Genomic DNA, 576,716 nt, shown 5'->3' on the forward strand with positions numbered 1-576,716 from the left:
ACCCCAATATAAAACAGGGAACATTATCCCCACCCCCCTCCCCCAGACCCCAATATAAAACAGGGAACATTATCCCCACCCCCCTCCCCCAGACCCCAATATAAAACAGTGAACATTATCCCCACCCCCTCCCCCAGACCCCAATATAAAACAGGGAACATTATCCCCACCCCCTCCCCCAGACCCCAATATAAAACAGGGAACATTATCCCCACCTCCTCCCCCAGACCCCAATATAAAACAGGGAACATTATCCCCACCCCCTGACCCCAGACCCCAATATAAAACAGGGAACATTATCCCCACCTCCTCCCCCAGACCCCAATATAAAACAGTGAACATTATCCCCACCTCCTCCCCCAGACCCCAATATAAAACAGGGAACATTATCCCCACCTCCTCCCCCAGACCCCAATATAAAACAGGGAACATTATCCCCACCCCCTCCCCCAGACCCCAATATAAAACAGGGAACATTATCCCCACCTCCTCCCCCAGACCCCAATATAAAACAGGGAACATTATCCCCACCCCCAGACCCCAACATAAAACAGTGAACATTATCCCCACCCCCTCCCCCAGACCCCAATATATAACAGGGAACATTATCCCCACCCCCTCCCCCAGACCCCAATATAAAACAGGGAACATTATCCCCACCCCCTCCCCCAGACCCCAATAGAAAACAGGGAACATTATCCCCACCCCCTCCCCCAGACCCCAATATAAAACAGGGAACATTATCCCCACCCCCTACCCCAGACCCCAATATAAAACAGGGAACATTATCCCCACCTCCAGACCCCAGACCCCAATATAAAACAGGGAACATTATACCCACCCCCTCCCCCAGACCCCAATATAAAACAGGGAACATTATCCCCACCCCCTCCCCCAGACCCCAATATAAAACAGGGAACATTATCCCCACCCCCTCCCCCAGACCCCAATATAAAACAGTGAACATTATCCCCACCTCCTCCCCCAGACCCCAATATAAAACAGGGAACATTATCCCCACCCCCTCCCCCAGACCCCAATATAAAACAGTGAACATTATCCCCACCCCCAGACCCCAGACCCCAATATAAAACAGGGAACATTATCCCCACCCCCAGACCCCAGACCCCAATATAAAACAGGGAACATTATCCCCACCCCCTCCCCCCAGACCCCAATATAAAACAGTGAACATTATCCCCACCCCCTCCCCCAGACCCCAATATAAAACAGGGAACATTATCCCCACCCCCTCCCCCAGACCCCAATATAAAACAAGGAACATTATCCCCACCCCCTCCCCCAGACCCCAATATAAAACAGGGAACATTATCCCCACCCCCAGACCCCAGACCCCAATATAAAACAGGGAACATTATCCCCACCCCCAGACCCCAGACCCCAATATAAAGCAGTGAACATTATCCCCACCCCCTCCCCCAGACCCCAATATAAAACAGGGAACATTATCCCCACCCCCTCCCCCAGACCCCAATATAAAACAAGGAACATTATCCCCACCCCCTCCCCCAGACCCCAATATAAAACAGGGAACATTATCCTCACCCCCTCCCCAGACCCCAATATAAAACAGTGAACATTATCCCCACCCCCTCCCCCAGACCCCAATATAAAACAGTGAACATTATCCCCACCCCCTCCCCCAGACCCCAATATAAAGCAGTGAACATTATCCCCACCCCCTCCCCCCAGACCCCAATATAAAACAGGGAATATTATCCCCACCCCTCCCCCCAGACCCCAATATAAAACAGGGAACATTATCCCCACCCCCTCCCCCCAGACCCCAATATAAAACAGTGAACATTATCCCCACCCCCTCCCCCAGACCCCAATATAAAACAGTGAACATTATCCCCACCCCCTCCCCCAGACCCCAATATAAAACAGGGAACATTATCCCCACCCCCTCCCCCAGACCCCAATATAAAACAGGGAACATTATCCCCACCCCCTCCCCCAGACCCCAATATAAAACAGGGAACATTATCCTCACCCCCTCCCCCAGACCCCAATATAAAATGGTGAACATTATCCCCACCCCCTCCCCCAGACCCCAATATAAAACAGTGAACAATTTGAGCACACGGTTATCAATATTTAATTTCCGTAATGTTTCATTTGCCCTGAAATCATTCTCTACTATGGGGTGTTTCAGTGAATGGGAAATGTCGTCCTTTCGATTGGGAAGCTAAGAAATTAAAAAAGGATTGTTTCAATGTACTCTGGCTGCTTAAACTCCAACACATCAAAACTAGCATCTGGTCTGATCTGAGTTCACAACCAGTTCAACTGACGAATCAAGCTTCATAATTGCTCTGTCTCTTCTTTAGATATAACATCACATTTCAGTGATGACCGAGTGTGATTCACTGGGATGGGAACACTCTCTAAATAGGACTGTTGATTTAAAGTTATACCAGACCCACTCTGCCTAATATCTAAACCAATATAATTAAAAGCCCCACAGGCCTGACTCCCAATTTTAAATTCTACTCGAATCTTATTAACGACGAATTTCTCAAATTCCGCAGTACCGCCCCATAAGAAATCATCAACATGCATCATGAAGATGCCTGAAAGTTTTCCGCATGATCTGCTTATAGTTGAACACAACCTATTTTCAGCAAAACAGGCCTCACTGAGAAACACCACACCCTGGGAGCATCATTCAGGCCAAAGACGCATTTGTTTAGTTTGTATAGTTTTCCTTCTGTATCTGCTGCCTCTTTAGGCAGTTTCAAAACACTTCTCTCTGAAAAGTATTGCTCTGCAGAAATGCGGCTTTTATGTCAATTGACTTACAATCCAATCAATATATTGCCAAAAGAGCCGAAAAGACTTTTAAGATTACCTTTCCAGCAGTGGGAGAATCCAATCCTGCATCTGTATCACCCAGTTTCTCTTCAAAACCCCTAGCTACCAACTTCACTTTAGCCTTATAAGTTCCACCTGCAAGGACTTTTTCAGTACATGGCAACTACCTCGTTAAAGTCACGTGCTGATGGAACACCCACAATAGGACATGGGGGCGTCCATCTATACTCCTTACAGATTTCACAGTTCTCACTAATCTCTTCTAAGAGCCTCGAATGCTCCTCATCGACTACACCTGCATCTTTTAGCAGAATTTTTAAACGTTGACAAGTAGGGTGGACAATTTATCGATGTAAATTTAAGGCAATTTATTTCTCTTATCCTTAGTGCCTGATGCCATTAATACTTGCCTGACATGCTGATGAGAAATATCAGGTTTTATTGAAGGGATACAATAATGCCCTGACTGGGTAAATTGCAGATCAGCCAATTTCCCAACAATGATTGCCTCATCATGTTCCATGTCAAGTTTCATTTTTGCCTTTTTCATGGAAGGTTTACCCAAAAATATCGGTATCTCACTCGAGACTACACCCGTACTTATAAAATGGCTTACTCCAGCTATCTTACATGGAATTACCACTCTCTTGAGTGACCACAAGGTGTTGTCATCTCCAAACCTGAAACATGTAGAACTTTTATATTCCTTAATCTTGCTTTGACCCTCACTACTTAGTGAACCATGATAACATTTTAACCAATCTAGCCCGCACAGTTGAAGTCCATGCACGAACACCACACAGTTAAAGGAACCCATGACTAATACATTCATCTCAGGATTAAAACTCCTCATGACCAGTATAATCTGTTCAGATTCATCATTATCTTCATCCTCTTCCTCAGAACTACTTCCTTCATGTGTCATTTCAAAGACCCTGTGTCTTCGCTCTGGACAATTCGCCTCATAATGATACTTAGAGTCACATCTAAAGCATCTACTGATTTTTGCTTGGACATTCCTGGAATTCATTTGCCTGTTATTACTGCCTCAATTTTGTCTTCTGTTGCTATAACTGGATTTGCTGTACCTGCTTTCATCATCAATCTGGCTGCCTTTAATCCTTCCGTCATATTGACGCCTGTGTGCGGTCTCTTGAAAATTTTGAAATTTGGTCTGGCGCCTGTGTTTGGTATCTGGAACATTTCAAAACCTGGTAACTTCTATTCTTTGTGTCATAGTGGAAGCCCTCATTTGTTCCATGAAGGGTTAAGGGAATGATTGTTTCCCCAGGAATTGTTTTAAGGCAACAGACATTTAATCCAACAGAGTCTCCTTTTCCGAGATCTGGACACCAGTTAGGACCAGTTACCTGTCCACATGAGACACCTTAACACAATCTCGTAATTTAAATGCTAGTACCGATCCAGGGATTCCCAATTTGAACTTTGTCAACCTTTTGTACAAGTTGTTAAAGTCCATCATATACTCTTCCATTCAATGACCGTCCGTTTTCCAAAATCTATCAAATACTGACCAGGCTGCATAGGCTCTTAACGGGTCATCTTTCTTGTAGATTTGATCCAGAAATGCTATTAGAAAGGTAAAATCTTCATTATTATCCAAAAGATCTGCAGCCATCTCAGAAAATATCTTACTTCTGATTTTACTTTGTTCAGGAAGCGACAACGCCAAGGCCATGCCTTATTTTCTCTTTGGCAGAGTAGTCCACATATCAACCTCATTCTTCCACTGGTCATATGATTCAAACTCTGAGAACATCGGAGGGAAATTGTACCTCCACGATTTAAACTTGCTTTCAGCCATTTTCCACAATGACCACTAGGCTTTCAAGTTTTTTTTATGTCTTGTCATAGTTTCCAACCTTCACCTTTAGGCAATCATTTTCTACTACCATGTAATAAATTGAATAGCCAAGTGGTGAAGGATAGAATCCTAGAGCTTGGTCTTCAGTTGCTTCCAAGCCTTTATTCACAAAGTTCCCACATTACCCACTCCACACGGTCGATAAACTCTCATATAAATGGATACAACAAAGGCCCCAATTGATACGCACCACCTGAATACAATTAACATGAATTGATATAAATCCTATGGATACAATTAACACGTACATTTTAAAATTGTGACCTCTGGTCCTCCCTAATCTGCTCAATCGAGTTGCATCCTCTCAATCTTTATAAATCTTTGCTGCACTTTCTCCAGTAGTTCAATATCCTTTTTTTGATCTGGATACCAGAACTGCACAGAATACTCCAAATGTGGCCGAACCAAGGTTCTGGATGAATTGAACATTACCTCCCTGATTTTGTACCTGTTCCGTTCGCCAATTGGGGCTTTCAATGGCGGTGCGATTACCCAGAATCCCCCGCGCGGTAGAACGTGCCCTATCGATGGCTACAGGAGCCTAGAGCGCAGGCGCATGTCCTGGGCATGCGCAGTGCGAATGGCGGGTGCGGATTGAGGCGAAACAGGCGGGTCGGAGGACGGTGGGCACAGGAGGGGCAAAGGACCCGTGGGTGAGCAGGAAAGGTTCACAAACACCTGGTTTGGGCCTGAGGCACGGAATAAGAGCCCACAGGCCCCGTGTTTGCACCTCGGTGACAGGCCCGTCCGGGTGAGCGGGGAAACTGGCTCCCATCGTGGGCAGAGGTCATGCAGGGTTAACGGCGCATGCGTCATAGGATAGGCCATCTTGTCATAGGAAAGGAGTGGGCGGGGCTTCAGGGTCCCCGTGACCAGGAACAGAGAGTGGGCGGGGCTTCAGGGTCCCTGTGACCAGGAACAGAGAGTGGGCGGGGCTTCAGGGTCCCCGTGACCGGGAACAGAGAGTGGGCGGGGCTTCAGGGTCCCCGTGACCAGGAACAGAGAGTGGGCGGGGCTTCAGGGTCCCCGTGACCAGGAACAGAGAGTGGGCGGGGCTTCAGGGTCCCCGTGACCAGGAACAGAGAGTGGGCGGGGCTTCAGGGTCCCCGTGACCAGGAACAGAGAGTGGGCGGGGCTTCAGGGTCCCAGTGACCAGGAACAGAGAGTGGGCGGGGCTTCAGGGTCCCTGTGACCAGGAACAGAGAGTGGGCGGGGCTTCAGGGTCCCAGTGACCAGGAACAGAGAGTGGGCGGGGCTTCAGGGTCCCCGTGACCAGGAACAAAGAGTGGGCGGGGCTTCAGGGTCCCCGTGACCAGGAACAGAGAGTGGGCGGGGCTTCAGGGTCCCCGTGACCAGGAACAAAGAGTGGGCGGGGCTTCAGGGTCCCAGTGACCAGGAACAGAGAGTGGGCGGGGCTTCAGGGTCCCTGTGACCAGGAACAGAGAGTGGGCGGGGCTTCAGGGTCCCAGTGACCAGGAACAGCGAGTGGGCGGGGCTTCAGGGTCCCTGTGACCAGGAACAGAGAGTGGGCGGGGCTTCAGGGTCCCTGTGACCAGGAACAGAGAGTGGGCGGGGCTTCAGGGTCCCTGTGACCAGGAACAGAGAGTGGGCGGGGCTTCAGGGTCCCCGTGACCAGGAACAGAGAGTGGGCGGGGCTTCAGGGTCCCTGTGACCAGGAACAAAGAGTGGGCGGGGCTTCAGGGTCCCCGTGACCAGGAACAGAGAGTGGGCGGGGCTTCAGGGTCCCCGTGACCAGGAACAGAGAGTGGGCGGGGCTTCAGGGTCCCTGTGACCAGGAACAGAGAGTGGGCGGGGCTTCAGGGTCCCTGTGACCAGGAACAGAGAGTGGGCGGGGCTTCAGGGTCCCCGTGACCAGGAACAGAGAGTGGGCGGGGCTTCAGGGTCCCTGTGACCAGGAACAAAGAGTGGGCGGGGCTTCAGGGTCCCCGTGACCAGGAACAGAGAGTGGGCGGGGCTTCAGGGTCCCCGTGACCAGGAACAGAGAGTGGGCGGGGCTTCAGGGTCCCCGTGACCAGGAACAGAGAGTGGGCGGGGCTTCAGGGTCCCCGTGACCAGGAACAGAGAGTGGGCGGGGCTTCAGGGTCCCCGTGACCAGGAACAAAGAGTGGGCGGGGCTTCAGGGTCCCAGTGACCAGGAACAGAGAGTGGGCGGGGCTTCAGTGTCCCCGTGACCAGGAACAGAGAGTGGGCGGGGCTTCAGGGTCCCTGTGACCAGGAACAGAGAGTGGGCGGGGCTTCAGGGTCCCTGTGACCAGGAACAGAGAGTGGGCGGGGCTTCAGGGTCCCTGTGACCAGGAACAGAGAGTGGGCGGGGCTTCAGGGTCCCCGTGACCAGGAACAGAGAGTGGGCGGGGCTTCAGGGTCCCTGTGACCAGGAACAAAGAGTGGGCGGGGCTTCAGGGTCCCCGTGACCAGGAACAGAGAGTGGGCGGGGCTTCAGGGTCCCCGTGACCAGGAACAGAGAGTGGGCGGGGCTTCAGGGTCCCTGTGACCAGGAACAGAGAGTGGGCGGGGCTTCAGGGTCCCTGTGACCAGGAACAGAGAGTGGGCGGGGCTTCAGGGTCCCTGTGACCAGGAACAGAGAGTGGGCGGGGCTTCAGGGTCCCCGTGACCAGGAACAGAGAGTGGGCGGGGCTTCAGGGTCCCTGTGACCAGGAACAAAGAGTGGGCGGGGCTTCAGGGTCCCCGTGACCAGGAACAGAGAGTGGGCGGGGCTTCAGGGTCCCCGTGACCAGGAACAGAGAGTGGGCGGGGCTTCAGGGTCCCCGTGACCAGGAACAGAGAGTGGGCGGGGCTTCAGGGTCCCCGTGACCAGGAACAGAGAGTGGGCGGGGCTTCAGGGTCCCCGTGACCAGGAACAAAGAGTGGGCGGAGCTTCAGGGTCCCAGTGACCAGGAACAGAGAGTGGGCGGGGCTTCAGGGTCCCCGTGACCAGGAACAGAGAGTGGGCGGGGCTTCAGGGTCCCTGTGACCAGGAACAGAGAGTGGGCGGGGCTTCAGGGTCCCCGTGACCAGGAACAAAGAGTGGGCGGGGCTTCAGGGTCCCCGTGACCAGGAACAGAGAGTGGGCGGGGCTTCAGGGTCCCTGTGACCAGGAACAGAGAGTGGGCGGGGCTTCAGGGTCCCCGTGACCAGGAACAGAGAGTGGGCGGGGCTTCAGGGTCCCTGTGACCAGGAACAAAGAGTGGGCGGGGCTTCAGGGTCCCCGTGACCAGGAACAGAGAGTGGGCGGGGCTTCAGGGTCCCCGTGACCAGGAACAGAGAGTGGGCGGGGCTTCAGGGTCCCCGTGACCAGGAACAGAGAGTGGGCGGGGCTTCAGGGTCCCCGTGACCAGGAACAGAGAGTGGGCGGGGCTTCAGGGTCCCCGTGACCGGGAACAGAGAGTGGGCGGGGCTTCAGGGTCCCAGTGACCAGGAACAGAGAGTGGGCGGGGCTTCAGGGTCCCCGTGACCAGGAACAGAGAGTGGGCGGGGCTTCAGGGTCCCCGTGACCAGGAACAGAGAGTGGGCGGGGCTTCAGGGTCCCCGTGACCAGGAACAGAGAGTGGGCGGGGCTTCAGGGTCCCCGTGACCAGGAACAAAGAGTGGGCGGAGCTTCAGGGTCCCAGTGACCAGGAACAGAGAGTGGGCGGGGCTTCAGGGTCCCCGTGACCAGGAACAGAGAGTGGGCGGGGCTTCAGGGTCCCTGTGACCAGGAACAGAGAGTGGGCGGGGCTTCAGGGTCCCTGTGACCAGGAACAGAGAGTGGGCGGGGCTTCAGGGTCCCCGTGACCAGGAACAGAGAGTGGGCGGGGCTTCAGGGTCCCCGTGACCAGGAACAGAGAGTGGGCGGGGCTTCAGGGTCCCCGTGACCGGGAACAGAGAGTGGGCGGGGCTTCAGGGTCCCAGTGACCAGGAACAGAGAGTGGGCGGGGCTTCAGGGTCCCCGTGACCAGGAACAGAGAGTGGGCGGGGCTTCAGGGTCCCCGTGACCAGGAACAAAGAGTGGGCGGGGCTTCAGGGTCCCTGTGACCAGGAACAGAGAGTGGGCGGGGCTTCAGGGTCCCTGTGACCAGGAACAGAGAGTGGGCGGGGCTTCAGGGTCCCCGTGACCAGGAACAGAGAGTGGGCGGGGCTTCAGGGTCCCTGTGACCAGGAACAGAGAGTGGGCGGGGCTTCAGGGTCCCAGTGACCAGGAACAGCGAGTGGGCGGGGCTTCAGGGTCCCTGTGACCAGGAACAGAGAGTGGGCGGGGCTTCAGGGTCCCTGTGACCAGGAACAGAGAGTGGGCGGGGCTTCAGGGTCCCCGTGACCAGGAACAGAGAGTGGGCGGGGCTTCAGGGTCCCCGTGACCAGGAACAGAGAGTGGGCGGGGCTTCAGGGTCCCCGTGACCAGGAACAGAGAGTGGGCGGGGCTTCAGGGTCCCCGTGACCGGGAACAGAGAGTGGGCGGGGCTTCAGGGTCCCAGTGACCAGGAACAGAGAGTGGGCGGGGCTTCAGGGTCCCCGTGACCAGGAACAGAGAGTGGGCGGGGCTTCAGGGTCCCCGTGACCAGGAACAGAGAGTGGGCGGGGCTTCAGGGTCCCCGTGACCAGGAACAGAGAGTGGGCGGGGCTTCAGGGTCCCCGTGACCAGGAACAAAGAGTGGGCGGAGCTTCAGGGTCCCAGTGACCAGGAACAGAGAGTGGGCGGGGCTTCAGGGTCCCCGTGACCAGGAACAGAGAGTGGGCGGGGCTTCAGGGTCCCTGTGACCAGGAACAGAGAGTGGGCGGGGCTTCAGGGTCCCTGTGACCAGGAACAGAGAGTGGGCGGGGCTTCAGGGTCCCCGTGACCAGGAACAGAGAGTGGGCGGGGCTTCAGGGTCCCCGTGACCAGGAACAGAGAGTGGGCGGGGCTTCAGGGTCCCCGTGACCGGGAACAGAGAGTGGGCGGGGCTTCAGGGTCCCAGTGACCAGGAACAGAGAGTGGGCGGGGCTTCAGGGTCCCCGTGACCAGGAACAGAGAGTGGGCGGGGCTTCAGGGTCCCCGTGACCAGGAACAAAGAGTGGGCGGGGCTTCAGGGTCCCTGTGACCAGGAACAGAGAGTGGGCGGGGCTTCAGGGTCCCTGTGACCAGGAACAGAGAGTGGGCGGGGCTTCAGGGTCCCCGTGACCAGGAACAGAGAGTGGGCGGGGCTTCAGGGTCCCTGTGACCAGGAACAGAGAGTGGGCGGGGCTTCAGGGTCCCAGTGACCAGGAACAGAGAGTGGGCGGGGCTTCAGGGTCCCCGTGACCAGGAACAGAGAGTGGGCGGGGCTTCAGGGTCCCCGTGACCAGGAACAGAGAGTGGGCGGGGCTTCAGGGTCCCCGTGACAGGGAACAAAGAATGGGCGGGGCTTCAGGGTACCTGTCACCAGGAACAGAGAGTGGGCGGGGCTTCAGGGTCCCCGTGACCAGGAACAGAGAGTGGGCGGGGCTTCAGGGTCCCCGTGACCAGGAACAGAGAGTGGGCGGGGCTTCAGGGTCCCAGGGCCCGAGGGGAGAGAGGGTGGGGGGGGAAGGGAGGGGGGTGAAACCAGTGAGTGTAGAACTGAACCCAACCAGAGTCAGCACCTTCAGGGGGGAAAGAGGGGAACCAGTGAGTGTAGAACTGAACCCAACCAGAGTCAGCACCTTTAGGGGAGAAGGAGGGGAACCAGTGAGTGTAGAACTGAACCCAGCCTGAGTCAGCACCTTCAGGGGAAGAGAGAGAGAGAGACTGAGAGGAACCAGTGAATGTGGAACCAAACCCAGTGTCAGCACCTCCAACAGACATGAGGGAGGGGAACCAGTGAGTGTAGAATTGAACCCAAACAATGTCAGCACCTTTAGGGGAGCAAGAAAACTGAGAGAGAAGGAAAAAAAGTTGGACGTTGTGGGATGGGTTTGGATTTCAGCACAGGGAGGAGGGAGAGTGTGTGAGACGGAGATTTACAGCTTTAGGGGTTCAAGAGGGGGAAGAATGTTCCATAGAAACTAGAATTGTTTGTTCTGAATGTCTATCCTGTAATTACAGTGATGACTTTTGTAAACTCCTTTTATAGGGTATTAGAAGGGGGGAATTTCCAAACAGGAAACTCAAACCAAACATATGACAAGTCAGTCGATTCATCAGGACCTGAATATCATCGGCCTTTGAATGTGGAAGGAGAAAGGTTTGTCTGTTCTGTCTGCGGGAAAAGATTTCAAACATCAGTGTGAGTGGGAAATCACCGAGACTCACACACCCGAGTGAGAGTGTTCCAGTGCACTGACTGTGGAAAGAGCTTTAACCAGTTACACAGCCTGAAAAAACATCGCACCATTCACAGCGGGGAGAAACCGTCCTCGTGTTCTGTGTGTGGACGAGGCTTCAACTGATCGCCCAAACTGGAGAGACACAAGGACACCCGGACCACGGAGAAACCGTGGAAATGTGGGGACTGTGGGAAGGGATTCAATTCCCCGTCCCATCTGGAAACGCTTTGACGCAGTCACACTGGGGAGAGGCAGTTCACCTCCTCTGTGTTTGGGAAGGGCTTCACTTGGGCATCCGGCCTCCAGAAACACCAGCGAGTTCACACTGATGAGAGACCGTTCAGTTGCTCTCACTGCGCTCAGAGGTTCAGGTGTTCATCCAACCTCATTGAACACGAACCTGCTCACACCGGGGAGAGACCGTTCACCTGCGCCATGTGTGGGAAGGGATTCATTCGCTCATCCCACCATCTGAGACACCAGGCTGTTCACACTGGGGAGAGGCCGTTCTCTTGCTCCAGGTGTGGGAAGGGATTCATTACTTCATCCCAACTAGTGACACACCAGCGCACTCACACTGGGTGGAGGCCATTTACTTGCTCCGTGTGTGGGAAGGGAAACATTTCTTCATCCCACCTCACTGCACACCAACTTGTTCAATCTGGAGACCTTTTAACTATTCTGACTGTGAGAAGAGCTTCAAAAGCACACGTGGTCTGCTGAAACATCAGTGTATTCACACTGGGGAGAGGCCGACTCCTGGTCCGTGTGTGGGAAGGGATTTAATCGACCATCCGGCCTGCCAGCTCACCATCGAGTTCAATAGTTGGATTCTGCTGTTAATCACATCCAGGATCGAACCATGTTCATTCTGGCAGTTGTGGTTTGTTCCTGATGTCAATGACCCCTGTTGGATTTAGCGTGTGTCCCATGGAATCTCTCTCACCATCGATGTGTGAGTAAAGCATCAGGCCTGCAAACCTTGTTTGAAAGATCAATCCATTCAGCAAATGTATTGAACAAAAGATGGACAAGTAAACACATCACGGCCCAATTCTCCAGCTCTATGTTAATAGGAGAAAGTCCGTTCTGTAACTCGAGGACGAGACCGTGTAAGCTCTGAATGGTGTTGGTGACACGTAGACTTGAGCTATTTGATAGACGGGCTGTTCACAGCTGTTGACATGTCAGCTATCGAAGGAATTACTCTTAAAGTAATCTCACCAATTTATAACCTCAGACTCTGGTCCCTGCTGTCATTAATACGCAGTATACAGTAGTGTTGATTTACAGAAATTAATTGAATTGCTTGTGTAACCTTTTCTACTCATTTTGTTAAGTAAGTCTGTCCATTAATGATTTGCTTACCGACCGCTGGATAGCTCTGATTACATTTTTACATGTCTATTAAGCGTCCCTGTGCCCAACTTTAACAATAAGTTGTGATCTGTAAACAATAAACAGTGTTTAGTGCATGACTTGTAGTCTGGCTTCTTCCTTGGTGATTTGTCACTCAGCAGCTTGAGGGGAATCTAACTGAGGTTTAATAAACTGAATTCATCTTGATCTGACCTGAGTTAAATGTAAGTCAGTTTTATCGAGTCTGGAATCATTCACCCCTATACCTAGACTTGCAGGTAAAACCCCAGACGATTCCATAGTAAGGATTCCCCTGGTTCCTCAGTATATATTTATCAGGATGCCAAAACCCAGCTTTCTTACAGTCCACTCCTGGAGGCCCCACTCCCCGAGCCTGCAACCTTCAGCAGGGTCAGTGATGGAGTTCTGCAGTGGGAGCGATCCCAGAGTATCGAACCCCCGTGGATGTTCCGGGTCGTGTATTTTTCATTATCCTGGTGTGTAACCTGCTCACATCGATGAAACAGGGAACTTTCGGGAATTCACTTGTTCATCCCACCTCACTTCACATCAAGTTGTTCACACCAATAAGAGAGCTTTTAAATATTCTGACTTTAAGAAGAGCTTTAAAACCAGAAATGATCCTCTGAAACACCAACGCACTCACATTTGGAGAGGTCGTTCACCTGCTCCGTGTGTGGGAAGAGATTCACCCCTTCACCCGATCTGCTGAGACACCAGCGAGTTCATCTGTGACTGCAGGGGTTGAATTCTGCTGTTATTGCTGCTGTTATTCACACCCAGGACTGAACCATGTCCGTGCACTTGGGATTCTATTTAATTCATTGATTTAATTTATTGTCCCTCCGGCCCCAATCTCAATCTGATCACAGAAACTAATTTCCAATTCTCTAATTGGGGCTTCCAATGGCGGGAGTCTTACCCAACACGCCCCGCGGTGGAGAATAAGCCCTATCCACACCACAGGAGCGCAGCGCGCAGGCGCAGTGCCGGGCTGTGTTTGGAGCATGCGCAGTGCGAGTGCTGGGGACGGCCAGAGGCTGGAGTCGCGGGTCGGGAGAGGGTGAGCGAGGCAGGGGGAGGAGGGCAGTCATGGACCCAGTGGGTGGGCGGGGAGTCTTCAGGAACACCTGGTGCAGGCCTCAAGCCCCGAAAAAGAATCGACAAGTCCCGCGTTTGCTCCGAGCGGGGCGGCAGCTGCGGGGCTTTCTCCCGCGAACAGGCCCAGGTTACCGGCCGCCATCTTGGCTCAGTGGGCAGCCATCTTGTCAGAGGAACAAAGAATGGGCGGAGTTTCAGGGTCCCAGTGGGCGGAGTTTCAGGGTCCCAGTGGGCGGAGTTTCAGGGTCCCAGTGGGCGGAGTTTCAGGGTCCCAGTGGGCGGAGTTTCAGGGTCCCAGTGGGCGGAGTTTCAGGGTCCCAGTGGGCGGAGTTTCAGGGTCCCAGTGGGCGGAGTTTCAGGGTCCCAGTGGGCGGAGTTTCAGGGTCCCAGTGGGCGGAGTTTCAGGGTCCCAGTGGGCGGGGTTTCAGGGTCCCAGTGGGCGGGGTTTCCCAGTGGGCGGAGTTTCAGGGTCCCAGTGGGCGGGGTTTCCCAGTGGGCGGAGTTTCAGGGTCCCAGTGGGCGGGGTTTCCCAGTGGGCGGAGTTTCAGGGTCCCAGTGGGCGGGGTTTCCCAATGGGCGGAGTTTCAGGGTCCCAGTGGGCGGGGTTTCAGGGTCCCATTGGGCGGGGTTTCCCAATGGGCGGAGTTTCAGGGTCCCAGTGGGCGGAGTTTCCCAATGGGCGGAGTTTCAGGGTCCCAGTGGGCGGAGTTTCCCAATGGGCGGAGTTTCAGGGTCCCAGTGGGCGGGGTTTCAGGGTCCCAGTGGGCGGGGTTTCCCAGTGGGCGGAGTTTCAGGGTTTCCCAGTGGGCGGAGTTTCAGGTTCCCAGTGGGCGGGGTTTCCCAATGGGCGGAGTTTCAGGGTCCCAGTGGGCGGAGTTTCAGGGTCCCAGTGGGCGGGGTTTCAGGGTCCCAGTGGGCGGAGTTTCAGGGTCCCAGTGGGCGGAGTTTCAGGGTCCCAGTGGGCGGAGTTTCAGGGTCCCAGTGGGCGGAGTTTCAGGGTCCCAGTGGGCGGGGTTTCAGGGTCCCAGTGGGCGGAGTTACAGGGTCCAAGTGGGCGGAGTTTCAGGGTCCCCATGGGCGGGGTTTCAGGGTCCCAGTGGGCGGGGTTTCCCAGTGGGCGGAGTTTCAGGGTCCCAATGGGCGGAGTTTCAGGGTCCCAGTGGGCGGGGTTTCAGGGTCCCAGTGGGCGGGGTTTCCCAGTGGGCGGAGTTTCAGGGTCCCAGTGGGCGGAGTTTCAGGGTCCCAGTGGGCGGAGTTTCAGGGTCCCAGTGGGCGAAGTTTCAGGGTCCCAGTGGGCGGGGTTTCCCAGTGGGCGGAGTTTCAGGGTCCCAGTGGGCGGGGTTTCCCAGTGGGCGGAGTTTCAGGGTCCCAGTGGGCGGGGTTTCCCAATGGGCGGAGTTACAGGGTCCCAGTGGGCGGGGTTTCAGGGTCCCAGTGGGCGGGGTTTCCCAATGGGCGGAGTTACAGGGTCCCAGTGGGCGGGGTTTCCCAATGGGCGGGGTTTCAGGGTCCCAGTGGGCGGGGTTTCCCAGTGGGCGGAGTTTCAGGGTCCCAGTGGGCGGAGTTACAGGGTCCCAGTGGGCGGGGTTTCAGGGTTTCCCAGTGGGCGGGGTTTCCCAGTGGGCGGGGTTTCCCAGTGGGCGGGGTTTCTGGGTCCCAGTGGGCGGGGTTTCCCAGTGGGCGGGGTTTCAGGGTTCCCCAGTGGGCGGGGTTTCAGGGTCTGAGTGACGGGTAACAAATAGTGGGCGGGGCTTCAGGGTCCTAACGACGCGGAACGGAGTGGGCGGGGCTTCAGTGTTTCGCAGTGGGCGGGGCTTCAGCGTCTGAGTGACAGGGAACAGTTAGTGGGCGGGGCTTCAGGGTCCCAGTGACCAGGAGAGGAAACCATTGACTCATTGATTTTATTCTCACTCCACACGGGGATTTATCACCATCTCTCCTGAAGGTATCGGGAAGTGCCCGGGTTACGCTTCACATCCAGCAGAATTGTTGCAGGACAGCCCCAGAGTTGGGCCTCTGTTTCCAGTCCCAGGGTCAGGATCCCCGTGTACAGTCCCAGGGTCAGGATCCCCGTGTACAGTCCCAGGGTCAGGATCCCCGTGTACAGTCCCAGGGTCAGGATCCCCGTGTACAGTCCCAGGGTCAGAATCCCCGTGTACAGTCCTAGGGTCAGAATCCCCGTGTACAGTCCCAGGGTCAGGATCCCCGTGTACAGTCCCAGGGTCAGGATCCCCGTGTACAGTCCCAGGGTCAGGATCCCCGTGTACAGTCCCAGGGTCAGAATCCCCGTGTACAGTCCCGGGGTCAGAATCCCCGTGTACAGTCCCAGGGTCAGGATCCCTGTGTACAGTCCCGGAGTCAGGATCCCCGTGTACAGTCCCAGGGTCAGGATCCCCGTGTACAGTCCCGGGGTCAGAATCCCCGTGTCCAGTCCCAGGGTCAGAATCCCCGTGTACAGTCCCAGGGTCAGGATCCCCGTGTACAGTCCCAGGGTCAGGATCCCCGTGTACAGTCCCAGGGTCAGGATCCCCGTGTACAGTCCCAGGGTCAGGATCCCCGTGTACAGTCCCAGGGTCAGGATCCCCGTGTACAGTCCCAGGGTCAGAATCCCCGTGTACAGTCCCGGGGTCAGAATCCCCGTGTACAGTCCCAGGGTCAGGATCCCTGTGTACAGTCCCGGGGTCAGGATCCCCGTGTACAGTCCCAGGGTCAGGATCCCCGTGTACAGTCCCGGGGTCAGAATCCCCGTGTCCAGTCCCAGGGTCAGAATCCCCGTGTACAGTCCCGGGGTCAGGATCCCCGTGTACAGTCCCAGGGTCAGGATCCCCGTGTACAGTCCCAGGGTCAGGATCCCCGTGTACAGTCCCAGGGTCAGGATCCCCGTGTACAGTCCCAGGGTCAGGATCCCTGTGTACAGTCCCAGGGTCAGGATCCCCGTGTACAGTCCCAGGGTCAGGATCCCCGTGTACAGTCCCAGGGTCAGGATCCCCGTGTACAGTCCCAGGGTCAGGAACCCCGTGTACAGTCCCAGGGTCAGGATCCCCGTGTACAGTCCCGGGGTCAGGATCCCCGTGTACAGTCCCGGGGTCAGGATCCCCGTGTACAGTCCCGGGGTCAGAATCCCCGTGTCCAGTCCCAGGGTCAGGATCCCTGTGTACAGTCCCAGGGTCAGGATCCCCGTGTACAGTCCCAGGGTCAGAATCCCCGTGTACAGTCCCAGGGTGACAATCCCCGTGTCCAGTCCCAGGGTCAGAATCCCCGTGTGCAGTCCAAGGGTCAGGATCCCCGTGTACAGTCCCAGGGTCAGGATCCCCGTGTACAGTCCAAGGGTCAGGATCCCCGTGTACAGTCCCAGGGTCAGGATCCCCGTGTACAGTCCCGGGGTCAGAATCCCCGTGTACAGTCCCAGGGTCAGGATCCCCGTGTACAGTCCCGGGGTCAGGATCCCCGTGTACAGTCCCGGGGTCAGTATCCCCGTGTACAGTCCCGGGGTCAGGATCCCCGTGTACAGTCCCGGGGTCAGGATCCCCGTGTACAGTCCCGGGGTCAGGATCCCCGTGTACAGTCCCTGGGTCAGGATCCCCGTGTACAGTCCCAGGGTTACGATCCCCGTGTACAGTCCCAGGGTCAGAATCCCCGTGTGCAGTCCCAGGGTCAGAATCCCCGTGTACAGTCCCAGGGTCAGAATCCCTGTGTACAGTCCCAGGGTTACAATCCCCGTGTACAGTCCCAGGGTTACGATCCCAGTGTACAGTCCCAGGGTCAGGATCCCCGTGTACAGTCCCAGGGTTACAATCCCCGTGTACAGTCCCAGGGTTACGATCCCCGTGTACAGTCCCAGGGTCAGAATCCCCGTGTACAGTCCCAGGGTCAGGGTCCCCGTGTACAGTCCCAGGGTCAGGATCCCCGTGTACAGTCCCGGGGTCAGGATCCCCGTGTACAGTCCCGGGGTCAGGATCCCCGTGTACAGTCCCAGGGTCAGGAGCCCCGTGTACAGTCCCAGGGTCAGGATCCCCGTGTACAGTCCCAGGGTCAGGATCCCCGTGTACAGTCCCAGGGTCAGGATCCCCGTGTACAGTCCCAGGGTCAGGATCCCCGTGTACAGTCCCAGGGTCAGGATCCCCGTGTACAGTCCCAGGGTCAGGATCCCCGTGTACAGTCCCAGGGTCAGAATCCCTGTGTACAGTCCCAGGGTCAGGATCCCCGTGTACAGTCCCAGGGTCAGAATCCCCGTGTACAGTCCCGGGGTCAGGATCCCCGTGTACAGTCCCGGGGTCAGGATCCCCGTGTACAGTCCCAGGGTCAGAATCCCCGTGTCCAGTCCCAGGGTCAGGATCCCCGTGTACAGTCCCAGGGTCAGGATCCCCGTGTACAGTCCCAGGGTCAGAATCCCCGTGTACAGTCCCAGGGTTACAATCCCCGTGTCCAGTCCCAGGGTCAGAATCCCCGTGTGCAGTCCAAGGGTCAGGATCCCCGTGTACAGTCCCAGGGTCAGGATCCCCGTGTACAGTCGCAGGGTCAGGATCCCCGTGTGCAGTCCCAGGGTCAGGATCCCCGTGTACAGTCCCGGGGTCAGAATCCCCGTGTACAGTCCCAGGGTCAGAATCCCCGTGTACAGTCCCGGGGTCAGGATCCCCGTGTACAGTCCCGGGGTCAGTATCCCCGTGTACAGTCCCGGGGTCAGGATCCCCGTGTACAGTCCCGGGGTCAGGATCCCCGTGTACAGTCCCGGGGTCAGGATCCCCGTGTACAGTCCCTGGGTCAGGATCCCCGTGTACAGTCCCAGGGTCAGAATCCCCGTGTACAGTCCCAGGGTCAGAATCCCCGTGCACAGTCCCAGGGTCAGAATCCCTGTGTACAGTCCCAGGGTTACAATCCCCGTGTACAGTCCCAGGGTTACGATCCCCGTGTACAGTCCCAGGGTCAGGATCCCCGTGTACAGTCCCAGGGTTACAATCCCCGTGTACAGTCCCAGGGTTACGATCCCCGTGTACAGTCCCAGGGTCAGAATCCCCGTGTACAGTCCCAGGGTCAGGATCCCCGTGTACAGTCCCAGGGTCAGGATCCCCGTGTACAGTCCCGGGGTCAGGATCCCCGTGTACAGTCCCGGGGTCAGGATCCCTGTGTACAGTCCCAGGGTCAGGATCCCCGTGTACAGTCCCAGGGTCAGAATCCCCGTGTACAGTCCCAGGGTCAGAATCCCCGTGTACAGTCCCGGGGTCAGGATCCCCGTGTACAGTCCCGGGGTCAGAATCCCCGTGTACAGTCCCAGGGTCAGAATCCCCGTGTACAGTCCCAGGGTCAGAATCCCCGTGTACAGTCCCAGGGTCAGAATCCCCGTGTACAGTCCCAGGGTCAGAATCCCCGTGTACAGTCCCAGGGTCAGAATCCCCGTGTACAGTCCCAGGGTCAGAATCCCCGTGTACAGTCCCAGGGTCAGAATCCCCGTGTGCAGTCCCAGGGTCTGGATCCCCGTGTACAGTCCCAGGTTCAGAATCCCCGTGTACAGTCCCAGGGTCTGGATCCCCGTGTCCAGTCCCAGGGTCAGGATCCCCGTGTACAGTCCCAGGGTCAGAATCCCCGTGTACAGTCCCAGGGTCAGAATCCCCGTGTACAGTACCAGGGTCTGGATCCCCGTGTACAGTCCCAGGGTCAGGATCCCCGTGTACAGTCCCAGGGTCAGGATCCCCGTGTACAGTCCCAGGGTCAGGATCCCCGTGTACAGTCCCAGGGTCAGGATCCCCGTGTACAGTCCCAGGGTCAGAATCCCCGTGTACAGTCCCAGGGTCAGAATCCCCGTGTACAGTCCCAGGGTCAGGATCCCCGTGTACAGTCCCAGGGTCAGAATCCCCGTGTACAGTCCCAGGGTCAGGATCCCCGTGTACAGTCCCAGGGTCAGCATCCCCGTGCACAGTCCCAGGGTCAGGATCCCCGTGTACAGTCCCAGGGTCAGAATCCCTGTGTACAGTCCCAGGGTCAGGATCCCCGTGTACAGTCCCAGGGTCAGAATCCCCGTGTACAGTCCCGGGGTCAGGATCCCCGTGTACAGTCCCAGGGTCAGAATCCCCGTGTACAGTCCCGGGGTCAGGATCCCCGTGTACAGTCCCGGGGTCAGTATCCCCGTGTACAGTCCCGGGGTCAGGATCCCCGTGTACAGTCCCGGGGTCAGGATCCCCGTGTACAGTCCCGGGGTCAGGATCCCCGTGTACAGTCCCTGGGTCAGGATCCCCGTGTACAGTCCCAGGGTTACAATCCCCGTGTACAGTCCCAGGGTTACGATCCCAGTGTACAGTCCCAGGGTCAGGATCCCCGTGTACAGTCCCAGGGTCAGGATCCCCGTGTGCAGTCCCAGGGTCAGGATCCCCGTGTACAGTCCCAGGGTCAGAATCCCCGTGTACAGTCCCAGGGTCAGAATCCCCGTGTACAGTCCCAGGGTCAGAATCCCCGTGTACAGTCCCAGGGTCAGGATCCCCGTGTACAGTCCCAGGGTCAGAATCCCTGTGTACAGTCCCAGGGTCAGGATCCCCGTGTACAGTCCCAGGGTCAGAATCCCCGTGTACAGTCCCGGGGTCAGGATCCCCGTGTACAGTCCCGGGGTCAGGATCCCCGTGTACAGTCCCAGGGTCAGAATCCCCGTGTCCAGTCCCAGGGTCAGGATCCCCGTGTACAGTCCCAGGGTCAGGATCCCCGTGTACAGTCCCAGGGTCAGAATCCCCGTGTACAGGCCCAGGGTTACAATCCCCGTGTCCAGTCCCAGGGTCAGAATCCCCGTGTGCAGTCCAAGGGTCAGGATCCCCGTGTACAGTCCCAGGGTCAGGATCCCCGTGTACAGTCGCAGGGTCAGGATCCCCGTGTGCAGTCCCAGGGTCAGGATCCCCGTGTACAGTCCCGGGGTCAGAATCCCCGTGTACAGTCCCAGGGTCAGAATCCCCGTGTACAGTCCCGGGGTCAGGATCCCCGTGTACAGTCCCGGGGTCAGTATCCCCGTGTACAGTCCCGGGGTCAGGATCCCCGTGTACAGTCCCGGGGTCAGGATCCCCGTGTACAGTCCCGGGGTCAGGATCCCCGTGTACAGTCCCGGGGTCAGGATCCCCGTGTACAGTCCCAGGGTCAGGATCCCCGTGTACAGTCCCAGGGTCAGAATCCCCGTGTACAGTCCCAGGGTCAGAATCCCCGTGTACAGTCCCAGGGTCAGAATCCCTGTGTACAGTCCCAGGGTTACAATCCCCGTGTACAGTCCCAGGGTTACGATCCCCGTGTACAGTCCCAGGGTCAGGATCCCCGTGTACAGTCCCAGGGTTACAATCCCCGTGTACAGTCCCAGGGTTACGATCCCCGTGTACAGTCCCAGGGTCAGAATCCCCGTGTACAGTCCCAGGGTCAGGATCCCCGTGTACAGTCCCAGGGTCAGGATCCCCGTGTACAGTCCCGGGGTCAGGATCCCCGTGTACAGTCCCGGGGTCAGGATCCCCGTGTACAGTCCCAGGGTCAGAATCCCCGTGTACAGTCCCAGGGTTACAATCCCCGTGTCCAGTCCCAGGGTCAGAATCCCCGTGTGCAGTCCAAGGGTCAGGATCCCCGTGTACAGTCCCAGGGTCAGGATCCCCGTGTACAGTCGCAGGGTCAGGATCCCCGTGTGCAGTCCCAGGGTCAGGATCCCCGTGTACAGTCCCGGGGTCAGAATCCCCGTGTACAGTCCCAGGGTCAGAATCCCCGTGTACAGTCCCGGGGTCAGGATCCCCGTGTACAGTCCCGGGGTCAGTATCCCCGTGTACAGTCCCGGGGTCAGGATCCCCGTGTACAGTCCCGGGGTCAGGATCCCCGTGTACAGTCCCGGGGTCAGGATCCCCGTGTACAGTCCCTGGGTCAGGATCCCCGTGTACAGTCCCAGGGTCAGAATCCCCGTGTACAGTCCCAGGGTCAGAATCCCCGTGTACAGTCCCAGGGTCAGAATCCCTGTGTACAGTCCCAGGGTTACAATCCCCATGTACAGTCCCAGGGTTACGATCCCCGTGTACAGTCCCAGGGTCAGGATCCCCGTGTACAGTCCCAGGGTTACAATCCCCGTGTACAGTCCCAGGGTTACGATCCCCGTGTACAGTCCCAGGGTCAGAATCCCCGTGTACAGTCCCAGGGTCAGGATCCCCGTGTACAGTCCCAGGGTCAGGATCCCCGTGTACAGTCCCGGGGTCAGGATCCCCGTGTACAGTCCCGGGGTCAGGATCCCCGTGTACAGTCCCGGGGTCAGGATCCCCGTGTACAGTCCCGGGGTCAGGATCCCCGTGTACAGTCCCGGGGTCAGAATCCCCGTGTACAGTCCCAGGGTCAGAATCCCCGTGTACAGTCCCAGGGTCAGAATCCCCGTGTACAGTCCCAGGGTCAGAATCCCCGTGTACAGTCCCAGGGTCAGAATCCCCGTGTACAGTCCCAGGGTCAGAATCCCCGTGTGCAGTCCCAGGGTCTGGATCCCCGTGTACAGTCCCAGGTTCAGAATCCCCGTGTACAGTCCCAGGGTCTGGATCCCCGTGTCCAGTCCCAGGGTCAGGATCCCCGTGTACAGTCCCAGGGTCAGAATCCCCGTGTACAGTCCCAGGGTCAGAATCCCCGTGTACAGTCCCAGGGTCTGGATCCCCGTGTACAGTCCCAGGGTCAGGATCCCCGTGTACAGTCCCAGGGTCAGGATCCCCGTGTACAGTCCCAGGGTCAGGATCCCCGTGTACAGTCCCAGGGTCAGGATCCCCGTGTACAGTCCCAGGGTCAGAATCCCCGTGTACAGTCCCAGGGTCAGAATCCCCGTGTACAGTCCCAGGGTCAGGATCCCCGTGTACAGTCCCAGGGTCAGAATCCCCGTGTGCAGTCCCAGGGTCTGGATCCCCGTGTACAGTCCCAGGTTCAGAATCCCCGTGTACAGTCCCAGGGTCAGGATCCCCGTGTACAGTCCCAGGGTCAGGATCCCTGTGTACAGTCCCAGGGTCTGGATCCCTGTGTACAGTCCCAGGGTCTGGATCCCCGTGTACAGTCCCAGGGTCAGAATCCCGTGTACAGTCCCAGGGTCAGAATCCCCGTGTACAGTCCCAGGGTCAGAATCCCCGTGTACAGTCCCAGGGTCAGAATCCCCGTGTACAGTCCCAGGGTCAGAATCCCCGTGTACAGTCCCAGGGTCAGAATCCCCGTGTACAGTCCCAGGTTCAGAATCCCCGTGTACAGTCCCAGGGTCTGGATCCCTGTGTACAGTCCCAGGGTCAGAATCCCCGTGTACAGTCCCAGGGTCAGAATCCCCGTGTACAGTCCCAGGGTCAGAATCCCCGTGTACAGTCCCAGGTTCAGAATCCCCGTGTACAGTCCCAGGGTCTGGATCCCTGTGTACAGTCCCAGGGTCAGGATCCCCGTGTACAGTCCCAGGGTCAGGATCCCCGTGTACAGTCCCAGGGTCAGGATCCCCGTGTACAGTCCCAGGGTCAGGATCCCCGTGTACAGTCCCAGGGTCAGGATCCCCGTGTGCAGTCCCAGGGTCAGGATCCCCGTGTACAGTCCCAGGTTCAGAATCCCCGTGTACAGTCCCAGGGTCAGGATCCCCGTGTGCAGTCCCAGGGTCAGAATCCCCGTGTACAGTCCCAGGGTCAGAATCCCCGTGTGCAGTCCCAGGGTCAGAATCCCCGTGTACAGTCCCAGGTTCAGAATCCCCGTGTACATTCCCAGGGTCAGGATCCCCGTGTACAGTCCCAGGGTCAGAATCCCCGTGTACAGTCCCAGGGTCAGAATCCCCGTGTACAGTCCCAGGGTCAGGATCCCCGTGTACAGTCCCAGGGTCAGGATCCCCGTGTACAGTCCCAGGGTCAGAATCCCCGTGTACAGTCCCAGGGTCAGAATCCCCGTGTACAGTCCCAGGGTCAGGATCCCCGTGTACAGTCCCAGGGTCAGAATCCCCGTGTACAGTCCCAGGGTCAGAATCCCCGTGTACAGTCCCAGGGTCAGAATCCCCGTGTACAGTCCCAGGGTCAGGATCCCCGTGTACAGTCCCAGGGTCAGAATCCCCGTGTACAGTCCCAGGGTCAGAATCCCCGTGTACAGTCCCAGGGTCAGAATCCCCGTGTACAGTCCCAGGGTCAGAATCCCCGTGTACAGTCCCAGGGTCTGGATCCCCGTGTACAGTCCCAGGGTCAGGATCCCCGTGTACAGTCCCAGGGTCAGAATCCCCGTGTACAGTCCCAGGGTCTGGATCCCCGTGGACAGTCCCAGGGTCAGGACCCCGAGTACAGTCCCAGGGTCAGGATCCCCGTGTACAGTCCCAGGGTCAGAATCCCCGTGTACAGTCCCAGGGTCAGAATCCCCGTGTACAGTCCCAGGGTCAGGATCCCCGTGTACAGTCCCAGGGTCTGGATCCCTGTGTACAGTCCCAGGGTCAGGATCCCCGTGTACAGTCCCAGGTTCAGAATCCCCGTGTACAGTCCCAGGGTCAGAATCCCCGTGTACAGTCCCAGGGTCAGGATCCCCGTGTACAGTCCCAGGGTCTGGATCCCCGTGTACAGTCCCAGGGTCAGGATCCCCGTGTACAGTCCCAGGTTCAGGATCCCCGTGTACAGTCCCAGGGTCTGGATCCCCGTGTACAGTCCCAGGGTCAGAATCCCCGTGTACAGTCCCAGGGTCAGGATCCCCGTGTACAGTCCCAGGGTCTGGATCCCTGTGTACAGTCCCAGGGTCAGGATCCCCGTGTACAGTCCCAGGGTCAGAATCCCCGTGTCCAGTCCCAGGGTCTGGATCCCTGTGTACAGTCCCAGGGTCAGGATCCCCGTGTACAGTCCCAGGTTCAGAATCCCCGTGTACAGTCCCAGGGTCAGAATCCCCGTGTACAGTCCCAGGGTCAGGATCCCCGTGTACAGTCCCAGGGTCTGGATCCCTGTGTACAGTCCCAGGGTCAGGATCCCCGTGTACAGTCCCAGGTTCAGAATCCCCGTGTACAGTCCCAGGGTCTGGATCCCCGTGTACAGTCCCAGGGTCAGGATCCCCGTGTACAGTCCCAGGGTCAGGATCCCCGTGCACAGTCCCAGGGTCAGAATCCCCGTGTACAGTCCCAGGGTCAGGATCCCCGTGTACAGTCCCAGGGTCAGAATCCCCGTGTACAGTCCCAGGGTCAGGATCCCCGTGTACAGTCCCAGGGTCAGGATCCCCGTGTACAGTCCCAGGGTCAGGATCCCCGTGTACAGTCCCAGGGTCAGGATCCCCGTGTACAGTCCCGGGGTCAGGATCCCCGTGTACAGTCCCAGGGTCAGGATCCCCGTGTACAGTCCCAGGGTCAGAATCCCCGTGTACTGTCCCAGGGTCAGGATCCCCGTGTACAGTCCCAGGGTCAGGATCCCCGTGTACAGTCCCAGGGTCAGGATCCCCGTGTACAGTCCCAGTGTTGGAATTTCCTTGTACAGTCCAAGTGTAGGAAACCGGAGGGATTGGGGGAAACTCGTTGGAGGGATGGAGAGTGGCAGCTCCAGAGGTTCTGGGGAGGAATTCCAGAAGGATTGGAGAGGGAAGCTGCAAAGTGCAGCAGAGTAATGATTGAAAGAGCAGCTGTTGATGATGGGGTAGAGGGAGCAGGGAATAAGGGGGATCCAGGTGGAGTCGAGGAGGTACAGGCAGGGACACAGGGCTGCAGGATATCACTCGGGTAAGGTAGGGTGAGAGCACGGAGGGATGGGAAAGGGAGGAGGTGAGATGTTTCCTGGGACATTACAGAGACAGCTTTCGTCTTTGATCTGCCCTGGCAGTGTTTGATGGACAGTGTAGAGGGAGCTTTACTCTGTATCTAACCCCCTGTACCTGCCCTGGGAGTGTTTGATGGGACAGTGTAGAGGGAGCTTTACTCTGTATCTAACCCCCTGTACCTGCCCTGGGAGTGTTTGATGGGACAGTGTCGAGGGAGCTTTACTCTGTATCTAACCCCCTGTACCTGCCCTGGGAGTGTTTGATGGGACAGTGTCGAGGGAGCTTTACTCTGTATCTAACCCCCTGTACCTGCCCTGGCAGTGTTTGATGGGACAGTGTCGAGGGAGCTTTACTCTGTATCTAACCCTGTACCTGCCCTGGGAGTGTTTGATGGACAGTGTAGAGGGAGCTTTACTCTGTATCTAACCCCCTGTACCTGCCCTGGGAGTGTTTGATGGACAGTGTAGAGGGAGCTTTACTCTGTATCTAACCCTGTACCTGCCCTGGGAGTGTTTGACGGGACAGTGTAGAGGGAGCTTTACTCTGTATCTAACCCGTGCTGTACCTGCCCTGGGAGTGTTTGATGGACAGTGTAGAGGGAGCTTTACTCTGTATCGAACCCTGTACCTGCCCTGGGAGTGTTTGACGGGACAGTGCAGAGGGAGCTTTACTCTGTATCTAACACTGTACCTGCCCTGGGAGTGTTTGATGGGACAGTGTAGAGGGAGCTTTACTCTGTATCTAACCCCCTGTACCTGCCCTGGGAGTGTTTGACGGGACAGTGTCGAGGGAGCTTTACTCTGTATCTAACCCGTGCTGTACCTGCCCTGGGAGTGTTTGATGGGACAGTGCAGAGGGAGCTTTACTCTGTATCTAACACTGTACCTGCCCTGGGAGTGTTTGATGGGACAGTGTAGAGGGAGCTTTACTCTGTATCTAACCCCCTGTACCTGCCCTGGGAGTGTTTGACGGGACAGTGTCGAGGGAGCTTTACTCTGTATCTAACCCTGTACCTGCCCTGGGAGTGTTTGACGGGACAGTGTAGAGGGAGCTTTACTCTGTATCTAACCCGTGCTGTACCTGCCCTGGGAGTGTTTGATGGGACAGTGCAGAGGGAGCTTTACTCTGTATCTAACCCATGCTGAGTGTTTGTGACAATTTATTGGCGGTCTGCATCACCCAGTGTTCCCCAGGTTCTCGGGTTTAGGCTTTGAATCCTCAAATCTGACAGGACAGAAGGAGGCCATTCAGCCCTTCGTGTCAGTGCCGGCATTTTGAAAGAGCTATCCAATTTAGAAACAGAGAAAATAGGAGCAGGAGTAGGCCATTCGGCCCTTCGAGCCTTCTCCGCCATTCAGTATGATCATGGCTGATCCTCTCTCTCAATACCATATTCCCGCTCTCTCCCCATACCCATTGCTGCCTTTACATAAGAACATAAGAACATAAGAAATAGGAGCAGGAGTAGGCCAATCGGCCCCTCGAGCCTGCTCCGCCATTCAATAAGATCATGGCTGATCTGATCCTCACCTCAAATCTAAATTCATGTCCAATTTCCTGCCCGCTCCCCGTAACCCCTAATTCCCTTTACTTCTAGGAAACTGTCTATTTCTGTTTTAAATTTATTCAATGATGTCGCTTCCACAGCTTCCTGGGGCAGCAAATTCCACAGACCCACCACCCTCTGAGTGAAGAAGTTTCTCCTCATCTCAGTTTTGAAAGAGCAGCCCCTTATTCTAAGATTATGCCCCCTAGTTCTAGTTTCACCCATCCTTGGGAACATCCTTACCGCATCCACCCGATCAAGCCCCTTCACAAACTTATATGTTTCAATAAGATCGTCTCTCATTCTTCTGAACTCCAATGAGTAGAGTCCCAATCTACTCAACCTCTCCTCATATGTCCACCCCCTCATCCCCGGGATTAACCGAGTGAACCTTCTTTGTACTGCCTCGAGAGCAAGTATGTCTTTTCTTAAGTATGGAGACCAAAACTGTATGCAGTATTCCAGGTGCGGTCTCACCAATACCTTATATAACTGCAGCAATGCCTCCCTGTTTTTATATTCTATCCCCTAGCAATAAAAGCTAACATTCCGTTGGCCGATCACCTGCTGCACCTGCAAACTAACTTTTTGATTTTCTTGCACCAGGACCCCCAGATCCCTTTGTACTGCAGTACTTTCTAGTTTCTCGCCATTAAGATAATAACTTGCTCTCCGATTTTTCCCGCCAAAGTGCATAACCTCACATTTTCCAATATTGTATTGCATCTGCCAAATCTCCACCCACTCACCCAGCCTGTCTATATCCCCTTGTAGGTTTTTTATGTCCTCCTCACTCTCTACTTTCCCTCCCATCTTTGTATCATCTGCAAACTTTGATATGTTACACTCGGTCCCCTCCTCCAAATCGTTAATATAGATTGTAAAGAGTTCGGGACCCAGCACCGACCCCTGCGGAACACCACTGGCTACAGGTTGCCAGTCCGAGAATGTACCATTTATCCCAACTCTCTGCTTCCTGTTAGATAACCAATCCTCCACCCATGCCAGAATATTACCCCCAATCCAGTGATTCTTTATCTTGAGCGATAATCTTTTATGTGGCACCTTGTCAAATGCCTTCTGGAATTCTAAATACACTACGTCCACTGGTTCCCCTTTATCCACCCTGTACGTTATATCCTCAAAGAACTCAAGCAAATTTGTCAGACATGACTTCCCCTTCGTAAAGCCATGCTGACTTTGTCCTATTAAATTATGTTTATCCAAATGTTTCACTACTGTCTCCTTAATAATAGACTCCAAAATTTTACCCACCACAGATGTTAAGCTAACTGGTCTATAATTTCCAGCCTTCTGCCTACTGCCCTTTTTAAATAACAGTGTTACATTGGCAGTTTTCCAATCTGCTAGGACCTTTGCCGAGTCCAGAGAATTTTGGAAAATTATTACCAAAGCATCCACAATCCCCACTGCCACTTCCCTCAAGACCCTAGGATGAAAGCCATCAGGTCCAGGGGATTTATCCGCCTTGAGTCCCATTAATTTACTGAGTACCAATTCCTTAGTGATTTTAATCATATTTAGCTCCTCCCCCCCTAGAGCCCCCTGTTTGTCGAGTGTTGGGATATTCTTGTTGTCCTCTACCGTAAAGACTGAAACAAAATATTTGTTCAGCATTTTTGCCATCTCCATGTTTCCCACCATTAATTTCCCGGTCTCATCCTCTAAAGGACCTATGTTTGCCTTAGCCACCCTTTTTCTTTTTATATAACTGGAGAAACTCTTGCTATCTGTTTTTATTTATTTTGCTAATTTATTTTCATAATCTATCTTCCCTTTCTTAATCAATCCTTTCGTTACTTTTTGCTGTCTTTTGAAGACTTCCCAATCTTCTATCCTCCCACTAAGTTTGGCTACCTTATATGTCCTTGTTTTTAGTCGGATACTATCCTTAATTTCTTTACTTAGCCACGGATGGCTGTCATTTCTTTTACACCCTTTTTTCCTCAGTGGAATATATATTTTTTGAAAGTTGTAAAATAACTCCTTAAATGAACACCACTGTTCATGTACCGTCTTACCCTTTAAACTATTTTCCCAGTCCACTTTAATCAATTCCGCTCTCACACCATCATAGTCTCCTTTATTCAAGCTCGGTACGCTTGTTTGAGAACCAACCTTCTCACCCTCTAATTGGATATGGAATGTAACCATGTTATGGTCACTCATTCCAAGGGGATCCTTAACTAGGACATTATTAATTAATCCTGGCTCATTACACAGGACCAGGTCCAAGGTTGCTTGCCCCCTTGTCGGTTCAGTTACATACTGCTCAAGAAATCCATCCCCAATACACTCAACAAACTCTTCCTCAAGGCTACCCTGCCCAATTTGATTTGTCCAGTTAATATGATAGTTAAAATCCCCCATAATTATGGCTGTTCCCTTATTACATGCCCCGACTATTTCCTGATTAATACTTCTTCCAGCAGAGTTGCAAGTATTAGGAGGCCTATATACTACGCCCACGAGTGTTTTTTGCCCCTTATTATTCCTTATCTCGACCCAAACTGTTTCATTATCCTGATCCTTTGTCCCAATATATTTTCTCTGTATTACAGTGATTCCTTCCCTTATTAACATAGCCACCCTTCCTTCCTGCCTGTCCTTCCTGATTGTTAAATACCCTGGCATATTTAATTCCCAGTCGTTGTCACCCTGCAGCCATGTTTCTGTAATGGCCACAAGATCATACCCATACGTAGTTATTTGTGCCGTTAACTCGTCCATTTTGTTCCGAATGCTACGTGCATTCAGATAAAGAACTTTCAAATATGTTTTGTGACACTTAGTTCCTGCTTTTTCCTTTTTTAACACTTTACCTTTTACTCCATACCTTCTGTCCCTTCCTGACACACTTTCCTCTGTCTCCCTGCTCAGGTTCCCAACCCCCTGCCACAGCTTTGATGCTGGGTTAATCGCCTTACGCCTTCTAGTTTTCATTTTATCTGTCGTGCCTAAAGTGCCGAAAGTACACTTTCCGCTGCTCTACGCTTTTCCCTTTCACTTGTTCTTGAACAACTGTTTGTACGATTTGTATTGTAGATTTCCCCTGGGTCCTCCCCTCTCTTGCTGCTCTCAACTTTACTCCCTTCTGACTCCCCACTCAGGTTCCCATCACCCTGCCACTCTAGTTTAAACCTTCCCCAACAGCACTAGCAAACACCCCCGCGAGGACATTGGTCCCGGTCCTGCTCGGGTGTAACCCGTCCCGCTTGTACAGGTCCCACCTTCCCCGGAACTGGTCCCAATGTCCCAGGAATCTAAATCCCTCCCTCCTACACCATCCCTGCAGCCACGCATTCATCCTGTCTATTCTCCTGTTCCTATACTCACGAGCACGTGGCTCCGGTAGTAATCCTGAAATCACTACCTTTGAAGTCCTGCTTTTTAATTTATCTCCTAACTCCTTAAATTCACCTTGCAGGACCTCATCCCTTTTTTTACCTATGTCGTTGGTACCAATATGGACCACGACTACTGGCTGTTCACCCTCCCCCTCCAGAATGCCCTGCAGCCGCTCCGTGACATCCTTGACCCTAGCACCAGGGAGGCAACATACCATCCTGGAGTCACGTTTGCGGCCGCAGAAATGCCTATCTGTTCCCCTTACAATTGAATCCCCTATCACTATAGTCCTGCCACTCTTATTCCTCCCCTCCTGTGCAGCAGAGCCACCCGTGGTGCCCCGAACCTGGCTCTTGCTGCTTTCCCCTGATAAGCCATCTCCCCCAACAGTATCCAAAGCAGAATATCTGTTTGAGAGGGAGATGGCCCCAGGGGACTCCTGCTCTACTTGCCTGCTCCTTTTACTCTGCCTGGCGGTCACCCATTTCCTTTCCGCCTGTGTAATCTTTACCTGTGGTGTGACCACCTCACTGAACGTGCTCTCCACGATAGTCTCAGCATCGCGGATGCTCCACAGTGAATCCACCCGCAGCTCCAGCTCCGAAAGACGGTTAGCCAGCAGCTGCAGCTGGAAACACTTCCTGCACACATGGTCACCAGGGACACTGGTCGTGTCCATGACTTCCCACATAGTGCAGGAGGAGCATATCACGGGTGCGAGCTGTGCTGCCATGACTTGCCTTAGACTCTTAGACTCTCTTCCCGCTCTCGGTCTCCCCTTTTATACTCTGCTCACCTCTCGGACTCTCCTGCCTCACCTGTGATGTCGCTCAGTAGTTGTCTCTTGTTGTCGGTCTGCTGCTGCTTCGAATCCCCAATCTCAGTCTTCTACTCTCAGGTCCACTGCCGCTCTGCGGGAAAAGTTCGGAAAAGCAAGGCAAAGCAGCACCTCCTTCCCCCACTTCACCGAACTCCCACACTTACCAAACTCTCAGCAGCACACTGTGTAGTCCGCACACCGTGTCTAGAAATCTATCCAGCTCCTTCCTAAATATATTCAGTGACTTGGCCCCCACAGCCTTCTGCGGTAGAGAATTCCACAGGTTCACCACCCTCTGAGTGAAGAAATTTCTCCTCATCTCAGTCCGAAATGTCCTACCCCGTATCCTGAGACTGTGACCCCTCGTTCTGGACCCCCAGCCAGGGGAAACATCCTCCCTGCATCCAGTCTGTCCAGCCCTGTCAGAATTTTATATGTTTCAATGAGATCCCCTCTCATTCTTCTAAACTCGAGTGAATACAGGCCAAGTCGACTCAATCTCTGCTCATAGCATCCCAGGAATCAGTCTGGTGAACCTTCGCTGCACTCCCTCTATGGCAATTATATCCTTTCTTAGGTAAGGAGACCAAAACTGCACACAATACTCCAGGTGTGGTCTCACTAAGGCCCAGTATAACTGCAGAAAGACATCCTTGCTCCTGTACTCAAATCCTCTTGCCATGAAGGCCAACATACCATTTGCTTTCCTGAATACTTGCTGCACCTGCATGTTTGTTTTCAGTGACTGGTATTCAAGGACACCCAGGTCCCTTTGTACATCAACATTTCCCAATCTATCACCATTTAAATAATACTCTGCCTTTCTGTTTTTCCTTCCCAAGTGGATAACTTCACATTTATCCACGTTATACTGCATCTGCCATGTATTTGCCCACTCACTCAACTTGTCTAAATCACCTTGAAGCCTCTTTGCTTCCTCCTCACAACTCACGGTCCCATCTAATTTTGTGTCGTCAGCAAACTTGGAAATATTACATTTGGTTCCCTCATCCAAATCATTGATATATATTGTGAATAGCTGGGGCCCAAGCACTGATCCCTGCGGTACCCCACTAGTCACTGCCTGCCACCCCGAAAAAGACCCATTTATTCCTACTCTCTGTTTCCCGTCTGTTAACCAATTTTCAATCCATTACCACCAATCCCATGTGCTTTAAGTTTGCACACTAACCTCTCATGTGGGACTTTATGAAAAGCCTTCTGAAAATCCAAATACACCACATCCACTGGTTCTCCCTTATCTGTTCTACCAGTTACATCCTCAAAAAACTCCAGTAGATTTATTAAACATGATTTCCCTTTCATAAATCCATGTTGACTTTGTCTAATCCCGTTGATATTTTCTAAGTGTCCTGTTATCACATCCTTATAATAGACTCTAGCATTTTCCCTACTACTGATGTTAGGCTAACCGGTCTGTAGTTCCCTGTTTTCTCTCCCTCCTTTTTTAAATAGTGGGGTTACATTTGCCACCCTCCAATCTGCAGGAACTGTTCCGTAATCTATAGAATTTTGGAAGATGACAACTAATGCATCCACTATTTCCATGGCTACCTCTTTTATTACTCTGGGATGCAGATTATCAGGCCCTGGGGATTTATCGACTTTCAGTCTCATTAATTTCTCCAGCACTATTTTTTTTACCAATACTAATTTCCTTTAATTCCTCTTTCTCACTAGTCCCTTGGTTCCCTGGCATTTCTGGGAAGTTATTTGTGTCCTCTTCCATGAAGACAGAACTGAAGTATTTTTTTAATTACTCTGCCATTTCCTTGTTCCCCATTATAAATTCTCCCGTTTCTGACTGTAAGGGACCTACATTTGTCTTCACTAATCTTTTTCTTTTTACATACTTGTAGAAGCTTTTACAGTTCACTTTTATGTTCCTTGCAAGTTTACTCTCATACTCTATTTCCCCCTCTTAATCAATCTCTTGGTCCTTTTTTGCTGAATTCTAAACTGCTCCCAATCCTCAGGCTTGCTACTTTTTCTGGCAACTTTATATGCCTCCTCTTAGGATCTAATACTATCCTTAATTAATTTTGTTAGCCATGGTTGGGCTGCTTTTCCTTTTGTGCTTTTGCACCAGAAAGGAATGTATAATTGTTGCAATTCATGCATTCGTTCCTTAAATGTTAGCCATTGCCTCTCCACCGTCATGTCTTTTGATGAAGCTTCCCAATCTATCATAGCCAACTCCCTCCTCATACCTTCGTAGTTTCCTTTGTTTAGATTTAGGACCCTAGTTTCGGATTGGACGACTTCACTTTCCACCTTAATGAAGAATTCTATCATGTTATGGTTACTCTTCACTAAAGGACCCCGCACAACAAGATTATTAATTAACCCCTTCTCACTGCAGAATACCCAATCTAGGATAGCCTGTTCCCTGGTTGGCTCCTCAACGATCTGAAAAACCATCTCATACACACTCCAGGAATTCATCCTCCACAGTATTATTGCTAATTTGGTTTGGCCAGTCTATATGTAGATTAACATCACCCATGATTACTGTAATACCCTTATTACATACATCTCTAATTTCCAGTTTCATGCCGTCCCCTACATTACCACTATTGTTTGGAGGCCGATAGACAACTCCCACCATTGTTTTCTGCCCCTTGGTGCTTCTTAACTCCACCCAGACTGATTCTCCATCTTGATTTTCTGAGCCAATATCCTTTCTTATTATTGCTCTGATTTCATCCTTTACTAACAACGCCACCCCACCTCCTTTTCCTTTTTGCCTTTCCTTCATAAATATCGAATACCCTTGGATATTCAACTCCCAGCCTTGGTCACCCTGAGGCCATGTCTGTGTAATTGCAATTATATCATATCCGTTCCCATCTATTTGCGCTGTTAATTCGTGTTCCTTATTACGAATGCTTCGTGCATTCAGATATAGTGCCTTTAGATTTGTATTTTCAACATTTTTAGACATCTGAACATTTTTTTGTACTGTGGACCTATTTGTCTTATTACCATTTTTTCTCACCTGGACCCTATTTGTTGGTGCACTATTGTTTGTACGCTCTGTCCCTTCCTGACACAATCTGGTTATCCTTACCCCAATCACTTTCCTGCACTGCCTCTTTGTCTCTTCTCTTTAGTATTCTCGATTTCTCTCCACCGGGACCCTCCCCCCACCTTATTTAGTTTAAAGCCCTGTCTACCTCCCTAGTTATTCGATTCGCTCGAACTCTGGTCCCAGCATGGTTCAGGTGTCGTCCGTCCCAACGGAACAGCTCTCTCTTTCCCCAGTACTGGTGCCAGTGGCCCACGAATCAAAACCCACTTCTCCCACTCCAATCTTTGAGCCACGCATTCATCTCCCTGATCCTATTGACCCTGTGCCAATTTGCTCGTGGCTCAGGTAATAATCCAGAGATTATTACCTTTGTAGTTCTGCTTTTTAATTTCGTCCCTAACTGCTCAAACTCTCTCAGCACAACCCTTTTCTTAGTCCTACCTATGTTGTTGTTACCTACGTGGACCACGACAACTGGATCCTCCCCCTCCCACTCCAAGTTCTTCTCCAGCCCGGAGGAGATGTCCTTAACCCTGGCACTGGGTTAATCCCACATCCAAGCTTTTTCCCCAAAACCCTGCAAATTCAAGTGCTTGGGTACAGGGAGTACAATTTCAAAGTTTGCAAATGATACAAAACTTCACAATGTACTAAATAGTGAGGAGAATAGTAACAGACTTCAGGAAGTCAGGGACAGAGTGGTGAAATGTGCAGACACATGGCAGATAAAATTTAATGCGGATAGGTGTGAAGTGGATGGATAGAGACCAAAAAGGAGATCTATGCATGGAGGTAGAGGGCATGGCTGAGGTACTAAATGAGTACTTTGCATCTGTCTTTACCAAGGAAGAAGATGCTGCCAAAGTCACAGTAAAAGGGGAGGTAGTTGAGATACTGGATGGGGTAAAAAAAAGATTTTTAAAAATTGATACAGAGGAAGTACTAGAAAGGCTGGCTGTACTTAAAGTCGATCAGTCACCCAGTCCGGGTGGGATGCATCCTAGGTTGCTGAGGGAAGTAAGGATGAAATTTGCGGAGGTACTGGCCATAATCTTCCAATCCTACTTAGATATGGAGGTGGTGCCAGAGGACTGGAGAATTGCAAATGTTACACCCTTGTTCAAAAAGGGTGTAAGGATCAACCCAGCAACTATAGGCCAGTCAGTTTAACCTCGATGGTGGGGAAGCTTTTAGAAACGATAATCTGGCACAAAATTAACGGTCACTTGGACAAGTGTGGATTAATACGGGAAAGCCAGCAAAGCTTTGTTAAAGGCAAATCGTGTTTAACTGACTTGATTCAGTTTTTTGATGAGGAAACAGAGAGGGTCGATGAGGGCAATGTGCTTGATGTGGTGTATATGAACTTTCAAAAGGCATTTGATCATGTGTCACATAATAGGCTTGTCAGCAAAATTGAGGCCCATGGAATAAAAGGGGCAGTGGCAGCATGGACACAGAATTGGCTAAGTGACAGGAAACAGAGAGTAGTGGTGAACGGTTGTTTTTGGGTCTGGAGGGAGGTAGACAGTGGTGTTCCCCAGGGGTCGGTGCTGGGACCACTGCTTTTTTTGACATATTAATGACTGCGATTTGGGTGTACAGGGCACAATTTCAAAATTTGCAGATGACACAAAACTTGGAAGTGTAGTGAACAGTGAGGAGGATAGTGATAGACTTCAAGAGGACATAGACAGGCTAGTGGAATGGGCAGACACAAGGCAGATGAAATTTAATACAGAGAAGTGCAAAGGGATACATTTTGGCAGGAAGAACGAGGAGAAGCAATGTAAACTAAATGGTACATTACTGAAGGGGGTGCTGGAACAGAGAGACCTGGGGTTATATGTGCACAAATCTTTGAAGGTGGCAGAACAGGTTGAGAAAGCAGTTAAAGAAGCATACGGGATCCTGGGCTTTATAAATAGAGGCATAGAGTAGAAAAGCAAGGTAGTTGTGATGAACCTTTTTAAACACTGGTACGGCCACAACTGGAGTGTTGTGTCCAGTTCTGGCCTCAGAGAGGGTGCAGAAAAGATTTACTAGAATGGTTCCAGGGATGAGGGATTCCAGATACGTGGATAGACTGGAGAAGCTGGGGTTGTTCTCCTTAGAGCAGAGGAGGATAAGAGGAGATTTGATAGAAGTGTTCAAAATTATGAAGGGTTTAGATAAAATAAATAAATAAAGATGGTTCCCATTGGCGGAAGGATCAAGAACCAGAGGACACAGATTTAAAGTGATTGGCAAAAGAACCAAAGACGACAGGAGGAGATCGTTTTGACGCAGCGAGTAGTTATGATCTGGAATGCGCTGCCTGAAAGGATGGTGGAAGCAGATTTAATTGTGGCTTTCAAAAAGGAATTGGATAAATACTTGAAGGGAAAAAAATTGCAGGGCTACAGGAAAAGAGCGGGGTAATGGGACTAACTGAATTGCTCTTACAAAGAGCCGGCATGGGCTCGATGGGCCAAATGGCCTCCTTCTGGGCTGTAAGCATTCTGTGATTCTATGAGTTTAAGTGATGCCTTTTGAAAGTTCCTCTGGAACCTGCTTCCACCGCCCTTTCAGGGAGTGCGTTCCAGATGTTAACAAGCCTCTGTATGAAAAAATCTCTCATTTCCCCTTGAGTTCTTCTGCCAATTATTTTAAATCTATAACATCTGGTTACCGACCCACTTGCCAGAGGAAACCGTTTCTCCTACTTGCTCTATCAAAACCCCTCATAATTTTGAATATCTCTATGAAATCTCCCCGTAACCTTCTTTGTTCTTAGGAAAACAATCCCAGCTTCTCCAATCTCTCCAGGTAACTGAAGTCCCTCATCCCTGATATCATCCTGGTAAACCGTTTCTGCACCCTCTCCAAGGCCTTGACATCCTTCCTAAAGTGTGGTGCCCAGAATTGTACACAATACTCCAGCTGAGGCCTAACCAGTGACTTATGAAGGTTTAGCATAACTTCCTTGTTTTTGTATTCAGTGCCCCTATTTACAAAGCCAAGTATCCCATACGCTTTCTTAACCACCTTATCAACTTGCCCTGCCACCTTCAAAGATTTGTGAATAAACACCCCTTGGACCCTCTGCTCTTGCAGCCCCCTCAAAATAGGACCATTTAGATTATAACGTCTCTCCATGTTACCCGCTAATCTTTTCTCATACTCTCTCTTTGCCCTTCTTATATCCTTTTTCAATGTCCCCCTGCACTCTCTGTATTCTGCCTGGTTTTCGACTGTTTTCTGTGCCTGACATTTGTCATAAACCTCCTTTTTCTGTTTTATTTTAACCTCTTTGTCCTTTGTCATCCAGGGAGCTCTAGCTTTGGATGACCCATCATTCCTCCTCATGGGACTATGCTTGGATTGTATCCAAACTATCTCCTCCGTGAAGGCCTGCCATTGCTCATTTACTGTTTTCCTGGCCAATCTTTGTTTCCAGTCCACCTGTGCTCGATCCCTTCTCAAATCACTGAAATTGGCTCTCTTCCAATTGGGGAGTTTCACCTTTGATTTTTCTTTGTCCCTTTCCACACTTTAAACCTAATTATATTATGATCACTATTACCCAGATGTTCTCCCTCTGAAACACACTCCACTTGCCCTACTTCATTCCCCAGAACTGGATCCAGCACTGCTTCCTTCTTCATTGGACTAGAAACATACTGACTCCAGCACCACACCTGGATACAGGCATGGTGCCGGAGGATTGGAGGACTGCTAATGTTGTACCCTTCTTTAAAAAGGGAGTGAGGGATAGACCGAGTAATTACAGGCCGGTCAGTCTAACCTCGATGGTGGGCAAATTATTGGAATCAATTCTGAGGGAGAGTATAAACCGCCATTTAGAAAGGCACGGATTAATCAAGGACAGTCAGCATGGATTTGTTAAGGGAAGGTCGCGTCTGACTAACTTGATTGAATTTTTTGAGGTGGTAACAAGGAGGGTCGATGATGGTAGTGCATTTGATGTAGTCTACATGGATTTTAGCAAGGCTTTTGACAAAGTCCCACATGGCAGACTGGTCAAAAAAGTACAAGCCCAGAGGATCCAAGGGAAAGTGGCAAATTGGATCCAGAATTGGCTCAGTGGGAGAAAGCAAAAGGTAATGGTCGACGGGTGTTAATGTGACTGGAAGGATGTTTCCAGTGGGGTTCCGCAGGTCTCAGTATTGGCCCCATCCTTTTGGGGTATATATTAATGATTTGGACGTAAATGTAGGGGACGTAAATGTAGGGGGCTCTAATCCCATATTCCAGCATTAAGAAATGCTGGAATATGGGATTAGAGTAGACAGGGCTGATGGCTGGCGCGGACACGATGGGCCGAAGGGCCTCTATCCGTGCTGTATAACTCTATGACTCTAAGTTTGCAGATGATACAAAAATTGGCCGTGTGGTTGATAGTGAGTAGGAAAGCTGTAGACTGCAGGAAGATATCAATGGACTGGTCAGGTGGGCAGAAAAGTGGCAAATGGAGTTCAATCCAGAGAAATGTGAGGTAATGCATTTGGGGAGGGCAAACAAGGCAAGGGAATACACAATAAATGGGAGGATACTGAGAGGTGTAGAGGAAGTGAGGGACCTTGGGAGTGCATGTCCACAGACCCCTGAAGGTAGCAGAACAGGTAGATAAGGTGGTTAAGAAGGCATATGGGATACTTTCCTTTCTTAGCCGAGGCATAGAATATAAGAACGGGCAGTTTATGCTGGAACTGTATAAAACACCAGTTAGGCCACAGCTTGAGTACTGTGTACAGTTCTGGTCACCACATTACAGGAAAGATGTGATTGCACTGGAGAGGATACAGAGGAGATTTACAAGGATGTTGCCAGGACTGGAGAATTTTAGCTATGGGGAAAGATTGGATAGGCTGGGGTTGTTTTCTTTAGAACAGAGGAGGCTGAGGGGTGATTTAATTGAGGTGTACAAAATTATGAGGGGCCTGGATAGAGTAGATGGGAAGGACCTATTTCCCTTAGCAGAGAGGTCAATAACCAGGGGGCATAGATTTAAAGTAATTGGTAGAAGGATTAGAGGGGAGCTGAGGAGAGTTTTTTTCACCCAGAGGGTGGTGGGGGTCTGGAACTCACTGCCTGAGAGGGTGGTAGAGGCAGAAACCCTCAACTCATTTAACAAGTACCTGGATGTGCACCTGAAGAGCCGTAACCTACAGGGCTACGGACCAAGAGCTGGAAAGTGGGATTAAGCTGGATAGCTCTTTTTCGGACGGCACGGACACGATGGACTGAATGGCCTCCTTCTGTGCCGTAAATTTTCTATAATTCCATGAAGAAAGTTCTCCTGTACACATTTTAGGAATTCTTCACCCACTTTACCCTTTACTCTGTTTTTTCCCGTGTCTATATTCGGGTAATTGAGATCCCCGACTATTGTTCGGAAATTTGCCCACAGATTTGCTCCTCCATCTCCTTCTCACTATTTGGGGGTCTGTAGTGAACACCCAGCAATGTAACAGCTCCTGTTTTGTTCCTTGACTCTAATCAAATAGATTCAGTCTTTGAACCCTCCAGTATAAAGTCTCTCTGTAGAATTGTAATATTCTCCTTGATCAATAGTCCCACCCCCCATCCCCCATCCTTGCTTATTTCCTTCCCTACCCCTCCTGAATACACTGTAACCAGGAATGTTTAATTGCCATTCCTGCCCATGTTTAAGCCGTTACAGCCATTAGATCATAACCCCATGTGGTAACTTGTGCCTGCAGCTCATTGACCTTATTTGTAACACTCCTCACATTAACACACACGCATTCCAACACCATGCTGGCCGGCTTTGCTTTTTCCTCCATCTAATTCCTGCTCTTTCTACACTATACTTGATTCTGTTGCTATTTGTCCCTCCTCGTTTTCTGTACACCTTGTCTCTCTCTGCTGCTACGTCTTGGTTTCCCTCCCCCAACCAAATTAGTTTAAGATTCCCCTTAAAATCTACCTCTTTGACCAAGTTTTTGGACACCTGTCCTAACATCTCCTGATGTGGCTCAGTCAAATGTTTGTTGGATAACGCTCCTGTGAAGCGCCTTGGGAGGTTTTGCCATGTTAAAGGTGCGATATAAATCCTGGTTGTGGTCGTTTGTCAGGCGGGAGCTGGGGTCGGAGACGGGCCCATCACACTATTGGTCCGATTCTGTAACCTGTGCTCCAGTCCAGCGAGACTGAAGACCAGGAGCAGAGCCTGGTCATGTGACCCTGTAATACCTCGAGTGGGCGGGGCTGTGGCTGCTTTGTGACATCGTTCCTGGCTGCTGTGTGATTGGCTCCTGGCTCCTTTGTGATGTCACCTGGAGACAGGTTTACGCCCCTGGTTACAGTCCATCAGTGGGATGTCTGTGGGAGGAGCTGGAGTGAGTTTCGTCCATAAAAATGGTGGAATGGAGAGAACAATTTAATATTACACTGAGTAGAAATGATAATGGAATGTGGTAGGAAAGATAATGGATTTTTAGTAAAAGATGTAATCGAAAAACATCTAGAAAATGAAGATATAATGGAATAGTCAGCACTGATTTCAGAAGGGAGATTCATGCTTCACCAACCTTATTGAATTCTTTTGAAGAAGTAACAGAAAGAGTAGACAAGGGTAACGTAGTAGATGTAATATATTTGGATTTTCTAAAGGCCTTCGATAAGGTGCCACATTGTAGACTGATGACTAAGGTCAGAGCGTGTGGAGTCAAGGGACAGGTAGCAGAATGGATAGCAAACTGGCTACAAAACGGAAAACACAGAGTAGGGGTTAAGGATAGCAACTCAGACTGGCAAAAGGTGGGAAGTGGTGTCCACGGGGATCGCTGGGACCACTGCTGTTCACAATTTACATCAACGATTTGGACTCGAGAATCGGACGCACAATTTCAAAATTTGTGGATGGCACCAAATTGGGGGGTGGAATTAATACAGAGGAAGAATGCGTCAAAATGCAAGAGGACTTCAATAAACTTGCTGAATGGGTGTGTAATTGGCAAATGAATTTCAATATAGATAAATGTGAGGTGGTACATTTTGGTTGGTAGAATAAGGAGGCCTCATATTGCTTGGATAATAAGAGTCTAAATGGGATAGAGGAGCAGAGGGAGTTTGGGGTACAGATACACAAACCAATAAAAGTAGCGACGCAGGTTAATTAGGCCAGAAAAAAGGCAAACCAAGCACTGGGGTTCATTTCTAGAGGGAAAGAATTGAAAAGCAGAGAAGTTATGTTAAACTTGGTTCGACCACACTTGGAGAACTTTGCACAGTTCTGGTCTCCATATTACAAAAAGGATTTAGAGGCATTGGAGAAGATGCAAAAAAGATTCACGAGGATGATACCCGAACTGAGAGGATGTCATGATCAGGAAAGGCTGAACAGGCTGGGGCTCTTATCTCTAGAAAAGGGATGTCTTCAAGATTGTGAAAGGGTTTGACAGGGCAGATGGAGAGAAAATGTTCCCACTTGTGGGAGAGACCAAAACTAGGGGTCATAAATATAAGATAGTCATTAATAAATCGAATAGGGAATTCAGGAGAAACTTCTTCACCCAGAGGGTGGTGAGAATGTGGAACTCACTCCCACAGGGAGTGATTGAGGCGGAGTGTATTGATGCATTTAAGGGGAAGCTAGCAAAACATATGAAGGAGAAAGGAATAGAATTTTATGCTAATAGGCTTAGATGAAGAAGGATGGGAGGAGGGTCATGTGTAGCATATACACCAGCATAGACCAGTTGGGCCGAATGGCCTGTTTCTGTGCTGTGCATTCTGTGTAATTCTAATTGCCATGAGGGGGAAAGGAAGGGCATCCAATGCTAGAGCTCCCCGGATGACTAAAGATTTAGAGATTAAAATGAAACAGAAAAAGGAGGATTATGTTGAACGCTAGGTTCATAATACAGTGGAGAACCAAGCTGAATACAGGAAGTACAGAGGAGAACGGAAAAAGGAAATAAAAGGGGAAAAGACACTGTATGAGAATAAACTAATGGGTAACATAACAGAGAACACAAAAGTATTTTATAAACACATCAGTCGTGAAAGTGCAGTCAAAGGAAGGGTGGGGCCAATTAGGAACCAAAAAGGAGATCTTCTAGTGGAGGCTGAGGGCATGGCTGAGGTTCTAAATTAGTTCTTTGCAGCTGCCTTCAAGAAAGAAGAGGTTGCTGCCAATGTTACAATAAAGGAGGAGGTAGTAGTGATATTGGAGAGGATAAAAATAGATAAAAAGGAGGTAAAAATTTGGCAGCGCTCAAAGTAGAAAAGTCACCCGGTCCAGATGGGATGCATCCTGGGTTACTGAGGGACGTTAGGGTGGAGAGAGCAGAGGCTCTGGCCACAATCGTCCAACCCTCCTTAGATCATAGGAGCTGTGCCCAGAGGACTGGAGGATTGCAAATGTTACAGCCCTGTTCGAAAAAGGGGAGAGGGATAAACCCGTCAGTTATAGGCCAGTCAGCGTAAAGCCGGTGATGGGGAAACATTTAGAGTGAATAATCCGAGACAAAGTAAATTGTCACTAACTTGATTGAGTTCTTTGATGAAGTAACGGAGAGGGTTGATGGGGCTCGTGCGGTTGATGATCAGGCAAAAGGCATTGAACAAAGAGCCACATAATAGACTTGTTAGCAGAATTGAAGCCCATGGGAATAAAGGGGCAGCAGCAGTGTCAGTATGAAATTGGCTGAGGTTCAGAAAGCAGAGAGTAGTGGTGAACGGTTGTTTTTCAGACTGGAGGGAAGTATACAGTGGTGTTCCCCAGGGGTCAGTATTAGGACCACTGCACTTTTTGATATATAATGGGCCGGAACTAGCTCAGACCGGGGTGGGAAGGCTCTCCGCACCTCCTGTGGATGAAAAGTACGAATGTACTCACTGCGTGGTCCACGGGGTAAATTTGCTGGATTCTGAGATCTCCCTCAGTGGTCTGTCCTGATATCAGTGCAGGCCATGTGGACATGGGAACACCGTGGGACTGCAAACCCCGCCCACAAGCAGGCAAGTTAACCTCATAAACTTAAAAGTGACATTCCCTACATTAATCTAAATAAAAACGTAACAAAACATACCTTATTATAAAAAGGCAAGGAAATGATTTATAATGCATTGTAACGTACGGAAATTAAAAGTTTTTTAAAAATAAAATTTTTAATTTTTTTAATGATCAAAAAATATTAAAATAGGAATAATTTTTAAAATTTATTTTTTGTTGTTTTTCAGTCATTATAAGTCTCCACACTTTAAGAAGTAGTGCAGGGCTGGTATTTTCAAGCATACCTTCTCATGGCGTGAGTATCATCGTTGCAGATGGTGAGTGTGTCTGATTGTATGTGATTGTGGCGGAGCTGGCCCTTTAATTCGGGACTGTCAAAACGCCGTTGAACCAATCAGAGCAAGTTTGCGATTTCCGGGTTTTAGTGCGCATTCATGAACTTGCTCCGACGGGCTCGATGGCGGTTGGGATGGACACCATTACGGAGCGGTGTGCCATCTGAGAACGTTCTGCCCCATGAATCAGCCGGGCTCGGGTATACAGGGTACAATTTGAAAGTTTGCAGATGACACAAAACTCGGGAATGTAGTGAACAGTGAAAGGACAGTAACGGACTTCAGGAGGACACAGACATACTGGTGAAATGGGCAGACACATGGCACAGGGAAGTGTGAGGTGATGCATTTTGGTGGGAAGAATGAGGAGAGGCAATACAAACTAAATGGTACAATTTCAAAGGTGGTGTGGGGAGCTAAGAGACCTGGGTGTGTATGCACACAAATCTTTGAAGGTTGCAGGACAAGTTGAGAAATCCCTAGCTTTATAAACAGAGCCATAGATACAAAAGCAAGGAAGTTATGCTAAACCTTTATAAATCACTGGTTAGGCTGGAGTATTGTTTCCAGCTGTGGGTGGCACTATTGGAAAGATTTCGAGGCCTTAGAGAGGGTGCAGAGGAGATTTACTAGAATGGTACCAGGATGAGGGACTTCAGTTATGTGGAGAGACTGGAGAAGCTGGGATTGCTCTCCTCAGAGCAAAGAAGGTTAAGGGGAGAATTAATAGAGGTGATTACAATTAAGAGGTGTTTTGATAGAGTAAATAAGGAGGAACTGTTCCCAGTAATGGAAGGGTCGGTAACCAGAGATCACCAATCGAAGGTTATTGGCAAAAGAACCACAGGTGAGATGAGAATTGTTTTTATGCAATGAGTTATCATGACCTGGAATGTGCTGCCTGAAAGGGCGGTGGAAGCAGATTCAACAGTAACTTTCAAAAGGGAATTGGTTAAATACTTGAAGGGAAAAAAATTACAGCTCTATGGGGAAGGGGAGTGGGACGAATTGGATAGTTCATTCAAAGAGCCGGCACAGGCACGATGGGCTGAATGGCCTCCTCCTGCGCTGTATGATGCCATGATTCTAACTCCCAAATCTCTGCTTCTCTAAAGTTCTTACTTTCGCACCGTTTTAGAAAATACTCCGATTTGTATTTCTGGGGTTGAAAGTGGATCATCTCATATTTCCCGCCAGTCAGAGCACATTCCCTCTATCCCTACTCTCTGTCTCCTCACCTCACCCTGGTTCTTTTGCCAATTATCTTAACCAATTGTCAAATATATTGTTTAAATTCCAGTACACAAATCATAAAAAGCTGCTAATCAGGTCCAACACGGACTCGAGATGGCGAATAGAACGTTGGCCTTTATCTCGAGGGGGCTGGAATACAGAGGGGAGGAAGTGATGCTTCAGTTGTTTCGAGCATTGATCAGACCCCATCTGGAGAACTGCGTTCAGTTTTGGGAACCACATCTCAGGAAGAATATATTGGCCTTAGAAGGGGGTACAGTGAAAATTGGCCAAAGTGATATGGGGCTGAAAGGGTTAAATTATGGAGACAGGTTGCATAAACCTGAGTTGTATTCCCTTGAGTTTAGAAAGTTGAGGAGTGATCTGAATGAGCTGTTTAAACTGATAATAGGATTCGATAAGGTAGAAACGGAGAGAATATTTCCTCTGGTGGGGGATTCCCAAACAATGGGGCACAATCATAAAATTAGAGCAAGGACATTCAGGAGTGAAATCAGGAAGGACTTTTTCACCCAAAGGGCCGTGGAAATGTGGAACTCTCTTCCCAAAAGGCAGTGGAGATTGGGTCAATTGACGTTTTCAGAAATGATAGACAGATTTTTATGTCTCAAAGATTATGGATCAAAGTGGCTAAATTGAGTTGAGTTACAGATCAGCCATGATCCAATGAAATGACGGAACAGACTCAAAGGGCTGAATGGCCTCCTCCTGTTCCCGCATTCCCTCTGCTGGTGAATACTGGACGGTGCAGCAGTTAGCCTGAAAGAATAATGGACGCCCTCTGTTGGTGAATAACTGCAGTATTTAGCTTTCAGAATTAAAGTCCAAAACATTGGCCCTGAAATTGTGATCAGATTCTCCTGATCTCTGGCCAAACTCCGGAATCCCCAGGGACAGGTGTAGAGCAGTGAAACCACATTGTGGTGTGTCTGGGAATCGATCGTAGGGAAGTTTACAGTGGTGTTCCCCAGGGGTCAGTATTAGGACCGCTGCTCTTTTTGATATAAATTATTGACCTAGACTTGGGGGCAGAGGGTATAGTTTAAAGTTTGCAGATGACACAAAACTCAGAAATGTGGTAAACAATGAGGAGGATAGTAACAGACTTCAGGAGGACAGAGACAGACTGATGAAATGGGCAGACACATGGCAGATAAAATTTAACGCAGAGAAGTGTGAAATGATGCATTTTGGTCAGAAGAAAGAAGAGAGGCAACATAAACTAAATGGTACAATTTAAAAGGGGGTGCAGGAACAGAGAGACCTGGGGATGTATGTACACAAATCTTTGAACGTGACAGGTCAAGTTGAGAAGGCTGTTAAAAAAGCATATGGGATCCTTGGCTTTATTAATAGAGACATAGGAGGTGATTTTAAACTCCAAGAAGGGGTGGGTTGGGGGCAAGTGGGAGTTGAAAATAGTTGATTTTTGGGTTGCGATCGCAACCTGGCTTTATTTCCGAGTTTAACGTCGGCGCGTAAAAGTACAGGCTTCCCACTGGGAATTCAAAGTCCGAAAATTTTGCGGTTGCGACCCAAAAAAGGGAGGCTCTGTAAACATCCCCATCCTCAATGATGGCAGAGTCCAGCAAACGACAAGGCTGAAGCGTTTGCAACCATCTTCAGCCAGAAGTGCCGAGTGGATGATCCATCTCGGCCTCCTCCCGATATCCCCACGATCAAGGAAGCCAGTCTTCAGCCAATTCGATTCACTCCACATGATATCAAGAAATGGCTGAGTGCATTGGATAATGCAAAGGCTATGGGCCCCGACATATCCCGGCAGTAGTGCTGAAGACTTGTGCTCCAGAACTAGCTGCGCCTCTAGCCAAACTGTTCCAGTACAGCTACAACTCTGGAATCTACCCGACAATTTGGAAAATTGCCCAGGCTTGTCCTGTCCACAAAAAGCAGGACAAATCCAATCTAGCCAATTACCGCCCCATCGGTCTACTGTCAATCATCAGCAAAGTGATGGAAGGTGTCGTCGACAGTGCTATCAAACGGCACTTACTCACCAATAACCTGCTCACCGATGCTCAGTTTGGGTTCCGCCAGGACCACTCGGCTCCAGACCTCATTACAGCCTTGGTCCAAACATGGACAAAAGAGCTGAATTCAAGAATCGGGGGTAAACTTTCCAGTGACTGGAGTCATACCAAGCACAAAGGAAGATGGTAATGGTTGTTGGAGGCCAATCATCTCAGCCCCAGGACATTGCTGCAGGAGTTCCTCAGGGCAGCATCCTAGGCCCAACCATCTTCAGCTGCTTCATCAATGCTCCATCATAAGGTCAGAAATGTGGATGTTCGCTGATGATTGCACAGTGTTCATTTCCATTCACAACCCCTCAGATGATGATGCAGTCCGTGCCCGCATGCAGCAAGACCTGGACAACATCCAGGCTTGGGCTGATAAGTGGCAAGTAACATTCGCGCCAGACAAGTGCCAGGCAATGACCATCTCCAACAAGAGAGAGTCTAACCACCTCCCCTTGACAGTCAACGGCATTACCATCGCTAAATCCCCCACCATTAACATCCTGGGGGTCACCATTGACCAGAAACTTAACTGGACCAGCCATATAAATACTGTGGCTACAAGAGCAGGTCAGAGGCTGGGTATTCTGTGGCGAGTGACTCACCTCCTGACTCCCCAAAGCATTTCCACCATCAACAAGGCACAAGTCAGGAGTGTGATGGAATACTCTCCACTTGCCGGATGAGTGCAGCTCCAACAACACTCAAGAAGCTCGACACCATCCAGGACAAAGCAGCCTGTTTGATTGGCACTCCATCCACCACCCCAAACATTCACTCCCTTCACCACCGACACACAGTGGCTGCAGTGTGTACCATCCACAGGATGCACTGCAGCAACTCGCCAAGACTTCTTCAACAGCACCTCCGAAACCCACGACCTCTACTACCTAGAAGGATAAGAGCAGCAGGCACATGGGAACAACACCACCTGCACGTTCCCCTCCAAGTCACACACCATCCCGACTTGGAAGTATATCGTCATTCCTTCATCGTCGCTGGGTCAAAATCCTGGAACTCCCTTCCTAACAGCACTGTGGGAGAACCTTCACCACACGGACTGCAGCGGTTCAAGAAGGCGGCTCATAACCAGGACAATTAGGGATGGGCAATAAATGCTGGCCTTGCCAGCGACGCCCACATCCCATGAACGAATAAAAAAATATCCTGCATTTCATGTTGACATTTACATGGAAGGCAAACAAACGATTGAGAGAGAGAGAGGGAGAGTGAGCGGTGAAAATTATTCCCACCAACACACAATAGAATCAAATATAATCTTTCTTCACTACTAAATACGCAGAATATTTTCTCTGATATTTCACTTCAACGAGCTGCACAAAACACACTACCCACTATCACACAATAGAATAGAATAGGGTTGGTATAAAAGGGTGTTTTATTTCAATAATAAATACACAGCATGTTCTCAAATCACAAGGTGAAAGTTCCAGCAGCAATATGTCAATATTTCATGTGAGCAGACAACAAAACTCGAGCACAGAAATCCCCACAATTCCAGGACCTTCCTATCAGTTCAACAGAAGAGCAAAACACACAGCGACTGATCTGAGACACTGCAGATTGTGAGCGGCTTTTCACACACTGAGGTTATGGAAAGTCATCCTCGATTCCAAGTGATCGCCTTCTATAAATCACTTCACTTTTTGTTCACGGGAGCATACCGCCTCTCTCCCTCATACAGTTTATCGATGGTGATAATGTGCAACTTCTGATTCTCAGTAAACATGTCCATGGGCTCTGCTTCTCTGTGAGAATCTCACTGAGGGATCATAACACATTTCTTCTAACCTTTGGCAAGTTGCCGTAAAAAGTTACAAGCTCATTTATAGATTGTGACTGTTAAAATGTTCTGAATGGCACGGTTCAGACACGGTCTGTCCCTGGACAGTGGGTAAATACAGCAAAACTGGGAGATAAATAATGGGACCTCTCTAGAATGGGTAAATGCAGCATCTCTGCAGTCAATGATAATGTTTGTTCGTGCTGTTGGGGAAGGTTTAAACTAGAGTGGCAGGGGGATGGGTACCTGAGAGGGGAGTCAGAAGGGAGTAAAGTTGAGAGCAGCAAGAGAGGGGAGGACCCAGGGGAAATTTACAATACAAATAGTACAAACAGTTGTTCAAGAACAAGTGAAAGGGAAAAGCGTAGAGCAGCAGAAAGAAAGTGTACTTTAGGCAATACAGATAAAGTGAAAACTAGAAGGTGTAAAGCGATTAACCCAGCATCAAAACTGAAGGTCAGGCTAGGGTGTGTGGCCCAACTAAGAGTTCTATATACAAATACATGGAGTATAAGGAATAAACTAAATGAACTACAGATTCAAATTCAAATTGGAGGGTATGACATGATAGCTATTACTGAAACTTGGCTGCAGGATAGACAGGATTCGGAACTAAATATACCGGGTTATAAGGTCTACAGGCGAGAGAGGGAAAATGGAAGAGGGGGTGGAGTAGCCTTAGTGATTAGAGATGAAATCACTTCAATGATAAAGGAGGATATAACGAGAGGTAAGCAGCCAACAGAGACCTTATGGGTTGAATTGAGAAATAGGAAAGGATCGAAGACAATAGTGGGAGTTGCGATTAGGAGCCCTGGCAGCAGCTCTGAAGTGCTAGATTGTATAGATGCAGAGATTAGACAAGCGTGTAACAAAGGCATAGTGGTCTTAATGGGGGATTTTAACCTTCACATTGATTGGGAAAAGCAGACTAGCAACTGTCAGAAAGGTAGTGAATTTCTTGAGTGTGTCCAGGATAGTTTTCTACAGCAGTATGTCCGAGAGGCAACAAGGGGGCAAGCCATACTAGATTTAGTAATGAGTAATGAACCAGATTTAGTTAACGGCTTAACTGTGCGTGAACATCTATCCAATAGTGATCATAACATGATCGAGTTCAATGTAGTGTTTGAAAGGGAAAAATGTGAGTCAGCTGCTACGATTCTAGACTTGGGTAAGGCCGACTTCAATGGGATGAGACAGAGACTGTCCACAGTAAACTAGACAAATCTGTTAATGGATAAAACGACTGATGATAAGTGGGAAATGTTTAAAGAAACATTTAACGTGATACAGAATCGGTTTATACCCCTGAGGGGCAAGAACTCTACTTGCCAAAAAAACCAGCCATGGACAACTAAAGAGGTGAGGGACAGTATAAGACATAAGGAAAGGGCGTACAAAAAGGCAAAAAATGACACAGATCCTGGCGAATGGGAAAGATACAAAGATCAACAAAGGGTCACAAAACAGATAGTAAGAGCTACAAAAAGAGAGTATGAAAAGAAACTTGCAAGGCATATCAATACCAATACGAAGAACTTTTATAGTTACATTAGGAAAAAGAGGGTGGTCAGGAGCAGTGTTGGCCCCTTAAAAACTGAAAGTGGGGATACTGTCATTGACAATGGGGAAATGGCGGACATGTTGAACGATTACTTTGCGTCAGTACTTACAGTAGAAAAAGAGGATAGCATGCCGGAAATCCCAAGAAAACTAATATTGAACCGGGGACAGGGACTCGATAAAATTAATATAAGTAAAGCAACAGTAATGAAGAAAATAATAGCACGAAAGAGTGACAAATCCCCAGCACCAGATGGTTTCCATCCCAGGGTTTTAAAGGAAGTAGGTGAGCACATTGCAGATGCCCGAACTATAATCTTTCAAAATTCTCTAGATTCAGGAACTGTCCCTCTGGATTGGAAAATTGCACATGTCACTCCGCTTTTTAAGAAAGGAGAGAGAGGGAAACCAGGGAATTATAGACCAGTTAGCCTAACATCTGTTGTGGGGAAAGTGCTGGAGTCTATAATTAACGATCGGGTGACTGAAGACCTGGAGAATTTTCAGTTAATCAGAGAGAGCCAGCATGGATTTGTGAAAGGGAGGTCGTGCCTGACAAACCTGATTGAATTTTTTGAAGAGGTGACTAAAGTAGTGGACAGGGGAATGTCAATGGATGTTATTTATATGGACTTCCAGAAGGCATTTGATAAGGTCCCACATAAGAGACTGTTAGCTAAGATAGAAGCCCATGGAATCGAGGGAAAAGTACAGACTTGGTTAGGAAGTTGGCTGAGCGAAAGGCGACAGAGAGTAGGGATAATGGGTCGGTACTCACATTGGCTGGATGTGACTAGTGGAGTCCCGCAGGGATCTGTCTTGGGGCCTCAATTATTCACAATATTTATTAACGACTTCGATGAAGGCATAGAAAGTCTCATATCTAAGTTTGCCGATGACACAAAGATTGGTGGCATTGTAAGCAGTGTAGATGAAAACATAAAATTACAAAGGGATATTGATAGATTAGGTGAATGGGCAAAACTGTGGCAAATGGAATTCAATGCAGACAAATGTGAGGTCATCCACTTTGGATCAAAAAAGGATAGAACAGGGTACTTTCTAAATGGTAAAAAGTTAAAAACAGTGGATGTCCAAAGGGACTTAGGGGTTCAGGTACATAGATCATTGAAGTGTCATGAACAGGTGCAGAAAATAATCAATAAGGCTAATGGAATGCTGGCCTTTATATCGAGAGGACTAGAGTACAAGGGGGCAGAAGTTATGCTGCAGCTATACAAAACCCTGGTTCGACCGCACCTGGAGTACTGTGAGCAGTTCTGGGCTCCGCACCTTCGGAAGGACATATTGGCCTTGGAGGGAGTGCCACGTAGGTTTACTAGAATGATACCCGGACTTCAAGGGTTAAGTTCCGAGGAGAGATTACATAAATTGGGGTTGTATTCTCTCAAGTTTCGAAGGTTAAGGGGTGATCTGATCGAAGTTTATAAGATATTAAGGGGAACAGATAGAGTGGATAGAGAGAAACTATTTCCACTGGTTGGGGATTCTAGAAGTAGGGGGCACAGTCTAAAAATTAGAGCCAGACCTTTCAGGAGTGAGATTAGAAAACATTTCTACACACAAAGGGTGGTAGAAGTTTGGAACTCTCTTCCGCAAACGGCAATTGATACTAGCTCAATTGCGAAATTTAAATCTGAGATAGATAGCTTTTTGGCAATCAAAGGTATTAAGGGATATGGGCCAAAGGCAGGTTTATGGAGTTAGATCACAGATCAGCCATGATCTTATCAAATGGCGGAGCAGGCACGAGGGGCTGAATGGCCTACTCCTGTTCCTGTGTTCCTAAATGCTGACTGGTCAGGGAGAGTCTGTAAATGAAGGAGAAATGGTGACTGGTCAGGGAGTGTCCGTAAATGAAGGAGAAATGGTGACTGGTCAGGGAGTGTCTGTAAATGAGAGCGAAATGGTGACTGGTCAGGGAGAGTCTGGAAATGAGAGAGAAATGGTGAGTGGTCAGGGAGTGTCTGTAAATGAGAGAGAAATGGTGACTGGTCAGGGAGAGTCTGGAAATGAGAGAGAAATGGTGAGTGGTCAGGGAGTGTCTGTAAATGAGAGAGAAATGGTGACTGGTCAGGGAGAGTCTGTAAATGAGAGAGAAATGGTGAGTGGTCAGGGAGTGACTGTAAATGAGAGAGAAATGATGGCTGGTCAGGGAGTGTCTGTAAATGAAAGAGAAATGATGACTGGTCAGGGAGTGACTGTAAATGAGAGAGAAATGGTGACTGGTCAGGGAGTGTCTGTAAATGAGAGAGAAATGGTGACTGGTCAGGGAGTGTCTGTCAATGAAGGAGAAATGGTGACTCGTCAGGGAGTGTCTGTAAATGAGAGAGAAATGGTGACTGGTCAGGGAGTGTCTGTAAATGAAGGAGAAATGGTGACTGGTCAGGGAGTGTCTGTAAATGAAGGAGAAATGGTGACTGGTCAGGGAGTGTCTGTAAATGAGAGAGAAATGGTGAGTGGTCAGGGAGTGTCTGTAAATGAAGGAGAAATGGTGACTAGTTGGGGAGTGTCTGTAAATGAGGGAGAAATGGTGAGTGGTCAGGGAATATCTATAAATGAAGGAGAAATGGTGACTAGTTGGGGAGTGTCTGTAAATGAGGGAGAAATGGTGAGTGGTCAGGGAATATCTATAAATGAATTAGAAATGGTGACTGGTCAGGGAGTGTCTGTAAATGAAGGAGAAATGGTGACTGGTCAGGGAGCATCTGTAAATGAAGAAGGTGACGTTTCAGGGAGTGTCTGTAAATGAAGGAGAAATGGTGAAACTGAACCTAGCCGGTGTCAGCACCTTCAGGGGAGGGGAGAGAAGGAGGGAACCAGTGAGTGTAGAACTGAACCCAGTCATACTCAGCACCTTCAGGGGAGGAGAGAGAGGGGAACCAGTGTTTGTAGAACTGAACCCAGTCAGAGTCGGCACCTTCAGGGGAGGGAGGAGAACTAACGAGTGTAGAAATTAACCCAGTCAGAGTCAGCACATTCAGGGGAGGAGGGAGAGGGGAACGAGTGAGTGTAGAATTGAACCCATTCAGAGTCATACAGGGTATTAGAAGGGGAGGGTTTACAGACAGGAAACTCAAACCAAACATCTGACAGTCATTCGATTCATCAGGACCTGAATATCATCGGCCTTTGAATGTGGAAGGAGAAATATTTGTCTGTTCTGTCTGTGGGAAAAGATTTCAAACATCAATGTGAGTGGGAAATCACCGAGACTCACACACCCGAGTGAGAGTGTTCCAGTGCACTGACTGTGGAAAGAGCTTTAACCAGTTACACAGCCTGAAAAAACATCGCACCATTCACAGCGGGGAGAAACCGTCCACGTGTTCTGTGTGTGGACGAGGTTTCAACTGATCGTCCAACCTGGAGAGACACAAGGACACCCGGACCACGGAGAAACCGTGGAAATGTGGGGACTGTGGGAAGGGATTCAATTCCCCGTCCCATCTGGAAACGCTTTGACGCAGTCACACTGGGGAGAGGCAGTTCACCTCCTCTCTGTTTGGGAAGGGCTTCACTTGGGAATCCGACTTCCAGAAACACCAGCGAGTTCACACTGATGAGAGACCGTTCAGTTGCTCTCACTGCGCTCAGAGGTTCAGGTGTTCATCCAACCTCATTGAACACGAACCTGCTCACACCGGGGAGAGACCGTTCACCTGCGCCATGTGTGGGAAGGGATTCATTCGCTCATCCCACCATCTGAGACACCAGGCTGTTCACACTGGGGAGAGGCCGTTCTCTTGCTCCAGGTGTGGGAAGGGATTCATTACTTCACCCGAACTAGTGACACACCAGCGCACTCACACTGGGTGGAGGCCATTTACTTGCTCCGTGTGTGGGAAGGGAAACATTTCTTTATCCCACCTCACTGCACACCAACTTGTTCAATCTGGAGACCTTTTAACTATTCTGACTGTGAGAAGAGCTTCAAAAGCAACAAGTGATCTGCTGAAACATCAATGTATTCACACTGGGGAGAGGCCGACTCCTGGTCCGTGTGTGGGAAGGGATTTAATCGACCATCCGGCCTGCCAGCTCACCATCGAGTTCAATAGTTGGATTCTGCTGTTAATCACATCCAGGATCGAACCATGTTCATTCTGGCAGTTGTGGTTTGTTCCTGATGTCAATGACCCCTGTTGGATTTAGCGTGTGTCCCACAGAATCTCTCTCACCTTCGATGTGTGAGAAAAGCATCAGGCCTGCAAACCTTGTTTGAAATATCAATCCATTCAGCAAATGTATTGAACAAAAGATGGACAAGTAAACACATCACGGCCCAATTCTCCAGCTCTATGTTAATAGGAGAAAGTCCGTTCTGTAACTCGAGGACGAGACCGTGTAAGCTCTGAATGGTGTTGGTGACACGTAGACTTGAGCTATTTGATAGACGGGCTGTTCACAGCTGTTGACATGTCAGCTATCGAAGGAATTACTCTTAAAGTAATCTCACCAATTTATAACCTCAGACTCTGGTCCCTGCTGTCATTAATACGCAGTATACAGTAGTGTTGATTTACAGAAATTAATTGAATTGTTTGTGTAACCTTTTCTACTCGTTTTGTTAAGTAAGTCTGTCCATTAATGATTTGCTGCCCGACCGCTGGATAGCTCTGATTACATTTTTACATGTCTATTAAGCGTCCCTGTGCCCAACTTTAACAATAAGTTGTGATCTGTAAACAATAAACAGTGTTTAGTGCATGACTTGTAGTCTGGCTTCTTCCTTGGTGATTTGTCACTCAGCAGCTTGAGGGGAACCTAACTGAGGTTTAATAAACTGAATTCATCTTGATTTGACCTGGGTTAAATGTAAGTCAGTTTGGCGAGTCTGGAATCATTCACCCCTATACCTAGACTTGCAGGTAAAACCCCAGACGATTCCATAGTAAGGATTCCCCTGGTTCCTCAGTATATATTTATCAGGATGCCAAAACCCAGCTTTCTTACAGTCCACTCCTGGAGGCCCCACTCCCCGAGCCTGCAACCTTCAGCAGGGTCAGTGATGGAGTTCTGCAGTGGGAGCGATCCCAGAGTATCGAACCCCCGTGGATGTTCCGGGTCGTGTATTTTTCATTATCCTGGTGTGTAACCTGCTCACATCGATGAAACAGGGAACTTTCGGGAATTCACTTGTTCATCCCACCTCACTTCACATCAAGTTGTTCACACCAATAAGAGAGCTTTTAAATATTCTGACTTTAAGAAGAGCTTTAAAACCAGAAATGATCCTCTGAAACACCAACGCACTCACATTTGGAGAGGTCGTTCACCTGCTCCGTGTGTGGGAAGAGATTCACCCCTTCACCCGATCTGCTGAGACACCAGCGAGTTCACCGGTGACTGCAGGGGTTGAATTCTGCTGTTATTGCTGCTGTTATTCACACCCAGGACTGAACCATGTCCGTGCACTTGGGATTCTATTTAATTCATTGATTTAATTTATTGTCCCTCCGGCCCCAATCTCAATCTGATCACAGAAACTAATTTCCAATTCTCTAATTGGGGCTTCCAATGGCGGGAGTCTTACCCAACACGCCCCGCGGTGGAGAATAAGCCCTATCCACACCACAGGAGCGCAGCGCGCAGGCGCAGTGCCGGGCTGTGTTTGGAGCATGCGCAGTGCGAGTGCTGGGGACGGACAGAGGCTGGAGTCGCGGGTCGGGAGAGGGTGAGCGAGGCAGGGGGAGGAGGGCAGTCATGGACCCAGTGGGTGGGCGGGGAGTCTTCAGGAACACCTGGTGCAGGCCTCAAGCCCCGAAAAAGAATCGACAAGTCCCGCGTTTGCTCCGAGCGGGGCGGCAGCTGCGGGGCTTTCTCCCGCGAACAGGCCCAGGTTACCGGCCGCCATCTTGGCTCAGTGGGCAGCCATCTTGTCAGAGGAACAAAGAATGGGCGGAGTTTCAGGGTCCCAGTGGGCGGAGTTTCAGGGTCCCAGTGGGCGGGGTTTCCCAATGGGCGGAGTTTCAGGGTCCCAGTGGGCGGAGTTTCAGGGTCCCAGTGGGCGGAGTTTCAGGGTCCCAGTGGGCGGAGTTTCAGGGTCCCAGTGGGCGGAGTTTCAGGGTCCCAGTGGGCGGGGTTTCAGGGTCCCAGTGGGCGGAGTTTCAGGGTCCCAGTGGGCGGAGTTTCAGGGTCCCAGTGGGCGGAGTTTCAGGGTCCCAGTGGGCGGGGTTTCAGGGTCCCAGTGGGCGGAGTTTCAGGGTCCCAGTGGGCGGAGTTTCAGGGTCCCAGTGGGCGGAGTTTCAGGGTCCCAGTGGGCGGAGTTTCAGGGTCCCAGTGGGCGGAGTTTCAGGGTCCCAGTGGGCGGAGTTTCAGGGTCCCAGTGGGCGGGGTTTGAGGGTCCCAGTGGGCGGAGTTTCAGGGTCCCAGTGGGCGGGGTTTCAGGGTCCCAGTGGGCGGAGTTTCAGGGTCCCAGTGGGCGGAGTTTCAGGGTCCCAGTGGGCGGAGTTTCCCAATGGGCGGAGTTTCAGGGTCCCAGTGGGCGGAGTTTCCCAGTGGGCGGGGTTTCAGGGTCCCAGTGGGCGGGGTTTCAGGGTCCCAGTGGGCGGGGTTTCCCAATGGGCGGAGTTTCAGGGTCCTAGTGGGCGGAGTTTCAGGGTCCCAGTGGGCGGAGTTTCAGGGTCCCAGTGGGCGGAGTTTCAGGGTCCCAGTGGGCGGGGTTTCCCAATGGGCGGAGTTTCAGGGTCCCAGTGGGCGGGGTTTCCCAGTGGGTGGAGTTTCAGGGTCCCAGTGGGCGGGGTTTCCCAATGGGCGGAGTTTCAGGGTCCCAGTGGGCGGGGTTTCCCAGTGGGTGGAGTTTCAGGGTCCCAGTGGGCGGGGTTTCCCAGTGGGCGGAGTTTCAGGGTCCCAGTGGGCGGGGTTTCCCAGTGGGTGGAGTTTCAGGGTCCCAGTGGGCGGGGTTTCCCAATGGGCGGAGTTTCAGGGTCCCAGTGGGCGGGGTTTCCCAATGGGCGGAGTTTCAGGGTCCCAGTGGGCGGGGTTTCCCAATGGGCGGAGTTTCAGGGTCCCAGTGGGCGGGGTTTCCCAGTGGGCGGAGTTTCAGTGTCCCAGTGGGCGGGGTTTCCCATTGGGCGGAGTTTCAGGGTCCCAGTGGGCGGGGTTTCCCAATGGGCGGAGTTTCAGGGTCCCAGTGGGCGGGGTTTCCCAGTGGGCGGAGTTTCAGGGTCCCAGTGGGCGGGGTTTCCCAATGGGCGGAGTTTCAGGGTCCCAGTGGGCGGGGTTTCCCAATGGGCGGAGTTTCAGGGTCCCAGTGGGCGGGGTTTCCCAGTGGGCGGAGTTTCAGGGTCCCAGTGGGCGGGGTTTCCCAATGGGCGGAGTTTCAGGGTCCCAGTGGGCGGGGTTTCCCAATGGGCGGAGTTTCAGGGTCCCAGTGGGCGGGGTTTCCCAGTGGGCGGAGTTTCAGGGTCCCAGTGGGCGGGGTTTCCCAGTGGGCGGAGTTTCAGGGTCCCAGTGGGCGGGGTTTCCCAATGGGCGGAGTTTCAGGGTCCCAGTGGGCGGGGTTTCCCAATGGGCGGAGTTTCAGGGTCCCAGTGGGCGGGGTTTCCCAATGGGCGGAGTTTCAGGGTCCCAGTGGGCGGGGTTTCCCAATGGGCGGAGTTTCAGGGTCCCAGTGGGCGGGGTTTCCCAGTGGGTGGAGTTTCAGGGTCCCAGTGGGCGGGGTTTCTAGTGGGCGGAGTTTCAGGGTCCCAGTGGGCGGGGTTTCCCAATGGGCGGAGTTTCAGGGTCCCAGTGGGCCGGGTTTCCCAATGGGCGGAGTTTCAGGGTCCCAGTGGGCGGGGTTTCCCAATGGGCGGAGTTTCAGGGTCCCAGTGGGCGGGGTTTCCCAGTGGGCGGAGTTTCAGGGTCCCAGTGGGCGGGGTTTCCCAGTGGGCGGGGTTTCAGGGTTTCCCAGTGGGCGGGGTTTCAGGGTCTGAGTGACGGGTAACAAATAGTGGGCGGGGCTTCAGGGTCCCAACGACGGGGAACGGAGTGGGCGGGGCCTCAGTGTTTCCCAATGGGCGGGGCGTCAGCGTCTGAGTGACAGGGAACAGTTAGTGGGCGGGGCTTCAGGGTCCCAGTGACCAGGAGAGGAAACCATTGACTCATTGATTTTATTCTCACTCCACACGGGGATTTATCACCATCTCTCCTGAAGGTATCGGGAAGTGCCCGGGTTACGCTTCACATCCAGCAGAATTGTTGCAGGACAGCCCCAGAGTTGGGCCTCTGTGTCCAGTCCCAGGGTCAGGATCCCCGTGTACAGTCCCAGGGTCAGGATCCCCGTGTCCAGTCCCAGGGTCAGAATCCCTGTGTGCAGTCCCAGGGTCAGAATCCCCGTGTACAGTCCCAGGGTCAGAATCCCCGTGTACAGTCCCAGGGTCAGAATCCCTGTGTGCAGTCCCAGGGTCAGAATCCCCGTGTACAGTCCCAGGGTCAGAATCCCCGTGTCCAGTCCCAGGGTCAGAATCCCCGTGTACATTCCCAGGGTCAGAATCCCCGTGTACATTCCCAGGGTCAGAATCCCCGTGTACAGTCCCGGGGTCAGAATCCCCGTGTACAGTCACAGGGTCAGAATCCCCGTGTACAGTCCCAGGGTCAGAATCCCCGTGTCCAGTCCCAGGGTCAGAATCCCCGTGTCCAGTCCCAGGGTCAGGATCCCCGTGTACAGTCCCAGGGTCAGAATCCCCGTGTACAGTCCCAGGGTCAGGATCCCCGTGCACAGTCCCACGGTCAGAATCCCCGTGTACAGTCCCAGGGTCAGAATCCCCGTGTACAGTCCCGGGGTCAGAATCCCCGTGTACAGTCCCGGGGTCAGGATCCCCGTGTACATTCCCAGGGTCAGGATCCCCGTGTACAGTCCCAGGGTCAGGATCCCCGTGTACAGTCCCGGGGTCAGGATCCCCGTGTACAGTCCCTGGGTCACGATTCCCGTGTACAGTCCCAGGGTCAGGATCCCCGTGTACAGTCCCTGGGTCACGATTCCCGTGTACAGTCCCAGGGTCAGGATCCCCGTGTACAGTCCCAGGGTCAGGATCCCCGTGTACAGTCCCAGGGTCAGGATCCCCGTGTCCAGTCCCAGGGTCAGAATCCCCGTGTACAGTCCCAGGGTCAGAATCCCCGTGTACAGTCCCAGGGTCAGAATCCCCGTGTACAGTCCCAGGGTCAGGATCCCCGTGTACAGTCCCAGGGTCAGGATCCCCGTGTACAGTCCCGGGGTCAGAATCCCCGTGTACAGTCCCAGGGTCAGAATCCCCGTGTACAGTCCCAGGGTCAGAATCCCCGTGTACAGTCCCAGGGTCAGGATCCCCGTGTACAGTCCCAGGGTCAGGATCCCCGTGTACAGTCCCAGGGTCAGGATCCCCGTGTACAGTCCCAGGGTCAGAATCCCCGTGTACAGTCCCAGGGTCAGAATCCCTGTGTACAGTCCCGGGGTCAGAATCCCCGTGTACAGTCCCAGGGTCAGAATCCCCGTGTACAGTCCCAGGGTCAGAATCCCCGTGTACAGTCCCAGGGTCAGGATCCCCGTGTACAGTCCCGGGGTCAGAATCCCCGTGTACAGTCCCTGGGTCAGAATCCCCGTGTACAGTCCCAGGGTCAGAATCCCCGTGTACAGTCCCAGGGTCAGGATCCCCGTGTACAGTCCCGGGGTCAGAATCCCCGTGTACAGTCCCAGGGTCAGAATCCCCGTGTACAGTCCCAGGATCAGAATCCCCGTGTACAGTCCAGGGGTCAGAATCCCCGTGTACAGTCCCAGGGTCAGAATCCCCGTGTACAGTCCCAGGGTCAGGATCCCCGTGTACAGTCCCAGGGTCAGGATCCCCGTGTACAGTCCCAGGGTCAGAATCCCCGTGTACAGTCCCGGGGTCAGGATCCCCGTGAACAGTCCCAGGGTCAGGATCCCCGTGTACAGTCCCGGGGTCAGGATCCCCGTGTACAGTCCCTGGGTCAGGATCCCCGTGTACAGTCCCAGGGTCAGGATCCCCGTGTACAGTCCCAGGGTCAGGATCCTCGTGTACAGTCCCAGGGTCAGGATCCCCGTGTACAGTCCCAGGGTCAGGATCCCCGTGTACAGTCCCAGGGTCAGAATCCCCGTGTACAGTCCCAGGGTCAGGATCCCCGTGTGCAGTCCCAGGGTCAGGATCCCCGTGTGCAGTCCCAGGGTCAGAATCCCCGTGTACAGTCCCGGGGTCAGAATCCCCGTGTACAGTCCCGGGGTCAGAATCCCCGTGTACAGTCCCAGGGTCAGAATCCCTGTGTACAGTCCTAAGGTCAGAATCCCCGTGTACAGTCCAAGGGTCAGGATCCCCGTGTACAGTCCCAGGGTCAGGATCCCCGTGTGCAGTCCCGGGGTCAGGATCCCCGTGTACAGTCCCTGGGTCAGGATCCCCGTGTACAGTCCCAGGGTCAGGATCCCCGTGTACAGTCCCAGGGTCAGAATCCCCGTGTACAGTCCCGGGGTCAGAATCCCCGTGTACAGTCCCGGGGTCAGAATCCCCGTGTACAGTCCCAGGGTCAGAATCCCCGTGTACAGTCCCGGGGTCAGAATCCCCATGTACAGTCCCAGGGTCAGAATCCCCGTGTACAGTCCCAGGGTCAGAATCCTCGTGTACAGTCCCAGGGTCAGGATCCCCGTGTACAGTCCCAGGGTCAGAATCCCCGTGTACAGTCCCAGGGTCAGAATCCCCGTGTACAGTCCCAGGGTCAGGATCCCCGTGTACAGTCCCAGGGTCAGGATCCCCGTGTACAGTCCCAGGGTCAGGATCCCCGTGTACAGTCCCAGGGTCAGGATCCCCGTGTACAGTCCCAGGGTCAGGATCCCCGTGTACAGTCCCAGGGTCAGAATCCCCGTGTGCAGTCCCAGGGTCAGAATCCCCGTGTACAGTCCCAGGGTCAGAATCCCCGTGTACAGTCCCAGGGTCAGGATCCCCGTGCACAGTCCCAGGGTCAGGATCCCCGTGTACAGTCCCAGGGTCTGGATCCCCGTGTACAGTCCCGGGGTCAGAATCCCCGTGTACAGTCCCGGGGTCAGAATCCCCGTGTACAGTCACGGGGTCAGAATCCCCGTGTACAGTCCCAGGGTCAGAATCCCCGTGTACAGTCTCAGGGTCAGGATCCCCGTGTACAGTCCCAGGGTCAGGATCCCCGTGTACAGTCCCAGGGTCAGGATCCCCGTGCACAGTCCCAGGGTCAGGATCCCCGTGTACAGTCCCAGGGTCAGAATCCCCGTGTACAGTCCCGGGGTCAGGATCCCCGTGTACAGTCCCAGGGTCAGGATCCCCGTGTACAGTCCCGGGGTCAGAATCCCCGTGTACAGTCCCTGGGTCAGGATCCCCGTGTACAGTCCCAGGGTCAGGATCCCCGTGTACAGTCCCAGGGTCAGGATCCTCGTGTACAGTCCCAGGGTCAGGATCCTCGTGTACAGTCCCAGGGTCAGAATCCCCGTGTACAGTCCTAAGGTCAGGATCCCCGGGTACAGTCCCAGGGTCAGAATCCCCGTGTGCAGTCCCGGGGTCAGAATCCTCGTGTACAGTCCCAGGGTCAGAATCCCCGTGTACAGTCCTAAGGTCAGGATCCCCGGGTACAGTCCCAGGGTCAGAATCCCCGTGTACAGTCCCAGGGTCAGGATCCCAGTGTGCAGTCCCAGGGTCAGGATCCCCGTGTGCAGTCCCAGGGTCAGAATCCCCGTGTACAGTCCCGGGGTCAGAATCCCCGTGTACAGTCCCGGGGTCAGAATCCCCGTGTACAGTCCCAGGGTCAGAATCCCCGTGTACAGTCCTAAGGTCAGGATCCCCGTGTACAGTCCCAGGGTCAGGATCCCCGTGTACAGTCCCAGGGTCAGGATCCCCGTGTGCAGTCCCGGGGTCAGGATCCCCGTGTACAGTCCCTGGGTCAGGATCCCCGTGTACAGTCCCTGGGTCAGGATCCCCGTGTACAGTCCCAGGGTCAGGATCCCCGTGTACAGTCCCAGGGTCAGAATCCCCGTGTACAGTCCCGGGGTCAGAATCCCCGTGTACAGTCCCGGGGTCAGAATCCCCGTGTACAGTCCCAGGGTCAGAATCCCCGTGTACAGTCCCGGGGTCAGAATCCCCATGTACAGTCCCAGGGTCAGAATCCCCGTGTACAGTCCCAGGGTCAGAATCCCCGTGTACAGTCCCAGGGTCATGATCCCCGTGTACAGTCCCAGGGTCAGAATCCCCGTGTACAGTCCCAGGGTCAGGATCCCCGTGTACAGTCCCAGGGTCAGGATCCCCGTGTACAGTCCCGGGGTCAGAATCCCCATGTACAGTCCCAGGGTCAGAATCCCCGTGTACAGTCCCAGGGTCAGAATCCTCGTGTACAGTCCCAGGGTCAGGATCCCCGTGTACAGTCCCAGGGTCAGAATCCCCGTGTACAGTCCCAGGGTCAGGATCCCCGTGTCCAGTCCCAGGGTCAGGATCCCCGTGTACAGTCCCAGGGTCAGGATCCCCGTGTACAGTCCCGGGGTCAGAATCCCCGTGTACAGTCCCGGGGTCAGAATCCCCGTGTACAGTCCCGGGGTCAGAATCCCCGTGTACAGTCCCGGGGTCAGAATCCCCGTGTACAGTCCCAGGGTCAGGATCCCCGTGTACAGTCCCGGGGTCAGAATCCCCGTGTACAGTCCCGGGGTCAGAATCCCCGTGTACAGTCCCAGGGTCAGAATCCCCGTGTACAGTCACGGGGTCAGAATCCCCGTGTACAGTCCCGGGGTCAGAATCCCCGTGTACAGTCCCAGGGTCAGGATCCCCGTGTACAGTCCCAGGGTCAGGATCCCCGTGTACAGTCCCAGGGTCAGGATCCCCGTGTACAGTCCCAGGGTCAGGATCCCCGTGTACAGTCCCAGGGTCAGAATCCCCGTGTACAGTCCCAGGGTCAGTATCCCCGTGTACAGTCCCAGGGTCAGGATCCCCGTGTACAGTCCCAGGGTCAGGATCCCCGTGTACAGTCCCGGGGTCAGCATCCCCGTGTACAGTCCCGGGGTCAGGATCCCCGTGTCCAGTCCCAGGGTCAGAATCCCCGTGTACAGTCCCAGGGTCAGGATCCCCGTGTACAGTCCCGGGGTCAGGATCCCCGTGTGCAGTCCCAGGGTCAGGATCCCCGTGTCCAGTCCCAGGGTCAGAATCCCCGTGTACAGTCCCAGGGTCAGAATCCCCGTGTACAGTCCCAGGGTCAGGATCCCCGTGTACAGTCCCGGGGTCAGAATCCCCGTGTACAGTCCCAGGGTCAGAATCCCCGTGTACAGTCCCCGGGTCAGAATCCCCGTGTCCAGTCCCGGGGTGAGAATCCCCGTGTGCAGTCCCAGGGTGAGAATCCCCGTGTGCAGTCCCAGGGTCAGAATCCCCGTGTGCAGTCCCAGGGTCAGGATCCCCGTGTACAGTCCCAGGGTCAGAATCCCCGTGTACAGTCCCTGGGTCAGGATCCCCGTGTACAGTCCCGGGGTCAGAATCCCCGTGTACAGTCCCTGGGTCAGGATCCCCGTGTACAGTCCCGGGGTCAGGATCCCCGTGTACAGTCCCGGGGTCAGGATCCCCGTGTACAGTCCCAGGGTCAGGATCCCCGTGTACAGTCCCAGGGTCAGGATCCTCGTGTACAGTCCCAGGGTCAGGATCCCCGTGTCCAGTCCCAGGGTCAGGATCCCCGTGTACAGTCCCAGGGTCAGGATCACCGTGTACAGTACCAGGGTCAGGATCCCCGTGTACAGTACCAGGGTCAGAATCCCCGTGTACAGTCCCAGGGTCAGAATCCCCGTGTACAGTCCCGGGGTCAGAATCCCCGTGTACAGTCCCGGGGTCAGAATCCCTGTGTACAGTCCCAGGGTCAGAATCCCCCTGTACAGTCCCAGGGTCAGGATCCCCGTGTACAGTCCCGGGGTCAGAATCCCCGTGTACAGTCCCGGGGTCAGGATCCCCGTGTACAGTCCCAGGGTCAGAATCCCCGTGTACAGTCCCGGGGTCAGAATCCCCGTGTACAGTCCCAGGGTCAGAATCCCCGTGTACAGTCACAGGGTCAGAATCCTCGTGTACAGTCCCAGGGTCAGAATCCCCGTGTACAGTCCTAAGGTCAGGATCCCCGTGTACAGTCCCAGGGTCAGGATCCCCGTGTACAGTCCCAGGGTCAGGATCCCCGTGTACAGTCCCAGGGTCAGGATCCCCGTGTACAGTCCCAGGGTCAGGATCCTCGTGTACAGTCCCAGGGTCAGAATCCCCGTGTACAGTCCTAAGGTCAGGATCCCCGTGTACAGTCCCAGGGTCAGGATCCCCGTGTACAGTCCCAGGGTCAGGATCCCCGTGTACAGTCCCAGGGTCAGGATCCCCGTGTACAGTCCCAGGGTCAGAATCCCCGTGTACAGTCCCAGGGTCAGGATCCCCGTGTACAGTCCCGGGATCAGGATCCCCGTGTACAGTCCCGGGATCAGGATCCCCGTGTACAGTCCCTGGGTCAGGATCCCCGTGTACAGTCCCAGGGTCAGGATCCCCGTGTACAGTCCCAGGGTCAGGATCCTCGTGTACAGTCCCAGGGTCAGGATCCCCGTGTACAGTCCCAGGGTCAGGATCCCCGTGTACAGTCCCAGGGTCAGAATCCCCGTGTACAGTCCCAGGGTCAGAATCCCCGTGTACAGTCCCGGGGTCAGAATCCCCGTGTACAGTCCCGGGGTCAGAATCCCCGTGTACAGTCCCGGGGTCAGAATCCCAGTGTACAGTCCCGGGGTCAGAATCCCCGTGTACAGTCCCAGGGTCAGAATCCCCGTGTACAGTCCCAGGGTCAGAATCCCCGTGTACAGTCCCAGGGTCAGAATCCCCGTGTACAGTCCCAGGGTCAGGATCCCCGTGTACAGTCCCAGGGTCAGGATCCCCGTGTACAGTCCCAGGGTCAGGATCCCCGTGTACAGTCCCAGGGTCAGGATCCCCGTGTACAGTCCCAGGGTCAGGATCCCCGTGTACAGTCCCAGGGTCAGAATCCCCGTGTGCAGTCCCAGGGTCAGAATCCCCGTGTGCAGTCCCAGGGTCAGGATCCCCGTGTACAGTCCCAGGGTCAGGATCCCCGTGTACAGTCCCAGGGTCAGGATCCCCGTGTACAGTCCCAGGGTCAGGATCCCCGTGTACAGTCCCGGGGTCAGGATCCCCGTGTACAGTCCCGTGGTCAGAATCCCCGTGTACAGTCCCAGGGTCAGAATCCCCGTGTACAGTCCCAGGGTCAGAATCCCCGTGTACAGTCCCAGGGTCAGGATCCCCGTGTACAGTCCCGGGGTCAGAATCCCCGTGTACAGTCCCAGGGTCAGGATCCCCGTGTACAGTCCCAGGGTCAGAATCCCCGTGTACAGTCCCAGGGTCAGAATCCCCGTGTACAGTCCCAGGGTCAGAATCCCCGTGTACAGTCCCAGGGTCAGGATCCCCGTGTACAGTCCCAGGGTCAGGATCCCCGTGTACAGTCCCAGGGTCAGGATCCCCGTGTACAGTCCCAGGGTCAGGATCCCCGTGTACAGTCCCAGGGTCAGGATCCTCGTGTACAGTCCCAGGGTCAGAATCCCCGTGTACAGTCCTAAGGTCAGGATCCCCGTGTACAGTCCCAGGGTCAGAATCCCCGTGTACAGTCCCAGGGTCAGGATCCCCGTGTACAGTCCCAGGGTCAGGATCCCCGTGTACAGTCCCAGGGTCAGGATCCCCGTGTACAGTCCCGGGGTCAGGATCCCCGTGTACAGTCCCTGGGTCAGGATCCCCGTGTACAGTCCCAGGGTCAGGATCCCCGTGTACAGTCCCAGGGTCAGAATCCCCGTGTACAGTCCCGGGGTCAAAATCCCTGTGTACAGTCCCGGGGTCAGAATCCCTGTGTCCAGTCCCGGGGTTAGGATCCCCGTGTACAGTCCCAGGGTCAGGATCCCCGCGTACATTCCCAGGGTCAGGATCCCCGTGTACAGTCCCAGGTTCAGAATCCCCGTGTGCAGTCCCAGGGTCAGGATCCCCGTGTACAGTCCCAGGGTCAGAATCCCCGTGTTCAGTCCCAGGGTCAGAATCCCCGTGTACAGTCCCAGGGTCAGAATCCCCGTGTACAGTCCCAGGGTCAGGATCCCCGTGTACAGTCCCGGGGTCAGAATCCCCGTGTACAGTCCCGGGGTCAGAATCCCCGTGTACAGTCCCAGGGTCAGAATCCCCGTGTACAGTCCCAGTGTTGGAATTTCCTTGTACAGTCCCGGGGTCAGAATCCCCGTGTACAGTCCCGGGGTCAGAATCCCCGTGTACAGTCCCAGGGTCAGGATCCCCGTGTACAGTCCCAGTGGTGGAATTTCCTTGTACAGTCCAAGTGTAGGAAACCGGAGGGATTGGGGGAAACTCGTTGGAGGGATGGAGAGTGGCAGCTCCAGAGGTTCTGGGGAGGAATTCCAGAAGGATTGGAGAGGGAAGCTGCAAAGTGCAGCAGAGTAATGATTGAAAGAGCAGCTGTTGATGATGGGGTAGAGGGAGCAGGGAATAAGGGGGATCCAGGTGGAGTCGAGGAGGTACAGGCAGGGACACAGGGCTGCAGGATATCACTCGGGTAAGGTAGGGTGAGAGCACGGAGGGATGGGAAAGGGAGGAGGTGAGATGTTTCCTGGGACATTACAGAGACAGCTTTCGTCTTTGATCTGCCCTGGCAGTGTTTGATGGACAGTGTAGAGGGAGCTTTACTCTGTATCTAACCCCCTGTACCTGCCCTGGGAGTGTTTGATGGGACAGTGTAGAGGGAGCTTTACTCTGTATCTAACCCCCTGTACCTGCCCTGGGAGTGTTTGATGGGACAGTGTTGAGGGAGCTTTACTCTGTATCTAACCCCCTGTACCTGCCCTGGGAGTGTTTGATGGGACAGTGTCGAGGGAGCTTTACTCTGTATCTAACCCTGTACCTGCCCTGGGAGTGTTTGATGGACAGTGTAGAGGGAGCTTTACTCTGTATCTAACCCCCTGTACCTGCCCTGGGAGTGTTTGATGGACAGTGTAGAGGGAGCTTTACTCTGTATCTAACCCCCTGTACCTGCCCTGGGAGTGTTTGATGGGACAGTGTCGAGGGAGCTTTACTCTGTATCTAACCCTGTACCTGCCCTGGGAGTGTTTGATGGGACAGTGCAGAGGGAGCTTTACTCTGTATCTAACCCTGTACCTGCCCTGGGAGTGTTTGATGGGACAGTGCAGAGGGAGCTTTACTCTGTATCTAACCCTGTACCTGCCCTGGGAGTGTTTGACGGGACAGTGTAGAGGGAGCTTTACTCTGTATCTAACCCGTGCTGTACCTGCCCTGGGAGTGTTTGATGGGACAGTGTAGAGGGAGCTTTACTCTGTATCTAACCCTGTACCTGCCCTGGGAGTGTTTGATGGACAGTGTAGAGGGAGATTTACTCTGTATCTAACCCCCTGTACCTGCCCTGGGAGTGTTTGATGGGACAGTGCAGAGGGAGCTTTACTCTGTATCTAACCCCCTGTACCTGCCCTGGGAGTGTTTGATGGGACAGTGTCGAGGGAGCTTTACTCTGTATCTAACCCTGTACCTGCCCTGGGAGTGTTTGACGGGACAGTGTAGAGGGAGCTTTACTCTGTATCTAACTCGTGCTGTACCTGCCCTGGGAGTGTTTGACGGGACAGTGTAGAGGGAGCTTTACTCTGTATCTAACCCGTGCTGTACCTGCCCTGGGAGTGTTTGATGGGACAGTGTAGAGGGAGCTTTACTCTGTATCTAACCCTGTACCTGCCCTGGGAGTGTTTGATGGACAGTGTAGAGGGAGCTTTACTCTGTATCTAACCCCCTGTACCTGCCCTGGGAGTGTTTGATGGGACAGTGCAGAGGGAGCTTTACTCTGTATCTAACCCCCTGTACCTGCCCTGGGAGTGTTTGATGGGACAGTGTAGAGGGAGCTTTACTCTGTATCTAACCCCCTGTACCTGCCCTGGGAGTGTTTGATGGGACAGTGTCGAGGGAGCTTTACTCTGTATCTAACCCCCTGTACCTGCCCTGGGAGTGTTTGATGGGACAGTGTCGAGGGAGCTTTACTCTGTATCTAACCCTGTACCTGCCCTGGGAGTGTTTGATGGACAGTGTAGAGGGAGCTTTACTCTGTATCGAACCCTGTACCTGCCCTGGGAGTGTTTGACGGGACAGTGTAGAGGGAGCTTTACTCTGTATCTAACCCGTGCTGTACCTGCCCTGGGAGTGTTTGATGGGACAGTGCAGAGGGAGCTTTGCTCTGTATCTAACCAATGCTGAGTGTTTGTGACAGTTTGTTGGCGGTCTGCATTACCCAGCGTTCCCCAGGTTCTCGGGTTTAGGTTTGGAATCAGAGAATCTTGCAGGACAGAAGGAGGCCATTCAGCCCTTCGTGTCAGTGCCGGCATTTTGAAAGAGCTATCCAATTTAGAAACATAGAAAATTGGAGCAGGAGTAGGCCATTCGGCCCTTCGAGCCTGTTCTGCCATTCAATATGATCATGGCTGATCCTCTATCTCAATACCATATTCCCGCTCTCTCCCCATACCCCTTGATGCCTTTTGTGTCTAGAAATCTATCTAGCTCCTTCCTAAATATATTCAGTGACTTGGCCTCCACAGCCTTCTGCGGTAGAGAATTCCACAGGTTCACCACCCTCTGAGTGAAGAAATTTCTCCTCATCTCAGTCCGAAATGTCCTACCCCGTATCCTGAGACTGTGACCCCTCGTTCTGGACCCTCCAGCCAGGGGAAACATCCTCCCTGCATCCAGTCTGTCTAGCCCTGTCAGAATTTTATATGTTTCAATGAGATCCCCTCTCATTCTTCTAAACTCGAGTGAATACAGGCCAAGTCGACTCAATCTCTGCTCATAGCATCCCAGGAATCAGTCTGGTGAACCTTCGCTGCACTCCCTCTATGGCAATTATATCCTTTCTTAGGTAAGGAGACCAAAACTGCACACAATACTCCAGGTGTGGTCTCACTAAGGCCCAGTATAACTGCAGAAAGACATCCTTGCTCCTGTCCTCAAATCCTCTTGCCATGAAGTCCAACATACCATTTGCTTTCCTGAATACTTGCTGCACCTGCACGTTTGTTTTCAGTGACTGGTGTACAAGGACACCCAGGTCCCTTTGTACATCAACATTTCCCAATCTATCACCATTTAAATAATACTCTGCCTTTCTGTTTTTCCTTCCCAAGTGGATAACTTCACATTTATCCACATTATACTGCATCTGCCATGTATTTGCCCACTCACTCAACTTGTCTAAATCGCCTTGAAGCCTCTTTGCATCTTCCTCACAACTCACCATCCCACCTAGTTTTGTGTCGTCAGCAAACTTGGAAATATTACATTTGGTTCCCTCATCCAAATCATTGATATATATTGTGACTAGCTGGGGCCCAAGCACTGATCCCTGCGGTACCCCACTAGTCACCGCCTGCCACCCCAAAAAAGACCCATTTATTCCTACTCTCTGTTTCCCGTCTGTTAACCAATTTTCAATCCATTACCACCAATCCCATGTGCTTTAAGTTTGCACACTAACCTCTCATGTGGGACTTTATGAAAAGCCTTCTGAAAATCCAAATACACCACATCCACTGGTTCTCCCTTATCTGTTCTACCAGTTACATCCTCAAAAAACTCCAGTAGATTTATTAAACATGATTTCCCTTTCATAAATCCATGTTGACTTTGTCTAATCCCGTTGATATTTTCTAAGTGTCCTGTTATCACATCCTTATAATAGACTCTAGCATTTTCCCTACTACTGATGTTAGGCTAACCGGTCTGTAGTTCCCTGTTTTCTCCCTCCTTTTTTAAATAGTGGGGTTACATTTGCCACCCTCCAATCTGCAGGAACTGTTCCGTAATCTATAGAATTTTGGAAGATGACAACTAATGCATCCACTATTTCCATGGCTACCTCTTTTATTACTCTGGGATGCAGATTATCAGGCCCTGGGGATTTATCGGCTTTCAGTCTCATTAATTTCTCCAGCACTATTTTTTTTACCAATACTAATTTCCTTTAATTCCTCTTTCTCACTAGTCCCTTGGTTCCCTGGAATTTCTGGGAAGTTATTTGTGTCCTCTTCCATGAAGACAGAACTAAAGTATTTTTTAAATTACTCTGCCATTTCCTTGTTCCCCATTATAAATTCTCCCGTTTCTGACTGTAAGGGACCTACATTTGTCTTCACTAATCTTTTTCTTTTTACATACTTGTAGAAGCTTTTACAGTTCACTTTTATGTTCCTTGCAAGTTTACTCTCATAATCTATTTCCCCCTCTTAATCAATCTCTTGGTCCTTTTTTGCTGAATTCTAAACTGCTCCCAATCCTCAGGCTTGCTACTTTTTCTGGCAACTTTATATGCCTCCTCTTTGGATCTAATACTATCCTTAATTAATTTTGTTAGCCATGGTTGGGCTGCTTTTCCTTTTGTGCTTTTGCACCAGAAAGGAATGTATAATTGTTGCAATTCATGCATTCGTTCCTTAAATGTTAGCCATTGCCTCTCCACCGTCATGTCTTTTGATGAAGCTTCCCAATCTATCATAGCCAACTCCCTCCTCATACCTTCGTAGTTTCCTTTGTTTAGATTTAGGACCCTAGTTTCGGATTGGACGACTTCACTTTCCACCTTAGTGAAGAATTCTATCATGTTATGGTCACTCTTCACTAAAGGACCCCGCACAACAAGATTATTAATTAACCCCTTCTCACTGCAGAATACCCAATCTAGGATAGCCTGTTCCCTGGTTGGCTCCTCAACGATCTGAAAAACCATCTCATACACACTCCAGGAATTCCTCCTCCACAGTATTATTGCTAATTTGGTTTGGCCAGTCTATATGTAGATTAACATCACCCATGATTACTGTAATACCCTTATTACATACATCTCTAATTTCCAGTTTCATGCCGTCCCCTACATTACCACTATTGTTTGGAGGCCGATAGACAACTCCCACCATTGTTTTCTGCCCCTTGGTGCTTCTTAACTCCACCCAGACTGATTCTCCATCTTGATTTTCTGAGCCAATATCCTTTCTTATTATTGCTCTGATTTCATCCTTTACTAACAATGCCACCCCACCTCCTTTTCATTTTTGCCTTTCCTTCATAAATATCGAATACCCTTGGATATTCAACTCCCAGCCTTGGTCACCCTGAGGCCATGTCTGTGTAATTGCAATTATATCATATCCGTTCCCATCTATTTGCGCTGTTAATTCGTGTTCCTTATTACGAATGCTTCGTGCATTCAGATATAGTGCCTTTAGATTTGTATTTTCAACATTTTTAGACATCTGAACATTTTTTTGTACTGTGGACCTATTTGTCTTATTACCATTTTTTCTCACCTGGACCCTATTTGTTGGTGCACTATTGTTTGTACGCTCTGTCCCTTCCTGACACAATCTGGTTATCCTTACCCCAATCACTTTCCTGCATTGCTTCTTTGTCTCTTCTCTTTAGTATTCTCGATTTCTCTCCACCGGGACCCTCCCCCCACCTTATTTAGTTTAAAGCCCTGTCTACCTCCCTAGTTATTCGATTCGCTCGAACTCTGGTCCCAGCATGGTTCAGGTGTAGTCCGTCCCAACGGAACAGCTCTCTCTTTCCCCAGTACTGGTGCCAGTGGCCCACAAATCAAAACCCACTTCTCCCACTCCAATCTTTGAGCCACGCATTCATCTCCCTGATCCTATTGACCCTGTGCCAATTTGCTCATGGCTCAGGTAATAATCCAGAGATTATTACCTTTGTAGTTCTGCTTTTTAATTTCGTCCCTAACTGCTCAAACTCTCTCAGCACAACCCTTTTCTTAGTCCTACCTATGTTGTTGGTACCTACGTGGACCACGACAACTGGATCCTCCCCCTCCCACTCCAAGTTCTTCTCCAGCCCGGAGGAGATGTCCTTAACCCTGGCACTGGGTTAATCCCACATCCAAGCTTTTTCACCCAAAACCCTGCAAATTCAAGTGCTTGGGTACAGGGAGTACAATTTCAAAGTTTGCAAATGATACAAAACTTCACAATGTACTAAATAGTGAGGAGAATAGTAACAGACTTCAGGAAGTCAGGGACAGAGTGGTGAAATGTGCAGACACATGGCAGATAAAATTTAATGCGGATAGGTGTGAAGTGGATGGATAGAGACCAAAAAGGAGATCTATGCATGGAGGTAGAGGGCATGGCTGAGGTACTAAATGAGTACTTTGCATCTGTCTTTACCAAGGAAGAAGATGCTGCCAAAGTCACAGTAAAAGGGGAGGTAGTTGAGATACTGGATGGGGTAAAAAAAAGATTTTTAAAAAATGATACAGAGGAAGTACTAGAAAGGCTGGCTGTACTTAAAGTCGATCAGTCACCCAGTCCGGGTGGGATGCATCCTAGGTTGCTGAGGGAAGTAAGGATGAAATTTGCGGAGGTACTGGCCATAATCTTCCAATCCTACTTAGATATGGAGGTGGTGCCAGAGGACTGGAGAATTGCAAATGTTACACCCTTGTTCAAAAAGGGTGTAAGGATAAACCCAGCAACTACAGGCCAGTCAATTTAACCTCGGTGGTGAGGAAGCTTTTAGAAACGATAATCTGGCACAAAATTAACGGTCACTTGGACAAGTGTGGATTAATACGGGAAAGCCAGCAAAGCTTTGTTAAAGGCAAATCGTGTTTAACTAACTTGATTCAGTTTTTTGATGAGGAAACAGAGAGGGTCGATGAGGGCAATGTGCTTGATGTGGTGTATATGAACTTTCAAAAGGCATTTGATCATGTGTCACATAATAGGCTTGTCAGCAAAATTGAGGCCCATGGAATAAAAGGGGCAGTGGCAGCATGGACACAGAATTGGCTAAGTGACAGGAAACAGAGAGTAGTGGTGAACGGTTGTTTTTGGGTCTGGAGGGAGGTAGACAGTGGTGTTCCCCAGGGGTCGGTGCTGGGACCACTGCTTTTTTTGACATATTAATGACTGTGATTTGGGTGTACAGGGCACAATTTCAAAATTTGCAGATGACACAAAACTTGGAAGTGTAGTGAACAGTGAGGAGGATAGTGATAGACTTCAAGAGGACATAGACAGGCTAGTGGAATGGGCAGACACAAGGCAGATGAAATTTAAAACAGAGAAGTGCAAAGGGATACATTTTGGCAGGAAGAACGAGGAGAAGCAATGTAAACTAAATGGTACATTACTGAAGGGGGTGCAGGAACAGAGAGACCTGGGGTTATATGTGCACAAATCTTTGAAGGTGGCAGAACAGGTTGAGAAAGCAGTTAAAGAAGCATACGGGATCCTGGGCTTTATAAATAGAGGCATAGAGTAGAAAAGCAAGGTAGTTGTGATGAACCTTTTTAAACACTGGTACGGCCACAACTGGAGTATTGTGTCCAGTTCTGGCCTCAGAGAGGGTGCAGAAAAGATTTACTAGAATGGTTCCAGGGATGAGGGATTTCAGATACGTGGATAGACTGGAGAAGCTGGGGTTGTTCTCCTTCGAGCAGAGGAGGATAAGAGGAGATTTGATAGAAGTGTTCAAAATTATGAAGGGTTTAGATAAAATAAATAAATAAAGATGGTTCCCATTGGCGGAAGGATCAAGAACCAGAGGACACAGATTTAAAGTGATTGGCAAAAGAACCAAAGACGACAGGAGGAGATCGTTTTGACGCAGCGAGTAGTTATGATCTGGAATGCGCTGCCTGAAAGGATGGTGGAAGCAGATTTAATTGTGGCTTTCAAAAAGGAATTGGATAAATACTTGAAGGGAAAAAAATTGCAGGGCTACAGGAAAAGAGCGGGGTAATGGGACTAACTGAATTGCTCTTACAAAGAGCCGGCATGGGCTCGATGGGCCAAATGGCCTCCTTCTGGGCTGTAAGCATTCTGTGATTCTTAAACAAGTGATGCCTTTTGAAAGTTCCTCTGGAACCTGCTTCCACCGCCCTTTCAGGGAGTGCGTTCCAGATGTTAACAAGCCTCTGCATGAAAAAATCTCTCATTTCCCCTTGAGTTCTTCTGCCAATTATTTTAAATCTATAACATCTGGTTACCGACCCACTTGCCAGAGGAAATTGTTTCTCCTACTTGCTCTATCAAAACCCCTCTTAATTTTGAATATCTCTATTAAATCTCCCCGTAACCTTCTTTGTTCTTAGGAAAACAATCCCAGCTTCTCCAATCTCTCCAGGTAACTGAAGTCCCTCATCCCTGATATCATCCTGGTAAACCGTTTCTGCACCCTCTCCAAGGCCTTGACATCCTTCCTAAAGTGTGGTGCCCAGAATTGTACACAATACTCCAGCTGAGGCCTAACCAGTGACTTATGAAGGTTTAGCATAACTTCCTTGTTTTTGTATTCAGTGCCCCTATTTACAAAGCCAAGTATCCCATACGCTTTCTTAACCACCTTATCAACTTGCCCTGCCACCTTCAAAGATTTGTGAATAAACACCCCTTGCACCCTCTGCTCTTGCAGCCCCCTCAAAATAGGACCATTTAGATTATAACGTCTCTCCATGTTACCCGCTAATCTTTTCTCATACTCTCTCTTTGCCCTTCTTATATCCTTTTTCAATGTCCCCCTGCACTCTCTGTATTCTGCCTGGTTTTCGACTGTTTTCTGTGCCTGACATTTGTCATAAACCTCCTTTTTCTGTTTTATTTTAACCTCTTTGTCCTTTGTCATCCAGGGAGCTCTAGCTTTGGATGACCCATCATTCCTCCTCATGGGACTATGCTTGGATTGTATCCAAACTATCTCCTCCGTGAAGGCCTGCCATTGCTCATTTACTGTTTTCCTGGCCAATCTTTGTTTCCAGTCCACCTGTGCTCGATCCCTTCTCAAATCACTGAAATTGGCTCTCTTCCAATTGGGGAGTTTCACCTTTGATTTTTCTTTGTCCCTTTCCACACTTTAAACCTAATTATATTATGATCACTATTACCCAGATGTTCTCCATCTGAAACACACTCCACTTGCCCTACTTCATTCCCCAGAACTGGATCCAGCACTGCTTCCTTCTTCATTGGACTAGAAACATACTGACTCCAGCACCACACCTGGATACAGGCATGGTGCCGGAGGATTGGAGGACTGCTAATGTTGTACCCTTCTTTAAAAAGGGAGTGAGGGATAGACCGAGTAATTACAGGCCGGTCAGTCTAACCTCGATGGTGGGCAAATTATTGGAATCACTTCTGAGGGAGAGTATAAACCGCCATTTAGAAAGGCACGGATTAATCAAGGACAGTCAGCATGGATTTGTTAAGGGAAGGTCGTGTCTGACTAACTTGATTGAATTTTTTGAGGTGGTAACAAGGAGGGTCGATGATGGTAGTGCATTTGATGTAGTCTACATGGATTTTAGCAAGGCTTTTGACAAAGTCCCACATGGCAGACTGGTCAAAAAAGTACAAGCCCATAGGATCCAAGGGAAAGTGGCAAATTGGATCCAGAATTGGCTCAGTGGGAGAAAGCAAAAGGTAATGGTCGACGGGTGTTTTTGTGACTGGAAGGATGTTTCCAGTGGGGTTCCGCAGGTCTCAGTATTGGCCCCATCCTTTTGGGGTATATATTAATGATTTGGACGTAAATGTAGGGGATGTAAATGTAGGGGGCTCTAATCCCATATTCCAGCATTAAGAAATGCTGGAATATGTGATTAGAGTAGACAGGGCTGATGGCCGGCGCGGACACGATGGGCCGAAGGGCCTCTATCCGTGCTGTATGACTCTATGACTCTAAGTTTGCAGATGATACAAAAATTGGCCGTGTGGTTGATAGTGAGAAGGAAAGCTGTAGACTGCAGGAAGATATCAATGGACTGGTCAGGTGGGCAGAAAAGTGGCAAATGGAATTCAATTCAGAGAAATGTGAGGTAATGCATTTGGAGAGGGCAAACAAGGCAAGGGAATACACAATAAATGGGAGGATACTGAGAGGTGTAGAGGAAGTGAGGGACCTTGGAGTGCATGTCCACAGATCCCTGAAGGTAGCAGGACAGGTAGATAAGGTGGTTAAGAAGGCATATGGGATACTTTCCTTTCTTAGCCGAGGCATAGAATATAAGAACGGGCAGTTTATGCTGGAACTGTATAAAACACCAGTTAGGCCACAGCTTGAACTGTGTACAGTTCTGGTCACCACATTACAGGAAAGATATGATTGCACTGGAGAGGATACAGAGGAGATTTACAAGGATGTTGCCGGGACTGGAGAATTTTAGCTATGGGGAAAGATTGGATAGGCTGGGGTTGTTCTCTTTGGAACAGTGGAGGCTGAGGGGTAATTTAATTGAGGTGTACAAAATTATGAGGGGCCTAGATAGAGTAGATGGGAAGGACCTATTTCCCTTAGCAGAGAGGTCAATAACCAGGGGGCATAGATTTAAAGTAATTGGTAGAAGGATTAGAGGGGAGCTGAGGAGAGTTTTTTTCACCCAGAGGGTGGTGGGGGTCTGGAACTCACTGCCTGAGAGGGTGGTAGAGGCAGAAACCCTCAACTCATTTAACAAGTACCTGGATGTGCACCTGAAGAGCCGTAACCTACAGGGCTACGGACCAAGAGCTGGAAAGTGGGATTAAGCTGGATCGCTCTTTTTCGGACGGCACGGACACGATGGACTGAATGGCCTCCTTCTGTGCCGTAAATTTTCTATAGTTTCATGAAGAAAGTTCTCCTGTACACATTTTAGGAATTCTTCACCCACTTTACCCTTTACTCTGTTTTTTCCCGTGTCTATATTCGGGTAATTGAGATCCCCGACTATTACTGCTCTATTGTTTTCACATTGTTCGGAAATTTGCCCACAGATTTGCTCCTCCATCTCCTTCTCACTATTTGGGGGTCTGTAGTGAACACCCAGCAATGTAACAGCTCCTGTTTTGTTCCTTAACTCTAATCAAGTAGATTCAGTCTTTGAACCCTCCAGTATAAAGTCCCTCTGTAGAATTGTAATATTATCCTTGATCAATAGTCCCACCCCCCATCCCCCATCCTTGCTTATTTCCTTCCCTACCCCTCCTGAATACACTGTAATCAGGAATGTTTAATTGCCATTCCTGCCCATGTTTAAGCCCGGTCTCCGTTACAGCCATTAGATCATAACCCCATGTGGTAACTTGTGCCTGCAGCTCATTGACCTTATTTGTAACACTCCTCACATTAACACACACGCATTCCAACACCATGCTGGCCGGCTTTGCTTTTTCCTCCATCTAATTCCTGCTCTTTCTACACTATTCTTGATTCTGTTGCTATTTGTCCCTCCTCGTTTTCGATACACCTTGTCTCTCTCTGCTGCTACGTCTTGGTTTCCTTCCCCCAACCAAATTAGTTTAAGATTCCCCTTAAAACCTACCTCTTTGACCAAGTTTTTGGACACCTGTCCTAACATCTCCTGATGTGGCTCAGTCAAATGTTTGTTGGATAACGCTCCTGTGAAGCGCCTTGGGAGGTTTTGCCATGTTAAAGGTGCGATATAAATCCTGGTTGTGGTCGTTTGTCAGGCGGGAGCTGGGGTCGGAGACGGGCCCATCACACTATTGGTCCGATTCTGTAACCTGTGCTCCAGTCCAGCGAGACTGAAGACCAGGAGCAGAGCCTGGTCATGTGACCCTGTAATACCTCGAGTGGGCGGGGCTCTGGTTGCTTTGTGACATCGTTCCTGGCTCCTGAGTGATGTCACCTGGAGACGGGTTTACGCCCCTGGTTACAGGGCATCAGTGGGATGTCTGTGGGAGGAGCTGGAGTGACAGCTGACACTGTGAGTGAGTTTATTCTATATAAATAGTGGGGAAAAGAACAATTTAATGTTAAAGTAATTCATTTTAATGCTAATAATGAGGAATATATTTAAATTAAATATAATCCCAGTCACCAAACTGGTCTTATTGTATTCTAGGGATAGAATGTGGAATGTAACCAGCCTCTGGGAGTTTGGGGCAGCTGCCCAGTGATTCTCGGCCTCTGATGGGCCCTCCCACCCTCTGGGGAAAACACCCTGTCAATATGGCTTCCACTGTGATGGGTGTTGACCTACAGAGAGACGTCTCCGAACACTTTCCTGAGTCAGGAGCACAGACTGGGCACCAAGCTGGAGGGAGAAAGAGGGGTCGAGTGGTGAGTGCCCAGTGAGAGAGAAGGTTACTGAGGAGGTTTTTGAAGGCGGGGAGGGAGGGGCCCAGAGGGAGGGCGGGAGTTCCAGATGCCCGGGGTGTTGTGGTTTGAGGAGCGTCTGCCGATGGTGGAGCAGAAGGAGCGGTGAATGAGGAGTGTTGAGGTGGTACAGGAGTGGAGAGAGGAGCGGAGAGTGGGCACCGATGTATGGGTGGTGGAGATCGCTGAGATAGGAGGGAGTCAGGAACAAAGGGATTGGAAGGCGAGAGCAAGGATCTTAAAATCAATCCACTGGAGCACAGGGAGCCGGTGGAATCTGGCAAGAAGGAAGAGAACAGGTGTTTGGGACATTGTCCGTGTCAAGACACGCGATGTGTATTCAGGATACCTTGTAGTTTGTGGAGGGGGGAAGTGGGGAGGACAATAGGGAGAGTGTTGGAGAGGTTGAACCTCCAGGTGATAAAGGCTGGATTTGGGTTTAGGCAGCAGAGGGTGAGCGGACAATGTTTTGGGGGTGATGGACAGCAGGCTGGTAATGGATTGGGGGGGAGTGGGGTGCGGGAGGAAGCTGAGCTCACAGCCGATCAGCGCACCTAGATCAGGGGAGCGAGGACAATGCCCAGGGTTACATTATACACGGACAGGAGGAGGAATTGTTGGTCATGACACAGGCCTCTAGATTCCTCATCTATGTGTCTGGGAAATGCTCAGTTCCCAGGTGCGAAGGAGAGGAAAGAGTGGGCGGAGACTCGTGATGCTGTCCCTCCACCCCTGGCATTCCCAAGGCTTCCCCTGATGGAAGTGGGTGGACCTGCAACACACTCAGACATTGTAATGACAGGGAAATGAGGGGGAGGGGCCTAACAGGCCTCCCAGTTGATTTCTCTGTCAGTTGGGCCCATTCGGATGGTGCGTGAGGAAACTATCACTGGCCCTTGTGACTGCTCCCCTCTGATCGGGGGTTCTGAGAGGGACTGGTGACAAAGTGAAGGAGGCATAAAAGGTAAGTTGAGATGTTCTCCCCGCAGGGGTTCATTGGATCTTTGGGGCTGTCTAAATGCAGCAGGCAGAAGCCTCCAGCCCGAGGACGATGTCAGGTGGATGGAAAGGAAAATTACTTCGTGACACACAGAAACCAGGCTCTCAGACTCGAGGGGAGGCAGATTCCATTCTGTTATAATACAAACACCTTCTGTTCCCCATTATTCCTCCTCCATCCCTGGGGAAGAACTCTTTAATCCCCATCGTTCTAGTTTTACATTTTTGTCCCAAAGATCTGTGGGGTTTTATGTTGGATTCTCCTCAAAGTCAGGATGGTTCAGTACATCCCTGGAGGGTGGGGGCCCATCACTGGTCTCCCCAAAGTCAGGATGGTTCAGTACATCCCTGGAGGGTGGGGGCCCATCACTGGTCTCCCCAAAGTCAGGATGGTTCAGTACATCCCTGGAGGGTGGGGGCCCATCACTGGTCTCCCCAAAGTCAGGATGGTTCAGTACATCCCTGGAGGGTGGGGGCCCATCACTGGTCTCCCCAAAGTCAGGATGGTTCAGTACATCCCTGGAGGGTGCGGACACATCATTTTCTGCCCTTTTCTCTTCGACAGTTACTGACCTGATACAGGAACAGACATTCAATGGAAAAACTGTGGAACAAAACTTTCAGCATCAGGTTTTAACCATCCTAACCCCTCTCCCAAAGAGGAATAAGAAGTAATGGAGATCGCTCTTTGGGGTAAGTCATTTTCTTCTTGGTTTGAATTGCCCGATGAAATTGAGTGACTCCCTTCATTGACCATTTAATTCACGTACCCAGCACTGGCCTGAAAACAGGTACATTCCGCACACTCAGAGATCAGCACAAGAGCACAGAACATCCCAGTCACAGGAACAGAACCTGGGAAGGTGCAGCACTAACTGTCCGGGACATGAGTAAACTCCAGAGATAAAACCCTGGGAAAGTGCAGCGCTAACTGTCCGGTACATGAGTAAACTCCAGAGATCAGACCCTGGGAAGGTGCAGCACTAACTGTCCGGTACATGAGTAAACTCCAGAGATCAGACCCTGGGAAGGTGCAGCACTAACTGTCCGGTACATGAATAACCTCTAGAGATCAGACCCTGAGAAGGTGCAGCACTAAATGTCCAGATACATTAACAACCTCTAGAGATCAGACCCTGGGAAGGTGCAGCACTAAATGTCCAGATACATTAACAATCTCCAGAGATCAGACCCTGTGAAGGTGCAGCACTAAATGTCCAGGTACATTAACAATCTCCAGAGATCAGACCCTGGGAAGGTACACCACCAACTGTCCAGGTACATGACTAACCTCTGAAGAACAGACCCTGGGATGGTACACCACCAACTGTCCAGGTACATGACTAACCTCTGAAGAACAGACCCTGGGAATGTGCAGCACTAACTGTCCAGGTACATGAGTAACCTCTAGACATCAGACCTTGGGAAGGCGCAGCACTAACTGTCCAGGTGCATGAGTAACCTCTGGAGAACAGGCCCTGGGAAGGTGCAGTACTAACTGTTCAGGTACATGAGTAACCTCTGGAGAACAGGCCCTGGGAAGGTGCAGCACTAACTGTCCAGGTACATGAGTAAGCTCCAGAGATCAGACCCTGGGAAGGTGCAGTCCTAACTGTCCAGGTACATGAGTAACCTTAGAGATCAGACCCTGGGAAGGTGCAGCACTAACTGTCCAGGTACATTAGTAACCTCCAGAGATCAGACCCTGTCCGCTCCGATCCTACTTTATGATTTTTTGTGTTTGCTGTTGGAATATTGAGGGTGAGTGACATCAAACCTGAGGAATTTTCCACCTTCAACCTCTTCAATTGTTCTACTTCAACTTTTCTTTGAAGTCCAGGACTGTCCTTCAGACATCACACATTTCCTGACAGCACATTTCCTGAACTGTACAAGAGACAAGAAAGTGAAGCCAAAGAGGTCGGACATGTTCAGTCACACTCATCAACATCCATCTTGCTCACCTGTCCAACGGCACCAACACTGCCCTTGGGACATTCTCCTCCATCGGCAGCAGAACATCTCTTTATCTTTTCCTGCTTCAAAACATCAGCTTGTCATTTCTTTGGGTAGAAGAAGCAAGAGGTGGATGTGGGGGCATTGAATAGTGGGACCTCACATCAGGACGTTGGGACACAGGATTCATAAAGGGTAATATTGGGAGGCTGTGCTCCCTGCCTGGGGCGTCGTTAGACGGGAGCTGGGGTCGTAGACGGGCCCATCACACTATTGGTCCGATTCTGTAACCTGTGCTCCAGTCCAGCGAGACTGAAGACCAGGAGCAGAGCCTGGTCATGTGACCCTGTAATACCTCGAGTGGGCGGGGCTGTGGCTGCTTTGTGACATCGTTCCTGGCTGCTGTGTGATTGGCTCCTGGCTCCTTTGTGATGTCACCTGGAGACAGGTTTACGCCCCTGGTTACAGTCCATCAGTGGGATGTCTGTGGGAGGAGCTGGAGTGAGTTTCGTCCATAAAAATGGTGGAATGGAGAGAACAATTTAATATTACACTGAGTAGAAATGATAATGGAATGTGGTAGGAAAGATAATGGATTTTTACTAAAAGATGTAATCGAAAAACATCTAGAAAATGAAGATATAATGGAATAGTCAGCACTGATTTCAGAAGGGAGATTCATGCTTCACCAACCTTATTGAATTCTTTTGAAGAAGTAACAGAAAGAGTAGACAAGGGTAACGTAGTAGATGTAATATATTTGGATTTTCTAAAGGCCTTCGATAAGGTGCCACATTGTAGACTGATGACTAAGGTCAGAGCGTGTGGAGTCAAGGGACAGGTAGCAGAATGGATAGCAAACTGGCTACAAAACGGAAAACACAGAGTAGGGGTTAAGGATAGCAACTCAGACTGGCAAAAGGTGGGAAGTGGTGTCCACGGGGATCGCTGGGACCACTGCTGTTCACAATTTACATCAACGATTTGGACTCGAGAATCGGACGCACAATTTCAAAATTTGTGGATGGCATCAAATTGGGGGGTGGAATTAATACAGAGGAAGAATGCGTCAAAATGCAAGAGGACTTCAATAAACTTGCTGAATGGGTGTGTAATTGGCAAATGAATTTCAATATAGATAAATGTGAGGTGGTACATTTTGGTTGGTAGAATAAGGAGGCCTCATATTGCTTGGATAATAAGAGTCTAAATGGGATAGAGAAGCAGAGGGAGTTTGGGGTACAGATACACAAACCAATAAAAGTAGCGACGCAGGTTAATTAGGCCAGAAAAAAGGCAAACCAAGCACTGGGGTTCATTTCTAGAGGGAAAGAATTGAAAAGCAGAGAAGTTATGTTAAACTTGGTTCGACCACACTTGGAGAACTTTGCACAGTTCTGGTCTCCATATTACAAAAAGGATTTAGAGGCATTGGAGAAGATGCAAAAAAGATTCACGAGGATGATACCCGAACTGAGAGGATGTCATGATCAGGAAAGGCTGAACAGGCTGGGGCTCTTATCTCTAGAAAAGGGATGTCTTCAAGATTGTGAAAGGGTTTGACAGGGCAGATGGAGAGAAAATGTTCCCACTTGTGGGAGAGACCAAAACTAGGGGTCATAAATATAAGATAGTCATTAATAAATCGAATAGGGAATTCAGGAGAAACTTCTTCACCCAGAGGGTGGTGAGAATGTGGAACTCACTCCCACAGGGAGTGATTGAGGCGGAGTGTATTGATGCATTTAAGGGGAAGCTAGCAAAACATATGAAGGAGAAAGGAATAGAATTTTATGCTAATAGGCTTAGATGAAGAAGGATGGGAGGAGGGTCATGTGTAGCATATACACCAGCATAGACCAGTTGGGCCGAATGGCCTGTTTCTGTGCTGTGCATTCTGTGTAATTCTAATTGCCATGAGGGGGAAAGGAAGGGCATCCAATGCTAGAGCTCCCCGGATGACTAAAGATTTAGAGATTAAAATGAAACAGAAAAAGGAGGATTATGTTGAACGCTAGGTTCATAATACAGTGGAGAACCAAGCTGAATACAGGAAGTACAGAGGAGAACGGAAAAAGGAAATAAAAGGGGAAAAGACACTGTATGAGAATAAACTAATGGGTAACATAACAGAGAACACAAAAGTATTTTATAAACACATCAGTAGTGAAAGTGCAGTCAAAGGAAGGGTGGGGCCAATTAGGAACCAAAAAGGAGATCTTCTAGTGGAGGCTGAGGGCATGGCTGAGGTTCTAAATTAGTTCTTTGCAGCTGCCTTCAAGAAAGAAGAGGTTGCTGCCAATGTTACAATAAAGGAGGAGGTAGTAGTGATATTGGAGAGGATAAAAATAGATAAAGAGGAGGTAAAAATTTGGCAGCGCTCAAAGTAGAAAAGTCACCCGGTCCAGATGGGATGCATCCTGGGTTACTGAGGGACGTTAGGGTGGAGAGAGCAGAGGCTCTGGCCACAATCGTCCAACCCTCCTTAGATCATAGGAGCTGTGCCCAGAGGACTGGAGGATTGCAAATGTTACAGCCCTGTTCGAAAAAGGGGAGAGGGATAAACCCGTCAGTTATAGGCCAGTCAGCGTAAAGCCGGTGATGGGGAAACATTTAGAGTGAATAATCCGAGACAAAGTAAATTGTCACTAACTTGATTGAGTTCTTTGATGAAGTAACGGAGAGAGTTGATGGGGCTCGTGCGGTTGATGATCAGGCAAAAGGCATTGAACAAAGAGCCACATAATAGACTTGTTAGCAGAATTGAAGCCCATGGGAATAAAGGGGCAGCAGCAGTGTCAGTATGAAATTGGCTGAGGTTCAGAAAGCAGAGAGTAGTGGTGAACGGTTGTTTTTCAGACTGGAGGGAAGTATACAGTGGTGTTCCCCAGGGGTCAGTATTAGGACCACTGCACTTTTTGATATATAATGGGCCGGAACTAGCTCAGACCGGGGTGGGAAGGCTCTCCGCACCTCCTGTGGATGAAAAGTACGAATGTACTCACTGCGTGGTCCACGGGGTAAATTTGCTGGATTCTGAGATCTCCCTCAGTGGTCTGTCCTGATATCAGTGCAGGCCATGTGGACATGGGAACACCGTGGGACTGCAAACCCCGCCCACAAGCAGGCAAGTTAACCTCATAAACTTAAAGTGACATTCCCTACGTTAATCTAAATAAAAACGTAACAAAACATACCTTATTATAAAAAGGCAAGGAAATGATTTATAATGCATTGTAACGTACGGAAATTAAAAGTTTTTTAAAAATAAAATTTTTAATTTTTTTAATGATCAAAAAATATTAAAATAGGAATAATTTTTAAAATTTATTTTTTGTTGTTTTTCAGTCATTATAAGTCTCCACACTTTTAAGAAGTAGTGCAGGGCTGGTATTTTCAAGCATACCTTCTCATGGCGTGAGTATCATCGTTGCAGATGGTGAGTGTGTCTGATTGTATGTGATTGTGGCGGAGCTGGCCCTTTAATTCGGGACTGTCAAAACGCCGTTGAACCAATCAGAGCAAGTTTGCGATTTCCGGGTTTTAGTGCGCATTCATGAACTTGCTCCGACGGGCTCGATGGCGGTTGGGATGGACGCCATTACGGAGCGGTGTGCCATCTGAGAACGTTCTGCCCCATGAATCAGCCGGGCTCGGGTATACAGGGTACAATTTGAAAGTTTGCAGATGACACAAAACTCGGGAATGTAGTGAACAGTGAAAGGACAGTAACGGACTTCAGGAGGACACAGACATACTGGTGAAATGGGCAGACACATGGCACAGGGAAGTGTGAGGTGATGCATTTTGGTGGGAAGAATGAGGAGAGGCAATACAAACTAAATGGTACAATTTCAAAGGTGGTGTGGGGAGCTAAGAGACCTGGGTGTGTATGCACACAAATCTTTGAAGGTTGCAGGACAAGTTGAGAAATCCCTAGCTTTATAAACAGAGCCATAGATACAAAAGCAAGGAAGTTATGCTAAACCTTTATAAATCACTGGTTAGGCTGGAGTATTGTTTCCAGCTGTGGGTGGCACTATTGGAAAGATTTCGAGGCCTTAGAGAGGGTGCAGAGGAGATTTACTAGAATGGTACCAGGGATGAGGGACTTCAGTTATGTGGAGAGACTGGAGAAGCTGGGATTGCTCTCCTCAGAGCAAAGAAGGTTAAGGGGAGAATTAATAGAGGTGATTACAATTAAGAGGTGTTTTGATAGAGTAAATAAGGAGGAACTGTTCCCAGTAATGGAAGGGTCGGTAACCAGAGATCACCAATCGAAGGTTATTGGCAAAAGAACCACAGGTGAGATGAGAATTGTTTTTATGCAATGAGTTATCATGACCTGGAATGCACTGCCTGAAAGGGCGGTGGAAGCAGATTCAACAGTAACTTTCAAAAGGGAATTGGTTAAATACTTGAAGGGAAAAAAATTACAGCTCTATGGGGAAGGGGCAGGGGAGTGGGACGAATTGGATAGTTCATTCAAAGAGCCGGCACAGGCACGATGGGCTGAATGGCCTCCTCCTGCGCTGTATGATGCCATGATTCTAACTCCCAAATCTCTGCTTCTCTAAAGTTCTTACTTTCGCACCGTTTTAGAAAATACTCCGATTTGTATTTCTGGGGTTGAAAGTGGATCATCTCATATTTCCCGCCAGTCAGAGCACATTCCCTCTATCCCTACTCTCTGTCTCCTCACCTCACCCTGGTTCTTTTGCCAATTATCTTAACCAATTGTCAAATATATTGTTTAAATTCCAGTACACAAATCATAAAAAGCTGCTAATCAGGTACAACAGGGACTCGAGATGGCGAATAGAACGTTGGCCTTTATCTCGAGGGGGCTGGAATACAGAGGGGAGGAAGTGATGCTTCAGTTGTTTCGAGCATTGATCAGACCCCATCTGGAGAACTGCGTTCAGTTTTGGGAACCACATCTCAGGAAGAATATATTGGCCTTAGAAGGGGGTACAGTGAAAATTGGCCAAAGTGATATGGGGCTGAAAGGGTTAAATTATGGAGACAGGTTGCATAAACCTGAGTTGTATTCCCTTGAGTTTAGAAAGTTGAGGAGTGATCTGAATGAGCTGTTTAAACTGATGATAGGATTCGATAAGGTAGAAACGGAGAGAATATTTCCTCTGGTGGGGGATTCCCAAACAATGGGGCACAATCATAAAATTAGAGCAAGGACATTCAGGAGTGAAATCAGGAAGGACTTTTTCACCCAAAGGGCCGTGGAAATGTGGAACTCTCTTCCCAAAAGGCAGTGGAGATTGGGTCAATTGACGTTTTCAGAAATGATAGACAGATTTTTATGTCTCAAAGATTATGGATCAAAGTGGCTAAATTGAGTTGAGTTACAGATCAGCCATGATCCAATGAAATGACGGAACAGACTCAAAGGGCTGAATGGCCTCCTCCTGTTCCCGCATTCCCTCTGCTGGTGAATACTGGACGGTGCAGCAGTTAGCCTGAAAGAATAATGGACGCCCTCTGTTGGTGAATAACTGCAGTATTTAGCTTTCAGAATTAAAGTCCAAAACATTGGCCCTGAAATTGTGATCAGATTCTCCTGATCTCTGGCCAAACTCCGGAATCCCCAGGGACAGGTGTAGAGCAGTGAAACCACATTGTGGTGTGTCTGGGAATCAATCGTAGGGAAGTTTACAGTGGTGTTCCCCAGGGGTCAGTATTAGGACCGCTGCTCTTTTTGATATAAATTATTGACCTAGACTTGGGGGCAGAGGGTATAGTTTAAAGTTTGCAGATGACACAAAACTCAGAAATGTGGTAAACAATGAGGAGGATAGTAACAGACTTCAGGAGGACAGAGACAGACTGGTGAAATGGGCAGACACATGGCAGATAAAATTTAACGCAGAGAAGTGTGAAATGATGCATTTGGGTCAGAAGAAAGAAGAGAAGCAACATAAACTAAATGGTACAATTTAAAAGGGGGTGCAGGAACAGAGAGACCTGGGGATGTATGTACACAAATCTTTGAACGTGACAGGTCAAGTTGAGAAGGCTGTTAAAAAAGCATATGGGATCCTGGGCTTTATTAATAGAGACATAGGAGGTGATTTTAAACTCCAAGAACGGGTGAGTTGGGGGCGTGTGGGAATTGAAAATAGTTGTTTTTGGGTTGCGATCGCAACCTGGCTTTATTTCCGAGTTTAACGTTGGCGCATAAAAGTACAGGCTTCCCACGGGGAATTCAAAGTCCGAAAATTTTGCGGTTGCGACCCATAGAAAGGAGGGTCTGTAAACATCCCCATCCTCAGCGATGGCAAAGTCCAGCACGTGAGTGTAAAAGACAAGGCTGAAGCGTTTGCAACCATCTTCAGCCAGAAGTGCCGAGTGGATGATCCAGCTCGGCCTCCTCCTGATATCCCCACTATCACGGAAGCCAGTCTTCAGCCAATTCGATTCACTCCATGTGATATCAAGAAACGGCTGAGTGCACTGGACACAACAAAGTCAATGGGCCCCGACAACATCCCGGCTGTAGTGCTGAAGACTTGTGCTCCAAAACTAGCTGCGCCTCTAGCCAAGCTGTTCCAGTACAGCTACAACACTGGCATCTACCCGACAATGTAGAAAATTACCCAGGCATGTCCTGTCCACAAAAAGCAGGACAAATCCAATCCGGCCAATTACCGCCCCATCAGTCTACTCTCAATCATCAGCAAAGTGATGGAAGGTGTCGTCGACAGTGCTATCAAGCGGCACTTACTCACCAATAACCTGCTCACTGATGCTCAGTTTGCGATCCGCCAGGACCACTCGGCTCCAGACCTCATTACAGCCTTGGTCCAAACATGGACAAAAGAGCTGAATTCCAGAGGTGAGGTGAGAGTGACTGCCCTTGACATCAAGGCAGCATTTGACTGAGTGTGGCACCAAGGAGCCCTAGTAAAATTGAAGTCAATGGGAATCAGGGGGAGAACTCTCCAGCGGCTGGAGTCATACCCAGCACAAAAGAATATGCTGGCGGTTGTTAGAGGCCAGTCATCTCAGCCCCAGGACATTGCTGCAGGAGTTCCTCAGGGCAGTGTCCTAGGCCCAACCATCTTCAGCTGCTTCATCAATGACCTTCCCTCTATCATAAAGTCAGAAATAGGGATGTTCGCTGATGATTTCACAGTGTTCATTTCCATTCACAACCCCTCAGATAATGAAGCAGTCCGTGCCCGCATGCAGCACGACCTGGACAACATCCAGGCTTGGGCTGATAAGTGGCAAGTAACATTCACACCGGACAAGTGCCAGGCAATGACCATCTCCAACAAGAGAGAGTCTAACCACCTCCCCTTGACATTCAACGGCATTACCATCGCTGAATCCCCCATCATCAACATCCTGGGAGGTCACCATTGATCAGAAACTTAACTGGACCAGCCATATAAATACTGTGGCTACAAGAGCAGGTCAGAGGCTGTGTATTCTGCGGCGAGTGACTCACCTCCTGACTCCCCAAAGCCTTTCCACCATCTACAAGGCACAAGTCAGGAGTGTGATGGAATACTCTCCACTTGCCTGGATGAGTGCAGCTCCAACAACACTCAAGAAGCTCAACACCATCCAGGACAAAGCAGCCCGCTTGATTGGCACCCCATCCACCACCCTAAACATTCACTTCCTTCACCACCGGCGCACACTGGCTGCAGTGTGTACCATCCACAGGATGCACTGCAGCAACTCGCCAAGGCTTCTTCGACAGCACCTCCCAAACCCGCGACCTCTACCACCTAGAAGGACAAGGGCAGCAGGCACATGGGAACAACACCACCTGCACGTTCCCCTCCAAGTCACACACCATCCCGACTTGGAAATATATCGTCATTCCTTCATTGTCACTGGGTCAAAATCCTGGAACTCCCTTCCTAACAACACTGTGGGAGAACCGTCACCACACGGACTGCAGCAGTTCAAGAAGGCGGCTCACCACCACCTTCTCAAGGGCAATTAGGGATGGGCAATAAATGCCGGCCTCGCCAGTGCTGCCCGCATCCCATGAATGAATAAAAAAATCCTACATTTTTTGTTGACATTTACCTGGAAAGCAAACAAACGATTTGAGAGAGAGAGAGAGAGAGCGTTGAAAATTATTCCCACCAACATACAATAGAATCAAGTATAATCTTTCTTCACTACTAAGTACTCAGAATATTTTCTCTGATACTTCACTTCAACGAGCTGCATGAAACACACTCCCTACTATCACACAATAGAATAGAATAGGGTTGGTATAAAGGGCCTTTTATTTCAATAATAAATACACAGCATGTTCTCTGATAGTTTCTGTATCATTAACTTTCCATCACTAACCGGAGGATGCATGCTCCATTATACGACAGTGGATATCGCCCTGGACTGGACACTCCCCCAGCACTGGGATATCAGGGAGAGAAACAACTGCAGCCCTTGGTTAATATATGCATCATAGTGTTACAGTAGATGGGCCATTTGGCCCATCGTACCTGTCTCGGCTCTTTGAAAGAAGTCCCGCTCCCCCTGCTCTTTCCCCATAGCCCTGCAAATGTTTTCCCTTCAAGTATTTATCCAATTCCTTTTTGAAAGTTACTATTGAATCTGTTTCCACCGCACTTTCAGGCAGCGCATTCCACATCATTACAACTTGCTGTGTTAAAAAATCTTTCCTCATGTCACCTCCGGCTCTTTTGCCGATCACCTTAAATCTGTGTCCTCTGATTACTGACCCTTCTGCCACTGGAAACAGTTTCTCCTTATTTACTCTGTCAAAACAGTTCATGATTTTGAACACCTCTATCAGATCTCCTCTTAACCTTGTTCGGCAAAGTTTTCAAGGGATATGGAGCAAAGGCAGGAAAATGGATTTGAGGTACAGATCAGCCATGATCTAATTGAATGGCGGGGCAGGCTTGAGGGGCCTCTGTTCTAAGGAGAACAATCCCAGCTTCTCCAGTCTCTCCACATAACTGAAGTCCCTCATCCCTGGGACCATTCTAGTAAATCTTTTCTGCACCCTCTCTAAGGCCTTGACATCCTCCCTAAAGTGTGATGCCCAGAATTGAACACAATACTCCAGCTGAGGCCTAACCAGTGTTTTATAAAGGTTTAGCATAACTTCCTTGCTTTTGTACTCTATGCGTCTATAAAGCCCAGGATCCTGGATGCTTTTTTTTAACGACCTTTTCAACCTGTCAGTGTCCTGGGATCAGGGTGGGGGTGGGGGGCTCCTCTCACGTAGTCAGGCAGTAGGCTGCCTGTCCCATCCCGTTGGACATGAGTGTCCAAATTACAGCTCATGGACATATGTCAACTTTCACCGAGTGCTGGGAATTGGGCCCGCAAAGCCCAGACAACTCGGTCCTCTTTGCGCTTACATTTCTTATTTGCTTTTGTCCAGCGTGAATATTGTGGATCTGGAGGTTTGCTCTTGGCATTGTTGGCGGATAAACCCTAAATCAAAACACCAGGGTTGTTCGGATTCACGGCTTGAGACTTAACGCAGATTAACAGGAACAGGGATTTAAACTTACATGTGGCCCAGGAGGTTCAATGGTTTGTAGCTATGTCGCCCATGAAGATAAAAAGCTTCATTTCTGCTTTGGGTAAATGAAGTCCATGACTCTGAAGGGACCAGCAAGAGGGATGGAGGATGAATGGGAATAGAGGAACATTAGGAACAGGAGGAGGCCGTTCAGCCCCTCAAGCCTGCCCCGCCATTCAATTAGATCATGGCTGATCTGTACCTCAAATCCATTTTCCTGCCTTTGCTCCATATCCCTTGAAAACTTTGCCGAACAAAAATCTATCAATCTCAGTCTTCAAATCTCCAATTATCCCCCAGTATCCACAGCCTTATCAATATCAGTAACACCCTGGACTGTACTCTTCCCCAGCACTGGGACATCAGGGAGAGAAACAACTGCAGCCCTTGGTTAATCTGTGTAACAATATCACCCGGGACTGGACACTGATCCAGGAATCAGTCCAACCTTCTCCTGGATTCTTCTCCTTCACTTTAAGACCACGGGGTGAATTGCTGCTCACGCTCTACCTGAATTTCCTGATTGATTTGGACACAGAAAGATTCTACTTATCCGGACCTATGGATATTTATTGTTGTACATTTGGGAAAGTTTACACAGATTACCGTCCTCTTGTACTGGGATTCAGTCTTTGCGATAAGGGTTATGTTAATTTGCAGACACTAAGCTGTGTGTTTTCAGTGAATTAATGACATTACCCAGATATACTTCCCTCTGACACATTGACCTGCTGGATGTTATGCTGCCAATGCTCAGATCACAAGGTGACAGTTCCAGCAGCATTATGTCAATATTTCATGTGAGCAGACAACAAAACTCGAGCACAGAAATCCCCACAACGCCAGGTGCTTCCTGTCAGTTCAACAGAAGAGCAAAACACACAGCGACTGATCTGAGACACTGCAGACTGTGAGCGGCTTTTCACACACTGAGGTTATGGAAAGTCATCCTCGATTCCAAGTGATCGCCTTCTATAAATCACTTCCCTTTTTGTTTACAGGGAACACACCGCCTCTCTCCCTCATACGTTTCATCGATGGTGATAATGTGCAACTTCTGATTCTCAGTAAACATGTCCATGGGCTCTGCTTCTCTGTGAGAATCTCACTGAGGGATCACAACACATTTCCTCTAATCTTTGACAAGTAAAAAGTTTCAAGCTCATTTATAGATTGTGACTGTTAAACTGTTCTGAATGGCACGGTTCAGACACGGTCTGTCCCTGGACAGTGGGTAAATACAGCAAAACTGGGAGATAAATAATGGGACCTCTCTACAATGGGTAAATGCAGCATCACTACAGTCAGTGATAATAGTCAGAGCTCCAATACAGAACTATTAAATAAACAATAGGGGCGGGTCTCTGTACAGTGGGTAAATGCAGCATCACTAGTCAGTGATAACTACTTTGAATTACTTGGATGTTACAGCTCAGAAACTGGCCATTCGGCCCATCTGATCTATGTCAGTGTTTATGCTCCACACGAGACTTCTCCCACGCTACCTCATCTCGTCCTATCAACATATCCTTCTATTCCTTTCTCCCTCATGTTTATCTAGCTTCCCCTTAAATGTATCTGTGCTATTCACCTCAACCACTCCATGAGGCAGTGAGTTCCACATTCTCACCACTCTCTGAGTTTCTCCTGAATTCCTTATTGGATTTATTAGTGACTATCTTATATTTATGGCCCCTAGTTTTGGTCTCCCCCACAAATGGAAACATTTTCTCTCCGTCTACCCATCAAACCCCTGCATTATTTTAAAGACCTCTATTATGTCACCACTCAGCCTTCTCTTTTCTAGAGAAAAGAGCCCCAGCCTGTTCAGTCTTTCCTGATAGATATCAGCTCTCAGTTCTCATATCACCGTTATGAATCTTTATTGCACCGTCTCCAGTGCCTCTCTATCATGTTTGTGATGTGAAGGCCAGAGCTGTGCCCAGTACTCTTAGTGTGGTCTAACCATGGCTCTATAGAAGTTTAACATAACTTCTCTGCTTTAAAATTTGATTCCTTTAGAAATGAACCCCAGTGCTATGTTAGCATCTTTTATGGCCTTGTTAACCTGCGTTTCTACTTTTAATGATTTGTGAATTTGTACTCCTAGATCCCTTTGCTCCTCTACACCATTTAGACTCTTACTTTTCAGGGTGTCTGTGACTTCCTTATTCCTCCTACCAAAATGTACCACCTCACATACTGAGAGAAGGGTCAGCTCCAATACAAAACTGTTCAATAGACAATGGGGTCCCTGTACAGTAGGGAAATGCAGTGAGACATCTCAATAAACAATAAGGTTCCATGAGCAATGGATATATGCAGAAAGACTTGACAATAAACATCCCCTTACAGTGGGTACATGCAGAATCTCCACAGTCAGTGACAATAGACAGAGCAGGATCAGGGCCAATACAAAACTGTTCAATGAACAGCGGGGGTCCCTGTCCAGGGGTTAAAAACTATAAAATCGGCAACTACAGGCCAGTCAATTTAACCTCGGTGGTGGGGAAGCTTTTAGAAACGATAATCTGGGACAAAATTAATAGTCACTTAGACAAGCGTGGATTGATAAAGGAAAGTCAGCACGGATTTGTTAAAGGCAAATCATGTTCAACTAACTTGATTGAGTTTTTTGAAGAGGCAACAGAGAGGGTAGATGAGGGCAATGTGCTTGATGTGGTGTATATGGACTTTCATAAGGCATTTGATAAAGTGAAGCCCATGGAATAAAAGGGCCAGTGGCAGCATGGATCTGTAACAGGCTAAGGGACAGGAAACAGAGAGTAGTGGTGAATGGTTGTTTTTCGGACTGGAGGGAGGTGTACAGTGGTGTTCCCCAGGGCTCGGTGCTGGGACCACTGCTTTTCTTGATATATATTAATGACTTGGACTTGGGTGTACTGGGCACAATTTCAAAATTTGCAGATGACACAAAACTTGGAAGTGTAGTAAACAGTGAGGAGGATAGTGATAGACTTCAAGAGGATATAGACAGGCTGGTGGAATGGGCGGACACATGGCAGATGAAATTTAATGCAGAGAAGTGCAAAGTGATACATTTTGGCAGGAAGAACGAGGAGAGGCAATATCGATAAATGGTACAATTCTAAAGGGGGTGTAGGAGCAGAGAGACCTGGGGATATATGTGCACAAATCTTTGAAGGTGGCAGGACAGGTTGAGAAAGCGGTTAAAAAAGCATACGGGATCCTGGGCTTTATAAACAGAGGCTTGGAGTACAAAAGCAAGGAAGTTATGTTGAACCTTTATAAAACACTGGTTCGGCCACAACTGGAGTATTGTGTCCAATTCTGGGCACTGCACTTTAGGAAGGATGTGAAGGCCTTAGAGAGGGTGCAGAAAAGATTTACTAGAATGGTTCCAGGGATGAGGGACTTCAGTTTTGCTGGAGAAACTGGGGCTTTTCTCCTTAAAGCAGAGAAAATTGAGAGGAAATTTGATAGAGGTGTTCAAAATCATGAGGGGTTCAGATAAAGTAAATAAAGAGAAACTATTGCCATTGGCAGAAGGGTCGAAATCCAGACAACACAGATTTAAGGTGATTGGCAAAAGAACCAAAGGTGACATTAGAAAAAACTTTTTTATGCAGCCAGCAGTTATAATCGGGAAGGCGCTGCCTGAAAGGGCGGTGGAGGCAGATTCAATCATGGCTTTCAGAAAGGAATTGGATAAATACTTGAAGGGAAAAAATTTGCAGGGCTACGGGGAAAGAGCAGGGGAATGGGACTGACTAGATTGCTCTTACAAAGAGCCGGCACGGGCTCAATGGGCCGAATGGCCTCGTTCTCTGCTGTAACGATTCTATGATCCTATCTCCGCAGTCAGTGATAATAGTCAGGGCAGGATCAGCTCTAATATAAAACTGGTCAATAAACAGTGGGGGTCCCTGCACAGTGGGTAAATGCAGCATCACAACAGTCAGTGAGAATAGTCAGAGCATGATCAGATCCAACACAAAGCATTAAAAAATGAGCAATAAATTGTATGGTCCAAATTGTATCAGCTGTAAAGCATCAATAACCATAAATAAACATTAATTTATAACCGTGATCCTTGTGATGGGGCTGGTGTTTGATAGAAACTCTTTAGTGGCTGTATTTCTTCGCAGTGCCCTGATTCAAACACTGGGTTTAAAGCACATGAGCACACAATGATATGAAATACATAGAATCACATGGGATACACAGCACAAGAAATGTTGGTGTCACTGCAGGGCATGTGGGAGGCTGAAACTTTCCTGTGTCGCACGTTCCAGGAGGTGGTCACCCCGCAGACACAGAGAGTTCAGTAAGTGGGTGGCCGTCCGACAGGGGTTGGATGAAGAGGCAGGTGGTGCAGGAATCCTCCAGGAATGTGACACTCTCAAACCAGTTTTCAGTGCTGAATGCCAGTGAGAGAGATGGCACCTCGGGGGAATGCAATCTAGAGGAAATCCACAGCATCATGGGGCAAAGGACTGGACGGGGGGCAGAACGAACCGTAGAAATAGGGGGATTCGATTGTCACGGGGATAGACGGGCGTTTCTGCAACCGTCAGCGTGAATCTCGTGTGGTGTTTTGCCGCCCTGGTGCCAGGGCAAAGGATGTCATGGAATGGGTGCAGAACATTTTGTGGGGAGAAGGAGAACAACCAGAAGTCGTGGTCCACGTTGGAACCAATGACATAGGGAGGAAAAGGGTCGAGGTCCTCCAGTCAGAGATTCAGGAGCTGGGGCAGAAGTTAAGGCAGTAATCTCTGGATTGCTCCCAGTACCATGTTTTAGTGAGTATAAGAACAGTGAGATAAAGCAGGTTAATGCGTGGCTGGAGAAATGGTCCAGGAAGGGAGGGCTTCAGATTCCTGGGGCATTGAGACCAGTTCTGGGGCAGGAGGGACCTGTACAAGACGGACGGGTTGCACCTCAACAGGGCTGGGACCAATGTCCGCGCGGGGAGGTTAACTAGTGCTGTGGGGGGGGGGTTTAAACTAATTTGGCGGGTGGATGGGCTTTAGAGAGGAGAAACAAGATGCAGAGGATTGGGAGAGACAAATGGCATGACAATAAAGAGTAGTTCAGAAATAGAAGGAATCAGACAGGGGGATATGCGAGGCAATCTAGGATGGGTTTCGAGTGCATGTGCGTAAACGCACAGAACATGGTAAATAAGGATGGTGAGCTGCAGACACAAGGGGCCCAATATTAGGAGGGAGGCGGGTTGGCAGCGGGGGGCCGACTGGGCGCGTGGTTCCGGGTTTTCCGTTCCAGACCTGCGCAGCGGTCGCACTGCACACCCGCATCGCAGGCTGTCAGCAGGAGGAGCTCCATTTAAAGGGAAGTCCTCCAATGCTCCTCCTGCAACAAAGAACCATTTTGGCAGCATGGAGCAGGCCAGAGGCAAGGTTTCTCAAAGGTTCTCAGACTCCTCACTCCAGGTGCTGCTCGATGGGGTGAGGAGGAGGAGGGAAACATTTTTCCCATGTGATGGGAGGAGGTGGCGTCCCTCTGCCACCAAGAAGGCCTGGCTGGAGGTGGCCGAGGAGGTCAGCAGTAGCAGCAATGTCTGCCGAACCTGGGTCCAGTGCAGGAAGCACTTTAATGACCTAACCAGGTCAGCCAAAGTGAGTATACTTACGCATTCTCCCACACTCCGCCTTCCACATCACCTCCACCACCACACAACTCCTTCTGCACTGCCACCACAACGCTCTCGCATCACTCCTCATATCCACTCAACCATCATCCTCACCTTGCCTGCACTTACTCACCGCCCCAGTTCCCATTCGAACACAACCACGCAACCCAATCCTCATACAATCTCATGGCTATGTCTCAAACGCACCCTCCCATGCATCTCCCTCATGGTCACCCCCACCCACACCAATGCATGCAGCGGGTCACGATGCAACCATCACTCAATCGCGCCTCCCTGTGTTTTGCCTTGATAGGAGGAGATGCCAGAATGCCCGGGAGAGAGCAAGGACCGGAGTGGGCCCGCCACACCAGGTGGTCCTAACGGACGTGGAGCAGCAGACATTGGAACTAAGCCGGATACTGGAGTACCTGTCCGTGGCGGACTGCCGAGACTGGGAGCGCACAAACGGCTGGTGACAGAAATCTAACACTCAGCACTCATGATAGCGAATGATCTTAATATCACTTGGCATCTGCAGCACCTCAACCTCTGTCCACATACTTAATATTGCTTTCTGTTCTCTTCTGCTCCTGGATCTGCTCAGCTGGACCCAGATGCTGAACCCTGGGGGCCATCCTTTAAAAGGAGAATGATCGAGGGGCAGCAGCACATTTGCGAGGTGCTGGAACAGGTGCCACGCGCACTCTCCACAATCGCGCAGAGGATGGAGGAGTCCAACTCCTCATGAGTGGAATGGTGGCACCGGTACAGGAGGGTATCTCCGAGATACTGTCACAGGGACATGAAGTCATCTCTGAGATAGTGTCGCAGGTAGGTGCGGGAATGTCTGCGATGGAGGGAAGGCTAGCTTCCATCAAGCTTCAAGCACGGCTCACCAATGAGTCCATTCAGGCTCTGACAACGGCCGTTCGGATTCAGGGTGAGCAACATTCTGCCGCCTTAAACAGGCTGACAGATACATTACAACTGGCCTTCCAAGGCTTCACACAAGTCCTCCAAACTGCTGTCGTCCAGCAGCGTGGAAGGAGTGATGTGGGCCTGGGCCAGGAGAGGGATGATGGTGAAAGGGGACATGGAAGTGGGGATGCCACTCAAAGCGCTCCCATGTCTCACCCGTTGCCCCCCGCTCAACCAGTACCTGCAATGCTGCCTCCTCTCCAGGTCTGCCCCTGCACAGGTGCAGGTGGAGCAGTCTTTGGAGGGGCCCTCACGGGCACCAAAACCCAGAGGGCGTCCGCGCAAAGCATGTCATTGGTCAGGGCATGGACAAGAGCAACCTGCCACTACCTCTGCTGAAGCCACAGGGGTAGCACCACGTAGAGGTTCCTGTAAACGTAAGGCGAAGGTTTTGTGAGCACAAAGGGGATGCACAAGGGTGTATGACAGAATGTCATGTTTTTCATTTAGTTTTGTTTGTTTTGTAAAGCACATTAAAATTTGTTATCACCACTACTGCCACGTCTTTGCAAATCTTGTCTGGTTTGTGCAATAATTCCCTTTCCTGAGGATCACCATGAAGACCCACACCTGATGCCACCCATTGTGTCACTGCAGAGTGGGTGTAGGCGTATTTGCAGGGCTCTTTTGTGCAGAGGACTGAGAGACGTCGGCGATGTCCCCGGTGGCACCCTGGAAGGATGCGGAGGAGAAGTTGTTGAGGGCAGTGGTGACTTTGACAGCGACAGGTAAGAAGATGGTGCTCGGGCCAGCCGGGAGCAGCTCGGCATGAAGGAGGCTGCAGATGTCCACGACTACATGTCGACTGACTCTGAGCCTCTGTGTGCACTGCTCCTCAGAGAGGTCCAGGAAGCTGAGCATCGGTCTGTAGACCCTGTGGCGAGGGTGGTGCCTTCTGCGACGCATCTCTCTCTGCGGTTGCCCTCCCTCCTGCTGTACAGGTGGATGTGTCACAGCACTGTGTTGTGGAGCTCCACGTGTCAGAGGTGGACGGCGAGGCTGGTGATGCTGTTCGTCCTCTGAGGAGATCATGACTGCAGCTATGGCGGCCCCCATCCGGAAGATGTACGTTTGAGGGGGTCCGCAAGGTAGGTAAATGTGTCTGCACACCGGAGTTGAGGTTCCAAGTTTGTGAATTTTAGTGTTAGGAGGAGGGTGGTGCAGGCCAAACTTTGTGCAAAGTGACAGAGTGGCCTCCTGCAACGAGTGAGGGTCTCCCCACCCCCCCCCACCTGTCAAATGGACCTTTGCAGCTCCCACAGGCTGATGGCTGCAACACGTCCATTTCAGCTGGGAGCGTTTCCCCCAGTACGGGAAACACGCTCAGTTTAGATGAAAATCCCACCCCTCCTAAAATATCCTCCCAATCAGGTCTGCAAACGACCTGAACTATCAAAGTAATTGGTTTAAGTGGGATCCCGCCAGCTTTCATTGCTGCGCACACATCTAAGCGCGTCACTGGGGAACCCAGAAGTGGGCGGGTTGGAGCCGGGCTCCGGACCCGCCCAGGGAATCCCAAATTTTAGCAGCCCCCCCGCCACGAACACACCCGCTCGGACATCCAAAAATCGACCCTGAATTGTCACATGGGAATATGATATAGTGGCAATAACGGAGATGTGGCTTAAACAAGGGGAGGATTAGGAACTTAATATTCCTGGCTACAAAGTATTCAGGAAACATAGAGAATGAAAAAAAGGAGGGGTGGCAATATTGATCGAAGATACTTTACAGCACCGGACAGGGGTGGCAGTATTGATTGAAGATACTGTCACAGCACCGGACAAGGGCGGCAGTATTGATCGAAGATACTGTTACAGCACGGGCAGGGATGGCAGTATTGATCGAAGATACTGTTACAGCGCCAGACAGGGATGGCAGTATTGATCGAAGATACTGTTACAGCACTGGACAGGGATGGTAGTATTGATCGAAGATACTGTTACAGCGCCAGACAGGGATGGTAGTATTGATCGAAGATACTGTCACAGCACCGGACAGGGGCGGCAGTATTGATCGAAGATACTGTTACAGCACGGACAGGGATGGCAGTATTGATCGAAGATACTGTTACAGCGCCAGACAGGGATGGTCGTATTGATCGAAGATACTGTTACAGCGCCAGACAGGGATGGCAGTATTGATCGAAGATACTGTTACAGCGCCAGACAGGGATGGTAGTATTGATCGAAGATACTGTTACAGCACTGGACAGGGATGATGTAATTGACGGTTCAAAGACAGAAACTATTTGGTTAGAAATAAAGAAGAATCGAGGATCTATTACACTACTGGGTGTAGACTATAGACCACCAAATAATGGGAAGGAGATTGAGGAGCAAATTTGCAGGCGAATTTCAGAAAGATGCAAGAACTTTAGAATAGTGGCTTAAAATGCACTGGGAAAATAACAGTGTGAAAGGCAAAGAGGGAGAGGAATTCCTGAAATTTGTACAAGAGAACTTTTGAGGAAGGAAGCAGAGCTGGATCTGATTCTGAGGAATGAAGTGGGGCAAGAGGAGCATGGTCCAGTGGGGGAACATTCAGGAAATAGTTTTAGAGTAGTTTGCCAAGGGACAATCAAACGTGAAAATAATCAATGGGAGGAGGGCAAACTTCACTGACTTGAAAGATCTTTTATTATTCGTTCATGGGACGTGGGCGTTGCTGGTGAGGCCGGCATTTATTGCCCATCCCTAATTGCCCTTGAGAAGGTGGTGGTGAGCTGCCTTCTTGAACCGCTGCAGTCCGTGTGGTGAAGGTTCTCCCACAGTGCTGTTAGGAAGGGAGTTCCAGGATTTTGACCCAGCGACGATGAAGGAACGGCGTTATATTTCCAAGTCGGGATGGTGTGTAACTTGGAGGGGAACGTGCAGGTGGTGTTGTTCCCATGTGCCTGCTGCTCTTGTCCTTCTAGGTGGTAGTGGTCGTGGGTTTTTCGAAGAAGCCTTGGCGAGTTGCTGCAGTGCATCCTGTGGATGGTACACACTGCAGCCACAGTGCGCCGGTGGTGAAGGGAGTGAATGTTTAGGGTGGTAGATGGAGTGCCAATCAAGCGGGCTGCTTTGTCCTGGATGGTGTTGAGCTTCTTGAATGTTGTTGGAGCTGCACTCATCCAGGCAAATGGAGAGTATTCCATCACACTCCTGACTTGTGCCTTGTAGATGGTGGAAAGGCTTTGGGGAGTCAGGAGGCGAGTCACTCGCCACAGAACACCCAGCCTCTGACCTGCTCTTGTAGCCACAGTATTTATGTGGCTGGTCCAGTTAAGTTTCTGATCAATAGTGACCCCCATGATGTTGATGGTGGGGGATTCGGCGATGGTAATGCAGTTGAATGTCAAGGGAAGTGGTTAGACTCTCTCTTGTTGGAGATGGTCATTGCCTCGCACTTGTCTGGCGCGAATGTTACTTGCCACTTATCAGCCCAAGCCTGGATGTTGTCCAGGTCTTGCTGCACGCGGGCTCGGACTGCTTCATTGTCTGAGGGTGATCTGGACCAGGTGGATTGGAATCAAAGATTGGCAGGTAAAACAATAAATGAGCAACGGGAGGCTTTGAATGAGCAGATACTTCGGATACAGACTAGACACATTCCTATGTGGGAGAAAGGAAGGTCATCCTAAGCTGGAGCTTCCTGTATGACTACAGATATAAAGAGTAAAATGAAACAGAAAAAGGAGGCTTAGGACAAATGTTATGCTCATAATACAGTAGAGAAGCAAACTGAATACAAAAAGTACAGAGAAGAACTGAAAAAGGAAGTAAGAGGGGCAAAGAGAGTGCGAATAGATTAGCAGCTAACATAAAAGGGAAAACAACTGTTTTTTATAAACGTATGAACCGTAAAAGGTTAGTCAAAGGAAGGATGGGGCTGATTAGGGACCAAAAAGGAGATGATCTTGTGGAGGCAGAGGGCATGTCTGAGGTACTAAATGAATACTTTACATCGGTCTTCACTAGAGAAGAGGATGCTGCCACTGTAGCAGTGAAGGAGGAGGTAGTAGTGATATTGGAGAGGATAAAAATAGATAAAGGGGAGGTACTTAAAAGATTGGCAGAACTCAAAGTAGAAAAGTCACCCGGTCCAGATGGGATGCATCCTGGGTTACTGAGGGAAGTAAGGGTGGAGAGAGTGGAGGTTCTGCCCAGAATCTTCCAATCATAGTTAGGTATGGGAGCGGTGCCAGAGGCCTGGAGGATTGCAAATGTTACATCCCTGTTCAGAAAAGGGGAGAGGGAAAAACCCGGCAACTACAGACCAGTCAGTCTAATGTGGAGAAATTGATAGAGACAATAATCCGAGACAAATTGATTGTCACTTAGAAAAATAAGAGTGAACAAATGACAGCCAACTCGGATTTGTTAAAGGCAAATTGTGTTTGACTAACTTGATTGAGTTCTTTGATGAAGTAGTGGAGAGGGTTGATGAGGGTAGTGTGGTTGATGTTGTGTATATGGACTTTCAAAAGGCATTTGATAAAGGACCATGTAATAGACTTGTTAGCATAATTGAAGCCCATGGGATTAAAGGGACAGTGGCAGTGTGGATACAAAATGGCTAAGGGACAGAAAGCAGAGAGTAGTGGTGAACGGTTGTTTTTCAGACTGGAGGAAAATATACAGTGGTGTTCCCCAGGGGTCAGTATTCGGACCACTGCTCTTTTTTATATCTATTAATGATCTGGATTTGGACATACAGGGCACAATTTCATAGTTTGCAAATGAAATGAAACTCAGAAATGTCGCAAACAGTGAGGAGGATAGTAACAGACTTCAGGAGGACAGAGACAGACTGGTGAAATGGGCACACACATGGCAGATGGAATTTAAAGCAGAAAAGTGAGAAGTGATGCATTTTGGTAAGAATAATGAGAAGAGGCATATAAACTAAATGGTACAATTTTAAAGGGGGTGCAGAAACAGAGAGTCCTGGGTGTTTATGTACACAGATCCTTGAAGGTGGCAGGACAAGTTGAGAAGGCTGTTAAAAAAGCATACGGGATCCTGGGCTTTATTAATAGAGGCACAGAGTACAAAAGCAAGGAAGTTATGCTAAACCTTTATAAAACACTGGTTAGGCCTCAGCTGGAATATTGTGTTCAATTCTGGGCACCACACTTTAGGATGGATGTCAAGGCCTTAGAGAGGGTGCAGAAGAGATTTACTAGAATGGTCCCAGGGATGAGGGACTTCAGTTATGTAGAGAGACTGGAGAAGAGATTAGAGAAGCTGGGATTGTTCTTAGAGCAGAGAAGGTTAAGGGGAAATTTAATAGAGATGTTCAAAATCATGAAGGGTTTTGATAGAGTAAATAAGGAGAAACTGTTTCCAGTGGCAGAAGGGTCAGTAACCAGAGGACACAGATTTAAGATAATTCTCAAAAGAACCAGAGCTGAGGAGAAATTTTTTTACGCAGAGAGTTGTGATGATCTGGAATGCGCTGCCTGAAAGGGCGGTGGAAGCAGATTCAATAATAACTTTCAAAAGGGAATTGGATAAATATTTGAAGGGAAAAAATGCAGGGCTATGGGGAAAGTGTAAGGGAATGGGACTAATTGGACAGCTCTTTCAAAGAGCTGGCACAGGCACGATGGGCTGAATGGCCTCCTCCTGTGCTGTGTCATTCTATGATTCTATGATTCAATGAAAAAAGGCAATTGAGCACAACTGGTCTATGCCTGTGTGTATATTCCACACAATCCTCCTCTCACTCTAATGACCTCTTCCAAACCTGCCTTCGTATCCCTCTATTCCCTTCTCCCTCATGTGACAATCAAGCCTCCCCTTGAATGCATCAATGCTATCTGAGTGCAGTGGGAACAGAGTGAGCAACTTGAGAGTTTGGTAAGTGTGGGAGTTCGATGATGTGGGGGAAGGAGGTGCTGCTTTGCCTTGCTTTTCCTAACTTTTCCCACAGAGCAGTGGCGGACCTGAGCGGCAGCAGACCGAGAGCGGGGATAAAAGCATCAGCAGACCTGAGCATCAGCAGACCGAGAGCGGGGATCAAAGCATCAGCAGACCGAGAGCGGGGATAAAAGCAGCAGCAGACCGACAACAAGAGAAAACTGCAGTGTGACGTCACAGGTGAGGCAGGTAGTCATAGAGTCATAGAGTTATACAGCACGGATAGAGGCCCTTCGGCCCATCGTGTCCGCGCCGGCCATCAGCCCTGTCTACTCTAATCCCATATTCCAGCATTTGGTCCGTAGCCTTGTATGCTATGGCATTTCAAGTGCTCATCCAAATGCTTCTTGAATGTTGTGAGGGTTCCTGCCTCCACAACCCTCTCAGGCAGTGAGTTCCAGACTCCAACCACCCTCTGGGTGAAAAAGTTCTTTCTCAAATCCCCTCTAAACCTCCCGCCTTTTACCTTGAATCTATGTCCCCTTGTTATAGAACCCTCAACGAAGGGAAAAAGCTCCTTAGTATCCATCCTATCTGTGCCCCTCATAATTTTGTACACCTCAATCATGTCCCCCCTCAGCCTCCTCTGCTCCAAGGAAAACAAACCCAATCTTCCCAGTCTCTCTTCATAGCTGAAGCGCTCCAGCCCTGGTAACATCCTGGTGAATCTCCTCTGCACCCTCTCCAAAGCGATCACATCCTTCCTGTAGTGTGGCGACCAGAACTGCACACAGTACTCCAGCTGTGGCCTAACCAGTGTTTTATACAGCTCCATCATAACCTCCTTGCTCTTATATTCTATGCCTCGGCTAATAAAGGCAAGTATCCCATATGCCTTCTTTACCACCTTATCTACCTGTTCCGCCGCCTTCAGGGATCTGTGAACTTGCACACCAAGATCCCTCTGACCCTCTGTCTTGCCTAGGGTCCTCCCATTCATTGTGTATTCCCTTGCCTTGTTAGTCCCTCCAAAGTGCATCACCTCGCACTTTTCCGGGTTAAATTCCATTTGCCACTGTTCCGCCCATCTGACCAACCCATCTATATCGTCCTGCAGACTGAGGCTATCCTCCTCGCTATTTACCACCCTACCAATCTTTGTATCATCAGCGAACTTACTGATCGTACCTTTTACATTCATATCCATGTCATTAATGTAGACCACAAACAGCAAGGGACCCAGCACCGATCCCTGTGGTACCCCACTGGCCACAGGCTTCCAGTCACAAAAACAACCTTCGACCATCACCCTCTGCCTTCTGCCACTAAGCCAGTTTTGTATCCAAAGTGCCAAGGCACCCAAGGTAGTGACTGTGGGCTAAGTTTTAAGTTAACATATAGCATATAACTAAATTTTAAAAACTAAAGTTAATTTAATTAATCTAATAAATTAAACGAGGTAAATAATATGATTAACACTAAATTAATTAATTAATTCAATAAAATAATGGGAGAACAGGGAGGGAGAAAGCTACCTGGACCTTTTGCTCCAGGAGGCAGCCACACCCTGTAGATTAGATACTTTAGAATTGACAGGTGGTCAGGGACAGGAGGGTGTGACTGCGAGTGAGGCAGGTATGGGGATCCAGGAGGTAGTATTGCAGGAGCCTCAGTCCCTGCGCTTGTCCAATGGATTTGAGGTTCTTGCAACCCTTGTGGACAAGTGCGGGGACTGCGGGGAGGACGAGCAAACTGACCACGGCACCATGGTACAGGAAGCCGTTCAAGTGGGGGGAGTAAAAAGGAAGGTGTTTGTAGTAGGCGACAGTATAGTTAGGGGGATAGACACTGTTCTCTACTGCCAGGGACATGAGCCCCGAAGGCTATGTTGCCTACCCGGTGCCAGGGTTAAGGACACCTCCTCCGGGCTGGAGAAGAATTTGGAGTGGGAGGGGGAGGATCCAGTTATTGTGGTCCACGTAGGTACCAACAACATAGGTAGGACTAAGAAAAAGGTTCTGCTGAGAGAGTTTGAGCAGCTAGGGACGAAATTAAAAAGCAGAACCACAAAGGTGATAATCTCTGGATTATTACCTGAGCCACGAGCAAATTGGCACAGGGTCAATAGGATCAGGGAGATGAATGCGTGGCTTAAAGATTGGTGTGGGAGAAGTGGGTTTTGATTCGTGGGCCACTGGCACCAGTACTGGGGAACGAGAGAGCTGTTCCGGTGGGACGGACTACACCTGAACCATGCTGGGACCAGAGTTCTAGCGAATTGAATAACTAGGAGGTAGACAGGGCTTTATACTAAATAAGTGTCGGGGGGGAGGGTCCCGGTGGAGAGAAAATGAGAATGCTAAAGAGAAAAGACAAAGAAGCAGTGCAGGAAAGTGATTGGGGTAAGGATAACCAGATTGTGTCAGGAAGGGACAGAGCGTACAAAACAAAAGAGTGGAAAAACAAATCGGGTCTGGGTAAGAAAAAATGGTAATAAGACAAATAGGGCCATAGTACAAAAAATGTTAAAATGTCTAAAAATGTTAGAAAGACAAATCTAAAGGCACTGTATCTGAATGCACGAAGCATTCGTAATAAGGTAGACGAATTAACAGCGCAAATAGATTTAAACGGATACGATATAATTGCAATTATGGAGACATGGCTGCAGGTTGACCAAGGCTAGGAGCTGAATATCCAAGGGTATTCGATATTTAGGAAGGAAAGGCAAAAATGAAAAGGAGGTGGGGTGGCGTTGTTAGTAAAGGATGAAATCAGAGCAATAGCGAGAAAGGATATTGGCTCAGAAAATCAAGATGGAGAATCAGTCTGGGTGGAGTTAAGAAGCACCAAGGGGCAGAAAACACTGGTGGGAGTTGTCTATCGGCCTCCAAACAATAGTGATAATGTAGGGGACGGCATGAAACTGGAAATTAGAGATGCATGTAACAAGGGCACTACAGTAATCATGGATTACTTTAATCTGCATATAGACTGGCCAAACCAAATTAGCAATAATACTGTGGAGGATGAATTCCTGGAGTGTGTACGAGATGGTTTTTTAGACCAGTACGTTGGGTATTGTGCGATGAGAAGGGGTTAATAATCTTGTTGTGCAGGGTCATTTAGGGAAGAGTGACCATAATATGATACAATTCTTCATTGAGATGGAAAGTGAAAGAGTCCAATTCGAAACTAGGGTCCGAAATCTAAGCAAAGGAAACTACGAAGGTATGAGGAGTGAGTTGGCTATGATAGATTGGGAAGCTTCATTGAAAGGCATGATGATGGATAGGCAATGACTAACATTTAAGGAATAAATACATGAATTACAACAGTTATACATTCCTTTCTGGTGCAAAAACACAAAAGGAAAAGTAGCCCAACCATGGCTAACAAAAGATATTAAGGATAGTATTAGATCCAAAGAGGAGTCATATAAAGTTGCCAGAAAAAGTAGCAAGCCTGAGGATTGGGAGCAGTTTAGAATTCAGCAAAAAAGGACCAAGAGATTGATTAAGAGGGGAAAAATAGATTGAGAGTAAACTTGCAAGGAACATAAAAGTGGACTGTAAAAGCTTCTACAAGTATGTAAAAAGAAAAAGATTAGTGAAGACAAATGTAGGTCCCTTACAGTCAGAAATGGGAGAATTTATAATGGGGAACAAGGAAATGGCAGAGTAATTAAACAAATACTTTGGTTCTGTCTTCACGGAAGAGGACACAAATAACTTCCCAGAAATGCCAGGGAACCAAGGGACTAGTGAGAAGGAGGAATTAAAGGAAACTAATATTAGTAAAAAAAATGCTGGAGAAATTAATGGGACTGAAAGCCGATAAATCCCCAGGGCCTGATAATCTGCATCCCAGAGTAATAAAAGAGGTAGCCATGGAAATAGTGGATGCATTAGTTGTCATCTTCCAAAATTCTATAGATTACTGAACAGTTCCTGCAGATTGGAGGGTGGCAAATGTAACCCCACTATTTAAAAAGGAAGGAGAGAGAAAACAGGGAACGACAGACCAGTTAGCCCAACATCAGTAGTGGGGAAAATGCTAGAGTCTATTATAAGGATGTGATAACAGGACACTTAGAAAATATCAACAGGATTAGACAAAGTCAACATGGATTTATGAAAGGGAAATCATGTTTGACAAACCTACTGGAGTTTTTTGAGGATGTAACTGGTAGAATAGATAAGGGAGAACCAGTGGATGTGGTTTATTTGGATTTTCAGAAGGCCTTTGATAAAGTCCCACATAAGAGGTTAGTGAGCAAAATTAAAGCACATGTGATTGGCAGTAATATACTGGCATGGATTGAAAATTGGTTAACAAACAGGAAACAGAGAGTAGGAATAAATGGGTTTTTTTCGGGGTGGCAGGCAGTGACTAGTGGGGTACAGCAGGGATCAGTGCTTCGGCCCCAGCTATTCACAATATATGTCAATGATTTGGATGAGGGAACCAAATGTAATATTTCCAAGTTTGCTGACAACACAAAACTAGGTGGGATCGTGAGTTGTGAGGATGATGCAAAGAGGCTTCAAGGCAATTTAGACAAGTTGAGTGAGTGGGCAAATACATGGCAGATGCAGTATAATATGGATAAATGTGAAGTTATCCATTTCAGAAGGAAAAACAGAAAGGCAGAGCATTCTTTAAATGGTGATAGATTGGGAAATGTTAATGTACAAAGGGATCTGGGTGTCCTTCTACACAAGTCACCGAAAACAAACATGCAGGTGCAGCAAGCAGTTAGGAAGGCAAATGGTATGTTGGCCTTCATTGCAAGAGGATTTGAGTACAGGAGCAAGGATGTCTTACTGCAGTTATACAGGGCCTTGGTGAGAGCACACCTGGAGTATTGTGTGCAGTTTTGGTCTCCTTACCTAAGAAAGGATATACTTGCCATAGAGGGAGTGCAGCGAAGCTTTACCAGACTGATTCCTGGGATGGCAGGACTGTTGTATGAGGAGAGATTGGGTCTCCTCAGCCTGTATTTACTCGAGTTTAGAAGAATGGGAGGAGATCTCATTGAAACATATAAAATTCTGACAGGGCTAGACAGGCTGGATGCAGGGAGGATGTTTCCCCTGGCTGGGGGGTCCAGAACGAGGGGTCACAGCCTCAGGATATAGGGTAGGACATTTGGGACTGAAATGAGGAGAATTTTTTTCACTCAGAGGGTGGTGAACCTGTGGAATTCTCTACCACAGAAGGCTGTGGAGGCCAAGTCGCTGAATATATTTAAGAAGGAGCGAGATAGATTTTGAGACACAGAAGGCATGAAGTAGTATGGGGAGAGCGCGGGAATATGGTACTGAGATAGAGGATCAGCCATGATCATATTGAATGGCGGAGCAGGCTTGAAGGGCCAAATGGCCTACTCCTGCTTCTATTTTCTATGGTTCTATGCTCCAACAACCCCATAGAGTCATAGAGTCATAGAGTCATAGAGTTATACAGTACGGATAGAGGCCCTTCGGCCCATCGTGTCCGCGCCGGCCATCAGCCCTGTCTACTCTAATCCCATATTCCAGCATTTGGTCCGTAGCCTTGTGTGCTATGGCATTTCAAGTGCTCATCCAAATGCTTCTTGAATGTTGTGAGGGTTCCTGCCTCCACAACCCTTTCAGGCAGTGAGTTCCAGACTCCAACCACCCTCTGGGTGAAAAAGTTCTTTCTCAAATCCCCTCTAAACCTCCCGCCTTTTACCTTGAATCTATGTCCCCTTGTTATAGTACCCTCAACGAAGGGAAAAAGCTCCTTAGTATCCATCCTATCTGTGCCCCTCATAATTTTGTACACCTCAATCATGTCCCCCCTCAGCCTCCTCTGCTCCAAGGAAAACAAACCCAATCTTCCCAGTCTCTCTTCATAGCTGAAGCGCTCCAGCCCTGGTAACATCCTGGTGAATCTCCTCTGCACCCTCTCCAAAGCGATCACATCCTTCCTGTAGTGTGGCGACCAGAACTGCACACAGTACTCCAGCTGTGGCCTAACCAGTGTTTTATACAGCTCCATCATAACCTCCTTGCTCTTATATTCTATGCCTCGGCTAATAAAGGCAAGTATCCCATATGCCTTCTTTACCACCTTATCTACCTGTTCCGCCGCCTTCAGGGATCTGTGAACTTGCACACCAAGATCCCTCTGACCCTCTGTCTTGCCTAGGGTCCTCCCATTCATTGTGTATTCCCTTGCCTTGTTAGTCCCTCCAAAGTGCATCACCTCGCACTTTTCCGGGTTAAATTCCATTTGCCACTGTTCCCCCCATCTGACCAACCCATCTATATCGTCCTGCAGACTGAGGCTATCCTCCTCGCTATTTACCACCCTACCAATTTTTGTATCATCAGCGAACTTACTGATCATACCTTTTACATTCATATCCAAGTCATTAATGTAGACCACAAACAGCAAGGGACCCAGCACCGATCCCTGTGGTACCCCACTGGCCACAGGCTTCCAGTCACAAAAACAACCTTCGACCATCACCCTCTGCCTTCTGCCACTAAGCCAGTTTTGTATCCAAAGTGCCAAGGCACCCTGGATTCCATGGGCTCGTACCTTCTTGACCAGTCTCCTGTGGGGGACTTTATCGAAGGCCTTACTGAAATCCATGTATACCACATCCACTGCGTTACCCTCATCCACACGCCTAGTCACCCCCTCAAAAAATTCAATCAAATTAGTCAGACATGATCTTCCCTTGACAAAGCCATGTTGACTATCCCTGATTAATCCTTGCTTCTCCAAGTGGAGACTAATTTTGTCCTTCAGAATTTTTTCCAATAATTTTCCTACCACTGATGTTAGGCTCACTGGCCTGTAGTTCCCCGGTTTTTCCCTACTCCCCTTCTTGAATAATGGTATTACATTAGCGGTTCTCCAGTCCTCTGGCACATCCCCTGTGGCCAGAGAGGTTCTGAATATATGTGTCAGAGCCCCCGCAATCTCCTCCTTTGCCTCACACAGTAGCCTGGGATACATTTCGTCCGGGCCTGGGGATTTATCCATTTTTAGGCCTGCTAAAACCGCCAATACCTCCTCCCGCTCGATGTTAATATGTTCGAGTATATCACAGTCCCCCTGCCGTATTTCTATGTCTACATCGTCCTTCTCCATAGTGAAAACAGATGCAAAAAATTCATTTAGAACCCCTCCTACATCTGCCGGCTCCACACACACATTGCCATTTTTGTCCCTAATGGGCCCTATTTTTTCCCTAGTCATCCTCTTACCCTTAATATACTTATAAAACATCTTAGGATTTTCCTTTATTTTGCTCGCCAGTGTTATTTCATGGCCCCTCCTTGATCTCCTAATTTCTTTTTTAAGTATCCCCCTGCACTTTTTGTACTCCTCTTGGGCTTCCTCCGTCTTTAGCCTTTTGTATCTGCCAAAAGCCCTCCTTTTTTTCCTAATCCATTCTCGTATATCCCCTGACATCCAAGGTTCCCTGCAGTTCTTGGAACCACCCTTGACCTTTACGGGAACATGTTGCCATTGTATGGTCTCAATCTCCCTTCTGAAAGACTCCCATTGCTCCGATGCGGATTTTCCTACAAGCAGCTGATCCCAGTCCATTTTGGCCAGATCCTGCCTTATCCTATTAAAATCGGCCTTCCCCCAATTTAGAACCTTTATTTCCGGCCCCTCGCTATCCTTTTCCATGACCACCTTAAATCTCACCAAATTATGGTCACTGTCACCAAAGTGCTCACCTACTAGCACTTCTTCCACTTGGCCGGCCACATTCCCTAGAATTAGGTCCAGTACCGCCCCCTCCCATGTGGCAGCGAGTTCTACATTCTCACCACTGTGTAAAGAGGTTCCTCCGAAATTTGTCACGTGATCTGTTCGTGTCTATTTTATATTTGTGCCTGCACGGTCTGGACACACACACAAGTGAAATCAGTTTCTCCTCATTCAACCTCCCGAACTCCTTCATAATTCTAAAGACCTCGAGCAGGTTTCCGAATAGTCTTCTCTTTTCCAGAGAAAGGAGCCCCAACCTGTCCAATCTTTCTGATAGTTGTCTTCTCTCAATTGTGTTGGCATCCTTGTAATTCTTTTCTGCACTTTCTCTCATCCTTTAATATTATTTTTGTGGTATGGAGACCAGAACTGCACCCCGTACACCATGAGTGCTTTCACCAAGGTTCTATACACATTTAACATTATGTCCCTGCGTTTGCATTCTCTTCCTCGAGAAATGAACCCCAGCATGTTGTTTGAAGTCTTTATGGCCTTACCAATGTTTGTTTTAACTTTTAGCGATTTATATATCTATATTACCAGATCTCTTCGGTCCTCTAGCCGTTTTAGTTTCTTACCATCCAAGGTACACGTGGAGTCCTTAACCCCTCACCCAAATGAACCAACTTACACGTCACTTATTGAATTGAAACTGCCATCGATTCGCCCTGTCTTGAGATATTAATTGATCGTTTCATGTCATATTTCCTCTTTGCTCTCTTCATTATCTTCTTACCTCTTTCCTGATCTCATCATATTCCGTTTTGTCATTCTCTTCTTCATTGTCTTTTTCTTTAGATTCAACTTCATCCTCACCTCTTTATTTATCCACGACATCTCATTTGTTGCTCGATTGTCCTTATTTTATCGTGGGATGTATTTCTTCTGAACTCTATTGCTCTTTCCTTTAAATGTTGCCCATTGTTGTTCTATCCCTTTGCCTGTCAATAGGTTTCCCCAGTTTACCTTCCTTCGATCCATCCTCGTTCCCTCATAATTGCCCCCACCCCCACACTTTTATGTCTCTCGATCATTATCTTAAACCTCCTTATACTGTGATCACCAACCCCTAGATCTTCTCCCACACTTACTCCTCTTGTCTGCTCCAGCTCATTCCCCATTACTAGGTCTCCCAGTGCTTCTCCCCTTGTTGGGGTTCTTACACATTGGGTCAGAAAGGAGTCTTGTACACACTGTAAAAAGCTCATTCCCCTTCTCCACTTTCACTCCCTCTTCCTGCCAGTTTATTTGGGGGTAGTTAAACCCTCTAACGATTCCGATTCTGTATTATTTACTCATTTCATATACGTGCCGACATATTTCTCTCTCCACTTCCTTGCCACTATTTGGTGGGCTGGAGTATATCACCAATAGTGTGACTGATCCATTTCTATGAATTGTGTTTTAACTCTTTGTTAGTTATATCCTCCTACACTACGGCCATTATGTTATTTCTGATGAACACCTCCACCCCACCGTCCCTTGCTCCTTTCCTCTTATTTCTAAATGCATTACATCTGCAATATTTAACCACATGTCGAAATCCAGCGTCATTCTTCCGCAGTGAATGAAAGATGAAATATCAGAGCAGGTGTTCAACATCACACAGATGAGATAAGCCTCGAGAGGAAGCAGGAAAGATCATTCATTGGACACCCGCTCTCTGAAGGGCGACACGATTTGTGGCTCGAACCTGTATTGACAGTAACATTATCAACAACGGAAACTGGTCCGAGTATTGAGTGAAGAGATGTGGTTGAACTTGTCGTTGGAACTTAATTGAACCGATGCGGAAAAAACTAGAGAGTAAAGAAGACTTTATCGCTGTACTGAACGGTCACTGACAATCGAACAAGAAGTAAATGCTCGGAGAACAGACACATGGTGATCTGAGCACCAAAAACAAACAGTCTGAGCATCTCAATCTCATCAGTTTGCTAAAGGTCCCCTGTTAGAGCAGCTGTTCTCTCTAAAATGGAAAGCAATTCTTTTGATTATCTCTGTGGGACTTCACTGTGAAATTCTCCACACTCCTCGCTTCAATTCACTCGTAAAGCATGGATTTGTTAAGGGAAGGTCGTGTCTGACTAACTTGATTGAAATTTTTGAGGCGGTAACAAGGAGGGTCAATGAGGGTACAGTGTTTGATGTAGTCTACATAGATTTTAGCAAGGCTTTTGATAAGGTCCCACATGGCAGACTGGTCAAGAAAATAAAAGCCCATGGGATCCAAGGGAAAGTGTCAAGTTGGATCCAAAATTGGCTCAGTGGCAGGAAGCAAAGGGTAATGGTCGACGGGTATTTTTGCGACTGGAAGGCTGTTTCCATTGGGGTCCCACAAGGCTCAGTACTAGGTCCCTTGCTTTTTGTGGTATATATTAATGATTTGGACTTGAATGTGGGAGGCTTGATCAAGAAGTTTGCAGATGATACAAAAATTGGCCATATGATTGATAGTGAGAAGTTCAGCTGCAGACTGCAGGAAGATATCAATGGACTGGTCAGGTGGGCAGAAATGTGGCAAATTGAATTCAATCCAGAGAAGTGTGAGGTAATGCATTTGGGGAGAGCAAACAAGGCAAGGGAATACACAATAAATGGGAGGATACTGAGAGGTGTAGAGGAACAAAGGGACCTTGGAGTGCATGTCCACAGATCCCTAAAGGTAGCAAGACAGGTAGATAAAGTGTTTAAAAAGGCAGACGGGATGCTTTCCTTTATTAGCCGAGGCATAGAATATAAGAGCAGGGTGGTTATGCAAGAACTGTATAAAACATTGGTTCGGCCACAGCTTGAGTACTGCGTACAGTTCTGGTCACCACATTACAGGAAAGATGTGATTGCATTAGAGAGGGTACTGAGGAGATTTATGAGGATGTTGCCAGGGCTGGAGAATTTTAGCTGTGAGGAAAAATTGGATAGGCTGGGATTGTTTTCTTTGGAATAAAGGAGGCTGAGGGGAGATTTAATTGAGGTATATAAAATTATGACAGGACTAGATAGAGTGGATAGGGAGGACCTAGTTCCCTTAGCAGAGGGGTCCATGACCAGGGGGCATAGATTTCAAGTAATTGGTAGAAGGATTAGAGGGGAGCTGAGGAGAAATACTTTCACCCAGAGGGTGGTGGGGGTCTGGAACTCACTGCCTGAAAGGGTGGTAGAGGCAGAAACTCTCAACTCATTTAAAAAGTACCTGGATGTGCACCGAATGGCCTCCTTCCGTGCCGTAACTTTCTATGATTCTATGATAAAACTGATTTGGTATTCTGGAGAATCCAGAGAATTGTATAATAATCAGACACATAAATCCCAGTCCAAACTCACAATATTATAAATAGCCGCTCAACTGTTAGAAATGTTTATCCGAGTACTTTGAAACTGGCCTCTTTTGGGGAGTTTTGGTCATCGAGGGTAGAACGAAAAACTTAAAGCAGATATTTCAGATGAATATGCTGGTTATGTTCAAACATGATCTAACGGCCAGTGTAGATCAGGTCTGAATGGTTCAGGTCAGTTTATGTCTGTGTTAAACGGCTTGTTTAACATTTAGTTAAAGACCTTGCAGTCTGTGACTGACAGTAAATGCTTTAAACCACAAGCTCTCTCAGTTAATACACTGATTATAATCAGGATGTAGAAAGAGATTTCAAAGGGGAACACACTAGGTTTAAACTGTAAAAAAAATTACAGTGTTCACACATAAATGAAGAACTTTCTCTGAGACTAACAATGAGATATCCACATTTAATATGATCTTTAGATCAAGGAATAAAGGATGATGGTAAACGATTACATTAAAAGATTGAACATTCCCAATCTGCACTTCTAGCTGGAGAAGAATAATCTCTTTTCACTTACAATGTCCGTTACATTTCAGGGGAGATTTCTGTCTGATCCCAGGGCCCCCTCTATCTCTATAGTGTCCGTTACATTTCATGGGAGATTTCTGTCTGATCCCAGGGCCCCCCTCTATCTCTATAGTGTCTGTCCATTACATTTCAGGGGAGATTTCTGTCTGATCCCAGGGCCCCCTCTATCTCTATAGTGTCCGTTACATTTCAGGGGAGATTTCTGTCTGATCCCAGGGCCCCCTCTATCTCTATAGTGTCCGTTACATTTCAGGGGAGATTTCTGTCTGATCCCAGGGCCCCCTCTATCTCTATAGTGTCCGTTACATTTCAGGGGAGATTTCTGTCTGATCCCAGGGCCCCCTCTATCTCTATAGTGTCCGTTACATTTCAGGGGGGATTTCTGTCTGATCCCAGGGCCCCCTCTATCTCTATAGTGTCCGTTACATTTCAGGGGGGATTTCTGTCTGATCCCAGGGCCCCCCTCTATCTCTATAGTGTCTGTCCGTTGCATTTCAGGGGAGATTTCTGTCTGATCCCAGGGCCCCCTCTATCTCTATAGTGTCTGTCCGTTACATTTCAGGGGAGATTTCTGTCTGATCCCAGGGCCCCCTCTATCTCTATAGTGTCTGTCCGTTACATTTCAGGGGAGATTTCTGTCTGACCTCAGGGCCCCCCTCTATCTCTATAGTGTCTGTCCGTTACATTTCAGGGGAGATTACTGTATGACCTCAGGGCCCATCGAAATCTAGGCAAAACTGTGGCAGATGGAATTCAACATAGGTAAGTGTGAGATCATCCATTTTGGACCATTTTTTACATGGTGAAAAGGTGGGAACAGTGGAGGCCCAAGGATATTGATTGGCCCCTGAACACAGATCACTAACAAGTAACTGACTGTGATCCTACAAAATTCCCCAGATTCTAGAACTGTCCCAGTGGATTGGAAGGTGGCAAATGTAACCCCGCTATTCAAGAAAGGAGGGAGAGAGAAAACAAGGAACTACAGGCCAGTTAGCCTGACATCAGTCGTAGGAAAATGCTGGAATTCGTTATTAAGGAAGTGGTAACGGGGCACTTAGAAAATCATAATATGATTGGACTGAGTCAGCACGGTTTTATGAAAGGGAAATTGTGTTTAACAAATTTATTAGTGTTCTTTGAGGATGTAACTAGCAGGGTAGATAAAGGGGAACCAGTGAGCTGTGAGGAGGACCCAAAGGGCTCACTTTTAAACTGGAAGTCAGGGTGCGCTGGGGGCGGGAGGGCAAAGAAAATCACGATTTTTTGGAGCGGGCAGAATTCCCGGCTCCAACCCGCTGAACAACGCGGACGACCCAGAGACATCTGGGTGCGCACGCCGTTCCCGAACCCGGAAATCCCGCCTGCAATTCCATTTCACATTGTAAAAAAATAAATAAACATACCTTACAAACGATGTCACCTCCACCCCCCTCTGATGTCCGATGTCTCCCCCCCCGATGTCCGAAGTCTCCCCCGCTGATGTCCGAAGTCTCCCTCCCCCCGATGTCCGAAGTCTCCCCCCGCTGATGTCCGAAGTCTCCCCCCCCCGATGTCCGAAGTCTCCCCCCGCTGATGTCCGAAGTCTCCCCTCCCGATGTCCGAAGTCTCCCCCTGCTGATGTCCGAAGTCTCCCCCCCACTGGTGTCCGAAGTCTTCCCCCTGATGTCTGATGTCTCCCCCGCTCTGATGTCCGATGTCTCCCCCCTGATGTCTGATGTCTCTCCCCCTCTGATGTCCGATGTCTCCCCCCCACTCCGATGTCCGATGTCTGCCTCCCTCCGATGTCCAATGTCTCTCTCCCTCCGATGTCCGATGTCTGCCCTCCTCCAATGTCCGATGTCTCCCCCCGTCGATGTCCAATGTCTCCCGCCTCTGAAGTCCGATGTCTCCCCTCCCGATGTCCAATGTCTCCCACCTCTGAAGTCCGATGTCTCCCCTCCTGATGTCCGATGTCTCCCCCCCCACCACCCGATGTCCAATGTCTCTCGCCTCTGAAGTTCGATGTCTCCCCTCCCGATGTCCGATGTCTCCCGCCTCTGAAGTCCGATGTCTCCCCCCACCCTCCGATGTCCGATGCCACCCCCGCGATCTTCGTTCTCCCCCCCCCATCTCTCTCCCAACGGCTGATGAGGTCCCTCTCCCTCTCTTTCTCCCGCCGCCCCCCACCACCCCTCGGATGTGCAGCTCCTGTCAGTCAGGCTGACTGCCAGGCACGAAACCCGGAAGAGGCTTTAATTGGCCTCATTTTGGTTGCGATCGATCGCAACCCGCCTACTTCCCTTCCGGGTTTGACCCCCTGCAAATCACCCCCCTCCGGACATTTCCTGCCGGCATATTAACATTGTGCCCCAAGAGTCTGCAAAGGGATATGGACAGATTAGGTGAGTGGGCAAGAAGGTAGCAGATGGAATATAATGTGGGGAAATGTGAGGTTATTCACTTCGGTAGGAAGAATAGAAAACCAGAATATTTTTTAAATGGTGAGAAACGATTAAAAGTTGGTGTTCAGAGTGATTTGGCTGTCCTCGTACAAGAAACACAAAAAGTTAGCATGCAGGTACAGCAAGCAGTAAGGAAGGCATATGGTATGTTGGCCTTTATTGCAAGAGGGTTGGAGTACAAGAGTAAGGAAGTCTTACTACAATTGTACAGGGCTTTGGTGAGACCTCACCTGGAGTACTGTGTACAGTTTTGGTCTCCTTATCTAAGGACGGATATACTTGCCTTAGAGGCGGTGCAACGAAGGTTCACTAGATTGATTCCTGGGATGAGAGGGTTGTCCTATGAGGAGAGATTGAGTAGAATGGACCTATACTCTCTGGAGTTTCGAAGAACGAGAGGTGATCACATTGAAACATACAAGATTCTGAGGGGGCTTGACAGGCTAGATGCTGAGAGGTTGTTTCTCCTGGCTGAGAGTCTAGAACTAGGGGGCATAGTTGCAGGATAAGGGGTCGGCCATTTAAGACTGAGATGAGGAGGAACCTCTTCACACAGAGGATTGTGAATCTTTGGAATTCTCTACCCCAGAGGGCTGTGGATGCTGAGTCGTTGAGTATGTTCAAGGCTGAAATGGATAGATTTTTGGATTTGAGGGGAATCAAGGGATATGGGATTCGGGCGGGAAAGTGGAGCTCAGGTTAAAGATCAGCCACGATTTTATTGAATGGCGGAGCAGGCTCGAGGGGCTGTATGGCTGACTCCTGCTCCTATTTCTTATGTTCTAAGGGGCTAGAATATAATGGGGAGGAAGTGTTGCGACAGCTGTATAGACCACATCTGGAGTACTGTGTAGAGTTCTGGGCACTGCAGCTTGGAAAGAATATATTGGCCTTGGAAGGAGTGCAGCACAGTTTCACCAGAATGATACCAGGACTCCAAGGATTAGATTACGAGGAGAAATTACATAAACTCAGCTTGTATTCCCTGGAATATATAAGGTTAAGGGGTGATTTGATTGTGGGTTTTAGGATCTTGAAAGGAATTGAAAGGGTAGATAGAGAGAATTTTTTTCTGCTGATGGGGACTCCAGGACAAAGGATATAACCTTAAAATCAGAGCCAGGCCATTCAGGACAGAAGTTAGGAAACACTTCTACAAGCAAAGGGTGGTAGAAATATGGAACTCTGTCCCACAAAAAGCAGTAAAAGCCATCTCAATTAGTAATTTTAAATCTGAGATCGATAGATTTTCACTAGCAAGGGGTATACAGGTGTATGGAGTCATGGTATCATAGTAGGTACAGCACAGGGTGACGCCATTCGGCCCATCTTGCCTGTACCAGCTCTTTGAAAGAGCTATCCAATTAGTCCCACTCCCCCGCTCTTTCCCCATGGCCCTGTAAATTTTTCCCTTCAAGTATTTATCCAATTCCTTTTCCAAAGTTACTATTGAATCTGTTTCCACCGCCCTTTCAGGCAGCGCATTCCAGATCATATCAACTCGCTGCGTAAATAAATGTTTCCTCATGTCGCCTCTGGCTCTTTTGCCGATCACCTTAAATCTGTGCCCTCTGGTTACCGACCCTTCTGCCACTGGAAACGGTTTCTCCTTATTTATTCTATCAAAACCGTTCATGATTTCGAACACCTCTATCAAATCTCCCCTTAACCTTCTCTGTTCGAAGGAGAACAATCCCAACTTCTCCAATCTCTCCACATAACTGAAGTCCCTCATCCCTGGGACCATTCAGGGAAATCTCTTCTGCACCCTCTTTAAGGCCTTAACATCCTTCCTAAAGCCCAGAATTGAACACAATACTCCTGCTGAGGCCTAACCAGTGTTTTATAAAGTCAAGGCAGGTAAATGGAGTTAGGATACAAATCAGCCATGATCTCATTGAATGACGGAACAGACTCGAGAGGCAGAATGGCGTACTCCTGTTCCTATGTCCTATGTCCCTATGTTACAGTGCCTGTCCGTTACATTTCAGGTGAGATTTCTCTCTGATCCCAGGGCCCCCTCGAATGCTATAGTTTCTGTCCATCACATTTTAGAGGAGATTTCTGCTGATCCCAGCGTTGCCTCTAACTCTTTAGTGTTTGTCCTTTACATTTCAGGTGAGATTTCCATCTGATCCCAGGGAATCGTTTAACTCTATAATCCACAGAGTCTGTCCATTATATTTCAGGTGAGATTTCTGTCTGATGCCAGGGAAACACTATGGATCCGAACTCCTGGACACACAGTCGAAGGAATCCCTCTGTTCCATTCTCCTTCTTGGTTCTGAACTGTTGGACATACAGTAGAAAGACTCCCTCTGCTGCATGAGCCAGATCCACTGCCAAGTTATGAGGCATGTTTTGGGCACGTGGGGAGGACCCCCGGTAACAGCAGACTGTGTCCGAGTGACCGTGAGGAGAATCAATCCCAAGGTGAGGATACACCTGTTAAACCCCCTGACATACGGCCGTGTATTTCCCATTCCGCAGTTGGTGATAGTGAGCCTGGTGTACGATACTGGATTTAAACATGTAGAATATTAAGGGGGGCTGACACCCCGTCAGTGTTCCTGTGTTCCCACATCCACCGCGATGAAGGCAGTTTCTCCAACTTATGGCTGAAGGGGAAACTCTGAGACCTGGGAGCACAGTCGCTGGAAGCATCACCTGGAGACATAAGCAGCAAGAACCCTCGCAGTGTCCTCTCTTTGAGCCAGATATGTATAGGTGGAGTTCCCAGGGCAGAGACTGAAACTCTGCTCAGTGTGTGATATGTATAGCTACAGTTCCCAGGGCAGAGACTGAAACTCTGCTCAGTGTGTGATATGTATAGTTACAGTTCCCAGGGCAGAGACTGAAACTCTGCTCAGTGTGAGATATGTAAAGATACAGTTCTCAGGGCAGAGACTGAAACTCTGCTCAGTGTGTGATATGTATAGTTACAGTTCCCGGGGCAGAGACTGAAACTCTGCTCAGTGTGAGATACGTATAGCTACAGTTCCCAGGGCAGAGACTGAAACTCTGCTCAGTGTGTGATATGTATAGTTACAGTTCCCAGGGCAGAGACTGAAACTCTGCTCAGTGTGAGATACGTAAAGATACAGTTCCCGGGGCAGAGAGTGAAACTCTGCTCAGTGTGAGATATGTAAAGATACAGTTCCCGGGGCAGAGACTGGAACTCTGCTCAGTGTGAGATGTAAAGATACAGTTCCCGGGGCAGAGACTGAAACTCTGCTCAGTGTGTGATATGTATAGTTACAGTTTCCGGGGCAGAGACTGAAACTCTGCTCAGTGTGTGATATGTATAGCTACAGTTCCCAGGGTGGAGACTGAAACTCTGCTCAGTGTGTGATATGTATAGTTACAGTTCCCAGGGTAGAGACTGAAACTCTGCTCAGTGTGTGATATGTATAGTTACAGTACCCAGGGCAGAGACTGAAACTCTGCTCAGTGTGTGATATGTATAGTTACAGTTCCCGGGGCAGAGACTGAAACTCTGCTCAGTGTGAGATATGTAAAGATACAGTTCCCGGGGCAGAGACTGAAACTCTGCTCAGTGTGAGATATGTAAAGATACAGTTCCCGGGGCAGAGACTGAAACTCTGCTCAGTGTGAGATATGTAAAGATACAGTTTCCGGGGCAGAGACGGAAACTCTGCTCAGTGTGAGATATGTATAGTTACAGTTCCCGGGACAGGTACTGGGTAACAGCACCATTCTGAGTCCGGTCACTGAGATAAGCTCCAGCTTTAGTTGGTGTGATGGAGGGAGGGAATTCCACAGGTTGAATAACAATCGGTATTTGCTCGGAATGGGGAATGATTTCATCGTTACGTGTTACATAGAATGATCTCAATATGTTAGAATTTAAATCAACGTCTGCTGTAATGTGTGAAGTGACCTGTTGCTGCTCCAGGCTTGCCCAATGGGATTATCAGTCCAGCTGTAGCCCGGCGAGTGCCGACCATCAGTGGGATGGTGACGGGCCGGACTCAGGATCTCCAGGTTCGGGCTGTTCATAGATCTCGCATTCTCCTCTCTGTACCGGGAAAGTCAATTTAAAAAGGTGAGTGAAATGATGATCAGTGGAATGATGATCAATGAAATAATGATCAGTGGAATGATGATCAGTGGAATGATGATCAATGAAATAATGATCAGTGGAATGATGATCAGTGAAATGATGATCAGTGGAATGATGATCAATGAAATAATGATCATTGGAATGATGATCAATGAAATAATGATCAGTGGAATGATAATCAATGAAATTATGATCCGTGGAATGATGATCAATGAAATGATGATCATTGGAATGATGATCAATGAAATGATGATCAGTGAAATAATGATCAATGAAATAATGATTGTTGAAATGATGATCAATGAAATAATAATCAGTGAAATGATGATCAGTGAAATGATGATCAATGAAAGGATGATCAGTGAAATGATGATCGGTGGAATGATCACTGAAATGATGATCAATGAAATGATCACGGAAATGATGATCTGTGAATTAATATTTAGTGAAATAATGATCAGCAAAATAATGATCTGTGAAATGATGATCCATGAAATGATGATCAGTGAAATGATCAGCGAAATGATGATCAGTGAAATGGTGATCACTGAAATGATAATCAATGAAATGATCAGTGAAATGATGATCAGTGAAATGATCAGTGAAACGATGATCAATCAAATGATGATCAGTTGAATAATGATCAATGAAATGAGCCATGTAATGATGATCAGTGAAATGATGATCAGTGAAATGATGGTCAGTGAAATGATGATCAGTAAAATGATGGTCAGTGAAATGGTGATCAATGAAATAATGGTCAGTGAAATGATGATCAGTGAAATGATGGTCAGTGAAATGATGATCAATGAAATAACGATCAATGAAATGATCAGTGAAATGACGATCACTTAAATGATAATCATTGAAATGATCAGTGAAATGATCTGTGAAATGATGATCGTGAAATGATGTTCAGTGGAATAATGATCAATGAAATGATGACCGATGATATAATGATCAGTGAAATAATGAATGGTGGAATGACGATCGGTGAAATGACAATCGGTAAAATGATCAGTGACATCATGATTAGAGAAATAATGATCAGTGAAATGATGATCAGAGTAATAATGATCAGTGAAATGATGATCAGTGAAATGGTGATCAATGAAATGATAATCGGTGAAATGACGATCGGTAAAATGATGATCAGAGCAAAAATGATCAGTGAAATGATGATCCGTGAAATGATGATCAAAGAATTGATGATCTGTGAAATAATGATCAGCGAAATAATGATCAGTGAAATGGTGATCAATGAAATGATGATTAGTGAAATGGTGATCGGTGAAATGGTGATCACTGAAGTGATAATCAATGAAATGATCAATGAAATGATAATCAGTGGAATAATGATCAATGAAATGAGCCATGAAATGATGATCAGTGAAATGATGGTCCGTGGAATAACGATCAATTAAATGAACATCGGTGAAATGATGATCAATCAAATGATGATCAGTGAAATAATTTCAGTGAAATGATGATCAGTGAAATGATGATCATTCAAATGATGATCAGTTAAATGGTGATCAGTGAAATGATGATCAGTGAAATGATCAGTGAAATGGCGATCACTGAAATGATAATCACTGAAATGATCAGTGAAATGATAATCGGTGAAATAATAATCAGTGAAATGATAATCAGTGAAATAACAATCAATGAAATGATGACCAATGATATAATGATCAGTGAAATAATGATTGGTGGAATGACGATCGGTGAAATGACAAACGGTAAAATGATGATCAGTGACATCATGATTAGAGAAATAATGATCAGTGAAATGATGATCGGAAGAATAATCAGTGAAATGATGATCATTGAAATGATGATCAGAGGAATAATTATCAATGAAATGATCCGTCAATTGATAATCAATGATATGATCAGTGAAATGATGATCAGTGAAAAGATGATCAGTGAAATAATGATCAGTGGAATAATGATCAGTGAAATGAATATCCGTGAAATGATGATCAATGAAATGATGATCAGTGAAATGATGATCAGTGAAAAGATGATCAGTGAAATGATGAACAGTGAAATGATGAACAGTGAAGTGATGATCGATCAAATGATGATCAGTGACTTAATGATCTGTGAAATGATGATCAGTGAAATGATGATCAGTGGAATGATGATCAGTGGAATAATGATCAATGAAATAATGTTCAATGAAATGATGATCAATGAAATGAATATCTGTGAAATGATGATCAATGAAATGTTGATCAGAGGAATAATGATTGGTGGAATGACGATCGGTGAAATGACAATCGGTAAAATGATGAACAGTGACATCATGATTGGAGAAATAATGATCAGTGAAATGTCCATCAAATGATGATCAGAGAAATAATGATTCGTGTAATGGTGATCCGTGAAATGATGATCAGTGAAATGATAATCAGTGAAATGATGATCAGAGGAATAATGATCAGTGAAATGAATATCCGTGAAATGATGATCAATAAAATGATGAACCGTGAAATGATGATCAGTGAAATGGTGATCCATGAAATCATGATCAATGAAAGGATGATCAATGAAATGATCAGTGAAATGGCGATCACTGAAATGACAATCAATGAAATGATCAGTGAAATGATGATCAATGAAATAATGTCCGTCAAATGATGATCAGAGAAATAATGCGTGAAATGATGATCAGTGAAATAATTATTGATTCGTGAAATGCTCAGTGAAATGATGATCAGAGGAATAATGATCTGTGAAATGATGATCAATGAAATGATCAGTGAAATGATCAGTGAAATGATCAGTGAAACGATGATCAATCAAATGATGATCAGTTGAATAATGATCAATGAAATGAGCCATGTAATGATGATCAGTGAAATGATGATCAGTGAAATGATGGTCAGTGAAATGATGATCAGTGAAATGATGGTCAGTGAAATGGTGATCAATGAAATAATGGTCAGTGAAATGATGATCAGTGAAATGATGGTCAGTGAAATGATGACCAATGATATAATGATCAGTGAAATAATGAATGGTGGAATGACGATCGGTGAAATGACAATCGGTAAAATGATCAGTGACATCATGATTAGAGAAATAATGATCAGTGAAATGATGATCAGTGAAATGATAATCGGTGAAATGACGATCGGTAAAATGATGTTCAGTGAAATGATGATCAGAGAAAAAATGATCAGTGAAATGATGATCCGTGAAATGATGATCAAACAATTGATGATCTGTGAAATGGTGATCGGTGAAATGGTGATCACTGAAGTGATAATCAATGAAATGATCAATGAAATGATAATCAGTGGAATAATGATCAATGAAATGAGCCATGAAATGATGATCAGTGAAATGATGGTCCGTGGAATAACGATCAATTAAATGAACATCGGTGAAATGATGATCAATCAAATGATGATCAGTGAAATAATTTCAGTGAAATGATGATCAGTGAAATGATGATCATTCAAATGATGATCAGTTAAATGGTGATCAGTGAAATGATGATCAGTGAAATGATCAGTGAAATGGCGATCACTGAAATGATAATCACTGAAATGATCAGTGAAATGATAATCGGTGAAATAATAATCAGTGAAATGATAATCAGTGAAATAACAATCAATGAAATGATGACCAATGATATAATGATCAGTGAAATAATGATTGGTGGAATGACGATCGGTGAAATGACAAACGGTAAAATGATGATCAGTGACATCATGATTAGAGAAATAATGATCAGTGAAATGATGATCGGAAGAATAATCAGTGAAATGATGATCATTGAAATGATGATCAGAGGACTAATTATCAATGAAATGATCCGTCAATTGATAATCAATGATATGATCAGTGAAATGATGATCAGTGAAATAATGATCAGTGGAATAATGATCTGTGAAATGATGATCGTGAAATGATGTTCAGTGGAATAATGATCAATGAAATGATGACCAATGATATAATGATCAGTGAAATAATGAATGGTGGAATGACGATCGGTGAAATGACAATCGTTAAAATGATCAGTGACATCATGATTAGAGAAATAATGATCAGTGAAATGATGATCAGAGTAATAATGATCAGTGAAATGATGATCAGTGAAATGTTGATCAATGAAATGATAATCGGTGAAATGACGATCGGTAAAATAATGATCAGTGAAAATATGATCAGTGAAATGATGAACAGTGAAATGATGAACAGTGAAGTGATGGATCGATCAAATGATGATCAGTGACTTAATGATCTGTGAAATGATGATCAGTGAAATGATGATCAGTGAAATGATGATCAGTGGAATAATGATCAGTGGAATAATGATCAATGAAATAATGTTCAATGAAATGATGATCAATGAAATGAATATCTGTGTAATGATGATCAATGAAATGTTGATCAGAGGAATAATGATTGGTGGAATGACGATCGGTGAAATGACAATCGGTAAAATGATGATCAGTGACATCATGATTGGAGAAATAATGATCAGTGAAATGTCCATCAAATGATGATCAGAGAAATAATGATTCGTGTCATGGTGATCCGTGAAATGATGATCAGTGAAATGATAATCAGTGAAATGATGATCAGAGGAATAATGATCAGTGAAATGAATATCCGTGAAATGATGATCAATAAAATGATAAACCATGAAATGATGATCAGTGAAATGGTGATCCATGAAATGATGAACCATGAAATGATGATCAGTGAAATGGTGATCCATGAAATCATGATCAATGAAAGGATGATCAATGAAATGATCAGTGAAATGGCGATCACTGAAATGACAATCAATGAAATGATCAGTGAAATGATGATCAATGAAATAATGTCCGTCAAATGATGATCAGAGAAATAATAATTCGTGAAATGATGATCAGTGAAATAATTATTGATTCGTGAAATGCTCAGTGAAATGATGATCAGAGGAATAATGATCAGTGAAATGATGATCAGAGGAATAATAATTCATGAAATGATGATCAGTGAAATAATGATTGATTCGTGAAATGCTCAGTGAAATGATGATCAGAGGAATAATGATCAGTGAAATGATGATCATTGAAATGATGATCAATTAAATAATGATCAATGAAATAATGTTCAATGAAATGATGATCAATGAAATGAATATCTGTGAAATGATGATCAATGAAATGTTGATCAGTGAAATGAATATCAGTGAAATGATGATCAGTGAAATGTTGATCATTGAAATGATGATCTATGAATTAATGTTCATTGAAATAATGATCAGTGAAATGGTGAACAATGAAATGATGATTAGTGAAATGGTGATCAGTGAACTGATGATCTGTGAAATAATGATCTGAGGAATGATGATCAGTGAAATAGTGATCAGTGAAATGATAATCAATGAAGTGATCAGTGAAATGATGATCAGTGAAATGATCAGTGAAATGATAATCAATTAAATGATGATCAGTGGAATAATGATCAATGAAATGAGCCGTGAAATGATGATCAGTGAAATGATGATCAGTTAAAGGTGATCAGTGAAATGATGATCAGTGAAATGATGAACAGTGAAGTGATGATCGATCAAATGATGTTCAGAGGAATAATGATCAGTGAAATGATGATCAGTGAAATGATAATCAATGAAATGATGATCAGTGGAATAATGATCAATGAAATGAGCCGTGAAATGATGATTAGTGACATGATGATCAGTGAAATGATGATCAATGAAATAATGATCAATGAAAGGATGATCAATGAAATGATCAGTGAAATGGCGATCACTGAAATGATGATCATTGAAATGATGATCATTGAAATGATGATCAGAGGAATGATTATCAATTAAATGATCCGTCAATTGATAATCAATGAAATGATGAGTGAAATAATGATCAGTGGAATAATGATCAGTGAAATGATGATCAGTGAAATGATGATCAGTGAAATAATGATTCGTGAAATGATGATCAGAGGAATAATGATCAGTGAAATGATGAACAATAAAATAATGCTCAGCGAAATGATGATCACTGGTATAATGATCAATTAAATGATCAGTGAAATGATGATCAGTGAAATGATGATCAATAAAATAATGTTCAGTGAATTGATGATCAATCAAATGAATATCCTTGAAATGATGATCAATGAAATGATGATCAGTGGAATAATGATCAGTGGAATAATGATCAGTGAAATGGTGGTCATTGAAATGATGACCAGTGAAATCATAATCCGTGAAATGATGATCCGAGAAATAATGATCAATGAAATAATGTTCAGTGAAATGATGATCAATGAAATGAATATCCGTGAAATGATGATCAATGAAATGATGATCAGTGAAATGATGATCAGTGGAATGATGATCAGTGAAATGATGATCAATGAAACGATCAGTGAAATGATGATCAGTGAAATGATGATCAGTGAAGTGATGATCGATCAAATGATGTTGAGAGGAATAATGATCAGTGAAATGATGATCAGTGAAATGATAATCAATGAAATGATGATCAGTGGAATAATGATCAATGAAATGAGCCGTGAAATGATGATCAGTGAAATGATGGTCAGTAGAATAACGATCAATGAAATGAACATCGATGAAATGATGATCAGTGAAATGATGATCAGTAAAATGATGAACCGTGAAATGATGATCAGTGAAATGATGATCATTGAAATGATGATCAATGAAATAATGATCAATGAAAGGATGATCAATGAAATGATCAGTGAAATGGCGATCACTGAAATGATGATCATTGAAATGATGATCAGAGGAATGATTATCAATGAAATGATCCGTCAATTGATAATCAATGAAATGATGAGTGAAATAATGATCAGTGGAATAATGATCAGTGAAATGATGATCAGTGAAATGATGATCAGTGAAATAATGATTCGTGAAATGATGATCAGAGGAATAATGATCAGTGAAATGATGAACAATAAAATAATGCTCAGCGAAATGATGATCACTGGTATAATGATCAATTAAATGATCAGTGAAATGATGATCAGTGAAATGATGATCAATGAAATAATGTTCAGTGAATTGATGATCAATCAAATGAATATCCTTGAAATGATGATCAATGAAATGATGATCAGTGGAATAATGATCAGTGGAATAATGATCAGTGAAATGGTCATTGAAATGATGACCAGTGAAATCATAATCCGTGAAATGATGATCCGAGAAATAATGATCAATGAAATAATGTTCAGTGAAATGATGATCAATGAAATGAATATCCGTGAAATGATGATCAATGAAATGATGATCAGTGAAATGATGATCAGTGGAATGATGATCAGTGAAATGATGATCAATGAAACGATCAGTGAAATGATGATCAATGAAATGATGATCAGTGAAATGATGATCTGTGAAATGATGATCGGTGAAATGATGTTCAGTGGAATAATGATCAGTGAATTGATAATTCGTGAAATAATAATCAGTGAAATGATAATCAGTGAAATAATAATCCGTGAAATGATGACCAATAATATAATTATCAGTGAAATGATGATCAGAGGAATAATGATCAGTGAAATGATGATCCGTGGAATGATGATCAGTGAAATGATGATCAGAGCAATAATGATCAGTAAAATGATGATCAGTGAAATGATGATCAATAAAATGAATATCCTTGAAATGATGATCAATGAAATGATGATCAGTGGAATAATGATCGGTGGAATGATGATCGATGCAATGACGATCGGTAAAATGATGATCAGTGAAATGATGATCAATGAAATGGTGATCAATTGAATGAATATCCGTGAAATGATGATCAATGAAATGATGATCAGTGAAGTGATGATCAATCAAATGATGATCAGTGAATTAATGATCAGTGAAATGATGATCAGTGAAATGATGTTCAGAGGAATAATGATCAAAGAAATGATAATCAGTGAAATTATAATCAGTGAAATGATAATCAGTGAAATAATAATCAGTGAAATGATGATCAGTGAAAAAATGATCAGTGAAATGATGATCAAAGAAATAATGTCCGTCAAATGATGATCAGAGAAATAATGATTCGTGAAATGATGATCTTTGAAATGAATATCCGTGAAATGATGATCAATGAAATGATGATCAGTGAAATGATGATCAGTGGAATGATGATCAGTGAAATGATGATCAATGAAACGATCAGTGAAATGATGATCAGTGAAATGATGATCAGTGAAATGATGAACAGTGAAGTGATGAACAGTGAAGTGATGATCGATCAAATGATGTTCAGAGGAATAATGATCAGTGAAATGATGATCAGTGAAATGATAATCAATGAAATGATGATCAGTGGAATAATGATCAATGAAATGAGCCGTGAAATGATGATCAGTGAAATGATGGTCAGTAGAATAACGATCAATGAAATGAACATCGATGAAATGATGATCAGTGAAATGATGATCAGTAAAATGCTGAACCGTGAAATGATGATCAGTGAAATGATGATCAGTGAAATGATGATCAATGAAATAATGATCAATGAAAGGATGATCAATGAAATGATCAGTAAAATGGCGATCACTGAAATGATGATCATTGAAATGATGATCAGAGGAATGATTATCAATGAAATGATCCGTCAATTGATAATCAATGAAATGATGAGTGAAATAATGATCAGTGGAATAATGATCAGTGAAATGATGAACAATAAAATAATGCTCAGCGAAATGATGATCACTGGTATAATGATCAATTAAATGATCAGTGAAATGATGATCAGTGAAATGATGATCAATGAAATAATGTTCAGTGAATTGATGATCAATCAAATGAATATCCTTGAAATGATGATCAATGAAATGATGATCACTGGAATAATGATCAGTGGAATAATGATCAGTGAAATGGTGGTCATTGAAATGATGACCAGTGAAATCATAATCCGTGAAATGATGATCCGAGAAATAATGATCAATGAAATAATGTTCAGTGAAATGATGATCAATGAAATGAATATCCGTGAAATGATGATCAATGAAATGATGATCAGTGAAATTATGATCAGTGGAATGATGATCAGTGAAATGATGATCAATGAAACGATCAGTGAAATGATGATCAATGAAATGATGATCAGTGAAATGATGAACAGTGAAGTGATGATCAATCAAATGATGATCAGCGAATTAATGATCTGTGAAATGATGATCGGTGTAATGATGTTCAGTGGAATAATGATCAGTGAATTGATTATTCGTGAAATAATAATCAGTGAAATGATAATCAGTGAAATAATAATCCGTGAAATGATGACCAATAATATAATTATCAGTGAAATGATGATCAGAGGAATAATGATCAGTGAAATGATGATCCGTGGAATGATGATCAGTGAAATGATGATCAGAGCAATAATGATCAGTAAAATGATGATCAGTGAAATGATGATCAATAAAATGAATATCCTTGAAATGATGATCAATGAAATGATGATCAGTGGAATAATGATCGGTGGAATGATGATCGATGCAATGACGATCGGTAAAATGATGATCAGTGAAATGATGATCAATGAAATGGTGATCAATTGAATGAATATCCGTGAAATGATGATCAATGAAATGATGATCAGTGAAGTGATGATCAATCAAATGATGATCAGTGAATTAATGATCAGTGAAATGATGATCAGTGAAATGATGTTCAGAGGAATAATGATCAAAGAAATGATAATCAGTGAAATCATAATCAGTGAAATGATAATCAGTGAAATAATAATCAGTGAAATGATGATCAGTGAAAAAATGATCAGTGAAATGATGATCAATGAAATAATGTCCGTCAAATGATGATCAGAGAAATAATGATTCGTGAAATGATGATCTTTGAAATGATGATCAGTGAAATGATGATCAGAGGAATAATGATTCGTGAAATGATCAGTGAAATGATGATCGGAGGCATAATGAACAGTGAAATGATGATCGGTGGAATAATGATCAATGAAATGATTCGTGAAATGATGATCAATGAAATGATCAGTAAAATAATGATCAATGAAATAATGATCAGTGGAATAATGATCAATGAAATAATGTTTAATGAAATGATGATCAGTGAAATGATGATCAGTGAAATGGTGATCAATAAAATAATGATCAGTGAAATGGTGATCACTGAAATGATGATATATGAAATAATGTCCGTCAAATGATGTTCAGAGAAATAATGATCCATGAAATGATGATCAGTGAAATAATGATCAGAGGAATGGTGATCATTGAAATGATGTTCAGAGGAATAATGATCAGTGAAATGATGATCAATGAAATGATGATCAGTGGAAGAATGATCAATGAAATGTTCTGTGAAATGATGATCAATGAAATGATCAGTGAAATGATGATCAGTGAAACAATGATCAGTGCAATAATGACCAGTGGAGTAATGATCAATGAAATAATGTTCAATTAAATGATGATCAATGAAATGATGATCAATAAAATAATGTTCAGTGAATTGATGATCAATCAAATGAATATCCTTGAAATGATGATCAATGAAATGATGATCAGTGGAATAATGATCAATGAAATGAGCCGTGAAATGATGATCAGTGAAATGAGGGTCAGTAGAATAACGATCAATGAAATGAACATCGGTGAAATGATGATCAGTGAAATGATGATCAGTAAAATGATGAACCGTGAAATAATGATCAGTGAAATGATGATCAGTGAAATGATGATCAGTGAAATGATGATCAATGAAATAATGTTCAATGAAAGGATGATCAATGAAATGATCAGTGAAATGGCGATCAATGAAATGATGATCAGTGGAAGAATGATCAGTGAAATGGTGATCAGAGGAATGAATATCAATGAAATGATCCGTCAATTGATAATCAATGAAATGATCAGTGAAATAATGATCAGTGGAATAATGATCAGTGAAATGATGATCAGTGAAATGATGATCAGTGAAATAATGATTCGTGAAATGATGATCAGAGGAATAATGATCATTGAAATGATGAACAATTAAATAATGCTCAGCGAAATGATGATCACTGGTGTAATGATCAATTAAATGATCAGTGAAATGATGATCAGTGAAATGATGATCTGTGAAATGATGATCGGTGAAATGATGTTCAGTGGAATAATGATCAGTGAATTGATAATTCGTGAAATAATAATCAGTGAAATGATAATCAGTGAAATAATAATCCGTGAAATGATGACCAATAATATAATTATCAGTGAAATGATGATCAGAGGAATAATGATCAGTGAAATGATGATCCGTGGAATGATGATCAGTGAAATGATGATCAGAGCAATAATGATCAGTAAAATGATGATCAGTGAAATGATGATCAATCAAATGATGATCAGCGAATTAATGATCTGTGAAATGATGATCGGTGAAATGATGTTCAGTGGAATAATGATCAGTGAATTGATAATTCGTGAAATAATAATCAGTGAAATGATAATCAGTGAAATAATAATCCGTGAAATGATGACCAATAATATAATTATCAGTGAAATGATGATCAGAGGAATAATGATCAGTGAAATGATGATCCGTGGAATGATGATCAGTGAAATGATGATCAGAGCAATAATGATCAGTAAAATGATGATCAGTGAAATGATGATCAATAAAATGAATATCCTTGAAATGATGATCAATGAAATGATGATCAGTGGAATAATGATCGGTGGAATGATGATCGATGCAATGACGATCGGTAAAATGATGATCAGTGAAATGATGATCAATGAAATGGTGATCAATTGAATGAATATCCGTGAAATGATGATCAATGAAATGATGATCAGTGAAGTGATGATCAATCAAATGATGATCAGTGAATTAATGATCAGTGAAATGATGATCAGTGAAATGATGTTCAGAGGAATAATGATCAAAGAAATGATAATCAGTGAAATTATAATCAGTGAAATGATAATCAGTGAAATAATAATCAGTGAAATGATGATCAGTGAAAAAATGATCAGTGAAATGATGATCAAAGAAATAATGTCCGTCAAATGAAGATCAGAGAAATAATGATTCGTGAAATGATGATCTTTGAAATGAATATCCGTGAAATGATGATCAATGAAATGATGATCAGTGAAATGATGATCAGTGGAATGATGATCAGTGAAATGATGATCAATGAAACGATCAGTGAAATGATGATCAGTGAAATGATGATCAGTGAAATGATGAACAGTGAAGTGATGAACAGTGAAGTGATGATCGATCAAATGATGTTCAGAGGAATAATGATCAGTGAAATGATGATCAGTGAAATGATAATCAATGAAATGATGATCAGTGGAATAATGATCAATGAAATGAGCCGTGAAATGATGATCAGTGAAATGATGGTCAGTAGAATAACGATCAATGAAATGAACATCGATGAAATGATGATCAGTGAAATGATGATCAGTAAAATGCTGAACCGTGAAATGATGATCAGTGAAATGATGATCAGTGAAATGATGATCAATGAAATAATGTTCAATGAAAGGATGATCAATGAAATGATCAGTGAAATGGCGATCACTGAAATGATGATCATTGAAATGATGATCAGAGGAATGAATATCAATGAAATGATCCGTCAATTGATAATCAATGAAATGATCAGTGAAATAATGATCAGTGGAATAATGATCAGTGAAATGATGATCAGTGAAATGATGATCAGTGAAATACTGATTCGTGAAATGATGATCAGAGGAATAATGATCATTGAAATGATGAACAATTAAATAATGCTCAGCGAAATGATGATCATTGGTGTAATGATCAATTAAATGATCAGTGAAATGATGATCAGTGAAATGATGATCAATAAAATAATGTTCAGTGAATTGATGATCAATCAAATGAATATCTTTGAAATGATGATCAATGAAATGATGATCAGTGGAATAATGATCAGTGGAATAATGATCAGTGAAATGATGATCAGTGAAATGATGGTCAGTGAAATGATGATCAATGAAATAACGATCAATGAAATGATCAGTGAAATGACGATCACTTAAATGATAATCATTGAAATGATCAGTGAAATGATCTGTGAAATGATGATCGTGAAATGATGTTCAGTGGAATAATGATCAATGAAATGATGATCAGTGAAATGATGATCAGTGGAATGATGATCAGTGAAATGATGATCAATGAAACGATCAGTGAAATGATGATCAGTGAAATGATGATCAGTGAAATGATGAACAGTGAAGTGATGATCAATCAAATGATGATCAGCGAATTAATGATCTGTGAAATGATGATCGGTGAAACGATGTTCAGTGGAATAATGATCAGTGAATTGATAATTAGTGAAATAATAATCAGTGAAATGATAATCAGTGAAATAATAATCCGTGAAATGATTACCAATAATATAATTATCAGTGAAATGATGATCAGAGGAATAATGATCAGTGAAATGATGATCCGTGGAATGATGATCAGTGAAATGATGATCAGAGCAATAATGATCAGTAAAATGATGATCAGTGAAATGATGATCAATAAAATGAATATCCTTGAAATGATGATCAATGAAATGATGATCAGTGGAATAATGATCGGTGGAATGATGATCGATGCAATGACGATCGGTAAAATGATGATCAGTGAAATGATGATCAATGAAATGGTGATCAATTAAATGAATATCCGTGAAATGATGATCAATTAAATGATGATCAGTGAAGTGATGATCAATCAAATGATGATCAGTGAATTAATGATCAGTGAAATGATGATCAGTGAAATGATGTTCAGAGGAATAATGATCAAAGAAATGATAATCAGTGAAATTATAATCAGTGAAATGATGATCAGTGAAAAAATGATCAGTGAAATTATGATCAATGAAATAATGTCCGTCAAATGATGATCAGAGAAATAATGATTCGTGAAATGATGATCTTTGAAATGATGATCAGTGAAATGATGATCAGAGGAATAATGATTCGTGAAATGATCAGTGAAATGATGATCGGAGGCATAATGAACAGTGAAATGATGATCAATGAAATGATGATCGGTGGAATAATGATCAATGAAATGATTCGTGAAATGATGATCAATGAAATGATCAGTAAAATAATGATCAATGAAATAATGATCAGTGGAATAATGATCAATGAAATAATGTTTAATGAAATGATGATCAGTGAATTGATGATCAGTGAAATGGTGATCAATAAAACAATGATCGGTGAAATGGTGATCACTGAAATGATGATATATGAAATAATGTCCGTCAAATGATGTTCAGTGAAATAATGATCCGTGAAATGATGATCAGTGAAATAATGATCAGAGGAATGGTGATCATTGAAATGATGTTCAGAGGAATAATGATCAGTGAAATGATGATCAATGAAATGATGATCAGTGGAAGAATGATCAATGAAATATTCTGTGAAATGATGATCAATTAAATGATCAGTGAAATGATGATCAGTGAAACAATGATCAGTGCAATAATGACCAGTGGAGTAATGATCAATGAAATAATGTTCAATTAAATGATGATCAATGAAATGATGATCAATAAAATAATGTTCAGTGAATTGATGATCAATCAAATGAATATCCTTGAAATGATGATCAATGAAATGATGATCAGTGGAATAATGATCAATGAAATGAGCCGTGAAATGATGATCAGTGAAATGATGGTCAGTAGAATAACGATCAATGAAATGAACATCGGTGAAATGATGATCAGTGAAATGATGATCAGTAAAATGATGAACCGTGAAATAATGATCAGTGAAATGATGATCAGTGAAATGATGATCAGTGAAATGATGATCAATGAAATAGTGTTCAATGAAAGGATGATCAATGAAATGATCAGTGAAATGGCGATCACTGAAATGATGATCATTGAAATGATGATCAGAGGAATGATTATCAATGAAATGATCCGTCAATTGATAATCAATGAAATGATGAGTGAAATAATGATCAGTGGAATAATGATCAGTGAAATGATGATCAGTGAAATGATGATCAGTGAAATAATGATTCGTGAAATGATGATCAGAGGAATAATGATCATTGAAATGATGAACAATTAAATAATGCTCAGCGAAATGATGATCACTGGTGTAATGATCAATTAAATGATCAGTGAAATCATGATCAGTGAAATGATGATCAATAAAATAATGTTCAATGATGATCAATGAAATGATGATCAGTGGAATAATGATCAGTGAAATGATGATCAGTGAAATGATGGTCAGTGAAATGATGATCAATGAAATAACGATCAATGAAATGAGCAGTGAAATGTTCTGTGAAATGATGATCGTGAAATGATGTTCAGTGGAATAATGATCAATGAAATGATGACCAATGATATAATGATCAGTGAAATAATGAATGGTGGAATGACGATCGGTGAAATGACAATCGGTAAAATGATCAGTGACATCATGATTAGAGAAATAATGATCAGTGAAATGATGATCAGAGTAATAATGATCAGTGAAATGATGATCAGTGAAATGGTGATCAATGAAATGATAATCGGTGAAATGATGATCGGTAAAATGATGATCAGAGAAAAAATGATCAGTGAAATGATGATCCGTGAAATGATGATCAAAGAATTGATGATCTGTGAAATTATGATCAGCGAAATAATGATCAGTGAAATGGTGATCAATGAAATGATGATTAGTGAAATGGTGATCGGTAAAATGGTGATCACTGAAGTGATAATCAATGAAATGATCAATGAAATGATAATCAGTGGAATAATGATCAATGAAATGAGCCATGAAATGATGATCAGTGAAATGATGGTCCGTGGAATAATGATCAATTCAATGAACATCGGTGAAATGATGATCAATCAAATGATGATCAGTGAAATAATTTCAGTGAAATGATGATCAGTGAAATGATGATCATTCAAATGATGATCAGTTAAATGGTGATCAGTGAAATGATGATCAGTGAAATGATCAGTGAAATGGCGATCACTGGAATGATAATCACTGAAATGATCAGTGAAATGATAATCGGTGAAATAATAATCAGTGAAATGATAATCAGTGAAATAACAATCAATGAAATGATGACCAATGATATAATGATCAGTGAAATAATGATTGGTGGAATGACGATCGGTGAAATGACAAACGGTAAAATGATGATCAGTGACATCATGATTAGAGAAATAATGATCAGTGAAATGATGATCGGAGGAATAATCAGTGAAATGATGATCATTGAAATGATGATCAGAGGAATAATTATCAATGAAATGATCCGTCAATTGATAATCAATGATATGATCAGTGAAATGATGATCAGTGAAAAGATGATCAGTGAAATAATGATCAGTGGAATAATGATCAGTGAAATGAATATCCGTGAAATGATGATCAATGAAATGATGATCAGTGAAATGATGATCAGTGAAAAGATGATCAGTGAAATGATGAACAGTGAAATGATGAACAGTGAAGTGATGATCGATCAAATGATGATCAGTGACTTAATGATCTGTGAAATGATGATCAGTGAAATGATGATCAGTGGAATGATGATCAGTGGAATAATGATCAATGAAATAATGTTCAATCAAATGATGATCAATGAAATGAATATCTGTGAAATGATGATCAATGAAATGTTGATCAGAGGAATAATGATTGGTGGAATGACGATCGGTGAAATGACAATTGGTAAAATGATGAACAGTGACATCATGATTGGAGAAATAATGATCAGTGAAATGTCCATCAAATGATGATCAGAGAAATAATGATTCGTGTAATGGTGATCCGTGAAATGATGATCAGTGAAATGATAATCAGTGAAATGATGATCAGAGGAATAATGATCAGTGAAATGAATATCCGTGAAATGATGATCAATAAAATGATAAACCATGAAATGATGATCAGTGAAATGGTGATCCATGAAATCATGATCAATGAAAGGATGATCAATGAAATGATCAGTGAAATGGCGATCACTGAAATGACAATCAATGAAATGATCAGTGAAATGATGATCAATGAAATAATGTCCGTCAAATGATGATCAGAGAAATAATAATTCGTGAAATGATGATCAGTGAAATAATTATTGATTCGTGAAATGCTCAGTGAAATGATGATCAGAGGAATAATGATCTGTGAAATGATGATCAATGAAATGATCAGTGAAATGATCAGTGAAATGATCAGTGAAACGATGATCAATCAAATGATGATCAGTTGAATAATGATCAATGAAATGAGCCATGTAATGATGATCAGTGAAATAATGATCAGTGAAATGATGGTCAGTGAAATAATGATCAGTGAAATGATGGTCAGTGAAATGGTGATCAATGAAATAATGGTCAGTGAAATGATGATCAGTGAAATGATGGTCAGTGAAATGATGATCAATGAAATAACGATCAATGAAATGATCAGTGAAATGACGATCACTTAAATGATAATCATTGAAATGATCAGTGAAATGATCTGTGAAATGATGATCGTGAAATGATGTTCAGTGGAATAATGATCAATGAAATGATGACCAATGATATAATGATCAGTGAAATAATGAATGGTGGAATGACGATCGGTGAAATGACAATCGGTAAAATGATCAGTGACATCATGATTAGAGAAATAATGATCAGTGAAATGATGATCAGTGAAATGATAATCGGTGAAATGACGATCGGTAAAATGATGATCAGTGAAATGATGATCAGAGAAAAAATGATCAGTGAAATGATGATCCGTGAAATGATGATCAAAGAATTGATGATCTGTGAAATGGTGATCGGTGAAATGGTGATCACTGAAGTGATAATCAATGAAATGATCAATGAAATGATAATCAGTGGAATAATGATCAATGAAATGAGCCATGAAATGATGATCAGTGAAATGATGGTCCGTGGAATAACGATCAATTAAATGAACATCGGTGAAATGATGATCAATCAAATGATGATCAGTGAAATAATTTCAGTGAAATGATGATCAGTGAAATGATGATCATTCAAATGATGATCAGTTAAATGGTGATCAGTGAAATGATGATCAGTGAAATGATCAGTGAAATGGCGATCACTGAAATGTTAATCACTGAAATGATCAGTGAAATGATAATCGGTGAAATAATAATCAGTGAAATGATAATCAGTGAAATAACAATCAATGAAATGATGACCAATGATATAATGATCAGTGAAATAATGATTGGTGGAATGACGATCGGTGAAATGACAAACGGTAAAATGATGATCAGTGACATCATGATTAGAGAAATAATGATCAGTGAAATGATGATCGGAGGAATCATCAGTGAAATGATGATCATTAAAATGATGATCAGAGGAATAATTATCAATGAAATGATCCGTCAATTAATACTCAATGATATGATCAGTGAAATGATGATCAGTGAAAAGATGATCAGTGAAATAACGATCAGTGAAATGATCTGTGAAATGATGATCGTGAAATGATGTTCAGTGGAATAATGATCAATGAAATGATGACCAATGATATAATGATCAGTGAAATAATGAATGGTGGAATGACGATCGGTGAAATGACAATCGGTAAAATGATCAGTGACATCATGATTAGAGAAATAATGATCAGTGAAATGGTGATCAATGAAATGATAATCGGTGAAATGACGATCGGTAAAATGATGATCAGTGAAAATATGATCAGTGAAATGATGAACAGTGAAATGATGAACAGTGAAGTGATGGATCGATCAAATGATGATCAGTGACTTAATGATCTGTGAAATGATGATCAGTGAAATGATGATCAGTGAAATGATGATCAATGGAATAATGATCAGTGGAATAATGATTGGTGGAATGACGATCGGTGAAATGACAATCGGTAAAATGATGATCAGTGACATCATGATTGGAGAAATAATGATCAGTGAAATGTCCATCAAATGATGATCAGAGAAATAATGATTCGTGTAATGGTGATCCGTGAAATGATGATCAGTGAAATGATAATCAGTGAAATGATGATCAGAGGAATAATGATCAGTGAAATGAATATCCGTGAAATGATGATCAATAAAATGATTAACCATGAAATGATGATCAGTGAAATGGTGATCCATGAAATCATGATCAATGAAAGGATGATCAATGAAATGATCAGTGAAATGGCGATCACTGAAATGACAATCAATGAAATGATCAGTGAAATGATGATCAATGAAATAATGTCCGTCAAATGATGATCAGAGAAATAATAATTCGTGAAATGATGATCAGTGAAATAATTATTGATTCGTGAAATGCTCAGTGAAATGATGATCAATGAAACGATCAGTGAAATGATGATCAGTGAAATGATGATCAGTGAAATGATGAACAGTGAAGTGATGAACAGCGAAGTGATGATCGATCAAATGATGTTCAGAGGAATAATGATCAGTGAAATGATGATCAGTGAAATGATAATCAATGAAATGATGATCAGTGGAATAATGATCAATGAAATGAGCCGTGAAATGATGATCAGTGAAATGATGGTCAGTAGAATAACGATCAATGAAATGAACATCGATGAAATGATGATCAGTGAAATGATGATCAGTAAAATGATGAACCGTGAAATGATGATCAGTGAAATTATGATCAGTGAAATGATGATCAATGAAATAATGATCAATGAAAGGATGATCAATGAAATGATCAGTGAAATGGCGATCACTGAAATGATGATCATTGAAATGATGATCAGAGGAATGATTATCAATGAAATGATCCGTCAATTGATAATCATTGAAATGATGAGTGAAATAATGATCAGTGGAATAATGATCAGTGAAATGATGATCAGTGAAATGATGATCAATGTAATAATGATTCGTGAAATGATGATCAGAGGAATAATGATCAGTGAAATGATGAACAATAAAATAATGCTCAGCGAAATGATGATCACTGGTATAATGATCAATTAAATGATCAGTGAAATGATGATCAGTGAAATGATGATCAATAAAATAATGTTCAGTGAATTGATGATCAATCAAATGAATATCCTTGAAATGATGATCAATGAAATGATGATCAGTGGAATAATGATCAGTGGAATAATGATCAGTGAAATGGTGGTCATTGAAATGATGACCAGTGAAATCATAATCCGTGAAATGATGATCCGAGAAATAATGATCAATGAAATAATGTTCAGTGAAATGACGATCACTTAAATGATAATCATTGAAATGATCAGTGAAATGATCTGTGAAATGATGATCGTGAAATGATGTTCAGTGGAATAATGATCAATGAAATGATGATCAGTGAAATGATGATCAGTGGAATGATGATCAGTGAAATGATGATCAATGAAACGATCAGTGAAATGATGATCAGTGAAATGATGATCAGTGAAATGATGAACAGTGAAGTGATGATCAATCAAATGATGATCAGCGAATTAATGATCTGTGAAATGATGATCGGTGAAATGATGTTCAGTGGAATAATGATCAGTGAATTGATAATTAGTGAAATAATAATCAGTGAAATGATAATCAGTGAAATAATAATCCGTGAAATGATTACCAATAATATAATTATCAGTGAAATGATGATCAGAGGAATAATGATCAGTGAAATGATGATCCGTGGAATGATGATCAGTGAAATGATGATCAGAGCAATAATGATCAGTAAAATGATGATCAGTGAAATGATGATCAATAAAATTAATATCCTTGAAATGATGATCAATGAAATGATGATCAGTGGAATAATGATCGGTGGAATGATGATCGATGCAATGACGATCGGTAAAATGATGATCAGTGAAATGATGATCAATGAAATGGTGATCAATTAAATGAATATCCGTGAAATGATGATCAATGAAATGATGATCAGTGAAGTGATGATCAATCAAATGATGATCAGTGAATTAATGATCAGTGAAATGATGATCAGTGAAATGATGTTCAGAGGAATAATGTTCAAAGAAATGATAATCAGTGAAATTATAATCAGTGAAATGATAATCAGTGAAATAATAATCAGTGAAATGATGATCAGTGAAAAAATGATCAGTGAAATGATGATCAATGAAATAATGTCCGTCAAATGATGATCAGAGAAATAATGATTCGTGAAATGATGATCTTTGAAATGATGATCAGTGAAATGATGATCAGAGGAATAATGATTCGTGAAATGATCAGTGAAATGATGATCGGAGGCATAATGAACAGTGAAATGATGATCAATGAAATGATGATCGGTGGAATAATGATCAATGAAATGATTCGTGAAATGATGATCAATGAAATGATCAGTAAAATAATGATCAATGAAATAATGATCAGTGGAATAATGATCAATGAAATAATGTTTAATGAAATGATGATCAGTGAAATGATGATCAGTGAAATGGTGATCAATAAAATAATGATCAGTGAAATGGTGATCACTGAAATGATGATATATGAAATAATGTCCGTCAAATGATGTTCAGAGAAATAATGATCCGTGAAATGATGATCAGTGAAATAATGATCAGAGGAATGGTGATCATTGAAATGATGTTCAGAGGAATAATGATCAGTGAAATGATGATCAATGAAATGATGATCAGTGGAAGAATGATCAATGAAATGTTCTGTGAAATGATGATCAATGAAATGATCAGTGAAATGATGATCAGTGAAACAATGATCAGTGCAATAATGACCAGTGGAGTAATGATCAATGAAATAATGTTCAATTAAATGATGATCAATGAAATGATGATCAATAAAATAATGTTCAGTGAATTGATGATCAATCAAATGAATATCCTTGAAATGATGATCAATGAAATGATGATCAGTGGAATAATGATCAATGAAATGAGCCGTGAAATGATGATCAGTGAAATGATGGTCAGTAGAATAACGATCAATGAAATGAAGATCGGTGAAATGATGATCAGTGAAAATATGATCAGTGAAATGATGAACAGTGAAATGATGAACAGTGAAGTGATGGATCGATCAAATGATGATCAGTGACTTAATGATCTGTGAAATGATGATCAGTGAAATGATGATCAGTGAAATGATGATCAGTGGAATAATGATCAGTGGAATAATGATCAATGAAATAATGTTCAATGAAATGATGATCAATGAAATGAATATCTGTGAAATGATGATCAATGAAATGTTGATCAGAGGAATAATGATTGGTGGAATGACGATCGGTGAAATGACAATCGGTAAAATGATGATCAGTGACATCATGATTGGAGAAATAATGATCAGTGAAATGTCCATCAAATGATGATCAGAGAAATAATGATTCATGTAATGGTGATCCGTGAAATGATGATCAGTGAAATGATAATCAGTGAAATGATGATCAGAGGAATAATGATCAGTGAAATGAATATCCGTGAAATGATGATCAATAAAATGATAAACCATGAAATGATGATCAGTGAAATGGTGATCCATGAAATCATGATCAATGAAAGGATGATCAATGAAATGATCAGTGAAATGGCGATCACTGAAATGACAATCAATGAAATGATCAGTGAAATGATGATCAATGAAATAATGTCCGTCAAATGATGATCAGAGAAATAATAATTCGTGAAATGATGATCAGTGAAATAATTATTGATTCGTGAAATGCTCAGTGAAATGATGATCAGAGGAATAATGATCAGTGAAATGATGATCAGAGGAATAATAATTCATGAAATGATGATCAGTGAAATAATGATTGATTCGTGAAATGCTCAGTGAAATGATGATCAGAGGAATAATGATCAGTGAAATGATGATCATTGAAATGATGATCAATGAAATAATGATGAATGAAATAATGTTCAATGAAATGATGATCAATGAAATGAATATCTGTGAAATGATGATCAATGAAATGTTGATCAGTGAAATGAATATCAGTGAAATGATGATCAGTGAAATGTTGATCATTGAAATGATGATCTATGAATTAATGTTCAGTGAAATAATGATCAGTGAAATGGTGAACAATGAAATGATGATTAGTGAAATGGTGATCAGTGAACTGATGAGCTGTGAAATAATGATCTGAGGAATGATGATCCATGAAATGATGATCAGTGAAATAGTGATCAGTGAAATGATAATCAATGAAATGATCAGTGAAATGATGATCAGTGAAATGATCAGTGAAATGATAATCAATTAAATGATGATCAGTGGAATAATGATCAATGAAATGAGCCGTGAAATGATGATCAGTGAAATGATGATCAGTTAAAGGTGATCAGTGAAATGATGATCAGTGAAATGATGAACAGTGAAGTGATGATCGATCAAATGATGTTCAGAGGAATTATGATCAGTGAAATGATGATCAGTGAAATGATGATCAGTGGAATAATGATCAGTGGAATAATGATCAATGAAATAATGTTCAATGAAATGATGATCAATGAAATGAATATCTGTGAAATGATGATCAATGAAATGTTGATCAGAGGAATAATGATTGGTGGAATGACGATCGGTGAAATGACAATCGGTAAAATGATGATCAGTGACATCATGATTGGAGAAATAATGATCAGTGAAATGTCCATCAAATGATGATCAGAGAAATAATGATTCGTGTAATGGTGATCCGTGAAATGATGATCAGTGAAATGATAATCAGTGAAATGATGATCAGAGGAATAATGATCAGTGAAATGAATATCCGTGAAATGATGATCAATAAAATGATAAACCATGAAATGATGATCAGTGAAATGGTGATCCATGAAATCATGATCAATGAAAGGATGATCAATGAAATGATCAGTGAAATGGCGATCACTGAAATGACAATCAATGAAATGATCAGTGAAATGATGATCAATGAAATAATGTCCGTCAAATGATGATCAGAGAAATAATAATTCGTGAAATGATGATCAGTGAAATAATTATTGATTCGTGAAATGCTCAGTGAAATGATGATCAGAGGAATAATGATCAGTGAAATGATGATCAGAGGAATAATAATTCATGAAATGATGATCAGTGAAATAATGATTGATTCGTGAAATGCTCAGTGAAATGATGATCAGAGGAATAATGATCAGTGAAATGATGATCATTGAAATGATGATCAATGAAATAATGATGAATGAAATAATGTTCAATGAAATGATGATCAATGAAATGAATATCTGTGAAATGATGATCAATGAAATGTTGATCAGTGAAATGAATATCAGTGAAATGATGATCAGTGAAATGTTGATCATTGAAATGATGATCTATGAATTAATGTTCATTGAAATAATGATCAGTGAAATGGTGAACAATGAAATGATGATTAGTGAAATGGTGATCAGTGAACTGATGAGCTGTGAAATAATGATCTGAGGAATGATGATCCATGAAATGATGATCAGTGAAATAGTGATCAGTGAAATGATAATCAATGAAATGATCAGTGAAATGATGATCAGTGAAATGATCAGTGAAATGATAATCAATTAAATGATGATCAGTGGAATAATGATCAATGAAATGAGCCGTGAAATGATGATCAGTGAAATGATGATCAGTTAAAGGTGATCAGTGAAATGATGATCAGTGAAATGATGAACAGTGAAGTGATGATCGATCAAATGATGTTCAGAGGAATTATGATCAGTGAAATGATGATCAGTGAAATGTTAATCAATGAAATGATGATCAGTGGAATAATGATCAATGAAATGAGCCGTGAAATGATGATCAGTGAAATGATGATCAGTGAAATGATGATCAATGAAATAATGATAAATGAAATGATGATCAATGAAATAATGATCAATGAAAGGATGATCAATGAAAAGATCAGTGAAATGGCGATCACTGAAATGATGATCATTGAAATGATGATCAGAGGAATGATTATCAATGAAATGATCCGTCAATTGATAATCAATGAAATGATGAGTGAAATAATGATCAGTGGAATAATGATCAGTGAAATGATGATCAGTGAAATGATGATCAGTGAAATAATGATTCGTGAAATGATGATCAGAGGAATAATGATCAGTGAAATGATGAACAATAAAAGAATGCTCAGCGAAATGATGATCACTGGTATAATAATCAATTAAATGATCAGTGAAATGATGATCAGTGAAATGATGATCAATAAAATAATGTTCAGTGAATTGATGATCAATCAAATGAAAATCCTTGAAATGATGATCAATGAAATGATGATCAGTGGAATAATGATCAGTGGAATAATGATCAGTGAAATGGTGGTCATTGAAATGATGACCAGTGAAATCATAATCCGTGAAATGATGATCCGAGAAATAATGATCAATGAAATAATGTTCAGTGAAATGATGATCAATGAAATGAATATCCGTGAAATGATGATCAATGAAATGATGATCAGTGAAATGATGATCAGTGGAATGATGATCAGTGAAATGATGATCAATGAAACGATCAGTGAAATGATGATCAGTGAAATGATGATCAGTGAAATGATGAACAGTGAAGTGATGAACAGCGAAGTGATGATCGATCAAATGATGTTCAGAGGAATAATGATCAGTGAAATGATGATCAGTGAAATGATAATCAATGAAATGATGATCAGTGGAATAATGATCAATGAAATGAGCCGTGAAATGATGATCAGTGAAATGATGGTCAGTAGAATAACGATCAATGAAATGAACATCGATGAAATGATGATCAGTGAAATGATGATCAGTAAAATGATGAACCCTGAAATGATGATCAGTGAAATGATGATCAGTGAAATGATGATCAATGAAATAATGATCAATGAAAGGATGATCAATGAAATGATCAGTGAAATGGCGATCACTGAAATGATGATCATTGAAATGATGATCAGAGGAATGATTATCAATGAAATGATCCGTCAATTGATAATCATTGAAATGATGAGTGAAATAATGATCAGTGGAATAATGATCAGTGAAATGATGATCAGTGAAATGATGATCAGTGAAATAATGATTCGTGAAATGATGATCAGAGGAATAATGATCAGTGAAATGATGAACAATAAAATAATGCTCAGCGAAATGATGATCACTGGTATAATGATCAATTAAATGATCAGTGAAATGATGATCAGTGAAATGATGATCAATAAAATAATGTTCAGTGAATTGATGATCAATCAAATGAATATCCTTGAAATGATGATCAATGAAATGATGATCAGTGGAATAATGATCAGTGGAATAATGATCAGTGAAATGGTGGTCATTGAAATGATGACCAGTGAAATCATAATCCGTGAAATGATGATCCGAGAAATAATGATCAATGAAATAATGTTCAGTGAAATGACGATCACTTAAATGATAATCATTGAAATGATCAGTGAAATGATCTGTGAAATGATGATCGTGAAATGATGTTCAGTGGAATAATGATCAATGAAATGATGATCAGTGAAATGATGATCAGTGGAATGATGATCAGTGAAATGATGATCAATGAAACGATCAGTGAAATGATGATCAGTGAAATGATGATCAGTGAAATGATGAACAGTGAAGTGATGATCAATCAAATGATGATCAGCGAATTAATGATCTGTGAAATGATGATCGGTGAAATGATGTTCAGTGGAATAATGATCAGTGAATTGATAATTAGTGAAATAATAATCAGTGAAATGATAATCAGTGAAATAATAATCCGTGAAATGATGACCAATAATATAATTATCAGTGAAATGATGATCAGAGGAATAATGATCAGTGAAATGATGATCCGTGGAATGATGATCAGTGAAATGATGATCAGAGCAATAATGATCAGTAAAATGATGATCAGTGAAATGATGATCAATAAAATGAATATCCTTGAAATGATGATCAATGAAATGATGATCAGTGGAATAATGATCGGTGGAATGATGATCGATGCAATGACGATCGGTAAAATGATGATCAGTGAAATGATGATCAATGAAATGGTGATCAATTAAATGAATATCCGTGAAATGATGATCAATGAAATGATGATCAGTGAAGTGATGATCAATCAAATGATGATCAGTGAATTAATGATCAGTGAAATGATGATCAGTGAAATGATGTTCAGAGGAATAATGTTCAAAGAAATTATAATCAGTGAAATTATAATCAGTGAAATGATAATCAGAGAAATAATAATCAATGAAATGATGATCAGTGAAAAAATGATCAGTGAAATGATGATCAATGAAATAATGTCCGTCAAATGATGATCAGAGAAATAATGATTCGTGAAATGATGATCTTTGAAATGATGATCAGTGAAATGATGATCAGAGGAATAATGATTCGTGAAATGATCAGTGAAATGATGATCGGAGGCATAATGAACAGTGAAATGATGATCGGTGGAATAATGATCAATGAAATGATTCGTGAAATGATGATCAATGAAATGATCAGTAAAATAATGATCAATGAAATAATGATCAGTGGAATAATGATCAATGAAATAATGTTTAATGAAATGATGATCAGTGAAATGATGATCAGTGAAATGGTGATCAATAAAATAATGATCAGTGAAATGGTGATCACTGAAATGATGATATATGAAATAATGTCCGTCAAATGATGTTCAGAGAAATAATGATCCGTGAAATGATGATCAGTGAAATAATGATCAGAGGAATGGTGATCATTGAAATGATGTTCAGAGGAATAATGATCAGTGAAATGATGATCAATGAAATGATGATCAGTGGAAGAATGATCAATGAAATGTTCTGTGAAATGATGATCAATGAAATGATCAGTGAAATGATGATCAGTGAAACAATGATCAGTGCAATAATGACCAGTGGAGTAATGATCAATGAAATAATGTTCAATTAAATGATGATCAATGAAATGATGATCAATAAAATAATGTTCAGTGAATTGATGATCAATCAAATGAATATCCTTGAAATGATGATCAATGAAATGATGATCAGTGGAATAATGATCAATGAAATGAGCCGTGAAATGATGATCAGTGAAATGATGGTCAGTAGAATAACGATCAATGAAATGAAGATCGGTGAAATGATGATCAGTGAAATGATGATCAGTAAAATGATGAACCGTGAAATAATGATCAGTGAAATGATGATCAGTGAAATGATGATCAGTGAAATGATGATCAATGAAATAATGTTAAATGAAAGGATGATCAATGAAATGATCAGTGAAATGGCGATCACTGAAATGATGATCATTGAAATGATGATCAGAGGAATGATTATCAATGAAATGATCCGTCAATTGATAATCAATGAAATGATGAGTGAAATAATGATCAGTGGAATAATGATCAGTGAAATGATGATCAGTGAAATGATGATCAGTGAAATAATGATTCGTGAAATGATGATCAGAGGAATAATGATCATTGAAATGATGAACAATTAAATAATGCTCAGCGAAATGATGATCACTGGTGTAATGATCAATTAAATGATCAGTGAAATGATGATCAGTGAAATGACGATCAATAAAATAATGTTCAGTGAATTGATGATCAATCAAATGAATATCCTTGAAATGATGATCAATGAAATGATGATCAGTGGAATAATGATCAGTGGAATAATGATCAGTGAAATGATGATCAGTGAAATGATCAGTGAAATGATTATCAATGAAATGATGATCAGTGGAATAATGATCAATGAAATGAGCAGTGAAATGATGATCAGTGAAATGATGGTCAGTAGAATAACGATCAATGAAATGAACATCGGTGAAATGATGATCAGTGAAATGATTATCAATGAAATGATGATCAGTGGAATAATGATCAATGAAATGAGCAGTGAAATGATGATCAGTGAAATGATGGTCAGTAGAATAACGATCAATGAAATGAACATCGGTGAAATGATGATCAGTGAAATGATGATCAGTAAAATGATGAACCGTGAAATGATGATCAGTGAAATGATGATCAGTGAAATGATGATCAGTGAAATGATGATCAATGAAATAATGATCAATGAAAGGATGATGAATGAAATTATCAGTGAAATGGCGATCACTGAAATGATGATCATTGAAATGATGATCAGAGGAATGATTATCAATGAAATGATCCGTCAATTGATAATCAATGAAATGATCAGTGAAATAATGATCAGTGGAATAATGATCAGTGAAATGATGATCAGTGAAATGATGATCAGTGAAATAATGATCAGTGAAAAGATGATCAATGAAATGATGATCAGTGAATAATGGTCAGTGTAATGATGATCAATGAAATAATGATCAATGAAAGGATGATGAATGAAATGATCAGTGAAATGGCGATCACTGAAATGATGATCATTAAAATGATGATCAGAGGAATGATTATCAATGAAATGATCCGTCAATTGATAATCAATGAAATGATCAGTGAAATAATGATCAGTGGAATAATGATCAGTGAAATGATGATCAGTGAAATGATAATCCGCGAAATAATGATTCGTGAAATGATGATCAGAGGAATAATGATCAGTGAAATGATGAACAATAAAATAATGTTCAGCGAAATGATGATCACTGGTATAATGATCAATTAAATGATCAGTGAAATGATGATCAGTGAAATGATGATCAATAAAATAATGTTCAGTGAATTGATGATCAATCAAATGAATATCCTTGAAATGATGATCAATGAAATGATGATCAGTGGAATAATGATCAGTAGAATAATGATCAGTGAAATGGTGATCATTGAAATGATGACCTGTGAAATGATAATCCATGAAATGATGATCCGTGAAATAATGTTGCGGGGAATGATGATCCGAGAAATGATGATCAATGAAATTATGTTCAGTGAAATGATGATCAATGAAATGAATATCCGTGAAATGATGATCAATGAAATGTTGATCAGTGAAATGATGATCAATGAAATGATCAGTGGAATAATGATTAGTGGAGTAACGATCAATGAAATGATGATCAGTGAAATGATGATCAGTGAAATGATGATCAATGAAATGATCAGTGAAATAATGATCACTGAAACAATGATCAGTGGAATAATGATTAATGAAATAATGTTCAAAGAAATGATCAATGAAATGAATATCTGTGAAATGATGATCAATGAAACGATGATCAGTGAAATGATGATCAATGAAATGATGATCAGTGAAATGGTGATCCATGAAATAATGATAAGTGAAAGGATGATGATTGAAATGATCGGTGAAATGGCGATCACTGAAATGATAATCATTGAATTGATCAGTGAAATGATCAGCGAAGTGATGATCAATGAAATGATCAGTGAAATGATGATCAATGAAATGATCAGTGAAATAATGATCAGTGAAATGATAATCAGTGAAGTGATGATCAATCAAATGTTGATCATTGAATTAACGATCTGTGAAATGATGATCGGTGAATTGATGTTCAGTGGAATAATGATCACTGAAATGATAATCGGTGAAATAATAATCAGAGGAATAATGATCAGAGGAATGATGATCAGTGAAATGGTGTTCAGTGAATAATGATCAGTGCATAATGATCAGTGAAATGATGACCAGTGAAATGATGATCAATGAAATGATGATCAGTGAAATGATGATCAATGAAATGATGATCAGTGAAATGATTATCAGTGAAAAAAGTTTCAATGAAATGATGATCAGTGAGTAATGATCAGTGAAATGATGATCCGTGAAATGATGATCAGTGAAATGATGATCAATGAAATGATGATCAGTGAAATGGTGATCAATGAAATGATGATCAGTGAAATGATGATCAGTGACAGAATGATCAGTGAAATGATGATCCGTGAAATGATGATCAGTGAAATGGAGATCAATGAAATGATGATGAGTGAATAATGATCAGTGAAATGATAATCAACTAAATGATGATCAGAGGAATGTTGATCAGTGAAATGATGATCAGTGAAATGATGATCAGTGAATGATGATCAGTGAATAATGATCAGTGAAATGATGATCAGTGAAATGATGATCATTAAAATGGTGATCAATGAACTAACGATCCATGAAATGATGATCAATTAAATGATGATCAGTGAAATGATGATCAATGAAATGAATATCCGTGAAATGATGATCAATGAAATGTTGATCAGTGAAATGATGATCAATGAAATGATCAGTGGAATAATGATTAGTGGAGTAACGATCAATGAAATGATGATCAGTGAAATCATGATCAGTGAAATGATGATCAATGAAATGATCAGTGAAATAATGATCACTGAAACAATGATCAGTGGAATAATGATTAATGAAATAATGTTCAATGAAATGATCAATGAAATGAATATCTGTGAAATGATGATCAATGAAACGATGATCAGTGAAATGATGATCAATGAAATGATGATCAGTGAAATGGTGATCCATGAAATAATGATAAGTGAAAGGATGATGATTGAAATGATCGGTGAAATGGCGATCACTGAAATGATAATCATTGAATTGATCAGTGAAATGATGATACGTGAAATGATGATCAGTGAAATGATGATCAATGAAATGATGATCAGTGAAATGGTGATCAATGAAATGATGATCAGTGAAATGATGATCAGTGACAGAATGATCAGTGAAATGATGATCCGTGAAATGATGATCAGTGAAATGGTGATCAATGAAATGATGATGAGTGAATAATGATCAGTGAAATGATAATCAATTAAATGATGATCAGAGGAATGTTGATCAGTGAAATGATGATCAGTGAAATGATGATCAGTGAATGATGATCAGTGAATAATGATCAGTGAAATGATGATCAGTGAAATGATGATCATTAAAATGGTGATCAATGAACTAACGATCCATTAAATGATGATCAGTGAAATGATGATCAATGAAATGAATATCCGTGAAATGATGATCAATGAAATGTTGATCAGTGAAATGATGATCAGAGGAATAATGATCAGTAAAATGATGATGAGAGGAATAATGATCAGTAAAATTATGATCAGTGAAATGATGATCAGTGAAATGATGATCATTGAATAGATGATCAATGAAATGATGATCAGTGAATAATGATCAGTGTAATGATGATCAATGAAATAATGATCATGAAAGGATGATGAATGAAATGATCAGTGAAATGGCGATCACTGAAATTATGATCATTGAAATGATGATCAGAGGAATGATTATCAATTAAATGATCCGTCAATTGATAATCAATGAAATGATCAGTGAAATAATGATCAGTGGAATAATGATCAGTGAAATGATGATCAGTGAAATGATAATCAGTGAAATAATGATTCGTGAAATGATGATCAGAGGAATAATGATCAGTGAAATGATGAACAATAAAATAATGCTCAGCGAAATGATGATCACTGGTATAATGATCAATTAAATGATCAGTGAAATGATGATCAGTGAAATGATGATCAATAAAATAATGTTCAGTGAATTGATGATCAATCAAATGAATATCCTTGAAATGATGATCAATGAAATGATGATCAGTGGAATAATGATCAGTAGAATAATGATCAGTGAAATGGTGATCATTGAAATGATGACCTGTGAAATGATAATCCATGAAATGATGATCCGTGAAATAATGTTGCGGGGAATGATGATCCGAGAAATGATGATCAATGAAATTATGTTCAGTGAAATGATGATCAATGAAATGAATATCCGTGAAATGATGATCAATGAAATGTTGATCAGTGAAATGATGATCAATGAAATGATCAGTGGAATAATGATTAGTGGAGTAACGATCAATGAAATGATGATCAGTGAAATGATGATCAGTGAAATGATGATCAATGAAATGATCAGTGAAATAATGATCACTGAAACAATGATCAGTGGAATAATGATTAATGAAATAATGTTCAACGAAATGATCAATGAAATGAATATCTGTGAAATGATGATCAATGAAACGATGATCAGTGAAATGATGATCAATGAAATGATGATCAGTGAAATGGTGATCCATGAAATAATGATAAGTGAAAGGATGATGATTGAAATGATCGGTGAAATGGCGATCACTGAAATGATGATCATTGAAATGATGATCAGAGGAATGATTATCAATGAAATGATCCGTCAATTGATAATCAATGAAATGATGAGTGAAATAATGATCAGTGGAATAATGATCAGTGAAATGATGATCAGTGAAATGATGATCAGTGAAATAATGATTCGTGAAATGATGATCAGAGGAATAATGATCAGTGAAATGATGAACAATAAAATAATGCTCAGCGAAATGATGATCACTGGTATAATGATCAATTAAATGATCAGTGAAATGATGATCAGTGAAATGATGATCAGTGAATGATGATCAGTGAATAATGATCAGTGAAATGATGATCAGTGAAATGATGATCATTAAAATGGTGATCAATGAACTAACGATCCATTAAATGATGATCAGTGAAATGATGATCAATGAAATGAATATCCGTGAAATGATGATCAATGAAATGTTGATCAGTGAAATGATGATCAGTGAAATGATGATCATTAAAATGGTGAACAATGAAATGATGATCAGAGGAATAATGATCAGTAAAATGATGATGAGAGGAATAATGATCAGTAAAATTATGATCAGTGAAATGATGATCAGTGAAATGATGATCAGTGAATAGATGATCAATGAAATGATGATCAGTGAATAATGATCAGTGTAATGATGATCAATGAAATAATGATCAATGAAAGGATGATGAATGAAATGATCAGTGAAATGGCGATCACTGAAATTATGATCATTGAAATGATGATCAGAGGAATGATTATCAATTAAATGATCCGTCAATTGATAATCAATGAAATGATCAGTGAAATAATGATCAGTGGAATAATGATCAGTGAAATGATGATCAGTGAAATGATAATCAGTGAAATAATGATTCGTGAAATGATGATCAGAGGAATAATGATCAGTGAAATGATGAACAATAAAATAATGCTCAGCGAAATGATGATCACTGGTATAATGATCAATTAAATGATCAGTGAAATGATGATCAGTGAAATGATGATCAATAAAATAATGTTCAGTGAATTGATGATCAATCAAATGAATATCCTTGAAATGATGATCAATGAAATGATGATCAGTGGAATAATGATCAGTAGAATAATGATCAGTGAAATGGTGATCATTGAAATGATGACCTGTGAAATGATAATCCATGAAATGATGATCCGTGAAATAATGTTGCGGGGAATGATGATCCGAGAAATGATGATCAATGAAATTATGTTCAGTGAAATGATGATCAATGAAATGAATATCCGTGAAATGATGATCAATGAAATGTTGATCAGTGAAATGATGATCAATGAAATGATCAGTGGAATAATGATTAGTGGAGTAACGATCAATGAAATGATGATCAGTGAAATGATGATCAGTGAAATGATGATCAATGAAATGATCAGTGAAATAATGATCACTGAAACAATGATCAGTGGAATAATGATTAATGAAATAATGTTCAACGAAATGATCAATGAAATGAATATCTGTGAAATGATGATCAATGAAACGATGATCAGTGAAATGATGATCAATGAAATGATGATCAGTGAAATGGTGATCCATGAAATAATGATAAGTGAAAGGATGATGATTGAAATGATCGGTGAAATGGCGATCACTGAAATGATGATCATTGAAATGATGATCAGAGGAATGATTATCAATGAAATGATCCGTCAATTGATAATCAATGAAATGATGAGTGAAATAATGATCAGTGGAATAATGATCAGTGAAATGATGATCAGTGGAATGATGATCAGTGAAATAATGATTCGTGAAATGATGATCAGAGGAATAATGATCAGTGAAATGATGATCAATAAAATAATGTTCAGTGAATTGATGATCAATCAAATGAATATCCTTGAAATGATGATCAATGAAATGATGATCAGTGGAATAATGATCAGCAGAATAATGATCAGTGAAATGGTGATCATTGAAATGATGACCTGTGAAATGATAATCCATGAAATGATGATCCGTGAAATAATGTTGCGGGGAATGATGATCCGAGAAATGATGATCAATGAAATTATGTTCAGTGAAATGATGATCAATGAAATGAATATCCGTGAAATGATGATCAATGAAATGTTGATCAGTGAAATGATGATCAATGAAATGATCAGTGGAATAATGATTAGTGGAGTAACGATCAATGAAATGATGATCAGTGAAATGATGATCAGTGAAATGATGATCAATGAAATGATCAGTGAAATAATGATCACTGAAACAATGATCAGTGGAATAATGATTAATGAAATAATGTTCAACGAAATGATCAATGAAATGAATATCTGTGAAATGATGATCAATGAAACGATGATCAGTGAAATGATGATCAGTGAAATGATGATCAATGAAATGATCAGTGAAATAATGATCACTGAAACAATGATCAGTGGAATAATGATTAATGAAATAATGTTCAAAGAAATGATCAATGAAATGAATATCTGTGAAATGATGATCAATGAAACGATGATCAGTGAAATGATGATCAATGAAATGATGATCAGTGAAATGGTGATCCATGAAATAATGATAAGTGAAAGGATGATGATTGAAATGATCGGTGAAATGGCGATCACTGAAATGATAATCATTGAATTGATCAGTGAAATGATCAGCGAAGTGATGATCAATGAAATGATCAGTGAAATGATGATCAATGAAATGATCAGTGAAATAATGATCAGTGAAATGATAATCAGTGAAGTGATGAGCAATCAAATGTTGATCATTGAATTAACGATCTGTGAAATGATGATCGGTGAATTGATGTTCAGTGGAATAATGATCACTGAAATGATAATCGGTGAAATAATAATCAGAGGAATAATGATCAGAGGAATGATGATCAGTGAAATGGTGTTCAGTGAATAATGATCAGTGCATAATGATCAGTGAAATGATGACCAGTGAAATGATGATCAATGAAATGATGATCAGTGAAATGATAAGCAATGAAATGATGATCAGTGAAATGATTATCAGTGAAAAAAGTTTCAATGAAATGATGATCAGTGAGTAATGATCAATGAAATGATGATCCGTGAAATGATGATCAGTGAAATGATGATCAATGAAATGATGATCAGTGAAATGGTGATCAATGAAATGATGATCAGTGAAATGATGATCAGTGACAGAATGATCAGTGAAATGATGATCCGTGAAATGATGATCAGTGAAATGGTGATCAATGAAATGATGATGAGTGAATAATGATCAGTGAAATGATAATCAATTAAATGATGATCAGAGGAATGTTGATCAGTGAAATGATGATCAGTGAAATGATGATCAGTGAATGATGATCAGTGAATAATGATCAGTGAAATGATGATCAGTGAATAATGATCAGTGAAATGATGATCATTGAAATGATGATCATTAAAATGGTGATCAATGAACTAACGATCCATGAAAGGATGATCAGTGAAATGATGATCAGTGAAATGATGATCATGTGAAATGATGATCAATCAAGTGATAATCATTGAAATAATGATCAGTGAAATGATGATCATTAAAATGGTGATCAATGAAATGATGATCAGAGGAATAATGATCAGTATAATGATGATGAGAGGAATAATGATCAGTGAAATGATGATCAGTGAAATGATGATCAGTGAATTGATGATCAGTGAAAAGATGATCAATGAAATGATGATCAGTGAATAATGATCAGTGTAATGATGATGAGAGGAATAATGATCAGTGAAATGATGATCAGTGAAATGATGATCAGTGAATGATGATCAGTGAATAATGATCAGTGAAATGATGATCAGTGAAATGATGATCATTAAAATGATGATCAATGAACTAACGATCCATGAAATGATGATCAGTGAAATGATGATCAGTGAAATGATGATCAGTGAAATGATAATCAGAGGAACAATGATCAGTGAAATGATAATCAGAGGAACAATGATCAGTGAAATGATAATCAGAGGAACAATGATCAGTGAAATGATAATCAGAGGAACAATGATCAGTGAAATGATGCTCAGCTGAATGATCAGAGGAATGATGATCAGAGGAACGTTGATCAGTGAACGGATGATCTATGAAATGATGATCATTGAAATGATGATCAGTGAATAACGATCAGTGAATAATGATCATTGAAATGATAATCAATGAAATGATAATCATTAAAATGGTGGTCAATGAAATAATGATCAGTGAAATGGTGATCTGTGAAATAATGATCAGTGAAATGATGATCAGTGGAATGATGATCAGTGGAATGATGATCCATGAAATAATGATCAGTGGAAAGATGATCAGTGGAATAATGATCAGTGAAATGATAATCAATCAAATGATCAGTGAAATAATGATCAGTGAAATAATGATCAATGAATAATGATCAGTGAAAGGATGACCAATCAAACGATGATCAGGTGAAATGATAATCAATCAAATGATTATCAGTGAAATAATGATCAGTGAAATAATGATCATTAAAATGGTGACCAATGAAATAATGATCGGTGAAATAATGATCAGTGAATTAATGATGATTAAATTAATGATCAGTGAAATGATAATCAATTAAATGATGAGCATTAAAATGATGATCAATCAAATGATGATCAGTGAAATGATAATCAATGAAATGATGGTCTGTGGAATAATAATAAGTGGAATGATCAATGAAATGACGAACAGAGGAATAATGATCAGTGAAATGATGAACAGTGAATTAATGATCAGTGAAATGATGTTCAATCAAGTGATGATCCGTGAAATGATAATCAATGAAATGATGATCAGTGAAATGATAATCAATGAAATAATGATCAGTGAAATGATGATCAGTGGAATGATGATCAGTGTAATGATCAGTGAAATGGCGATCAGAGGAATAATTATCAGTGAAATGGTGATCAGTGGAATGATGATCAGTGAAATGATAATCAATGAAATGATGATCATAGAATTAATGATCAGTGAAACGATGATCAGCGAAATTATGATCAGTGAATTGATGATCATTGTAATGATCAGTGAAATGGCGATCAGAGGAATAATTATCAGTGAAATGGTGATCAGTGGAATGATGATCATACAATTAATGATCAATGAAATGATGATCAGTGAATAATGATCACTGTATATTGATCAGTGAAATGATAATCACTGGAAAAACGATCAAGGAAATGAGCAGCGAAATGATGGTCAGTGAAATGGTGATCAATGAAATAATGATCAGTGAAATGATGATCAGTGAAATTATAATCAATGACTTGATCAGTGAAATTATGATCAGTGAAATGATGATCAATGAATTGATCACTGAAATGATAATCAATGAAATGATCAGTGAAATGATGATCAGTGAAATGATGATCAGTGGAATAATGATCAGTGAAATGATGATCAGTCAAATAATCAGTCAAATGATGATCAGTGAAATGATGATCAATGAAATGATCAGTGAAATGATAATCAATGAAATGATGATCATTAAAATGGTGATCAATGAAATAATGATCAGTGAAATGATGACCAGTGAAATAATGATCAATGAAATGATGATCAGTGAATAACGATCAGTGAAATGGTGATCAGTGGAATAATGATCAGTGAAATAATGATCAAAGAAATGATGATCAGTGTAATGATCAGTGAAATGGCGATCAGAGGAATAATTATCAGTGAAATGGCGATCAGAGGAATAATGATTAGTGTAATGATCAGTGAAATGATGATCAGTGAAATGATCACTGAAATGATCACTGAAATGGTAATAAATGAAATGATCAGTGAAATGATGATCAGTGAAATAATGATCAGTGGAATAATGATCAGTGAAATGATGATCAGTGAAACGATGATCAATAAAATGGTGATCAATGAAATAATGATCAGTGAAATGATGATCAGTGAAACGATGATCAATAAAATGGCGATCAATGAAATAATGATCAATGAAATGATGATCCATGAAATAATGATCAGTGAAATGATGATCAGTGAAACGATGATCAATGAAATAATAATCAGTGTAATGATGATCAGTTAATTGATGATCAGTGAAATGATCAGTGAAATGATAATCAGTGGAATTATGAAAAGTGGAATAATGATCTGTGAAATGAAGTTCAGTGAAATAATGATTATTGAAATAATCCGTGAAATGATGATCAGCAAAATGATGTTCCCTGAAATAATGATCAATGAAATGATGATCAATGAAATGATGATTAGTGAAATGATGATTGTTGAAATTGATTTTCGTCCAAGAAATCTCCTTCCTCGGTTTTACATCATTTTCCACCATCCCTCCCCCGGTTATTCCGTTATTTCGCATCATCCCATTGCCTGGTCCGTGACTGGTTTCCTTTTCAGACTCACACAGGCCATTGGTCTCTCAGGAGAAGGCGGTGGGTGGAACCTGGGCTCATTGTATCTAGAAATGGGCAGCTTACTTCTGATTGGGGGATTTTACCGGACTGCAATTCACGCTTCACACCTGATAAGAATCTATTGGTTATTTGGAAGGAAACGTTGGTGTCTGTACAAACTGTTGTGAACGAATTAACTCCCGCATCAGTCGGGAGGTACCGCTCGGTTAATGTTCGCGTCCCATCGGTGTAAGCGGCTCCCGGGACGATGCTGCGGCTCTTCCTGACCCTATTTCTACTACAGGTTCTGAACTGTGAGTTATTGATCATTGAAAGTATTCGGTTATCTATTGATACGGTGATTATTATTTAAATAGCTGCCTCATTAATATAAATATTGATCTTTAAAACTGAACACATTGATGTGATGTGGGAAAGAAATGTTGTTTTCTTGAATTGTAATAGTGTCGTGTGGAGTTTAATGTGAAATCGGGGCTTGTTCTCAATCGCCTTCCACCTGCGGCTCTTGTACAGACAGAGCAGAGTGGAGTTGAAATTCTAATCGGACTATTTAAACTGAGTCTGTTAGAAGTAGCGCCGTCCCTGTTAGAATAGAGAGTATCGGAGTCTGGGGTGTCAGTTAACTCACTGAGTGTAGAACACCAGGCAAAGCTCCACCGACTGCCGACTGATCCCACACGGACATTCCTGTCCCGATATTTCTCAGTCGAAGCGCTGTCTGACCCCCGTGTGATACAGAAAATTAAAATAACATTATTTTAAATAGTTTGTTCAACATTAGAGTGTTGGACAAGTACTATAAATATTGTTTAATTAAATATTAACTAGAGGTGGAACAAATATTGATTCAATTAATATTAATTATTAGTATTATTATTAAGTACACTCTCCAATCACTAAAAGTTCCTAAATCGCCGGGAGCTGTGCAGTGTGAGTATTTTTCTTTAGTTAGTGATAATATTCAAAATTATGACCTTTTTAAATTAAATTTCATATCTTTATATGGACCGTGTGATGTAACAATTAATGTTTCTTGATCTCCTTCCACACGTTCCATACTTTTTGTACGGTGTCATGTAGAGTTTAATGAGATATCAGGACTTGTTTCTCAATCTCCTTCCACATGTTCTATACTCTGGTTCCTTTGTGTAACAGATACTAAACTCATTTGTATATTTATCTTCGACAGATAGCGACCAGAGCAACTTCCCCCCCCCCCCCCCCCGGTCTTGTAAATATTCGCTGCATGTTTGGTTATTTTCTAAGCGTGGTGTCGTTTATTCAGAGATTATTTAAGGTTTATTGAGTTAATGTGTTGGAATTTACTGTTTGCGCTCTTGACCACAGAGTCTGATTGTCTGGTGTGACCTCCCTCTGTCCGGTGTTCTAATGGAGTTTTTAACCTGTTCTCCTCAGACTGAGGCCTCTCAACCCAACGCCTTAACAGTTACTTCGCTAATGGCGGATATCTCTCGGCGATAATTTTACATTTTGTGTAAAGTTTCAGTAATAATACCACTAATAATTGATGGATCGTGACGTGTTAACGGTCAAGTTCCATTACTGGAACCAGTTAGAATTAATGTTTGAACTTCATTTGCTTCGTAAATACAACAGGTACTCCTTTAATTGCGAAAGTTGTCAATTGCACCTGAAATATTTTAGTATTTAATTATTGTTTAGATTATTGACATATTTAATAATCTGTCATGGGAAGAATGTTTCTATAAACACTCTGTATTGACTGTATTTTATAATCCCTAAATCACCCCTGTAGTTAACATCAATTAACTGAAAAAGAGCGCGGATTTGTATCTCATTCAGGAAGTTAAATTCCCGAACCAGAATATCGCCAACTTCTGCCCGTTTAGTTCATGTCCTTCCAGTTTATTAATAATTGTATTTTACTGTTTGTTGTGATACAAGAGCAAACTAACTTAATATAACGTTTACAATTAACTGAACAATTTCGCGCCAAGCTCATCACACTAAACATCAGCAGGCCATTAGTGGGGGGTTTAGTGCAACCATTGAAATTTAAGGTGTTGGAGAACCGGGAGCCGGTGTAGGTCAGTGGGGGCAGGGATGAAGGGTGAGCGGGACTTGGACTGAGATAAGATACCAGCAGCGGAATTTAGGATCAGCTGAATTTTACTGAGAGTGGAGAATGTCAGGCCGACCAGGAGAGCGTTGGGATAGTCGATATACTCTCTGTACAGATCAATGATTTGGACGTGGGTTTACAGAGAATTACATTCAACATTTTATTTAAAAAGTAAATGAGAGCGGATTAGAAAGTGTGAGGAAAGGATACAAGAGATATTGGAGGAATCAGCAGGTTAAGAGAGTTGTGTAGATTAATGGGAAATAGTCCCATCTGAGGAAAGGAAAAGGCTGAACATTTATCCGATGTATCTTAGATCATAGGATCACAAGAGGAGGCCATTCGGCCCATCGATGAATGGACAGACCTGGGAGTCTCAGTTGTCCTCCAATTCTGGCCTCTTGCGCATCCCCTGATTTTAATCACTCCACCATTGGCGGCCGTGCCTTCAGCTGCCTGGGCCCTAAGCTCTGGAATTCCCTCCCTAAACCTCTTTACCTCTCTCTCCTCCTTTAAGACGCTCCTTAAAACCTACCTCTTTGACCAACCTGTCCTAATATCTCCTTATGGGGCTCGGTGTCAAATTTTGTTTGATAATCGCTCCCGTGAAGCACCTCGGGACGTTTTACTACGTCCAGGACAAAGCAGTCCACTTGATCAGCAGCCCATCCACCCGAAACATTCACTCCCTCCAACACCAGCGCACCAGGACTGCAGTGTGTGTACCATCTACAAGATGCACTGCAACAACTGGCCGAAGCTACTCCGACAGCATCTCCCAAACCCATGACCTCCATCGCCTAGAAGGATAAAAGCAGCAGGTGCATGGGAACAACACCTCCAAGTTCCTTCATGTCGCTGAGTCAAAATCCTGGACTTCTCCACCTAACAGCCTCCCCAAAGCATCTCCACCAACTACAAGTCAGGAGTGTGATGGAACACTCTCCACTTGCCTGGATGAATGCAGCTCACACAACACAAGAAGCTCGACACCATCCAGGACAAAGTAGTCTGCTTGATCCATCCATCCATCACCCCAAACATCCTCTCACTCCACCAGTGGTGTACCCGGGACTGCAGTGTGTAGTAAGTCAAGGATATACTGCAGCAACTCACCAAAGCTTCTTCGACAGCACCTCTCAAACCCATGACCTGCTCCACCGAGAAGGACAAGGGCCGTAGGTGCATGGGAACACCATCACCTCCAAATTCCCCTCCAAGTCACACACCATCCTGACATGGGAATATATCGCCATTCTTTCATCGTGCCTTGGTCAAAACCCTGGAACTCCCGACCTAGCAGCACTGTGAGGAGAATCTTTACCATATGGACTGCAGCGGTTCTAAAGACTCACCACCACTATGGATGGGCGATAAATGCCGTTATTCTATCGACACCTACATACAAAGAATGATTAAAACATCTGAAAATAAGAGGGAACGGTCTGGGTCCCGGTTATCAAAGGGAACGGTCTGGGTCCCGGTGAAAAAAAGGGAACGGTCTGGGTCCCGGTTATCAAAGGGAACGGTCTGGGTCCCGGTGAAAAAAAGGGAACGGTCTGGGTCCCGGTTATCAAAGGGAACGGTCTGGGTCCCGGTTATCAAAGGGAACGGTCTGGGTCCCGGTTATCAAAGGGAACGGTCTGGGTCCCGGTTATCAAAGGGAACGGACTGGGTCCCGGTTATCAAAGGGAACGGTCTGGGTCCCGGTGAAAAAAAGGGAACGGTCTGGGTCCCGGTTATCAAAGGGAACGGTCTGGGTCCCGGTTATCAAAGGGAACGGTCTGGGTCCCGGTTATCAAAGGGAACGGACTGGGTCCCGGTTATCAAAGGGAACGGTCTGGGTCCCGGTTATCAAAGGGAACGGTCTGGGTCCCGGTTATCAAAGGGAACGGTCTGGGTCCCGGATATCAAAGGGAACGGTCTGGGTCCCGGATATCAAAGGGAACGGTCTGGGTCCCGGTTATCAAAGGGAACGGTCTGGGTCCCGGTTATCAAAGGGAACGGTCTGGGTCCCGGATATCAAAGGGAACGGTCTGGGTCCCGGTTATCAAAGGGAACGGTCTGGGTCCCGGTTATCAAAGGGAACGGTCTGGGTCCCGGATATCAAAGGGAACGGTCTGGGTCCCAGTTATCAAAGGGAACGGTCTGGGTCCCGGATATCAAAGGGAACGGTCTGGGTCCCGGTTATCAAAGGGAACGGTCTGGGTCCCGGTTATCAAAGGGAACGGTCTGGGTCCCGGTTATCAAAGGGAACGGTCTGGGTCCCGGTTATCAAAGGGAACGGTCTGGGTCCCGGTTATCAAAGGGAGGGGGAGGGGAAGGAGTTATCAATATGGAGGTTACACTGGGCAACTACAAAATAAAGCGGACTCATTATGTTAATGGGAGGATCAGCAGTGGATGGAATTTAATAGGGACTCGAGGAAAGTGCGGATTGGACGGGAAAGTGGGCGACAGGCGGACCACAGGAATGGGGCGGGGCCAACCTAAGTGACGGGGGGAAATATCAAGGGGGTTTCGTGGTCTTGAACCTCAATATGTTCATTCACCGATAAAAACAATCAACAAAACAAAGCGGGGCTACGTCACCAAAACGGTACAGGACAAGTCAGGGAGATCAGCGTTAAACTGAACAGAGCTCTGTCCAGATATCGCCTTGTGCTCTGTGTATAGTTCCGCTCACCGGGTACGAGGGGAAAATCAAACCCCGGAAGAGGTGTGTAGGAAGGCCTGGAGACTGATGTTTACCGGCAGATGTGGTGAATCGTGGGCCTCGTAGCAGGAAATACGAAGACTCAGAAATGAGCTGCTGGAGGTATTAAATATCGAGAAATGGTGAATCTGGGAAACGACATTTAATTAAATCTTTACAGTGGAACAAGGTGGGAAATACTGAAGGGAGAGACAGACAAACTTAGGAATGGTGTCGGGATGTTTTTCCCACAAACAGCGGTGCAGGGTTGGACTGGACTCTGGTTGAGGAAAATAGAAACATTGAAGAAACTGCAGTGAAAAGCCGCCTTCTTTGGGGTATTTCTGGGTTAATGAGCTGTACGGCCTTTGACCGCCATCATCAAACGTATGTATCGTGTGTTGGGTAAAAGAGAGACGGGACGGTCCGGTCCGGAGTTCCCAACTGTGTCCTTCAGTTCCGGGGAAAAGGAGAGTGTGAACGAATGAAAGGAAGGAAGGAAGATAGAAAAAAGGAAGGAGGAAAGAAAGAAGGAAGAAAGGAAGATAGAAAGGAAAAGAAGGAAGATAGGTGGGAAGGAATATAGCAAGGAAGGAAGGAAGAAATGAAGGAAGGAAGGAAGAAATGAAGGAAGGAAGGAAGGAAGGAAGGAAGGAAGGAAGGGAGAAACAAGTAAAGAAAGAAAAAAGGAAGGAAGAAGGAAAGAATGGAATGGAGCAACAAAGGAAGGAAGGAAGAACAAAAGAAGGAAGGGAAAAAATAAAGAAATGATGAAGGCAGGATGGAAGGAATAAAGAAAGAAAGTAAGAACAGATGGAAGGAAGAAAGGAAGGAAGAAAAAAAGAAAAAAGGAAGGAAGAAAGGAAGACAGGATGAACGAATGAAAGGAAGGTAGGAAGGAAGATAGAAAAGGAAGGAGGAAAAAAAATAATGGAATGAAGCAACAAAAGAAGGAAGAAAGAATGAAAGAAAGGAAGAGGGGATGAACAAAAGAAACGAAGGAAGGATGGAAGAAAGAAAGGACGGAAGAAACAATTAAAGGAAGAAAGAAAGAGAGGAAGGAAGGAAGAAAGACAGGATGAATAAATGAAAGAAAGGAGGGAAGAAAGAATGAAAGAAAGAAAGTGAGGAAGGAAGGATGGAGGGAAGGAAGAATGAAAGAAAGAAAGTAGGGAGGGAGGAAGGACGGGAGAATTCAACTTCCTCCTTAATATTTGGAAGACTGATGCTGATGACAGTCCTGTGTTTCTCTTTAACACCGTCACATCTAAACTCGCCCTTACGGTTCACTATTATTGCTCTACATCTGGTGTAACGCGGTTCAAAGTATCCACAATTATTTATAAATAAAACGTTTCTAAACTTTAACATTTGTTCTGGGAGGAGGAGATTTGTTACTAGTTTATTGACCACCTGCACCGAATGTATTTTTCTCTCACGCGTAGCTTTCGTTGTCAATCAACTCACTGGTCCTGCGTTGACTCACTAACCGTGCACACCCTTCATCGACCATAATGCTAACTTCATTAATCTTGCACAACTATGGGTTGACTTCATTAACCACGCAGAACGCTTGTTAAACACAAGGTGACTTGATCAACCATGAGTTGACTTCATTAATTCTGGGACTTTCCCGTTAACCATCCCTAAAGTGCATGACTTTATTCGCCGGGCACTGATGTCCCGGGCAGTCCATTGTCCTCATTGCTCAAACACTGACTTTCTGATCACTGCACTGCCCTCATTAACCGTCCGCTGACCTCATTAAACCTGCACTGATCTCAACACCGCGGCACTATTTACATTGCTAATGCTCCTCTGCAATGAAGAATGCACAAGGTCATTGCCCTGACGTTCACTTCGCAAACCGCGCAGTTATATCAGCAGCTGTGGACTGTCCTGGTCGCCCGTAAACTGACTGGAATCACACCCTGAACCCCAGAGTGGTGCAGCCACCTTCGGAGTTAGCATCAAACGTATTAACGCGGCACTGAACAGTGATCGCTTTAACTGATCACCTATCTCCTTGACTGGTCACTGATCTCATGAACAGATCATTAACCACAATAACTGATCTCATTAACAGACCACAATAAACTAACCATTGACCTCAATAATTGACCACTGACCAAGAATCGGCCATTGATTTCATTAAACGTATTAACACGGCACTGATAACTGACCTCATTAACTGATCTCATTAACTGACCATTGACCCCAAAAATCGAACATTGACTTCATGACGCACGCACTGACCTAATGAGATACTTTGATCTGACCGTCAGACCCCACCAATTGGACACGGATAGAATATTGAAGTGAATTTCTAAGGGTAAAACTGTAAGGTTTCTTTTTGGAATATGGCTGTGACTTTCTCTGATAAATATTATTATGGGGCATTATCTAAGGGATTTATAGGGTCTCTGACTGGGGGCTGCAGTTGTCCTGTGTCCCACACACCAGCAAGGGGGGACTGAGCCAGGGCTCCTGCCTCTAGTCACTCTTATCACAATAATTGGACGCGTGTGTCGGGTCTGACTGAGCTCACTGTCGCACACGGCAATAGCCTTTTGACGCTCCTTGCCCAGGGTCAGACGTACTGAACGGTAGGGTGTCAGAGAGCGGCTGTCCTCCAGCACGGGTCAGTACAGTCAGGCCAGAGGGAGGAGATTGAGTAGTTATATTATAGAATGTGTGCATTTTACTGTCCTCAGTTGATATGATGGAAGATATGAGCAGAAATAGGCCATTCAGCCTCTCTGGCCTGTTCGGTCATTCAATTAGATCATGGCTGATCTGTGCCTCACCTCCATCGACCCGCCTTTTAATCCTTGGGACCAATAACGAACGAAAATCTATCGATCTCACTCTTGAAATTTTCGATTGACCAAAACATCCACAGCCTTTGTCTTTGGGAGCGGATGGGGGATGTTCCAGATTTCCACTATCCTTTGTGATAAGGTGCTTCCAAATTTCAGTCCTAAGACCAACTATCTTCAGTTGCTTCATCGATGACCTTCCTTCCATCATAAGGTCAGCAGTGGGGCTGTTAGCTGATGATTGCACAGTGTTCAGCTCCATTCGCAACCTTCGGTTAATGAAGCAGTCCCTGCCCGCTTGCAGGAAGACCCAGATTTGGGCTGATAAGTGGCAAGTAACATTCGCGCCACCCAAGTGTCAGGTAATGACCATCTCCAACATGAGAAAGTAGAACCACCTCCTCTTGACATTAAATGGCATTACCATCGCTGACTCGCATACCATCAGTAGCCTGGGGTTAGCCATTGACTAGAAAATGAACTGGACCAGCGCAAAAATCCCATGGGCTACAAGAGCAGGGCTGGGTATTCTGCGGCGAGTGACTCACCTCCTGACTCCGCAAAGCCTTTCCACCATCTACAAGGCACAAGCCAGGAGTGTGATGGAATACTCTCCACTTGCCTGGATGAGTGCAGCTCCAACAACACTCAAGAAGCTCGACACCATCCAGGACAAAGCAGGCCCCTTGATTGGCACCCCATCCACCACCCTAAACATCCATTCCATCCATCAAAGACGTACGGTGGCTGCAGTTTTATTATCTACAAGGATGAACTGCATATTCCTTCATGATCGCTGGTTCAAAATTCTGGAACTCCTTTACCTAACAGCGTTGCAGGAGAACCCTCACCACCCGGATTACAGCGGTTCAAGAAGGCCCACAACCAGCCCTCAAGGGCAAGTAATGATGAGCAATAAATGCTGGCCCTGCCAGCGATGCCCACATCCCTAAGGATGAATAAAATAAACTCCTTGATGGCCTTGTTCTGGATTCCTCCACCAAAACTCATGTGTCTAATCTATTGAATCTTTTTATCAATTTAAACACCTCAACTAAATCAGCAGAAAACCTTCTAAACTCAAGGGACTACAAACTAAGTTTAAGCAACATGTCTTCATAATTTTACTTTTTAGCCCCGGTATCATTCTGGTCAATCTGCGCTGCACCCCCTCCAAGGCCAATATATCCTTCCTGAGGTGCGGTGCCCAGAACTGAACACAGTCTCCAGATGGGGTCTGACCAAGAGCCGGTGCCCCTTGAGATAAAGGCCAATATTCCATGAGGATCGTTTTTAGGAAGACCTGTCAACTTTGTGTTTATCAGACAACTTCTTAACGGGGGTCCTGTAGTAATTTTAATTGTTTTTGAGACAATTTGTGTGATATTTACTTTGGTTTAGAAGACGCCATCGTGGTCTGTGAGCACAGTGAGTGCGGGGCAGTGATCGCAACCCCGGGAGCAGCTCACTTTGGGGAGGGAACCGGCCCAGTGTGGAAGGAGAACCAGAGATGCAGAATGAACGAGTCCCAATTGTGGGATTGTCCGGTTTCATCCTGGGATCAGTTTAACTGCTCACATGGAAATGACGCCAGTGTCATCCGCTCTATTGAACTAAAACACACCAACTGTTCTACCCTCGAGTAGAGTCTCACATCATTTGTCCCATTCACTGATCCACCAGCATTACTGATGAAGATCTCATGTTTTCATTCAGCAATGGACGATGGTTGGTCAGTAGATTGGTTCTTTACTAAACCAAAGGGTTTCACTCCAACACATGTTTCATAAGTAAATGGCTCGCCTTATGCTTTTTCTATCCATGTGAATCCACCGCATTATTCAGAATCCACTGCAGATGACACTAGATTGGGGGGTATAGTTAATACTGAGGAAGAAGACAACAAAATACAAGAAGACTTTAACAAACTTGCAGAATGTTTGAATGTCCAATTAATTTCAAGTGTGAGGTGGTGCATGTCAGTAAGAGGAATAAACAGGCCACGCTTATCCTTGGAAGATAACGGTCTAAATGGCGCAGAGGCGCAAAGGGATCTGATTCACAAATCATTAAAAGTAGCAACACAGGTTAACAAAGCCATAAAATGCGAACAAAGCACTGAATTTCATTTCTAGCGGAATAGAATTCAAAATCAGAGCAGTTATGTGAAATTTAAATGTGACCTTGGTTAGACCACACTTCTACTGTGAACAGTTCTGGTCTCCATATCATAAAAAGGCTACAGAAGCACTGGACGAAGTGCAAAAACGATTCACAAGGATGATACCAGAGCTGAGAGGGTACAACTATCGGGAAAGACTGAACAGGCCGGGGCTCTTATTGAGAGGTGGCCTGATAGAGGTCTTTAAAATTATGAAGGGGTTTGATAGGGTAGACGTAAAGAAATTGTTTCCATTTGTGGGGGAGACCAGAACTAGGGACCATAAACATAAGATAGTAACTAATAAATCCAATAGGGAATTCAGGAGAAACTTCTTTCCCCAGAGAGTGGTGAGAATGTGGAATTCGCTCCCACAGGGAGTGATTGAGGCGAATAGTGGAGATACATTTCAGGGGAAGCTCGATAAACACATGAGGAGAAATCAGTAGAAAGAGATGTTCATAGGGTGACATGAAGTAAGGTGGGGGGAGGCTCGTGCGGAGCATAAACATAGCATAGATCCGGTGGGCCGAATGGCCTGTTTCTGTGCTGTAAATTTTATGTAATTCGATGTAAAAGTCCTACAAACAGCTCACGGGAACTATTGCTACAGAACACAAATACTCTGGTAGTATTTAAACCTTTACAAATGTTACCGGCTTAAAGATATCAATCAAAACAAAATTCATCGCGAAGATGAGATGTGCTTTTTCCTGGAAATCTCGGCGTTAATTCGGCAGCAGATAAATGTTTCCAGATGAGTTTGTACCTGGTGTGCACGGTTCAGTATGTGTTATATAGAGAACAATGTAATGTGCAGTGAATGGGCCCTCTTGTCCTCTCCTTTGGTTCACGATCACTCTTCTAGTGTCAGGAGCTTTATATTTATTACAACCCGCCATTTCCGATAACTTTGGATCAAAAAAGGATAGAACGGGGTACTTTCTAAATGGTAAAAAGTTAAAAACAGTGGATGTCCAAAGGGACTTAGGGGTTCAGGTACATAGATCATTGAAGTGTCATGAACAGGTGCAGAAAATAATCAATAAGGCTAATGTAATGCTGGCCTTCATATCTAGAGGACTAGAGTACAAGGGTACGATAGGTAGCATAGTGGTTATGTTACTGGGCGAGTAATCCAGTAGGCCTGGACTAAAATCCAGAGTCATGAGTTCAAATCCCGCTACGGCAGCTGGCGAATTTAAATTCAATTAATTAATTAAATTCAATAAATTAAATAAAAATCTGGAATTAAAATACTAGTATCAGTAACTGATGGCCATGAAACTACCGGATTGTCGTAAAAACCCATCTGGTTCACTATTGTCCTTTAGGGAAGGAAGCCTGCTGCCCTTACCCGGTCTGGCCTATATGTGACTCCAGACCCACAGCAATGTGGTTGATTCTTAATTGCCCTCTGAAATGGCCGAGCAAGCCACTCAGTTCTAAAATCTCGCTACGAAAAGTCATAATAAGAATAAAACCGGACGGACCACCCGGCATCGGACCACGAGGCACCGGACACGACAACGGCAAAACATCAAGCCCAGTCGACCCTGCAAGGTCCTCCTTACTAACATCTGGGGACGTGTGCCAAAATTGGGAAAGCTGTCCCACAGATTAGTCAAGCAACAGCCTGACATAGCCATACTCAGAGGATCATATCTTTCAGCCAACGTCCCAGACTCTTCCATCACCATCCCTGGGTATGCCCTGTCCCACCGGCAGGACAGACCCACCAGAGGTGGCGGTACAGTGATATACAGTCAGGAGGGAGTGGCCCTGGGAGTCCATTGTCTCTGGACCCCATGAAATCTCATGGCATCAGGTTAAACATGGGCAAGGAAACCTCCTGCTGATTACCACCTACCGTCCTCCCTCAGCTGATGAATCAGTCCTCCTCCATGTTGAACACCACTTGGAGGAAGCACTGAGGGTAGCAAGGGCACAAAATGTACTCTGGGTGGGGGACTTCAATGTCCATCACCAAGAGTGGCTCGGCAGCACCACTACTGACTGAGTTGAGTCCTGAAGGACATAGCTGCGAGACTGGGCCTGCGGAAGGTGGTGAGCGAACCAACACGAGGGAAAAACTTACTTGACCTCGTCCTCACCAATCTACCTGTCGCAAATGCATCTGTCCATGACAGTATTGGTAGGAGTGACCACCGCACAGTCCTCGTGGAGACGAAGTCCCGTCTTCGCACTGAGGACACCATCCAACGTGTTGGGTGGCACTACCACCGTGCCAAATGGGATAGATTCAGAACAGATCTAGCAGCTCAAAACTGGGCATCCATGAGGCGCTGTGGGCCGTCAGCAGCAGCAGAATTGTATTCCAGCACAATCTGTAACCTCATGGCCCGGCATATTCCTCACTCTACCATTACCAACAAGCCAGGGGATCAACCCTGGTTCAATGAGGAGTGCAGAAGAGCATGCCAGGAGCAGCACCAGGCGTACCGAAAAATGAGGTGCCAACCTGGTGAAGCTACAACTCAGGACTACATGCATGCTAAACAGCGGAAGCAACATGCTATAGACAGAGCTAAGCGATTCCACAACCAACGGATCAGATCAAAGCTCTGCAGTCCTGCCACATCCAGTCGTGAATGGTGGTGGACAATGAAACAACTAACGGGAGGAGGAGGCTCTGCAAACATCCCCATTCTCAATGATGGCGGAGTCCAGCACGTGAGTGCAAAAGACAAGGCTGAAGCGTTTGCAACCATCTTCAGCCAGAAGTGCCGAGTGGATAATCCATCTCAGCCTCCTCCCGATATCCCCACCATCACGGAAGCCAGTCTTAGGCCAATTCGAATCACTCCACGTGATATCAAGAAACGGCTGAGTGCACTGGATACAGCAAAGGCTATGGGCCCCGACAACATCCCAGCTGTAGTGCTGAAGACTTGTGCTCCAGAACTAGCTGCGCCTCGAGCCAAGCTGTTCCAGTACAGCTACAACACTGGCATCTACCCGACAATGCGGAAAATTGCCCAGGTATGTCCTGTCCACAAAAAGCAGGACAAATCCAATCCGGCCAATTACCGCCCCATCAGTCTACTCTCAATCATCAGCAAAGTGATGGAAGGTGTCGTCGACAGTGCTATCAAGCGGAACTGACTCACCAATAACCTGCTCACCGATGCTCAGTTTGGGTTCCGCCAGGACCACTCGGCTCCAGACCTCATTACAGCCTTGGTCCAAACATGGACAAAAGAGCTGAATTCCAGAAGTGAGGTGAGAGTGACTGCCCTTGACATCAAGGCAGCATTTGACCGAGTGTGGCACCAAGGAGCCCTAGTAAAATTGAAGTCAATGGGAATCAGGGGGAAAACTCTCCAGTGGCTGGAGTCATACCTGGCACAAAGGAAGATGGTAGTGGTTGTTGGAGGCCAATCATCTCAGCCCCAGGACATTGCTGCAGGAGTTCCTCAGGGCAGTGTCCTTGGCCCAACCATCTTCAGCTGCTTCAATGACCTTCCCTCCATCATAAGGTCAGAAATGGGGATGTTCGCTGATGACTGCACAGTGTTCAGTTCCATTCGCAACCCCTCAGATAATGAAGCAGTCCGAGCCTGCATGCAGCAAGACCTGGACAACATCCAGGCTTGGGCTCATAAGTGGCAAGTAACATTCGCGCCAGATAAGTGCCAGGCAATGACCATCTCCAACAAGAGAGAGTCTAACCACCTCCCCTTGACATTCAACGGCATTACCATCGCCGAATCCCCCACCATCAACATCCTGGGGGTCACCATTGACCAGAAACTTAACTGGACCAGCCATATAAATACTGTGGCTACGAGAGCAGGTCAGAGGCTGGGTATTCTGCGGCGAGTGACTCACCTCCTGACTCCCCAAAGCCTTTCCACTATCTACAAGGCACAAGTCAGGAGTGTGATGGAATACTCTCCACTTGCCTGGATGAGAGCAACTCCAACAACACTCAAGAAGCTCGACACCATCCAAGATAAAGCAGCCCGCTTGATTGGCACCCCATCCACCACCCTAAACATTCACTCCCTTCACCACCGGCGCACTGTGGCTGCAGTGTGCACCATCCACAGGATGCACTGTAGCAACTCGCCAAGGCTTCTTCGACAGCACCTCCCAAACCCGCGACCTCTACCACCTAGAAGGACAAGGGCAGCAGGCGCATGGGAACAACACCACCTGCACGTTCCCCTCCAAGTCACACACCATCCCGACTTGGAAATATATCATGATGTAGAGATGCCGGTGATGGACTGGGGTTGACAATTGTAAACAATTTTACAACACCAAGTTATAGTCCAGCAATTTTATTTTAAATTCACAAGCTTTCGGAGGCTACCTCCTTCCTCAGGTGAACGATGTGGATTTTCCACACCTGGAGTACTGTGAGCAGTTCTGAGCACCACACCTTCGGAAGGACATATTGGCCTTGGAGGGAGTGCAGCGTAGGTTTACTAGAATGATACCCGGACTTCAAGGGTTAAGTTACGAGGAGAGATTACACAAATTGGGGTTGTATTCTTTCGAGTTTAGAAGGTTAAGGGGTGATCTGATCAAAGTTTATAAAAAGGTAAGGGGATCAGATAGGGTGGATAGAGAGAAACTATTTCCACTGGTTGGGGATTCTAGAAGTAGGGGGCACAGTCTAAAAATTAGAGCCAGACCTTTCAGGAGTGAGATTAGAAAACATTTCTACACACAAAGGGTGGTAGAAGTTTGGAACTCTCTTCCGCAAACGGCAATTGATACTCGCTCAATTGCTAAATTTAAATCTGAGATAGATAGCTTTTTGGCAATCAAAGGTATTAAGGGATATGGGCCAAAGGCAGGTATATGGAGTTCGATCACAGATCAGCCATGATCTTATCAAATGGCGGAGCAGGCACGAAGGGCTGAATGGCCTACTCCTGTTCCTATGTTCCTACAATTGACTTGAATACGTTGCTAAAATCAATAATTAGTTGGGTGGTTTCTATTGTTCGAACAGATTAATGTCCCACGATCCGAGAGTAAAATTATTTTGCAGCTTTGCTGAAATTAGCGATGAAATTGTAAAAATGTGACTGGGAGGAACTTCCGGTGAAATTCGTGTCATTCTGGTCTTTGGGGATCTCGGTCAGAAATACACCAGTGATGGATTTACACAATGCACCTGTTGACCTCCAAATCAAACAGGGCCATGAATTTTACAGAGTAGTGACCCAGACAGCGCTGAAACTAACAATCGCCCGTTTACCTGTGTCTGGATTGTGTCTCGACTTCCTGGAATATAGTATCGCTATCTTCAACCATAGATTCCCAGTGATCACCCGCCACCGAGTCTCCTCATATGTTGAGGGCCTGATTGTGGGAGCTCTCCCCGCTGACACCGTGATCCACTTTACAAAGGGGTTTTATACTGGGGTCAATGTCAAAGGATGAAATCCTGTCACTAACCCGGGACCCGCTCCCTTTAAAAGGGAACCCGAGAGGCGCTTAATAGCTGTTATGAGCAAGTGAGCACTGTCTGAACACGGCCTCTATATATTGGAGGAGGCAAAGTGCGAGTAGCCAGGAGTCACTTTCTGACCGAGCTCCTGTCACCGTTCGCCGCACTTCAACCACCGCCGGCCTGGGCCGGTCGCCCTCTGATTTATCTCCCAATCCCCGGAGTAGCGGCTGGGATCTGCTCGGTATTTCTCTAGAATCTCTTCACCGAGATCAGGCGACGGCAGAAAGTATCTGCGCACAGCCCGCCTGTCTAACTGGGAGTTTCAGGTTATTCGCTGTTATTAAGATGAAGGTTGTCCACCGAGACTGTGCTTATAAATCTTCCAAGTACGGGGAGCGTGAAGGGCCCGTGGGGGTGAGTGATGTCCAGTGTGAAGGACAGGAGTCGCAGCTCCGGGACTGCAGCTCATTCACATTGAATCAGAGCCTGACTGTCGGCGAGGATGCAGGCGTGCTCTGTTCAGGTGAGTGAATGGTGACATTTAAGAAAACATAAACCACCGTTATTAGTGATCTGAGAAACAATGTAGATCCAGTGTTCATTCGTTTCCATGCAAACTGGTTAATTAGCACAGAATGCGAGCCGACATGGGAGAAAATTAACCAACATTAAGCAAGAATAGGGGAGATTTTCCCGCTAAAGGTGGAGCAGACTCTCGACTGCAGTAGGCATCACCAAGGGCGTTTCACCAATTGTTTGGCCAAATGTTTGAGCGCTTTAAGGATAATCAGAGCTGTTGGCGTTATGGAAATATTACACGAAGAGAACAGTTGGCCTGAGAGGTATTATCCGGTGTAAGGGACTCTCCCCCGGTGTTGATCACAGTCAGTGGGTGAAATGCTTGGCTTTTTCGCTGCCTTTTCATTAACAGCCTGAAGGAGGTTAAAGCGCCACCCCGCGGCCAAACAAGGATCACCACCTTTCCAGACACATTGCCCGTGAGGTAACAGCGCCATCCATTGGATGCAGTAACAATAGCAGATGGGGTCTTTAAAGAGCCACTCATTATTTTGAATAGACTGGTATCTCAGTCGTAATCAGGTACATATAAATCAAAAGCATACATTTAGACATGTATATTCTGTATTTGTGCTTGATTTACCTTCGTAGATTTCTGGAACACGAGAGACCAGACAGGAAAAAAGAGGAGGATGTGGACTGAGTAGAACTTCACTTCTCTGGGAGTTGGCGCTCGAGTGAGTTCAGTCAAACTCTGGGCAGATGTTTGAATTTAGTCAGTCAGACACCGCAGGTTGGCAGTGCAGAGAGCCCGGGTGAGTTTCGTGGTCATGTATTATTATGATAGGAGGAGGAAGTTACAAAGGGACATGGGCAGAATGAAGGAGCGGGTAAAACTATGGAAGATGGCGTTTGATGTCGGGGAGTGTGAGATCAGCCGTTTTGAATCTCAGAAAGACAAATTGTAACATTGTCCAAATGGAAAGAGACCAGAAACTGTGGAGAAGCAAAGGGTTAGGATTCCAGGTACAAAAATCACTAAAAGCTGGTGCACAGGTACAAGTGGTGGTCAAAAGGCGAATGGAATGTTGACCTTTATCTCAAGGAGGATGAAATACAAAGGGGAGGAAGTGATGCTTCAATTGCATAGAGCCTTGGTTAGACCCCATCTTTTTTTTATTCGTTCATGGGATGTGGGCGTCGCTGGCGAGGCCGGCATTTATTGCCCATCCCTAATTGCCCTTGAGAAGGTGGTGGTGAGCCGCCTTCTTGAACCGCTGCAGTCCGTGTGGTGAAGGTTCTCCCTGGAGCAATGTGTTCAGTTTTTAACACCGCAGTTCAGGAAGGGTATATTGACCACAGATTTGTGCAGGGCAAATGGTAAAATTATGAGGACAGATTGCATGGACTAGGATTGTATTGTCTTCAGCATAGTTGGTTGAGGGCGATTGTAAATGACAATAAGGAAATGCCGGACATGTTAAATAATTACTTTGCGTCAGTATTTACAGTAGAGGAAGAGGATAGCATGCTGGACACCCCAAGGAAACTAATTTTGAATCAGGGACGGGACTCACCATAATTAATGTATGATGTGGAGATGCCGGTGATGGACTGGGGTTGACAATTGTAAACAATTTTACAACACCAAGTTATAGTCCAGCAATTTTATTTGAAATTCACAAGCTTTCGGAGGCTTCCTCCTTCCTCACATTCACCTGAGGAAGGAGGAAGCCTCCGAAATCTTGTGAATTTCAAATAAAATTGCTGGACTATAACTTGGTGTTGTAAAATTGTTTACAATAATTAATGTAAGCAAATTAACAGTAATCAAGAAAATAATGGCACTAAAGAGTGATAAATCCCAGGACTAGATGGTTTCCATCCCAGGGTTTTAAACGAAGTAGGTGAGCACATTGCAGATGCCCGAACTATAATCTTTCAAAGTTCTCTCGATTTAGGAACTGTTCCTTCAGGTTGGAAAATTGCACATATCACTCTGCTCTTTAAGAAAGATGAGAGAAGGAAACCAGGGAATTATAGACAAGTTAACCTAACATCTGTTGTCGGGAAATTACCAGAATCTAAAATTAAGGATCGAGTGACTGAACACCTTGAAAATTTTCTGCTGATCAGAGAGAGCCAGCATGGATTTGTGAAAGGGAGGTCGTGCCTGACAAACCTGATTGAATTTTTTGAAGAGGTGACTAAAGTAGTAGACAGTGGAATGTCTATTGATGATGTCAATATGGACTTCCAGAAGGCATTCGATAAAATCCCTCATAACAGACTGTTAGCTAAAGTTAAAGCTCATGGAATTGAGGGCAAATTATTGACCTGGTTAGGAAATTGGCTGAGCGGCAAGAGACAGAGAGTAGGGATAATGGGCAGGTCCTCAAATTGGCAGGATGTGACTAGTGGTGTCCCACAGGGATCTGTGTTGGGTCCTCAACTATTCACTGTATTTATTAACGACTTAGATGATGGGATAGAGAGCCACATATCCAAGTTTGCTAATGATACAAAGATAGGCAGCATTGTAAGCAGTGTAGATGGAAGCATAAAATTACAGAGAGATATTAATAGATTAAGTGAATGGGCAAAACTGTGGCAACTGCATTTCAATGAAGGCAAGTGTGAGGTCATCCACTTTGGACCTAAAAAGGATAGAACAGAGAATTTTCTCAATGGAGAGAATCTCGAATTAGTGGAGGTCCAAAGAGACTTTAGGGGTTCATATATATATATATAGATCATTAAAATGTCATGGACAGGTAGAGAAAATAATCAAAAAGGCTAATGGAATACTGGCCTTTATATCTAGAGGATTAGAATACAAGGAGTAGAAGTTATGCTGCAGCTATACAAAACCCTGGTTAGAGCACACCTGGAGTACTGTGTTCAGTTCTGGGCACCGGATATATTGGCCTTGGAAGGAGTGCAGTGTAGATTTACTAGAATGATACCTGGACTCCAAGGATTAACTCACGAGGAGAGATTACACAAACTAGGGTTGTATTCCCTGGAATTTAGAAAATTGAGGCGTGATTTGATTGAAGTTTTCAAGATATGAAGGTGAAATGATAGGGTAGGTTGAGATAAATTATTTCTGCTGGTTGTGGAGTCTAGGACTAGGGGTCATAGCCTAAAAATTAGAGCCAGGACTTTCAGGAGTGAAGTTAGGAAACGCTTCCATGCGCAAAGGGTGGTAGAAGTTTGGAACTCTCTTCTGCAAACAGCAGTTGATACTAGCTCAATTGTTAATTTTAAAGCTGAGATTGATAGATTTTTGCTAACCAAAGATATTAAGGGATATGAGGCTAAGGCAAGTATATAGAGTTAGGTCACAGATCTGCCATGATCTCATTGAGTGGTGGAACAGGCTGGAGGGACTAAATGGTCTACTTATGTTTCTATGATCGAGGGTACTATTTCCTGTGTTGGGGGAATCCAGAACAAGTGGTCTTAAAATAGGAGCTAGGAGCGAAATCAGAAAACCTATTTTTACCCAGAGGGTTTTACAAATCTGGAACTCTCTTCCCCCAAACATCTGTGGATTCTGGGTCACCTGACAATTTAAAGACTGAGATAGATGGAATTTTGTTGGGTCAGGGTATCCAGTGATATGGCTCAACGCTGGTATATGGGGTTAAGATATAATACTGCTGTGATCTAATTGAATGGCAGAACAGGTTCCGGGGGGTGGGGGATTGGTGGTGGTGAATGACCTCCTCCTATTCCTCTGTTACGCCCCCTCTCTCCAGCACCACTTGCACTAAGTGACGAACATCTGGAGCAGGGGCGCCAACAGCTGGAGCAGAACCTGGTCACGTCCCATGGTATCAGAGGCTGATTGGATTCAGGATGCTGTTGATGGGTGATTCCACAATCTGACAATCACAGCTTGGATGTATAGGAACATACAACACAGAAGGAGGCCATTCGGCCCATCGCACCTGTGCCAGCTCTTTGGAAGAGCTATCCAATTAGTCCCACTCTCCTGCTACTTCCCCATAGCCCGGCAACGTTATCCTTTTCAAGTATTTATCCCATTCCCTTATGAAAGTTACTATTGAATCTGCTTTCACCACACTTTCAGGCAGTGAATTCCAGATCATAGCAACTCGCTGCATAAACATAAATCTCCTCATCTCCTCTCTGGTTCTTTTCCCAATTATCTTCAATCTGAATCCTGTGGTTAACGGCCTTCCTGCCAGTGGAAAGTTTCTCGTTATTTACTCCATCAAAACCCATCATAATTTTGAAGACCTCTGTTAAATCTCTCCTTTAACCTTCTCTGGTCTGGACTAGGAATTCCAGATGTGGAACAGGGACAGTGCAGCTGCAAGTCATGATTTTGAGATGTCCCAGAGAGAGTTTAAACAGTTAGACAATAGTCTGAGATTGTAATATCTGGACTGCTTCCGTGCCACATACTGGCCAACTAAGGCCGAGGGTGGCTGGACAGATTAGCGGGTGGTTAAAGGTCTGGGGTAGGGTGTTCACATTCTTGGGCCATTGGAAGCAACTCGGGAACAAGCAAAAGAGGTACTGAAGATACAGCCTGCAGCTGAACCAAATGGCCCAACGCCCTTCTGGATAGGTTAACAAGACCATTTGGACATGCTGAACTAGTATGTCCAGGGTTTGAGGAACGTGTAGGCTTGGGAGTAGAGGAAAGTGATTAGTAACACAGTTGGGACAGGATAAGACTTAGCTACAATAAATAATAAGAAATACCACGAGAAGGAAGGGAAAGAAAGAGGTTTCCAGGAAGTGAGAGATGCACGAACTGTATTAAGAGTCTGCGGGTTTTAGGAGAGAGCTGCACAGAGTAGGACAGGAGCAATTGAAGGTTCTGCCCCCAGTGGTGAGGCGGAGGGACAAGAGGCTGGAATCAGAGGGACAAGGAGTGCAGGGGATGGGGGGGGGGGGGGGGCTGGGTTGAAAGATGGGGTTTGGAGACACCATGGAGGGAGGGCATTGTAAACTGACGGAGTGGGAGGGGGTGATGGGGGAGGTTGAAAGATGGGGTGTGGAGACACTATGGGGGCGGGGATTGTAAACTGACGGTGTGGGGTGAAGTGGGGATGGAGACGGTTGAGAGATGGAATGGGATGAAGATATGGGGGCGGGGATTTTAAACTGACACTTTCGGAAGAAAGGTAAATAAAGAAATTAGAAAAGGGAATGAGTCGATCTTCTCAAATAATGAGGTCAGGAGAGCAGATTATTTATGTGCAAACATAAGGCATTGGAAACATAGTTAAAGAGTTACAAAAGTTATTAATTATAGCTGGACATGACCGAATCACTATAACGAAGAGATGCTTTATTTTTGGCAGGATGGGGACCTTTATATTCCTGTTCACCGTGGTTAAGATGTGGTGAGGAGGCGAACACCACATTGTAATTTTTTTCCCTGCACCTCATCAACATTTATCCATTGGGCTCTCTCTCACTCACTCCATCTCTGAAACATTTGTACATGACTTTGTTACATCAAGAATTGGCCACCTCGCTGCCCTCCCATGCTCCACCCTCCAGAAACACGACATTTTCCAAATCTCTGCTGTACATTCCATGTCCCACAATTCCTCACTCCCCATCATCCCTGTCCCACAATTCCTCACTCCCCATCATTCCTGTCCCACAATTCCTCACTCCCCATCATCCCTGTCCCACAATTCCTCACTCCCCATCATCCTTGCCTCACAACAATTCCTCACCACCCATTATCCCTTTCCCCGCTGATATACTATTCCTCACCACCCATAATCCCAGTCCACACTGATGAACAACAGATCCCCACCACACATAATCCCAGACCACGCTATTCCATAACGCATCCTTATCGCCCATCATCACTTTCCACCCTGACCTACAAGGCGTCAGATTTATATTCCCAGCACCCACCTCTAAACGCTGAAGTCCTCATCCCACCCTATATCTGCCACTTTATCCAATCCCACATCCCCAAGCACTGTGTCCTATGTGTCCGAGACCCTTTGCATTGAAACCATCTTAGTCCCATTAGCAGAACATTCTGCTGACTTGTTACTCTCTGGTATCTCCTGCTAATCTCCTATGACTCTCCACTTCTCTCTCATTTTAAAAACCTTCTCAAAATACATGAGTTTGACCCAGATCTTGGTCACACCTCATGTTTTCGGCTCATTGAAAAATGTATTTGTCGTGTACATGGGTTTTGAAAACAGAGTTCAATAGGCATCTCACTGAATAATCTATCGGATCATTAGGAATTCTTAATGAATACTTTGCGTCTGTCTTCAAAAAGAGGGGGATGATGCAGAGATTGTAGTTGAAGGAGGAGTAGTGTGAAATATTGGATGGGATGAACATAGTGAGAGAGGAAGTATTAAGGGGTTTAGCATCTTTGAAAGTAGATAAATCACCAGGGCCGGATGAAATGTATCCCAGGCTGTGAAGAGAAGCAAGGGAGGAAATAACGAAGGCTCTGAACATCATTTTCCAATCCTCCCTGGCTGCAGGCGTGGTGCCAGAGGATTGGAGGACTGCTAACATTGTAATGTTAATTTAAAAGAGAGAAAAGGATGGACCAAGTAATTACAGGCCAGTCAGTCTAACCTCAGTGATGAGCAAATTATTGGAATAAATTCTGAGGGACAGTATAAACTGTCATTTAGAAAGGCACGGATTAATCAAGGACAGTCAGCATAGATTTGTTAAGAAAAGGTCGTGTCTGACTAACTTGATTGAATTTTTTGAGGAGGTAACAAGGAGGGTCGATGAGGGTAGTGCAATTGATGTAGTCTACATGGATTCTAGCAAGGCTTTTAACAAGGTCCAAAAAGGCAGACTGGTCAGAAAAGTAAAAGCCCATGGGATCCAAGGGAAAGTGGTAAATTGGATCCAAAATTGGCTCAGTGGCAGGAAGCAAAGAGTAATGGTCGACGGGTGTATTTGTGACTGGAAGGATGTTTCCAGTGGGGTTCCACAAGGTTCAGTTCTGGGTCCCTTGCTTTTTGTGGTATATATTAATGATTTAAACTTAAATGTAGGGGACATGATTAAGAAGTTTGCAGATGATACAAAAATTGTCATGTGCTTGATAGTGAGGAGGAAAGCTGTAGACTGCAGGAAGATATCAATGGACTGGTCAGGTGGGCAGAAAAGTGGCAAATGGAATTCAATCCTTTGAAGTGTGAGGTAATGCATTTGGGGAGGGCAAACAAGGCAAGGGAATACACAATAAATGGGAGGATACTGAGAGGTATAGAGGAAGAGAGGGACCTTAGAGTGCATGTCCACAGATCCCTGAAGGTAGCAGGACAGGTAGACAAGAAGGCATATGGGATACTTTCCTTTATTCGCCAAGATATACAATATAAGAGCAGGAGGTTATGCTGGAACTGTATAAATCATAGGTTAGGCCACAGCGTGAGTATTGTGTACAGTTCTGGTCACCACATTACAGGAAAGATATGATTGCACTGGAGAGGGTACAGAGGAGATTTACAAGGATGTTGCGAGGACTGGAGAATTTTAGCTATGAGGAAAGATTGGATAGACTGGGGTTGTTTTCTTTGGAACAGAGGAGGCTGAGGGGAGGTTTAATTGAGGTGTATAGAATTATGAGGGGCCTGGATAGAGTGGATAGGAAGGATCTATTTCCCTTAGTAGAGAGGTCAATAACCAGGGAGCATAGATTTAAAGTAATTGGTAGAAGGATTAGAGGGGAGCTGAGGACATTTTTTTCACTCAGAGGGTGGTGGGGGTCTGGAACTCACTGCCTGAGAGGGTGGTAGAGGCAGAAACCCTCATCGTATTTAAAAAGTAGTTGAATATACACTTGAAGTGCCGTAAACTACAGGGCTACGGACCAAGTGCTGGAATGTGGGATTAAGCTGCGTAGCTCTATTTTGACCTGCACAGACACGATGGGCCGAATGGCCTCCTTCTGCGCCGTATATTTTCTACGTTTCTACGTATGATATCAATGGAGATGAAGCCGCATTGGTAGAAAGCTGGTTTTCGGACAGAAAGCAAAGTGTTGGAGTGCGTGGGCATTGCCTGGATTGAAGAAGGTTTGGAAGTTCATTAATGCTCCACTTTTATCCCTGATATATAAATGATTTGGACTTGGAAAAGGGAGCACGATACTGAGATTGGCTGATGATAGGACAATAAGGGATCTGGTTAACAGTGAGAACAGTAAAATATTTCAGGCGGACACAAACACGTTTGCAGAATGGTCAAATGTGTAGCAGATGCAATTTAGTATGGAGCAGTGTCCGGTAATGCATTTGGGAGGAGAACAATGAATAGAAGGAGACGTTCAATGCATTGATGTTGGCTGAACAGATACTTAGCACTTCACACAGAAAACTTTATACTTCTATTAATCCGTGCTCATGGAGGGACACTGATACTTTGGCCGTGCCCATGTTCCTGACGTGCTTAAGATTGCTTCATAATTCCTTGGTGCTGTGTGTGCAGATAAATAAAGAACAAAGAGCCAATGGTATTGTGGATTTTACAAATATAGACACAGACACAGGCAAATAAATAAAACTATGATGGATTTCGCTTGGGTGATGAGGGAAAGAGTATTTCTTCTGTCAGGAGAGTTGGTCCTCAAATCAAGATTGTCACTTCAGACTGAGACTAGAGGTTAGGAGAAATGTATTTCTGCAGGAAACTGTTCGAGGGCAGAATGCTTTTCCACACGCATTAGTTCACTCACAGACCATTGCATGTTTAGAGAATGTGAGTCAGCATTTGAACCAGACGAAAATTCAGGGCTTTGGGAGAGAGAAAGGAAGTGGCATTAGTTATTGACTTATCTGGCGAGGAGCTGACAAATTGGCTCCTTGTTTACTGCAAGTATTTATGGAAGGAACTGGAACAAATCGAAGAGTTTTTCTATCCTCAGAAATGTATTGGGAGAGTTGCTGACACTGCGGATTATAGAATCATAGAATCACAGAAGTTTACAACATGGAAACAGGCCCTTCAGCCCAACATGTCCATGTCGCCCAGTTTATACCAAGGAGCTAGTCCCAATTGCCTGCACTTGGCCCATATCCCTCGATACCCATCTTACCCATGTAACTGTCCAAATGCTTTTTAAAAGACAAAATTGTACCCACCTCTACTACTGCCTCTGGCAACTCGTTCCAGACACTCACCACCCTTTGAGTGAAAAAATTGCCCCTCTGGACCCTTTTGTATCTCTCCCCTCTCACCTTAAATCTATGCCCCCTCGTTATAGACTCCCCTACATTAGGGAAAAGATTTTGACTATCTACCTTATCTATGCCCCTCATTATTTTATAGACTTCTATAAGATCACCCCTAAACCTCCTACTCTCCAGGGAAAAAAGTCTCAGTCTATCCAACCTCTCCCTATAAGTGAAACCATCAAGTCCCGGTAGCATTCGAGTAAATATTTTCTGCACTCTTTCTAGTTTAATAATATCCTTTCTACAATAGGGTGACCACAACTGTACACAGTATTCCAAGTGTGGCCTTACTAATGTCTTGTACAACTTCAACAAGACATCCCAACTCCTGTATTCAATGTTCTGACCAATGAAACCAAGCATGCTGAATGCCTTCATCACCACCCTATCCACCTGTGACTCCACTTTCAGGGAGCTATGAACCTCTACTCCGAGATCTCTTTGTTCGATAACTCTCCCCAACGCCCTACCATTAACGGTCCTGGCCCGATTCGATCCAGCAAAATGCATCACCTCACATTTATCTAAATTAAACTCCATCTGCCATTCATCGGTCCACTGGCCCAATTTATCAAGATCCCGTTGCAATCCTAGATAACCTTCTTCACTGCCCACAATGCCACCAATCTTGGTGTCATCTGCAAACTTACTAACCATGACTCCCAAATTCTCATCCAAATCATTAATATAAATAACAAATAACAGCGGACCCAGCACCGATCCCTGAGGCACACCGCTGGTCACAGGCCTCCAGTTTGGAAAACAACCCTCTACAACCACCCTCTGTCTTCTGTCGTCAATCCAATTTTGTATCCAATTGGCTACCTCACCTTGGATCCCATGAGATTTAACCTTATGTAACAACCTACCATGCGGTACCTTGTCAAATGCTTTGCTGAAGTCCATGTAGACCACATCTACTGCACAGCCCTCATCTATCTTCTTGGTAACCGCTTCAAAAAACTCAATCAAATTCGTGAGACATGATTTTCCACTCACAAAACCATGCTGACTGTTCCTAATCTGTCCCTGCCTCTCCAAATGCCTGTAGGTCCTGTCTCTCAGAATAACCTCTAACAACTTACCCACTACAGATGTCAGGCTCACCGGTCTATAGTTCCCAGGCTTTTCCCTGCCATTCCTTCTTAAACAAAGGCACATCATTTGCTACCCTCCAATCTTCAGGCACCTCAACTGTAGCTTTCGATGATTCAAATATCTCTGGTAGGGGACCCGCAATTTCCTCCCTAACCTCCCATAACGTCCTGGGATACATTTCATCAGGTCCCGGAGATTTATCTACCTTGATGCGCGTTAAGACTTCCAGCACCTCCCTCTCTGTAATATGTACACTCCTCAAGACATCACTATTTATTTCCCCAAGTTCCCTAACATCCATGCCTTTCTCAACCGTAAATACCGATGTGAAATATTCACTCAGGATCTCACCCATCTCTTGTGGTTCCGCACATAGATGACCTTGTTGATCCTTAAGAGGCCCTACTCTCTCCCCAGTTACTCTTTTGCCCTTTATGTATTTGTAGAAGCTCTTTGGATTCTCCTTTGCCTTATCTGCCAAAGCAATCTCATGTCCCCTTTTTGCCCTCCTGATTTCTCTCTTAACTCTACTCCGGCAATCTCGAAACTCTTCAAGGGATCCACTTGATCCCAGCTGCCTATGCATGTCATATGACTCCTTCTTCTTTTTGACGAGGGCCACAATCTCCCGAGTCATCCAAGGTTCCCTACTTCTACCAGCCTTGCCCTTCACTTTATAAGGAATGTGCTTACCCTGAACCCTGGTTAACACACTTTTGAAAGCCTCCCACTTACCAGACGTCCGTTTTCCTGCAACAGACTCTCCCAATCAACTTCTGAAAGTTCCTGTCTAATACCATCAAAATTGGCCTTTCCCCAATTTAGAATTTTAACTTTTGGGCCAGACCTATCATTCTCCATAGCTATCTTAAAACTAATGGAATTATGATCACTGGTCCCAAAGTGATCCCTCACTAACACCTCTGTCACCTGCCCTTCCTTATTTCCCAAGAGGAGGTCAAGTTTTGCCCCCTCTCTAGTCGGGCCATCCACATACTGAATGAGAATTTCCTCCTGAATACACTCAACAAATTTCTCTCCATCCCAGCCCCTAATGCTATGGTTGTCCCAGTCAATGTTGGGAAAGTTAAAGTCCCCTACTATTACCACCCTATTTTTCTTGCAGCTGTCTGTAATCTCCTTACATATTTGCTCCTCAATTTCCCGTTGACCATTTGGAGGTCTGTAGTGCAATGCCATCAAAGTGATCTCTCCCTTCTTCTAAACTCCAGTGTATACAGGCCCAACTTGTCCAATCCTGCCTCCACCACCAGTTCGGGCAGAGAATTCCACACAACCACCACCCTCTGGGTAAAAACGTTTTTCCTCATGTCCCCTCGAATCCTTCCGCCAATCAGCTTAAACCTTTATACTCTCGTTCTTGATCTCTCCGCTAGGGGAAACAGGTACTTCCTGTCCACTCCATCTGGGCCCCTCATAATTTTGTGCACCTCAATCAAGTCACCCCTCAGCCTCCAATTTTCAAGCGCTGGCAACATTCCTGTAAATCTACTCTGCACTCTCTCCAGGGCAATTAAGTCCTTCCGGTAATGTGGTGACCAGAACTGCGCATAATTCTCCAGCTGTGGATTTACCAGCGTTTTATACAGTTCCATCATTCCATCCCTGGTTTTGTATTCTATACCTCGGCTAATAACGGAGAGCATTCCGTATGCCTTCTTCACAAACTTATCTACCTGCACTGCCACCTTCAGCGATCTGTGCACATGCACTCCAAGGTCTCTAACTTCCTCTGTCCCTCTCAATATATTCCCGTTTACTGCGCATTCCCTTTTAGTGTTTGCCCTCCCTAAGTGCATTACCTCACACTTCTCCGGGTTGAACTCCATTTGCCACTTTTCCGCCCACTCCACCAACCCATTGATATCTTCTTGGAGTCCACAGCTATCCTCTTCACCATCAACTACACGGCCAATTTTTGTGTCGTCTGCAAATTTGCCAATCATGCCCCCTACATTCAAGTCCAAATCATTAATATATACCACAAATAGCAAGGGACCCAACACTGAGCCCTGTGGCACACCACTGGAAACAGATTTCCATTCGCAAAGACATCCATCGACTTTTACCCTTTGTTTCCTGTTACTGAGCCAATTTTGGATCCAATTCACTACATTTCCCTGTATCCCATGGGCTTTTACCTTTCTGACCAGTCTGCCATGTGGGACCTTGTCAATTGCCTTACTAAAATCCATGTAGACAACATCCACCGCACTACCCTCATCAATCCTCCTTGTCACTTCCTCAAAGAATTCAATCAGATTTGTAAGGCATGACCTTCCCTGAACAAATCCATGCTGACTATCCCTGATTAAACCAGGCCTTTCCAAGTGACAGTTTATCCTATCTCACAGTATTGATTCTAATAGTTTGCCCACCACCGAGGTAAGACTGACCGGCCTATAATTGTTCGGCCTTTCCCTCGTACCCTTTTTAAACAATGGTACTATGTTTGCAGTCTTCCAGTCCTCCGGTACCTCCCCTCTATATAGTGAGGATTGGAAAATGATCCTCAGAGCATCCGCTATTTCCTCCCTGGCTTCCTTCAATAGCCGAGGAAACAATCCATCCGGCCCTGGTGACTTATCAACTTTCAAGGATTCCAGTCCCTCTAGTACTTCCTCTCTCGTTATGTTTACCTTATCCAATATTTCACACCTCTCCTCTTCAACTACTACGTCCGGATCATCCCTTTCCTTTGTGAATACAGAGACAAAATATTGATTTAAAACCCTACCCTCATCCCCTGCTTCTACACACAAGTTACCCTTATCATCCCTGATAGGTCCCACCTTTTCCTTGGCTATCCTCTTGTTCTTAATGTACTGATAAAACATCTTTGGGTTCTCTTTAAACTTACTAGCTAATATTCTTACATGCCCTCTCTTTGCTTTCCTTATTTCCTTTTTTACGTCATCCCTGTACTTTCTATACTCCTCTGGGCTTTCTGCAGTATTTAGTTTTCTGTGACAGTCATAAGCTTTCTTTTTCTGCTTTATCTTGCCCCGTATACTTCTTGACAACCAGGAGGCTCTAAATTTGGCAGTGCCACCCTTTTTCTTTGAGGGGACGTGTCTGCATTGTACCCGTAGAATTTCACTTTTTAGTGCCTCCCACTGGCTTGCCACTGATTTCTCCTCAAGTAGTTGTGTCCAGTCCACTTCTGCCAAATCACCTCTTAGTTCTGTAAAATTTCCCTTCCCCCAATTTAAAACATTTACTCCTGATTTAACTCTGTGCTTTTCCATAATAATGCTAAAACTAACTGAATTGTGGTCACTATCCCCAATATGGTCACCCACTGTCACTTCACCCACTTGCCCATCTTCATTTCCCAGGACGAAATCTAGAATTGCATCCCCTCTTGTTGGGCTTGTCACGTACTGGCTAAAAAAGTTCTCCTGGACACCGATCAAGAATTTTGCGCCCTCTGTGCCCCTCACACTGTTTGAATCCCAGTTGATGTTCGGGTAGTTGAAGTCCCCTCCTATTATTGCCGTCTTATTTTTGCACTCAGAAATTTGCCTTCATATTTGTTCTTCTCTCTCCCTTTCACTATTCGGGGGTCTATAGTACACTCATAGTGTGACTGCCCCTTTTTTATTTCTTAGCTCAACCCACATGGCCTCGATTGATGATCCATTTAGCATATCATCCCTTCTCACAACTGTAATTGATTCTTTAACCAATAATGCTGCACCCCCTCCTTTTTTATCATCTACACTATCCTGCCTGAAAACTCTATATCCAGGGGTATTGAGCTGTCAATTATCCCCCTCTTTAAGCCAGGTTTCCATTATACCAATGATATCAAGCTGCCATGTGTCTATCTGTGCCCTTAGCTCATCTGCTTTGTTTGTAATACTCCTTGCATTGAAGTATATACCCTTTAACCCCATCAAATTCCTGTGCTGAACCCTATTTAACCTTTGCTTCTTTTGCCTTTCAGAGTCGCTAAATACGTCACTAACTTCTTTCCTACTTCCCATTTCCTGGTCTGAATTTGTCCTATCTGTACCTGCCCTTTGGTTCCCATCCCCCTGCCATACTAGTTTAAACCCTCCCCAACACAACTAGCAAATGCCCCCGCGAGGTTATTGGTCCCAGTTCTGCTTGGGTGCAATCCGTCCAGCTTGTACAGGTCCCGCCTTTCCCAGAATCGGTCCCAATGCCTCAGGAATTTAAACCCCTCCCTCCTACACCATCTCTCAAGCCACGCATTCATCTGGTCTATTCTCCTATTTCTGCTCTCGCTAGCACGTGGCACTGTGAGTAATCCTGAGATTACTACCTTAGAGCTCCTGCTTTTTAATTTATCTCCTAACTCCCTATATTCTGCTTGAAGGACCTCATCCCTTTTTTTAACCAATGTCGTTGGTACCGATATGGACCACGACCTCTGGCTGTTCACCCTCCCCCTTCAGAATGTCCTGCAGCCGCTCCGTGACATCCTCGACCCTGGCACCAGGGAGGCAACATACCATCCTGATATCACGTCTGTGGCCGCAGAAACGCCTATCTGTTCCCCTTACGATGGAATCCCCTGTCACTATTGCTCTCCCATTCCTTTTCCTGCCCTCCTGTGCAGCTGAGTCACTCATGGTGCCATGATCTTGGCTCTTGCCGCATTCCCCCGATAAACCATCTCCCCCAACAATATTGAGAGGGAGATGGCCCCAGGGGACTCCTGCTCTACCTGCCTAGTCCTTTTACTCTGCCTGGCGGTCACCCATTTCCTTTCTGCCTGCGTAATCTTTACCTGCGGAGTGAGCACCTCACTGAACGTGCTATCCACGATAATCTCAGCATCGTGGATGCTCCACAGTGAATCCACCCGCAGCTCCAGCTCCGAAATGCGGTTAGCCAGTAGCTGCAGCTGGACACACTTCCTGCACACATGATCACCAGGGACACTGGTAGTGTCCATGACTTCCCACATCGTGCAGGAGGAGCATATCACGGGTGCGAGCTCTGCTGCCAAGACTTGACTTGGATTAAGCTCGTTCGTGACTCCCTTTCAGGAGTTTACTCCTTTAAATTACTCTTAATTTCGAGAATATGAACTACACTGGGGAGTGTTCGCTGTCCATGTTTCTTACATCACGTTCAACAGAAACAAGAATTCTCCTCAACGTGTGAATGAGAATTTTAGAAAAGGGACCCTCTACCTTGTTCGACATCAACTCGGGACAATTCAGAGTCCTACCATGAATGTGTATAATGGAACACCAGCTTGCCGCGAGCCTGGGTAGCTCAGTCGGTAGAGCATCAGACTTTTAAAGCCGGTAGTGATCTGAGGGTCCAGGGTTCAAATCCCTGTTCAGGCTCTAAATTTTGAAACAGCTGGCAAGTTCTGAATTTGCAGCAGAGCAACAGCTGCGGGACAGACGATGCCTGCGATGTATTGTGAAAGCTTCAGTGGGATCTTGATCCCCAGGGATGGTCAGTGATGCGCTGTCTGAGGCTGCTTCCTGCCAGCAATGTGTGATCGGAGAGCGCGGGGCCAGAATATTGTTGCTGTCGTGGCCTCACTCACTCCTGGAGCTGGGGAACATCGAAAAACTGATGTGTTTGTTGCCCCGGCTGCAATGCGGTTTCGAACTGTCGTTATTAACCGAGGCAGCGCTGCGGGATCCTTTAATGATCTCTCACAAATCAACTGAAACCAGTCGCACTGTGCAGCTTTGAGAGAGGCTCTCCACATCGTCAGGGCAGGAAACGGGAGTGAGGGACAGACACTGTCGGAGTCTGTGTCGTGTTTGAGTGTGAGCAGAACTGTACAGAGAAAATAAATTCTACCGCTTCTGTGAGCTGTTGTATTTTATTCATGTTTAAACACAGATTAACTGACCAACGGCCAACCGCCTCAACGGCACTTGCTTTTTTATTTTTATTGGATAACGTTTTCAAAATGTTTCCTTGCAGCAATAAGACGAACGTGATAATCACAACACGACTGAAACTCGACTTTAAACAACGTTATGGGAAAAACTCAGAAGGTAGCTGCCGTCTACAAATGCTCTCAGTGCCGGAGACAGGTCCAATTCCCGTTCAGGAAATTAACTTTTACAAAATAGTTTACTGTCTTAATTACGCAAAATTCATTAAACTGTAAAATGATGAATACTTGCTCTAATCGCCATTAATCAATCAAACTTTCTGTTTCAAACTGAAGGAATTCCTAATTTTTTAATCGTTCATGGGATGTGGGCATCGCTGGCGAGGCTGGCATTTATCGCCCATCCCTATTTGCCCTTGAGAAGGTGGTGGTGAGCCGCCTTCCTGAACCACTGCAGTCCGTGTGGTGAAGGTTCTCCCACAGTGCTGTTAGGAAGGGAGTTCCAGGATTTTGACCCAGCGACGATGAAGGAACGGCGATATATTTCCAAGTCGGGATGGTGTGTGACTTGGAGGGGAACGTGCAGGTGGTGTTGTTCCCATGTGCCTGCTGCTCTTGTCCTTCTAGGTGTTAGAGGACGCAGGTTTGGGAGGTGCTGTCGAAGAAGCCTTGGCGAGTTGCTGCAGTGCATCCTGTGGATGGTACACACTGCAGCCGTGGTGCGCCGGTGGTGAAGGGAGTGAATGTTTAGCGTGGTGGATGGGGTGCCAATCAAGCGGGCTGCTTTGTCCTGGATGGTGTCGAGCTTCTTGAATGTTGTTGGAGCTGCACTCATCCAGGCAAGTGGAGAGTATTCCATCACACTCCTGACTTGTGCCTTGTAGATGGTGGAAGTTTCTTTTCCCTGGCGCTAGGTGAGATTTCAGAAATTGGATAAGACCCATACCTCCCCCAACCTCATCACTTACACTCCATCAGATACAATGCGGCCACACTCTGCTTCAGTGAGATGAAAGCCGAGGGCAATTTCACGGTCGAGTGAAAGGGAAAAGCGTAGAGCAGCAGAAAGAAAGTGTAGTTTAGGCACTACAGATATAGTGAAAACTAGAAGGTGTAAGGCGATTAACCCAGCATCAAAACTGAAGGTCAGGCTAGGGCGTGTGGCCCAACTAAGAGTTCGATATACAAATACACGGAGGAAAAGGAATAAATTAAATAAACTACAGGTACAAATTCAAATTCGAAGGTGTGACATGATAGCTATTACTGAGACATGGCTGCAGGATGGTCAGGATTGGGAACTAAATATACCGGGTTATAAGGTCTACAGGAGAGATAGGGAAAATGGAAGAGGGGGAGGAGTAGCCTTCGTGATTAGAGATGAAATCGCTTCAATGATAAAGGAGGATATAGCGAGAGGTAAGCAGCCAACAGAGACCCTTATGGGTTGAATTGAGAAATAGGAAAGGATCTAAGACTATAGTGGGAGTTGTGTATAGGACCCCTGGCAGCAGCTCTGAAGTGCTAGATTGTAGAAATGCAGAGATTAGACAAGCGTGTAACAAAGGCATAGTGGTCTTAATGGGGGACTGTAACCTTCACATAGATTGGGAAAAGCAGACTGGCAACTGTCAGAAAGGTAGTGAATTTCTTGAGTGTGTCCGGGATAGTTTTCTACAGCAGTATGTCCTAGAGGCAACAAGGGGGCAAGCCATACTAGATTTAGTAATGAGTAATGAACCAGATTTAGTTAACAGCTTAACTGTGCGTGAACATCTATCCAATAGAGATCATAACATGATCGAGTTCAATGTAGTGTTTGAAAGGGGAAAAAGTGAGTCAGCTGCTAAGATTCTAAACTTGGGTTAGGCCGATGTTAATGGGATGAGACAGAGACTGTCCACAGTAAACTGGGCAAATTTGTTAATGGGTAAAACGACTGATGATCAGTGGGAAATGTTTAAAGAAACATTTAACGTGATACAGAATCGGTTTACACCCCTGAGGGACAAGAACTCTACTTGCCAAAAAAACAGCCATGGACAACTAAAGAGGTAAGGGACAGTATAAGACAGAAGGAAAGGGCATACAAAAAGGCAAAAAATCGCACAGATCCTGGCGAATGGGAAAGATACAAAGATCAACAAAGGGTCACAAAACAGATAGTAAGAGCTACAAAAAGAGAGTATGAAAAGAAACTTGCAAGGGATATCAAAACCAATACGAAGAACTTTTATAGTTACATTAGGAAAAAGAGGGTGGTCAGGAGCAGTGTTGGCCCCTTAAAAACTGAAAGTGGGGATATTGTCATTGAATAATTACTTTGCGTCAGTATTTACAGTAGAAAAAGAGGATAGCATGCCTGAAATCCCAAGAAAACTAATATTGAATCGGGGACGGAGACTCGATAAAATTAACATAAGTAAAGCAACAGTAATGAAGAAAATAATAGCACCAAAGAGTGACAAATCTCAAGGACCAGATGGTTTCCATCCCAGGGTTTCAAAGGAAGTAGGTGAGCACATTGCAGATGCCCAACTATAATCTTTCAAAGTTCTCTCGATTCAGGAACTGTCCCTCGAGATTGGAAAATTGCACATGTCACTCCTCTTTTTAAGAAAGGGGAGAGAGGGAAACCAGGGAATTATAGACCAGTTAGCCTAACATCTCTTGTGGAGAAATTGCTGGAGTCTATCATTAAGGATAGGGTGACTGAACACCTCGAGAATTTTCAGTTAATCAGGGAGAGCCAGCATGGATTTGTGAAAGGTAGGTCGTGCCTGACAAACCTGATTGAATTTTTTGAAGAGGTGACTAAAGTAGTGGACAGGGGAATGTCAATGGATGTTATTTATATTGACTTCCAGAAGGCATTTGATAAGGTCCCACATAAGAGACTGTTAGCTAAGTTAGAAGCCCATGGAATCGAGGGAAAAGTACGGACTTGGTTAGGAAATTGGCTGCGCGAAAGGCGACAGAGTGTAGGGATAATGGGTAGGTACTCACATTGGCAGAATGTGACTAGTGGAGTCCCGCAAGGCCTCAATTATTCACAATATTTATTAACAACTTAGATGAAGGCATATAAAGTCTCATATCTAAGTTTGCCAATGACAGAATGATTGGTGGCATTGTAAGCAGTGCAGATGAAAACATAAAATTACAAAGGGAAATTGATAGATTAGATGAATGGGCAAAACTTTGGCAAATGGAATTCAATGGACAGAACAGGGTACTTTCTAAACGGTAAAAAGTTACAAATAGTGGATGTCCAAAGGGACTTAAGGGTTCAGGTACATCGATCATTGAGGTGTCATGAACAGGTGCAGAAAATAATCAATAAGGCGAATGGAATGCTGGCCTTTCCATCGAGAGGACTGGAGTACAAGGGGGCAGAAATTATGCTGCAGCTATGCAAAACCCTGGTGAGACCACACCTGGAGTACTGCGAGCAGTTCTGGGCACCGCACCTTCGGAAGGACATATTGGCCTTGGAGGGTGTGCAGCGCAGGTTTACCAGAATGATACCCGGACTTCAAGGGTTAAGTTACGAGGAGAGATTACACAAATTGGAGTTGTATTCTCTCGAGTTTAGAAGGTTAAGGGGTGATCTGATCGAAGTTTATAAGATATTAAGCGGAACAGATAGGGTGGATGGAGAGAAACAATTTCCGCTGGTTGGGGATTCTAGAAGTCGGGGGCACAGTCTAAAAATTAGAGCCAGACCTTTCAGGAGTGTGATGAGAAAACATTTCTACACACAAAGGGTGGTGGAAGTTTGGAACTCTCTTTCGCAAACGGCAATTGATACTCGCTCAATTGCTAAATTTAAATCTGAGATAGATAGCTTTTTGGCAATCAAAGGTATTAAGGGATATGGGCCAAAGGCAGGTATATGGAGTTAGATCGCAGATCAGCCATGATCTTATCAAATGGCGGAGCAGGTACGAGGGGCTGAATGGCCTACTCCTGTTCCTATATTGTTTGGATAAGAAGAGTCTAAATGGGTTAGAGGAGCAAAGGGATCTCGGGATAGAGATACACAAATCACTAAAAGTAGTTACACAGGTTAATAAGGCAATAAGAAAAGGTAAACCAAGCACTGGGTTTCATTTCTAGGGGGATAGAATTGAAAAGCAGAGAAGTTATATTAAACTTAGTTGGACCACATTTGGAGTATTGTGCACAGTTCTGGTCTCCATATTATAGAAAGGGTGTAGAGGCATTGGAGAGGGTGCAAAAAATATTTCCCAGGATGATACCAGAACTGAAAGGATGCATTTATCAGGAAAGACTAAACAGGCAGGCGCTCTTTTTTTTCTAGAAAAGAGAAGGCTGAGGGGTGACCTGATAGAGGTCTTTGAGATAATGATAGGGGTTTGATAGGGTAAACGTAGAGAAAATGTTTCCACTTATGGGGGAGACCAGAACTCGAGCTCATAAATATAAAATAGTCGCTAATAAATCCAATAGCCATTTCAGGAGAAACTTCTTTACAGAAAGAGTGGTAAGAATGTGGAACTCACTGCCACAAGGCGTAGTTGAGGCAAATAGCAGAAATGCATTTCAGGAGAAGCTCGATAAGCACATGCGGGGGAAAGGAATAGAAGGATATGGTGATAGGGTGAGATGAAATAGTGGGGAAGAGGCTCGTGTGGAGATAAACGCCGGCAGACTCCAGCTCGGCAGAATGATCTGTTTCTGTGCTGTGGTTTCGGCGTAACTCGAGAAGTGAGTGAGAGAGGGAGCAGCAATGTGGGCTATGGGATGATGGGAGAATCTGACCATGAACCTGGTTAAAAGTGGCCAACCACAAGATAATGTTAAGATATCATCAGCAGAACACGAACCTGAACTGATCTCCGAGATCGAGTGTTCGAACATTTCTGGATCAGTCCTGTGTTTCTTCAGTGTTTGGTTGTTCTGTGTCTCCCTCATTTTCACGGACAGAATCAGAGTGGAAATTATTCGCTCCTGACCAGCGTATCTCGGGTCACGGGTTTGATTCCTCACTGACTCAAAGGTTTTTAATAACAAAACTTCAGCTTTCTTGTCTCAGTAATATTTTAAACGAAATGTTTATAATGAAAAGCACGAAGAACATTTTTAAAAGAGAGAAATAAATCCTGAGCAAAATGGATTGTAATGTTGAGAGGGAGAAAGAGTGAGAGGTCTGAGTTTTATTATCGAGCAATGAGTGGAATCCATCCCTCTGTCTGGGGAATCAATCTTAAAATTGGAGCGAAATCATTCATTGAAGAAAACAGTGAGCACTTCAGCGCACAAAGAACGGCAGAAATTTGGAACTCTCTCCGCCAAATGCCGTGGATTCTGAGTTAGTTCAAATTTTCAAGACAGATATTCATAGATTTAAAAAAAAATACCAAGGGATCTGTGTCCAAGAAGGGTCAATAGAGTTGAGTTACAGGTCACAAATAATCTAACTCAATGGCGCAGCAGGTTCGAGGGGCTGAATGGTCTTCTCCTGTCCCTGTGTTCCTGCAATGCTCAGCGCACGGCTGGATGACAGGGAAAGGCATCAGACTGACTCACAGACTGAAAATCGAAGGAGATCCCCGAGGATTGTCGGCCAAACTGAGACTCTGAAGCAAAGCCAGCAGCTGCCTCTCTCCCAGCACATTCAGAATGGAATAGTCCAAGGCCCGCCGAGCTCAGTCGGTGGTCAATCTCATCAATGAATAAAATCAAGTTTTATCATCGAACACTGAGCTGTGGGAAGAAAAATCATGAGCACGGTCAAACATCCAGGCCCTTCCCGATTCTAACTATTCATTCCCTGCCCGTGGGTTATAACCCTCCTGGTTATCTCATCAATTCAGGTTCATTTTTTGCTGTTATTAAATGTGTTGATATTTAGAAAATGTTATGTTCAGAAAATGACAATTCTGACTCCATTTGCCTCTCTGATCCCTCCCGACCTCCCCTTACCCTCTGATTCTCCCTGAGTTCCTGATCTTCTCTCATACACCTTGTCTCTTTCCTCCTCTGATACCCTCAGGGAGTCCATGATCCTCTTGGATACCTTGTCAGCGCCCCTCACACTCTCTGATACCCTCTGAGTGTCCCTTTCACACTGATATGCCCGGAGCCAACTTACTCTCTGATACTCTCTGACACTCCCTTCCCATCTCTGACCCCCTCACACTCTCTGATGCCCTCTGACACTCCCTTCCCCTCTCGGAGCCCCCTCACACTCTCTGATACTCTCTGATACTCCCTTCCCCTCTCTGGGATCCCCTTACACTCTCTGATACTCTCTGACACTCCCTTCCCCTCTCTGAGCCCCCTCACACTCTCTGATACCCTCTGAAACTCCCTTCCTCTCTCTGAGATCCCCTGACACTCTCTGACAACCTCTGACACTCCCTTCCCCTCTCTGAGATCCCCTTACTCTCTCTGATACCCCCTGACACACCCTTCCCCTCTCTGAGCCCCCTCACACTCTCTGATGCCCTCTGACACTCCCGTCCCCTCTCTGAGCCCCCGCACACTCTCTGTTACTCTCTGACACTCCCTTCCCCTCTCTGAGATCCCTGACACTCTCCGAAAACCTCTGACACTCCCTTCCCCTCTCTGAGATCCCCACACACTCTATGTTAGCCTCTGACACTCCCTTCCCCTCTCTGAGATCCCATCACACTCTCTGATAGCCTCTGACACTCCATTCCCCTCTCTGAGATCCCCTTACACTCTCTGATACACTCTGACACTCCCTTCCCCTCTCTGAGCCCCCTCACGCTCTCTGACACCCTCTGACACTCCCGTCCCCTCTCTGAGCGCACTTACTCTCTATGATACCCCCTGACACTCCCTTCCCCTCTCTGAGCCCCCTCACACTCTCTGATACCCGCTGACACTCCCTTCCCCTCTCTGAGCCCCCTCACACTCTCTGATACCCTGTGACACACCCTTCCCCTCTCTGAGATCACTGACACTCTCTGATACCCTCTGACACTCCCTTCCCCTCTCTGAGCCCCCTCACACTCTCTGATACCCTCTGACACTACCTTCCACTCTCTGAGCCCCCTCACACTCTCTGACACTCCCTTCCCCTCTCTGAGATCCACTTACACTCCCTGATTCCCTCTGATACTCCCTTCCCCTCTCTGAGATCCCTGACACTCTCTGATACCCTCTGACACTCCCTTCCCCTCTCTGAGATCCCCTCACACTCTCTGATAGCCTCTGACACTCCCTTCGCCTCTCTGAAATCCTTGACACTCTCTGATAGCCTCTGACACTCCATTCCCCTCTCTGAGATCCCCTTACACTCTCTGATACCCTCTGACACTATCTTCCCCTCTCTGAGATCCTCTCACACTCTCTGATAACCTCTGACACTCCATTCCCCTCTCTGAGATCCCCTTACACTCTCTGATACCCTCTGACACTCCCTTCCCCTCTCTGAGCCCCCTCACGCTCTCTGATACCCTCTGACACTCCCGTCCCCTCTCTGAGCCCACTAACTCTCTCTGATACCCCCTGACACTCCCTTCCCCTCTCTGAGCCCCCTCACACTCTCTGATGCCCTCTGACACTCCATTCGCCTATCTGAGCCCCCTCACACTCTCTGATACTCTCTGACACTCCCTTCCCCTCTCTGAGCCCCCTTACTCTCTCTGATACCCCCTGACACTCCCTTCCCCTCTCTGAGCCCCCTCACACTCTCTGATGCCCTCTGTCACTCCATTCGCCTCTCTGAGCCCCCTCACACTATCTGATACTCTCTGACACTCCCTTCCCCTCTCTGAGCCCCCTTACTCTCTCTGATACCCCCTGACACTCCCTTCCCCTCTCTGAGCCCCCTCACACTCTCTGATGCCCTCTGACACTCCCTTCCCCTCTCTGAGCCCCCTCACACTCTCTGATACCCTCTTACACTCCCTTCCCCTCGCTGAGATCACTGACACTCTCTGATGCCCTCTGACACTCCCTTCCACTCTCTGAGCCCCCTCACACTCTCTGATGCCCTCTGACACTCCATTCGCCTCTCTGAGCCCCCTCACACTCTCTGATACTCTCTGACACTCCCTTCCCCTCTCTGAGCCCCCTTACTCTCTCTGATACCCCCTGACACTCCCTTCCCCTCTCTGAGCCCCCTCACACTCTCTGATGCCCTCTGACACTCCCTGCCCCTCTCTGAGATCCCCTCACACTCTCTGATACTCTCTGACACTCCCTTCCCCTCTCTGAGCCCCCTCACACTCTCTGATACCCTCTGACACTCCCTTCCCCTCTCTGAGCCCCCTCACACTCTCTGATGCCCTCTGACACTCCCTTCCCCTCTCTGAGCCCCCTCACACTCTCTGATACCCTCTGACACTACCTTCCACTCTCTGAGCCCCTTCACACTCTCTGACACTCCCTTCCCCTCTCTGAGAACCACTTACACTCTCTGATTCCCTCTGATACTCCCTTCCCCTCTCTGAGATCCCTGACACTCTCTGATACCCTCTGACACTCCCTTCCCCTCTCTGAGATCCCCTCACACTCTCTGCTAGCTTCTGACACTCCCTTCGCCTCTCTGAAATCCTTGACACTCTCTGATAGCCTCTGACACTCCATTCCCCTCTCTGAGATCCCCTTACACTCTTTGATACTCTCTGGCACTCCCTTCCCCTCTCTGAGCCCGCTCACACTCTCTGATACCCTCTGACACTCCCTTCCCCTGTCTGAGATCACGGACACTCTCTGATACACTCTGACACTCCCTTCCCCTCTCCGAGATCCCTGACACTCTCTGATACTCTCTGACACCCCTTCCCCTCTCTGAGATCCCCTGACACTCTCTGATACTCTCTGACACTCCCTTCCCCTCTCTGAGATCCCCTTACACTCTTTGATAGCCTCTGACACTCCCTTCCCCTCTATGAGATTCCCTTACACTCTCTGTTACTCTCTGATACTCCCTTCCCCTCTCTGAGACCCCCTCACACTCTCTGATGCCCTCTGACACTCCCTTCCACTCTCGGAGCCCCCTCACACTCTCTGATACTCTCTGATACTCCCTTCACCTCTCTGGGATCCCCTTGCACTCTCTGATACTCTCTGACACTCCCTTCCCCTTTCTGAGCCCGCTCACACTCTCTGACAACCTCTGACACTCCCTTCCCCTCTCTGAGATCCCCTTACACTCTCTGATATCCTCTGACACACCCTTCCGCTCTCTGAGCCCCCTCACACTCTCTGATACCCCCTGACACACCCTTCCCCTCTCTGAGCCCCCTCACACTCTCTGATGCCCTCTGACACTCCCGTCCCCGCTCTGAGACCCCGCACACTCTCTGTTGCTCTCTGACACTCCCTTCCCCTCTCTGAGATCCCCTTACACTCTCTGATACCCTCTGACACTCCCTTCCCCTCTCTGAGATCCCTGACACTTTTCGAAAACCTCTGACACTCCCTTCCCCTCTCTGAGATCCCCTCACACTCTCTGTTAGGCTCTGACACTCCCTTCCCCTCTCTGAGCTCCCCTCACACTCTCTGATAGCCTCTGACACTCCATTCCCCTCTCTGAGATCTCCTTACTCTCCCTGATACCTTGTGACACTCCTTCCCCTCTCTGAGATCCCCTTACTCTCTCTGATACCCTCTGACACTCCCTTCCCCTCTCTGAGATCCCTGACACTCGCCGAAAACCTCTGACACTCCCTTCCCCTCTCTGAGATCCCCTCACACTCTCTGTTAGCCTCTGACACTCCCTTCCCCTCTCTGAGATCCTCTCACACTCTCTGATAGCCTCTGACACTCCATTCCCCTCTCTGCGATCCCCTTTCACTCTCTGATACCCTCTGACACTCCCTTCCCCTCTCTGAGCCCCCTCACGCTCTCTGATACCCTCTGACACTCCCGTCCCCTCTCTGAGCCCACTAACTCTCTCTGATACCCCCTGACACTCCCTTCCCCTCTCTGAGCCCCCTCACACTCTCTGATGCCCTCTGAAACTCCATTCGCCTCTCTGAGCCCCCTCACACTCTCTGATACTCTCTGACACTCCCTTTCCCTCCCTGAGCCCCCTTACTCTCTCTGATACCCCCTGACACTCCCTTCCACTCTCTGAGCCCCCTCACACTCTCTGATGCCCTCTGACACTCCCTTCCACTCTCTGAGATCCCTTCACACTCTCTGATACTCTCTGACACTCCCTTCCACTCTCTGAGCCCCCTCACACTCTCTGATACCCTCTGACACTCCCTTCCCCTCTCTGAGCCCCCTCACACTCTCTGATACCCTCTGACACTCCCTTCCCCTCTCTGAGATCACTGACACTCTCTGATACCCTCTGACACTCCCTTCCCCTCTCTGAGCCCCCTCACACTCTCTGATACGCTCTGACACTACCTTCCACTCTCTGAGCCCCCTCACACTCTCTGACACTCCCTTCCCCTCTCTGAGATCCACTGACACTCTCTGATTCCCTCTGATACTCCCTTCCCCTCTCTGAGATCCCTGACACTCTCTGATACCCTCTGACACTCCCTTCCCCTCTCTGAGATCCCCTCACACTCTCTGATAGCCTCTGACACTCCCTTCGCCTCTCTGAAATCCTTGAAACTCTCTGATAGCCTCTGACACTCCATTCCCCTCTCTGAGATCCCCTTACACTCTTATATACTCTCTGGCACTCCCTTCCCCTCTCTGAGCCGCCTCACACTCTCTGAAACCCTCTGACACACCCTTTCCCTCTCTGAGCAGTCTCACACTCTCTGATACCCTCTGACACTCCCTTCCCCTGTCTGAGATCACTGACACTCTCTGATACCCTCTGACACTCCCTTCCCCTCTCCGAGATCCCTGACACTCTCTGATACTCTCTGACACCCCTTCCCCTCTCTGCTGAGATCCCCTTACACTCTGTGATAGCCTCTGACACTCCCTTCCCCTCTCTGAGATTCCCTTCCACTCTCTGATCGTCTCTGACACTCCTTACACTCTCTGAGATCCCCTTACTCTCTCTGATACCCTCTGACACTTCCTTCCCCTCTCTGAGATCCCCTTACACTCTCTGATACTCTCTGACACTCCATTCCCCTCTCTGAGATCCCCTTACACTCTCTGATACCCTCTGACACTCCCTTCCCCTTTCTGAGCCCCCTCACGCTCTCTGATACCCTCTGACACTCCCGTCCCCTCTCTGAGCGCACTTACTCTCTCTGATACCCCCTGACTCTCCCTTCCCCTCTCTGAGCCCCCTCACACTCTCTGATGCCCTCTGACACTCCCTTCCCCTCTCTGAGCCCCCTCACGCTCTCTGATACCCTCTGACACTCCCGTCCCCTCTCTGAGCCCACTAACTCTCTCTGATACCCCCTGACACTCCCTTCCCCTCTCTGAGCGCCCTCACACTCTCTGATGCCCTCTGAAACTCCATTCGCCTCTCTGAGCCCCCTCACACTCTCTGATACTCTCTGACACTCCCTTCCCCTCTCTGAGATCCCCTCACACTCTCTGATACTCTCTGACACTCCCTTCCCCTTTCTGAGCCCCCTCACACTCTCTGATACCCTCTGACACTCCCTTCCCCTCTCTGAGCCCCCTCACACTCTCTGATACCCTCTTACACTCCCTTCCCCTCTCTGAGATCACTGACACTCTCTGATGCCCTCTGACACTCCCTTCCCCTCTCTGAGCCCCCTCACACTCTCTGATACCCTCTGACACTACCTTCCACTCTCTGAGCCCCTTCACACTCTCTGACACTCCCTTCCCCTCTCTGAGGTCCCCTTACACTCTCTGATGCCCTCTGACACTCCATTCGCCTCTCTGAGCCCCCTCACACTCTCTGATACTCTCTGACACTCCCTTCCCCTCTCTGAGCCCCCTTACTCTCTCTGATACCCCCTGACACTCCCTTCCCCTCTCTGAGCCCCCTCACACTCTCTGATGCCCTCTGACACTCCCTTCCCGTCTCTGAGATCCCCTCACACTCTCTGATACTCTCTGACACTCCCTTCCCCTCTCTGAGCCGCCTCACACTCTCTGATACCCTCTGACACACCCTTTCCCTCTCTGAGCAGTCTCACACTCTCTGATACCCTCTGACACTCCCTTCCCCTGTCTGAGATCACTGACACTCTCTGATACCCTCTGACACTCCCTTCCCCTCTCCGAGATCCCTGACACTCTCCGATACTCTCTGACACTCCCTTCCCCTCTCTGAGATCCCCTTACACTCTCTGATACCCTCTGACACTCCCTTCCCCTCTCTGAGATCCCTGACACTTTTCGAAAACCTCTGACACTCCCTTCCCCTCTCTGAGATCCCCTCACACTCTCTGTTAGGCTCTGACACTCCCTTCCCCTCTCTGAGCTCCCCTCACACTCTCTGATAGCCTCTGACACTCCATTCCCCTCTCTGAGATCTCCTTACTCTCCCTGATACCTTGTGACACTCCTTCCCCTCTCTGAGATCCCCTTACTCTCTCTGATACCCTCTGACACTCCCTTCCCCTCTCTGAGATCCCTGACACTCGCCGAAAACCTCTGACACTCCCTTCCCCTCTCTGAGATCCCCTCACACTCTCTGTTAGCCTCTGACACTCCCTTCCCCTCTCTGAGATCCTCTCACACTCTCTGATAGCCTCTGACACTCCATTCCCCTCTCTGCGATCCCCTTACACTCTCTGATACCCTCTGACACTCCCTTCCCCTCTCTGAGCCCCCTCACGCTCTCTGATACCCTCTGACACTCCCGTCCCCTCTCTGAGCCCACTAACTCTCTCTGATACCCCCTGACACTCCCTTCCCCTCTCTGAGCCCCCTCACACTCTCTGATGCCCTCTGAAACTCCATTCTCCTCTCTGAGCCCCCTCACACTCTCTGATACTCTCTGACACTCCCTTCCCCTCCCTGAGCCCCCTTACTCTCTCTGATACCCCCTGACACTCCCTTCCACTCTCTGAGCCCCCTCACACTCTCTGATGCCCTCTGACACTCCCTTCCACTCTCTGAGATCCCTTCACACTCTCTGATACTCTCTGACACTCCCTTCCACTCTCTGAGCCCCCTCACACTCTCTGATACCCTCTGACACTCCCTTCCCCTCTCTGAGCCCCCTCACACTCTCTGATACCCTCTGACACTCCCTTCCCCTCTCTGAGATCACTGACACTCTCTGATACCCTCTGACACTCCCTTCCCCTCTCTGAGCCCCCTCACACTCTCTGATACGCTCTGACACTACCTTCCACTCTCTGAGCCCCCTCACACTCTCTGACACTCCCTTCCCCTCTCTGAGATCCACTGACACTCTCTGATTCCCTCTGATACTCCCTTCCCCTCTCTGAGATCCCTGACACTCTCTGATACCCTCTGACACTCCCTTCCCCTCTCTGAGATCCCCTCACACTCTCTGATAGCCTCTGACACTCCCTTCGCCTCTCTGAAATCCTTGAAACTCTCTGATAGCCTCTGACACTCCATTCCCCTCTCTGAGATCCCCTTACACTCTTATATACTCTCTGGCACTCCCTTCCCCTCTCTGAGCCGCCTCACACTCTCTGAAACCCTCTGACACACCCTTTCCCTCTCTGAGCAGTCTCACACTCTCTGATACCCTCTGACACTCCCTTCCCCTGTCTGAGATCACTGACACTCTCTGATACCCTCTGACACTCCCTTCCGCTCTCCGAGATCCCTGACACTCTCTGATACTCTCTGACACCCCTTCCCCTCTCTGCTGAGATCCCCTTACACTCTGTGATAGCCTCTGACACTCCCTTCCCCTCTCTGAGATTCCCTTCCACTCTCTGATCGTCTCTGACACTCCTTACACTCTCTGAGATCCCCTTACTCTCTCTGATACCCTCTGACACTTCCTTCCCCTCTCTGAGATCCCCTTACACTCTCTGATACTCTCTGACACTCCATTCCCCTCTCTGAGATCCCCTTACACTCTCTGATACCCTCTGACACTCCCTTCCCCTTTCTGAGCCCCCTCACGCTCTCTGATACCCTCTGACACTCCCGTCCCCTCTCTGAGCGCACTTACTCTCTCTGATACCCCCTGACACTCCCTTCCGCTCTCTGAGCCCCCTCACACTCTCTGATGCCCTCTGACACTCCCTTCCCCTCTCTGAGCCCCCTCACGCTCTCTGATACCCTCTGACACTCCCGTCCCCTGTCTGAGCCCACTAACTCTCTCTGATACCCCCTGAAACTCCCTTCCCCTCTCTGAGCCCCCTCACACTCTCTGATGCCCTCTGAAACTCCATTCCCCTCTCTGAGCCCCCTCACACTCTCTGATACTCTCTGACACTCCCTTCCCCTCTCTGAGATCCCCTCACACTCTCTGATACTCTCTGACACTCCTTCCCCTTTCTGAGCCCCCTCACACTCTCTGATACCCTCTGACACTCCCTTCCCCTCTCTGAGCACCCTCACACTCTCTGATACCCTCTTACACTCCCTTCCCCTCTCTGAGATCACTGACACTCTCTGATGCCCTCTGACACTCCCTTCCCCTCTCTGAGCCCCCTCACACTCTCTGATACCCTCTGACACTACCTTCCACTCTCTGAGCCCCTTCACACTCTCTGACACTCCCTTCCCCTCTCTGAGGTCCCCTTACACTCTCTGATGCCCTCTGACACTCCATTCGCCTCTCTGAGCCCCCTCACACTCTCTGATACTCTCTGACACTCCCTTCCCCTCTCTGAGCCCCCTTACTCTCTCTGATACCCCCTGACACTCCCTTCCCCTCTCTGAGCCCCCTCACACTCTCTGATGCCCTCTGACACTCCCTTCCCGTCTCTGAGATCCCCTCACACTCTCTGATACTCTCTGACACTCCCTTCCCCTCTCTGAGCCGCCTCACACTCTCTGATACCCTCTGACACACCCTTTCCCTCTCTGAGCAGTCTCACACTCTCTGATACCCTCTGACACTCCCTTCCCCTGTCTGAGATCACTGACACTCTCTGATACCCTCTGACACTCCCTTCCCCTCTCCGAGATCCCTGACACTCTCCGATACTCTCTGACACCCCTTCCCCTCTCTGCTGAGATCCCCTAACACTCTGTGATAGCCTCTGACACTCCCTTCCCCTCTCTGAGATTCCCTTCCACTCTCTGATAGTCTCTGACACTCCTTTCCCCTCTCTGAGATCCCCTTACACTCTCTGATACGCTCTGACACTCCCTTCCCCTCTCTGAGATCCCCTTAGACTCTCTGATACCCTCTGACACTCCTTCCACTCTCTGAGATCCCCTTACTCTCTCTGATACCCTCTGACACTTCCTTCCCCTCTCTGAGATCCCCTTACACTCTCTGATACTCTCTGATACTCCCTTCCCCTCTCTGAGATCCCCTTACACTCTCTGATACCCTCTGACACTCCCTTCCCCTCTCTGAGATCCCCTTACTCTCTCTGATACCCTCTGACAGTCCCTTCCCCTCTCTGAGATCCCTGACACTCGCCGAAAACCTCTGACACTCCCTTCCCCTCTCTGAGATCCCCTCACACTCTCTGTTAGCCTCTGACACTCCCTTCCCCTCTCTGAGATCCCCTCACACTCTCTGATAGCCTCTGACACTCCATTCCCCTCTCTGAGATCCCCTTACACTCTCTGATACCCTCTGACACTCCCTTCCCCTTTCTGAGCTCCCTCACGCTCTCTGATACCCTCTGACACTCCCGTCCCCTCTCTGAGCGCACTTACTCTCTCTGATACCCCCTGACACTCCCTTCCCCTCTCTGAGCCCCCTCACACTCTCTGATGCCCTCTGACACTCCATTCCCCTCTCTGAGCCCCCTCACACTCTCTGATACTCTCTGACACTCCCTTCCCCTCTCTGAGCCCCCTTACTCTCTCTGATACCCCCTGACACTCCCTTCCCCTCTCTGAGCCCCCTCACACTCTCGGATGCCCTCTGACACTCCCTTCCCCTCTCTGAGATCCCCTCACACTCTCTGATACTCTCTGACACTCCCTTCCCCTCTCTGAGCCCCCTCACACTCTCTGATACCCTCTGACACTCCCTTCCCCTCTCTGAGCCCCCTCACACTCTCTGATACCCTCTTACACTCCCTTCCCCTCTCTGAGATCACTGACACTCTCTGATACCCTCTGACACTACCTTCCACTCTCTGAGACCCTCACACTCTCTGACACTCCCTTCCCCTCTCGGAGAACTACTTACACTCTCTGATTCCCTCTGATATTCCCTTCCCCTCTCTGAGATCCCTGACACTCTCTGATACCCTCTGACACTCCCTTCCCCTCTCTGAGATCCCCTCACACTCTCTGATAGCCTCTGACACTCCCTTCGCCTCTCTGAAATCCTTGACACTCTCTGATAGCCTCTGACACTCCCTTTCCCTCTCTGAGCCCTCTCACACTCTCTGATACCCTCTGACACTCCCTTCCTCTCTCTGAGATCACTGACACTCTCTGATACCCTCTGACACTCCCTTCCCCTCTCCGAGATCCCTGACACTCTCTGATACTCTCTGACACCACTTCCCCTCTCTGAGATCCCCTTACACTCTCTGATACTCTCTGACACTCCCTTCGCCTCTCTGAGATCCCCTTACACTCTCTGATACCCCCTGAAACTCCCTTCCCCTCTCTGAGATCCCCTTACACTCTCCGATACGCTCTGACACTCCCTTCCCCTCTCTGAGATCCCCTTACTCTCTCTGATACCCTCTGACACTCCCTTCTCCTCTCTGAGATCCCCTGACACTCTCTGATACTCTCTGATACTCCCTTCCCCTCTCTGAGATCCCCTTACACTCTCTGATACCCTCTGACACTCCCTTCCCCTCTCTGAGATCCCCTTACTCTCTCTGATACCTTCTGACACTCCTTCCCCTCTCTGAGATCCCCTTACTCTCTCTGATACCCTCTGACACTCCCTTCCTCTCTCTGGGATCCCCTTACCCTCTCTGATACCCTCTGACATTCCCTTCCCCTCTCTGAGCCCCCTTACTCTCTCTGATACCCTCTGACACTCCCTTCCCCTCTCTGAGATCCCCTGACACTCTCTGATACTCTCTGATACTCCCTTCCCCTCTCTGAGATCCCCTTACACTCTCTGATACCCCCTGAAACTCCCTTCCCCTCTCTGAGATCCCCTTACACTCTCCGATACGCTCTGACACTCCCTTCCCCTCTCTGAGATCCCCTTCCTCTCTCTGATACCCTCTGACACTCCCTTCCCCTCTCTGAGATCCCCTGACACTCTCTGATACTCTCTGATACTCCCTTCCCCTCTCTGAGATCCCCTTACACTCTCTGATACCCTCTGACTCTCCCTTCCCCTCTCTGAGATCCCCTTACTCTCTCTGATACCTTCTGACACTCCTTCCCCTCTCTGAGATCCCCTTACTCTCTCTGATACCCTCTGACACTCCCTTCCTCTCTCTGGGATCCCCTTACACCCTCCGATACCCTCTGACACTCCCTTCCCCTCTCTGAGCCCACTTACAGCCTCTGATACCCTGTGGCACTCCCCTCCCCTCTCTGAGATCCCTTTACACTCTCTGATACCCTCTGACACCCCTTCCCCTCTCTGAGATCCCCTTGCCCTACTCCGGATCTCCTTTCGACTCCCTGATACATCCTCGGAAGATTTACAGGTCTGTCGTTCAATCTCGGATTTCGTCAGCTCTCTCTGTTGGGAGAATCCAGAATGAGGGGGCTTTATCTTCGAAGTCGAGTGAAACCACTCAGACGATAAATCAGGAACCACTTTATCACACAGAGTGTAGTAGAAATCTGGAACTGTCTTCAACAAAAAGCTGTAGATGTTGGGTACATTCATACTTTCAAGACTGAGATCGATAGGCCTTTCCCCGAGAGGGTATCAAGGGATCTGTGTCACAGGCGGGTAAATAGAATTGATGTACAGACCACCCCTGATCTAATTAAATGGAACCGCAGGTTCGAGGGGCTGGATGATCTTCTCCTGTCTCTTTGTTCCCAAATTTCTCAGCGCGGGGCTCGATGCCCATTTTTTTGTCATCAATCTTAAATCCAATAAGGGTTCAGAAAACCCATTAATCTCCTTCTTGCCCAAAGCAAAAGGGCTGGACTCAGATGATGAAGAGCAAGAAAGCCACATTTCAATCTCCAGTCAGATATTTCAGTGCTGAAAATTTGTCCGTGTGGTAATATGGCCGAGCAGTTTAAAGCACTATATTTAGGGTATATTTGTCTGCGGAGGCGAGAGTCCGAATCCCAGCATTTTTGGCAATGCTTATTTTAATCTATTCTACTGATTGGTGTTGCCATGTGGTTCCTTCGACATGTGGTTCCAATAGCACATGAGACGTTTCAAGCAGCACTTTATTAGCAGGAGGGAGGCTGTGATTTTGGAGTCACAAGCTATGATTTTGATCCATCGACAAATTGTGGGATTTAACTGGAGCTTTAAACCAGCCCCTCAGGCCACTCAGACACCATACTTCCCATCGTGCACATCAGGGGCTAGTTTTACAGGAATAGAATTACCGCAAGCCAGAAAAGTACCCCTGAAACACCAATGCTCAGACGGCATTGATGTGGTCGACATGGATTTTAGCAAGGCTTTTGACAAGGTCCTGCATGGCAGACTGGTCAGAAAAGAGAAAGCCCATGGGATCCAAGGGAAAGTGGCAAGTTGGATCCAAAATTGGCTCAGTGGCAGGAAACAAAGGGTAATGGTCGACGGGTGTTTTTGTGACTGGAATTCTGTTTCCAGTGGGGTTCCACGGGGCTCAGTACTACGTCCCTTGCTTTTTGTGGTATATTTCAATGATTTAGACTTAAATGTAGGGAACGTGATTAAGAAGTTTGCAGATGATACAAAAATTGGCCGTGGGGTTGATAGTGAGTACGGAAGCTGTGGTCTGCAGGAAGATATCAATGTGGGATGGAAAAGTTGCAAATGGAATTCAATCTGGAGAAGTGTGAGGTAATGCTTTTGGGGAGGACAAACAAGGCAAGGGAATACACAATAAATGGGAGGATACTGAGAGGTGCAGAGGAAATGAGGGACCTTGGAGTGCATGTCCACAGATCCCTGAAGTTAGCAGGACAGGTCGATAAGGTGGTTAAAAAGACATATGGGATACTTTCCTTTATTAGCCGAGGCATAGAATATAAGAGCAGGGAGGTTATGCTGGAACTGTGTAAAACACGATTGAGTACTGTGTGCAGTTCTGGTCACCACATTACAGGAAAGATGTGATTGGACGAGAGAGGGTGCAGAGGAGATTTATGAGGATGTTGGCAGGTCTGAAGAATTTTAGCTCTGAGGAATGATTGGATCGGCTTGAACAGGAGAGGCGGAGGGGAGATTTAATTGAGGTGTATAAAACTATGAGGGGCAGAGATAGAGTGGATAGGAAGGACCTATTTCCCTTAGCAGAGAGGTCAATAACTGGGGGGAGGGGGGCTATATATTTAAGATGATTGGTAGAAGGATTAGAGGGGAGCTGAGGAGATGGATTCAGCTCAGTGATCGATAATGAAACTCACACGTCCTGCTCATTTTACATTCCAACCATTCACATCCATCTGGCTCAGTATTTATTTCTCTGCATCATATTCTGTTCGTGTTTCTCCTGATCATAGTAGGTACACAACAGCAGGAGGCCTTTCAGCCCATTGTGCCTGTGCTGGGCCTTTGAAAGAGCTGTCCAATTAGTCCCATTCCCATCCTCTTTCCCCGTAGCCCTGTAAATGTTTCCCTTGAAGTATTTATCCAATTTCCTGTTGGAAGTTACGATTGAATTTGCCTCCAATGTCCTTTCAGTCAATGCATTCCAGAACACTACAAACCGTTGCATAAAAAGTTTCCTGCTGTTGCCTCTGGCACTTTTGCCGATCACCTTATTTCCGTGTCCTCCAGTTACCGAGACTTCTGCCAATCGGAAAAGTTTATCTTTATTTATTTCGTCGAAACCCTTCATGATTTTGAACACCTCTATCAAATCTCTCCTTAACCTTCTCTGTTCTAAGGAGAACAACCCCAGCTTCTCCAGTCTCTCCACATAACTCAAGTCCCTCATCCCTGGGACCATTCCAGTAAATCTCCTCTGCACCCTCTCTAAGGCCTTGACATCCTTCCTAAAGTGCAGTGCCCAGAATTGAACACAATACTCCAACTGAGGCCTAACCAGTGTTTTATAAAGGTTTATCATAACTTCCTTGCTTTTGTACTCTATGCCTCTGTTAATAAAGCCCAGGATCCCATATTCTTATTCAACAGCCTTCTCAACTTTCAAATATTTGTGTACATCTGAACAGAAGAAATAGGAGCAGGAGGAGGCCAATCGGCCCCTCGAGCCTGCTCCGCCATTAAATAAGATCATGGCTGATCTGATCCTAACCTCAAATTTAAATTCATGTCCAATTTCCTGCCCGCTCCCCATAACCCCTAATTCCCTTTACTTCCAGGAAACTGTCTATTTCTGTTTTAAATTTATTTAATGATGTAGCTTCCACAGCTTCCTGGGGCAGCAAATTCCACAGACCTACCACCCTCTGAGTGAAGAAGTTTCTCCTCATTTCAGTTTTGAAAGTGCAGCCCCTTATTCTATGATTATGCCCCCTAGTTCCAGTTTCACCCATCCTTGGAAACATCCTTACTGCATCCACCTGATCAAGCCCCTTCATAATCTTATATGTTTCAATAAGATCGCCTCTCATTCTTCTGAACTCCAATGAGCAGAGTCCCAATCTACTCAACCTCTCCTCATATGTCCACCCCCTCATCCCCGGGATTAACCGAGTGAACCTTCTTTGTCCTGCCTCAAGAGCAAGTATGTCTTTTCTTAAGTCTGGACACCAAAACTGTATGCAGTATTCCAGGTGCGATCTCACCAATACCTTATATAACTGCAGCAATACCTCCCTGTTTTTGTATTCTATCCCCCTAGCAATAAAAGCCAACATTCCGTTGGCCTTCTTGATCACCTGCTGCACCTTCATACTAACTTTTTGATTTTCTTGCACTCGGACCCCCAGATTCCTTTGGACTGCAGTACTTTCCAGTTTCTTGCCATTAAGATAATAACTTGGTCTCTGATTTTTACCGCCAAAGTGCATAACCTCACATTTTCCAATATTGTATTGCATCTGCCAATTCTCCGCCCACTCACCCAGCCAGTCTATATACCCTTGTCGTTTTTTTATGTCCTCCTCACTCTCTAATTTCCCTCCCATCTTTGTATCATCTACAAATCATCTGCATATACCCCCAGTTCTCTCTGTTCCTGCACCCCCTTTAAAATTGTACCATTTAGTTTATATTGCCTCTCCTCATTCTTCCTACCAAAATGCATCACTTCACACCTCTCTGCATTAAATTTCATCTGCCATGTGTCTGCCCATTTCACCATTCTGTCTCTGTCCTCCTGAAGTCTGTTACTATCATCCTCATTGTTTACTACATTTCCAAGTTTTGTGCCATCCACAAACTTTGATATTGTACTCTGTGCCCAAGTCTCGATCATTAATATGTATCAAAAAGACCAGTGGTCCTAACACTGACCACTGGGGGACACCACTGTATACTTCCCTCCAGTCTGAAAAACAACCGTTCACCACGACTCTCTGCTTTCTGTCCTTAAGCCTATTTCGTATCCACACTGCCACTGTGCCTTTAATTCCATGGGCTTTAATTTTTCTAACTAATCTATTATGTGGCACTTTGTCAAATGCCTTTTGAAAGTCCATATGCACAACATCAAACGCACTCCCCTATCGATCTCAGTCTTGAATATACTCAACGACTGAGCATCCACAGCCCTCTGGGGTAGAGAATTCCAAAGATTCACAACCCTCTGAGTGGGATATGAATGGCATGTTGGCCTTTATTGCAAGGGGGTTGGAGTGCAAGAGTAAGGAAGTCTTACTACAATTGTACAGGGCTTTAGTGAGACCTCACCTGGAGTACTGTGTGCAGTTTTGGTCTCCTTATCTGAGAAAGGATATACTTGCCTTCGAGGCGGTGCAATGATGGTTCACCAGATTGATTCCTCGGATGAGAGGGTTGTCCTTTGAGGAGAGATTGAGTAAAATGGGCTTATACTCTCTGGAGTTTAGAAGAATGAGAGGTGATTTCATTGAAAAATATAAAATTCCGCGAGGGCTTGACAGGGTAGATGCTGAGAGGTTGTTTCCCCTGGCTGGAGAGTCCAGAACTAGGGGGCATAGTCTCAGGATAAGGGGTCGGTCATTTAAGACTGAGATGAGGAGGAATTTCTCAACACAGAGGGTTATGAATCTTTGGAATTATCTACCCCAGAGGACTGTGGATGCTCAGTCGTTGAATATGTTCAAGGCTGAGATAGATTTTTGGACTCCAGGGGAATCAAGGGATATAGGGATCAGGCGGAAAGTGGAGTTGAGGTCGAAAATCAGCCATGATCAGATTGAATGGCGGAGCAGGCTCGAGAGATCGTATGGCCGACTCCTGCTCCTATTTCTAATGTTCGTATATTCTTATGTTCTAGGACACCCAGAGGCATTGATAAACACACCTGACCTATCAGAGCGCTCGGTAAACATATTGGGACATATCAGAGGGATGGTATACATATTGGAACTTCTGAATGGGGTGAACAAACACAGTGGAACCTATCAGGGGAATTGAGAAACACACTGGGAGCTCGCAGAGTGATCGATAAGCTCAGAGGGACCGATCACACCTTTTAATAAACACCCTGGGATCTATCGAAGGTTGCAAAATCACACTGGGACCTCTCAGATGAATTGATAAACACACTGGGACCTATCAGAGGGACGGGTAAATACACTGGGACATTTTGGAGAGTTGTTAAAGCTTATTGGGAAATGCCCAAGTAATGGTTCAACTCACTGGGACCTAACAGAGGGCTAGATAAACATACAGGGGCCTATCAGCATTGATAAACACACTGGGACCTATCAGAGGGATTGATAAACACACTGGGACCTATCAGAGGGATTGATAAACACAATGGGACTTTTCACAATGATTGATAAACACACTGTGAACAATCAGAGATTGACAAATATTCTGGGAACTATCAGGGGGATTGATAAACACACTGGGACCTATCAGAGGGATTGAAAATCTCACGGGGACCAATCAGGGGAACTGAAAAATACAATAGGTCCTATCATGGATTGTTTCACCCGGTCCGGATGGGACGCATCCGAGGTTGCTGAGGGAAGTTAGGGTGGAAATTGCAGAGGTACTGGCCATAATCTTCCAAACATCCGTAGATACGGGGGTGGTGCCAGAGGACTGGAGAATTGCAAATGTTACACCCTTGTTCAAAAAGGGTGTAAGGATAAACCCAGCAACTATAGGCCAGTCAATTTATCTCGGTGGTGGGGAAACTTTTAGAAATGATAATCCAGGACAAAATGAACAGTCACTTGGACAAATGTGGATTAATTATGGAAAGCCAGCACGGATTTGTTGAAGGCAAATCGTGTTTAACCAATTTAATTCAGTTTTTTGATGAGGTAACAGAGAGTGTTGATGAGGGCAATACGGTTGTTGTTGTATACGGACTTTCAAAAGGCATTTGATAAAGTGCCACAAAATCGGCCTGTCAATAAAATTGAAGCCCATGGAATAAAAGGGGCAGTGGCAGCATGGATACAAAATTTGCTAAGTGACAGTAAACAGATTAGTGGTGAACAGTTGTATGTCAGACTGGAGGGAGGTGTACAGTGGTGTTCCACAGGGCTCGGTGCTGGGACCACTGCTCTTCTTGATATGTATTAATGACTTGGACTTGGGTGTCCAGGGCACAATTTCAAAATTTGCAGATGACACGAAACTTGGAAGTGTAGTGAACAGTGAGGAGGATAGTGTTAGACTTCAAGAGGACATAGACAGGCTGGTGGAATGGGCGGACACATGGCGAAGTGATGCATTTTGGCAGGAAAAATGAGGAGAGGCAATATAAACTAAATGGTGCAATTCTAAAATGGGTGCAGGAACAGAGACATCTGGGTGTACAAATCTTTGATGGTGGCAGGACAGGTTCAGAAGGCTGTTACAAAAGCAGACTGGATCCTGGGCTTTATAAATAGAGGCATAGAGTTATAATGAACCTTTATAAAACACTGTTACGGCCACAACTGGAGTATTGTTTCCAGTTCTGGGCACCACACTTTCGGAAGGATGTGAAGGCCTGAGAGAGGGTGCAGAAAAGATTTACTAGAATGGTTCCAGGGATGAGGGACTACAGTTACGTGGATAGACTGGAAAAGCTGGGATTGTTCTCCTTGGAGCAGAGAAGGTTGAGAGGAGATTTGACAGAAATGTTCAAAATAATGAAGGGTTTAGATAAAATAAATAAAGAGAGACTATTCCCATTGGCAGATGGTTCAAGAACCAGAGAACAGAGATTTAAGGTGAGTGGCAAAAGAACCAAAGGCGACATGAGGAAAAACTTTTTTATTCAGCGAGTAGTTATGATCTGGAGTGCGCTGACTGAAAGGGCGGTGGAGGCAGATTCAATCATGGCTTTCAAAAAGGAATTGCATAAATACTTGAAGGGAAAAAAATTGAAGGGCTATGGGGAAAGAGCGGGGGAGTGAGACTAACTGGATTGCTCTTACAAAGAGCTGGCACAGGCTCGATGGGCTGAATGACCTCCTTCTGGGCTGTAACCACTCTATGATTCTATGGTTCAATGATAATCTCACTGAGACCTCTCAGACTGATTGATAAACACACTGGGACCTATCAGATTGATTGATAAACACACAGGGACCTATCAGAGTGATTCATAAACACACTGGGACCTTTCAGAGTGATTGATAAACACACTGGGACCTGTCAGAGTGATTGATAAACACACTGGGAACTATCAGAGTGATTGATAAACTCACTGGAACCTATCAGAGTGATTGATAAACACACTGGAACCTATCAGAGTGATTGATAAACACACTGGGACCTATCAGAGTGATTGATAAACACACTGGGACCTATCAGAGTGATTGATAAACATACTGGGACCTATCAGAGAGATTGATAAACACACTGGGACCTATCAGAGTGATTGATAAACACACTGGGACCTATCAGAGAGATTGATAAACACACTGGGACCTATCAGAGAGATTGCTAAACACACAGGGAAAGAGAGGAACACTGGGACCTATCAAAGGGATGGTTAAACACAGTGGAACCTATCAGAGGGATGGTTAAACATACTGGGACGTTTCACAGAGATGCTAAAGCATGTTGGGTTATTGTCAGTGTGGGTGAGATAAATACTTGACAGTGTTTCTGAGATCAGTATTGTGTGTGGGTTTGATATTGCGAGTGAAGGTGAGATCATTAAAGTGACTCTGTTGGATATTGATAATATGGATGCGATCAGTGATGTGCCTGGGTTGGATATGTACAGTGTAGGTGAGATCAGTCATATATGGGGGTTGGATATTAGCAGTGTAGGTAATAGACTCATAGAATCATAGAAATTTACGGCACAGAAGGAGGCCATTCGGCCCATCGTGAATGTGCTGACCGATAAAAGCTACCGTGCCTAATTCCACTTGCGAGCACTTCAGGTGCACATCCAGGTACTTTTTAAATGAGTTGAGGGTTTCTGCCTCCCCCACCCTCTCAGGCAGTGGGTTCCAGACCCCCACCACCCTCTGGGTGATTTATTTTTCCTCAGCTCCCATCTAATCCTTCGACCGATCACTTTAAATCTATGACACCTGGATATTGAACTCTCTGCTATGGGAAATAGATCCTTCCTATCCACCCTATCCAGGCCCCTCAGAATTTTATACACCTCAATTAAATCACCCCTCAGCCTCCTCTGATCCAAAGAGAACAATCCCAGCCTATCCAATCTTTCCCCATAGCTAAAATTCTCCAGTCCTGGCAACATCCTCATAAATCTCCTCTGTACCCTCTCCAGTGCAATCACATCTTTCCTGTAATGTGGTGACCAGAACTGTACGCAATACTCAAGCTGTGGCCTAACTAGTGTTTTATACAGTTCCAGCATAACCTCCCTGCTCTTAGATTCTATGCCTCGGCTAATAAAGGAAAGCATTCCATATGCCTTCTTAACCACCTTATCGATCTGTCCTGCGACCTTCAGGGATCTGTGGACATGCACTCCAAGGTCCCTCATTTCCTCTACGCCTTTCAGTATCCTCCCATTTATTGTGTATTCCCTTGTCTTGTTTGCCCTCCCCAGATGCATTACCTCGCACTTCTCTGGATTGAATTCCATTTGCCACTTTTCTGCCCATCTGACCAGTCCATTGATATCTTCCTGCAGTCTACAGCTTTCCTCCTCACTATCAATCACACAGCCAATTTTTGTATCATCTACAAACTTGTTTATCATGCCCCCTACATTCAAGTCCAAATCATTAATATATATCACAAAAAGCAATGGACCTGGTAAAGAGCCCTGCGGAACCCCACTGGAAGCAGCCTTCCAGTCACAAAAACACCTGTCGACCATCACCCTTTACTCCCTTTGAGCCAATTTGGGATCCAATTTGCTGCGTTCCCTTTGATCCCATGGGCTTTTACTTTTTTGACCAGTCTGCCATGTGGGACCTTGTCAAAAGCCTTGCTAAAATCCACGTACAATATCCATCCCTGGGTATGTCCTGTCCCACCGGCAGGACAGACCCACCAGAGGTGGCGGTACAGTGATATACAGTCAGGAGGGCGTGGCCCTGGGATTCCTCAACATTGACTCTGGACCCCATGAAATCTCATGGCATCAGGTCAAACATGGGCAAGGAAACCTCCTGCTGATTACCACCTACCGTCCTCCCACTTGGAGGAAGCACTGAGGGTAGCAAGGGCACAAAATGTACTCTGGGTGGGGGACTTCAATGTCCATCACCAAGAGTGGCTCGGTAGCACCACTACTGACCGAGATGGCCGAGTCCTGAAGGACATAGCTGCTAGACTGGGCCTGCGGCAGGTGGTGAGCGAACCAACACCAGGGAAAAACTTACTTGACCTCGTCCTCACAAATCTACCTGTCGCAAATGCATCTGTCCATGACAGTATTGGAAGGAGTGACCACCGCACAGTCCTCGTGGAGATGAAATCCCGTCTTCGCACTGAGGACACCATCCAACGTGTTGTGTGGCACTACCACCGTGCTAAATGGGATAGATTCAGAACAGATCTAGCAGCTCAAAACTGGGCATCCATGAGGCGCTGTGGGCCATCAGCAGCAGCAGAATTGTATTCCACCACAATCTGTAACCTAATGGCCCGGCATATTCCTCACTCTACCATTACCAACAAGCCAGGGGATCAACCCTGGTTCAATGAGGAGTGTAGAAGAGCATGCCAGGAGCAGCACCAGGCGTACCTAAAAATGTGGTGCCGACCTGGTGAAGGTACAACTCAGGACTACATGCATGCTAAACAGCGGAAGCAACATGTTATAGACAGAGCTAAGCGATTCCACAACCAACGGATCAGATCAAAGCTCTGCAGTCCTGCCACATCCAGTCGTGAATGGTGGTGGACAATTAAACAACTAACGGGAGGAGGAGGCTGTGCAAACATCCCCATTCTGAATGATGGCGGAGTCCAGTACGTGAGTGCAAAAGACAAGGCTGAAGCGTTTGCAACCATCTTCAGCCAGAAGTGCCGAGTGGATAATCCATCTCAGCCTCCTCCCGATATCCCCACCATCACGGAAGCCAGTCTTCGGCCAATTCGATTCACTCCACGTGATATCAAGAAACGGCTGAGTGCACTGGACACAGCAAAGGCTATGGGCCCTGACAACATCCCAGCTGTAGTGCTGAAGACTTGTGCCCCAGAACGAGCTGCGCCTCTAGCCAAGCTGTTCCAGTACAGCTACAACACTGGCATCCACCCGACAATGTGGAAAATTGCCCAGGTATGTCCTGTCCACAAAAAGCAGGACAAATCCAATCCGGCCAATTACCGCCCCATCAGTCCACTCTCAATCATCAGCAAAGTGATGGAAGGTGTCGTCGACAGTGCTATCAAGCGGCACTTACTCACCAATAACCTGCTCACCGATGCTCAGTTTGGGTTCCGCCAGGACCACTCGGCTCCAGACCTCATTGCAGCCTTGGTCCACACATGGACAAAAGAGCTGAATTCCAAAAGTGAGGTGAGAGTGACTGCCCTTGACATCAAGGCAGCATTTGACCGAGTGTGGCACCAAGGAGCCCTAGTAAAATTGAAGTCAATGGGAATCAGGGGGAAAACTCTCCAGTGGCTGGAGTCATCCCTAGCACAAAGGAAGATGGTAGTGCTTGTTGGAGGCCAATCATCTCAGCCCCAGGGCATTGCTGCAGGAGTTCCTCAGGGCAGTGTCCTTGGCCCAACCATCTTCAGCTGCTTCATCAATGACCTTCCCTCCATCATAAGGTCAGAAATGGGGATGTTCGCTGATGACTGCACAGTGTTCAGTTCCATTCGCAACCCCTCAGATAATGAAGCAGTCCGAGCCTGCATGCAGCAAGACCTGGACAACATCCAGGCTTGGGCTGATAAGTGGCAAGCAACATTCGAGCCAGATAAGTGCCAGGCAATGACCATCTCCAACAAGAGAGAGTCTAACCACCTCCCCATGACATTCAACGGCATTACCATCGCCGAATCCCCCACCATCAACATCCTGGGGGTCACCATTGACCAGAAACTTAACTGGACCAGCCATATAGATACTGTGGCTACGAGAGCAGGTCAGAGGCTGGGTATTCTGCGGCGAGTGACTCACCTCCTGACTCCCCAAAGCCTTTCCACCATCTCCAAGGCACAAGTCAGGAGTGTGATGGAATAATCTCCACTTGCCTGGATGAGTGCAGCTCCAACAACACTCAAGAAGCTCGACACCATCCAAGATAAAGCAGCCCGCTTGATTGGCACCCCATCCACCACCCTAAACATTCACTCCCTTCACCACCGGCACACTGTGGCTGCAGTGTGCACCATCCACAGGATGCACTGCAGCAACTCGCCAAGGCTTCTTCGACAGCACCTCCCAAACCCGCGACCTCTACCACCTAGAAGGACAAGGGCAGCAGGCGCATGGGAACAACACCACCTGCACGTTCCCCTCCAAGTCACACACCATCCCGACTTGGAAATATATCGCCGTCCCTTCATTGTCGCTGGGTCAAAATCCTGGAAGTCCCTTCCTTACAGCACTGTGGGAGAATCGTCACCACACGGACTGCAGCGGTTCAAGAAGGCGGCTCATAACCACCTTCTCGAGGGCAATTAGGGATGGGCAATAAATGCCGGCCTTGCCAGCGACGCCCAAATCCCGTGAACGAATAAAAAAAAAGATCAAATGTGCTACCCTCATCGACCCTCCTTGTTACCTCCTCAAAAAATTCAATCAAGTTAGTCAGACACGACCTTCCCTGAACAAATCCATGTTGACTGTCTTTGATTAATCCGACCAATAGATGAGATCAGTTATGAGTCCGGGCTGGATATTGACAGTGCAGTAGAGGTCAGTGATGGGTCTGTGTTGGATATTGACAGTGCAGGTGAGGTCAGTGATGGGTCTGTGTTGGATATTGACTGTGTAGGTGAGGTCAGTGATGGGTCTGGATTGGATATTGACAGTGTAGGTGGGGTCAGTGATGGGTCTGGATTGGACATTGACAGTGTAGTTGAGGTCAGTGATGTGTCCGTGTTGGATATTGACAGTATAGGTGAGGTCAGTGATGTGTCCGTGTTGGATATTGACAGTATCGGTGAGGTCAGTGATGTGTCCGTGTTGGATATTGACAGTGTAGGTGAGGTCAGTGATGTGAGTGTTGGATATTGACAGTGTCGGTGAGGTCAGTAATGTATCTGTGTTGGATATTGACAGTGTCGGTGAGGTCAGTAATGTGCCCGTTTTCGATATTGACAGTGTAGGTGAGGTCAGTGATGTGTGTGTGTTGGATATTGACAGGGTCGATGCTGAGCGGATGTTTCCCCTGACTGGAGAGTCTAGAACTTGGGGGCATCGTCTCAGGATAAGGGGTCGGTCATTTAAGACTAAGATGAGGAGGAATTTCTTCACTCAGAGGGTTGTGAATCTTTGGAATTCTCTACCCCAGAGGACTGTGGATGCTCAGTCACTGAGGCTGAGATCGATAAATTTCTGGACTCTCAGTGAATCAAGGGATATGGGGATTGGGCGGGAAAGTGGAGTTGAGGTCGAATAATGGTGGAGCAGGCTCGAGGGGCCGAATGGCCTACTCCTGCTTCTATTCCTTCTGTTCTTGTGTCAGTGTTGTGTCTGAGTTGGATGAAAGTGCAGGTGAGGTCAGTGTTACGGACTCTCTCTGTCTGTTTCTCTCTGTCTCTCTTTCTATCTGTCTGTCTCTCTTTGTCCCTCTGTCCCCTTTATTTCCCTTTCTCTTTTTATCTCTCTCTCTCTCCCTTTCTCTGTCTTTCTCTTTGTCTCTCTCATTCTCCATCTCACTGTTTCTGTCTCTCTCTCTGTCTGTCTCTATCCTCCTCTCTCTATCCCTCTCTCTCTATCCCTCTCTCTCACTGTCTCTGTCTCACTTTCTCTCTGTCTGTCTGTCTCTATCCCCCTCTCTCTGTCTCTATCCCTCATTCTCTCTCTCTCTGTCTATCCCCCCTCACTCTCTCTCTCTGTCTGGTGTATCGGTACCTTGATTTGATCCAGCAGCTCCTGTCCTTTTGCTGGCGATTCCCTATTTTACCGCAGCAGTTCTACACTGCCCAATCTCTCTCTCTCTGTGTCTCTATCCCTCACTCTCTCTGTCTCAGTCTCTCTCTCTCCCCCTCTCTCTCTGTCACGATCCCTCTCTCTCTCTGTATCGCTATCCCTCTCTCTCTCTGTATCGCTATCCCTCTCTCTCTCTGTCCCTATCCCTCTTTCTCTATCCCTCTCTCTCTCTCTGTCTCTATCCCCCTCTCTCTGTCACGATCCCTCTCTCTCACTCTCTCTGTCTCTATCCCTCACTCTCTCTGTCTCTATCCCTCTTTCTCCAACCCTCTATCTCGCTGTGTCTCTATCCCTCTCTCTCTGTCACGATCCCTCCCTCTCACTCTCTCTGTCTCAGTCTCTCTCTTTCTCTATCCCTCACTCTCTATCCCATTCTCTCTGTCTCAGTCTCTCTCTGTCTCTATCCCTCTGTCTCACTCTGTCTGTCTCAGTCTCTCTCCGTCTCTATCCCTCACTCTCTCTGTCTCAGTTTCTCTTTCTCTATCCCCCCTCTCTCACTCTCTCTGTTTCAGTCTCTCTCTGTCTCTATCCCACTCTCTCTCTCTGTCTCTATCCCTCTCTCTCTCTCTTTATCCCCCTCTCTCTTTGTCTCTATCCCTCACTCTCTCTGTCTCAGTTTCTCTCTCTCTATCCCTCTCTCTGTCTCAGTCTCTCTCTGTCTCTATCCCTCTCTCTCTCTATCCCTCTCTCTCTGTCTCTATCCCTCTCTCTCTCTGTTTCTCTATCCCTCTCTCTCTCTGTCTCTATCCCTCTCTCTATCTGTATCTCTATCCCTCTCTCTCTCTATCCCCCCCTCTCTCTCTCTCTATCCCCCCTCTCTCTCTATCCCCCTCTCTTTCTCTATCCCGCCCCTCTCTCTCTCTCCCCCCTCTCTCTCTCTATCCCTCTCTCTCTCTCTCTCTATCTATCTCTCTCTGTCTCTCTGGTTTGTAATGGTCCCTGTGTGCTGGCAGTGTGTTTCAGTGTCTCTGTTAATGTTACCCTATCTCAGTTTCTCTCTCTCTATCCCTCTCTCTCTGTCTCAGTCTCTCTCTGTCTCTATCCCTCTCTCTCTCTCTATCCCTCTCTCTCTCTGTCTCTATCCCTCTCTCTCTCTGTATCTCTATCCCTCTCTCTCTCTGTCTCTATCCCTCTCTCTATCTGTATCTCTATCCCCCTCTCTCTCTCTCTATCCCCCCTCTCTCTCTCTCTCTATCCCCCTCTCTCTCTCAAACCCCCCTCTCTCTCTCTCTCTATCCCTCTGTCTCTCTATCCCCCTCTCTCTCTCGCTCTATCTATCTCTCTCTCTCTGGTTTGTAATGGTCCCTGTGTGCTGGCAGTGTGTTTCAGTGTCTCTGTTAATGTTACCCTATCTTGCCGCTGTTTTCTATCTTTTCACGGATGAGCCCTGACTGTGGACTTTCCAACAGATGCTGCCAACATCTGCTTGTAGATTTCAGGAGCCGGGCTGTGTTCAAACATCATGTTTTTGTGATCCGGTCACCAATCACCGTGTAATTCTTACCGCTTCGCATTTCCACCTTTAATGGTGAAACGGGCAGTTAAACGAGTCGGTTGATCAGCTGAATGTACAAGATTATCAGGCGGTATTTAATTGACAGGAATTTAATGACTGGATTTCGCAAGATTCCCCATCTGTTGTACACTCATTGAAATAGAATGTTGCACAATCCTCTTGACAGCACTTCCCAATCTGCTGTGTGCAACTGACTGCAAGGAACATGATGTAATCCGCCCCTCCCTCTCCCCGCATCGCGGGGGTTTCATCCTCTCTAGAAATAGGAGCTCTCCTCAATGCATCGTGTGAGAGGGGGTGGGGGTGGGAGTGGGACTGGGAGTGACTGGGACTGGGACTCGGAGCGAGAGGCCGCAGCACAACCGACTGACGCTATGGACTATAGACTGTTAATGAGGATTGTCTACCCCATCATTGCTGCTGTTTCTATCCCAGGTAAGTGACTGTGTGTTGCTGCTGTTGCTGAGAATGTAAGATTGTGCTCTTCACCTGTTTGTCCTATTTGTGATATCAGTTCAACCAATGCCACATTTCCCATGTTCACTCAACTCCTTCACACAAAGGATACTAGTGGGAATCTCCAGTGTCAGTGACACTGCCCCGCGGATCTGTCTGAGAAACTCTGATCCGGACCGCGCCCTCGCTCCAGATGACAGGTTTGTGACTGGGTCGGAGCTCCGCACTGACTGCAGAAAATCGGATCCTCACACATGCACTTTCTGTTCAGTCTGTGCCGGTCACTTGTTCCACCTGTTTCAGCTTCGCGCTTCCTGCTTTCCCGCTCGGTTCTAGTTTAATGCAATAACTGGAAGCCACAGATTGCAATAACATCAGACAGATTCGATTATATCGCCAGTCATTGCTTTCAAACTGTTTAATATTGTGATTAACGGGCGTTGCTCGGGTTATATTGAGCAATGCAGATTGACTGAGCTCCTCCCATCTCTCGCTCTCTGTCTCTGTCTGACTCTCTCTCTCTCTCTCTCTCCTTCTGTGTGTGTGTGTGTGTGTCTGTCTCGCTTTCTGTCTCTCTCTCTGCCTCTGTCTGTCTCTCTGTCTCCCTTTCTATGTTTCACTCTCTATCTCTCTCTTTGTCTGTCTGTCTGTCTCGCTCTCTGCTTCTCTTTTTCTCTCTCTCTCACTCTCTCCATTTCACTCTGTCTCTCTCGCTCTTTTCTCTCTCTCTCTCATTCTCTCCATTTCACTCTCTCTGAATCGCTCTATGTCTCTCCTTCTATTTTCCCTCTCTCCTCTGAGTTCACTGCCCTCCTATCCTCCCTTAATCTCTCCCTCCATATAAACTCCCTTACCCATATTCAGTCACCCTCTCGACCTTGCCATCTCACGTGGCGTCTCTCCTCCCATCACGGATAAGGCCATCTCTGATAACTTATTTGTAACCCTCTCCACCCACATCCCCTTTCACACTTCCAACCCCACTCCCTTCAGTGTTTCCCCCGGAAAAAAACTCTCCCTCAAATCACTTGCAACGGCACTTTCAAATTCCCAACTCTTTCACCCTTTGGCCCTCCATTCACCACGACATTTCTGCAACGACCGATCTGCTCAATCACACCCTCACCTCCACCTTTGGTGCCCTTGTCCCCATTAAAACCATTATTCTGTCTCACCCTGGTCGTTCCCCCCCTCCCCCCGCCCCCGGTACGGCCCCCATCTCCAGTACCTTAAGTCCAAGGGACGCAGACATGAACGTTTATGGTGGGCGACTGATTTAACCATTTATCGCCAGATCTCTCTTTCCAATATTCCTTTTAGAGTTGAGCCCTCCTGTTCATTTTGCCTCTCCTCGTTCTTCCTACTGAAATGTACCACTTCGCATTTTACTGCATTAAATTTCATGCACTGCCACATGTCTATTTGTGCCCTCAGATCATCTGCCTTATGCACCAGGGAGGCAACATATATCCTGGAGTCACGTCAATGGCCGCAGAAACGCCTGTGTGCTCCCCTAACTGCAGAAACGCCTGTGTGCTCCCCTAACTGCAGAAAAGCCTGTGTGCTCCCCTAACTGCAGAACCGCCTGTGTGCTCCCCGAACTACAGAATCCCCGATCACTATTGCTCTCCTGATTCAGGGCTCAGTACCAGGTCCCTTGCTTTTTGTGGTATATATTAATGATTTGGACTTAAATGTAGGGGGCATGATTAAGAAGTTTGTAGATGATACACAAAATGCCAGTGTGGTTGATCGTGAGGAGGAAAGCTGGAGACTGCAGGAAGATATCAATGGAATGGTCAGATGGGCAGAAAAGTGGCAAATGGAATTCATTCCAGAGAAATGTGAGGTAATGCATTTGGGGAGGGCAAACAAGGCAAGGGAATACACAATAAATGGGAGGATACTGAGAGGTGTAGAGGAAGTGAGGGACCTGAGAGTGCAGGTCCACAGATCCCTGAATATAGCAGAACAGGTAGATAAGGTGGTTAAGAAGGCATATGGAATACTTTCCTTTATTAGCCAAGGCAGAGAATATAAGAGCAGGGAGGTTATTCTAGAACTGTATAAAACATTAGTTAGGCCACAGCTTGTGTTCTGTGTACAGTTCTTGTCACCACATTACAGGAAAGATGTAATTGCACTGGAGAGAGTACAGAAGAGATTTACGAGGATGTTGCCGGGACTGGAGAATTTTAGCTATGAGGAAAGATTGGATAGGCTGGGGTTGTTCTCTGTGGAACAGAGGAGGCTGAGGGGCGATTTAATTGAGGTGCACAAAATGATGAGGGGCCTGGATAGAGTGGATAGGGAGGACCTATTTCCCTTAGCAGGAAGGTCAATAACCAGGGGTCATAGATTTAAAGTGATTGGTAGAAGGATTAGAGGGAGCGGATGAAAAATTCTTTCACCAGACGGTGGTGGGTGTCTGGAACTCACTGCCTGAGAGGGTGGGAGAGGCAGAAACCATCAACTCATTTTAAAATTACCTGGATGTGCACCTGAAGTGCTGTAACCTGCAGGGCTACGGACCAAGTGCTGGAAAGTGGGATTAGGCTGGGTGGCTCATTTTCGGCCGGCGCAGACACAATGGGCCGAATGGCCTCCTTCTGTGCTGTAAATTTTCTCTGACTCTCTGCTATCTCTTCCCTAACTTCTTTTAAGATGCTCCGATGCAAACTATCTGGACCAGGGGTTTTATCCTCTCGAACCTTGATAATTTTGTCAATTTCCTCCCCCAATTCTATCTTAAATATCTTTATATATTTTCCGATCTCTTCTTCTAATGTCATCTCCACCTCGCTGGTAAATACTGAAGCAAAGTGACTATTCAATATTTCTGCCATTTCGCTGTTAATACCTGTGAATTTCTCTTGTGCGTCCGTTAGTGGCTCTGTCCCGATCCTGACCATTTGTTATTTATGTGTTCGAATAATATTTTACTATTACTTTTTATATTCCTTGATAATTTAATTTCGTAGTTCCTCTTTACTTTCCTAATTGTTTCTTGACTTCTTTAATAACCTCTTCAGATTCCCTTTTGTCGTCCTCTCCTGTATTCTCAATGTCCTCAGTGTATGTGTTTCTCTTTAGTGTCAATTTTACCCTTATCTCTTTATTTATCCATGGTGTTTCATTACTGGGTGGATTGTTCTTGTTTTTTTGAGGAATATGTTTCTCATGAACTCTACTGGTCACTGTTTTAAGTATTTCCCACTGCTGTTCTATCTCTTTGTCTGTCAAAAACATTTTGCACTTTAACTTCCCGAGTTCCATTGTCCTACCCTCAAAATTAGCTTTCTTTCCAATCCATTACTTTGGTCTTTGTCTTACTTATGTCTTTCTCAGTCGTTACTTTAAACGTTAAGTTATGATCGCTATTGCCGAGATGTCCCCTTCACTTACTTCTCTTATCGGTTCCGGTTCATTTCCTGTTGCTGGATCCAGCAGTGATTCCTTTTGTTGGGTTCCTCACATACTCGGTAAGAAAGTAGTCCTGTACTCACTGTTCAAACTCCATTTATGTTTCTCCTGTTTATTTGAGGGGAGTTGAAATCTCCCATGATTAATTATTTGATTTTTTAAAACTCATTTCATAGATTTGTCTCCATATTTCTTCCTCCACTTCCCTTCCACTATTAGGTGACCTGTAGAATATCCCCATTAATGTGATCGATCCCTTCTTATCCTTTGTCTCAATCCATATGGATTATGTTTCTGTCTTAATATCAGTTATGTCCCATTTTGCTCCTGCCATTCTGTTGTCTGATTAATACAGCTACCCCACGTCCCCTGCTTTCTTCCCTCGCCTTTCTAAATATGTTCTATCCTGCAATATTTAACTGCCGGTCCTATTCTTTGTGTAGCCATGTTTCAGTTATCCCGACGACACCCGGCTCCTCACTATGAATTAGTACCTCCAGTTCCCCCGTTATGTTTCAGATGCTGTCCACATTGCTGTGCAGGCAATTTAATTTGTTTTTACTCATTGTTCCCCTCACTTTATTTTTAACAGTCATTTTCTACTGATGTCCTACAACTGCATGGTACAAAATAAGGGGAGTGCAGCAACAGAGAGACCTTTGAGTGAACGTGCACAAATCTTTTCAGGAGGCAGGACAAGTTTATAAGGCTGTTAAAAAAGCATACGGGATCCTTGGCTTTATAAACAGGGACATAAGATATAAAAGCAAGGAAGTTAAGCTAAACCTTTCCAAAACACTGGTTAGGCTTCAGCTGCAGTATTGTGTCCAATTCTGGGCACCACACTTTAGGAAGGATGTCAAGACCTCAGAGAGGGAGCAGAAGAGATTGACTAGAATGGTACCAGGGATGAGGGACTTCAGTTATGTGGAGAGACTGGAGAAGCTGGGGTTGTTCTCCTTGGAGCAGAGAAGCTTGAGGGGAGATTTGATCGAGGTGTTCAAAATCACGAAGGGTTCAGATGAAGTAATTAAAGAGAAACTGTTCCCATTGGCGGAAGGGTTAAGAACTAGAGGACATAGATTTAAGGTGATTGACAAAAGAACCAAAGGTGACATGAGGAAAAACCCAAAGCGACATGGACCTTTTGCTGCAGGAGGCAGCCACACCCCTTAGGTTAAACACTTTAGAATTGACAGGTGGTCTGGGACAGGATGGAGTGACTGCGAGTGAGGCAGGTACCGGGATCCAGAAGGTAGTATTGCAGGAGCCTCAGTCCCTGCGCTTGTCCAATAGCTTTAAGGTTCTTGCAACCCTTGTGGACAAGTGTGGGGACCGCGGGGAGGACGAGCAAACTGACCACGTCACCATGGTACAGGAAGCCGTTCAAGTGGGGGGAGTAAAAAGGAAGGTGTTTGTAGTAGGCGACAGCATAGTTAGGGGGGTTAGACACTGTTCTCTACAGCCAGGAGCATGAGCCCCGAAGGCTATGTTGCCTACCCGGTGTCAGGCTAAAGGACACCTCCTCCGAGCTGGAGAAGAACTTGGAGTGGGAGGGGGTGGATCCAGTTGTCGTGGTCCATGTTGGTACCAACAACATAGATTGCACTTAGAAAAAGGTTTTGCTGAGAGTTTGAGCAGTTAGGGACTAAATTAAAAAGCAGAACCACAAAGGTGATAATCTCTGGATTATTACCTGAGCCACGAGCAAATTGGCACAGGGTCAATAGGATCAGGGAGATGAATGCGTGGCTCACAGATTGGAGTGGGAGAAGTGGGTTTCGATTCGTGGGGCACTGACACCAGTACTGGGGAAAGAGGGAGCTGTTCCGTTGGGACGGACGACACCTGAACCATGCTGGGACCAGAGTTCGAGCGAATCAAATTTCCAGGGAGGTAGACAGGGCTTTAAACTAAATTGGGGAGGGGGAGGGTGAGGGGGGAGGGAGGGAGGGAGAGGGGGAGAGGGGAGGGGGGAGAGAAATCGAGACTGCTAAAGAGAAAAGTAAAAGAAGCAGTGCAGGCAAGTGATTGGGGTAAGGATCACCAGATTGTGTCAGGAAGGGACAGAGCACACAAACAAAAGACAACAAATAGGGTCCGGGTAAGAAAAAATGGTAATAAGACAAATAGGGCCACAGTACAAAAATGTTAAGATGTCCAAAAATGTTGAAAAGACAAATCTAAAGGCACTGTATCTGAATGCAATGCACGAAGAATTCGTAATAAGGTAGATGAATTAACAGCGCAAATAGATGTTAACGGACACGATAGAATTGCCATTACACAGACATGGCCTCAGGGTGACCAAGGCTGGGAGCTGAATATCCAAGGGTATTCAATATTTATGAAGGAAAGGCAAAAAGGAAAAGGAGGTGGGGTGGCGTTGTTAGTAAAGGATGAAATCAGAGCAATAATAAGAAAGGATATTGGCTCAGAAAATCAAGATGTGGAATCAGTCTGGGTGGAGTTAAGAAGCACCAAGGGGCAGAAAACACTGGTGGGGAGTTGTCTATAGGCCTCCAAACAATAGTTGTGATGTAGGGGACGGCATCAAACTCGAAATTAGAGATGCACGTAACAAGGGTACTACAGTCATCATGGATGACTTTAATCTGCACATCGACTGGCCAAACCAAATTAGCAATAATACTGCGGAGGAGGAATTCCTGGAGTGTGTACGAGATGTTTTTTTAGACCAATACATTGAGGAGCCAACCAGGTAACAGGCTATCCTAGATTGGGTATTGTGCAATGAGAAGGGGTTAATTAATAATCTTGTTGTGCGGGGTCCTTTTGGGAAGAGTGACCATAACATGATAGAATTCTTCATTAAGATGGAAAGTGAAGTCCAATCCGAAACTAGGGTCCAAAATCTAAACAAAGGAAACTACGAAGGTATGAGGAGTGAGTTGGCTATGATAGATTGGGAAGCTGCATTAAAAGGCATCACGGTGGATAAGTTATACATTCCTTTCTGGTGCAAAAATACAAAAGGAAAAGCGGCCCAACCGTGGCTAACAAAATAAATTAAGGGTAGTATTAGATCCTAAGAGGATTCATATAAAGTTGCCAGAAAAAGTGGCAAGCCTGAGGATTGGGAGCAGTTTAGAATTCAGCAAAAAAGGACCAAGAGATTGATTCAGAGGGGGAAATAGAGTATGAGAGTAAACTTGCAAGGAACATAAAAGTTGTCTGTAAAAGCTTCTACAAGTATGTAAAAAGAAAAAAGATTAGTGAAGACAAATGTAGATCCCTTACAGTCAGAAACAGGAGAATTTATAATGGGGAACAAGGAAATGGCAGAGTAATTAAACAAATACTTTGGTTCTGTCTTCATGGAAGAGGACACAAATAACTTCCCAGAAATGCCAGGGAACCAAGGGTCTAGTGAGAAGGTGGAATTAAAGGAAACTAATATTCGTAAAAAAAAATGCTGGAGAAATTAATGGGACTGAAAGCCGATAAATCCCCAGGGCCTGATAATCTGCATCCCAGAATAGTAAAAGAGGTAGCCATGGAAATAGTGGATGCATTAGTTGTCATCTTCCAAAATTCGATAGATTATGAAACAGTTCCTGCAGATTGGAGGATGGCAAATGTAACCCCACTATTTAAAAAAGGAGGGAGAGAAAACAGGGAACTACAGACCGGTTAACCTAACATCAGTCGTGGGGAAAATGCTAGAGTCTATTATGAAGGATGTGATAATAGCACATTTAGAAAATATCAACGGGATTAGACAAAGTCAACATGGATTTATGAAAGGGAAATCATGTTTGACAAACCGACTGGAGTTTTTTTGAGGATGTAACTCGTAGAATAGATAGGGGAAAACCAGTGGATGTGATATATTTGGATTTTCAGAAGACCTTTGATAATGTCCCACATAAGAGGTTAGTGTGAAAAATTAAAGCACATGGGATTGGTGGTAATATACTGGCATGGATTGAAAATTGGTTAACAGACAGGAAGCAGAGAATAGGAATAAATGGGTGTTTTTCAGGGTGGCAGGCGGTGACTAGTGGGGTACAGCAGGGATCAGTGCTTGGGCCCCAGCTAGTCACAATATATATCAATGATTTGGATGATGAGTGGGATCATCAGTTGTGAGGAAGATGCAAAGAGGCTTCAAGGCGATTTAGACAAGTTCAGTGAGTGGGCAAATACTTGGCAGATGCAGTATAACGTGGATAAATGTGAAGTTATCCATTTCAGAAGGAAAAACAGAAAGGCAGAGTATTATTTAAATGGTGATAGATTGGGAAATGTTGATGTACAAAGGGACCTGGGCGTCCTTGTACACCAGTCACTGAAAGCAAACATGCAGGTGCAGCAAGCAGTTAGGAAGGCAAATGGTATGTTGGCCATCATTGCAAGAGGATTTGAGTACAGGAGCGAGGATGTCTTACTGCAAATATACAGTGCCTTGGTGAGACCACACCTGGAGTATTGTGTGCAGTTTTGGTCTCCTGACCTAAGAAAGGATATACTTGCCATAGAGGGAGTGCAGCGAAGGTTCACCAGACTGATTCCTGGGATGGCAGGACTGTCGTATGAGGAGAGATTGGGTCGTCTCGGTCTGTATTCTCGAATTTAGATGAATGAGGGGGGATCTCATTGAAACATATAAAATTCTGACAGGGCTAGACAGACTGGATGCAGGGAGGATGTTTCCCCTGGCTGGGGGGTCCAGAACGAGGGGTCACAGTCTCAGGATATAGGGTCGGACATTTAGGACTGAGATGAGGAGAAATTTCTTCACTCAGAGGGTGGTGAACCTGTGGAATTCTCTACCACAGAAGGCTGTGGAGGCCAAGTCACTGAATATATTTAAGAAGGAGACAGATAGATTTCTAGACACAAAAGGCATCAAGGGATATGGGGAGAGAGCGCAGGAATATGGTATTGAGATAGAGGATCAGCCATGATCATATTGAATGGCGGAGCAGGCTCGAAGGGCCGAATGGCCGACTCCTGCTCCTATTTTCTATGTTTCTATTTGTTAGCATTGTCCAGGTCTGTGGATCGGTATCCATTTGATAGCACTGCCAAAATCCAGAGATCAGTCATTGCTTGATAGCACTGGCCAGGACATAGAATCATTAAAAAAATAAGGCACAGAAGGAGGCCATTCGGCCCATCGTGCCTTGCCAGCTGAGAAACGAGCCACCCAGCCGAATCCCACTTTCCTGCATTTGGTCCGTAGCCCTGCAGGTCACGGCTCTTCAGGTGCACATCCAGTTATTTTTAAAAATGAGTTGAGGGTTTCTGCCTCTACCACCCTCTCATGGCTAAAATTCTCCAGTCCTGGCAACATCCTCTTAAATCTCCTCTGCAACCTCTCTAGTGCAATTACATCCTTTCTGTAATGTGGTGACCAGAACTGTGCGCAGTACTCAAGTTGTGGCCGAACCAGTGTTTTTAGAGATCCAGCATAAAATTCCTACTTCTAAATTCTATGCCTCGGCTAATAAAGGAAAGTATCCCGTATGCCTTCTCAACCACCTTATCAACCTGTCTTGCTGCCTTCAGGGATCTGTGGACCTGCACTCCAAGGTCCCTCACTTCCTCTACACCTCTCAGTATCCTGCCATTCATTGTGTATTCCCTTGCCTTGTTTGCCCTCCCCAAATGCAGTACCTCACACTTCTCCGGATTGAATTCCATTTGCCACTTTTCTGCCCATCTGACCAGTCCTTGCTATCAGCCACACGGCCTATCTTTGTGTCGTCTGCAAATTTCTTAATCACGCCCCCTACGTTAAAGTCCAAATCGTTAATGTAGACCACAAAAAGCAAAGGCCCTCGTACCGAGCCCTGCGGTACTCCACTGGAAACAGCCTTCCAATCGCAAAAACACCCGTCAGCCATTACCATTTGCTGACTGTCACTGAGCTAATTTTGGATCCAATTTGCCACATTCCCCTGGATCCCATGGGCTTTTACTTTTTTGACCAATCTGCCATGTGGGACATTAGATGAGTCTCCATTTGATAGCACGTCCAGGCCGGGAGTTCAGTGTCCATTTCAAATCACTGTCCAGGTCCGATCAGTGTCCATTTGATAGACTACCCGGTCTGAAGGTCGGACAGGTTGCATCTCAACAGAGCTGGGACCAATGTCCTCTCAGGGAAATTCACAAGTGCTGGGGGGAGAGGGTTTAAACTAATGTGGCAGAGGGATGGGCACCAGAGAGAATACGAGGAGGTCTAAGACTGGTTTGCAGTGCGTGTGTGTAAACGCACAAAGAGTGGTAAATAAGGTCGGTGAGCTTCAGGCACAAATAACCACATGGGAATATGGTGTCATGGCGATAACGGAGACCAGGCTCATAAAAGGGCAGGATTGGGTACTAAATATTCCTGGATACAAGGTGTTCAGGAAAGATAGGGAAGGAATGAAAGGAGGTGGTGGCAATTTTACACATTGTTGGGCAGATGCCAATGTTGTAGGTGCACTGGAACAGTTTGGCTCGAGGCGTGGCTAGTTCTGGAGCACAATCTTCAGCACTACAGTCGGGATGTTGTCGGGGCCCATAGCCTTTGCTGTATCCAGTGCACTCAGCCGTTTCTTGATATCACGTGGAGTGAATCGAATTGGCTGAAGACTGGCATATCGGGAGGAGGCTGAACTGGATCATCCACTCGGCACTTCTGACTGAAGATGGTTGAAACGCCTTGTCTTTTGCATTCACATGGTGGACTCTGCCATCGTTGAGGATGGGGATGTTCACGGTGCATCCTCCTCCCGTTAGTTGATTAAATGTCAGGAGTGTGATGGAATACTCTCCACTTACCTGGATGAGTGCAGCTCCAACAACATTCAAGAAGCTCGACACCATACAGGACAAAGCAGCCCGCTGGATTGGCACTCCATCCACCACCCTAAACATTCACTCCCTCCACCACCGGCGCACCATGGCTGCAGTGTGTACCATCCACAGGATGCACTGCAGCAACTCGCCAAGGCTTCTTCGACAGCACCTCCCAAACCTGCGTCCTCTACCACCTAGAAGGAGAAGAGCAACAGGCACATGGGAACAACACCACCTGCACGTTCCCCTCAAATTCACACACCATCCCGACTTGGAAATATATCGCCGTTCCTTCATCGTCGCTGGGTCAAAATCCTGGAACTCCCTTCCGAACAGCACTGTGGGAGAACCTTCACCACACAGACTGCAGCAGTTCAAGAAGGCGGCTCACAACCACCTTCTCAAGGGCAATTCGGGATGGGCAATAAATGCCGGCCTCGCCAGCAACGCCCACATCCCATGAACGAATAAATTTTAAAAAAGGGATGGCACTGCCCAGGTCTGGGGTTCAGTCTCCATTTGCGAAACACAGTAAGCTCAGTATAAATTCCTCACAAAATCCTGTCCAATCTTTGTTGCCAATCTGATGAGTGATTTTCCTGATCTTTTTTGTTCCAATTTCTCCCAGTTAACCTGCTGGTGATCCTGATCTTATCCCGGGGAAAGTGTGGTCTGTCTCGATGCATCTCCTGTTACCTGGTGTCCATGGCAGCGGCTGATCTAACCGTTATCCTCACTGCTGTGATACTGGACCGTATTGTCACCCTTTATTTCATTGATATATTCACAGAGAGCATTACCATGTGTGGTCTCGGTGAATGCCTCACTCATGCAGCCACGGACTGTTCTGTTTGGTTCACCGTGGCTTTCACCTTTGATCGATTTGTGGCCATTTGTTGCCAGAAGCTGAAAACGAAATATTGCACCGCGAGAACAGCGACTGTGGTTCTGGGAACAGTGAGTGTGTTGAGCTGTTTGAAGAACATCCCTTGGTATTTTCGATATGAAGTTTTCTATCTTTTTTCCATGCCGATATATTGCCTGGTGAGGTGGAGCTACTACACCTCACCCGTGTGGAAAGCATTCGACTACTTTCATCGTGCGTTAACCCCACTGCTCCCGTTCGTGCTGATTCTGCTCCTCAACGCTCTGACGGTGAGACACATTTTACTGGCGAGTCGAGTACGCAGGGGGCTCCGGGGGAAGCGTGATCGGGAGAATCACAAGGATACAGAGATGGAGAACCGCAGGAAATCCATCGTTCTGCTCTTCAGCATATCTGCAAGCTTCATACTGCTGTGGATGACACAAGCTGTGTACACCATCCACGAACGGATTGTGTTAAATCAATTGACTGATCTATTCTTCGGCAACCGCCTTCCAGACTTCGGATACATCGGGCCGATACTGCAACTCCTCAGTTCCTGCAGTAACACCTGCATCTACGTCGTGACTCAGACCAAAGTCAGACAGGAGTTTAAGACTGTGCTCACTTATCCCTTTGTTCTGATTCTCCAGTTGGTTAAATAAACCCAAGAGCTGACCGCTCTCCTGCACTAGAAGTGACATTGTTTCACATTCAATCCCATAAATCCCATCCCATAAATCGCATCCCAGCTCCTGTTACTGGAGACACAAAACATCACAGAAACTATTGGAATCATGTGGCATTTTAAAGCAAATCCAACAATACCTGGCTTTGAGCTCACTTGACGCTGACTGACAGCATTGTGAACAATTGTTGAGCAGGATTCTCAGCTTGAATGGAAATTTTAATCTTTGATCAGAAACAATTATGCAAAAAGAGACACGTAAAATTTACACTCAGTGTCATCACAAGTGAGACTTCTCCAAGGCCTCCTGTTTGACCCGCCCCTCACATGCCCCCTCCGACCCGACCCTCCCCTCCCCCTCACATGCCCCCTCACGTGCCCCCTCCCCCTCACGTGCCCCCTCCGACCCGACCCGACCCTCCCCCTCACGTGCCCCCTCCGACCCGACCCGACCCTCCCCCTCACATGCCCCCTTCGACCCGCCCCTCCCACTCACATGCCCCTCCGACCCGCCCCTCCCCTAATATGCCCCCTCCGACACGCCCCTCCCCCTCACATGCCCCCTCCGACACGCCCCTCCCCCCTCACATGCACAATCCGACACGCCCCTCCCCCTCACATGCCCCCTCCGACACGCCCCTCCCCCCTCACTTGCCCAATCCGACACGCCCCTCCCCCTCACATGCCCCCTCCGACACGCCCCTCCCCTTCACATCGCGGCTCCCTCTCACATGCCCCCTCCGACCCGCCCCTCACATGCACCCTCCGACAAGCCCCTCCCCCTCACATGCCCCCTCCGACACGCCCCTATCCCTCACATGCCTCCTCCGACACGCCCCTCCCCCTCACATGCCACCTCCGACCCGCCCCTCCCCCCACATGACCCCTCCGACACGCCCCTCCCCATCACATGCCCCCTACGACACGCCCCTCCCATTCTCATGCCCCCTCCGACACGCCCCTCCCCCTCACATGCCCCCTCCTACCCGCCCCTCCCCCTCACATGCTCCCTCCGACACGCCACTCCACTTCACATGCCCCCTCCGACACTCCCCTCCCCCACACATGCCCCCTCCGACACGCCCCTCCCCCTCACATGCTCCCTCCGACACGCCCCTCCCCCTCACATGCCCCCTGCGACACGCCCCTCCCCCTCACATACCCCCTCCGACACGCCTCCCCCTCACATGCCCCCTCCGACACGCCCCTCCACCTCACATGCCCCCTTGACCCACCCTTCCCGCCCCCCCCACCCCCCAGTCCCACCTCACATGGCCCACAACCGACCGACCCCGTGGAGGTTAACTGGATAAGGAACCATGTCCATGTTTGGTTGGAAACAATGAACGAAGAAATTGTTCAGGAAAATCCCTGTGTTAATTTTTATTCCACACCAGTTAATTTCAAGCTGGGATAATATGTACAGAAAAACATCCTTTGTTCCCATGAATACAATTCATGTTGGCAATGGGGCTGTTCATTTGAGATGCACAAACAGAACAAAAACCTAAAACCAGGACTGTCGATCCTGTAACTCCCACTATCAACACCATATGTGCATAACCTATCCAATGGGGCTCACAACAGATTGGTGCCAAGTCAATAGGTCACACTGTTAAGATCCAACAGGTCCCCTGAGATATCCAATGAAATTATCCTCCAGCTCTAGGAATGCCACTCATCTTTTCGTGCCTGTCCAATCACATTTTCTGATCGTATAATTACAAATGTAAAAGGGAACCAATTCGGTCAGTGAATTGCACAGAGCATCACATCACAGTCGGACACTCCATCTCCTCTCAAGTCCCCCGGTTGTAGGAGTCACGATGCTGTGCTCCAGTTCCGTTTTGGGAGACATTGTACAGAAACGGTTTTGCTCTGTGGTATCACTGTGTTTACCTTTTGGATGATTGGTTCGTGAAGCAAGATGGCACAGAGGGAAATGAAGCTTCTGGGAAATGCAGGGGTGAGATGGAACGGTGACCCAGAACCCAGGTTATACCCCACATTGTGACCTCCTGCACTCAGCTATACCATCAGATTGAACCTTGTTATACTTTGTAAACTTCCTTTGACCTCATGATGAGGCACCTGATGTTGAGCAGGGGCTGATGGTGAGTCGCCCCCATTAAACTCCGACAAGCAACAGTGAGATTGTGAGTTTGATATTATGTTGGTTTTATATTGGTTTGTTCGTGCAGTTTCTTTCTCTCCCTTGCCTATTCTGGTTCCTATTTTATACTCCAAAGGTAGCCTGACCTGGGGAGGACAGCAGGCAGTCCCAGCTGGCCCTGAATCCAGAAACCACATCGAACCCTCTTCCAATCAGTAGAGTTTCATTCTGGGGAAATCCCACACCTCTGGACTTGTACTTCCCCAAGTGCGTCTCTGAGGAACACCACACCAACTTGGCAAAGGTGATTCACTCCACTCTAAGGTGTCTGATGGGGGTAATAGAGTGAGAGCGGGATTGGCCAAGTTTTTGGTTGAGGGTAATCCAATGAAACTGGCAGGTGCTCATTACCGCCATTCTAGTTTAAATAAGACTTGTGATCCAAGGCCTCCTCAAACAATTCACTGGTGCCTTTCGCTGACAGATATCCAGTCTCCAGCACAGGGCAGGCCCATCTATCAATCACACCAGGCCAGCCCTGAGCTGCTTTCTCACAGGCCTGTGACTGAGTGTAATCATGGCCATAATTTTCGTTGTACACTTCACTGTTGCTGAGTAAATTGGATTGCTTGATCAAATCTCTGTCCCATCGATCTGCAGCCTCCTTGCAGGTGAAATGAGAGGGTGAAACGCTTGGATTGTCAAGTTCTAATGGGTGGAGCAGTCCCTCATATTGTCCTGGACAGACTTTTTGGAGACCATTTTCCTTAAGTGATGAACAATGATGAATGTTTAGGGGATGCTGCACCACATGGTGTTCTTTGGGCGTCTGCTCAGAATGTAACTTTGTGCCTTCAAATAAAATATCCTGGGTTTTTGGCGGGAGTTTGGAATGATTATATCTGGCACCAACCTTCCACCCACAGCTCCTCCCTCAGGGAGATCATCCTGACACTCCCATATTGTCCAACAGCTGACTGCTTTTGCTTGTTTGCCCAAGATATTTATGCCAATATTTCTCAACTTGTGTTGGGAAACATTAAAAATGTCTTCTAAAGGCTGTCCCTCGTTTCTCCATTCTTTGGTCTCCCTCACTGGATTCAAACCCATTGGACTCTGCATTTCTCTGGAGAAGCTCTCCCAGTGGGCCCCACACGGAGAATCTTGGTAGGCCTCTGTTTGCGTAAAATTTGGGCTGTTGGGTTAAAGGCAACGATGAAGTGAATATTGGGTACATGGCGGTGGTCTTTCCCCTAAAACCACACTGAAATGCGCTTTCTGTAGATTAGACGAACCCTTATTAAAGCTTAAACATAACACTTGACTCCTCACAAAATGGACACTACTAAACACAATGGATTCTGTGACTGTGAGAAAGACAGTTAAAAGTGTTGAGTTTGTACATTCCAAAACTGGCTTACAGTCTGGGAATACAAAAGACATTTCACAACGAACTGATAAAACTATAGAACCAGACTGCGTGAAACAAAGGCATACTGTCTTAAGGTGATAACAGTTGTTTTAATTTGATTGGTTAATATGTAAGCAGTCCGTTGTTGCCATGCGGGCTTAATTGGTTAATGTGTGCAATCAAGATTAATGATGTAAAAGCTACTGAAAATCTGTATTTCAAAGGTATAATAAAGCATGACAACCATTTTAAAGTTGAGAAAGATGACTGCGTGCACTGCGGAGTGTCCAGCTGTTCTCCCAAAGCTTTGTCCAATAAACTGCATGTTGAATCTTTAAGTCTGACTCCGAGTGGTGATTTTTCCCACAACAAATTGGCGTAGTCGGGAGGATCTCACTACTGGTGAGTTGATCGGTTGGCCTCTATCAGCGAACTGGAGTAGAGATCATTGAACTGTGGGAGTCAGACTAAGCCAACAGTGCAGTTAACACGGGGCGGGGGGGGGGGGGGGTAAGTTAAGAGAATTTATGGGACTGTTGGGAAAGAACCATCCGGTATCCAGCTTGTTGGTGGACTAGTAATACTCCTGCCTTTTTTGTTTTATCCTTCTTTTCCCCGTCTATCCACTTTCTCTGTTGTTCTAAGGTCTGAGAAATATCCCAGCCATCCTTTTGCATCTGCTTAATCAACGAGTGTCTGTCTGTCATATACTTTTCGATAAGGGAGCCTGCAGGTCCCCATCTCGGTTGTTCACTTGTCATCTTTATTATCGTGCTCTGCTCTCGCTATATCCTTCGGTTCACGGTCTACCCACCGGGCTTTCTTTTCTCTCAAACTTTCGGGTCCCGGTCTCACACCGGATTTTCTTTTCTTATATATCAGCCTCTCGCTCTATCTCTCCTTCGGGTCCCGGCCTCTCGCCGGATTTTCTTTTCTCTCAAACTTTCGGGTCCTGGCCCCGGGACTTCGCTGGATACTAATCACCGATCACTGTCGGTATTGCTGGTGCACAGCCAGCCATAATCACCGGTCACTGCCGGTCACGCCAGACTTACTTTTCCCTCCCAAACTTTCTAAAACTTTCTGAAATCCTAGCCCGAACTCCACTCCAGATTTTACTTTCAGTTGCAACTATATACTCACGGCCACAATTACCAGTTTGGTAATGTGCTTCCTCCCATGGGGTTCGGTTCTAGGTTGTATGATCAGACAATACACATCGTAAATTAACTTATGCTTTAACTTATGCTCTAATCTCTGCGTTTGTTCACCACGACAGAGTTTGATACGGGATGGTTCTTTCCCAACAGTCCCATAAATTCTACCCCTCCCCCCCGCCCCGTGTTAACTGCACTGTTGGCTTAGTCTGACTCCCACAGTTCAATGATCTCTACTCCAGTTCGCTGATCGAGGCCAACCGATCAACTCACCAGTAGTGAGATCCTCCCGACTCCGCCAATTTGTTGTGGGAAAAATCACCACTCGGAGTCAGACTTAAAGATTCAACATGCAGTTTATTGGACAAAGCTTTGGGAGAACAGCTGGACACTCCGCAGTGCACGCAGTCATCTTTCTCAACTTTAAAATGGTTGTCATGCTTTTTTATACCTTTGAAATACAGATTTTCAGAAGCTTTTACATCATTAATCTTGATTACACACATTAACCAATTAAGCCCGCATGGCAACAACGGACTGCTTACATATTAACCAATCAAATTAAAACAACTGTTATCACCTTAAGACAGTATGCCTTTGTTTCACGCAGTCTGGTTCTATTGTTTTATCAGTTCGTTGTGAAATGTCTTTTGTATTCCCAGACTGCAAGCCAGTTTTGGAATGTACAAACTCAACACTTTTAACTGTCTTTCCCACAGTCACAGAATCCATTTTGTTTCGTAGTGTCCATTTTGTTAGTCGTCAAGTGTTATGTTTAAGCTTTAATTAGGGTTAGTCTAATCTAGACAAAGCGCATTTCAGTGTGGTTTTAGGGGAAAGACCACCGCCATGTACCCAATAGTCACTTCATCGTTGCCTTTAACCCAACAGACCAAATTTTACGCTAACAGCCTCCCAAATTTTTGCGAGTGAGTTGCTGGTCTTGGACAGCTGGACGGGAGGAGTGTGGCTGTAAAACTGAGGTGAAGCAGCATTTGGAAACATGTGTTTTTGTGGCACTAGAACCTGCGTAAGATTCTTAGACTGGTTCAAGTCCTGATTCAGCATCTTCACTGATCCTGTTCTGAGATTGCACTCCGTCACCGATGGTCTCTTTCCAACAGGAGGACTTTTAAAGATGTTTGTATTCACTTCTGCCATTTCGAAACTGCTTGCATTTTTCCACATCTGTGGGTGCTGGTGGCTGGTATGTTTGAATGAAGTGTCCTCATCAGTTTGGACCCTGTCCGTTACTGAAGAGGGACCACCTTGTCGTTCATCAAACAAATAACTCCTGTCTGTGACTTTCTGTGGCCAGACTTCTGATAACCCTGGACCGACTGGGAAACACCCTGAAATCCTCAGTCCAGGACAACCGTTCGCATCCTGCTTTCTGCAAGAAAGTCGATTCACCTGGTCATAAAACAAAACATTGGGTGAGTGATTAACAGAATTTATAACAAACCGCAGATAAATGGAAGGAAGGACGTGACAGGCAAAAAGCTACAGATTGTAGTTAAATCCTGATAACCACAACGCTGATATTTCCAGAGGTTCCAAACACTCGTAGAATGAGATGGGTTGGCGTCTGGGCACAGAAGGAGATGACTGTGCCAACCCTGATATAATCAGGACTGATACAGAATGATGCAGGCGGTCCATGGGCTGATGGAGCACTGCAATACAGGCCCTATCCTTCACTCTCCCCTTATAAAGAGTTAAGAGACAGTTGGACAAATTTTCCAATCTGTTGGGTCAATGCTGAACTGGAATCAATGCTGTGCTTCTGCTCGTTACTGCTCTTAAGACCTGTCCAACTCTCCTAGGTCCAAACTTTTCCTATCCTGCACGGTCCCCTCGCACCCTCGCACCCACCCCCCCCAACGCCCTCCTCCAGTCCCGCATGCCACCGCCCCCCCCACCCCATTCGACCCCCGCTGTCACATCCCATCCCGTTCCGTACAGACCCCCGTCCCGGCCCGGCCCTCTCCGGCATCACTACAATGCATACGGGAAGCTGAGAGTTTCGTGGATAGCACGTTTCAGGAGGTGGTCACCCCACAACTACAGAGGGTTCAGGGGGAGAGGGAGTGGGTGACCACCAGACAGATGAAGAGGAACAGGCAGGCAGTGCAGGAGTCCCCTGGGAGTGTGGCACTCACAAACCAGTGAGGGTGTTGACACCTCGGGAGCAGAGTCGGGAGCAAATCCAGAGCAACGTGGGAGAATCAGCTGCACAGGGGGCCAAAGGAAATGCAGTTGTGACAGGGGATTCGATAGTCAGGGAGGGAGACAGGCGTTTCTGCAATCGCCGACATGAGTTCCGCACGGTGTGTTACCTCCCAGGTGCCAGGCAGGGTAAACGAAATCACCAAGAGGGTGCAGAGTATTTTGAGGGGGGAAGGGGAACTGCCAGAAGTCGTGGCTGATGTGGGAACCAATGACATAGGAAGGAAAAGTGTCGAGCTCCTGTCGTCAACGTTTCAGGGGCTAAGGAAGAAGTTTAAAAAGCAGGACCTCAAAGGTAGTAATCTCTGGATTACTCCCAGTGCCACACACTAGTGAGTCTAGGAATAGTTGGATAAGACAGGTTCATGCATGACTGGAGAGATGGTGCAGGAGGGAGGGTTTCAAATTCCTGGGGCATTGGGACCAGTTCTGGGCAGGTGGGGTTAAAAGGCATTAAATAAGGTGCCACATTCAAGGTTGTTATTCTTGTGGTGTTGGGGGTGATATATTAGCATGGATAGAGGATTGGTTAATGGACAGGAAACAGAGGGTAGGGATAAACGGGTCATTCTCAGGTTGGCCGGCTGTAACCAGTGGGGTTCCGCAAGGATCGGTGCTTGGGCCTCAGCTATTTACAATCTATATTAATGACTTAGATGAAGGGACAGAGTATAATGTATCCCAGTTTGCTGATGATACAAAGCTAGGTGGGAAAGTAAGCTGAGAGGAGGACACAAAGCAACTGCAAAGGAATATAGACAGGTTAAGTGAGTGGGCAAGAAGGTGGCAGATGGAGTGTAATGTGGGAAAATGTGAGGTTATTCACGTCTGTATGAAGAATAGAAAAACAGAATATTTTTTAAATGGTGAGAAACTATTAAATGTTGGTGTCCAGAGAGATCTGTGTGTCTTCGTACAAGAAACACAAAGTTAACATGCAGGTACAACAAGCAATTAGGAAAGCAAATGGCACGTTGGCCTTTATTGCAAGGGAGTTGGAGTACAAGAGTAAGGAAGTCTTGCTGCAAATGTACAGGGCTTTGGTGAGATCACACCTGTAGTACTGTGTACAGTTTTGGTGTCCTTATCTAAGGAAGGATATACTTGCCTTGGAGGCGGTGCAACGAAGGTTCACTGGATTGATTCCTGGAATGAGAGGGTTGTCCTTTGAGGAGAGATTGAGGAGAATGGGCCTATACTCTCGAGTTTAGAAGAATGAGAGGTGATCTCACTGAAACATATAAGCTTCTGAAGGGTCTTGACAGGGTAGATGCTAAGAAGTTCTTTCCCCTGGCTGAAGAGTCTCGAACGAGGGAGCATAGTCTCAGGATAAGGGGTCGGCCATTTAAGACTGAGATGAGGAGGCATTTTTTCCACTCAGGGCGTTGTGAATCTTTGGAATTCTTTACCCCAAAGGGCTGTGGATGCTGAATCATTGAGTATATTCAAGACAGAGGTCGATAGATTTTTGGACACTAGAGGAATCAAGGGATATGGGGATCGGGCGGGAAAGTGGAGTTGAGGTCGAAGATCAGCCATGATCTGATTGAATGACGGAGCAGGCTCGAGGGGCCGTATGGCCTACTCCTGCTCCTATTTCTTATGTTCAGAATCTGTTAAAGACGGGCGTGTTGCACCACAGAACTGGGACCAATATCCTTACGGGGAGGTTCATTCCTGCTGTGGGGGAAGGTTTAAACCAATTTTGCAGGGAAAGGGGGGGGGGGTCATGGTGGGCACCAGGATGAAACATCAGAGAGGAGAAACAAGGTGCACAGTGGACTGGAAGGGACAAGCAGCACTAGAGTACAGAATAGTTCAGAAATAGGAGGGATCAGACAGGGGGGTAATGCGAGGCAGTCTAAGATGAGTCTCGAGTGCATCTGTGTAAATGCACGTAGCATGGTAAAGAAGGTTGGTGAGCTGCAGCCTTAAGTTGTCACATGGGAATATGATATAGAGGCTATAACAGAGACCTGGCTCAAAGAAGGGGAGGACTGGGTACGAAATATTCCTGGCTACAAGGTATTCAGGAAAGATAGAGAAGGAAAGAAAGGAGAGAGGGAGGGAGGGAGGTGGCAGTATTGATCTAAGTAACTATTATAGCACTGGAAAGGGATGATGGAGTTGAGGGGTCAAAGTCAGAATCTATTTGGTTAGAATTAAGGATCAATAGAGGAGCTGTTACACTACTGGGTGTAGACCAAACAGTGGGAAGAGAGGGGAGCAAATTTGCAGGGAACTTACTGAAAGATGCAAGAAATATAGAGTGGTGATAATGGGGAACTTCAATTATCCCAATATAGACTGGGATAGTAACAGTGTAAAGGGCAAAGTGGGAGAGGAATTCCTCAAATGTGTATGAGAGAACTTTCCGGAACAGTGTGCTTCCAGCCCAACCAGGAAGGAAACAGTGCTGGATCTAATTCTGGGAAATGAAGTGGGGCAGGTGGAGCATATTTCAGTGGGGGAGCATTTGGGGAACAGTGATCATAACATCATTAGGTTTAGAATAGTTATGGAAAAGGACAAGGAACAATCAAATGTGAAAATGCTTAACTGGAGGAGGGCAAATTTCAGTGAGTTAAAAAGCGATCTGGCCCAGGTGGATTGCAATCAAAAATTGGCAGGCAAAACGGTAATTGAACAATGGGAGGCCTTCAAGGAGGAGATGGTCCGGGTGCAGAGTCGACACATCTCTCCGATCGGGAAAGGAAGGGCATCCAAATCTGGAGCTCCCTGGATGACTAAAGATATAGAGATTAAAATTAAACAGAAAGAGACTTATGACGCATTTAAGCTTCATAATTCAGTAGAGAACCAGACTGAATATAGAAAGTACAGAGGAGATCAAAAAAGGGAATAAGAGGGGCAAAGAGAGAGTTTGATAATAGATTAGCGGCTAACATAAAAGGGAACCCAAAATAATAAAAAGGGTAGTCAAAGGAAGGGTGGGACCGATTAGAAACGAAAAAGGAGATCTTCTTGTGGAGGCAGAGGGCATGTCTGAGGTACTGAATGAATACTTCACATCGGTCTTCACTGGAGAAGAGGATGCTGCCACTGTAGCAGTAAAGGAGGAGGTAGCAGTGATATTGGAGAGGATGAAAACAGATAAAGAGGAGGTACTTAAAAGATTGGCAGTACTCAAAGTAGAAAAGTCACCCAGTCCAGATGGGATGCATCCTCGGTTACTGAGGGAAGTAAGGGTGGAAATTGCGGAGGCTCTGGCCACAATCTTCCAATCCTCCTTAGATCCGGGGATGGTGCCAGAGGACTGTAGAATTGCAAATGTTACACCCCTGTTCAAAAAAGGAGAGAGGGATAAACCCGACAATTACAGGCCAGTCAGTCTGACGACAGTGGTGGGAAACCTTTCGAGACATTAATTCAGGACAAAATTAATTGGCACTTGGAAAAGTCTGGGCCAATAAATGAAAGTCAGCACGGATTTGTTAAAGGCAAATCGTGTTTGAATAACTTGATTGAGTTCTTTGATGTAACGGCAATTGATACTCGCTCAATTGCTAATTTTAAATCTGAGATAGATAGCTTTTTAGCAAACAAAGGTATTAAGGGATATGGGCCAAAGGCAGGTATATGGAGCTCGATCACAGATCAGCCATGATCTTATCAAATGGCAGAGCAGGCACGAGGGGCTGAATGGCCTACTCCTGTTCCAATGTTCTTAACAGAGCAATAGCATTCGATAAGGTGCCACATAAAAAGTTGTTATGCAAAATAAGGGCTCATGAGGTTGGGTGTAATATTAGCATGGCTAAAGGATTGGTTAACGGACAGAAAACGGGTCATTTCCAGGTTGGCAGGCTGTAACTAGTGGGGTTCTGCAAGGATTGTTGCTTGGGCCTCAGCTATTTACAATCTATATTCATGACTTAGATGAAGGGACCGAGTGTAATGTATCCAAGTTTGCTGACGATATAAAACTAGGTTGTCAAGTAAGCTATGAGGAGGACACAAAGAGTCTGCAAAGGGATTTTGACAATGAGTGGGCAAGTCAGTGGCAAATGGAATATAATGTGGGGAAATGTGAGGTGATTCACTTCGGTGGGAAGAATAGAAAAACAGAATATTTTTTAAATGGTGAGAAACTAGTAAATCATAGAGTCATAGAGTTATACAGCACGGATAGAGGCCCTTCGGCCCATCGTGTCCGCGCCGGCCATCAGCCCTGTCTACTCTAATCCCATATTCCAGCATTTGGTCCGTAGCCTTGTATGCTATGGCATTTCAAGTCCTCATCCAAATGCTTCTTGAATGTTGTGAGGGTTCCTGCCTCCACAACCATTTCAGGCAGTGAGTTCCAGACTCCAACCACCCTCTGGGTGAAAAAGTTCTTTCTCAAATCCCCTCTAAACCTCCCGCCTTTTACCTTGAATCTACGTCCCCTTGTTATAGAACCCTCAACGAAGGAAAAAAGCTCCTTAGTATCCATCCTATCTGTGCCCCTCATAATTTTGTACACCTCAATCATGTCCCCCCTCAGCCTCCTCTGCTCCAAGGAAAACAAACCCAATCTTCCCAGTCTCTCTTCATAGCTGAAGCGCTCCAGCCCTGGTAACATCCTGGTGAATCTCCTCTGCACCCTCTCCAAAGCGATCACATCCTTCCTGTAGTGTGGCGACCAGAACTGCACACAGTACTCCAGCTGTGGCCTAACCAGTGTTTTATACAGCTCCATCATAACCTCCTTGCTCTTATATTCTATGCCTCGGCTAATAAAGGCAAGTATCCCATATGCCTTCTTTACCACCTTATCTACCTGTTCCGCCGCCTTCAGGGATCTGTGAACTTGCACACCAAGATCCCTCTGACCCTCTGTTTTGCCTAGGGTCCTCCCATTCATTGTGTATTCCCTTGCCTTGTTAGTCCCTCCAAAGTGCATCACCTCGCACTTTTCCGGGTTAAATTCCATTTGCCACCTTTCCGCCCATCTGACCAACCCATCTATATCGTCCTGCAGACTGAGGCTATCCTCCTCGCTATTTACCACCCTACCAATTTTTGTATCATCAGCGAACTTACTGATCATACCTTTTACATTCATATCCAAGTCATTAATGTAGACCACAAACAGCAAGGGACCCAGCACCGATCCCTGTGGTCCCCCACTGGCCACAGGCTTCCAGTCACAAAAACAACCTTCGACCATCACCCTCTGCCTTCTGCCACTAAGCCAGTTTTGTATCCAAAGTGCCAAGGCACCCTGGATTCCATGGGCTTGTACCTTCTTGACCAGTCTCCTGTGGGGGACTTTATCGAAGGCCTTCCTGAAATCCATGTATACCACATCCACTGCGTTACCCTCATCCACACGCCTCGTCACCCCCTCAAAAAATTCAATCAAATTAGTCAGACACGATCTTCCCTTGACAAAGCCATGTTGACTATCCCTGATTAATCCTTGCTTCTCCAAGTGGAGACTAATTTTGTCCTTCAGAATTTTTTCCAATAATTTTCCTACCACTGATGTTAGGCTCACTGGCCTGTAGTTCCCCGGTTTTTCCCTACTCCCCTTCTTGAATAATGGTATTACATGAGCGGTTCTCCAGTCCTCTGGCACATCCCCTGTGGCCAGAGAGGTTCTGAATATATGTGTCAGAGATGTTCTGAATAAATGTTGGCGATCAGAGGGATTTGGGTGTCCTCGTAAAAGAAACACAAAGTTAGTATGCAGGTACAGCATGCAATTAGGAAGGCAAATGGCATCTTGGCCTTTTTTGGAAGGAAGTCTTGCTACAGTTGTACAGGGCTTTGGTGAGACCTCACCTGGAGTACTGTGTACAGTTTTGTTCTCCATATCTAAGGAAGGATATACTTGCCTTAGAGGGGGTGCAACGAAGGTTCACTAGATTGATTCTTGGGATGAGAGGATTGTCCTATGAGGAGAGATTAAGTAGAATGGGCCTATACTCTCTGGAGTATGGAAGAATGAGAGGTGATCTCATTGAAACATATGAGATTCTGAGGGGGCTTGACAGGGTAGATGCTGAGAGGTTCATTCCCCTGGTTAGAGAGTCCGGAACTAGGCGGCAAAGTTTCAGGATAGGGGGTCGGCCATTTAGGACTGAGATAAGGAGGAATTTCTTCACTCAGAGGGTTGTGAATCTTTGGAATTCTCTACCCCAGAGGGCTGTGGATGCTCAGTCGTTGAGTATGTTCAAGGCTGAGATCGATAGATAGATTTTTGGACTCTCAGGGAATCAAGGGATCTGGGGATCGGGCAGGAAAGTGGAGTTGAGGTTGAAGATCAGCCATGATCTTATTGAATGGCGGAGCAGGCTCGAGGGGCCGTATGGCCTACTCCTATTTGTTATGTTTTTCGGAGGACAGAGACAGACTGGTGAAATGGGCAGACACGTGGCAGGTGAAATTTAACGCAGAGAAGAGTGAAGTGATGCATTTTGGTAGGAAGAATGAGGAGAGGCAATATAAACTAAATGGTACAATTTTAAAGGGGGTGCAGGAAGAGAGAGACCTGGGGGTGTATGCACACAGATCTTTGAAGGTGGCAGAATATGTTGAGAATCCTGAGCTTTATCAATAGAGGCATAGAGTATAAAGGCAAGGAAGTTATGCTAAACCTTTATAAATCACTGGTTAGGCCTCAGTTGGAGTATTGTGTCCAATTCTGGCACTGCACTTTAGGAAGGATGTCAAGGCCTTAGAGAGGGTGCAGAAGAGATTTACTAGAATGGTACCAGGGATGAGGGACTTCAGTTATGTGGAGAGACTGGAGACGCTGGGATTGTTTTCCATAGAACAGAGAAGATGAAGGGGAGATTTCATAGAGGTGTTCAAAATCGTGAAGTTAACAAGGAGCAATTGTTTCTACTGGTAGAAGGGTCAGTAACCAGAGGGGACAGATTTAAGGTGATTGGCAAAAGAGCCAGAGGGGAGATGATGGAAAATCTTTTCTGCACAGCGAGAGGTTAGACTCTGGGATGCACTGCCTGAGGGGGTGGTGGAGGCAGATTGAATCATGGCCTTGAAAAGGGAACTTGTTAAGTACTTCAAAGGAAAACATTTGCAGGGCTCCGGGGATTGGATGTGGGAGTCTGACTCGTTTGGTTGCTCTTGCATGGAGCCGGTACGGACTTGATGGGCCGAATGTCTTCCTTCCATGCTGTAACCTTCCGATGACTCTATGAAGAGCAAGGAAAGTGGACTAATTAGATAACTCGTTCAAAGAGCCGGCACAGGCACGATGGGTCGAATGGCCTCCAGTGCTGTAAGAGTCTATGATTACACTTGACCCCGAGAGGGAATCTTTCACTATTAACTTCTCAACTTTCAGTGCGTGCTCTTGTTGGATAACTGATTGCAGCTAATGAATCTCTTCTGAATTTCTTCAGGGCTGAGCCGACCCTCCAGTTCCTGTATCGATTCACGTTATGAAAACACCGCTGTCAGTAAACGGTCGGCTCCAAGGGATCAGCTGATTGATGAGGCATTTATATCCCAGAAAGACAGCATGGCTTGTGGATTTCCGATCCATTCATCTCCAGTGATGGTAAAACAATCATTGATTTTTGAATGATATTTTGAGAGCTCTGAGATGAAGTGGTGGTGTTTGGGAGCCTGTCGTTTTGTTTGTGGTGACCCAGTGATTGTGATAATCAAGGCACTCCCAACATAAGAGACTGACGTGTAACCCTGAATATGACCTTTCTCCAAACACTGCCACATTGGTGCTGGCCAGTCCCTGTCTGAACATCTGGTGAGGAGTGACTTAGGCTCACTGTCACATTCCCCAATCTCCCACTGATGTCCATCATCTGGGCCCACTCACAGCATCATAATAGGTGTAGCACAGGAGGAGGCCATTCGGCCCATCACGACTGTGCTGGTTCTTTGAAAGAACTATCCAATTAGTCCCACTCCCCTCCTCTTTCCCCATAGACCTGTAAAATTATTTCCCTTCAAGTATTTATCCAATTCCCTTTTGAAATTTACCATTGAATCTGCTTCCACCGCCCTTTCAGGCAGCACATTCCAGATCATCACAACTCGCTGCGTAAAAAAAAATGTTTCCTCATCTCCCCTCTGGCTCTTTTGCCGATCACCTTAAATCTGTGTCCTCTGGTTGCCGACCCTTCTGCCACTGGAAACTGTTTCTCCTTATTTACTCTGTCCAAACCGGTCATTATTTTGAACACCTCTATCAAATCTCCCCTAAACCTTCTCTGCTCTGAGGAGAACAATCCCAGCTTCTCCAGTCTCTCCACTTAACTGAAGTCCCTCATCCCTGGGACCATTCTGGTAAATCTCTTCTGCACCCTCTCTAAGGCCTTGACATCCTTCCGAAAGTGTGGTGCCCAGAATTGGACACAATACTCCAGCTGAGGCCTAACCAGTGTTTTATAAAGGTTTGGCATAACTTCCTTGCTTTTGTACTCTGTGCCTCTATTAATAAAGCCCAGGATCCCATATGCTTTTTAAACAGCCTTCTCAACTTGTCCTGCCACCTTCAAAGATCTGTGTATGTGCACTTCCAGGTCTCTCTGTTCCTGCACCCCCTTTAAAATTGTACCATTTAGTTTATATTGCCTCTCCTAATTCTTCCTACCATAATGTATCACTTCACACTTCTCTGCATTAAATTGCCTCTGCCATGTGTCTGCCCATTTCACCAGTCTGTCTTTGTCCTCCTGAAGTCTGTTCTGATCCTTATTGTTTACTCTGCTTCCTGTCCCGTTGCCAATTTTGTATCCAGGCTGCCACTGTCCCTTTAATCTTGCGAACAAGTCTATTATGTGGTACTTTATCAAACATCTTTTTAAAGTCCATATACACAACATCAACCGCATTACCCTCATCAACCCTCTCCATTACTTCCTCAAAGAACTCAATCAAGTTAGTCAAACACAATTTTCCTTTAACAAATGCGTGCTGACTTTCATTTATTCGCCCAAACTTTTCCAAGTGACAATTAATTTGGTCCCGCATTATTGTCTCTAAAAGTTTCCCCACCACCGACGTTAGGCTGACTGGCCTGTAATTGCTGGGGGTTTTTTTCACCTCTTTTTTTAAAAAGAGGGATGTAACATTTGCAATCCTCCAGCCCTCTGGCACTATCCCAATATCCAAGGAGGATTGGAAGATTGTGGTCAGAGCCTCCACAATTTCCACCCTTACTTCCCTCTGCAACCCCGGATGCATCCCATCTGGTCCACGTGACTTTTCTGCTTTGTTTACTGCCAATCTTTTAAAAACCTCTTTATCTATTTTTATCCTCTCCAATATCACTACTACCTCCTCCTTGACTGCTACAATGGCAGCATCCTCTTCTCCAGTGAAGACCGATGCGATGTATTCATTTAATAACTCAACAACACCCTCTGCCTTCACAAGATCATCTTTTTTGTCCCTAAACGATCCCACCCCTCCTTTGACTACCATTTTACTATTTATATGTTTATAAAAGACACTTGTGTTCCCTTTTATGCTAGCCACTAATCTATTCTCATACACTGTTGTGTATATGCATTTTCAAAAGGTTTTTGATAAAGTAGCACATAATTGACTTGTCAGCAGAATTAAACCCCATGAGATTAAAGTGACAGTGGCAGCGTGGATACAAAATTGGCTGAAGGACAGAAAGCAGAGAGTAGTGGTGAACAGTTGTTTTTCAGACTGGAGGCAAGTATACAGTGGTGTTCCCAATGGGTCAGTATTAGGACAACTGCTCTTTTTGATGTATATTAATGACCTGGACTTGGGCATGCAGGATACAATTTCAAAGTCTGCAGATGACGCAAAGCTTGAGGAAGATAGTAACAGACTTCAGGAGGACAGAGACAGACTGGTGAAATGGGCAGATACATGGCAGATATACATCCAACGAACACAATCCAACAAATGCATCCAACAGTTCATTTCTGTGGTTATTGGTGTCAGGGAACCGGTGTTGGTTATGAAATATGTTCAATAAATTTACTTTCTACATTCAATTAAAATTAAATTGCAAATTATAAATTAAATCTGCCTCGTTGTTTCTTGAATTCAGTCGAGCTTTAAAAATACACTCTCCTAATAATTCATTATGATCAAGAAATTACTGATTCTAATCTGAAAGTCAATTATAATTATGTTTAGTGTTAATCTGGAAAATAAGGAACATTCACGAAAACAGACTGAGGACCTGACACGGATATAAACACAAGGAGCGAGTCCCACAATAAAAACTCACCCAATCTGACCAACTCATATTAACACATTCAATCACATTTTCCATCTTTAATTGGACTGGAAGTTTCAGCATTCCATTCTGATGAATTATTCACACCACAGCCTCTCGCTTTCCCTTTCAGTCACCCTCTCTATCACTCACTCTACTCTCTTTCTCAAATCCATTTTCATATCCGATTAAATCCTATCATCCTGCGCCTGCATTCTGTTCACCAGCCCCGTGTCCCACCGATCCTGTTCTCAGTGTCAGTTTTTTAAAAAGTGAAGCTTCAGTGAATAGTTTAATATTTCTACAGATTATCCAATTCTCCATTTTCACCGACACTGTTCACTTCATCTACAAATCATGGAATCAACAGAATCGAATGCCTCTTCCAGACCGATCTCACAATAATTGAAATTCCTTCTCCTGTAATTATGAAGTAAAATGAGAGATGGCGGGTCTGTTCAATTAACAAAACGCAAACATCACACTTATAATCTATAGATAAATAGAATGGTTCCTGATTCCAACAGATACAGTGCAAACTGATACATCATCAAATCAAAACATTTCTTTTTGCAATGAAATTAATTTACAGTCAGTGAATTCATCCACAGTGAAGCGGAGAAGGAGATGTGAAAGATTCAGCAGCAAACTCAGTTCAGTGGCCAGAAATCTGAAGCGGCGTCAGATTCACACGTCATGAAATAATATTTCATAACAGTGATAACCAACAAACACATTGAAATCTGAGTTACACTGGAGCATGTTAATGAGGAGGGAGGACATTGTGCTGTCTGCTTGTAACACTGAAACCGTGAGCTGTCTCATTAACAATCACTGAAAACACATTGATAAAAATATTCCAGGACAGGTTAGTTCCAAAACATGAAACTGTTAACAGCTCCTGGTGGCTTGACACCTTCTCATAGCTCAAACACCTGATTCCACTACATTCAGTGCAGAGAATAATCCAGTAACACTGCCAGGTTTGGATATGCAAACCTCACTACAGATATCATGTATCTCTTACAAGACCGAAAGTTTAGAAGTTAAAGAGATGCCATTATTCAACGATATATTCAGTACAGGGAATAACCCGGTAACAATCCCAGGGTTGGATACAAAAAGGTCATTATGGATAAAAGCAGCTCCTACAAGACCGAAAGAGCAGAGACTGAACACATTCCATCAACCGATAGAACAGAACAGGCGGCTGTGTAAAACATGAGGGAGAAAAATAATTTGCCAACTGAAGCAGCAGAGTTAACATCGATTTACACCATTAACAGATGAGATAACGGCTAACCCAAAACTCCAAGGGCTGCAAGAACAGGATAGTAAACTCTTTGTATCTGAAAGATTACTGGATAATGCATTTCTGTGAGAAGCAGTGACTTCTGTTTGTCTGGAAACCATAACTCGAGCAGGCACTCTGAGCTGATCCATTCCGACAAGCCCTGGTTTATACAGGGGATACGTCTCCACTGACACGGTTGCACTCCTGATCATTGCTATCAGTTGCAGTGACTTTAACAAACACATCACATCAGCAGCTTTAACTCCGATGCGAATAATGTGCTGGATAAAACACAAACACCTCAAAAGCCAGGACATTATCTGTTCTCACACTGGAATGATCCAACAATAATGAAAGGCTTCGTTTACAGTTTCCATATAATTGACCAGCTTTCAGATCAACACTGAGAAATTCACCGCCCCTCTTGACCGTTCCAATGTCGTTGCGTTGTCAGGCCGACCTTCTGCTTCAGGCGAGCACCAATTTCCTCCAGTTAAAAATGGGAAGTCATGATCTTTGACCCCACAATCTCCACATATTTGCCTCTGATTCATACCCCGTCCCTGGCTTTTTGATTGGTGAGTTGCTCACCAATCACCCAAGCCCTTACTGACCTGCATTGAATTCCGGTCTCCAAAGCCTGTAGTTTATTTTTATTCACTCTTACACTTAAATCCGTCAGGGCTTCACCCCTCCCTATCTCTGCAACCTCCTCCAGTCCCACAGACCCTCCCAAACAGTCTGCTCTGTCCGCTTGGACATCCGCAGTCCATTTCCCCGACTTTGACAACAGTGCTTTGCGCCATATCCACGCTCCAGAATGCCGTCCCGAAGCAACCCCCATCTCCCTCTCCCCCTTTTAGATGTCAGACGTCGCTCAGAGGTAACGTTCTCGCCTCTGAGTCAGAAGGTTGTGAGTTCAAATCACACTCCAGAGACTGAAACACATAAACTGGGCTGGCACTCCAGTGCAGTACTGAGGGAGCGCTGCACTGTCGAAGGTTCAGGACTGAGGGAGCGCTGCACTGTCGGAGGGTCAGGACTGAGGGAGCGCTGCACTGTCGTAGGGTCAGTACTGAGGGAGCGCTGCACTGTCGGAGGGTCAGTACTGAGGGTGCGCTGCACTGTCGGAGGGTCAGTACTGAAGGAGCGCTGCACTGTCGGAGGGTCAGTACTGAGGGATCGCTGCACTGTCGGAGCGTCAGTACTGAGGGAGCGCTGCACTGTCGGAGGGTCAGTACTGAGGGAGCGCTGCACTGTCGGAGGGTCAGTACTGAGGGAGCGCTGCACTGTCGTAGGGTCAGTACTGAGGGAGCGCTGCACTGTCGAAGGTTTAGGACTGAGGGAGCGCTGCACTGTCGGAGGGTCAGTACTGAGGGAGCGCTGCACTGTCGGAGGGTCAGTACTGAGGGCTGCACTGTCGGAGGGTCAGTTCTGAGGGAGCGCATTAATGTCGGAGGTGCCGACTTCCCTGAGACTCGTTAAACCGAGTGTCCCATCTGCCATCTCAGGTGGATGTAAAAGATCCACTGGCAATATTCGAAAAAGTGCAGGGGAGTTCTGGGCAATATTTATCCCTCAACCAACATTACTAAAAGCGATCTTATGGTCATTTATCTCATTGCAGTTTGTGGGAGCTTGCTGTGCGCAAAACGGCTGCCGCGTTTCCTCCATTACCACAGCGACTACTCTTCAGTATGTACTTCACTGACTGTTTTGAGATGTCTTGAGGTTTTGAAAGGCTCTATATCAATGCAAGTTCTTTCCTTCTTTCAGAATTTCCATGAAACGCATCTCTTGCTTCAAGCTTTTGTTATTAATCCTATGACCTCCTTCTTTGGCCGGGGGTCCATTTTTGTCCTTCAGACATCGAAATTCTACACTTGAAAACCAATCTTATCGCCTCCGCCTCTCCATTGACTTCTCCTCCTTTTAAACCCTCCTTGAACCCACTCTTTGGCCAAGGTTTTCGCCAGTCCTCCTGATATCTTCTGATTCCTTTCATGCTTGTTTTTCCTCACTCCTCCATTAATCCCCTTGGGAATATTTATTGTGCTAAAGGCGGTCTGTGAATGCAAGTTGTTGTTGACTTTCATTTGAATGTGTTCATTCGTTGTCCACTGTAGGAACAAAAGTTATTTCTGGGCTAATATTATTGTGCCAGACAGAGATTTATATCGTAGACGGCCTTGCTGATATGAATTAACATTGGAAACTACTCGTCGACACTGCTTTGTGAGAACAACATAACTTGGTTTATGTATAGATATCGCATTGAAATAGGTTTGTGCAGCTGTGAGGCAGCCTTTCGGAAGTCCTCTATCCAATATAAGACCAGCTACAGTGACTAGGATGAAGCTTTATCAGTTATTCTCTTCGTTTAAAGCCCGTTGTCCCAGAGTATGGTGTGCGGTTTCAGTGTCCCATTTTAGAAACAACATTAAAGCCATAGAGAGAGTACAATGCAGATTCACTCGAATGAGACGAGGGAAGGGAAATTTATTCGGAAATATTTGAGTTAGCGGGATTACCCACAGAAATGGAGAATAGGAGGCTTGAATTTTAAATTACAAAGGTGTTTGATTGAACAATAGAAAATTACTCTATCCTCTTGTTGTGAGGATCAGTGACAATGTTTCATGAATTTCAGATGATTATGAAATAATTTAAATGTAAATACACCACGCAGAGGTTTTTTGGAGCATAAAGTCTTTTACCACAAGGAATAGATAAAACAGAAAAGAGACAATTGCATTTTTACCATTTAAGAGGATATTGAATAAATATTTTAATTGATCAAGGCAAAGTGCATTTGGAAGAAAGTTTGCCATGGCAGATATTTTCAATTGCTTTAACCATGAACTGGCACTGACACGATGGGCCAAATGGCCTCCCCCTGTTCTGCGGATTGCGATTTGTGATGTGCTTGAATGATCTTGGAGGCCGGTATGGGACACTGCCCGATATCTAACAATACAACAGTGCAACCCAGGGGTGTAACCGAATTTCCCCTTATAACCTGAACTGAATGTTGGTGTTTCTGCGCTGCCCCACCTCTACAGATTTGATAGTGTAACTCAGGGATGTAACAATACATAGATTTTACATCGAATTTGCAGCAAAGAAACAGTCCATTCGGCCCAACTGGACGATGCTGGTGTTTATGCTCCACACAAGATTCCTCCCACCCCATCTCATCAAAACCTATCAGCATGTCTTTCCATTCCTTTCTCCCTCATGTGTTTATTTAGCTTCCCCTTAAATGCATCAAGGCTATTCGGCTCAACTATTCCTTGTTGTAGCGATTTCCACTTTCGCACCAATCTCTTGGTGATGATTTCTCCTGATTCTTATTGGATTTATTATTGACTATTTTATATTGATGACACCAAGTTTTGGACTTCCCCACGAGTGGAAACATCTTCTCTAACTCTCCCGTATCCAGTCCCTTCATAATTGTGAAGACCTCTATGAGGTCACTCTTCAGCCTTCTTTCTTCCAGAGACAAAAGCCCCAGCCTGCTTTCTTTCCTGATATTTATAACCTCTCAGATCTGGTATCATTCTTGTGAATCTTTTTTTGCACCTTCTCCAGTGCCTCTTTACTCTTTTTATAATAGGGAGACCAGAAGTGTGCACTGACCTGAAACGTTAACTCTGTTTCTCTCACCACACTTGCTGCCTGACCAGCTGAGTGACTTTCTGTTTTATAACAGTATTCCGAATGTGGTCTAATCAAGGTTCAATACAAGTTTAACATAACTTCTCTGCTTTTCAATTCTATCCCTCCAGAAATGAACCCTCGTGCTTTGTTTGCATTTTTGAGGCATTAACCTGCGTTGCTACTTTGAATGATTTGTGTATCTGTTCCCCGAGATCACTTTGCTCCTCTACTCCATTTACACTCTTATTATCCAGAATATGTGGCCTCCTCATTACTAATACCAAAGTGTAGCACCTCTCACGTATCTATATTGAAATTCACGTCCCAATTATACGCCCATTCTGCAAGTTTATGAATGTCTTCTTGCATTTTGTCGCAGTCTTCCTAAATATCATTGATACCACTTAATTTGGAGTCGTCTGCAAATTTTTAAAATGTACATCCGATTCCCGAGTCCGAAAGTTCCCCTTATAACCTGATCTGGAAATTCGTGTTTCTGCACTGCCCCCATATCTAACAGTACGATAGAGTAACCCAGGGACACAATAATAGATCCCCCTTATAACCTGATCTGGATATTCGTCTCCCTGCACTGCCCCAATATCTAGCAATACAATAGAGTATCCCTGGAGGTTATAATCCTTCCCCCTCATAACCTGAACTGGGATTTTGTGTTTCTGCACTGCCCAATATCTAACAATATGATATCAAAACAGAAAATGCTGGAAATACTCAGCAAGTCAGGCAATATCCGTGGAGAAAGAAAGAGAGTTAACTTTTCAGGTCGCTCCTAATATTGACCTCTCGTGAGTAGAGACAATTCATAACCTTAACTCAAATGCTGCCTCTCCTATTGTAAACTGGAGAGGTACAGTCATCTCAGCCGAGATGCTGCTTCCTACGACCCCCGGAACGTGGAGACGCAGCCCACTGGGTGGAAGGCCTTTCTCGTGAGTGATGGAGCAATCGGCACCGTGTCGACTTAAAGGTGTCCTGGCGGCCTCGGACCAAGACGGGGAAACAGAGTCTGTCCTCTTCATCAAAACTGAACCGACTCATAGTGGCTACCGAGGCCACACTCCGTCACTGGGGTTTGAAGGGGTTAATGGGATTGTCCTTACCCTGCTTTGTCAGATTCATCTTCCCGGGAAGACTTCCCACATCTTCTGACTGTCCTTCACAGTTGGGGCTAAGGAGGTGGTGAGATTCTGTTGCCCGGGTCCCTGCCCGTAGGCCCCACCTCCCTTAGCCCAGCACTGTCCTTTTGAGTGGCCTGGTTTACCACAATTACCACAGATCTTTTGCTGCCAGCAATGCTTGGAGAAATGCCCGGATTTATCATGATTGTAGCAATCCCTTTGTTGCTCCTTCGTTGGTAAGAATTGGGGCCGCCTTTTTTGTGGCACCTCCTTTCGACGGCGGGAGGTCCTGCTTGGCCTCATACCAGGCCACAAGGGAGGCTTGAATGTCATGGTGTATGTCGGGCCGAGGTTGGGTGGCGGTCAAATCTATCGCATATTATCGAAGCGAATGGCCACAGGCGTCACGAACCTTCTGCTTATATTTATTAAGAACCAACCCCAGAACGTGGGATCATTTTAATTAAGAGCAGCCCACCTGTTACGATAATATACCTCCAAGAAGGTCCTGAGGTTATGAGTGGGGTGCTTGTCTTTTGGTTTATGATCTATTATCTTCCCCATGTCGCCCACCACACGATAGCCCACCGCCTCACAGACTGATCACATTCGTACGTCATGATCCAGCCAATGCGGACCGGCCGTTAACCGAACGTAAGGCCACCTCAATCAACCGGCGTGCATTCTTATTAATCAAGGTGTGGGACCGTTGCAGTCCCTGTACCTAATTAAACATCTGGGTCGGATCTCCTATATCCTCGCACTTGGGTGCTCGCTCCCCAAGTGCACATAGCTCAGTAAGTGTCAAGTCCCGATCGACCTGCTGATCCTCATAATAGTATGTCGTTCGTCCTGTGGGCGTATCCGTGTCCCCTGCAACTTGGACTCCTTTCAAAGTTTTCCATACAGCAACTTTCCCTTTCCATGATATCTATCGAGGTTGAAGACTATATAACTAGTACAGTCATATCCCGGCCACAATCACGTTATAACGCGATACCACTTTTTGTTAGGCTCTTATTTTAAGTGATACCCACACGTAAAATATGTTCTTTTCGCTAAGTTATGTGGTTTCATGCACCACTTGCACGTTTGTTGACGGTAGATATGGTGGGTCGTTAATCCCTCAGAGCTCGTCTAACTCGAGTCCGTGGTGATGGAAGTCTTCACCATCTGTCTGGTGTTAACCACCCAAGGTGTTTTCGAAAAGCACATATCAGAAGGCCAGGGCTGGCTCGCCAATGTTAAAGAATGTGTGCAGTAAACTGAATACGGCTATCTTCTTCCAATTAAAAGGAAATCTATTCTTTATTAAGTTTGGCATGGAGAGCAGTTGAGCAAATAGAGTACAATCAAACATTAATATGCGTTCTTTAATCCCAGTCTGTCTCTGGGTACAGTAGAGACATCTCCTTCAGTACTGTACCCCGCTAACAGCAAAAAGCATGGTCTTTAATGCCATTTTTCCTCATACTTTGGACACGCCCAACAAAACTTAGTCAACACACACAGACTGAGTGTCTCTGTTTGCCACTCAGACACTATTCAAAAACAACTGGCTTTGAAACGGCCCTTTCCCCACAAAGATTGCAGAGTTCTTGTTCGCATGAACCATGTGTGACATTCTTCCCATCCACTGATCTTATGCAGATTATTGTGTCCTTGTTCAGAGTGAAGTGTGACTTCCCTGTACTTGATTGATCCTTCCATAGACTGACTGTCCTTGTTGGTTGTTTATCAAGTAGCAAGGTCAAAGGTGCCGAAAGTAATTCAACAGTCAATGAGATCATCTTTGTTTCCTTCGTTTGATAAGACAGAGCTGGTGAAACTTCATATTCTCGAGTCACACCATTTGCATCTCCACAATGGAACGTCAATTGCTATGTTTTGACTTGTTTGCATAAGAACATAAGAAATAGGAGCAGGAGTTGGCCGTACAGCCCCTCGAGCCTGCTCCATTTTTCAATGAGATCATGGCTGATCTTTGGCCTCAATTCCACTTTCCCGCCCGATCCCCATATCCATTGATTCCCCTCGAGTCCAAAAATCTATCGATCTCAGCCTTGAATATATACCATGAATCAGCATCCACAGCCCTCTGGAGTAGAGAATTCCAAAGATTCACAACCCTCTGAGAAAAGAAATTCCTCAAGTGAGTCCTAAATGACTGACTCATTATCCTGAGACTATGCCCCCTAGTTCTAGACTCTCCAGCCAGGGGAAAAAATCTCTCAGCATCTCCCCTCAGAATCTTATATGTTTTAATGAGATCACCTCGCATTCTTCTAAACTCCAGAGAGCAGAGGCCCATACTCCTCAATCTCTCCTCACAGGACAACCCTCTCATCCCAGGAATCAATCTCGTGAACCTTCGTTGCACCCCCTCGAAGACAAGTATATCCTTCCTTAGATAAGGAGACCAAAACTGTACACTGTACTCCAGGTGTGGTCTCACTGAAGACCTGTACAATTGTAGTAAGATTTACTTACTCTTGTAATCCAACTCCCTTGCAATAAAGGCCAACATGCCATTTGCCTTCCTAATTGCTTGCTGTACCTGCACGCTAACTTTCTGTGTTGCTTAAACGAGGACACACAAATCACTCTGAACACCAACATTTCATTGCTTCACACTATTTTAAAAATATTCTGCTTTTCCTTTCTTCCTACCAAAATGAATAACCTCACATTTTCCCACCTGCTCATTCACTTAACCTGTCCATATCCCTTCTAGTTTACTTTCCCACCTACCTTTGTTTCATCAGCAAACTTGCATAAATTACACTCGGTCTCCTCATCTAAGTCATTAATATAGATTGTAAATAGCTGAGGCCCAAGCACTGATCCTTGCGGCACCCCACTAGTTACAGCCTGCCAACCTGAAAATGACCCATTTATCCCTACTCTCTGTTTTCTTCAGTTAACCAATCCTCTATCCATGCTAATATATTACCCACAACACTATTAGCCCTTATCTTGTGCAGCAAACTTTTATGTGGCACCTTATCGAATGCCTTTTGAAAATCCAAATATAATATATCCACTGGTTCCCCTTTATCTACCCTGCTAGTTACATCCTCAAAGAACTCTAATAAATTTGTTAAACACGATTTCACTTTCATAAAACCATGTTGACTCTGCCTAATCATATTATGATTTTCTAAGTGCCCTGTTACTACTTCCTTGATAATGGATTCCAGCATTTTCCCGAGGTCTCATGTCAGGCTAACTGGCCTGTAGTTCCCTGTTTTCTCTCTCCCTCCTTTCTTTTTTGCTCCAAGGAACTCCCTATTATTTATAGCAGTATCGATCATCTGTCTCACTTCCCTCCAATTGGGTGGCTGTTCGTGCCCAAAAGTCTTCACACTGTTTCTCTTCCCCTCATCCATGTCTCAACAATGGGTTCCTCGGTTTTAACAATAGGAGTAAAGAGTACAAAAGGACAGGGGTCATGTAAACCTGTACAAATTATTGGCTCGGCTGCAGTGAGAATATTGTGTCAAGTTTTGGACATCTTACACGAGAAAGGAGAGGTTGCAGAAGAGATTCACGGACATGATACCAGGGACGAGAGGCTTTAGTTATGGGGAGAGACTGAGAAACTGGGGCTCTTTTCATTTGAACAAAGAAAGGTCAGACGATCAGAGGGAGATGATCAAAATTTGATCAGGAAAATCAGGAGAATCTATTTCCACTGGTCGGTGAGTCAGTAACAAGAGGGAATCAAATTCAAATCATCACCAAAAGACTCAGACCCTGGAATGGAATATCGAACACACTGTGCAAAAATGTTCGGGACAATCACTGTCCTTCCAGATCCGTGTCGGGGGGAGAAACTGATGAGTTTCTCTTATTTTTGGGTTAAATGTTGTTCTCATTGAGGTGATGGATGTCAGTCCTGGAGAATGGAGCATTCTGAGCATCTGGCGGCTGCTTGAAACACACTCCCAGGGCAGGTACAGCACGGGGTTAGATACAGAGTAAAGCTCCCTCTACACTGTCCCATCAAACACTCCGAGATCAGGGACAGCACAGCTTTACTCTGTATCTAACTCTGCACCTGCCCTGGGAGTGTTTGACGGGACAGTGTCGAGGGAGCTTTATCTAAACTATGCTGTCCCTGACCTGGGAGGCCCAGATGCTGACAAGTGGTGCTCTGACTGATGAAATGTCCCATCCTGTGCAATGACATCCATCACCACGATGAGCACAAAGATTCACCTGAAGAAGCTAACACAAAACCATCAACTTCACCCCCCGGATACAGATACAGAGGGACAGGGAGTCTCTGGGACACTGACATTACTTACTCAATTAGCTATAAATTGATCCTGTGACTCTCCCCATTAATCCTGGGCTAAACACGGGTCGAATTCTGCTCCTGTTTCCCTTCCTGTAACAGCACTGAGCTAAACCCAGCCCATAATGAGCAGGGCTCAGGGAGGGTTGTTTCCAGGCACTGCAGTGATGTCATAAAGCAGAGCAATTCAGCCCATCTGGTCCTCTCATTGCCCCTTTTAAGGTGGAGAGCTGGGACATCCTGTCTGAAAACAAAACCCACCTGTTCATAGTAAGAATCCCAGGTGAAGGGACATGGCCCAGAGTGTGGAACACAAGCAAGGGTGAAAAGAGGAGGAGAGAAGGAGAGGTAAATCAAGGAATAGGGACTGAGGGATTACAAGCTTCAGTTTTAGAGTCTGTAGACTTCAGGAAGGGGAGAGTGAGTTCAGTAGTTTTAGGATCCAGGCAGAGAACAAGGAGAGGATCAGGAGATTGGTGTGGATTTCAGCACAGTTAGATGTAGAGAGGGGTGGGGTTATTGTGTAGGGCCGTGTATTAGGGGGTGTATGAGGGGCAAGAGAGGGAAGGTCAGGGGAGTAATTACTGCAACAGTATCTATAAATAGTGTGAGAGAGAAGGTGGAGGTTAGAGAGGACCATGGACAGTATGTTAAAGTGTCTGTTTGCTGTGACCAGCTTTCCTCCTGTTAAAAACAGCCTCCGGTAGACCAGTGACACAAACAGCCCATTAAACTCCACCAATGTCCTTTGGTCTGTTGAGATCTCCCTTTGTGGAACATCGGTTGTTTTTAAAGCTTTTCATTTTGACACGCTCACAACGAGAAATGAGCTGCAGAACTGCCGACACCATGAGCTTTAAGGAGACGTTTCCCTTTGGCGATCGGATTGCTCATTGAGTTTGATTAAATTGATGTTAAATTAACAATGCTGCTGTGCTCTTTTACTACAAGAGATTATCAGAATGTTACCCATAGGTTAAAATGCAATATTACCGGGACTCACTGCCCTGGGTGGTTGAAGTGGACCCTGATATAATAGGGATTTCTCTCCCGTCAGACTTGGACTCCTTGTGGGTCTATCTTTTAATAGTTGTGGGAACTCAGCTCTACGATGGATTCCAATCGCTTTGTAACAAGACCTCAATCAGCTGTCGTCATGTTCAAGGTATCAAGGATTGATAATATTGTGCGTGAAACAACATTGATTTATTTGACATACATATAGATTGAACTCCAGTTGCCAGCTGGAGTTTAATCCATATATATGTCAAACCCCAGCGATCAGAATGATTACGGGTCAGTCCTGGATGTGATTGACAGCAACAACAGCAGCAGAATCCAACCCCTGCAGTCACAGTGAACTCTCTGGTGTGTCAGGAGGCTGGATCACTGAGAGACTCCCCTCCCACACTCAGTGCAGCTGAACGGTCTCTCCCCAGTGTGAACTCGCTGGTGCCTCAGCAGGTGTGATGAATGAGTGAATCCCTTCCCACACACGGAGCAGGTGAACGGTCTCTCCCCAGTGTGAACTCGTTGGTACCTCAGCTGGTGTGATGAATGAGTGAATCCCTTCCCACACACGGAGCAGGTGAACGGCCTCTCCCCAGCGTCAGTGAGTTGGTGATTCAGCAGTTCATTTGTGCTTTTAAAGCCCTTCTCACAGTCAAAACATTTAGATGGTCTCTCCCCAGTATGAACTCGCTGGTGTGACAGTAGGTGTGATGACCGAGTGAATCCCTTCCCACAGTCCCCATATTTCCACGGTTTCTCCGTGGTCCGGATGTCCTTGTGTCTCTCCAGGTTGGACGATCAGTTGAAACCTCGTCCACACACAGAACACGTTGACGGTTTCTCCCCGCTGTGAATGGTGCGAAGTTTTTTCAGGCTGTGCAACTGGTTAAAGCTCTTTCCACAGTCAGTGCACTGGAACACTCTCACTCGGGTGTGTGTGTCTCGGTGATTTCCCACTCACACTGATGTTTGAAATCTTCCCGCACAGACAGAACAGACAAACATTTCTCCTTCCACATTCAAAGGCCGATGATATTCAGGTCCTGATGAATCGAGTGACTCTGTCAGATCTTGACGTGATGTTTGGTTTGAGTTTCCCGTCTGTAAATCCTCCCCTTCTAATACCCTGGAAAAGGAGTTTACAAAAGTCCTCACTGTAAATACAGGATCGAAATTCAGAACAGACAATTCTAGTTTCTATGGAACATTCTTTCCTCTCTTGTTCCCCTAAAGCTGTAAATCCCCGTCCCACACACTCTCCCTCCTCCCTGTGCTGAAATCCAATCCCATCGCACCATCTCCAACATTGCTTCCCTCCACTCCCAGTTTTCTCTCTCCCTCTCCTCTGGTCGGGTTCAGTTCCACACCAGCTGTGGGCAGAGTCAGAATAAAATAAACTGGGCCCTGGGACCCTGAAGCCCCGCCCACTCTCTGTTCCTGGTCACGGGGACACTGAATCCCCGCCCACTCTCTGTTCCTTGTCACGGGGACCCTGAAGCCCCGCCCACACTCTGTTCCCTGTCACGGGGACCCTGAAGCCCCGCCCACGCTTTGTTCCTGGTCACAGGGACCCTGAAGCCCCGCCCACTCTATGTTCCCTGTCACGGGGACCCTGAAGCCCCGCCCACTCTTTGATCTCTGTCACAGGGACCCTGGAGCCCCGCCCACACTTTGTTCCTGGTCACAGGGACCCTGAAGCCCCGCCCAGTCTTTGCTTCCTGTCACGGGGACCCTGAAGCCCCGCCCACTCTTTGTTCCTGGTCACGTGGACCCTGAAGCCCCGCTCACTCTGTTCCCTTTCACGGCAACCCTGAAGCCCCGCCCACTCTCTGTTCCTCGTCACTGGGACCCTGAAGCCCCGCCCACTCTTTGTTCCCTGTCATGCTGACCCTGAAACCCCGCCCACTCTTTGTTCCTGGTCTCTGGGACCCTGAAGCCCCGCCCACTCTTTGTTCCCGGTCACTGTGTCCCTGAAACCCCGCCCACTCGTTGTTCTCTGTCACGAGGACCCTGAAGCCCCGCCCACTCTTTGTTCCTGGTCACTCTGACCCGGAAGCCCCGCCCACTCTCTGTTCCTGGTCACGGGGTCCGTGAAGTCCCGCCCACTCTTTGTTCCTGCAACAAGATGGCCGCGCATGCGCCCTGATCGCTGCTTGACCTCTGACCATGATGGCGGCCACTTTACCCTCTCATCTGAACGGGCCTGTCACCGAGGTGCAAACACGGAGCCTCAGGCCTACACCCGGTGTTTATGAAGCTTCCCGGCCCACCCACGAGTCCAATTCCTCCCCTGCTCCCTCCTCAGTCTCTCGCCACTGCACGCACTGCGCATGCTCAGAGCACCCTCTGGCCCCGCGCCTGCGCACTAGGCTGCTGTGGTCGTTGTTGGGGCGTTCTGCCCCGCGGGGAATTCTGGGTAAACGCCCCGCCATTGGAACCCGAATTGGTGAACAGAAAATTCATCGTTTTTAATCCCACCGAGATTACGGCCGGAGGGGCAATAAACAAGATTAATATGTGGATTATACAGAAACCCGAGTGCCCGGGCCCTCAGGCCCTTGTTGCGAAGTAAACTGGGCGCCAGTTTTCCGATATTACCGCGTATCTCAGGCCCGCCCTGCCCGGTCTGGTTCAATTGCTAACTGTTTTCTAATTGTTTTCCAACTCGGGTTCAGCCCTGTCCTTCTGAGGGAAACTGAGGAGACTTCGTTTCCTCTCTGTCCTCTCTGAGAGGCTGTTGAAGCGTTTAATAAGCCGGCAACAAGTTTTTTTTAAGTGGAAAGAGTTGAAAAACTCCACCAGCGATGCCTGCTGACGCACTCTGTCTCCCATATTTCCCGTCCAGTAGATGACAAATTTCAGGCCGTGTGGAGTGAAGGGCCAGGCAGCAGAATGGATGGAAAGATGGCTACAAAACAGAAATCAGAGGATTGGAGTTAAGGGACATTTTTCGTACTGGCAGAAGGTGAGAAGTGAGATCCTGCAGGGATCCCTGCTGAGTCCACTGATGTTCACCATGATTTGGACTCAGAAACTGGAGGTATCGTCTCACAATTTGCAGATCACGCCAAATTGTGTGGTATAACTAATAATATTGAGATCTGAACCAAAATACAGAAACACAAACAGGCTTGCAGACTGGGCAGATAAATGGGAAATGAAATTCAATATAATGAAATGTGAGGTGGTTCGTTTTGGTTGGAGGATTAAAGAGGCCACTTATTCCTCAGAAGGTATGAAACTAAATAGAGTAGAGGAGCAAAGAGATCTGGGTAAACAGACACATCAATCATCAAAAGCAGCAACACACGCTGATAAGGCCATAAGGAGTGCAAAGAAAGTTATAGGTTTCATTTCTAGAATAGAATACAAAAGCAGGGAGGTAATATTAAATGATATAGAACCTTGGTTAGACCACACTTGGAGTGATGTGTGCTGTTCGGGTCTCCACGTTAAAAAAAGGATATTGAAGCACTGGAGAAAGTGGAGCAAAGATTGATAAAGATGTTACCATAATTGAGAGGATGCAACTAACAGGTAAGATGGAGCAGGCTGGGGCTTTTTGCTCTGGAAAAGAGAAGACAAAGAGGAGACCTGATAGAGCCCTTTAAAGTTATGAAGGGATTCGATTGGGTGGATGTGGAAAAACTGTTTCCACTTATGGGTGAGTCAGAACAAGGGGGTAAAAATACAAAATAGTCACTCGCAGATGAAATAAAGAATTTAGGAAGAATTTCTTTACACAGAGCCTGGTGAGAATGTGGAACTCGCTGCCACGTGGAATGGTTGAAGCAGAAAGCAATGATGCATTTAAGGCGAGGCTTGTGAATCCATTAGGGAGAAGGAAATATAGAAACATAGAAAATAGGAGCAGGAGTCGTCCATTCGGCCCTTCGAGCCTGCTCCGCCATTCAATATGATCATGGCTGATCCTCTATCCCGTTGATATTTTCTAAGTGTCCTGTTATCACATCTCCATAATAAACTCCAGCATTTTCCCTGCTACTGATATAAGGCTAACCGGTCTGTAGTTCCCTGTTTTCTCTCCCTCCTTTTTTAAATAGTGGGGTTACATTTGCTACCCTCCAATCTGCAGGAACTGTTCAGGAATCTATAGAATTTTGGAAGATGACAACTAATGCATCCACTATTTCCATGGCTACCTCTTTTATCACTCTGGGATGCAGTTTATCAGGCCCTGGGGATTTTAGTCCCGTTTATTTCTCCAGCACTATTTTTTTACGAATACTAATTTCCTTTAATTCCTCCTTCCCACCAGACTCTTGGTTCCATCGCATTTCTGGGAAGTTATTTGTGTCCTCTTCCATGAAGACAGAACTAAAGTATTTGTTTAATTGCTCTGCCATTTCCTTGTTCCCCATTATAAATTCTCCCGTTTCTGACTGCAAGGGACCGACATTTATCTTCACTAATCTTTTCCTTTTTACATATTTGTAGAAGCTTTTACAGTCCACTTTTATGTTCCTTGCAAGTTTACTCTCATACTCTATTTTCCCCTCTTAATCAATCTCTTAGTCCTTTTTTGCTGAATTCTAAACTGCGCCCAATCCTCAGGCTTGTTACTTTTTCTGACAACTTTACATGACTCCTCTTTGGATCGAATACTATCCACAATTTCTTTTGTTAGCCATGGTTGGGCTGCTTTTCCTTTTGTGTTTTTGCACCAGGGTCTGAGTCTTTTGGTGATCATTTGAATTTGATTCCCTCCAGTCACTGAATCACCGAGCAATGGAAATAGCGTTTCCTGATTTTCCTGATCAAATTTTGATCATCTCCCTCTGATCCTCTAACCCTTCTTTGTTCTAATGAAAAGAGCCCCAGTTTCTCAGTCTCTCCTCATCACTAAAGCATCTCGTCCCTGGTATCATGTCCGTGAATCTCTTATGTATCCTCTCCATTGGCCTTGACATCTTTCCTGGTGTTAGATGCCCAAAACATTACACAATATCCTCACTGCTGCCGACCAATGATTAGTACAGGTTTGCATGACCTCCGTCCTTTTGCACTCTATCCCCCTATTGGTAAAACCGAGGATCTGATATATTTTTCAACCAATATATCAATGTATCCTCCCACTTTTAAAGATTTATGTGTCTGAACTCCTTTAGGTTGTAGAGATATTCACATAACATGCGAAAATACATTGACATAACACAGTATCATCGGAGGTACAGCACTGGTGGTGGCCATTCGGCCCATCGTGCCAGTGCCAGCTCTTTGAAAGAGCTATCCAATTATTCCCATTCCCCTGCTCTTTCCCCCTTTGCCCTGTAAATTTTTCCCTTCAAATACTTATCCAATTCCCTTTTGAAAGTTATTATTGAATCTGCTTCCACCGCCCTTTCAGGCAGTGCATTCCAGATCATAACAGCTCGCTGTGAAAAAAAATATTTCCTCCTGTCGCCTCTGCTTTTTGTTGCCGATCACCTTAAATCTGTGTCCTCTGGTTACCGACCCTTCTGCCACTGGTAACAGTTTCTCCTTATTTACTCTATCAAAACCCTTCATGATTTTGAACACCTCTATCAAATCTCCCCTTAACCTTCTCTGCTCTAAGGAGAACAACCCCAGCTTCTCCAGTCTCTCCACATAACTGAAGTCCCTCATCCCTCGTACCGTTCCAGTCAATCTCATTTGCACCTCCTCTGAGGCCTTGATATCAATACTCCAGCTGATGCCTAACCAGTGTTTTATAAAGTTTTAGCATAACATCCTTGCTTTTGTACTCTGTGCTTCTATTAACAAAGCCCAGGATCCCATATGCTTTTTTAACAGCCTTCTCAACTTGTCCTGCCACCTTCAAAGATTTGTGTACATACGCCCCCAGGTCTCTCTGTTCCTGCACCCCCTTTAATATTGTACCATTTAGTTAATATTGCCTCTCCTCATTCTTCCTACCATATTACATATTATGGGGAAGAGAAGTTACATCTGTGTTAGAAACTCAAAACAGGCACTTCACCACAGACAGGTCACCATGGCAACAGTGATAAGACATTACATTCGATAGCATCGGCTCGTTGCAAACTCTAATCAGATAAGGGGAAAGAACAGCAATTTGCCTGTTATTAACCATAATTTAAGCTCAAACCAGCGTAAGGAACAGAACAGGTTAGATAATCTCACCAAAAAGCTACAATCCACAATCCAACCACCAACCAATGGGAAGGATTGAGAGAATCAAATTTGCAGGGAAATTACAGGGAGGTGCAAGAACCATAGAGTAGTGATAATGGGGGGACTTCAACTATCCTAATAGAGAATGGGATAGTAATAGTGTAAAGGGCTATCCATAATTTCTTTTGTCAGCCATGGTTGGGCTGCTTTTCCTATTTTGTTTTTGCACCAGAAAGGAATGTATAACTGTTGCAATAGAGGGATATTGAGGCAGGGTGTGAAGAGGTAATTGCAGTGGGTGGAGGATCGCGTGGATAAACGCCAGCAGAGACCAGTTGGGCGAACCAGCCCTTTTCTGGGCTGTATTTCTGTGCATGTACATCACGGATAGATTAATATTCTGGCCTAATGGGCCCAAGGGATGGATTAATTATCGGGCCAACTGGAGCCTTGCGCAGGGGACAGTTTAATTTAAACATAGTATATTGTGATGTGATTGGTTTTAAAAAGGGATAAATGTGGACCCATGTAACTATAGGCCCATTAGTTTGACATCAGTAATATGAAAGATGCTTGAGGGAATCATTCGGGATGCAATATATGATTACTTAGATGGAGAAGGACATATTCGGGGCACCCAACATGGCTTCAAAAAAAGGAAGTCATGTCTTCCAAATTTGATTGCATATTTTGAAGAAGCCACCAAGATGGTGGATAGGGGCAGCCCAGTAGACATTGTCTCATTAGACTTCCAAAGAGGTTTTGATAAGGTACCGCACAACAAGCTTCTCTACAGATTGAAGCCTCCAGTATTAGTGGTAATATATTGAGCTGGATTGAGAACTGGCTGGAAGGCCGTGGACAGAAAGTATTCACAGATGGATTTGGACCTATTTGGCGACTGGTCACTCGTGGTGTCCCGCAGGGATCGGCGTTGGGACCATTCCTCTTTATTATTTTTATTACTGATTTGGATGTAATTGTTTGGGGTATGATCTGCTAATTTGCAGTTAATACCAAGGCCTGTACGAGTGTCAGGACTGTCGACAATTCTCGACTGTTTCAGGCTGATCTTGATGTTGGGGGATTGGGCTCGAGACTGCCAAATGATGCATAATTTGGTGAAGTGTATTGTTACGCATGTGAGCAGGACAAGTGCTCAACATACACACAGCCTTCAGGGAAAAGCAATAAAGCAGATCGAGAAAGAGAGAGATCTGAGCGTTGTAGTGCAAAGGTCTCTGAAGGTTCATGAGCAATGCAGTGAAATGATAGCAAGAGTGAATGAGGTGTATGGAGCATTTATAGGACAATCGACTATAAGACAATGCAGACCATTTTGTCCTTGCACAAGACCTTGGGAGCTTTACTCTGTCCCTAACTGTACTGTACCTGACTGGAGAGTGTTTGATGGGACAGTGTGGAGGGAGCCTCACTCTGTATCTAACCCCCTCTACCTGCTCTGGGAGTGTTTGATGGGACAGTGTAGAGGGAGCTTTACTCTGTATCTAACCCCCTGTACCTGCCCTGGGAGTGTTTGATGGGATAGTGTGGAGGGAGCTTTACTCTGTATCTAACCCGTGCTGTACCTGCTCTGGGAGTGTTTGATGGGACAGTGTAGAGGGAGCTTTTCTCTGTATCTAACCCGTGCTGCACCTGCTCTGGGAGTGTTGGATGGGACAGTGTAGTGGGAGATTTACTCTGTATCTAACCGATGCTGTACCTGACTGGAGCGTGTTTCAAGCAGACACAAGGTGCTCAGAATGCCCCATTCTCCGGCACTGACATCCAGCAACTCGATGAGAACAACATTTGACCCAAAGATAAGAGAAACGCATCAGATCCGGAAGGAAAGTGAGTGTCCTTAACATTTTTGCACATTGTGCTTGATATTTCATCCCAGGGTCTGAGTCTTTTGGTGATCATTTGAATTTGATTCCCTCCAGTCACTGACTCACCGACCAATGGAAATAGCGTTTCCTGATTTTCCTGATCAAATTTTGATCATCTCCCTCTGATCCTCTGACCCTTCTTTGTTCTAATGAAAAGAGCCCCAGTTTCTCAGTCTCTCCTCATAACTAAAGCCTCTCGTCCCTGGTATCATGTCCGTGAATCTCTCATGTATCCTCTCCATTGGCCTTGACATCTTTCCTGGTGTTCGATGCTCAAAACATGACACAATATCCTCACTGCTGCCGACCAATGATTAGTACAGGTTTGCATGACCTCCGTCCTTTTGTACTCTATCCCCCTATTGGTAAAACCGAGGATCTGATATATTTTTCAACCAATATATCAATGTATCCTCCCACTTTCAAAGATTTATGTGTCTGAACTCCTTTAGGTTGTGGAGATATTCACATAACATGCGAACATACATTGACATAACACAGTATCATAGGAGGCACAGCACTGGTGGTGGCCATTCGGCCCATCGTGCCAGTGCCAGCTCTTTGAAAGAGCTATCCAATTATTCCCATTCCCCTGCTCTTTCCCCCTTTGCCCTGTAAATCTTTCCCTTCAAATACTTATCCAATTCCCTTTTGAAAGTTATGATTGAATCTGCTTCCACCGCCCTTTCAGGCAGTGCATTCCAGATCATAACAGCTCGCTGTGAATACAATATTTCCTCATGTCGCCTCTGCTTTTTTTGCCGATCACCTTAAATCTGTGTCCTCTGGTTACCGACCCTTCTGCCACTGGTAACAGTTTCTCCTTATTTACTCTATCAAAACCCTTCATGATTTTGAACACCTCTATCAAATCTCCCCTTAACCTTCTCTGCTCTCAGGAGAACAACCCCAGCTTCTCCAGTCTCTCCACATAACTGAAGTCCCTCATCCCTCGTACCGTTCCAGTCAATCTCATTTGCACCTCCTCTGAGGCCTTGATATCAATACTCCGGCTGATGCCTAACCAGTGTTTTACAAAGGTTTAGCATAACTTCCTTGCTTTTGTGCTCTGTGCTTCTATTAACAAAGCCCAGGATCCCATATGCTTTTTTAACAGCCTTCTCAACTTGTCCTGCCACCTTCAAAGATTTGTGTACATACGCCCCCAGGTCTCTCTGTTCCTGCACCCCCTTTAAAATTGTACCATTTAGTTAATATTGCCTCTCCTAATTCTTCCTACCATATTACATATTATGGGGAAGAGAAGTTACATCTGTGTTAGAAACTCAAAACAGGCACTTCACCACAGACAGGTCACCATGGCAACAGTGATAAGACATTACATTCGATAGCATCGGCTCGTTGCAAACTCGAATCAGATAAGGGGAAAGAACAGCAATTTGCCTGTTATTAACAATAATTTAAGCTCAAACCAGCGTAAGGAACAGAACAGGTTAGATAATCGAACGGATAACCTAAAATCCACAATCTAACCACCAACTAATGGGAAGGATTTAGAGAATCAAATTTACAGGGAAATTCCAGGGAGGTGCAAGAACATAGAGTAGTGATAATGGGGGGACTTCAACTATCCTAATAGAGAATGGGATAGTAACAGTGTAAAGGGCAAAGAGGGGGAGGAATTTCTGAAGTGTGTTCAGGAAAACTTTCTTGATCGGTACATTTCTGGCCCAATGGGGAAGGAGGCATTGCTGGATCTGGTTCTGGGGAATGAGGTGGGTCAAGTGGAGCAAGTGTCAGTGGGGGAGCATTTAGGGAACAGTGATCAGAGTATCATAATGTTTAGATTAGCTATAGAACAATCGAGTGTAAAAATACTTAATTGAAGGACGGCCAATTTCAATGGGTTGAGAACGGATCTGGCCCGGGTAAAATGGAATCAAAGATTGGCATGAAATACTGCAATCGAACAATGAGTGGCTTTTAAAGAGGAGATGGTTCGGGTACAGTCCAGGTACATTCCCACAAGGGAGAAAGATAGGGCAAACAAGGCCTGATGCAAGAGATAGAGAGTAGGATGAAGCAGAAAAGGGGGAGTATGACGGATGTCAGGTTGATAATACAAGTGAGAACCAGGCTGAATATCGAAAGTTCAGAGGGGAAGTGAAAAAGGAAATACGAGGGGCAAAGAGAGAGTCTGAGAACAGACTGGCGGGAACATAAAAGGGAATCTAAAAATCTTCTACAGGCATTTAAACAGTAAACGGGTAGTTAGAGGGTGGGGCCGATTACGGAGTAAAAAGGAGATCTACTCATCGAGGCAGAGGGCATGGCTCAGGTATTAAATGAGTACTTTGATTCTGTCATTATGAAGGGAGAAGATGCTGCCAAAGTCACAGTAATAGAGGAGGTAGTTGAAATACTGGATGGGCTAAAAATTGATAAAGAAGAGGTACTTGAAAGACTAACTGTACTTAAAATAGATAAGTCACCCAGTCCGGATGGGATGCATCCTAGGTTGCTGAGGGAAGTAAGGGTGGAAATTGTAGAGGTGCTGGCCATAATCTAATAATTCGACTCAGATCGGGGAGAGGTGCCAGAGGACTGGAGAATTGTAAATGTTATACCCCTGTTCAAAAAAGTGTGCAAGGATAAACCCAGCAACTAAACGCCAGTCAGTTTAACCTCGATGGTGGGGAAGCTTTCAGAAACGATAATCTGGGACAAAATTAAGAGTCACTTGGACAAGTGTGGATTAATGAAGGAAAGTCAGCACGGATTTGTTAAAGGCAAATTACGTTCAACTAACTTGATTGAGTTTTTTGATGAGGTAACATAGAGGGTTGATGAGGGCAATGTGCTTGATGTGGTGCATATGGACTTTCATAAGGCGTTTGATAAAGTGCCACATAATAGGCTTGTCAGCAAAACTGAAGCCCATGGAATAAAAGGGGCAGTGGCAGCATGGATATAGAATTGGCCAAGTGACAGGAAACAGAGTAGTGGTGAACGGTTGTTTTTCAGACTGGAGGGAGATGCACAGTGGTGTTCCCCAGGGGTCGGTGCTGGGACCACTGCTTTTCTTGATATGTATTAATGACTTGGACTTGGGTGTACAGGGCACAATTTCAAAATTTGCAGATGACACAAATCTTGGCAGTACAGTAAACAGTGAGGAGGATAGTAACAGACTTCAAGAGGACACAGACAAGCAGGTGGAATGGGCGGACATGTGGCAGATAAAATTTAATGCAGGGAATTGCGAAATGATACATTTTGGTGGGAAGAATGAGGAGAGGCAATATAAACTAAATGGTACAATTTTAAAGGGTGTGCAGGAACAGAGGGAACTGAGGGTATCTGTGCACAAATCTTTGAACGTGGCAGGACAGGTTGAGAAAGCGGTGAAAAAAGCATACGGGATCCTGGGCTTTATACGGAGAGGCATAGAGCACAAAAGTTCGGAAATGATGTTGAACCTTTATAAAACACTGGTTCACCCACAACTGGAGTATTGTGTCCCGTTCTGGCACCGCACTTTAGGAAAGATGTGAAGGCCTTAGAGAGGGTGCAGAAAAGATTGCTTAGAATGTTCCAGGGATCAGGGACATCAGTTACGTGGATAGACTGGAGAAGCTGGGGTTGTTCCCTTTAGAGCAGAGAAGGTTAAGGGGAGATTTGATAAAAATGTTCAAAATCATGAAAAGTTTAGATAAAGTAAATTAAGAGAGACTCTTCCCATTGGCAGAAGAGTCGCGAACAAGTGGACACAAATTTAAAGTGATTGGCAACAGAATCAAAAGTGACATGAGGAAAATCTTTTTCTGCAGTGAGCAGTTATGATCTGCAATGCGTTGCCTGAAAGGGCGGTGGAAGCAGATTCAATCATGGCCTTCAAAAAGGAATTGGATAAATATTTGAAGGGAAAATGCAGGGCTGTGGGAAAAGAGTGGGGGAATGGGACGAACACGATCTTACAAAGGGCTGGCACGGGCTCGATGGGCCGAATGGGCTCCTTCTGTGCTGTAAGCATTCTATGATTCGATGATTCGATGGCGATTCTCCAACATTGGATGTGGTTTGCCGCCATTTGTGATCTCCCAAAACCTTATTACCTTCCCTGATGCCCTTATTATCCTGCTGCATTGTGACCAGATGTGTTGGCGATGTGACCCCTCGTTGGAGAGCACAGCGTAAAATAAAAGACAGCGGGGTTATGGGATGCCCAAACTCAGCAATTGCTTCCAATGCCTCCTTTTGTAAGTCGCATTCAGTTGTATAGTCGTAATGTTATGTCCTCTTACTGGGAACTCGCACTGCTCTCGTGTTTGTAACTTATGTGTTGGTCTAACATACCCGCTAGCTTGTGTTAACAGGCACACCGATCTCACTGTCTGTTGTCTAAAGTGATGCAATTTGTGACCTTACGCCGTTCGTAGCCAATTTCCATCACGAAATCCTTTTGGTAATGTTACATCGGTCATCCCCAGTACAACCCATACAATTTCCTATCGCACGTTGGAATACACCAACTTATATGTTGGCTGACCGACCAAACCCTTCCCTCGAGCCGTTGTTATCGTGGGATACGTGTCACTCATATCCATCCAGTGTCCTTTCCTGACTCTTCCTCTTACCCCAGTGGTGTTCATGTTGGTGCGATTCAGATCCTGACACTGGTACCGTCATTCATGGCCTTGGTCTAAACCGGGGAACCTCAATTCCCATCTGGGGCCCTCAGGGTCCCCTGATTCTATTATGTCCGTGTAGAACACTCCCACAGGCCATATTGATGCTTCTCCGTCCTTCGATATACCAAAGTCTGACTCATTTATTTTCAACAGATCCTTGCTCTTTCTTTCTTTCTGATTACCGGTTTCCCATGGGCAGTCGTTGTCCACTTGCTGTTTCCTTGTTTGTTCTTCCCTCAGATCCTTATTTTCTTGTACAGTGACCAACGCACTGAGTGGCGGCCATTCCTTCTTGGCATTGTAACTCCGATACTTCAGCTTGCATTGTCCATAGAAGAATCAGCGTGTTAGCAACGGGCTAATCAAATTAATATAAAGATTTATCTTTATATTCATTGAACTGTGCCCAGTAATTTTTCAACTGGAACTGATCTCATTCGCAGTTTGACTGTCCCTTTGATATGGACAGTCCATGTTACCAAGACGTTCGAGGCTTGTCGGTGCCAGTGGAACGAGATCTTGTAGACGATTCGTCTTTTAACTTCTCAGCGACATAAGATGTGTGAGAATTTCATGGTGGTTCGGTATCTGTAACTTTGAATAATAGTTATTATCATATGCTTAAAAAACCTGTGCATGTACGAACATCCGAATTAAAGCAGGAGTAGGACATTCGGCACCTCGAGCCTGCTCTGCCATTTGTTAAGATCATGGCTGACCTGATTGTGACCTCAACCCAAATTTCCCATCTCCCGACTAAAACCTTTGACTCCCTTGTTAATCAGGAATCTATCAAACTGAGTGTACAAAATATGAACGGACAGACGGTCTGAGAAAGCAGGGCAAAGACCAAAGGAAGTCTCGATTAAACTGCATTTATTTCAATGCAACAAGTCTGATGGGCAAGGCAGATGAACTCAGGGCATGGATAGGTACATGGGACTGGGATGTTATAGCTATTACTGAAACATGGCTAAGGGAGGGGCAGGATTGGCAACTCAATGTTCCAGGGTACAGATGCTATAGGAAAGATAGAGCAGGAGATAAGAGAGGAGGGGCAGTTGCGTTCTTGATCAGGAGAACATCACGGCAGTAGTGAGAGGGGATATATCTGAGGGTTCGCCTTCTGAGTCAATATGGGTAGAACCGAAAAATAAGAAGGTAGAGATCACTTTGATAGGATTGTACTACAGACCACCAAATAGTCAACGGGAAATTGAGGAGCAAATATGTATGGAGATTACAGACAGCTGCAAGAAAAATAGGGTTGTAATAGTGGGGGACTTGAACTTTCCCAACATTGACTGGGACAGCCATAGCATTAGGGGCTTGGATGGAGAGAAATTTGTTGAGTGTATTCAGGAGGAATTTCTCATTCAGTCTGTGGATGGCCCGACTGGAGAGGGGGCAAAACTTGACCTCCTCTTGGGAAATAAGGAAGGGCAGGTGACATAAGTGTTAGTGAGGGATCACTTTGGGACCAGTGATCATAATTCCATTAGTTTTAAGATAGCTATGGAGAATGATAGGTCTGGCCCAAAAGTTAAAATTCTAAATTGGGGAAAGGCCAATTTTGATGGTAATAGACAGGAACTTTCAGAAGTTGATTGGGAGAGTCTGTTGGCAGGCAAAGTGACGTCTGGTAAGTGGGAGGCTTTCAAAAGTGTGTTAACCATGGTTCAGGGTAAGCACATTCCTTATAAAGTGAAGGGCAAGGCTGGTAGAAGTAGGGAACCTTGGATGACTCGGGAGATTGAGGCCCTAGTCCAAAAGAAGAAGGAGGCATATGACATGCATGGACAGCTGGGATCAAGTGGATCCCTTGAAGAGTATAGAGATTGCCGAAGTAAAGTTAAGAGAGAAATCAGGAGGGCAAAAAGTGGACATTGGATTGCTTTGGCAGATAAGGTAAAGGAGAATCCAAAGAGCTTCTACAAGTACATAAAGGGCAAAAGATTAACTAGGGATAGAGTAGGGCCTCTTCAGGATCAACAAGATCATCTATGTGCGGAACCACAAGAGATAGGTAAGATCCTGAATGAATATTTCACTTTGGTATTTACGGTTGAGAAAGGCATGGATGTTAGGGAACTTGGGGAAATAAATAGTGATGTCTTGAGCAGTGTACATATTTCAGAGAGGGAGGTGCTGGAAGTCTTAACGCGCATCAAGGTAGATAAATCTCCGGGACCTGATGAAATGGATCCCAGGACGTTATGGGAGGTTAGGGAGGAAATTTCGGGTCCGCTGGCAGAGATATTTGAATCATCGACAGCTACAGGTGAGGTGTCTGAAGATTGGAGGGTAGCAAATCTTGTGCCTTTGTTTAAGAAGGGCGGCAGGGCAAAGACTGGGAACTACAGACCGGTGAGCCTGACATCTGTAGTGGGTAAATTGTTAGAGGGTATTCTGAGAGACAGGATCTACGGGCATTTGGAGAGGCAGGGACTAATTAGGAACAGTCAGCATGGTTTTGTGAGAGGAAAATCATGTCTCAAGAATTTGATTGAGTTTTTTGAAGGGGTAATAAAGAAGATAGATGAGGGCTGTGCAGTAGACGTGGTCTACATGGACTTTAGCAAAGCCTTCGACAAGGTCCCGCATGATAGGTTGTTACATAAGGTTAAATCTCACGGGATCCAATGTGAGGTAGCCAATTGGATACAAAATTGGCTTGACGACAGAAGACAGAGGGTGGTTGTGGAGGGTTGTTTTTCAGACTGGAGGCCTGTGACCAGCGGTGTGCCTCAGGGATCGGTGCTGGGTCCTTCGGCCCAACATGTCCATGTCGCCCAGTTTATACCACGAAGCTAGTCCCAATTGCCTACACTTGGCCCATATCCCTCTATCCCCATCTTACCCATGAAACTGTCCAAATGCTTTTTAAAGTACAAAATTGTACCCGCCTCTACTACTGCCTCTGGCAGCTCGTCCCAGACACTCACCACCCTTTGAGTGAAAAAATTGTCCCTCTGGACCCTTTTGTATCTCTCCCCTCTTACCTTAAATCTATGCCCCCTCGTTATAGACTCCCCTACCTTTGGGAAAAGATTTTGACTATCTACCTTATCTATGCACCTCATTATTTTATAGACATCTATAAGATCACCCCTGAACCTCCTACTCTCCAGGGAAAAAAGTCTCAGTCCATTCAACCTCTCCCGATAAGTCAAACCATCAAGTGCCGGTAGCATCCGAGTAAATCTTTTCTGCACTCTTTCTAGTTTAAAAATATCCTTCCTATAATAGGGTGACCAGAACTGTACACAGTATTCCAAGTATGGCCTTACTAATGTCTTGTACAACTTCAACAGGACATCCCAACACCTGTATTCAATGTTCTGACCAATGAAACCAAGCATGCCGAATGCCTTCTTCACCACCCTATCCACCTGTGACTCCATTTTCAAGGAGCTATGAACCTGTACTCCTAGATCTCTTTGTTCTATAACTCTCCCCAACGCCCATCCATTAACGGAGTCGGTCCTGGGCCGATTCGATCTACCAAAATGCATCACCTCACATTTATCTAAATTAAACTCCATCTGCCATTCATCGGCCCACTGGCCCAATTTATCAAGATCCCGTTGCAATCCTAGATAACCTTCTTCACTGTCCACAATGCCACCAATCTTGGTGTCATCTGCAAACTTACAAACCATGCCTCCTAAATTCTCATCCAAATCATTGATATAAATAACAAATAACAGCGGACCCAGCACCGATCCCTGAGGCACACCGCTGGACACAGGCATCCAGTTTGAAAAACAACCCTCGACAACCACCCTCTGTCTTCTGTCGTCAAGCCAATTTTGTATCCAATTGGCTACCTCACCTTGGATCCCATGAGATTTAACCTTATGTAACAACCTACCATGCGGTACCTTGTCGAAGGCTTTGCTAAAGTCCATGTAGACCACGTCTACTGCACAGCCCTCATCTATCTTCTTGGTTACCCCCTCAAAAAAATCAATCAAATTCGTGAGAATTGATTTTCCTCTCACAAAATCATGCTGACTGTTCCGAATTAGTCCCTGTCTCTCCAAATGCCTGTAGATCCTGTCTCTCAGAATACCCTCGAACAACTTACCCACAACAGATGTCAGGCTCACCGGTCTGTAGTTCCCAGGCTTTGCCCTGCCGCCCTTCTTAAACAAAGGCACAAGATTTGCTACCCTCCAATCTTCAGACACCTCACCTGTAGCTGTCGATGATTCAAATATCTCTGCTAGGGCACCCGCAATTTCCTCCCTAACCTCCCATAACGTCCTGGGATACATTTCATCAGTTCCAGGAGATTCATCTACCTTGATGCGCGTTAAGACTTCCAGCACGTCCCTCTCTGTAATATGTACACTCCTCAAGACATCACTATTTATTTCCCCAAGTTCCCTAACATCCATGCCTTTCTCAACCGTAAATACCGATGTGAAATATTCATTCAGAATCTCACGCATCTCTTGTGATTCCGCACATAGATGAACTTGTTGATCCTTAAGAGGCCCTATTCTCTCTCTCGTTACTCTTTTGCCCTTCATGTACTTGTAGAAGCTCTTTGGATTCTCCTTTGCCTTATCTGCCAAAGCAATCTCATGTCCACTTTTTGCCCTCCTGATTTCTCTCTTAACTCTACTCCGGCAATCTCTATACTCTTCAAGGGATCCACTTGATCCCAGCTGTCTATGCATGTCATATGCCTCCTTCTTCTTTTTGACGAGGGCCACAATCTCCCGAGTCATCCAAGGTTCCCTACTTCTACCAGCCTTGCCCTTCACTTTATAAGGAATGTGCTTACCCTGAACCCTGGTTAACACAGTTTTGAAAGCCCCCCACTTACCAGACGTCCCTTTGCCTGCCAACAGACTCTCCCAATCAACTTCTGAAAGTTCCTGTCTGTTGCCATCAAAATTGGCCTTTCCCCAATTTAGAATTTTAACTTTTGGGCCAGACCTATCATTCTCCATAGCTATCTTAAAACTAATGGAATTATGATCACTGGTCCCAAAGTGATCCCTCACTAACACTTCTGTCACCTGCCCTTCCTTATTTCCCAAGAAGAGGTCAAGTTTTGCCCCCTCTCCAGTCGGGCCATCCACATACTGAATGAGAAATTCCCCCTGAACACACTCCACAAATTTCTCTCCATCCAAGCCCCTAATGCGATGGCTGTCCCAGTCAATGTTGGGAAAATTAAAGTCCCCGACTATTACCACCCTATTTTTCTTGCAGCTGTCTGTAATCTCCTTCCATATTTGCTCTTCAATTTCCCGTTGACTGTTTGGAGGTCTGTAGTACAATCCTATCAAAGTGATCTCTCCCTTCTTCACATCTCCAGTGCATACACGCCCAACTTGTCCAATCCTGCCTCTCCCACCAATTCAGGCAGAGAATTCCATGCACCCACCACCCTCTGGGTAAAAACGTTTTTCCTCATGTCCCCTCTTATCCTTCCGCCAATCAGCTGAAATCGATGTCCTCTCGTTCTTGATCTCTCCGCTTGGGGAAACAGGTACTTCCAGTCTACTCCATCTCGGCCCCTCATAATTTTGTACACCTCAATCAAGGCACCCCTCAGCCTCCTCTGCTCCAAGGAAAACAACCCCAGCCGATCCAATCTCGTCTCATGGCTGCAATTTTCAAGCCCTGGCAACATTCTTGTAAATCTACTGTGCACTCTCTCCAGGGCAATTAAGTCCTTCCAGTAATCTGGTGACCAGAACAGCGCATAATTCTCCAGCTGTGGCCTTACCAGCGTTTTATACATTTCCATCATTACATCCCTGCTTTTGTATTCTATACCTCGGCTATTAACGGAGAGCATTCCGTATGCCTTCTTCACAACCTTATCTCCCTGCACTGCCACCTTCAGGGACCTGTGCACATGCACTCCAAGGTCTCTCACTTCCTCTGTCCGTCTCAATAAATTCCCGTTCACTGCGTATTCCCTTTTAATGTTTGCCCTCCCTCCTAGTGCATTACCTCACACTTCTCCGGGTTGAACTCCATTTGCCACTTTTCCGCTCACTCCATCGACCCATTGATATCTTCTTGGAATCTACAACAATCCTCTTCACCATCAACTGCACGGCCAATTTTATGTCATCTGCAAATTTGCCAATCATGCCCCCTACATTCAAGTCCAAATCATTAATATGTACCACAAACAGTGGACCCAACACTGAGCCCTGTGGCACACCACTGGAAACAGATTTCCATTCGCAAAGACATCCATCCACTTTTACCCTTTGTTTCCTGTTACTGAGCCAATTTTGGATCCAATTCACCACATTTCCCTGTATCCCATGGGCTTTTACCTTTCTGACCAGTCTGCCATGTGGGACCTTGTCAATTGCCCTACTAAAATCCATGTAGACAACATTCACTGCACTCCCCTCATCAATCCTCCTTGTCACTTCCTCAAAAAATTTAATCAGATTTGTAAGGCATGACCTTCCCTGAACAAATCCATGCTGACTATCCCTGATTAAACCTTGCCTTTCCAAGTGACAGTTTATCCTATCTCTCAGTATTGATTCTAATAGTTCGCCCACCACCGAGGTAAGACTGAACGGTCTATAATTGTTCAGCCTTTCCCTCGTACCCTTTTTAAACAATGGTACTACGTTTGCAGTCTTCCAGTCCTCCGGTACCTCCCCTGTATCTAGTGAGGATTGGAAAATGATCCTCAGAGCATCCGCTATTTCCTCCCTGGCTTCCTTCAGTAGCCTAGGAAACAATCCATCCAGCCCTGGTGACTTATCAACTTTCAAGAATTCCAGTCCCTCTCGTACTTCCTCTCTCGTTATGTTTACCTTATCCAATATTTCACGCCTCTCCTCTTTAACTACTACGTCCGGATCATCCCTTTCCTTTGTGAATACAGAGACAAAATATTGATTTAAAACCCTACCCACATCCCCTGCTTCGACACACAAGTTACCCTGATCATCCCTGATAGGTCCCACCTTTTCCTTGGCTATCCTTTTGTTCTTAATGTACTAATAAAACATCTTTGGGTTCTCTTTAATCTTTCTAGCTAATATTCTTACATGCCCTCTCTTTGCTTTCCTTATTTCCTTTTTTATGTCATCCCTGTACTTTCTATACTCCTCTCGGCTTTCTGCAGTATTTAGTTTTCTGTGACAGTTATAACCTTTCTTTTTATGCTTTATCTTGCCCCGTATACTTCTAGACAACCAGGAGGCTCTAAATTTGGCAGTGCCACCCGTTTTCTTTGAGGGGACGTGTCTGCACTGTACCCGTCGAATTTCACTTTTTAGTGCCTCCCATTGGCTTGCCACTGATTTCTCCTCAAGTAGTTGTGTCCAGTCCACTTCTGCCAAATCAACTCTTAGTTCTGTAAAATTTGCCTTCCCCCAATTTAAAACATTTACTCCTGATTTAACTCTGTCCTTTTCCATAATAATGCTAAAACTAACTGAATTGTGGGCACTCTCCCCAATATGGTCACCCACTGTCACTTCAACCACTTGCCCATTTTCATTTCCCAGGACTAAATCTAGAACTGCATCCCCTCTTGTTGGGCTTGTCACGTACTGGCTAAAAAAGTTCTCCTGGACACCGATCAAGAATTTTGCGCCCTCTGTGCCCCTCACACTGTTTGAATCCCAGTTGATGTTCGGGTAGTTGAAGTCCCCGACTATTATTACTCTCTTATTTTTGCACTCTGAAATTTGCCTTCATATTTGTTCTTCTATCTCCCTTTCACGATTCGGGGGTCTATCGTGCACTCCTAGTGTGACTGCCACTTTTTATTTCTGAGCTCAACCCACATGGCCTCGATTGATGGTCCATTTGGCATATCATCCCTTCTCACAACTGTAATTGATTCTTTAACCAATAATGCTACCCCTCTCCTTTTTTATCATGTACACTATCCTGCCTGAAATCTCTATATCCAGGGGTATGAAGCTGCCAATTATCCCTCTCTTTTGGCCAGGTTTCCATTATACCAATGATATCATGCTGCCATGTGTCTATCTGTGCCCTTTGCTCATCTGCTTTGTCTGTAATACTCCTTGCATTGAAGTATATACCCTTTAACCCCGTCAAATTCCTGTGCTGAACACTATTTAACCTTTGCTTCTTTTGCCTTTCAGAGTCGCTAACTACGTCACTAACTTCTTCTCTACTTCCCGTTTCCTGGTCTGAATTTGTCCTATCTGTAACTGCCCTTTGGTTCCCATCCCCCTGCCATACGAGTTTAAACCCTCCCCAACACAACAAGCAAATGCCTCCGCGAGGATATTGGTCCCGGTTCTGCTTGGGTGCAACCCGTCCAGCTTGTGCAGGTCCCGCCTTTCCCAGAATCGGTCCTAATGCCTCATGAATTTAAACCCCTCCCTCCTACAGCATCTCTCAAGCCACGCATTCATGTGGTCTATTCTCCTATTTCTGCTCTCGCTAGCACGTGGCACTGGGAGTAATCCTGGGATCACTCCCTCAGAGCTCCTGCTTTTTAATTTATCTCCTAACTCCCTATATTCTGCTTGCAGGACCTCATCCCTTTTTTTTAACCAATATCGTTGGTACCAATATGGACCACGACCTCTGGCTGTTCACCCTCCCCCTTCAGAATGTCCTGCAGCCGCTCCGTGACATCCTTGACCCTGGCACCAGGGAGGCAACATACCATCCTGGAATCACGTCTGTGGCCGCAGAAACGCCTATCCGTTCCCCTTACAATTGAATCCCCTGTCACTATTGCTCTCCCATTCTTTTTCCTGCCCTCCTGTGCAGCTGAGTCACTCATGGTGCCATGATCTTGGCTCTTGCCGCATTCCCCCGATAAACCATCTCCCCCAACAATATTCAAAGAGGAATATCTGTTTGAAAGGGAGATGGCCCCAGGGGACTCCTGCTCTACCTGCCTCGTCCTTTTACTCAGCCTGGCGGTCACCCATTTCCTTTCTGCCTGCGTAATCTTTACCTGCGGAGTGACCACCTCACTGAACGTGCTATCCACGATAGTCTCAGCATTGTGGATGCTCCACAGTGAATCCACCCGCAGCTCCAGCTCTGAAATGCAGTTAGCCACCAGCTGCAGCTGGACACACTTCCTGCACACATGATCACCAGGGACACTGGTTGTGTCCATGACTTCCCACATCGTGCAGGAGGAGCATATCACGGGTGCGAGCTCTGCTGCCAAGACTTGCCTTGGATTAAGCTCGTTCGTGACTCCCTTTCAGGAGTTTACTTCTTTAAATTACTGTTAATTTCGAGAATGTGAACTACACTGGGGAGAGTTCGCTGTCCATGTTTCTTACATCACGTTCAACAGAAACATGAATTATCATCAACACGTGACTGAGAATTTCATAAAAGGGACCCTCAACCTGATTCGACATCAACGAGGGACAATTCAGAGTCCTACCATGAATGTGTATAATGGAACACCAGCTTGCAGCGAGCCTGGGTCGCTCAGTCGTTAAAGCATCAGACTTTTAAAGCCGGTCGTGATCTGAGGGTCCAGGGTTCCAATCCCTGTTCAGGCTCTAAATTTTGAAACAGCTGGCAAGCTCTGACTTTGCAGCAGAGCAAAAGCTGCGGGACAGACGATGCCTGTGATGTGTTGTGAAAGCTTCAGTGGGATTTTGTTCCCCAGGGATGGTCAGTCATCCGCTGTCTGAGGCTGCTTCCTGCCAGCAATGTGTGATTGGAGAGCGCGGGACCAGAATATTGTTGCTGTCGTGGCCTCACTCACTCCTGGAGCTGGGGAACATCGAAAAACTGATGTGTTTGTTGCCCCGGCTGCAATGCGGTTTCGAACTGTCGTTATTAACCGAGACAGCGCTGCGGGATCCTTCAATGATCTCTCACAAATCAACTGAAACCAGTCGCACTGTGCAGCTTTGAGAGAGGCTTTCCGCACCGTCAGGGCAGGAAACGGGAGTGAGGGACAGACACTGTCGGAGTCTGTGTCGTGTTTGAGTGTGAGCAGAACTGTACAGCGAAAATAAATTCGACCGCTTCTCTGAGCTGTTGTATTTTATTCATGTTTAAACACAGATTAACTGACCAACGGCCAACCGCCTCAACGGCACTTGCTTTTTTATTTTTATTGGATAACGTTTTCAAAATGTTTCCTTGCAGCAATAAGACGAACGTGATAATCACAACACGACTGAAACTCGACTTTAAACACCGTTATAGGAAAAACTCAGAAGGTAGCTGCCGTCCACAAATGCTCTCAGTGCCGGAGACAGCTCCGATTTCCTGTTCAGGAAATTAACTTTTACAAAATAGTTTACTATCTTAATTCCGCAAAATTCAATAAACTGTAAAATGATGAATACTTGCTCTAATCGCCATTAATCAATCAAACTTTCTGTTTCAAACTGAAGGAATTCCTAATTTTTTTCATTCGTTCATGGGATGTGGGCGTCGCTGGCGAGGCCGGCATTGATCACCCATCCCTAATTGCCCTTGAGAAGGTGGTGGTGAGCCGCCTTCCTGAACCACTGCAGTCCGTGTGGTGAAGGTTCTCCCACAGTGCCGCTCGGAAGGGAGTTCCAGGATTTTGACCCAGCGACGATGAAGGAACGGCGATATATTTCCAAGTCGGGATGGTGTGTGAATTGGAGGGGAACGTGCAGGTGGTGTTGTTCCCATGTGCCTGCTGCTCTTGTCCTTCTAGGTGGTAGAGGTCGCGGGTTTGGGAGGTGCTGTCGAAGAAGCCTTGGCGAGTTGCTGCAGTGCATCTGTGGATGGTACACACTGCAGCCATGGTGCGCCGGTGGTGAAGGGAGTGAATGTTTAGGGTGGTGGATGGGGTGCCAATCAAGCGGGCTGCTTTGTCCTGGATGGTGTCGAGCTTCTTGAGTGTTGTTGGAGCTGCACTCATCCGGGCAATTGGAGACTATTCCATCACACTCCTGACTTGTGCCTTGTCGATTGTGGAAGTTTCTTTTCCCTGGCGCTCGGTGAGATTTCAGAAATTGGATAAGACCCAGACCTCCCCCAACCTCATCACTTACACTCCATCAGATACAATGCGGCCACACTCTGCTTCAGTGAGATGAAAGCCGAGGGCAATTTCACGGTCGAGTGAAAGGGAAAAGCGTCGAGCAGCAGAAAGAAAGTGTACTTTAGGCACCACAGATATCGTGAAAACTAGAAGGTGTCAGGCGATTAACCCAGCATCAAAACTGAAGGTCAGGCGAGGGCGTGTGGCCCAACTAAGAGTTCTATATACAAATACACGGAGTATAAGGAATAAATTAAATGAACTACAGGTTCAAATTCAAATTGGAGGGTATGACATGATAGCTATTACTGAGACATGGCTGCAGGATGGTCAGGATTGGGAACCAAATATATTGGGTTATAAGGTCCACAGGAGAGAAAGGGAAAATTGAAGAGGGGGTGGAGTCGCCTTCGTGATTAGAGATGAAATCACTTCAATGATAAAGGAGGATATAATGAGAGGTAAGCAGCCAACAGAGACCTTGTGGGTTGAATTGAGGAATAGGAAAGGATCTAAGACGATAGTGGGAGTTGTGTATTGGACCCCTGGCAGCAGCTCTGAAGTGCAAGATTGTATAAATGCACAGATTGGACAAGCGTGTAACAAAGGCATAGTGGTCTTAATGGGGGACTTTAACCTTCACATAGATTGGGAAAAGCAGACTAGCAACTGTCAGAAAGGTAGTAAATTTCTTGAGTGTGTCCGGGATAGTTTTCTACAGCAGTCTGTCCTCGAGGCAACAAGGGGGCAAGCCATACTAGATTTAGTAATGAGTAATGAACCAGATTTAGCTAACATGTTAACTGTGCATGAACATCTATCCAATAGTGATCATAACATGATCGAGTTCAATGTAGTGTTTGAAAGGGAAAAAAGTGAATCAGCTGCGAAGATTCCAGACTTGGGTAAGGCCGACTTCAATGGGATGAGACAGAGACTGTCCACAGTAAACTGGGCAAATCTGTTAATGGGTAAAACGACTGATGATCAGTGGGAAATGTTTAAAGAAACATTTAACGTGATACAGAACGGGTTTGTACCCCTGATGGGCAAGAACTCTACTTGCCAAAAAAAACAGCCATGGATAACGAAAGAGGTAAGGGACAGTATGAGACAGAAGGAAAGGGCATACAAAAAGGCAAAAAAATGGCACAGATCCTGGCGAATGGGACAGATACAAAGATCAACAAAGGGTCACAAAACAGATAGTAAGAGCGACAAAAAGAGAGTATGAAAAGAAACTTGCAAGGGATATCAAAACCAATACGAAGAACTTTTATAGTTATATTAGGGAAAAGAGGGTGGTCAGGAGCATTGTTGGCCCCTTAAAAACTGAAAGTGGGGATATTGTCATTGACAATGGGGAAATGGCAGACATGTTGAACGATTACTTTGCGTCAGTATTTACAGTAGAAAAAGAGGATAGCATGCCGGAAATCCCAAGGAAACTAATATTGAATTGGGGACAGGGACTCAATAAAATTAACATAAGTAAAGCAACAGTAATGAAGAAAATAATAGCACTGAAGAGTGATAAATCCCCAGGACCAGATGGTTTCCATTCCAGGGATTTAAAGGAAGTAGGTGAGCACATTGCAGATGCCCTAACTATAATCTTTCTAAATTCTCTAGATTCAGGAACTGTCCCTCTAGATTGGAAAATTGCACATGTCACTCCGCTTTTTTAGAAAGGAGAGGGAAACCGGGGAATTATAGACCAGTTAGCCTAACATCTGTTGTGGGGAAATTGCTGGAGTCTATAATTAAGCATAGGGTGACTGAACACCTCGAGAATTTTCAATTAATTGGGGAGAGCCAGCACGGATTTGTGAAAGGTTGGTCGTGCCTGACAAACCTGATTGAATTTTTTGAAGAGGTGACTAAAGTAGTGGACAGGGGAATGTCAATGGATGTTATTTATATGGACTTCCAGAAGGCATTTGATAAGGTCCCACATAAAAGACTGTTAGCTAAGTTAGAAGCCCATGGAATCGAGGGAAAAGTACGGACTTGGTTAGGAAATTGGCTGAGCGAAAGACGACAGAGAGCAGGGATAATGGGTAAGTATTCACATTGGCAGTGTCCTAGGCCCAACGATCTTCAGCTGCTTCATCAATGACCTTCCCTCCATCATAAGGTCAGAAATGGGAATGTTCGCTAATGATTGCACAGTGTTCAGTTCCATTCGCAACCCCTCAAATAATGAAGCAGTCCGAGCCCGCATGCAGAAAGACCTGGACAAAATCCAGGCTTGGGCTCATAAGTGGCAAGCAACATTCACGCCAGATAAGTGCCAGGCAATGACCATCTCCAACAAGAGAGAGTCTCACCACCTCCCCTTGACATTCAACAGCATTGCCATCACCGAATCCCCCACCATCAACATCCTGGGGATCACCATTCACCAGAAACTTAACTGGACCAGCCATATAAATACTGTGGCTACCAGAGCAGGTCAGAGGCTGGGTATTCTGCGTCGAGTGACTCACCTCCTGACTCCCCAAAGCCTTTCCACCATCTACAAGGCACTAGTAAGGAGTGTGATGGAATACACTCCACTTCCCTGGTTGAGTGCAGCTCCAACAACACTCAAGAAGCTCGACACCATCCAAGATAAAGCAGCCCGCTTGATTGGCACCCCATCCACCACCCTAAACATTTACTCCCTTCACCACCGGCGCACCATGGCTGCAGTGTGTACCATCCTCATGATGCACTGCAGCAACTCGCCAAGGCTTCTTCGACAGCACCTCCCAAACCCGCGACCTCTACCACATAGAAGGAGAAGAGCAGCAGGCACATGGGAACAACACCACCTGCACGTTCCCCTCCAATTCACACACCATCCCGACTTGGAAATATATTGCCGTTCCTTCATCGTCGCTGGGTCAAAATCCTGGAACTCCCTTCCTAACAGCACTGTGGGAGAACCGTCACCACACGGACTGCAGCGGTTCAAGAAGGCAGCTCACGACAACCTTCTCAAGGGCAATTAGGGATGGGCAATAAATCCCGGCCTCGCTAGCGATGCCCACATCCCATGAACGAATAAATGAAACAAATGTGACTGGTGGAGTCGCGCAGGGATCTGTCTTGAGGCCTCAATTATTCACAATATTTATCAACGACTTAGATGAAAGCATAGAAAGTCTCATATCTAAGTTTGCCGATGGCACAAAGATTGGTGGCATTGTAAGCAGTGTCGATGAAAACATAAAATTACAAAGGGATATTGATAGATTAGATGAATGGGCAAAACTTTGGCAAATGGAATTCAATGCAGACAAATGTGAGGTCATCCACTTTGTATCAAAAAAGGGTAGAACGGGTTACTTTCTAATTGGTAAAAAAGTTAAAAACAGTGGATGTCCAAAGGGACTGAGGGGTTCAGGTGCATGGATCATTGAAGTGTCATGAACAGGTGCAGAAAATAATCAAGAAGGCGAATGGAATGCTGGACTTTGTATCGAGAGGACTGGAGTACAAGGGGGCAGAAGTTATGCTGCAGCTGTACAAAACCCTGGTTAGACCACACCTGGAGTACTGTGAGCAGTTCTGGGCACCGCACCTTTGGAAGGACATATTGGCCTTGGAGAGAGTGCAGCGTAGGTTTGCTAGAATGATACCCGGACTTCAAGGGTTAAGTTACGAGGAGAGATTACACAAATTGCGGTTGTATTCTCTCGAGTTTAGAAGGTTAAGGGGTGATCTGATCGAAGTTTATATGGTATTAAGGGGAACGGATAGGGTGGATAGAGAGAAACTATTTCCGCTGGTTGGGGATTCTCGAAGGAGGGGGCACAGTCTAAAAATTAGAGCCAGACTTTTTAGGAGTGAGATTAGAAAACATTTCTACACACAAAGGGTGGTAAAAGTTTGGAACTCTCTTCCGCAAACGGAAATTGATACTAGCTCAATTGCTAAATTTAAATCTGAGATAGATAGCTTTTTGGCAACCAAAAGTATTCAGGGATATGGGCCAAAGGCAGGTATATGGAGTTAGATCACAGATCAGCCATGATCTTATCAAATGGCGGAGCAGGCACGAGGGGCTGAATGGCCTACTCCTGTTCCTATTTTGTTTGGATAAGAAGAGTCGAAATGGGTTCGAGGAGCAAAGGGATCTCGGGGTAGAGATACACAAATCACTAAAAGTAGCGACACAGGTGAATAAGGTCATAAAAAAGCGAAACCAAACACTGGGTTTCATTTCGAGGGGGATAGAATTGAAAAGCAGAGAAGTTATATTAAACTTGGTTGGACCACATTTGGAGTATTGTGCACAGTTCTGGTCACCATATTATAGAAAGGGTGTAGAGGCATTGGAGAGGGTGCAAAAATATTTCCTGGGATGATACCAGAACTGAAAGGATCCATTTATCAGGAAAGACTAAACAGGCAGACGCTCTTTTTTTCTGGAACAGAGAAGGCTGAGGGGTGACCTGATAGAGGTCTTTAAGATAATGATAGGGGTTTGATAGGGTAAACGAAGAGAAAATGTTTCCACTTATGGGGGAGACCAGAACTAGAGCTCATAAATATAAAATAGTCGCAAATAAATCCAATTGGCATTTCAGGAGAAACTTCTTTGCAGAAAGAGTGGTAAGAATGTGGAACTCATTACCACAAGGCGTAGTTGAGGCAAATAGCAGAGATGCATTTAAGGGGAAGCTCGATAAGCACATGCGGGGGAAAGGAATAGAAGGATATGGTGATAGGGTGAGATGAAATAGTGGGGAAGAGGCTCGTGTGGAGATAAACGCCGGCAGACTCCAGGTCGGCCGAATGCTCTGTTTCTGTGCTGTGGTTTCGGTGTAACTCGAGAAGTGAGTGAGAGAGGGAGCAGCAAGGTGGGCTATGGGATGATGGGAGAATCTGACCATGAACCTGGTTAAAAGTGGCCAACCACAAGATAATGTTAAGATATCATCAGCAGAACACGAACCTAAACTGAGCTCCGAGATCGAGTGTTGGAACATTTCTCGTTCAGTTCAGTGTTTGGTTGTTCTGTGTCTCCCTCATTTTTACGGACAGAATCAGAGTGGAAATTATTCGCTCCTGACCAGCGTATCTCGGGTCACTGGTTTGATTCCTCACTGACTCAAAGGTTTTTAATAACAAAACTTCAGCTTTCTTCTCTCAGTAATATTTTAAACGAAATGTTTATAATGAAAAGCACGAAGAACATTTTAAAAAGAGAGAAATAAATCCTGAGCAAAATGGATTGTAATGTTGAGAGGGATAAAGAGTGAGAGGTCTGAGTTTTATTATCGAGCAATGAGTGGAATCCATCCCTCTGTCTGGGGACTCAATCTTAAAATTGGAGCGAAATAATTCATTGAAGAAAACAGTGAGCACTTCAGCGCACAAAGAACGGCAGAAATTTAGAACTCTCTCCGCCAAATGCTGTGGATTCTGAGTTAGTTCAAATTTTCAAGACAGATATTCATAGATTTTAAAAAAAGTTTACCAAGGGATCTGTGTCCAAGACGGGTAAACAGAGTTGAGGTACAGGTCACAAATAATCGAACTCAATGGCCCAGCAGGTTCGAGGGGCTGAATGGGCTTCTCCTGTCCCTGTGTTCCTGCAATGCTCAGCGCACGGCTGGATAACAGGGAAAGGCATCAGACTGACTCACAGACTGAAAATCGAAGGAGATCCCCGTGGATTGTCGGCCAAACTGAGCCTCTGAAGCAAAGCCAACAGCTGCCTCTCTCCCAGTACATTCAGAATGGGACAGAACAAGGCCGACCGAGCTCAGTCGGGAGAGCATGAGATTCTTAATCTCCGGGTCGTGGGTACGAGTTTCACGTTGGGCGGTTTGTGTTTTATTTCTCACAAAGGGCTCCAGGTGCAAACTCTCATCAATTGATAAAATCCAGTTATATCATCGAACACTCCACTGAGCTGTGGGAAGAAAAATCATGAGCACGGTCAAACATCCAGGCCCTTCCCGATTCGAACTGTTCATGCCCTGCCCGTGGGTTATAACCCTCCAGGTTATCTCGTCAATTCAGGTTTATTTTTTGCTGTTATTAAATATGTTGATATGAAGAAAATGTTATGTTCAGAAAATGACAATACAGAATCCATTGGTCTCTCTGATCACTCCCGACCTCCCCTTACCCTCTGATTCTCCCTGAGCTCCTGATCTTCTCTCATACACTTTCTCTCTTTCCTTCTCCGATAACCTCAGGGAGTCCATGATCCTCTTTGACTCCTTGTCAGCGCCCCTCACACTCTCTGATACCCTCTGACACTCCCTTCCCCTCTCTGAGATCCACTCACACTCTCTGATACCCTCTGACACTCCCTTCCCCTCTGTGAGATCCCCTCACTGTCTCTGATACCCTCTGACAATCCCTTCCTCTCTCTGAGATCCGCTCACACTCTCTGATTACCTCTGACACTCCCTTCCCCTCTCTGAGATCCGCTCACACGCTCTGATAACCTCAGACACTCCCTTCCCCTCTCTGAGATCCCCTGACACTCTCTGATACCCTCTGACACTCCCTTCCCCTCTCTGAGATCCCCTCACACTCTCTGACAACCTCAGACACTCCCTTCCCCTCTCTGAGATCCCCTTACTCTCTCTGATACCCTCTGACACTCCCTTCCCCTCTCTGAGATCCCCTCACACTCTCTGATAACCTCAGACACTCCCTTCACCTCTCTGAGATCCCCTCACACTTTCTGATACGCTCTGACACTCCCTTCCCCTCTCTGAGATCCCCTCACACTCTCTGATATTCTCTGACACTCCCTTCACCTCTCTGAGATCCCCTCACACTCTCTGATATTCTCTGACACTCCCTTCCTCTCTCTGAGATCCCCTCACTCTCTCTGATACCCTCTGACACTCCCTTCCCCTCTCTGAGATCCCCTCACACTCTCTGACAACCTCAGACACTCCCTTCCCCTCTCTGAGATCCCCTTACTCTCTCTGATACCCTCTGACACTCCCTTCCCCTCTCTGAGATCCCCTCACACTCTCTGATAACCTCAGACACTCCCTTCACCTCTCTGAGATCCCCTCACACTTTCTGATACGCTCTGACACTCCCTTCCCCTCTCTGAGATCCCCACACACTCTCTGATATTCTCTGACACTCCCTTCACCTCTCTGAGATCCCCTCACACTCTCTGATATTCTCTGACACTCCCTTCCTCTCTCTGATTTCCCCTCACTCTCTCTGTTACCCTCTGACACTCCCTTCCCCTCTCTGAGATCCCTGACACTCTCTGATACCCTCTGACACCCCACCCCCTCTCTGAGCCCCCGAACACTCCCTCTGATACACTCTGACACCCCTTCCCCTCTCTGAGCCCCCTTACAATCTCGCTGATAACCTCAGACACTCCCGTCACCTCTCTGAGATCCCCTCACACTCTCTGATACCCTCTGACACCCCGACCCCTCTCTGAGATACCCTTAGTCTCTCTGATAACCTCTGACACTCCATTCCCCTCTCTGGGATCCCCTCACACTCTCTGATACCCTGTGACACTCTCTTCCTCTCTCTGAGACCCCCTTACACTCTCTGATAGCCTCTGACACTCTCTTCCCCTCTCTGTGATCCCCTTACTCTCTCTGATATCCTCTGACACTCTCTTCCTCTCTCTGAGACCCCCTTACACTCTCTGATACCCTCTGACACACCCATCCCCTCTCTGAGATGCCCTTACTCTCTCTGATACCATCTGACACTCTCTTCCACTCTCTGAGACTCCCTTACACACTCTGATACCCTCTGACACTCCCTTCCCCTCTCTGAGATCCCCTTACTTTCTCTGATACTCTGTGACACTCCATTCCCCTCTCCAAGATCCCCTTACTCTCTCTGATACCCTCTGACACTCTCTTCCTCTCTCCGAGATCCCCTCACACTCTCTGATACTCTCTGACGCTCCCTTCCCCTCTCTGAGATCCGCTTACTCTCTCTGATACCCTCTGACACTCCCTTCCCCTCTCTGAGATCCCCTTACTCTCTCAGATAACCTCTGACACTCTCTTCCTCTCTCTGAGAAGCCCTCACACTCTCTGATACACTCTGAAACTCACTTCCTCTCTCTGAGATCCCCTCACACTCTCTCTGATACCCTCTGACACCCCTTCCCCTCTCTGAGCCCCCTTACACTCTCTGATACACTCTGACACTCCCTTCCGCTCTCTGAGATACCCTCACACTCTCTGATACCCTCTGACACTCCCTTCCCCTCTCTGAGATCCCTGACACTCTCTGATACCCTCTGACACCCCACCCCCTCTCTGAGCCCCCGAACACTATCTCTGATACACTCTGACACCCCTTCCCCTCTCTGAGACCTCTTGCACTCTCTCTGATAACCTCAGACACTCCCGTCACCTCTCTGAGATCCCCTCACACTCTCTGATACCCTTTGACACCCCGACCCCTCTCTGAGATACCCTTAGTCTCTCTGATAACCTCTGACACTCCATTCACCTCTCTGGGATCCCCTCACACTCTCTGATACCCTCTGACACTCTCTTCCTCTCTCTGAGACCCCCTCTGAGATACCCTTAGTCTCTCTGATAACCTCTGACACTGCATTCCCCTCTCTGGGATCCCCTCACACTCTCCGATACCCTCTGACACTCCCTTCCCCTCTCTGAGATCCCCGTACTCTCCGATACCCTCTGACACTCACTTCCCCTCTCTGAGATCCCCGTACTCTCTGATATTCTCTGAAACACCCATCCGCTCTCTGAGATACCATTACTCTCTGATACACTATGACACTCCCTTCCTCTCTCCGAGATCACCTCACACTCTCTGATACCCTCTGACACTCCCTTCCCCTCTCTGAGATCCCCTTCCTCTCTCTGATACCCTCTGATACTCCCATCCCCTCTCTGAGATCCCCTTACTGTCTCTGATAACCTCTGACACTCTCTTCCTCTCTCTGAGACCCCCTGACACTCTCTGGTACCCTCTGACACTCTCTTCATCTCTCTGAGATCCCCTCACACTCTCTCTGATACCCTCTGACACCCCTTCCACTCTCTGAGACCACTTACACTCTCTGATACCCTCTGACACTCCCTTCCCCTCTCTGAGATCCCCTCACACTCTCTGATACCCTCTGACACTCTATTCCTCTCTCTGAGACCCCCTTAAACTCTCTGGCACCCTCTGACACTCTCTTCCTCTCTCTGAGACCCCCTTACACTCTCTGATACCCTCTGACAATCCCTTCCCCTCTCTGAGATCCCCTCACACTCTCTGATACCCTCTGACACCCCTACCCCTCTCTGAGCCCCCTTACACTCTCTGGTACCCTCTGACACTCACTTCCTCTCTCTGAGATCCCCTTAAACTCGCTGATACACTCTGACACTCCCTCCCCCTCTCTGAGATCCCCTTACACTCTCTGATACACTCTGACACAACCTTCCTCTCTCTGGGATCCCCTTACACTCTCTGATACCCTCTGATACTCCCTTCCCCTCTGTGAGATCCCATTACTCTCTGATACCCTCTGACACACCCTTCCTCTCTCTGGGACCCCCTTACACTCTCTGATACCCTCTGGCACTCCCTTCCCCTCTCTGAGATCCCCTTACTCACTCTGATACCCTCTGACACGCTCTTCCTCTCTCTGAGAAGCCCTCACACTCTCTGATACACTCTGACACTCCCTTCCTCTCTCTGAGATCCCTGACACTCTCTGATACCCTCTGACACCCCACCCCCTCTCTGAGCCCCCGAACACTCTCTCTGATACACTCTGACACCCCTTCCCCTCTCTGAGCCCCCTTGCACTCTCTCTGATAACCTCAGACACTCCCGTCACCTCTCTGAGATCCCCTCACACTCTCTGATACCCTTTGACACCCCGACCCCTCTCTGAGATACCCTTAGTCTCTCTGATAACCTCTGACACTCCATTCCCCTCTCTGGGATCCCCTCACACTCTCCGATACCCTCTGACACTCCCTTCCCCTCTCTGAGATCCCCGTACTCTCCGATACCCTCTGACACTCCCTTCCCCTCTCTGAGATCCCCGTACTCTCTGATATTCTCTGACACACCCATCCGCTCTCTGAGATACCATTGCTCTCTGATACACTATGACACTCCCTTCCTCTCTCTGGGATCCCCTCACACACTCTGATACCCTCTGAAACTCCCTTCCTCTCTCTGAGATCCCCTTACACTCTCTGATACCCTCTGAGACTCCCTGCCCCTCTCTGAGATCCCCTTACTCTCTCTGATACCCTCTGACTCTCTCCTCCTCTCTCCGAGATCACCTCACACTCTCTGATACCCTCTGACACTCCCTTCCCCTCTCTGAGATCCCCTTCCTCTCTCTGATACCCTCTGACACTCCCTTCCCCTCTCTGAGATCCCCTTCCTGTCTCTGATAACCTCTGACACTCTCTTCCTCTCTCTGAGACCCCCTGACACTCTCTGGTACCCTCTGACACTCTCTTCCTCTCTCTGAGATCCCCCCACACTCTCTCTGGTACCCTCTGACACCCCTTCCACTCTCTGAGACCCCTTACACTCTCTGATACCCTCTGACACTCCCTTCCCCTCTCTGAGATCCACTCACACTCTCTGATACCCTCTGACACTCTATTCCTCTCTCTGAGACCCCCTTAAACTCTCTGGCACCCTCTGACACTCTCTTCCATTCTCTGAGACCCCCTTACTCTCTCTGATACCCTCTGACACTCTCTTCCTCTCTCTGAGTTCCCCTCACTCTCTCTGATACCCTCTGACACCCCTTCCCCTCTCTGAGCCTCCTTACACTCTCTGGTACCCTCTGACACTCCCTTCCTCTCTCTGAGATCCCCTTAAACTCGCTGATACCCTCTGACACTCCCTACCACTCTCTGAGATCCCCTTACACTCTCTGATACACTCTGACACAACCTTCCTCTCTCTGGGATCCCCTTACGCTCTCTGATACCCCCTGATACTCCCTTCCCCTCTGTGAGATCCCATTACTCTCTGATACCCTCTGACACACCCTTCCTCTCTCTGGGATCCCCTTACACTCTCTGATAACCTCTGGCACTCCCTTCCCTTCTCTGAGATCCCCTTACTCACTCTGATACCCTCTGACACTCTCTTCCTCTCTCTGAGAAGCCCTCACACTCTCTGATACACTCTGACACTCCCTTCCTCTCTCTGAGATCCCCTCACACTCTCTCTGATACCCTCTGACACCCCTTCCCCTCTCTGAGCCCCTTTACACTCTCTGATACACTCTGACACTCCCTTCCGCACTCTGAGATCCCCTCACACTCTCTGATACCGTCTGACATTCTCTTCTTCTCTCTGAGACCCCCTGACACTCTCTGGTACCCTCTGACACTCCCTTTCACTCTCTGAGATCCCCTTACACTCTCCGATACCCTCTGACACTCCCTTCCCCTCTCTGAGATCCCCGTACTCTCTGATATTCTCTGACACACCCTTCCCCTCTCTGAGATACCATTACTCTCTGATACACTATGACACTCCCTTCCTCTCTCTGGGATCCCCTCACACACTCTGATACCCTCTGAAACTCCCTTCCTATCTCTGAGACCCCCTAACACTCTCTGATACCCTCTGAGACTCCCTGCCACTCTCTGCGATCCCCTTACTCTCTCTGATACCCTCTGACACTCTCTTCCTCTCTCCGAGATCACCTCACACTCTCTGATACCCTCTGACACCCCCTTCCGCTCTCTGAGATCCCCTTCCTCTCTCTGATACCCTCTGATACTCCCTTCCCCTCTCTGTGATCCCCTTACTGTCTCTGATAACCTCTGACACATCTTCCACTCTCTGAGACCCCTTACACTCTCTGATACCCTCTGACACTCCCTTCCCCTCTCTGAGATCCCCTCACACTCTCTGATACCCTCTGAAACTCTATTCCTCTCTCTGAGACCCCCTTAAACTCTCAGGTACCCTCTGACACTCTCTTCCTCTCTCTGAGACCCCCTTACACTCTCTGATACCCTCTGACACTCCCTTCCCCTCTCTGAGATCCCGTTACTCTCTCTGATACCCTCTGACACTCTCTTCCTCTCTCTGAGATCCCCTCACACTCTCTGATACTCTCTGACACCCCTTCCCCTCTCTGAGCCCCCTTACACTGTCTGGTACCCTCTGACACTCCCTCACCCTCTCTGAGATCCCGTTACTCTCTCTGATACCCTCTGACACTCTCTTCCGCTCTCTGAGATCCCCTCACACTCTCTGATACTCTCTGACACCCCTTCCCCTCTCTGAGCCCCCTTACTCTCTCTGATACCCTCTGACACTCTCTTCCTCTCTCTGAGAAGCCCTCACACTCTCTGATACACTCTTACGCTCCCTTCCTCTCTCTGAGATCCCCTCACACTCTCTCTGATACCCTCTGACACCCCTTCCCCTCTCTGGGCCCCCTTACACTCTCTGATACACTCTGACACTCCCTTCCGCTCTCTGAGATCCCCTCACACTCTCTGATACCGTCTGACATTCTCTTCCTCTCTCTGAGACCCCCTGACACTCTCTGGTACCCTCTGACACTCCCTTTCTCTCTCTGAGATCCCCTTACACTCTCTGATACCCTCTGACACTCCCTTCCCCTCTCTGAGATCCCCGTACTCTCCGATACCCTCTGACACTCCCTTCCCCTCTCTGAGATCCCCGTACTCTCTGATATTCTCTGACACACCCTTCCACTCTCTGAGATACCATTACTCTCTGATACACTATGACACTCCCGTCCTCTCTCTGGGATCCACTCACACACTCTGATACCCGCTGAAACTCCCTTCCTCTCTCTGAGACCCCCTGACACACTCTGATAGCCTCTGAGACTCCCTGCCCCTCTCTGAGATCCCCTTACACTCTCTGATACCCTCTGATACTCCCTTCCCCTCTCTGAGATCCCCTTACTTTCTCTGATACCCCCTGACACCCCTTCCACTCTCTGACACCCTTACACTCTCTGATACCCTCTGACACTCCCTTCCCCTCTCTGAGATCCCCTCACACTATCTGATACCCTCTGACACTCTATTCCTCTCTCTGAGAACCCCTTAAACTCTCTGGTACCCTCTGACACTCTCTTCCTCTCTCTGAGACCCCCTTACACTCTCTGATACCCTCTGACACTCCCTTCCCCTCTCTGAAATCCCCTTACTCTCTCTGATACCCTCTGACACTCTCTTCCTCTCTCTGAGATCCCCTCACACTCTCTGATACACTCTGACACTCCCTTCCTCTCTCTGAGATCCCCTCACACTCTCTCTGATACCCTCTGACACCCCTTCCCCTCTCTGAGCCCCCTTACACTCTCTGGTTCCTCTGACACTCCCTTCCTCTCTCTGAGATCCCCTTAAACTCGCTGATACCCTCTAACACTCCCTCCCCCTCTCTGAGATCCCCTTACACTCTCTGATACACTCTGACACAACCTTCCTCTCTCTGGGATCCCCTTACACTCTCTGATACCCTCTGATACTCCCTTCCCCTCTGCGAGATCCCATTACTCTCTGATACCCTCTGACACACCCTTCCTCTCTCTGGGATCCCCTTACACTCTCTGATACCCTCTGACACTCTCTTCCTCTCTCTGAGACCCCCTTAAACTCTCTGATACCCTCCGACACTCCCTTCCCCTCTCTGAGATTCCCTCACTCTCTCTGATACCCTCTGACACTCCCTTCCCCTCTCTGAGATCCCCTTACTCTCACTGATACCCTCTGACACTCTCTTCCTCTCTCTGAGATCCCCTCACACTCTGTGATACACTCTGACACTCCCTTCCTCTCTCTGAGATCCCCTCACACTCTCTCTGATACCCTCTGACACCCCTTCCCCTCTCTGAGCCCCCTTACACTCTCTGATACACTCTGACACTCCCTTTCTCTCTCTGAGAGCCCCTTAAACTCTCTGATACCCTCCGACACTCCCTTCCCCTCTCTGAGATTCCCTCACTCTCTCTGATACCCTCTGACACTCCCTTCCCCTCTCTGAGATCCCCTCACTCTCTCTGATACCCTCTGACACTCCCTTCCCCTCTCTGAGATCCCCTTACTCTCACTGACACCCTCTGACACTCTCTTCCTCTCTCTGAGATCCCCTCACACTCTGTGATACACTCTGACACTCCCTTCCTCTCTCTGAGATCCCCTCACACTCTCTCTGATACCCTCTGACATTCTCTTCCTCTCTCTGAGACCCCCTGACACTCTCTGGTACCCTCTGACACTCCCTTTCTCTCTCTGAGATCCCCTTACACTCTCTGATACCCTCTGACACTCCCTTCCCCTCTCTGAGATCCCCGTACTCTCCGATACCCTCTGACACACCCTTCCACTCTCTGAGATACCATTACTCTCTGATACACTATGACACTCCCGTCCTCTCTCTGGGATCCACTCACACACTCTGATACCCGCTGAAACTCCCTTCCTCTCTCTGAGACCCCTTACACACTCTGATAGCCTCTGAGACTCCCTGCCCCTCTCTGAGATCCCCTTACACTCTCTGATACCCTCTGATACTCCCTTCCCCTCTCTGGGATCCCCTTACTCTCTCTGATACCCTCTGACACTCTCTTCCTCACTCTGAGATCCCTTCACACTCTGTGATACACTCTGATACTCCCTTCCTCTCTCTGAGATACCCTCACACTCTCTCTGATACCCTCTGACAGCCCTTCCTCTCTCTGAGATCCCCTTAAACTCGCTGATACCCTCTGACACTCCCTCCCCCTCTCTGAGATCCCCTTACACTCTCTGATACACTCTGACACAACCTTCCTCTCTCTGGGATCCCCTTACACTCTCTGATACCCTCTGATACTCCCTTCCCCTCTGTGAGATCCCATTACTCTCTGATACCCTCTGACACACCTTTCCTCTCTCTGGGATCCCCTTACACTCTCTGATACCCTCTGACACTCCCTTCCCCTCTCTGAGATCCCCTTACTCTCTCTGATACCCTCTGACACTCTCTTCCTCTCTCTCAGAACCCCTCACATTATCTGATACCCTCTGACACTCCCTTCCCCTCTCTGAGATGCCCTTCCTCTCTCTGATTTTCTCTGATACTCCCTTCCCCTCTCTGAGATCCCCTTACTGTCTCTGATAACCTCTGACACTCTCTACATCTCTCTGAGATCCCCTCACACTTTCTCTGATACCCTCTGACACCCCTTCCACTCTCTGAGAACCCTTACACTCTCTGATCCCCTCTGACACTCTATTCCTCTCTCTGAGACCCCCTTAAACTCTCTGGTACCCTCTGACACTCTCTTCCTCTCTCTGAGACCCCCTTACACTCTCTGATACCCTCTGACACTCCCTTCCCCTCTCTGAAATCCCCTTACTCTCTCTGATACCCTCTGACACTCTCTTCCTCTCTCTCAGAACCCCTCAAATTATCTGATACACTCTGACATTCCCTTCCTCTCTCTGAGATCCCCTCACACTCTCTCAGATACCCTCTGACACCCCTTCCCCTCTCTGAGCCCCCATACACTCTCTGGTACCCTCTGACACTCCCTTCCTCTCTCTGAGATCCCCTTAAACTCGCTGATACCCTCTGACACTCCCTCCCCCTCTCTGAGACCCCCTTACACTCTCTGATACACTCTGACACAACCTTCCTCTCTCTGGGATCCCCTTACACTCTCTGATACCCTCTGACACTCCCTTCCCCTCTCTGAGCCCCCTTACACTCTCTGATACACTCTGACACTCCCTTCCGCACTCTGAGATCCCCTCACACTCTCTGATACCGTCTGACATTCTCTTCCTCTCTCTGAGACCCCCTGACACTCTCTGGTACCCTCTGACACTCCCTTTCTCTCTCTGAGATCCCCTTACACTCTCTGATACCCTCTGACACTCCCTTCCCCTCTCTGAGATCCCCGTACTCTCCGATACCCTCTGACACTCCCTTCCCCTCTCTGAGTTCCCGGTACTCTATGATATTCTCTGACACACCCTTCCCCTCTCTGAGATACCATTACTCTCTGATACACTATGACACTCCCTTCCTCTCTCTGGGATCCCCTCACACACTCTGATACCCTCTGAAACTCCCTTCCTCTCTCTGAGACCCCCTTACATTCTCTGATAGCCTCTGAGAATCACTGCCACTCTCTGAGATCCCCTTACTCTCTCTGATACCCTCTGACACTCTCTTCCTCTCTCCGAGATCACCTCACACTCTCTGATACCCTCTGACACTCCCTTCCCCTCTCTGAGATCCCCTTTCTCTCTCTGATACCCTCTGATTCTCCCTTCCCCTCTCTGAGATCCCCTTACTGTCTCTGATAACCTCTGACACTCTCTACCTCTCTCTGAGATCCCCTCACACTTTCTCTGATACCCTCTGACACCCCTTCCACTCTCTGACACCCTTACACTCTCTGATACCCTCTGACACTCCCTTCCCCTCTCTGAGATCCCCTCACACTATCTGATACCCTCTGACACTCTATTCCTCTCTCTGAGAACCCCTTAAACTCTCTGGTACCCTCTGACACTCTCTTCCTCTCTCTGAGACCCCCTTACACTCTCTGATACCCTCTGACACTCCCTTCCCCTCTCTGAAATCCCCTTACTCTCTCTGATACCCTCTGACACTCTCTTCCTCTCTCTGAGATCCCCTCACACTCTCTGATACACTCTGACACTCCCTTCCTCTCTCTGAGATCCCCTCACACTCTCTCTGATACCCTCTGACACCCCTTCCCCTCTCTGAGCCCCCTTACACTCTCTGGTACCCTCTGACACTCCCTTCCTCTCTCTGAGATCCCCTTAAACTCGCTGATACCCTCTAACACTCCCTCCCCCTCTCTGAGATCCCCTTACACGCTCTGATACACTCTGACACAACCTTCCTCTCTCTGGGATCCCCTTACACTCTCTGATACCCTCTGATACTCCCTTCCCCTCTGCGAGATCCCATTACTCTCTGATACCCTCTGACACACCCTTCCTCTCTCTGGGATCCCCTTACACTCTCTGATACCCTCTGACACTCTCTTCCTCTCTCTGAGACCCCCTTAAACTCTCTGATACCCTCCGACACTCCCTTCCCCTCTCTGAGATTCCCTCACTCTCTCTGATACCCTCTGACACTCCCTTCCCCTCTCTGAGATCCCCTTACTCTCACTGATACCCTCTGACACTCTCTTCCTCTCTCTGAGATCCCCTCACACTCTCTGATACCCTCTGACACTCCCTTCCCCTCTCTGAGACCCCCGTACTCTCCGATACCCTCTGACACTCCCTTTCCCTCTCTGAGATCCCCGTACTCTCTGATATTCTCTGACACACCCTTCCCCTCTCTGGGATCCCGTCACACACTCTGATACCCTCTGAAACTCCCTTCCTCTCTCTGAGACCCCCTTACACTCTCTGATACCCTCTGAGAATCCCTGCCCCTCTTTGAGATCCCCTTACTCTCTCTGATACCCTCTGACACTCTCTTCCTCTCTCCGAGTTCACCTCACACTCTCTGATACCCTCTGACACTCCCTTCCCCTCTCTGAGATCCCCTTCCTCTCTCTGATACCCTCTGATACTCCCTTCCCCTCTCTGAGATCCCCTTACTGTCTCTGATAACCTCTGACACTCTCTTCCTCTCTCTGAGATCCCCTCACACTCTCTCTGATATCCGCTGACACCCTTTCCACTCTCTGAGACCCCTTACACTCTCTGATACCCTCTGACACTCTATTCCTCTCTCTGAGAACCCCTTAAACTCTCTGGAACCCTCTGACACTCTCTTCCTCTCTCGGAGACACCCTTACACTCTCTGATACCCTCTGACACTCCCTTCCCCTCTCTGAGATCCCCTTACTCTCTCTGATACCCTCTGACACTCTCTTCCTCTCTCTGAGATCCCCTCACACTCTCTGATACACTCTGACACTCCCTTCCTCTCTCTGAGATCCCCTCACACTCTCTCTGATACCCTCTGACACTCCTTCCCCTCTCTGAGACCCCTTACACTCTCTGGTACCCTCTGACACTCCCTTCCTCTCTCTGAGATCCCCTTAAACTCGCTGATACCCTCTGACACTCTCTCCCCCTCTCTGAGATCCCCTTACACTCTCTGATACCCTCTGATACTCCCGTCCCCTCTGTGAGATCCTATTACTCTGTGATACCCTCTGACACACCTTTCCTCGCTCTGGGATCCCCTTACACTCTCTGATACCCTCTGACACTCCCTTCCCCTCTCTGAGATCCCCTTACTCTCTCTGATACCCTCTGACACTCTCTTCCTCTCTCTGAGAACCCCTCACACTCTCTGATACACTCTGACACTCCCTTCCTCTCTCTGAGATCCCCTCACACTCTCTCTGATACCCTCTGACACCCATTCCCCTCTCTGAGCCCCCTTACACTCTCTGATACACTCTGACACTCCCTTCCGCACTCTGAGATCCCCTCACACTCTCTGATACCGTCTGACATTCTCTTCCTCTCTCTGAGCCCCCTTACACTCTCTGATACTCTCTGACACACCCTTCCCCTCCCTGAGATCCCATTACTCTCTGTAACACGATGACACTCCCTTCCTCTCTCTGGGATCCCCTCACACACTCTGATACCCTCTGAAACTCCCTTCCTCTCTCTGAGATCCCCGTACTCTCTGATATCCTCTGACATTCTCTTCCTCTCTCTGAGACCCCCTTACACTCTCTGATACCCTCTGAGACTCCCTGCCCCTCTCTGAGATCACCTTACTCTCTCTGATACCCTCTGACACTCTCTTCCTCTCTCCGAGTTCCCCTCACACTCTCTGATACCCTCTGACACTCCCTTCCCCTCTCTGAGATCCCCTTCCTCTCTCTGATACCCTCTGATACTCTCGTCCTCTCTCTGAGATCCCATCACACTCTCTCTGATACCCTCTGACACCCCTTACACTCTCTGAGACCCCTCATACTCTCTGATACCCTCTGACACTCTCTTCCTCTCTCTGAGACCCCCTTAAACTCTCTGGTACCCTCTGAGACTCACTTCCACTCTCTGAGATCCCCTTACACTCTCTGATACACTGTGACACTGCCTTCCACTCTCTGAGATCCCCTTACACTCTCTGATACCCTCTGAAACTCTCTTCCTCTCTCTGAGAACCCCTTGCACTCTCTGATACCCTCTGACACTCCCTTCCCCTCTCTGAGATTCTCTTACTCTCTCTGATACACTCTGACACTCCCTTCCCCTCTCTGAGATGCCCTTACTCTCTCTGATACCCTCTGACACTCCTCTCTCTGAGATCACCTCACACTCTCTGACACACTCTGACACTGCCTTCCTCTCTCTGAGATCCCCTAACACTCTCTCTGATACCCTCTGACACTCCCTTCCCCTGTCTGAGATTCCCTTTCTCTCTCAGATAACCTCTGACACTCGCTTCCTCTCTCTGAGATCCCCTCACACTCTCTGATACACTCTGACATTCCCTTCCTCTCTCTGAGATCCCCTCACACTCTCTCTGATACCCTCTGACACCCCTTCCCCTCTCTGATCCCCCTTGCACTCTCTGATACACTCTGACACTCCCTTCCTCTCTCTGAGATCCACTCACACTCTCTGATACCGCCTGACACTCTCTTCCTCTCTCTGAGACCCCCTTGCACTCTCTGGTACCCTCTGACACTCCCTTTCTCTCTCTGAGATCCCCTTACACTCTCTGATACCCTCTGACACTCCCTTCCCCTCTCTGAGATCCCATTACTCTCTGATACACTATGACACTCCCTTCCTCTCTCTGGGATCCCCTCACACACTCTGATACCCTCTGAAACTCCCTTCCTCTCTCTGAGATCCCCGTACTCTCTGATACCCTCTGACACTCTCTTCCTCTCTCTGAGACCACCTTGCACTCTCTGATACCCTCTGAGACTCCCTGCCCCACTCTGAGATCCCGTTACTCTCTCTGATACCCTCTGACACTCCCTTCCCCTCTCTGAGATCCCCTCACACTCTCTGATACACTCTGACACTCCCTTCCTCTCTCTGAGATCCCCTCACACTCTCTCTGATACCCTTGACACTCCCTTCCCCTCGATGAGATTCCCTTACTCTCTCAGATAACCTCTGACACTCTCTTCCTCTCTCTGAGATCCCCTCACACTCTCTGATACACTCTGACACTCGCTTCCTCTCTCTGAGATCCCCTCACAATCTCTCTCTGATACCCTTTGACACCCCTTCGCCTCTCTGAGCCCCCTTACACTCTCTCATACACTCTGACACTCCCTTCCGCTCTCTGAGATCGCCTCACACTCTCTGATACCGCCTGACACTCCCTTCCTCTCTCTGAGACCCCCTTACACTCTCTGGTACCCTCTGACACTCCCTTTCTCTCTCTGAGATCCCCTTACACTCTCTGATACCCTCTGACACTCCCTTCCCCTCTCTGAGATCCCCGTACTCTCCGATACCCTCTGATACTCCCTTCCCCTCTCTGAGATCCCATTACTCTCTGATACACTATGACACTCCCTTCCTCTCTCTGGGATCCCCTCACACACTCTGATACCCTCTGAAACTCCCTTCCTCTCTCTGAGATCCCCGCACTCTCTGATACCCTCTGACACTCTCTTCCTCTCTCTGAGACCCCCTTACACTCTCTGATACCCTCTGAGACTCCCTGCCCCTCTCCGAGATCCCCTCACACTCTCTGATACCCTCTGACACTGCCTTCCACTCTCTGATATCCCCTTACACTCTCTGATACCCTCTGACACTCTCTTCCTCTTTCTGAGAACCCCTTGCACTCCCTGATACCCTCTGACACTCCCTTCCCCTCTCTGAGATCCCCTTACTCTCTCTGAAACCCTCTGACACTCCCTTCCCCTCTCTGAGATCCCCTTACTCTCTCTGATACCCTCTGACACTCCTCTCTCTGAGATCACCTCACACTCTCTGACACACTCTGACACTGCCTTCCTCTCTCTGAGATCCCCTCACACTCTCTCTGATACCCTCTGACACTCCCTTCCCCTGTCTGAGATTCCCTTTCTCTCTCAGATAACCTTTGACACTCGCTTCCTCTCTCTGAGATCCCCTCACACTCTCTGATACACTCTGACATTCCCTTCCTCTCTCTGAGATCCCCTCACACTCTCTCTGATACCCTCTGACACCCCTTCCCCTCTCTGAGCACCCTTGCACTCTCTGATACACTCTGACACTCCCTTCCTCTCTCTGAGATCCACTCACACTCTCTGATACCGTCTGACACTCTCTTCCTCTCTCTGAGACCCCCTTGCACTCTCTGGTACCCTCTGACACTCCCTTCCTCTCTCTGAGATCCCCTTACACTCTCTGATACCCTCTGACACTCCCTTCTCCTCTCTGAGATCCCCGTACTCTCCGATACCTTCTGACACTCCCTTCCCCTCTCTGAGCTCCCATTACTCTCTGATACACTATGACACTCCCTTCCTCTCTCTGGGATCCCCTCACACACTCTGATACCCTCTGAAACTCCCTTCCTCTCTCTGAGATCCCCTTCCTCTCTCTGATACCCTCTGATACTCCCTTCCCCTCTCTGAGATCCCCTTACTCTCTCTGATAACCTCTGACACTCTCTTCCTCTCTCTGAGATCCCCTCACACTCTCTCTGATACCCTCTGACACCCCTTCCATTCTCTGAGACCCCTTACACTCTCTGATACCCTCTGACACTCTCTTCCTCTCTCTGAGACCCTCTTAAACTCTCTGGTATCCTCTGACACTCACTTCCGCTCTCTGAGATCCCCTTGACCTCGCTGATACCCTCTGACACTACCTTCCCCTCTCTGAGATTCCCTTACTCTATCTGATACCCTCTGACACTCCTCTCTCTGAGATCCCCTCACACTCTCTGACACACTCTGGCACTCCCTTCCTCTCTCTGAGATCCCCTCACTCTCTCTCTGATACCCTCTGACACCCCTTCCCCTCTCTGAGCCCCCTTACACTCTCTGATACCCTCTGACACTCCACTCTCTGAGATCCCCTCACACTCTGTGACACACTCTGACACTCCCTTCCTCTCTCTGAGATCCCCTCACACTCTCTCTGATACCCTCTGACACCCCTTCCCCTCTCTGAGCCCCCTTACACTCTCTGATACACTCTGACACTCCCTTTCTCTCTCTGAGAGCCCCTTAAACTCTCTGATACACTCCGACACTCCCTTCCCCTCTCTGAGATTCCCTCACTCTCTCTGATACCCTCTGACACTCCCTTCCCCTCTCTGAGATCCCCGTACTCTCTGATATCCTCTGACATTCTCTTCCTCTCTCTGAGACCCCCTTACACTCTCTGATACCCTCTGAGACTCCCTGCCCCTCTCTGAGATCACCTTACTCTCTCTGATACCCTCTGACACTCTCTTCCTCTCTCCGAGTTCCCCTCACACTCTCTGATACCCTCTGACACTCCCTTCCCCTCTCTGAGATCCCCTTCCTCTCTCTGATACCCTCTGATACTCTCGTCCTCTCTCTGAGATCCCATCACACTCTCTCTGATACCCTCTGACACCCCTTACACTCTCTGAGACCCCTCATACTCTCTGATACCCTCTGACACTCTCTTCCTCTCTCTGAGACCCCCTTAAACTCTCTGGTACCCTCTGAGACTCACTTCCACTCTCTGAGATCCCCTGACACTCTCTGATACACTGTGACACTGCCTTCCACTCTCTGAGATCCCCTTACACTCTCTGATACCCTCTGAAACTCTCTTCCTCTCTCTGAGAACCCCTTGCACTCTCTGATACCCTCTGACACTCCCTTCCCCTCTCTGAGATTCTCTTACTCTCTCTGATACACTCTGACACTCCCTTCCCCTCTCTGAGATGCCCTTACTCTCTCTGATACCCTCTGACACTCCTCTCTCTGAGATCACCTCACACTCTCTGACACACTCTGACACTGCCTTCCTCTCTCTGAGATCCCCTAACACTCTCTCTGATACCCTCTGACACTCCCTTCCCCTGTCTGAGATTCCCTTTCTCTCTCAGATAACCTCTGACACTCGCTTCCTCTCTCTGAGATCCCCTCACACTCTCTGATACACTCTGACATTCCCTTCCTCTCTCTGAGATCCCCTCACACTCTCTCTGATACCCTCTGACACCCCTTCCCCTCTCTGATCCCCCTTGCACTCTCTGATACACTCTGACACTCCCTTCCTCTCTCTGAGATCCACTCACACTCTCTGATACCGCCTGACACTCTCTTCCTCTCTCTGAGACCCCCTTGCACTCTCTGGTACCCTCTGACACTTCCTTTCTCTCTCTGAGATCCCCTTACACTCTCTGATACCCTCTGACACTCCCTTCCCCTCTCTGAGATCCCATTACTCTCCGATACACTATGACACTCCCTTCCTCTCTCTGGGATCCCCTCACACACTCTGATACCCTCTGAAACTCCCTTCCTCTCTCTGAGATCCCCGTACTCTCTGATACCCTCTGACACTCTCTTCCTCTCTCTGAGACCACCTTGCACTCTCTGATACCCTCTGAGACTCCCTGCCCCACTCTGAGATCCCGTTACTCTCTCTGATACCCTCTGACACTCCCTTCCCCTCTCTGAGATCCCCTCACACTCTCTGATACACTCTGACACTCCCTTCCTCTCTCTGAGATCCCCTCACACTCTCTCTGATACCCTTGACACTCCCTTCCCCTCGATGAGATTCCCTTACTCTCTCAGATAACCTCTGACACTCTCTTCCTCTCTCTGAGATCCCCTCACACTCTCTGATACACTCTGACACTCGCTTCCTCTCTCTGAGATCCCCTCACAATCTCTCTCTGATACCCTTTGACACCCCTTCGCCTCTCTGAGCCCCCTTACACTCTCTCATACACTCTGACACTCCCTTCCGCTCTCTGAGATCGCCTCACACTCTCTGATACCGCCTGACACTCCCTTCCTCTCTCTGAGACCCCCTTACACTCTCTGGTACCCTCTGACACTCCCTTTCTCTCTCTGAGATCCCCTTACACTCTCTGATACCCTCTGACACTCCCTTCCCCTCTCTGAGATCCCCGTACTCTCCGATACCCTCTGATACTCCCTTCCCCTCTCTGAGATCCCCGCACTCTCTGATACTCTCTGACACACCCTTCCCCTCTCTGAGATCCCATTACTCTCTGATACACTATGACACTCCCTTCCTCTCTCTGGGATCCCCTCACACACTCTGATACCCTCTGAAACTCCCTTCCTCTCTCTGAGATCCCCGCACTCTCTGATACCCTCTGACACTCTCTTCCTCTCTCTGAGACCCCCTTACACTCTCTGATACCCTCTGAGACTCCCTGCCCCTCTCCGAGATCCCCTCACACTCTCTGATACCCTCTGACACTGCCTTCCACTCTCTGATATCCCCTTACACTCTCTGATACCCTCTGACACTCTCTTCCTCTCTCTGAGAACCCCTTGCACTCCCTGATACCCTCTGACACTCCCTTCCCCTCTCTGAGATCCCCTTACTCTCTCTGAAACCCTCTGACACTCCCTTCCCCTCTCTGAGATCCCCTTACTCTCTCTGATACCCTCTGACACTCCTCTCTCTGAGATCACCTCACACTCTCTGACACACTCTGACACTGCCTTCCTCTCTCTGAGATCCCCTCACACTCTCTCTGATACCCTCTGACACTCCCTTCCCCTGTCTGAGATTCCCTTTCTCTCTCAGATAACCTTTGACACTCGCTTCCTCTCTCTGAGATCCCCTCACACTCTCTGATACACTCTGACATTCCCTTCCTCTCTCTGAGATCCCCTCACACTCTCTCTGATACCCTCTGACACCCCTTCCCCTCTCTGAGCACCCTTGCACTCTCTGATACACTCTGACACTCCCTTCCTCTCTCTGAGATCCACTCACACTCTCTGATACCGTCTGACACTCTCTTCCTCTCTCTGAGACCCCCTTGCACTCTCTGGTACCCTCTGACACTCCCTTCCTCTCTCTGAGATCCCCTTACACTCTCTGATACCCTCTGACACTCCCTTCTCCTCTCTGAGATCCCCGTACTCTCCGATACCTTCTGACACTCCCTTCCCCTCTCTGAGATCCCATTACTCTCTGATACACTATGACACTCCCTTCCTCTCTCTGGGATCCCCTCACACACTCTGATACCCTCTGAAACTCCCTTCCTCTCTCTGAGATCCCCTTCCTCTCTCTGATACCCTCTGATACTCCCTTCCCCTCTCTGAGATCCCCTTACTCTCTCTGATAACCTCTGACACTCTCTTCCTCTCTCTGAGATCCCCTCACACTCTCTCTGATACCCTCTGACACCCCTTCCATTCTCTGAGACCCCTTACACTCTCTGATACCCTCTGACACTCTCTTCCTCTCTCTGAGACCCTCTTAAACTCTCTGGTATCCTCTGACACTCACTTCCGCTCTCTGAGATTCCCTTGACCTCGCTGATACCCTCTGACACTACCTTCCCCTCTCTGAGATTCCCTTACTCTATCTGATACCCTCTGACACTCCTCTCTCTGAGATCCCCTCACACTCTCTGACACACTCTGGCACTCCCTTCCTCTCTCTGAGATCCCCTCACTCTCTCTCTGATACCCTCTGACACCCCTTCCCCTCTCTGAGCCCCCTTACACTCTCTGATACCCTCTGACACTCCACTCTCTGAGATCCCCTCACACTCTGTGACACACTCTGACACTCCCTTCCTCTCCCTGAGATCCCCTCACACTCTCTCTGATACCCTCTGACACACCTTCCCCTCTCTGAGCCCCCACACACTCTCTGGTACCCTCTGACACTCCCTTCCTCTCTCTGAGATCCCCTTTCACCCTTTGATATCCTCTGACACTCACTTCCTCTCTCTGAGATCCCGTTACTCTCTCTGATCCCCTCTGACACTCCCTGCTTCTCTCTGAGATCCCCTTCCTCTCTCTGATACGCTCTGACACTCACTTGCCCTCTCTGAGATCCCCTCACACTCTCTGATACCCTCTGACACTCCCTTCCCCTCTCTGAGATCCTCTTACTCTCTGATACCCTCTGACACTCCGTTCCCCTCTCTGCGTTCCCCTCACACACTCTGAGACCCTATGACACTCTCCTCCTCTCTCTCAGACCCCCTTACACTCTCTGGTAACCTCTGACACTCCCTTCCTCTCTCTGAGATCCCCTGACACTGTCTGATAACCTCTGACACTCCCCTCCTCTCTCTGAGATCACCTCACACTCTCTCTGATACCCTCTGACACTCCCTTCCCCTCTCTGAGATCCCCGTACTCTCTGATACTCTCTGACACACCCTTCCCCTCTCTGAGATCCCATTACTCTCTGATACCCTCTGACACTCCCTTCCACTCTCTGGGATCCCCTCACACCCTCTGATACCCTCTGACACTCCCTTCCTCTCTCTGAGATCCCCGTACTCTCTGATACCCTCTGACACTCTATTCCTCTCTCTGAGACCCCCTAACACTCTCTGATAACCTCTGACACTCCCTTCCCCTCTCTAAGATCCCCTTACTCTCTCTGATACTCTCTGAAACTCTCTTCCTCTCTCCGAGACTCCCTAACACTCTCTGATAACCTCTGACACTCCCTTCCCCTCTCTGAGATCCCCTTACTCTCTCTGATACCCTCTGACACTCCCTTCCCATCTCTGTGATCCCCTTACTCTCTCTGAGAACCTCTGACACTCTCTTCCTCTCTCTGAGATCCCCTCACACACTCTGATACACTCTGACACTCCCTTCCTCTCTCTGTGATCCCCTCATACTCTCTCTGATACCCTCTGACACCCCTTCCACTCTCTGAGCCCCCTTACTCTCTCTAATACCCTCTGACACTGCCTTCCCCTCTCTGAGATCCCCTTACTCTCTCTGATAACCTCTGACACTCCTCTCTCTGAGATCACCTCACACTCTCTGATGCACTCTGACACTCCCTTCCTCTCTCTGAGACCCCCTTACACTCTCTGGTACCCTCTGACACTCCCTTTCTCTCTCTGAGATCCCCGTACTCTCCGATACCCTCTGACACTCCCTTCCCCTCTCTGAGATCCCCGTACTCTCTGATACTCTCTGCACAACCTTCCTCTCTCTGAGATCCCATTACTCTCTGATACACTATGACACTCCCTTCCTCTCTCTGGGATCCCCTCACACACTCTGAAACCCTCTGAAACTCCCTTCCTCTCTCTGAGATCCCCGTACTCTCTGATACCCTCTGACACTCTCTTCCTCTCTCTGAGACCGCCTTGCACTCTCTGATGACCTCTGAGACTCCCTGCCACACTCTGAGATCCCCTTACTCTCTCTGATACCCGCTGACACTCTCTTCCTCTCTCCGAGATCCCCTCACACTCTCTGATACCCTCTGACACTCCCTTCCACTCTCTGAGATCCCCTTCCTCTCTCTGATACCCTCTGATACTCCCTTCCCCTCTCTGAGATCCCCTTACTCTCTCTGATAACCTCTGACACTCTCTTCCTCTCTCTGAGATCCCCTCACACTCTCTCTGATACCCTCTGAAACCCCTTCCACTCTCTGAGACCCGTTACCCTCTCTGATACCCTCTGACACTCCCTTCCCCTCTCTGAGATCCCCCCACACTCTCCGATACCCTCAGACACTCTCTTCCTCTCTCCGAGACCCCCTTAAACTCTCTGGTACCCTCTGACAATCACTTCCGCTCTCTGAGATCCCCTAACACTCTCTGATAACCTCTGACACTCCCTTCCTCTCTCTGAGATCACCTCACACTCTCTCTGATACCCTCTGACACCCCCTTCCCCTCTCTGAGCACCCTTACACTCTCTGGGACCCTCTGACACTCCCTTCCTCTCTCTGAGATCCCCTTGAACTCGCTGATACCCTCTGACACTCCCTTCCCCTCTCTGAGATCGACTCACATTCTCTGACACCCTCTGACACTCCCTTCCTCTCTCTGAGATCCCCTTTCACCCTTTGATATCCTCTGACACTCACTTACTCTCTCTGAGATCCCGTTACTCTCTCTGATACCCTCTGACACTCCCTTCTTCTCTCTGAGATCCCCTTACTCTCTCTGATACGCTCTGACACTCACTTGCCCTCTCTGAGATCCCCTCACACTCTCTGATACCCTCTGACACTCCCTTCCCCTCTCTGAGATCCTCTTACTCTCTGATACCCTCTGACACTCCGTTCCCCTCTCTGAGTTCCCCTCACACACTCTGATACCCTATGACACTCTCCTCCTCTCTCTCAGACCCCCTTACACTCTCTGGTAACCTCTGACACTCCCTTCCTCTCTCTGAGATCCCCTGACACTGTCTGATAACCTCTGACACTCCCCTCCTCTCTCTGAGATCAGCTCACACTCTCTCTGATACCCTCTGACACTCCCTTCCCCTCTCTGAGATCCCCGTACTCTCTGATACTCTCTGACACACCCTTCCCCTCTCTGAGATCCCATTACTCTCTGATACCCTCTGACACTCCCTTCCACTCTCTGGGATCCCCTCACACCCTCTGATACCCTCTGACACTCCCTTCCTCTCTCTGAGATCCCCGTACTCTCTGATACCCTCTGACACTCTATTCCTCTCTCTGAGACCCCCTTAAACTCTCTGATAACCTCTGACACTCCCTTCCCCTCTCTAAGATCCCCTTACTCTCTCTGATACTCTCTGAAACTCTCTTCCTCTCTCCCAGATCCCCTCACACTCTCTGATACCCTCTGACACTCCCTTCCCCTCTCTGAGATCCCCTTACTCTCTCTGATACCCTCTGACACTCCCTTCCCATCTCTGTGATCCCCTTACTCTCTCTGAGAACCTCTGACACTCTCTTCCTCTCTCTGAGATCCCCTCACACACTCTGATACACTCTGACACTCCCTTCCTCTCTCTGAGATCCCCTCATACTCTCTCTGATACCCTCTGACACCCCTTCCACTCTCTGAGCCCCCTTACTCTCTCTGATACCCTCTGACACTCCCTTCCCCTCTCTGAGATCCCCTTACTCTCTATGATACCCTCTGACACTCCTCTCTCTGAGATCACCTCACACTCTCTGACACACTCTGACACTGCCTTCCTCTCTCTGAGATCCCCTCACACTCTCTCTGATACCCTCTGACACTCCCTTCCCCTCTCTGAGATTCCCTTTCTCTCTCAGATAACCTCTGACACTCGCTTCCTCTCTCTGAGATCCCCGTACTCTCCGATACCCTCTGACACTCCCTTCCCCTCTCTGAGATCCCCGTACTCTCTGATACTCTCTGGCACACCCTTCCTCTCTCTGAGATCCCATTACTCTCTGATACACTATGACACTCCCTTCCTCTCTCTGGGATCCCCTCACACACTCTGATACCCTCTGAAAATCCCTTCCTCTCTCTGAGATCCCCGTACTCTCTGTTACCCTCCGACACTCTCTTCTTCTCTCTGAGACCGCCTTGCACTCTCTGATACACTCTGAGACTCCCTGCCCCTCTCTGAGATCCCCTTACTCTCTCTGATACCCTCTGACACTCCCTTCCCTTCTCTGAGATCCACTTCCTCTCTCTGATAACTTCTGATACTCCCTTCCCCTCTCTGAGATCCCCTTACTCTCTCTGATAACCTCTGACACTCTCTTTCTCTCTCTGAGATCCCCTCACACTCTCTCTGATACCCTACGACACCCCTTCCACTCTCTGAGACCCCTTACACTCTCTGATACACTCTGACACTCATTTCCGCTCTCTGAGATCCCCTCACACTCTCTGATATCCTCTGACACTGCCTTCCACTCTCTGAGATCCCCTTGCACTCTCTGATACACTCTGACACACCCTTCCTCTCTCTGGGATCCCCTTACAATCTCTGATACACTCTGACACTGCCTTCCTCTCTCTGAGATCCCCTCACTCTCCCTGATACCCTCTGACACTACCTTCCCCTTTCTGAGATCCCCTTACTCTCTCTGATACCCTCTGACACTTTCTTCCTCTCTCTGAGATCCCCTCACACTCTCTGATACATTCTGACACTCCCTTCCTCTCTCTGAGATCCCCTCACACTCTCTCTGATACCCTCTGAAACCCCTTCCCCTCTCTGAGCCCCCTTACACTCTCTGGTACGCTCTGACACTCCCTTCCTCTCTCTGAGATCCCCTTAAACTCGCTGATACCCTCTGACACTCCCTTCCCCTCTCTGAGATCCCCTTACACTCTCTGATACCCTCTGACACACCCTTCCTCTCTCTGGGATCCCCTGACACTCTCTGATACCCTCTGACACTCACTTCCTCTCTCTGAGATCCCCTTACACTCTCTGATACCCTCTGACACCCCTTCCCCTCTCTGAGATCCCCTTACTCTCTCTGATACCCCTCTGACACTCCCTTCTTCTCTCTGAGATCCCCTTACTCTCTCTGATATGCTCTGACACTCACTTGCCCTCTCTGAGATCCCCTCACACTCTCTGATACCCTCTGACACTCCCGACCCCTCTCTGAGATCCTCTTACTCTCTGATACCCTCTGACACTCCCTTCCCCTCTCTGAGTTCCCCTCACACACTCTGATACCCTCTGACACTCTCTTCCTCTCTCTGAGAACCCCTTACACTCTCTGGTAACCTCTGACACTCCCTTCCTCTCTCTGAGATCCCCTGACACTCTCTGATACCCTCTGACACTCCCTTCCCCTCTCTAAGATCCGCGTACTCTCTGATACTCTCTGACACACCCTTCCCCTCTCTGAGATCCCATTACTCTCTGATACCCTCTGACACTCCCTTCCTCTCTCTGGGATCCCCTCACACCCTCTGATATCCTCTGACACTCCCTTCCTCTCTCCGAGATCCCCGTACTCTCTGATACCCTCTGACACTCTCTTCCTCTCTCTGAGACTTCCTTACAATCTCTGATACCCTCTGACACTCCCTTCCACTCTCTAAGATGCCCTTACTCTCTCTGATACTCTCTGAAACTCTCTTCCTCTCTCCGAGATCCCCTCACACTCTCTGATACACTCTGACACTCCCTTCCTCTCTCTGGGATCCCCTCACACCCTCTGATACCCTCTGACACTCCCTTCCTCTCTCTGAGATCCCCGTACTCTCTGGTACCCTCTGACACTCCCTTACCCTCTCTGAGATCCCCTTACTCTCTCTGATAACCTCTGACACTCCCTTCCCATCTCTGAGATCCCCTTACTCTCTCTGATAACCTCTGACACTCTCTTCCTCTCTCTGAGATCCCCTCACACACTCTGATACACTCTGACACTCCCTTCCTCTCTCTGAGATCCCCTCACACTCTCTCTGATACCCTCTGACACCCCTTCCCCTCTCTGAGCCCCCTTACACTCTCTGATACCCTCTGACACTCTCTTCCTCTCTCTGAGATCCCCTTTCACTCTGTGATACCCTCTGACACACCCTTCCTCTCTCTGCGATCCCCTTCCACTCTCTGATACCCTCTGACACTCCGTTCCTCTCTCTGAGATCCCCTCTTACTCTCTCTGATACCCTCTGACACTCCCTTCCCCTCTCTGAGATCCCCTTACTCTCGCTGATACACTCTGACACTCCTCTCTCTGAGATCCCCTAACACTCTCTGACACACTCTGACACTGCCTTCCTCTCTCTGAGATCCCCTCACACTCTCTCTGATACCCTCTAACACCCCTTCCCCTCTCCGAGGCCCCTTACACTCTCTGATACCCTCTGACACTCCCTTCCCCACTCTGAGATCCCCTCACACTCTCTGATACCCTCTGACACTCTCTTCCTCTCTCTGAGACCACCTTGCACTCTCTGTTACCCTCTGACACTCCATTCCTCTCTCTGAGATCCCCTGACACTCTCTGATACCCTCTGACACTCCCTTCCCCTCTCTGGGATCCCCTTCCACTCTCTGATACACTCTGACACACCCTTCCCCTCTCTGAGATCCCCTCACACTCTCTGAAACCCTCTGACACTCCCTTCCCCTCTCTGAGATCCCCTGACACTCTCTGATACCCTCTGACACTGCCTTCTTCTCTCTGAGATCCCACTACTTTCTCTGATACTCTCTGACGAACCCGTCCCCTCTCTCAGATCCCATGACGCTCTGATACCATCTGACACTCCCTTCCTCTCTCTGGGATCCCCTCACACCCTCTGATACCCTCTGACACTCCCTTCCTCTATCTTGGATCCCCTTACACTCTCTGATACCCTCTGACACTCCTTCCCCTCTCTGAAACCCCTTCCCCTCTCTGAGATCCCATTACTCTCTGATCCCCACTGACACTCCCTTTTTCTCTCCGAGACCCCCTCACATTCTCTGATTCCCTCTGACACCCCGTCCCCTCTCTGAGATCCCCTTACTCTCTCTGATACCCTCTGACACTCCCTTCTTCTCACTGAGATCCCCTTACTCTCTCTGATACCCTCTGACACTACCTTCTTCTCTCTGAGATACCCTTAGTCTCTCTAATACGCTCTGACACTCCCTTGAACTCTCTGAGATCCCTTCACACCCTCTGATACCCTCTGGCACTCCCTTCCTCTCTCTGAGATCCCCGGACTCTCTGATCCCCTCTGACACTACCTTCCTCTATCCTGGATCCCCTTACTCTCTCTGATAACCTCTGACACCACTTCCCCTCTCTGAGATCCCCTTACATTCTCTGATACCCTCTGACACTCCTTCCCCACTCTGACACCCCTACCCCTCTCTGAGATCCCATTACTCTCTGATACCCTCTGACACTCCCTTTCTCTCTCTGAGACCCCCTCACATTCTCTGATTCCATCTGACACCCCTTCCCCTCTGTGAGATCCCCTTACTCTCTCTGATACCCTCTGACAATCCCTTCTTCTCTCTGAGATCCCCTTACTCTCTCTGATACCCTCTGACACTCCCTTCCCCTCTCTGAGATCGCCGTTCTCTCTGATACACTCTGACACTCCCTTCACCTCTCTGAGATCCCCTCACACTCTCTGATGCCCTCTGACACTCTCTTCATCTCTCTGAGACCCCCTAACACTCTCTGGTACCCTCTGAGACTCCCTTCCTCTCTCGGAGATCCCCTTACACTCTCTGATACACTCTGACACTCCCTTCCCCTCTCTGAGATCCCCATACTCTCTGATACCCTCAGACACTCCCTTCCCCTCTCTGAGATCCCCGTACTCTCTGATACTCTCTGACACACCCTTCCCCTCTCTGAGATCCCATTGCTCTCTCATACCCTGTTGCACTCCCTTCCACTCTCTGAGATCCCCAAAATCTCTCCGATACCCTCTGACACTCCCCTCCCCTCTCTGAGATCCCCTTGCTGTCTCTGAAAATCATCGTTCACTCTCTTCCTCTCTCTGAGATCCCCTCACACTCTCTGATCCACTCTGACACTCCCTTCCTCTCTCTGAGATCCCCTCATACTCTCTGATACCCTCTGACACTCCCTTAACCTCTCTGAGATCCCCTTACACTCTCTGATACACTCTGACACACCCTTCCTCTCTCTGGGATCCCCTTACACTCTCTGATACCCTCTGACACTCCCTTCCCCTCTCTGAGATCCCCGTAATCTCTGATACTCTCTGACACACCCTTCCCCCCTCTGAGATCCCATTACTCTCTGATACCCTCTGACACTCCCTTCCTCTCTCTGTGGTCCCCTCACACCTTCTGATACCCTGTGATACTCCCTTCCTCTCTCTGAGATCCCTGTACTCTCTGATACCCTCTGACACTCCCTCCTCTCTCTTGGATCCCCTTACTCTCTCTGATAACCTCTGAAACCACTTCCCCTCTCTGAGATCCCCTTACTCTCTCTGATACGCTCTGACACTCCTTCCCCTCTCTGACACCCCGTCCCCTCTCTGAGATCCGATTACTCTCTGATACCCTCTGACACTCCCTTCCGCTCTCCGAGACCACCTTACACTCTCTGGTACGCTATGACACTCACTTCCTCTCTCTGAGAACCCCTTACACTCTCTGATACCCTCTGACACTCCATTCTCATATCTGAGATCCCCTGACACTCTCTGGTACCCTCTGGCACACACTTCCTTTCTCTGGGATCCCCTAACACTCTCTGATAACCTCTGACACTCCCTTCCCCTCTCTGAGATCCCCTTACTCTCTCTGATACCCTCTGACACTCTCTTCCTCTCTCTGAGACCCCCTTACACTCTCTGATACCCTCTGACACTCCCTTCCCCTCTCTGAGATCCCCTTACTCTCTCTGATACCCACTGACACTCCCTTCCCCTCTGTGAGATCCCCTTCCTCTCTCTCATACCCTCTGACACTCTCTTACTCTCTATGAGATCCCCACACACTCTCTGATACACTCTGACACTCCCTTCCTCTCACTGAGATCCCCCCACACTCTCTCTGATACCCTCTGACACCCCTGCCCCTCTCTGAGCCCCCTTACACTCTCTGATACCCTCTGACACTCCATTCCCCTCTCTGAGATCCCCTCACACTCTCTGATAAATTCTGACACTCTCTTCCTCTCTCTGAGACCCCCTTACACTCTCTGGAACCCTCTGACACACCCTTCCCTTCTCTGAGATACCCTTACACTCCCTGATACCCTCTTACACTCCCTTACTCTCTCTGAGATCCACTAACACTCTCTGATACACTCTGACACAGCCTTCCTCTCTCTGGGCTCCTCTTACACTCTCTGATACCCTCTTACACTCCCTTACTCTCTCTGAGATCCACTAACACTCTCTGATACCCTCTGACACTGCCTTCCCCTCTCTGAGATCCCCTTACACTCTCTGAAACGCTCTGACACTCCCTTAACCTCTCTGAGATCCCCTCACATTCTCTGATACCATCTGACACTCCCTTCCTCTCTCTGAGATCCCCTTACACCCTCTGATACCCTCTGACACTCACTTCCTCTCTCTGAGATCCCTTTGCACTCTCTGATTCCCTCTAACACCTCTTCCCCTTTCTGCGATCCCCTTACTCTCTCTGATACACTCTGACACTCCCTTCCCCTCTCTGAGATCCCCTCACACTCTCTGATACCCTCTGACACTCCCTTCCCCTCTCTGAGATCCCCGTACTCTCTGATGCTATCTGACACTCCCTTCCCCTCTCTGAGATCCCATTACTCTCTGATACCCTCTGATAGTCCCTTCCTCTCTCTGGGATCCCCTCACACCCTTTGATACCCTCTGACACTCCCTTCCTCTCTCTGAGACCCCCTTACACTCTCTGATACCCTGTGACACTCCCTCCCCCTCTCTGAGATCCCCTTACAAACTCTGATACCCTCTTACACCCCTTCCCCTCTCTTAGATCCCCTCACACTCTCTGATACCCTCTGACACTCCCTTCCCCTCTCTGAGCCTCCTTGCACTCACTGATACCCTCTGATACTCCCTTCCTCTCTCCGAGATCCCCGTACTCTCTGATACCCTCTGACACTCTCTTCCTCTCTCTGAGACTTCCTTACAATCTCTGATACCCTCTGACACTCCCTTCCACTCTCTAAGATGCCCTTACTCTCTCTGATACTCTCTGAAACTCTCTTCCTCTCTCCGAGATCCCCTCACACTCTCTGATACACTCTGACACTCCCTTCCTCTCTCTGGGATCCCCTCACACCCTCTGATACCCTCTGACACTCCCTTCCTCTCTCTGAGATCCCCGTACTCTCTGGTACCCTCTGACACTCCCTTACCCACTCTGAGATCCCCTTACTCTCTCTGATAACCTCTGACACTCCCTTCCCATCTCTGAGATCCCCTTACTCTCTCTGATAACCTCTGACACTCTCTTCCTCTCTCTGAGATCCCCTCACACACTCTGATACACTCTGACACTCCCTTCCTCTCTCTGAGATCCCCTCACACTCTCTCTGATACCCTCTGACACCCCTTCCCCTCTCTGAGCCCCCTTACACTCTCTGATACCCTCTGACACTCTCTTCCTCTCTCTGAGATCCCCTTTCACTCTGTGATACCCTCTGACACACCCTTCCTCTCTCTGCGATCCCCTTCCATCCTCTGATACCCTCTGACACTCCGTTCCTCTCTCTGAGATCCCCTCTTACTCTCTCTGATACCCTCTGACACTCTCTTCCTCTCTCTGAGAACCCCTTACACTCTCTGATACCCTCTGACACTCCCTTCCCCTCTCTGAGATCCCCTTACTCTCTCTGATACCCTCTGACACTCCCTTCCCCTCTCTGAGATCCCCTTACTCTCGCTGATACACTCTGACACTCCTCTCTCTGAGATCCCCTAACACTCTCTGACACACTCTGACACTGCCTTCCTCTCTCTGAGATCCCCTCACACTCTCTCTGATACCCTCTAACACCCCTTCCCCTCTCCGAGGCCCCTTACACTCTCTGATACCCTCTGACACTCCCTTCCCCACTCTGAGATCCCCTCACACTCTCTGATACCCTCTGACACTCTCTTCCTCTCTCTGAGACCACCTTGCACTCTCTGTTACCCTCTGACACTCCATTCCTCTCTCTGAGATCCCCTGACACTCTCTGATACCTTCTGACACTCCCTTCCCCTCTCTGGGATCCCCTTCCACTCTCTGATACACTCTGACACACCCTTCCCCTCTCTGAGATCCCCTCACACTCTCTGAAACCCTCTGACACTCCCTTCCCCTCTCTGAGATCCCCTGACACTCTCTGATACCCTCTGACACTGCCTTCTTCTCTCTGAGATCCCACTACTTTCTCTGATACTCTCTGACGAACCCGTCCCCTCTCTCAGATCCCATGACGCTCTGACACCCCTTACCATCTCTGATCCCCCTTGCACTCTCCGATATCCTCTGACACTCCCTTCCACTCTCTGAGATCCCCTCATACTCTCTGATACCCTCTGACACTCCCTTCCTCTCTCTGGGATCCCCTCACACCCTCTGATACCCTCTGACACTCCCTTCCTCTATCTTGGATCCCCTTACACTCTCTGATACCCTCTGACACTCCTTCCCCTCTCTGAAACCCCTTCCCCTCTCTGAGATCCCATTACTCTCTGATCCCCACTGACACTCCCTTTTTCTCTCCGAGACCCCCTCACATTCTCTGATTCCCTCTGACACCCCGTCCCCTCTCTGAGATCCCCTTACTCTCTCTGATACCCTCTGACACTCCCTTCTTCTCACTGAGATCCCCTTACTCTCTCTGATACCCTCTGACACTACCTTCTTCTCTCTGAGATACCCTTAGTCTCTCTAATACGCTCTGACACTCCCTTGAACTCTCTGAGATCCCTTCACACCCTATGATACCCTCTGGCACTCCCTTCCTCTCTCTGAGATCCCCGGACTCTCTGATCCCCTCTGACACTACCTTCCTCTATCCTGGATCCCCTTACTCTCTCTGATAACCTCTGACACCACTTCCCCTCTCTGAGATCCCCTTACATTCTCTGATACCCTCTGACACTCCTTCCCCACTCTGACACCCCTACCCCTCTCTGAGATCCCATTACTCTCTGATACCCTCTGACACTCCCTTTCTCTCTCTGAGACCCCCTCACATTCTCTGATTCCATCTGACACCCCTTCCCCTCTGTGAGATCCCCTTACTCTCTCTGATACCCTCTGACAATCCCTTCTTCTCTCTGAGATCCCCTTACTCTCTCTGATACCCTCTGACACTCCCTTCCCCTCTCTGAGATCGCCGTTCTCTCTGATACACTCTGACACTCCCTTCACCTCTCTGAGATCCCCTCACACTCTCTGATGCCCTCTGACACTCTCTTCATCTCTCTGAGACCCCCTAACACTCTCTGGTACCCTCTGAGACTCCCTTCCTCTCTCGGAGATCCCCTTACACTCTCTGATACACTCTGACACTCCCTTCCCCTCTCTGAGATCCCCATACTCTCTGATACCCTCAGACACTCCCTTCCCCTCTCTGAGATCCCCGTACTCTCTGATACTCTCTGACACACCCTTCCCCTCTCTGAGATCCCATTGCTCTCTCATACCCTGTTGCACTCCCTTCCACTCTCTGAGATCCCCAAAATCTCTCCGATACCCTCTGACACTCCCCTCCCCTCTCTGAGATCCCCTTGCTGTCTCTGAAAATCATCGTTCACTCTCTTCCTCTCTCTGAGATCCCCTCACACTCTCTGATCCACTCTGACACTCCCTTCCTCTCTCTGAGATCCCCGCAAACTCTCTCTGATACCCTCTGACACCCCTTACCATCTCTGATCCCCCTTGCACTCTCCGATATCCTCTGACACTCCCTTCCACTCTCTGAGATCCCCTCATACTCTCTGATACCCTCTGACACTCCCTTAACCTCTCTGAGATCCCCTTACACTCTCTGATACACTCTGACACACCCTTCCTCTCTCTGGGATCCCCTTACACTCTCTGATACCCTCTGACACTCCCTTCCCCTCTCTGAGATCCCCGTAATCTCTGATACTCTCTGACACACCCTTCCCCCCTCTGAGATCCCATTACTCTCTGATACCCTCTGACACTCCCTTCCTCTCTCTGTGGTCCCCTCACACCTTCTGATACCCTGTGATACTCCTTTCCTCTCTCTGAGATCCCTGTACTCTCTGATACCCTCTGACACTCCCTCCTCTCTCTTGGATCCCCTTACTCTCTCTGATAACCTCTGAAACCACTTCCCCTCTCTGAGATCCCCTTACTCTCTCTGATACGCTCTGACACTCCTTCCCCTATCTGACACCCCGTCCCCTCTCTGAGATCCGATTACTCTCTGATACCCTCTGACACTCCCTTCCGCTCTCCGAGACCACCTTACACTCTCTGGTACGCTATGACACTCACTTCCTCTCTCTGAGAACCCCTTACACTCTCTGATACCCTCTGACACTCCATTCTCATCTCTGAGATCCCCTGACACTCTCTGGTACCCTCTGGCACACACTTCCTTTCTCTGGGATCCCCTAACACTCTCTGATAACCTCTGACACTCCCTTCCCCTCTCTGAGATCCCCTTACTCTCTCTGATACCCTCTGACACTCTCTTCCTCTCTCTGAGACCCCCTTACACTCTCTGATACCCTCTGACACTCCCTTCCCCTCTCTGAGATCCCCTTACTCTCTCTGATACCCACTGACACTCCCTTCCCCTCTGTGAGATCCCCTTCCTCTCTCTCATACCCTCTGACACTCTCTTACTCTCTATGAGATCCCCACACACTCTCTGATACACTCTGTCACTCCCTTCCTCTCACTGAGATCCCCCCACACTCTCTCTGATACCCTCTGACACCCCTGCCCCTCTCTGAGCCCCCTTACACTCTCTGATACCCTCTGACACTCCATTCCCCTCTCTGAGATCCCCTCACACTCTCTGATAAATTCTGACACTCTCTTCCTCTCTCTGAGACCCCCTTACACTCTCTGGAACCCTCTGACACACCCTTCCCTTCTCTGAGATACCCTTACACTCTCTGATACCCTCTTACACTCCCTTACTCTCTCTGAGATCCACTAACACTCTCTGATACACTCTGACACAGCCTTCCTCTCTCTGGGCTCCTCTTACACTCTCTGATACCCTCTGACACTACCTTCCCCTCTCTGAGATCCCCTTACACTCTCTGAAACGCTCTGACACTCCCTTAACCTCTCTGAGATCCCCTCACATTCTCTGATACCATCTGACACTCCCTTCCTCTCTCTGAGATCCCCTTACACCCTCTGATACCCTCTGACACTCACTTCCTCTCTCTGAGATCCCTTTGCACTCTCTGATACCCTCTAACACCTCTTCCCCTTTCTGCGATCCCCTTACTCTCTCTGATACACTCTGACACTCCCTTCCCCTCTCTGAGATCCCCTCACACTCTCTGATACCCTCTGACACTCCCTTCCCCTCTCTGAGATCCCCGTACTCTCTGATGCTATCTGACACTCCCTTCCCCTCTCTGAGATCCCATTACTCTCTGATACCCTCTGATAGTCCCTTCCTCTCTCTGGGATCCCCTCACACCCTTTGATACCCTCTGACACTCCCTTCCTCTCTCTGAGACCCCCTTACACTCTCTGATACCCTGTGACACTCCCTCCCCCTCTCTGAGATCCCCTTACAAACTCTGATACCCTCTCACAACCCTTCCCCTCTCTTAGATCCCCTCACACTCTCTGATACCCTCTGACACTCCCTTCCCCTCTCTGAGCCTCCTTGCACTCACTGATACCCTCTGATACTCCCTTCCCCTCTCTGAGATCCCCTCGCACTCTCTGATACCCTCTGACACTCTCTTCCTCTCTCTGATACCCCCTGACACTATCTGGAACCCTCTGACACTACCTTCTTCTCTCTGAGATCCCCTGACTCTCTCTAATACGCTCTGACACTCCCTTCAACTCTCTGAGATCCCTTCACACCCTCTGATACCCTCTGGCACTCCCTTCCCCACTCTGAGATCCCCTCACACTCTCTGATACCCTCTGACACTCTCTTCCTCTCTCTGAGACCCCCTTGCACTCTCTGGTACCCTCTGACACTCCCTTCCTCTCTCTGAGATGCCCTGACACTCTCTGATACCCTCTGACACTCCCTTCCCCTCTCTGGGATCCCCTTCCACTCTCTGATACACTCTGACACACCCTTCCCCTCTCTGAGATCCCCTCACACTCTCTGAAACCCTCTGACACTCCCTTCCCCTCTCTGAGATCCCCTGACACTCTCTGATACCCTCTGACACTCCCTTCTTCTCTCTGAGATCCCACTACTCTCTCTGATACTCTCTGACGAACCCGTCCCCTCTCTCAGATCCCATGACTCTCTGATACCCTCTGACACTCCCTTCCTCTCTCTGGGATCCCCTCAAACCCTCTGATACCCTCTGACACTCCCTTCCTCTCTCTGAGATCCCCGTACTCTCTGATACCCTCTGACACTCCCTTCCTCTATCTTGGATCCCCTTACACTCTCTGATACCCTCTGACACTCCTTCCCCTCTCTGAAACCCCTTCCCCTCTCTGAGATCCCATTACTCTCTGATCCCCACTGACACTCCCTTTTTCTCTCCGAGACCCCCTCACATTCTCTGAATCCCTCTGACACCCCGTCCCCTCTCTGAGATCCCCTTACTCTCTCTGATACCCTCTGACACTCCCTTCTTCTCACTGAGATCCCCTTACTCTCTCTGATACCCTCTGACACTACCTTCTTCTCTCTGAGATCCCCTTACTCTCTCTAATACGCTCTGACACTCCCTTCAACTCTCTGAGATCCCTTCACACCCTCTGATACCCTCTGGCACTCCCTTCCTCTCTCTGAGATCCCCGGACTCTCTGATCCCCTCTGACACTACCTTCCTCTATCTTGGATCCCCTTACTCTCTCTAATAACCTCTGACACCACTTCCCCTCTCTGAGATCCCCTTACACTCTCTGATACCCTCTGACACTCCTTCCCCACTCTGACACCCCTTCCCCTCTCTGAGATCCCATTACTCTCTGATACCCTCTGACACTCCTTCCCCTCTCTGACACCCCTTCCCCTCTCTGAGATGGGTACATGGGACTGGGATGTTATAGCTATTACTGAAACATGGCTAAGGGTGGGGCAGGACTGGCAGCTCAATGTTCCAGGGTACAGATGCTATAGGAAAGATAGAGCAGGAGGTAAGTGAGGAGGGGGAGTTGCGTTCTTGATTAGGGAGAACATCACGGCAGTAGTGAGAGGGGATATATCCGAGGGTTCGCCCACTGAGTCCATATGGGTAGAACTGAAAAATAAGAAGGGAGAGATCACTTTGATAGGATTGTACTACAGACCCCCAAATAGTCAACGGGAAATTGAGGAGCAAATATGTAAGGAGATTACAGACAGCTGCAAGAAAAATAGGGTGGTAATAGTAGGGGACTTTAACTTTCCCAACATTGACTGGGACAGCCATAGCATTAGGGGCTTGGATGGAGAGAAATTTGTTGAGTGTATTCAGGAGGAATTTCTCATTCAGTATGTGGATGGCCCGACTAGAGAGGGGGCAAAACTTGACCTCCTCTTGGGAAATAAGGAAGGGCAGGTGACAGAAGTGTTAGTGAGGGATCACTTTGGGACCAGTGATCATAATTCCATTAGTTTTAAGATAGCTATGGAGAAGGATAGGTCTGGCCCAAAAGTTAAAATTCTAAATTGGGGAAAGGCCAATTTTGATGGTATTAGACAGGAACTTTCAGAAGTTGATTGGGAAAGTCTGTTGGCAGGCAAAGGGACGTCTGGTAAGTGGGAGGCTTTCAAAAGTGTGGTAACCAGGGTTCAGTGTAAGCACATTCCTTATAAAGTGAAGGGCAAGGCTGGTAGAAGTAGGGAACCTTGGATGACTCGGGAGATTGAGGCACTCGTCAAAAAGAAGAAGGAGGCATATGACATGCATAGGCAGCTGGGATCAAGTGGATCCCTTGAAGAGTATAGAGATTGCCGGAGTAGAGTTAAGAGAGAAATCAGGAGGGCAAAAAGGGGATATGAGATTGCTTTGGCAGATCAGGCAAAGGTGAATCCAAAGAGCTTCTACAAATACATAAAGGGCAAAAGGGTAACTAGGGAGAGAGTAGGGCCTCTTAAGGATCAACAAGGTCATCTATGTGCGGAACCACAAGAGATGGGTGAGATCCTGAATGAATATTTCACATCGGTATTTACGGTTGAGAAAGGCATGGATGTTAGTGAACTTGGGGAAATAAATAGTGATGTCTTGAGGAGTGTACATATTACAGAGAGGGAGGTGCTGGAAGTCTTAACGCGCATCAAGGTAGATAAATCTCCGGGACCTGATGAAATGCATCCCAGGACGTTATGGGAGGTTAGGGAGGAAATTGCGGGTCCCCTAGCAGAGATATTTGAATCATCCACCGCTACAGGTGAGGTGCCTGAAGATTGGAGGGTAGCAAATGTTGTGCCTTTGTTTAAGAAGGGCGGCAGGGAAAAGCCTGGGAACTACAGACCAGTGAGCCTGACATCTGTAGTGGGTAAGTTGTTAGAGGGTATTCTGAGGGACAGAATCTACAGGCATTTGGAGAGGCAGGGACTAATTAGGAACAGTCAGCATGGTTTTGTGAGAGGAAAATCATGTCTCACGAATTTGATTGAGTTTTTTGAAGGGGTAACCAAGAAGATAGATGAGGGCTGTGCAGTAGACGTGGTCTACATGGACTTCAGCAAAGCATTTGACAAGGTACCGCATGGTAGGTTGTTACATAAGGTTAAATCTCATGGGATCCAAGGTGAGGTAGCCAATTGGATACAAAATTGGCTTGACGACAGAAGACAGAGGGTGGTTGTCGAGGGTTGTTTTTCAAACTGGATGCCTGTGTCCAGCGGTGTGCCTCAGGGATCGGTGCTGGGTCCGCTGTTATTTGTTATTTATATTAATGATTTGGATGAGAATTTAGGAGGCATGGTTAGTAAGTTTGCAGATGACACCAAGATTGGTGGCATTGTGGACAGTGAAGAAGGTTATCTAGGATTGCAACGGGATCTTGATAAATTGGGCCAGTGGGCCGATGAATGGCAGATGGAGTTTAATTTAGATAAATGTGAGGTGATGCATTTTGGTAGATCGAATCGGGCCAGGACCTACTCCGTTAATGGTAGGGCGTTGGGGAGAGTTATAGAACAAAGAGATCTAGGAGTACAGATTCATAGCTCCTTGAAAGTGGAGTCACAGGTGGATAGGGTGGTGAAGAAGGCATTCAGCATGCTTGGTTTCATTGGTCAGAACATTGAATGCAGGAGTTGGGATGTCTTGTTGAAGTTGTACAGGGCATTGGTGAGGCCACACTTGGAGTACTGTGTACAGTTCTGGTCACCCTATTATAGAAAGGATATTATTAAACTAGAAAGAGTGCAGAAAAGATTTACTAGGATGCGACCGGGACTTGATGGTTTGACTGACAGGGAGAGGTTAGACAGACTGGGACTTTATTCCCTGGAGAGTAGGAGGTTAAGGGGTGATCTTATAGAAGTCTATAAAATAATGAGGGGCATAGATAAGGTCGATAGTCAAAATCTTTTCCCAAAGGTAGGGGAGTCCATAACGAGGGGGCACAGATTTAAGGTGAGAGGGGAGAGATACAAAAGGATCCAGAGGGGCAATTGTTTTCACTCAAAGGGTGGTGAGTGTCTGGAACGAGCTGCCAGAGGCAGGAGAAGAGGCGGGTACAATTTTGTCTTTTAAAAAGCATTTGGACAGTTACATGGGGAAGATGGGTATCGAGGGATATGGGCCAAGTGCAGGCAATTGGGACTAGCTTAGTGGTATAAACTGGGCGACATGGAAATGTTGGGCCGAAGGGCCTGTTTCCATGTTGTAACTTCTATGATTCTATGATTCTATACTCTCTGATACCCTCTGACACTCCCTTTCTCTCTCTGAGACCCCCTCACATTCTCTGATTCCATCTGACACCCCTTCCCCTCTGTGAGATCCCCTTACTCTCTCTGATACCCTCTGACAATCCCTTCTTCTCTCTGAGATCCCCTTACTCTCTCTGATACCCTCTGACACTCCCTTCCCCTCTCTGAGATCCCCGTTCTCTCTGATACCCTCTGACACTCCCTTCACCTCTCTGAGATCCCCTCACACTCTCTGATGCCCTCTGACACTCTCTTCATCTCTCTGAGACCCCCTAACACTCTCTGGTACCCTCTGAGACTCCCTTCCTCTCTCTGAGATCCCCTTACACTCTCTGATACACTCTGACACTCCCTTCCCCTCTCTGAGATCCCCGTACTCACTGATACCCTCAGACACTCCCTTCCCCTCTCTGAGATCCCCGTACTCTCTGATACTCTCTGACACACCCTTCCCCTCTCTGAGATCCCATTGCTCTCTCATACCCTGTTGCACTCCCTTCCACTCTCTGGGATCCCCTAACACCCTCTGATACCCTCTGACACTCTCTTCCTCTCTCCGAGATCCCCTCATACTGTCTGATCCCCTCTGACACTCCCTTCCCCTCTCTGAGATCCCCAAACTCTCTCCGATACCCTCTGACACTCCCCTCCCCTCTCTGAGATCCCCTTACTGTCTCTGATAATCATCGTTCACTCTCTTGCCCTCTCTGAGATCCCCTCACACTCTCTGATACACTCTGACACTCCCTTCCTCTCTCTGAGATCCCCGCAAACTCTCTCTGATACCCTCTGACACCCCTTACCATCTCTGATCCCCCTTGCACTCTCCGATATCCTCTGACACTCCCTTCCACTCTCTGAGATCCCCTCATACTCTCTGATACCCTCTGACACTCCCTTAACCTCTCTGAGATCCCCTTACACTCTCTGATACCCTCTGACACACCCTTCCTCTCTCTGGGATCCCCTTACACTCTCTGATACCCTCTGACACTCCCTTCCTCTCTCTGTGGTCCCCTCACACCTTCTGATACCCTGTGATACTCCCTTCCTCTCTCTGAGATCCCTGTACTCTCTGATACCCTCTGACACTCCCTCCTCTCTCTTGGATCCCCTTACTCTCTCTGATAACCTCTGAAACCACTTCCCCTCTCTGAGATCCCCTTACTCTCTCTGATACGCTCTGACACTCCTTCCCCTCTCTGACACCCCGTCCCCTCTCTGAGATCCGATTACTCTCTGATACCCTCTGACACTCCCTTCCGCTCTCCGAGACCCCCTTACACTCTCTGGTACGCTCTGACACTCACTTCCTCTCTCTGAGATCCCCTTACACTCTCTGATACCCTCTGACACTCCATTCTCATCTCTGAGATCCCCTGACACTCTTTTGTACCCTCTGGCACACACTTCCTTTCTCTGGGATCCCCTTACACTCTCTGATACCCTCTGACACTCCCTTCCCCTCTCTGAGATCCCCTTACTCTCTCTGATACCCACTGACACTCCCTTCCCCTCTGTGAGATCCCCTTACTCTCTCTGATACACTCTGACACTCCCTTCCCCTCTCTGAGATCCCCTCACACTCGCTGATACACTCTGACACTCCCTTCCTCTCATTGAGATCCCCCCACACTCTCTCTGATACCCTCTGACACCCATGCCTCTCTCTGAGCCCCCTTACACTATCTGATACCCTCTGACACTCCATTCCCCTCTCTGAGATCCCCTCACACTCTCTGATAAATTCTGACACTCTCTTCCTCTCTCTGAGACCCCCTTACACTCTCTGGAACCCTCTGACACACCCTTCCCTTCTCTGAGATACCCTTACACTCTCTGATACCCTCTTACACTCCCTTACTCTCTCTGAGATCCACTAACACTCTCTGATACACTCTGACACTCTCTTCCTCTCTCTGAGACCCTCTTACACTCTCTGATACCCTCTGACACTACCTTCCCCTCTCTGAGATCCCCTTACACTCTCTGAAACGCTCTGACACTCCCTTAACCTCTCTGTGATCCCCTCACATTCTCTGATACAATCTGACACTCGCTTCCTCTCTCTGAGATCCCCTTACACCCTCTGATACCCTCTGACACTCACTTCCTCTCTCTGAGATCCCTTTGCACTCTCTGATACCCTCTAACACCTCTTCCCCTTTCTGCGATCCCCTTACTCTCTCTGTTACCCTCTGACACTCCCTTCTTCTCTCTGAGAACCCCTTACTCTCTCTGATACACTCTGACACTCCCTTCCCCTCTCTGAGATCCCCTCACACTCTCTGATGCCCTCTGACACTCCCTTCCCCTCTCTGAGATCCCCGTACTCTCTGATGCTCTCTGACACTCCCTTCCCCTCTCTGAGATCCCATTACTCTCTGATACCCTCTGATAGTCCCTTCCTCTCTCTGGGATCCCCTCACACCCTTTGATACCCTCTGACACTCCCTTCCTCTCTCTGAGACCCCCTTACACTCTCTGATACCCTGTGACACTCCCTCCCCCTCTCTGAGATCCCCTTACAAACTCTGATACCCTCTTACACCCCTTCCCCTCTCTTAGATCCCCTCACACTCTCTGATACCCTCTGACACTCCCTTCCCCTCTCTGAGCCCCCTTGCACTCACTGATACCCTCTGACACTCCCTTCCCCTCTCTGAGATCCCCTCGCACTCTCTGATACCCTCTGACACTCTCTTCCTCTCTCTGATACCCCCTTACACTCTCTGGAACCCTCTGACACTACCTTCTTCTCTCTGAGATCCCCTTACTCTCTCTAATACGCTCTGACACTCCCTTCAACTCTCTGAGATCCCTTCACACCCTCTGATACCCTCTGGCACTCCCTTCCCCACTCTGAGATCCCCTCACACTCTCTGATACCCTCTGACACTCTCTTCCTCTCTCTGAGACCCCCTTGGACTCTCTGATACCCTCTGACACTCCCTTAACCTCTGTGAGATCCCCTTACACTCTCTGATACCCTCTGACACACCCTTCCTCTCTCTGGGATCCCCTTACACTCTCTGATACCCTCTGACACTCCCTTCCCCTCTCTGAGATCCCCGTAATCTCTGATACTCTCTGACACACCCTTCCCCTCTCTGAGATCCCATTACTCTCTGATACCCTCAGACACTCCCTTCCTCTCTCTGTGGTCCCCTCACGCCTTCTGATACCCTGTGATACTCCCTTCCTCTCTCTGAGATCCCTGTACTCTCTGATACCCTCTGACACTCTCTCCTCTCTCTTGGATCCCCTTACTCTCTCTGATAACCTCTGACACCACTTCCCCTCTCTGAGATCCCCTTACTTTCTCTGATACGCTCTGACACTCCTTCCCCTCTCTGACACCCCGTCCCCTCTCTGAGATCCGATTACTCTCTGATACCCTCTGACACTCCCTTCCGCTCTCCGAGACCCCCTTACACTCTCTGGTACGCTCTGACACTCACTTCCTCTCTCTGAGATCCCCTTACACTCTCTGATACCCTCTGACACTCCATTCTCATCTCTGAGATCCCCTTACTCTCTCTGATACCCTCTGACACTCTCTTCCTCTCTCTCAGACCCCCTTACACTCTCTGATACCCTCTGACACTCCCTTCCCCTCTGTGAGATCCCCTTACTCTCTCTCATACCCTCTGACACTCCCTTCCTCTCTCTGAGATCCCCTCACACTCTCTGATACACTCTGACACTCCCTTCCTCTCACTGAGATCCCCCCACACTCTCTCTGATACCCTCTGACACCCCTGCCCCTCTCTGAGCCCCCTTACACTCTCTGATACCCTCTGACACTCCCTTCCCCTCTCTGAGATCCCCTCACACTCTCTGATAACTTCTGACACTCTCTTCCTCTCTCTGAGATCCACTAACACTCTCTGATACACTCTGACACAGCCTTCCTCTCTCTGGGATCCTCTTACACTCTCTGATACCCTCTGACACTATCTTCCCCTCTCTGAGATCCCCGCACACTCTCTGAAACGCTCTGACACTCCCTTAACCTCTCTGAGATCCCCTCAAATTCTCTGATACCATCTGACACTCCCTTCCTCTCTCTGAGATCCCCTTACACTCTCTGATACCATCTGACACTCACTTCCTCTCTCTGAGATCCCTTCGCACTCTCTGATACCCTCTAACACCTCTTCCCCTTTCTGCGATCCCCTTACTCTCTCTGTTACCCTCTGACACTCCCTTCTTCTCTCTGAGAACCCCTTACTCTCTCTGATACACTCTGACACTCCCTTCCCCTCTCTGAGATCCCCTCACACCCTCTGATACCCTCTGACACTCCCTTCCTCTCTCTGAGACCCCCTTACACTCTCTGATACCCTGTGACACTCCCTCCCCGTCTCTGAGATCCCCTTACAAACTCTGATACCCTCTTACACCCCTTCCCCTCTCTGAGATCCCCTCACAGTCTCTGATACCCTCTGACACTCCCTTCCCCTATCTGAGATCCCCTAACACTCTCTGATACACTCTGACACACCCTTCCTCTCTCTGATACCCCCTTACACTCTCTGGAACCCTCTGACACTCCCTTCCCCTCTCTGAGATCCCCTTACACTCTCTGATACCCTCTGACACTCCCTTCCCCTATCTGAGATCCCCTAACACTCTCTGATACACTCTGACACTCCCTTCCCCTCTGTGAGATCCCCTCGCACTCTCTGATACCCTCTGACACTCCCTTCCTCTCTCTGAGATCCCCTGTCACTCACTGATACCCTCCGACACTCCCTTCCCCTCTCTGAGATCCCCTTACACTCTCCGATACCCTCTGACACACCCTTCCTCTCTCTGGGATCCCCTTCCACTCTCTGATACACTCTGACACACACTTCCCCTCTCTGAGATCCCCTCACACTCTCTGAAACCCTCTGACATTCCCTTCCCCTCTCTGAGATCCCCTGACACTCTCTGATACCCTCTGACACTCCCTTCTTCTCTCTGAGATCCCCTTACTCTCTCTGATACTCTCTGACGAACCCGTCCCCTCTCTGAAATCCCATGACTCTCTGATACCCTCTGACACTCCCTTCCTCTCTCTGGGATCCCCTCACACCCTCTGATACCCTCTGACACTCCCTTCCTCTCTCTGAGATCCCCGTACTCTCTGATACCCTCTGACACTCCCTTCCTCTATCTTGGATCCCCTTACACTCTCTGATACCCTCTGACACTCCTTCCCCTCTCTGAAACCCCTTGCCCTCTCTGAGATCCCATTACTCTCTGATCCCCAATGACACTCCCTTTTTCTCTCCGATACCCCCTCACATTCTCTGAATCCCTCTGACACCCCGTCCCCTCTCTGAGATCCCCTTACTCTCTGATACCCTGTGACACTCCCTCCCCCTCTCTGAGATCCCCTTACAAACTCTGATACCCTCTTACACCCCTTCCCCTCTCTGAGATCCCCTCACACTCTCTGATACCCTCTGACACTCCCTTCCCCTCTCTGAGCCCCCTTGCACTCACTGATACCCTCTGACACTCTCTTCCTCTCTCTGATACTCCCTTACACTCTCTGGAACCCTCTGACACTCCCTTCCCCTCTCTGAGATCCCCTCACATTCTCTGATACCCTCTGACACTCCCTTCCTCTCTCTGAGATCCCCTAACACTCTCTGATACACTCTGACACACCCTTCCTCTCTCTGGGATCCCCTTACACTCTCTGATACCCTCTGACACTCCCTTAACCTCTCTGAGATCCCCTTACACTCTCTGATACCCTCTGACACACCCTTCCTCTCTCTGGGATCCCCTTACACTCTCTGATACCCTCTGACACTCCCTTCCTCTCTCTGTGGTCCCCTCACACCTTCTGATACCCTGTGATACTCCCTTCCTCTCTCTGAGATCCCTGTACTCTCTGATACCCTCTGACACTCCCTCCTCTCTCTTGGATCCCCTTACTCTCTCTGATAACCTCTGAAACCACTTCCCCTCTCTGAGATCCCCTTACTCTCTCTGATACGCTCTGACACTCCTTCCCCTCTCTGACACCCCGTCCCCTCTCTGAGATCCGATTACTCTCTGATACCCTCTGACACTCCCTTCCGCTCTCCGAGACCCCCTTACACTCTCTGGTACGCTCTGACACTCACTTCCTCTCTCTGAGATCCCCTTACACTCTCTGATACCCTCTGACACTCCATTCTCATCTCTGAGATCCCCTGACACTCTTTTGTACCCTCTGGCACACACTTCCTTTCTCTGGGATCCCCTTACACTCTCTGATACCCTCTGACACTCCCTTCCCCTCTCTGAGATCCCCTTACTCTCTCTGATACCCACTGACACTCCCTTCCCCTCTGTGAGATCCCCTTACTCTCTCTGATACACTCTGACACTCCCTTCCCCTCTCTGAGATCCCCTCACACTCGCTGATACACTCTGACACTCCCTTCCTCTCATTGAGATCCCCCCACACTCTCTCTGATACCCTCTGACACCCATGCCTCTCTCTGAGCCCCCTTACACTATCTGATACCCTCTGACACTCCATTCCCCTCTCTGAGATCCCCTCACACTCTCTGATAAATTCTGACACTCTCTTCCTCTCTCTGAGACCCGCTTACACTCTCTGGAACCCTCTGACACACCCTTCCCTTCTCTGAGATACCCTTACACTCTCTGATACCCTCTTACACTCCCTTACTCTCTCTGAGATCCACTAACACTCTCTGATACACTCTGACACTCTCTTCCTCTCTCTGAGACCCTCTTACACTCTCTGATACCCTCTGACACTACCTTCCCCTCTCTGAGATCCCCTTACACTCTCTGAAACGCTCTGACACTCCCTTAACCTCTCTGTGATCCCCTCACATTCTCTGATACCATCTGACACTCGCTTCCTCTCTCTGAGATCCCCTTACACCCTCTGATACCCTCTGACACTCACTTCCTCTCTCTGAGATCCCTTTGCACTCTCTGATACCCTCTAACACCTCTTCCCCTTTCTGCGATCCCCTTACTCTCTCTGTTACCCTCTGACACTCCCTTCTTCTCTCTGAGAACCCCTTACTCTCTCTGATACACTCTGACACTCCCTTCCCCTCTCTGAGATCCCCTCACACTCTCTGATGCCCTCTGACACTCCCTTCCCCTCTCTGAGATCCCCGTACTCTCTGATGCTCTCTGACACTCCCTTCCCCTCTCTGAGATCCCATTACTCTCTGATACCCTCTGATAGTCCCTTCCTCTCTCTGGGATCCCCTCACACCCTTTGATACCCTCTGACACTCCCTTCCTCTCTCTGAGACCCCCTTACACTCTCTGATACCCTGTGACACTCCCTCCCCCTCTCTGAGATCCCCTTACAAACTCTGATACCCTCTTACACCCCTTCCCCTCTCTTAGATCCCCTCACACTCTCTGATACCCTCTGACACTCCCTTCCCCTCTCTGAGCCCCCTTGCACTCACTGATACCCTCTGACACTCCCTTCCCCTCTCTGAGATCCCCTCGCACTCTCTGATACCCTCTGACACTCTCTTCCTCTCTCTGATACCCCCTTACACTCTCTGGAACCCTCTGACACTACCTTCTTCTCTCTGAGATCCCCTTACTCTCTCTAATACGCTCTGACACTCCCTTCAACTCTCTGAGATCCCTTCACACCCTCTGATACCCTCTGGCACTCCCTTCCCCACTCTGAGATCCCCTCACACTCTCTGATACCCTCTGACACTCTCTTCCTCTCTCTGAGACCCCCTTGGACTCTCTGATACCCTCTGACACTCCCTTAACCTCTGTGAGATCCCCTTACACTCTCTGATACCCTCTGACACACCCTTCCTCTCTCTGGGATCCCCTTACACTCTCTGATACCCTCTGACACTCCCTTCCCCTCTCTGAGATCCCCGTAATCTCTGATACTCTCTGACACACCCTTCCCCTCTCTGAGATCCCATTACTCTCTGATACCCTCAGACACTCCCTTCCTCTCTCTGTGGTCCCCTCACGCCTTCTGATACCCTGTGATACTCCCTTCCTCTCTCTGAGATCCCTGTACTCTCTGATACCCTCTGACACTCTCTCCTCTCTCTTGGATCCCCTTACTCTCTCTGATAACCTCTGACACCACTTCCCCTCTCTGAGATCCCCTTACTTTCTCTGATACGCTCTGACACTCCTTCCCCTCTCTGACACCCCGTCCCCTCTCTGAGATCCGATTACTCTCTGATACCCTCTGACACTCCCTTCCGCTCTCCGAGACCCCCTTACACTCTCTGGTACGCTCTGACACTCACTTCCTCTCTCTGAGATCCCCTTACACTCTCTGATACCCTCTGACACTCCATTCTCATCTCTGAGATCCCCTTACTCTCTCTGATACCCTCTGACACTCTCTTCCTCTCTCTCAGACCCCCTTACACTCTCTGATACCCTCTGACACTCCCTTCCCCTCTGTGAGATCCCCTTACTCTCTCTCATACCCTCTGACACTCCCTTCCTCTCTCTGAGATCCCCTCACACTCTCTGATACACTCTGACACTCCCTTCCTCTCACTGAGATCCCCCCACACTCTCTCTGATACCCTCTGACACCCCTGCCCCTCTCTGAGCCCCCTTACACTCTCTGATACCCTCTGACACTCCCTTCCCCTCTCTGAGATCCCCTCACACTCTCTGATAACTTCTGACACTCTCTTCCTCTCTCTGAGATCCACTAACACTCTCTGATACACTCTGACACAGCCTTCCTCTCTCTGGGATCCTCTTACACTCTCTGATACCCTCTGACACTATCTTCCCCTCTCTGAGATCCCCGCACACTCTCTGAAACGCTCTGACACTCCCTTAACCTCTCTGAGATCCCCTCAAATTCTCTGATACCATCTGACACTCCCTTCCTCTCTCTGAGATCCCCTTACACTCTCTGATACCATCTGACACTCACTTCCTCTCTCTGAGATCCCTTCGCACTCTCTGATACCCTCTAACACCTCTTCCCCTTTCTGCGATCCCCTTACTCTCTCTGTTACCCTCTGACACTCCCTTCTTCTCTCTGAGAACCCCTTACTCTCTCTGATACACTCTGACACTCCCTTCCCCTCTCTGAGATCCCCTCACACCCTCTGATACCCTCTGACACTCCCTTCCTCTCTCTGAGACCCCCTTACACTCTCTGATACCCTGTGACACTCCCTCCCCGTCTCTGAGATCCCCTTACAAACTCTGATACCCTCTTACACCCCTTCCCCTCTCTGAGATCCCCTCACAGTCTCTGATACCCTCTGACACTCCCTTCCCCTATCTGAGATCCCCTCACACTCTCTGATACACTCTGACACACCCTTCCTCTCTCTGATACCCCCTTACACTCTCTGGAACCCTCTGACACTCCCTTCCCCTCTCTGAGATCCCCTTACACTCTCTGATACCCTCTGACACTCCCTTCCCCTATCTGAGATCCCCTAACACTCTCTGATACACTCTGACACTCCCTTCCCCTCTGTGAGATCCCCTCGCACTCTCTGATACCCTCTGACACTCCCTTCCTCTCTCTGAGATCCCCTGTCACTCACTGATACCCTCCGACACTCCCTTCCCCTCTCTGAGATCCCCTTACACTCTCCGATACCCTCTGACACACCCTTCCTCTCTCTGGGATCCCCTTCCACTCTCTGATACACTCTGACACACACTTCCCCTCTCTGAGATCCCCTCACACTCTCTGAAACCCTCTGACATTCCCTTCCCCTCTCTGAGATCCCCTGACACTCTCTGATACCCTCTGACACTCCCTTCTTCTCTCTGAGATCCCCTTACTCTCTCTGATACTCTCTGACGAACCCGTCCCCTCTCTGAAATCCCATGACTCTCTGATACCCTCTGACACTCCCTTCCTCTCTCTGGGATCCCCTCACACCCTCTGATACCCTCTGACACTCCCTTCCTCTCTCTGAGATCCCCGTACTCTCTGATACCCTCTGACACTCCCTTCCTCTATCTTGGATCCCCTTACACTCTCTGATACCCTCTGACACTCCTTCCCCTCTCTGAAACCCCTTGCCCTCTCTGAGATCCCATTACTCTCTGATCCCCAATGACACTCCCTTTTTCTCTCCGATACCCCCTCACATTCTCTGAATCCCTCTGACACCCCGTCCCCTCTCTGAGATCCCCTTACTCTCTGATACCCTGTGACACTCCCTCCCCCTCTCTGAGATCCCCTTACAAACTCTGATACCCTCTTACACCCCTTCCCCTCTCTGAGATCCCCTCACACTCTCTGATACCCTCTGACACTCCCTTCCCCTCTCTGAGCCCCCTTGCACTCACTGATACCCTCTGACACTCTCTTCCTCTCTCTGATACTCCCTTACACTCTCTGGAACCCTCTGACACTCCCTTCCCCTCTCTGAGATCCCCTCACATTCTCTGATACCCTCTGACACTCCCTTCCTCTCTCTGAGATCCCCTAACACTCTCTGATACACTCTGACACACCCTTCCTCTCTCTGGGATCCCCTTACACTCTCTGATACCCTCTGACACTCCCTTCCCCTCTCTGAGATCCCCTTACACTCTCTGAAACCCTCTGACACTCCCTTCCCCTCTCTGAGATCCCCTCACATTCTCTGATACCCTCTGACACTCCCTTCCTCTCTCTGAGATCCCCTTGCACCCTCTGATACCCTCTGACACTCACTTCCTCCCTCTGACATCCCCTTACACTCTCTGATACCCTCTAACACCTCCTCCTCTCTCTGCGATCCCCTTACTCTCTCTGTTACGCTCTGACAGTCCCTTCCCCTCTCTGAGATCCCCTCTCACTCTCTGATACCCCCTTACACTCCCTTGGCATCTCTGAGATCCCCTTACACTCTCTGATAGCCGATGACACTCCCTTCCCCTCTCTGAGATCCCCTCACACTCTCTGATACCCTCTGACACTCCCTTCCCCTCTCTGAGATCCCCTCACACTCTCTGATACCCTTTGACACTCCCTTCCCCTCTCTGAGATCCCCTCGCACTCTCTGATACCCTGTGACACTCTCCTCCCTTCTCTGAGATCCCCTCACACTCTCTGATACCCTCTGACACTCCCTTCCTCTCTCTGAGATCCCCTGTCACTCTTTGATACCCTCCGACACTCCCTTCCCCTCTCTGAGATCCCCTTACACTCTCCGATACCCACTGACACACCCTTCCTCTCTCTGGGATCCCCTTCCACTCTCTGATACACTCTGACACATACTTCCCCTCTCTGAGATCCCCTCACACTCTCTGAAACCCTCTGACATTCCCTTCCCCTCTGTGAGATCCCCTCGCACTCTCTGATACCCTCTGACACTCCCTTCCTCTCTCTGAGATCCCCTGTCACTCTCTGATACCCTCCGACACTCCCTTCCCCTCTCTGAGATCCCCTTGCACTCTCCGATACCCTCTGACACACCCTTCCTCTCTCTGGGATCCCCTTCCACTCTCTGATACACTCTGACACACACTTCCCCTCTCTGAGATCCCCTCACACTCTCTGAAACCCTCTGACATTCCCTTCCCCTCTCTGAGATCCCCTGACACTCTCTGATACCCTCTGACACTCCCTTCTTCTCTCTGAGATCCCCTTACTCTCTCTGATACTCTCTGACGAACCCGTCCCCTCTCTGAAATCCCATGACTCTCTGATACCCTCTGACACTCCCTTCCTCTCTCTGGGATCCCCTCACACCCTCTGATACTCTCTGACACTCCCTTCCTCTCTCTGAGATCCCCGTACTCTCTGATACCCTCTGACACTCCCTTCCTCTAACTTGGATCCCCTTACACTCTCTGATACCCTCTGACACTCCTTCCCCTCTCTGAAACCCCTTGCCCTCTCTGAGATCCCATTACTCTCTGATCCCCACTGACACTCCCTTTTTCTCTCCGAGACCCCCTCACATTCTCTGAATCCCTCTGACACCCCGTCCCCTCTCTGAGATCCCCTTACTCCATGATGCTCTCTGACACTCCCTTCCCGTCTCTGAGATCCCATTACTCTCTGATACCCTCTGACACTCCCTTCCTCTCTCTGGGATCCCCTCACACCCTCTGATACCCTCTGACACTCCCTTCCTCTCTCTGAGACCCCCTTACACTCTCTGATACCCTGTGACACTCCCTCCCCCTCTCTGAGATCCCCTTACAAACTCTGATACCCTCTTACACCCCTTCCCCTCTCTGAGATCCCCTCACACTCTCTGATACCCTCTGACACTCCCTTCCCCTCTCTGAGCCCCCTTGCACTCACTGATACCCTCTGACACTCTCTTCCTCTCTCTGATACCCCCTTACACTCTCTGGAACCCTCTGACACTCCCTTCCCCTCTCTGAGATCCCCTCACATTCTCTGATACCCTCTGACACTCCCTTCCTCTCTCTGAGATCCCCTAACACTCTCTGATACACTCTGACACACCCTTCCCCTCTCTGAGATCCCCTGACACTCTCTGATACCCTCTGACACTCCCTTCTTCTCTCTGAGATCCCCTTACTCTCTCTGATACTCTCTGACGAACCCGTCCCCTCTCTGAAATCCCATGACTCTCTGATACCCTCTGACACTCCCTTCCTCTCTCTGGGATCCCCTCACACCCTCTGATACCCTCTGACACTCCCTTCCTCTCTCTGAGATCCCCGTACTCTCTGATACCCTCTGACACTCCCTTACTCTAACTTGGATCCCCTTACACTCTCTGATACCCTCTGACACTCCTTCCCCTCTCTGAAACCCCTTGCCCTCTCTGAGATCCCATTACTCTCTGATCCCCACTGACACTCCCTTTTTCTCTCCGAGACCCCCTCACATTCTCTGAATCCCTCTGACACCCCGTCCCCTCTCTGAGATCCCCTTACTCTATGATGCTCTCTGACACTCCCTTCCCGTCTCTGAGATCCCATTACTCTCTGATACCCTCTGACACTCCCTTCCTCTCTCTGGGATCCCCTCACACCCTCTGATACCCTCTGACACTCCCTTCCTCTCTCTGAGACCCCCTTACACTCTCTGATACCCTGTGACACTCCCTCCCCCTCTCTGAGATCCCCTTACAAACTCTGATACCCTCTTACACCCCTTCCCCTCTCTGAGATCCCCTCACACTCTCTGATACCCTCTGACACTCCCTTCCCCTCTCTGAGCCCCCTTGCACTCACTGATACCCTCTGACACTCTCTTCCTCTCTCTGATACCCCCTTACACTCTCTGGAACCCTCTGACACTCCCTTCCCCTCTCTGAGATCCCCTCACATTCTCTGATACCCTCTGACACTCCCTTCCTCTCTCTGAGATCCCCTAACACTCTCTGATACACTCTGACACACCCTTCCTCTCTCTGGGATCCCCTTACACTCTCTGATACCCTCTGACACTCCCTTCCCCTCTCTGAGATCCCCTTACACTCTCTGAAACCCTCTGACACTCCCTTCCCCTCTCTGAGATCCCCTCACATTCTCTGATACCCTCTGACACTCCCTTCCTCTCTCTGAGATCCCCTTGCACCCTCTGATACCCTCTGACACTCACTTCCTCTCTCTGACATCCCGTTACACTCTCTGATACCCTCTGACACCTCCTCCTCTCTCTGCGATCCCCTTACTCTCTCTGTTACGCTCTGACAGTCCCTTCCCCTCTCTGAGATCCCCTCTCACTCTCTGATACCCCCTTACACTCCCTTGGCATCTCTGAGATCCCCTTACACTCTCTGATAGCCTCTGACACTCCCTTCCCCTCTCTGAGATCCCCTCACACTCTCTGATACCCTCTGACACTCCCTTCCCCTCTCTGAGATCCCCTCACACTCTCTGATACCCTTTGACACTCCCTTCCCCTCTCTGAGATCCCCTCGCACTCTCTGATACCCTGTGACACTCTCCTCCCTTCTCTGAGATCCCCTCACACTCTCTGATACACTCTGACACTCCCTTCCCCTCTGTGAGATCACCTCGCACTCTCTGATACCCTCTGACACTCCCTTCCTCTCTCTGAGATCCCCTGTCACTCTCTGATACCCTCCGACACTCCCTTCCCCTCTCTGAGATCCCCTTACACTCTCCGATACCCTCTGACACACCCTTCCTCTCTCTGGGATCCCCTTCCACTCTCTGATACACTCTGACACACACTTCCCCTCTCTGAGATCCCCTCACACTCTCTGAAACCCTCTGACATTCCCTTCCCCTCTCTGAGATCCCCTGACACTCTCTGATACCCTCTGACACTCCCATCTTCTCTCTGAGATCCCCTGACTCTCTCTGATACTCTCTGACGAACCCGTCCCCTCTCTGAAATCCCATGACTCTCTGATACCCTCTGACACTCCCTTCCTCTCTCTGGGATCCCCTCACACCCTCTGATACCCTCTGACACTCCCTTCCTCTCTCTGAGATCCCCGTACTCTCTGATACCCTCTGACACTCCCTTCCTCTATCTTGGATCCCCTTACACTCTCTGATACCCTCTGACACTCCTTCCCCTCTCTGAAACCCCTTGCCCTCTCTGAGATCCCATTACTCTCTGATCCCCACTGACACTCCCTTTTTCTCTCCGAGACCCCCTCACATTCTCTGAATCCCTCTGACACCCCGTCCCCTCTCTGAGATCCCCTTACTCTCTGATGCTCTCTGACACTCCCTTCCCGTCTCTGAGATCCCATTACTCTCTGATACCCTCTGACACTCCCTTCCTCTCTCTGGGATCCCCTCACACCCTCTGATACCCTCTGACACTCCCTTCCTCTCTCTGAGACCCCCTTACACTCTCTGATACCCTGTGACACTCCCTCCCCCTCTCTGAGATCCCCTTACAAACTCTGATACCCTCTTACACCCCTTCCCCTCTCTGAGATCCCCTCACACTCTCTGATACCCTCTGACACTCCTTTCCCCTCTCTGAGCCCCCTTGCACTCACTGATACCCTCTGACACTCTCTTCCTCTCTCTGATACCCCCTTACACTCTCTGGAACCCTCTGACACTCCCTTCCCCTCTCTGAGATCCCCTCACATTCTATGATACCCTCTGACACTCCCTTCCTCTCTCTGAGATCCCCTGACACTCTCTGATACCGTCTGACACTCCCTTCTTCTCTCTGAGATCCCCTTACTCTCTCTGATACTCTCTGACGAACCCGTCCCCTCTCTGAGATCCCATGACTCTCTGATACCCTCTGACACTCCCTTCCTCTCTCTGGGATCCCCTCACACCCTCTGATACCCTCTGACACTCCCTTCCTCTCTCTGAGATCCCCGTACTCTCTGATACCCTCTGACACTCCCTTCCTCTATCTTGGATCCCCTTACACTCTCTGATACCCTCTGACACTCCTTCCCCTCTCTGAAACCCCTTGCCCTCTCTGAGATCCCATTACTCTCTGATCCCCACTGACACTCCCTTTTACTCTCCGAGACCCCCTCACATTCTCTGAATCCCTCTGACACCCCGTCCCCTCTCTGAGATCCCCTTACTCTCTGATACCCTCTGACACACCCTTCTCCTCTCTGAGATCCCCTCACATTCTCTGATACCCTCTGACACTCCCTTCCTCTCTCTGAGATCCCCTGACACTCTCTGATACCCTCTGACACTCCCTTCGTCTCTCTGAGATCCCCTTACTCTCTCTGATACTCTCTGACGAACCCGTCCCCTCTCTGAGATCCCATGACTCTCTGATACCCTCTGACACTCCCTTCCTCTCTCTGGGATCCCCTCACACCCTCTGATACCCTCTGACACTCCCTTCCTCTCTCTGAGATCCCCGTACTCTCTGATACCCTCTGACACTCCCTTCCTCTATCTTGGATCCCCTTACACTCTCTGATACCCTCTGACACTCCTTCCCCTCTCTGAAACCCCTTCCCCTCTCTGAGATCCCATTACTCTCTGAATCCCTCTGACACCCCGTCCCCTCTCTGAGATCCCCTTACTCTCTGATGCTCTCTGACACTCCCTTCCCGTCTCTGAGATCCCATTTCTCTCTAATACCCTCTGACACTCCCTTCCTCTCTCTGGGATCCCCTCACACCCTCTGATACCCTCTGACACTCCCTTCCTCTCTCTGAGACCCCCTTACACTCTCTGATGCCCTGTGACACTCCCTCCCCCTCTCTGAGATCCCCTTACAAACTCTGATACCCTCTTACACCCCTTCCCCTCTCTGAGATCCCTTCACAGTCTCTGATACCCTCTGACACTCCCTTCCCCTCTCTGAGCCCCCTTGCAATCACTGATACCCTCTGACACTCCCTTCTCCTCTCTGAGATCCCCTCGCACTCCCTGATACCCTCTGACACTCTCTTCCTCTCTCTGATACCCCCTTACACACTCTGATACCCTCTGACACTCCCTTCCCCTATCTGAGATCCCCTAACACTCTCTGATACACTCTGACACACCCTTCCTCTCTCTGGGATCCCCTTACACTCTCTGATACCCTCTGACACTCCCTTCCCCTCTCTGAGATCCACTTGCACTCTCTGAAACCCTCTGACACTCCCTTCCCCTCTCTGAGATCCCCTCACATTCTCTGATACCCTCTGACACTCCCTTCCTCTCTCTGAGATCCCCTTACACCCTCTGATACCCTCTGACACTCACTTCCTCTCTCTGACATCCCCTTACACTCTCTGATACCCTCTAACACCTCTTCCTCTCTCTGCGATCCCCTTACTCTCTCTGTTACCCTCTGACACTCCCTTCTTCTCTCTGAGATCCCCATACTCTCTCTGATACGCTCCGACAGTCCCTTCCCCTCTCTGAGATCCCCTCTCACTCTCTGATACCCCCTTACACTCCCTTGGCCTCTCTGAGATCCCCTTACACTCTCTGATAGCCTCTGACACTCCATTCCCCTCTCTGAGATCCCCTCACACTCTCTGATACCCTCTGACACTCCCTTCCCCTCTCTGAGATCCCCTCACACTCTCTGATACCCTTTGACACTCCCTTCCCCTCTCTGAGATCCCCTCGCACTCTCTGATACCCTGTGACACTCTCCTCCCTTCTCTGAGATCCCCTCACACTCTCTGATACACTCTGACACTCCCTTCCCCTCTCTGAGATCACCTCGCACTCTCTGATACCCTCTGACACTCCCTTCCCCTCTCTGAGATCCACTGACACTCTCTGATACCCTCTGACACTCCCTTCTTCTCTCTGAGATCCCCTTACTCTCTCTGATACTCTCTGACGAACCCGTCCCCTCTCTGAGATCCCATGACTCTCTGATACCCTCTGACGCTCCCTTCCTCTCTCTCAGATCCCCGTACTCTCTGATACCCTCTGACACTCCCTTCCTCTATCTTGGATCCCCTTACACTCTCTGATACCCTCTGACACTCCTTCCCCTCTCTGAAACCCCTTCACCTTTCTGAGATCCCCTTACTCTCTCTGATACCCTCTGACACTTTCTTCCTCTCTCTGAGATCCCCTCACACTCTCTGATACACTCTGACACTCCCTTCCTCTCTCTGAGATCCCCTCACACTCTCTCTGATACCCTCTGAAACCCCTTCCCCTCTCTGAGCCCCCTTACACTCTCTGGTACGCTCTGACACTCCCTTCCTCTCTCTGAGATCCCCTTAAACTCGCTGATACCCTCTGACACTCCCTTCCCCTCTCTGAGATCCCCTGACACTCTCTGATACACTCTGACACAACCTTCCTCTCTCGGGGATCCCCTTACACTCTCTGATACCCTCTGACACTCTCTACCCCTCTGTGAGATCCCATTACTCTCTGATACCCTCTGACACACCCTTCCTCTCTCTGGGATCCCCTGACACTCTCTGATACCCTCTGACACTCACTTCCTCTCTCTGAGATCCCCTTACACTCTCTGATACCCTCTGACACCCCTTCCCCTCTCTGAGATCCCCTTACTCTCTCTGATACCCTCTGACACTCCCTTCTTCTCTCTGAGATCCCCTTACTCTCTCTGATATGCGCTGACACTCACTTGCCCTCTCTGAGATCCCCTCACACTCTCTGATACCCTCTGACACTCCCGACCCCTCTCTGAGATCCTCTTAATCTCTGATACCCTCTGACACTCCCTTCCCCTCTCTGAGTTCCCCTCACACACTCTGATACCCTCTGACACTCTCTTCCTCTCTCTGAGAACCCCTAACACTCTCTGGTAACCTCTGACACTCCCTTCCTCTCTCTGAGATCCCCTGACACTCTCTGATACCCTCTGACACTCCCTTCCCCTCTCTAAGATCCCCGTACTCTCTGATACTCTCTGACACACCCTTCCCCTCTCTGAGATCCCATTACTCTCTGATACCCTCTGACACTCTCTTCCTCTCTCTGAGACTTCCTTACACTCTCTGATACCCTCTGACACTCCCTTCCACTCTCTGAGATGCCCTTACTCTCTCTGATACTCTCTGAAACTCTCTTCCTCTCTCCGAGATCCCCTCACACTCTCTGATACACTCTGACACTCCCTTCCTCTCTCTGGGATCCCCTCACACCCTCTGATACCCTCTGACACTCCCTTCCTCTCTCTGAGATCCCCGTACTCTCTGATACCCTCTGACACTCCCTTCCCCTCTCTGAGATCCCCTTACTCTCTCTGATAACCTCTGACACTCCCTTCCCATCTCTGAGATCCCCTTACTCTCTCTGATAACCTCTGACACTCTCTTCCTCTCTCTGAGATCCCCTCACACACTCTGATATACTCTGACACTCCATTCCTCTCTCTGAGATCCCCTCACACTCTCCCTGATACCCTCTGACACCCCTTCCCCTCTCTGAGCCCCCTTACACTCTCTGATACCCTCTGACATTCTCTTCCTCTCTCTGAGATCCCCTTTCAGTCTGTGATACCCTCTGACACACCCTTCCTCTCTCTGCGATCCCCAATCATCCTCTGATACCCTCTGACACTCCGTTCCTCTCTCTGAGATCCCCTGACTCTCTCTGATACCCTCTGACACTCTCTTCCTCTCTCTGAGAACCCCTCACACTCTCTGATACCCTCTGACACTCCCTTCCCCTCTCTGAGATCCCCTTACTCTCTCTGATACCCTCTGACACTCCCTTCCCCTCTCTGAGATCCCCTTACTCTCGCTGATACACTCTGACACTCCTCTCTCTGAGATCCCCTCACACTCTCTGACACACTATGACACTGCCTTCCTCTCTCTGAGATCCCCTCACACTCTCTCTGATACCCTCTAACACCCCTTCCCCTCTCCGAGGCCCCTTACACTCTCTGATACCCTCTGACACTCCCTTCCCCACTCTGAGATCGCCTCACACTCTCTGATACCCTCTGACACTCTCTTCCTCTCTCTGATACCCCCTTACACTCTCTGGAACCCTCTGACACTACCTTCTTCTCTCTGAGATCCCCTTACTCTCTCTAATACGCTCTGACACTCCCTTCAACTCTCTGAGATCCCTTCACACCCTCTGATACCCTCTGGCACTCCCTTCCCCACTCTGAGATCCCCTCACACTCTCTGATACTCTCTGACACTCCATTCCTCTCTCTGAGATCCCCTGACACTCTCTGATACCCTCTGACACTCCCTTCTTCTCTCTGAGATCCCCTTACTCTCTCTGATACTCTCTGACGAACCCGTCCCCTCTCTGAGATCCCATGACTCTCTGATACCCTCTGACACTCCCTTCCTCTCTCTGGGATCCCCTCACACCCTCTGATACCCTCTGACACTCCCTTCCTCTCTCTCAGATCCCCGTACTCTCTGATACCCTCTGACACTCCCTTCCTCTATCTTGGATCCCCTTACACTCTCTGATACCCTCTGACACTCCTTCCCCTCTCTGAAACCCCTTCACCTTTCTGAGATCCCCTTACTCTCTCTGATACCCTCTGACACTTTCTTCCTCTCTCTGAGATCCCCTCACACTCTCTGATACACTCTGACACTCCCTTCCTCTCTCTGAGATCCCCTCACACTCTCTCTGATACCCTCTGAAACCCCTTCCCCTCTCTGAGCCCCCTTACACTCTCTGGTACGCTCTGACACTCCCTTCCTCTCTCTGAGATCCCCTTAAACTCGCTGATACCCTCTGACACTCCCTTCCCCTCTCTGAGATCCCCTTACACTCTCTGATACACTCTGACACAACCTTCCTCTCTCGGGGATCCCCTTACACTCTCTGATACCCTCTGACACTCTCTACCCCTATGTGAGATCCCATTACTCTCTGATACCCTCTGACACACCCTTCCTCTCTCTGGGATCCCCTGACACTCTCTGATACCCTCTGACACTCTCTTCCTCTCTCTGAGAACCCCTTACACTCTCTGGTAACCTCTGACACTCCCTTCCTCTCTCTGAGATCCCCTGACACTCTCTGATACCCTCTGACACTCCCTTCCCCTCTCTAAGATCCCCGTACTCTCTGATACTCTCTGACACACCCTTCCCCTCTCTGAGATCCCATTACTCTCTGATACCCTCTGACACTCCCTCTCTCTCTCTGGGATCCCCTCACACCCTCTGATATCCTCTGACACTCCCTTCCTCTCTCCGAGATCCCCGTACTCTCTGATACCCTCTGACACTCTCTTCCTCTCTCTGAGACTTCCTTACACTCTCTGATACCCTCTGACACTCCCTTCCACTCTCTAAGATGCCCTTACTCTCTCTGATACTCTCTGAAACTCTCTTCCTCTCTCCGAGATCCCCTCACACTCTCTGATACACTCTGACACTCCCTTCCTCTCTCTGGGATCCCCTCACACCCTCTGATACCCTCTGACACTCCCTTCCTCTCTCTGAGATCCCCGTACTCTCTGATACCCTCTGACACTCCCTTCCCCTCTCTGAGATCCCCTTACTCTCTCTGATAACCTCTGACACTCTCTTCCTCTCTCTGAGATCCCCTCACACACTCTGATATACTCTGACACTCCCTTCCTCTCTCTGAGATCCCCTCACACTCTCCCTGATACCCTCTGACACCCCTTCCCCTCTCTCAGCCCCCTTACACTCTCTGATACCCTCTGACACTCTCTTCCTCTCTCTGAGATCCCCTTTCACTCTGTGATACCCTCTGACACACCCTTCCTCTCTCTGCGATCCCCTTCCATCCTCTGATACCCTCTGACACTCCGTTCCTCTCTCTGAGATCCCCTTACTCTCTCTGATACCCTCTGACACTCTCTTCCTCTCTCTGAGATCCCCTTACTCTCTCTGATACCCTCTGACACTCCCTTCCCCTCTCTGAGATCCCCTTACTCTCGCTGATACACTCTGACACTCCTCTCTCTGAGATCCCCTCACACTCTCTGACACACTATGACACTGTCTTCCTCTCTCTGAGATCCCCTCACACTCTCTCTGATACCCTCTAACACCCCTTCCCCTCTCCGAGGCCCCTTACACTCTCTGATACCCTCTGACACTCCCTTCCCCACTCTGAGATCCCCTCACACTCTCTGATACCCTCTGACACTCTCTTCCTCTCTCTGATACCCCCTTACACTCTCTGGAACCCTCTGACACTACCTTCTTCTCTCTGAGATCCCCTTACTCTCTCTAATACGCTCTGACACTCCCTTCAACTCTCTGAGATCCCTTCACACCCTCTGATACCCTCTGGCACTCCCTTCCCCACTCTGAGATCCCCTCACACTCTCTGATACCCTCTGACACTCCATTCCTCTCTCTGAGATCCCCTGACACTCTCTGATACCCTCTGACACTCCCTTCCCCTCTCTGGGATCCCCTTCCACTCTCTGATACACTCTGACACACCCTTCCCCTCTCTGAGATCCCCTCACACTCTCTGAAACCCTCTGACACTCCCTTTCCCTCTCTGAGATCCCCTCACACTCTCTGAAACCCTCTGACACTCCCTTCCCCTCTCTAAGATCCCCGTACTCTCTGATACTCTCTGACACACCCTTCCCCTCTCTGAGATCCCATTACTCTCTGATACCCTCTGACACTCCCTCTCTCTCTCTGGGATCCCCTCACACCCTCTGATATCCTCTGACACTCCCTTCCTCTCTCCGAGATCCCCGTACTCTCTGATACCCTCTGACACTCTCTTCCTCTCTCTGAGACTTCCTTACACTCTCTGATACCCTCTGACACTCCCTTCCACTCTCTAAGATGCCCTTACTCTCTCTGATACTCTCTGAAACTCTCTTCCTCTCTCCGAGATCCCCTCACACTCTCTGATACACTCTGACACTCCCTTCCTCTCTCTGGGATCCCCTCACACCCTCTGATACCCTCTGACACTCCCTTCCTCTCTCTGAGATCCCCGTACTCTCTGATACCCTCTGACACTCCCTTCCCCTCTCTGAGATCCCCTTACTCTCTCTGATAACCTCTGACACTCTCTTCCTCTCTCTGAGATCCCCTCACACACTCTGATATACTCTGACACTCCCTTCCTCTCTCTGAGATCCCCTCACACTCTCCCTGATACCCTCTGACACCCCTTCCCCTCTCTCAGCCCCCTTACACTCTCTGATACCCTCTGACACTCTCTTCCTCTCTCTGAGATCCCCTTTCACTCTGTGATACCCTCTGACACACCCTTCCTCTCTCTGCGATCCCCTTCCATCCTCTGATACCCTCTGACACTCCGTTCCTCTCTCTGAGATCCCCTTACTCTCTCTGATACCCTCTGACACTCTCTTCCTCTCTCTGAGATCCCCTTACTCTCTCTGATACCCTCTGACACTCCCTTCCCCTCTCTGAGATCCCCTTACTCTCGCTGATACACTCTGACACTCCTCTCTCTGAGATCCCCTCACACTCTCTGACACACTATGACACTGTCTTCCTCTCTCTGAGATCCCCTCACACTCTCTCTGATACCCTCTAACACCCCTTCCCCTCTCCGAGGCCCCTTACACTCTCTGATACCCTCTGACACTCCCTTCCCCACTCTGAGATCCCCTCACACTCTCTGATACCCTCTGACACTCTCTTCCTCTCTCTGATACCCCCTTACACTCTCTGGAACCCTCTGACACTACCTTCTTCTCTCTGAGATCCCCTTACTCTCTCTAATACGCTCTGACACTCCCTTCAACTCTCTGAGATCCCTTCACACCCTCTGATACCCTCTGGCACTCCCTTCCCCACTCTGAGATCCCCTCACACTCTCTGATACCCTCTGACACTCCATTCCTCTCTCTGAGATCCCCTGACACTCTCTGATACCCTCTGACACTCCCTTCCCCTCTCTGGGATCCCCTTCCACTCTCTGATACACTCTGACACACCCTTCCCCTCTCTGAGATCCCCTCACACTCTCTGAAACCCTCTGACACTCCCTTTCCCTCTCTGAGATCCCCTGACACTCTCTGATACCCTCTGACACTCCCTTCTTCTCTCTGAGATCCCACTACTCTCTCTGATACTCTCTGACGAACCCGTCCCCTCTCTCAGATCCCATGACTCTCTGATACCCTCTGACACTCCCTTCCTCTCTCTGGGATCCCCTCACACCCTGTGATACCCTCTGACACTCCCTTCCTCTCTCTGAGATCCCCGTACTCTCTGATACCCTCTGACACTCCCTTCCTCTATCTTGGATCCCCTTACACTCTCTGATACCCTCTGACACTCCTTCCCCTCTCTGAAACCCCTTCCCCTCTCTGAGATCCCATTACTCTCTGATCCCCACTGACACTCCCTTTTTCTCTCCGAGACCCCCTCACATTCTCTGATTCCCTCTGACACCCCGTCCCCTCTCTGAGATCCCCTTACTCTCTCTGATATCCTGTGACACTCCCTTCTTCTCACTGAGATCCCCTTACTCTCTCTGATACCCTCTGACACTACCTTCTTCTCTCTGAGATACCCTTAGTCTCTCTAATACGCTCTGACACTCCCTTCAACTCTCTGAGATCCCTTCACACCCTCTGATACCTTCTGGCACTCCCTTCCTCTCTCTGAGATCCCCGGACTCTCTGATCCCCTCTGACACCACCTTCCTCTATCTTGGATCCCCTTACTCTCTCTGATACCCTCTGACACTCCTTCCCCACTCTGACACCCCTACCCCTCTCTGAGATCCCATTACTCTCTGATACCCTCTGACACTCCTTCCCCTCTCTGACACCCCTTCCCCTCTCTGAGATCCCATTACTCTCTGGTACCGTCTGACACTCCCTTTCTCTCTCTGAGACCCCCTCACATTCTCTGATTCCATCTGACACCCCTTCCCCTCTGTGAGATCCCCTTACTCTCTCTGATACCCTCTGACAATCCCTTCTTCTCTCTGAGATCCCCTTACTCCCTCTGATACCCTCTGACACTCCCTTCCCCTCTCTGAGATCGCCTTTCTCTCTGATACCCTCTGACACTCCCTTCACCTCTCTGAGATCCCCTCACACTCTCTGATGCCCTCTGACACTCTCTTCATCTCTCTGAGACCCCCTAACACTCTCTGGTACCCTCTGAGACTCCCTTCCTCTCTCTGAGATCCCCTTCCACTCTCTGATACACTCTGACACTCCCTTCCCCTCTCTGAGATCCCCGTACTCTCTGATACCCTCAGACACTCCCTTCCCCTCTCTGAGATCCCCGTACTCTCTGATACTCTCTGACACACCCTTCCCCTCTCTGAGATCCCATTGCTCTCTCATACCCTGTTGCACTCCCTTCCACTCTCTGGGATCCCCTGACACCCTCTGATACCCTCTGACACTCTCTTCCTCTCTCCGAGATCCCCTCATACTCTCTGATACCCTCTGACACTCCCTTCCCCTCTCTGAGATCCCCAAAATCTCTCCGATACCCTCTGACACTCCCCTCCCCTCTCTGAGATCCCCTTGCTGTCTCTGATAATCATCGTTCACTCTCATCCTCTCTCTGAGATCCCCTCACACTCTCTGATACACTCTGACACTCCCTTCCTCTCTCTGAGATCCCCGCAAACTCTCTCTGATACCCTCTGACACGCCTTACAATCTCTGATCCCCCTTGCACTCTCCGATATCCTCTGACACTCCCTTCCACTCTCTGAGATCCCCTCATACTCTCTGATACCCTCTGACACTCCCTTAACCTCTCTGAGATCCCCTTACACTCTCTGATACCCTCTGACACACCCTTCCTCTCTCTGGGATCCCCTTACACTCTCTGATACCCTCTGACACTCCCTTCCCCTCTCTGAGATCCCCGTAATCTCTGATACTCTCTGACACACCCTTCCCCTCTCTGAGATCCCATTACTCTCTGATACCCTCTGACACTCCCTTCCTCTATCTTGGATCCCCTTACACTCTCTGATACCCTCTGACACTCCTTCCCCTCTCTGAAACCCCTTCCCCTCTCTGAGATCCCATTACTCTCTGATCCCCACTGACACTCCCTTTTTCTCTCCGAGACCCCCTCACATTCTCTGATTCCCTCTGACACCCCGTCCCCTCTCTGAGATCCCCTTACTCTCTCTGATACCCTCTGACACTCCCTTCTTCTCACTGAGATCCCCTTACTCTCTCTGATACCCTCTGACACTACCTTCTTCTCTCTGAGATCCCCTTACTCTCTCTAATACGCTCTGACACTCCCTTCAACTCTCTGAGATCCCTTCACACCCTCTGATACCCTCTGGCACTCCCTTCCTCTCTCTGAGATCCCCGGACTCTCTGATCCCCTCTGACACTACCTTCCTCTATCTTGGATCCCCTTACTCTCTCTGATAACCTCTGACACCACTTCCCCTCTCTGAGATCCCCTTACACTCTCTGATACCCTCTGACACTCCTTCCCCACTCTGACACCCCTTCCCCTCTCTGAGATCCCATTACTCTCTGATACCCTCTGACACTCCTTCCCCTCTCTGACACCCCTTCCCCTCTCTGAGATCCCATTACTCTCTGATACCCTCTGACACTCCCTTTCTCTCTCTGAGACCCCCTCACATTCTCTGATTCCATCTCACACCCCTTCCCCTTTGTGAGATCCCCTTACTCTCTCTGATACCCTCTGACAATCCCTTCTTCTCTCTGAGATCCCCTTACTCTCTCTGATACCCTCTGACACTCCCTTCCCCTCTCTGAGATCCGCGTTCTCTCTGATACCCTCTGACACTCCCTTCACCTCTCTGAGATCCCCTCACACTCTCTGATGCCCTCTGACACTCTCTTCATCTCTCTGAGACCCCCTAACACTCTCTGGTACCCTCTGAGACTCCCTTCCTCTCTCTGAGATCCCCTTACACTCTCTGATACACTCTGACACTCCCTTCCCCTCTCTGAGATCCCCGTACTCACTGATACCCTCAGACACTCCCTTCCCCTCTCTGAGATCCCCGTACTCTCTGATACTCTCTGACACACCCTTCCCCTCTCTGAGATCCCATTGCTCTCTCATACCCTGTTGCACTCCCTTCCACTCTCTGGGATCCCCTAACACCCTCTGATACCCTCTGACACTCTCTTCCTCTCTCCGAGATCCCCTCATACTGTCTGATCCCCTCTGACACTCCCTTCCCCTCTCTGAGATCCCCAAACTCTCTCCGATACCCTCTGACACTCCCCTCCCCTCTCTGAGATCCCCTTACTGTCTCTGATAATCATCGTTCACTCTCTTCCTCTCTCTGAGATCCCCTCACACTCTCTGATACACTCTGACACTCCCTTCCTCTCTCTCAGATCCCCGCAAACTCTCTCTGATACCCTCTGACACCCCTTACCATCTCTGATCCCCCTTGCACTCTCCGATATCCTCTGACACTCCCTTCCACTCTCTGAGATCCCCTCATACTCTCTGATACCCTCTGACACTCCCATAACCTCTCTGAGATCCCCTTACACTCTCTGATACCCTCTGACACACCCTTCCTCTCTCTGGGATCCCCTTGCACTCTCTGATACCCTCTGACACTCCCTTCCCCTCTCTGAGATCCCCGTAATCTCTGATACTCTCTGACACACCCTTCCCCTCTCTGAGATCCCATTACTCTCTGATACCCTCTGACACTCCCTTCCTCTCTCTGTGGTCCCCTCACACCTTCTGATACCCTGTGATACTCCCTTCCTCTCTCTGAGATCCCTGTACTCTCTGATACCCTCTGACACTCCCTCCTCTCTCTTGGATCCCCTTACTCTCTCTGATAACCTCTGAAACCACTTCCCCTCTCTGAGATCCCCTTACTCTCTCTGATACGCTCTGACACTCCTTCCCCTCTCTGACACCCCGTCCCCTCTCTGAGATCCGATTACTCTCTGATACCCTCTGACACTCCCTTCCGCTCTCCGAGACCCCCTTACACTCTCTGGTACGCTATGACACTCACTTCCTCTCTCTGAGATCCCCTGACACTCTCTGATACCCTCTGACACTCCATTCTCATCTCTGAGATCCCCTGACACTCTTTTGTACCCTCTGGCACACACTTCCTTTCTCTGGGATCCCCTTACACTCTCTGATAACCTCTGACACTCCCTTCCCCTCTCTGAGATCCCCTTACTCTCTCTGATACCCTCTGACACTCTCTTCCTCTCTCTGAGACCCCCTTACACTCTCTGATACCCTCTGACACTCCCTTCCCCTCTCTGAGATCCCCTTACTCTCTCTGATACCCACTGACACTCCCTTCCCCTCTGTGAGATCCCCTTACTCTCTCTCATACCCTCTGACACTCTCTTCCTCTCTATGAGATCCCCTCACACTCGCTGATACACTCTGACACTCCCTTCCTCTCACTGAGATCCCCCCACACTCTCTCTGATACCCTCTGACACCCCTGCCCCTCTCTGAGCCCCCTTACACTCTCTGATACCCTCTGACACTCCATTCCCCTCTCTGAGATCCCCTCACACTCTCTGATAAATTCTGACACTCTCTTCCTCTCTCTGAGACCCCCTTACACTCTCTGGAACCCTCTGACACACCCTTCCCTTCTCTGAGATACCCTTACACTCTCTGATACCCTCTTACACTCCCTTAACCTCTCTGCGATCCCCTCACATTCTCTGATACCATCTGACACTCCCTTCCTCTCTCTGAGATCCCCTTACACGCTCTGATACCCTCTGACACTCACTTCCTCTCTCTGAGATCCCTTTGCACTCTCTGATACCCTCTAACACCTCTTCCCCTTTCTGCGATCCCCTTACTCTCTCTGTTACCCTCTGACACTCCCTTCTTCTCTCTGAGAACCCCTTACTCTCTCTGATACACTCTGACACTCCCTTCCCCTCTCTGAGATCCCCTCACACTCTCTGATGCCCTCTGACACTCCCTTCCCCTCTCTGAGATCCCCGTACTCTCTGATGATCTCTGACACTCCCTTCCCCTGTCTGAGATCCCATTACTCTCTGATACCCTCTGATAGTCCCTTCCTCTCTCTGGGATCCCCTCACACCCTTTGATATCCTCTTACACTCCCTTCCTCTCTCTGAGACCCCCTTACACTCTCTGATACCCTGTGACACTCCCTCCCCCTCTCTGAGATCCCCTTACAAACTCTGATACCCTCTTACACCCCTTCCCCTCTCTTCGATCCCCTCACACTCTCTGATACCCTCTGACACTCCCTTCCCCTCTCTGAGCCCCCTTGCACTCACTGATACCCTCTGACACTCCCTTCCCCTCACTGAGATCCCCTCGCACTCTCTGATACCCTCTGACACTCTCTTCCTCTCTCTGATACCCCCTTACACTCACTGGAACCCTCTGACACTACCTTCTTCTCTCTGAGATCCCCTTACTCTCTCTAATACGCTCTGACACTCCCTTCAACTCTCTGAGATCCCTTCACACCCTCTGATACCCTCTGGCACTCCCTTCCCCACTCTGAGATCCCCGCACACTCTCTGATACCCTCTGACACTCCCTTAACCTCTCTGAGATCCCCTTACACTCTCTGATACCCTCTGACACACCCTTCCTCTCTCTGGGATCCCCTTACACTCTCTGATACCCTCTGACACTCCCTTCCCCTCTCTGAGATCCCCGTAATCTCTGATACTCTCTGACACACCCTTCCCCTCTCTGAGATCCCATTACTCTCTGATACCCTCAGATACTCCCTTCCTCTCTCTGTGGTCCCCTCACGCCTTCTGATACCCTGTGATACTCCCTTCCTCTCTCTGAGATCCCTGTACTCTCTGATACCCTCTGACACTCTCTGCTCTCTCTTGGATCCCCTTACTCTCTCTGATAACCTCTGACACCACTTCCCCTCTCTGAGATCCCCTTACTCTCTCTGATACGCTCTGACACTCCTTCCCCTCTCTGACACCCCGTCCCCTCTCTGAGATCCGATTACTCTCTGATACCCTCTGACACTCCCTTCCGCTCTCCGAGACCCCCTTACACTCTCTGGTACGCTCTGACACTCACTTCCTCTCTCTGAGATCCCCTTACACTCTCTGATACCCTCTGACACTCCATTCTCATCTCTGAGATCCCCTTACACTCTCTGGTACCCTCTGGCACACACTTCCTCTCTCTGGGATCCCCTTACACTCTCTGATACCCTCTGACACTCCCTTCCCCTCTCTGAGATCCCCTTACTCTCTCTGATACCCTCTGACACTCTCTTCCTCTCTCTCAGACCCCCTTACACTCTCTGATACCCTCTGACACTCCCTTCCCCTCTGTGAGATCCCCTTACTCTCTCTCATACCCTCTGACACTCCCTTCCTCTCTCTGAGATACCCTCACACTCTCTGATACACTCTGACACTCCCTTCCTCTCACTGAGATCCCCCCACACTCTCTCTGATACCCTCTGACACCCCTGCCCCTCTCTGAGCCCCCTTACACTCTCTGATACCCTCTGACACTCCCTTCCCCTCTCTGAGATCCCCTCACACTCTCTGATAACTTCTGACACTCTCTTCCTCTCTCTGAGATCCACTAACACTCTCTGATACACTCTGACACAGCCTTCCTCTCTCTGGGATCCTCTTACACTCTCTGATACCCTCTGACACTATCTTCCCCTCTCTGAGATCCCCGCACACTCTCTGAAACGCTCTGACACTCCCTTAACATCTCTGAGATCCCCTCAAATTCTCTGATACCATCTGACACTCCCTTCCTCTCTCTGAGATCCCCTTACACTCTCTGATACCATCTGACACTCACTTCCTCTCTCTGAGATCCCTTCGCACTCTCTGATACCCTCTTACACCTCTTCCCCTTTCTGCGATCCCCTTACTCTCTCTGTTACCCTCTGACACTCCCTTCTTCTCTCTGAGAACCCCTTACTCTCTCTGATACACTCTGACACTCCCTTCCCCTCTCTGAGATCCCCTCACACTCTCTGATACCCTCTAACACCTCTTCCCCTTTCTGCGATCCCCTTACTCTCTCTGTTAACCTCTGACACTCCCTTCTTCGCTCTGAGAACCCCTTACTCTCTCTGATACACTCTGACACTCCCTTCCCCTCTCTGAGATCCCCTCACACCCTCTGATACCCTCTGACACTCCCTTCCTCTCTCTGAGACCCCCTTACACTCTCTGATACCCTGTGACACTCCCTCCCCGTCTCCGAGATCCCCTTACAATCTCTGATACCCTCTTACACCCCTTCCCCTCTCTGAGATCCAATCACAGTCTCTGATACCCTCTGACACTCCCTTCCCCTCTCTGAGCCCCCTTGCACTCACTGATACCCTCTGACACTCCCTTCCCCTCTCTGAGATCCCCTCGCACTCTCTGATACCCTGTGACACTCTCTTCCTCTCTCTGATACCCCCTTACACTCTCTGGAACCCTCTGACACTCCCTTCCCCTCTCTGAGATCCCCTTACACTCTCTGATACTCTCTGACACTCCCTTCCCCTATCTGAGATCCCCTAACACTCTCTGATGCACTCTGACACACCATTCCTCTCTCTGGGATCCCCTTACACTCTCTGATACCCTCTGACACTCCCTTCCCCTCTCTGAGATCCCCTTACACTCTCTGAAACCCTCTGACACTCCCTTCCCCTCTCTGAGATCCCCTCACATTCTCTGATACCCTCTGACACTCCCTTCCTCTCTCTGAGATCCCCTTACACCCTCTGATACCCTCTGACACTCACTTCCTCTCTCTGACATCCCCTTACACTCTCTGATACCCTTTGACACTCCCTTCCCCTCTCTGAGATCCCCTCGCACTCTCTGATACCCTGTGACACTCTCCACCCTTCTCTGAGAACCCCTCACACTCTCTGATACACTCTGACACTCCCTTCCCCTCTCTGAGATCCCCTCGCACTCTCTGATACTCTCTGACAATCCCTTCCCCTCTCTGAGGTACCCTCACACTCTCTGATAACCTCTGACACTCCCTTCCCCTCTCTGAGATCCCCTTACACTCTCTGATTCCCTCTGACACCCCTTCCCCTCTCTGAGCCCACTTGCACTCTCTAATACCCTCCGACACTCTCTTCCCCTCTCTGAGGTCCCCTTACTCTCTCTGATACCTTGTGACACCCCTTCCCCTCTCTGAGATCCCCTTACTCTCTCTGATACCCTCTGATATTCCTTCCCCCTCTCTGGGATCCCCTTACTCTCTCTGATACCCTCTGAAACCCCTTCCCCTCTCTGAGACCCCCTCACACGCTCTGATACCCTCTGACATCCATTCCCCTCTCTGAGATCCTCTTACACTCTCTGATACCCCCTGACACCCCTTCCCCTCTCTGAGATCCCCTTACACTCACTGATACCCTCTGACACCACTTCCCCTCTCTGAGATCCCCTCACACTCTCTGATACCCTCTGACACACCTTCCCCTCTCTGAGATCCCCTCACACTCTCTGATACCAGCTGACACCCCTTCCCCTCTCTTAGATCCCCTTACATTCTCTGATACCCTCTTACAGTCTCTTCCCCTCTCTGAGATCCCCTTACACTCTCTGATACCAGCTGACACCCCTTTCTCTCTCTGAGATCCCCTTGCTCTCTCTGATACCCTCTGACACTCCCTTCCCCTCTCTGGGATCCCCTCACACTCTCTGATACCCTCTGAAACTCCCTTCCCCTCTCTGAGATCCCCTTACTCTCTCTGATACCCTCTGACACTCCCTTCCCCTCTCTGGGATCCCCTCACACTCTCTGATACCCTCTGACACCCCTACACCTCCCGAAGATCACCTCACACTATCTGATACCCTCTGACACCCCTTCCCCTCTCTGGGATCCCCTTACACTCTCTGATACCCTCTGACACTCCCTTCCCCTCTCTGAGATCCCCTTACTCTCTCTGATAACCTCTGACACTCTCTTCCTCTCTCTGAGACCCCCTTACACTCTCTGATACCCTCTGACACTCCCTTCCCCTCTCTGAGATCCCCTTTCTCTCTCTGATACCCACTGACACTCCCTTCCCCTCTCTGAGACCCCCTTACACTCTCTGATACCCTGTGACACTCCCTCCCCGTCTCCGAGATCCCCTTACAATCTCTGATACCCTCTTACACCCCTTCCCCTCTCTGAGATCCCCTCACAGTCTCTGATACCCTCTGACACTCCCTTCCCCTCTCTGAGCCCCCTTGCACTCACTGATACCCTCTGACACTCCCTTCCCCTCTCTGAGATCCCCTCGCACTCTCTGATACCCTCTGACACTCTCTTCCTCTCTCTGATACCCCCTTACACTCTCTGGAACCCTCTGACACTCCCTTCCCCTCTCTGAGATCCCCTTACACTCTCTGATACCCTCTGACACTCCCTTCCCCTATCTGAGATCCGCTAACACTCTCTGATACACTCTGACACACCCTTCCTCTCTCTGGGATCCCCTTACACTCTCTGATACCCTCTGACACTCCCTTCCCCTCTCTGAGATCCCCTTACACTCTCTGAAACCCTCTGACACTCCCTTCCCCTCTCTGAGATCCCCTCACATTCTCTGATACCCTCTGACACTCCCTTCCTCTCTCTGAGATCCCCTTACACCCTCTGATACCCTCTGACACTCACTTCCTCTCTCTGACATCCCCTTACACTCTCTGATACCCTTTGACACTCCCTTCCCCTCTCTGAGATCCCCTCGCACTCTCTGATACCTGTGACACTCTCCACCCTTCTCTGAGAACCCCTCACACTCTCTGATACACTCTGACACTCCCTTCCCCTCTCTGAGATCCCCTCGCACTCTCTGATACTCTCTGACAATCCCTTCCCCTCTCTGAGATACCCTCACACTCTCTGATAACCTCTGACACTCCCTTCCCCTCTCTGAGATCCCCTTACACTCTCTGATTCCCTCTGACACCCCTTCCCCTCTCTGAGCCCACTTGCACTCTCTAATACCCTCCGACACTCTCTTCCCCTCTCTGAGGTCCCCTTACTCTCTCTGATACCTTGTGACACCCCTTCCCCTCTCTGAGATCCCCTTACTCTCTCTGATACCCTCTGATATTCCTTCCCCCTCTCTGGGATCCCCTTACTCTCTCTGATACCCTCTGAAACCCCTTCCCCTCTCTGAGACACCCTCACACGCTCTGATACCCTCTGACATCCCTTCCCCTCTCTGAGATCCTCTTACACTCTCTGATACCCCCTGACAGCCCTTCCCCTCTCTGAGATCCCCTTACACTCTCTGATACCCTCTGACACCACTTCCCCTCTCTGAGATCCCCTCACACTCTCTGATACCCTCTGACACACCTTCCCCTCTCTGAGATCCCCTCACACTCTCTGATACCAGCTGACACCCCTTCCCCTCTCTTAGATCCCCTTACATTCTCTGATACCCTCTTACAGTCTCTTCCCCTCTCTGAGATCCCCTTACACTCTCTGATACCCACTGACACCCCTTTCTCTCTCTGAGATCCCCTTGCTCTCTCTGATACCCTCTGCCACTCCCTTCCCCTCTCTGGGATCCCCTCACACTCTCTGATACCCTCTGAAACTCCCTTCCCCTCTCTGAGATCCCCTTACTCTCTCTGATACCCTCTGACACTCCCTTCCCCTCTCTGGGATCCCCTCACACTCTCTGATACCCTCTGACACCCCTACACCTCCCGAAGATCACCTCACACTATCTGATACCCTCTGACACCCCTTCCCCTCTCTGGGATCCCCTTACACTCTCTGATACCCTCTGACACTCCCTTCCCCTCTCTGAGATCCCCTTACTCTCTCTGATAACCTCTGACACTCTCTTCCTCTCTCTGAGACCCCCTTACACTCTCTGATACCCTCTGACACTCCCTTCCCCTCTCTGAGATCCCCTTTCTCTCTCTGATACCCACTGACACTCCCTTCCCCTCTGTGAGATCCCCTTACTCTCTCTCATACCCTCTGACACTCTCTTCCTCTCTCTGAGATCCCCTCACACTCTCTGATACACTCTGACACTCCCTTCCTCTCACTGAGATCCCCCCACACTCTCTCTGATACCCTCTGACACCCCTGCCCCTCTCTGAGCCCCCTTACACTCTTTGATACCCTCTGACACTCCCTTCCCCTCTCTGAGATCCCCTCACACTCTCTGAAACGCTCTGACACTCCCTTAACCTCTCTGAGATCCCCTCACATTCTCTGATAACATCTGACACTCCCTTCCTCTCTCTGAGATCCCCTTACACCCTCCGATACCCTCTGACACTCACTTCCTCTCTCTGAGATCCCTTTGCACTCTCTGATACCCTCTAACAACTCTTACCCTTTCTGCGATCCCCTTACTCTCTCTGTTACCCTCTGACACTCCCTTCCTCTCTCTGAGATCCCCTTACACCCTCTGATACCGTCTGACACTCACTTCCTCTCTCTGACATCCCCTTACACTCTCTGATACCCTCTTACACCCCTTCTTCTCTCTGAGATCCCCTTAATCTCTCTGATACGCTCTGAGAGTCCCTTCCCCTCTCTGAGATCCCCTCTCACTCTCTGATACCCCCTTACACTCCCTTGGCCTTTCTGAGATCCCCTTACACGCTCTGATAGCCTCTGACACTCCCTTCCCCTCTCTGATATCCCCTCACACTCTCTGATACCCTTTGACACTCCCTTCCCCTCTCTGAGATCCCCTCGCACTCTCTGATACCCTGTGACACTCTCCTCCCTTCTCTGAGATCCCCTTACTCTCTCTGATACCCTCTGCCAATCCCTTCCCCTCTCTGGGATCCCCTCACACTCTCTGATACCCTCTGACACTCCCTTCCCCTCTCTGGGATCCCCTCACACTCTCTGATACCCTCTGACACCCCTACCCCTCCCTAAGATCACCTCACACTCTCTGATACCCTCTGACACCCCTTCCCCTCTCTGGGATCCCCTTACACTCTCTGATACCCTCTGACACTCTCTTCCCCTCTCTGGGATCCCCTCACACTCTCTCTGATACCCTCTGACACTCTCTTCCCCTCACTGGGATCCCCTCACATTCTCTGATACCCTCTGAAAATCTCTTCCCCTCTCTGGGAACCCCTTACGCTCTCTGATACCCTCTGTCACTCTCTGCCCCTCTCTGAGTTCCCCTCACTCTCTGATACTCTCTGACACTCTCTTCCCCTCTCTGGGATCCCCTGACACTCTCTGAGATCCCCGTACTCTCTGATGCTCTCTGACACTCCCTTCCCGTCTCTGAGATCCCATTACTCTCTGATACCCTCTGACACTCCCTTCCTCTCTCTGGGATCCCCTCACACCCTCTGATACCCTCTGACACTCCCTTCCTCTCTCTGAGACCCCCTTACACTCTCTGATACCCTGTGACACTCCCTCCCCCTCTCTGAGATCCCCTTACAAACTCTGATACCCTCTTACACCCCTTCCCCTCTCTGAGATCCCCTCACACTCTCTGATACCCTCTGACACTCCCTTCCCCTCTCTGAGCCCCCTTGCACTCACTGATACCCTCTGACACTCCCTTCCCCTCTCTGAGATCCCCTCGCACTCTCTGATACCCTCTGACACTCTCTTCCTCTCTCTGACACCCCCTTACACTCTCTGGAACCCTCTGACACTCCCTTCCCCTCTCTGAGATCCCCTTACACTCTCTGATACCCTCTGACACTCCCTTCCCCTCTCTGAGATCCCCTTACACTCTCTGAAACCCTCTGACACTCCCTTCCCCTCTCTGAGATCCCCTCACATTCTCTGATACACTCTGACACTCCCTTCCTCTCTCTGAGATCCCCTTACACCCTCTGATACCCTCTGACACTCACTTCCTCTCTCTGCGATCCCCTTACTCTCTCTGTTACGCTCTGACACTCCCTTCTTCTCTCTGAGATCCCCTTACTCTCTCTGATACGCTCTGAGAGTCCCTTCCCCTCTCTGAGATCCCCTCTCACTCTCTGATACCCCCTTACACTCCCTTGGCCTCTCTGAGATCCACTTACACTCTCTGATAGCCTCTGACACTCCCTTCCCCTCTCTGAGATCCCCTCACACTCTCTGATAACCTCTGACACTCCCTTCCTCTCTCTGAGATCCCCTCACACTCTCTGATACCCTTTGACACTCCCTTCCCCTCTCTGAGATCCCCTCGCACTCTCTGATACCTTGTGACACTCTCCTCCCTTCTCTGAGATCCCCTCACACTCTCTGATACACTCTGACACTCCCTTCCCCTCTCTGAGATCCCCTCGCACTCTCTGATACACTCTGACACTCCCTTCCCCTGTCTGAGATACCCTCACACTCTCTGATACCCTCTGACACTCCCTTCCACTCTCTGAGGTCCCCTTACTCTCTCTGATACCCTCTGATATTCCCTCCCACTCTCTGGGATCCCCTTACTCTCTCTGATACCCTCTGAAACCCCTTCCCCTCTCTGAGACCCCCTCACACGCTCTGATACCCTCTGACACCCCTTCCCCTCTCTGAGATCCTCCAACACTCTCTGATACCCCCTGACACCCCTTCCCCTCTCTGAGATCCCCTTACACTCTCTGATACCCTCTTACCATCTCTTCCCCTCTCTGCGATCCCCTTACACTCTCTGATACCCACTGACACCCCTTTCTCTCTCTGAGATCCCCTTACTCTCTCTGATACCCTCTGCCACTCCCTTCCCCTCTCTGGGATCCCCTCACACTCTCTGATACCCTCTGAAACTCCCTTCCCCTCTCTGAGATCCCCTTACTCTCTCTGATACCCTCTGACACTCCCTTCCCCTCTCTGGGATCCCCTCACACTCTCTGATACCCTCTGACACCCCTACCCCTCCCTAAGATCACCTCACACTCTCGGATACCCTCTGACACTCCCTTCCTCTCTCTGAGACCCCCTTACGCTCTCTGATACCCTCTGTCACTCTCTGGCCCTCTCTGAGTTCCCCTCACTCTCTTATACTCTCTGACACTCTCTTCCCCTCTCTGAGCCCCCTTACACTCTCTGATACCCTCTGACACTCCCTTAACTTCTCTGAGATCCCCGTACTCTCTGATGCTCTCTGACACTCCCTTCCCGTCTCTGAGATCCCATTACTCTCTGATACACTCTGACACTCCCTTCCCCTCTCTGGGATCCCCTCACACCCTCTGATACCCTCTGACACTCCCTTCCTCTCTCTGAGACCCCCTTACACTCTCTGATACCCTGTGACACTCCCTCCCCCTCTCTGAGATCCCCTTACACTCTCTGATACCCTCTTACACCCCTTCCCCTCTCTGAGATCCCCTCACACTCTCTGATACCCTCTGACACTCCCTTCCCCTCTCTGAACCCCCTTGCACTCACTGATACCCTCTGACACTCCCTTCCCCTCTCTGAGATCCCCTCGCACTCTCTGATACCCTCTGACACTCTCTTCCTCTCTCTGATACCCCCTTACACTCTCTGGAACCCTCTGACACTCCCTTCCCCTCTCTGAGATCCCCTTACACTCTCTGATACCCTGTGACACTCCCTCCCCCTCTCTGAGATCCCCTTACACTCTGTGATACCCTCTTACACCCCTTCCCCTCTCTGAGAGCCCCTCACACTCTCTGATACCCTTTGACACTCCCTTCCCCTCTCTGAGCCGCCTTACACTCACTGATACCCTCTGACACTCCCTTCCCCTCTCTGAGATCCCCTCACACTCTCTGATACCCTCTGACACTGTCTTCATCTCTCTGATACCCCCTTACACTCTCTGGAAACCTCTGACACTGCCTTCCACTCTCTGAGATCCCCTTACACTCTCTGATACCCTCTTACACCCCTTCTTCTCTCTGAGATCCCCTTAATCTCTCTGATACGCTCTGAGAGTCCCTTCCCCTCTCTGAGATCCCCTCTCACTCTCTGATACCCCCTTACACTCCCTTGGCCTTTCTGAGATCCCCTTACACGCTCTGATAGCCTCTGACACTCCCTTCCCCTCTCTGATATCCCCTCACACTCTCTGATACCCTTTGACACTCCCTTCCCCTCTCTGAGATCCCCTCGCACTCTCTGATACCCTGTGACACTCTCCTCCCTTCTCTGAGATCCCCTTACTCTCTCTGATACCCTCTGCCAATCCCTTCCCCTCTCTGGGATCCCCTCACACTCTCTGATACCCTCTGACACTCCCTTCCCCTCTCTGGGATCCCCTCACACTCTCTGATACCCTCTGACACCCCTACCCCTCCCTAAGATCACCTCACACTCTCTGATACCCTCTGACACCCCTTCCCCTCTCTGGGATCCCCTTACACTCTCTGATACCCTCTGACACTCTCTTCCCCTCTCTGGGATCCCCTCACACTCTCTCTGATACCCTCTGACACTCTCTTCCCCTCACTGGGATCCCCTCACATTCTCTGATACCCTCTGAAAATCTCTTCCCCTCTCTGGGAACCCCTTACGCTCTCTGATACCCTCTGTCACTCTCTGCCCCTCTCTGAGTTCCCCTCACTCTCTGATACTCTCTGACACTCTCTTCCCCTCTCTGGGATCCCCTGACACTCTCTGAGATCCCCGTACTCTCTGATGCTCTCTGACACTCCCTTCCCGTCTCTGAGATCCCATTACTCTCTGATACCCTCTGACACTCCCTTCCTCTCTCTGGGATCCCCTCACACCCTCTGATACCCTCTGACACTCCCTTCCTCTCTCTGAGACCCCCTTACACTCTCTGATACCCTGTGACACTCCCTCCCCCTCTCTGAGATCCCCTTACAAACTCTGATACCCTCTTACACCCCTTCCCCTCTCTGAGATCCCCTCACACTCTCTGATACCCTCTGACACTCCCTTCCCCTCTCTGAGCCCCCTTGCACTCACTGATACCCTCTGACACTCCCTTCCCCTCTCTGAGATCCCCTCGCACTCTCTGATACCCTCTGACACTCTCTTCCTCTCTCTGACACCCCCTTACACTCTCTGGAACCCTCTGACACTCCCTTCCCCTCTCTGAGATCCCCTTACACTCTCTGATACCCTCTGACACTCCCTTCCCCTCTCTGAGATCCCCTTACACTCTCTGAAACCCTCTGACACTCCCTTCCCCTCTCTGAGATCCCCTCACATTCTCTGATACACTCTGACACTCCCTTCCTCTCTCTGAGATCCCCTTACACCCTCTGATACCCTCTGACACTCACTTCCTCTCTCTGCGATCCCCTTACTCTCTCTGTTACGCTCTGACACTCCCTTCTTCTCTCTGAGATCCCCTTACTCTCTCTGATACGCTCTGAGAGTCCCTTCCCCTCTCTGAGATCCCCTCTCACTCTCTGATACCCCCTTACACTCCCTTGGCCTCTCTGAGATCCACTTACACTCTCTGATAGCCTCTGACACTCCCTTCCCCTCTCTGAGATCCCCTCACACTCTCTGATAACCTCTGACACTCCCTTCCTCTCTCTGAGATCCCCTCACACTCTCTGATACCCTTTGACACTCCCTTCCCCTCTCTGAGATCCCCTCGCACTCTCTGATACCTTGTGACACTCTCCTCCCTTCTCTGAGATCCCCTCACACTCTCTGATACACTCTGACACTCCCTTCCCCTCTCTGAGATCCCCTCGCACTCTCTGATACACTCTGACACTCCCTTCCCCTGTCTGAGATACCCTCACACTCTCTGATACCCTCTGACACTCCCTTCCACTCTCTGAGGTCCCCTTACTCTCTCTGATACCCTCTGATATTCCCTCCCACTCTCTGGGATCCCCTTACTCTCTCTGATACCCTCTGAAACCCCTTCCCCTCTCTGAGACCCCCTCACACGCTCTGATACCCTCTGACACCCCTTCCCCTCTCTGAGATCCTCCAACACTCTCTGATACCCCCTGACACCCCTTCCCCTCTCTGAGATCCCCTTACACTCTCTGATACCCTCTTACCATCTCTTCCCCTCTCTGCGATCCCCTTACACTCTCTGATACCCACTGACACCCCTTTCTCTCTCTGAGATCCCCTTACTCTCTCTGATACCCTCTGCCACTCCCTTCCCCTCTCTGGGATCCCCTCACACTCTCTGATACCCTCTGAAACTCCCTTCCCCTCTCTGAGATCCCCTTACTCTCTCTGATACCCTCTGACACTCCCTTCCCCTCTCTGGGATCCCCTCACACTCTCTGATACCCTCTGACACCCCTACCCCTCCCTAAGATCACCTCACACTCTCGGATACCCTCTGACACTCCCTTCCTCTCTCTGAGACCCCCTTACGCTCTCTGATACCCTCTGTCACTCTCTGGCCCTCTCTGAGTTCCCCTCACTCTCTTATACTCTCTGACACTCTCTTCCCCTCTCTGAGCCCCCTTACACTCTCTGATACCCTCTGACACTCCCTTAACTTCTCTGAGATCCCCGTACTCTCTGATGCTCTCTGACACTCCCTTCCCGTCTCTGAGATCCCATTACTCTCTGATACACTCTGACACTCCCTTCCTCTCTCTGGGATCCCCTCACACCCTCTGATACCCTCTGACACTCCCTTCCTCTCTCTGAGACCCCCTTACACTCTCTGATACCCTGTGACACTCCCTCCCCCTCTCTGAGATCCCCTTACACTCTCTGATACCCTCTTACACCCCTTCCCCTCTCTGAGATCCCCTCACACTCTCTGATACCCTCTGACACTCCCTTCCCCTCTCTGAACCCCCTTGCACTCACTGATACCCTCTGACACTCCCTTCCCCTCTCTGAGATCCCCTCGCACTCTCTGATACCCTCTGACACTCTCTTCCTCTCTCTGATACCCCCTTACACTCTCTGGAACCCTCTGACACTCCCTTCCCCTCTCTGAGATCCCCTTACACTCTCTGATACCCTGTGACACTCCCTCCCCCTCTCTGAGATCCCCTTACACTCTGTGATACCCTCTTACACCCCTTCCCCTCTCTGAGAGCCCCTCACACTCTCTGATACCCTTTGACACTCCCTTCCCCTCTCTGAGCCGCCTTACACTCACTGATACCCTCTGACACTCCCTTCCCCTCTCTGAGATCCCCTCACACTCTCTGATACCCTCTGACACTGTCTTCATCTCTCTGATACCCCCTTACACTCTCTGGAAACCTCTGACACTGCCTTCCACTCTCTGAGATCCCCTTACACTCTCTGATACCCTCTGACACTCCCTTCCCCTCTCTGAGATCCCCTAACACTCTCTGATACACTCTGACACACCCTTCCTCTCTCTGGGATCCCCTTGCACTCTCTGATACCCTCTGACACTCCCTTAACCTCTCTGAGATCCCCTCACATTCTCTGATACCCTCTGACACTCCCTTCCTCTCTCTGAGATCCCCTCACACTCTCTGAAACGCTCTGACACTCCCTTAACCTCTCTGAGATCCCCTCACATTCTCTGATAACATCTGACACTCCCTTCCTCTCTCTGAGATCCCCTTACACCCTCTGATACCCTCTGACACTCACTTCTTCTCTCTGAGATCCCCTTAATCTCTCTGATACGCTCTGAGAGTCCGTTCCCCTCTCTGAGATCCCCTCTCACTCTCTGATACCCCCTTACACTCCCTTGGCCTTTCTGAGATCCCCTTACACGCTCTGATAGCCTCTGACACTCCCTTCCCCTCTCTGATATCCCCTCACACTCTCTGATACCCTTTGACACTCCCTTCCCCTCTCTGAGATCCCCTCGCACTCTCTGATACCCTGTGACACTCTCCTCCCTTCTCTGAGATCCCCTTACTCTCTCTGATACCCTCTGCCAATCCCTTCACCTCTCTGGGATCCCCTCACACTCTCTGATACCCTCTGACACTCCCTTCCCCTCTCTGGGATCCCCTCACACTCTCTGATACCCTCTGACACCCCTACCCCTCCCTAAGATCACCTCACACTCTCTGATACCCTCTGACACCCCTTCCCCTCTCTGGGATCCCCTTACACTCTCTGATACCCTCTGACACTCTCTTCCCCTCTCTGGGATCCCCTCACACTCTCTATGATACCCTCTGACACTCTCTTCCCCTCACTGGGATCCCCTCACTTTCTCTGATACCCTCTGAAAATCTCTTCCCCTCTCTGGGAACCCCTTACGCTCTCTGATACCCTCTGTCACTCTCTGCCCCTCTCTGAGTTCCCCTCACTCTCTGATACTCTCTGACACTCTCTTCCCCTCTCTGGGATCCCCTGACACTCTCTGAGATCCCCGTACTCTCTGATGCTCTCTGACACTCCCTTCCCGTCTCTGAGATCCCATTACTCTCTGATACCCTCTGACACTCCCTTCCTCTCTCTGGGATCCCCTCACACCCTCTGATACCCTCTGACACTCCCTTCCTCTCTCTGAGACCCCCTTACACTCTCTGATACCCTGTGACACTCCCTCCCCCTCTCTGAGATCCCCTTACAAACTCTGATACCCTCTTACACCCCTTCCCCTCTCTGAGATCCCCTCACACTCTCTGATACCCTCTGACACTCCCTTCCCCTCTCTGAGCCCCCTTGCACTCACTGATACCCTCTGACACTCCCTTCCCCTCTCTGAGATCCCCTCGCACTCTCTGATACCCTCTGACACTCTCTTCCTCTCTCTGACACCCCCTTACACTCTCTGGAACCCTCTGACACTCCCTTCCCCTCTCTGAGATCCCCTTACACTCTCTGATACCCTCTGACACTCCCTTCCCCTCTCTGAGATCCCCTTACACTCTCTGAAACCCTCTGACACTCCCTTCCCCTCTCTGAGATCCCCTCACATTCTCTGATACCCTCTGACACTCCCTTCCTCTCTCTGAGATCCCCTTACACCCTCTGATACCCTCTGACACTCACTTCCTCTCTCTGCGATCCCCTTACTCTCTCTGTTACGCTCTGACACTCCCTTCTTCTCTCTGAGATCCCCTTACTCTCTCTGATACGCTCTGAGAGTCCCTTCCCCTCTCTGAGATCCCCTCTCACTCTCTGATACCCCCTTACACTCCCTTGGCCTCTCTGAGATCCACTTACACTCTCTGATAGCCTCTGACACTCCCTTCCCCTCTCTGAGATCCCCTCACACTCTCTGATAACCTCTGACACTCCCTTCCTCTCTCTGAGATCCCCTCACACTCTCTGATACCCTTTGACACTCCCTTCCCCTCTCTGAGATCCCCTCGCACTCTCTGATACCTTGTGACACTCTCCTCCCTTCTCTGAGATCCCCTCACACTCTCTGATACACTCTGACACTCCCTTCCCCTCTCTGAGATCCCCTCGCACTCTCTGATACACTCTGACACTCCCTTCCCCTGTCTGAGATACCCTCACACTCTCTGATACCCTCTGACACTCCCTTCCACTCTCTGAGGTCCCCTTACTCTCTCTGATACCCTCTGATATTCCCTCCCACTCTCTGGGATCCCCTTACTCTCTCTGATACCCTCTGAAACCCCTTCCCCTCTCTGAGACCCCCTCACACGCTCTGATACCCTCTGACACCCCTTCCCCTCTCTGAGATCCTCCAACACTCTCTGATACCCCCTGACACCCCTTCCCCTCTCTGAGATCCCCTTACACTCTCTGATACCCTCTTACCATCTCTTCCCCTCTCTGCGATCCCCTTACACTCTCTGATACCCACTGACACCCCTTTCTCTCTCTGAGATCCCCTTACTCTCTCTGATACCCTCTGAAACTCCCTTCCCCTCTCTGAGATCCCCTTACTCTCTCTGATACCCTCTGACACTCCCTTCCCCTCTCTGGGATCCCCTCACACTCTCTGATACCCTCTGACACCCCTACACCTCCCGAAGATCACCTCACACTATCTGATACCCTCTGACACCCCTTCCCCTCTCTGGGATCCCCTTACACTCTCTGATACCCTCTGACACTCCCTTCCCCTCTCTGAGATCCCCTTACTCTCTCTGATAACCTCTGATACTCTCTTCCTCTCTCTGAGACCCCCTTACACTCTCTGATACCCTCTGACACTCCCTTCCCCTCTCTGAGATCCCCTTTCTCTCTCTGATACCCACTGACACTCCCTTCCCCTCTCTGAGACCCCCTTACACTCTCTGATACCCTGTGACACTCCCTCCCCGTCTCCGAGATCCCCTTACAATCTCTGATACCCTCTTACACCCCTTCCCCTCTCTGAGATCCCCTCACAGTCTCTGATACCCTCTGACACTCCCTTCCCCTCTCTGAGCCCCCTTGCACTCACTGATACCCTCTGACACTCCCTTCCCCTCTCTGAGATCCCCTCGCACTCTCTGATACCCTCTGACACTCTCTTCCTCTATCTGATACCCCCTTACACTCTCTGGAACCCTCTGACACTCCCTTCCCCTCTCTGAGATCCCCTTACACTCTCTGATACCCTCTGACACTCCCTTCCCCTATCTGAGATCCGCTAACACTCTCTGATACACTCTGACACACCCTTCCTCTCTCTGGGATCCCCTTACACTCTCTGATACCCTCTGACACTCCCTTCCCCTCTCTGAGATCCCCTTACACTCTCTGAAACCCTCTGACACTCCCTTCCCCTCTCTGAGATCCCCTCACATTCTCTGATACCCTCTGACACTCCCTTCCTCTCTCTGAGATCCCCTTACACCCTCTGATACCCTCTGACACTCACTTCCTCTCTCTGACATCCCCTTACACTCTCTGATACCCTTTGACACTCCCTTCCCCTCTCTGAGATCCCCTCGCACTCTCTGATACCTGTGACACTCTCCACCCTTCTCTGAGAACCCCTCACACTCTCTGATACACTCTGACACTCCCTTCCCCTCTCTGAGATCCCCTCGCACTCTCTGATACTCTCTGACAATCCCTTCCCCTCTCTGAGATACCCTCACACTCTCTGATAACCTCTGACACTCCCTTCCCCTCTCTGAGATCCCCTTACACTCTCTGATTCCCTCTGACACCCCTTCCCCTCTCTGAGCCCACTTGCACTCTCTAATACCCTCCGACACTCTCTTCCCCTCTCTGAGGTCCCCTTACTCTCTCTGATACCTTGTGACACCCCTTCCCCTCTCTGAGATCCCCTTACTCTCTCTGATACCCTCTGATATTCCTTCCCCCTCTCTGGGATCCCCTTACTCTCTCTGATACCCTCTGAAACCCCTTCCCCTCTCTGAGACACCCTCACACGCTCTGATACCCTCTGACATCCCTTCCCCTCTCTGAGATCCTCTTACACTCTCTGATACCCCCTGACAGCCCTTCCCCTCTCTGAGATCCCCTTACACTCTCTGATACCCTCTGACACCACTTCCCCTCTCTGAGATCCCCTCACACTCTCTGATACCCTCTGACACACCTTCCCCTCTCTGAGATCCCCTCACACTCTCTGATACCAGCTGACACCCCTTCCCCTCTCTTAGATCCCCTTACATTCTCTGATACCCTCTTACAGTCTCTTCCCCTCTCTGAGATCCCCTTACACTCTCTGATACCCACTGACACCCCTTTCTCTCTCTGAGATCCCCTTGCTCTCTCTGATACCCTCTGCCACTCCCTTCCCCTCTCTGGGATCCCCTCACACTCTCTGATACCCTCTGAAACTCCCTTCCCCTCTCTGAGATCCCCTTACTCTCTCTGATACCCTCTGACACTCCCTTCCCCTCTCTGGGATCCCCTCACACTCTCTGATACCCTCTGACACCCCTACACCTCCCGAAGATCACCTCACACTATCTGATACCCTCTGACACCCCTTCCCCTCTCTGGGATCCCCTTACACTCTCTGATACCCTCTGACACTCCCTTCCCCTCTCTGAGATCCCCTTACTCTCTCTGATAACCTCTGACACTCTCTTCCTCTCTCTGAGACCCCCTTACACTCTCTGATACCCTCTGACACTCCCTTCCCCTCTCTGAGATCCCCTTTCTCTCTCTGATACCCACTGACACTCCCTTCCCCTCTGTGAGATCCCCTTACTCTCTCTCATACCCTCTGACACTCTCTTCCTCTCTCTGAGATCCCCTCACACTCTCTGATACACTCTGACACTCCCTTCCTCTCACTGAGATCCCCCCACACTCTCTCTGATACCCTCTGACACCCCTGCCCCTCTCTGAGCCCCCTTACACTCTTTGATACCCTCTGACACTCCCTTCCCCTCTCTGAGATCCCCTCACACTCTCTGAAACGCTCTGACACTCCCTTAACCTCTCTGAGATCCCCTCACATTCTCTGATAACATCTGACACTCCCTTCCTCTCTCTGAGATCCCCTTACACCCTCCGATACCCTCTGACACTCACTTCCTCTCTCTGAGATCCCTTTGCACTCTCTGATACCCTCTAACAACTCTTACCCTTTCTGCGATCCCCTTACTCTCTCTGTTACCCTCTGACACTCCCTTCCTCTCTCTGAGATCCCCTTACACCCTCTGATACCGTCTGACACTCACTTCCTCTCTCTGACATCCCCTTACACTCTCTGATACCCTCTTACACCCCTTCTTCTCTCTGAGATCCCCTTAATCTCTCTGATACGCTCTGAGAGTCCCTTCCCCTCTCTGAGATCCCCTCTCACTCTCTGATACCCCCTTACACTCCCTTGGCCTTTCTGAGATCCCCTTACACGCTCTGATAGCCTCTGACACTCCCTTCCCCTCTCTGATATCCCCTCACACTCTCTGATACCCTTTGACACTCCCTTCCCCTCTCTGAGATCCCCTCGCACTCTCTGATACCCTGTGACACTCTCCTCCCTTCTCTGAGATCCCCTTACTCTCTCTGATACCCTCTGCCAATCCCTTCCCCTCTCTGGGATCCCCTCACACTCTCTGATACCCTCTGACACTCCCTTCCCCTCTCTGGGATCCCCTCACACTCTCTGATACCCTCTGACACCCCTACCCCTCCCTAAGATCACCTCACACTCTCTGATACCCTCTGACACCCCTTCCCCTCTCTGGGATCCCCTTACACTCTCTGATACCCTCTGACACTCTCTTCCCCTCTCTGGGATCCCCTCACACTCTCTCTGATACCCTCTGACACTCTCTTCCCCTCACTGGGATCCCCTCACATTCTCTGATACCCTCTGAAAATCTCTTCCCCTCTCTGGGAACCCCTTACGCTCTCTGATACCCTCTGTCACTCTCTGCCCCTCTCTGAGTTCCCCTCACTCTCTGATACTCTCTGACACTCTCTTCCCCTCTCTGGGATCCCCTGACACTCTCTGAGATCCCCGCACTCTCTGATGCTCTCTGACACTCCCTTCCCGTCTCTGAGATCCCATTACTCTCTGATACCCTCTGACACTCCCTTCCTCTCTCTGGGATCCCCTCACACCCTCTGATACCCTCTGACACTCCCTTCCTCTCTCTGAGACCCCCTTACACTCTCTGATACCCTGTGACACTCCCTCCCCCTCTCTGAGATCCCCTTACAAACTCTGATACCCTCTTACACCCCTTCCCCTCTCTGAGATCCCCTCACACTCTCTGATACCCTCTGACACTCCCTTCCCCTCTCTGAGCCCCCTTGCACTCACTGATACCCTCTGACACTCCCTTCCCCTCTCTGAGATCCCCTCGCACTCTCTGATACCCTCTGACACTCTCTTCCTCTCTCTGACACCCCCTTACACTCTCTGGAACCCTCTGACACTCCCTTCCCCTCTCTGAGATCCCCTTACACTCTCTGATACCCTCTGACACTCCCTTCCCCTCTCTGAGATCCCCTTACACTCTCTGAAACCCTCTGACACTCCCTTCCCCTCTCTGAGATCCCCTCACATTCTCTGATACCCTCTGACACTCCCTTCCTCTCTCTGAGATCCCCTTACACCCTCTGATACCCTCTGACACTCACTTCCTCTCTCTGCGATCCCCTTACTCTCTCTGTTACGCTCTGACACTCCCTTCTTCTCTCTGAGATCCCCTTACTCTCTCTGATACGCTCTGAGAGTCCCTTCCCCTCTCTGAGATCCCCTCTCACTCTCTGATACCCCCTTACACTCCCTTGGCCTCTCTGAGATCCACTTACACTCTCTGATAGCCTCTGACACTCCCTTCCCCTCTCTGAGATCCCCTCACACTCTCTGATAACCTCTGACACTCCCTTCCTCTCTCTGAGATCCCCTCACACTCTCTGATACCCTTTGACACTCCCTTCCCCTCTCTGAGATCCCCTCGCACTCTCTGATACCTTGTGACACTCTCCTCCCTTCTCTGAGATCCCCTCACACTCTCTGATACACTCTGACACTCCCTTCCCCTCTCTGAGATCCCCTCGCACTCTCTGATACACTCTGACACTCCCTTCCCCTGTCTGAGATACCCTCACACTCTCTGATACCCTCTGACACTCCCTTCCACTCTCTGAGGTCCCCTTACTCTCTCTGATACCCTCTGATATTCCCTCCCACTCTCTGGGATCCCCTTACTCTCTCTGATACCCTCTGAAACCCCTTCCCCTCTCTGAGACCCCCTCACACGCTCTGATACCCTCTGACACCCCTTCCCCTCTCTGAGATCCTCCAACACTCTCTGATACCCCCTGACACCCCTTCCCCTCTCTGAGATCCCCTTACACTCTCTGATACCCTCTTACCATCTCTTCCCCTCTCTGCGATCCCCTTACACTCTCTGATACCCACTGACACCCCTTTCTCTCTCTGAGATCCCCTTACTCTCTCTGATACCCTCTGCCACTCCCTTCCCCTCTCTGGGATCCCCTCACACTCTCTGATACCCTCTGAAACTCCCTTCCCCTCTCTGAGATCCCCTTACTCTCTCTGATACCCTCTGACACTCCCTTCCCCTCTCTGGGATCCCCTCACACTCTCTGATACCCTCTGACACCCCTACCCCTCCCTAAGATCACCTCACACTCTCGGATACCCTCTGACACTCCCTTCCTCTCTCTGAGACCCCCTTACGCTCTCTGATACCCTCTGTCACTCTCTGGCCCTCTCTGAGTTCCCCTCACTCTCTTATACTCTCTGACACTCTCTTCCCCTCTCTGAGCCCCCTTACACTCTCTGATACCCTCTGACACTCCCTTAACTTCTCTGAGATCCCCGTACTCTCTGATGCTCTCTGACACTCCCTTCCCGTCTCTGAGATCCCATTACTCTCTGATACACTCTGACACTCCCTTCCTCTCTCTGGGATCCCCTCACACCCTCTGATACCCTCTGACACTCCCTTCCTCTCTCTGAGACCCCCTTACACTCTCTGATACCCTGTGACACTCCCTCCCCCTCTCTGAGATCCCCTTACACTCTCTGATACCCTCTTACACCCCTTCCCCTCTCTGAGATCCCCTCACACTCTCTGATACCCTCTGACACTCCCTTCCCCTCTCTGAACCCCCTTGCACTCACTGATACCCTCTGACACTCCCTTCCCCTCTCTGAGATCCCCTCGCACTCTCTGATACCCTCTGACACTCTCTTCCTCTCTCTGATACCCCCTTACACTCTCTGGAACCCTCTGACACTCCCTTCCCCTCTCTGAGATCCCCTTACACTCTCTGATACCCTGTGACACTCCCTCCCCCTCTCTGAGATCCCCTTACACTCTGTGATACCCTCTTACACCCCTTCCCCTCTCTGAGAGCCCCTCACACTCTCTGATACCCTTTGACACTCCCTTCCCCTCTCTGAGCCGCCTTACACTCACTGATACCCTCTGACACTCCCTTCCCCTCTCTGAGATCCCCTCACACTCTCTGATACCCTCTGACACTGTCTTCATCTCTCTGATACCCCCTTACACTCTCTGGAAACCTCTGACACTGCCTTCCACTCTCTGAGATCCCCTTACACTCTCTGATACCCTCTGACACTCCCTTCCCCTCTCTGAGATCCCCTAACACTCTCTGATACACTCTGACACACCCTTCCTCTCTCTGGGATCCCCTTGCACTCTCTGATACCCTCTGACACTCCCTTCTCCTCTCTGAGATACCCTGACACTCTCTGAAACCCTCTGACACTCCCTTACCCTCTCTGAGATCCCCTCACATTCTCTGATACCCTCTGACACTCCCTTCCTCTCTCTGAGATCCCCTCACACTCTCTGAAACGCTCTGACACTCCCTTAACCTCTCTGAGATCCCCTCACATTCTCTGATAACATCTGACACTCCCTTCCTCTCTCTGAGATCCCCTTACACCCTCTGATACCCTCTGACACTCACTTCCTCTCTCTGAGATCCCCTTACACTCTCTGATACCCTCTTACACCCCTTCTTCTCTCTGAGATCCCCTTAATCTCTCTGATACGCTCTGAGAGTCCCTTCCCCTCTCTGAGATCCCCTCTCACTCTCTGATACCCCCTTACACTCCCTTGGCCTTTCTGAGATCCCCTTACACGCTCTGATAGCCTCTGACACTCCCTTCCCCTCTCTGATATCCCCTCACACTCTCTGATACCCTTTGACACTCCCTTCCCCTCTCTGAGATCCCCTCGCACTCTCTGATACCCTGTGACACTCTCCTCCCTTCTCTGAGATCCCCTTACTCTCTCTGATACCCTCTGCCAATCCCTTCACCTCTCTGGGATCCCCTCACACTCTCTGATACCCTCTGACACTCCCTTCCCCTCTCTGGGATCCCCTCACACTCTCTGATACCCTCTGACACCCCTACCCCTCCCTAAGATCACCTCACACTCTCTGATACCCTCTGACACCCCTTCCCCTCTCTGGGATCCCCTTACACTCTCTGATACCCTCTGACACTCTCTTCCCCTCTCTGGGATCCCCTCACACTCTCTATGATACCCTCTGACACTCTCTTCCCCTCACTGGGATCCCCTCACTTTCTCTGATACCCTCTGAAAATCTCTTCCCCTCTCTGGGAACCCCTTACGCTCTCTGATACCCTCTGTCACTCTCTGCCCCTCTCTGAGTTCCCCTCACTCTCTGATACTCTCTGACACTCTCTTCCCCTCTCTGGGATCCCCTGACACTCTCTGAGATCCCCGTACTCTCTGATGCTCTCTGACACTCCCTTCCCGTCTCTGAGATCCCATTACTCTCTGATACCCTCTGACACTCCCTTCCTCTCTCTGGGATCCCCTCACACCCTCTGATACCCTCTGACACTCCCTTCCTCTCTCTGAGACCCCCTTACACTCTCTGATACCCTGTGACACTCCCTCCCCCTCTCTGAGATCCCCTGACAAACTCTGATACCCTCTTACACCCCTTCCCCTCTCTGAGATCCCCTCACACTCTCTGATACCCTCTGACACTCCCTTCCCCTCTCTGAGCCCCCTTGCACTCACTGATACCCTCTGACACTCCCTTCCCCTCTCTGAGATCCCCTCGCACTCTCTGATACCCTCTGACACTCTCTTCCTCTCTCTGACACCCCCTTACACTCTCTGGAACCCTCTGACACTCCCTTCCCCTCTCTGAGATCCCCTTACACTCTCTGATACCCTCTGACACTCCCTTCCCCTCTCTGAGATCCCCTTACACTCTCTGAAACCCTCTGACACTCCCTTCCCCTCTCTGAGATCCCCTCACATTCTCTGATACCCTCTGACACTCCCTTCCTCTCTCTGAGATCCCCTTACACCCTCTGATACCCTCTGACACTCACTTCCTCTCTCTGCGATCCCCTTACTCTCTCTGTTACGCTCTGACACTCCCTTCTTCTCTCTGAGATCCCCTTACTCTCTCTGATACGCTCTGAGAGTCCCTTCCCCTCTCTGAGATCCCCTCTCACTCTCTGATACCCCCTTACACTCCCTTGGCCTCTCTGAGATCCACTTACACTCTCTGATAGCCTCTGACACTCCCTTCCCCTCTCTGAGATCCCCTCACACTCTCTGATAACCTCTGACACTCCCTTCCTCTCTCTGAGATCCCCTCACACTCTCTGATACCCTTTGACACTCCCTTCCCCTCTCTGAGATCCCCTCGCACTCTCTGATACCTTGTGACACTCTCCTCCCTTCTCTGAGATCCCCTCACACTCTCTGATACACTCTGACACTCCCTTCCCCTCTCTGAGATCCCCTCGCACTCTCTGATACACTCTGACACTCCCTTCCCCTGTCTGAGATACCCTCACACTCTCTGATACCCTCTGACACTCCCTTCCACTCTCTGAGGTCCCCTTACTCTCTCTGATACCCTCTGATATTCCCTCCCACTCTCTGGGATCCCCTTACTCTCTCTGATACCCTCTGAAACCCCTTCCCCTCTCTGAGACCCCCTCACACGCTCTGATACCCTCTGACACCCCTTCCCCTCTCTGAGATCCTCCAACACTCTCTGATACCCCCTGACACCCCTTCCCCTCTCTGAGATCCCCTTACACTCTCTGATACCCTCTTACCATCTCTTCCCCTCTCTGCGATCCCCTTACACTCTCTGATACCCACTGACACCCCTTTCTCTCTCTGAGATCCCCTTACTCTCTCTGATACCCTCTGCCACTCCCTTCCCCTCTCTGGGATCCCCTCACACTCTCTGATACCCTCTGAAACTCCCTTCCCCTCTCTGAGATCCCCTTACTCTCTCTGATACCCTCTGACACTCCCTTCCCCTCTCTGGGATCCCCTCACACTCTCTGATACCCTCTGACACCCCTACCCCTCCCTAAGATCACCTCACACTCTCGGATACCCTCTGACACTCCCTTCCTCTCTCTGAGACCCCCTTACGCTCTCTGATACCCTCTGTCACTCTCTGGCCCTCTCTGAGTTCCCCTCACTCTCTTATACTCTCTGACACTCTCTTCCCCTCTCTGAGCCCCCTTACACTCTCTGATACCCTCTGACACTCCCTTAACTTCTCTGAGATCCCCGTACTCTCTGATGCTCTCTGACACTCCCTTCCCGTCTCTGAGATCCCATTACTCTCTGATACACTCTGACACTCCCTTCCTCTCTCTGGGATCCCCTCACACCCTCTGATACCCTCTGACACTCCCTTCCTCTCTCTGAGACCCCCTTACACTCTCTGATACCCTGTGACACTCCCTCCCCCTCTCTGAGATCCCCTTACACTCTCTGATACCCTCTTACACCCCTTCCCCTCTCTGAGATCCCCTCACACTCTCTGATACCCTCTGACACTCCCTTCCCCTCTCTGAACCCCCTTGCACTCACTGATACCCTCTGACACTCCCTTCCCCTCTCTGAGATCCCCTCGCACTCTCTGATACCCTCTGACACTCTCTTCCTCTCTCTGATACCCCCTTACACTCTCTGGAACCCTCTGACACTCCCTTCCCCTCTCTGAGATCCCCTTACACTCTCTGATACCCTGTGACACTCCCTCCCCCTCTCTGAGATCCCCTTACACTCTGTGATACCCTCTTACACCCCTTCCCCTCTCTGAGAGCCCCTCACACTCTCTGATACCCTTTGACACTCCCTTCCCCTCTCTGAGCCGCCTTACACTCACTGATACCCTCTGACACTCCCTTCCCCTCTCTGAGATCCCCTCACACTCTCTGATACCCTCTGACACTGTCTTCATCTCTCTGATACCCCCTTACACTCTCTGGAAACCTCTGACACTGCCTTCCACTCTCTGAGATCCCCTTACACTCTCTGATACCCTCTGACACTCCCTTCCCCTCTCTGAGATCCCCTAACACTCTCTGATACACTCTGACACACCCTTCCTCTCTCTGGGATCCCCTTGCACTCTCTGATACCCTCTGACACTCCCTTCTCCTCTCTGAGATACCCTGACACTCTCTGAAACCCTCTGACACTCCCTTACCCTCTCTGAGATCCCCTCACATTCTCTGATACCCTCTGACACTCCCTTCCTCTCTCTGAGATCCCCTTACACCCTCTGATACCCTCTGACACTCACTTCCTCTCTCTGAGATCCCCTTACACTCTCTGATACCCTCTAACACCTCTTCCTCTCTGTGCGAACCCCTTACTCTCTCTGTTACCGTCTGACACTCCCTTCTTCTCTCTGAGATCCCCTTACTCTCTCTGATACGCTCTGACACTCGCTTCCCCTCTCTGAGATCCCCGTACTCTCTGATACCCTCTGACACTCCCTTCCCCTACCTGAGATCCCCTTACTCTCTGATACTCTCTGACACACCCTTCCCGTCTCTGAGATCCCATTGCTCTCTGATACCCTCTAACACTCCCTTCCTCTCTCTGGGATCCCATCACACCCTCTGATACCCTCTGACACACCCTCCCTCTCTCTGAGACCCACTTACTCTCTCTGATACCCTCTGACACTCCCTCCCCCTCTCTGAGATCCCCCTACACTCTCTGATACCCTCTTACACCCCTTCCCCTCTCTGATATCCGCTGACACTCTCTGATACCCTCTGACAACCTATCCCCTCCCTGAGACTCCTTACTCTCTCTGGTACCCTCTGACACTCTCTTCCCCTCTCTGGGATCCCCTCTCACTCTCTGATACCCCCTGACACTCCCTTCGCCTCTCTGAGATCCCCTTACACTCTCTGATAGCCTCTGACACTCCTTTCCCCTCTCTGAGATCCCCTCACACTCTCTGATACCCTCTGACGCTCCCTTCCCCTCTCTGAGATCCCCTCACACTCTCTGATACCCTTTGACACTCCCTTCCCCTCTCTGACATCCCCTCGCACTCTCTGATACCCTGTGACACTCTCCTCCCCTCTCTGAGATCCCCTCACACTCTCTGATACCCTCTTACACTCCCTTCCCCTCTCTGAGATCCCCTCGCACTCTCTGATACACTCTGACACTCCCTACCCCTCTCTGAGATACCCTCACACTCTCTGATACCCTCTGACACTCTCTTCCCCTCTCTGAGATCCCCTTACACTCTCTGATACCCTCTGACACCCCTTCCCCTCTCTGAGATCCCCTTACTCTCTCTGATACCTTGTGACACCCCTTCCCCTCTCTGAGATCCCCTTACTCTCTCTGATACCCTCTGACATTCCCTCCCCCTCTCTGAGATCCCCTTACTCTCTCTGATACCCTCTGAAACCCTTTCCCCTCTCTGAGACCCCCTCACACGATCTGATACCCTCCGACACCTCTTCCCCTCCCTGAGATCCTCTTACACTCTCTGATACCCCCTGACACCCCTTCTCCTCTCTGAGATCCCCTTACACTCTCTGATACCCTCTGACACCCCTTCCCCTCTCTGAGATCCCCTCAGACTCCCTGAAACCCTCTGACACACCTTCCCCTCTCTGAGATCCCCTCACACTCTCTGATACTGAGAATCCCTACGTGGTCAGTTTTTGGTAAAATATTAAAATGCCTACGTGGCAAAGAAGCAGAATGCAAAATGGTTAGAAAGGGTTAATTAGTTAGTAACTGAGATTGATACAAGTGGCCTGGCCCTCCTGCTGGGCCATATGTTTGCTTAGTCAGCAGGCCTGCATTGTCTTATCAATGATAGGTCTTTGATGTGAGTCAAGGACTGGTCTGAATGTCTCCATGTTTATGGCAGATCAATATAGGGAACGAGCTTAGCCAAAGTTGAAAGACATTCCAGGTTGGGAGATAAGGAACAGAAGGAACAGGGAAGAACATTCCAAGTTGGAAAGTGAGGAAGTTATCCCCTTTGATGTCTGACAGCAGCATGATCAGCACATGATTATTTATGATTGGCCGGAAATAATGTAACCTCGCATGGCAACCTATGCCCGGCTTATGATTGGTGTTGACCCTCGTTAAGTATGTTCCAACCCCTATTCATCTGTATAAAAACGTGTGGATTTCTGTATGTTGTTGTTCTTGCTCTGCCAGCATAGAGGGACTCTATCAGGAGTCCAAATCAATGTTGCAGACTAAGAACCCTGCTATTAAAGATGTGTTGAACTTTAAAATGTATTCGACTTCAGTTATTACTGAACCAGACTGAGGGGAAAGAATCCGGATCGTCATTTGGTGTCAGAAGTGGGATCTTAACGGTCGTTCACAGAGAGTTCGCGGAGTAAGAGGCGGATTGTCTCAGACACGGAGGAAGGAAATGGCGCCCCGATGTAAGTAGTCTTAATTTACTACGTCGGTTTTCCTCCAATCCGTCAGTCTGACGATGAATCGTCCAATCGCTAACACTCGTGTGCGTCCTTACAAGATTCAGGTCAGTCTGGCGAATACACAGAAATAGCAGGTAGGTCAGTGGTTAATATCACTGAGGGAATAACTTGTAAGCGGTAGGTCAGTGGTTAATATCACTGAGGGTAGTCAGGGTTTAAGTTCCTGGTGATTGGATATAAACAGGAACTATTGATAAAACTTAGATGCCGAAAAAAAGGCTCAGGAATTAATTTGGAAAAATAACAGAGGTACCTCAGCCAACGAACTAATTGCTTTATGGAGACAGTACTGTAGAAAAAATGGATAGAATTAAGTGACGAGACAAATGTTTAAAAGACAGAGACCCGAAAAAGAAAGGTTTTGTTGTTTAAGTGTACTGTCACTTTAAAAAGCCTGTCTTGATCAGTGTTTTTTTTGTCGGTGTTGTGGGCTACGCCCCCTTCTTACTGTGTCTGACGTGTTTTCTTCCTTTGTGTAATGTATCTGTCTTGTCGTGTGTTTAATTCTGATACTGCCGAATTAAAATTGGAGTTATTGAGGTTAAGTGACCTATTAAATTCTGGTTCTTATAAAGTGTGGGCATGTTAAATTCCAGACATGGGATCTTCAAAAAATTGGCATTTTGAATGTTTATTTTGTGATTGGCTGTGGTTTAAAAAGAGGTTAAAAATTAACGGGATAGATTAAAAAACTATCAGGATCATTGTGATAGGAAAAGTCGGAAAGCTGGAACAGCTCGGAGCGTTGATTATAATCACATCCACTAAAAGTATGTGAAAAAATAGTGTGCAAAAATATAGTATAAAGCAATCCACAAATGTGAGAAGTAAAAAAATCAGTCAAACCTGTGTGAAGTGAAATTTTGAAGGTGGGAACTTAATCTCAAAAGGGAGAAGGATCAAGTTACTCCTACCACAAGAGCAAGTTAATATTAACCCCTTCCATCCCAAGAAGCCAGACTGTCATGCCAAGACCAGTTCAAACAGATAGAAATGACCCAGTCGGTTGAGAACTGTCTGAGGCTTGCCCAGAACACAGGTGAACATGAGGTAATAATTGGTATAGGTTATATTAGTAAAATTGTCCCAATCACTCGGAAATGCCAAAGGCTACAATTGACTGAGATATAAGTTTTCACGCTACAGTGAAAAATTGATAAGAAAGGAATGTAAAACAAATCATATGAAAAGGAAGCATAGGTTAGACAATTGGAAGTCCATTACTTGAGCTATGTACTGACACAGGGTACTAAACGCCTATCAGTTTTACCCTGCCACAGTATGATAAGGAAGTTTTGACAAGTTCTGGGGCTATTCAATTTTATTTGAAATTCATAGTAGAATACAAGATCTGACCAAAGAGGGGAGACCTTCCCTGACAAATTATATAACTCGCATTGAGACTGCTAAGAAAACTCAACAAATAGATCAACACCTCCTAACTCAAGTGTTAAAACAAAGAGCGACATGGAATGAAGGTGGACATCGTAAAAAGAGATAGGCAAATATGGAGACGTAAAGATCTGTGATAAGTGATATAGCAACTGCCTTTGCCTCAGTTGTTAACACCATTGATTTGACAACATTAGATCAAAAGGTCAGAGATTTAGGGTCTCGCATTAAAGATGTATTAAAAGATAAATGAAAATACAGGTAAGGAATTGTCTGAGGATCAAATGCTGACCATATATTTGCAAAGGATAGCTACAGTGCTAGAAACACATGCCCAAACCATTAATAAATTAATAAAAGAGGAATATAACGTATCTTAGCAGGCGGCTACTAATGATATCTGCTTAATGTGGTTACATCTTGAAAACACAGAGATTAGGACTTGGAGTTAGAAATTCCAGTCTGCAGCCCTGCGTACATCTGTATGTGGGAGAGACAGTGTTTATTTCAGACAGGCTGCGGGCTTCAGAGAAAGAGCAAGAGTGGAACTAGGCAATTTCTCTCTCCTGTTTTGTTTTCTAAATTTGTTTCGGGTATAGGGATTATTCCTTTGGATAAATAAATAATAAATGAAGATTTGACAAATTAATCACTTGGGCTCTCAAGAAGAGCCGCAATGGATTTTCTGTGTTTCTTTTAAAACAGGTGACCCTGGTTTTTTTTTGGGACCACGTAAGTGTTGATGGTGCAGGATTACCAAGAGTAGTTACAAAGTTACGGTGCAACCTTTGCTGGAGAAATTTGGTGCAGGAAACGATCCAGTGGTGTTAAAGATTTAAGACTTTAGCTGCAGACATCAGCGGATACCAAATGTCACAGCGTGGTGATATCAACCTGATTCTCTTTTGAAAACATTTTGATTTGTTTTGTTTTAACCTATTTGTTGTCTTCCGAGACAGAGTGCTCGAGGTGGGGAGATATGGGAATTTCTCTAAAGTCATTGAATTGGGCATGATAAAAAATCAATCTGGCATAAATATACAATCTAGTGGAAGTCAGGAAAGTGTAGTTGAGAATAGTAAATTGATAGCTTTCTCGTGGAGATATTTGTGTCCTTGCCTATAATGAATAATGAGAAAACTACACTCAATAGCCTGGCCACTACCCTGACATCGGGACCATGCAGGGGGAGATAAGCACTCGAGACACCCCTGATCTTTTTGATAAGATAACCTGAAAACCTAAGAATGGCTACAGTGGACATAAAAGATACAAATGTATGTTGCCATCATCTGAAACGGAGATCAGGATGAAGAACACGATTACAAAGGCCTGTGGCCTGGTGAGCTATTGCAACCACTCTTTAAACAAACCAGTTGCTTTTACAGGACTGAATCCTACAGGACATATGATGTGTGCCATGGAAAATGTTCGGAAATACCATGAGGAAGAAGAGACTGGCCAGCAGATAGTTAATATCCAAGAACACTAAGCTCATTCCTATGGGATGCTGCTAGTATGCGGAGATACATGAAGAAGATACATTGAAGAATGAGTCTCAGACAGGCTCAGTTACTTGACAACAGCACAACAGGAAAATGGTTAATGTGGTCCAGGCGAGTGAGAAATCCTTTTAAACAAGGCACTGACACATGGTCCATAGAGAAACCAACTAATTAATGAAACAGTCAGGAAACACTGGTATCAATCAAAAGGACTGAAATTAAAGTAAAGAGGGACACAGTAATTTGGATTTTCAAAATTCAGGGTTAGGTTCCCATCAGTTAACAATAAAATTGGGAGAAACAATATTTAGAAGATATCCGCACGATGGATACAAAATTACAAAATTATGAGGGGCCCAGATAAAGTAGACAGGAAGTACCTGTTTCCCCTAGCAGAGGGTTCAAGAACTAGAGGACGTAGATTTAAGCTGATTGGCTGGAACAAAATTAAAGGGATGTGTTACTAGACATGCTGTCACTGTGTGTCCACATAGTGTTGGACACAGCCCAGAAGCACAGTGTGGGTTTAATAATACCGGTACCAATCGGGATATTAACTGTACCATGGAGGCCCTAGAGGTGGATCTAAAACCCACTTAAGTGGCATATGCCGGAGAGGGCGAATACTGTGTTACAACTAATTTGAAAACGTTTAAATATGCCAATCTAACTTGTGATATTTTAAGTCCAGAATTCTACTCCATTTCTGAAGTCCTGGTTCGGATTGGACCCGAGGAACTGGTAGAGATACATCGGCATAACCTCACCACCTTACAAGTTTCTGAGAATGTCAGAAAGGACTTAAAAGCATATCAGGACACATTTGGGTATCTGACACCCCTGTTGCCTAAATACTTGGAAGCATTGCGAATGGAGATACGCCTCTCCCAGAAGGTTTATTATAACCTACAACAGGACAGTAACAACATTAAGCATGACATTGACCAAATTAAAGTCACCACCTGGTGAAATGACCTCTGGAATTTGGGACTGAATATACAGATCCATCCTTGGATTAGATTAATTTCATATGTATTAGACGTAGTGCAGTTTGTTGTAATGTGCTTCTTGATTTTCATTGCATGTAATAAATGTAAGCAGAGGATGAAGGGTTTGGCGAAGATAGTAAAACAGAGCCTGGGTGAGAATGTCCCCATTGTCTCTGTGGTTTCACCTAAGAACACATCTTAATGGTACCGGGAGTAGCACCCGCTGGGGTAAGGTGCATGTAAAAGGGAAGACAATTATAGTTTGATAGGATTATCAGATGCTCTGCCTCTCTTCCACCCGGACTGGTGGCCAACACGAAGGGAACCTGGTTAAGATGAGGTACAGCATCTAACGGGATATTGTAGGGAGAATTTGGATTAAGGGATATAATGGGGAGGGCACCAATTCACAGGTGTAAAATGGTCTGAAAGGTACCATTCAGTCTAGTTAGGCTGGAAACAAAATATAAATCACCATAGGATATTTGACTATGTTAGCCTTTTCAAACTAACATGAATAGGTTTAGCTGACCAAGGACATTCGCAGCTTACTTGAGAGATATTTAGAAGGAGTCTGTTCCTGAGAACAGATAAGATACAAAGGCGTATTGATGAAACATGTCTGTGTTCTATTGGGACTTCTCTAGTTCAAGGGCTAGTCATATTCATTGTTATAATTCTTATAGTTTATTGCTTACTTAAATGTTGCTGCACTGCAGAACCTGCAGAACCAGTGAGCACCGTAATAATTGGTTATCATAAAATGATAAAAGGGGGGGAATGAGAATCCCTACGTGGTCAGTTTTTGGTAAAATATTAAAATGCCTACGTGGCAAAGAAGCATAATGCAAAATGGTTAGAAAGGGTTAATTAGTTAGTAACTGAGATTGATACAAGTGGCCTGGCCCTCCTGCTGGGCCATATGTTTGCTTAGTCAGCAGGCCTGCATTGTCTTATCAATGATAGGTCTTTGATGTGAGTCAAGGACTGGTCTGAATGTCTCCATGTTTATGGCAGATCAATATAGGGAACGAGCTTAGCCAAAGTTGAAAGACATTCCAGGTTGGGAGATAAGGAACAGAAGGAACAGGGAAGAACATTCCAAGTTGGAAAGTGAGGAAGTTATCCCCTTTGATGTCTGACAGCAGCATGATCAGCACATGATTATTTATGATTGGCCGGAAATAATGTAACCTCGCATGGCAACCTATGCCCGGCTTATGATTGGTGTTGACCCTCGTTAAGTATGTTCCAACCCCTATTCATCTGTATAAAAACGTGTGGATTTCTGTATGTTGTTGTTCTTGCTCTGCCAGCATAGAGGGACTCTATCAGGAGTCCAAATCAATGTTGCAGACTAAGAACCCTGCTATTAAAGATGTGTTGAACTTTAAAATGTATTCGACTTCAGTTATTACTGAACCAGACTGAGGGGAAAGAATCCGGATCGTCAATACCATCTGACACCCCTTCCCCTCTCTGAGATCCCCTTACACTCTCTGATACCCTCTCAAACCCCTTCCCCTCTCTGAGATCCCCTTACATTCTCTGATACCCTCTAACAGTCTCTTCCCCTCTCTGAGATCCCCTTACACTCTCTGATACCCAATGACACCCCTTTCTCTCTCTGAGATCCCCTTACTCTCTCTGATATCCTCTGCCAATCCCTTCCCCTCTCTGGGATCCCCTCACACTCTCTGATACCCTCTGAAACTCCCTTCCCCTCTCTGAGATCCACTTACTCTCTCTGATACCCTCTGACACTCCCTTCCCCTCTCTGGGATCCCCTCACACTCTCTGATACCCTCTGTCACTCTCTGCCCCTCTCTGAGTTCCCGTCACTCTCTGATACTCTCTGACACTCTCTTCCCCTCTCTGGGATCCCCTTGCACTCTCTTATACTCTCTGACACTCCCTTCCCCTCTCTGAGCCCCCTTACACTCTCTGATACCCTCTGACACTCCCTTCCCCTCTCTGAGCCCCCTTACACTCTCTGATACCCTCTGACACTCCCTTCCCCTCTCTGAGACCCCTTGCACTCTCTGATACCCTCTGACACTCCCTTCCCCTCTCTGAGATCCCCTGACACTCTCTGATACCCTCTGCCACTCCCCTCCCCTCTCTGGGATCCCCTCACACTCTCTGATACCCTCTGACACTCCCTTCCCCTCTCTGGGATCCCCTCACACTCTCTGATACCCTCTGACACCCCTTCCACTCCCTAAGATCACCTCACACTCTCTGATACCCTCTGACACGCCTTCCCCCCTCTGGGATTCCCTTACACTCTCTGATACTCTCTGACACTCTCTTCCCCTCTCTGGGATCCCCTTACACTATCTCTGATACCCTCTGACACTCTCTTCCCCTCTCTGGGATCCCCTCACATTCTCTGATACCCTCTGACACTCTCTTCCCCTCTCTGTGAACCCCTTACATCCTCTGATACCCTCTGTCACTCTCTGTTCCTCTCTGAGTTCCCCTCACTCTCGGATACTCTCTGACACTCTCTTCCCCTCTCTGGGATCCCCTTACACTCTCTTTTACTCTCTGACACTCTCTTCCCCGCTCTGAGCCCCCTTACACTCTCTGATACCCTCTGACACTCCCTTCCCCTCTCTGAGCCCCCTTACACTCTCTGATACCCTCTGACACTCCCTTCCTCTCTCTGAGATCCCCTCACACTCTCTGATAACCTCTGACAATCCCTTCCCTTCTCTGAGATCCCCTTCCACTCTCTGATACCCTCTGACACTCCTTTCCCCTCTCTTCAATCCCCTTACACTCTATGAAACTCTCTGACATTCCCTTCCCCTCTCTGGGATCCCCTCACACTCTCTGATAGCCTCTGACACTCCCTTCCTCTCTCTGAGATCCACTTGCACTCTCTGATACCCTCTGACACCTCTTCCCGTCTCTGAGATCCCCTCACACTCTCTGATACACTCTGACACTCCCTTCCGCTCTCTGTGATCGCCTTCCTCTCTCTGATACCCTGTGACACTCCCATCTCGTCTCCGAGATCCCCTTACACTCTCTGATACCCTCTGACACCGCATCCCCTCTCTGAGATCCCCTCACACACTCTGATACCCCCTGACACTCCCGTCCCCTCTCTGAGCCCCCTTACACTCTCTGATACCCTCTCACACTCTCTTCCCCTCTCTGAGCCCCCATACACTCTCTGATACCCTCTGACACTCCCTTCCGCTATCTGAGATCTCCATACACTCTCTGATACGCAATGACACTCACTTCCCCTCTCTGAGATCCCCTAACACTCTCTGATACACTCTGACACACCCTTCCTCTCTCTGGGATCCGCTTACTCTCTCTGATACGCTCTGACACTCCCTTCCCATCTCTGAGATCCCCTCACACTCTCTTATACCCTCTGACACTCCCTTCCCCTCTCTGAGATCCCCGTACTCTCTGATACCATCTGACACTCCCTTCCCCTCTCTGAGATCCCCTTACTCTCTGATACTCTCTGACACACCCTTCCCGTCTCTGAGATCCCATTTCTCTCTGATACCCTCTAACACTTCCTTCCTCTCTCTGGGATCCCATCACACCCTCTGATACCCTCTGAGACCCCATCCCCTCTCTGAGCCTCCTTACTCTCTCTGTTACCCTCTGACACTCTCTTCCCCTCTCTGGGATCCCCTCTCACTCTCTGATACCCCCTTACACTCCCTTGGCCTCTCTGAGATCCCCTTACACTGTCTGATAGCCTCTGACACTCCCTTCCCCTCTCTGAGATCCCCTCACACTCTCTGATACCCTCTGACACTCCCTTCCCCTCTCTGAGATCCCCTCACACTCGCTGATACCCTTTGACACTCCCTTCCCCTCTCTGAGATCCCCTCGCACTCTCTGATACCCTGTGACACTCTCCTCCCCTCTCTGAGATCCCCTCACACTCTCTGATACACTCTGACACTCCCTTCCCCTCTCTGAGATCCCCTCGCACTCTCTGATACCCTCTGACACTCCCTTCCCCTCTCTGAGATACCCTCACACTCTCTGATACCCTCTGACACTCCATTCTCCTCTCTGACCTCCCCTTACACTCTCTGATATCCTCTGACACTCCCTTCCTCTCTCTGAGATCTCCATACACTCTCTGATACGCAATGACACTCCCTTCCCCTCTCTGAGATCCCATCACTCTCTCTGATACCCTCTGATACTTTCGTCACCTCTCTGAGCCACCTCAAACTTTCTGATACCCGATGACACTCCCTTCCCCACTCTGAGATCCCCTCACGCTCTCTGATACTCTCTGACACTCCCTTCGCCTCTCTGAGATCCCCTGACACTCTCTGATACCCTCTGACACCCCATCCCCTCTCTGAGGTCCCCTTAAACTCACTGATATCCTTTGACACTCCCTTCCCCTCTCTGAAATCTCCTCGCACTCTGTGATACCCTGTGACACTCTCCTCCCCTCTCTGAGATGCCCTCACACTCTCTGATACCATCTGGCACTCCCTTCCCCTCTCTGAGATCCCCTCGCACTCTCTGATACACTCTGACACTCCCTTCCCCTCTCTGAGATACCCTCACACTCTCTGATACACTCTGACACTCCCTTCCCCTCTCTGAGATCCCCTTACACTCTCTGATACCCTCTGACGCCCCTTCCCCTCTCTGAGCCCCCTTACACTCACTAATACCCTCCGAAACTCTCTTCCCCTCACTGAGATCCCCTTACTCTCTCTGATACCTTGTGACACCCCTTCCCCTGTCTGAGATCCCCTTACTCTCTCTGATACCCTCTGACATTCCCTCCCCCTCTCTGAAATCCCCTTACTCTCTCTGATACCCTCTGACACCCCTTCCCCTCTCTGAGACCCCCTCACACGCTCTGATACCCTCTGAGACCCCTTCCCCTCTCTGAGATGCTCTTACACTCTCTGATACCCCCTGACACCCCTTCCCCTCTCTGAGATCCCCTAACACTCTCTGATACCCTCTGACACCCCTTACCCTCTTTGAGATCCCCTCACACTCTCTGATACCCTCTGACACACCTTCCCCTCTCTGAGATCCCCTCACACTCTCTGATAACCTCTGAATCTCCCTTCCCCTCTCTGAGATCCCCTTACACTCTCTGATACCCTCTGACACACCTTCCCCTCTCTGAGATCCCCTCACAGTCTCTGATACCATCTGACACCCCTTCCCCTCTCTGCGATCCCCTCACACTCTCTGATACCCTCTCACACCCCTTCCCCTCTCTGAGATCCCCTTACATTCTCTGATACCCTCTTACAGTCTCTTCCCCTCTCTGAGATCCCCTTACACTCTTTGATACCCACTGACACCGCTTTCTCTCTCTGAGATCCCCTTACTCTCTCTGATACCCTCTGCCACTCCCTTCCCTCTCTGGGATCCCCTCACACTCTCTGATAACCTCTGAATCTCCCTTCCCCTCTCTGAGATCCCCTTACACTCTCTGATACCCTCTGACACCCCTTCCCCTCTCTGAGATCCCCTCACACTCTCTGATACCCTCTGACACCCCTTCCCCTCTCTGAGCTCCCCTTGCACTCTCTGATACCTCCTGACACCCCTTCCCCTCTCTCAGATCCCCTTGCACTCTCTGATACCCTCTGACACCCCTTCCCCTCTCTGAGATCCCCTTACACTCTCTGATACCCCCTGACACCCCTTCCCCTCTCTGAGATCCCCTCACACTCTCTGATACCCCCTGACACCCCTTCCACTCTCTGAGATCCCCTTACTCTCTCTGATACCCTCTGACACACCCTTCCTCTCTCTGAGATCCCCTCACACTCTCTGATACCCTCTGACACCCCTTCCCCTCTCTGAGATCCCCTGACACACTCTGATACCCCCTGACACTCCCGTCCCCTCTCTGAGCCCCCTTACACTCTCTGATACCCTCTCACACTCTCTTCCCCTCTATGAGCCCCCATGCACTCTCTGATACCCTCTGACACTCCCTTCCTCTCTCTGAGATCTCCATACACTCTCTGATACGCAATGACACTCCCTTCCCCTCTCTGAGTTCCCATCACTCTCTCTGATACCCTCTGACACTTTCGTCCCCTCTCTGAGCCACCTCAAACTTTCTGATACCCGATGACACTCCCTTCCCCTCTCTGAGATCCCCTCACACTCTCTGATACCCTCTGACACCACTTTCCCTCTCTGAGATCCCCTTGCCCTACTCCGGATCTCCTTTAGACTCCCTGATACATCCTCAGAAGATTTACAGATCTGTCGTTCAATCTCGGATTTCGGCAGCTCTCTCTGTTGGGAGAATCCAGAATGAGGGGGCTTAATCTTCGAAGTAGAGTGAAACCACTCAGACGATAAATCCGGAAGCACTTTATCACAGAGAGTGTCGTAGAAATCTGGAACTCTCTTCAACAAAAAGCTGTAGATGTTGGGTAAATTCATACTTTCAAGACTGAGATCGATCGGCCTTTCCCCGAGAGGGTTTCAAGGGATCTGTGTCACAGGCGGGTCAATAGAATTGATGTGCAGACCACCCCTGATCTAATTGAAAGGCACCGCAGGTTCGAGGGGCTGGATGATCTTCTCCTGTCTCTTTGTTCCCAAATTTCTCAGCGCGGGGCTCGATGGCCAGTTTTTTTCATCAAGTCTTAAATCCAATCAGGGTTCAGAAAACCCATTAATCTCCTTCTTGCCCAATGCAAAAGCGCTGGTCTCAGATGATGAAGAGCAAGAAAGCCACATTTCAATCTCCAGTCAGATATTTCAGTGCTGAAAATTTGTCCGTGTGGTAATATGGCCGAGCAGTTTAAATCATTATATTTAGGTTATATTTGTCTGTGGAGGCGAGAGTCCGAATCCCAGCATTTTTGGCAATGCTTATTTTAATCTATTCTACTGATTGGTGTTGCCATGTGGTTCCTTCGACATGTGATTCCAATAGCACATGAGACGTTTGAAGCAGCACTTTGTCAGCAGGAGGGAGGCTGTGGTTTTGGAGTCACAAGCTATGATTTTGATCCATCTACAAATTGTGGGATTTAACTGGAGCTTTAAACCAGCCCCTCAGGCCACTCAGACACCATACTTCCCATCGTGCACATCAGGGGCTAGTTTTACAGGAATAGAATTACCACAAGCCAGAAAAGTACCCCTGAAACACCAATGCTCGGACGGCATTGATGTGGTCGACATGGATTTTAGCAAGGCTTTTGACAAGTCCTGCATGGCAGACTGGTCAGAAAAGTGAAAGCCCATGGGATCCAAGGGAAAGTGGCAAGTTGGATCCAAAATTGGCTCAGTGGCAGGAAGCAAAGGGTAACGGTTGAAGGGTGTTTTTGTGACTGGAATTCTGTTTCCAGTGGGGTTCCACAGGGCTCAGTGATACGTTCCTTGCTTTTTGTGGTATATTTCAATGATTTAGACTTAAATGTACGGGACGTGATTCAGAAGTTTGCAGATGATACAAAAATTGGCCGTGGGGTTGATAGTGAGGACGGAAGCTGTGGTCTGCAGGAAGATAGCAATGTGGGTTGGAAAAGTGGCAAATGGAATTCAATCCGGAGAAATGTGAGGTAATGCTTTTGGGGAGGACAAACAAGACAAGTGAATACCCAATAAATGGGAGGACACTGAGAGGTGTAGAGGAAATGAGGGACCTTGGAGTGCATGTCCACAGATCCCTGAAGGTGGCAGGACAGATCGATAAGGTGGTTAAGAATGCATATGGAATGCTTTCCTTCATTAGCTGAGGCTTAGAATATAAGAGCAGGGAGGTGATGCTGGAACTGTATGAAACACGAGTTAGGCCACAATTGAGTGCTGTGCACAGTTCTGGTCACCACATTACAGGAAAGATGTGATTGCACTCGAGAGGGTACAGAGGAGATTGATGAGGATGTTGGCAGGTCTGAAGAATTTTGGCTCTGAGGAATGTTCGGATAGGCTTGAACAGTGGAGGCGGAGGCGAGATTTAATTGAGGTGTATAAAATAATGAGGGGCCTAGATAGAGTGGATAGGAAGGACCTATTTCCCTTAGCAGAGATGTCAATAACTGAGGGGGAGGGGGGCATATCTTTAAGGTGATTGGTAGAAGGATTTGAGGGGAGCTCAGGAGATGGATTCAGCTCAGTGATCGATAATAAAACTCCTCCGTTCTGCTCATTTTACATTCCAACCATTCACATTCATTTGGCTCAGTATTTATTTCTCTGCATCATATTCTGTTCGTGTTTCTCCTGATCATAGTACGGACACAACAGCAGGAGGCCTTTCAGCCCATTGTGCCTGTGCTGGGCCTTTTAAAGAGCTATCCAATTACTCCCATTCCCATGCTCTTTCCCCGCAGCCCTGTAAATGTTTCCCTTGATGTATTTATCCAATTTCTTGCTGGAAGTTACTGTTGAATTTGCCTCCAATGTCCTTTCAGTCAATGCATTCCAGAACACTGCAAACCGTGGCATAAAAAGTTTCCTGCTGTTGCCTCTGGCTCTTTTGTCGATCACCTTATTTCCGTGTCCTCCAGTTACCGAGACTTCTGCCAATCGGAACAGTTTATCTTTATTTATTTTGTCGAAACACTTCGTGATTTTGAACCCCTCCATCAAATCTCCCCTTAACCTTCTCTGTTCTAAGGAGAACAATCCCAGCTTCTCCAGTCTCTCCACATAACTGAAGTCCCTCATCCCTGGGACCATTCCAGTAAATCACCTCTGCACCCTCTCTCAGGCCTTGATATCCTTCCTAAAGTGTGGTGCCCAGAATTGGACACAATACTCCAGCTGACCAGTGTTTTCTAAAGGTTCAGTATAACGTCCTTGCTTTTGTACTCTCTGCCTCTGTTTATAAAGCCCAGGATCCCATATTCTTCTTCAACAGCCTTCTCAACTTTCAAGTATTTGCGCATATACACCACCAGGTCTCTCTGTTCCTGCACTCTCTTTAAAATTGTACCATTTAGTTTATATTGCCTCTCCTCATTCTTCCTACCAAAATGCATCACTTCACACCTCTCTGTCTTAAATTTCATCTGCCATGTGTCTGCCCATTTCACCAGTCTGTCTCTGTCCTCCTGAAGTCTGTTACTGTCCTCCTCATTGTTTCCTACATTTCCAAGTTTTGTGCCATCCACAAACTTCGAAATTATACTCTGTACCCAAGTCTCGATCATTAATATGTATCAAAAAGAGCAGCGGTCCTAATACTGAGCACTGGGGGACAACACTGTATACTTCCCTCCAGTCTGAAAAACAACCGTTCACCACGACTCTCTGCTTTCTGTCCTTGAGCGTATTTTGTATCCACACTGCCACTGTCCCTTTAATTCCATGGGCTTTAATTTTTCTAACTAATCTATTATGTGGTACTTTGTCAAACGCCTTTTGAAAGTCCATATAGACAACATCAACCGCACTCCCCTATCGATCTCAGTCTTGAATATACTCAACGACTGAGCATCCACAGCCCTCTGGGGTAGAGAATTCCAAAGATTCACAACCCTCTGAGTGGGGTGTGAATGGCATGTTGGCCTTTATTGCAAGGGGGTTGGAGTGTAAGAGTAAGGAAGTCTTACTAAAATTGTGCAGGGCTTCAGTGAGACCTCACCTGGAGTATTGGGTACAGTTTTGGTCTCCTTATCTGAGGAAGGATATACTTGCCTTAGAGGGGGTGCAACGAAGGTTCACTGGATTGATTCCTCCGATGAGAGGGTTGTCCTTTGAGGATAGATTGAGTAAAATGGGCTTATACTCTCTGGAGTTTAGAAGAATGAGAGATGATCCCATTGAAAAATATAAAATTCCAAGAGGGCTTGACAGGGTAGATGCAGAGAGGTTGTTTCCCCTGGCTGGAGAGTCCAGAACTAGGGGGCATAGTCACAGGATAAGGGGTCGGTCATTTAAGACTGAGATGAGGAGGAATTTCTTAACACAGAGGGTTGTGAATCTTTGGAATTCTCTCCCCCAGAGGGCTGTGGATGCTCAGTCGTTGAATATGTTCAAGGCTGAGATAGATTTTTGGACTCCAGGGGAATCAAGGGATATAGAGATCAGGCGGAAAGTGGAGTTGAGGTCGAAAATCAGCCATGATCTGATTGAATGGCGGAGCAGGCTCGAGAGATCGTATGGCCGACTCCTGCTCCTATTTCTAATGTTCTTATATTCTTATGTTCCAGGACACCCAGAGGCATTGATAAACACACCTGACCTATCAGAGCGCTCGGTAAATACATTGGGACCTATCAGAGGGATGGTATACATATTGGAACTTCTGAATGGGGTGACGAAACACAGTGGAACCTATCAGGGGAATTGAGAAACACACTGGGAGCTCGCAGAGTGATCGATGAGCTCACAGGGACCGATCACACCTTTTAATAAACACGCTGGGATCTATCAAAGCTTGCAAAATCACACTTTGACCTCTCAGATGAATTGATAAACACACTGGGACCTATCAGAGGGACGGTTAAATACACTGGGACATTTTGGATTGTTGGTAAAGCTTATTGGGACTTGTCCAATTAATGGTTCAACTCACTGGGACCTATCAGAGGGATAGATAAACATACAGGGGCCTATCAGCATTGATAAACACACTGGGATCGATCAGAAGGATTTATAAAAACACTGGGACCTATCAGAGGGATTGATAAACAAAATGGGACTTTTCACAATGATTGATAAACACACTGTGAACAATCAGAGAGATTGACAAATATTCTGGGAACTATCAGGGGGATTGATAAACACACTGGGACCGATCAGAGGGATTGATAAGCTCACGGGGACCTTTCAGGGGAACTGAACAATACAATAGGTCCTATCATGGATTGTTTCACCCGGTCCGGATGTGATGCATCCTCGGTTGCTGAGGGATGTTAGGGTGGAAATTGCAGAGGTACTGGCCATAATCTTCCAAACATCCGTAGATACGGGGATGGTGCCAGAGGACTGGAGAATTGCAAATGTTACACCCTTGTTCAAAAAGGGTGTAAGGATAAACCCAGCAACTATAGGCCAGTCAATTTATCTCGGTGGTGGGGAAACTTTTAGAAATGATAATCCAGGACAAAATTAACAGTCACTTGGACAAGTGTGGATTAATTAAGGAAAGCCAGCACAGATTTGTTAAAGGCAAATCGTGTTTAACCAATTTAATTAAGTTTTTTGATGAGGTCACAGAGAGGGTTGATGAGGGCAATGCAGTTGATGTTGTATATGGACTTTCAAAAGGCATTTGATGAAGTGCCACAAAATAGGCCTGTCAATAAAATTGAAGCCCATGGAATAAAAGTGGCAGTGGCAGCATGGATACAAAATTTGCTCAGTGACAGGAAACAGAGTAGTGGTGAACAGTTGTTTGTCAGACTGGAGGGAGGTGTACAGTGGTGTTCCACAGGGCTCGGTGCTGGGACCACTACTTTTCTTGATCCATTTTCGTGACTTAGACTTGGGTGTACAGGGCACAATTTCAAAATTTGCAGATGACACGAAACTTGGAAGTGTAGTGAACAGTGAGGAGGATAGTGATGGACTTCAAGAGGACATAGACAGGCTGGTGGAATGGGTGGTCACATGGGAAGTGATGCATTTTGGCAGGAAGAATGAGGAGAGGCAATATAAACTAAATGGTACAATTCTAAAATGGGTGCAGGAACAGAGAGATCTGGGTGTACAAATCTTTGATGGTGGCAGGACAGGTTCAGAAGGTTGTTACAAAAGCATACTGGATCCTGGGCTTTATAAATAGAGGCATACGGCTACAACTGGAGTATTGTGTCCAGTTCTGGTCACCGCACTTTAGGAAGGATGTGAAGGCCGGAGAGAGGGTGCAGAAAAGATTTACCAGAATGGTTCCAGGGATGAGGGGCTTCAGTTACATGGATCGACTGGAAAAGCTGGAGTTGTTCTCCTTGAAGCAGAGAAGGTTGAGAGGAGATTTGAAAGAAATGTTCAAAATCATGAAGGGATTTGATAAAATAAAGAAAGAAAGTCTATTCCCATTGGCAGAAGGTTCAAGAACCAGAGAACAGAGATTGAAGGTGAGTGGCAAAAGAACCAAAGGCGACATGAGGAAAAACTATTTTATTCAGCGAGTAGTTCTGATCTGGAATGTGCTGACTGAAAGGGCGGTGGAGGCAGATTCAATCATGGCTTTCAAAAAGGAATTGGATAAATACTTGAAGGGAAAAAATTGAAGGGCTACGGGGAAAGAGCGGGGGAGTGAGACTAACTGGATGGCTCTTGCAAAGAGCTGGCACAGGCTCGATGGGCTGAATGATCTCCTTCTGGGCTGTAACAACTCTATGATTCTATGGTTCAATGATAATCTCACTGAGACCTTTCAGACTGATTGATAAACAAACTGGGACCTATCAGAGTGATTGATAAACACACTGGGACCTATCAGAGTGATTGATAAACACACTGGGACCTATCAGAGTGATTGATAAACACACTGGGACCTATCAGAGTGATTGATGAACAAACTGGGACCGATCAGAGAGATTGATAAACACACTGGGACCGATCAGAGTGATTGATAAACACACTGGGACCTATCAGAGTGATTGATAAACACACTGGAACCTATCAGATAGCTTGATAAACACACAGGGACAGAGAGGAACACTGGGACCTATCAGAGGGATGGTTAAACACAGTGGAACCTATCAGAGGGATGGTTAAACAAACTGGGACATTTCACAGAGATGCTAAAGCATGTTGGGTTATTGTCAGTGTGGGTGAGATTAATACTTGACAGTGTTTCTGAGATCAGTATTGTGTGTGGGTTTGATATTGCGAGTGAAGGTGAGGTCAGTAATATGACTCTGTTGGATATTGATCGTATGGATGCGATCAGTGATGTGCCTGGGTTGGATATGTACAGTGCAGGTTAGATCAGTGAGATATGGGGGTTGGATATCAGCAGTGTAGGTAATAGACTCATAGAATCATAGAAATTTACGGCACAGAAGGAGGCCGTTCGGCCGGTCGTGAATGTGCTGACCGATAAAAGCTATCGTGCCTAATTCCACTTGCGAGCACTTCAGGTGCACATCCAGGTACTTTTTAAATGAGTTGAGGGTTTCTGCCACTACGACCCTCTCAGGCAGTGGGTTCCAGACCCCCACCACCCTCTGGGTGATTTATTTTTCCTCAGCTCCCCTCTAATCCTTCGACCGATCACTTTAAATCTATGACCCCTGGATATTGATCTCTCTGCTATGGGAAATAGTTCCTTCCTATCCACCCTGTCTGGGCCCCTCAGAATTTTATACACCTCAATTAAATCACCCCTCAGCTTCCTCTGTTCCAAAGAGAACAACCCCAGCCGATCCAATCTTTCCCCATAGCTAAAATTCTCCAGTCCCGGCAACATCCTCATAAATCTCCTCTGCACCCTCTCCAGTGCAATCACGTCTTTCCTGTAATGTGGTGACCAGAACTGTACGCAATATTCAAGCTGTGGCCGAACTAGTGTTTTATACAGTTCCAGCATAACCTCCCTGCTCTTAGATTCTATGCCTCGGCTAATAAAGGAAAGTATTCCATATGCCTTCTTAACCACCTTATCTACCTGTTCTGCTATATTCAGGGATCTGTGGACCTGCACTCTCAGGTCCCTCACTTCCTCTACACCTCTCAGTATCCTCCCATTTATTGTGTATTCCCTTGTCTTGTTTGCCCTCCCCAAATGCATTACCTCACACTTCTCTGGAATGAATTCCATTTGCGACTTTTCTGCCCATCTGACCAGTCCATTGATATCTTCCTGCAGTCTACAGCTTTCCTCCTCACTATCAACCACACAGCCAATTTTTGTATCATCTAAAAACTTGTTCATCATAACCCTACATTCAAGTCCAAATCATTAATATATACCACAAAAAGCAAGGGACCTGGTACAGAGCCCTGCGGAACCCCACTGGAAACAGCCTTCCAGTCACAAAAACACCTGTCGACCATTACCCTTTCCTCCCTTTGAGCCAATTCAGCATCCAACTTGCTGCTTTCCCTTGTATCCCATGGGCTTTTACTTTTTTGACCAGTCTGCCATGTGGGACCTTGTCAAAAGCCTTGCTAAAATCCACATACAATAGATAAAATGTACTACCCTCATCGACCCTCCTTGTTACCTCCTCAAAAAATTCAATCAAGTTAGTCAGACACGACTTTCCCTTAACAAATCCATGTGGACTGTCTTTGATTAATCCGACCAATAGATGAGATCAGTGATGTGTCCGGGCTGGATATTGACAGTGCAGATGAGGTCAGTGATGGGTCTGTGTTGGATATTGACAGTGTAGTTGAGGTCAGTGATGGGTCTGTGTTGGATATTGACAGTGTAGGTGGGGTCAGTGATATGTCTGGATTGGATATTGACGGTGTCAGTGAGGTCAGTGATGTGTCCGGGCTGGATGTTGACAGTGTAGGTGAGGTCAGTGATGTGTGTGTTGGATACTGACAGTGTCGGTGAGGTCAGTGATGTGTGTGTTGGATATTGACAGTGTCGGTGAGGTCAGTGATGTGTGTGTTGGCTATTGACAGTGCAGGTGAGGTCAGTGATGTGTGTGTTGGATATTGACAGTGCAGGTGAGGTCAGTGATGTGTGTGTTGGATATTGACAGTGCAGGTGAGGCCAATGATCTGTGTGTTGGATAGTGACAGTGCAGGTGAGGTCAGTGATGTGTCTGCTGGATATTGACAGTGTCGGTGAGGTCAGTGATAGTTCGGTGTTGGATATTGACAGTGTAGGTGAGGTCAGTGATGTGTGTGTTGGATATTGGCAGTGTAGGTGAGGTCAGTGAAAGGTCGGTGTTGGATATTGACAGTGTAGGTGAGGTCAGTGATAGGTCGGTGTTGGATATTGACAGTGCAGGTGAGGTCAGTGATGTGAGTGTTGGATATTGACAGTGTCAGTGAGGTCAGTGATGTGTGTGTTGGATATTGACAGTGTCGGTGAGGTCAGTGATGTGTCTGTGTTGGATATTGACAGTGTAGGTGAGGTCAGTGATGTGCCTGTGTTGGATATTGTCAATGTCGGTGAGGTCTGTGACATGTCTGTGTTCGATATTGACAGTGTAGGTGAGGTCAGTGATGTGTTGGATATTGACAGGGTAGAGGCTGAGAGGTTGTTTCCCCTGACTGGAGAGTCTAGAACTTAGGGGCATAGTCTCAGGATAAGTGGTCGGTCATTTAAGACTGAGATGAGGAGGAATTTCTTCACTCATAGGGTTGTCAATCTTTGGAATTCTAGACCCCAGAGGACTGTGGATGCTCAGTCATTGAGGCTGAGATCGATAAATTTCTGGACTCTAAGGGAACCAAGGGATATGGGGATTGGGCGGGAAAGTGGAGTTGAGGTCAAAGAATGGCGGAGCAGGCGCGAGGGGGCGAATGGCCTACTCCTGCTTCTATTGCTTATGTTCTTGTGTCAGTGTTGTGTCTGAGTTGGATGAAAGTGCAGGTGAGGTCAGTGTTACGGACTCTCTCTGTCTGTTTCTCTCTGTCTCTCTTTCTATCTGTCTGCCTTTCTTTGTCCCTCTGTCCCCTTTATTTCCCTTTCTCTTTTTATCTCTCTCTCTCTCCTTTTATCTGTCTTTCTCTTTGTCTCTCTCATTCTCCATCTCACTGTTTCTGTCTCTCTCTCTGTCTGTCTCTATCCCCTCTCTCTATTCCTCTTTCTCACTGTCTCTGTCTCACTTTCCCTCTGTCTGTCTGTCCCTATCCTTCACTCTCTCTCTATCCCTCTCACCCTCTCTGTGCCTGTGTCTCTGTCTCTCTATCTGTCTGTCTCTATCCCCCTCTCTCTGTCTCTATCCGTCATTCTCTCTCTCTCTGTCTATCCCCCCTCACTCTCTCTCTCTCTCTGGTGTATCGGTACCTTTATGTGGTCCAGCAGCTCCTGTCCTGTTGCTGGCAATTTCCAATTTTACCGCAGCAGTTAGATGCTGCCCAATCTCTCTCTCTCTGTCTCCATCCCTCACTCTATCTGCCTCAGTCTCTCTCTCTCTCCCCCCCCCTCTCTCTCTGTCTCAATCCACCTCTCTCTCTCTGTGTCGCTATCCCTCTCTCTCTCTGTCGCTATCCCTCTCTGTCTCTGTCTCCATCCCTCTCTCTCTATCCCTCTCTCTCACTCTCTCTGTCGAAGTCTCTCTCTGTCTCGATCTCTCTCTCATTCTCTTTGTCTCAGTCTCTCTGTCTCTATCCCTCTCTCACTCTCTCTGTCTCAGTTTCTCTCTCCATCCCACTCTCTCTCTGTCTCTATCCCTCTCCCTCTGTCTTTAGCCCCCTTTCTCTCTGTCTCTATCCCCCACACTCTCTGTCTCAGTTTCTCTCTCTCTATCTCTCTCTCTGTCTTTATCCCTCTCTCTATCTGTATCCCTATCCCTGTCTCTCTCTGAACCCCCGCTCTCTCCATCCCCTCTCTCGCTCTCTATCCCCCTCTCTCTCTCTCTATCCCTCTCTCTCTCTCTCTATCCCCCCTCTCTCTATCCCCCTCTCTCTCTCTCTATCCCCCCTCTCTCTAACCCCCCTCTCACTCTCTCTATCCCCCTCACTCTACCTCTAAACTCCTCTCTCTCTCTCTATCCCCCTCTCTCTCCCTCTATCCCCTCTCTCTCTCTCTCTGTACCCCCCTCTCTCTCTCTATCCCCCATCTGTCTCTCTATCGCCCCCACCTCTCTCTCTCTCTATCCCCCTCACTCTCTCTCTATCCCCCCTCTCACTCTCTCTATCCCCCCTCTCTCTCTCTCTATCCCCCCTCTCTCTCTCTCTATCCCCCCTCTCTCTCAAACCCCCTCTCTCTCTCTCTATCCCCCTCTCTCTCCCTCTATCCCCCTCTCTCTTTCTCTCTCTCTATACCCCCCTCTCTCTCTCTATCCCCCCTCTCTCTCTCTATCCCCCTCTCTCTCTCTATCCCCCTCTCTCTCTCTCTCCCCCCGATCTCTATCCCCCCTCTCTCTCTCTCTCTATCCCCTCTCTCTCTCTCCCCTTCTCTCTCCCCCCACTCTCTCTCTCTCTATCCCCCCTCTTTCACTCTCTATCCCCCCTCTCTCTCTCTATCCCCCTCTCTCTCCCTCTATCCCCCTCTCTCTCCCTCTCTATCCCCCCTCTCTCTCCCTCTCTATACCACCTCTCTCTCTCTCTCTTTCCCCCCTCCCTGCCTCTCTCTCTGTCCCCCCTCTCTCTCTATCCCCCTCTATCTCTCTCTCCCCTCTATCTCTTTCTATCCCCCTCTATCTCTCTCTCTATACCCCCCCCATTCTCTCTCTATCCCCCCTCTCTCTCTATCCCCCTCTCTCTCTGTCCCCCTCTCTCTCTCTATCCCCCCTCTCTCTATCACCGTCTCTCTCTCTGTCCCCTCTCTCTCTATCCCCCCCGTCTCTCTCTCTCCCCTTCTCTCTCCCCCCACTCTCTCTCTCTCTCTCTAACCCCCCTATCTCTCTCTCTATCCCCCTCTCTCTCTCTCTCTCTATCCCCCTCTCTCCCTCTCTATACCCCCTCTCTCTCCCTCTCTATACCCCCTCTCTCTCTCTTTCCCCCTCAATCCCTCTCTCTCTATCCCCCTCTCTCTCTATCCCCCTCTATCTCTCTCTATCCCCCTCTATCTCTTTCTACCCCCCTCTATCTCTCTCTCTCTATCCCCCCTCTCTCTCTCTCTATCCCCCCTCTCCCTCTCTCTCTATCCCCCCTCTCTCTCTCTCTCTATCCCCCTCTCGCTCTATCCCCCCTCTCTCTCTCTATCCCCCTCTCTCTCCCTCTACCCCCTCTCTCTCTCACTCTCTCTACCACCTCTCTCTCTCTCTCTATCCCCCTCTCTCTCTCTCTATCCCCACTCTCTCTCTCTCTATCCCCCTCTCTCTCTATCCCCCCTCTCTCTCTATCCCCCGCTCTCTCTCTAAGCCCCCTCTCTCTCTCTCTATCTCCCTCTCTCTCTATCCCCCTCTCTCTCGCTATCCCCTCCTCTCTCTCTCTCTATCCGCCCTCTCTCTCTATCCCCCCTCTCTATCTCTCTATCCCCCTCTCTCTCCCTCTATCCCCCTCTCTCTCTCTCTCTCTACCCCCTCTCTCTCTCTCTATCCCCCTCTATCTCTCTCTATCCCCCTCTCTCTCTCTATCCCCCCTCTCTCTGTCCCCCGCTCTCTCTCTCTCTATCCCCCTCTCTCTCTCTATCCCCTCCTCTCTCTCTCTGTCCCCGCTTCTCTCTCTATCCCCCACCTCTCTCTCTCTCCCCCTCTCTCTCTCTCTATCCCCCCCTCTCTCTCTATCCCCTCTCTCTCTCTCTCTCTCTCCCCCCTCTCTCTCTCTCTGTCCCCCCTCTCCCTCTCTCTATCCCCACCCTCTCTCTCTCTATCCCCCTCTCTCTCTGTATCTCTATCCCCCCTCTCTCTCTGTCTCTCTCGATGCCCCCTCTCTCTCTCTCTCTATCTGTCTCTCTCGATCTCAGGTTTGTAATGGTCCCTGTGTGCTGCCAGTGTGTTTCAGTGTCTCTGTTAATGTTTCCCTATCTTGCCGCTGTTTTCTATCTTTTCACGGATGAGCCCTGACTGTGGACTTTCCAACAGATGCTGCCAACATCTGCTTGTAGATTTCAGGAGCCGGGCTGTGTTCAAACATCATGTTTTTGTGATCCAGTCACCAATCCCCGTGTAATTCTTACCGCTTCGCATTTCCACCTTTAATGGTGAAATTTAAAATAAATTTGTTGGACTATAACTTGGTGTTGTAAAATTGTTTACAATGGTGAAACGGGCAGTTAAACGAGTCGTTTAATCAGTTGAATGTACAAGATTATCAGGCGGTGTTTAATTGACAGGAATTTAATGACTGGATTTCGCAAGATTCCCCATCTGTTGTACACTCATTGAAATCTAATGTTATACAATGCTGTTGACAGCACTTACCAATCTGCTGTGTGCAACTGACTGTAAGGAACATGATGTAACCTCCCCTCCTCGCGGGGGTTTCATCCTCTCCAGAAATACGAGCTCTCCTCAATGCATCGTGTGAGAGGGGCTGGGACTGGGAGTGACTGGGACTGGGACTGGGAGTGGGAGTGACTGGGAGTGGGACTGGGACTGAGACTGACTGGGACTGGGAACGGGAGCGAGAGGCTGCAGCACAACCGACTCACGCCATGGACTATGGACTGTTAATGAGGATTGCCTACACCATAATTGCTGGTGTTTCTATCCCAGGCAAGTGACTGTGTGTTGCTGCTGTTGCTGATAATGTAAGATTGTGGTCTTTACCTGTTTGTCCTATTTGTGATATCAGTTCAACCAATGTCACATTTCCCATCTTCACTCCACTCCTTTACACAAAGGATACTAATGGGAATCTCCAGTGTGAGTGCCGCTGCCCCGCGGATCTGTCTGACAAACTCTGATCCAGACCGCGCCCTCGCTCCAGATGACAGGTTTGTGACAGGGTCTGAGCTCCGCACTGACTGCAGAAAATCGGATCCTCACACATGCACTTTCTGTTCAGTCTGTGCCGGTCACTTGTTCCACCTGTTTCAGCTTCGCGCTTCCTGCTTTCCCGATCTGTTCTGGTTTAATGCAATAACTGGAAGCCACAGATTGCAATAACATCAGCCAGATTCGATTATATCGCCAGTCATTGCTTTCAAACTGTTTAATATTGTGATTAACGGGCGTTGCTCGGGTTGTATTGAGCAGTGCAGATTGACTGAGCTCCCCCCGTCTCTCGCTGTCTGTCTCTGTCTGACTCTTTCTCTCTCCTTCTCTGTGTGTGTGTGTGTGTGTGTGTGTGTGTGTCTCTGTCTCTCTCTGCCTCTGTCTGTCTCTCTGTCTCCCTGCCTCTGTCTGTCTCTCTGTCTCCCTTTCTATGTTTCACTCTCTATCTCTCTCTTTGTCTGTCTGTCTGTCTCGCTCTCTGCTTCTCTTTTTTTCTCTCTCTCTCTCCATTTCACTCTGTCTCTCTCTCTCTTTTCTCTCTCTCTCACTCTCCATTTCACTTTGTCTCTCTCTCTCTTTTCTCTCTCTCATTCTCTCCATTTCACTCTTTCTCTGAATCGCTCTATGTCTCTCTTTCTATTTTTCCCTCTCTCCTCTGAGTTCACTGCCCTCCTATCCTCCCTTCATCTCTCCCTCCATAAAAACTCCCTTACCCAAAGTCACAGCGACCCTCTCGACCTTGCCATCTCACGTGGCCTCTCTACTCCCATCACGGATAAGGCCATCTCTGATAACCTATTTGTAACCCTCTCCACCCACATCCCCTTTCACCCTCCCAACCCCACTCCCTTCAGTGTTTCCCCCGGAAAAAAAACTCTCCCTCAAATCACTTACAACGGCACTTTCTAATTCCCAACTCTTTCACCCTTTGGCCCTCCATTCACCACAAAATTTCTGCAACGACCGATCTGCTCAATCACACCCTCACCTCCACCTTTGGTGCCCTTGTCCCCATTAAAACCATTACTCTCTCTCACCCTGGTCGTACCCCGCCCCCCCCCCCCCCCCACCCCGGTACGGCCCTCATCTCGAGTACCTTAAGTCCAAGGGACGCAGACATGAACGTTTCTGGTGGGCGACTGGTTTAACCATTTATCGCCAGATCTCTCTGTTCTAATATACCTTTCAGAGTTGAGCCCTCTAGTTTATTTTGCCTCTCCTCGTTCTTCCGACTGAAATGTATCACTTGGCTTTATAAACAGGGACATAAGATATAAAAGCAAGGAAGTTAAGCAAAACCTTTCCAAAACACTGGTTGGGCTTCAGCTGGAGTATTGTGTTCAATTCTGGGCACCACACTTTAGGAAGGATGTCAAGGCCTTCGAGTGGGTGCAGAGGAGATTTACTAGAATGGTCCCAGGGATGAGGGACTTCAGTTGTGTGGAGAGACTGGAGAAGCTGGGATTGTTCTCCTTGGAACAGAGAAGCTTGAGGGGAGATTTGATAGAGGTGTTCAAAATCACAAAGGGTTTAGATGAAGTAAATAAAGAGAAACTGTTCCCATGGGCAGAAGGGTTAAGAACCAGAGGTCATAGATTTAAGGTGATTGGCAAAAGAACCAAAGGTGACATGAGGAAAAACCCAAAAATGTTTTATAAATACATAAAGAGCAAAAGGATAATTAAGGAAAGAGTCGGGCCGTATGGAGACCAAAAATGTAACATGTCTGGAGGCAGAAGATGTGGGTATGGTTCTTGATGAATACTTTGCATCTGTCTTCACAAAGAGGTGGACGATGCAGAGATTGTAGTTGAGGAGGAGTGTGAAATATTGAATGGGATAAACTTAATGAGGGAGGAAGTATTAAGGGATTTAGCATCTTTGAAAGTAGATAAATCGCCATTTGATCGCACTGTCCATTTCATAGTGCTGTCCTTCTCCAGAGATCAGTGCTGCACAGGTCAAGAGGTCACTGTCCATTCGATAGCACTGTCTAGGTCCAGAGATCAGTCTCCATTTTATCGCACTGCCCATGACCGGAAATCAGTCACCTCTTGATAGCACTGTCCAGGTCAAGAGTTCAGTCTCCATTTGACAGCACTGTGCCTATCCAGAGATCAGTCTCCATTTGAAAGCAGTGTCCAGATCTGGGAAACAGTGCGCAATTGATAGCAGGGTCCAGGTCAGGATATAATAAAATAAATAAAATAATGGGAGGACAGGAGATGTGTTGCTGCTGCAATATGTGGGAGCTTGTGGACATTTTTGTCCAGGACGACGACATCTGCAGTAAGTGTCAGCGGGTCGAGGAACTTCGGCTCCGAATTGAGGAGCTGGAGTCCGAGCTGCGGACATTGCGAGACATCAGGGAGGGAGAAAGCGACATGGACCTTTTGCTCCAGGAGGCAGCCACACCCCTTAGGTTAAACACTTTAGAATTGACAGGTGGTCTGGGACAGGATGGAGTGACTGCGAGTGAGGCAGGTATGGGGATCCAGGAGGTCGTATTGCAGGAGCCTCAGTCCCTGCGCTTGTCCAATAGCTTTGAGGTTCTTGCAACCCTTCTGGACAAGTGCGGGGACTGCGGGGAGGACGAGCAAACTGACCACGTCACCATGGTACAGGAAGCCGTTCAAGTGGGGGGAGTAAAAAGGAAGGTGGTTGTTGTCGGCGACAGTATAGTTCGAGGGTTAGACACTGTTCTCTACAGCCAGGAGCGTGAGCCCCGACGGCTATATTGCCTACCCGGTGCCAGGCTGATGGACAGCTCCTCCGGGCTGGAGAAGAACTTGGAGTGGGAGGGGGAGGATCCAGTTGTCGTGGTCCACGTAGGTACCAACAACATAGGTAGGGCGAAGAAAAAGGCTCTGCTGAGAGTGTGAGCAGTTAGGGACTAAATTAAAAAGCAGAACCACAAAGGTGATAATCTCTGGATTATTACCTGAGCCACGAGCAAATTGGCACAGGGTCAATAGGATCAGGGAGATGAATGCGTGGCTCACAGATTGGTGTGGGAGAAGTGGGTTTTGTTTCGTGGGCCACTGGCACCAGTACTGGGGAGAGAGAGAGATGTTCCGTTGGGACGGACAACACCTGAACCATGCTGGGAACAGAGTTCGAGCGAATCGAATTTCCAAGGAGGTAGACAGGGCTTTAAACTAAATAAGCGGGGGCGGGGCGGGGGGGGGGGGAGATTCCTGGTGGAGAGAAATCGAGAATGCTGAAGAGAAAAGACAAAGAAGCAGTGCAGGAAAGTGATTTGGGTAAGGATAACCAGATTGTGTCAGGAAGGGACAGAGCGTACAAACAATAATGCACTAACAGATAGGGTCCAGGTGAGAAAAAATGGTAAAAAGACAAATCGGGCCACAGTACAAAAAAATGTTAAGATGTCTAAAAATGTTGAAAATACAAATCTAAAGGCACTGTATCTGAATGCAATGCACGAAGCATTCGTAATAAGGTAGATGAATTAACAGCGCAAATAGATGTTAACGGATACGATAGAATTGCAATTGCACATACATGGCCTCAGGGTGACCAAGGCTGGGAGCTGAATATCCAAGGGTAATCGATATTTATGAAGGAAAGGCAAAAAGGAAAAGGAGGTGGGGTGGCGTTGTTCGTAAAGGATGAAATCAGAGCAATAGTGACAGGATATTGGGTCAGAAAATCAAGATGTGGAATCAGTCTGGGTGGAGTTAAGAAGCACCAAGGGCAGAAAACAATGGTGGGAGTTGTCGATAGGCCTCCAAACAATAGTGGTAATGTAGGGGATGGGATCAAACAGGAAATTAGAGATGCATGTAACAAGTGTACTACAGTAATCATGGGTGACTTTAATCTGCATATAGACTGGCCAAACCAAATTAGCAATAATACTGTGGAGGAGGAATTCCTGGAGTGTGTATGAGATGGTTTTTTAACCCAATACATTGAGGAGCCAACCAGAGAACAGTCTATCCCAGATTGGGTGTTGTGCAATGAGAAGGGGTTAATTAATAATCTTGTTGTGCGGGGTCCTTCAGGGAAGAGTGACCATAACATGATAGAATTCTTCATTAAGATGGAAAGTGAAGTCCAATCCGAAACTAGGGTCCAAAATCTAAACAAAGGAAACTACGAAGGTATGAGGAGTGAGTTGGCTGTGATCGATTGGGAGGCTGCATTAAAAGGCATCACGGTGGATAAGTTATACATTCCTTTCTGGTGCAAAAATACAAAAGGAAAAGCGGCCCAACCGTGGCTAACAAAAGAAATTAAGGGTAGTATTAGATCCTAAGAGGATTCATATAAAGTTGCCAGAAAAAGTGGCAAGCCTGAGGATTGGGAGCAGTTTAGAATTCAGCAATAAAGGACCAAGAGATTGATTCAGAGGGGGAAATAGAGTATGAGAGTAAACTTGCAAGGAACATAAAAGTGGACTGTAAAAGCTTCTACAAGTATGTAAAAAGAAAAAGATTATTGAAGACAAATGTAGATCCCTTACAGTCAGAAACAGGAGAATTTATAACGGGGAACAAGGAAATGGCAGAGTAATTAAACAAATACTTTGGTTCTGTCTTCACGGAAGAGGACACAATTAACTTCCCAGAAATGCCAGGGAACCAAGGGTCTCGTGAAAAGGAGGAATTAAAGGAAACTAATATTCGTAAAAAAAAATGCTGGAGAGATTAATGGGACTGAAAGCCGATAAATCCCCAGGGCCTGATAATCTGCATCCCAGAATAGTAAAAGAGGTAGCCATGGAAATAGTGGATGCATTAGTTGTCATCTTCCAAAATTCGATAGATTATGGAACAGTTCCTGCAGATTGGAGGATGGCAAATGTAACCCCACTATTTAAAAAAGGAGGGAGAGAAAACAGGGAACTGCAGACCGGTTAACCTAACATCAGTCGTGGGGAAAATGCTAGAGTCTATTGTAAAGGATGTGATAACAGGACATTTAGAAAATATCAACGGGATTAGACAAAGTCAATATGGATTTATGAAAGGGAAATCATGTTTGACAAACCTCCTGGAGTTTTTTTGAGGATGTAACTAGTGGAATAGATCAGGGAAAACCAGTGAAAGTGATATATTTGGATTTTCAGAAGGCCTTTGATAAAGTCCCACAGAAGAGGTTAGTGTGAAAAATTAAAGCACATGGGATTGGTGGTAATATACTGGCATGGATTGAAAATTGGTTTACAGACAGGAAACAGAGAATAGGAACAAATGGGTGTTTTTCAGGGTGGCAGGCGGTGACTAGTGGGGTACCGCAGGGATCAGTGCTTGGGCCCCAGCTCGTCACAATATATATCAATGATTTGGATGATGAGTGGGATCATCAGTTGTGAGGAAGATGCAAAGAGGCTACAAGGCGATTTAGACAAGTTGAGTGAGTGGACAAATACATGGCAGATGCAGTATAACGTGGATAAATGTGAAGTTATCCATTTCAGAAGGAAAAACAGAAACGCAGAGTATTATTTAAATGGTGATAGATTGGGAAATGTTGATGTACAAAGGGACCTGGGCGTCCTTGTACACCAGTCACTGAAAGCAAACATGCAGTTGCAGCAAGCAGTGAGGAAGTCAAATGGTATGTTGGCCATCATTGCAAGAGCATTTGAGTACAGGAGCAAGGGTGTCTTACTGCAAATATATAGGGCCTTGGTGAGACCACACCTGGAGTATTGTGTGCAGTTTTGGTCTCCTGACCTAATAAAGGATATACTTGCCATAGAGGGAGTGCAGCGAAGGTTCACCAGACTGATTCCTGGGATGGCAGGACTGTCGTATGAGGAGAGATTGGGTCGTCTCGGTCTGTATTCTCTCGAATTTAGACGAATGAGGGGGGATCTCATTGAAACATATAAAATTCTGACAGGGCTAGACAGACTGGATGCAGGGAGCATGTTTCCCCTGGCTGAGGGGTCCAGAACGAGGGGTCACAGTCTCAGGATATAGGGTAGGACATTTAGGACTGAGATGAGGAGAAATTTCTTCACTCAGAGGGTGGTGAACCTGTGGAATTCTCTACCACAGAAGGCTGTGGAGGCCAAGTCACTGAATATATTTAAGAAGGAGATAGATAGATTTCTAGACACAAAAGGAATCAAGGGGTATGGGGAGAGAGCGGGAATATGGTATCGAGATTGAGGATCAGCCATAATCATATTAACTGGCGGAGCAGGCTCGAAGGGCCGAATGGCCTACTCCTGCTCCTATTTTCTATGTTTCTATTTGTTTGCACTGTCCAGGTCTGTGGATCAGTATCCATTTGATAGCACTGCCAAAGTCCAAAGATCAGTCACTGCTTGATAGCACTGGCCAGGACATAGAATCATAAAAAATTTACGGCACAGAAGGAGACCATTCGGCCCATCGTGTCTGGCCAGCTGAGAAACGAGCCATCCAGCCGAATCCCACTTTCCTGCATTTGGTCCGTAGCCCTGCAGGTCATGGCTCTTCAGGTGCACATCCAGGTATTTTTAAAAATTAGTTGAGGGTTTCTGCCTCTACCACCCTCTCAGGCAGTGAGGTCCAGACCCCCACCACCCTCTGGGTGAAATTTTTTTCCCTCATTTCTGCTCTAATCCTTCTACCAACCACTTTAAATCTATGCCCCCTGGTTATTGACCCCTCCGCTAAGGGAAATGGGTCCATCCACTCTATCTAGGCCCCTCATAATTTTATACACCTCAATCAAATCTCCCCTCAGCCTACTCTGTTCCAAGGAAAACAACCCCAACCTATCCAATCTGTCATCATGGCTAAAATTCTCCAGTCCTGACAACATCCTCTTAAATCTCCCCTGCAACCTCTCTGGTGCAATTATATCCTTCCTGTATTGTGGTGACCAGAACTGTGCACAGTACTCAAGTTGTGGCCTAACCAGTGTTTATAGAGTTCTAGCATACCATTCCTGCTTCTATATTCTATGCCTCGGCTAATAAAGGAAAGTATCCCGTGTGCCTTGTCAACCACCTTATCTCCCTGTCTTGCTCCCTTCAGGGATCTGTGGACCTACACTCCAAGGTCTCTCACTTCCTCTTCACCTCTCAGTATCCTCCCATTTATTGTGTATTCCCTTGCCTTGTTTGCTCTCCCCAAATGCATCACCTCACACTTCTCCGGATTGAATTCCATTTGCCACTTTTCTGCCCATCTGACCAGTCCATAGCTTTCCTCCTTGCTATCAGCCACATGGCCTATCTTTGTGTCGTCTGCAATTTTCTTAATCACGCCCCCTCCGTTTCAGTCCAAATCATTAATGTATACCACAAAAAGCAAAGGCCCCATTACCGAGCCCTGCGGTACTCCACTGGAAACAGTCTTCCAGTCGCAAAAACACCCGTCAGCCATTACCATTTGCTGACTGTCACTGAGCTAATTTTGGATCCAATTTGCCACATTCCCTTGGATCCCATGGGCTTTTACTTTTTTGACCAATCTGCCATGTGGGACATTAGATGAGTCTCCATTTGATAGCACGTCCAGGCCGGGAGTTCAGTGTCCATTTCAAATCACTGTCCAGGTCCGATCAGTGTCCATTTGATAGACGACCCGGACTGAAGGTCGGACAGGTTGCACCTCAACAGAGCTGGGACTAATGTCCTCTCAGGGAAATTCACAAGTGCTGGGGGAGAGCGTTTAAACTAATGTGGCAGAGTGATGGGCACCAGAGAGAATACGAGGAGGTCTAAGACTGGTTTGCAGTGCATGTGTGTAAACGCACGAAGAGTGGTACATAAGGTCGGTGAGCTTCAGGCACAAATAGCCTCATGGGAATATGATGTTGTGGCGATAATGGAGACCAGGCTCATAAAAGGGCAGGATTGGGTACTAAATATTCCTGAATACAAGGTGTTCAGGAAAGATAGGGAAGGAATGAAAGGAGGTGGTGGCAATTTTACGAGGGCTCCATGGTGCCACACTCGGTCAAATGCTGCCTTGATGTCAAGGGCAGTCACTCTCACCTCACCTCTGGAATTCAGCTCTTTTGTCCATGTTTGGACCAAGGCTGTAATGAGGTCTGGAGCCAAGTGGTGCTGGCGGAACCCAAACTGAGCATCGGTGAGCAGGTTATTGGTGAGTGTCGCTTGATAGCACTGTCGACGACACCTTCCATCACTTTGCTGATGATAGAGAGTAGACTGATGGGGCGGTAATTGACCGGGTTGGATTTGTCCTGCTTTTTGTGGACAGGACATACCTGGGCAATTTTCCACATTGTCGGGTGGATGCCAGTGTTGTAGCTGTACTGGAACATCTTGGCTAGAGGCGCAGCTCGTTCTGGGGCACAAGTCTTCAGCACTACAGCCGGGATGTTGTCGGGGCCCATAGCCTTTGCTGCATCCAGTGCACTCAGCCGTTTCTTGGTATCACGTGGAGTGAATCGAATTGGCTGAAGACTGGCTTCTGTGATGGTGGGGATATCGGGAGGAGGCCGAGCTGGATCATCCACTCGGCATTTCTGACTGAAGATCGTTCAAATGCTTCAGCCTTGTATTTTGAATTCACATGGTGGACTCTCACATCGTTGAGGATGGGGATGTTCACGGTGCCTCCTCCTCCCGTTAGTTGTTTAAATGTCCACCACCATTCACAACTGGATGTGGCAGAACTGCAGGGCTGTGATCTGATCTGTTGGTTGTGGGATCGCTTAGCTCTGTCCGTAGCATGCTGGTTCCACTGTTTAGCATGCATGTAGTCCTGTGTTGTACCTTCTCCAAGTAGGCACCTCATTTTTAGGTACGCCTGGTGCTGCTCCTGGCATGATCTTCTACACTTCTCATTGAACCAGGGTTGATCCCCTGGCTTGTTGGTAATGGTAGAGTGAGGAATATGCCGGACCATGAGGTTTCAGATTTTGCTGGAATACAATTCTGCTGCTGCTGATGGCCCACAGCTCCTCATGGATGCCCAGTTTTGAGCTGCTAGATCGGTTCTGAATCTATCCCATTTACCACAGTGATGGTGTCCTCAGTGTGAAGACGGGACTTCTCCTCCACGAGGACTGTGCAGTGGTCACTCCTACCAATACTGTCATGGACAGATGCATCTGCGACCGGTAGATCTCTGTTTCCACCTTTACCTCCCACAGCAACCATGATTCACCTCATGATCTTCATCTATTTCTATCCTGTACAATTTATCTGATGCCTCCTCCTTTTCTGTGACATTGGCAGAATCCTCTTCTTTCGTGAAGATAGAAGCAAAGTGCTCATTGACCAGAAACTTAACTGGACCAGCCATACAAATACTGAGGCTACAAGAGCAGGTCAGAGGCTGGGTATTCTGCGGCGAGTGACTCACCTCCTGACTCCCCAAAGCCTTTCCGCCATCTACAAGGCACAAATCAGGAGTGTGGTGGAATACTCTCCACTTGCCTGGATGAGTGCAGCTCCAACAACGGTCAAGAAGCTCGACGCCATCCACGACAAAGCAGCCTGCTTGATTGGCACTCCATCCACCACCCTAAACATTCACTCCCTTCACCACCGGCGCACTGTGGCTGCAGTGTGTACCATCCACAGGATGCACTGCAGCAACTCGCCAATGCTTCTTCGACAGCACCTCCCAAACCTGCGTCATCTACCACCTGGAAGGACAAGAGCAGCAGGCACATGGGAACAACACCACCTGCACGTTCCCCTCCAATTCACACACCATCCCGACTTGGAAATATATCGCCGTTCCTTCATCGTCGCTGGGTCAAAATCCTGGAACTCCCTTCCAAACAACACTGTGGGAGAACCTTCACCACACAGACTGCAGCAGTTCAAGAAGGCGGCTCACAACCACCTTCTCAAGGGCAATTAGGGATGGGCAATAAATGCCGCCCTCGCCAGCAACGACCACATCCCATGAATGAATAAATTTTTAAAAATTGATGGCACTGCCCAGGTCTGGGGTTCAGTCTCAATTTGCTAAACACAGTAAGCTCAGTATAAATTCCTCACAAACTCCTGTCCAATCTTTGTTGTCAATCTGATGAGTGATTTTCCTGATCTTTTTTGTTCCAATTTCTCCCAGTTCACCTGCTGGTGATCCTGATCTTATCCCGGGGAAAGTGTGGTCTGTCTCGATGCATCTCATGTTACCTGGTTTCCATGGCAGCGGCTGATCTAACCGTTATCATCACTGCTGTGATACTGGACCGTATTGTCACCCTTTATTTCATTGATATATTCACAGAGAGCATTACCATGTGTGGTCTCCGTGACTGCCTCACTAGTGCAGCCACGGACTGTTCTGTCTGGTTCACCGTGGCTTTCACCTTTGATCGATTTGTGGCCATTTGTTGCCAGAAGCTGAAAACTAAATATTGCACCGCGAGAAGAGCGGCTGTGGTTCTGGGAACAGTGAGTGTGTTGAGCTGTTTGAAGAACATCACTTGGTATTTTCGATATCAAGTTTTCTATCTTTTGTCTATGCCGATATTTTGCCGGGTGAGGTGGAGCTACTACACCTCACCCCTGTGGAAAGCATTTGACTATTTTCATCGTGCGTTAACCCCACTGCTCCCGTTCGTGCTGATTCTGCTCCTCAACGCTCTGACTGTCAGACACATTTTACTGGCGAGTCGAGTACGCAGGGGGCTCCAGGGGAAGCGTGATCGGGAGAATCACAAGGATACAGAGATGGAGAACCGCAGGAAATCCATCGTTCTGCTCTTCAGCATATCTGCAAGCTTCATACTGTTGTGGGTGATACAAGCTGTGTGCACCATCCACGAACGGATTGTGTTAAATCACTTCACTGATCAAATCTTCGGCAACCACCTTCCAGGCGCCTTACGATACATCGGGCCGATACTGCAACTCCTCAGTTCCTGCAGTAACACCTGCATCTACGTCGTGACTCAGACCAAAGTCAGACAGGAGTTTAAGACTGTGCTCACTTATCCCTTTGTTCTGATTCTCCAGTTGGTTGAATAAACCCAAGAGCTGACCGCTCTGCTGCACTAGAAGTGAGATTGTTTCACATTCCATCCCATAAATCCCATCCCATAAATCCCATCCCAGCTCCTGTTACTGGAGACACAAAACATCACAGAAACTATTGGAATCAGGTGGCATTTTAAAGCAAATCCAACAATACCTGGCTTTGAACTCACTTGACGCTGACTGACTGACAGAATTGTGAACAATTGTTGAGCAGGATTCTCAGCTTGAATGGAAATTTTAATCTTTGATGAGAAACAATTATACAAAAAGAGACACGTAAAATTTACACTCAGTGTCATCACAAGTGAGACTTCTCCATGGCCTCCAGTTTGACCCGCACCTCACATGCCCCCTCCGACCCGACCCTCCCCTCCCCCTCACATGCCCCCTCCGAACCGACCCGACCATCCCCCTCACTTGCCCCCTCACGTGCCCCCTCCGACACACCCCTCCCCCTCCCGTGCCCCCTCCGACACGCCTCCCCCTCACGTGCCCCCTCCGACCCTCCACCCCCTCACGTGCTCCCTCCGACACGCCCCTCCCCCTCCAGTTCCCCCTCCGACAGGCCTCCTCCTCCCGTGCCCCCTCCGACACGCCCCTCCCCCTCACGTGCCCCCTCGGACACGCCCCTCCCCCTCGAGCCCCCTCCGACACGCCCCTCCCCCTCACGTGCCCTCTCCGACACGCCCCTCCCCCTCACGTGCCCCCTCCGACACGCCAGTGCCCCCTCCGACACGCCCCTCCTGTGCCCCTCCCCCCTCACGAGCCCCCTCCGACCCGCCCCTCCCCCCTCACATGCCCCCTCCGACCCGCCTCTCCCCCCTAACATGCCCCCTCCGACCCGACCCTCCCCCTCACATGCCCCCTCCGACACGCCCCTCCCCCTCACATGCCCCCTCGACCCACACTTTCTGCCCCCCCACCCCACAGTCCCACCTCACATGGCCCCCAACAGACAGCGCCACGTGGAGGGTCACTGGATAATGAACCACGTCCATGTCTGGGTGGAAACAATGAACGAAGAAATTGTTCAGGAAAATCCCTGTGTTAATTTTTATTCCACACCAGTTAATTTGCAGCTGGAATAATATGTACAGAAAAACATCCTTTGTTCCCATGAACACAATTCATGTTGGGAATGGGGCCGTTCATTTGAGATGTGCAAACAGAACAAAATCCTAAAACCGAGACTGTCGATCCTGTAACTCCCACTATCAATACCATATGTGCATATCCTATCCAATAGGGCTCACAACAGATTGGTTCTAGTCAATAGGTCACACTGTTAAGATCCATCAGGTCCCCTGAGATATCCAATGAAATTATCCTCCAGCTCTAGGATTGTCACTGATCTTTTCGTGCCTGTCCAATCACATTTTCTGATCGTATAATTACAAATGTAAAAGGGAACCAATTCAGTCAGTGAATTGCACAGAGCATCACATCACAGTCGGACACTCCATCTCCTCTCAAGTCCCCCGGTTGTAGGAGTCACTATGCTGTGCTCCAGTTCCGTTTTGGGAAACGTTGTACAGAAGCGGTTTTGCTCTGTGGTATCACTGTGTTTACCTTTTGGATGATTGGTTCGTGAAGCAAGATGGCACAGAGGGAAATGAAGCTTCAGGGAAATGCAGGGGTGAGATGGAACGGTGACCCAGACCCAGGTTATACCCCACATTGTGACCTCCTGCACTCAGCTATACCATCAGATTGAACCTTGTTATACTTTGTAAACTTCCTTTGACCTCATGATGAGGCACCTGATGTCGAGCAGGGGCTGATGGTGAGTCGCCTCCATTAAACTCCGTCAAGCAACAGTGAGATTGGGAGTTTGATATTATGTTGGTTTTATATTGGTTTGTTCGTGCAGTTTCTTTCTCTCCCTTGCCTATTCTGGTTCCTATTTTATACTCCAAAGGTAGCCTGACCTGGGGAGGACAGCAGGCAGTCCCAGCTGGCCCTGAATCCAGAAACCACATCGAACCCTCTTCCAATCAGTAGAGTTTCATTCTGGGGAAATCCCACACCTCTGGACTTGTACTTCCCCAAGTGCGTATCTGAGGAACATCCCACCAACTTGGCAAAGGTGATTCACTCCACTCTAAGGTGTCTGATGGGGGGTAATAGAGTGAGAGAGGGATTGGCCAAGCTTTTGGTTGAGGGTAATCGTGCTCATTATCGCCATTCCAGTTTAAATAAGACTTGTGATCCAAGGCCTACTCAAACAATTCACTGGTGCCTTTCACTGACAGATATCCAGTCTCCAGCACAGGGCAGGCCCATCTATCATTCACACCAGGCCAGCCCTGAGCTGCTTTCTCACAGGCCTGTGACTGAGTGCAATCATGGCCATCATTTTCTTTGTACACTTCACTGTTGCTGAGTAAATTGGATTGCTTGATCAAATCTCTGTCCCATCGATCTGCAGCCTACTTGCAGGTGAAATGCGAGGGTGAAACACTTGGATTGTCAAGTTCTAATGGGTGGAGCAGTCCCTCATATTGTCCTGGTCTGACTTTTTGGAGACCATTTTCCTTAAGTGATGAACAATGATGAATGTTTCGGGGATGCTGCACCACATGGTGTTCTTTGGGCGTCTGCTCAGAATGTAACTTTGTGCCTTCAAATAAAATATCCTGGGTTTTTGGCGGGAGTTTGGAATGATTATATCTGGCACCAACCTTCCCACCCACATCCCCTCCCTCGGGGAGATCATCCTGACACTCCCATATTGTCCCACAGCTGACTGCTTTTGCTTGTTTACCCAAGATGTTTATGCCAATATTTCTCAACTTGTGTTGGGAAACATTCAAAATGTCTTCTAAAGGTTGTCCCTTGTTTCTCCATTCCTTGGTCTCTCTCACTGGATTCAAACCCATTGGACTCTGCATTTCTCTGGAGAAGCTCTCCCAGTGGGCCCCACACGGAGAATCTTGGTAGGCCTCCCAAATCTTTGCGAGGGAGTTGCTGGTCTTGTGCAGCTGGACGGGAGGAGTGTGGCTGTAAAACTGAGGTGAAGCAGCATTTGGAAACATGTGTTTTTGTGGCACTAGAAGCTGCGTAAGATTCTTAGACTGGTTCAAGTCCTGATTCAGCATCTTCACTGATCCTGTTCTGAGATTGCACTCCGTCACCGATGGTCTCTTTCCAACAGGAGGACTTTTAAAGATGTTTGTATTCACTTTGGCCATTTCTAAACTGCTTGCATTTTTCCACATCCATGGGTGCTGGTGGCTGGTATGTTTGAATGAAGTGTCCTCATCAGTTTGGACCCTGTCCGTTACTGAAGAGGGACCACCTTGTAGTTCATCAAACAAATAACTCCTGTCTGTGACTTTCTGTGGCCAGACTTCTGATAACCCTGGACCGACTGGGAAACACCCTGAAATCCTCAGTCTAGGACAACCGTTCGCATCCTGCTTTCTGCAAGAAAGTCGATTCACCTGGTCATAAAACAAAACATTGGGTGAGTGATTAACAGAATTTATAACAATCCGCAGATAAATGGAAGGAAGGACGTGACAGGCAAAAAGCTACAGATTGTAGTTAAATCCTGATAACCACAACGCTGAAATTTCCAGAGATACCAAACACTCGTAGAATAAGATGGGTTGGCGTCTGGGCACAGAAGGAGATGACTGTGCCAACCCTGATATAATCAGGACTGATACAGAATGATGCAGGCGGTCAATGGGCTGATGGAGCACTGCAATGCTGTAGGAGTGAGGAGGGAGTGCAGTACAGGCCCTATCCTTCACTGTCCCTTTACAAAGAGTATAGAGACAGTTTTACAAATTTTCCAATCTATTGGATCAATGCTGAACTGGAACGAAGGCTGTGCTTCTGCTCGTTACTGCTCTCAAAACCTGTCCAACTCTCCTGGGTCCAAACTTTTCCTATCCTGCACGGTCCCCTCGCACCCTCGCACCCCCCCACCCACGCCCTCCTCCAGTCCCGCATGCCACCGCCCCACCCACCCCCCGCCCCATTCCACCCCCGCTGCCACATCCCATCCCATCCCGTTCCGCACAGACCCCCCCATCCCGGCCCTCTCCGGCATCACTACAGTGCATACGGGAAGCTGAGAGTTTCGTGGATAGCACGTTTCAGGAGGTGGTCACCCCACAACTACAGAGGGTTCAGGGGGAGAGGGAGTGGGTGACCACCAGACAGATGAGGAGGAACAGGCAGGCAGTGCAGGAGTCCCCTGGGAGTGTGGCACTCACAAACCAGTGAGGGTGTTGACACCTCGGGAGTAGAGTCAGGAGCAAATCCACAGCAACGTGGGAGACTCGGCTGCACAGGGGGCCAAAGGAAATGCAGTTGTTACATGAGATTCGATAGTCAGGGAAATAGACAGGCGTTTCTGCAATCACCGACATGAGTTCCGCACGGTGTGTTACCTCCCTGGTGCCAGGCAGGGTAAACGATATCACCAAGAGGGTGCAGAGTATTTTGAGGGGGGATGGGGAACTGCCAGAAGTCGTGGCTGATGTGGGAACCAATGACAGAGGAAGGAAAAGGGTCGAGCTCCTGTCGTCAGAGTTTCAGGGGCTAAGGAAGAAGTTTAAAAAGCAGGACCTCAAAGGTAGTAATCTCTGGATTACTCCCAGTGCCACACACTGGTGAGTCTAGGAATAGTTGGATAAGACAGGTTCATGCATGACTGGAGAGATGGTGCAGGAGGGAGGGTTACAGATTCCTGGGGCATTGAGACCAGTTCTGGGCAGGTGGGATTAAAAGGCATTAAATAAGGTGCCACGTTCAAGGTTGTTATTCTTATGGGGTTGGGGGTGATAAATTAGCATGGATAGAGGATTGGTTAATGGACAGGAAACAGAGAGTCGGGATAAACGGGTCATTCTCAGGTTGGCCGGCTGTAACTGGTGGGGTGCCGCAAGGACCGGTGCTTGGGCCTCAGCTGTTTACAATCTATATTAATAATTAGATGAAGGGACAGAGTATCATGCATCCCAGTTTGCTGATGATCCAAAGCTCGGTGGGAAAGTCAGCTGAGAGGAGGACACAAAGCAACAGCAAAGGGATATCGACAGGTTAAGTGAGTGGGCAAGAAGGTGGCAGATGGAGTATAATGTGGGTAAATGTGAGGTTATTCACGTCTGTATGAAGAATAGAAAAACAGAATATTTTTAAATGGTGAGAAACTATTAAATGTTGCTGTCCAGAGTGATCTGGGTGTCTTCGTACAAAAAGCACAAAGTTAACATGCAGGTACAACAAACAATTAGGAAAGCAAATGGCACGTTGGCCTTTATTGCAAGGAAGTTGGAGTACAAGAGTAAGGAAGTCTTGCTACAAATGTACAGGGCTTTGGTGAGATCACACCTGTAGTAATGTGTACAGTTTTGGTCTCCTTATCTAAGGAAGGATATACTTGCCTTCGAGGGGGTGCAACGAAGGTTCACTAGATTGATTCCTGGGATGAGAGGGTTGTCCTATGAGGAGAGATTGAGTAGAATGGGCCGATACTCTCGAGTTTAGAAGAATGAGAGGTGATCTCACTGAAACATATAAGCTTCTGAAGGGTCTTGACAGGGTAGATGCTGAGAGGTTCTTCCCCCTGGCTGAAGAGTCTCGAACTAGGGAGCATGGTCTCAGGATAAGGGGTCGGCCATTTAGGACTGAGATGAGGAGGCATTTTTTCCCACTCAGGGCGTTGTGAATCTTTGGAATTCTCTACCCCAGAGGGCTGTGGATGCTGAATCATTGAGTATATTCAAGACTGAGATCGATAGATTTTTGGACACTAGAGGAATCAAGGGATATGGGGATCGGGCGGGAAAGTGGAGTTGAGGTCGAAGATCAGCCATGATCTGATTGAATGACGGAGCAGGCTCAAGGGGCTTTATGGCCTCCGCCTGCTCCTATTTCTTATGTTCAGAATCTGTTCAACACGGGCGTGTTGCACCACAGAACTGGGACCAATATCCTTATGGGAGGTTCATTGGTGCTGTGGGGGAAGGTTTAAACCAATTTTGCGGGGTGGGGGAGGGGGTCATGGTGGGCACCAGGATGAAACATCAGAGAGGAGAAACAAGGTGCACAGAGGACTGGAAGGGACAAGCAGCACTAGAGTAAAGAATAGTTCAGAAATAGGAGGGATCAGACAGGGGGGGAATGCGAGGCAGTCTAAGATGAGTCTCGAGTGCATGTGTGTAAATGCACGTAGCATGGTAAATAAGGTTGGTGAGCTGCAGGCTTAAGTTGTCACTTGGGAATATGATATTGAGGCAAAAACAGAGACCTGGCTCAAAGAAGGGGAGGACTGGGTACGAAATATTCCTGGCTACAAGGTATTCAGGAAAGATATAGAAGGAAAGAAAGGAGGGAGGGAGGTGGCAGTATTGATCAAAGAAACTATTACAGCACTGGAAAGGGATGATGGAGTTGAGGGGTCAAAGTCAGAATCTATTTGGTTCGAATTAAGGATCAATAGAGGAGCTGTTACACTACTGGGTGTAGACTATAGGCCACCAAACAGTGGGAAGATAGAGGAGCAAATTTGCAGGGAAATTACAGAAAGATGCAAGAACTATCGAGTCGTGATAATGGGGAACTTCAATTATCCCAATATCGACTGGGATAGTAACAGTGTAAAGGGCAAAGTGGGAGAGGAATTCCTCAAATGTGTATGAGAGAACTTTCCGGAACAGTGTGCTTCCAGCCCAACCAGGAAGGAAACAGTGCTGGATCTCCTTCTGGGAAATGAAGTGGGGCAGATGGAGCATATTTCAGTCGGGGAGCATTTGGGGAACAGTGATCATAATGTCATCAGGTTTAGAATAGTTATGGAAAAGGACAAGGAACAATCAAATGTGAAAATGCTTAACTGGAGGAGGGCAAATTTCAGTGAGTTAAAAAGGAATCTTGCCCAGGTGGATTCGAATCAAAAATTGGCAGGCAAAACGGTAATTGAACAATGGGAGGCCTTCAAGGAGGAGATGGTCCGGGTACAGAGTCGACACATCTCTCCGATCGGGAAAGGAAGGGCATCCAAATCTAGAGCTCCCTGGATGACTAAAGATATAGAGATTAAAATGAAACAGAAAGAGACCTATGACGCATTTAAGCTTCATAATTCAGTGGAGAACCAGACTGAATATAGAAAGTACAGAGGAGATCAAAAAAAGGGAATGAGAGGGGCAAAGAGAGAGTTTGATAATAGATTAGCGGCTAACATAAAAGGGAACCCAAATTAATAAAAAGGGTAGTCAAAGGAAGGGTGGGAACGATTAGAAACGAAAAAGGAGATCTTCTTGTGGAGGCAGAGGGCATGTCTGAGGTACTGAATGAATACATCACATCGGTCTTCACTGGAGAAGAGGATGCTGCCACTGTAGCAGTAAAGGAGGAGGTAGTAGTGATATTGGATAGAATAAAAATAGATAAAGAGGAGGTACTTAAAAGATTGGCAGAACTCAAAGTAGAAAAGTCACCCGGTCCAGATGGGATGCATCCTGGGTGACTGAGGGAAGTAAGCGTGGAAATTGCAGAGGCTCTGGCCACAATCTTCCAATCCTCCTTAGATACGGGGATGGTGCCAGAGGACTGCAGAATTGCAAATATTACACCCCTGTTCAAAAAAGGAGAGAGGGATAAACCCGACAATTACAGGCCAGTCAGTCTAACGACAGTGGTGGGAAACCTTTCGAGACATTAATTCAGGACAAAATTAATTGGCACTTGGAAAAGTCTGGGCCAATAAATGAAAGTCAGCACGGATTTGTTGAAGGCAAATCGTGTTTGAATAATTTGATTGAGTTCTTTGATGATGTGGAGATGCCGGTGATGGACTGGGGTTGACAATTGTAAACAATTTCACAACACCAAGTTATAGTCCAACAAATTTATTTTAAATTCCACAAGCTTTCGGAGGCTTCCTCCTTCCTCAGGTGAACGGTGTGGAAATGTAACAGATTTAACGGCAATTGATACTCGCTCAATTGCTGAATTTAAATGTGAGATCGATAGCTTTTTGGCCACCAAAGGTATTAGGGGATATGGGCCAAAGGCAGGTTTCTGGAGTTCGATCACAGATCAGCCATGATCTTATCAAATGGCGGAGCAGGCACGAGGGGCTGAATGGCCTACTCCTGTTCCTATGTTCTTAACAGAGCAATAGCATTCGATAAGGTGCCACATAAAAAGTTGTAATGCAAAATAAGGGCTCATGAGGTTGGGTGTAATATTAGCATGGATAAAGGATTGGTTAACGGACAGAAAACGGGTCATTTCCAGGTTGGCAGGCTGTAACTAGTGGGGTTCTGCAAGGATTGGTGCTTGGGCCTCAGCTATTTACAAACTATATTCATGACTAAGATGAAGGGACCGAGTGTAATGTATCCAAGTTTGCTGACGATACAAAACTAGGTGGTAAAGTAAGCTGTGAGGAGGACACAAAGAGTCTGCAAAGGGATATGGACAGGTCAGTGGGCAAGTCAGTGGCAAATGGAATATAATGTGGGGAAATGTGAGGTTATTCACTTCGGGAGGAAGAATGGAAAAACAGAATATTTTTTAAATGGTGAGAAACAAGTAAATGTTGGTGTTCAGAGGGATTTGGGTGTCCTCGTAAAAGTAACACAAAGTTAGTGTGCAGGTACAGCAAGCAATTCGGAAGGCAAATGGCATCTTGGCCTTTATTACAAGGAAGTCTTGCTACAATTGTACAGGGCTTTGGTAAGACCTCACCTGGAGTACTGTGTACAGTTTTGGTCTCCATATCTAAGGAACGATATACTTGCCTTAGAGGGGGTGCAACGAAGGTTCACGAGATTGATTCCTGGGATGAGAGGATTGTCCTATGAGGAGAGATTAAGTAGAATGGGCCTATACTCTCTGGATTATGGAAGAATGAGAGGTGATCTCATTGAAACATATGAGATTCTGAGGGGGCTTGACAGGGTAGATGCTGAGAGGTTGATTCCCCTGGTTCGAGAGTCTAGAACTTGGGGGCATAGTCTCAGGATAAGGGGTCGGCCATTTAGGACTGAGATGAGGAGGAATTTCTATACTCAGAGGGTTGTGAATCTTTGGAATTCTCTGACCAGAGAGCTGTGGATGCTCAGTCATTGAGTATATTGAAAGCTGAGATCGATAGATAGATTTTTGGACTCTGGGGGAATCAAGGGATATGGGGATCGGGCGGGAAAGTGGAGTTGAGGTCGAAGATCAGCCATGATCTTATTGAATGGCGGAGCAGGCTCGAGGGACCCTATGGCCTACTCCTGCTTCTATTTCTTATGTTTTTCGGAGGACAGAGAGAGACTGGTGAAATGGGCAGACACGTGGCAGGTGAAATTTAACGCAGAGACGAGTGAAGTGATGCATTTTGGTAGGAAAAATGAGAGGAAATATAAACTAAATGGTACAATTTTAAAGGGGGTGCAGGAACAGAGAGACCTGGGGGTGCATGCACACAGATCTTTGAAGGTGGCAGAATATGTTGAGAAGGCAGTTAAAAAAGCATATAGAATCCTGAGCTTTATAAATAGAGGCATAGACTATAAAGGCAAGGAAGTTATGCCAAACCTTTATAAATCACTGGTTAGGCCTCAGCTGGAGTATTGTGTCCAAGTCTGGGCACCGCACTTTAGGAAGGATGTCAAGGCCTTGGAGAGGGTGCAGAAGAGATTTACTAGAATGGTCCCAGGGATGAGGGATTTCAGTTATGTGGAGAGACTGGAGAAGCTGGGATTGTTCTCCTCAGAGCAGAGAAGGTTAAGGGGAGATTTGATAGAGGTGTTCAGAATAATGACCGGTTTTGACAGAGTAAATAAGGAGAAACTGTTTCCAGTGGCAGAAGGGTCGGCAACCAAAGGACACAGATTTAAGGTGATCGGCAAAAGAACCAGAGGGGAGATGAGGAAACATTTTTTTTTTATGCAGTGAGTTGTGATGATCTGGAATGTGCTGCCTGAAAGGGCGGTGGAAGCAGAGTCAATCGTAACTTTCAAAAGGGAATTGGATAAATGCTTGAGCGGAAATAATTTTACAAGTCTATGGGGAAAGAGCAGGGGAGTGGGACTAATTGGATAGTTCTTTCAAAGAACCAGCACAGTCATGATGGGCCGAATGGCCTCCTCCTGTCCTACACCTATTATGATGCTGTGAGTGGGCCCAGATGATGGACATCAGTGGGAGATTGGGGAATGTGACAGTGAGCCGAAGTCTGTCCTCACCAGATGTTTAGACAGGGACTGGCCAGCACCAATGTGGCAGTGTTTGGAGAAAGGTCATATTCAGGGTTACACGTCAGTCTCTTGTGTTGGGAATAACTTGATTATCCCAATCACTGGGTCACTACACACAAAACGACAGGCTCCCAAACACCACCACTTCATCTCAGAGCTCTCAAAATATAATTCAAAAATAAATGATTGGTTTACCATCACTGGAGATGAATGGATCGGAAATCCACAAGCCATGCTGTCTTTCTGGGATATAAATATCTCATCAATCAGCTGATCCCTTGGAGCCGACCGTTTACTGACAGCGGTGTTTTCATAACGTGATTCGATACAGGAACTGGAGGGTTGGCTCAGCCCTGAAGAAATTCAGAAGAGATTCATTAGCTGCAGTCAGTTATCCAACAAGAGCACGCACGGAAAGTTGAGAAGTTAATAGGGAAAGATTCCCTCTCGGGGTCAAGTGTAATCTTAGACTCTTACAGCACTTGAGGCCATTCGACCCATCGTGCCTGTGCCGGCTCTTTGAACGAGCTATCCAATTAGTCCCCTTCCCCTGCTCTTTCGCAGTCATAGGAAGGTTACAGCATGGAAGGAAGCCACTCGGCCCATCAAGTCCGTGCCGGCTCTACGCAAGAGCAACCAAGCGAGTCACACTCCCACATCCAATCCCCGCAGCCCTGCACATTTTTTTCTTTTGAAGTACTTATCCAGTTCCATTTTGAAGGCCATGATTCAATCTGCATCCACCACCCCCTCGGGCAGTGTATCCCAGATCCTAACATCTCGCAGTGTAGAAAAGTTTTTCACTCATCTCCCCTCTGGCTCTTTTGCCAATCACCTTAAATCTGTCCCCTCTGGTTACTGACCCTTCTACCAGTGGAAACAATTGCTCCTTGTTTACTTCATGATTTTGAACACCTCTATGAAATCTCCCCTTAACCTTTTCTGTTCTAAGGAGAACAATCCCAGCTTCTCCAGTCTCTCCACATAACTGAAGTCTCTCATCCCTGGTACCATTCAAGTAAATCTCCTCTGCACCCTCTCTCAGGCCTTGACATCCTTCCTAAAGTGTTGTGCCCAGAATTGGACACAATACTCCAGCTGAGGCCTAACCAGTGTTTTATAAATGTTTAGCATAACTTCCTTGCTTTTGTACTCTATTCCTCTATTAATAAAGCCCAGAATCCCATATGCTTTTTTCACAGCCTTTCAAATATTTGTGGACATACACCCCCAGGTCTCTCTGTTCCTGCACTCTCTTTAAAATTGTACCATTTGCTTTATATTGCCTCTCCTCATTCTTCCTCCCGAAATGTATCATTTCACACTTCTCTGCGTTAAATTTCATCTGCCATGTGTCTGCCCATTTCACCAGTCTGTCTCTGTCCCCCTAAAGTCTGTTACTATCCTCCACATTGTTTACTGTATTTCCAAGTTCCGTGTCATCTGCAAACTTTGAAATTATGCACTCTCTGTTCCTGCACCCCCTTTAAAATTGTACCATTCAGTTTATATTGCATCTCCCCATTCTTCCTACCAAAATGTATCACTTCACTGCCGACGCGAGTCTTGCATGGTGTGTTGCCTCCCTGGTGCCTGGGTAAAGGACATCACCAAGAGGGTGCAGAACATTTTTCGGGGTCGGGGGGGGGGGGGGGGGGGAAACGGGAACAGCCGGAAGTTATGGTCCACGTGGAAACCAATGACATAGGAAGGAAAATGGTCGCAGTCCTGCAGACAGAGTTCCAGGAGCTGGGGAGGAAGTTAGCGAGTAAGAATTCAAAGGTGACAATCTCTGGATTACTCCCAGTGCAACGCGCGAGTGAGTATAGGAATAATTGGATAAGACAGGTTAATGCGTTGCTGGAGCAAAGGTGCAGGAGGGAGGGTTTCAGATTCCTGGGGCATTGGGACCAGCTCTGGGGCAGGAGGGACCTGTCCAGGCCGGACAGGTTGCAGCTCAACAGAGCTGGGACCAATGTCCTCGGGGGGAGGTTCACTAGTGCTGTGGGGGAGGGTTTAAACTAATTTGGCAGGGGGATGGGCACCAGGATGAAACAATAGGGATGGAGAAACAAGATGTACAGAGGACTGGGAGAGATAAACAGCAATGGAATAAAGAGTAGTTCAGAAATAGGAGGGATCAGACAGGGGGGAAATGCGAGGCAGTCTGAGATGGGTTTGGAGTGCCTGTGCGTGAACGCACGGAGCGTGGTAAATAAGGGTGGTGGAGCAAGTCGTCACATGGGACTATGATATAGTGACAATAACAGAGAGATGGCTCAAAGAAGGGGAGGATTGGGCACTTAATATTCCTGGCTACAAGATATTCAGGAATGACAGTGAAGGAAAAAGAAGATTGAGGTGGCAGTATTGATCAAAGATACTGTTACAGCACGAGAAAGGGATGATGTAGTTGAGGAGTCAAAGACAGAATCTATTTGTTCAGAATTAAGGATCAATAGAGGAGCTATTACACTACTGGGTGTAGACTATAGGCCACCAAACAGTGGGAAAGAGATAGAAGTAAATTTGCAGTCAAATTACAGAAAGATGCAAGAACTAAAAAGTGGTGATAATGGGGGACTTCAATTATCCCAAAATAGACTGGGACAGTAACAGGGCAAAGGGCAAAGAGAGCGATGAATTTCTGAAGTGTTTTCAAGAGAACTTTCTGGAACAGTGTTTTTCCAGCCCAGTGAGGAAAGAAACATTCATTGTAGCCGTAAAGGAGGAAGTAGTGATATAGGATAGGATAAAAATAGATAAAGAGGAGGTACTTAAAAGACTGGCAGTACTCAAAGTAGAAAAGTCACCCGGTCCAGATGGGATGCATCCTCGGTGACTGAGGGAATTAAGGGTGGAAATTGCGGAGGCTCTGGCCACAATCTTCCAATCCTCCTTTGGTATGGGGACGGTGCCGGAGGACTGGAGGATTGCAAGTGTTACACCCCCGTTCAAAAACGGAGGGGGAAAAACCCGGCAATTGCAGGCCAGTCAGCCTCACATCGGTGATGAGGAAACTTTTAGAGACAATAATCCAGGACAAAATTAATTGGCACTTGGAAAAATATGGGTCAATAAATGAAAGCCAGCATGGATTTGTTAAAGGCAAATCGTGTTTGAGTAACTTGATTGAGTTCTTTCATAGAATCTTACAGCACAGGTGGCCGCCATTCGGCCCATCATGCCTGTGCCAGATCTTTGAAAGTGCTGTCAAATTTACTCCCACACCCCAGCTTTTTCCCCATAAACCTGCAAATTAGTCCTCTTCAAGTACATGTCCAATTGCCTTTTGAAAGTTCCTTTGGAACCTGCTTCCACCGCCCTTTCAGGGAGTGCATTCCAGATCTTAACAACCCTCTGTATGAAAAAATCTCTCCTCATTTCCCCTCTAGTTCTTTTGCCAATTATTTTAAATCTATGACGTCTGGTTACCGACCCACTTGCCAGGGGAAACAGTTTCTCCCTACTTGCTCTATCAAAACCCCCCCTAATTTTGAACACCTCTATTAGATCTCCCCTTAACCTACTCTGCTCTGAGAAAAACCCCAGCTTTTCCAATCTCTCCACATAACTGAGGTCCCTCATCCCTGGTGCCATTCCAGTAAATTTCTTGTGCACCCTCTCTTAGGCCTTGACATCCTTGCTAAAGTGTGGTGCCCAGAATTGTACACAATACTCCAACTGAGGCCGAAGCGTTGATTTGTAAAGGTTTAGCATGACTTCCTTTCTATTCAATGCCCCCGTTTACAAAGCCAATTATCCCATACGCTATCTTAACCACCTTATCGACTTGCCCTGCCACCTTCAAAGATTTGTGAATATACCCCTCACCCCAGGTCCCCCTTCTCTTGGACACCCTCAAGATAGGACCATTTAGATCATACTGTCTCTCCATGTTGTTCCTCCCAAAGTGCATCACTTCACACCTATCCACATCAAATTTCATCTTCCATGTGTCTGCCCATTTCACCAGTCTGTCTCTGTCCTCCTGAAGTCTGCTACTATCCTCATCACTGTTTTGTATCATCTGCAAACTTTGAAATTGTACTCCCTTTACCCAAGTCCAGTTCATTTATATTTAACAAGAGAAGAAATGGTGCTAATACCGACCCCTGGGTGACCCCACTGTATACTTCTCTCCAGTCAGAAAAACATTCGTTCACCACTACTCTCTGCCTCCGATCGCTCAGCCAATTTAGTACCCAAGTTACCACCATCTTTGATGAAGTAATGGAAATGGTTGATGAGGGCAGTGTGGTTGATGTATATATCGACTTTCAAAAGGCTTTTCATAAAGTACCACACAGTAGACCTGTCAGCAAAATTGAAGCCCCTGGGATGAAAGGGGCAGTGACAGCGTGGAGACGTAATTGGCTAAAGGACAGAAAGCAGAGAGTGGTGGTGAACGATTGTTTTTCAGACTGGAGGGAAGTATATAGTTGTGACTTACTAGAATGGTACTAGGGATGAGGGACTTCAGTTATGTGGAGCCAATTTTGTATCCACACTGCTACTGCCCTTCTAATCCCATGGAGTTCAATATTGCTAACAAGTCTATTATGTGGTATTCCACCTTCCTTTTGAAAGTCCATGTACAGACATCAAACGCACTACCCTCATCAACCCTCTCCGTTGCTTCCTCAAAAAACTCAATCAAGTTTGTCGGACACGACTTGCCTTTCACAAATCCGTGTTAGCTTTCATTTATTAACTCACGTTCTTCCAAGTGTCAATTAATTTTGTCCCAGATTATGGTCTCCAGGAGTTTACCCACCGCTGACATTAGGCTGACTGGCCTGTAATTGCCGGGTTTATCCCTCACATCTTTTTTCAAACAGGGGTGTAACATTTGCAATCCTCCAGTCTTCTGGCACCACTCCTATGTCGAAGGAGGATTGGAAGATTGTGGCCAGAGCCTCTGCAATTTCTACCCTTACTTTCCTCAGCAACCTAGGATGCATCCCATCTGGGCTGGGTGACTTTTCTACTTTGAGTACTGCCAATTGTTTAAGTACCTCCTCTTTATCTATTTTTATCCTATCCAATATCACTACTACCTCCTCCTTTACTGTGGCTTTGGCAGCATCCTCTTCTCTGGTGAAGACAGATTTAAAGTACTCATTTAGTAGCTCAACCATGCCCACTTCCTCCACAAGACTTCCTTTTAGATCCTTAATCAGCCTCTCCCTTCCAGTGACTATGCTTTTACTCTTTATATGTTTATAAATGACTTTAGCATTCCCTTTTATGTGACCAGCTGATTTTTTCCTCAGACATTCTCTCTGCCACTCTTCTTTCCTTTTCTCAGTTCCCCTCTGCACTCTCTGTATTCAGCTTGATTCTCTACCGTATTATGAACCTGGCATTAATCAAAGTCTCCTTGGTCTGTTTCAGTTTAATCTCAATTTATTTCGTCATCCAGGGAGCTCTACGTTTAGATGCCCTTCCTTTCCACCTCATAGGAATGTGTCTGGAAGGTTTGAAGGCCTCCCATTGCTAATGTACTGTTTTACCTGCCAATCTTTGATTCCAATCTACCTGGGCCAAATCCCTTTTCAATTCACTGAAATTAACCCCTTCCAGTTGAGTATCTTCACCTTTGATTGTTCCTTGTCCTTTTGCATAACTACTCTAAACCTAATGATATTGTGATCACTGTTTCCCAAATGCTCCCTCTCTGAAATATGCTCCACTTGCCCAACTTCATTGCCCAGAACTAGATCCAGCACTGCTTCCGTCCTCGTTGGGCTGGAAACACACTGATTAAAAAAGTTCTCCTGTACACATTTTAGGAATTATTCACCCTCCTTGGTCTTTACTCTGTTTTTTCTCCCAGCCTATACTGGGATAATTGAAGTACCCACTGTCACTAATTTATGGAATGGCATCAGAAAAAATGACCACAAAAGATGGTTGGAAACACACTACTAGTTCACTCATGTCCTTCAGGAAAGGGAACTGCCCCGACCCAGCTCTGGCCTATGCGTGACGCCAATCCCACACCATGTGGTTGTTGAATCGCTGAAGTGGCCCAGCAAGCCGCTCATTTCTACAATCGCTATGAAGTAAGAAGACAAGTCCCACCTACTCAGGGCAACGAGAGATGGGAAATAAATGCAGCCTTGCCAGCGTCACCCACATCACAGGAAGAAAACTGCACGGGGAACGTCCCTCCACCATTTTCCGCTCGCTCATGCAATTGAAGGGCAGCTCTTACCTGTAACACCCATAGTGCTGGGAACAATATCACTTTCCTGTTTTCTCCTCACTGCCGTGACCAAGGTGTCTGGCTGCCCTCCGTGCCTTTCCACAAGAATATTCAGTAAGTGTTGTTGAGTCTGATGCGCTAGATTTTGACCAGGAAACACGACGTGGGTGTTCAGGGTTTTGATGAGCTTCTGGGCTAGATCTGCGACGGGGGCTGCTGGTCCCGTTATAGCGCTGGGAACTTGGATTCCAGTCTCCACTTGGTGGTCGGGAGGAACCAGAGTGGTGGGAGCCTGGCCCCCACAGCCACTCTTGGTTGCAGGCCGTGGGCCATTATCCTTTGGCTCGGGAGTTGAGGAGCTGGGCTGTTCGACAAAAGTCACGGATTCTGCTTGCTTTCGTTGCAGAGGTGTACAACTTGTGACCTCCATTGCATCCTCAGTGACCTTGGTTGTCGGCTCCTTGGTGTTACTTTGCCAGCAGTGATTACTTTTGTCCTCCTTCAAAAGTCTCTCGATATCGATAGATTTGACCTCCTTGTTGAATATCCCCAGGTGGTGAGTGAGTCTGTTTTGGGTTATAACCCAGTTAGGATTAAGGGACAGTTTAGGAACTGGCCGCTCTGCTGCCCAAGAGTTGCCACCACTTTTGCAGTGATATTTACTTGGGTGATGGACTTTCTGAACCACACGGCCTGGCTTGCATTTTGACAACTGTTCAACAATCACTTTACCGAATTTAGCACGGTTCAGCTCCCTCCTGGTCTTTTTACGCTGAACTTTAAGGACCATGTTACGTGCTTTAACGGTCACCGAGGTGTCCTGTGCAGGGTGTGAGGTCGCTGCTACGACGAGGGTACTGTGATTTTCTTGAGGTTCCCCCAGTGCAGGATGAAAGTAGTTTAGGATGCTCGCTCTGCTTCCCTTCTGTTTGCACTGGTGGCTCATGATGATCACTGTCCCATTACCTGAAACATTGAATATTACAGTAAGTGCCTAATCATTCAGAACCACTGACAAACCAGGAGCTCCTGCTGGGCAGCAGTCTGTAATTCAGTCTGAGGGGCTGTACTTCAGTAGGCCTGCAGAGATCAAATAACAGTCTATAGCCCCACCATGTGGATTTTAAATTTAAAAGCATTAAAATGGCAACACCACAGCTTCACAGAAAGAATGCTGCAGGTTGTTATGGAGCCCAAGTGAAGGATTGGTTTAATGGTTTTCAAACGTAGAAACAAACAGATAATAACGGAGAGAGCTGATGAGGCTGTAAAAGTTGATGTTCACAGTATCATAGTTGGTACAGCACAAGAGGAGGCCATTCAACCCATCGTGCCTGTGCCAGCTCATTGAAAGAGCTATCCAATTAGTCCCACTCCCCCGCTCTTTTCCCATACCCCTGTAATTTTCTCCCTTCCAGTATTTATCCAATTCCCTTTTGAAAGTTACCATTGAACCTGCTTCATTCCAGATCAGAACAACTCGCTGCGTAAAAAAATGTTTTCCTCATGTCGCCTCTGGCTCTTTTGCCGATCACTCAAATCTGTGTTATGTGGTTACGAACCTTTCTTTCACTGGAAACGGTTTCTCCTTATTTACTCTATCAAAAGCCTTCATGATTTTGAACACCTCTATCAAATCTCCCCTTAACCTTCTCTGTTCTGAGGAGAACAATCCCAGCTTCTCCAGTCTCTCCATGTAACTGAAGTCCCTCATCCCGGGTACCATTGTCGTAAATCTCTTCTGCACACTCTCCAAGGCCTTGACATCCTTCCTAAAGTGTGGTGCCCAGAATTGGACACAATACTCCATCTGAGGCCTAACCAGTGTTTTAGAAAGGTTTGGCATAACTTCCTTGCTTTTGTACTCTGTGCCTCTATTAATAAAGCCCAGGATCCCATATACCTTTTTAACAGCCTTCTCAACTTGTCCTGCCACCTTCAAAGATCTGTGTATGTGCACTTCCAGGTCTCTCTGATCCTGCGCCCCCTTTAAAATTGTGCCATTTAGTTTATATTGCCTCTCCTCATTCTTCCTACCAAAATGTATCACTTCACACGTCTCTAATTTAAATTGCATCTGCCATGTGTCTGCCCATTTCACCAGTCTGTCTCTGTCCTTCTAAAGTCTGTTCCGATCCTTATTTTTTACTCTGCTTTCTATCCCGTAGCCAATTTTGTATCCAGGCTGCCACCGTCCCTTTAATCTTGCTAACAAGTCTATTATGTGGTACTTTATCAAACATCATTTTAAAGTCCATATACACAACATCAACCGCACTCCCCTCATCAACCCTCTCCGTTACTTCCTCAAAGAACTCAATCAAGTTCGTCAAACACAATTTTCCTTTCATTTATTTGCCCAAACTTTTCCAAGTGCCAATGAATTTTGTCCCGGATTATTGTCTCTAAAAGTTTCCCCACCACCGATGTTGGACTCACTGGCCTGTAATTGCTGGGTTTCTTTTCACCTGTTTTTTTAAAAAGAGGGATGTAACATTTGCAATCCTCCAGTTCTCTGGCACAGTCCCTATGTCTAAGGAGGATTGGAAGATTGTGGCCAGAGCCTCCACAATTTCCACCCTTACTTCCCTCAGTAACCCAGGATGCATCCCATCTGGACCGGTTGACTTTTCTGCTTTGTTCAATGCCAATCTTTTAAAAACCTCCTCTTTATCTATTTTTATCCTCTCCAATATCATTACTACCTCCTCCTTTACTGCTACAATGGCAGCATCCTCTTCTCTAGTGAAGACCGATGCGATGTATTCATTTAATACCTCAACAACACCCTCTGCCTTCACAAGATCATCTTTTTTGTCCCCAAAACGATCCCAGCACTCCTTTGACTAACATCTTACTATTTATATGTTTATAAAAGACACTTGTGTTCCCTTGTTTGCGAGCCACTAATCTATTCTCATGCACTGTTGTGTATATGCATTTTCAAAAGGTGTTTGATAAAGTACCACATAACTTGAGTTGTTAGCAAAATTGAAGCCCATGGGATTAAAGGGACAGTGGCAGCGTGGATAAAAAATTGGCTAAAGGACAGAAAGCAGAGAGTAGTGGTGAACGGTTGTTTTTCAGACTGGAGGGAAGCATACAGTTCCCCAGGGGTCAGTTCGGACCACTGCTCTATTTGATGTATATTAATGCCCTGGACTTGGGCATACAGGATATAATTTCAAAGTCTGCAGATGAGACAAAGCTTGAGGAAGATAGTAACATACTTCAGGAGGACAGAGACAGACTGGTGAAATGGGCAGACACATGGCAGATTTCCATCCAACGAACACAATCCAACAAATGCCTCCAACAGTTCATTTCTGTGGTTATTGGTGTCAGGGAACCCGTGTTGGGTATAAAATATGTTCAATAAATTTACTTTCTACATTCAATTAAAATTAAATTGCAAATTATAAATTAAATCGACCTCGTTGTTTCTTGAATTCAGTCGAGCTTCAAAAATACACTCTGCTAATAATTCATTATGATCAAGAAATTACTGATTCTAATCTGAAAGTCAATTATAATTATGTTTAGTGTTAATCTGGAAAATAAGGAACATTCACGAAAACAGACTGAGGACCTGACACGGATATAAACACAAGGAGCGAGTCCCACAATAAAAACTCACCCAATCTGACCAACTCATATTAACACATTCAATCACATTTTCCATCTTTAATTGGACTGGAAGTTTCAGCATTCCATTCTGATGAATTATTCACACCACCGCCTCTCGCTTTCCCTCTCACTCACTCTACTCTCTTTCTCAAATCCATTTTCATATCCGATTAAATCCTATCATCCTGCGCCTGCATTCTGTTCACCAGCCCCGTGTTCCATCGATCCTGTTCTCAATGTCAGTTTGTTAAAAAGTGAAGCTTCAGTGAATAGTTTAATATTTCTACAGATTATCCAATTCTCCATTTTTCACCCAGACAGTTCACTTCATCTACAAATCATGGAATCAACAGAATCGAATGCCTCTTCCAGACCGATCTCACAATAATTGAAATTCCTTCTCCTGTAATTATAAAGTAAAGTGAGAGATGGCGGGTCTGTTCAATTAACGAAACGCAAACATCATACTTCGAGTCATAGAGTCATGGAGTTACACAGCACGAATAGAGGCCCTTCGGCCCATCGTGTCCGCGCCGGCCATCAAGCCCAGTCTTATCTCATCCCATATTCCAGCATTTGGTCCGTAGCCTTGTATGCTATGGCATTTCAAGTGCTCATCCAAATGCCTCTTCAATGTTGTGAGGGTTCCTGCCTACACAACCCTTTCAGGCAGTGAGTTCCAGACTCCAACCACCCTCTGGGTGAAAAAGTTCTTTCTCAAATCCCCTCTAAACCTCCCGCCTTTTACCTTGAATCTGTGCCCCCTTGTTATAGAACTCTCAAGGAAGGGAAAAAGCTCCTTAGTATCCATCCTATCTATGACCATCATAATTTTGTACACCTCAATCATGTCCCCCCTCAGCCTCCTCTGCTCCAAGGAAAACAAACCCAATCTTCCCAGTCTCTCTTCATAGCTGAAGCGCTCCAGCCCTGGTAACATCCTGGTGAATCTCCTCTGCACCCTCTCCAAAGCGATCACATCCTTCCTGTAGTGCGGCGACCAGAACTGCACACGCTGTGGCCTAACCAGTGTTTTATACAGCTCCATCATAACCTCCTTGCTCTTATATTCTATGCCTCGGCTAATAAAGGCAAGTATCCCATATGCCTTCTTTACCACCTTATCTACCTGTTCCGCCGCCTTCAGGGATCTGTGAACTTGCACACCAAGATCCCTCTGACCCTCTGTCTTGCCTCGGGTCTTCCCATTCATTGCATATTCCCTTGCCTTGTTAGTCCCTCCAAAGTGCATCACCTCGCATTTTTCCGGGTTAAATTCCATTTGCCACTGTTCCGCCCATCTGACCAACCCATCTATATCGTCCTGCAGACTGAGGCTATCCTCCTCGCTATTTATCACCCTACCAATTCTTGTATCATCAGCGAACTTACTGATCATACCTTTTACATTCATATCCAAGTCGTTCATGTAGACCACAAACAGCAAGGGCCCCAGCACAGATCCCTGTGGTACCCCACTGGCCACAGGCTTCCAGTCACAAAAACAACCTTCGACCATCACCCTCTGCCTTCTGCCACCAAGCAAGTTTTGTATCCAAAGTGCCAAGGCACCCTGGATTCCATGGGCTCGTACCTTCTTGACCAGTCTCCTGTGGGGGACTTTATCGAAGGCCTTACTGAAATCCATGTATACCACATCCACTGCGTTACCCTCATCCACGCGCCGAGTCACCCCCTCAAAAAATTCAATCAAATTAATCAGACATGATCTTCCCTTGACAAAGCCATGTTCACTATCCCTGATTAATCCTTGCTTCTCCAAGTGGAGACTAATTTTGTCCTTCAGAATTTTTTCCAATAATTTTCCTACCACTGATGTTAGGCTCACTGGCCTGTCGTTCCCCGGTTTTTCCCTACTCCCCTTCTTGAATAATGGTATTACATTAGCGGTTCTCCAGTCCTCTGGCACATCCCCTGTGGCCAGATAGGTTCTATTGCTTAATAGAAGGGTTCCTGATTCCAACAGATACAGTGCAAACTGATACAACATCAAATCAAAACATTTCATTTCCAATGAAGTCCAGTTACAGTCAGTGAATTCATCCACAGTGAAGCAGAGAATGAGATGTGAAAGATTCAGCAGCAAACTCAGTTCAGTGGCCAGAAATCTGAAGCGGCATCAGATTCACACATAATGAAATAATATTTCATAACAGTGATAACCAATAAACACATCGAAATCCCAGTTACAGAGGAGCATGTTAATGGGGAGGGAGGACATTGCGCTGTCTCCTTGTAACACTGAGACCGTGAGCTGTCTCATTATCAATCACTGAAAACACATTTATAAAAAAAATATTCCAGGACAGGTGAGTTCCACAACATGAAACTGTTCACAGCTCCTGTTGGCCTGACACCAGCTCATAGCCCAGACACCTGACTCCACTACGTTCAGTGCAGAGAATAATCCAGTAACACTGCCAGGTTTGGATATGCAAACCTCACTACAGATATAATGTATCTCTTACAAGACCGAAAGTTTAGAAGTTAAAGAGATGCCATTATTCAACAATACATTCAGTACAGGGAATAACCCGGTAACAATCCCAGGATTGGATACAAAAAGGTACTTATGGATAAAAAGCAGCTCCGACAAGACCGAAAGTGCAGAGTCTTAACACATTCCATCAACCGATAGAACAGAACAGGCGGCTGTGTGAAACATGAGGGAGAAAAAATGATTTGCCAAGTGCAGCAGCAGAGTTAACATCGATTTACACCATGAACAGATGAGATAACGGCTCACCCAAAACTCCAACGGCTGCAAGAACAGGGTAGTAAACGCTTTCTATCTGAATGATTACTGGATAATGCATTTCAGTCAGAAGCAGTGACTTCTGTTTGTCTGAAAACCATAACTCGAGCAGACACTCTGAGCTGATCCATTCCGACAAGCCCTGGTTTATACAGGGGATAAGTCTCCACTGACACGGTTACACTCCTGATCATTGCTATTAGTTACAGTGACTTTAACAAACACATCACATCAGCAGCTTTAACTCCGATGTAAATAATGTGCTGGATAAAACACAAACTCCTCAAAAGCCAGGACATTATCTGTTCTCACACTGGACTGATCCAACAATAATGAAAGGCTTCGTTTACAGTTTCCATATAATTGTATTGACCATGCTCACTCCTGAAGATTGATTTATAATTTATACCGATTTCTGCGCAGTGTCGACTGAATCCAGGGACACAAGCAAATCCGTTTCACTCCGTTCCTAGTTTCACTGGTAAAATATGAATTTTGAGTCTCTGACACGGAGACAGTTAAAGGGCAGGGTGAGGATTGCAGCCTAGATATCACTGTGGGTGATATTAGGGGACGGACACTGAACGTGCCCCATTGACATTCCTCTCTCCGCTATTTTACTTCAGGTGTTTACCCGTTTATTCGACATTGGTTAACGGCTCCAGTAAAATTGGTCCCGTGTAACACCGAGCTGAGCTCATGACCCGATTTGACCTCCATCACAATGGCCCAGTGATTCCGGCACCGCCCCCCCGCCCCATTCCTTCCTCAGCCCATTGCCATTGAAACCCTCATCAATGCCTATGCCCCTCCAGACTCCATTCCTCCAATGCACTCCTGGCCGGCCAACCAACCTCCACCTTCTTTAAACGTGAGCTCGTCCAAATCTCTGTTTTCCGTGTCCAACCAACAGCAGGTCCTGCTCGGCCTGGCTGACCCTCACTGGCTCCCAGTTCCATATTCCTGAAATTTAAAGTTCTCATCCTTGGGTTTAAATCCCTCCATGGTCCACCCCTCTCCATCTCCACACCTGCTGCAAACCCACCCCCGATCTCCTCATTCATCGGACTATGGCCTCTTTTGGTGGGACGACCCTCTCTTGGTTCCACTCACTGATCTGATCATAGCCAGGAGAAGCTTCTCTTCCCACCCTATCACCGTTATCTCTGATGTTTCTAAAGGTTCAATCCTTCGCACTCTCCTCTTCCTCACCTACATTCTGCCCTTTGGTGACATGGTCCACAGACATGGACCAGTTTTCAGATCTACGCTGAGAAATCCACCGCCCCTCTTGACCCTTCCAATGTCGTTGTGTTGTCAGGCTGACCTTCTGCTTTCGACGAGCCCCAATTTCCTCCAGTTAAAAAATGGGAAGTCGTGATCTTTGACCCCACAATCTCCACATGCTTGCCTCTGATTCCGACCACACCCAAGGCTTTTTGATTGGTGAGTTGCTCACCAATCATTCAAGCCCTCACTGACCTGCATTGAATTCCAGTCTCCTCAGCCTGCAGTTCATTTCTATTCACTCTTGCACTTTAATCCGTCAGGGCTTCACCCCTCCCTATCTCTGCAACCTCCTCCAGTCCCACAGACCCTCCCAAACAGTCTGCTCTGTCCGCTTCTACATCCGCAGTCAATTTCCCCGACTTTTGACAACAGTGCTTTGCGCCATATCCACGCTCCAGAATGCCCTCCCTAAGCAACCCCCATCACCCTCTCCCCCTTTTAGGTGTCAGACGTAGCTCAGAGGTAACAGTCTCGCCTCTGAGTCAGAAGGTTGTGAGTTCAAATCACACTCCAGAGACGTAAACACATAACCTAGGCTGACACTCCAGTGCAGTACTGAGGGAGCGCTGCACTGTCGGAGGGTCAGTAATGAGGGAGCGCTGCACTGTCGGAGGGTCAGTACTGAGGGAGCGCTGCACTATCGGAGGGTCAGTACTCAGGGAGCGCTGCACTGTCGGAGGGTCAGTACTGAGGGAGCGCTGCACTGTCGGAGGGTCAGTACTGAGGGAGTGCAGTAATGTCGGAGGTTCAGGACTGACCAAAGACTCGTTAAAACGAGTGTCCCATCTGCCATCTCAGGTAGATGTAAAAGATCCACCGGCAATATTCCAAAAAGTGCAGGGGAGTTCTGGGCAATATTTATCCCTCAAACAACATTACTAAAAGCGATTTTCTGGTCATTTATCTCATTGCAGTTTGTGGGAGCTTGCTGTGCGCAAAACGGCTGCCGCGTTTCCGACATGACCACAGCGACTACTCTTCAGTATGTACTTCACTGACTGTTTTGAAATGTCTTGAGGTTTTGAAAGGCTCCATATCAATGCAAGTTCTTTCCTTCTTTTAGAATTTCCATGAAACGCATCTCTTGCTTCAAACTTTTGTCATTAATCCTATTACCTCCTTCTTTGGCCGGGCGTCCATTTTTGCCCTTCAGATATCTAAATTCTACACTTGAAAACGAATCTTATCGCCTCTGTCTCTCCATTTACTTCTCCTCCTTTTAAACCCTCCTTGAACCCACTCTTTGGCCAAGGTTATCGCCAGTCCTCCTGATATCTTCTGATTCCTTTCATGCTTGTTTTTACTCGCTCCTCCATTAATCCCCTTGGGGATGTTTATTATATTGAAGGCGGTCAGTGAATGCAAGTTGTTGTTGACTTTCATTTGAATGTGTTCATTCGGTGTCCACTGTAGGAACAAAATTATTTCTGGGCTAATATTATTGTGCCAGACAGACATTTATATCACAGACGGCCTTGCTGATATGAATCAACATTGGCAACTCCTCGTGGACACTGCTTTGTTAGAACAACATAACTTGGTTTATGTATAGACATCGCATTGAAATAGGTTTGTACAACTGTGAGGCAGCCTTTAGGAAGTCCTCTATCCAATATGAGACCAGCTACAGTGACTAGGATGAAGCTTTATCAGGTTATTCTTTTCGTTTAAAGCCCGTAGTCCCAGAGTATGGTGTGCGGTTTCAGTGTCCCATTATAGAAAGAACATTAAAGCCATAGAGAGAGCACAATGCAGATTGACTCGAATGAGACCAGGGAAGGGAAACTTATTCGGAAATATTTGAGTCAGCGGGATTACTTCCACGGAAATGGAGAATAGGAGGCTTGAATTTTAAATTATAAAGATGTTTGCTTGAATAATGGAAAATTACTGTATCCTCTTGTTGTGAGGATCAGTGACAACGTGTCATGAATTTCAGATGATTATGAAATAATTTAAATGTAAATTCACCACGCAGGGGTTTTTTGGAGCATGAAGTGTGTTCCCACAAGGAATGGATAAAACAGAAAAGAGACAATTGCATTTTTACCATTTAAGAGAATGTTGAATAAATATTTTAAATTGATCAAGGCAAAGTGCATTTGGAAGAAAGTTTGCCATGGCAGATATTTTCAATTGCTTTAACCATGAACTGGCACTGACACGATGGGCCAAATGGCCACCCCCTGTTCTGCAGATTGCGATTTGTGATGTGCTTGAATGATCTTGGAGGCCGGTATGCGACACTGCCCCATATCTAACAATACAACAGTGTCACCCAGGGGTCTAACGGAATTCCCCCTTATAATCTGAACTGAATGTTGGTGTTTCTGCGCTGCCCCACCTCTACAGATTCGATAGTGTAACTCAGGGATGTAACAATAAATAGATTTTACATCGAATTTACAGCAAAGAAACAGTCCATTCGGCCCAACTGGACGATGCTGGTGTTTATGCTCCACACAAGATTCCTCCCACCCCATCTCATCTAAACCTATCAGCATGTCTTTCCATTCCTTTCTCCCTCATGTGTTTATTTAGCTTCCCCTTAAATGCATCGATGCTATTCGGCTCAACTACTCCTTGTGGTAGCGAGTTCCACTTTCGCACCAATCTCTTGGTGTTGATTTCTCCTGATTCTTATTGGATTTATCAGTGACTATTTTATATTGATGACACCAAGTTTTGGACTTCCCCACGAGTGGAAACATCTTCTCCAACTCTCCCGTATCCAGCCCCTTCATAATTGTGAAGACCTCTATGAGGTCACTCTTCAGCCTTCTTTCTTCCAGAGAAAAATGCCCCAGCCTGCTTTCTTTCCTGATATTTATAACCTCTCAGATCTGGTATCATTCTTGTGAATCTTTTTTTGCACCTTCTCCAGTGCCTCTTTACTCTTTTTATAATAGGGAGACCAGAAGTGTGCACAGACCTGAAACGTTAACTCTGTTTCTCTCTCCACAGTTGCTGCCTGACCAGCTGAGTGACTTTCTGTTTTTATAACAGTATTCCAAATGTGGTCTAATCAAGGTTCAATACAAGTTTAACATAACTTCTCGGCTTTTCAATTCTATCCCTCCAGAAATGAACACGAGTGCATTGTTTGCATTTTTGAGGCCTTATTAACCTGCGTTGCTAATTTGAATGATTTGTGTATCTGTTCCCCGAGATCGCTTTGCTCCTCTACCCCATTTACACTCTTATTTTCCAGAATATGTGGCCTCCTTATTACTAATACCAAAGTGTAGCACATCTAACTTATCTATATTGAAATTCACGTGCCAATTATATGCCCATTCTGAAAGTTTATTAATGTCCACTTGCATTTTGTCGCAGGCATCCTCAATATTATTGATACCAATTAATTTTGAGTTGCCTGCAAATTTTTTAAATGTGCATCCGATTCCCGAGTCCAATAGTTCCCCTTATAACCTGATGTGGATATTTGTCTCCCTGCACTGCCCCAATATCTAGCAATACAATAGAGTAACCCTGGATGTAATAATAGTTCCCCCTCATAACCTGAACTGGGATTTTGTGTTTCTGCACTGCCCAATATCTAACGATATGACATCAAAACAGAAAATGCTGGCAATACTCAGCAAATCAGGCAACATCTGTGGAGAAAGAAAGAGAGTTAACTTTTCAGGTCGCTCCTAATATTGACCTCTCGTGAGTATATACAATTCATAATCTTAACTCAAATGCTGCCTCTCCGATTGTTAACTGGAGAGGTACAGTCATCTCAGCCGAGATGCTGCTTCCTCCGACCCCCGGAACGTGGAGACGCCGCCCACTGGGTGGAAGGTCTTTCTGGTGAGAGATGGAGCAATCGGCACCGTGTCGACTAAAAGGTGTCTTGGCGGCCTCGGACCAAGATGGGGACACAGAGTCTGTCCTCTTCATCAAAATTGAACCGACTCGCAGTGGCGACCGAGGCCACACTCTGTCACTGGGGTTTGAAGGGATTAATGGGATCTTCCATACCCTGCTTCGTCAGATTCATCATCCCGGGAAGACTTCCCACATCTTCTGGCTGTCCTTCACAGGTGGGGCTAAGGAGGTGGTGAGATTCTGTTGCCCGGGTCCCTGCCCGTAGGCCCCACCTCCCTTCGCCCAGCACTGTCCTTTTGAGTGGCCTGGTTTACCACAATTATCACAGATCTTTTGCTGCCATCAATGCTTGGAGAAATGCCCGGATTTATCATGATTGTAGCAATCCCTTTGTTGCTCCTTCGTTGGTAAGAATTGGGGCCGCCTTTTTTGTGGCACCTCCTTTCGACGGCGGGAGGTCCTGCTTGGCCTCATACCAGCCCAAAAGGGAGGCTTGAATGTCCTGGTGTCTGTCGGGCCGAGTTTGGGTGGCGGTCAAATCGATCGCATATTATCGAAGCGAATGGCCACAGGCATCACTAACCTTCTGCTTATCATTATTAATAACCAGACCCCAGAACGTGGGATCATTTTCATTAAGAGCAGCCCATGGGTTGTCTCCCCTATTACGATTATATACCTCCAAGAAGGTCCTGAGGTTATGAGGGGGGTGCTTGTCTTTTGGCTTATTATCTATTATCTTCCCCATGTCGGCCACCACACGATAGCCCACCGCCTCACAGACTGACCACATTCGTACGTCCTGATCCAACCAATGCGGACCGGCCGTTAATCACATGTAAGGCCACCTCAATCAACCGGCGTGCATTCATATTAATCAAGGCATGGGACCGTTGCAGTCCCTGTCCCTGATTAAACATCTGGGTCGGATGTCCTGTACTCTCGTGCTTGGGTACTCGCTCCCCAAGTGCACATAGCTCAGTAAGGGTCAAGTCCCGATCGACCCGCTGATCCTCGTAATAGTATGTCGTTCGTCCTGTGGGCGTATCCGTGTCCCCTCTAACTTGGACTCACTTAGTTACAATAGGAGCATTCGCACGTCCCCCGCTGTTTGAGACTGGGTGCGGCCAGACACATGATTTAGATTCCTTGTGCCAGTAACACTGGCAATACTACTGGACAGCTTGTCACTTGACCATTACCACTCTCTTCCTCCCGTTACTGCCTGATGGTCTCCCTTTGATCCCCTATCTCCCTTCTCTGAATGGGATCACCCCCATTGGAACCTGAACTGGACTCTGCTTCTTCCCCTGTTCGAGGGATGGGGTCCTCCCCTCTGGAACCTGAAATGGACTTTGCTTCTTCCCCGTGTTCCAGAGACAAAGCGACGACCTATTTGATTCACGGTCACTTTTCCTGACTCCTTTCCTCCTGTAATTTGCACATTACTTCCCTCTCATTGTTATCGGGGTGAATCCCCCACAACTCTTGAGAGGAAGTTTTATCATTAGCAACAAAACAAACAACCCTCATTAAAAATCTGCAGAAAAGTGCCAGGAAAGAAACAAAACAGAAGCCCCGCCCACTCTTTGTTTCGTGCCACGGGGACCCTGAAGCCCCGCCCACCCTTTGTTCCTGATCACATGGAACCTGAAGCCCCGCCCACCCTTTGTTCCTGATCACTGGGACCCTGAAGCCCCGCCCACTCTTTGTTCCTGGTCACGAGCAACCTGAAGCCCCGCCCACACGGTCCCTCTCACAAGATCGCTGTTTGACCTCTGACCATGATGGCGGCCAGTTTCCCCTCTCACCCGGACGGGCCTGTCACCGAGGTGCAAACACGGGGCCTGTGGGCTCTTATCCGGAGCCTCAGGCCTACACCCGGTGTTTCTGAAGCTTCCCTGCCCACCCACGAGTCCAATTCCTCCCCTGCTCCCTCCTCCCGTTCATGCTCAGTCTCTCGCCACTACACGCACTGCGCATGCTCAGAGCACACTCCGGCCCCCGCGCCTGCGCACTAGGCTGCTGTGGTCGTTGTTGGGGCGTATTCTGCCCCGCGGGGAATTCTGGGTAAACGCCCCGCCATTGGAACCCGAATTGTTGAATGGAAAATTCATCGTTTTTAATCCCACCGAGATTAAGGCCGGAGGGGCAATAAACAAGATTAATATGTGGATTATACAGAAACCCGAGTGCCCGGGCCCTCAGCCCCTTGTTGCGAAGTAAACTGGCCGCAACTTTTCCGATATTACCGCGTATCTCAGGCCCGCTCTGCCCGGTCTGGTTCAATTGCTAACTGTTTTAAAATTGCTTTCGAACTCGGGTTCAGCCCTGTCCTTCTGAGGGAAACTGAGGAGGCTTCGTTTTCTCTCTGAGAGGCTGTTGAAGGGTTTAATAAGCCCACAACAAGTTTTTTTTCAAGTGGAAAGAGATGAAAAACGCCATTAGCGATGCCTGCTGACGCACTCTGTCTCCCATATTTCCCGTCCACTGGATGTTGAATATCAGGCCGTGTGGAGTGAAGGGCCAGGCAGCAGAATGGATGGAAAGATGGCTACAAAACAGAAATCAGAGGTTAGGAGTTAAGGGACATTTTTCGTACTGGCAGAAGGTGAGAAGTGAGATCCTGCAGGGATCCGTGCTGAGTCCACTGATGTTCACCATGATTTGGACTCAGAAATTGGAGGTATGGTCTCACAATTTGCAGGTCACGCCAAATTGTGTGGTATAACTAATAATATTGAGGTCTGAACCAAAATGCAGCAACACAAACAGGCTTGCAGACTGGGCAGATAAATGGGAAATGAAATTCAATATAATGAAATGTGAGGTGGTTCATTTTAGTAGGAGGATTAAAGCGGCCACTTATTCCTCAGAAGGTATGAAACTGAATCGAGTAGAGGAGCAAAGAGATCTGGGTAAACAGACACATCAATCACCAAAAGTAGCAACACACGCTGATAAGGCCATAAGGAGTGCAAAGAAAGTTATGAGCGTCATTTCTCGAATAGAATACAAAAGCAGAGAGGTAATATTAAATGATATAGAACCTTGGTTAGACCACACTTGGAGTGATGTGTGCAGTTCGGGTCTCCACGTTAGAAAAAGGATATTGAAGTACTGGAGAAAGTGGAGCAAAGATTGATAAAGATGTTACCATAATTGAGAGGATGCAACTAACACGCAAGTTTTTGCAGGCTGGGGCTTTTTGCTCTGGAAAAGAGAAGACTAACAGGAGACCTGATAGAGCCCTTTTAAGTTATGAAGGGATTCGATTGGGTGGATGTGGAAAAACTGTTTCCACTTATGGGTGAGTCAGAACAAGGGGTTAAAAATACAAAATAGTCACTCGCAGATGAAATAAATAATTTAGGAAGAATTTCTTTACACAGAGCCTGGTGAGAATGTGGAACTCGCTGCCACGTGGAATGGTTGAAGCAGAAAGCAATGATGCATTTAAGGGGAGGCTTGGTGCATCCATTAGGGAGAAGGAAATATAGAAAGATAGAAAATAGGAACAGGAGTAGGCCATTCGGCCCTTCGAGCTTGCTCCGCCATTCAATATGATCATGGCTGATCCTCTATCCCGTTGATTTTTTCCATGTGCCCAGTTATCACATCTTTTATAATAGACTCTCGTCTTTTCCCCACTACTGATGTCAGGCTAACTGGTCTGTAGTTCCCTGTTATCTCTCTCCCTCTTTTTTAAATAGTGGGGTTACATTTGCCACCCTCCAATCTGTAGGAACTGTTCCATAATCTATAGAAATTTGGAAGATGACAACTAATGCACCCACTATTTCCATGGCTACCTCTTTTAGGCCGCTTTTCCTTTTATGTTTTTGCACCAGAAAGGAATGTATAATTGTTGCAATAGAGGGATATTGAGGCAGGGTGTGAAGAGGTAATTACAGTGGGTGGAGGATCGTGTGGATAAACGCCAGCAGAGACCAGTTGGGCGAACCAGCCCTTTTCTGGGCTGTATTTCTGTGCATGTACATCAGGGACGGATTAATACTCAGACCTAAGGGGCCCAAGAGGTGGATTAATACTCAGGCGTAAGGGGCCCAAGGGATGGATTGTTTCTCGGGCCTACTGGAGCCTTGCCCAGGGGACAGTTTAATTTAAACATAGTATATTGTGATGTGATTGGTTTGAAAAAGGGATAAATATGGACCCATGTAACTATAGGCCCATTAGTTTGACATCAGTAATATGAAAGATGCTTGAGGGAATCATTCGAGATGCAATATATGATTACTTAGATGGAGAAGGACATATTGGGGGCACCCAACATGGCTTCAAAAAAAGGAAGTCATGTCTTCCAAATTTGATTACATATTTTGAAGAAGCCACCAAGATGGTGGATAGGGGCAGCCCAGTAGACATTGTATCCTTAGACGTCCAAAGAGGTTTTGATAAGGTACCACACAAGAAGCTTCTCTACAGATTGAAGCCTCCAGTATTAGTGGTAATATATTGAGCTGGATTGAGAACTGGCTGGAAGGCTGTGGGCAGAAAATAGTTACAGATGGATTTGGACCTGTTTGGCGACTGGTCACTAGCGGTGTCCCGCAGGGATCGGAGTTGGGACCATTCCTCTTTATTATTTTTATCACTGATTTGGATGTAGGTATTAGGGGTATGATCTGCTAATTTGCAGATCATACCAAGGCCTGTACGAGTGTCAGGACTGCAGACAATTCTCGACTGTTTCAGGCTGATCTTGATGTGTTGGGGATTGGGTTCGAGACTGCCAAATGATGCATAATTTGGAGAAGTGCAGTTTTACGCATGTGGGCAGGACAAATGCTCAACATACATACAACGTTCAGGGAAAAGCAATGAAGCAGAAAGAAAGAGATCTGGGCGTTGTAGTGCATAGGACTCTAAAGGTTCATGAGCAATGCTGTGAAATGATAGCAAGAGTGAATTGGGTGTGGGGAGCATTTATAGGACAATTGACTATAAGACAACGCAGACCATTTTGTACTTGTATAAGAGCTTGGGAGCTTTACGCTGTCTCTAATTGCACTGTACCTGACTGGAGAGTGTTTGATGGGACAGTGTAGAGGGAGCTTTACTCTGTATCTAACCCGTGCTGTACCTGCCCTGTGAGTGTTTGATGGGACAGTGTAGAGGGAGCTTTACTCTGCCTCCAACCCGTGCTGTACCTACTCTAGGAGTGTTGATGGGACAGTGTAGAGGGAGCTTTACTCTGTATTTAACCTGTGCTGTACATGACTGGAGCATGTTTCAAGCAGACACAAGGTGCTCAGAATGCCCCATTCTCCGGCACTGACATCCAGCAACTCGATGAGAACAACATTTAACCCAAAGATAAGAGAAACCCATCAGATCTGGAAGGACAGTGATTGTCACTAACATTTTTGCACAATGTTCTTGATATTTCATCGCAGGGTCTGAGTCTTTTGGTGATGATTTGAATTTGATTCCCTCTCGTCACTGACTCACCGACCAATGGAAATAGCGTTTCCTGATTTTCCTGATCAAATTTTGATCACCTCCCTCAGATCCTCTGACCCTTCTTTGTTCTAATGAAAAGAGCCCCAGTTTCTCAGTCTCTCCTCATAACTAAAGCCTCTTGTCCCTGGTATCATCTCAGAGAATCTCTTATGTATCCTCTCCATTGGCCTTGATATCTTTCCTGGTGTTAGATGCCCAAAACATTACACAATATTCTCACTGCTGCCTACTAATGATTAGTACAGGTTTGCATGACCTCCGTCCTTTTGTACTCTATCCCCCAATTGGCAAAACCGAGGATCTGATATATTTTTCAACCAAAATATCAATGTATCCTCCCACTTTTAAAGATTTATGTGTCTGAACTCCTTTAGGTTGCAGAGATATTCACATAACATGCGAAAATACATTGACATAACACAGTATCATAGGAGGTACAGCATAGGTGGTGGCCATTCGGCCCATCGTGCCAGTGCCAGCTCTTTGAAAGAGCTGTCCAATTATTCCCATTCCCCTGCTCTTTCCCCCTTTGCCCTGTAAATCTTTCCCTTCAAATACTTATCCAATTCCCTTTTGAAAGTTATTATTGAATCTGCTTCCACCGCCCTTTCAGGCAGTGCATTCCGGATCATAACAGCTCGCTCTGAAAAAAATATTTCCTCCTGTCGCCTCTGCTTTTTTGCCGATCACCTTAAATCTGTGTCCTCTGGTTGCCGACCCTTCTGCCACTGGTAACAGTTTATCCTTATTTACTCTATCAAAACCCTTCATGATTTTGAACACCTCTATCAAATCTCCCCTTAACCTTCTCTGCTCTAAGGAGAACAACCCCAGCTTCTCCAGTCTCTCCACATAACTGAAGTCCCTCATCCCTGGTACCGTTCCAGTCAATCTCATTTGCATCTCCTCTGAGGCCTTGATATGAATACTGATGCCTAACCAATGTTTTATAAAGGTTTAGCATAACTTCCTTGCTTTTGTACTCTGTGCCTCTATTAATAAAGCCCAGGATCCCATATGCTTTTTTAACAGCCTTCTCAACTTGTCCTGCCACCTTCAAAGATTTGTGTACAGACGCCCCCAGGTCTCTCTGTTCCTGCACCCCCTTTAAAATTGTACCATTTAATTAATATTGCCTCTCCTCATTCTTCCTACCATATTGCATATTATGGGGAAGAGAAGTTACATCTGTGTTAGAAACTCAAAACAGGCACTTCACGACAGACAGGTCACCATGGCAACAGTGATAAGACTTTACATTCCATAGAATCGGCGAGTTGCAAACTCTAATCAGATGAGGGGAAAGAACAGCAATTTGCCTGTTATTAACCATAATTTAAGCTCAAACCAGCGTAAGTAACAGAACAGGTTAGATAATCTAACCTATAACCTGCAATCCACAATCGAACCACCAACTAATGGGAAGGATTTAGAGAATCAAATTTGCAGGGAAATTACAGGGAGGTGCAAGAACCATAGAGTAGTGATAATGGGGGGACTTCCACTATCCAAACAGAGAATGGGATAGTAATAGTGTAAAGGGCCAAGAGGGGGAGGAATTTCTGAAGTGTGTTCAGGAAAACTTTCTTGATCAGTACATTTCTGGCCCAATGGGGAAGGAGGCATTGCTGGATCTGGTTCTGGGGAATGAGGTGGGTCAAGTGGAGCAAGTGTCAGTGGGGGAGCATTTAGGGAACAGAGATCATAGGATCATAATGTTTCGATTAGCTCTAGAACAATCTAGTGTAAAAATACTTTATTGAAGGACGGCCAATTTCAATGGGTTGAGAACGGATCTGGCCCGGGTAAAATGGAATCAAAGATTGGCATGAAATACTGCAATCGAACAATGGACAGCCTTTAAAGAGGAGATGGTTCAGGTACAGTCCAGGTACATTCCCACAAGGGTGAAAGGTAGGGCAAACAAGGCCTGATGCAAGAGATAGAGAGCAGGATGAAGCAGAAAAAGGGGGAGTATGACAGATGTCAGGTTGATAATACAAGTGAGAACCAGGCTGAATATAGAAAGTTCAGAGGGGAAGTGAAAAGGGAAATACGAGGGGCAAAGAGAGAGTATGAGAATAGACTGGCGGGAACATAAAAGGGAATCTAAAAGTCTTCCACAGGCATGTAAACAGTAAACGGGTAGAAAGAGGAGGGGTGGGGCCGACTACGGACTAAAAAGATCTACTCATGGAGGCAGCGGGCATGGCTCAGGTATTAAATGAGTACTTTGCTTCTGTCTTTATGAAGGGAGAAGATGCTGCCAAAGTCACAGTAAAAGGGGAGGTAGTTGAGATACTGGATGGGCTAACAATTGATAAAGAGGAGGTACTTGAAAGACTAACTGTACTTAAAGTGGATAAGTCACCCAGTCCGGGTGGGATGCATCCTAGGTTGCTGAGGTAAGCAAGGGTGGAAATTGTAGAGGTGCTGGCCATAATCTAAAAATTCTACTTAGATAGGGGAGAGTTGCCAGAGGACTGGAGAATTGCAAATGTTATACCCTTGTTCAAAAAAGTGTGTAAGGATAAACCCAGCAACTACAGGACAGTCAGTTTAACCTCGATAGTGGGGAAGCTTTTAGAAACGATAATCTGGGACAAAATTAATCGTCACTTGGACAAGTATGGATTAATAAGGGAAAGTCAGCATGGATTTATTAAAGGCAAATTACGTTCAACTAACTTGATTGAGTGTTTTGATGAGGTAACAGAGAGGGTTGATGAGGGGAATGTGATTGATGTGGTGCATATGGACTTTCATAAGGCGTTTGATAAAGTGCCACATAAAGGGGATGCAGCAACAGAGAGACCTGGGGGTGTGTGTGCACAAATCTTTGAAAGTGGCAGGACAGATTGAGAAAGCGGTTAAAAAAGCATACGGGATCCTGGGCTTTGCACGTAGAGGCATAGAGTCTCAAAGTTCGGAAATGATGTTGAACCTTTATAAAACACTGGTTCACCCACAACTGGAGTATTGTGTCCAGTTCTGGGCACCGCACTTTAGGAAAGATGTGAAGGCCTTAGAGAGGGTGCAGAAGAGATTGTTTAGAATGGTTCCAGGGATGAGGGACTTCAGTTATGTGAATAGACTGGAGAAGCTGGGGTCGTTCTCCTTGGAGCAGAGAAGGTTAAGATAAAAATGTTCAAAATCATGAAAGGTTGAGATAAAGTAAATTATGAGAGACTCTTCCCATTGGCAGTAGGGTCGAGAACAAGTGGACACGAATTTAAAGTGATTGGCAAAAGAATCAAAAGTGAGATGAGGAAAAACTTTTTACGCAGTGAGTGGTTATGATCTGGAATGCGCTGCCTGAAAGGGCGGTGGAAGCAGATTCAATCATGGCTTTCAAAAAGGAATTGGATAAATATTTGAAGGGAAAAAATTTGCTGGGGTTACGGGGAAAGATTGGGGGAATGGGACGAACACGATCTTACAAAGAGCCGTCATGGGCTCGATGGGCCGAATGGCCTCCTTCTGTGCTGTAAGCATTCGATGTTTCTATGATTCGATGGCGATTCCCCAACATTGGATGTGGTTTGCCGCCATTTGTGATCTCCCAAAATCTTATTACCTTCCCTGATACCCTTATTATCCTGCTGCATTGTGACCAGATGTTTTGGCGATGTGACCCCTCGTTGCAGAGCACAGCGTAAAATAAAAGACAGCGGGGTTATGGGATGCCCAAACTCAGCAATTGCTTCCAATGCCTCCTTTTGTCAGTCGCATTCAGTTTCATAGTCGTAATGTTATGTCCTCTGACTGGGAACCCGCACTGCTCTCCTGTTTGTAACTTATGTGTTGGTCTAATATACCCGCTAGCTTGCGTTAACAGGCACACCGATCTCACTGTCTGTTGTCTAAAGTGATGCAATTTGTGACCTTACACCGTTCGTAGCCAATTTCCATCACGAAATCCTTTTGGTAATGTAACATCGGTCATCCCCAGTACAACCCATACAATTTCCTATCGCACGTTGGAATACACCAACTGATATGTTGGCTGACCGACCAAACCCTTCCCTCGAGCCGTTGTTATCGTGGGATACGTGTCACTCATATCCATCCAGTGTCCTTTCCTCACTCTTCCTCTTACCCCAGTGGTGTTCATGTTGGTGCGATTCAGATCCTGACACTGGTACCGTCATTCATGGCCTTGGTCTAAACCGGGGAACCTCAATTCCCATCTGGGGCCCTCAGGGTCCCCTGATTCTATTATGTCCGTGTAGAACACTCCGACAGGCCATATTGATGCTTCTCCGTCCTTCGATATACCAAAGTCTCACTCATTTATTTTCAACAGATCCTTGCTCTTTCTTTCTTTCTGATTATCGGTTTCCCATGGGCAGTCGTTGTCCACTTGCTGTTTACTTGTTTGTTCTTCCCTCAGATCCTTATTTTCTTGGACAGTGACCAACGCACTGAGTGGCGGCCATTCCTTCTTGGCATTGTAACTCCGATACTTCAGCTTGCATTGTCCATCGAAGAATCAGCGTGTTAGCAACGGGCTAATCAAATTAATATAAAGATTTCTCTTTATATTCATTGAACTGTGCCCAGTAACTTTTCAACTGGAACTGATCTCATTAGCAGTTTGACTGTCCCTTTGATATGGACAGAACATGTTACCAAGACTTTAGAGGCTTGTCGGTGCCAGTGGAACGAGATCTTGTAGAATATTCGTCTTTTAACTTCACAGTGACATAAGATGTGTGAGAATTTCATGGTGGTTCGGCATCTGTAACTTTGAATAATAGTTATTATCATATGCTTAATAAACCTGTGCATGTACGAACATCCGAATTAAGGCAGGAGTAGGACATTCGGCCCCTCGAGCCTGCTCTGCCATTTGTTGAGATCATGGCTGACCTGATTGTGACCTCAACCCTACTTTCCCATCTACCTACTATAACCTTTGACTCCCTTGTTAATCAGTAATCTATCAAACTGAGTGTACAAAACATGACCGGACAGATGGTCTGAGAAAGCAGGGCAAAGACCAAGGGAAGTCCAGATTAAACTGCATTTATTTCAATGCAAGAAGTCTGATGGGCAAGGCAGATGAACTCAGGGCATGGATGGGTACATGGGGCTGGTATGTTTTTGCTATTACTGAAACATGGCTAAGGGAGGGGCAGGACCGGCAACTCAATGTTCCAGGGTACAGATGCTATAGGAAAGATAGAGCAGGAGGTAAGAGAGGAGGGGGAGTTGAGTTCTTGATTAGGGAGAACATCACGGCAGTAGTGAGAGGGGATATATCTGAGGGTTTGCCGACTGAGCCTATATGGGTAGAACCGAAAAATAAGAAGGGAGAGATCACTTTGATCGCATTGTACTACAGACCAACAAATAGTTAACGGGAAATTGAGGAGCAAATATGTAAGGAGATAACAGACAGCTGCAAGAAAAATAGGGTGATAATAGTGGGGGACTTTAACTTTCCCAACATTGACTGGGACAGCCATAGCATTCGGGGCTTGGATGGAGAGAAATTTGTGGAGTGTATTCAGGAGGAATTTCTCATTCAGTATGTGGATGGCCCGACTAGAGAGGGGGCAAAACTTGACCTCCTCTTGGGAAATAAGGAAGGGCAGGTGACAGAAGTGTTAGTGAGGGATCACTTTGGGACCAGTGATCATAATTCCATTAGTTTTAAGATAGCTATGGAGAATGATAGGTCTGGCCCAAAAGTTAAAATTCTAAATTGGGGAACGGCCAATTTTGATGGTAATAGACAGGAACTTTCAGAAGTTGATTGGGAGAGTCTGTTGGCAGGCAAAGGGACGTCTGGTAAGTGGGAGGCTTTCAAAAGTGTGTTAACCAGGGTTCAGGGTAAGCACATTCCTTATAAAGTGAAGGGCAAGGCTGGCAGAAGTAGGGAACCTTGGATGACTCGGGAGATTGTGGCCCTAGTCAAAAAGAAGAAGGAGGCATTTGACATGCATAGACAGCTGGGATCAAGTGGATCCCTCGAAGAGTATAGAGATTGCCGGAGTAGAGTTAAGAGAGAAATCAGGAGGGCAAAAATGGGACATGGGATTGCTTTGGCAGACAAGGCAAAGGAGAATCCAAAGAGCTTCTACAAATACATAAAGGGCAAAAGAGCAACGAGGGAGAGAATAAGGCCTCTTAAGGATCAACAAGGTCATCTATGTGCGGAACCACAAGAGATGGGTGAGATCCTGAATGAATATTTCACATCGATATTTACGGTTGAGAAAGGCATGGATGTTAGGGAACTTCGGGAAATAAATAGTGATGTCTTGAGGAGTATACATATTACAGAGAGGGAGGTGCTGGAAGTCTTAACGCGCATCAAGGTAGATAAATCTCCGGGACCTGATGAAATGTATCCCAGGACGTTATGGGAGGTTAGGGAAGAAATTGCGTGTCCCCTCGCATAGATATTTGAATCATCGACAGCTACAGGTGAGGTGCCTGAAGATTGGAGGGTAGCAAATGTTGTGCCTTTGTTTAAGAAGGGCGGCAGGGAAAAGCCTGGGAACTACAGACCGGTGAGCCTGACATCTGTAGTGGGTAAGTTGTTGGAGGGCATTCTGAGAACCAGGATCTACAGGCATTTGGAGAGGCAGGGTCTGATTAGGAACAGTCAGCATGGTTTTGTGCGAGGAAAATCATGTCTCACGAATTTGATTGAGTTTTTTGAAGGGGTAACCAAGAAGATAGATGAGGGCTGTGCAGTAGACATGGTCTACATGGACTTTAGCAAAGCCTTCGACAAGGTACCGCATGGTAGGTTGTTACATAAGGTTAAATCTCACGGGATCCAAGGTGAGGTAGCCAATTCGATGCAAAATTGGCTTGACGACAGAAGACAGAGGATGGGTGTGGAGGGTTGTTTTTCAAACTGGAAGCCTGTGACCAGCGGTGTGCCTCAGGGATCGGTGCTGGGTCCGCTGTTATTTGTTATTTATATTAATGATTTGGATGAGAATTTAGGAGGCATGGTTAGTAAGTTTGCAGATGACACCAAGATTGGTGGCATTGTGGATAGTGAAGAAGGTTATCCAGGATTGCAACGGGATCTTGATAAATTGGGCCAGTGGACCGATGAATGGCAGATGGAGTTTAATTTAGATAAATGTGAGGTGATGCATTTTGTTAGATCGAATCGGACCAGGACCTACTCCGTTAATGGTAGGGCGTTGGGGAGACTTATAGAACAAAGAGATCGAGGAGTACAGGTTCATAGCTCCTTGAAAGTGGAGTCACAGGTGGATAGGATGGTGAAGAAGGCATTCGGCATGCTTGGTTTCATTGGTCAGAACTTTAGTAAGGCCACACTGGAATACTGTGTACAGTTCTGGTCACCCTATTATAGAAAGGATATTATTAAACTAGAAAGAGTGCAGAAAAGATTTACTAGGATGCTACCGGGACTTGATGGTTTGAATTATAGGGAGAGGTTAGATAGACTGGGACTTTGTTCCCTGGAGAGTAGGAGGTTAAGGGGTGATCTTATAGAAGTCTATAAAATAATGAGGGGCACAGATAAGATAGGTGGACAAAATTTTTTCCCAAAGGTAGGGGAGTCTATAACGAGGGGACATCGATTTAAGGTGAGAGGGGAGAGATACAAAAGGGTCCAGAGGGTAAATGTTTTCACTCAAAGGGTGGTGAGTGTCTGGACCGAGCTGCCAGAGGCAGTCGTAGAGGCGGGTACAATTTTGTCTTTTGAAAAGAATTTGGACAGTTACATGGGTAAGATGGGTATGGAGGGATATGGGCCAAGTGCAGGCAATTGGGACTAGCTTAGTGGTATAAACTGGGCGACATGGACATGTTGGGCCGAAGGGCCTGTTTCCATGTTGTAAACTTCTATGATTCTATGATTCTATGAAACTCAGCCTTAAAAATATTCAGTGACCCTGCCTCCACCGCTCTCTGGGGAAGGGAGTTCCACAGACTCACGACCCTCAGAGAGAAAAAAAAATCTCCTCATCTCTGTCTTAAATGGGAATCCTCTAGTTCTAGTCTCTCCCACAAGGGGAAACATCCTCTCAGCATCTACCCCTTCTCGACCCCTCATGATCTTATATGTTTCAAAAGGATCACCTCTCATTAGAATCATAGAATCATAGAAGTTCACAACATGGAAACAGGCCCTTCGGCCCAACATGTCCATGTCGCCCAGTTTGTGCCACGAAGCTAGTCCCAATTGCCTGCACTTGGCCCATTTCCCTCTACACCCATCTTCCCCATGAAACTGTCCAAATGCTTTTTAAAAGACAAAATTGTACCCGCCTCTAATACTGCCTCTGGCAGCTCGGTCCAGACACTCACCTTATGTAACAATCTACCATGCGGCACCTTGTCGAAGGCTTTGCTGAAGTCCATGTGGACCACGTCTACTGCACAGCCCTCATCTATCTTCTTGGTTGCCCCTTCAAAAAAATCAATCAAATTCGTGAGACATGATTTTCCTCTCACAAAACCATGCTGACTGTTCCGAATCAGTCCCTGCCTCTCCAAATGCCTGTAGATCCTGGTTCTCAGAATACCCTCTAACAATTTACCCACTCCAAATGTCAGGCTCACCGGTCTGTAGTTCCCAGGCTTTTCCCTGCCGCACTTCTTAAACAAAGGCACAACATTTGCTACACTCCAATCTTCAGGCACCTCACCTGAAGCTGTCGATGATTCAAATATCTCTGCTCGGGGACACGCAATTTCCTCCCTAACCTCCCATAACGTCCTGGGATACATTTCATCAGGTCCCGGAGATTTATCTACCTTGATGAGCATTAAGACTTCCAGCATCTCCCTCTCTGTAATATGTACACTCCTCAAGACATCACTATTTATTTCCCCAAGTTCACTCACATCCATGCCTTTCTCAACTGTAATTACCGATGTGAAATATTCATTCAGGATCTCACCCATCACTTGTGGTTCCGCACACAGATGACCTTGTTGGTCCTTAAGAGGCCCTACTCTCTCCCCAGTTACTCTTTTTCCCTTTATGTATTTGTAGAAGCTCTTTGGAATCTTATCTGCCAAAGCAATCTCATGTCCCCTTTTTGCCCTCCTGATTTCTCTCTTAACTCTACTCCGGCGATCTCTATACTCTTCAAGGGATCCACTTGATCCCGGCTGCCTATGCATGTCATATGCCTCCTTCTTCTTTTTGACTACGGCCACAATCTCCCGAGTCATCCAAGGTTCCCTACTTCTACCAGCCTTGCCCTTCACTTTATAAGCAATGTGCTTACCCTGAACCCTGGTTAACACACTTTTGAAAGCCTCCCACTTACCAGACGTCCCTTTGCCTGCCAACAGACTCTGCCAATCAACTTCTGAAAGTTCCTGTCTAATACCATCAAAATTGGCCTTTCCCCAATTTAGAATTTTAACTTTTGGGCCAAACCTATCATTCTCCATAGCTATCTTAAAACTAATGGAATTATGATCACTGGTCCCAAAGTGATCCCTCACTAACACTTCCGTCACCTGCCCTTCCTTATTTCCCAAGAGGAGGTCAAGTTTTGCCCCCTCTCGAGTCGGGCCATCCACATGCTGAATGAGAAATTCCTCCTGAATACACTCAACAAATTTCTCTCCATCCAAGCCCCTAATGCTATGCTTGTCCCAGTCAATGTTGGGAAAGTTAAAGTCCCCTACTATTACCACCCTATTTTTCTTGCAGCTGTCTGTAATCTCCATACATATTTGCTCCTCAATTCCCCGTTGACTATTTGGGGGTCTGCAGTACAATCCTATCAAAGTGATCTCTCCCTTCTTCTAAACGCCAGTGTATACAGGCCCAACTTGTCCAATCCTGCCTCAACTACCAGTTCGGGCAGGGCATTCCATACACCCACCACCCTCTGGGTAAAAAAGTTTTTCCTCATGTCCCCTCTAATCCTTCCGCCAATCAGCTTCAACCTGTGTCCTCTCGTTCTTGAACTCTCCGCTAGGGGAAACAGGTACTTCCTGTCTGCTCTATCGAGGCCCCTGATAATTTTGGACACCTCAATCAAGTCACCCCTCAGCCTCCTCTGCTCCAAGGAAAACAATCCCAGCCTATCCAATCTCTCCTCATGGCTGCAATTTTCAAGCCCTGGCAACATTCTTGTAAATCTACTCTGCACTCTCTCCAGGGCAATTAAGTCCTTCTTGTAATGTGGTGACCAGAACTGCGCATAATTCTCCAGCTGTGGCCTTACCAGCGTTTTACACAGTTCCATCATAACATCCCTGCTTTTGTATTCTATACCTCGGCTAATAACGGAGAGCATTCCGTATGCCTTCTTCACAACCTTATCTACCTGTACTGCCACCTTCAGGGAACTGTGAACATGCACTCCAAGGTCTCTCACTTCCTCTGTCCCTCTCAATATATTCTCGTTTACTGCGTATTCCCTTTTACTGTTTGCCCTCCCACGTGCATTACCTCACACTTCTCCGGGTTGAACTCCATTTGCCACTTTTCCGCCCACTCCACCAACCCATTGATATCTTCTTGGAGTCCACAGCTATCCTCTTCACTATCAACTGCATGGCCAATTTTTGTGTCGTCTGCAAATTTGCCAATCATGCCCCCTACATTCAAGTCCAAATCATTAATATATACTACAAACAACAAGGGACCCAACACTGAGCCCTGTGGCACACCACTGGAAATGGATTTCCATTCGGAAAGACATCCATCCACTTTTACCCTTTGTTTCCTGTTCCTGAGCCAATTTTGGATCCAATTCACCGCATTTCCCTGTGTTCCATGGTGTTTTACCTTTCTGACCAGTCTGCCATGTGGGACCTTGTTAAATGCCTTACTAAAATCCATGTAGACAACATCCACCGCACTACCCTCAGCAAACCTCCTTGTCACTTCCTCAAAGAATTTAATCAGATTTGTAAGGCATGACCTTCCCTGAACAAATCCATGCTGACTATCCCTGATGAAACCATGCCTTTCCAAGTGACAGTTTATCCTATCTCTCAGTATTGATTCTAATAGTTTGCCCACCACCGAGGTAAGACTGACCGGTCTATAATTGTTCAGCCTTTCCCTCGTACCCTTTTTAAACAATGGTACTACGTTTGCAGTCTTCCAGTCCTCCGGTACCTCCCCTCTATATAGTGAGGATTGGAAAATGATCCTCAGAGCATCCGCTATTTCTTCCCTGGCTTCCTTCAATAGCCTAGGAAACAATCCATCCGGCCCTGGTGACTTATCAACTTTCAAGGATTCCAGTCCCTCTGGTACTTCCTCTCTCGTTATGTTTACCTTATCCAATATTTCACACCTCTCCTCTTTAACTACTACGTCCGGATCATCCCTTTCCTTTGTGAATACTGAGACAAAATATTCATTTAAAACCCTACCTGCATCCTTTGCTTCTACACACAAGTTACCCTTATCATCCCTGATAGGTCCCACCTTTTCCTTCGCTATCCTCTTGTTCTTAATGTACTGATAAAACATCTTTGGGTTCTCTTTCATCTTACTAGCTAATATTCTTACATGCCCTCTCTTTGCTTTCCTTATTTCCTTTTTTACGTCATCCCTGTACTTTCTATACTCCTCTGGGCTTTCTGCAGTATTTAGTTTTCTGTGACAGTCATAAGCTTTATTTTTCTGCTTTATCTTGCCCCGTATACTTCTTGACAACCAGGAGGCTCTAAAGTTGGCAGTGCCACCCTTTTTCTTTGAGGGGACGTGTCTGCATTCTACCCGTAGAATTTCACTTTTTAGTGCCTCCCACTGGCTTGCCACTGATTTCTCCTCAAGTAGTTGTGTCCAGTCCACTTCTGCCAAATCACCTCTTAGTTCTGTAAAATTTGCCTTCCCCCAATTTAAAACATTTACTCCTGATTTAACTCTGTCCTTTTCCATAATAATGCTAAAACTAACTGAATTGTGGTCACTCTCCCCAATATGGTCACTTCACCCACTTGCCCATCTTCATTTCCCAGGACTAAATCTAGAATTGCATCCCCCCTTGTTGGGCTTGTCACGTACTGGCTAAAAAAAGTTCTCCTGGACACCGATCAAGAATTTTGCGCCCTCGGTGCCCCTCACACTGTTTGAATTCAGTTGATGTTCGGGTAGTTGACGTCCCCTCCTATTATTGCCGTCTTATTTTTGCACTCAGAAATTTGCCTACATATTTGTTCTTCTATCTCCCTTTCACTATTCGGGGGTCTATAGTACACTGCTAGTAGTGTGACTGCCCCTTTTTTATTTCTTAGCTCAACCCATATGGCCTCGATTGATGATCCATTTAGCAAATCATCTCTTCTCACAAATGGAAATGATTCTTTAACCAATAATGCTACCCCTCTCCTTTTTTATCATCTACACTATCCTGCCTGAAAAATCTATATCCAGGGTTATTAAGCTGTCAATTATCCACCTCTTTAGGCCAGGTTTCCGTTATACCAATGATATCATGCTGCCATATGTCTATCTGTGCCCTTAGCTCATATGCTTTGTTTGTAATACTCCTTGCATTGAAGTATATACCTTTAACCCCGTCAAATTTCTGTGCTGAACACTATTTAACCTTTGCTTCTTTTGCCTTTCAGAGTCGCAAACTACGTCACTAACTGCTTTTCTACTTCCCATTTCCTGGTCTGAATTCGTCCCATCTGTACCTGCCCTTTGGTTCCCATCCCCCTCCCCAACACAACTAGCAAATGCCCCCGCGAGGATATTGGTCCCAGTTCTGCTTGGGTGCAACCCGTCCAGCTTGTACAGGTCCCGCCTTTCCCAGAATCGGTCCCAATGCCTCAGGAATTTAAACCCCTCCCTCCTACACCATCTCTCAAGCCACGCATTCATGTGGTCTATTCTCCTATTTCTGCTCTCGCAAGCACATGCTTTTTAATTTATTTCCTAACTCCATATATTCTGCTTGCAGGACCTCATCCTTTTTTATAACCAAAATCATTGATACCAATATGGACCACGACCTCCGGCTGTTCACCCTCCCCCTTCAGAATGTCCAGCAGCCGTTCCGTGACATCCTTGACCCTAGCACCAGGGAGGCAACATACCATCCTGGAGTCATGTCTGCAGCTGCAGAAACGCCTATCTGTTCCCCTTCCGTTGGAATCCCCTATCACTATTGCCTTCCCATTCCTTTTCCTGCCCTCCTGTGCAGATGAGTCACTCCTGGTGCCACGGTCTTGGTTCTTGCTGCATTCCCCCGATAAACCATCTCCCCCAACAATATTCAAAGAGTAATATCTGTTGAGAGGGAGATGGCCCCAGGGGACTCCTGCTCTACCTGCCTGTTCTTTTTACTCTGCCTGGCGGTCACGCATTTCCTTTCTGCCTGCGTAATCTTTACCTGCGGAGTGACCACCTCACTGAACGTGCTCTCCACGATAGTCTCAGCATCGTGGATGCTCCACAGTGAATCCGCCCGCAGCTCCAGCTCCGAAATGCGGTTAGCCAGTAGCTGCAGCTGGACACACTTCCTGCACACATGGTCACCAGGGACACTGGCAGTGTCCATGACTTCCCACATAGTGCAGGAGGATCATATCACGGGTGCGAGCTCCGCTGCCATGACTTGCTTTCGATTAAGCTCGTTGGTGACTCCGTTTAAGGTGTTTACTCCTTTAAATTACTCTTAAGATCGAGAATGTGAACTACACTGGGGAGAGTTCACTGTCCATGTTTCTTACATCATGTTCAACAGAAACAAGAATTCTCCTCAACACGTTACTGCGAATTTTAGAAAAGGGACCCTCATCCGAACTCGATGTCAACTGTGGATAATTCAGAGTCTTCCCATGAATATGTATAATGGAACACTGGCGCGCAGTGAGCCTGGGTAGCTCAGTCGGTACAGCATCAGACTTTGAAAGCCGGTAGTGATCTGAGGGCCCAGGGTTCAAATCCCTGTTCAGGCTCTAAATTTTGAAACAGCTGGCAAGTTCTGACTTTGCAGCAGAGCAACAGCTGCGGGACAGACGATGTGTTGTGAAAGCTTCAGTGGGATCTTGATCCCCAGTCATGCGCTGTCTGAGGCTGCTTTCCACCAGCAATGTGTGATTGGAGAGCGCGGGGCCAGAATATTGTTGCTGTCGAGGCCTCACTCGCTCCTGGAGCTGGGGAACATCGAAAAACTGATGTGTTTGTTGCCACGGCCGCAATGCGGGTGAGAACTGTGTTTATCAACCGAGGCAGCGCTGCAGGATCCTGAAATTATCTCTCACAAATCAACTGAAACCAGTCGCAATGTGCAGCTTTGAGAGATGCTTTCTGCACCGTCAGGGCAGGAAACGGGAGTGAGGGACAGACACTGTCGGAGTCTGTGTCGTGTTTGAGTGTGAGCAGAACTGAACAGAGAAAATAAATTCTGCCGCTTCTGTGAGCTGTTGTATTTTATTCATATATAAACACAGATTAACTGACCAACGGCCAACCCACTCAACGGCACTTGCGTTTTTATTTTTATTGGATAACGTTTTCAAAATGTTCCCTTGCAGCAATAAGACGAACGTGATAATCACAACACGACAGAAACTCGACTTTAAACACCGTTACAGGAAAAACTCAGAAGGTAGCTGCCGTCTACAAATGCTCTCAGTGCCGGAGACGGGTCCGATTCCCATTCAGGGAACGAACTTTTACAAAATGGTTTACTGTCTTAATTACGCAAAACTCATTAAACTGTAAAATGATGAATACTTGCTCTAATCGCCATTAATCAATCAAACTTTCTGTTTCAAACTGAAGGAATTCCTCATTTTTTTAATTCATTCATGGGATGTGGGCGTCGCTGGCGAGGCTGGCATTTATTAACCATCCCTAATTGCCCTTGAGAAGGTGGTGGTGAGCCGCCTTCTTGAACCGCTGCAGTCCGAGTGGTGAAGGTTCTCCCACAGTGCTGTTAGGAAGGGAGTTCCAGGATTTCGACCCAGCGACGATGAAGGAACGGCGATATATTTCCAAGTCGGGATGGTGTGTGACTTGGAGGGGCACGTGCAGGTGGTGTTGTTCCCATGTACCTGCTGCCCTTGTCCTTCTAGGTGGCAGCGGTCGCGGGTTTGGGAGGTGCTGTCGAAGAAGCCTTGGCGAGTTGCTGCAGTGCATCCTGTGGATGGTACACACTGCAGCCATGGTGCGCCGATGTTGAAGGGAGTGAATGATTCGGGCGGTGGATGGGGTGCCAATCAAGCGGGCTGCTTTGTCCTGGATGGTGTCGAGCTTCTTGAGTGTTGTTGGAGCTGCACTCATCCAGGCAAGTGGAGAGTAGTCCATCACACTCCTGACTTGTGCCTTGTAGATTGTGGAAGTTTCTTTTCCCTGGCGCTAGGTGAGATTTCAAAAATTGGATAAGACCCATACCTACCCCAACCTCATCACTCACACTCCATCAGATACAATGCGGCCACACTCTGCTTCAGTGAGATGAAAGCCGAGGGCAATTTCACGGTCGAGTGAAAGGGAAAAGCGTCGAGCAGCAGAAAGAAAGTGTACATTAGGCACTACAGATAGAGTGAAAACTAGAAGGCGTAAGGCGATTAACCCAGCATCAAAGCTAAAGGTCAGACTCGGGCGTGTGGCCCAACTAAGAGTTCTATTTCCAAATACACGGTGTATAAGGAATAAATTAAATGAACGACAGGTTCAAATTCAAATTGGAAGGTATTACATGACAGCTATTACTGAGACATGGCTGCAGGATGGTCAGGATTGGGAACTAAATATACCGGGTTATAAGGTCTACAGGAGAGATGGGGAAAATGGAAGAGGGGGAGGAGTAGCCTTAGTGATTAGAGATGAAATCACTTCAATGATAAAGGGGGATATAACGAGAGGTAAGCAACCAACAGAGAAATTATGGGTTGACTTGAGAAATAGGAAAGGATCTAAGACTATAGTGGGCGTTGTGTATAGGACCCCTGGCAGCAGCTCTGAAGTGCTACATTGTATAAATGCAGAGATTAGACAAGCGTGTAAGAAAGGCATAGTGGACTTAATGGGGGACATTACCCTTCACATAAATTGGGAAAAGCGGACTAGCAACTGTCAGAAAGGTAGTGAATTTCTTGAGTGTGTCCGGGATAGTTTTCTACAGCAGTATGTCCAAGAGGCAACAAGGAGGCAAGCCACACTAGATTCAGTAATGAGTAATGAACCAGATTTAGTTAACAGCTTAACTGTACGTGAACATCTATCCAATAGCGATCATAACATGATCGAGTTCAATGTAGTGGTTAGAAAGGGGAAAAAGTGAGTCAGCTGCTAAGATTCCAGCTGCTAAGATTCCAGACCGACTTCAATGGGATGAGACAGAGACTGTCCACAGTGAACTGGGCAAATCTGTTAATGGGTAAAACGACTGATGATCAGTGGGAAATGTTTAAAGAAACATTTAACGAGATACAGAATCAGTTTATACCCCTGAGGGGCAAGAACTCTACTTGCCAAAAAAACAGCCATGGACAACTAAAGAGGTAAGGGACAGTATAAGACATAAGGAAAGGGCATACAAAAAGGCAAAAAATGGCACAGATCCTGGCGAATGGGAAAGATACAAAGATCAACAAAGGGTCACAAAACAGATAGTAAGAGCTACAAAAAGAGAGTATGAAAAGAAACTTGCAAGGGATATCAAAACCAATACAAAGAACTTTTATAGTTATATTAGGAAAAAGAGGATGGTCAGGAGCAGTGTTGGCCCCTTAAAAACTGAAAGTGTGGATATTGTCATTGACAATGGGGAAATGGCGCACATGTTGAAGAATTACTTTGCGTCAGTACTTACAGTACATGCCGGAAATCCCAAGAAAACTAATATTAAATCGGGGATGGAGACTCGATAAAATTAACATAAGTGAAGCAACAGTAATGAAGAAAATAATAGCACTAAAAACTGACAAATCCCCAGGACCAGATGGTTTCCATCCCAGGGTTTTAAAGAAAGTCGGTGAGCACAGTGCAGATGCACAAACTATAATCTTTCAAAGTTCTCTAGATTCAGGAACTGTCCCCCTAGATTGGAAAATTGCACATGTCACTCCGCTTTTTAAGAAAGGGGAGAGAGGGAAACGAGGGAATTATAGACCAGTTAGCCTAACATCTCTTGTGGGGAAATTGCTGGAGTCTATAATTAAGGATAGGGTGACTGAACACCTCGAGAATTTTCAGTAAATCAGGGAGAGCCAGCACGGAATTGTGAAAGGTAGGTCGTGCCTGACAAACCTGATTGAATTTTTTGAAGAGGTGACTAAAGTAGTGGACAGGGGAATGTCAATGGATGTTATTTATATGGACTTCCAGAAGGCATTTGATAAGGTCCCACATAAGAGACTGTCAGCTAAGTTGGAAGCTCATGGAATCGAGGGAAAAGTACGGACTTGGTTAGGAAATTGGCTGAGCGAAAGGCGACAGAGAGTAGGGATAATGGGTAGGTGCTCACATTGGCAGGATGTGACGAGTGGAGTCTCGCAGTGCCTCAATTATTCGCAATATTTATTAACGACTTAGATGAAGGCATAGAATGTCTCATATCTAAGTTTGCCGATGACACAAAGATTGGTGGCATTGTAAGCAGTGTAGATGAAAACATAAAATTACAAAGCGATATTGATAAATTAGGTGAATGGGCAAAACTGTGGCAAATGGAATTCAATGGCGGCAAATGTGAGGTCATCCACTTTGGATTAGAAAAGGATAGAACGGGGTACTTTCTAAATTGTTAAAAGTTAAAAACAGTGGATGTCCAAAGGGACTTAGGGGTTCAGGTGCATCGATCATTGAGGTGTCATGAACAGGTGCAGAAAATAATCAAGAAGGCTAATGGAATGCTGGCCTTTATATCAAGAGGACTGGAGTACAAGGGGGCAGAAGTTATGCTGCAGCTGTACAAAGCCCTGGTTCGACCGCACCTGGAGCACTGCGAGCAGTTCTGGGCACCGCACCTTCGGAAGGACATATTGGCCTTGGAGGGAGTGCAGCGTAGGTTTACTCGAATGATACCCGGACTTCAAGGAGAGATTACACAAATTTAGGTTGTATTCTCTCGCGTTTAGAAGGTTAAGGGGTGATCTGATCGAAGTTTATCAGATATTAAGCGGAACGGATAGGGTGGATAGAGAGAAACTATTTCCGCTGGTTGGGGATTCCAGGAGTCGGGGGCACAGTCTAAAAAATAAAGCCAGACCTTTCAGGAGCGATATTAGAAAACATTTCTCCACACAAAGGGTGGTAGAAGTTTGGAACTCTCTTCCGCAAACAGCAACTGATACTAGCTCAATTGCGAAATTTAAATCTGACATAGATAGCTTTTTGGCAACCAAAGGTATTAAGGGATATGGGCCAAAGGCAGGTATATGGAGTTAGATCACAGATCAGCCATGATCTTATCAAATGGCGGAGCAGGCACGAGGGGCTGAATGGCCGACTCCTCTTCCTATATTGTTTGGATAAGAAGAGTCTAAATGGGTTAGAGGAGCAAAGGGATCTCGGGATAGAGATACACAAATCACTGAACGTAGCGACACAGGTTAATAAGGCCATAAAAAAAGGTAAATCAAGCACTGGGTTTCATTTCTAGGGGGATAGAATTGAAGAGCAGAGAAGTTATATTAAACTTAGTTGGACCACATTTGGAGTATTGTGCACAGTTCTGGTCTCCATATTATAGAAAGGGTGTAGAGGCATTGGAGAGGGTGCAAAATATATTTCCCAGGATGATACCAGAACTGAAAGGATGCATTTATCAGGAAAGACTAAACAGGCTGAAGCTCTTTTTTATCTCGAAAAGAGAAGGCTGAGGGGTGACCTGATAGAGGTCTTTAAGATAATGATAGGGGTTTGATAGGGTAAACGTAGAGAAAATGTTTCCACTTATGGGGGAGACCAGAACTAGAGCTCATAAATATAAAAATAGTCGCTAATAAATCCAATTGGCATTTCAGGAGAAACTTCTTTGCAGAAAGAGTGGTAAGAATGTGGAACTCACTACCACAAGGCGTAGTTGAGGCAAATAGCATGGATGCCTTTCAGTGGAAGCTCGATAAGCATATGCGGGGGAAAGGAATAGAAGGATATGGTGATAGGGTGAGATGAAATAATGGGGAAGAGGCTCGTGTGGAGATAAACGCCGGCAGACTCCAGCTCGGCCGAATGCTCTGTTTCTGTGCTGTGGTTTCGGCGTAACTCGAGAAGTGAGTGAGAGAGGGAGCAGCAATGTGGGCAATGGGATTTTGGGAGAATCTGGCCATGAACCTGGTTAAAAGTGGCCAACCACAAGATAATGTTAAGATATCATCAGCAGAACACGAAACTAAACTGAGCTCCGAGATCGAGTGTTGGAACATTTCTGGTTCAGTCCTGTGTTTCTTCAGTGTCATTTTCACGGACAGAATCAGAGTGGAAATTATTCGCTCCTGACCAGCGTATTTCGGGTCACTGGTTTGATTCCTCACTGACTCAAATGTTTTTAATAACAAAACTTCAGCTTGCTTCTCTCAGTAATATTTTAAACGAAATGTTTATAATGAAAAGCACGAGGAACATTTTTAAAAGAGAGAAATAAATCCTGAGCAAAATGGATTGTAATGTTGGGAGGTATAAAGAGTGAGAGGTCTGACTTTTATTATCGAGCAATGAGTGGAATCCATCCCTCTGTCTGGGGACTCAATCTTAAAATTGGAGCAAAATCATTCATTGAAGAAAACAGTGAGCACTTCAGCGCACAAAGAACGGCAGAAATTTAGAACTCTCTCCGCCAAATGCCGTGGATTCTGAATTAGTTCAAATTTTCAAGACAGATATTCATAGATTTTTTTAAAAATTTACCAAGGGATCTGTGTCCAAGACGGGTAAATAGAGTTGAGGTACAGGTCACAAATAATCTAACTCAATGGCGCAGCAGGTTCGAGGGGCTGAATGGTCTTCTCCTGTCCCTGTGTTCCTGCAATGCTCAGCGCACGACTGGATGGCAGGGAAAGGCATCAGACTCACTCCCAGACAGAAAATCGAAGGAGATCCCCGAGGATTGTCGGCCAAACTGAGCCTCTGAAGCAAAGCCAACAGCTCCCTCTCTCCCAGTAGATCCGGAATGGGTTAGTACAAAGCCCAGTGAGCTCAGTCGGGAGACCATGAAAGTTTTAATCTCAGAGTCGTGGGTTCGAGCCCCACGTTGGGCGGTTTGTGTTTTATTTCTCACAAAGGGCTCCAGGTGCAAACTCTCATCAATTGAACAAAATCCAATGAAATCATCGAACACTCCACTGAGCTGTGGGAAGAAAAATCATGAGCACGGTCAAACATCCAGGCCCGTCCCGATTCTAACTATTCATTCCCTCCCGGTGGGTTATAACCCTCCAGATTATCTCTTCAATTCGGGTTCATTTTTTGCTGTTATGAAATATGTTATGAAATATGTTGATATTTAGAAAATGCTATGTTCAGAAAATGACAATTCTAAATCCATTGGCCTCTCTGATCCCCTTACCCTCTGATTCTCACTGAGTTCCTGATCTTCTCTGATTGACTTTGTCTCTTTCCTTCTCTGATACCCTCAGGGAGTCCATTATCCTCTTGGATACCTTGTCAGCGCCCCTCACACTCTCTGATACCATCTGCCACTCACTTCCCCTCTCTGGGATCCTCTTACACTCTCTGATACCCTCTGACACTCCCTTCCACTCTCCGAGCCCACTCACACTCTCTGATACTCTCTGACACTCCCTTCCCCTCTCTGAGCGCCCTAACACTCTCTGATACCCTCAGACACTCCCTTCCCCTCTCTGGGATCCTCTTACACTCTCTGATACCCTATGACACTCCCTTCCCCTCTCTGAGCCCCCTCACACTCTCTGATACCCTCTGACACTCCCTTCCCCTCCCTGAGCCCCCTCACACTCTCTGATACCATCTGACACTCACTTCCCCTCTCTGAGCCCCATCACACTCTCTGATGCCCTCTGATACTCCCTTCCCCTCTCTGAGTCCCCTCACACTCTCTGATACCCTCTGACACTCCCTTCCCCTCTCTGAGATCCCTGACACTCTCTGATAAACTCTGACACTCCCTTCCCCTCTCTGAGATCCCTTACACTCTGTGATACCCCCTGACACTCCCTTCCCCTCTCTGGGATCCCCTTACACTCTCTGATAGCCTCTGACACCCCTTCACCTCTCTGAGATCCCCTTCCCCTCTGTGAGATCCCCTGACTCTCTCTGATACACTCTGACACTCCCTTCCCCTCTCTGAGCCCGCTTACACTCTCTGATACGCTCTGACACTCCCATCCCCTCTCTGAGATCCTCGCACACTCTCTGATACCCTCTGACACTCCCTTCCCCTCTCTGAGATCCCGTTACACTCTCTGATACCCTCTGACACTCCCTTCCCCTCTCTGAGCCCCCTTGGACTCTCTGATACCCTCTGACACTCCCTTCCCCTCTCTGAGATCCCCTTACTCTCCCTGATACCCTCTGACACACCCTTCCCCTCTCTGAGCCCCCTTACTCTCTATGATACCCTCTGACACTCCCTACCCCTCTCTGAGATCCCCTTCCCCTACTCCGGATCTCCTTTGGACTCCCTGATACATCCTCAGAAGATTTACAGATCTATCGTTCAATCTCGGGTTTCAGCAGCTCTCTGTGTTGGGAGAGTCCAGAATGAGGTGGCTTAATCTTCGAAGTCGAGTGAAACCACTCAGACGATAAATCAGGAAGCACTTTATCACAGAAAGTGTAGTAGAAATCTGGAACTGTCTTCAACAAAAAGCTGTAGAAGTTGGGCCAATTCATACTTTCAAGACTGAGATCGATAGGCCTTTCCCAGAGAGGGTATCAAGGGATCTGTGTCACAGGCGGGTAAATAGAATCGATGCACAGACCACCCCTGATCTAATTTAATGGAACCGCAGGTTCGAGGGGCTGGATAATCTTCTCCTGTCTCTTTGTTCCCAAATTTCTCAGCGCGGGGCTCGATGGCCAGTTTTTTTCATCAAGTCTTAAATCCAATAAGGGTTCAGAAAGCCCATTAATCTCCTTCTTGCCAAATGCAAAAGCGCTGGACTCAGATGATAAAGAGCAAGAAAGCCACATTTCAATCTCCAGTAAGATGTTTCAGTGCTGAAAACTCGTTTGTGTGATCATATGGCCGAGCAGTTTAAAGCACTATATTTCGGTTATATTTTTCTGCGAAGGCAAGAGTTCAAATCCCAGCATTTTTGGCAATGCTTATTTTAATCTATTCTGCTGATTGGTGTTGCCATGTGGTTCCTTCGACATGTAGTTCCAATAGCACATGAGACGTTTAAAGCAGCACTTTATTAGCAGGAGGGAGGTTGTGGTTTTGGAGTCACAAGCTATGATTTTGATCCATCTACAAATTGTGGGATTGAACTGGAGCTTTAAACCAGCCCCTCAGGCCACTCAGACACCATACTTCCCATCCTGCACACCAAGGGCTAGTTTTACAGGAATAGAATTATCGCAAGCCAGAAAAGTACCCCTGAAACACCAAAGCTCGGACGGCATTGATGTGTTCGACATGGATTTTAGCAAGGCTTTTGACAAGGTCCTGCATGGCAGACTGGTCAGAAAAGTAAAAGCCCATGGGATCCAAGGGAAAGTGGCAACTTGGATCCAAAATTGGCTCAGTGGCAGGAAGCAAAGGGTAATGGTCGACGGGTGCTTTTGTCTCTGGAATTCTGTTTCCAGTGGGGATCCCCAGGGCTCGGTACTACGTTCCTTGCTTTTTGTGGTATATTTCAATGATTTAGACTTAAATGTAGGGGACGTGATTAAGAAGTTTGCAGATGATACAAAAATTGGCCGTGGGGTTTATAGTGAGGAGGAAAGCTCTGGTCTGCAGGAAGATATCAATGTGGGATGGAAAAGTTGCAAATGGAATTCAATCCGTAGAAATGTGAGGTAATGCTTTTGGGGAGGACAAACAAGGCAAGGGAATACACAATAAATGTGAGGATACTGAGAGGTGTTGATGAAATGAGGGACCTTGGAGTGCAGGTCCACAGATCCCTGAAGGTCACAGGACAGGTAGATAAGGTGGTTAAAAAGGCATATGGGATACTTTCCTTTATCAGCTGAGGCATAGAATATAGGAACAGGGAGGTTATGCTGGAACTGTATAAAACACGAGTTAGGCCACAATTGAGTCCGATGTACAGTTCTGGTCACCACATTACAGGAAAAATGTGATTGCACGAGAGAGGGTACAGAGGAGATTTATGAGGATGTTGGCAGGTCTGAAGAATTTTAGCTCTGAGGAATGATTGGATAGGCTTGAACAGGGGAGGCAGAGGGGAGATTTAATTGAGGTGTATAAAACTATGAGGGGCGGAGATGGAGTGGATCGGAAGGACCGATTTCCCTTAGCAGAGAGGTTAAAAACTGGGGGGGAGGGGGCTATATATTTAAGGTGATTGGTAGAAGGATGAGAGGGGAGCTGAGGAGATGGATTCAGCTCTGTGATCGATAATAAAACTCAAATGTTCTGCTCATTTTACCTTCCAACCATTCACATCCATTTGGCTCAGTATTTATTTCTCTGCATCATATTCTGTTCGTGTTTCTCCTGATCATAGTAGGTACACAACAGCAGGAGGCCTTTCAGCCCATTTTGCCTGTGCTGAGCCTTTGAAAGAGCTATCCAATTATTCCCATTCCCATGCTCTTTCCCCGTAGCCCTGTCAATGTTTCCCTTGAAGTATTTATCCAATTTCCTGTTGGAAGTTACGATTGAATTTGCCTCCAATGTCCTTTCAGTCAATGCATTCCAGAACACTACAAACCGTTGCATAAAAAGTTTCCTGCTGTTGCCTCTGGCTCTTTTGCCGATCACCTTATTTCCGTGTCCTCCAGTTACCGAGATTTCTGCCAATGGGAACAGTTTATCTTTATTTATTTTGTCAAAAGCCTTCATGATTTTGAACACCTCTATCAAATCTCCCCTTAACCTTCTCTGTTCTAAGGAGAAAAATCCCAGCTTCTCCAGTCTCTCCACATAACTCAAGTCCCTCGTCCCTGGGACCATTGTAGCAAATCTCCTCTGCACCCTCTCTAAGGCCTTGACATCCTTCCTAAAGTGTGGTGCTCAGAATTGGACACAATACTCCAGCTGAGGCCTAATCAGTGTTTTATAAAGGTTTATCATAACTTCCTTGCTTTTGAACTCTATGCCTCTGTTAATAAAGCCCAGGATCCCATATTCTTCTTTAACAGCCTTCTCAACTTTCAAATATTTGTGTACATAAGAACATAAGAAATAGGCGCAGGAGTTGGCCAATCGGCCCCTCGAGCCTGCTCCGCCATTCAATAAGATCATGGCTGATCTGATCCTAACCTCAAATTTAAATTCATGTCCAATTTCCTGCCCGCTCCCCATAACCCCGAATTCCCTTTACTTCTAGGAAACTGTCTATTTCTGTTTTAAATTTATTTAATGATGTCGCTTCCACAGCTTCCTGGGGCAGCAAATTCCACAGACCTACTACCCTCTGAGTGAAGAAGTTTCTCCTCATCTCAGTTTTGAAAGTACAGCCCCTTATTCTAAGATTATGCCCCCTAGTTCTAGTTTCACCCATCCTTGGGAACATCCTTACCGCATCCACCCGATCAAGCCCCTTCATAATCTTATATGTTTCAATAAGATCGCCTCTCATTCTTCTAAACTCCAATGAGTAGAGTCCCAATCTACTCAACCTCTCCTCATATGTCCACCCCCTCATCCCCGGGATTAACGGAGTGAACCTTCTTTGTACTGTCTCGAGAGCAAGTATGTCTTTTCTTAAGTATGGACACCAAAACTGAATGCAGTATTCCAGGTGCGATCTCACCAATACCTTATATAACTGCAGCAATACCTCCCTGTTTTTATATTCTATCCCCCTCGCAATAAAAGCCAACATTTCTTTGGCCTTCTTGATCACCTGCTGCACCTGCATACTAACTTTTTGATGTTCTTGCACAAGGACCCCCAGATCCCTTTGCACTGCAGTACTTTCCAGTTTCACGCCATTAAGATAATAACTTGGTCTCTGATTTTTCGCGCCAAAGTGCATAACCTCACATTTTCCAATATTGTATTGCATCTGCCAAATCTTTGCCCACTCACCCAGCCTGTCTATATCCGATTGTAGGTTTTTTATATCTCCTCCTCACCCTCTACTTTCCCTCCCATCTTTGTATCATCTGCAGATCATCTACATATACCCCCAGTTCTCTCTGTTCCTGCACCCACTTTTAAATTGTACCATTTAGTTTATATTGCCTCGCCTCATTCTTCCTACCAAAATGCATCACTTCACACCTCTCTGTATTAAATTTCATCTGCCATGTGTCTGCCCATTTCACCATTCTGTCTCTGTCCTCCTGAAGTCTGTTACTATCCTTCTCATTGTTTACTACATTTCTAAGTTTTGTGCCATCCACAAACTTTGATATTATACTCTGTGCCCAAGTCTAGATCATTAATATATATCAAAAAGAGCAGTGGTCCGAATACTGACCCCTGGGGGACACCACTGTATACTTCCCTCCAGTCTGAAAAACAACCGTTCACCACTGCTCTCTGCTTTCTGTCCTGAAGCCTATTTTGTATCCACACTGCCACTGTCCCTTTCATTCCATGGGCTTTAATTTTTCTAACTAATCTATTATGTGGTACTTTGTCAAATGCCTTTTGAAAGTCCATATGCACAACATCAACCGCACTCCCCTATCGATCTCAGTCTTAAATATACTCAACGACTGAGCATCCACAGCCCTCTGGGGTAGAGAATTCCAAAGAATCACAACCCTCTGAGTGGGATGTGAATGGCATGTTGGCCTTTATTGCAAGGGGGTTGGAGTTTAAGAGTAAGGAAGTCTTACTACAATTGTACAGGGCTTTAGTGAGACCACACCTGGAGTACTGTGTTCAGTTTTGGTCTCCTTATCTGAGAAAGGATATACTTGCCTTAGAGGCGGTGCAATGATGGTTCACTAGATTGATTCCTGGGATGAGAGGGTTGTCCTTTGAGGAGAGATTGAGTAAAAGGGGCTTATACTCTCTGGAGTTTAGAAGAATGAGAGGTGATCTCATTGAAAAATATAAAATTCCGCGAGGGCTTGACAGGGTAGATGCTGAGAGGTTGTTTCCCCTGGCTGGAGAGTCCAGAACTAGGGGGCATAGTCTCAGGATAAGGGGTCGGCCATTTAAGACTGAGATGAGGAGGAATTTCTTCACACAGAGGGTTGTGAATCTTTGGAATTCTCTGCACCAGAGGACTGTGGGTGCTCAGTCGTTGAATATGTTCCAGGCTGAGATAGATTATTGGACTCGAGGGGAATCAAGGGATATAGGGATCAGGCGGAAAGTGGAGTTGAGGTCGAAGATCAGCCATGCTCTGATTGAATGGCGGAGCAGGCTCGAGAGATCGTATGGCCGACTCCTGCTCCTATTTCTAATGTTCTTATATTCTTATGTTCTAGGACACCCAGAGGCATTGATAAACACACCTGACCTATCAGAGCGCTCGGTAAACATGTTGGGACCTATCAGAGGGATGGTATACATATTGGAACTTCTTAATGGGGTGACTAAACACAGTGGAACCTATCAGGGGAATTGAGAAACACATTGGGAGCTCGCAGAGTGATCGATCAGCTCACAGGGACCGATCACACCTTTTAATAAACACCCTGGGATCTATCGAAGTTTGCAAAATCACACTGGGACCTCTCAGATGAATTGATGAACACACTGGGTCATATCAGAAGGACGGTTAAATATACTGGGACATTTTGGAGGGTTGTTAAAGCTTATTGGGACTTGCCCAAGTCATGGTTCAACTCACTGGGACCTATCAGAGGGATAGATAAACATACAGGGGCCGATCAGCATTGATAAACACACTGGGACCTATCAGAGGGATTGATAAACACACTGGGACCTATCAGAGGGATTGATAAACATAATGGGACTTTTCACAATGATTGATAAACACACTGTGAACAATCAGAGATTGACAAATATTTTGGGAACTATCAGGGGGATTGATAAACACACTGGGACCCATCAGAGGGATTGAAAAGCTCACGGGGACCGATCAGGGGAACTGAAAAATACAATAGGTCCTATCATGGATTGTTTCACCCGGTCCGGATGGGATGCATCCGAGGTTGCTGACGGAAGTTAGGGTGGAAATTGCAGAGGTACTGGCCATAATCTTCCAAACATCCGTAGATACGGGGGTGGTGCCAGAGGACTGGAGAATTGCAAATGTTACACCCTTGTTCAAAAAGGGTGTAAGGATAAACCCAGCAACTGTAGTCCAGTCAATTGATCTCGGTGGTGGGGAAACTTTTAGAAATGATAATCCAGGACAAAATTAACAGTCACTTGGACAAATGTGGATTAATTAAGGAAAGCCAGCACAGATTTGTTAAAGGCAAATCGTGTTCAACCAATTCAATTCAGTTTTTTGATGAGGTAACAGAGAGTGTTGATGAGGGCAATGCGGTTGATGTTGTATATGGACTTTCAAAAGGCATTTGATAAAGTGCCACAAAATAGGCCTGTCAATAAAATTGAAGCCCATGGAATAAAAGGGGCAGTGGCAGCATGGATACAAAATTTGCTCAGTGACAGGAAACAGAGTAGTGGTGAACAGTTGTTTGTCAGACTGGAGGGAGGTTTGCAGTGGTGTTCCACAGGGCTCGGTGCTGGGACCACTGCTCTTCTTGATATGTCTTAATGACTTGGACTTGGGTGTGCAGGGCACAATTTCAAAATTTGCAGATGACACGAAACTTGGAAGTGTAGTGAACAGTGAGGAGGATAGTGATAGACTTCAAGAGGACAAAGACAGGCTGGTGGAATGGGCGGACACATGGCGAAGTGATGCATTTTTGCAGGAAGAATGAGGAGAGGCAATATAAACTAAATGGTGCAATTCTAAAATGGGTGCAGGAACAGAGACATCTGGGTGGACAAATCTTTGATGGTGGCAGGACAGGTTCACAAGGCCGTTACAAAAGCATACTGGATCCTGGGCTTTATAAATAGAGGCATAGAGTTATGATGAAACTTTATAAAACACTGTTATGGCCACAACTGGAGTATTGTTTCCAGTTCTGGGCACCGCACATTCGGAAGGATGTGAAGGCCTGAGAGAGGGTGCAGAAAAGATTTACTAGAATGGTTCCAGGGATGAGGGACTTCAGTTACGTGGATAGACTGTAAAAGCTGGGATTGTTCTCATTGGAGCAGAGAAGGTTGAGAGGAGATTTGACAGAAATGTTCAAAATAATGAAGGGTTTAGCTAAAATAAATAAATAGAGACTATTCCCATTGGCAGATGGTTCAAGAACCAGAGAACAGAGATTTAAGGTGAGTGGCAAAAGAACCAAAGGCGACATGAGGAAAAACTTTTTTATTCAGCGAGTCGTTATGATCTGGAGTGCGCTGACTGAAAGGGCGGTGGAGGCAGATTCAATCATGGCTTTCAAACATGAATTGGATAAATACTTGAAGGGAAAAAATTGAAGGGCTACGGGGAAAGAGCGGGGGAGTGAGACTAACTGGATGGCTCTTACAAAGAGCTGGCACAGGCTCGATGGGCTGAATGACCTCCTTCTGGGCTGTAACAACTCTATGATTCTCTGGTTCAATGATAATCTCACTGAGACCTCTCAGACTGATTGATAAACACACTGGGACCTATCAGAGTGATTGATAAACACACTGGGACCTGTCAGACTGATTGATAAACATACTGGGACCTATCAGAGTGATTCATAAACACACTGGGACCTATCAGAGTGATTGAGAAACACACTGGGACCTATCAGAGTGATTGATAAACACACTGGGACCTATCAGAGTGATTGATAAACACACTCGAACCTATCAGAGTGATTGATAAACACACTGGGACCTATCAGACTGATTGATAAACACACAGGGACCTATCGGAGAGATTGATAAACACACTGGGACCTATCAGAGTGATTGATAAACACACTGGGACCTATCAGAGTGATTGATAAACACACTGGGACCTATCAGAGTGATTGATAAACACACTGGGACCTAGCAGAGTGATTGATAAACACACTGGGACCTATCAGAGAGATTGATTAACACACAGGGAAAGAGAGGAACACTGGGACCTATCAAAGGGATGGTTAAACACAGTGGAACCTATCAGAGGGATGGTTAAACATACTGGGACGTTTCACAGAGATGCTAAAGCATGTTGGGTTATTGACAGTGTGGCTGAGATAAATACTTGACAGTGTTTCTGAGATCAGTATTGTGTGTGGGTTTGATATTGCGAGTGAAGGTGAGGTCAGTAAAATGACTCTGTTGGATATTGATAATATGGATGCGATCAGTGATGTGCCTGGGTTGGATATTTACAGTGTAGGTGAGATCAGTGAGATATGGGGGTTGGATATTAGCAGTGTAGGTAATAGACTCATAGAATCATCGAAATTTAAGGCACAGAAGGAGGACATTTGGCCCATCGAGAATGTGCTGACCGATAAAAGCTATCGTGCCTAATTCCACTTGCGAGCACTTCAGGTGCACATCCAGGTACTTTTTAAATGAGTTGAGGATTTCTGCCTCTACCACCCTTTCAGGCAGTGAGTTCCAGACCCCCACCACCCTCTGAGTGATTTATTTTTCCTCAGCTCCCCTCTAATCCTTCTACCGATCACTTTAAATCTATGACACCTGGACTCTGCTATGGGAAATAGGTCCTTCCTATCCACCCTATCCAGGCACCTCAGAATTTTATACACCTCAATTAAATCACCCCTCAGCCTCCTCTGATCCAAAGAGAACAACCCCAGCCTATCCAATCTTTCCCCACAGCTAAAATTCTCCAGTCCTGGCAACGTCCTCATTAATCTCCTCTGTACCCTCTCCAGTGCATTCACATCTTTCCTGTAATGTGGTGACCAGAACTGTACGCAATACTCAAGCTGTGGCCTAACTAGTGTTTTATACAGTTCCAGCATAACCTCCCTGCTCTTATATTCTAAGCCTCGGCTAATAAAGGAAAGCATTCCATATGCCTTCTTAACCACCTTATCGATCTGTCCTGCTACCTTCAGGGATCTGTGGACCTGCACTCCAAGGTCCCTCATTTCCTCTACACCTTTCAGTATCCTCCCATTTATTGTGTATTCCCTTGTCTTGTTTGCCCTCCCCAAATGCATTACCTCACACTTCTCTGGATTGAATTCCATTTGCCACTTTTCTGCCCATCTGACCAGTCCATTGATATCTTCCTGCAGTCCACAGCTTTCCTCCTCACTATCAATCACACAGCCAATTTTTGTATCATCTACAAACTTGTTTATCATGCCCCCTACATTCAAGTCCAAATCATTGATATATATCGCAAAAAGCAAGGGACCTGGTACAGAGCCCTGCGGAACCCCACTGGAAACAGCCTTCCAGTCACAAAAACACCTGTCGACCATTACCCTTTACTCCCTTTGAGCCAATTTGGGATCCAACTCGTCACTCTCTCTTGGATCCTATGGGCTTTTACTTTTTTGACCAGTCTGCCATGTGGGACCTTGTCAAAAGCCTTGCTAAAATCCACGTACAATGGATCAAATGTGCTACCCTCATCGACCCTCCTTGTTACCTCCTCAAAAAATCTAATCAAGTTAGTCAGACACGACCTTCCCTTAACATATCCATGTTGACTGTCTTTGTTTAATCCGACCAATAGATGAGATCAGTTATGTGTCCGGGCTGGATATTGACAGTGCAGGTGAGATCAGTGATGGGTCTGTGTTGGATATTGACAGTGTAGGTGTGGTCAGTGATGTGTCGGTGTTGGATATTGACAGTGCAGGTGAGGTCAGTGATGGGTCTGTGTTGGATATTGACAGTGTCGGTGAGGTCAGTGATGTGTCGGTGTTGGATATTGACATTGCAGGTCCGGTCAGTGATGGGACTGTGTTGTATATTGACAGTGTAGTTGAGGTCAGCGATGGGTCTGTGTTGTATATTGACAGTGTAGTTGAGGCCAGTGATGTGTGTGTTGGATATTGACAGTGTAGGTGGGGTCAGTGATGGGTCTGGATTGGATATTGACAGTGTAGTTGAGGTCAGTGATGTGACCGGGCTCGATATTGACAGTGCAGGTGAGGTCAGTGATGTGTCTGCGTTGGATATTGACAATGTAGGTGAGGTCAGTGATATGTCTGAATTGAATATTGACAGTGTAGGTGAGGTCAGTGATGTGTCTGTGTTGGATATTGACAGTTTCGGTGAGGTCAGTGATGTGTCTGTGTTGGATATTGACAGTTTCGGTGAGGTCAGTGATGTGTCCGGGCTGGATATTGACAGTGTAGGTGAGGTCAGTGATGTGTGTGTTGGATATTGATAATGTAGGTGAGGTCAGTGATCGGTCGGTGTTGGATATTGACAGTGTCGGTGAGGTCAGTAATGTGTCCGTTTTGGATATTGACAGTGTAGGTGAGGTCAGTGATGTGTGTGTGTTGGATATTGACAGGATCGAGGCTGATGGGATGTTTCCCCTGACTGGAGAGTCTCGAACTTGGGGGCATCGTCTCAGGATAAGGGGTCGGTCATTTAAGACTGAGATGAGGAGGAATTTCTTCACTCAGAGGGTTGTGAATCTTTGGAATTCTCGACCCCAGAGTACTGTGGATGCTCAGTCATTGAGGCTGAGATCGATAAATTTCTGGACTCCAAGGGAATCAAGGGATATGGGGATTGGGCGGGAAAGTGGAGTTGAGGTCGAAGAATGGTGGAGCAGGCTCGAGGGGCCGAATGGCCTACTCCTGCTTCTATTCCTTTTGTTCTTGTGTCAGCGTTGTGTCTGAGTTGGATGAAAGTGCAGGTGAGGTCAGTGTTACGGACTCTCTCTGTCTGTTTCTCTATGTCTCTCTTTCTATCTGTCTGTCTCTCTTTGTCCCTCTGTCCCCTTTATTTCCCTTTCTCTTTTTATCTCTCTCTCTCTCTCCCTTTCTCTGTCTTTCTCTTTGTCTCTCTCATTCTCCATCTCACTGTTTCTGTCTCTCTCTCTGTCTGTCTCTATCCCCCTCTCTCTATCCCTCTCTCTCTATCCCTCTCTCTCACTGTCTCTGTCTCACTTTCTCTCTGTCTGTCTGTCTCTATCCCTCACTCTCTCTCTATCCCTCTCACCCTCTCTGTGTCTCTCTCTCTGTCTGTCTCTATCCCCCCTCTCTGTCTCTATCCCTCATTCTCTCTCTCTCTGTCTATCCCCCCTCACTCTCTCTCTCTCTCTGGTGTATCGGTACCTTTATGTGGTCCAGCAGCTCCTGTCCTTTTGCTGGCGATTCCCTATTTTACCGCAGCAGTTCCACACTGCCCAATCTCTCTCTCTCTGTGTCTCTATCCCTCACTCTCTCTGTCTCAGTCTCTCTCTCTCCCCCCCTCTCTCTCTGTCACGATCCCTCTCTCTCTGTATCGCTATCCCTCTCTCTCTCTGTATCGCTCTCCCTCTCTCTCTCTGTCTCTATCCCTCGTTCTCTATCCCTCTCTCTCTCTGTCTCTATCCCTCTCTCTGTCTCAGTCTCTCTCTGTCTCTATCCCTCACTCTCTCTGTCTCTATCCCTCTTTCTCTATCCCTCTATCTCTCTGTGTCTCTATCCCTCTCTCTCTGTCACGATCACTCTCTCGCACTCTGTCTGTCTCAGTCTCTCTCTGTCTCTATCCCTCTCTCTCACTCTCTCTGTCTCAGTCTATCTCCGTCTCTATCCCTCTCTCTCTGTCTCAGTTTCTCTCTCTCCATCCCCCCTCTCTCACTCTCTCTGTTTCAGTCTCTCTGTCTCTATCCCTCTCTCTCTGTCTCAGTCTCTCTCTGTCTCTATCCCTCTCTCTCTCTCTCTCTCTCTGTCTCTATCCCTCTCTCTCTCTTTATCCCCCTCTCTCTTTGTCTCTATCCCTCACTCTCTCTGTCTCAGTTTCTCTCTCTCTATCCCTCTCTCTCTGTCTCAGTCTCTCTCTGTCTCTATCCCTCTCTCTCTCTATCCCTCTCTCTCTCTGTCTCTATCCCTCTCTCTCTCTGTATCTCTATCCCTCTCTCTCTCTGTCTCTATCCCTCTCTCTATCTGTATCTCTTTCCCCCTCTCTCTCTCTCTATCCCCCCCTCTCTCTCTCTCTATCCCCCTCTCTCTCTCAAACCCCCCTCTCTCTCACTCTCTATATCCCCCCCTCTCTCTCTCTCTATCACACACTCTCTCTCTATCTATCTCTCTCACTCTCTGGTTTGTAATGGTCCCTGTGTGCTGGCAGTGTGTTTCAGTGTCTCTGTTAATGTTACCCTATCTTACCGCTGTTTTCTATCTTTTCACGGATGAGCCCTGACTGTGGACTTTCCAACAGATGCTGCCAACATCTGCTTGTAGATTTCAGGAGCCGGGCTGTGTTCAAACATCATGTTTTTGTGATCCAGTCACCAATCCCCGTGTAATTCTTACCGCTTCGCATTTCCACCTTGAATGGTGCAATTTAAAATAAATTTGTTGGACTATAACTTGGTGTTGTAAAATTGTTTACAATGGTGAAACGGGCAGTTAAACGAGTCGGTTGATCAGCTGATGTACAAGATTAGCAGGCGGTGTTCAATTGACAAGAATTTAATGACTGGATTTCGCAAGATTCCCCATCTGTTCTACACTCATTGAAATCTAATGTTATACAATCCTCTTGACAGCACTTACCAATCTGCTGTGTGCAACTGACTGCAAGGAACATGATGTAACCGCCCCTCCTCGCGGGGGTTTCATCCTCTCTAGAAATAGGAGCTCTCCTCAATGCATCGTGTGAGAGGGGCTGGGACTGGGAGTGACTGGGACTGGGAGTGGGAGTGACTGGGAGTGCGACTGGGACTGGGAACGGGAGCGAGAGGCTGCAGCACAACCGACTCACGCCATGGACTATGGACTGTTAATGAGGATTGTCTACCCTATAATTGCTGCTGTTTCTATCCCAGGTAAGTGACTGTGTGTTGCTGCTGTTGCTGATAATGTAAGATTGTGCTCTTCACCTGTTTGTCCTATTTGTGATATCAGTTCAACCAATGTCACATTTCCCATCTTCACTCAACTCCTTTACACAAAGGATACTAATGGGAATCTCCAGTGTAAGTGCCGCTGCCCCGCGGATCTGTCTGACAAACTCTGATCCGGACCGCGCCCTCGCTCCAGATGACAGGTTTGTGACTGGGTCTGAGCTCCACACTGACTGCAGAAAAACGGATCCTCACACATGCACTTTCTGTTCAGTCTGTGCCGGTCACTTGTTCCACCTGTTTCAGCTTCGCGCTTCCTGCTTTCCCGCTCTGTTCTAGTTTAATGCAATAACTGGAAGCCACAGATTGCAATAACATCAGCCAGATTCGATTATATCGCCATTCATTGCTTTCAAACTGTTTAATATTGTGATTAACGGGCGTTGCTCGGGTTATATTGAGCAGTGCAGATTGACTGAGCTCACCCCGTCTCTCGCTGTCTGTCTCTGTCTGACTCTTTCTCTCTCCTTCTCTGTGTGTGTGTGTGTGTGTGTCTCTGTCTCTCTCTGCCTCTGTCTGTCTCTCTGTCTCCCTGCCTCTGTCTGTCTCTCTGTCTCCCTTTCTATGTTTCACTCTCTATCTCTCTCTTTGTCTGTCTGTCTGTCTCGCTCTCTGCTTCTCTTTTTTTCTCTCTCACTCTCCATTTCACTTTATCTCTCTCTCTCTTTTCTCTCTCTCATTCTCTCCATTTCACTCTTTCTCTGAATCGCTCTCTGTCTCTCTTTCTATTTTTCCCTCTCTCCTCTGAGTTCACTGCCCTCCTATCCTCCCTTAATCTCTCCCTCCATATAAACTCCCTTACCCATATTCACAGTCACCCTCTCGATCTTGCCATCTCACGTGGCCTCTCTACTCCCATCACGGATAAGGCAATCTCTGATAACTTATTTGTAACCCTCTCCACCCACATCCCCTTTCACCCTCCCAACCCCACTCCCTTCAGCGTTTCCCCCGGAAAAAAAACTCTCCCTCAAATCACTCACAACGGCACTTTCACATTCCCAACTCTTTCACCCTTTGGCCCTCCATTCACCACAACATTTCTGCAACGACCGATCTGCTCAATCACACCCTCACCTCCACCTTTGGTGCCCTTGTCCCCATTAAAACCATTACTCTCTCTCACCCTGGTCGTACCCCCCCCCCCCCCTTGTAATTAAAGTGCCCTCATCTGCAGCACTTTAATTACAAGGGACGCAGACATGAACGTTTACGGTGGGCGACTGGTTTAACCATTTATCGCCAGATCTCTCTGTTCTAATATTCCTTTTAGAGTTGAGCCCTCTAGTTTATTTTGCCTCTCCTCGTTCTTCCTACTGAAATGTATCACTTGGCTTTATCACCAGGGACATAAGATATAAAAGCAAGGAAGTTAAGCAAAACCTTTCCAAAACACTGGTTAGGCTTCAGCTGGAGTATTGTGTTCAATTCTGGGCACCACACTTTAGGAAGGATGTCAAGGCCTTAGAGTGGGTGCAGAGGAGATTTACTAGAATGGTCCCAGGGAAGAGGGACTTCAGTTATGTGGAGAGACTGGAGAAGCTGGGATTGTTCTCCTTGAAACAGAGAAGCTTGAGGGGAGATTTGATAGAGGTGTTCAAAATCACAAAGGGTTCAGATGAAGTAAATAAAGAGAAACTGTTCCCTTTGGCAGAAGGGTTAAGAACCAGAGGACATAGATTTAAGGTTGATTTTCAAAAGAACTAAAGTTGACATGAGGAAAGACCCAAAAATGTTTTACAAATACATAAAGAGCAAAAGGATAATTAAGGAAAGAGTCGGGCCGATTGGAGACCAAAAAAGTAACATGTCTGGAGGCAGAAGATGTGGGTATGGTTCTTCATGAATACTTTGCATCTGTCTTCACAAAGAGGTGGACGATGCAGAGATTGTAGTTGAGGAGGAGTGTCAAATATTGAATGGGATAAACTTAATGAGGGAGGAAGTATTAAGGGATTTAGCATCTTTGAAAGTAGGTAAATCGCCATTTGATCGCACTGTCCATTTCCAGAGATGTGTCTCCATTTCATAGTACTGTCCTTCTCCAGAGATCAGTGCTGCACAGGTCAAGAGGTCACTGTCCATTCGATAGCACTGTCTAGGTCCAGAGATCAGTCTCCATTTTATCGCACTGCCCATGACTGGAAATCAGTCACCTCTTGATAGCACTGTACAGGTCAAGAGTTCAGTCTCCATTTGACAGCACTGTGCCTATCCAGAGATCAGTCTACATTTGTTTGCAGTGTCCAGGTCTGGGAAACAGTGCGCAATTGATAGCAGGGTCCAGGTCAGGATATAATTAAATAAATAAAATAATGGGAGGACAGAGAGATGTGTTGCTGCTGCAATATGTGGGAGCGTGTGGACATTTTTGTCCAGGACGACGACATCTGCAGTAAGTGTCAGCGGCTCGAGGAACTTCGGCTCCGAATTGAGGAGCTGGAGTCCGAGCTGCGGACATTGCGAGACATCAGGGAGGGAGAAAGCGACATGGACCTTTTGCTCCAGGAGGCAGCCACACCCCTTTGGTTAAACACTTTCGAATTGACAGGTGGTGTGGGACAGGATGGAGTGACTGCGAGTGAGGCAGGTACGGGGATCCAGAAGGTAGTATTGCAGGAGCCTCAGTCCCTGCGCTTGTCCAATGGATTTGAGGTTCTTGCAACCCTTCTGGACAAGTGCGGGGACTGCGGGGAGGACGAGCAAACTGACCATGGCAACGCGGTACAGGAAGCCGTTCAAGTGGGGGGAGTAAAAAGGAAGGTGTTTGTAGTAGGCGACAGTATAGTTAGGGGGTTAGACACTGTTCTCTACAGCCAGGAGCGTGAGCCCCGAAGGCTATGTTGCCTACCCGGTGCCAGGCTGAAGGACACCTCCTCCGGGCTGGTGAAGAACTTGGAGTGGGAGGGGGAGGATCCAGTTGTCGTGGTCCACGTAGGTACCAACAACATAGGTAGGGCTAAGAAAAAGGCTCTGCTGAGAGTGTGAGCAGTTGGGGACTAAATTAAAAAGCAGAACCACAAAGGTGATAATCTCTGGATTATTACCTGAGCCACGAGCAAATTGGCATAGGGCCAATAGGATCAGGGAGATGAATGCGTGGCTCACAGATTGGTGTGGGAGAAGTGGGTTTTGTTTCGTGGGCCACTGGCACCAGTCCTGGGGAACGAGAGAGCTGTTCCGTTGGGACGAACTACACCTGAACCATGCTGGGACCAGAGTTCGAGCGAATCGAATTTCCAGGGAGGTCGACAGGGCTTTAAACTAAATAAGCGGGGGTGGGGGGGGGGGAGAGTCCTGGTGGAGATAAATCTAGAATGCAAAAGAGAAAAGACAAAGAAGCAGTGCAGGAAAGTGATTGGGGTAAGGATAACCAGATTGTGTCAGGAAGGGACAGAGCGTACAAACAATAGTGCACCAACAGATAGGGTCCAGGTGAGAAAAAATGGTAATAAGACAAATAGGGCCACAGTACAAAAAAATGTTAAGATGTCTAAAAATGTTGAAAAGACAAATCTAAAGGCACTGTATCTGAATGCAATGCACGAAGCATTCGTAATAAGGTACATGGATTAACAGCGCAAATAGATGTTAACGGATACGATAGAATTGCAATTACACAGACATGGCCTCAGGGTGACCAAGGCTGGGAGCTGAATATCCATGGGTATTCGATATTTATGAAGGAAAGGCAAAAAGGAAAAGGAGGTGGGGTGGCGTTGTTAGTAAAGGATGAAATCAGAGCAATAGTGAGAGGATATTGGCTCAGAAAATCAAGATGTAGAATCAGTCTGGGTGGAGTTAAGAAGCACCAAGTGGCAGAAAACAATGGTGGGAGTTGTCTATAGGCCTCCAAACAATAGTGGTAATGTCGGGGATGGGATCAAACAGGAAATTAGAGATGCATGTAACAAGTGTACTACAGTAATCATGGGTGACTTTACTCTGCATATCGACTGGCCAAACCAAATTAGCAATAATACTTTGGAGGAGGAATTCCTGGAGTGTGTACGAGATGGTTTTTTAGACCAATACATTGAGGAGCCAACCAGAGAACAGGCTATCCTAGATTGGGTATTGTGCAATGAGAAGGGGTTAATTAATAATCTTGTTGTGCGGGGTCCTTCAGGGAAGAGTGACCACAACATGATGGAATTCTTCATTAAGATGGAAAGTGAAGTCCAATCCGAAACCAGGGTCCAAAATCTAAACAAAGGAAACTACGAAAGTATGAGGAGTGAGTTGGCTCTGATAGATTGGGAGGCTGCATTAAAAGGCATCACGGTGGATAAGTTATACATTCCTTTCTGGTGCAAAAATACAAAAGGACAAGCGGCCCAACCGTGGCTAACAAAAGGAATTAAGGGTAGTGTTAGATCCTGAGAGGATTCATATAAAGTTGACAGAAAAAGTGGCAAGCCTGAGGATTGGGAGCAGTTTAGAATTCAGCAAAAAAGGACCAAGAGATTGATTCAGAGGGGGAAATAGAGTATGAGAGTAAACTTGCAAGGAACATAAAAGTGGACTGTAAAAGCTTCTACAAGTATGTAAAAAGAAAAAGATTAGTGAAGACAAATGTAGATCCCTTACAGTCAGAAACAGGAGAATTTATAATGGGGAACAAGGAAATGGCAGAGTAATTAAACAAATACTTTGGTTCTGTCTTCACGGAAGAGGACACAAATAACTTCCCAGAAATGCCAGGGAACCAAGGGTCCAGTGAGAAGGAGGAATTAAAGGAAACTAATATTCGTTAAAAAAAATGCTGGAGAAATTAATGGGACTGAAAGCCGATAAATCCCCAGAGCCTGATAATCTGCATCCCAGAATAGTAAAAGAGGTAGCCATGGAAATAGTGGATGCATTAGTTGTCATCTTCCAAAATTCGATAGATTATGGAACAGTTCCTGCAGATTGGATGATGGCAAATGTAACCCCACTATTTAAAAAAGGAGGGAGAGAAAACAGGGAACTACAGACCGGTTAACCTGACATCAGTCGTGGGGAAAATGCTAGAGTCTATTGTAAAGGATGTGATAACAGGACATTTAGAAAATATCAACGGGATTAGACAGAGTCAACATGGATTTATGAAAGGGAAATCATGTTTGACAAACCTACTAGAGTTTTTTTGAGGATGTGACTTGTAGAATAGATAAGGGAAAACCAGTTAAAGTGATATATTTGGATTTTCAGAAGGCCTTTGATAAAGTCCCACAGAAGAGGTTAGTGTGAAAAATTAAAGCACATGGGATTGGTGGTAATGTACCGGCATGGATTGAAAATTGGTTAACAGACAGGAAACAGAGAATAGGAATAAATGGGTATTTTTCAGGGTGGCAGGCGGTGACTAGTGGGGGACAGCAGGGATCAGTGCTTGGGCCCCAGCTATTCACAATATATATCAATGATTTGGATGATGAGTGGGATCATCAGTTGTGAGTAAGATGCAAAGAGGCTTCAAGGCGATTTGGACAAGTTGAGTGAGTGGGCAAATACATGGCAGATGCAGTGTAACGTGGATAAATGTGAAGTTATCGATTTCAGAAGGAAAAACAGAAACGCAGAGTATTATTTAAATGGTGATAGATTGGGAAATGTTGATGTACAAAGGGACCTGGGCGTCCTTGTACACCAGTCACTGAAAGCAAACATGCAGGTGCAGCAAGCAGTTCGGAAGGCAAATGGTATGTTGGCCATCATTGCAAGAGGATTTGAGTACAGGAGCAAGGATGTCTTACTGCAAATATACAGGGCCTTGGTGAGACCACACCTGGAGTATTGTGTGCAGTTTTGGTCTCCTGACCTAATAAAGGAAAAACTTGCCATGGAGGGAGTGCAGCGAAGGTTCACCAGACTGATTCCTGGGATGGCAGGACTGTCGTATGAGGAGAGATTGGGTCGTCTCGGTCTGTATTCTCTCGAATTTAGATGAATGAGGGGGGATCTCATTGAAACATATAAAATTCTGACAGGGCTAGACAGACTGGATGGAGGGAGGATGTTTCCCCTGGCTGGGGGTCCAGAACGAGGGGTCACAGTCTCAGGATATAGGGTAGGACATTTAGGACTGAGATGAGGAGAAATTTCTTCACTCAGAGGGTGGTGAACCTGTGGAATTCTCTACCACAGAAGGCAGTGGAGGCCAATTCACTGAATATATTTAAGAAGGAGACAGATAGATTTCTAGAAACAAAAGGCATCACGGGATATGGGGAGAGAGCGCAGGAATATGATTTTGAGAAAGAGGATCAGCCATGATCATATTGAATGGCGGAGCAGGCTCGAAGGGCCGAATGGCCTACTCCTGCTCCTATTTTCTATGTTTCTATTTGTTAGCATTGCCCAGGTCTGTGGATCAGTATCCATTTGATAGCACTGCCAAAGTCCAGAGATCAGTCATTGCTTGATAGCACTAGCCAGGACAGAGAATCATAAAACATTTAAGGCACAGAATGAGGCCATTCTGCCCATCGTGCCTGGCCAGCTGAGAAACGAGCCACCCAGCCGAATCCCACTTCCCTGCATTTGGTCCGTAGCCCTGCAGGTCACGGCTCTTCAGGTGCACATCCAGTTATTTTTAAAAATGAGTTGAGGGTTTCTGCCTCTCCCGCCCTCTCAGGCAGTTAGTTCCAGACCCCCACCACCCTCTGGTAGAAGGATTAGAGCAGCAACGAGGGAAAAAATTTCACCCAATCACTTTAAATCTATGCCCCCTCGTTATTGACCCCTCCGCTAAGGGAAATGGGTCCTTCCAATCCACTCTATCTAGGCCCCTCATAATTTTATACACCTCAATCAAATCTCCCCTCAGCCTCCTCTGTTCCAAGGACAATAACCCCAGCCGATCCAATCTGTCATCATTGCGAAAATTCTCCAGTCCTGGCAACATCCTCTTAAATCTCCTCTGCAACCTCTCCAGTGCAATTACATCCTTCCTGTAATGTGGTGACCAGAACTGTGCGCAGTACTCAAGTTGTCGCCTAACCAGTGTTTATAGAGTTCGAGCATAACATTCCTGCTTCTATATTCTATGCCTCGGCTAATAAAGGAAAGAATCCCGTATGCCTTCTCAACCACCTTATCAACCTATCTTGCTGCCTTCAGGGATCTGTAGACCTGCACTCCAAGGTCCCTCACTTCCTCTTCACCTCTCAGTATCCTCCCATTTATTGTGTATTCCCTTGCCTTGTTTGCCCTCCCCAAATGCATTACCTCACACTTATCTGGATTGAATTCCATTTGCCACTTTTCTGCCCATCTTACCAGTCCTTGCTATCAGCCACACGGCCGATCTTTGTGTCGTCTGCAAATTTCTTAATCGCGCCCCCTACGTTTAAGTCCAAATCGTTAATGTTTTCCACAAAAAGCAAAGGCCCTATTACCGAGCCCTGCGGTACTCCACTGGAAACAGCCTTCCAGTAGCAAAAACACCCGTCAGCCATTACCATTTGCTGACTGTCGCTGAGCTAATTTTGGATCCAATTTGCCACATTCCCTTGGATCCCATGGGCTTTTACTTTTTTGACCAATCTGCCATGTGGGACATTAGATGAGTCTCCATTTGATAGCACGTCCAGGCCGGGAGTTCAGTGTCCATTTCAAATCACTGTCCAGGTCCGATCAGTGTCCATTTGATAGACTACCCGGACTGAAGGTCGGACAGGTTGCACCTCAACAGAGCTGGGACCAATGTCCTCTCAGGAAAATTCACAAGTGCTGGGGGGAGAGGGTTTAAACTAATGTGGCAGAGGGATGGGCACCAGAGGGAATACGAGGAGGTCTAAGACTGGTTTGCAGTGCATGTGTGTAAACGCACGAAGAGTGGTACATAAGGTCGGTGAGCTTCAGGCACAAATAACCACATGGGAATATGGTGTCGTTGCGATAACGGAGACCAGGCTCATAAAAGGGCAGGATTGGGTACTAAATATTCCTGGATACAAGGTGTTCAGGAAAGATTGGGAAGGAATGAAAGGAGGTGGTGGCAATTTTACACATTGTTGGGTGGATGCCAATGTTGTTGGTGCACTGGAACAGTTTGGCGAGAGGCGTGGCTAGTTCTGGAGCACAATCTTCAGCACGACAGTCGGGATGTTGTCGGGGCCCACAGCCTTTGCTGTATCCAGTGCACTCAGCCATTTCTTGGTATCACGTGGAGTGAATCGAATTGGCTGAAGACTGGCATCTGTGATGGTGGGGATATCGGGAGGAGGCCGAGCTGGATCATCCACTCGGCACCTCTGACTGAAGATGGTTGAAACGCCTTGTCTTTTGCATTCACATGGTGGACTCTGCCATCGTTGAGGATGGGGATGTTCACGGTGCCTCCTCCTCCCGTTAGTTGTTTAAATGTCCACCACCATTCACAACTGGATGTGGCAGAACTGCAGGGCTATGATCTGATCTGTTGGTTGTGGGATCGCTTAGCTCTGTCTATAGCATGCTGGTTCCGCTGTTTAGCATGCATGTCGTCCTGAGTTGTACCTTCACCAGGTAGGCACCTCATTTTTAGGTACGCCAGGTGCTGCTCCTGGCATGCTCTTCTACACTCCTCATTGAACCAGGGTTGATCCCCTGGGTTGTTGGTAATGGTAGAGTGAGGAATATGCCGGACCATGAGGTTACAGATTGTGCTGGAATACAATTCTCCTGCTGCTGATGGCCCACAGCGCCTCATGGATGCCCAGTTTTGAGCTGCTAAATCTGTTCTGAATCTATCCCATTTAGCACAGTGATGGTGTCCTCAGTGTGAAGACGGGACTTCGCCTCCATGAGGAATGTGCAGTGGTCACTCCTACCAATACAGTCATGGACAGATGGATCTGCGACCGGTAGATCTCTGTTTCCACCTTCACCTCCCACAGCAACCATGATTCACCCCATGATCTTCATCTATTTCTATCATAAACAATTTATCGAATGCCTCCTCCTTTTCTGTGACATTGCTTCTATCTTCACTAAAGAAAAGGATGCTGCCAAAGTACTCATTGACCAGAAACTTAACTGGACCAGCCATACAAATACTGTGGCTACAAGAGCAGGTCAGAGGCTGGGTATTCTGCGGCGAGTGACTCACCTCCTGACTCCCCAAAGCCTTTCGGCACAAGTCAGGAGTGTGATGGAATACTCTCCACTTGCCTGGATGAGTGCAGCTCCAACAACATTCAAGAAGCTCGACACCATCCAGGACAAAGCAGCCCGCTTGATTGGCACCCCATCCACCACCCTAAACATTCACTCCCTTCACCACCGGCGCACTGTGGCTGCAGTGTGTACCATCCACAGGATGCACTGCAGCAACTCGCCAATGCTTCTTCGACAGCACCTCCCAAACCTGCGTCCTCTACCACCTAGAAGGACAAGAGCAGCAGGCACATGGGAACAACACCACCTGCACGTTCCCCTCCAATTCACACACCATCCCGACTTGAAAATATATCGCCGTTCCTTCATCGTCGCTGGGTCAAAATCCTGGAACTCCCTTCCGAACAGCACTGTGGGAGAACATTCACCACACAGACTGCAGCAGTTCAAGAAGGCGGCTCACAACCACCTTCTGAAGGGCAATTCGGGACGGGCAATAAATGCCGGCCTCGCCAGCAACGCCCACATCCCATGAACGAATGATTTTTTAAAAATTGATGGCACTGCCCAGGTCTGGGGTTCAGTCTCCATTTGCGAAACACAGTGAGCTCAGTATAAATTCCTCACAAACTCCTGTCCAATCTTTGTTGTCAATCTGATGAGTGATTTTCCTGATCATTTTTGTTCCGATTTCTCCCAGTTAACCTGCTGGTGATCCTGATCTTATCCCGGGGAAAGTGTGGTCTGTCCCGATGCATCTCCTGTTACCTGGTGTCCATGGCAGCGGCTGATCTAACCGTTATCCTCACTGCTGTGATACTGGACCGTATTGTCATCCTTTATTTCATTGATATATTCAGAAACAGCATTACCATGTGTGGTCTCGGTGACTGTCTCATTCATGCAGCCACGGACTGTTCTGTCTGGTTCACCGTGGCTTTCACCTTTGATCGATTTGTGGCCATTTGTTGCCAGAAGCTGAAAACTAAATATTGCACCGCGAGAACAGCGGCTGTGGTTCTCGGAACAGTGAGTGTGTTGAGCTGTTTGAAGAACATCACTTGGTATTTTCGATATGAAGTTTTCTATCTTTTTTCCATGCCGATATATTGCCTGGTGAGGTGGAGCTACTATACCTCACCCCTGTGGAAAGCATTCGACTACTTTCATCGTGCGTTAACCCCACTGCTCCCGTTCGTGCTGATTCTGCTCCTCAACGCTCTGACGGTCAGACACATTTTACTGGCGAGTCGAGTGCGCAGGGGGCTCCGGGGGAAGCGTGATCGGGAGAATCACAAGGATACTGAGATGGAGAACCGCAGGAGGTCCATCGTTCTGCTCTTCAGCATATCTGCAAGCTTCATACTGCTGTGGATGACACAAGCTGTGTCCACCATCCACGAACGGATTGTGTTAAATCACTTCACTGATCAAATCTTCGGCAACCACCTTCCAGGCGGCTTAGGATACATCGGGCCGATACTGCAACTCCTCAGTTCCTGCAGTAACACCTGCATCTACGTCGTGACTCAGACCAAAGTCAGACAGGAGTTTAAGACTGTGCTCACTTATCCCTTTGCTCTGATTGTCCAGTTGGTTAAATAAACCCAAGAGCTGACCGCTCTCCTGCACGAGAAGCGAGATTGTTTCACATTCCATCCCACAAATCCCATCACATAAATCCCATCCCAGCTCCTGTCACTGGACACACAAAACATCACAGAAACTATTGGAATCATGTGGCATTTTAAAGCAAATCCAACAATTCCTGGCTTTGAGCTAACTTGACGCTGACTGACTGACAGAATTGTGAACAATTGTTGAGCAGGATTCTCAGCTTGAATGGAAATTTTAATCTTTGATGAGAAACAATTATACAAAAAGAGACACCTAAAATTTACACTCAGTGTCATCACAAGTGAGACTTCTCCATGGCCTCCAGTTTGACCGGCCCCTCACATGCCCCCTCCGACCCTCCTCCCCCTCCCGTGCCCCCTCAGACCCGCCCCTCCCCCCTCACATGCCCGCTCCGACCCTCCTCCCCCTCCCGTGCCCCCTCAGACCCGCCCCTCCCCCCTCACATGCCCCCTCCGACCCGCCTCCCCCTCACGTGCCCCCTCCGACACGCCTCCCCCTCACGTGCCCCCTCGGACCCTCCTCCCCCTCACGTGCCCCCTCCGACCCGCGCCTCCCCCTCACGTGCCCCATCCGACCCGCCTCCCCTTCACGTGCCCCCTCCGACCCGCCTCCCCCTCACGTGCCCCCTCCGACACGCCCCTCCCCCACACGTGCCCCCTCCGACCCCCCTCTGACCCGTGACTCCCCCTCACGTGCCCCCTACGACAAGCCCCTCCCCCTCCGACCCCTCCCCCTCCGACCCGCGACTCCCCGTCCCGTGCCCCCTCCGACCCGCGCCTCCCCCTCCCGCGCCCCCTCCGACCCGCGCCTCCCCCTCCCGTGCCCCCTCCGACCCGCCGCTCCCCCTCCCGTGCCCCCTCCGACCCGACCCTCCCCCCTCACATGCCCCCTCCGACACGCCCCTCCCCCTCACATGCCCCCTCGACCCACCCTTTCCGCCCCCCCACCCCACAGTCCCACCTCACATGGCCCCCAACCGACCGCGCCCCGTGGAGGGTCACTGGATAATGAACCACGTCCATGTCTGGTTGGAAACAATGAACGAAGAAATTGTTCAGGAAAATCCCTGTGTTAATTTTTATTCCACACCAGTTAATTTGCAGCTGGAATAATATGTACAGAAAAACATCCTTTGTTCCGATGAACACAATTCATGTTGGCAATGGGGCCGTTCATTTGAGATGTACAAACAGAACAAAATCCTAAAACCGAGACTGTCGATCCTGTAGCTCCCACTATCAATACCATATGTGCATATCCTATCCAATCGGGCTCACAACAGATTGGTTCTGGTCAATAGGTCACACTGTTAAGATCCATCAGGTCCCCTGAGATATCCAATGAAATTATCATCCAGCTCTAGGAATGCCACTGATCTTTTCGTGCCTGTCCAATCACATTTTCTGATCGAATAATTACAAATGTAAAAGGGAACCAATTCAGTTAGTGAATTGCACAGAGCATCACATCACAGTCGGACACTCCATCTCCTCTCAAGTCCCCCGGTTGTAGGTGTCACTATGCTGTGCTCCAGTTCCGTTTTGGGAGACATTGTACAGAAGCGGTTTTGCTCTGTGGTATCACTGTGTTTACCTTTTGGATGATTGGTTCGTGAAGCAAGATGGCACAGAGGGAAATGAAGCTTCAGGGAAATGCAGGGGTGAGATGGAACGGTGACCCAGAACCCAGGTTATCCCCCACATTGTGACCTCCTGCACTCAGCTATACCATCAGATTGAACCTTGTTATACTTTGTAAACTTCCTTTGACCTCATGATGAGGCACCTGGTGTCGAGCAGGGGCTGATGGTGAGTCGCCTCCATTAAACTCCGTCAAGCAACAGTGAGATTGGGAGTTTGATATTATGTTGGTTTTATATTGGTTTGTTCGTGCAGTTTCTTTCTCTCCCTTGCCTATTCTGGTTCCTATTTTATACTCCAAAGGTAGCCTGACCTGGGGAGGACAGCAGGCAGTCCCAGCTGGCCCTGAATCCAGAAACCACATCGAACCCTCTTCCAATCAGTGGAGTTTTATTGTGGGGAAATCCCACACCTCTGGACTTGTACTTCCCCAAGTGCGTCTCTGAGGAACACCATACCAACTTGGCAAAGGTGATTCACTCCACTCTAAGGTGTCTGATGGGGGTAATAGAGTGAGAGAGGGATTGGCCAAGCTTTTGGTTGAGGGTAATCGTGCTCATTATCGCCATTCCAGTTTAAATAAGACTTGTGATCCAAGGCCTCCTCAAACAATTCACTGGTGCCTTTCACTGACAGATATCCAGTCTCCAGCACAGGGCAGGCCCATCTATCATTCACACCAGGCCAGCCCTGAGCTGCTTTCTCACAGGCCTGTGACTGAGTGCAATCATGGCCATCATTTTCTTTGTACACTTCACTGTTGCTGAGTAAATTGGATTGCTTGATCAAATCTCTGTCCCATCGATCTGCAGCCTCCTTCCAGGTGAAATGCGAGGGTGAAACACTTAGATTGTCAAGTTCTAATGGGTGGAGCAGTCCCTCATATTGTCCTGGTCTGACTTTTTGGAGACCATTTTCCTTAAGTGATGAACAATGATGAATGTTTCGGGGATGCTGCACCATATGGTGTTCTTTGGGCGTCTGCTCAGAATGTAACTTTGTGCCTTCAAATAAAATATCCTGGGTTTTTGGCGGGAGTTTGGAATGATTATATCTGGCACCAACCTTCCCACCCACATCCCCTCCCTCAGGGAGATCATCCTGACACTCCCATATTATCCCACAGCTGACTGCTTTTGCTTGTTTACCCAAGATGTTGATGCCAATATTTCTCAACTTGTGTTGGGAAACATTCAAAATGTCTTCTAAAGGCTGTCCCTTGTTTCTCCATTCCTTGGTCTCTCTCACTGGATTCAAACCCATTGGACTCTGCATTTCTCTGGAGAAGCTCTCCCAGTGGGCCCCACACGGAGAATCTTGGTAGGCCTCCCAAATCTTTGAGAGGGAGTTGCTGGTCTTGTACAGCTGGACGGGAGGAGTGTGGCTGTAAAACTGAGGTGAAGCAGCATTTGGAAACATGTGTTTTTGTGGCACTAGAACCTGCGTAAGATTCTTCGACTGGTTCAATCCTGATTCAGCATCTTCACTGATCCTGTTCTGAGATTCCACTCCGTCACTGATGGTCTCTTTCCAACAGGAGGACTTTTAAAGATGTTTGTATTCACTTTTGCCATTTCTAAACTGCTTGCATTTTTCCACATCCATGGGTGCTGGTGGCTGGTATGTTTGAATGAAGTGTCCTCATCAGTTTGGACCCTGTCCGTTTCTGAAGAGGGACCACCTTGTCGTTCATCAAACAAATAACTCCTGTCTGTGACTTTCTGTGGCCAGACTTCTGATAACCCTGGACCGACTGGGAAACACCCTGAAATCCTCAGTCCAGGACAAGCGTTCGCATCCTGCTTTCTGCAAGAAAGTCGATTCACCTGGTCATAAAACAAAACATTGGGTGATTGATTAACAGAATTTATAACAAACCGCAGATAAATGGAAGGAAGGATGTGACAGGCAAAAAGCTACAGATTGTAGTTAAATCCTGATAACCACAACGCTGATATTTCCAGAGATACCAAACACACGTAGAATAAGATGTGTTGGCGTCTGGGCACAGAAGGAGATGACTGTGCCAACCCTGATATAATCAGGACTGATACAGAATGATGCAGGCGGTCAATGGGCTGATGGAGCACTGCAATGCTGCAGGAGTGAGGAGGGAGTGCAGGACAGGCCCTATCCTTCACTCTCCCTTTATAAAGAGTGAAGAGACAGTTGGACAAATTTTCCAATCTATTGGGTCAATGCTGAACTGGAATCAATGCTGAACTGGAATCAAGGCTGTGCTTCTGCTCGTTCCTGCTCTCAAAACCTGCCCAACTCTCCTGGGTCCAAACTTTTCCTGCCCTGCAGGGTCCCCTCGCATCCTCGCACCGCTCCCCCCCCACGCCCTCCATCAGTCCCGCATGCCACCACCCCCCTCGCCCCATTCCACCCCCGCTGTCACATTCCATCACGTTCCGTCCAGACCCCCCCGTCCCGGCCCTCTCCGGCATCACTACAGTGCATACGGGAAGCTGAGAGTTTCGTGGACAGCACGTTTCAGGAGGTGGTCACCCCACAACTACAGAGGGTTCAGGGGGATAGGGAGTAGGTGACCACCAGACAGATGAGGAGCAACAGGCAGGCAGTGCAGGAGTCCCCAGGGAGTGTGGCACTCACAAACCAGTGAGGGTGTTGAAACCTCGGGAGTAGAGTCAGGAGCAAATCCACAGCAACGTGGGAGACTCGGCTGCACAGGGAGCCAAAGGAAATGCAGTTGTTACATGAGATTCGATAGTCAGGGAGATAGACAGGCGTTTCTGCAATCGCCGACATGAGTTCCGCACAGTGTGTTACCTCCCTGGTGCCAGGCAGGGTAAACGATATCACCAAGAGGGTGCAGAGTATTTTGAGGGGGGAAGGGGAACTGCCAGAAGTCGTGGCTGATGTGGGAACCAATGACATAGGAAGGAAAAGGGTCGAGCTCCTGTCGTCAGAGTTTCAGGGGCTCAGGAAGAAGTTTAAAAAGCAGGAGCTCAAAGGTCGTAATCTCTGGATTACTCCCAGTGCCACACACTAGTGAGTCTTGGAATAGTTGGATAAGACAGGTTCATGCATGACTGGAGAGATGGTGCAGGAGGGAGGGTTTCAGATTCCTGGGGCATTGAGACCAGTTCTGGGCAGGTGGGATTAAAAGGCATTAAATAAGGTGCCACATTCAAGGTTGTTATTCTTATGGGGTTGTGGGTGATAAATTAGCATGGATAGAGGATTGGTTAATGGACAGGAAACAGAGAGGAGGGATAAACGGGTCAATCTCAGGTTGGCCGGCTGCAACGAGTGGGGTGCCGCAAGGATCGGTGCTTGGGCCTCAGCTGTTGACAATCTATATTAATGACTTAGATGAAGGGACAGAGTGTGATGTATCCAAGTTTGCTGATGATACAAAGCGAGGTGGGAAAGTCAGCTGAGAGGAGGACACAAAGCAACATCAAAGGCATATAGACAGGTTAAGTGAGTGGGCAAGAAGGTGGCAGATGGAGTAGAATATGGGGAAATGTGAGGTTATTCACGTCTGTATGAAGAATAGAAAAACAGAATATTTTTTAAATGGTGAGAAACTATTAAATGTTGGTGTCCAGAGAGATCTGGGTGTCTTCGTACAAGAAACACAAAGTTAACATGCAGGTACAACAAACAATTAGGAAAGCAAATGGCACGTTGGCCTTTATTGCAAGGGAGTTGGAGTACAAGAGTAAGGAAGTCTTGCTATAAATGTACAGTGCTTTGGTGAGACCATACCTGTAGTAATGTGTGCAGTTTTGGTCTCCTTATCTAAGGAAGGATATACTTGCCTTCGAGGGGGTGCAACGAAGGTTCACCAGATTGATTCCTGGAATGAGAGGGTTGTCCAATGAGGAGAGATTGAGTAGAATGGGCCGATACTCTCGAGTTTAGAAGAATGAGAGGTGATCTCACTGAAACATAAGCTTCTGAAGGGTCTTGACAGGGTAGATGCTGAGAGGTTCTTTCCCCTGGATGAAGAGTCTCGAACTCGGGAGCATAGTCTCAGGATAAGGGGTCGGCCATTTAAGACTGAGATGAGGAGGCATTTTTTCCCAATCAGGGCGTTGTGAATCTTTGGAATTCTCTACCCCAGAGGGCTGTGGATGCTGAATCATTGCGTACATTCAAGACTGAGATCGATAGATTTTTGGACACTGGAGGAATCAGGGGATATGGGGATCGGGCGGGAACGTGGAGTTGAGGTCGAAGATCAGCCATGATCTGATTGAATGACGGAGCAGGCTCAAGGTGCTTTATAGCCTCCGCCTGCTCCTATTTCTTATGTTCAGAATCTGTTCAAGACGGGCGTGTTGCACCACAGAACTGGGACCAATATCCTTACGGGGAGGTTCATTAGTGCTGTGGGGGAAGGTTTAAACCAATTTTGCGACGGGCACCAGGATGAAACATCAGAGAGGAGAAACAAGGTGCACAGAGGACTGGAAGGGACAAGCAGCACTAGAGTACAGAATAGTTCAGAAATAGGAGGGATCAGACAGGGGGGGGGGGGAATGCGAGGCAGTCTAAGATGAGTCTCGAGTGCATGTGTGTAAATGCACGTAGCATGGTAAATAAGGTTGGTGAGCTGCAGGCTTAAGTTGTCACATGGGAATATGATATAGAGGCTATAACAGAGACCTGGCTCAAAGAAGGGGAGGACTGGGTACGAAATATTCCTGGCTACAAGGTATTCAGGAAAGATAGAGAAGGAAAGAAAGGAGGGAGGGAGGTGGCAGTATTGATCAAAGAAACTATTATAGCACTGGAAAGGGATGATGGAGTTGAGGGGTCAAAGTCAGAATCTATTTGGTTCGAATTAAGGATCAATAGAGGAGCTGTTACACTACTGGGTGTGGACTATAGGCCAACAAACAGTGGGAAGATAGAGGAGCAAATTTGCAGGGAAATTACAGAAAGATGCAAGAACTATTGAGTAGTGATAATGGGGAACTTCAATTATCCCAATATAGACTGGGATCGTAACAGTGTAAAGGGCAATGTGGGAGAGGAATTCCTCAAATGTGTATGAGAGAACTTTCCGGAACAGTGTGCTTCCAGCCCTACCAGGAAGGAAACAGTGCTGGATCTAATTCTGGGAAATGAAGTGGGGCAGGTGGAGCATATTTCAGTCGGGGAGCATTTGGGGAACAGTGATCACAATATCATCAGGTTCAGAATAGTTATGGAAAAGGACAATGAACAATCAAATGTGAAAATGCTTAACTGGAGGAGAGCAAATTTCAGTGAGTTAAAAAGGGATCTTGCCCAGTTGGATTCGAATCAAAAATTGGCAGGCAAAACGGTAATTGAACAATGGGAGGCCTTCAAGGAGGAGATGGTCCGGGTACAGAGTCGACACATCTCTCCGATCGGGAAAGGAAGGGCATCCAAATCTAGAGCTCCCTGGATGCCTTAAGATATAGAGATTAAAATGAATCAGAAAGAGACTTATGACGCATTTAAGCTTCATAATTCAGTCGAGAACCAGACTGAATATAAAAAGTACAGAGGAGTTCAAAAAAAGGGAATAAGAGGGGCAAAGAGAGAGTTTGATAATAGATTAGCGGCTAACATAAAAGGGAACCCAAAATAATAAAAAGGGTAGTGAAAGGAAGGGTGGGACCGAATAGAAACGAAAAAGGAGATCTTCTTGTGGGGGCAGAGGGCATGTCTGAGATACTGAATGAATACATCACATCGGCCTTCACTAGAGAAGAGGATGCTGCTATTGTAGCAATAAAGGAGGAGGTAGTAGTGTAATTGGATAGGATAAAAATAGATAAAGAGGAGTTACTTAAAAGATTGGCAGAACTCAAAGTAGAAAAGTCACCTGGTCCAGATGGGATGCATCCTTGGTGTCTGAGGGAAGTAAGGGTGGAAATTGCGGAGTCTCTGGCCACAATCTTCCAATCCTCATTAGATATGGGGATGGTGCCAGAGGACTGTAGAATTGCAAATGTTACACCACTGTTCAAAAAAGGAGAGAGGGATAAACCCGGCAATTACAGGCCAGTCAGTCTAACGACAGTGGTGGGAAACCTTTCGAGACATTAATTCAGGACAAAATTAATTGGCACTTGGAAAAGTCTGGGCTAATAAATGAAAGTCAGCACGGATTTGTTAAAGGCAAATCGTGTTTGAATAACTTGATTGAGTTCTTTGAGGTAACAGATTTAATTAGCAATTGATATTAGCTCAATTGCTAATTTTAAATCTGAGATAGATAGCTTTTCAGCAAACAAAGTTATGAAGGGATATGGGCCAAAGGCAGGGACATGGAGCTAGATCACAGATCACCCATGAACTTATCAAATGGCAGAGCAGGCACGAGGGACTGAATGGCCTACTCCTGTTCCGATGTTCTTAACAGAGCAATAGCATTCGATAAGGTGCCACATAAAAAGTTGTTATGCAAAATAAGGGGTCATGAGGTTGGGTGTAATATTAGCATGGATAAAGGATTGGTTAACGGACAGAAAACGGGTCATTTCCAGGTTGGCAGGCTGTAACTAGTGGGGTTCTGCAAGGATTGGTGCTTGGGCCTCAGCTATTTACAATCCATATTCATGACTTCGATGAAGGGACCGAGTGTAATGTATCCAAGTTTGCTGACGATACAAAACTAGGTGGTAAAGTAAGCTGTGAGGAGGACACAAAGAGTCTGCAAAGGGAAAAAGACAATGAGTGGGCAAGTCAGTGGCAAATGGAATATAATGTGGGGAAATGTGAGGTGATTAACTTCGGTCGGAAGAATAGAAAAACAGAATATTTTTTAAATGGTGAGAAACAAGTAAATGTTGGCGTTCAGAGGGAATTGGGTGTCCTCGTAAAAGAAACACAAAGTTATTATGCAGGTGCAGTATGCAATTGGGAAGGAAAATGGCATCTTGGCCTTAATTGCAAGGAAGTCTTGCTGCAGTTGTACAGGGCTTTGGTGAGAGCTCACCTGGAGTACTGTGTACAGTTTTGGTCTCCATATCTAAGGAAGGATATACTTGCCTTAGAGGGGGTGCAACGAAGGTTCACTAGATTGATTCCTGGGATGAGAGGATTGTCCTATGAGGAGAGATTAAGTAGAATGGGCGAACACTCTATGGAGTATGGAAGAATGAGAGGTGATCTCATTGAAACATATGAGATTCTGAGGGGGCTTGACAGGGTAGATGCTGAGAGGTTGATTCCCCTGGTTAGAGAGTCCGGAACTAGGTGGCATAGTCTCAGGATAAGGGGTCGGCCATTTAGGACTGAGATAAGGAGGAATTTCTTCACTCAGAGGGTTGTGAATCTTTGGAATTCTCTACCCCAGAGGGCTGTGGATGCTCAGTCGTTGAGTACATACAAGGCTGAGATCGATAGATAGATTTTTGGACTCTGGGGGAATCAAGGGATATGGGGATCGGGCGGGAAAGTGGAGTTGAGGTCGAAGATCAGCCATGATCTTATTGAATGGCGGAGCAGGCTCGAGGGGCCGTATGGCCTTCTCCTATTTCTTATGTTTTTCGGAGGACAGAGACAGACTGGTGAAATGGGCAGACACGTGGCAGGTGAAATTTAACGCAGAGAAGAGTGAAGTGATGCATTTTGGTAGGAAGAATGAGGAGAGGAAATATAAACTAAATGGTACAATTTTAAAGGGGGTGCAGGAACAGAGGGACCTGGGGGTGTATGTACACAGATCTTTGAAGGTGGCAGAATATGTTGAGAAGGCAGTTAAAAAAGCGTATAGAATCCTGAGCTTTATAAATAGAGGCAGAGAGTATAACGGCAAGGAAGTTATGCTAAACCTTAATAAATCACTGGTTAGGCCTCAGCTGGAGTATTGTGTCCAATTCTGGCACTGCACTTTAGGAAGGATGTCAAGGCCTTAGAGAAGGTGCAGAAGAGATTTACGAGAAGGGTACCAGGGATGACGGACTTCAGTTATGTGGAGAGACTGGAGACGCTGGGATTGTTCTCCTCAGAACAGAGAAGGTGAAGGGGAGATTTCATAGAGGTGTTCAAAATCATGAAGTGAACAAGGAGCAATTGTTTCTACTGGTAGAAGGGTCAGTAACCAGAGTGGACAGATTTCAGGTGATTGGCAAAAGAGCCAGAGCGGAGATGAGGGAAAATCTTTTCTGCACAGCGAGAGGTTAGACTCTGGGATGCACTGCCTGAGGGGGTGGTGGAGGCAGATTGAATCATGGCCTTCAAAAGGGAACTTGTTAAGTACTTGAAAGGAAAGAAATTGCAGGGTTATGGGAATTGGATGTGGGAGTGTGACTAGCTTGGTTGCTCTTGCACAGAGCCGATACGGACTTGATGGGCCGAATGGCTTCCTTCCATGCTGTAACCTTCCTATGACTCTATGAAGAGCAAGGAAAGTGGACAAATTGGATAGCTCGTTCAAAGAGCCGGCACAGGCACGATGGGTCGAATGGCCTCCAGTGCTGTAAGAATCTATGATCACACTTGACCCCGAGAGGGAATCTTTCCATATTAACTTCTCAACTTTCCGTGCGTGCTCTTGTTGGATAACTGATTGCAGCTAATGAATCTCTTCTGAATTTCTTCAGGGCTGAGCCAACCCTCCAGTTCCTGCATCGATTCACGTTATGAAAACACCGCTGTCAGGAAAGTGTCGGCTCCAAGGGATCAGCTGATTGATGAGACATTTATATCCCAGAAAGACAGCATGGCTTGTGGATTTCCGATCTATTCATCTCCAGTGATGTTAAACCAATCATTTATTTTTGAATGATATTTTGAGAGCTCTGAGATGAAGTGGTGGTGTTTGGGAGCCTGTCGTTTTGTGTGTGGTGACCCAGTGATTGTGATAATCAAGGCACTCCCAACACAAGAGACTGACGTGTAACCATGAATATGACCTTTCTCCAAACACTGCCACATTGGTGCTGGCCAGTCCCTGTCTAAACATCTGGTGAGGACAGACTTCGGCTCACTGTCACATTCCCCAATCTCCCACTGATGTCCATCATCTGGGCCCACTCATAGTATCATAATAGGTGTAGCACAGGAGGAGGCCATTCGGCCCGTCATGACTGTGCTGGTTCTTTGAAAGAACTATCCAATTAGTCCCACTCCCCTGCTCTTTCCCCATAGACCTGTAAAATGATTTCCCTTCAAGTATTTATCCAATTCCCTTTTGAAAGTTACTATTGACTCTGCTTCCACCGCCCTTTAAGGCAGCACATTCCAGATCATCACAACTCGCTGCGAAAAAAAAAATGTTTCCTCATCTCCCCTCTGGCTATTTTGCCGATCACCTTAAATCTGTGTCCTCTGGTTGCCGACCCTTCTGCCACTGGAAACAGTTTCTCCTTATTTACTCTGTCCAAACCGGTCATGATTTTGAACACCTCTATCAAATCTCCCCTTAACCTTCTCTGCTCTGAGGAGAACAATCCCAGCTTCTCCAGTCTCTCTACGGAACTGAACTCCCTCATCCCTGGGACCATTCTAGTAAATCTCTTCTGCACCCTCTATAAGGCCTTGACATCCATCCTAAAGTGTGGTGCCCAGAATTGGACACAATACTCCAGCTGAGGCCTAACCAGTGTTTTATAAAGGTTTGGCATAACTTCCTTGCTTTTCTACTCTGTGCCTCTATTAATAAAGCCCAGGATCCCATATGCTTTTTAAACAGCCTTCTCAACTTGTCCTGCCACCTTCAAATATCTGTGTATGTGCACTTCCAGGTCTCTCTGTTCCTGCGCCCCCTTTAAAATTGTACCATTTAGTTTATATTTCCTCTCCTCCTTCTTCCTACCATAATGTATCACTTCACACTTCTCTGCATTAAATTGCCCCTGCCATGTGTCTGCCCATTTCACCAGTCTGTCTCTGTCCTCCTGAAGTCTGTTCTGATCCTTATTGTTTACTCTGCTTTCTTTCCCGTTGCCAATTTTGTATCCAGGCTGCCACCGTCCCTTTAATCTTGCTAACAAGTCTATTATGTGGTACTTTATCAAACATCTTTTTAAAGTCCATATTCATAACATCAACCGCATAACCCTCATCAACCCTCTCCGTTGCTTCCTCAAAGAACTCAATCAAGTTAGTCAAACACAATTGTCCTTTAACAAATCCGTGCTGACTTTCATTTATTAGCCCAAACTTTTCCAAGTGACAATCAATTTTGTCCCGCATTATTGTCTCTAAAAGTTTCCCCACCACCGACTTTTGGCTGACTGGCCTGTAATTGCTGGGGGTTTTTTTCACCTCTTTTTTTAAAAAGAGGGATGTAACATTTGCAATCCTCCAGTCCTCCGGCACCGTCCCCATATCGAAGGGGGATTGGAAGATTGTGGTCAGAGCCTCCGCGATTTCCACCCTTACTTCCCTCAGCAACCCAGGATGCATCCCATCTGGACCGGGTGACTTTTCTGCTTTGTTTACTGCCAATCTTTTAAGTACCTCCTCTTTATCTATTTTTATCCTCTCCAATATCACTACTACCTCCTCCTTTACTGCTACAATGGCAGCATCCTCTTCTCCAGTGAAGACCGATGCGATGTATTCATTTAATAACTCAACAACACCCTCTGCCTTCACAAGTTCATCTTTTTTGTCACGAAACGATCCCACCCCTCCTTTAACTACCATTTTACTATTTATATGTTTATAAAAGACACTTGTGTTCTCTTTTATGCTGGCCACTAATCTATTCTCATACACTGTTGTGTATGTGCATTTTAAAAAGGTGTTTGATAAAGTACCACATATTAGACTTGTGAGCAGAATTAAACCCCATTGGATTAAAGGGACAGTGTCAGCGTGGATACAAAATTGGCTGAAGGACAGAAAGCAGAGAGTCGTGGTGAACGGTTGTTTTTCAGACTGGAGGGAAGTTTTCAGTTGTGTTCCCAATGGTTCAGTATTAGGACAACTGCTCTTTTTGATGTATATTAATGACCTGGACTTGGGCATGCAGGATACAATTTCAAAGTCTGCAGATGACGCAAAGCTTGAGGAAGATAGTAACAGACTTCAGGAGGACAGAGACAGACTGGTGAAATGGGCAGATACATGGCAGATATACATCCAACGAACACAATCCAACAAATGCATCCAACAGTTCATTTCTGTGGTTATTGGTGTCAGGGAACCGGTGTTGGTTTTAAATATGTTCAATAAATTTACTTTCTACATTCAATTAAAATTAAATTGCAAATTATAAATTAAATCTACCTCGTTGTTTCTTGAATACAGTCGAGCTTTAAAAATACACTCTCCTAATAATTCATTATGATCAAGAAATTACTGATTCTAATCTGAAAGTAAATTATAATTATGTTTAGTGTTAATCTGGAAAATAAGGAACATTCACGAAAACAGACTGAGGACCTGACACGGATATAAACACAAAGAGCGAGTCCCACAATAAAAACTCACCCAATCTGACCAACTCATATTAACACATTCAATCACATTTTCCATCTTTAATTGGACTGGAATTTCAGCATTCCATTCTGATGAATTATTCACACCACCGCCTCTCGCTTTCCCTCTCAGTCACTCTCTCTATCACTCACTCTACTCTCTTTCTCAAATCCATTTTCATATCCGATTAAATCCTATCATCCTGCGCCTGCATTCTGTTCACCAGCCCCGTGTCCCACCGATCCTGTTCTCAGTGTCAGTTTGTTAAAAAGTGAAGCTTCAGTGAATAGTTTAATATTTCTACAGATTATCCAATTCTCCATTTTCACCGACACTGTTCACTTCATCTACAAATCATGGAATCAACAGAATCGAATGCCTCTTCCAGACCGATCTCACAATGATTGAAATTCCTTCTCCTGTAATTATAAAGTAAAATGAGAGATGGCGGGTCTGTTCAATTAACAAAACGCAAACATCACACTTATAATCTATAGATAAATAGAATGGTTCCTGATTCCAACAGATACAGTGCAAACTGATACAACATCAAATCAAAACATTTCTTTTTGCAATGAAGTCCATTTACAGTCAGTGAATTCATCCACAGTGAAGCGGAGAATGAGATGTGAAAGATTCAGCAGCAAACTCAGTTCAGTGGCCAGAAATCTGAAGCGGCGTCAGATTCACACATAATGAAATAATATTTCATATCAGTGATAACCAATAAACACATTGAAATCCCAGTTACACAGGAGCATGTTAATGGGGAGGGAGGACATTGTGCTGTCTCCTTGTAACACTGAAACCGTGAGCTGTCTCATTAACAATCACTGATAAAAATATTCCAGGACAGGTTAGTTCCAAAACATGAAACTGCAAACAGCTCTTGGTGGTCTGACACCAGCTCATAGCTCAGACACCTGATTCCACTACATTCAGTGCAGAGAATAATCCAGTAACACTGCCAGGTTTGGATATGCAAACCTCACTACAGATATAATGTATCTCTTACAAGACCGAAAGTTGAGAAGTTAAAGAGATGCCATTATTCAACGATACATTCAGTACAGGGAATAACCCGGTAACAATCCCAGGGTTGGATACAAAAAGGTCCTTATGGATAAAAGCAGCTCCTACAAGACCGAAAGAGCAGAGACTGAACACATTCCATCAACCGATAGAACAGAACAGGCGGCTGTGTAAAACATGAGGGAGAAAAAATAGTTTGCCAACTGAAGCAGCAGAGTTAACATCGATTTACACGATTAACAGATGAGATAACGGCTTACCCAAAACTCCAAGGGCTGCAAGAACAGGATAGTAAACGCTTTCCATCTGAAAGATTACTGGATAATGCATTTCTGTGAGAAGCAGTGACTTCTGTTTGTCTGGAAACCATAACTCGAGCAGGCACTCTGAGCTGATCCATTCCGACAAGCCCTGGTTTATACAGGGGATAAGTCTCCACTGACACGGTTACACTCCTGATCATTGCTCTTCGTTACAGTGACTTTAACAAACACATCACATCAGCAGCTTTAACTCCGATGTAAATAATGTGCTGGATAAAACACAAACACCTCAAAAGCCAGGACACTATCTGTTCTCACACTGGACTGATCCAACAATAATGAAAGGCTTCGTTTACAGTTTCCATATAATTGACCAGCTTTCAGATCAACACTGAGAAATTCACCGCCCCTCTTGACCGTTCCAATGACGTTGTGTTGTCAGGACGACCTTCTGCTTCAGACGAGCACCAATTTCCTCCAGTTCAAAAATGGGAAGTCATGATCTTTGACCCCACAATCTCCACATATTTGCCTCTGATTCATACCCCGTCCCGGGCTTTTTGATTGGTGAGTTGCTCACCAATCACCCAAGCCCTTAGTGACCTGCATTGAATTCCGATCTCCTCAGCCTGTGGTTTATTTTTATTCACTCTTACACTTTAATCCGTCAGGGCTTCACCCCTCCCTATCTCTGCAACCTCCTCCAGTCCCACAGATCCTCCCAAACAGTCTGCTCTGTCCGCTAGTACATCCGCAGTCCATTTCCCCGACTTTGACAACAGTACTTTGCGCCATATCCACGCTCCAGAATGCCCTCCCGAAGCAACCCCCATCTCCCTCTCCCCCTTTTCGATGTCAGACGTCGCTCAGAGGTAACAGTCACGCCTCTGAGTCAGAAGGTTGTGAGTTCAAATCACACTCCAGAGACTTAAACACATAACCTCGGCTGGCACTCCAGTGCAGTAATGAGGGAGAGCTGCACTGTGGGAGGGTCAGTACTGAGGGAGCGCTGCACTGTCGGAGGGGCAGTACTGAGGGAGCGCTGCACTGTCGAAGGTTCAGAACTGAGGGAGCGCTGCAATGTCGGAGGGTCAGTACTGAGGGAGCGCTGCACTGTCGGAGGGTCAGGACTGAGGGAGCGCTGCACTGTCGGAGGGTTAGTACTGAGGCAGTGCTGCACTGTCGGAGGGGCAGTACTGAGGGAGCGCTGCACTGTCGGAGGGTCAGTACTGAGGGAGCGCTGCACTGTCGGAGGATCAGTACTGAAGGAGCGCTGCACTTTCGGAGGGTCAGTACTGAGGGAGCGCTGCACTGTCGGAGGGTCAGTACTGAGGGAGCGCTGCACTGTCGGAGGGTCAGCACTGAGGGAGCGCTGCACTGTCGAAGGTTCAGGACTGAGGGAGCGCTGCACTGTCGGAGGGTCAGCACTGAGGGAGCGCTGCACTGTCGTCGGGTCAGTACTGAGGGAGCGCTGCACTGTCGGAAGGTCAGTACTGAGGGAGCGCTGCACTGTCGGAGGGTCAGTACTGAGGGAGCGCTGCAGTGTCGGAGGGTCAGTACTGAGGGAGCGCAGTAATGTCGGAGGGTCAGTACTGAGGGAGCGCAGTAATGTCGGAGGTGCCGACTTCCCTGAGACTCGTTAAACCGAGTGTCCCATCTGCCATCTCAGGTGGATTTAAAAGATCAACTGGCAATATTCGAAAAAGTGCAGGGGAGTTCTTGGCAATATTTATCCCTCAACCAACATTACAAAAAGCGATCTTATGGTCATTTATCTCATTGCAGTTTGTGGGAGCTTCCTGTGCGCAAAACGGCTGCCGCGTTTCCTACATTACCACAGCGACTACTCTTCAGTATGTACTTCACTGACTGTTTTGAGATGTCTTGAGGTTTTGAAAGGCTCGACATCAATGCAAGTTCTTTCCTTCTTTCAGAATTTCCATGAAACGCATCTCTTGCTTCAAGCTTTTGTTTTAATCCTATTACCTCCTTCTTTGGCCGGGCGTCCATTTCTGTCCTTCAGACATCGAAATTCTACACTTGAAAACCAATCTTATCGCCTCTGTCTCTCCATTTACTTCTCCTCCTTTTAAACCCTCCTTGAACACACTCTTTGGCCAAGGTTTTCGCCAGTGCTCCTGATATCTTCTGATTCCTTTCATGCTTGTTTTTCCTCACTCCTCCATTAATCCCCTTGGGAATATTTATTATATTAAAGGCGGTCTGTGAATGCAAGTTGTTGTTGACTTTCATTTGAATGTGTTCATTCGTTGTCCACTGTAGGAACAAAAGTTATTTCTGGGCTAATATTATTGTGCCAGACAGATTTATATCGTAGACGGCCTTGCTGATATGAACTAACATTGGCAACTCCTCGTGGACACTGCTTTGTTAGAACAACATAACTTGGTTTATGTATAAATATCGCATTGAAATAGGTTTGTACAACTGTGAGGCAGCCTTTAGGAAGTCCTCTATCCAATATGAGACCAGCTACAGTGAATAGGATGAAGCTTTATCAGTTATTCTCTTCGTTTGAAGCCCGTAGTCCCAGAGTATGGTGTGCGGTTTCAGTGTCCCATTATAGAAACAACATTAAAGCCATAGAGAGAGCACAAAGCAGATTCACTCGAATGAGACCAGGGAAGGGTAATTTATTCGAAATATTTGAGTTAGCGGGATTACCCACAGAAATGGAGAATATGAGGCTTGAATTTTAAATTATAAAGGTGTTTGATTGAATAATGGAAAATTACTGTATCCTCTTGTTGTGAGGATCAGTGACAATGTGTCATGAATTTCAGATGATTATGAAATAATTTAAATGTACATTCACCACGCAGAGGTTTTTTGGAGCATAAAGTGTTTTCCACAAGGAATGGATAAAACAGAAAAGAAACAATTGCATTTTTACCATTTAAGACAATGTTGAATAAATATTTTAAATTGATCAAGGCAAAGTGCATTTGGAAGAAAGTTTGCCATGGCAGATATTTTCAATTGCTTTAACCATGAACTGGCACTGACACGATGGGCCAAATGGCATCCCCCTGTTCTGCAGATTGCGATTTGTGATGTGCTTGAATGATCTTGGAGGCCGGTATGCGACACTGCCCCATATCTGACAATCCGACAGTGTAACCCAGGAGTGTAACGAAATTTCCCCTTTTTACTTGAACTGAATGTTGGTGTTTCAGCGCTGCCCCACCTCTACAGATTCGATAGTGTAACTCAGGGATGTAACGATACATAGATTTTACATCGAATTTACAGCACAGAAACAGTCCATTCCGCCCAACTGGACGATGCTGGTGTTTATGCTCCACACAAGATTCCTCCCACCCCATCTCATCTAAACCTATCAGCATGTCTTTCCATTCCTTTCTCCCTCATCTGTTTATTTAGCTTCCCCTTAAATGCATCTATGCTATTCGCCTCAACTACTCCTTGTTGAAGCGAGTTCCACTTTCGCACCAATCTCTTGGTGATGATTTCTCCTGATTCTTATTGGATTTATTGGTGATTATTTTATATTGATGACACCAAGTTTTGGACTTCCCCACGAGTGGAAACATCTTCTCTAACTCTCCCGTATCCAGCCCCTTCATAATTGTGAAGACCTCTATGACGTCACTCTTCAGCCTTCTTTCTTCCAGAGACAAAAGCCCCAGCCTGCTTTCTTTCCTGATATTTATAACCTCTTAGATCTGGTATCATTATTGTGAATCTTTTTTTGCACCTTCTCCAGTACCTCTTTACTCTTTTTATAATAGGGAGACCAGAAGTGTGCACAGACCTGAAATGTTAACTCTGTTTCTCTCTCCACAGTTGCTGCCTGACCAGCTGAGTGACTTTCTGTTTTATAACAGTATTCCAAATGTGGTCTAATGAAGGTTCAATACAAGTTTAACATAACTTCTCTGCTTTTCAATTCTATCCCTCCAGAAATGAACCCTAGTGCTTTGTTTGCATTTTTGAGGCAATAACCTGCGTTGCTACATTGAATGATTTGTGTATTTGTTCCCCGAGATCACTTTGCTCCTCTACTCCATTTAGACTCTTATTATCCAGAATATGTGGCCTCCTCATTACTAAAACCAAAGTCTAGCACATATAACTTATCTATATTTTAATTCACGTGCCAATAATGTGCCCATATTGCAAGTTTATGAATGTCTTCTTGCATTTTGTCGCAGTCTTCCTCAATATTATTGATACCACTTCATTTGGAGTCGTCTGCAAATGTTTTAAATATACATCCGATTCCTGAGTCCAAAAGTTCCCCTTATAACCTGATCTGGAAATTCGTGTTTCTGCACTGCCCCAATATCTAACAGTAGGATAGAGTAACCCAGGGACACAATAATAGATCCCCCTTATAACCTGATCTGGATATTCGTCTCCCTGCACTGCCCCAATATCTAGCAATACAATAGAGTAACCCTGGATGTTATAATCGTTCCCCCTAATAACCTGAACTGGGATTTTGTGTTTCTGCACTGACCAATATCTAACAATATGATATCAAAACAGAAAATGCTGGAAATACTCAGCAAATCAGGCAACATCTGTGGAGAAAGAAAGAGAGTTAACTTTTCAGGTCGCTCCCAATATTGACCTCTCGTGATTAGAGACAATTCATAACCTTAACTCAAATGCTGCCTCTCCGATTGTTAACTGGAGAGGTACAGTCATCTCAGCCGAGATGCTGCTTCCTCCGACCCCCGGAACGTGGAGATGCCGCCCACTTGGTGGAAGGTCTTTCTGGTGAGTGATGGAGCAATCGGCACCGTGTCGACTAAAAGGTGTCCTGGCGGCCTCGGACCAAGACGGGGAAACAGAGTCTGCCCTCTTCATCAAAACTGACCCGACTCACAGTGGCTCCCGAGTCCACACTCCGTCACTGGGGTTTGAAGGGGTTAATGGGATTGTCCTTACCCTGCTTTGTCAGATTCATCTTCCCGGGAAGACTTCCCACATCTTCTGACTGTCCTTCACAGGTGTGGCTAAGGAGGTGGTGAGATTCAGTTGCCCGGGTCCCTGCCCGTAGGCCCCACCTCCCTTCGCCCAGCACTGTCCTTTTGAGAGGCCTGGTTTACCACAATTATCACAAATCTTTTGCTGCCAGCAATGCTTGGAGAAATGCCCGGATTTATCATGATTGTACCAATCCCTTTGTTGCTCCTTTGTTGGTAAGAATTGGGGCCGCCTTTTTTGTGGCACCTCCTTTCGACGGCGGGAGGTCCTGCTTGGCCTCATACCAGGCCACAAGGGAGGCTTGAATGTCCTGGTGTTTGTCGGGCCGAGGTTGGGTGGCGGTCAAATCGATCGCATATTATCGAAGCGAATGGCCACAGGCATCACGAACCTTCTGCTTATAATTATTAATAACCAGACCCCAGAACGTGGGATCATTTTCATTAAGAGCAGCCCGTGGGTTGTCTCCCCTATTACGATTATATACCTCCAAGAAGGTCCTGAGGTTATGAGGGGGGTGCTTGTCTTTTGGCTTATGATCTATTATCTTCCCCATGTCTGCCACCACACGACAGCCCACCGCCTCACAGACTGATCACATTCGTACGTTATGATCCAACCAATGTGGACCGGCCATTAACCGAACGTAAGGCCGCCTCAATCAACCGGCGTGCATTCTTATTAATCAAGGTGTGGGACCGTTGCAGTCCCTGTACCTAATTAAACATCTGGGTCGGATCTCCGATACCCTCGTGCTTGGGTACTCGCTCCCCAAGTGCACATAGCTCAGTAAGGGTCAAGTCCCGATCGACCCGCTGATCCTCATAATAGTATGTCGTTCGTCCTGTGGGCGTATCCGTGCCCCCTCTAACTTGGACTCACTTCGTTGCAATAGGAGCCATCGCACGTCCCCCGCTGTTTGAGACTGGGTGCGGCCAGACACATGATTTCGATTCCTTGTGCCAGTATCACTGGCACTACTACTGGACGGAGGGCTTGCCACTTGACTGCTACCACTCTCCTCCTCCCGTTACTGCCTGATGGTCTCCCTTTGATCCCCTTCCTCCCATCTCTGAATGGGATCACCCCCATTGGAACCTGAACTGACTTTGCTTCTTCCCCTTGTTCCAGAGACAAGGCGACGACCTGCATTCGTCTGTTCGATTCCCGGTCACTTTTCCTGACTCCTTTCCTCCTGTAATTGGCACATTATTTCCCTGTCATTGTTATCGGGGTGAATCCCCCACAACTCTTGAGAGGAAGTTTTAATGTTGGCAACAACACAAACAACCCTCATTATAAATCGACAGAAAAGTGCCAGGAAAGAAACAAAACAGAAAAAATAGACATGGCCAGACAAGCCAGTCACAGCACAATGCTTCTGAGCCCATTCCATCGTCCATGGCATCCAGCCATCAGTTTTTCCGATTTATTTTTCTGCCGTCCGAGCAGAATATCGTGTTTCTTCTTGGATTTGGCTTATTTGGAGGTGATCAGTCTCCTTTCAAAATTTTCAATAAAACAACCTCCCCTTTCCGTGATATCGACAGAGGTTGAAGACTATATAACTCGTATTGTCGTATCCCGGCCACTGTCACATTATAACGCGATACAACTTTTTGTTAGGCTCTTATTTTAAGTGATACTCACGTAAAATATGTTCTTTTCCCTAAGTTATGTGGTTTCATGCACCACTTGCACGTTTGTTGACAGTTGATATGGTGGGTCGTTTATCCCTCACAGCTCGTCCAACTCGAGTCCGTGGTGATGGAAGTCTTCACTGTCTGTCTGGTGTTAACCACCCAAGGTGTTTTCGAAAAGAACAGATCAGAAGGCCAGGACTGGCTCGCCAATGTTAAAGAATGTGTGCAGTAAACTGAATACGGCTGTCTTCTTCCAATTGAAAGGAAGTTTATCCTTTATTAAGTTTGGCATGGAGAGCAGTTGAACAAATAGAGTACAATCAAACATTAATATGCGTTCTTTAATTCCAGTCTGTCTCTGGGTACAGTAGAGACATCTCCTTCAGTACTGTACCCCGCTATCAGCAAAAAGCATGGTCCTTAATCCCACTTTTCCTCATACTTTGGACACGCCCACCAAAACTTATTAAACACACATGGACTGAGTGTCTCTGTTTGCCACTCAAACACTATTCAAAAACAACTGGCTTTGAAAGGCCCTTTCACCACAAAGATTGCAGTGTTATTGTTCGCACGAACAATGTGTGACATTTTTTCCATACGCTAATCTTATACAGATTATTGTGTCCTTGTTCAGAGTGAAGTGTGACTTCCCTGTACTTGATTGATCCTTCCAGAGACTGACGGTCTTTTTTGGTTGTTTAACAAGTAGCAAGGCCAAATGTGCCGAAAGTGATTCAACAGTCAATGATATCATCTTTGTTTCCTTCGTTTGATAAGACAGAGCTGGTGAAACTTCATATTCTCGAGTCACACCATTTGCATCCACACAATAGAAAGTCAATTGATATGTTTTAACTTGCTTACATAAGAACATAAGAAATAGGAGCAGGAGCAGGCCATACGGCTCCTCGAGCCTGCTCCACCGTTCAATAAGATCATGGCTGATCTTCAACCTCAGCTCCACTTTCCCGCCCGATCCCCTTGATTCCCCTCCTGTCCAAAAATCTATCGAACTCAGCCTTGAATATATTCCATGACTCAGCATCCACAGCCTTCTGGGGTGTAGAATTCCAAAGATTCACAACCCTCTGAGTGAGGAAATTCCTCAAGTGAGTCCTAAATGGCCGACCCCTTATCCTGAGACAATACCCCCTTGTTCTAGACTCTCCAGTCTGGGGAAACAGCCTCTCAGCCTCTATCCTGTCAAGCCCCCTCAGAATCTTATATGTTTCAATGAGATCACCTCTCATTCTTCTAAACTTCTGAGAGTATAGGCCCATTCTACTCAATCTCTCTTCACAGGACAACCCTCTCATCCCAGGAATCAATCCAGTGAACCATCAATTCACCCCCTCTAAGACAAGTATATCCTTCCTTAGATAAGGAGACCAAAACTGTACACTGTACTCCAGGTGTGGTCTCACTGAAGCCCTGTACAACTGTAGTAAGATTTCCTTACTCTTGTACTCCTGCTAGTTACATCCTCAAATAACTCTAATAAATTTGTTAAACACGATTTCCCTTTCATAAAACCATGTTGACTCTGCCTAATCATATGATGATTTTCTAAGTGCCCTGTTACTACTTCCTTAACAATGGATTCCAGCATTTTCCCGAGGACTCATGTCAGGCTAACTGGCCTGTAGTTCCCTGTTTTCTCTCTCCCTCCTTTCTTGTTTGCTCCAAGGAACTCCCTATTATTTATACCAGTATCGATCATCTGTCTCACTTCCCTTTGATTGGGTGGCTGTTCGTCCCTAAAAGTCTTCACACTGTTTCTCTTCCCCTCATCCATGTCTCAACAATGGGTTCCTCGGTTTTAACAATAGGAGAAAAGAGTACAAAAGGACAGGGGTCATGTAAACCTGTACAAATTATTGGTTCGGCTGCAGTGAGAATATTGTGTCAAGTTTTGGGCATCCTACACTAGAAAGGATGTCAAGGCCATGGAGAGGGTGCAGAAGAGATTCACGGACATGATACCAGGGACGAGAGGTTTTAGTTATGAGAAGAGACGAGATAAACTGGGGCTCTTTTCATTTGAACAAAGAAAGGTCAGAGGATCTGAGGAAGGTGATCAAAATTTGATCAGGAAAATCAGGAAACATTATTTCCACTGGTCGGTGAGTCAGTAACTAGAGGGAATCAAATTCATTTCATCACCAAAAGACTCAGACCCTGGAATGGAATATCGAACACACTGTGCAAAAATGTTAGCGACACTCACTGTCCTTCCAGATCCGTGTCCGGGGGAGAAACTGATGGGTTTCTCTTATTTTTGGGTTAAATGTTGTTCTCATTGAGGTGCTGGATGTCAATGAAGTTAAGGAAGTGGTAACAGGGCACTTTGAAAATCATAACTAGGCAGAGTAAACATGGCTTTATGAAAGTGAAATCGTGTTTAACAAATTTATTAGAGTTATTTGAGGATGTAACTAGCAGGGTAGAGAAAGGGGAACCAGTGGATATATTATATTTGGATTTCCAAAAGGCATTCGATAAGGTGCCACATAAATGTTTGCTGCACAAGATAAGGGCAAATAGTTTTGTGCCAGTTTGAGCATCTAATGTCTGCTTGAAACACACTCCAGTCAGGTCAGGTAAGATACAGAGTAAATCTCCCTCTCCACTGTCCCATCAAACACTCCCAGGGCAGGTACAGCACGGTTTCGATACAGAGTGAAGCTCCCGCTACACTGTCCCATCAAACACTCCCAGGGCAGGTACAGCACGGGTTAGATACAGAGTAAAGCTCCACCGACACTGTCCCATCAAACACTCCCAGGGCAGGTACATCACAGGTTAGATACAGAGTAAAGCTCTCTCTGCACTGCCCCATCAAACATTCCCAGGGCAGGTACAGCACGGGTTCGATACAGAGTGAAGCTCCCTCTACACTATCCCATCAAACACTCCCGGGGCAGGTACAGCACGGGTTACATGCAGAGTAAAGCTGTGCTGTCTCTGATCTAAGAGTGTTTGATGGGACAGTGTGGAGGGAGTTTTACTCTGTATCTCAACTATGCTGTCCCTGACCTGGGAGGCCCAGATGCTGACAAGTGGTGCTCTGACTGATAAAATGTCCCATCCCGGGCAATGACATCCATCACCACGATGAGCACAAAGATTCACCAGAAGAAGCTAACACAAACCCATCAACTTCACCCCCCGGACACAGATACGGAGGGACAGGGAGTCTCTGGGACACTGACATTCCTTACTCAATAAGCTATAAATTGATCCTGTGACTCTCCCCATTAATCCAGGACTAAACACGTGTCAAATCCTGCTCCTGTTTCCCTTCCTGTAACAGCACTGAGCTAAACCCAGCCCATAATGAGCAGGGCTCAGGGAGGGTTGCTTCCAGGCACTGCAGTGATGTCATAAAGCAGAGCCATTCCGCCCATCTGGTCCTCTCCTTGCCCCTTTAAAGGTGGAGAGCTGGGACATCCTGTCTGAAAACAAACCCCACCTGTTCATAGTGAGAATCCCAGGTGATGTGTCAAGGCCCAGAGTGTGGGACACAAGCAAGGGTGAAAAGAGGAGCAGAGAAGGAGAGGTAAATCAAGGAATAGGGACTGAGGGATTACAAGCTTCAGTTTTATAGTCTGTAGGCTTCAGGAAGGGGAGACTGAGTTCAGTAGTTTTAGGATCCAGGCCGAGAACAAAGAGAGGATCAGGAGATTGGTGTGGATTTCAGCACAGTTAGATGTAGAGAGGGGTGGGGTGATTGTGTAGGGCCGTGTATTAGGGGGTGTATGAGGGGCAAGAGAGGGAAGGTCAGGGGAGTAATTAGTGCAACAATATCTATAAATAGTGTGAGAGAGAAGGTGGAGGTTAGAGAGGACCATGGACAGTATGTTAAAGTGTCTGTTTGCTGTGACCAGCTTTCCTCCTGTTAAAAACAGCCTCCTCTAGCCCAGTAACACAAACAGACCATTAAACTCCACCAATGTCCTTTGGTCTGTTGAGATCTCCCTTTGTGAAACATCGGTTGTTTTTAAAGCTTTTCATTCTGACACGCTCACAACGAGAAATGAGCTGCAGAACTGCCGACACCATGAGCTTGGAGGAGACGTTTCCCTTTGGCGATCGGATTGCCCATTGAGTTTGATTAAATTGATGTTAAAGTAAAAATGCTGCTGTGCTCTTTTACTGTAAGAGATTATCAGAATATTTCCCATAGGTTGAAATGCAATATTACCGGGACTCACTGCCCTGGGTGCTTGAAGTGGACTCTGATATAATAGTGATTTCTCTCCCGTCAGACTTGGACTCCTTGTAGGTCCATCTTTTAAATAGTTGTGGGAACTCAGCTCTACGATGGATTCCAATCGCTTTGCAACAAGACCTCAATCAGCTGTCGTCATGTTCAAGGTATCAAGGATTGATAATATTGTGCTTGAAACAACATTGATTTATTTGACATATATATAGATTGAACTCTAGTTGCCAGCTGCAGTTTAATCTATATATATGTCAAACCCCAGCGATCAGAATGATTACGGGTCAGTTCTGGATGTGATTGACAGCAACAACAGCAGCAGAATCCAACCCCTGCAGTCACAGGTGAACTCTATGGTGTGTCAGGAGGCTGGATCACTGAGAGACTCCCCTCCCACACTCAATGCAGCTGAACGGTCTTTCCCCAGTGTGAACTCACTGGTGTGTCAGCAGGTGTGATGAATGAGTGAATCCCTTCCCCCAGTGTGACTGCGTCGATGAGTTTCAGCTCTGACGGGTACTTGAATCCCTTCCCACAGTCCCCATATTTCCACGGTTTCTCCGTGGTCCGGGTGTCCTTGTGTCTCTCCAGGTTGGACGATCAGTTGAAGCCTCGTCCACACACAGAACACGTGGACGGTTTCTCCCCGCTGTGAATGGTGCGAAGTTTTTTCAGGCTGTGTAACTGGTTGAAGCTCTTTCCACAGTCAGTGCACTGGAACACTCTCACTCAGGTGTGTGAGTCTCGGTGATTTCCCACTCACACTGATGTTTGAAATCTTCTCCCACAGACAGAACAGACAAACATTCCTCCTTCCACATTCAAAGGCCGATGATATTCAGGTCCTGATGAATCGAGTGACTCTGTCAGATCTTGACGTGATGTTTGGTTTGAGTTTCCTGTCGGCAAACCCTCCCCTTCTAGTACCCTGGAAAAGGAGTTTACAAAAGTCCTCACTGTAAATACAGGATCGACATTCAGAACAGACAATTCCAGTTTCTATGGAACATTCTTTCCTCTCCTGTTCCCCAAAAGCTGTAAATCCCCGTCCCACACACTCTCCCTCCTCCCTGTGCTGAAATCCAAACCCATCGCACCATCTCCAACATCGCTTCCCTCCACTCCCAGTTTTCTCCCTCCCTCTCCTCTGGTCGGGTTCAGTTCTGCACCCGCTGTGGGCAGAGTCAGAATAAAATAAACTGGGCGCTGGGACCCTGAAGCCCCGCCCACTCCATGATCCTTGGTCACAAGGGACCCTGAAGCCCCGCCCACTCTCGGTTCCTGGTCACTGGGACCCTGAAGCCCCGCCCGCTCTCTGTTCCTGGTCACAGGGACCCTGAAGCCCCGCCCACTCCCTGTTCCTGGTCACAGGGAAACTGAAGCCCCACCCACTCTCTGTTCCGGGTCACAGGGACCCTGAAGCCCCGCCCACTCCCTGTTCCTGGTCACAGGGAAACTGAAGCCCCACCCACTCTCTGTTCCGGGTCACAGGGACCCTGAAGCCCCGCCCACTCCCTGTTGCTGCTCACAGGGGCCCTGAGGCCCCGCCCACTCTCTGTTCCTGGTCACAGGGACACTGAAGCCCCGCCCACTCTCTGTTCCCAGTCACAGGGATCCTGAAGCCCCGCCCACTCTCTGTTCCCGGTCACAGGGAACCTGAAGCCCCGCCCACTCTCTGTTCCTGGTCACGGCGACCCTGAAGCCCCGCCCACTCATTGTTCCGGGTCACTGGGACCCTGAAGCCCCGCCCACTCCCTGTTCCTGGTCACGGGGACCCTGAAGCCCCGCCCACTCTCTGTTCCTGGTCACGGGGACCCTGAAGCCCCGCCCACTCCCTGTTCCTGGTCACGGGGACCCTGAAGCCCCGCCCACTCTCTGTTCCTGGACACTGGGACCCTGAAGCCCCGCCCACTCTCTGTTCCTTACCACGGGGACCCTGAAGCCCCGCCCACTCTTTGTTCCCTGTCACGGGGATCCTGAAGCCCCGCCCACTCTTTGCTCCTGGTCACAGGGACACTGAAGCCCCGCCCACTCTTTGTTCCCTTTCACGGGCAACCTGAAGCCCCGCCCACTCTCTGTTCCTGGTGACGGGGACCCTGAAGCCCCGCCCACTCTTTGCTCCCTGTCACGGTGTCCATGAAGCCCCGCCCACTCTTTGATCTCTGTCACAGGGACCCTGGAGGCCCGCCCACTCTGTTCCCAATCATTTGGACTCTGAGGCCACGCCCACACATTGATCCTGGTCACAGGGACCCTGAAGCCCCGCCCACTCTTTGCTTCCTGTCACGGGGACCCTGAAGCCCCGCCCACTCTTTGTTCCTGGTCACTGGGACCCGAAAGCCCCGCCCACTCTTTGTTCCTGGTCACTGGGACCCTGAAGCCCCGCGCACTCTTTGTTCCCTGTCACGGCAACCCTGAAGCCCCGCCCACTCTTTGTTCCTGGTCACGGAGACCCTGAAGCCCCGCCCACTCTTTGTTCCTGGTCACTGGGACACTGAAGCCCCGCCCACTCTTAGCTCCTGGTCACGGGGACCCTGAATCCCCGCCCACTCTTTGTTCCCTGTCACGGGGACCCTGAAGCCCCGCACCGCTCTTTGTTCCTGGTCACTGGGACCCTGAAGCCCCGCCCACTCTCTGTTCCTGGTCACGGGGTCCCTGACGTCCCGCCCACTCTTTGTTCCTGTCACAAGATGGCCGCGCATGCGCCCTGATAGCTGCTGTGGTCGTTGTGGGGCGTATTCTGCCCCGCGGGGAATTCTGGGTAAACGCCCCGCCATTGGAACCCGAATTGGTGAACAGAAAATTCATCGTTTTTAATCCCATCGAGATGAAGGCCGGAGGGGCAATAAACAAGATTAATATGTGGATTATACAGAAACCCGAGTGCCCGGGCCCTCAGCCCCTTGTTGCGAAGTAACTTTTCCGATATTTCCGCGTATCTCAGGCCCGCCCTGCCCGGTCTGGTTCAATTGCTAACACTTTTCTCATTGTTTTCTAACTCGGGTTCAGCCCTGTCCTTCTGAGGGAAACTGAGGAGGCTTCGTTTTCTCTCTGTCCTCTCTGAGAGGCTGTTGAAGGGTTTAATACGCCGGCAACAAGTTTTTTTTAAGTGGAAAGAGTTGAAAAACTGCACTCGCGATGCCTGCTGACGCACTCTGTCTCCCATATTTCCCGTCCAGTAGATGACAAATATCAGGCCGTGTGGAGTGAAAGGCCAGGCAGCAGAATGGGTGGAAAGATGGCTACAAAACAGAAATCAGAGGTTAGGAGTTAAGGGACATTTTTCATACTGTCAGAAGGTGAGAAGTGAGATCCTGCAGGGATCCGTGCTGAGTCCACTGATGTTCACCATGATTTGGACTCAGAAATTGGAGGTATGGTCTCACAATTTGCAGATCACACCAAATTGTGTGGTATAACTAATAATTTTGAGATCTGAACCAAAAATACAGCAACACAAACAGGCTTGCAGACTGAGCAGATAAATGGGAAATGAAATTCAATATAATGAAATGTGAGGTGGTTCATTTTAGTAGGAGGATTAAAGAGGCCACTTATTCCTCAGAAGGTATGAAACTAAATAGAGTAGAGGAGCAAAGAGATCTGGGTAAACAGACACATCAATCATCAAAAGCAGCAACACACGCTGAGGAGTGTACATATTACAGAGAGGGAGGTGCTGGAAGTCTTAACGCGCATCAAGGTAGATAAATCTCCGGGACCTGATGAAATGTATCCCAGGACGTTATGGGAGGTTAGGGAGGAAATTGCGGGTCCCCTAGCAGAGATATTTGAATCATCCACCGCTACAGGTGAGGTGCCTGAAGATTGGAGGCTAGCAAATGTTGTGCCTTTGTTTAAGAAGGGCGGCATGGAAAAGCCTGGGAACTACAGACCAGTGAGCCTGACATCTGTAGTGGGTAAGTTGTTCGAGGGTATTCTGAGGGACAGAATCTACAGGCATTTGGAGAGGCAGGGACTAATTAGGAACAGTCAGCATGGTTTTGTGAGAGGAAAATCATGTCTCACGAATTTGATTGAGTTTTTTGAAGGGGTAACCAAGAAGATAGATGAGGGCTGTGCAGTAGACGTGGTCGACATGGACTTCAGCAAAGCATTTGACAAGGTACCGCATGGTAGGTTGTTACATAAGGTTAAATCTCATGGGATCCAAGGTGAGGTAGCCAATTGGATACAAAATTGGCTTGACGACAGAAGACAGAGGGTGGTTGTCGAGGGTTGTTTTTCAAACTGGATGCCTGTGTCCAGCGGTGTGCCTCAGGGATCGGTGCTGGGTCCGCTGTTATTGTTATTTATATTAATGATTTGGATGAGAATTTAGGAGGCATGGTTAGTAAGTTTGCAGATGACACCAAGATTGGTGGCATTGTGGACAGTGAAGAAGGTTATCTAGGATTGCAACGGGATCTTGATAAATTGGGCCAGTGGGCCGATGAATGGCAGATGGAGTTTAATTTAGATAAATGTGAGGTGATGCATTTTGGTAGATCGAATCGGGCCAGGACCTACTCCGTTAATGGTAGGGCGTTGGGGAGAGTTATAGAACAAAGAGATCTAGGAGTACAGATTCATAGCTCCTTGAAAGTGGAGTCACAGGTGGATAGGGTGGTGAAGAAGGCATTCAGCATGCTTGGTTTCATTGGTCAGAACATTGAATGCAGGAGTTGGGATGTCTTGTTGAAGTTGTACAGGGCATTGGTGAGGCCACACTTGGAGTACTGTGTACAGTTCTGGTCACCCTATTATAGAAAGGATATTATTAAACTAGAAAGAGTGCAGAAAAGATTTACTAGGATGCTACCGGGACTTGATGGTTTGACTTACAGGGAGAGGTTAGACAGACTGGGACTTTATTCCCTGGAGAGTAGGAGGTTAAGGGGTGATCTTATAGAAGTCTATAAAATAATGAGGGGCATAGATAAGGTCGATAGTCAAAATCTTTTCCCAAAGGTAGGGGAGTCTATAACGAGGGGGCACAGATTTAAGGTGAGAGGGGAGAGATACAAAAGGATCCAGAGGGGCAATTTTTTCACTCAAAGGTTGGTGAGTGTCTGGATCGAGCTGCCAGAGGCAGTAGTCGAGGCGGGTACAATTTTGTCTTTTAAAAAGCATTTGGACAGTTACATGGGGAAGATGGGTATCGAGGGATATGGGCCAAGTGCAGGCAATTGGGACTAGCTTAGTGGTATAAACTGGGCGACATAGACATGTTGGGCCGAAGGGCCGGTTTCCATGTTGTAACTTCTATGATTCTATGATTCTATAAGGCCATAAGGAGTGCAAAGAAAGTTATAGGTTTCATTTCTAGAATAGAATACAAAAGCAGGGAGGTAATATTAAATGATATAGAACCTTGGTTAGACCACACTTGGAGTGATGTGTGCTGTTCGGGTCTCCACGTTAAAAAAAAGGATATTGAAGCACTGGAGAAAGTGGAGCAAAGATTGATAAAGATGTTACCATAATTGAGAGGATGCAACTAACAGGTAAGATGGAGCAGGCTGGGGCTTTTTGCTCTGGAAAAGAGAAGACTAACAGGAGACCTGATAGAGCCCTTTTCAGTTATGAAGGGATTCGATTGGGTGGATGTGGAAAAACTGCTTCCACTTATGGGTGAGTCAGAACAAGGGGGTAAAAATACAAAATAGTCACTCGCAGATGAAATAAAGAATTTAGGAAGAATTTCTTTACACAGAGCCTGGTGAGAATGTGGAACTCGCTGCCACGTGGAATGGTTGAAGCAGAAAGCAATGATGCATTTAAGGGGAGGCTTGTGCATCCAATAGGGAGAAGGAAATATAGAAACATAGAAAATAGGAGCAGGAGTAGGCCATTCGGCCCTTCGAGCCTGCTCCGCCATTCAATATGATCATGGCTGATCCTCTATCCCGTTGATATTTTCTAAGTGTCCTGTTATCACATCTCCATAATAAACTCCAGCATTTTCCCGACTGCTGATATAAGGCTAACCAGTCTGTAGTTCCCTGTTTTCTATCCCTCCTTTTTTAAATAGTGGGGTTACATTTGCCACCCTCCAATCTGCAGGAACTGTTCAGTAATCTATAGAGTTTTGGAAGATGACAACTAATGCATCCACTATTTCCATGGCTACCTCTTTTATTACTCTGGGATGCAGATTATCAGGCCCTGGGGATTTATCGGCTTTCAGTCACGTTTATTTCTCCAGCACTATTTTTTTACTAATACTAATTTCCTTTAATTCCTCCTTCTCACTAGACCCTTGGTTCCGGAGCATGATTGGGAAGTTATTTGTGTCCTCTTCCGTGAAGACAGAACCAAAGTATTTGTTTAATTGCTCTGCCATTTCCTTGTTCCCCATTATAAATTCTCCCGTTTCTGACTGTAAGGGACCGACATTTATTTTCACTAATCTTTTTCTTTTTACATATTTGTAGAAGCTTTTACAGTCCACTTGTATGTTCCTTGCAAGTTTACTCTCATACTCTATTTTTCCCTCTTAATCAATCTCTTAGTCTTTTTTTGCTGAATTCTAAACTGCGCCCAATCCTCAGGCTTGTTACTTTTTCTGGCAACTTTATATGACTCCTCTTTGGATCGAATACTATCCATAATTTATTTTGTTCGCCATGGTTGGGCTGCTTTTCCTTTTGTGTTTTTGCACCAGAAAGGAATGTATAACTGTTGCAATAGAGGGATATTGAGGCAGGGTGTGAAGAGGTAATTAAAGTGGGTGGAGGATCGCGTGGATAAACGCCAGCAGAGACCAGTTGGGCGAACCAGCCCTTTTCTGGGCTGTATTTCTGTGCATGTACATCACGGATAGATTAATATTCTGTCCGAAGGGGCCCAAGGGATGGATTAATTCTCGGGCCAACTGGAGCCTTGCGCAGGGGACAGTTTAATTTAAACATAGTATATTGTGATGTGATTGGTTTTAAAAAGGGATAAATGTGGACCCATGTAACTATTGGCCCATTAGTTTGTCATCAGTAATATGAAAGATGCTTGAGGGAATCATTCGGGATGCAATATATGATTACTTAGATGGAGAAGGACATATTAGGGGCACCCAACATGGCTTCAAAAAAAGGACGTCATGTCTTCCAAATTTGATTACATATTTTGAAGAAGACATCAAGATGGTGGATAGGGGCTGCCCAGTGGACATTGTCTCCTTAGACTTCCAAAAAGGTTTTGATCAGCTACCGCACAAGAAGCTTCTGTACAGATTGAAGCCTCCAGTATTCGTGGTAATATCTTGAGCTGGATTGAGAACTGGCTGGAAGGCCGTGGACAGAAAGTAGTCACAGATGGATTTGGACCTATTTGGCGACTGGTCACTCGTGGTGTCCCGCAGGGATCGGCGTTGGGACCATTCCTCTTTATTATTTTTATTACTGATTTGGATGTAATTGTTTGGGGTATGATCTGCTAATTTGCAGTTAATACCAAGGCCTGTACGAGTGTCAGGACTTTCGACAGTTCTCGACTGTTTCAGGCTGATCTTGATGTTGGGGGATTGGGCTCGTGACTGCCAAATGATGCATAATTTGGAGAAATGTATTGTTACGCATGTGGGCAGGACAAATGCTCAACATACATACAGCCTTCAGGGAAAAGCAATAAAGCAGATGGAGAAAGAGAGAGATCTGGGCGTTGTTGTGCAAAGGTCTCTAAAGGTTCATGAGCAATGCAGTGAAATGATAGCAAGAGTGAATGAGGTATGGGGAGCATTTATAGGACAATTGACTATAAGACAACGCAGACCATTTTGTCCTTGTACAAGACCTGGGAAGCTTTACTCTGTCCCTCACTGTACTGTACCTGACTGGAGAGTGTTTGATGGAACAGTGTGGAGGGAGCTTTACTCTGTATCTAACCCTGTACCTGCCTGGGAGTGTTTGATGGGACAGTGTGGAGGGAGCTTTACTCTTTATCTTACCCCCTGTACCTGCTCTGGGAGTGTTTGATAGGACAGTGCAGAGGGAGCTTTACTCTGTATGTAACCCCCTGTACCTGCCCTGGGAGTGTTTGATGGGATAGTGTGGAGGGAGATTTACTCTGTATCTAACCCGTGCTGTACCTGCTCTGGGAGTGTTTGATGGGACAGTGTAGAGGGAGCTTAACTCTGTATCTAACCCGTGCTGTACCTGCCCTGGAAGTGTTTGATGGGACAGTGTAGAGGGAGATTTACTCTGTATCTAACCTGTGCTGTACCTGACTGGAGCGTGTTTCAAGCAGACACAAGGTGCTCAGAATGCCCCATTCTCCGGCACTGACATCCAGCAACTCGATGAGAACAACATTTAACCCAAAGATGAGAGACACGCATCAGATCCGGAAGGACAGTGAGTGTCACTAACATTTTTGCACATTGTGCTTGATATTTCATCCCAGGGTCTGAGTCTTTTAGTGATCATTTGAATTTGATTCACTCTAGTCACTGACTCACCGACCAATGGAAATAGCGTTTCCTGATTTTCCTGATCAAATTTTGATCATCTCACTCTCATCCTCTGACCCTTCTTTGTTCTAATGAAAAGAGCCCCAGTTTATCAGTCTCTCCTCATAACTAAAGCCTCTCGTCCCTGGTATCATGTCCGTGAATCTCTTATGTATCCTCTCCATTGGCCTTGATATCCTTCCTGGTGTTAGATGCCCAAAACATTACACAATATTCTCACTGCTGCCTACCAATGATTTGTCCAGGTTTGCATGACCTCCGTCCTTTTGTACTCTATACCCCTATTGGTAAAACAGAGGATCTGATATGTTTTTCAACCAATATATCAACGTATCCTCCCACTTTTTACGATTTATGTGTCTGAACTCCTTGTAGGTTGTAGAGATATTCACACAACATGATAAAATACATTGACATAACATAGCATTATCGTAGGTGCAGCACAGGTGGTGGCCATTCGGCCCATCGTGCCAGTACCAGCTCTTTGAAAGAGCTATCCAATTATTCCCATTCCCCTGCTCTTTCCCCCTTTGCCCTGTAATTCTTTCCCTCCAAGTAATTATCCAATTCCCTTTTGAATGTTATTATTGACTCTGCTTCCACCGCCATTTCAGGCAGTACATTCCAGATCATAACAGCTCGCTGTGAAAAAAAGATTTCCTCCTGTCGCCTCTGCTTTTTTTGCAGATCACCTTAAATCTGTGTCCTCTGGTTCCCGACCCTTCTGCCACCGGTAACAGTTTCTCCTTATTTATTCCATCAATACCCTTCATGATTTTGAACACCTCTATCAAATCTCCCCTTAACCTTCTCTGCTCCAAGGAGAACAACCCCAGCTTCTCCAGTCTCTCCACACAACTGACGTCCCTCATCCCTGGTACCGTTCCAGTCAATCTCATTTGCACCTTCTCTGAGGCCTTGTTATCAATACACCAGCTGATGCCTAACCAGTGTTTTATAAAGGTTTAGCATAACTTCCTTGCTTTTGTACTCTGTGCCTCCATTTATAAAGCCCAGGATCCCATATGCTTTTTTAACAGCCTTCTCAACTTGTCCTGCCACCTTCAAAGATTTGTGTACATACGCCCGCAGCTCTCTCTGTTCCTGCACCCCCTTTAAAATTGTACCATTTAGATAATATTGCCTCTCCTCATTCTTCCTACCATATTACATATTATGGGGAAGAGAAGTTACATCTGTGTTAGAAACTCAAAACAGGCACTTCACTACAGACAGGTAACCATGGCAACAGTGAGAAGACATTACATTCCATAGATTCGGCTAGTTGCAAACTCTAATCAGATAAGGGGAAAGAACAGCAATTTGTCTGTTATTAACCATAATTTAAGCTCAAACCAGCGTAAGTAACAGAACAGGTTAGATAATCTAACCTATAACCTACAATCCACAATCTAACCACCAACTGATGGGAAGGATTTAGAGAATCAAATTTGCAGGGAAATTACAGGGAGGTGCAAGAACCATAGAGCAGTGATAATGGGGGGACTTCAACTATCCAAACAGATAATGGGATAGTAATAGTGTAAAGGGCAAAGAGGGGGAGGAATTTCTGAAGTGTGTTCAGGAAAACTTTCTTGATCAGTACATTTCTGGCCCAATGGGGAAGGAGGCATTGCTGGATATGGTTCTGGGCAATGAGGTGGGTCAAGTGGAGCAAGTGTCAGTGGGGGAGCATTTAGGGAACAGAGATCATAGGATCATAATGTTTAGATTAGCTATAGAACAATCTAGTGTAAAAATACTTTATTGAAGGACGGCCAATTTCAATGGGTTGAGAACGGATCTGGCCCGGGTAAAATGGAATCAAAGATTGGCATGAAATACTGCAATCGAACAATGGACAGCCTTTAAAGAGGAGATGGTTCCGATCCAGTCCAGGTACATTTCCACAAGGGATAAAGGTAGGGCAAACAAGGCCTGATGCAAGAGATAGAGAGTAGGATGAAGCAGAAAAGGGGGAGTATGACGGATGTCAGGTTGATAATACAAGTGAGAACCAGGCTGAATATAGAAAGTTCAGAGGGGAAGTGAAAATGGAAATACGAGGGGCAAAGAGAGAGTATGAGAATAGACTGGCGGGAAAATAAAAGGGAATTTAAAAATCTTCTACTGGCATGTAAACAGTAAACGGGTCGTGAGAGGGTGGGGCCGATTACGGACTAAAAAGGAGATCTACTCATAGAGGCAGAGGGCATGGCTCAGTTATTAAATGAGTACTTTGATTCTGTCTTCATGAAGGGAGAAGATGCTGCCAAAGTCACAGTAAAAGAGGAGGTAGTTGAAATACTGGATGGGCTAAAAATTGATAAAGAGGAGGTACTTGAAAGACGAACTGTACTTAAAATAGATAAGTCACCCAGTCCGGATGGGATGCATCCTAGGTTGCTGAGGGAAGTAAGGGTGGAAATTGTAGAGGTGCTGGCCATAATCTAAAAATTCTGCTTCGATAGGGGAGTGGTGCCAGAGGACTGGAGAATTGCAAATGTTACACCCATGTTCAAAAAAGTGTGTAAGGATAAACCCAGCAACGACAGGCCAGTCAGTTTAACCTCGATGGTGGGTAAGCTTTTCGAAACGATAATCTGGGACAAAATTAATAGTCACTTGGACAGGTGTGGATTAATAAAGGAAAGTCAGCACGGAATTGTTAAAGGAAAATTACGTTTAACTAACTTGATTGAGTTTTTGGATGAGGTAACAGAGAGGGTTGATGAGGGCAATGTGCTTGATGTGGTGCATATGGACTTTCATAAGGCGTTTGATAAAGTGCCAAATAATCGGCTTGTCAGCAAAACTGAAGCCCATGGAATAAAAGGGGCAGTGGCAGCATGGATATAGAATTGGCCAAGTGACAGGAAACAGAGAGTCGTGGTGAATGGTTGTTTTTCAGACTGGAGGGATATGCACAGTAGTGTTCCCAAGGGGTCGGTGCTGGGACCACTGCTTTTCTTGATATATATTAATGACTTGGACTTGGGTGTACAGGGCACAATTTCAAAATTTGCAGATGACACAAATCTTGGCAGTACAGTAAACAATGAGGAGGATAGTAACAGACTTCAAGAGGACACAGACAAGCAGGTGGAATGGGCGGACATGTGGCAGATAAAATTTAATGCAGGGAATTGCGAAATGATACATTTTGGTGGGAAGAATGAGGAGAGGCAATATAAACTAAATGGTACAATTTTAAAGGGGGTGCAGGAACAGAGGGACCTGAGGGTATACGTGAACAAATCTTTGAAAGTGGCAGGACAGGTTGAGAAAGCGGTTAAAAAAGCATACGGGATCCTGGGCTTTATACGGAGAGGCATAGAGTACATCAGTTCGGAAATGATGTTGAACCTTCATAAAACACTGGTTCACCCACAACTGGAGTATTGTGTCCCGTTCTGGCACCGCACTTTGGGAAAGATGTGAAGGACTTAGAGAGGGTGCAGAAAAGATTGCTTTGGATGTTCCAGGGATCAGGGACATCAGTTACGTGGAGAGACTGGAGAAGCTGGGGTTGTTCCTTTTCGAGCAGAGAAGGTTGAGGGGAGATTTGATAAAAATGTTCAAAATCATGAAAAGTTTAGATAAAGTAAATTAAGAGAGACTCTTCCCATTGGCAGAAGGGTCGCGAACAAGTGGACACAAATTTAAAGTGATTGGCAACAGAATCAAAAGTGACATGAGGAAAATCTTTTTACGCAGTGAGTAGTTATGATCTGGAATGCGTTGCCTGAAAGGGCGGTGGAAGCAGATTCAATCATGACCTTCAAAAAGGAATTGGATAAATATTTGAAGGGAAAATGCAGGGCTGTGGGAAAAGAGTGGGGGAATGGGACGAACACGATCTTACAAAGGGCTGGCACGGGCTCGATGGGCCGAATGGGCTCCTTCTGTGCTGTAAGCATTCTATGATTCGATGATTCGATGGCGATTCCCCAACATTGGATGTGGTTTGCCACCATTTGTGATCTCCCAAAACCTTATTACCTTCCCTGATGCCCTTATTATCCTGTTACATTTTGACCAGATGTGTTGGCGATGTGACCCCTCGTTGGAGAGCACAGCGTAAAATAAAAGACAGCGGGGTTATGGGATGCCCAACCTCAGCAATTGCTTCCAATGCCTCCTTTTGTAAGTCGCATTCAGTTGTATAGTCGTAATGTTATGTCCTCTTACTGGGAACTCGCACTGCTCTCCTGTTTGGAACTTATGTGTTGGTCTAATATACCCGCCAGCTTGTGTAAACAGGCACACCGATCTCCCTGTCTGTTGTCTAAAGTGATGCAATTTGTGACCTTACACCGTTCGTAGCCAATTTCCATCCCGAAATCCTTTTGGTAATGTTACATCGGTCATCCCCAGTACAACCCATACAATTTCCTATCGCACGTTGGAATACACCAACTGATATGTTGGCTGACCGACCAAACCCTTCCCTGGAGCCGTTGTTATCGTAGGATACGTGTCACTCATATCCATCCAGTGTCCTTTCCTCACTCTTCCTCTTACCCCTGTGGTGTTCATGTTGGTGCGATTCAGACCCTGACACTGGTACCGTCATTCATGTCCTTGGTCTAAACCGGGGAACCTCAATTCCCATCTGGGGCCCTCAGGGTCCCCTGATTCTATTATGCCCGTGTAGAACACTCCGACAGGCCATATTGATGCTTCTCCGTCCTTCGATATACCAAAGCCTGACTCATTTATTTTCAAAAGATCCTTGCTCTTTCTTTCTTTCTGATTATCGGTTTCCCATGGGCAGTCGTTGCCCACTTGCTGTTTACTTGTTTGTTCTTCCCTCAGATCCTTATTTTCTTGTACAGTTACCAATGCACTGAGTGGCGGCCATTCCTTCTTGGCATTGTAACTCCGATACTTCAGCTTGCATTGTCCATCGAAGAATCCGCGTGTTAGCAATGGGCTAATCAAATTAATATAAAGATTTCTCATTATATTCATTGAACTGTGCCCAGTAACTTTTCAACTGGAACTGATCTCATCAGCAGTTTGACGATCCCTTTGATATGGACAGACCATGTTACCAAGACTTTAGAGGCTTGTCGGTGCCAGTGGAAAGAGATCTTGAAGACTATTCGTCTTTTAACTTCACAGTGACAGAAGATGTGTGAGAATTTCATGGTGGTTCGGTATCTGTAACTTTGAATAATAGTTATTATCATATGCGTAATAAACCTGTGCATGTACGAACATCCGAATTAAGGCAGGAGTAGGACATTCGGCACCTCGAGCCTGCCCTGTCATTTGTTAAGATCATGGCTGAACTGATTGTGACCTCAACCCGACTTTCCCATCTACCTACTATAACCTTTGACTCCCATGTTGATCAGGAATCTATCAAACTGAGTGTACAAAACATGACGGGACAGATGGTCTGAGAAAGCAGGGCAAAGACCAAGGGAAGTCCAGATTCAACTGCATTTATTTCAATGCAAGAAGTCTGATGGGCAAGGCAGATGAACTCAGGGCATGGATGGGCACATGGGACTGGGATGTTATAGCTATTACTGAAACATGGCTAAGGGAGGGGCAGGACTGGCAACTCAATGTTCCAGGGTACAGATGCTATAGGAAAGATAGAGCAGGAGGTAAGAGAGGAGGGGGAGTTGCGTTCTTGATTGGGGAGAACATCACGGCAGTAGTGAGAGGGGTTATATCTGAGGGTTCGCCTGCTGAGCCGATATGGGTAGAACGGAAAAATAAGAAGGGAGAGATCACTTTGATAGGATTGTACTCCTGACCACCAAATAGTCAACGGGAAATTGAGGAGCAAATATGTTAGGAGATTACAGACAGCTGCAAGAAAAATAGGGTGATAATGGTGGGGGAATTTAACTTTCCCAACATTGACTGGGACAGCCATAGCATTCGGGGCTTGGATGGAGAGAAATTTGTGGAGTGTATTCAGGAGGAATTTCTCATTCAGTATGTGGATGACCGACTAGAGAGGGGGCAAAACTTGACCTCCTCTTGGGAAATAAGGAAGGGCAGGTGACAGAAGTGTTAGTGAGGGATAACTTTGGGACCAGTGATCATAATTCCATTAGTTTTAAGATAGCTGTGGAGAATGATAGGTCTGGCCCAAAAGTTAAAATTCTAAATTGGGGAAAGGACAATTTTGATGGAATGAGACAGGAACTTTCAGAAGTTGATTGGCAGAGTCTGTTGGCAGGCAAAGGGACGTCTGGTAAGTGGGAGGCTTTCAAAATTGTATGAACCAGGGTTCAGGGTAAGCACATTCCTTTTCAAGTGAAGGGCAAGGCTGGGAGAAGTAGGGAACCTTGGATGACTCGGGAGATTGAGGCCCTAGTTCAAAAGAAGAAGTAGGCATATGACATGCATAGACAGCTGGGATCAAGTGGATCCCTTGAAGAGTATAGAGATTGACGGAGTAGAGTGAAGAGAGAAATTAGGAGGACAAAAATGGGTCATGAGATTGCTTTGGCAGATGAGGCAAAAGAGAATCCAAAGAGCTTCTGCAAACACATAAAGGGCAAAAGAGTAACTAGGGAGAGAGTAGGGCCTCTTAAGGATCAACAAGGTCATCTATGTGCGGAACCACAAGAGATGGGTGAGATCCTGAATGAATATTTCACATCGGTATTTACGGTTGAGAAAGGCATGGATGTTAGGGAACTTGGGGAAATAAATAGTGATGTCGTGAGGAGTGTACATATTACAGAGAGGGAGATGCTGGAAGTCTAAATGCGCAACAAGGTAGATAAATCTCAGGGACCTGATGAAATGTCTCCCAGGACGTTATGGGAGGTTAGGGAGGAAATTGCGGGTCCCCTGGCAGATATATTTGAATCATCCACAGCAACAGGTGAGGTGCCTGAAGATTGGAGGGTAGCAAATGTTGTGCCTTTGTTTAAGAAGGGCGGCAGGGAAAAGCCTGGGAACTACAGACCGGTGAGCCTGACATCTGTCGTGGGTAAGTTGTTGGAGGGTATTCTGAGAACCAGGATCTACAGGCATTTGGAGAGGCAGGGACTGATTAGGAACAGTCAGCATGGTTTTGTGAGAGGAAAATCATGTCTCACGAATTTGAATGAGCTTTTTGAAGGGGTAACCAAGAAGATAGATGAGGGCTGTGCAGTGGACGTGGTCTACATGGACTTTAGCAAAGCCTTCGACAAGGTACCGCATGGTCGGTTGTTGCATCAGCTTAAATCTCACGGGATCCAAGGTGAGTTAGCCAATTGGATACAAAATTGGCTTGACGACAGAAGACAGAGTGTGGGTGTCGAGGGTTGTTTTTCAGACTGAAGGCCTGTGACCAGCGGTGTGCCTCAGGGATCGGTGCTGGGTCCGCTGTTATTTGTTATTTATATTCATGATTTGGATGAGAATTTAGGAGGCATGGTGCGTAAGTTTGCAGATGACACCAAGATTGGTGGCATTGTGGATAGTGAAGAAGGTTATCTAGGATTGCAACGGGATCTTGATAAATTGGGCCAGTGGACCGATGAATGGCAGATGGAGTTTAATTTAGATAAATGTGAGTTGATGCATTTTGGTGGATCGAATCGGACCAGGACCTACTCCGTTAATGGTAGGGCGTTGGGGAGAGTTAGGGAACAAAGAGATCGAGGACTACAGCTTGATAGCTCCTTGAAAGTGGAGTCACAGGTGGATAGGATGGTGAAGAAGGCATTCGGCATGCTTGGTTTCATTGGTCAGAACTTTGAATGCAGGAGTTGGGATGTCTGGTTGAAGTTTTACAAGACATTAGTAAGGCCACACTTGGAATACTGTGTACAGTTCTGGTCACCCTATTATAGAAAGGATATTATTAAACTAGAAAGAGTGCAGAAAAGATTTACGAGGATGCTACCGGGACTTGATGGTTTGACTTATCGGGAGAGGTTCGATAGACTGAGACTTTTTTCCCTGGAGAGTAGGAGGTTAAGGGGTGATCTTATAGAAGTCTATAAAATAATGAGGGGCATAGATAAGATAGCTGACAAAATCTTTTCCCAAAGGTAGGGGAGTCTATAACGAGGGGACATAGATTTAAGGTGAGAGGGGAGAGATACAAAAGGGTCCAGAGGGGAATTTTTTTCACTCAAAGGGTGGCGAGTGTCTGGAACGAGCTGCCAGAGGCAGCAGTAGAGGCGGGTACAATTTTGTCTTTTAAAAAGCATTTGGACAGTTACATGGGTAAGATGGGTATCGAGGGATATGGGCCAAGTGCAGGCAATTGGGACTAGCTTAGTGGTATAAACTGGGCGACATGGACATGTTGGGCCGAAGGGCCTGTTTCCATGTTGTAAACTTCTATGATTCTATGATTATATGAAACACAGCCTTAAAAATATTCAGTGACCCTGCCTCCACCGCTCTCTGGGGAAGGGAGTTCCACCGACTCACGACCCTCAGAGAGAAAAAAATTCTCCTCATCTCTGTCTTAAATGGGAATCCTCTAGTTCTAGTCTCTCCCACAAGGGGAAACATCCTCTCAGCATCTACGCCTTCTCGTCCCCTCATGATCTTATATGTTTCAAAAGGATCACCTCTCATTTGAATCATAGAATCACAGAAGTTCACAACATGGAAACAGGCCCTTCGGCCCAACATGTCCATGTCGCCCAGTTTGTGCCACTAAACTAGTCCCAATTGCCTGCACTTGGCCCATATCCCTCAAGACCCATCTTACCCATGTAACTGTCCAAATGCTTTTTAAAAGACAAAATTGTACCCGCCTCTACTACTGCCTCTGGCAGCTCGTTCCAGACACTCACCACCCTTTGAGTGAAAAATTTGACCCCCTGGACCCTTTTGTATCTCTCCCCTCACACCTTAAATCAATGTCCCCTCGTTATAGACTCCCCTACATTTGGAAAAAGATTTTGACTATCTGCCTCATCTATGCCCCTCATTATTTTATAGACTTCGATAAGATCACCCCTGAACCTCCTACTCTCCAGGGAAAAAAGTCTCAGTCTATCCAACCTCTCCCAAGAAGTCAAACCATCAAGTCGCGGTGGCATCCCAGTAAATCTTTTCTGCACTCTTTCTAGTTTAATAATATCCTTTCTATAATAGGGTGACCAGAACTGTACACAGTATTCCAAGTGTGGCCTGACTAATGTCTTGTACAACATCAAGAAGACATCCCAACTCCTGTATTCAATGTTCTGACCAATGAAACCAAGCATGCCGAATGCCTTCTTCACCACCCTATCCACCTGTGACTCCCCTTTCAAGGAGCTATGAACCTGTACTCCTAGATCTCTTTGTTCCATATCTCTCCCCAACGCCCTACCATTAACGGAGTAGGTCCTGGCCCGATTCGATCTACCAAAATGCATCACCTCACATTTATCTCAATTAAACTCCATCTGCCATTCATCGGCCCACTGGCCCAATTTATCAAGATCCCGTTGCAATCCGAGATAACCTTCTTCACTGTCCACAATGCCACCAATCTTGGTGTCATCTGCAAACTTACTAACCATGCCTCCTAAATTCTCATCCAAATCAATAATATAAATAACAACGGACGCAGCACCGATCCCTGAGGCTCACCGCTGGTCACAGGCCTCCAGTTTGGAAAGCAATTCTCTACAACCACCCGCTGTCTTCTGTCGCCAAGCCAATTTTGTATCCATTTGGCTACCTCACCTTGGATCCCGTGAGATTTAAGCTGATGTCACAACCCACCATGCGGTACCTTGTCGAAGGCTTTGCTAAAGTCCATGAGACCACGTCTGCTGCACAGCCCTCATCTATCTTCTTGGTTACCACTTCAAAATACTCAATCAAATTCGTGAGACATGATTTTCCTCTCACAAAACCATGCTGACTGTTCCTAATCAGTCCCTGCCTCTCCAAATGCCTGTAGATCCTGGTTCTCAGAATACCCTCTAACAACTTACTCACTACAGATGTCAGGCTCACCGGTCTGTAGTTCCCAGGCTTTTCCCTGCCGCCCTTCTTAAACAAAGGCACAACATTTGTTACCCTCCAATCTTCAGGCACCTCACCTGTAGCTGTCGATGATTCAAATATCTCTGCTGGGGGACCCGCAATTTCCTCCCTAACCTCCCATAACGTCCTGGGATACATTTCATCAGGTCCCGGAGATTTATCTACCTTGATGTGCGTTAAGACTTCCAGCATCTCCCTCTCTGTAATATGTACACTCCTCAAGACATCACTATTTATTTCCCCAAGTTCCCTAACATCCATGCCTTTCTCAACTGTAAATACCGATGTGAAATATTCATTCAGGATCTCACCCATCTCTTGTGTTAACGCACATAGATGACCTTGTTGGTCCTTAAGAGGCCCTACTCTCTCCCTAGTTACTCTTTTGCCCTTTATGTATTTGTAGAAGCTCTTTGGATTCTTATCTGCCAAAGCAATCTCATGTCCCCTTTTTTCCCTCCTGATTTCTCTCTTAACTCCACTCCGGAAATCTCAATACTCTTCAAGGGATCCACTTGATCCCAGCTGCCTATGCATGTCAAATCCCTCCTTCTTCTTTTTGACTAGGGCCACAATCTCCCGAGTCATCCAAGGTTCCCTACTTCTGCCAGCCTTGCCCTTCACTTTATAAGGAATGTGTTTACCCTGAACCCTGGTTAACACACTTTTGAAAGCCTCCCACTTCCCAGACGTCCATTTGCCTGCCGACAGGCTCTCCCAATCAACTTCTGAAAGTTCCTGTCTCATACCATCAAAATTGTCCTTTCCCCAATTTAGAATTATAACTTTTGGGCCAGACTTATGATTCTCCATAGCTATCTTAAAACTAATGGAATTATGATCACTGGTCCCAAAGTTATCCCTCACTAACACTTCTGTCACCTGCCCTTCCTTATTTCCCAAGAGGAGGTCAAGTTTTGCCCCCTCTCTCGTCGGACCATCCACATACTGAATGAGAAATTCCTCCTGAATACACTCCACAAATTTCTCTCCATCCAAGCCCCTAATGCTATGGCTGTCCCAGTCAATGTTGGGAAAGTTAAAGTCCCCTACTATTACCACCCTATTTTTCTTGCAGCTGTCTGTAATCTCCTTACATATTTGCTCCTCAATTTCCCGTTGACGATTTGGAGGTCTGGAGTACAATCCTATCAAAGTGATCTCTCCCTTCTTCAAAACTCCAGTGTGTACAGGCCCAACTTCTCCAATCCTGCCTCTACCACCAGTTCAGGCAGAGAATTCCATACACCCACTACCCTCTGGGTAAAAACGTTTTTCCTCATGTCCCCTTCTCATCCTTCCGCCAATCAGCTTAAACCTGTGTACTCTCCTTCTTGAACTCTCCGCTCGGGGAAACAGGTACTTCCTGTCTACTCTCTCTGGGCCCCTCATAATTTTGTACACCTCAATCAAGTCACCCCTCAGCCTCCTCTGCTCCAAGGAAAACAACCCCAGCCGATCCAATCTCTCCTCACGGCTGCAATTTTCAAGCCCTGGCAACATTCTTGTAAATCCACTCTGCACTCTCTCCAGGGCAATTAAGTCCTTCCAGTAATGTGGTGACCAGAACTGCGCATAATTCTCGCGCTGTGGCCTTACCAGCATTTTATACAGTTCCATCATTACATCCCTGCTTTTGTATTATATTCCTCGGCTAATAACGGAGAGCATTCCGTTTGCCTTCTTCACAACCTTATCTCCCTGTGCTGCCACCTTCAGGGACCTGTGCACATGCGCTCCAAGGTCTCCCACTTCCTCCATCCCTCTCAATACATTCCCGTTTGCTGCGGATTCCCTTTTACTGTTTGCCCTCCCACGTACATTACCTCACACTTCTCCGGGTTGAACTCCATTTGCCACTTTTCCGCCCACTCCACCAACCCATTGATATCTTCTTGGAGTCCACAGCTATCCTCTTCACTATCAACGACACGGTCAATTTTTGTGTCGTCTGCAAATGTGCCAATCATGCCCCCTGCATTCAAGTCGAAATCATTAATATAGACCACAAACAGCAAGGGACCCAACACTGAGCCCTGTGGCACACCACTGGAAATGGATTTCCATTCGCAAAGACATCCATCCACTTTTACCCTTTGTTTCCTGTTACTGAGCCAATTTTGGATCCAATTCACCACATTTCCCTGCATCCCATGGGCTTTTACCTTTCTGACCAGTCTGCCATGTGGGACCTTGTCAATTGCCCTACTAAAATCCATGTTAGACAACATCTACCGCACGACCCTCATCAATCCTCCTTGTCACTTCCTCAACGAATTTAATCAGATTTGTAACGCATGACCTTCCCTGAACAACTCCATGCTGACTATCCCTGATTAAACCTTGCCTTTCCAAGTGACAGTTTATCCTATCTCTCAGTATTGATTCTAAAATTTGCCCACCACCGAGGTAAGACTGACCGGTCTATAATTGTTCAGCCTTTCCCTCGTACCCTTTTTAAACAATGGTACTACGTTTGCAGTCTTCCAGTCCTCCGGTACCTCCCCTGTATCGAGTGAGGATTGGAAAATGATCCTCAGAGCATCCACCATTTCCTCCCTGGCTTCCTTCAATAGCCCAGGAAACAATCCATCCGGCCCTGGTGACTTATCAACTTTCAAGGATTCCAATCCCTCTGGTACTTCCTCTCTCGTTATGTTTACCTTATCCAATATTTCACACCTCTCCTCTTTAACTACTACGTCCGGATCATCCCTTTCCTTTGTGAATACAGAGACAAAATATTGATTTAAAACCCTACCCACATCCTCTGCTTCTACACACAAGTTACCCTTATCATCCCTGATAGGTCCCACCTTTTCCTTGGCTATCCTCTTGTTCTTAATGTACTGATAAACATCTTTGGGTTCTCTTTAATCTTACTAGCTAATATTCTTACATGCCCTCTCTTTGCTTTCCTTATTTCCTTTTTTATGTTATCCCTGTACTTTCTATACTCCTCTCGGCTTTCTGCAGTATTTAGTTTTCTGTGACAGTTATAACCTTCCTTTTTCTGCTTGATCTTGCCCCGTATACTTCGAGACAACCAGGAGGCTCTAAATTTGGCAGTGCCACCCTTTTTCTTTGAGGGGGCGTGTCTGCATTGGACCCGTACAATTTCACGTTTTAGTGCCTCCCATTGGCTTGCCACTGATTTCTCCTCAAGTCGTTGTGTCCAGTCCACTTCTGCCAAATCACCTCTAAGTTCTGTAAAATTTGCCTTCCCCCAATGTAAAACATTTACTCCTGATTTAACTCTGTCCTTTTCCATAATAATGCTAAAACTAACTGAATTGTGGTCACTCTCCCCAATATGGTCGCCCACTGTCAGTTCACCCACTTGCCCATTTTCATTTCCCAGGACTAAATCTAGAATTGCATCGCCTCTTGTTGGGCTTGTCACGCACTGGCTAAAAAAGTTCTCCTGGACACCGATCAAGAATTTTGCGCCCTCTGTGCCCCTCACACTGTTTGAATCCCAGTTGATGTTCGGGTAGTTGAAGTCCCCGACTATTATTACTCTCTTATTTTTGCACTCAGAAATTTGCCTTCATATTTGTTCTTCTATCTCCCTTTCACGATTCGGGGGTCTATAGTACACTCCTAGTGTGACTGCCCCTTTTTTATTTCTTAGCTCAACCCACATGGCCTCGATTGATGATCCATTTAGCATATCATCCCTTCTCACAACTGTAATTGATTCTTTAACCAATAATGCTACCCCTCTCCTTTTTTATCATGTACACTATCCTGCCTGAAAACTCTATATCCAGGGGTATTAAGCTGCCAATTATCCCCCTCTTTTGGCCAGGTTTCCATTATACCAATGATATCAAGCTGCCATGTGTCTATCTGTGCCCTGAGCTCATCTGCTTTGTTTTTAATACTCCTTGCATTGAAGTTTATACCCTTTAACCCCGTCAAATTCCTGTGCTGAACACTATTTAACCTTTGCTTCTTTTGCCTTTCAGAGTCGCTCACTACGTCACTAACTTCTACTCTACTTCCCGTTTCCTGGTCTGAATTGGTCCTATCTGTACCTACCCTTTAGTTCCCATCCCCCTGCCATACTAGTTTAAACCTTCCCCAACACAACCAGCAAATGCCCCCGCGAGGATATTGGTCCCGGTTCTGCTTGGGTGCAACCCGTCCAGCTTGTACAGGTCCCGCCTTTCCCAGAATCGGTCCCAATGCATCAGGAATTTAAACCCCTCCCTCCGACACCATCTTTCAAGCCACGCATTCATCTGGTCTATTCTCCTATTTCTGCTCTCGCTAGCACGTGGCACTGGGAGTAATCCTGAGATTACTACCTTAGAGCTCCTGCTTTTTAATTTATCTCCTCACTCCCTATATTCTGCTTGCAGGACCTCATCCCTTTTTTTTAACCAATATCGTTGGTACCAATATGGACCACGACCTCTGGCAGTTCACCCTCCCCCTTCAGAATGTCCTGCAGCCGCTCCGTGACATCGTTGACCCTGGCACCAGGGAGGCAACATACCATCCTGGAATCACGTCTGTGGCCGCAGAAACGCCTATCCGTTCCCCTTACAATTGAATCCCCTGTCACTATTGCTCTCCCATTCTTTTTCCTGCCCTCCTGTGCAGCTGAGTCACTCATGGTGCCATGATCTTGGCTCTTGCCGCATTCCCCCGATAAACCATCTCCCCCAACAATATTCAAAGAGGAATATCTGTTTGAAAGGGAGATGGCCCCAGGGGACTCCTGCTCTACCTGCCAAGTCCTTTTACTCTGCCTGGCGGTCACCCATTTCCTTTCTGCCTGCGTAATCTTTACCTGCGGAGTGACCACCTCACTGAACGTGCTATCCACGATAGTCTCAGCATTGTGGATGCTCCACAGTGAATCCACCCGCAGCTCCAGCTCTGAAATGCAGTTAGCCACTAGCTGCAGCTGGACACACTTCCTGCACACATGATCACCAGGGACACTGGTAGTGTCCATGACTTCCCACATAGTGCAGGAGGAGCATATCACGGGTGCCAGCTCTGCTGCCAAGACTTGCCTTGGATTAAGCTCGTTCGTGACTCCCTTTCAGGAGTTTACTCCTTTAAATTACTGTTAATTTCGAGAATGTGAACTACACTGGGGAAAGTTCGCTGTCCATGTTTCTTACATCACGTTCAACAGAAACATGAATTATCCTCAACACGTGACTGAGAATTTCATAAAAGGGACCCTCAACCTGATTCGACATCAACGAGGGACAATTCAGAGTCCTACCATGAATGTGTATAATGGAACACCAGCTTGCAGCGAGCCTGGATAGCTCAGTCGTTAAAGCATCAAACTTTTAAAGCCGGTAGTGATCTGAGGGTCCAGAGTTCAAATCCCTGTTCAGGCTCTAAATTTTGAAACAGCTGGCAAGTTCTGACTTTGCAGCAGAGCAACAGCTGCGGGACTGACGATGCCTGCGATGTGTTGTGAAAGCTTCAGTGGGATCTTGTTCTCCAGGGATGATCAGTGATACGCTGTCTGTGTGATCGGAGAGCGCGGGACCAGAATATTGTTGCTGTCGTGGCCTCACTCACTCCTGGAGCTGGGGAACATCGAAAAACTGATGTGTTTGTTGCCACGGCTGCAATGCGGTTTCGAACTGCAGTTATGAACCGAGACAGCGCTGCAGGATACTTTAATGATCTCTCACAAATCAACTGAAACCAGTCGCAATGTGCAGCTTTGAGAGAGGCTTTCTGCACCATCAGGGCAGGAAACGGGAGTGAGGGACAGACACTGTCGGAGTCTGTGTCGTGTTTGAGTGTGAGCAGAACTGGACAGAGAAAATAAATTCTACCGCGTCTGTGAGCTGTTGTATTTTATTCATGTTTGAACACAGATTAACTGGCCAACGGCCAACCGCCTCAACGGCACTTGCTTTTTTATTTTTATTGGATAACGTTTTCAAAATGTTTCCTTGCAGCAATGAGACGAACGTGATAATCACTGCACAACTGAAACTCGACATTAAACACCGTTATAGGAAAAACTCAGAAGGTAGCTGCCGTCTACAAATGCTCTCAGTGCCGGAGACAGGTCCAATTCCCGTTCAGGAAATTAACTTTTACAAAATAGTTTACTGTCTTAATTACGCAAAATTCATTAAACTGTAAAATGATGAATACTTGCTCTAATCGCCATTAATCAATCAAACTTTCTGCTTCAAACTGAAGGAATTCCTAATTTTTTTTATTCGTTCATGGGATGTGGGCATCGCTGGCGAGGCCGGCATTTATCGCCCATCCCTATTTGCCCTTGAGAAGGTGGTGGTGAGCCGCCTTCCTGAACCAATGCAGTCCGTGTGGTGAAGGTTCTCCCACAGACCTGCTAGGAAGGGAGTTCCAGGATTTTGACCCAGCGACGATGAAGGAACGGCGATATATTTGCAAGTCGGGATGGTGTGTGACTTGGAGGGGAACGTGCAGGTGGTGTTGTTCCCATGTACCTGCTGCTCTTGTCCTTCTAGGTGGCAGAGGTCGCGGGTTTGGGAGGTGCTGTCGAAGAAGCCTTGGCGAGTTGCTGCAGTGCATCCTGTGGATGGTACACACTGCAGCCACTGTGCGCCGGTGGTGAAGGGAGTGAATGTTTAGGGTGGTGGATGGGGTGCCAATCAAGCGGGCTGCTTTGTCCTGGATGGTGTCGAGCTTCTTGAGTGTTGTTGGAGCTGCACTCATCCAGGCAAGTGGAGAGTATTCCATCACACTCCTGACTTGTGCCTTGTAGATTGTGGAAGTTTCTTTTCCCTGGCGCTCGGTGAGATTTCAGAAATTGGATAAGACCCAGACCTCCCCCAACCTCATCACTGACACTCCATCAGATACAATGCGGCCACACTCTGCTTCAGTGAGATGAAAGCCGAGGGCAATTTCACGGTCGAGTGAAAGGGAAAAGCGTAGAGCAGCAGAAAGAAAGTGTACTTTAGGCACTACAGATATAGTGAAAACTAGAAGGTGTAAGGCGATTAACCCAGCATCAAAACTGAAGGTCAGGCGAGGGCGTGTGGCCCAACTAAGAGTTCGATATACAAATACACGGAGGAAAAGGAATAAATTAAATGAACTACAGGTTCAAATTCCAATTGGAAGGTGTGACATGATAGCTATTACTGAGACATGGCTGCAGGATGGTCAGGATTGGGAACTAAATATACTGGGTTATAAGGTCTACAGGAGAGATAGGGAAAATGGAAGAGGGAGAGGAGTAGCCTTAGTGATTAGAGATGAAATCACTTCAATGATAAAAGAGGATATAACGAGAGGTAAGCAGCCAATAGAGACCCTTATGGGTTGAATTGAGAAATAGGAAAGGATCTAAAACTATAGTGGGAGTTGTGTATAGGACCCCTGGCAGCAGCTCTGAAGTGCAAGATTGTAGTAATGCAGAGATTAGACAAGCGTGTAACAAAGGCATAGTAGTCTTAATGGGGGACTGTAACCTTCACATAGATTGGGAAAAGCAGACTGGCAACTGTCAGAAAGGTAGTGAATTTCTTGAGTGTGTCCGGGATAGTTTTCTACAGCAGTATGTCCGAGAGGCAACAAGGGGGCAAGCCATACTAGATTTAGTAATGAGCAATGAACCAGATTTAGTTAACAGCTTAACTGTGCGTGAACATCTATCCAATAGTGATCATAACATGATCGAGTTCAATGTAGTGTTTGAAAGGGAAAAAAGTGAGTCAGCTGCTAAGATTCTAGACTTGGGTAAGGCCGACTTTAATGGGATGAGACAGAGACTGTCCACAGTCAACTGGGCATATCTGTTAATGGGTAAAACGACTGATGATCAGTGGGAAACGTTTAAAGAAACATTTAACGTGATAGAGAATCGGTTTATACCCCTGATGGACAAGAACTCTACTTGCCAAAAAAACAGCCATGGACAACTAAAGAGGTAAGGGACAGTATAAGACAAAAGGAAAGGGCATACAAAAAGGCAAAAAATCGCACAGATCCTGGCGAATGGGAAAGATACAAAGATCAACAAAGGGTCACAAAACAGATAGTAAGAGCTACAAAAAGAGAGTATGAAAAGAAACTTGCAAGGGATATCAAAACCAATACGAAGAACTTTTATAGTTATATTAGGAAAAAGAGGGTGGTCAGGAGCAGTGTTGGCCCCTTAAAAACTGAAAGTGGGGATATTGTCATTGAATAATTACTTTGCGTCAGTATTTACAGTAGAAAAAGAGGATAGCATGCCGGAAATCCCAAGAAAAGTAATATTGAATCGGGGACGGAGACTCGATAAAATTAACATAAGTAAAGCAACAGTAATGAAGAAAATAATAGCACTAAAGAGTGACAAATCTCAAGGACCAGATGGTTTCCATCCCAGGGTTTTAAAGGAAGTTGGTGAGCACATTGCAGATGCCCTAACTATAATCGTTCAAAGTTCTCTAGATTCAGGAACTGTCCCTCGAGATTGGAAAATTGCACATGTCACTCCGCTTTTTAAGAAAGGGGAGAGAGGGAAACCAGGGAATTATAGACCAGTTAGCCTAACATCTCTTATGGAGAAATTGCTGGAGTCTATCATTAAGGAGAGGGTGACTGGACACCTCGAGAATTTTCAGTTAATCAGGGAGAGCCAGCATGGATTTATGAAAGGTAGGTTGTGCCTGACAAACCTGATTGAATTTTTTGAAGAGGTGACTAAAGTAGTGGACAGGGGAATGTCAATGTATGTTATTTATATGGACTTCCAGAAGGCATTTGATAAGGTCCCACATGAGAGACTGTTAGCTAAGTTAGAAGCCCATGGAATCGAGGGAAAAGTACGGACTTGGTTAGGAAATTGGCTGAGCGAAAGGCGACAGAGAGTAGGGATAATGGGTAGGTACTCACATTGGCAGAATGTGACGAGTGGAGTCCCGCAGGGCCTCAATTATTCACAATATTTATTAACAACTTAGATGAAGGCAGAGAAAGTCTCATATCTAAGTTTGCCAATGACAGAATGATTGGTGGCATTGTAAGCAGTGCAGATGAAAACATAAAATTACAAAGGGATATTGATAGATTAGATGAATGGGCAAAACTTTGGCAAATGGAATTCGATGGACAGAACAGGGTACTTTCCAAACGGTAAAAAGTTAAAAACAGTGGATGTCCAAAGGGACTTCGGGGTTCAGGTACATCGATCATTGAGGTGTCATGAACAGGTGCAGAAAATAATCAATAAGGCTAATGGAATGCTGGCCTTTATATCTGGAGGACTGGAGTACAAGGGGGCAGAAGTTATGCTGCAGCTATACAAAACTCTGGTTAGACCGCACCTGGAGTACTGCGAGCAGTTCTGGGCACCGCACCTTCGGAAGGACATATTGGCCTTGGAGGGTGTGCAGCGTAGGTTTACTAGAATGATACCCGGACTTCAAGGGTTCAGTTACGAGGAGAGATTACACAAATTGGAGTTGTATTCTCTCGAGTTTAGAAGGTTAAGGGGTGATCTGATCGAAGTTTATAAGATATTAAGCGGAACGGATAGAGTGGATAGAGAGAAACTATTTCCGCTGGTTGGGGATTCTAGAAGTAGGGGGCACAGTCTAAAAATTAGAGCCAGAGCTTTCAGGAGTGTGATTAGAAAACATTTCTACACACAAAGGGTGGTAGAAGTTTGGAACTTTCTTCTGCAAACGGCAATTGATACTAGCTCAATTGCTAAATTTAAACCTGAGATAGATAGCTTTTTGGCAATCAAAGGTATTAAGGGATATGGGCCAAAGGCAGGTCTATGGAGTTCGATCACAGATCAGCCATGATCTTATCAAATGGCGGAGCAGGTACGAGGGGCTGAATGGCCTACTCCTGTTCCTATATTGTTTGGATAAGAAGAGTCTAAACGGGTTAGAGGAGCAAAGGGATCTCGGGGTAGAGATACACAAATCACTAAAAGTAGTTACACAGGTTAATAAGGCAATAAGAAAAGGTAAACCAAGCACTGGGTTTCATTTCTAGGGGGATAGAATTGAAAAGCAGAGAAGTTATATTAAACTTAGTTGGACCACATTTGGAGTATTGTGCACAGTTCTGGTCTCCATATTATAGAAAGGGTGTAGAGGCATTGGAGAGGGTGCAAAAAATATTTCCTAGGATGATACCAGAACTGAAAGGATCCATTTATCAGGAAAGACTAAACAGGCAGGCGCTCTTTTTTTCTGGAACAGAGAAGGCTGAGGGGTGACCTGATAGAGGTCTTTAAGATAATGATAGGGGTTTGATAGAGTAAACGTAGAGAAAATGTTTCCACTTATGGGGGAGACCAGAACTAGAGCGCATAAATATAAAATAGTCGCTAATAAATCCAATAGGCATTTCAGGAGAAACTTCTTTACAGAAACAGTGGTAAGAATGTGGAACTCACTACCACAAGGCGTAGTTGAGGCAAACAGCATAGATGCATTGAAGGGGAAGCTCGATAAGCATATTCGGGGGAAAGGAATAGAAGGATATGGTGATAGGGTGAGATGAAATAGTGGGGAAGAGTCTCGTGTGGAGATAAACGCCGGCAGACTCCAGCTCGGCCGAATGCTCTGTTTCTGTGCTGTGGTTTCGGTGCAACTCGAGAAGTGAGTGAGAGAGGGAGGAGTAATGTTGGCAATGGGATGATGGGAGAATCTGGCCATGAACCTGGTTGAAAGTGGCCAACCACAAGATAATGTTAAGATATCATCAGCAGAACACGAACCTAAACTGAGCTCCGAGATCGAGTGTTGGAACATTTCTGGTTCAGTCCTGTGTTTCTTCAGTGTTTGGTTGTTCTGTGTCTCCCTCATTTTCACGGACAGAATCAGAGTGGAAATTATTCGCTCCTGACCAGCGTATCTCGGGTCACTGGTTTGATTCCTCACTGACTCAAAGGTTTTTAACAACAAAACTTCAGCTTTCTTCTCTCAGTAATATTTTAAACGAAATGTTTATCATGAAAAGCACGAAGAACATTTTAAAAAGAAAGAAGGAAATCCTGAGCAAAATGGATTGTAATGTTGAGAGGTATAAAGAGTGAGAGGTCTGAGTTTTATTATCGAGCAATGAGTGGAATCCATCCCTCTGTCTGGGGACTCAATCTTAAAATTGGAGCGAAATCATTCATTGAAGAAAACAGTGAGCACTTCAGCGCACAAAGAACGGCAGAAATTTGGAACTCTCTCCGCCAAATGCCGTGGATTCTGAGTCAGTTCAAATTTTCAAGACAGATATTCATAGATTTTTTAAAAAAATTACCAAGGGATCTGTGTCCAAGACGGGGAAATAGAGTTGAGGTACAGGTCACAAACAATCTAACTCAATGGCGCAGCAGGTTCGAGGGGCTGAATGGTCTTCTCCTGTCCCTGTGTTCCTGCAATGCTCAGCACACGGCTGGATGACAGGGAAAGGCATCAGACTGACTCCCAGACTGAAAATCGAAGGAGATCCCCGAGGATTGTCGGCCAAACTGAGCCTCTGAAGCAAAGCCAACAGCTGCCTCTCTCCCAGTACATTCAGATTGGGTTCGGAGAAGACCCGGCGAGTTCAGTCGGTCGAACATGAGACTCTTAATCTCAGGGGCGTGGGTTCGAGTCCCACGTTGGGCGGTTTGTGTTTTATTTCTCACAAACAGCTCCAGGTGCAAACTCTCATCAATTGTTAAAATCCAGTTCCATCATCGAACACTCCACTGAGCTGTGGGAAGAAAAATCATGAGCACGATCAAACATCCAGGTCCTTCCCGATTCTCACCATCCATTCCCTGCCCGTGGGTTATAACCCTCCAGGTTATCTCGTCAATTCAGGTTCATTTTTTGCTGTTGTTAAATATGGTGATATTTAGAAAATGTTCTGTTCAGAAAATGACAATTCTGAATCCATTGGTCTCTCTGATCCCTCCCGACCTCCCCTTACCCTCTGATTCTCCCTGAGTTCCTGATCTTCTCTCATACACTTTGTCTCTTTCCTTCTCCGATAGCCTCAGGGAGTCCATTATCCTCTTGGATACCTTGTCAGCGCCCCTCACACTCCCTGATACCCTCTGACACCCCTTCCCCTCTCTGAGCCCCCTCACACTCTCTGATACCCTCTGACACTCCCCTCCCCTCGCTGAGATCCCCTGACACTCTCTGATACCCTCTGACACTCTCTTACCCTCTCTGACATCCCCTGACACGCTCTGATACCCTCTGACACTCCCTTCCCCTCTCTGAGCCCCCTCACACTCTCTGATACACTCTGACACTCCCCTCCCCTCTCTGAGATCCCCTTACACTCTCTGATACTCTCTGACACTCCCCTCCCCTCTCTGAGATCCCCTTACACTCTCTGATACCCTCTGACACTCTCTTCCACTCTCTGAGATCCCCTTACACTCTCTGATACTCTCTGACACTCCCCTCCCCTATCTGAGATCCCCTTACACTCTGATACCCTCTGACACTCTCTTCCCCTCTCTGAGATCCCCTCACACTCGCTGATAGCCTCTGACACTCCCTTCCCCTCTCTGAGCCCCCTTACTCTCTCTGATACCCTCTGACACTCCCTTCCACTCTCTGAGATCCCCTTACTCTCTCTGATACCATCTGACACCCCCTCCCCTCTCTGAGATCCCCTTTAACTCTCTGATACCTTCTGACACTCCCGTCCCCTCTCTGAGATCCCCTTACACTCTCTGATACCCTCTGACACTCCCTTCCCCTCTCTGAGCCCCTTCACACTCTCTGATCCCCTCTGACACTCCCTTCCCCTCTCTGGGATCCCCTTACACTCTCTGATACCCTCTGACACTCCCTTCCCCTCTCTGAGCCCCTTCACACTCTCTGATCCCCTCTGACACTCCCTTCCCCTCTCTGGGATCCCCTTACACTCTCTGATACCCTCTGACATTCTCTTCCCCTCTCTGACATCGCCTCACACTCTCTGATACCCTCTGACACCCCTTCCCCTCTCTGGGATCCCGTTACACTCTCTGATACCCTCTGACACCCCTTCCCATCTCTGAGATCCCCTCACACTCTCTGATACCCTCTGACACTCTCTTCCCCTCTCTGAGATCCCCTTACACGCTCTGACAACCTCTGACACTCCCTTCCCCTCTCTGAGATCCCCTCACACTCTCTGATACCCTCTGACACTCCCGTCCTCTCTCTGAGATCCCCTCTCTCTCTCTGATACCCTCTGACACTCCCTTCCCCTCTCTGAGATCCCCTCACTCTCTCTGATACCCTCTGACACTCCCTTCCCCTCTCTGAGATCCCCTCACACTCTCTGATACCCTCTGACACCCCTTCCCCTCTCTGAGCCCCCTTCCCCTCTCTGAGATCCCCTTACACTCTCTGATAGCCTCTGACACTCCCGTCCTCTCTCTGAGATCCCCTTACACTCTCTGATACCCTCTGACACTCCTTTCCTCTCTCTGAGATCTCCTTACACTCTCTGATACCCTCTGACACCCCTTCCCCTCTCAGAGATCCCTTTACACTCTCTGATACCCCCTGACACCCCTTCCCCTCTCTGAGATCCCCTTGCCCTACTCCGGATCTCCTTTAGACTCCCTAATACATCCTTCGAAGATTTACAGGTCTGTCCTTCAATCTCGGATTTCGGCAGCTCTCTCTGTTGGGAGAATCCAGAATGAGGGGGCTTAATCTTCGAAGTAGAGTGAAACCACTCAGACGATAAATCAGGAAGCACTTTATCACAGAAAGTGCAGTAGAAATCTGGAACTCTCTTCAACAAAAAACTGTAGATGTTGGGTAAATTCATACTTTCAAGACTGAGATCGATAGGCCTTTCCCCGAGAGGGTATCAAGGGATCTGTGTCACAGGCGGGTAAATAGAATTGATGTACAGACCACCCCTGATCTAATTAAATGGAACCGCAGGTTCGAGGGGCTGGATAATCTTCTCCTGTCTCTTTGTTCCCAAATTTCTCAGCGCGGGGCTCGATGGCCAGTTTTTTTCCATCAAGTCTTAAATCCAATAAGGGTTCAGAAAACCCATTAATCTCCTTCTTGCCCAATGCAAAAGCGATGGACTCAGAAGACAAAGAGCAAGAAAGCCACATTTCAATCTCCAGTCAGATATTTCAGTGCTGAAAATTTGTCCGTGTGGTAATATGGCCGAGCAGTTTAAAGCACGATATTTAGGTTATATTTGTCTGCGGAGGCGAGAGTCCGAATCCCAGCATTTTTGGCAATGCTTATTTTAATCTATTCCACTATTGGTGTTGCCATGTGGTTCCTTCGACATGTGGTTCCAATAGCACATGAGACGTTTAAAGCAGCACTTTATTAGCAGGAGGGAGGCTGTGGTTTTGGAGTCACAAGCTTTGATTTTGATCCATCGACAAATTGTGGGATTGAACTGGAGCTTTAAACCAGCCCCTCAGGCCACTCAGACACCATACTTCCCATCGTGCACATCAGGGGGCAGTTTTACAGGAATAGAATTACCGCAAGCCAGAAAAGTACCTCCGAAGCACCAATGCTCGGACGGCATTGATGTGGTCGACATGGATTTTAGCAAGGCTTTTGACAAGGTCCTGCATGGCAGACTGGTCAGAAAAGTGAAAGCCCATGGGATCCAAGGGAAAGTGGCAAGTTGGATCCAAAATTGGCTCAGTGGCAGGAATCAAAGCGGAATGGTCGACGGGTGTTTTTGTGACTGGAATTCTGTTTCCAGTGGGGTTCCACAGGGCTCAGTACTACGTCCCTTGCTTTTTGTGGTATATTTCAATGATTTAGACTTAAATGTAGGGAACGTGATTAAGAAGTTTGCAGATGATACAAAAATTGGCCGTGGGGTTGATAGTGAGTACGGAAGCTGTGGTCTGCAGGAAGATATCAATGTGGGATGGAAAAGTTGCAAATGGAATTCAATCTGGAGAAGTGTGAGGTGATGCTTTTGGGCCGGACAAACAAGGCAAGGGAATACACAATAAATGGGAGGATACTGAGAGGTGCAGAGGAAATGAGGGACCTTGGAGTGCATGTCCACAGATCCCTGAAGGTAGCAGGACAGGTCGATAAGGTGGTTAAAAAGACATATGGGATACTTTCCTTTATTAGCCGAGGCATAGAATATAAGAGCAGGGAGGTTATGCTGGAACTGTGTAAAACACGATTGAGTGCTGTGTGCAGTTCTGGTCACCACATTACAGGAAAGATGTGATTGGACGAGAGAGGGTGCAGAGGAGATTTATGAGGATGTTGGCAGGTCTGAAGAATTTTAGCTCTGAGGAATGATTGGATCGGCTTGAACAGGAGAGGCGGAGGGGAGATTTAATTGAGGTGTATAAAACTATGAGGGGCAGAGATAGAGTGGATAGGAAGGACCTATTTCCCTCAGCAGAGAGGTCAATAACTGGGGGGAGGGGGGCATATATTTAAGATGATTGGTAGAAGGATTAGAGGGGAGCTGAGGAGATGGATTCAGCTCAGTGATCGATAATGAAACTCACACGTCCTGCTCATATTACATTCCAACCATTCACATCCATCTGGCTCAGTATTTATTTCTCTGCATCATATTCTGTTCGTGTTTCTCCTGATCATAGTAGGTACACAACAGCAGGAGGCCTTTCAGCCCATTGTGCCTGTGCTGGGCCTTTGAAAGAGCTATCCAATTAGGCACATTCCCATCCTCTTTCCCCGTAGCCCTGTAAATGTTTCCCTTGAAGTATTTATCCAATTTCCTGTTGGAAGTTACGATTGAATTTGCCTCCAATGTCCTTTCAGTCAATGCATTCCAGAACACTACAAACCGTTGCATAAAAAGTTTCCTGCTGTTGCCTCTGGCTCTTTTGCCGATCACCTTATTTCCGTGTCCTCCAGTTACCGAGACTTCTGCCAATCAGAACAGTTTATCTTTATTTATTTTCTCGAAACCCTTCATGATTTTGAACACCTCTATCAAATCTCTCCTTAACCTTCTCTGTTCTAAGGAGAACAACCCCAGCTTATCCAGTCTCTCCACATAACTCAAGTCCCTCATCCCTGGGACCATTCCAGTAAATCTCCTCTGCACCCTCTCTAAGGCCTTGACATCCTTCCTAAAGTGCAGTGCCCAGAATTGAACACAATACTCCAACTGAGGCCTAACCAGTGTTTTATAAAGGTTTATCATAACTTCCTTGCTTTTGTACTCTATGCCTCTGTTAATAAAGCCCAGGATCCCATATTCTTCTTCAACAGCCTTCTCAACTTTCAAATATTTGTGTGCATCAGAACAGAAGAAATAGGAGCAGGAGGAGGCCAATCGGCCCCTTGAGCCTGCTCCGCCATTAAATAAGATCATGGCTGATCTGATCCTAACCTCAAATTTAAATTCATGTCCAATTTCCTGCCCGCTCCCCATAACCCCTAATTCCCTTTACTTCCAGGAAACTGTCTATTTCTGTTTTAAATTTATTTAATGATGTAGCTTCCACAGCTTCCTGGGGCAGCAAATTCCACAGACCTACCACCCTCTGAGTGAAGAAGTTTCTCCTCATTTCAGTTTTGAAAGTGCAGCCCCTTATTCTAAGATTATGCCCCCTCGTTCCAGTTTCACCCATCCTTTGAAACATCCTAACCGCATCCACCTGATCAAGCCCCTTCATAACCTTATATGTTTCAATAAGATCGCCTCTCATTCTTCTGAACTCCAATGATAGAGTCCCAATCTACTCAACCTCTCCTCATATGTCCACCCCCTCATCCCCGGGATTAACCGAGTGAACCTTCTTAGTACTGCCTCCAGAGCAAGTATTTTCTTAAGTCTGGACACCAAAACTGTATGCAGTATTCCAGGTGCGGTCTCACCAATACCTTATATAACTGCAGCAATACCTCCCTGTTTTTGTATTCTATCCCCCTAGCAATAAAAGCCAACATTCCGTTGGCCTTCTTGATCACCTGCTGCAACTGCACACTAACTTTTTGATTTTCTTGCACTCGGACCCCCAGAACCCCTTTGGACTGCAGTACTTTCCAGTTTCTTGCCATTAAGATAATAACTTGCTCTCTGATTTTTCCCGCCAAGGTGCATAACCTCACATTTTCCAATATTGTATTGCATCTGCCAATTCTCCGCCCACTCACCCAGCCAGTCTATGTACCTTTGTCGTTTTTTTATGTCCTCCTCACTCTCTAATTTCCCTCCCATCTTTGTATCATCTACAAATCATCGACATATACCCCCAGTTCTCTCTGTTCCTGCACCCCCTTTAAAATTGTACCATTTAGTTTATATTGCCTCTCCTCATTCTTCCTACCAAAATGCATCACTTCACACCTCTCTGCATTAACTTTCATCTGCCATGTGTCTGCCCATTTCACCATTCTGTCTCTGTCCTCCTGAAGTCTGTTACTATCATCCTCATTGTTTGCTACATTTCCAAGTTTTGTGCCATCCACAAACTTTGATATTATACTCTGTGCCCAAGTCGAGATCATTAATATGTATCAAAAAGACCAGTGGTCCTAACACTGACCACTGGGGGACACCACTGTATACTTCCCTCCAGTCTGAAAAACAACCGTTCACCACGACTCTCTGCTTTCTGTCCTTAAGCCTATTTCGTATCCACACTGCCACTGTCCCTTTAATTCCATGGGCTTTAATTTTTCTAACTAATCTATTATGTGGTACTTTGTCAAATGCCTTTTGAAAGTCCATATGCACAACATCAACCGCACTCCCCTATCGATCTCAGTCTTGAATATACTCAACGACTGAGCATCCACAGCCCTCTGGGGTAGAGAATTCCAAAGATTCACAGCCCTCTGAGTGGGATATGAATGGCATGTTGGCCTTTATTGCAAGGGGGTTGGAGTCTAAGAGTAAGGAAGTCTTACTACAATTGTACAGGGCTTTAGTGAGACCTCACCTGGAGTACTGTGTGCAGTTTTGGTCTCCTTATCTGAGAAAGGACATACTTGGCTTCGAGGCGGTGCAATGATGGTTCACTAGATTGATTCCTCGGATGAGAGGGTTGTCCTTTGAGGAGAGATTGAGTAAAATGGGCTTATACTCTCTGGAATTTAGAAAAATGAGAGGTGATCTCATTGAAAAATATAAAGTTCCGCGAGGGCTTGACAGGGTAGATGCTGAGAGGTTGTTTCCCCTGGCTGGAGAGTCCAGAACTAGGGGGCATAGTATCAGGATAAGGGGTCGGTCATTTAAGACTGAGATGAGGAGGAATTTCTTAACACAGAGGGTTGTGAATCTTTGGAATTATCGACCCCAGAGGACTGTGGATGCTCAGTCGTTGAATATGTTCAAGGCTGAGATAGATTTTTGGACTCCAGGGGAATCAAGGGATATAGGGATCAGGCGGAAAGTGGAGTTGAGGTCGAAAATCAGCCATGATCAGATTGAATGGCGGAGCAGGCTCGAGAGATCGTATGGCCGACTCCTGCTCCTATTTCTAATGTTCGTATATTCTTATGTTCTAGGACACCCAGTGGCATTGATAAACACACCTGACCTATCAGAGCGCTCGGTAAACATATTGGGACATATCAGAGGGATGGTATACATATTGGAACTTCTGAATGGGGTGACCAAACACAGTGGAACCAATCAGGGGAATTGAGAAACACACTGGGAGCTCGCAGAGTGATCGATAAGCTCAGAGGGACCGATCACACCTTTTAATAAACACCCTGGGATCTATCGAAGGTTGCAAAATCACACTGGGACCTCTCAGATGAATTGATAAACACACTGGGACCTATCAGAGGGACGGGTAAATACACTGGGACATTTTGGAGGGTTGTTAAAGCTTATTGGGACTTGCCCAAGTAATGGTTCAACTCACTGGGACCTAACAGATTGCTAGATAAACATACAGGTGCCTATCAGCATTGATAAACACACTGGGACCTATCAGAGGGATTGATAAACACACTGGGACCTATCAGAGGGATTGATACACACATGGGACTTTTCACAATGATTGATAAACACACTGTGAACAATCAGAGAGATTGACAAATATTCTGGGAACTATCAGGGGGATTGATAAACACACTGGGACCCATCAGAGGGATTGAAAAGCTCACGGGGACCAATCAGGGGAACTGAAAAATACAATAGGTCCTATCATGGATTGTTTCACCCGGTCCGGATGGGACGCATCCTCGGTTGCTGAGGGAAATTAGGGTGGAAATTGCAGAGGTACTGGCCATAATCTTCCAAACATCCGTAGATGCGGGGGTGGTGCCAGAGAACTGGAGAATTGCAAATGTTATACCCTTGTTCAAAAAGGATGTAAGGATAAACCCAGCAACTATAGGCCAGTCAATTTATCTCGGTGGTGGGGAAACTTTTAGAAATGATAATCCAGGACAAAATGAACAGTCACTTGGACAAATGTGGATTAATTAAGGAAAGCCAGCACGGATTTGTTGAAGGCAAATCGTGTTTAACCAATTTAATTCAGTTTTTTGATGAGGTAACAGAGAGTGTTGATGAGGGCAATACGGTTGATGTTGTATACGGACTTTCAAAAGGCATTTGATAAAGTGCCACAAAATCGGCCTGTCAATAAAATTGAAGCCCATGGAATAAAAGGGGCAGTGGCAGCATGGAAACAAAATTTGCTAAGTGACAGGAAACAGATTAGTGGTGAACAGTTGTTTGTCAGACTGGAGGGAGGTGTGCAGTGGTGTTCCACAGGGCTCGGTGCTGGGACCACTGCTCTTCTTGATATGTATTAATGACTTGGATTTGGGTGTCCAGGGCACAATTTCAAAATTTGCAGATGACACGAAACTTGGAAGTGTAGTGAACAGTGAGGAGGATAGTGTTAGACTTCAAGAGGACATAGACAGGCTGGTGGAATGGGCGGACACATGGCGAAGTGATGCATTTTGGCAGTAAAAATTAGGAGAGGCAATATAAACTAAATGGTGCAATTCTAAAATGGGTGCAGGAACAGAGACATCTGGGTGTACAAATCTTTGATGGTGGCAGGACAGGTTCAGAAGGCTGTTACAAAAGCAGACTGGATCCTCGGCTTTATAAATAGAGGCATAGAGTTATGATGAACCTTTATAAAACACTGTTACGGCCACAACTGGAGTATTGTTTCCAGTTCTGGGCACCGCACTTTCGGAAGGATGTGAAGGCCTGAGAGAGGGTGCAGAAATGATTTACTAGAATGGTTCCAGGGATGAGGGACTTCAGTTACGTGGATAGACTGTAAAAGCTGGGATTGTTCTCCTTGGAGCAGAGAAGGTTGAGAGGAGATTTGACAGAAATGTTCAAAATAATGAAGGGTTTAGATAAAATAAATAAAGAGAGACTATTCCCATTGGCAGATGGTTCAAGAACCAGAGAACAGAGATTTAAGGTGAGTGGCAAAAGAACCAAAGGCGACATGAGGAAAAACTTTTTCATTCAGCGAGTAGTTATGATCTGGAGTGCGCTGACTGAAAGGGCGGTGGAGGCAGATTCAATCATGGCTTTCAAAAAGGAATTGGATAAATACTTGAAGGGAAAAAATTGAAGGGCTACGGGGAAAGAGCGGGGGAGTGAGACTAACTGGATTTCTCTTACAAAGAGCTGGCACAGGCTCGATGGGCTGAATGACCTCCTTCTGGGCTGTAACCACTCTATAATTCTATGGTTCAATGATAATCTCACTGAGACCTCTCAGACTGATTGATAAACACACTGGGACCTATCAGAGTGATTGATAAACACACAGGGACCTATCAGAGTGATTCATAAACACACTGGGACCTATCAGAGTGATTGATAAACACACTGGGACCTATCAGAGTGATTGATAAACACACTGGGAACTATCAGAGTGATTGATAAACACACTGGAACCTATCAGAGTGATTGATAAACACACTGGAACCCATCAGAGTGATTGATAAACACACTGGGACCTATCAGAGTGATTGATAAACACACTGGGACCTATCAGAGAGATTGATAAACACACTGGGACATATCAGAGAGTTTGATAAACACACAGGGAAAGAGAGGAACACTGGGACCTATCAAAGGGATGGTTAAACACAGTGGAACCTATCAGAGGGATGGTTAAACATACTGGGACGCTTCACAGAGATGCTGAAGCATGTTGGGTTATTGTCAGTGTGGGTGAGATAAATACTTGACAGTGTTTCTGAGATCAGTATTGTGTGTGGGTTTGATATTGCGAGTGAAGGTGAGGTCAGTAAAATGACTCTGTTGGATATTGATAATATGGATGCGATCAGTGATGTGCCTGGGTTGGATATGTACAGTGTGGGTGAGATCAGTCATATATGGGGGTTGGATATTAGCAGTGCAGGTAATAGACTTATAGAATCATAGAAATTTACGGCACAGAAGGAGGCCATTCGGCCCATCGTGATTGTGCTGACCGATAAAAGCTACCGTGCCTAATTCCACTTGCGAGCATTTCAGGTGCACATCCAGGTACTTTTTAAATGAGTTGAGGGTTTCTGCCTCTCCCACCCTCTCAGGCAGTGAGTTCCAGACCCCCACCACCCTCTGGGTGATTTATTTTTCCTCAGCTCCCATCTAATCCTTCGACCGATCACTTTAAATCTATTAACCCTGGATATTGAACTCTCTGCTATGGGAAATAGATCCTTCCTATCCACCCTATCCAGGCCCCTCAGAATTTTATACACCTCAATTAAATCACCCCTCAGCCTCCTCTGATCCAAAGAGAACAATCCCAGCCTATCCAATCTTTCCCCATAGCTAAAATTCTCCAGTCCTGGCAACATCCTCATAAATCTCCTCTGTCCCCTCTCCAGTGCAATCACATCTTTCCTGTAATGTGGTGACCAGAACTGTACGCAATACTCAAGCTGTGGCCTAACTAGTGTTTTATACAGTTCCAGCATAACCTCCCTGCTCTTAGATTCTATGCCTCGGCTAATAAAGGAAAGCATTCCATATGCCTTCTTAACCACCTTATCGATCTGCACTGCGACCTTCAGGGATCTGTGGACATGCACTCCAAGGTCCCTCATTTCCTCTACACCTTTCAGTATCCTCCCATTTATTGTGTATTCCCTTGTCTTGTTTGCCCTCCCCAAATGCATTACCTCACACTTCTCTGGATTGAATTCCATTTGCCACTTTTCTGCCCATCTGACCAGTCCATTGATATCTTCCTGCAGTCTACAGCTTTCCTCCTCACTATCAATCACACAGCCAATTTTTGTATCATCTACAAAATTGTTTATCATGCCCCCTACATTCAAGTCCAAATCATTAATATATATCATAAAAAGCAATGGACCTGGTAAAGAGCCCTGCGGAACCCCACTGGAAGCAGCCTTCCAGTCACAAAAACACCTGTCGACCATCACCCTTTACTCCCTTTGAGCCAATTTGGGATCCAATTTGCTGCTTTCCCTTTGATCCCATGGGCTTTTACTTTTTTGACCAGTCTGCCATGTGGGACCTTGTAAAAAGACTTGCTAAAATCCATGTACAATATCCATCCCTGGGTATGTCCTGTCCCACCGGCAGGACAGACCCACCAGAGGTCGCGGTACAGTGATATACAGTCAGGAGGGCGTGGCCCTGGGATTCCTCAACATTGACTCTGGACCCCATGAAATCTCATGGCATCAGGTCAAACATGGGCAAGGAAACCTCCTGCTGATTACCAACTACCGTCCTCCCTCAGCTGATGAATCAGTCCTCCTCCATGTTGAACACCACTTGGAGGAAGCACTGAGGGTAGCAAGGGCACAAAATGTACTCTGGGTGGGGGACTTCAATGTCCATCACCAAGAGTGGCTCGGTAGCACCACTACTGACCGAGCTGGCCGAGTCCTGAAGGATATAGCTGCAAGACTGGGCCTGCGGCAGGTGGTGAGCGAACCAAAACCAGGGAAAAACTTACTTGACCTCGTCCTCACCAATCTACCTGTCGCAAATGCATCTGTCCATGACAGTATTGGAAGGAGTGACCACCGCACAGTCCTCGTGGAGATGAAATCCCGTCTTCGCACTGAGGACACCATCCAACGTGTTGTGTGGCACTACCACCGTGCTAAATGGGATAGATTCAGAACAGATCTAGCAGCTCAAAACTGGGCATCCATGAGGCGCTGTGGGCCATCAGCAGCAGCAGAATTGTATTCCACCACAATCTGTAACCTCATGGCCCGGCATATTCCTCACTCTACCATTACCAACAAGTCAGGGGATCAACCCTGGTTCAATGAGGAGTGTAGAAGAGCATGCCAGGAGCAGCACCAGGCGTACCTAAAAATGAGGTGCCGACCTGGTGAAGGCACAACTCAGGACTACATGCATGCTAAACAGCGGAAGCAACATGTTATAGACAGAGCTAAGCGATTCCACAACCAACGGATCAGATCAAAGCTCTGCAGTCCTGCCACATCCAGTCGTGAATGGTGGTGGACAATTAAACAACTAACGGGAGGAGGAGGCTCTGCAAACATCCCCATTCTCAATGATGGCGGAGTCCAGCACGTGAGTGCAAAAGACAAGGCTGAAGCGTTTGCAACCATCTTCAGCCAGAAGTGCCGAGTGGATAATCCATCTCAGCCTCCTCCCGATATCCCCACCATCACGGAAGCCAGTCTTTGGCCAATTCGATTCACTCCACGTGATATGAAGAAATGGCTGAGTGCACTGGACACAGCAAAGGCTATGGGCCCTGACAACATCCCAGCTGTCGTGCTGAAGACTTGTGCCCCAGAACGAGCTGCGCCTCTAGCCAAGCTGTTCCAGTACAGCTACAACACTGGCATCCACCCGACAATGTGGAAAATTGCCCAGGTATGTCCTGTCCACAAAAAGCAGGACAAATCCAATCCGGCCAATTACCGCCCCATCAGTCCACTCTCAATCATCAGCAAAGTGATGGAAGGTGTCGTCGACAGTGCTATCAAGCGGCACTTACTCACCAATAACCTGCTCACCGATGCTCAGTTTGGGTTCCGCCAGGACCACTCGGCTCCAGACCTCATTACAGCCTTGGTCCACACATGGACAAAAGAGCTGAATTCCAAAAGTGAGGTGAGAGTGTCTGCCCTTGAGATCAAGGCAGCATTTGACCGAGTGTGGCACCAAGGAGCCCGAGTAAAATTGAAGTCACTGGGAATCAGGGGGAAAACTCTCCAGTGGCTGGAGTCATACCTAGCACAAAGGAAGATGGTAGTGCTTGTTGGAGGCTAATCATCTCAGCCCCAGGGCATTGCTGCAGGTGTTCCTCAGGGCAGTGTCCTAGGCCCAACCATCTTCAGCTGCTTCATCAATGACCTTCCCTCCATCATAAGGTCAGAAATGGGGATGTTCGCTGATGACTGCACAGTGTTCAGTTCCATTCGCAACCCCTCAGATAATGAAGCAGTCCGAGCCTGCATGCAGCAAGACCTGGACAACATCCAGGCTTGGGCTGATAAGTGGCAAGTAACATTCGCTCCAGATAAGTGCCAGGCAATGACCATCTCCAACAAGAGAGAGTCTAACCACCTCCCCATGACATTCAACGGCATTACCATCGCCGAATCCCCCACCATCAACATCCTGGGGGTCACCATTGACCAGAAACTTAACTGGACCAGCCATATAAATACTGTGGCTACGAGAGCAGGTCAGAGGCTGGGTATTCTGCGGCGAGTGACTCACCTCCTGACTCCCCAAAGCCTTTCCACCATCTCCAAGGCACAAGTCAGGAGTGTGATGGAATACTCTCCACTTGCCTGGATGAGTGCAGCTCCAACAACACTCAAGAAGCTCGACACCATCCAAGATAAAGTAGCCCGCTTGATTGGCACCCCATCCACCACCCTAAACATTCACTCACTTCACCACCGGCACACTGTGGCTGCAGTGTGCACCATCCACAGGATGCACTGCAGCAACTCGCCAAGGCTTTTTCGACAGCACCTCCCAAACCCGCGACCTCTACCACCTAGAAGGACAAGGGCAGCAGGCGCATGGGAACAACACCACCTGCACGTTCCCCTCCAAGTCACACACCATCCCGACTTGGAAATATATCGCCGTTCATTCATTGTCGCTGGGTCAAAATCCTGGAACTCCCTTCCTTACAGCACTGTGGGAGAACCGTCAGCACACGGACTGGAGCGGTTCAAGAAGGCGGCTCACCACCACCTTCTCGAGGGCAATTAGGGATGGGCAATAAATGCCGGCCTTGCCAGCGACGCCCAAATCCCGTGAGCGAATAAAAAAAAAGATAAAATGTGCTACCCTCATCGACCCTCCTTGTTACCTCCTCAAAAAATTCAATCAAGTTAGTCAGACACGACCTTCCCTTAACAAATCCATGTTGACTGTCTTTGATTAATCCGACCAATAGATGAGATCAGTTATGTGTCCGGGCTGGATATTGACAGTGCAGTAGAGGTCAGTGATGGGTCTGTGTTGGATATTGACAGTGCAGGTGAGGTCAGTGATGGGTCTGTGTTGGATATTGACAGTGTAGGTGAGGTCAGTGATGGGTCTGGATTGGATATTGACAGTGTAGGTGGGGTCAGTGATGGGTCTGGATTGGATATTGACAGTGTAGTTGAGGACAGTGATGTGTCTGTGTTGGATATTGACAGTATTGGTGAGGTCAGTGATTTGTCCGTGTTGGATATTGACAGTGTCGGTGAGGTCAGTGATGTGTCTGTGTTGGATATTGACAGTTTCGGTGAGGTCAGTGATGTGTCCGGGCTGGATATTGACAGTGTAGGTGAGGTCAGTGATGTGTGTGTTGGATATTGATAATGTAGGTGAGGTCAGTGATAGGTCGGTGTTGGATATTGACAGTGTAGGTGAGGTCAGTGATGTGAGTGTTGGATATTGACAGTGTAGGTGAGGTCAGTGACAGGTCGGTGTTGGATATTGACAGTGCAGGTGAGGTCAGTGATGTGAGTGTTGGATATTGACAGTGTCGGTGAGGTCAGTAATGTATCTGTGTTGGATATTGACAGTGTCGGTGAGGTCAGTAATGTGCCCGTTTTCGATATTGACAGTGTAGGTGAGGTCAGTGATGTGTGTGTGTTGGATATTGACAGGGTCGAGGCTGAGCGGATGTTTCCCCTGACTGGAGAGTCGAGAACTTGGGGGCATCGTCTCAGGATAAGGGGTCGGTCATTTAAGACTAAGATGAGGAGGAATTTCTTCACTCAGAGGGTTGTGAATCTTTGGAATTCTCCACCCCAGAGGACTGTGGATGCTCAGTCACTGAGGCTGAGATGGATAAATTTCTGGACTCTCAGTGAATCAAGGGATATGGGGATTGGGCGGGAAAGTGGAGTTGAGGTCGAAGAATGGTGGAGCAGGCTCGAGGGGCCGAATGGCCTGCTCCTGCTTCTATTCCTTCTGTTCTTGTGTCAGTGTTGTGTCTGAGTTGGATGAAAGTGCAGGTGAGGTCAGTGTTACGGACTCTCTGTCTGTTTCTCTCTGTCTCTCTTTCTATCTGTCTGTCTCTCTTTGTCCCTCTGTCACCTTTATTTCCCTTTCTCTTTTTATCTCTCTCTCTCCCTTTCTCTGTCTTTCTCTTTGTCTCTCTCATTCTCCATCTCACTGTTTCTGTCTCTCTCTCTGTCTGTCTCTATCCTCCTCTCTCTATCCCTCTCTCTCTATCCCTCTCTCTCACTGTTTCTGTCTCACTTTCTCTCTGTCTGTCTGTCTCTATCCCTCACTCTCTTTCTATCCCTCTCACCCTCGCTGTGTCTGTGTCTCTGTCTCTCTCTCTGTCTGTCTCTATCCCCCTCTCTCTGTCTCTATCCCTCAATCTCTCTCTCTCTGTCTATCCCCCCTCACTCTCTCTCTCTCTCTCTGGTGTATCGGTACCTTGATGTGGTCCAGCAGCTCCTGTCCTTTTGCTGGCGATTTCCTATTTTACCGCAGCAGTTCTACACTGCCCAATCTCTCTCTCTCTCTGTGTCTCTATCCCTCACTCTCTCTGTCTCAGTCTCTCTCTCTCCCCCCTCTCTCTCTCTGTCACGATCCCTCTCTCTCTCTGTATTGCTATCCCTCTCTCTCTCTGTATCGCTATCCCTCTCTCTCTCTGTCTCTATCCCTCTTTCTCTATCCCTCTCTCTCTCTCTGTCTCTATCCCCCTCTCTCTGTCACGATCCCTCTCTCTCACTCTCTCTGTCTCAGTCTCTCTCTGTCTCTATCCCTCACTCTCTCTGTCTCTATCCCTCTTTCTCTATCCCTCTATCTCTCTGTGTCTCTATCCCTCTCTCTCTGTCACGATCCCTCTCGCTCTCTCACTCTCTCTGTCTCAGTCTCTCTCTGTCTCTATCCCTCACTCTCTATCCCTTTCTCTCTGTCTCAGTCTCTCTCTGTCTCTATGCCCCTCTCTCTGGCACGATCCCTCTCTCTCACACTCTCTGTCTCAGTCTCTCTCTGTCTCTATCCCTCACTCTCTCTGTCTCTATCCCTCTTTCTCTATCCCCCCATCTCTCTGTGTCTCGATCCCTCTCTCTCTGTCACGATCCCTCTCTGTCACTCTCTCTGTCTCAGTCTCTCTCTGTCTCTATCCCTCACTCTCTATCCCTTTCTCTCTGTCTCAGTCTCTCTCTGTCTCTATCCCTCTGTCTCACTCTCTCTGTCTCAGTCTCTCTCCGTCTCTATCCCTCACTCTCTCTGTCTCAGTTTCTCTTTCTCTATCCCCCCTCTCTCACTCTCTCTTTTTCAGTCTCTCTCTGTCTCTATCCCTCTCTCTCTGTCTCAGTCTCTCTCTGTCTCTATCCCCCTCTCTCTCTCTGTCTCTATCCCTCTCTCTCTCTCTCTTTATCCCGCTCTCTCTTTGTCTCTATCCCTCACTCTCTCTGTCTCAGTTTCTCTCTCTCTATCCCTCTCTCCGTCTCAGTCTCTCTCTGTCTCTATCCCTCTCTCTCTCTATCCCTCTCTCTCTGTCTCTATCCCTCTCTCTCTCTGTATCTCTATCCCTCTCTCTCTCTCTCTATCCCCCCTCTCTCTCTCTCTATCCCCCCCTCTCTCTCTATCCCCCTCTCTTTCTCTATCCCGCCCCTCTCTCTCTCTCTCCCCCCTCTCTCTCTCTATCCCCCCTCTCTCTCTCTCTATCTATCTCTCTCTGTCTCTCTGGTTTGTAATGGTCCCTGTGTGCTGGCAGTGTGTTTCAGTGTCTCTGTTAATGTTTCCCTATTTGCCGCTGTTTTCTATCTTTTCACGGATGAGCCCTGACTGTGGACTTTCCAACAGATGCTGCCAACATCGGCTTGCAGATTTCAGGAGCCGGGCTGTGTTCAAACATCATGTTTTTGTGATCCAGTCACCAATCACCGTGTAATTCTTACCGCTTCGCATTTCCACCTTTAATGGTGAAACGGGCAGTTAAACGAGTCGGTTGATCAGCTGAATGTACAAGATTATCAGGCGGTGTTTAATTGACAGGAATTTAATGACTGGATTTCGCAAGATTCCCCATCTGTTGTACACTCATTGAAATATCATGTTGCACAATCCTCTTGACAGCACTTCCCAATCTGCTGTGTGCAACTGACTGTAAGGAACATGATGTAATCCGCCCCTCCCTCTCCCCGCATCGCGGGGGTTTCATCCTCTCTAGAAATAGGAGCTCTCCTCAATGCATCGTGTGAGAGGGGGTGGGGGTGGGAGTGGGACTGGGAGTGACTGGGACTGGGACTAGGAGCGAGAGGCCGCAGCACAACCGACTGACGCTATGGACTATAGACTGTTGATGAGGATTGTCTACCCCATCATTGCTGCTGTTTCTATCCCAGGTAAGTGACTGTGTTGCTGCTGTTGCTGATAATGTAAGATTGTGCTCTTCACCTGTTTGTCCTATTTGTGACATCAGTTCAACCAATGCCACATTTCCCATGTTCACTACACTCCTTTACACAAAGGATACTAATGGGAATCTCCAGTGTAAGTGCCGCTGCCCCGCGGATCTGTCTGACAAACTCTGATCCGGACCGCGCCCTCGCTCCAGATGACAGGTTTGTGACTGGGTCTGAGCTCCGCACTGACTGCAGAAAAACGGATCCTCACACATGCACTTTCTGTTCAGTCTGTGCCGGTCACTTGTTCCACCTGTTTCAGCTTCGCGCATCCTGCTTTCCCGCTCTGTTCTAGTTTAATGCAATAACTGGAAGCCACAGATTGCAATAACATCAGACAGATTCGATTATATCGCCATTCATTGCTTTCAAACTGTTTAATATTGTGATTAACGGGCGTTGCTCGGGTTATATTGAGCAGTGTGGATTGACTGAGCTCCTCCCATCTCTCGCTCTCTGTCTCTGTCTGACTCTCTCACTCTCTCTCCTTCTCTGTGTGTGTGTGTGTGTGTGTGTGTGTGTATCTCTGTCTCGCTTTCTGTCTCTCTCTCTCTCTCTGCCTCTGTCTGTCTCTCTGTCTCCCTTTCTATGTTTCACTCTCTATCTCTTTCTTTGTCTGTCTGTCTGTCTCGCTCTCTGCTTCTCTTTTTCTCTCTCTCTCACTCTCTCCATTTCACTCTGTCTCTCTCGCTCTTTTCTCTCTCTCTCTCATTCTCACCATTTCACTCTTTCTCTGAATCGCTCTCTGTCTCTCTTTCTATTTTTCCCTCTCTCCTCTGAGTTCACTGCCCTCCTATCCTCCCTTAATCTCTCCCTCCATATAAACTCCTTTACCCATATTCAGTCACCCTCTCGACCTTGCCATCTCACGTGGAGTCTCTCCTCCCATCACGGATAAGGCCATCTCTGATAACTTATTTGTAACCCTCTCCACCCACATCCCCTTTCACCCTCCCAACCCCACTCCCTTCAGTGTTTCCCCCGGAAAAAAAACTCTCCCTCAAATCACTTACAACGGCACTTTCAAATTCCCAACTCTTTCACCCTCCATTCACCACGACATTTCTGCAACGACCGATCTGCTCAATCACACCCTCACCTCCACCTTTGGTGCCCTTGTCCCCATTAAAACCATTATTCTGTCTCACCCTGGTCGTTCCCCCCTCTCCCCCCGCCCCCGGTACGGCCCCCATCTCCAGTACCTTAAGTCCAAGGGACGCAGACATGAACGTTTATGGTGGGCGACTGATTTAACCATTTATCGCCAGATCTCTCTGTTCCAATATTCCTTTTAGAGTTGAGCCCTCTAGTTTATTTTGCCTCTCCTCGTTCTTCCTACTGAAATGTACCACTTCGCATTTTACTGCATGAAATTTCATGCACTGCCACATGTCTATCTGTGCCCTCAGATCATCTGCCTTATTCACTATACTTCTTGGCACCAGGGAGGCAACATATATCCTGGAGTCACGTCAATGGCCGCAGAAACGCCTGTGTGCTCCCCTAACTGCAGAAACGCCTGTGTGCTCCCCTAACTGCAGAACCGCCTGTGTGCTCCCCGAACTACAGAATCCCCGATCACTATTGCTCTCCTGATTCAGGGCTCAGTACCAGGTCCCTTGCTTTTTGTGGTATATATTAATGATTTGGACTTAAATGTAGGGGGCATGATTAAGAAGTTTGTAGATGATACACAAAATGCCAGTGTGGTTGATCGTGAGGAGGAAAGCTGGAGACTGCAGGAAGATATCAATGGACTGGTCAGATGGGCAGAAAAGTGGCAAATGGAATTCATTCCAGAGAAATGTGAGGTAATGCATTTGGGGAGGGCAAACAAGGCAAGGGAATACACAATAAATGGGAGGATACTGAGAGGTGTAGAGGAAGTGAGGGACCTTAGAGTGCATGTCCACAGATCCCTGAAGATAGCAGAACAGATCGATAAGGTGGTTAAGAAGGCATATGGAATGCTTTACTTTATTAGCCAAAGCAGAGAATATAAGA

General features: G+C 47.1%; 1 long non-coding RNA gene and 3 other non-coding genes across 4 annotated transcripts; all 4 read left to right on the plus strand.

The window, feature by feature from the left end:
- The first annotated feature begins 77,840 nt into the window (after positions 1-77,840).
- On the plus strand, positions 77,841-395,137 carry LOC137306165 (uncharacterized). Its single transcript, XR_010958830.1, has 3 exons — positions 77,841-78,051; positions 79,652-79,779; positions 392,657-395,137. It is a non-coding gene; the product is annotated as an uncharacterized lncRNA (long non-coding RNA).
- On the plus strand, positions 192,057-192,141 carry trnak-uuu (transfer RNA lysine (anticodon UUU)). Its single transcript is given in 2 exon segments — positions 192,057-192,093; positions 192,106-192,141. It is a non-coding gene; the product is annotated as a tRNA-Lys (tRNA).
- A 76,223-nt stretch (positions 395,138-471,360) lies between the features above and the next one.
- Positions 471,361-471,445, plus strand: trnaq-uug (transfer RNA glutamine (anticodon UUG)). The gene is given in 2 exon segments: positions 471,361-471,397; positions 471,410-471,445. It is a non-coding gene; the product is annotated as a tRNA-Gln (tRNA).
- An 86,007-nt stretch (positions 471,446-557,452) lies between these two features.
- On the plus strand, positions 557,453-557,525 carry trnak-cuu (transfer RNA lysine (anticodon CUU)). Its single transcript has one exon. It is a non-coding gene; the product is annotated as a tRNA-Lys (tRNA).
- The last annotated feature ends 19,191 nt before the right edge of the window (positions 557,526-576,716 follow it).

Source organism: Heptranchias perlo, chromosome 42 (assembly GCF_035084215.1).
Source record: "Heptranchias perlo isolate sHepPer1 chromosome 42, sHepPer1.hap1, whole genome shotgun sequence".
Lineage (NCBI taxonomy): Eukaryota > Metazoa > Chordata > Chondrichthyes > Hexanchiformes > Hexanchidae > Heptranchias > Heptranchias perlo.